General features: G+C 41.4%; 4 protein-coding genes and 1 long non-coding RNA gene across 14 annotated transcripts; 2 read left to right on the forward strand and 3 right to left on the reverse strand.

Annotated features, from left to right (window-relative positions):
- Window positions 1-7,331: 7,331 nt before the first annotated feature.
- Window positions 7,332-33,191, forward strand: DNAJC15 (DnaJ heat shock protein family (Hsp40) member C15). 3 transcript variants are annotated; one of them, XM_052786067.1, is made up of 7 exons: window positions 7,344-7,520; window positions 9,914-10,054; window positions 14,268-14,319; window positions 16,254-16,327; window positions 23,192-23,268; window positions 27,525-27,595; window positions 30,726-33,191. In XM_052786067.1, the coding sequence occupies exons 1-7, from the start codon at window positions 7,419-7,421 to the stop codon at window positions 30,794-30,796; spliced, it is 588 nt and encodes a 195-aa protein (XP_052642027.1). In that variant the 5' UTR covers window positions 7,344-7,418; the 3' UTR covers window positions 30,797-33,191. The 3 variants fall into 3 exon arrangements, with proteins under 3 accessions (XP_052642028.1, XP_052642027.1, XP_052642030.1); XM_052786068.1 differs by lacking the exon at window positions 9,914-10,054 and having other exon boundaries at window positions 7,332-7,520; XM_052786070.1 differs by lacking the exons at window positions 7,344-7,520; window positions 9,914-10,054 and adding an exon at window positions 7,540-7,564.
- Window positions 33,192-72,820: 39,629 nt separating this feature from the next.
- On the reverse strand, window positions 72,821-443,256 carry ENOX1 (ecto-NOX disulfide-thiol exchanger 1). Of its 6 annotated transcripts, none has more exons than XM_052786074.1 (17): window positions 443,003-443,253; window positions 366,892-366,965; window positions 327,605-327,682; window positions 217,672-217,819; window positions 216,681-216,815; window positions 183,456-183,629; window positions 181,509-181,715; window positions 174,673-174,906; window positions 161,986-162,198; window positions 146,611-146,717; window positions 143,205-143,322; window positions 123,142-123,326; window positions 100,531-100,638; window positions 95,775-95,831; window positions 80,077-80,179; window positions 76,991-77,076; window positions 72,821-73,777 (listed from the first exon to the last, which is right to left on the reverse strand). In XM_052786074.1, exons 5-17 carry the CDS (start codon window positions 216,769-216,771, stop codon window positions 73,646-73,648), a joined length of 1,815 nt encoding a protein of 604 aa, XP_052642034.1. In that variant the 5' UTR covers window positions 216,772-216,815; window positions 217,672-217,819; window positions 327,605-327,682; window positions 366,892-366,965; window positions 443,003-443,253; the 3' UTR covers window positions 72,821-73,645. The 6 variants fall into 6 exon arrangements, with proteins under 6 accessions (XP_052642034.1, XP_052642031.1, XP_052642032.1 ...); XM_052786071.1 differs by having other exon boundaries at window positions 216,681-216,818; window positions 217,685-217,819; window positions 443,003-443,252; XM_052786072.1 differs by lacking the exon at window positions 443,003-443,253 and adding an exon at window positions 442,195-442,235 and having other exon boundaries at window positions 216,681-216,818; window positions 217,685-217,819.
- A 23,687-nt stretch (window positions 443,257-466,943) lies between these two features.
- CCDC122 (coiled-coil domain containing 122) lies at window positions 466,944-473,988 on the reverse strand. The gene is made up of 4 exons (XM_052785633.1): window positions 473,863-473,988; window positions 471,150-471,548; window positions 469,874-469,990; window positions 466,944-467,123 (listed from the first exon to the last, which is right to left on the reverse strand). The coding sequence occupies exons 1-4, from the start codon at window positions 473,974-473,976 to the stop codon at window positions 466,944-466,946; spliced, it is 810 nt and encodes a 269-aa protein (XP_052641593.1). The 5' UTR covers window positions 473,977-473,988.
- Window positions 473,989-475,119: 1,131 nt separating this feature from the next.
- LACC1 (laccase domain containing 1) lies at window positions 475,120-485,804 on the forward strand. 3 transcript variants are annotated; one of them, XM_052786078.1, is made up of 6 exons: window positions 475,120-475,327; window positions 480,232-480,827; window positions 482,106-482,287; window positions 482,767-482,932; window positions 484,841-485,066; window positions 485,571-485,804. In XM_052786078.1, the coding sequence occupies exons 2-6, from the start codon at window positions 480,260-480,262 to the stop codon at window positions 485,743-485,745; spliced, it is 1,317 nt and encodes a 438-aa protein (XP_052642038.1). In that variant the 5' UTR covers window positions 475,120-475,327; window positions 480,232-480,259; the 3' UTR covers window positions 485,746-485,804. The 3 variants fall into 3 exon arrangements, with proteins under 3 accessions (XP_052642038.1, XP_052642037.1, XP_052642040.1); XM_052786077.1 differs by lacking the exon at window positions 475,120-475,327 and adding an exon at window positions 476,705-476,946; XM_052786080.1 differs by lacking the exons at window positions 475,120-475,327; window positions 482,106-482,287 and having other exon boundaries at window positions 480,711-480,827.
- A 4,532-nt stretch (window positions 485,805-490,336) lies between these two features.
- Window positions 490,337-502,510, reverse strand: LOC128141394 (uncharacterized). The gene is made up of 3 exons (XR_008234993.1): window positions 502,186-502,510; window positions 499,241-499,304; window positions 490,337-490,404 (listed from the first exon to the last, which is right to left on the reverse strand). It is a non-coding gene; the product is annotated as an uncharacterized LOC128141394 (long non-coding RNA).
- Between the last annotated feature and the right edge of the window lie 74,206 nt (window positions 502,511-576,716).

Here is a 576,716-nt window from a genome sequence, read left to right on the forward strand (position 1 = left end):
ACCCCCCTTGCATTCCAGCTTATCCTCATATGTCAGAGGGGCTGGGGGTGGCTAGGTTTAAATTCTGAGTGATGTCCAATTCAACACTGTAAGTCTGCTCATATTCAATACGTTGAACTATCACGATGACGGATGCACTAATAGCGTACTGCACTCTCAGCTAAGCCACGTTCAATGAACTAGAATTACCAGACTTAGGGAGTTTGGTCGCGTTAAGGAACTATCACGGCTAGATTAATGAATAGTACAGTTTATTAAAGCAACAGGAGCACAGGTTCTTTTGGATAGCCGGTGATAAATACACTGTCTGCAAAGCATGTGCAAATAAAAATACAGTCGACTACAAGCACACTAAACTATGGAAAAACCCCATAGAGATTTCTAAGTTTCCCGGGGAAGCACTCGGTATGACTGAGAGTTTGAATCTTACCCAATAGGTGTCCCTACGGGGGGAAGAGAGGTTCAGCCCGTGGACTGATCCCAGAAGTCCGCGATGTCCTCCTGACTTGTCTATGATGGTATCTTCCCCAGCATTCCTCCTCTCTTAAGCCCTTTTATATTTTCTTATTTTTTAGGTGGAGCTTGAGTGACTCTAGTCATACATACCTTTACTTTGATTGGTATAAAGTTCTCCCGCTTTGCTTTTAAAGGTATATACTAGAAAAAATTCAGAGCGCATTCTCAGTGGGGGGGTGGTTGCACCTTGGAGGCGAGTAACGTTTGGGATGGAGGTGTGTTTTGGTATTATAATGATATTATAATGAACAAAGTTCACCCAAAGGACATGATGTTGCCTGTCAGTACCCCAGAATGGGGCACGTGTGATATAAATCAGAAGTCGGGCAGTAGGTTAACAGAACCCCCATTATTTTACCTCCTTGCTTCAGTGGATTCAACGCAGGGACCAACTGTTCTCATTCCTATCATTCCAGTTCCCTATCCCTGTGATCACAGAGCCTGGCCACGACGTCTCTACTCCACTCCACCTTCTGTGTTACTTCTCAGAGTCAGCATACCAAGCTCCCCTGGTGTTGCTAACATCTAAGGTTGCAGGCTATGTTGCTTAGGGAATTATTATGGAACCAATTCCTTACGTGTCCACTGCATTCCACCCTGGAGGTTTACCTTCCCTTAAGAGGGGGGGTGTCATATCAATAAGTCATCTCGAGCAATCATTCCACATCCCACCAAATCTCAACCCTTCCCAAATCCTCCATAAGAATTTTAATTCAGTAGTTATATTTTTCTAGACCCACCAAATACCAGCTGCCTATTCTATCCGACGGCTTATGTTTATGGTTGTCTTGCATCCCTAACTGGGTCCAGTGCTGTGGTGCATTGGTCCTTGCTAGCAGGCAAGCACCCATGCAGCTGGTGGCTCCCTCCCTCCCCGCCAGTGGGACCAGGGAGAAAACAGGAAAAGAAGTGAGAAGATTCATCTGTCAAAATAAAGCTTTTTTGTCTGCAAAGCTCTGTTGCCTCCAGCTATTAACAACTTTTTTTTTTTTTTATTTTGTGGGAGATAAAAAGATAGAAAATGATCTTTCTTTTGCTTTGAGAGAATCCTTCAGTGGACATGTGAAATATTAAGAATCACCCTATTCCCTGCCTCACCTGTGTTTTTCATGAAATTACAATAATAAAACAACTTCTGCAGAGGAACATTATTGAACCTTTATTTCCAACTCAGCAGCAGCATGAACCATACCAAAAATGAGATATCAGAGATCCTTTCTCACTATAAAAGATACTCAGAATCCCAGTCAGCCACCTCATCCTTTCCTCGGGAATGTCAGATGAGATAAAACTCTCTTCTATGAAAGAAATAGTATTTAAAAAAAAAAAAAAAGTAAACCGATATAATGTCCCCTACCTTTCCTTCCCTGAAAACACCTGTTCATTCTTCATATTTCACTGTTGGTTTAAGGATTTTAAGGTTTTGCATTTTTAAGTTTTTTCCACAACCACAGACACTTTTCATTACAAGCTAACATTTTCATTTAATCCAAGACTAGAAGCCTAAAGCTTAAAGAAAAGCTTCAAACTGCAGGAGACTTTTGAGAAAGACAGCCATGACAGGCTAGCTTTCCTGCAGCCCACCTTATTTCTCCCAGGAGCCAGCAAATGCTATCAGAAGGCCTTGACTGCTGGAGAACTGCTTTTTCCTTCGCCGTCAGCTAAAATACTTAGTCCTACAGCTGAGTATGATGCTCAAGGGTTCACATACGTAGTTTGTTCCCTGGATATTTTGGCTAAGTAGGTAAGACACACAGCTGAATACACTACAGAGCATATACGTGTAATTGATCATTGGGAACATCTCCCTATATTTTAGGGCAATGACAAGGGATGGCAAATATACCTAGAAGCATATCTATAATTAGCACTGCATATAATGTTTTTATACGATGACGGCAAATTAAAAATTGAATTTTTAAAGATGCATTTTACTTTACGAAGGTTTTTCTGGCTGAGTACTCTAGCTTGCTGTACAATTAGTTGTGAACAGAAAACCTTAAACTGGACAACAAGTAATGTTCAGCTCGATTTTTAAAATACTTGATCTAAAACATGCTTATGGCAAGCAAAATACCTGAGCTCACTGTAGACCAAAACCAGAAAACATTAATATGAATGAAAGCTGTAGTATCACTTTTATTTTGTTGCACTTCACAGAAAATGTTTCGTTAAGAGCAAGATTGCTCTGTTGTGAAGACAATCTGTTCTGCAGGGTTTATAGCACTAATTGTTACAGCTCAGGATGCTGGAGAAGAGAAATTTCTCTGCTCGCTGGAGAGGTAGCCCCAGAAGGAGGGCAAAATGTCAACATTTGGCCAAGATTTATTCTTGTTTAGATTTAGAACTGGAGTTTGTGAGGCTCAGCAGAAAGAACGCCATTAGCTTTGACAAATGCGTGTGTGTGTCTGTGTTGGGTAATCTATTTAGGAGATGTAAAATGCTGCACACACTTCCCATTTTATTGCAAAAAGCTGAAATTGACGGTACCTGTCAAAAGCTATCATCTTCCACTCTCTAAAAGAAAATTGACCCTTGCTTCCCTGCAGTATCCTTCACATCAGAGCAGGTCCACCTCTCCTTTAGCTAATACTTCTTCAGTAAAACGAAGTGGAGATTGAAAATATAATTGACCTGATGTCCAGAACTTGCTATATTGAGGTCCTGAAGTAATGCCTGAAAATTATTGCTACATTTTAGGAGTATTCTTATGCCTGGAGATTGCTATGTATACCTATATTGCTATAAAAATAATAATAAATAATAAAGTAGGGCTATTTTAAAGGTCTGATGCTATAAAAACAATCAGAACTACAAATGAATGTTTTATACCATTAAAAATGCCTGCGACAAATCTTTTGGAAAAGGCAAAATTAACTGGTAATCTACACAAATGCTATCAGAAACGAAGAACTCTTACAGCTATTCCTCCAGCATTGTGACCAGAAAGAAAAAGTCCTTGAGAAGTCTGACAGTATTAAAAGAGTATTTGTAAAATTCCTGAATATATCTTTTTCTTAACAGTTTTTAAAGCAGAGGAGATTTACTTGTGCATAAATTATTTTAACACTCTTATTCACAAAAGATACCTGAGCCTTTTGCCATCTTCTTCAAGGAATAATTGTACTCTTGTAATTCCTGAAGGCCATGATTAGTTCCAGCTTAGGATTTTGTATAATATACTACCCTGTGGTACCTAGTCAACCAAAGGTGTCATACAGACTACTATTATAGGATCTAGAAAGAACATTACATTCTTTATTGTTTAATGTTTCAGAATACGTTACTTAAATTAGTAGAAGTCCACAGCTCATGCCTCTTTTTGCTTTTATAGTATATTGCGGTAATTAAAGAAACATACAAATGCTTTTAGGAGCAATGAACTCTTCCAACCTTTAATCCTGGTGCAGTGGCTGGGAAGATTTATCCTTTATTCATTTGTATGCACACGACAATTCAGCAAGGCTCAAGTACCGACTCTACCAGTTTTATATGATACGCCTTATGATTTCCTTGATAACTCTCAATTATACTCTCTTCTCTGCCTGACCTCAGAAACTTTAATCTTTGGCATGAAACTTTAGTCCCTGCCATTCTAATGTCACTGGTCAGGTGCTACACTTACAGGTACTTTGGAAATTCTCAGTGGTAAAGAGTAAATCCAAAAGCCCCCTCCCTCCTTGTTATCAATTTCACAAGCTTTAATCTGGTTATCTGTTTCTAGATTCTCCTTCATTCCTGACAGAGATTCTTGCCAGCATTGATCCTGACTGCAACATGGAATACTGTAGCACAGACTGTTTAGGAAAGTCATTTACAGGAAAAGTATGCAGACAATTAACTTAAATGGCATAACAAATATGGACAACATTGCTACACATTAATAGTGACAATATGCTGGAACATACCAGTGTTTAGGATTAAATTAAAATAGTAACGGACAGATTGTCTCTACCAGCACCATCCTGTGCATAGTATAGTACACAGCTGTGCCATGCTGAGAGGAGTTTCGGGAGACAACCACAACCAAAGACCCAGCTGCTTTCATTCCTCCCCTCATTGCTTCCAAGGGAAACAACCTACGTACGGTCTTTCACTCCTAGCAAAAGATGTATTTTCCTTGTGCTGATTATCTGGTTTGCTCTGCTTAATCTGTATGCTTCCTGAGTCTCACTGTCCAGGAAGTAGTAGTAGTAGTGGCATAGCTGGTGATATGAGGAAGACATTCAGAGTGCTATTTCCCATCTCAGAGCTTGCCTGGATGTATTTGGATGGACCATGGTATGACCCAGTGTCTCTAAAGGCCAAATTTTGCTACCCTTACAATGACATAAGATGTTTTCTGAGAGCACTGATAACTTCCTTGCAAAGATGATCGAGGAGCTGACAAGGGGAGATGTTCTTCTGGATCTGATACTTACAAATGGGGAAGAACTTGGCTGCAGTGACCATGAGACAGTAGAATTAGGGCAAAACAGCAGAATCACAACCCTGGACTTAGTGAGAGCAGACTTGGACCTGTTCAGGGGTCTCAGGGATCAGCTTGGAAGGATCCCATGGGATATAGCACTGAGGAGGAGTCCAGGAGAGCTGTTTGATTTTCAAGGTTCCCTACCTAAAAGCTTAAGAACAGTCCATCCTGACAGCAGGAAGTCAAACAAGAGTGGCAGGAAGCCTGTGTGAATGAACAAGCTGCTCTTGACTAAACCCAAATATAAAAAGGAAGCGTACAAAAGGTGGGAGCAGGGGCAGGTGACCCGGGAAGAATATAGAGCTACTGTCTGAACGTACAAGGAGGAGGATCTGGGGAAATACAGGTTGTTCAGCCTCACCTCGATCCCAGGGAAGGTGGTGAAGTGAATAATTCCTGGTGGACAAGTTGACCCTTAGCCAGCAAAACCTTTGGGATTCCTCACCCTCCTGGATTTCGTATGGATTTTATGTGGTACCACTTAGATATAGATTTTGTAAATTATGGTTGTATACCTGGATATTAGAGAAATTCTTCTGAACTACTTCGGTTTTTGGTGGTCCAGAATTGCAAAGCACTGTTAAAATTCATTATTGTTGATGTTCGGATGATTTTTGTCCACTGAGTCAAGTTTTTCAAAACAATGCAGCTATTCCTGTTTAGAGCCACCCATGTGTATTTCCTACAGTTGCCTGGCCAAACACATATGGTGGCTCAAATGAGTAACTCTCATTCACTTTACTGTCCCATTGGACTCAAAGATGCTACTTTTATGAGTAGGTACTTTTCAATATGAGTAATTGTTGCAGGAGATGGAAAGGTATTCTTTTCTGCAGTCTTTCACTTCATAGATTTGCCTCTTACTTTCTCCTAGTCTTTTATGTTTGGCTTCTTTTTATTTCCTGCCATTTCAGTTTTCTCCCCAAAACAAACACAGTGTTTCTTGTCTTATGGTCGATTATCTTTTAACAAAGAGCATTACATCATCAGGAGAGACCTAGATTTTTTTAAACAAGTTGCAATAAAACGCAGAAGAGGAAAATTAAGGAAAAAACCCCTAAATTCCAATACCTTCAATTTATTATTTTTTAAACTGAGTTGGCTAATCAAAAAAAGTAGTAAGTGACATGCTGTTCTGCATTACTTCTATGCAAATCAAGGAGCAAAAAATTATTAGTTGGGGACATTTTTATTGATTTTAAAGTAGGTTTTATGATTACAAGAAATTCAATTCCACTGAAGGTTTAAAAAATTAATCATATATGATTACCTATGTTCAATGAAGAAGTAAAAAGGAATGTATTTCTTCCCAAATGGATCATCATACAACTTCCAATGACTTCTGTGCTGTAGAAGGTTGAATTTATATATCTGTCCAAGATTAACGAAATGCTGTATATGGTCAGCTCACCTTTATGGTTAATAGCAACTGTACCTTAAAAAGATACTTGGAGATGAATTAAAGCAGTTGCCTTTTGGCATTATAGGATTGATGAGTATCAATCAGATATACAAAACCATGGTATGTGCTCAGAATGATGCTTCAGAAGAACAACCACTGTTTGAAATAGGAGATAAGAGTAATTATTTTAGTTGAGTCACACTGCTTAGCAATCTGCAGATAATTCAATTCCATTGCCAGTAATAGTACTACCAGGTAGGAGAGAAAGAAAACCAGCATAAGGGCAAAAAAAGAGCCATTACACTGCTGTACTGAAAAGATTGAGCATTTTACATTTTGTGATACAGGACTAATGGTGATTGACAACTTCTGCATATGAGCTATCACTTGAAGAATTTCAGAAGGGGGAACTAGGATCCTGTCAGCATTTTCAGGAAATCAAAACAGACATATGCTGAAACATATACAGACATCAACTAAGGTGCAAAAATATAAACATTAAACCCCATTTTTAGTGGTTTTGCTCTTTCCCCCCCCCAATGAATTTTTCTTTATCCTTTCCATAGGTTTTCCCCCTTCCAAAATCCCATGTTCCTTCTGAAGATGGACATGAGACACTTCTGTGCGGCCTTCCCTTCTCCCAAGTATTTTCTCCTTCTTCTTACCCTATTTTTTTATGCATAGTTACCCCTCACCCCTTCACCCCCCGCCCCGGCCGCCCCTTTCTTTCTTGGCTGTCTTGGCATTTGGAACAAGCAGCCACCTCCCGCCTCCCTGCTCCTCAGACCAGTCAGGAGGATAAAGGCAAGGCACACCGCCCGCCCTCCGCTACCGTCTCCCTCCCGCTGAGGGACTCCGCCGCCCGCCATTGCCCCGCCCAACCCCTCACACCGCCGAGCCCGCCAAAACTGCGCTGGCCCCGCCCCTCTGGCGGAAGATTGACAAGCGGAAGGCGCTTGGGAGTCCGCCCTTCGAAGTGGTTTGTCCCTCCGGCCGACCTGTAGCGGCTTCCCCGCCTATCCCTCCGTCATGGAAGGAGCCGCGGCCTCCTCCGAGGGCCTGCGCTATGCCGAGTACACCAGGGGCTCTATGGGCGCCGGCAAGGGTCAAGCCGAGCTGGACCGAGGGCTGGTGAGCGCGCTGGTGGGGGGGCCGAGGAGAGGGGAGGGCAACAGGTAGGGGTCCGTCCGTGTCCATCCCCCCCCCGCCCCGGGGGCCGTGAGGGGTAACGTGTGTAAGCAGCGGGGCAGCGGGTCGGGGCTGAGGGGGACAGGCGTTCTCCACCCGCCCCGGGGCTGGGCGGGGAGGTCGGGGTGGTGGTGCCCGGGGTGAGAAGGTTTGTGTCGCCTCGCCTCAGGCCCTGTGTGGGCCTGGTGGCGCGGGTGGAGGTGCAGTGGGGCAGCCCCGGCAGCGCTTCAGACCCCCCCTCCCCCCTTCCCCTTCAGGCCCTGCGCTCCTCCGGCCTTCGCCGGCATGAGCAGACAGGGCTTCAGATTTCGTCCCTTTGCCGTAAAGAGAGGGGACCTGTGAAGTTTTCACCCACCCTGTGGGTTTGAGGTGGGTGTGGAGCGGAGGGAAGATGCCTCCAAAATTTCCCGCGCTGTCCCGTGCTCTAATGAGAAGGGTGCTGTAACGATATCCCCATTCCTTCATCCTGGTCGCTTCGGCTAGTTCGTGGGACAGTGCGTTCTCTTTGGAAAACGTGAGAATTGGAAAAAATACTTGGATCGCACTGCTTATAGCACTGGGCAGTGAAGTTTTCATGTTTTTTAAATGGCTTAAAGTATGTATATTTGCCTTACTTCATTGTGTACGTGTTGTTGCCTCAACGATATATCTTTTTTTATATACAGTTTTTAAAATCATAGTTATTTATTCTTTGTTACTACAGTCTAGGACTTCTTTTTTTTTTTTCCCCAGGAGAGTCTTTCTGTGTGTTTAACAGAAAGCTGTGTAATCTTAAGAAGCTGACTCTGAAACTCATTGTCACGTCCATGCGTTCTCCCTGTGGAATGCTAGTAGGGAAATTCCTAGTGAATTTTGTGGAGTCTTTGAGTCTTCTTACCTATCTGGGATAAAAATTGCATCTGGGGTTAGTATGGCTTGCTTTGTTGGTGTGAGTTGTCAGGTTCTTACTAAGGTCCAGAGACAGTGGTAGGTTTTTAGAGGACTAGGTTCTCGATTGCTGCAGTTTTCTATCAAAATTTATTCTTTAGCCAGGCCTTTCAGTGGAGAATGCAGTATTTTTCAGGCATATATACATTGTAAACTGTTAGCATATGGTTGGCAGTAGAAGCTATTTTAGAGTTTCTCTAGATGGTATTATGTAGATAGATAGTGGAAAAAGGGACAGTACCCATACTTATTGGGTTCCTGGCTAAGGAATTCAGAAGGAGGTCAAGTTGCATATAACGAAATTCTACAATTTTGCCATAGAGAAATAGCAAGATCAGCTGTAGTGCTGTGCATCTGTTCCTCTGATGTACAGGGTTAACAAGACATTCTTGCCACAGTGGAAGGGAAGAGTAGTAGGAGAAGCAAAGTCTAACAGCAGCATCCATCTCTTGGGCTGAAAAGAGCTCTGTTTAATATCCTACCTTGAAGCTTGGTTGTGAGATGTCCTGGATGTTAGATGTAGTCGCTTGATCTGGGTCTTTTTTACTCTTGTAGTTGTTTTACAAAAGCATTTGGAGTTCAGAGTGACAGAACAACAACGTAGAAGCATAGTCTGTTCTTAAAGATACCTGCAAGAGGCCTTTGTTAATTAATACATACTCAAGAAGATTGATTTGAATGCCTTATGGTAATGCTTCTATTAGTGAATCTGTTGCTCAGGTACCATTTCCTATGAAAAACTGTCAGAAACTTTAGGCATAGTTTTATATACAAGCCAAAATAGTTGTAGAATAAATGACACAAATTGACATGAGAATTGGGTGAGTATGGAGAACAGCATCTAGCTGAAATTACTTTTAATTCACTATTGGACAATAAATTAAATTTCATAGGAAGGTAAGACTGGAAGGAAAACATTAGATTATGAAATCAAATCTGTTGCAGATTGTTTATAATATAATCCCACTTCAACATGTATATGGCTCCATATAGAGTTAATTAGGTGGTTTGCTGTGAAACAGTCTCTCAATGAGCTGTAGTACCTACTCTTCTGAGCAACAGAAGGCTTCTTCTAGCTTCCGTACCAAACAGTCATTTCTTTCAGGTCAAGAATTTTTATTTAAGGGAAAAAGTATTTTCAGAAATACTTTTGTACACTTGGTTAATATACTTGTATATCCTACTTCTTAGCGGCATACAGCACTTAGAAAACAACAAACCAAACCTTCCTAAAACAAAGTTTTCAGTTAAGCAAGCAATTTACACTTGTGTACTTACTTCAGTGTAAGTACTTCCTATTTTACTGATCCATGATTAAGCATCGACTGATAGCAAAATGCTATCCAACCCATCAGAACAAATTATTATTTTCTCTGTGCTTTTTATTCCATTACACTGTAGCTTTCTAGGCAAAAGACAGTAGACCTCTTGCTGTGTGTCTGAAAGCTAGTTGTGGAAAGAGCAAAATATTTTCCATTTTACCAAGAAGGGTGTTTTCACTGATTGTGTTAGAAGAACCAGTGTACAAAATCCAAATCCTATGCAGGCAGGTATGTTTTAACATTTGTAAAGGTGCTTCTTGTAGCCTGTGGTCAGATGTAATAGTGTTGCACTGAAATTTTAAACTTATGCATTTGAAATTCTTTTTATATTTATAAGTGTAACTTTTTTCTACTTCATAGAAGGAAAAGCTGCAATGCTAGGAATTACACAAGTCGTTATATTTTTTTTTTAGTATGGCTAAGTTAGCAGAGACTGTGGATTAGAAATTTGCAGAAAGATTATCTCATTCTTTCCTCTTTCTTCTGCTAAAAAATTAAGGCTACTGGAAAATTACTTATTAAAGGCTTAGGCTACAGATGTCTGTATGCTAACAGTATATGATGTATACCTCTAAACGTACTGCATGTTGATTAATAAGCTTTATCCTCTTTTGTTTGCCACTTTGGTAAGTCAGGTCTTGCAGTTGCCTTTCTAATGTGTGTGTTTTCTTATACATGTTTCTGAAAAGAATTTTAAAAAATCAGGGTTTGAAGATTTAGCAAAACTTTGTTTTATTGTTTTCAGTATCTGAGAGGATTTGTTACTGAAAACTGAACTACGTAGTAAAATTAAAATACTGAGATCAGCAGAATAGCATAGGGTTGATGAATAACCTTTGGGAGCTGATTCATTGAATAAAGAAAGGGACAGATGTTACTTTTTAATCTTTTATTTCTTTATTTTTCCCTCTTGGGTCTTAACAGAATGCTTTCATTTAAAACCTACATCTTAGACATTTCTTAACAGTATTTTTTTGAGGGGGAGGAGAGGGTCAATTCTGTCATAATTGAAAGTCAGTAAGTATTTATTTTTTTTAGCCTTTATGAGTCTGAAATAAAATGCGTTTTCAAGCAATGGGAGGCAAAAACAGTAATGGCGGTAGTTGTATTAGCATGCAGTAAATGAACTGATCCCTTCCACAATGATAGTGAGTTGCTTTCATTTAATATTGACATGAAAGGAGTACATTTAATTAAAGCTTTGCACTTTATACTCTACATTTCAAAGCACCAGCCTAACTTTGGCTTATTCTTCTAAATAATTGACTGAGTTAAGTGAGCATGGAAAAGGAAACTGAGTCAGGCTGGACTTAAGAGGCTTACGGGTTAGTACTTGAAATTGCCACTGATTTTTTGAGAGAGGCTGTGTCAGTAAAAGACAGACCATGCCATCTTTCTTACATTGATTCAAATTCAGTTCTTATCGCATGTGTGTAGTTAGGATATATTCACACCATAACAAACATTCAAGGTGCTTTGGTATGACAAGTTATCACTTCTTTGCTACTATGTGGCAAGTGACTCTTCTCTAACCTGCTCATAACGCAAATAAGGTGAGTTTCCGTAAACCAGTATTTGTTAGCTTTTCTGGTGGTTGTACCTCACTTCAAAACGTGCCTCTCTGCCTTGAGCTTTCTACCACTTTTACCTAATTTTCTGGCTTGTCGTCATATTCCTGTCGATCCTGTGTACTGCTCCTATTCTAGAGCTGCTGCCATGCTTCTTTTTTACCTGCTGTTTTCCAGGCAGCACTAGCTTTCCACTAACTGCTAGTGCTTTCCACTGAGATTGAAATAATGCATCCCAGTGGACAGGGCTGACTCTATCAGAGGCCTCAGGGGTCTCTACATTGTGTTCCCAGACTACTGTGCAAAAACACTTAAGCTATTTCTGCACTGAACTGACAAGAGTCCAGGTATTATTTATTAGCCTGGTCTCTGTGCTTGGCCTTACCTGTGACGAGATGTCTGCTGCTAATGCCTTGTTGCAGCCTGCCTACCTTGCTGTAAAATGAGGACCTAAACCACCTTTTTGGTGGCAAAGAAAGTATAACTTAATTTGGATAAGCACAAGCTACTAAATTTTAATTTTTTTTGCCAGTGGGATGTATCTCACCCATTGTTGAGCTCTTAATTTACTGTAACCACTTAGTAAAAGTTTCTCGCTGTCACTCTGAACAAGTCAAGTAAAGTCTCTTGAATATAAATCCATGGTCACAAACCACAGAACAGAATAATACAGAATTTCTGTAGGGTTATGATATTTTCAGAAAAGTTGTGGCTGTTTCTGGTTAGTGTCTAAACAGAGGAACTGGAAGAATCTTTTAGAAGGTTTGAATATTGAGAGCCTGGGAAAAACGATTTGTGAGAAGAAATGAAAAGAGTTTTAGTTTAGTGAGGAGAAGAACTGTATGCTTCGCTATTTTATATCTTCTACTGTTTAAGGCAACGTACTTATGTTTTTTCATGGTCTAAAGATGAGGGGAAATTTTGTGGAACTGAAAGGAACAACAGACATAAAACTACTACATTATTTTTACATTCAGAAATGAATGCTAATATCGAGACTGAAGACTACACTGAAATGGAAGAGTTAGGTTACTAAAATGGGATAGACAGGCAGATTTTTAAGGCCAAAACTCCCCCAGTCTTAACTTTGGAGCTCCGCTTTCAGTGTGTTTAGTGAGTCTCTTTTGTTCTACTAGAAACCTCTGGGCAATTGCAGTATTATGTTATGCAAGCAGCTAGAATAGCCCCATTTGGGTAGGTGGGAGGTAGGTACTCAGTTAAAATGCATAGGGTCCAAAAGCTAGATGGAGGAATACAGCTTCTTCTAGATGAGCTCAGAGCAGGCTACCACTTTTTCCGTACTGAGTTCAATACTAAAGGCAGCAATCACAGCCACTCGCCTTCAGAGCCAAAGCCGTAGGAGCCACTGGGTGTGATGGCAGTGCCTACATCTTGCACAGCTGCCCGTTTGCTGGGAAAGGTGTTGACCTGCGTTCTAGCCCCTACTAAGCCAGCTCTAGAAGGCTTTAAAACTGGTATTTCCGAACTCTTCCCCTACTTCCTCTCTGTCTAGAAATGAGATTGGGTACAATCAAAGACAGAATTTTAGCCCCAGGAATCTTAATAGCAAAGGCAACTTGGCTCCAAATCCAGTTATTAGGGCACTCAAATTGAAATTTGGGCTTTAAGTCCTGCTGTCAGGCTTGTTGGTAGAAAATGTATAAACCGGTTATTGGATAGGTGCAGAAGTCAGTCATACATATAAAGAGACAGTCTGGTGATAAAAGCGTTTTCACTGTCATTATGTTTTGAATTCAAGCTAAACAGGCCTAATCTGATTTCTCGTGTTTCCTGGGGGAAAGTTGAGGGCATTATTGAACTATCATATGATAAGACAGGTGGTGCCACAGATGACTTTATTTCATTTGTTTCAAAGATTACATGTAGGCTTTTCAGAAATGGAGAGATGTCCCCCACACTTGCAATGCTCATTACCCTTCTTGAATTCTGCAAACGTGTGAGAAGTCAGTCCCTTCTTCAAGGTTTATTATGTATCTTTCAGCAGCTTCTTGTTCAACACGGAGATACTACTTATTATCCTTCTTGAGATGTCTGACTTTCTTCAAACACCGTGTAGGAAAATATGTACACCTAATCTGGGGGTTTTGAGTTAGTATAAGGTGGGAGTTATTGTCTAAATCAGATGTTCAAGTCTTTTTTGTGGGTTTGGTTCCAAGAGCCCAGTTAGACTTAAAGCGAATTTTAGCTGATAATGAATGCTGTCTGAAATCTGTCAGAAGTCTGCCTATTTACAATATTTGTGCTATAAGATAGTCGAGCCAGTGATTGACACTAAGTAGTGAAAAGAGGTTACTGGGCTTCATGTCTTTATTGGGACTTCTGTGAGTCAAAGCATGAAAGGTGGAAGACACTAATGTACATTTGTGGACGTAGTCTTTAAGTTAGTACTCAAGTACCGTTTTCAAGTAATGTCACAATGAGATTTCCCAGTGAAGGACTTTGCAAAACAATATTTTTTTTTTTTGTTAGCTCTTCATGTTTTTGTAATAAACTGATACTTTCTGTTATGTACTGTGTTGAACTAGTCTACACAAATAATTTCAAGTAATCCTGAATAGTTGTCTGCCTTGTGTTCTTATCATTACATACTGTGAGCTGCTTTGTCAGTGTTTGTCTGATGATTTGCTACTGGGTAGTTCCGAGTTAATCCTGATGCGTTGGCATGGATTAATGGGACTGAACTATAAAATCTAATGTAGCCTGTGGAACACAGAACTTACCTTTATGTTTCTTGTAAATTGTATATGAAATGTGCATGTCAGACATCAGAAACACTCTCTGTTAAAGTAAAAGGTGCGTATATTTTAAATTAGAATCTGCACTGTATTCTGATTCCTGTTTTTCTGCTTTAGGCCAGAACTATGATAGCGGTTGGACTTGGTGTTGCAACTGTTGCATTTGCAGGTAAGCTAAATTACCTGCTGAGTGTGGAACTGTCACTTGAAAGCTGCTGTTTCCAAAAGGCTTAATGAAGTTTTTATGAATATAAATAGTGGAAAGTGGAAAGGTCACTTGAGAGTGCTATGGAGAGTTGTGTCCAGTTATAGTTCCTTTCCCTTCAAAATCCTTGACAGATTTTCCAAAATTCTTTTTGAAAAGCCACAGCTGCAGAAACTAATTTTATGTGCAGCAGCTAAAAGGTTCCATCTGCTTTTTGTCTGCAAAATGTAATGTGAAAAGTTTACTTTGTTTATTTAATAGCATATTTCAAGGTGGAGGCTGCTCAGTACAGAAGAGTGCAGCAGGATCTTGTGATGTGAAGGTGATGCTTGACAAATTCAAATAGAAAAATAGAAGGTTTTAGTGGCTACAGTAATTTATCATACTAAACTGTTCCCATAGTACGTTGTTTGTTACCTGAACTCTTTGCATCTGGACTGTGTGTTCTTCTAAAAAATAGCTTCTAGTCTGAACACAGGGCATGGGCGTAATGTGATTTATACTCTTGGTTACTCACACTGGATAATTGTGGTCTATTCTGGTTTGGAAATACACAAATCAATTTCCATTATTTTCAGCATATAAAAGCAACCATGGTCAGCTATGTGCAAGTGCATACACCAAGAATAGATGCAATAGATGAACAAGTTGCACCAAATTTCAGCAGGTGTTTGCTGGGTACAGCTGTGTTGTTTTTTTGATTAGGGGAAGGAAAGACAAGATCTTTGGTTATGTATACCATTAAGCAGTTGGTTTATCTATGTGTTTGTATGGAAGCAGAAGAGGAATGCTCTTAGAATTTCTTCTGCTGGTTGAGCTGCAGAATTAATGGCAGCTGGCAAAGAAGTGGTAACAGAAAACATTAAGAAGAAGGTGAGGTAATATATTTGTACATCACAGCATTTCAGCAGCAATACTCAACGGTGGTTTTAACTTCTGTGTTAACATAGGCACAGGCTTAGATGACTAAACCTATGGACACGTCGCGTATTTTAAGAATGAAAGCAAGATGCCATTTGAATGAAGCAAAGCCCCATTTCATAAAAAGTTTTTCCATTGTGTATAATAGTCAGTTACATTGCTAATGAATCAAGATAGTAATTGGGGAGAGGGGACTTCCAGGGAAAATCCTCCATTAACATGGCACAGATCTTGATTCTGAAGTTGATAGACCTGCTTTGTACTTCTGAGAACGCAGTCTAATAGAGTTCCCTCTAGCTTTTCCTAGCTGTAGACGTTCACTGCTGGTGGGGAGTTGAATGGCTCTGAATCCCAGAAGATCCTCTCTGTGTAACAAAATAAAAAATGCAGTACTTACAAAATGTGTGATTAAGCATACAACATCACAGCAAGAAAGTGTAGTACATAGATTTCTTTTTTTGAAGATATAACCTTTGAACAGTATTTAATAAATAATGTATATCCAAAGCTAATGTTTCGTACTGCCCTTTTTCTTAAAGTTCACAAGGCAGATATCTTCATTCATCATACTGAAATGCATTTAAATCTATTTCTTTTGTAAGCAAACACAATGGATCTTTGCAGTCCATGACTAGGTTTTTAGATGAAGTATACTAAACTTCTTCCCCTCCTTCTCCCAATAGTACAAAGATTGAAAAATGTAAACCATAGCAAGTTTACCGTGGGACTTTGGCTGGGCAGGATCCAAAAACAGCAGGATCCGAAAACTCTTTGAAAAGAGTAAAGTACAACGGTGCTGTATGGCAAATAAATGAGACAAAAAGACTAACAAGGAAGGATTTTGATTTGATTTAAAAAAAAAAAAATTCTTTCTGCTGTAAGCTGATGGACATCAGTTGGAGACTTTTTTTTTTTTTTTTTTTTTTCCATTTTAGTAGATGGTGGTTATAATGTCATTTAACTTCAATCTTTTTCAGGTCGTTATGCTTTCCACCTTTGGAAACCGTTGGAGCAGGCAATGACAGAGACAGCAAAGAGGATTTTAACTTCTGTAAGTTTAGAGGTTACTTTATGATAAATTTATGATTTTGTATTTCAAGTATTTAGAAAGGAGACATTTTATGTTAAATACGGTAAGTGCCACTTAGATTCCCCCCTCCCAGGATAGGGGTGGTCTGTACTGTGTATGTTCTGGCGTATTATCTAGTATATTTTAAATCCCTGTGGATGAAGTGATATCAAAAGATGTTTCTGAGTTTGATAAACAGTTCTGATTTTCCTGGTAATGTTCGATGTTTCAGAACTCTTTGCTAGTAACTGTAATATTGTTGAAGTGTGCTGTGAGAAAATAGCTAATTCCTAGAGATTACAAAGTGATGACATGCAGTTTCATTTCAAGAAGCTAAAAATGAAAAAATTTAGTCTTTTTTTTTTTTTTCAGATACAGTGTTAAAAATCAAGAAGGAAAAATTGATAAACTTCTAGGAAAGGTTGCCATAGAGATGGGGGAGCTTGTTTTCTTGTTCAAGTATGAGTTGTCTTTTTTTTCTCTTCCCCAGCTAATTTGAACTTTTAACCAATTTTTTGTTCTTTGTTTTGCTGTACATATTTAAAAATATAATAATGAGGTAAAAAATCGAGAGTGTTGCGAGAGGAGCATATGCAGGGAATATTCGAGAGGATTTACTATTTGCTTCAGTGGCTATACTGTCCTCTGGTAAATAAGTAAATATGTTCCATTCCTGTTTGATTTAAAGTAATTCCCAATGAGGTAGATGTCTGCTTGTGGCAGTGTATTCTTCCAGAGTCCATAGTCTGTGAACACTTATCCACAGTGGAAGGAATACAATTCCCCTCTTGATGCTGATGGGTGAGGGGTTTGAGGGAGTAGTTGCTGCAGATTATTATTTCCTGAAAAATATATTAAAGGTAGGTGTTTTTTGTTTTTTGTTTTTTTTTTAAAAAGTGATCATTAGTATTGTACCTATTAATGTGAGGCTGGTTGCAACACAGAGCCTGTCTACAGTATATAGACAGACACTAGGGTCCAAATTCATTTGCCATCTGCACTTTGTGTTCCTGTCCTTTTCTGTCCTCTTGGGGCAGGTCCACACTTGTTCTTAATTGTGATGTGTATCAGCCAGAAACGGTGCTTCTGGATCAGTTTTTTTCTCTGTCCCACTATTGCATTGCTGTTGCGAGACCAACACCAATTTCTTTTTTTTTCCTTTTCCAAGTAATTTTTTGAGAGATTCCCAAATTGCCTGGCAAAACAGCAGAGGGGACTATAGGTACTGTGAATTAAATTGCTTTCACGTGATACAGATACAGTCTGACTTGCAGGCTTGCTAGAAGTATCTAGCAATAAGGACATGTGGCTTCAGAGTAGGGAGTTCTTCAATCTTTACCCTCCTTCCCCAGCAGTTTTACTCCAGCATTTCTTCTTCTAGCCATTTGTAGATATAGGCTGGAGAATCTAAATTCAGACGTGTTCACATAAGAAAGCAGGCAGTGACTCTTTAACACATTGAAATATGACATGCTACTGCACAGAGAGGTGTCTGTTCCTAGGAAACTGTACTCCTCAGTGCTGGTATACTGGCTGAGCCAAGCTCATTACAGGTCTATCTCATTTTTACCACAGTGACTTTCAGAGTCCTGCAGAATTCATGAACAACCACAAAGAACAACCCAGGAGCTTTTGCGTTCTCAGTGTTCCTAGTCCCTGGAGCTGCATCCTCTGTCTGCCTTCACATCCTGCCTTACAGCCCAGAATTGTATGTTGATTTGTAGCGGAGTATCTCTCTTTTGCTGTTCTGTTCTGAACTTGAAAATACAAGTTTTCAGTGTAAGATGAGATCTGATGAATACAGTAAAAACTCTTTCTTCCTGTTTGCCATTAACAGTATGTATTTGTCAGCTTTACATTTGTGAGGGTGGTGGTAATATTTTTCTTCTACAATCATAATCCAAATTTAAGACCCTTGTATAATTCTCAGCCAAGATTATTTGTTCTTTACTACTCTACAGCTGCTACTTTCTTGGATTATATTTTTTTCCAAGTTTTTTTTTTCCTTCTCCCCTTAACAATCAGTTATTTCCTATTTGTAATTTTTCTTTAAAACAATAGAGGAAACATTGGGTACAGAGATCCTATGTAAGTGCTTATTGTCCAAACTTCTTATTTTAGTGGCTTTACATGATTTTGTTTGGGGAATTTGAAGCTGCTGAGTATAATCTGTGGATTAGCGCTTTCATCACGTTTCTTTACAGTATATTGCCCTCTGAGGACAAAGGAAATCAAGCAGTTAGTATTTCTACCTATGCTTACTGGAAGAAGCATCTCATGTGACATTTAGTGTCTAGGCTTAGCATTACTTTGCTGGTTTCCTATGGTGTTTGGAGGCACCTAACTTGGTCACTATAATTTTCAGTGGTTACTCTAGCTTTCTGTCATCAAACCCTGTCCCTCATTACCTCCTTTTTTTGAGAGACTGTGAAGCAGCTGCCTATTTGGAAGCTAGCTTGTTTTCTCTGTAAGCCCCCACTCTTCCTCCCCCCATTTGCAATTCTTCCCCCCCTCCATTTGCAATAGAAATCACAGTTCATGTTGGTTGCAGTCACACAAGGTAATCCAGATGCTGTTTATCCTTTCTTCCTGCTCACTAATAAATGACTTGGCTAAGGTCAAGTTGAGCAATTATGAAGTGATCATTTAAAATGCTTGCTTGCTCTATCTTGAGTATTTGACGCTTTCTGTTTACTTACCTAAATAAATACCATGTACAGTCAACAACTGCACTCATCTTTTAGTCAAAAATAGTAAGTAAAGGCAAGTAAAAGTGTTGTGTTGTATTCTGAATTTCTACCTCTCATTTAACTTTAACTTACAGCCGTTAAATACATATTCTTAAATATGAAGTATAAATGCTGCTGTAATTTAGTCCTGAAGTTTTCTACCATCTTTTTTTCAGTGGAGAAAGACATAGGAGGAAACACTGTCATTTCCCCTCTGTGACAAGTCATAATGCTCGTTTCTAGAGAAGTGCTTTTTTAGTTTGAGCCTAGTTTTGTTACTGGTGTCACAAATGCCAGTGACACTGTTTTGTTCCTTTGTGTAGTGACAAGAGTCTGTTGCCAGTAGAAGGTGCATAGCACTAAGTAGTCTTTCCTTCCTCAGACCTTAATGCTGTTAATTATAATGTTAATATTTCCTTAAAATGTGAAATAAAAAAAAAAAGGAAGTATTTCAATAGCATTCATTACCTTTCTTTGTTGAATCAGTGATATTGAAGGTTAAAAGATAGCAGATATTAAAGATAGGAACAACAATTCTAGGCAAAATGAACTGTCAAAATACTCAGATCTCACAATCCTGAAAATTCTGTGTTCCAGAAGAAAAGGGTGTCTTCTATAGCACTTCATTAGAGATTTTTGCACTGTGTTTCCCTTATTGGATCTGATTCTGCTCAGACTCATAGAGTTCTGAAGTGAGAGGTAAGGGTAGCAACCATCTCTCATGTCCTTCACGGAAAATAAAGTTTCCAGAGAATAATGAAATTTGCAGTCCATTTTATAATTTTTTTTTTTTCTAACTGAAGTTAAGGAAGTTAAAGTTGATCTTGGCAAACTGTAGGTTATAATATAACACAGCATCTAAATAGTTTGTTATTGTAGTTTGGGTTTCTGTGGTTTTTTTTTTTTTTTTTCCTTTTACTGTTTGCTACCTTTTCAATGGAGGACTGTATTGGTGGTGGAACAACACAGAGTTTTCTGAAAAATTCACTACTTCATTTAGTATGATGGATGGTCTCAGTTACGGAGTTTTGAATCTCTTACCTGGCATGGAAACAGTGATTATGCTTTCCCTGTGCTGCGCTAGGAGAAGTATCTTGAAGATGTCACGGTCCAAATGGATTAGATTTTCTTAGCTGACTGCTTTTGTGAAAATTTGCAAGAGTGAATAGACATTTGCAGAGCAAGTCCAGCCATTTTCTGTCCCTTGTCCCATCCCCCCCCCCCCCCTTCCCAAACCTATTAATAGCATTTGTTCAGGAAGCAGAATTTGCTTACATAAGTTGCTAAATGGTAACAACATACAAGGAAATGAAGTAAATTAAGTGATAGCCCTCCTCTCACCCCAGATAGTACGAAGAAATGAGAAAGAGTTCATTTTGATGATTTTTCCAGTACAGAATTTGTTTGCAATAGCCAGGGTTAATAAATAAGTGTCTGGAACTGCCTGCTCATTGAGGAAACAGAAAAATATCTTGAGTATTGTTTCATTTCATTGTAGCCATTACTTAGAATTTACAACAAGGAAAATAAAAAAAGGCTTTAATTTGAATAGCATGCAAAAGTTGTTTCATTAGGGAACTAGAAATTTGCCAAGATGCTTCTTAAAATGAAGACTCAATGTTTCTTCCCCTTATTCTAACCAAAGGGAAAAAATGGCTTTTATGTCTAATTTCCTTTTGCTTTAAGTTCTGTTTAGGATCAAGATTTTAATTTAAGAATTGATTATTCTTGCTACGTGCTTCACTTCTGAAACGAAAATGTTTTTTCTTGATGACCAATTCAACAAACTGTTTTTGTTTATGTGCCAAAGGATACAGACAACATAATTTTTTTTTTTTATTCCTCTTGGAAGTGAACCGAATCAAGGCTTCCCAAGGTTAGAACAGTGTCAAGGAAGTAGGCTTTAAAAACATGAAAAAGTATTTCTGAATTTAAGCCTATAGCCATCCCTCCCTATTCTCTTATTTAAAGTAGTATTTTAGATGAAATCTACCAAGAACAGAGACAAGCAGTGTTAGAGATAATTCAAATATTGCTCTTCTCTACATGCATAGTGAACCAGTGTCCTCCTCTAATAGAGTTGTATGCCAGAGTTGAAGGGCAGAGAAGAATTAACCTTTTCAGAAACCCATCTGCACCTAAGCTGCTTTGGGAGAAGTTCTGCAAAATCTTTCAGAGGACATTAAAGTGTGCTTTCTCTCCTGGCTGTACTAATTGTTCAGCATCGTTGCAAATTTCTGTGCAGTTCTGCCTTCTCAAGGGTGTTATCTGGTGGCCATTAAATCATTAGCATCATTTCGTCTCGAAGGACTGGAGAAGCCCTGTGTGTTCCCTTACTGTTACATACTCTAACCTGTAATGTCGGTGTGCGCTATTACAGACCTGTTTTGTGTTACCCTCTACCTGTAGAAGCGGTTCCTTAACAGATTTTTCTTGTAGGCATGACATGTCCACAGTTGCTTCAGTTTTGATGCCTGTAGTGTTAACAGTAGTGGTTATTTCATGTATGGTTTGGGGTGGGAAGAAGGAAGATAAAATTAGTTTCAGATCATAGCAGCACACCAAAAAGTCTTTTCTGTGGCTTCATGGTACCAATAGGTGAAGTATTTCTGAACCACGCTTTTGGGTGAATGTTGCTTCTAAGCTTAATTAAAGGCTTTGCTTAGATGCCACAGACAGAACCTTTTAAATGCTTTAATGCTTTGGAAATTACAGAAGAGAGAGTTTGTGTAAACATAAGCCAACATTCTCACTGAATATGAATGGATATATTTAGTGAGAAAAGTGTTTTATTAAGGGCCAGGCACATTTTTACTTGGGGGTAAAAGGGACACTTAAAAATAATCTCGGCTCTCAGGCCAGACTTCCCTTTGATAGCAACAAAAGCAGCTTATTTTTCCCCAGTTGATAGGTTTTTGCATTGAGGAAAAAACTTCAGTCTTGTTGAGTGATTTCTGTGTGCCAGTTCCCAAAGGCAGGCTGTCTCAGAGCTACATCTGGTGCCTCTGGGACTTGTGCAGCTTAGACTATTATTTGTGTAGCAATGAGCTAGTCCCTAATTCTTCTAGAAGCATTGATGAGATCACTGCTAACTATCAGTGGTGGTTCAGTAACTTTTTTTTTTTATAATTTAAAATATGTTTATGGTTGACAAGTATACTTTCAACCCATTCCCTATGACAATTAACCGTTGTAATTATTTACTCTCATTTCCATCTCCTTCTTTTTAATGTTCTTTCCCCACTCGTGTTTTTCCCCCCCTTCTTAAAACAGTAGCTGAAGTCTCACATGCCAGCGAGTTTAAAAAAAACTAACCCCATTTCCTGTATCTAGTTGTCATCAGTCATCAGTGTATAGGGAAGGATGTAAAGGCAAAAGTTGGATAGGATTTCCCCATATACTCTGCTACTTTCCAGTGTTCTCCAGCTCAGTGATTTCCTGAAATAGAGGTTGTGGCTTTATGCTAAGCCTTTTTTTTTGTTTGTTTGTTTGTTTCTTTTTGTTTATTTTTCAGGGTTCCTTCAAAGAACTCGTGATGTATTTTTTCTAAAGTAACATTCCTTCATGTGAAAAAACATAATGACTCTTCATCAGCATATTATATTTATCTGTTCTTATCCTTTTATTGTTGTTTTTACCTACTTTCTTTGTAGAAATATCTGGACTTCAGCATGATTGTCCATAATTCCTTGCATGCCAAAGCACTATGACTTTTGCCATTTTCCATTGCGGTGGTACCAAAGCTGTTTGAAACAAGTTTCCCCCTTTCCCTCCCCTGCCCTCCCCAACACACACCCTGTACCACTCTATGCTAGTATGTGCTTTCATTCTGGACTCTTTTGCCTGAAGGCAGGATTTTAATGGTTGTAGCTATTAATATCTCCTATTAGCAGTAGAAGACTGTAAAAACACAGATAGTTATTTTTAAGTTGTTTTTTGTATGTGTTAACATTCAGGAGAAGTCCTTTCATATTATCTGGTTTGTAGTCATTCCATGCCTTCGAAATAAATTATAGATGAATGTAATGCTCTGAATGAGGTCACATAAATACGATTTGGGTCCTGGCACCTTGTACATGAAACTAATTATTGCTTGTTTTCCCTTTCTTCTTTTTAGAGTCTTTCATCGTACTATAAAGGAGGATTTGAACAGAAAATGAGTAGGCAAGAAGCTAGTCTTATTTTAGGTGTAAGGTAGGTGTGTTGCATTAATATGTTTTTGCTTGGTAAGTATTGCATGAAGAAAATGCATCTTGTGAGAATGTGGAATATTCTTGCCAAAATAGTAGCTTTTTTTTTTAAAAGACTTCTAATGGCTTATAAACCATTCTAATATTCTGCTTAAACTAAAAAGCAAACAATAAAATGCTAATAAAACATGCGACTTGTCTTTGGCTTGAAGGCATGGTAACGTATTGCAGTGGAGAATTGGTGCTCTAGAAATAATCAGAATAGCACATACTGTGCTAATTAGTGTGATCACATGGCCTGGTCTCCAAAAAAACCCCTTGAGATAAGTAATATTGTAGATTATATTAATAAATGAGGAAAACAAATCAATTTTGCTCATTTTTTTCGTAACTCAGTAATATTATTTTTTTTTTTCTTTCTCCACTCTGATTTGTTTGGATTTCAAAAGTTGCAGCATATTCCAGACAAAGATACTTGGAGAGACTTGTCATTTAGAGTAGGTATGGGAAATAATTTCCAGGCTGAGTATTCAGTGGATTTTTTCAAAAGCATTTGGGTGGCCAATGGTAGCACACACCTTAGTGTTTTCTGTAAAGCAGGCAGTGAGTTTGAGGGCTTTCCAGATGAAAGGAGCAGATCTAACCTTAGGTAGTAGATTTCTTATTTATGGCTTAGATCAGTTATGAATTTTAAGGTTAAAAAAAAAAAAAAAAGATAAGGAGGATGGTTTTAATTATCCCCAGAAGAAATTATTTCGCATGGTGAAAACTGGGACTTAAAAAATCCTGTTCAGTGTGCTATTTGTGTTTACTTCTAACATAATGGATATTATGCAGATTTAGCATTCATTTTAAAAAATTGTAAAATAAAACATTACATTTATTTGGAATATTTCATGCTTGCACACTGAAGAAGAGATTTATAGAATGCTATTCAGAAATATTTCCTTTGGCCTTTAGGTTTGATAATGTATTAACATTTTTACTTTATAAGGGCAAATTATATTTGATATTCCAGAGTAGCACATGGCAGCTCATTAAAGTGTGTTTGCAGTGGTAATGCCTAGCCTGAGCACTGCTCATGTGCATGTCTGAAGTTTCATCACATCTGAAATCAGTCCCCTTTAATTTTTAATTCTAATTGCTTGAGTCTGCACTGGGAACAATGACACTGCTTGTTGCGTTTGGACCGAGTCTTGCGAATATGAAGACTTAATCAGATTTGAGGAAAGTTCTTCTTAATGTTTAAAGGTTTGAGCCTTTAATTGTGTAGAAGCATGGCTAACATCTTTATAGGAAATTTTTACATTGTTTAAACACACTTTTGTAGACCAGTTTGAACTCGCTGCTTACTGGGTTTTTTATATATATATAAAAAAAAAATGTCACCACAAAAAAAAAAAAAGGCAAGTGAGTTTTAAAGTGTTATGGAAGATGCCAGGGTATGCACAAACTAGACCTGTCTAGGCCCTGATCTTTTGTAACACTTGTCCTCTGTGTCATCACTTCCAAGTCATGTTAAATTTTGAGGCAAAGACTTTCTTCGTTATTTCAAGTGCTGAGTATGCACGGGCAGCGTAAATAATAAATATAAGCCATGATAAAGGTGAGTATTTAATGATAGCTTTTAATTTTCAAATATATTGGCCCATTAGACATTCTAAATGTTATTCTCTAATAAGCATCTTGTAAGGTTGCAGGGGTTTTGGTAGAAACATGCATGTGCGTTGTTTGTATTAAAACTATGTAAAAGGTATCCAAAGCTACAAAGTACTGTATTGGAAATGCTGACTAATTTTAAGTTTTAGTGTTCTTGCATTAGTTGTTATGAAGCAGCACTGATTAATGAAATTCAGTATAAACATAGCAATAATATTTACAACTATGTACTCTGTAGAAGGAACTGCTCATGGGAGAGATGGGGGAATGTTTGAGATGACATAGGAGGTGAAAATGTCAGGAGTGTTTTCCAAACATGAGACAAAATAGATGCTAGCAAAATACAGCTGTCCAAAGTATAATGGTTTGCAGCTATCAAATCCCTAAAGCTGAACTTCTGAAGTTAGAAAATATGTCTGAAAACCATAAGTTAAAATTCTAGATAAAAGTGAATAAAATTTTCTGTATTGTACCATTTCCTCTGTGAAACAAGATGCGTACTTTTTCCTTCCACAGGAAATACTTAATTGTTTGTTAATGTACACAATATATACATATGCATTAGTTAAAAATGTTTAAATCATTATTCTTAAAACATGAATGACATAACAAAATTAGGCTATTACATTAAAAAACATACAGTACGTTGTATAAGTGTACAAACACAAACATATTTAAGGTTTAATGATCGTGACTTTGGGTTTGGTTTTTGTTTATTTTATTTTGGTTTTTTTATTTTATTTTGGTTTAGTTAGTTTAGTTTATTTTTAAACAGAGCTTACTGCAAAGGTATATCATACGATCATATGACCACTGAAGTGGGGAGGGACCTCCGGAGGTTCCTAGCTGTACCTGCTGCTCAAAGCAGGGCCACCAGTGGGGTCAGAGCAGGTCGCTCCGGACATTATCCAGTGGGTCTTGAAAGACTCCCAAGGATGGAGAACGCACAACCTCTCCGGGCGACCTGTGTCACTGCTGGACTGCCTTTGGGGTGAAAAAGTATTACGTCTGCCCAGCCTGCAGCGCTGCGAGGGGCTCTTCCTTTGCCGGTGCTGGGCTCTGCGTCTGTCCTTGTTGAATTTTGTGAAGGGTTCCCGCCACCCCGTTCCTGCAGCCCCTCCAGGTCCCCCTGAATGTCAGCCCTGCCCTCCAGCGTATCGCCTGTTCCCACCAAGGTGATGGACTTCTCAGCCAGTTGGTGATGTGAGAAGGCAGGGTGATGTTGGTGTGACTCAGGTTGTGACGCTGTACCAGTTAAACGGAAATGTGATTTTGACGTTAAGGGGTTTTTTTGATAGTGATTAAGAATCTTCAGAGACCAATCTGACTGTGGGGTAAGCAATCTCTCATAAACTAAGCAGATTTGATGTAAGACACCATTTTCACAGTTGCTTCTTGGAGCAGAACTGCACGATTTTCCGTGATACGCGACTGCAGCTTTTCCACAGTTACGCTTGGGACATCTGAGTTTCTAAATGTAGTATATCAACTTTCCTTTTTATTATTAAGCAACAGCTTTACAAATCAAAATATATATGATTGTTATTTTTAGCAGTTCGATAACCAATAATTTCTTTTTTGTATTTATATAGATCAAGGCCTTTCACCTTCTGTTTAATTCTTACTTTCTGGGTTACTTTCTCTTCCATTGAAGTATTCTTTTCTTACGCAGTTCTATGAACTATTTTTGCAACATACCCTAATTTCCCTGTGACAGAATAATAATCAGAGGTTGTTTACCTCGGGAATGTAGTTAGGCTGATACCTTGCATTCAAACTGTATCTACAAAAAGATTAATTAATTGAATCATCACTGATTAAGAAATCACCTGAAGTGGAAAACACTGCTTCGTTTCTGCATGCTAACAAATTATGAAAAACTAAACCATTCAAACTGTCCTTTCGCATACAATAGCCTTACCGTGTTGGCATATTGCATCCATAAGTGGTTATTTGTCTGGTAAGGTACATATTTAATTTAGGCCAAGTACATATTTTATGTGTCTGTCATTGAAAGAAACAACATTATGTAGCACTTGTAAATCAGCATGTCCCTGAATATAACACATTGAACAGCTTTGCAAAAATAACAAATACAGGTGGTTTTTTTTCAGGCCCCAGCAGAGGGAAGAATTATTTATAGCAGCTATAAAAATATTTACAGTAGAACAAAATGTGATAATATTAAATATTTGTTGTTTTGTCAGTGGTCATATAAATACTGATTTTCTAGCAGGAAAAAATGTGTTTTCTGCATTTAATGATAAGAAAAGCCAGCTAGATACACCCTAGAGCTGCCGATCTTTTTTCCTTTTCTTTTTTTTCCAGAATTGTTTATTTTAAATGATTGGATGTATTGTGTTTTAAAAACACCTGGAAGATATTTGCATGTGTCAAATACACAGGCTTTTTAAAAATGTCCTTCTCAGTGTGTCTTACGTGCCTTTGTTATTGTTACTTCCTCAGAGATGCAGTTTTATGTTTTGTCCACAAGATGGTGAAAATCTCAAGTTTTAATTATTTGTGAAGCCAGTATAAACTGTTAATTTATAGTCTGAGTGCAGTGGCATTTATGGTGAGCACTTCAATTTATTTTTGCAGTCCATCTGCTGGCAAGGCCAAAATCAGAACAGCCCATAGAAGAATCATGATTTTGAATCATCCTGATAAAGGTAAATAATTATTACTTTTCTTAACCAGATCTGGAAAGGAAGAGGCTTAAATGAGATCCTTTAAATTCACTGATTGTGTAAATAACCACACTGAGTGCAAATGTATGTTTTTTATTTATAGACTTGAGCTTTGGTGTGTCTTCTCTCAGATAAACTAGGTTTTATGAACCACAGTTTTATCCATCTTTCTGTAATGTTGTTTTCTATATTTGTGCTGCTTCAGTTAAAACTATGAGCTCAGGGACCAATCTTCCACACTTTAAAAAAACTTTCTCAAAAATAAGAAGAAATTAGCTATAACATTTCTACATTAAACTGACATTCCTGTTTTGAACTGAGATGGACCAGTCACGTGTATGAAAGTAGCTTCCTGTGGGGAAATGTTCTGCAGTCACTAAGTACATCATTGATGAATTTCAGACTTCCTGGAATTCACTTGGAAAAAATGTAAAGCTGGGCACTGTTGCTTTACTGGCCAGGTTTTTAATGTAAATTTATCTTACAGAAAGGCTATTATTATAACTTTAACTACACTACAGCTGGTTGAGAAAGAAAGCCCATATGTTCATTGCTGTTTCTACTTTAAAATAACAGATGGTGAAGAGTTGCACTGTATTTCAGAAGTCAAAAGGGGAAATCGGAGGGTTTTTATATCTTTTTGACAGAATTACAGGGCTCCTTGCCAGCACCCCATTTTAAGAAAATGAAAAAAATAACTGGCCATGGGAAGTGTTTAGTCGATGCTTTTCTTTGCTGTCTTCACCCCTCAGTTCAATTCTAAAGTTGTCCTGCTTATTCGATTTCACACTTGCATTTTTTACATGTTTTATAATGTATAAGCTGCACAGACATAAAAAAGAAATTCTCTTCTGCATTTCTAATATATTATGGTGGTGAAAGGCCTCTTAACCACTAGAGTACCTATTAGGTCAAAATTTTTTTGATAACGAACTTCTAAGTTTATTGTAGCAGTGCTTAAGAGATGTGAGCCGGAACTGTGAATCTCCATGCGGACGTTGAGTAGACCTAAAGAGGCAGTTCCAGTTACGAAGATCATACATTTTAACAACCCGCTCTTACAGCTGTAATGCACCTGCAGCTGGGCACAGTGTAGGTTTGGATGGATGTAGTGAGCCCTCCTGTGTGCTATTAAAATGGAGCATTTTCTCAGTAGGTACACCAGTTGAAGGGATTTGTGCCTCTGTGCTGCCCCTGCAGCTCTTCTGGCATGGCCGTAGAAAAAAAGGTTGTGTAATGTCTTCAGCTGCAGAGCGAGGGCCTGGAGTAATCCTGAACATGTGGCATCACAGAGACACTTGTTTGCTTGTGTATGTATTTTGATTTCTTCTGGCTGTGGGTAGCACAGATGTGCTTTTAAAACTATATTCAACATTAGAATGTTACTTTAAAATAATATATTACCAGCTGAAGTTGATAGAAGAAAGGGCAATAATTACAGATTTTAAAAGTTACATATGTTATCTGAGATCCAAAATGTTGAAGAGAATTGTTAGGAATAAATAAATAAGAAATACGTAGAAGTTTGCATAATAACATCCCCAGTGAGCACTACTAAAATGGTTGCTTATTAACCTTTACAGTTCAGTTTTAAACTATTTTTATACTGATACATTGTATGTTAATTTATCAATTACTAATTTTAGGAAAGAATATTTGTTTACGGAAAAAGAGGAAGAGAGATGCCTTTTGGACTTGCTCTAATTATAAACAAACTCTTAGGCAATCATAAGATTGAATTTTCTCTCATTGGAGGACTACAAAATTAATACAGCACTTAAGGATGTAAACGTAGTGAAAACACTTCCAGCAGATTTGAATTTACTTTAAGATCCTGCTCTCTAGACATGTTGAAAATCAATGCACATTTAAAAATTACTTGGGATACATTGTTTATTGCAGTTTTTAGTTTTTACTGTTTGTTTGATCCTCTTGTCTACTCTTTGAAAGAAGCAATACTCAATGTAGTAAATCCTATTCCTGGCTAAAAAGCCAATTGGTTTAAAAAAAAAAAAAAAAAAAATTCATTTTCCAGTAGGCAGTTCTCCTGCCCTGCATCACTTTCCTCCAGTGTGTCTTAGCTATTAGGGCTACATTCAAACAATACTAAAACATGACAAAGAGAACTCCATTACTTTTTCCAGTTGTTTTATTACACCATGAAATGACTTTATAATGATTTGGCTTCCTGCAGGAATGTCCTAAAGAAGTCTTTAAGCAAGCCTTGCCTTTTTAGTTTTATTTACACATGTCTACAACTAGGTCTGTGTGTTTCTTCTATCATTATCTTTTCTGATGAATAGAATAGAATGAATGAAATGATGAATGAAAAAATATGATTGAACAGATGCCTTGGAAAAGGCTATTCAGTGCACAGTACTGCTGGAATCCCATTTTCATGTAAAAAAATACAGATGTATTATAGTAAGTGGTAAGTTACTGATATAGACCTTGTAATGTTGTTTTTGGTGACTGTAGGCAGATGGTTGGCACTCAAGGGGAGAGTAAAAAAAAAACAAACACAAAAAGACCGCTGAACTGTAATCAGATTGTTAGATGGAGCGTAAAGCAATGACAGCGTTCAGGACTAGAAGTTAGAAGGTGTACCATGTTTAAATAGCTTTAATGTGATGGTTTCTGGCTGGTAATTCTGGGCGTCTAGCACAGGAGAGACTTGGTGGGTGTGTGTGTGCATGTGCACACACTTAATGATTCATTGTCAAAATTATATATAAAATTTTACCTTTTAGTTTTGGGGGTGAGTGGGAATAATAGCTGTTAGCCTTGGATGACAGCTGACCTTGCATACATTTGCAGCAGCATTGCACTGCAAGTCTAAATCACACCAATGTAAAGTGATTTCAGATTGCAGTCGTCTCTCTGAGACAAAAATGTTCAGCATTATTGTTCAGTGACTTCAGTTTTGATTACATTTCTCATGTTTCCTTATCAATTAGTTTATTTCATATCAATGTCATTTTTTAAGCAGCTGTATGAAAAGCATCTATTTAGGAAGGAGGAGCTAATAAAAGTAATAAGGGGGTACAAGTGAAGTAGTTTGGTACCTAATACTGATGTGTAAATGGTATTCCTTTCTTCTTTTTCTTCTCAGGTGGATCACCTTACTTGGCAACAAAAATAAATGAAGCAAAAGACTTGCTGGAATCCAGTGCCAAAAACTGAAATCCAAAGCCTTGGGTCATAGGAGATTCAGCAGATGCATTGTGCAACAGCTTTCGTATCTACTTGCTCTGCACAGTTTCTTAAACCTGCACTGATTATTCATATTTATTGTCATAATTAAAAATTTAAGATTATTTAAAAGCAAACTGAAATCTTTTACAGTTATGTAAAGTTATGTACAGTTATGCTCCTGCGAGGAGCAGGGAGTTGGACTTGATGATCCTTATGGGTCCCTTCCAACTCAAGATATTCTATGATTCTATGTCTCAATTTTAGTGTATTTTTACTGAATAATGGTCCATTACAGGCTTTGGAAATGTTCTCTTACTGTCTGTTTTTTTTCTTCAGAAGTAGTTGCTGCTTTCATTAAACATTTGGAGCTTTTTAAAATTTACAAAGTAGTCTTAAATATAGATTTTTTTGTTTGTTTGTTTTGTTTTTCCTTCACTGATGAAGACTTGACCATTGCCAGAAAATCTGTGACAATGTATTGAGTCACAGGAAGTATGGCAGACCCTGTTTTCGGCAAGTTTTCAGCATCGCCTTACACTTGAATCTGTTAATTTATGGAATAGTAGAGTTTATTCATGAGTGCAGTTTGAGAGGTGCAACTCGGAACAAAATGACTAATGGAATACAGACTGCAGTTTCCATTAGCTGTGTATATGGGGCTTAGAGATACGAAGGAAGAGTCTTGGGTTTGGTTAGCTCTTTTGCATATTAAGAGATCTCTAAAATTGTCAAATAGTTATTTGGACATGCTTTTACTTCAAGTCACGGGATACGTTTAGTCTGTAGCAGCTGGGCGGTGCAGGGGTTTTCATGGCAGTGGAACTGAAGAAGGTAGGTCCATGGGGCGTGGAGTTCAGATGGATTTTATAGACTGCAGTTGTGTAGGTCAGTCCAGTCCTGTCGGCCTGGTGTAGGACTGGTAGAGCAGGGAACAAACAGGACTGTACCCCTGATGACAGTCGCTTTGCTTCTGGCTCTAGGTGGACTTACTGGGTTTGTTTTCCGGTCATTCTCACATCTGTATTATGCTTCATTTCCCAAAGTATCATACATATCTCCTTATGTAGCACCCTAGTGACCTAGTGCTGGCTTTGGGGAATATTGCAGCCATGGATCTCTGACTTTAAAGAGAACAAGTTTTAATTGAAAGCTGAGAATAGGTGCTATTTGGGGCACTTGGCTGCTGCAAATTCCTACCAGTAAGTTGGTGGCAGATGAATTAACTCTCTTAAGAGGACGATGGTGTGATGAGACAGTCTAGTGGATTCAGTGCAAGACTGAAAAACTTTCTAGTATCCATTCAAACTCGGATTATTTGAGGTACAACAAACAACTTGCTGAAGTGCTACAAATATAAAATTTAGATATCCCATTTCCTAGGTTATTTAGCCAGAGGAAAGTGGCTAAGAGCAGTTAAATAATTAAAGCATCCAACCTTATATTATCCACCAGAACCTACTTTTATCTGTTTGTCCAGTGGTGGATGTCCAGATTATATGGATTTTTCCTTGGAAGGAGGAAAGAATATGAAATTTTTTTTTTATCAGGTTCCTCCCACTTTGTCACAATTCCCTTACTTTGATTAAAGAGAGATGAAAAAAGTTTAAGTTAGCCCTGAAAGAAAATACTAACTTCAGGTAATTTAGAGACTTCTTTACAATTAGAGTGGCAAGACACATGACACAACTTGACTGGATAAAGCAAAAAAGGCTGCAGGGAAAAACCTGCCTGGGAATAGGCATACGCTATATGAGAACTATACTTGCATCATTTAACTGATGCTCTAATACAAGAAACTTTAAAGAAAATGGACTTTATTGCTATGCAGTAGCCTTAATTGTTTTTTGTTAAAGAAGTAGCCACCAATTAATGCACATTTAAGATTAGTTATTCCTTTCACTGGTATATTAGTATGCATTGGCAAAGAAAATAAATCATGAAAGTTTTCATTTTGGGAAGAGAAGTGAGATGGTGAGGTTGTTCCTAATTTTCTTAAGTGGAGTCTGTAAGTGATCTGAGTCATTGTTCAAAAGCAAAATTGATGTGTATGGTAGGTAGCAAAAACATTCTCTCTAATGATTTTGAACTGACTAGCTGTTGTTTTCATATGATTGCCTTTTTTTTTCCCTGAACAAAATGAGGTATAAAGAGCTAAAGTATCAGTTGAAACAAATGCATTAAAGATGGCTACTTGTTCTGTTCCTAAAAATTAAATTCCCATGTCTTTGTAAGAAGGACGGATTTTATTTTTGTGAGATTGTGTTGTTGATAATTTTCTTCCTGATGTAATTATGTATATCTGATTATTTTGGATGAAACACTTTTTTTCTGGCTTTCAGTTACGAGAGAGATTGTCCTTCTTAATAAAAAGAAAGAAATACAAGTTCTAGTCCTGCTTTCTCCCTCTTTTCAGAGCAGACTACTGACTAATTAACAAATTTGACAAATTAACAAAAAATTAAACAAATTAATTTTGGCCAGTTGTATCTCTGGAAAATGCTGCACAATGAGTGAAGCTAATGAATAGCGGTTGTGAAAGCAGCATTATTGTATGGCCGGTGCCGTAACACCACACACGCAATAGCGTTAAGTATGTATCCCTGGAAGCAACTAATTTTTCTCGTCTGTTTACTGGCAAAGCTTGCTTTACCTGCTAAATGATGTTTGGAAGGGTGAAGATAGGACAGTGAAAGGAAAGATGTAATCAAGCAAATCATGTAAATACTGCTCAATTTGTTGTCGCTGATAGTCAACATTGCAGGCGAAGGAATGTCTTTGGATCCAGACTGCCTTGCAGAGCAGCACCTGGTTTGGTGCTCAACTGGACTAGAAAGAATAGGATACTGTTTTTTTTAATAGTAGAGCCTGTTAATTTAACCTTGTAAATATTTAGCCTCTTGAGACTATTTTCTTTACTTGTCAGATGCAGAAGTTTTTTGTGTAAGAAAACTGCATAGAGGTTGATTTTTTTCTGGTGCAATTTCTGTCCATCCATAATATCAGCAACAAGCAAACTTATTTTTTTGCATGTGCTTTAATGTTCGGAAAGTGTTCATCTGTAACTTCTTAGCCCGGGAATTTCCAGGTAGTTTTCCACTTGCATGATAACCCAGGTATCCTCTCTAACTTCAGAAGTTGGGCAAAACTGAGTGCCTTCATTTGGCATTGCTGTGGGTGATTCCCAGTTTATTTAATGAAGCACAGCTTGCTCATCTGCCTGGTTTTTGCTCTTGGTCTGTGGGAGTTTTCTTTGAAATTTCATTCGTTACCCTTGCCACAGCAGACTTAGGCATAGGTCCACAAAAAGACCCAGTGAAATCAGCCTGCACGAGTGCAACTTGCAAAACCTTTGCTGGCCTAGAAGGGGACTTGGGTAGAACTGAGACATAGAAATACAAGGGTACAATTCACAAAACCTTTGTCTGATCTCCTAGGCAATTTTAAAGGTAAAAATTTACTCCCCTATGTGCTTAGATTTCTGCTTCTGCATAGGTGTAAAACTACTTCCTTGCTAGGTCATTGCTCAGTTTAACACTTTTCTCATCCTTAAACAGAATGTGTGTGTATGTACATGTATGTATAAGCACGCACGTGTTTATACACATACACACTGCTTTTCAGGATCCTATGAGGAATTTTGCATCTGTACTGGGGTGCACTTTTAAAATAACATTTTTCTTGAATTTTTTTACTTAATTTTCCAAATTAGATTATTTTAATTTGAGAGCGAGAAAAACTTTCCTCCTCAGGGGTAGATGCAACTTCTGACATACCTCTCATTTTTCTAAAGAGAGAAAAAATAATGCCAAAGTAAATTACAGGTCTTAATTTAATTATTGTGGCATAAATAGGAAGCCAATTAAAAAAAAAATCAAACACCACCTCCCAAACATCTTCAATTTATGCTCTTTATTGAGTTTCTTTATACCCTGTTTTTGCTCTGGTATAAATACATACAACGTAGCTGTGGGTCTTTTAAAGAAATAGTGGCACTGTACTTCTGCCATCATCATACTGTATTTGTACAAGCTATTTTTTCACAGATTCATGTTCCCAACTTTTTTTAAATGAGGAGAATATAAAACTTTCTGGAAAACAAAAAAAAGCTAGAGCTTTTGGGGATGTTGACCAAATAAAATTTTCTGTTTGCAAGTGATTAAAATTTCAGCTACATTTAAAATATGCTTTTGTATTTTACTTTCTCCTGTTTTGTAAGTTTATTCACTTGCTTGGGGCATTGAGGAGGAGGAGGGAGGGAATTTTAGATCATTATTTGATGTCTTACTGACTGTTGGTGGTCCATGAAGCATGGGGTGAGAAACTCCTCCCATGAATAACTTGAATTGTCAGCCTAGATAGCAATATACCTACTTCCTTTAATAGGAGTCACAAAACTATACTTAGAAATATGATTTCAACAATGGTAGCATCATCCAATTAATATTCTTAAGATTTTTCAAGAATTAGTCATGGTACACAAAATAATTGCTGTACAGCTTCATGTGACATTAAAACACCCCTACTGTGCTATTACAGTTTCCTTATTTATATACTAACTTATACAAGGAGAGGTTAATTAGGTTTTTTTTAATATAGCAGATATTGCATCTAATAAACTCTCGTTTTAAATAGTGGCAGAGGAGTTCTCCAAAATGATTCCTCTCCAGAATGGTTGTATGATTTAAACATTGCATAAAGCCTGGTTCTGGATTTCTCCTGACCGTTGGAATCGATATGGGCAACTTAGATGTTCCTTACATCTGGCAGGTGAGTGAACAGTTTGTATTTCAAAGAATAGTAGAGATGCTAAACATTGCAGTGAAAACCATTTAATGAATACAATCTTAACAAAAGAAACCTAAACAAACTTATAGTGGACAACGAAGCTGGTGAAGGGTCTGGAGCACAAGTCTTATGAGGAGCAGCTGAGGGATCTGGGGTTGTTCAGTCTAGAAAAGAGGAGGCTGAGGGGAGACCTTATTGCTCTCTACAACTACCTGACAGGAGGTGGTAGCAAGGTGGGTGTTGGTCTCTTCTATCAAGTAACAAGCAATAGGATGAGAGGAAATGGCCTCAAGTTGCGTCAGGAAAGTTTATATTGGATATGAGGAAAAATTGCTTTACTGAAGGCATTGTCAGGCATTGGAACAGGCTGCCCAGGGAAGTGGTGGAGTCACCGTCCCTGGAGGTGTTCAAAAAACGTGTAGACAAGGCACATCAGAACATGGTTTAGTGGGCATGGTGGTGTTGGGTTGACAGTTGGACTTGATGATCCAGAGGTCTTTTCCAAACTTGATGATTCTATTCTATTCTAACTCAATGGGTAAAAAGTTGTCTGGATGGCTGGGACCAGAAGGTAGTGGTTAAGGGGTTGTACTCTACGCAGAGCCAGGTTTGTCCTGGGTCCTCTCTTTAACAACTTTGTCAGTGACCTGGAGAAGGGGACGGAGCGCTCTCTCGTCAAGTTTACAGATGATGCCAAACAGCATGAACCAGGCGATACGCTGGAGGGCAGGGCTGACATTCAGGGGGACCTGGAGGGGCTGCAGGAACGGGGTGGCGGGAACCCTTCACAAAATTCAACAAGGACAGACGCAGAGCCCAGCACCGGCAAAGGAAGAGCCCCTCGCAGCGCTGCAGGCTGGGCAGACGTAATACTTTTTCACCCCAAAGGCAGTCCAGCAGTGACACAGGTCGCCCGGAGAGGTTGTGCGTTCTCCATCCTTGGGAGTCTTTCAAGACCCACTGGATAATGTCCGGAGCGACCTGCTCTGACCCCACTGGTGGCCCTGCTTTGAGCAGCAGGTACAGCTAGGGACCTCCGGAGGTCCCTCCCAACCTAAATTGTTCTATGCTACGAGATCCAGTGGGGAAGGCGGATAGCAGAGGTATAACAGAACAGTCATATCAGGTAATTATCCTGCAATAGTTTCTGTGGGTGGTTTTTGTTTGCTTGCTTTTTATAAAGTCTGAAGTATGGTGGAACTTGGAAGCATAGTTAAAATAGTGTTGAATGTTTGGAGAGCTGCACAATACAAAATACTGGTTTTTTAAATACCTCTCCATGGCGGTCTCCTGGAGGACTCTGAGTCCGGTCTTGGTGTCACTGGTGGGGTCAGTCCTTTGTCCTTAATTCCAGGCGGTGGGAAGCCGCCTAGTCTCCACTGGACCGAGAGCAAAGACATTCTGCCTTGTAAAACTGCCAGTGGCCTAAACAGACAGAAATATCTCCTCAAATCATGAGCACCTAGTTAGCGGGTTCAGCAACCAGCCAGCCCGTAATTGTTTAGTGCTTCCCTCGCTGGGTCAGTGGGAATTACTGCGGTAGGAATTGCTGTAGGGGACAAATTGATCAGCTAAGAGAGGCTTAAGGATCTGAGCGCTGAAGTTACTGACAGCAGTTCAGATTTCCCGAGTTAAGTAGAGGGCTACAAGATTCCCAGTTAGATTTTCTTTAGTCGCAGCTGGGGAAGAAGCAGTGGGATTCCCCTTTGAGACAAAAGTCCTTTGCAAGCTCCTATTTGTTATGTTTCTCCTGATCTTAGCATATCATTTAACCACCAGTCCCCATCACTCTCAACAGCACGTAGATACCGTTTCAAGAGGGGCCTTAAATACCTGGGAGAGCGAGCTGGAAGCCAGGTGCTGTGCCACAAAGCAACATCTGCAACTTGCTTACCTGCTCGGTTGGCTTCTCTGTGTGCTGATATGACACAATTAAATATTTCAAACTTTGATGAGTCAGCTTCAGTCTTTTCCACCCCCCCCTTCATTAAGAATACAATCCTGCAGATGTTTCTGGGGCTCCTGCCTTCCCTTCAAGCCGTCTTCTCAGTAACGGTAAAAATGCCCTCGCTATCCATCTTTTTCTCCGTGCAGTCACTCTACCTCCAGTCTTCAATATTTCATAAGCTTGCAGGAGGTGCACCAAAATGATTTTAGCTACCTCCAACTTTTTTGGACAGAAGGATAATAAAAATGATTTCACAGTAACTAAAGTAAGTCAGTTCATTGGTGAAAGCACTTAAATATAACTTATTAGCTATTCAGGAGGAAGGTTTCACTAAAGGTACAATGCATTTATGTATTAAGGTGCAGCTCGGCTCCTGAAAAATGACTACGTAAATAAGCACTTGTCACATCTTATTTTTGTTGATTTTTTTTTTCTTCTCCTAAATTTGTTTTCTGCTGTTAGCTGTATTGCTGTCATGATTTTAACCATGAAGTAGCTGGATCCTAGTCCTAGTGGAGTTAATTACCAGAGAGTTACGCTTGCGTGTTGGCACTGATGAGGCAGCATTACAGGCACTCCTTCAAGACAGAAGGCACAAGCCAGTGTCACCCACGGCACAATCTGACCTCCGAAACTTTTTGAGTGTGATGTTCGACATGAAAAGATCAGGCTGTGGTCCGGTTTTGTAAGTCTGGGAAAAAATTGTTAACTGAGAATACTGAGATAAATCCACAAAATGACTTAAACTCTTAATTTCTACTGGACTTAACAGTGTAGGTGCCGGCATGTCCGGTGGTTGGTCCAGAATCACTTTGGCTCCAACAGCATCCATAGATAATCTAATTTCCTAGTTTCTTGATGTCTGTTGGGTGTAGGGGCAGTTAGCGCTAATAGACTTAATTCTACCAATATGCAGAGGCAAAATACAGTTTTCAGGAACCAGAGGTTAAATCAAGCAAAAATATAGCTGCAGTACTTTTCAAAACTGAGGTGAAGCAGCAGCTGTGGAGGGGTTTCTAGAGTGCAAATCTGACTGCAGACACTGGAATTCAAGTTACTCAAATGTTTGGCTCCTTTTATCTATTTTGGATCTGGCTGTTAGCACCTTGGTACTTGTATACAAAGAATACTTGATAGCGCAATCACAAAAGCAATAAACAGCCTTACAAAGGCATAGATCTAAGGTGACTCCTTCAAGTGGAATCTTACTTTAAGCATGATTTCAATGTCACGTATCATAATTGCATCTAATATTAGAGACTGACTTAATGCAACACAATGTCAATGACAATATAAAGATAATCATGAACAGAGAAGGTAACTTAAAAATGTTTGGGGGGATGGAAGGAAAGATTACACTGTAATGAAGACTTCTGTAGACTTTACAGACCTTTTTCAGCAACACTCAGAGGGATTCTTTTTTTCTCCTAAGCTTCTGGACACTTTATCCATTTCCATTTTGATACTGGACTCTGCCTGGAATCTCTAAATGTGATTTATTTTAGGCATATTTTTTTCCCCCTTCCTCGCACTTGTGAATCTGTCTACTGCTAAGCACTGAAGTTGCATATGTAAAGCTGGTTAGCAAGTTGATTAGATTACCAGCTGCTGAGAATTAAATAGGAAAGGGTTTTCTTCTTCCCCTCAGCAACACCCCCACCCCCCCCAAAGGCTAAAAAGGTGCGAAGCTACACTCTTTTGGCTCTATCAGAGTCTGAAGGCAGAATGAAAATGTCAGACCTCTTCCTAAATGATCAGATTTTCTGTGGACACGTTGCAGCAGCATGACCAGCTTATACCAACTTTGTAGCGTGTAGCTGCCGAAGGTCCCCTTGCCTTGCCCGTGGTTCCCCCTTGGATTAGCGCTTGCGATGGGGCTGTAATTTCAACGAACCGTGTCACTACATGGTGTCTGGTTTACACCGATGTGAATGCATGGGGCACACGCGGGTGCTGGAGAGGAGCTGCCTTTGGCAGTGGCACATCTTAGGTCTCCTTTATGCCAGTCACACACTAGCATCCTCCGTGTGCTTCAGGTTTGGCTAGTGTATAATGTCTCCCCTGCCTCGAGTTCCTGACCAGAGCAATGGATGTTTGCCTATTTATGCTCAGCTGCAATTCTGAAGTGACAAAACTAGAGATAGCACCTTACAAAAGCCATGTAACCAAAGCAAACGAAGAACCTCTGCAGAGGTGAATGCGGCAGCAGACGTGAGAACAGAGTGAGGGGTTAGGCTCTGAAACACAGAAGCTTGTCTGGGCTTTTTCTACTCATTTAAACAGCTTTTCCCCTCCGCAAAAAAACCAAAAACCGAAACAACCCAGAGATCCAGACAGCATCAGTTGTACTCCAGTCTCACTGGTTTGTAATGAAAGCCAGGTTGCTGGAGCTGAAGCTGAGGAAAGCTTTAAAGGTGACCCTACTGGAGTGTAACAACGCCTGAATTGTCAGGATCTCCTACAATAGATACAAATTCCCTTTTTATTTCAGTGGGCTGCAATTCTAATAATGCTTTGAATGTCAGCAGTGATAACTATTCCTAATTAGTCCTTCCACTTTTGGGAGGAAGGAAGGAAGGAATCCATAATACGAAACAAATTCTAATGAGGGACGAAACTCTCCTCCTAAGAAAAAGTACTCCAAGAGCTGCAGAGACTTGCCCCACTGGGACCTGGCTGACACTTTAGCTTAACACTCGAGAGTTTAAGTGACCCTACAGAATATAAATTAGCTTATGCTACTTCAGCATTAGCTGCTGAGCAGCCAGCACTTGGGAAAGTTGACCTGTTTACTCAGGTTGACTCGAAGCTTAGCTGAAAAATCACCCGGGTTTTGTTGGATTGAGAGTGGAGGTGAGGAGGGCATATCATTTGATTCTATATTGTTAAAGTCTTATTTCAAAAGCCTGTCTGTGGATGACAAGGAAACAGAAAAAGCAGAGCAATGAGGTGTCCTTGCTGCCTGGTGAGCTTGTGGTTTGGGATGTCCCCAGGTGAGAAGCCCTGAAAATGAGTCTACTGATACAAGCTGATGTTACCAATAGCCCTTAATAAATATGCAAGCGTAGCCTTTTAAAGCACAATTTAAAAGTTGAAAACACAACCACTCGAAAGCTATTAATGATGCCAATGGCTAGCCCTTGTGATTCCGGACCAAAGAATTGAAAAGCCATAGTAAGTGAGCACTTACAAAAGGGCAGGGAGGGGGGACAACACCGTTAGTTTACAACACATCCCAAAATTCAGCAAAAAGTGTGAACGTAAACGCTTTCAAATTTTTGAATGACTCAGTGTTTCGTAAAAATATGAAGGGGAAAATGATTTCACAAAAGAGAAAGACACCATTTCAATTAAATAACTCATCCATGCCTGGAAAAGCCACCCTCTGATTCACATTTTCCTCTATTGTGTCAATCCAGCAGAAGCTGGTAATGATTCTGATTGCAAGTATCTAATTTTACTTTAGTCAGTAAAGGTAAACTGAAGAATGCAGTTTTTTTCCATCAACCTTTGTGCCTGCTTTTGTATCCCTGCTTGCGCTCGTGAAAAGCCCTAAATAATCTTCATCTCTGCCACCTGGTAGCCTCTAGCTATACCGATGCAGCCTGGTAGGAAGAAGGCTGCCTTGCTTTTGTTGCTTTATGGAATGCTCCACTTTTATTTTTTGTTTTTTCTGCAACCAGCAAATTGCTAATGCCTCTGACTGGCAGGCAGGATTGCCTGATCCTCATTGCTGCAGTTCTGCTACCAATGCCCAGGGCTGAAAAGAATTTTTAACAGCATGAAAGACAGGCTGAATATGACTAGGCAGTAGATTTGGGGTTGGATTTTTTTTTCCTGAGGACTTTGTTTCAGTTTCTTTCATGTCATATATTATTTCTAGGCTAGCGAGGGAGGCGAAACTAAATGTTTGTTGTTCTTTTGATTTTTTTTTTAAAGAGAAATTCTCTTCTCCCTTCAAAAGGGATTGACATGGCGGACCACGCTTCCAAGGGGGGAAGTCTCTTCAGTTTTCTTTTCTTCACCAGCCTGCTGGGCACTTTGTGGAGGTTGAGAAAACTTCTGCATCTATCTGGCAATCCTAATAACCCACTCCAAGTTACAGAAGGTGAAACCCACAAAAATTATCTGAGAATTAAAGCTGTGGCATCTCCCATATTTCATATCATTTGAATGTGAATAATGAAATCCAGCAACCATCACTCTTGACTGTATAAAAATTGTGCATGAGCAGGTAAGCAGTTTAAACAAGAAATACGGTGCCAAAGTCATCTCTGCTATAATGTCCTCAAATTCACTGGAGTTATAGTAGGGATTGATTTGCTTCATAATGTTTGAAGACTGGAGGAAAAAATGAGTTAAAGCTTTCTGCCAGAAATTCCAATCAGCACTGAAGAGGTGAATGAATACTACTAAACATAAATTAAAAAAAACCCCAAACAACTCCTCTTACCTGCTCAAAGGTTTAAATGCATGTTTTTCATCCAGTTTTCCTCTCTGTGCAGTGGCTTTGCTTAGTGAAAGTTCTACTGGCACAAACAGGTTGGAAAACTGAATTTTACAGCCAGGCACAAATGTTAAGAGGAAACATTTTTTTTTATTCCTAAGTGAACATTTGCATGAACTGTGCAAATGTATATATCCAAAACAAGTGTATATAGTATGCACACAGTGCAAATGTATATATGCACAACAGTGGCTATAGAAGAGCTATTGTGATTAAACTCAGCTCAAATGTTCTGCAGTAAGTACTTGTGCAACTATGGAGTAAAAAGAAATATTAGTGAAATAAGGAGAAAAAAGGAAATTGCAGTCTGCTTGTAGATACATATTTGAGAGCAAAAATAGAAACTAATTTGTACACTTGAATTATCTGCTGTGAAATACTTAGATTTGGCCCACCATAGTGGATTAAGGTGAAGAACTGATATACTGTTATAAAACGTGTGCTCTCCTTTGAAACCTATTCCAATCAAAATAGAAGTATTTTGAATTTTTCTAAACCTGTAAATTATGAAACCTGTGGCCAGTTTAGGGAGAGAAATGGGAAACTTTCATGATTAAGCTATTTGTGAGTACAGTACAATAAATTCTTCAGCAAAATAGTTGCAACATCTACAAAGGCAACTAGCCTTAGTTTCTGGCCTGATGCTGTGATAAAGAAAGTGTAATCTTCTGTATTGTCCATCTCCTACAGATTCCTTTTTCATGACCATAATCAAAAAAAATTACTGAGAATTACTTCAGTATTGTCTTTCCAGGATTGGGTTTTACCAATCTGCTGAATAATTTACACTGAAGTGAGTGGTTTCTCTAAATACTTTTGACCTTTAAGGTGAAATAACCCCATCCATAATCTTCAATGCTAATTTTTATAGTTGCTAAACAATTTTCCAATGCAGCTGGCCACTTTTATATCTTGAAAAACTACTAATGATACAAATGGTTGATTATGGTTTATAATGGCAATAAACCTCTCAGTATTGGTTGTTACCAAAATAAACTGCCATTCTGCTAAATGTTAAATAACAAGTCATAAACTGCTGAAAACAACCAATTTCTTGTGGATTATTGCCGGAATAAATTTTGGTAGGAAGTGCAGATCATGAAGTTGTGGGCAGCAGATCAGTCCTAACGAAATTTTATATATTTTAAAAAGCTGAAGGATCTCCAGAACATGATGCAGATGTTGAAATACATTAAGCAACAAAAAATTAAATTGCCTGATACTTTATTTTTTTGCAAGACTATTGTTATCTTCAGACATAAGCTATTGCTGTTTTCCATTGTTTCTTCAGGCGTTGAAAAACCCTGTCAGTACCAGCACGCTGAGCCCACCGAGGAGGCAGAGAGGAGCCTGTTTAGATACAAAGCATCTCTATGAGAATCTGCACAGAAACAGACGCGTTAGTATTTGCGCTGGAATAATTACTATTGCTAATCTCAAAAGCAAAAATACTGTCAAGCATTCATAGCACAGGCGCCATCTTCCCAACAGTGAGTGACAGAAGACGTCTTCACCATAGCAACGAGTGTTATCTCCTAAGAATAACATTAACCTCCCTTGTTACTAGTTTTAAATCCTTGAGTATAAACAGCAGTTGCAAGGCATGTGTGCCTTGATTGTGCATTTTCATTACTTAATACGTACCGAGCGTGTATTAGCTGAAGTAAGACTAAAAAAGACATCACCGGAAGAGGAAGCAATTAAAGGGCTGGATATACAACCATTAATAACCCAGGCCTGGAAACGTGATCAGGGAGAGGTCTCCTGTTCATGCTCATGAAAATCAGACCTCTCCACAGAGAAGCCTGGCAGAGAGTGCTCTTCAACGGCAGCATCCTCCCCCTCCATCCTCAGGTTGATTTTGAACGTCGGAGAGTGATGGGAAAAGAGAGCAAAAGGAGAAAGGGAGAGAGGTTTATTTCTAATTCTGTCCTTTCCCTTCTGCACCTCCCTCTCCACACACTCTTTTCTCAGGCAGGGCTGAAATCCAGGAAACTTGAACCAAATATTTTAGCTATTTTAAATTGCTGCATTATGCATTTTTTTCAGAATGTCACCAAAGCTTTTTCGAGTAAAGCAGATGAAATTCCCCTCATAATAGCCCTGCAGGATATGGTGATATCCTGGGAGTGCCATAAAAATGCCATTAAGAGACATTTCATTTTGGCCTCCGGAGGCTCTACACTTATCTATTTTGACTTAAACTCTTTCTTCCATCTCTGCAAGAGAGGAACATGACACAGGAGTTGCACAAAATGAACTCAGATCAGGGAAGACAGATTGTAAATCGAGACTTGCTAGAGCTAAATCATGTTCTCTCTCTTGATCTCTTATCTGATAACGTTTATCCAAAAGGGTATTGAGGAAGTTAATTGCAACTGCTAAGATGAATCTTTAGGAAATATCATTCTCCAGAGCCTTCTCTCCCCTGCTCCCCCAACCCCATGCTGCAGGTTTTTTCAAGGCTTCTGTATGAAATGGTTATCTTGTGAATTTTAACCTCCTTATCCTTTCTTACAGAACTGTTCAGACAAAGAAGAAAACTGTAGCTTTTCATTTGCAAGATTTAGGAATCCAGAGAAGCAGAGCACGAAGGGGAAAGGAGGTGGCTTTCTGAATTCAAACACTCACTGTACTTGGCAAGCTAAAGACAAAGGTAAAAAGGGATGGTTTACATTCAGAGACTGAAATACGAGAGACAGTCTTGGATTAGAAACAGGCTGAAATTCCTGTTGTAAACTTTTAATTACCCTGTGTGTCGTGGCTTCTACATACACTATCTTGCAAGTTGTGAGTATGTGTTTAGACAGCTTTAGGCATACAAAGAACAAGTATTGATAAAGACTGTGGGAGACCTAGTTACTCTCTCGAACTAGGTATCATAAAACTCTTGGTGGCAAAATATTGCAACTAACCCTTTGCCAGTAAGCATTTTAATATTCTCAGGTCACCAAACTAACAACAGAGCCTGTTGTTACTTCATTGAACGAGCACAGGCATCAGCTGACACGTGAATGTTTGAAGGAAGATAAGAATGTAATCAAGAGCTGTTGGGAAAGATCAGGTTATATCACACTCGAAAGGAGAGCTCTTCCCTCCCATATAAGAGAGATGAGTAGGAAGGACATTACAGTCCATGCAATGCATTGAAAAAACCATAAGGCTACTGCTGGTTTAAATGTGAGCAAAGGATTGTACCTGCAATATAGACAAGTTGAACAACATTGAGACAATCCAAGCTCGGATCCTAGAATCCTCCGCTCCGCTACTGCTCTGCTCTGCAACAGGCACAAGGAGGGCTGCATGTGGTGGGTTTCCAGCACTGAAGATCTCCAGTACTGGGGATGCTGTGTCCAGGCGCAACCAGAATCACCTACGCCCTGGCAGAGCTTCACAGACCAGTACCAGTTGGTCGGTGGAAAGAGCAATAGGTAGCCTCTAACCTTCTCCTCTTCCCTCCATGAATGACCTTGCATCTGCTGTCATGCTGCCCCCTCTTCAAGTGACTTGAGACATCCTCTCTGCTCTGTGCCCTGTGAGAGAAGGGAAAATCTGCTAGAAAATCCAGCTACAGGGCTGTAAGTTTCTGGCCAAACTCTGGGTACACATTAGGTGTTTCATGATAGCAAGGGTCTTCACTGGTAGATGTGCTCTGAGGATGCCTAGTGGACTCGGTGCTGCACAAAACATTTTGGCAGGTGTGGGTGTCTTTCGAAACAAAATGGGAAGTGTCCCCCTGATCTTTTTGTGTTTAGCTCAAGGGCACTCAAGCCCAGTTTTTGCATGTCTTTGAAATGTCCCACAGAATATGTCCCATGTCAAGGAAAGAGATGGGAAGGCTTGAGTATTGTTCTCTGCTGCAAAGTCTGTTTGCTTAAAACACAGCAATGACCTTTGAACCAAGAACAGGAAACTCAGTTTCCACCACTTGAGGAAGGACCTACCTCTCTTGTTTGCATTTGTTATCTGCACAACATACTGGCATCTCTCTGCCTTGCATGGACCTACTGGGAAGCCCTGTTTGACCCGTCGTGTGTGATGGGGGTTCTCCATATAGGTTACAGTTCTGCTACACATAGTGTGCATCTGCGAAGGGCTTAATTGTGGCGATGCACAAAGAATTTTGTGAAATTAGTTTTGGTTAACCAGCAATAGCAAACCCTAGCAATATGCACTGGAGTGGTTGGTGTGCATGCAATGAGGTGGGCTAAATACAGTTCATAGGAAGGAAGAGGCCCCATCTGCTTTGACACAATGCAAGCACAAACAGCTTCTAATATTTGCACACACAAAATCAAGTAAATTACCATCTTGCTGACACCTTCAGCAGTGGCATCAGAGCTGATTGGATACAGCATCTGAATTTGTGTGTTATCTGCTTCAAGATCCAAGAGATTTTATATTTTAATGCATCAGAGAAATGGATAAGAATCAGGATACTGAGCCAGTGGGTGCATAAGGATCTTGATTGCTCAGGAATACCTTACAGTTATGGACATATGGGGAGGGAAAAATATTCCTAAAACATTTCTGTTCTGTGGCACAGGAAGAGGGTAGAAAAGGTATTCAAAAGTACCACTGGATTCAGTGATCTAGTTTTTCCCTCCCTCATCTTGACACTGTGTACAGTTAGGGGCAGCACTTGCACAGGCAAGCATCAGAACTGGCGTAAGGCATGAGAGCTGTGTGTCTCTTCAAACATATCACATGCACGGAGAGATATGTTAAATGTCTACATGAGAAAGCACACCCATTGCATCCGCTGATCCCAAGCAGAGCTCTGTAAAGGTCATAATTTTTTCCTTGGCGCCACTGTGGTTTGTATATTCACCTCCAGTATCCATTTAATTTTTGAACTCTAGTTGTATCTGGCATAGCTACTGGTGAGGCATTAAACAGTATTATTTTCACAGCACTGCTGGCATCCACAGTACTTTTGGGCAAGAGCATGTAATTGTTTATAAGCCAAGTAAGATGGCTAGTCCACAAAACCAGCAACAGGTAGGGAGGGTGTGTGGGAAGCAGAGGAGGGGTGTAAAAAGTAAGCAGTGTGAAGCAAGAGAGAAAAAAAATCTGTTTCTGAAGACACTTTAGAAAAAGGAGGAAGAAAATTATCTAACCTTTATTACAAAGAGTTTTCCTTTTAGGGTTTTTCTTTTTTCTGAGCATGGCAGAGTAGAGATTCATCATGAAATCTAGCAAGAGAAGCGAGCTTTGATGAGAGATACACATAATGTTTTGTTTGCTCAGTGTCTTGAGAGCTGTTCTAAGACTAAGGTTAGAGGTCATTAAACAAATGCAGGCTCCTTTTGTTTTGAAAACACTTAATGACACATATATTTTATATTTTGCACTGACAGTTTCTTCTGTTTTGTATTTTGCAGTGACAGTCTCTTCATACAAAGCAATCAGTACTTTGGGTGTGTGTTTCTTTACATGCAGGTGCAATCAAGACAAAAAAACAAAATCACAAAAAGTGTTTTTACAGAGTTATATTGTGCTGCAACGCTGGCAGTAGCAAGCAGGAGCTCTTTGGGAGGAAAGCGCCGGATAGGTATTAACATGATACCATTTTCTGACCACTAATTTCTTCATACACTTTGAAGCAGATAGATGTTAAAAGGTGGGCTCACTGAGCCAACCGTGTTTTCCTCTCTGTCTGCAAGTAGACAATAAAAAGCACAGGCTGGGGTATGTGTGTTTCCTACCACACGTTAGTGTTTTTACTGACCAGTCTGCATTCCTCCTTTAGGGCTTACCACCCTATAGCGATATGCAAGGGTGCTCCATGCTGTCGCAGTGCCATGCTACACACGGCTCGTCCAGTTGTAACTTCATATTTTTACGCCCTGTCTGAGGTAGGTGGGACCCCTTGGAAACTTGCACATCCACCTGGGGACTCCTGAATGCTCAAACACAGAGAGCTAATAGGGCAGGCATCCCACCAAACAGAGCCAGGGGTCCTGCCCACCCAGTCTCCAATAATGGTACATGTGTATCCCACAACTACACGCCAGGCAAGGAGGCACCAGGCACTGGGCTGTCAGTGGGGTCCCAGTAAGCAAAGGGCTTTGCTTTGGAAGCCAATCTTTATATCCCTTTTCTTTTTTTCATCCATTTGCTCTGTCTACAGCTGTTCTCATTATCTTTATGAATGCCCCATTCCAGTGCTCTGCTGGATTTCAGAGTGTGGCTATGGAAGAGTTCTGACATATCCTGTGGCACGCAGGACAGGAGCAGAAATGTATCCTCAGGACCGTTCCCAAATTATCCTCATTTTGTGAAGCTGACAGAAAACTCAGTAATGGCCTTGCTGTGGAAAGGCAGTTTTGAATGGCAGTTTGTTTTATGACTCTTAATTTATTTCTCCTTCAGTTGTTGGTCTCATGATTGACTCCTCCTTCCCGCTCCCACTCATGCTGCGCGGTGTCGTTCTGCAACAGCTTTCCTTACATTTCACTGTATGCAGCCTCGTAATTTTTACCACTGTGAAATGCTTTGGCATATAGGCAGTGAGGAAAAATCTGTGTAACAAGCCCGATGCCTTAGAAATATTTCGTGTGTTCCTCTGCAGAGGATAGAAAGTGTTTTAAGGGGAAAGTATTCAGTGGAAAAAATGTATTGCTCTATGTCACGTGAATGCTGTTTGAGAGTTACAGATTCCTGCACAGAACATAATAAAACATAATAAACAACTCTCCTGCTAGCAACCCACATGAGAAGCCACAGCTCAGCTGCCATGAGGGCTGAAGCTTGGTAGGAAAAGGAGAGGGCAAGAAAGAGAGGAGCCCTCAGCCCCTTCCAGGCAGATGGCACCCTGCCTTTCTCATTCACACGCTCGGACAGGGTGCGACACAAGTATCCCTGCAAACCCTGAACCCATGCTTGAATGAAGCAGCAAGCTGTGATGGAGATGCTCCTGCTTGGCCCTTTCCCAGGCTTTGCTTGGAAAAAGCAGAAACAGCTGATGCTGAGTGAAGGTGGGATGATACTTGTCCTGCATTCCCTCCACCCACTGCATGGCCCTCCCTGATGGGGATGTCACTGGGGCCACCCTGGGGCCACCCGTCTCCTACCTCCCCTCATGCTGTGACAAGGTACCCACTTTTCTTTGCACCATACCTGCCCAGATAGCACTTTCCTTGGGAAAAAAAAGGTGTTGTGGGCAATGGAAGTAGCCGTGGGCTGCCTTTGAAGCGTCCTGAAGCTCTTAGCTGATGTGCATGCATGTCTCGCTCTCCCATCAAATGATGGGAAGGGAGGTCAGAAGAGCTCAGTTGGAAACAACTGCCAAAGATAGCAAATTCTTACAAATTAACGTGTCTTTTGGGAAGGAGGAAGGCAGTGCAATTTTGATGAGAAAGGCTGCTTTCATTTTGGGCCTAATCATGCAAGGTGCTGAGTGCCTTCAGTCCTCGTGCATGTTGATGGGAACTGACTGTCCTCAGGCTACCTGGCAGGCATGGTTGCTAGGTCAGTTCTCGTTCCCCTCTTCCCTGCAGTCTGTCACTTCACTTCCGAAAGAATGTCTTATTTGATGTCATCTGTAGCCCAGGGAATTAATGAGGTTTTCTTTCAGAGTCTTTCCATTTATCCCCAGAAAATCAGAGGGACAGATCTTTCCCTCTGCAAGAGAATAAACCTCTAGGAAGATGAAGGAAAAGAGCTGGTTGGGTGCTTGTACCATCCCTTTCCCAGAGTGGGGAGGGGTTTGGACCTGTTTTGGGTCTCTGCAAGCTATGCTGAAAGAAGGGGCGACTATTTGGTGTCTAGCTGCCCTTATGGGCTGCGGTTCTTCTTTCCTATTTCAAAGGATTGCTAACTCTCAGGGAGCACCTCTGAGCAGGGACCATGCTGTTCCTCAAGAAATGGATGCGAGGCGTGCTTAATGTCAATGACATCTTAATCACATGGTCTTTGAAAAGCGAAAAGGCCAAGACAAGTAATTCTGTTAGCATGAGAATGATAGTATTTGATAAATAGGGACTGCATGCATCTAGTTAAGATGCTCGTATGCTGAGCTGTGCAATTCACAAAATGTAAATGGGGTGCTTATCAGATGGATTATTTTCCAAAAGCACAGGCAAAATTACAGTAATTACTTTTCCTCCTGCTACATTATCTGTATTCCCAAGAAACTTTATAACTTCATACAGAAAATAAATAAATATTTACTTAAAAGATCAGAACAGCTGAGTAAAGGTTCCTTTCACTTCCCACAAAATCAGCACTTCTCATGAACAAAAAGCTGTTCTTTGCAGCACAAGCTTTTCATGGGGGGTGGGGAGGAACAGGTACTGTCAGTGGAAACTTTTTTCAAGGAGATCACTAGATATTAATCTAGGTTTTTCAAGAAGCTATAGTTCCCCTAAATTCCCACTTCCTTGACATGCCCTTAGCTGAGAAATGTTTCCCCTACTATTCTTCTTTCAGCAACTGAATGCTAAGGTCCAGGTTTCTTAGATGTAACTGCCAAGGTTATTGCCTGGGAATAATCAATATGAAGGAACCACCATTTTAATGTGAAATCAACATTCATCTGCTTTGTCAAACCACAGCACTTTTTCTCCCTTAAGCCCGCTCATATACATGCATTTGTTTATATTTTGTGATTCACAAAGAATAAATCTTAAGGACTGGCTTTAAAGTAAAAAAAAAAAAATCAGCTCATCAAACTGTGTGGATCATGGCATAATTCTAACACCAACTGGTTCTATAGCATCTCAGACCTCCGCAGACAAATAATAAGCAAGCCTTGTAACACTCCCCCATCCATCTCAAATGTAAGAATTTTAACCTATTTTAGTTGCTTTTTTATTCTCACATATGAAAACCAAAAAAATTTCTTGGGCACTTGGGTCTTTCGTCACTCTAAGCATGATAGTGCCCGCAGTCTTTAATGGGCTTATCCTCAAAATTTCCCCATGTGGTAGAAAGCGCGATTTTGTTACAACGGAGAAACTGAAGTGCAGGAAAGTTAGAAGACTTTTCTCATGGCCACCTGGGAAAATCATAAGGGGTCAAGAGCTCCAGCCATGAATTCAGCCGGGACCTTCTCGCTTCTTTTCAGGCTTGCATTTAAGGAAAATGGTTCACAGCCACTCTCACATCTCTGACCTGGGAATAATGCAGTGTCCTCACGCGGTATGTCTGGATCTAAGACAACCTGGCTGACTGTACGCTGAGACGGGCTCAGCGTTCACCCCACTGATCACCGTGAGCTGTGAGGATGGGAACAAGCAGCTGGGCAGTGCTACATGCTCTAGCAAGAAGCCCAGAAGGACATCTATTCCCTTAGTGATAGCACCAGGATCTGAGACTACCTCCGATTCCTAGGACACTGCTTCAGCCTCTGAACTAACCTTCTTCCCATAAAATGCAAGCATGCGCCACACTTGAGTTAACATGTGGATGTTTGGTAGCTGAGCAGAGGCCTTATAATGGGAGCCATGTCATCCCTGAAATGTCCATTTGAGCCTGCGTAAGTAATCAACATGAAAATTCAAGCTCATCCAGTTCAGTTCATGCCCTAAGTCCATGGAGGAGTCATGAGAAACATTGCTGTCCTGTAACACATGGATGCAAATAGTTGGAAAATAGCTCAGAAGATATCAAGTAGCTAATTGAACATCATGACTGCACCACTGCATAAGCTCCTTGAAAGAGCAGCAAAGGGTGAAAATTGCTGATGGCAATTTCCACAGTAGAGTAATTTTGCTCAGAGGCAAAGAGAGTGGTGAAGGAGAGAGAATATGTATGTCAGCGTGGGAGAGGGTGAATTCGTACAAGAGGGAGTGCATTAGAGTATGTGTGAGTGTGGAGGAGGGTTAGAAGTGAGTTTCTCAGAATTAGGGCAAATTCTGCATTCATAGTAGAACTTGCAGAGAAGCTACGTGTATGCATACGCACACAAGTTTGGGCTTGGTCATCTCAGGGTCCTTGGTGTTTTTTAAGATATTTCTCTGGAATATATTTCCAATTCTTGTAAGTGTAGGGAAAAAAACCCTTGAAGGTGGGATTGAAGACCAGCTGAAGATGCAAAACCCAGAAGATGTAGCAGGGATTTAGAAAATATATATAAAAGTAGCAAGACTCTTTTATTTTTTCAGAGAGTGGAAAGATGGAGAGGGGGAGATGTCAAGGGGGGACTGTTGCTATAATTGCCTGCTAGGAAGAGGCTGGCGCATAGGCAATATTTTTCAAAAGAGGAAATATAGGGTGGGTAGGCATTCCACCTCCATCACTTGGCAGAGGAAGACATGTAGAGGGTCCTGTGTCACTGAGAATAAGGAGTAGGAGTTAAATTGGCACAGATTCCTCCTTCCTCCCTCTTTCACCATACCAGTGCATTCAGGTAGGCAAAATAAGATGCTGTTTGCTGTAACTTAGGGTCATTGGATGTACACAGGAGCACGCTACTTCTCAGAAATCAAAGGCTGAACCAGTGAGAAATGATGTTCTACAGCAATTTAGTAGAAAATATCTCTTTATTGAGATGTGCAGTGAAGTAAATCCAAGGTCTTTGTGCACACTGCATCTCTCCAAAATATATTCCAAGCAAAGTCAGATGTTTAGGCTCTGGTTCCTACTCATTGCTGGTTTCCCTGGTAATCCACTCTAGCAGTATTCCAGCTTTGAGACTCCTGAACACAAATTTTTGGGCTCATTTCCAGTCACTTATCTTTCCAGTGGGAACAGTCTATTTCTTACTTCTCCCACTTAGGCACAGCAATTTATACTTCTGATTCATGCTGTGGAGGACTGAGGGGAAGATTTTACGGTGGTAATACCAATTGTCCCCTATCCCACAGTAACTTTAAAGTGCTTAGCAAAACCTCGAGAAGTGTGGGAATATATGACAGGAAAATAAAGTGTCCATGTAAATATCAGAATTGCCCTTTACATTTCACTTAACCCCCAGAAATCATGTTTACAAAGCCAAAGTTTCTTCTAATTAAGAAAACACCTCACAAGGCAAGGATTTCACCTTTAAAGATGTTTCCTTTACCCCCATTTCTGAAAGCATCGAAGAGTGAAGCAAATATATTCTCAGTGGTCATTGATCGTAATAAGTCGTTGATCTCTTGGTCAGTAGCTAAAAGACTTTACTCTGACTGCATTAACTTTACTCTGACTGCATTAACCTCTGGATGAATCTAACTGTACATTAAGTTGTCTGTATTTCCTTATCCCTTGCAGTGATTCAGTGCAGCATTGGCTAAGGATGAACAACATTTATTAGGGCACTTTATGTGGAATAGCTCTATTCCCCAAATTTTCCACAGTTAGAAACTCCTAGCACCAATAGTCCCTACAGCCAGTGTTAGGATCACATAAAGGATTAAGAAGGGCCATCATTCCCTGATTTTGTCCTTTTTTATTACTTCTATAAGGGAAATGGAATACAATCCTGAGATTTGGGCTGGCTGCATGCTGACCTCACAGTGCATAGCCAAATTATTGGAGATGAATGTTTCTCTCAAGATGCTGTTTTCTATTATGGTCTTTTTTCGGAGTGGAAACCATCTGGGGCTGAATGTCCATATGGAACTCAATTTCTAGAAGCTTTACAGCTTTACTACGTGCATGTGGCAATAATTACTTGCAAAATAAAGGCTGTGTGGATTGTGTTTTACCAAATGATTTAGATATTTGTGATGGATTTCCACCTGTTCAAGTTTTGATTGCCAATTCTCTCTATGCAGAAAAAATATAGGAAAGGATCAACATTGTGTAACTAGGGTAAACACCTCTTGATCTCCCAAAGGCTGCTTAATTGGTTCCCATTGTGAAATGTCCTCTTGACTGTGGACTATCACAAACTCTACATATGAATTTTTAAATTGGTTCAAAGCATTAGGCCACAAGCTGCCAGCGTCTCTTTGGAATAATTTAATGGTAATGAAGTTAAAGATAGCACTCAAAATAACCTCTTTAAGATGCCAAATCATTAACACACACTTGCATAAATTCCACTTCCAAATAAAAGCTTTTACAAGATTCCAAAAAGTTTTGCATGTTAGAGCCCAAGTACGTTCATGCACAACTCGGAGTGATACTGTATAAGGTAAAGAAATGATTGAAAAGTCACCAGGGCTCATAGGCCAAAAGCTATAAGAACCTCAAAGCACTTTTTAGCTATGGATGAAATTAATATTTTTATAGACTGGAGAATTAAGTGGGAATTCTGGGTTTCAATTTCCACCTTGGCTCTGGCAGGCAGATATGGTCCACGTTAGCCTACGCTTAATCCCACACAAATGAACTCGTAGGTGTCTGCAATGAGGATGACTATTAGCTGCTATCATACACCTGGTGAGTGGAGTCTGGGGAGCTACTCAGCTGGCTGGATACAGGAGTGTGTACCTCTCCCTAAAGTAGGCATCTACATCTGGGTAGCTGAACAGCCCTGCAGACTCTCTCAGCCTGGGTTAGCGACTCGTTTTTCCACTGCCTGTAATGGGAACGTAGGCATTCTGCTCAAACGCCAACCTGTACCCTTGGGAGTGTAAACTAGGGCCTCCTCCTTTGCAGAACCTACATGTCTTTGAGCTAAGTAAGCAAGGGCTTCTGTTGTGTCTCTGTGACTCACTCCTTGTAGGCATAGATGAGTTTGGAGATCACCTGAAAGACACTGCAGTGCGAGACAAACTGGATGCTGTGCCATGCAGTCCCTGTGGCCTGACTGCTCCTGCGCAAGGGAGCACTGGGCACTAAGGTTCAGGTCCCGAGATCCCTTTCCAAGGAGTAGGGAAGATGCAGACTTGCAAGCCTCTAGTCTTTGTCTCAAGGCTGCTGAGCCACTCTGTTTTATTTTCTAGTTTGGTTTAGGGCGGGACGAGCTGCTTGGTGCACATTGCTTAACTGGGCTGCTGGGCAGTCCATAGACTAGCCCCAGCTCAGTCCTTCAGAAGAGAGCTGAGGACTCCAGGGAGCACCGTGTCATGAAGATATTTCTGAGTTTTCTGTGGCCCTGGGAAGAGCTTCATGAGTTTCTTCCATGGTTCTCTCAGCCCACTCTTTCAATTTTCCTCACTGAACTGAGATATTGGCTTCTCTATTGAAGGCAGTGGAAAAGGATACCAACTTTTCTGGAGACTAAGGTCTGACCCTCATATGTGGATATGTTGAATCCTTATAGAGCTGTTTGTTTTACAATTGATTGTATATTGGTATTTTGAGAAAGGGAACATTCAGTCTATCTTGCATGTTGGGACTAGTTCAAACAAGTGTATTGATAATGGTTAGGTTGTGATCAGCCTACTTAGGAGGCAGTAACTTGACACTGGAGTTAGTGCAACCAGCTCTGTAACAATTTTTCACATTGATCTAGCATGTCTAGTTGCATCCAGACTTGCCATTAAAAACACATTCATTGATCGTACTATCATTACCAGGGATGACACTGCTGGTGTTGGGTGGAAGACCTCCTTATCCTCACAGAGATGAGTCATTGCTGGTGTGCATGTGCTGATGTGAAAAGCATAACAACCTTTGGCCATGATGACTGAGTGGAGCAGAAGCTGCTGAAAGTGACGGAAGCCTCTCTGCAACTGATACATGAGTGGTAAGATTCACCTCCAGACCATGTCTATGAATCTACTGATCCTCAGACTGCCTAAGGTGTGATCACCACCCACCCCTTCCAGCAGCACCTCATCAGCAAGTCTCTTCAATGGATGCAACAATATCACTGCTGTAATAGATCATCACCCTGCCGAGGGCAAGACAGTTGTGCTTGCGACTTCTGCTTTTGCCAAAAAGAGCTGCACTCTACCAAGTGGTAAGGCAGACTTGGAGTATGAATTTTGACAGCAGTTGAATGACCAGTCATTATAGCACATTTTGGTAGATTGACCAATTTTGAAGTCTTTTCCTCTTTCAAGCCAAGTAGGGAATATCAAATCAAACTGTCTGGTTCAAAACCAAACTTCTTCATGGTGAACAGTCTAGTTGTGTAACTCCTTGCTCTGTGGCGCAGTAGATGCCCAAAATTTGCATTAGTTCCCAAAAGAAATGGAATAAATTTATGGAAGAAAAATTCATTAAGGGAAAATAAACATATGGGCATCAGCTCTGGAAGCTACTACTTGGTGTGGGTCCTGGGATGGTTAAGACTTGGTCTAACCCATTATGTGTGCTTTTACAATTCACCCTCTTTCCCATTTTGAGAACAATATTGTCCATAAACAAAGCTACATTTTGGCCTTGCAAGATTTTACAAGATACACTTTTTCCTGTTTCCGTTGTAGAAAAATTGGAAACAAGGGAACAGTGAAGAGCAGTGTTTGCCTGGCTCCAATACTACAAACCCATTGCTGCAGGGCACAGGCAAAGCATATGCCAGACTCAGAATTACTGCTGTGCCTGATGCATCACCATCAGAGCCTGAGAATTAGAGGTGTGGATGTGTGTGTGTGGATCCTAGTGCTCTTTCCTGGGACAACACAGGAGTAGAAAACTGCAACAACTGGATTGAAAAAAAGCCTCACTAGATGTAAGTTTGGATTCAAATTCCTATTTAGCAAACTACATTGTTCTCTCAGGGTTTCTTTGTAATTCCTGACCTCCTCCTGGCAAAAAACCCAAACAACTGCTGGCTGGCATTGTATTTTCATGTGTAAGTTTATTTATTTTTTTGTATGTCCAGTATCATCTGTGTGTTTCTGTCTTGGGACATGAAAGCCACCTATGCCCCTTCCACATCAGGGCAGCTCTCAGCGTGGCTCTGACTGGTCACTTGACAGCTTTCTCTGCTTACCTTACAGCAATCCTCTTCTTTTGTCAATACTTGGGACAGGACCATCACTTTGAAAAAAGTTTTAGATTAAATCTAAGGAATGGGAGGGAGTTTACATGATTTGAGCTGGCACAGCACTGTATAGGGTCATTAAACAACTATTTTTAGAAACTATTTTCTTTTAAGATGCATTTATGGTGTATATCTATATAGCTTTTTCCCCTAAGTGTCTGGGATTGGAAGCAGTATGAAAAGTCATTTCATGTTTAAAATACCATCACATTCTCCTGGCTGGTGATAAATATGGAATTTGACACTAGGGAAATGCTCCTCTATTAATCTGATCAACTTTTTTGTTTGTTTGTTTTTTAATTTGTCCCTTTAGAAACATTCTTGTAACCCCTTGGACATAATTTTTTCTTTTCCTCCTCAGAGATCCTGAGATGATATTGAGTTACTTGGGAAATTAGATTTGTCAGCTTTATTTCTGGTTGCTGTCTACATTAATTTTATAATTAAAATCCAAAGATGTGTGTCTAATATGTATGAATCTACAAAAAGCAGAAGGAGGAAGTATGCTTAAGCCCATACAAAAGAAGTAGTTTGACACGTGTCAGCATTATGTTTCAGTGCAAGAAAGGAAATATTTTTTTGGCACAGAGCTCAGAGAACATGTAGGCAAACGAAGCAAAAACTCATGAATCTGAAAATTAGTCTGTGAAGTGTTTGTAGTCACAGTCAGTTTTTGCTAAAACATTCAAATACAAATTATTGGATTGCAGATTTGGTATGCACTACGGGTTTTTCTCATTTATACATCTATTACGTATGTTGCATTTTGCATATAAGGCTGGGATAGGGAAGGAGAAAAAAGTTTAATCAGGGAACACCTCTCCTACCCACATCCTCTCAGCTTCATTTTCCCCTGATTCTGATCATTCAATAAATTTTAAGCAAGGGGAAATACTCGTTTTCCCCTCCTCTCCTCTATTCTATAATGTCTGGCATTATTATTCACCACATAAGTTATAGCAAGCTATTTACTTTGTCTGCAGCACCACGACCTTTGTGTGACTTGCCTCTTTTGGAGGCGTTGTGAGTAAATTACTGCCTGCGTGTGTTGGCAGTGGCAGCGTTCTCTGCTGACTGATACCTTCCTGGAGCAGCGTTGCTTTTACGGGGCAGCAGCAGCAAGTTGGTGCTCCGCAGATTTAGGAGCACCGTGGGCAACAGCAATCATGGTCCCTACCACTGAAACCCCTGCTTCAGGTGGCAACATTTACCAGCCATTGCCTTGTTTCACTAAAATCAGAAGGCTCTAGGGAGGCTGACAAGCTGTGGTCTAGCATTTCCAGTGAGACACAGCTGAAGATGGGTCCATAAATTCGGCACTCCCTGAATGAGGTGACAATGCGGGATCCTGCGCTGGACTGAGCACTAGATCTGTCTGCTTGAGAGCCTAAACTGGGATGAGATAAAGTCACTGTCACAGACATGCTCCGGCTCTCTGTGTTTCGAATAACGTCATCATTGGCTGGATATTGTAACCCTTGATTTTCCAGCAGGTACCTGTGGTGAAGACCAAGTGCACTCTCCCCACGCTTGTTCCTCCTCAGCTAACTGCAGTATCACACACCTTGTCATGACGCCTGAAAAGCGGAGTGACCTGAGTGAAAAGTGGAGGCAGTTCTCCTTTTCCAGCATGGCTACGCTGTGAAGACAAGGTGCAGCCCTGTTTACAAGACCCGTTGAGCGGAGGCTGGATTCTGCCCCTGCCTGCCAAATGGAGGCTTTGTAGCTGCTTCCCCAGTCATATGGCAGAAACCTTAATTCGCACTTGCTCTCTTAAATTTAGGTCCTGTAGTATTGTCAGCGCCTGAAGCTAGGTACCAGGTACACATGGTCTCAGTCAGGCACTATAATTCAGGTTTCTTGTTTCTCATATTTGAATGAAAATTTAAGTAACTGGTAGCTTTTGGTACATCAGGACAAAATGACTCTGAGTAGGTAGCCTTTCAGCTTTCAAGACTAATTCATATTATGCATTTATATAAATCTTTATGGGTTCTCAGTTGCAATTGCTCGTTTATTACTTCTTTGTAAATTGGACGCGTTGCCATTTATATGTAGATTTGCCCTATGTATGAGATTATCATTATATGTATTTTATTACGTGGCTTGGTAGACATTTTTCCTTTGCAATTCCCCTCCACTCATATGACTTCCAGTAAAATAAACAGAAATTATATAATGAACAAATTAAAAGGTATGATGTGCTGAGGAGATAAAAAGCTATAGTCGACTTGAATGGTCTTCATACCTCACACAGGCATATACACAAACTCATACCAATCTGTAGACAAGATTATAGAATCATAGAATGGTTTGGGTTGGAAGGGACCTTAAAGATCATCCAGTTCCAACCCCCCTGCCATGGACAGGGACACCTTCCACTAGACCAGGTTGCTCAAAGCCCCATCCAACCTGGCCTTGAACACTGCCAGGGATGGGGCAGCCACAACTTCTCTGGCCAACCTGTGCCAGTGCCTCACCACCCTCACAGTGAAGAACTTCCTCCTCACATCTTATCTACCCTCTTTCAGTTTAAAGCCATTACCCCTTGTCCTATCACTACATGCCCTTGTAAAAAGTTGCACTCCAGCTTTCCTGTAGACCCCCTTTAGCTACCGGAAGGCTGCTATAAGGTCTCAGATATGATGGACAGTGGCTTAGCCACTTCATCCAGCAGTTCCCTCAGGATCCGCTGATGCATCTCATCAGGTCCCTTGGACTTGTGCACCTTCAGGTTCCTTAGGTGTTTCAAAACTGACCTTCTCCTACAGTGGGTGGTTCTTCATTCTCCCAGTCTGCCTTTGCCTTCTGTGACTTGGGCAGTGTGGCTGGAGCACTTGCTGGTGAAGACAAAGGCAAAAAAGTCATTGAGTACCTCAGCCATCTCCACATCCTGGGTAGCCAGGTCTCCCATTTCCTTCTGGAGAGGGCCCACATTTTCCCTAGTCTTCCTTTTATCACCAACGTACCTATAGAAGCTTTTCTTGTTGCCTTTGACGTCCCTGGGCAGTTTTAATTCTATCAGGCCTTTCCTAACCTGACCCCTGTCTGCTTGGACAATTTCTCTGTATTCCTCCCAGGCTACCTGTCCTTGCTTCCACCCTCTGTAGGCTTCCTTCTTGTGTTCGAGTTTGTCCAGGAGCTCCTTGTTCATCCACACAGGCCTCCTGGCGTTTTTGCCTGACTTCCTCTTTTTTGGGATGCATCACTCCTAAGCTTGGAGGAGGTGATCCTTGAATATCAACCAGCTTTCTTGGGCCCCTCTTCCCTCCAGGGCTTTATCCCATGGTACTCCACCAAGCAGATCCCTGAAGAGGCCAAAGTCTGCTGTCCTGAAGTCCAGGGTAGCAAGGTTGCTGGGCGCCCTCCTTGCTGCCCTGAAGATCTTGAACTCCATTTCATGGTCACTGCAGCCAAGGCTGCCCTTGAACTTCACATTCCCCACCAGCCCCTCCTTGTTGGTGAGGACAAGGTCCAGCATAGCACCTCTCCTCATTGGCTCCTTGATCACTTGGAAAACAATTTATCATCAATGCATTCTAGGAAGCTCCTGGATTGCTTATGCCCTGCCGTGTTGTCCCTCCAACAGATATTGGGGTGGTTGAAGTCACCCCTGAGGACCAAGGCTTGTGAACGTGAGGCCGCTCCTATCTGTCTATAGAAGGCCTCATCCTCTCAGTTTTCCTGGTTGGGTGGCCTGTAGCAGACCCCCACTATAATGTCACCTGTCGCTGCCCTCCCTTTAATCCTGACCTATAAGCTCTCGGTCAGCTCCTCATCCATCCCCAGGTGGAGCTCCATGCACTCCAGCTGGTCATTGCCATGACGAAGGCGACACCCCCTCCTCGTCTCTCCTGCATGTCCTTCCTAAAGAGCCTGTATCCTTCCATTCCAACACTCCATTTTATTCATGACAGGAGCAAACTGAATTTGGGAGGTATAACAGCAGGTGGTGGGGTTTCTCACAACAGGAATTGGCATGGAACTACCTCAGTGAACTGTGTGACCCGTGGTGACCATATACATCAATTCAGAGAATAAGGAGATCCCTCCCGTTGAGTCACGAGGTTCAGAGCAGACCCCCTTGCTTTCTAGACTCCTCAGAGAAGGGCCCAGGGGCGGCTGGATCTACTCTTAGTCCCAGATTTGGTCAACGGTTTTATGTCTAAAAGGGATGAGGTGTAGGGGTTATGGAAAAGGAAAGAAAGAACAAGACAGAGAGAGAAAAAGGGAAAGAGAAAGATGTCACCGGTCCTGGGTCCAGCATTGGTTCAGTCAGCCGAGGGGTCCAGTCAGCCGAGGGGTCCAGTCCCGGTGGGCTTGCACACATGGGGCTTCATTTTGTGTCCTTTTATCATCCTTGGCCCTCCTTCGGGCGGGCATTGGGCTAATTAGGTGTCATGAGCAGTTTGTGAGCCTTTGGGCTTGGGGAGTCCTTTGGGGAGTAACTTCCCCTTCCCTGCAGATGCGATTTTTCACCATACGTGGTGAGCTGTCCTGCTCAGCACATCAGAACAGCATTACCAGAACGGGGAGCTGTGCACCCTCTGCACTGCCTCCCAGTCCTGTTGCTGATGTCTGCTCATCGGCTTCTTTTCACTTGGGGTTCCTTGCTCTGCAGGGTTCGTTGTTCAGCAGTTTGTTGTTGAGCAGAACTTGCCCCACCACAAGGTTTGAGACATTAACTCTTTCAGTCTGTCGCAAACCCCAGTCAGCAACTAAGCACCATGCAGCTGCTCACTCACTCCTCCCCGTTCCCAGTAGGATGGGGAGGAGAACTGAAAAAAAAAAAAGAAGAAACTGAAAAAAGAAGTAAAACTCATGGGGTGAGGTAAGAACGGTTTAATTACTAAAGTATAATATAATATAATATAAATAATAAGATATAATAATAATAATGAAAAGGAATGTAACAAAAAAAAGAGAGAAATAAAACTCCAGAAAAGACAAGTGATGCACAATGCAATTGCTCACCACCCGCTGACCGATGCCCGATCAACGATCTGCCCCTCCCAGCCAACTCTGCCCAGTTTATATACTGAGCATGACGTTCTATGGTATGGAATAACCCTTTGGCCAGTTCGGGTCAGCTGTCCTGGCCATGCTCCCTCCCAGCTTCTTGTGCACCTGCTCACTGGAGAGCATGGGAAACTGAAAAATACTTAACTTAGGATAAGCTCTACTTAGCAACAACTAAAACATCAGTGTGTTATCAACATTATTTTCATGTTAAATCCAAAACACACTGTACCAGCTACTAAGAAGAAAATTAACTCTATCCCAGCCAAAACCAAGACACCTTCTCTGACAGATGGACCCCATCAGTCCCCAGTAGACCAGGTTTCTCAAAGCGAGTCCCATGGTCTAAGTAGCCGAACCCCTGGCTGTGGCACCAGTCCTGTAACCATTTGTTGATTCTCCAAATTCGACTGGCCCTTTCAAAACCCTTCCCTTTGACCGGGAGGATTGAGGAAAAAACCTGCACTCCAGAGTCCCTTACCACCGCTTCCAGGGCTCTGTAATCCTTGATACTCCTCAGACTGCTCCCAGCTGTATCACTGGTGCCCACGTGAAACAACAGCAGTGGGTAATAGTCAGTGGACTGTAGGACACTTGGTAGTCTCTTGGTGACATCCCTGATACGAGCCCCCGGTAAGCAGCACACCTCTCTAGAGAGTGCGTCACGTTGGCAAATGCCAACAGTGCCTCCGTAACTCCCAGAAGAGACTCGCCTACTACTACCACCCATCGCCTTTTATTTTATTTGTGCTGGTTGTTATGCGGGGAGCAGATCAGGCCGCCTCACTCAGCTCCAGCGTCTCTCCTGATGTGACGGGTCTTTCCTCCTCAGTCTGCAGAGCGGTGAAGCGGTTCTGAAAGGCCACCTCAGGCTTCTCTTCCTCCCGCAGGTCCTTGCTGTTGCAAGCTTCCATTCTTCTGCCCTCCAGCCTCTCCCCTCAGCAGCTCCGTCCGGGGGAGAGGCATCGGCCACCGCTGGGGTAGATGGTGCAGATCCCCCAGCCGGAGCTGCAGCCTTGGCTCTCAGGTGGGTGCCCACCATTCTGCCTTGAGGGTCAGGCAGGATGAGTGCCCTTGGCCTGCGCAGATGGTGACAGAACGGTGCCCGGTCGCTGGGTTAGGTGGACTTCAAGCCTCTCCACTCAGCCAGTGGAAGGTTCCTCCTTCAAAGAAGCTCCCTCCTGCGCCAACTGCTGCTCCAGGCCCTGTTCTCCCGCTCCTGGTCGCTGCTGGTCCCGCGGGCTGCCCTTTGTGGGAGCGGGGGTCGTCCGCCGTTACACCTGGCTCTGCCCACGCCTCACCAGCCGCTCTCCCTCCGGAGAGCTGCCGGCTCCTGGCGGGTCTCTGCGCTCCCCTGGGGTTTCCCCAGCTCAGGAAACCCCCCTCGTACGCCGTGATCCACCGCTCCACTGCGGAACGTGCCTGCACTGGAGCCGATCGCCTCGGCGAGGGATGAAAGGGGATAAAGGCTGGATTAAGAAGACCTGAAGAGAGGCCTCCTTAGAATCCCAGGAAGAATGTCCTACCCACCCATGTGCTACACTTCAAGGCCTGGATTTCTTGTGTTTCCTTATGTTACGCAGAATGCAAGTGACTCAGACTTTGAATTCAGAGGACCATGGCTATCAATCATGGCTACACAAAGGTATGCCGCAAAGACGTCTGAGGACTATCTGAAAAAACCACCAGTGGCCTTAAGAGTGCTGAGCAGTGAGGTGCATATCTACAGCTGCAGCGAGGGGATCCTCAGAACATGCCGGATGGATAAAACCTTGCACAAAGTGATGGAAACTGGGGCATTGTGACATCTTGCTTGCCCAAGAGTTCAGCAGATAAAGTGCTCACCTGAACAAGTCAAAATTAAGCTCTGCTCTCTGGACTATAGCATGAAGTGGTGAGTGCCTCCAATCACAGGATATTTTGTGAAGTTAGTTGAGTGGCTAACATCTCTCACATCTTTAGCTCTATGTCCACATTCCAGTGAAAATCCTGGTATTGATGCCTTTTAAAAGCAAATTCTTGGTAGGAAACATGCACTGTCTGGCTGGATTTTGGAGTGTTGCTGAGTAGCTTTAATATCTGTTTTGGTCACAGATTCCCTTGCTTGTGTATTTCTTTCGTGACAGCTCTCAGACGCTCAGTAGTTCAGAAAGCAAAGGGGCTGTAGCTTAGTCCAAGTCTATGTATTGCCATGTAATACATCTGTGATTAACAAGAACTTTTTAGTAGTGAGTTATACTTCTGTAACATGGCACAAAGTGGTAATTTCCCAACATCTCTGCTGGGAGGAGAGTCTTGGTACTCATGTATAGCTTTTAAACTTGTCCATCTCCTGCTTAGCTGCAAAACTGAGACTTTGTGTATCAAGAGTTATTTTCTTTGTTACTCAGCTCTTGATGTGTGCTGTTTAGCTGGGTTCTTGTGGGATTTTGTGTTGCTTTTTTTGCCAGCCTAAACATTCTCATTTGGTTTGTTTCACAATGCATCAAATAAAGAGAGTTAATGAAAACCTTAGTTTAGATTAGTTACACAGAAGAACGGTAGCATTGATCTTGGGATTGCCCGCAAGGGACCTTTTTGTAACCTTCCCAAAGCTTTGAATTACTCACGTGACTTAAACTCTGGAACAGATTTTGCTTTCCTCTGAACATTGTTGCATGCTTGGTTTGGGGAACTTGGGACAGGTATGAGCCAAATGGGTCTAGGAGCTGAAATCTTATTCTGGTTATTTCTGGAAACCTTTTTGCTGCTTCATCTCCTTTGGAAATTAGCAAATAATGTCGTTTCAAGGCTTTTAGCAAATTCAGGAAGAAGGTGTCCAGGTTTTTTTTTCAATTAGGATCCACCCATTCTTGCTGCAGATAATTCATAGCTTTCTGTTGACAGTACAGCTTATTAACTGCCAGAAACAAGGCTTGAACTACTTCAAAGTAAACTTTTCAGAAGAAAAAAACATGTAGAAAGAAGAAGTCCAGAAGGAGACAGCCCAGATGGTACCACATCACTTAACCTGGGAGCAGTACGTAGAGTGTATTGAGCTGTACACACACAGCTATGATGTCTCCTGTGGCCAAACAAGCCTGTTCACTGCTGGCGTGGATATCTCTGTACAGTACTGTGTGACAGCCACATCACTAGTTAGCCTTTGACTAGGGCTCTTTGTCCAGATCCGTGCAGTTTACCCTCCATTGTCTTTCTCAAGGGTGCGTATGGCAGAAATGTCATCATTCTTGAAAGACAAACAAAAATTTGAAGTCTAAATCCTGCACATGTACAGATTTCTTGCTGGTTGCATCACCAATATACGTCATTGAACTTCTGACCCTCTGCCCGTGTTTTACTGCTGTAAATAAAAAGCTCTGCACTGCAGAAAAGCAACAGCTCTGTGTCGCATAAACAACCACACAGTTCCATTTCACCCGGGCACACACCTCTGTGTTTTCTTTCGGATGTTTGAACTGCACAGACCACAAAAATCAAAGAAAGACTGTAAATCCCATGTTATTCCTGCTCTTGAGTGTAAACCTTTGAAACAATAGGGAATTCAGCCTCCACGTTGAAATCTCTTCAAGGAGGAAGAGCAGTGAAGTACTTCTTATAAAAGATAATACTTTTTTTTCATTGCTGTTCCATTTCCCTGTGCTAACCTTTGTTTTAAGAGCATCTCATGGCTATAAACTACAGAGGGTTTTCTTTAGACTTAAAAATCATCTCAAAACGTTCTGTGTGAACATAACATGAGATCTTTTTCTGTCTTTCTAAGAGGATGAACCTCTTTGCCAGCTAAGCACTTCCAAATCTTCTTGCTCATTGTGAGGGTTGAGGGGGAAGAATGGGGTCACCAGGGCATGCTTCTTCATTTGTACTGCAAGAAAGGCTGCCTTCCCCTCCTCAGTCATTGATTAACTTCCTGCTAGGACAGTAGGATATCCATTTTATAGATCAGAGATTCAAATCCAACCCCGAAACTAAATTTTTAACTAGCAGAAGTTAGTTAGAAGTTGAGGCCCCCTGGCCTCAAATCAGGGGCAAATATGCATTCTGCAGATGTCTCCTTCCTCTGCAGTTTGCACAGATGAGGCAAGGACTTCATAGGGATGGAAATGAAATGGCAGGTGATTTCTGTACACCTCTGCTGGGAGAATATTAGATGCCTTCCCTGTCCTGCCCTGTGGACAAATAAAACACCTGTTTCCAGAGCTGTCAGTCAAGAACCTCTCAGGGTAGGAAATGTGCTTTAGAAAACTTCTGCTGTTGAGCCACCATCTGGCCTCCTTCTCTGTCGATACGTTTTATTGTGCAAAACAGGCTTCCAGTACCATCCTGCAAAGCAGTTCTTGCCTTGCAATTCTTTATTAGAAAAATCAGCCTTGGACTGCTGGCATGACGTTTATCCATGGCTGTCATCTTCTGAAGACCGAAATGTAGATTCTGCCCTGATGATACTTTAGCTTTTTTGTCTCCATCTAACCAAGTGACAAGTTCCACCAAGGTGACAGCCAGTCAGAGTGGAGGGGTAGAAATGACATCCTGAAATGAGTTTTGACTGCCTGGCAAATATTTGCTTTCCATGAGTAATTTGTGTCCTCGCTAGCCTTCAAGGACAAGAAAAAATTTTTTGCTAACATCACCATTCTTTATCAACCAGTGAACTGTAGAGATAGAGATGCAGATTTTTCTTGCAGGGGGGCTCCTCTGCCATTGGAATTTAGTATTATTTGAGTAGCTTATTTCTGGGATAGAGCCAACTGCAGAGGGATTTTGGAAGATTCCTCTTTAGAGAGTCTCAGACACAACACCCACCCAAGTTGACTCTATGGGCAGAACCACCTAAGAAAACTCATGAACTCTCATGCATTCAGTAGCACCATACTTTACAATGATTTTTACTAGGAAATCTTATCTCTTTTTTTTCCCTGTTCCCCCTCTTAGTTTATAACAAGCTTCTGGGATGTCCTGGGATTTGTGTGTTTTTTTGATGGAACACCAGGTTCTAACAAAATCCCTCCAGTCTCTATTTTTAATCCTATTTTATGGTCTTCTGTTGCTCCACTCCCATTCCTCTCACAAGCGTACCATGTCTCCCCCCCTGTGAAATGCAAGTCAGCTTTTAACGTCAGCAACCAGATCTGCAGAGTGTACAAGTTTTCCAACCTGCTCCCCAGACACGAACAGCCTAATCAGCTGTATTCAGTAAGGAGCAGTGATGGAAACTAAAATGCACCAGAGGGTTAATTTTTAAATATAACACCTCTCATATGGGAACTGTTTTTGGGGGAAGGTTAAATTAAAAAAAGAGAAAACTTACCTAGTAAAGTGTATGATACTATTATATAGAGCTATTTCAGAGCAACTGCTTGAGAATGAATCTCTTTCTGGTCTTCGAGTCCTGGAGCAGCCCTTTAAATTCATAGCCTATCTTCTTCCAAATTAACTGGTCTTTGCAGACAAGCCCTTGGCTAACTTATTCTAAAACTCTAAAATAGACAAACCAGTATCAACGCCAATGCCCAAGGGCCTAACTCAGCCAGCTTTTCACATTAAAGGCATTATGCCTTGTCTGCATCAGACTTTTAAAATGTATCAGCTAATATGTGCTAATGACACGCACTTAAACCCTAGTCTAGACAAAGCCTGTGCGATTGCCCTCTGAATGCTTGATGCGATCAGCTAACATCCTGACAGCAGATTTGATAACCTCATTTTAATCACATAAGGCTATAAACATCATAGAATTATCCAGACTTTCCCCGTAGCAAAGAACAAACCCTGAAGGCCGTGCATGGGATTTAAGCCCCAAAATACCCTCATGGGGTGAGACCTTTGCCCTTGCTCAAACAAGCCTCTCAGTGGGGATGGAAAAGCCAGGCTTTAGCATACAGAAACACGTCTATGCAGAGGAATCTGTTACACCAGAAGGATGAAGAAAATGACCTAAGAGCGATTTACTTGGACTACTGCTTTGACATTTGTGATTAGCTAATAGTCTGATAGGAATAGGAAGCAAAGAGCTGAATTGGAGCAGAGATGTGACTTCATGTCTGTATACAGCATTGATTAGACTAATTCACCTAACAGCTTTTCTCTGCACATTTTAAAACAGGTGTTGAAAAATTGGAAAGGATATTAAAAAAAAAGGATGCAATGATTTGAGGAAGAGAAGAGAAATGCTTTATAGCAAAACGCTTAAAAGCTCAATCTGTTTAGTTTATGAGAAAGAATACTGAGAAGTAAATAGACTACAATATATAAATATCTTCATGGGGAGAAAATATGCAGCACTAAGGATTATTTAATCTTGCAGAGAAAAGCAAAACTGGCTAGAAGAAACCGGCCAAAATCAAGTTAGGAAGTAAGGACACAACTTTGACAATGATAATCTCTTCTAACAAACTATCAAGCAAAAAAAAACCTTTTCCATCACTTGATAACTTTGATTACGGCTGGATGCTTTTATGGGAGATGTATTTTAATCCACCATATGCTATTGGGATTGCTACAGAATTAACTGTGACATGGCTAAGATATGAGCAGTCCAAGTGGATGGGGTTTTTTTTTTTTAGGCTTCAATATTATGTATATAAAAGTACATAAATTGGCAAGAAGTACTCACCAGCCAGAAGTCTGAGCAAATGGTTATAATATGGCTGTGGTAGGATTGCAGGAGTGCTCTCTGCTAGGTTTAAAGGAACACATATTTTTTTCCTCTTGCTGCCCCCCAAATATCCCTATTGAGAGGGAGTATGACATTGGAGTCAGCCCATTAAGTCTGAACAGGCACCATGTTTATTATCCAGTGTGAGGCAAAACACTTAATCAAAGGTTCTCCTGAGCAAACCCATTTGATTTTGTTTACAAATTAAGATTTCCATGTATTCAATGTAACGGGTTTATGTAGTCAGAAGATCTGTACCTTGTAAGCATAATTTCCTGATTCGGCTGCTTTTTCAGTTGACTGACTTGTTTTTGAAACATTCAGTTTTAACTCAGTAAGTAAATAGTCACCCTTTGCAGTCCAAGCAGTCACACTGACTGTGCTCTTGGAGAGCCTGGAAGAAGGAAGAAATCCAGATCGTGTCCTGCTTTATAGGCACTTAATGCCAATAAACGTAGGAGGATTTTTTTCCTGTGCATCTCAGCAGTTGCTTCCAGAGGACATTGACTGTAGAACAGAACAGGAAGGCATTTGCTGCTGTATCTATTTTGGTTTTGAGGGAAAAGTTAGGGTAAAAGAGCTGCAGATCTTATCAGGGTAACTGGCGTGACAAGTCAAGGGACAACTTGTACCCTTTCACGGGAAAAAGATGATAAAAGCCTCACACTTCAAATGCTGAACTCTGAGATGCATTTGTTGAGTGGACATCAGTCCTGTATCAGACCTAGCTATGACTGGTACTGGAGGCACAAAAAGAATGTATCTCCCAAACCAACCAACTCCTTTCCCCTTTCCTCTTCCCCAAATCAACTCATATCAGCGCAGAACATTTTTGTCATACTAACACTGACTGTCAAAGCCATTCTGATTTTAAATAAAACAATGCTTGCAAGACCAGAATTTTGACTTAAACAAACCACCCAGAATGCTCTTATGACAAATTTTCTAGCTTTAGATTCCACAGCATTTACTGTACATGATGTGTGGCTAAATGTAGCATAGCTTGATACCGGATTTTCTCTAAATCTCAGTATAGCTGTTCCTTAAGTGAATGTGATTCTCTGGCAGTCGTGAACATGCAAGTTTCACCCAAAACATGCACACTTCAATAAACAATTAGACTCCACTATGTGCAATAGCACAAGGAGATATTAGAAATTTCCTTTTTAGTAATGGGGATAATGCAGTCTTCATCAAACATTGCTATCTCTTGTGGGCATAAAATGCAGTTTAAGAGAGGTTACACTCATATCACTTGAATGTGCAGGGTGAAATGCACTTTTGTCCAAGAGGTTTTGCACAGTGTATCTCTTAAGCCTTCAAGTGGGAATCAAATGCAGTGCAGTAAGAGGCTGACCCTCTGAACCGATGAAAGTCAACCCTGCCACCACTCCAAGACAATTCAAAGCCAAGGATGAGCTAAAAAGCTCTCCTGGGAGAACAGTTCAGGCCAACTGAGCTTACAGCTCCCTGCAAAATACCCTCAGTGTGTCTGGGCAGTTAGAAACCAAATCTTCTCCTGCTCCACTAGTCCCTATTTGAGAAGAGGGGACACTGCTATAACTTTCTGCCATAACTTGCAGCATGCCAGGCTATTGCACAGTCTCACCTCTTGAGCTCGTGGTTACCCTGATGATGTGGCACCTCTTTGGCCTTTCCTTCCCTTGTTTTCTTTCCCACTACCGTTGTGAGGATCCTGCTAACCCTAAATGGCTTTGAGTCTTTGCCAAACGTGCATCCTTCTTGAACCTGACTCAGCTGGAGAAACTTGCTTTAGGTCTTGCACTGCCTCATTTCACTAAGTACTACTTGGCCACCTCAACATCTTTTTTTCTGGGGGAGAGCACGCTGACTTCTGCTGCAGCTGACCAAGCCTCTGTTCCAGTCATCAAGATAAAGTGACATAGAGAAAAGCTAGTCTTCTTTTCCACCATACTGACTTCTTCTTTTACCAGAGCTAAGTGGCATCACCTCATCCCATTTTCACAAGTTGCTTTGCTGCAATGCCCAACAGTGTTAAGGAAAGCACTGTCACCACCAGCCATGGCTCTAGGGGTTTACAGCCATCCTCCAGTGATACACTTCATATGGAGTACATCTTTCTGGGCTATGATGGAAACAGATTGACTGACACTACTGCTCAGACAAGCTGGCTTTGCCAGAATTTAATGTTGGCTTGCAGAACATCACTGTCTTCTCCATATATCAGTAACATATCTGCAAGAGATAAAATAGACTATAGACTATTTCACTTGGAAGGGACCTATAATGATGATCTAGTCCAACTGCCTGACCATTTCCAGGCTGACCAAGTTAAAGCACGTTGTTAAGGGCATTGTCCAAATGCCTCTTAAACACTGACAGGCTTGGGGCATCGACCACCTCCCTAGGAAGCCTGTTCCCATGTTTGACCACTCTATCGGTAAAGAAATGGTTCCTAATGTTCAGGCTAGATGTCTTTCAGAGGTGGCTTCCTTGATATTCATCCCATTGTATCACTTCAGGATCCCCAGCTGGATCCCCCAAGGGTCATCATAAGGACATTTCAGCAGCTAAGTGATGGAGTTGAGCATTTTAATCCAGTTTCCCCCAAAGCCACAGAGCACACAATGTTAAAGCCGGTTCTGGGGCCCAACCTGATCTTCATGAGGATGCCCCTGAGTTTCAAGGTCTCAGCTGACACGTTACAATATTGTAGGATGCCTACATGCTATTTATACTTAAAGTTTAGACCTTCTATGGTGGTATCTAAAGGCCAGTGAAGGAGGTTCCCTTTTAGCTGGTAGTACACAAGGACTAAAAAGTCACTCTCCTAGAGCACTTATGGTCTAGACAGACATAAAATACCTAGGAAGGAAAAAGGAAAATACACACAGAGCAAATATGGTGATTAGGTTAGAACGTCCTGTCAGTTTTAAGATGTTTTGTGGCTATCTGGGATTGGAGTTGTTTTGTGGGAGAGAAGATGAGCTAAAGGGAAAAAAAGGAGGACACAAGAGAATAGGGAGGACACAATATAATGAATAAGTATGGCATGAAGAAAGCTGAGGTGAAAGTTTTCTCACATCTCTTTTCCCCAGCCTAAGTGCCATCCATACACATTTATGTTACAGTACTTAAACAAGAGCTGTCAGACCTAACACATTTTTCCCTGAATTATTCATAAATCTGTATGATCACAGGAGAAGAAAGACTTGTTATTTGGATTAAACTAGTTAATTTTCATTAACATAACTGGCCTATAATTACTAGTTTCACCCGAGTAACTTACCTTAATACAGGTTCTGTAGCAACCATAATAGAGATGTATGTTCTTTAAAACAATTTTTGTGTGTACTGGCTGAAAGCACAATTTTCTCCCATAATAGACCTGCTAAGCCTCTTTCTTTTTCCCTTTTGTACACAATTAACATTTCATTTAATATTTCTATATTCCAGGTAGATGCCAGAAGAAAAATAGCTCCTAAAGCAGTAATCACTAACAGCCATGTAGGAGAGTTCCTTCATCACTAATTGCATTTGACACTAATTGCTGTTTATTGAAGAACCTGAGTGAAACATCACTCTGACATGTATCTGGATACTCCCTGCATCTGTTGCAATTTGCCATATATCCTGTTGTTGGTGCCCCACTTTATAGGGCCAGCTCTCTTGTGGCTGGCTCCTCTGCCTGCATAGAGGTGTGACTTGGAGGGGGCTGCTGTTTCTTATCCAGCACCATGCTAAATGCTGTACCGATGCAGTTCTTTAAATTAGGGCTCCGGGAGGAGTGATTCCTTCCATACTGTCCCGCTTTGGCTGCTAGACACGCTTCTTCAGCTTTCGCTGGCTCTTACAGGAGTGCTGGAGTACTGTGTGTTTGCCAGTAAATCCTAAACGGTAATTTACATCAATGTCCCTACTTAAGGGACACCACCAAAAGTAAGTTATTCCCTTCTTTGGCTGGCCAAAGGGCAGAAGGATTAGCTGAGAGTTAGAAGGAGTAACTAATTGGATGCATTGTGACTACCCAACACAACACTGAAAATGAGAAATTTGAAGGTGTTCATTTTTAGCCTGGCTGCTTGTCTGAAAAAACAAATGAACTCTGTTCAGCTAAACAAAGGTCCGGGCTGGTACTTCCTCTACCAATCTTAGCTAATATTGCAAGCTCTTTTTTGATTCCTAATTAATGTAACCAAGTTATCTGCAATTAATAGTTTAGGTAGGGGAAAGATAAGTGCCAGAAGACTCTTGCTGGATTGATAAAAATTCAAAAACATCAGAAGAAAAACTTGTACAAACAATATGGTAGAAGTCATATTTATTGATAAAAATTAATATATCTGCTATAAAATTTGTAACAGTAATGCAACTGAATATTTATTTTGATGCATAAACCTGAATGTTACATACCAAATACAATACAGTAACACTGGTTTCCTCCTTATTTACATGTTTATGAAAATTGATATGCAATCCATGTTAAAAGAACTTGTAATGGAGAATAGTTACATTAGAAAAATAATATTCTTGATAAAGCATTCTTGAGGACTCCAATCACATTTTCAGGCCTCTTTCAATAAGGCAAAAATCCCTGGTACGGCATATAACTTAATTTACAAAATACAATAACTTCAGACACATCTTCAAGTTTTCTTTTGGTATGCTTTTCCTCACTGCAAAATTACTCAATTTTCTTACTAAACAGAAAGAACTTTCAATAACGAAACTTAATGAGTTTTACTACATATTACATATACATCGCTGTAGCTTAGCGACCATAACCGGGCAATCTTTCTCCTTAACTGTTTGCTCAATGAGCTTTTCTTAGATGTAGGACATGTAGTATTTTGAAATCATTATGACTGTGGTATCTTTCTTCAGTTTTCATAGGAAACAGATCTGTCACATTTTGAAATTTTTTTTTTAAGTTTTATTTTATTTTAGGAACTGGTGCACAACTACATTTCCACTCACAAGAGAACGTCACAAATGTAACTAAAATTAGGCTCGGATAACTTTGAAAACATACTACTATGTGCCCAAACCCAGATTTCTTACTTTAATACTTTATAACCCTGCCATGCTCTAGGAATTCTTCTTCTGCATAGCTTCATTACTTGTCACAGTCAGATAGTTTTAATTCCTTCAAAGGCACAAAACTTCCACCTCTTTTCCAGTGTTGCTCCTACACCAGTGAATTCTTGTTTAAACATGCGTGGCAGTCTCATCAAAAGCATTTCTATCTCATTTGCAGAGATCTGAGAAAGAAAAAAGGTAAAATTAAAGTAAGAAAGCCACCCTGTAGATTGGAAAGAGGAAATATGGAGAATAGAAATAAGGGCGGGGGCTGACGGTGGGGGAATACAGGCCAAATGAAAACAACCAACCATTTTTTTTTTTTTAACCTTAGCCTGACATGAATTTCCAGACTCCAAAGCAAGTGCAGATTCCTTGCAGGAATGATTCTGATTTTGTAAGTGGCATCGCACTAAAAGAATGACAACTGCTATGTTGGGGCTGCTGCCACGCAGTGCGGTACGAAGTCCATCTAAGAACTACAGTTGCAGGTATACTTGTGAGTAGGAGGAAGCAAATGGGACCTTATTCTTCCTTCTCATCCCATGAGCTCTTGAATCCTTCTCCCAGCTCCATCAGTTTTTCTCTTGCAAAAAACCTAACTTTTTATTTTTAATCAGCTTACTTTTGTTACTTAGGGCTGACTATCCATGGGGCCATCTTCTCCCAGTTTGGCCCAGTTCAGCAGCTCCAGATAACTAAGCAGTAAAGTTCCTGACTTGGCATTGCTCAGGATGTTTTTATGGTTTTGAAACCTTAATGACTGGTCACCTTCCTAATGGGAAAGATGCTCTCATTGTAGAAAACACTTTCACACAGGCAGCCTTTCTGGTATAATCAGTAAGAAAGTCAAGAAATGAAGCATCATGGAAAATGAACCATTTTATCCTACTGCTAATTCTTCGAAAGTTATGGTCATGAAAGGAACAGTAAAGAAATTTATGGGCGCTGCCTGTTATCCACAGGTATCTCCATGGTTTGATAGGCTTCTCTGGCAATGGTGATATTTCTGCTTATTTGTATTAGTAAGAACCTTCCATGGTGAAAAGTTTTCTTTTTAAAACAGTATATAAACATAAAATATGCTAATTATACCTCATTCCACCCAAGGGAGGTGAGAAAATATCTGTCACCTCTTATTTTCCTGAAGAGGCTAGCGCAGCAGAAAGATTAAATGATTTGTTAAAGGTGGCACCGAAAATCAGTGTTGGAGGCAGTCTAAAGCCCCAGAGTAATCAGGTCCATCTTTTACGTACTCTCATGGCAGTAACGGATAGCTGGTTACCTTTGGGTAATGCATCTGAGCTCTATACTGAGCCCTCAGCCCGCATGGGTGTGCTGACCTTATCATTCCTGCTCAGGTGAGGAATGACAGGCTAACCATGGAAAGTAATTGAAATTCATCTCTGAGATTGCATCTCTGGATTGCGCTATTAAAAAGTAATTTGTTGCTACAAGCAGTTACTTCCAAAATAAACCAGCGAGGTCAAATTTTGCAGCTCTTGTTCATTATGCAGCAGGTAGGTCCAGTGGTAGCCGCAGGGGCTGATATGTTGGCATCTTAGAGAGATGGAGACAATGCTCCTTCCATGAAGGCTGTGTTTGCAAGTTAAGGGTTTGATCCCGACAGCCTCACAGAAGCCAAAATGTTACTCACATGAGTAGAAATTCAAGGACAGAGCCCACAGACGTGCACAAGAAGGGATTGCAGCAGTGAAGAAAGTTGAAGAGCTCAGTGGGCAGAAGCCATGAGCAGCAGGGCCTGAGTGCAAGGAGCCGTTTTTTTTTAAATGATTGCTGTTGTCACTCAAGAGATACAGAGCTGGAGGGGTCAGCCAGGGGAAAAAGCAGTTGAACCTTAGCCAAACGCTGTGTTAAGGAAGGACTTGAAAGATGATCGAGGAGATTGGGCAGACTGGGTGCTGCAAGAACTGGGGACAAGATGAAGGAAGGTGTACATGCAGCAGAGGCAGGGACTAGAGAAGCAGAAGAGGATCGGTGTGAAGCTCTGGATGTATCAGGTCTTGATAAAATCAGATTTAAAAAAAAAATATTAAAATTCACCAGTTTCTCACCTCTGTCTACCATCCTCATCCCTTACTTCCTTTTCCTTGTGGGTAGCAGTGGACTGTAAAGCACCAGCAAATCTGAGCTGCCATGGCCTGAAGGTGGTGCCTAAGAACTTCATCATCCTTCCTCCCTCATCCATGCAACCTGTCTTATTTCCAGTGGGCTTCTAGCTCAGGATCTCCTCTGCTTTTAGCTATACACTTTTTCAAAGAAACGGAGGAAGGATCCTCCAGAGGCATGAAGCAGCCCATCAAAGCAGCTGGAAGGTCATCTTGGTTACGGGTGGCACGGCTGGAGGGAGTGTTCAGGAACAAATTATTACCAGGATTGAAGGAGTTGCGTCTAACGACCACCACACAAGGAGTGCCACTCACATTCTGAGTCCAGGTGCACACCAGAGCTACATCCTGACTCTGTGTTGCAAGAAGATCTGGGCAAGCACCACCAACCCCGTGTCCAGAGGAAGGATTGGCAGATGTGGATCAGAGCTGTGGCTAACCATAGCGTGACCCATGCATCTGCTAAGCATTTCATGCAGTCTAGCATTCTGCAGAGCCGTTGTTTAGCACTGAGAGTAGAATTCATCTGATCAAAGGTGGCTATTTCACAGCTGAGCTTCTCACCCTTGACTTGCTTAATATTCAGTGGAGAGGCATAGGCCCTTTTGGGGCTTGATTTCATTTCATGCTACAGTAGATATTTAAGAGTAAGTCAAAGAATCTTATCCTACAGGTACGTATTGGCTATGGACTGTACGAATGGATGCGTTAAAAAACACTTTGCACACTCTAGCGTGTCGGCCTCACTTTTGTGTTAGCCACACCTTCTCTGAATTTAGCAATAGGGTCAACCAATTCCTTTATGAGGCCCTCTCCGCTTCCATGTGGAGACGAAGGGTATGCTTCATGGTCCATTCACATGTTCATGAAAGTTCATGTTCAGTGTGACCTATGACTAACAACTTTTAGAAGAATAAGGAATCTCTCCTAAAACTCTGCACAGTTTCATGGCCATGGCTACACCTGCGTCTTGTTCTGCTTTCTTTCTCCTCAGCTATATTTCAGGATCATGTATCATAAAACCAGCTGCTAGTTTTTGCCATTTAAAGCTCTGCTCTTCTTTGTCACAAAGAATAGCTAAGCAGCGCGAGGCAAAGACCTCAACACAAGCACGTGCATTGTAATTTGCGAATGAATAAAGACTGCAAACCCCCAAGCCCCATATCCCATTATCTTTCTAATGGAAACGCATGAAGAGTTTAACCTGCAGTAAAGAATAATAAAATATTTCTATAGAGAAAACAGATTTTGATTAAATTTTTTTACCCTAGAGTCCAACTGCTGCATATAAGACCAAAGATATTCTATATTGGCTCCAAAAGGGTGGACGTGAAGAAATGTGGATATGATACCTGTATTAAAAACAAATGCACACAAAGTATTGAAATTACCTCAGACAATATATCATTAAAATAAGCAAAATAATTCTGAATAGTCTGTTCTTGCAGGTTTTTCAGTATGAATTATGGTTCTTATTTTTCTTACACAACCCAATAAACATAACAAAATGGCACATTTTTAATACAGTCATAATAACATGGTAAACACAATAGCTCATCTTCAGGAATGACAGCAGTTAGCAAGTAAGTGACCAAGATAATATACTGATGAATAAAGGAATTTCTAAACAAAGACTTGCTGGAAGCATTTCAACTACCAATTTTATGCTTGATTTACCAATATAAAATTGTGGATATTGTAATGGTAAAATTATTGCTTTTTTCCCCTTCACTGGATGCTCTGTTGTGAAAATGTTTCAGATAATTGTGTCAGAAACCTCACTCCCTCAATTTTTTCTAGTAATTACGCTGATGCTGGTTATGAAAAGTGTTTAATCCGTATTACCCCTAACTGCTGCTGAAGAAAACACAAATCCTTTATGACATATTTACTTATTTACTTTCTCTTAAAAGAGAGCCAGTTCTGTCTATCTTCCTTGTTATTTACAGGATTGTTGTAAAAGGTGTGGGAATAAAAGTGGCTTAGGAAGAGTCAGGATCTAAGTCTAGAGATTTTTTTCTGCAGTGAAAATCAAGTGACAGCATAATAATGATGACCAGAAAATACAAGATTTGGGGCATCAGAATTGCTATATTAAAAGCACTATCCAATTTCTCCTCTTCTAAACAAACAGTGAAAATACAAAATGGCATGTGTGTTACTTACTGTTTGGGGAGAGTTGAACTGTAAGAATCAGAGAAAATATTTTCAACTCTGTTTGGATGGGTTTCTTAGCTGAACCACCCCAGGGGAAGTTCCTTATATTTAAAGCATAAACACCAGGATTAAAAATGCTTACAAATGACAAAAGTGGGTCACTGTATCTTGTGTACTGCAGGCCATACTGCTTTCTTGATGCTGAATGAATTAGGATAATCTTGGATTTCATTTTTCCCCAAATACTGGCCATGGTTGAAAATGGTAAGTAAAATTTAACTCAGTTTAGACTGGCTTTGCAAAGAACACCTTTTTTCCTCCCTCATTTTTTCCAATAGCATTTACAAGCTTCTGATCCTGCAAAGGGAGGGGCGCGTACTTAATTTAATACTACGGCGAGTCCTAGCAGCAGTTGCCACCTTTGTGCTGTGCGTGACCATAAGCACACAGAGAAGAGCTCTTGAAGCAAAAGCCAAGACCATCACACTTGGATGGGTTGACTGGAAATCCAATTTGTATTCAAATCACATTTTACCAGTGGTATTGCGTTTGCTATGTTTGTTCCCAAGGCTTTTCAATTAAGGATGTTCAAAGCTAGCTCTTTCATATAATGTAAATAAAAAGCCATTTGAAAATATTTTGTAGTTATTGACTGGAGTTCCACGATAATTTTTTAGTATTTTTTTTTTATTTTATGCTCTTTTCCTCTAAGACAGTATTGAATTGTGTAAAATATAGACAAACTTAGTGCATGGATGGAAGCAAGGCCCTTTTTTCCCTTGCCACACCTGAACATGCCTCAGAGGAAGAGATAACATGAAATCCATCTTGAGTAATCTTTTGCCTTTGAACTGTAACGATGAGCCAGTTGTGTGGGTATTATGACCAGTAATATCTGGACTGAGATTACACTGTTTATCTGAGTGTGCCACTGGACAGCTGGTGGGTGGGACCCACTTTGGGACACTGCCACCACTTGTTACAGTCAAATAATGAGTGACCTAGAAAAAAAAGTTCGTTATTCTGTTGTTAAAATCTATCCTTGCTACTCTTCTCACAGAGGTTATCTTTGAACAGATCAAATACTGTCCATTGCAATTAAAAATTCCAAATTTTATTGTAACAAGCAAAACCAAATCAATTTATACATTTCTGTACATCCCACTGTTCCACATCTCAGCAGTTACAGGAAGTTTGTGTACTAAGCCCTTCAAACATTTAAATACATTCTTCACTTTTAAATGACCTTTTTGGTCTGAACTGTCTGAATCCGTGCCCCAGCAATAAACCAGCAACTTTCCTGGTGCTTAGCAGATGCAAATGAGTTGCATTTAAACCAATTAAGGTAGTTGTAGAACTATCACCTACCGGGATACCGCTGATTTTGTGAAAAGACCAAACCAAAGAAATGAAACCTGGTCTTTCAGGTCAGCATCCCTGTGAATGGCAACCATGCCACAGGGAGCACTTTGGACCCTGGACATTTAGGCTCCATGAAAACCTGCCCCACTGAAACTAAAATGCAAAACATACCTGGATATAAATGGGGCATGTTCCCTCCAAGGGTAGCATGGGGACAGCCAGCATTTCTGTGTGGCTAAATGCTGGGAACCAGTTAGCTGGCCCACTGTCTATAAGCTTTAGCTTTTAGGCACTCTTTAAGAGTGTATTTTAAAGATTTTATTCTAGGTAAAGTATACAACAGTACTTGTGGTATTCTTTATAAATATTCATATTGCTAATTCCCTCACCTAATGTCAAAAGCATAAATCTGGCTTGCTTAATACATCCAGTATACATATTTTTTGCTTGGTAGTTTGCTAATATTATTTCCACCCCCTTCTCCTTCACCATTTTGTCTAATAATCAGATAACAAGTTACACAATTCTAGCCTGCTAAATCTTGATGTAAATAAAGTCTTCTTACATTCATGTTCCAAGTCTAAATGCAGATCCTGCAATTTTCTTCATACCTGAAATCCTTTCATTAAACTGCAGAATTTGTCAGAAAGGAAAAGTTCACTTGTATTTTAGGATTTCTCTTACTAAAAGCCATTATGAATACAGATGAAAAATAATAAATATCTTTTTTTTTTTACTTCTATTAGCACAAAGATGCATACAAACATATATGCAACACAAAAACTTGTTAAAAGGCATTTTGTTCTCAAAAATCTTCTTTGGGGTTATCTTACCTATTAATAGTGCCTCTTTCTCTGATTTTAGACCCGGGCTTCGTTTCTCTGAATTTTTTTCTCTGTCTTGGTTCACCAATGCTACTGTCAATACATTGATTTCCTATACAGTTAAAAAAAAACCCAACAGGTGGTCATGTAGATTTCATTTACTTCAATTAAAGCTGTCTGCTTCCTTTCAACTCTATAAAAAAAATCATTACTTTAATTCACATCTGAAGACAAGACAATTATAAATAATTGATTTGTTTGCAGAATATTAAGACAGTTTTTGAAGTACCTTTATGCCGAGAGCTGCCAAGAAGAGAAATTTTGCTTGTGGAGTAAGTAGTAACTTTTTTTCTAGTGCTTCTTCATTATAACAGCTTGAAAGATGTGCCATAAAGTGTGGGGATGGTCAGAAAACTCACATTTTTTTAGCTATTAAAGCTGTAAACAAAGACCGCCTCTAGGGAACATGGATGGAAACATTCAGCTACAGCTATAAGAGTAAATTCAACAGTCACTAGCAATGTTTCTAGCTACTAGAGCACAATCATCTACCCTGTTACAGCCTTTGACCAGTGCCTGGCACGGTGTTGGCTCCTGTCCCAAACAATTCCCAGGCATGTTTTGGGGGTCGGCACATTTCAGGGACCATTCCTAACAGGTGGTTTGCATAAAGTTACCTTGTTTTGAGGACTGAGAGCCAGCCTTAAGGACAAACAAGTCAAGGCTCCTGCTTTAAGCTCCTTTTTCTGCAGCTAGGTGGCCCGAACCACCCAAATCTCAGCCAAGCTCTCACGTTAGATGCTCCATCAGAAGTACCCAGGTGGTTGTGTGACACAGATTGCTCTTCTCCTGGGTATATGTGAAGTAAACAAATTATCTCTATTTCAAAGGCATGTAAGTGGCCTCAAAGTGCATTGCACAATATTCAAGCATGTACATAGGCTGTTTCCATGGAGCAACTGATATGCAGGAACTCGTTCCTTGGTGAGGCAGTGACTCACGCTGCTGCATCTGCTCTATGAAATGCTCAGCACTTCCATGAAAAACCTCAGAGGCAGAGAGCATGGGGCTGGAGGTATGGTGGTGTGAGGTAGGACTGTTCAGGAATGGTGCTTTTGTTCTCGGGGGGAGAGTCAAGGTAAGCAGCTGGAGGTTGCACGGGACTGGGCTGCCTTAAATTCAAGCAAATTCGCACTATTCGGTGTAATGATGTGGCCCATCTAGAACATGCATTCAGGGTGGTGCCTTGCTCCAAAACTCTTGGGAAGCATTTTTGGCAATAAAAGAGAGACGCTGGGCTTAGGTCGCTCTAGGGCATTTCTGAAGGTGTGAATATTCCATGCTAAAAAAGGCAAAAACTCCAAAATATGTCAAATGTGCCTCCATACATGACTAAAGGATTCGCAATCTGTGAGACTGGTAAAAAGAGTCAGGCACTTCCTCATTCTCAATTTAAAAAAACCCAAACAACCGACACAAAACCCCCCAGTCGTACTCTGTGCTCTTTATAGGCTGGCTCCAAGGAGCAGCTGCCTGATACGTGGTGCCTGATGGCTCAGATGCATCATGGGTTCAAATGTTCCCTTGCGTTGTGAAGAGGAACACGTTGCCATGTGTCAGCGAAGAAACAGTACGTGCATTTGAGCGACATAGACGCATACGTGTATCCTCAGGGGCTCTGACACAGCTTAGCCCCCAGGGAAGGAGGAGTGAGACGCATTGAGTCACCTGTAGTTTGCTGCAGTTGTAGTGGCCAACTGAGGCATGTCTCCTGGCCACACATCTATGTGTAGTTGTGTACATGTAAGCTAGTCAGCCCTCGCTGCCCTTTTAGTCCATAGAAATAAAGTAATTTTTTAGTCGTGTATTTCAGTTATTTACTTTAGGTTGAAATAAATTGGACCTTCCTATTTTATGTTCCTCATTGGCTGCAAAGGGAAACTTACAGCACAGATTTAGACACCTACAGGTAGGAGGGAGTCTGCAGTTCAAGAGTTGCAGTGATCCCCTCTTAAAATAATGGTGTGCCTGAGTGCTCTGGCAGCTACATCACCTTGATACTAACACTCCTGTAGTGTTGTGATACACAGGGCACATTATAGCAGCAGGAGTATGCCTTAAATTGTCCAGTACTGTTGATTCCCCTCCTGACAGAGCCAAAGGCTAATGCAAATACTCATCTACTGCTGGCCATGACATCCAAGAGCAGTGAAAGAAAACCCAGGCAAGAAACAGAGATAAAAGAAGTGTTCGCATTAATTTCTCCATGAGGGCAGTAATGACAAGGGGGTTACAGACCAGAAGAACAGAGCTGGATGACAGATTTCATGATACTGCAGCAGAAGAGGAGAGCAGCATATGCCACCAGAGCTTGTATAGGTTAAGATGTAATTTTTGACTCCATCAGAGATAGAAAAGCAGTCTAAAAATAACAATTCCTAAGAGAGGAAGGAGAGAGCAGAGAGATGTGTATTTGATACAACAGGCCCCAAACACAACACACTAGCAGTTTCAGATGGGATTAGAAGTTTTGTCAAGCAGTGATGCAGAGAAAGAAACTATATTCCCATTGGGAGCAACGAACAGATGGATTCTCATTTAATGCCTAGGTTTGAGCCTGTGCAGAGCATTTTGTATGATTTATAGGACAGTGTAAATGGATGCTAAAGGAAGTCACATCAAGTCTTCCTTAACTGTGCGTTGGTACAGAGGATAAAAGAATAAAAAATTGGTTATGGGGGAGCCTGAGGAAACTAAGAGTGGCAAAGATAGCTACTCAGCAAACGACTGGCTTTAGAAGAAGTTTGCAGGTTCCTGGAGGTTTGAAAAGGAGAGGTTTCTGCCATCCAAAGCTACCTGCCTTACACAAGATGATAAATTAGACAACGCCGATGTATTCAGCTGCCAAAATAAGCTTGCACAGAGAAAATCCAGGCTGTGCATGGTCACATAAAGGACTCAGTAGCAATGCTGCTAAGAATTAATAGTGATTTAAGAGAAATGAGCATAATTGTGTCTAAAAAATGAGTGTGAAATTCACCCAGAAACCAGGCTAATTATAGTGTATATGAAAACCTCAAGTATCTGACTACACACTGCAGATGATACAAATCTGGTACCTATGAAGCCTCTACAACAAATCCTCATGCAGTAAATTTGCACTTTTTTAGAGGCACTACTCATGCCAACCCACAGAAACAAGACTTTTAAGAGCACAAAGGTGAATGAGGCAACAACTAATTGGGAACAAACAGTTAGGTCACCTCTCTGACATGAGAAAAAGCTACTGATCACCAGATGCCTGAGGAAAATTATTTAATATATACTACATTACAGTATTTCCTTTCTTTCCTGGAGACCATCCTTTATTTGGCAAATTAAATTTTCTGAGGCCCTAAGCAGTCTCCTTCAGCAGGTTTCATTATAAAAGGAATATTTTGCTACCATCTGTCAGTTACTGCATTAAAGGACAAGAACACAGCTGAGCATGTGCAAACCAGTACTTACTAGAAGTGAAATGACCTTGCAAGAGCTAAGTACAGTATGTGGAAGGCTTAATCCAGGTTAAATCACACCTGGAGATCATTAGGGACCTGGCCCTATTCATTATTCACAAATTATGTCAGGTATCAGAGAACATGGAGGCCCGATTTGATGATGACAGCTCCAGAGCTGCTCAGCATGAATGCAACCATTCTGTGTGATGCTCTCACCATTGCCAGCTTGGAGCTTTCCCTGCAAATGACACTTTCATCCATCAGCAGATGATGAAAAGAAATGAATTTCCCTCGTGGGCTTGACAAATCCCGTGATTCTGCAGACACCCCTCGGGACCAGCATTTTGATTTGGGGCTCCCTGCTTTCGAACCAGGGAGGGAAAGACAAAGAGAAAGTCTTTCTGGAAAACCTTCAGGAGAACTTGTTGGATAAAACAGAGGATGGCAAATAACAGTTTTCTCACACGGACTATTCATTTCCACAGGCAGACCTCTGACACCACCACTGTCACGGAGCTGATGGCTGTGGAGAGTCGTACATGGCAGTTTTCACACATGGATGTATACCTTAGCCATGTCCTAAGTTGGAATAAGTGGGGTTTGTGTCATTCTCTCATGTGCCCTGGCTTCTTTTTGGAAGCAAATGCAGAAGCATAGGCAAGTGGATTGCTTCAAAAGGTGCCTGGTCTCACTGTCCACCACGGCCCACCACGGAGCAGCTGGGTCCCACACTGTAGACACAGCAAATAAAAGCGTGACTCCTGAGAGAGCTGCTTTTGCCAGAGAGAGACACAGTAAGAGATGTGGTGGCTTTCTACAGAGGATAGTCACAGGTACTGTAAGAACAAAAGGCTAGCTTTGCACTCCAGGGGACTAGCAGATCAGAAAGCCCCAGGTATTCAGGCTGGATGACTTGGGTCTTTCAGTCCTTCATTGGTTTCTTTTTCCCCGCTATGGGAAAGTATGATATTAAATAAAAAGTTCTCAATCCAGACATCACTAATCCTCTACAGGGCAGTCTTGCACCAGTGCAAAAAAAGCAGACAGAATATAAAATGTCTGCTCTTGCCTGAGGCTTCTTTCTTTAGGAAAAATGGTTCTCTTTAGCCTAAAAAGTTCTGTGATCCTGAAAATATATGGTAGCCAGCATCCCCAAAAATGGGGGGAGCGAGGACCTGCCATTCCCCATAAACGATGACCAAAAGCTGAGCAGGGCTTGAGCAGTAGCTGCCCTACCTGGAAAATACTCCTGCCAGAGTGCAGTTCCACACCACCCGTTGTTCAGGACTCTGCTTGAAAGGCAGAATATGGGTTTTAATGAATGTGACATTGAAGATGCCTGGCATGTGATCAGGATGCAAATGAAAAATATCCAAAGAGATGAAATATTCCCTCTGCTACCTGGGTAATCCAAGTATTTGATAATTACCCTTTAAATCTAGGGGGGATGATGACTTGCATATTGTCTTCAAAGACCTCATTCCCTTTTTTGCAGTATATGGGATTCTGAAGAACTGTGTGGTGAGGAGGTAAAAATAATATTGTACCTTCTGAAAGATCCAGTAAAAACCCAAAATCCTACCAGGCTCTGGAATATTTTGAAAGATAAGTTGGCATTTGTACTATATGTACAGAGCCAATTGTCTGAGGTATTAAAACAGTAGGAGAAGAAGGAAAGACTAGATGTTGGACACAGCAGGTATATGACAGATCAACTGCTGAATGTTGTTAGATGTAAGGGATACACCACACTTTCTCATTGGCCAGGGGATTTATGAGAGAAAATGAGTCGGAGGAGAAAAAACTATATATCTGAAACATAAGCAAAAATCTTGCAGGCCAGAGAGATGTTGTAAGCTTGAAAAGACAAGGTAATTTTATGATTTTGATAGAAGAAAGAACTATGCACATGTGATACCAAATCTGCAGTCCTTAAGCTCTTGAAAGGCATACGAATACCTGCTCTGAGTCCACAGAACTGGGCTTAGACTTCAGATGTCAGCTTGCTCAAACTGCTTATTGACAGCCAGGCAGGTTTGACGATTCTACTGCAAACACAGGTAGAAACTGGCCTGTGACATGAAGACTGCAGGGTTTTCATTTATTTTCGTTTACCTGGGGATCTCTTAAAGTCTGGTATAGTTGTGTTTGCTTTGCTGGTCTTTCTTTAAATGTACTTCAGACCCACATCTGAAAATTTAATCTTGCTGTTTTAACCTGAAAGGAGCCTAATTCAATTTCCAATCAAGTGAATGGAAGCCTTGCAATAGTTTCAATGCACATCAAGTCAGGCATTTTAAATTTATGGGGACATGCAAGGTTGAGGTACAGGACAACTTCTGACAGCTTGACATGGTTGTCAGTTGAGAATGGGCTACTGTCCTTGTCTATGTTCTTATCCATGGTGAATGCAAAATTATTCAATCCAAGTTGAGCTAAACTACAATGAAAGAGCTTATTTAAATTTAACGTAAATCAAATTTCCTTGCAAATGTAGCAATGTATGAGTACACTCACAGTGATCATGACTCAGAGGATCGATCACAGAATCACAAAATCACGCAGGTGACCTTGGGAGGTCTCTAGTCCAACCTCCTGCTCCAAGCAGGATCAGCCGCGGGGTCAGAGCGCATGGATGCGCAACAAGGGCTAATAGTCCAATGGCGAGATATGTGCTCAGCTTCACTGCAGGTTGGTCGCACGGAGCTATGACCACCTTGCCTCTGTGAAGTTGCAGGATTCAGCAACTCCTGACAGCAGCAATGCTTGGTTTGGGCCAAATCGCTCCAATTCTTTCTTTAATGGAGCTTGTTCCCCCTCATGCGCTGCTACGGCACTGCTGTGCTGTGATGTATGGAAATTTGGTTGAGTGTCTGAACTCTGAAAGTAACTCAAAATTCTCCAGGAACATCATGTGTGTTACACAGCTCTTCTTTCAGCATGTCCTCTTACAGTGACTGTTTCTGACTATCTGCTGACTGTTCCTCTAAAAATACTCTAATGACTAGAAAACTGCTCATAATCTTTGAATAATATAAGTCTTTTGTTGCTGCAAATGAATTGATCTTGTGCTAGCAAATTAGCTACTTCCTAGAAATATTATGCTTTACACAGTCCTGGTTCCTCACAGCCTAAGAGTTGATTTCAGTAAGGTGGCTGGCATTAAGTTAGGTGGTCTTGCTGACACACTGTCTATATGTAGAGAGGTTTCTTGGCCTCTTCTATGTGCACTGGGATAACTCAGTTTACAGGAACAAATTACAGTCTTGCATCATGTATAAAAAGAATAAGGCAAGGAATAAGGCATCCAACCATCTGCCCAAAACCAGAGCTCTCACAGCAGCCTGCGCTACTTTTAGCGTTAGCAGCAGGTCAACAATTCAGTAAAAAAACTTGTTTTTCAGTGTTTTTTTCCAGGGTCTCAGAGGATCCGTCTCCTTCTACTATCTACCTGGTGATGCAGAACAACATACTTGCCATATGCTACACCACTGGTGAATGTGACTGGTCTATCATTAGAAATGATACAGACCAGGTGTCACCTTTTCATTCAGAACAAGCCTAAACTTGATAACATATTTTGTGCTATGCAAGAAAACAGTGTTGGTTTTGTCAGCCACAGCACTTTGTAATTACTTTTAAAGTAAACTAATATAGAAATTTACTTTTAAAGCACACTAATATAGAATTTACTATGACTGTAAATTTAAGAGTGCTCTGGTATTAACAAATAAACAGTTGACAACTGGCTTGAAAAATTATCTGGCATTAAAATTACAGGAACAACAATGAAGAAAAATTAGAATAGCAAATATAAGACCTTGCAAACGAAGCACTTCAAATACACTTCTGTGCATCTAAGATTCATTTGTCTGATTTATCGTACATGATAGAAATGTTTTCAGGAGTGAAGATTAATTGTATTATGGTGCTCTTGACATCCTATTTTTCTGATGTATTTGCCAGAGAGATGCTTTTAACTTTTTCATTACAAAGCTTTTACTATTATAACTTTCACCTGCTGAGTTCAGGCAACTAGCAATAATCTGAAAATGCTTTTCTCATTGAAACTATCTCTTTATATTGTTCTCATTGTATTTGAGCACATCTATTTTATGGGAATGTACATACGCAAAATATGGATGACTAATATGAAAGTTACTTCATGCTTATTTTTAAAAGTATGATCAGGTCGCTTCATTTTCTAAAGCTGGATTTATGTGTAGGTTCCTGATGACTTAACACAGATGTTTTATGTGATGTGAAGGTGGTTGTTTTGCAAGGGAAAAGGTAATTGTCATTTTGCACACTTTGCGTTAGGGAATTGCAGCAAACCAATGGTTGGCTGAACAAAAGTATCGCCTGCCCACCAGCTCTGCTGAAGTCATTGTAGGAGGCCATACTTCTTGTTTACTTGAGACTGAGAACTTGTGAAAGCCCTTTCAAATGGTCTTAAGTACAAATATTGCTCTAGCAATCTCCTCCAGAATGATGCACTTCTAAAAAAAGTTAGAGAAAAAAAAAGGCAATTAGTTTCCCTTCTGGGATGTGTAGAATTGTTTTGAAAATGTCTTTGTTGAAATAAAATGAAGTAATTAGGGGGAAAAAAAACCAACCTGAAATGTTTTATGAGAGTGAATGGTTTTTATCAAGGATTTGTATTTGAAAGATATTAATTCTAGGTATCTGAAAACCCAGGGCAACCTCCATATTCACAGGAATCTCAACATCTGAATATATGAAAAGTACTTCAAACATACATTTTGGAGCTCTCATTTCTTTGGATTGGATCTTGATAAGGATGATGTACTTTTCCTGAGAAGGACTTGGGGTGTTGGTTGACAAGAAGCTCAGCATGACCTGGCAATGGATGCTTGCAGCCCAGAAAGCCAACCATATCTTGGGCTGCATCAAAAGCAGTGTGGGCGGCAGGTCGAGGCAGGCGATTCTCCCCCTCTACTCTTGTGAGACCCCACCTGCAGTACTGTGTTCAGCTCTGGGGCCCCCAACATAAGAAGGGCATGGACCTGTTGGAGCGGGTCCAGAGGAGGGACACGAAGATGATCAGAGGGCTGGAGCACCTCTTCTCCTATAAAGAGAGGTTGAAAGAGTTGGGGTTGTTCAGCCTGGAGTAGAGAAGGCTCCAGGGAGACCTTACAGTACCTAACGGGGGACTACAAGAAATCCACAGAGGGACTTTTTACAAGGGCACGTAGTGATAGGACAAGGGCTTTAAACTGGAAGAGGGTAGATTTACATTAGATGTAAGGAAGTTCTTCACTGTGAGGGTGGTGAGACACTGGCACAGGTTGCCCAGAGAGGCTGTGGCTGCCCCATCCCTGGCAGTGTTCAAGGCCAGGTTGGATGGGGCTTTGAGCAACCTGGTCTAGTGGAAGGTGTCCCTGCCCGTGGCAGGGGGGGTTGGACTAGATGATCTTTAATGTCCCTTCCAACCCAACCCATTCTATGGTTCTATGATGAAGAGTGTCTCCTGGGGATATTGAAGTTCCTTTCTCGCTTCTGTCATTTTTTGCTGTCTATTCCTTGAAGGACTTTAGCAGGTTGGAGGGAGCGTGAACGTGGTGTACAACCCCCAGGACTGCAGTAGCAGGCTTGTCGCTGAAGCAGAGGTGGCCCATCATCCTTCAGGTGGTTGCGGGGGAGCCTGAGTGCTCTGACAAGCCAATCTGCCTTGTACACTGTGTGGGTTAAGCACACAGCTGCATATGTATAAGGCTGAATGTTATTCCTCACTAGAAAAGATGGGATGACTCCTGTATACGTGTGCAGTATAAATACTCGGGGAAAATGCTTTGGGATGAAAGGCTGCACATAATGATCAGATATTATTAAAATGTCAGGTAGCTCTGGGCATTGAAGAACTGTCTCCCTGTGGAGTGGAGCTCATATGAAATTTAAAGTCAAAAAACTTTTGTGATTTGCTGAGTGGGTGGCTGAATGGGTTTTATCATTGTGTCTCAGAGTTCTCTCTTCTCCTCCCTCAGATGACGGGAATTCACTCCAATCAAAAGCCAAGGTACGATGCCACTCTGACACTTTTAATTAGGGACAAGGGAAGTGGTGTGATTTCTTGCTGCACATTAACAAAGGGGTTATTGCTACAGCCTAGATCTGCTTCAGGTAGCACACTCTGTGTCAGAATATACCTCGGTCTGCTGTAGCCGTTTGCTCCCCGTAGGGTTAGATCGTGGCTGAAACCGCAAAGCCTGTGATCCAGCCAGCAGAGAAATCTGCACTGTGCTAATGAAACTCTAATCCTGTCCTCTAACATGCCGAACCAGGGCTGGGGCAGCGAAGGGGGGAACTCAGGGGGACCCAATCTATCAGTGTGTAAGAACTTCTGAAGGCTGTGCAGGATCTTTGATAACATGGTCCTAAACAGCCAGTTAAACTCCTGTTATTTTTCAGGCCTCGTGGTATTGAATTCATGAGGTGGTCATTCCTCACGCCTGCCACGGTAAGTAGGAAAGCTGCTGATCTGTGAACAGTCATAGCTGCTTGAATTTATCATACTCCACATGCCTTAAATTGAAGGAAATGAGACGAAATGAGTGATGGAAGGGCTACAAATAAATGCCTGGAAAGGAAAAGGCAGGGAGTAGAGAGAGGCACGGCCACTCCTCACCCCCTGGTCCTGGCCCTGCCAGGACAGAAGAACGTGAATACAGACAGTAAATGTAATCCCCGGGGGCTTTACAACCCCCTCTGATCAGGGTACAGGGTCCTTGCACCTTTTTCTGATGACATAACACACCCATGATGAGAATCAAACCCCACATCTCTCTCCTCCTCAAGGGGCTATCCTCATCCCCGCACTGCACCATTACTCCTGCTTGTTCTCCTTAGACAATTAACTGCGTTTGTTAAATGAATTAGCTGACCGAATACAATCTTGCAAAGGGGAGCAGAGGGTCTGGAGAGCACACGTAGCCCGTGCTCTTTTTGGGAAATGCAGCTTTGAACCTTCTCAGGTGGAGGAGAGAAGCCAACCTCAACTTCTGGCATCCCCTGCAGGGGACGTCACCCCTGAACTCTCGGGTATGGAAAGGGTGCCAGCACCCTCTCCCTACCCTCAAACCCACACCGCTGTCATCGCCTCACTTTTTGCAGTGCCTACTCACTCCCGTGTGCTCCAGAAATGCCTGCTGCAAGGCCAGAGGACCCCAGCGAAGGCAAGGAAGCTACTCAGCGACTGCTGTCAGCTTGCTGAGGCTGAGGTTCACAGCTTACAAACCCGGGAAGCTCGAATAGAAAAGAAACACGCATCTCCTGACCTGTGCAAGCCCTGCCCTGGGGTTTTCTGGCCAGTAACTTTAGGCCCAAATTGCTCTTATATTAGCCACATTGAGCACATTTTTATCACAAGCCTGTGTTCTGGGAAGAGCAAGCCTTTTGAAGGTGGTCTAGCAAGGAAATGGCTGCTGCATTCACAAGGAAGTGAAGCAAAAGCATCAGCAATCGCTTGGGATCGTCGTCAATAAAGGTGACCAACTTTTGTCCCGTAGTCCTGAACCACTGGGATGATTTGAGCAGGCATTGCACTCTTCTAGTTCCCTCTCCTCTCCTTGTGTTCAAGGGCTCTTTTCATCTCACCTGGTTTGATGTGAGGCAGTCACACAGCACTGAGGTTCCCCATCCTATGGCAGGTGTGTATAAACACGTACACTGACATGGGACGTTCACAGCAGGTACCCTTGGATGCTTCCATTAAAGGTTTGCATAGTGAAGTACATGGACTGCACTCTGATAAGTTTGATGGAATTACAGACTTCTCCAAAAATTGAAGGGGGTTAGCTTTTTAAATCTTTGCCTGGCTTGTTGCAAAAAATGAGCCTCATTTAAGAGCTGTCTTTACTTGTCTTTGGTAAAATTCTTCAGTGATTAACCACACTATGTGAGAAGAGAAGACTAGGGTGTAGTTAGGAATAACATCACTGAGTGTAGCATAAAGTGAGCAATTTAGTAAAATGGTTGAAATATTTCAGCCTGGGTATACTCCTCCTCAGAGTCAGGGATCATCTGGTAACTGCTTGAAAAGCAGATACGGAGGGGGAAAATTAAAGGAAGAATCAACATCAAATGTAAGATGCTTGGTTGAACTTGAGAAATGCTCTGATAACAGCTTCAACCATTCAAATGGAAAAATGCATCCCTACTTAATATTATTGATTTCATGTCTGGAGAAAAACCCACGGAATATTGTGTTCAAGCTGCTGGAGATGCTAACTGGTGGCAGACAGACAAATGAGGTCAAAGTCATTACTTTGTTCAAACAATGAAACTCACACAGAACAAAAAGCTGGTAAAAAAACTTGTGGTGACATCCATTTCACCCTCTGAAATATATTCATTTTATTATGCTTTGGTGATAATGAAGTAACCCTAAAAGTCTTTTGGTGAAATCCTGGCTTTTTAACCTGATGGGAATTTAATTATTGACTTCAACGGAGTCAGGACTTTACCATGCAATTGCAATCTGGACATTCAAAATGCTTCTGCGACCATGACCCATCTCTTGCTTTGGTCTGAACTTGGAGGACTGATACTCTTGACTACCATTTTATGGCACTTTTACAAAGGGTAAGAGTTATTCACAGGAGCTATCTAAGGAAGGCAGATAGCTGTCAAGGGAGAGCACCAAACTCCTGGAAGAAGATCACTGAGTACTTCTAAAATGAGGCTTGTGTAAAAAAATCTCCCTTTCTCCATTAACAATAGAGGGATACCATGAATGTTAACCTTCCCACCCCCAAAACAGGGATATATTCACCCAGGCTATGTAACTGTATTTGCATACAGTGCCCTATGTATACTGAATTCAGCAGTGAGCAAAAGCAGATCTTTGATCAAAACACAGAATTAACCTATATCCAAGAAGCTCCACAGAAAGCCACTGAACTTACAGAAACAGTGGAAGAATAAATGGCATTTATAGCGTTAGCCACAAAACACGTGATTAACATTTTCAGTCTGCACAATGTCCTCTACTCGAGCACACCTCCCAAGCAAGATTTTTTTTTCACATTGGGACTAATCAGGTCCCAAGGGTCTGGGAACATCCTGGAAGAAGATTATATCTGAAATTATAATTGTCCATTGGCCATTATTTTGTCCTCAGTTAAGACAGAGATGTGAATTAAATATCGTTATATGCAGCAATGAAGAGGAAATTAAAAGGGGGCCAGATTAGAAGCAAGAAGTAATCTCTTCCTAACTGCAGGGCTGAAGGAAATGAACGCTCAGTGACAGCACCTCTGGCAGTCCTGGGTGTTGAAGTCTCTGTTAACACCAGGCCAGGATTTTGGGCTTTATGTACCACTTGAGCCTGACATTTGGCCTTTCCTGACACAGAGTATAGCTGGGAAATGTCAACAGCCATAACAAATATTACTGCATGTACTTGGCAAGTCACTCATGAAACACCCTTATGACTGTTCACAGAGCCTTGTAAGATGGTTTTGCTTTCTGGAAATAACAGACGTACAGGCAATACACTAAAATTTCGTTCCCCGCCCCCCCCCAGATTTGTGTTTGAACTGCCATGGCAGGGAGGGTAACATTGCAATTGCTCCAGCCTCTTAGTTAACTGTGCTCAATTCTCCTGCAAAAACAAGAGAAAAAAATGAAGATTGGTCCATTTATAGGTTGGGAACATTTCAGGAACGATGTTTTTCTTTTTCCAAAGGTGTCCAGATCCTTGTTTCCCTTTCAGGATGGTGTCACATAATGGAAATGTAGAAGACACACCAGGATAGGTCTAAGTATATATTTTCATCTATCTGTATCTGCTTTTGCTAAGAAAAATATTTCCATGTTTTATTTTAAGAAAGAGTATTTTCTAATGTAAAATATGATGCAGACCAGTGCCATCAGCAGAAAGCCTGAGGACTGCAGAAAATAATCTTTTTAAAATTACAGTATGGGCTTTCTTGATGTGTATGCAGTGTGCCTGAAGTTTCTACTGTCCTTCCTAGGAGACTGATTTTCTGCAGAGTAAGTAATCTAAATATGCCATAGTGTGAAGATTAGATTGTGTGTTCAGTGTATAGACATACATTGCCATTTTTCCTTACCAACACCTCCCACTATTGCTCAGCATGTAAAGGTATTTCATTTGCTGAATTCAACCTGTCAACTGTAACAAATATGTCCTAATCCCATTATATGCATCACAGTTCACCAACAACCACGTAGGAGCCACCAAGCCTTTTTCTCTTTGATCATCGCAGATTTGCACACTGGCCAAGGGTAAGAACCATGAAGTCTGCTGAGAACAGATGTGGAGAGACAACCTGCAAGGCTCAACACCTGAGCACTACATATTTGATATAAATGACAATTGTTTAAAAGGTACCTCAACTTCCATTTGACAAAGTTCATTACTGTAGCAAATGCTTTAACATCAGTTCTTTCCCTCTATTTCTCTATTTCCATTTGTGCTGCTGTGCTTTCTGTATTTCATGGTGGCATAATTGTTGAATACATGGCTGCAACTGTGACTCGGGAATTGTACCTGTCTGGTCTCCCTTTTCACCATTAATTTAGCTATTGACTTCTTTTCTTAGGAGTCTAATATTGCTATGAGATCATCATAGGAAAAGGTCATGGAAAAGAGGGGCAGAAAATAGAGTTTCTATCCTATGGAAAATTCAGGCATTTGAACAATTCCTACAATTACAAACTGGAGCAAAATATTACATTTTGAAAAATTTACCATTAACCAAAGATTCTGAAAGCTTTGTTTTAGATATCTGGGAATGATGTACTGAAACACTCTCTTTACGCAATCGAAATGTTTCATTTTTAATGTTATTTCAAACTTTATATTATATAAAAATAAAACTTTCAGGCTTTTCTGTTTTATCCAGTTACACATGAGCCAGAAAGATAAAAGTTGAAGCATTTAGATAATTTTCTTTTAAAACATTTCAGTCCTGCAAAACATTGTTTCATCCACATTTTTGGAGAGGAAGCAAGTTCCTTTAGAAAGTTTCTAAGAAGTCTTACATTTCTAAATTCCTCTAGGAAACCTGCAACCAGCTGTTGTACAAAGTCAAGTTTTTAGGTAGCAAATGTGAGCATTTCAAGATCATTGGTGGATTAATGTCTTTATTTTGGTTTGCAAACAGAATCTTTCAAAGGGGCAATGAGACGCTGTGCAGACAGACTGCAACTGCAGATTTGTTGGAGCTATCAGACAATATTGAATGTCTCCTGTCCAAATTCTGAGAGCTATGAGGCTCTATCGACTTCACTGCGGAAACAGACCACAATGAATAAGATTCAAGAAAGGATTAAAAAAGAGAGGACAACCTTTTCTTATCACAAAGCGGTCCAGAAAATTTGAGCCTTCCATTCAGGTTTAAAATAAAACCGCTTTCCTGGCTGTGCCATTAGACAACACATTGGCTAAAATAGATGCTAAAATATATTAGTGTTCAGACTGTTGCTAGTTCTCTTGGCTAGGAGGAAGATATAGAATATAATCAGTTTTAATTTTCATATGTTTATGACAAAGCGCAAAGCTGCATGGTTTGGATGACAAACATAGCAGGAAAGTTTTCCTTTTTTCTCTCTCCCCTTATGCAAATTGCTGTTTTGACTGCAATCATTAAGGGAATAACAGAAGCATTTTTTTTGGCAGCAGGTTTTAAAAAACATGACCTTAACAAGTCCTTTAACGATTTGGGACAAAATAATGACTCAATGAATTAATGTAGTCCTCTTGTGCAAATGAGCTGTTTCCAAATTACACACGTATACGAATCACTTCACTCAGAACTGAAATATGGCCAGACTTGCTCAGCTGCAAGGTGGCAGCCACAGAGACAAACAGTATAACTTTGTAGCTTGAGTAATCTTGGACAGGACACTAAGGCAAAACATTTCTCTTGCAGTCGTTTCCATGGTATCTTTAACACCCACATACAGCAAGTAGGACATTGGTTGTTAAAGTCTCATCCAAATAAATCCTACAAAGTAAATTGCATGGAACCCAATTTATCTACCTCGAAATGAAGTTTGCTGGGATTTGAACCTGTGGGTTCAGGAAAAAAACAGGCACTTCAAACCTGATGTGCAAATCATTCAGCCATTCTATCAGCTTTAAGACATAAATAGTAAATTTGAGACCATACGCATGCATAGATACATATATCTCTAAATCTATACATAGATAGCTGTACCTACATTTGCCTGAGATTCATCATGCCCATTGATTTCTGCTAATTCCTTGGCGCTTTTTAACTGCAAAGAGTGAACAAAAAACAAAAGAGAACAAAACAAGCACATTACTTGAGTATTTCACACAGTTATCTCTGATTTATTTGAAGGAGCGTTTTATAAAGCTTCCAATGAGAAAAACAGATGGAGCATATAATTCTAATGAGGTTTTGCTCAAACCATTTTGAAACCAACATACTTAAGGCTTGATAGGCTGGCAAAAAAAAAAAAAAAAGAAAAAGAAAATAATGACTGGGTCATTATTTTTTAAATAATAAGATTAGAAAGTAGTTTCAAGGCATAAAAAGTGTACAGAATTGGCTCTCAAGAATAATAAATTATTTCATTTCCCATTCTTGTTGGTATTAATTTAAACTTTACAATATTTGCAAGTTGCCACTAGCTAAATAGTGTTTTGCTAATGATTACTTTTGAATGATATATTTTGAGCTGTTTAAGATGCCAAAGTGCTACTATACGTTTCCTTCCTGAGGAAGCATCTAAATAACTGACATGGCTCCTGGGTATGACGGAAAAGGAGGTGAAGAGAAGAACAGCTCTTTTATTTAACCAGTGGCAGGAAGAACTGAGAAGACACTGCCAATTCCAAATATATGATCAGAACTAAAACTTTTCTTTTTCCTCCTGAATCAGCTTTTTGGGGAAAATCCAGGATTACATTGGGGATTGTAAAAATCACTCCCAAGAGATTTAAGGAATGTCCTTGCTCATGTCTCAAGCCACAGTGAAATGCGCAGTCGTTCATCCTGTGACTGAGCAAACACAGAAAGGAGGAGACACCACAGCTCTCCTGAGCCTATAAGCCGTCGAGGTTTGTACACTTAAATGAAGCGCTCAGAACCATTTACTCTATAGGTAAATCTCTGGTGAGTCATGCTTTTATTCTAACTTAATTCAGAGTTGATATCTGGGATGGGGGGAGATGGGGAACAATAAATAGAACTTTCCTCTGCATTCCTTGTTTTTTTGCCAAGGAAGCTGGTGTTGATGTCACTGTTGATGATACAGCCATGATCCAGAATGACAACAGTCCTAAAACCCAGGTGAAATGGAACACTACTATGTTTTGATTAGGTGTCTGACTCAGAAGCGTTGGTGGACTACCCCCCTAGGGCGTCTAGGTTACCTCCATCATCTTTTTGCCGCATGGCAGCGACAGTTAAACTGCATGTGATTCAGTTCCCGGCTTCTCACAGTTTCCAATCTGACAAGGTAAGCAGGCCGTGGTCTCTGCATACCTTATTATGCAGGGCTGTAAACTGCACTGGTTCAGGAACTGCTGCTGAAGCCACTAAACCAGTCCTGATGGAGGGGGAAGGGGGCAGCAATCCGTGATAAAGTGGTACAAAGGATAGCTGGGGATTGCAAATTCATCAGGTCTCCTGGTTCAATTCACTGATGCTCATCTTTCAATACCCTCAAAAAGTCTGCAATTTATACTGACAGCAGGGTGAATGCATTTCCAATGAATGCTACATGTTTTCCCTGTACTGAAAAAATAACCATTCTGTGAAACCACCTCACTGTGAGGATGGCTGGTAGGAACGAGCCGAGACGGCTACTTCCAGCCAAGCACCAGAATTAGGTATTTCTGCATCACGGTGCGACTGAAAGAGCCGTTTCCTGATTCTGCCAGTTCGTCATTATAGAAATTCACCTCACGTGAGCAGTTCTGTTGAGTTCAGCTGAATTACTCATCTGAATACGAGGTCAGGAGAGCGTGCTCGGGTATGTAAAACTGCTCCGCACGCTAATGCCAGGTCCTGAGCGCTCGAGGAGTGCTGTTCATTACTTACCTTTCACCTTTCCTTTTCCAGGTTGATAAAGTGCCATCACCCCTTGCTGACTGCCGGCTCTTTGGGCAATGCTCCGCATGCGTTCTGCTGGTGACATACCACTCCTCCGTCAGCCACATGCGTGTTTGACGGGAGAGTGAGCTCAGCCTCTAGCCTACGTTGGTCTGGAAGGATTTCACTCCACCATGGTTTCCCACCACCATCGCCCTGGAGTGCTCCACCAGTTAATCTAATGCAGATGGGATGCTTGAGCCTTTCCATCTCTTTTATTGCATGTCATGCTCTGAAAAGGATGCCAGAGCTCAGGCAAGAAGGTGCTAGCACCCATATCTACCCCAGGACCACTGCAGTAGGAGGTGGAGGTGAACCAGTGGCGACAACGGTGGAAAACTTATGGGTAGAAAATGTGCAGCTACATTCCCACAGGCTAAAGGGGTAAAGTCCCTTTTTTCCAATATTGTTTTTTTCTAAATTAAAATTTAAATTATATTCTTCTCTCATATCCTAAATACTGAAATGTTGGAATAGGAACCTTAGAAAAACATACAATATTGGAAAAACAGGACCTGCCTTACCCCCTAGACCGGCTCCATCGCAGGTCGGTGGCGAGTGTGATGTTACCAGCAGAGAGTATGCTAAGGCAACACACTGAACTGGTGCCAGTAACAACCAAGGGCCTACCTGAAAGGAAAGGAGAAGGGTTGAGGAGATAGAAGTCTCTGATATGTCTAATGCCATGCTGGGGTAGGTCTGACTCAAACCAGCGGGCGTGAATCCCTCTGACAACCAGAGCTGGAGGCCACGGGCCACATCTGATCCAGAAGCCTTTTGGGTCCAGTAACGCAATATGGTGCACAAGCAAAGGGGACTTCTCCCAGCAGGGTGTCCCAACCTGGACACGGCTGGGTTGGTGCAAGTGGATCGGTGGGAGAGGTGCTGAGCCAGACATGCTCAGACACGGCCGCACCTTTCTGTGCAAAGACACCCGTGGCGAGGCAAGGTGGGAGCCCTCTGCCAGCTTGAGATGAAAAGGCAGATTTCAGCAAACGTATCACAAAGAAAAGCCGTACAATCAAGGCGGGAGCCCGGTGCTATTTGTTTTTGAAAGAAATGTTCATATTGACCCTGCCAGATGATTTTCAATAGCCGTTGTGGATGAAACACGCAGATGAGCTGTGGTGCTTGTAGAGGAAAGCTGTGAGCCTTGGCAAGTGGGGGTCATTACTGCTAGGGCTTCTGCTGTTCTGGAAAGTTTTGGAACTGGTTCAGGTTTGTTGGAGAAGCACACTGGCTGTGTAGCACTCCTTAGGAATTCCAGCTACTTACAGTCTTGGCCTTAGGCATGTTTCAGAGCTAATTCTCAAAAGAAATGCAGATCCATCCTGCCTTTCTTCCAGCTACTGTTTCGTCTGTCTGCCTAGCATGAGTGCACATTTGATTTGCAATTAGGAGGAGTCTGCAGAGATTCAGAAGTATGCCCTGGTGGTCCCTACTGGGGCCTAGCATTGTAAGATTTTCTTATATGTTTTTGCAGCATTTAATTGCTACCAAGACGTAGAATAACTTCATGCAATTTCATTTTTTTCTTTTTTAAGTATTTTATAAGGCTATACCTTGACTGCCATGTAAAAATGGAAATGAGATGCAATTAATTCAAGAGATCCAGTGGATTCTGTGTTTACAAAGATTCTGCCATTATCAAATCCATTCTTCCTCATGGTGTTTTGTATAATACACTCTTGCATCATCTCTCATTTAGAAGGTTATCTCTGTAACCAAAAGTACTAAGAAGTCCAGAATCTAAATTATTAGTTTCTAGAATATATTTGTCACTAGATATTTCAAAGACAAATGCTAAATGTGAAACAATGCCACAGCTTTCATAATGGTCATTTAAAAGATCTGAAATGACATAATTTACTTTTCCCATTATGTACATTAAATGTATAAACCTGTCTTCAAACGTATTCAGACATACATGCTGAAAAATCTTGACCATAAGAATCATCAGAATTTTGAATCTCTGCCTCTAAGCAATTCAGATCCCACAGTCTTTAAACTGCAAATACTTAACCAAGCCACTAAATATTTCAGCTCAAAGTTTATATAGAAAGGACTGAAATAAGGTCTCAAAGCAGAGACTGTGCCTGTGCAGCACAGGTGGGGATTTGTGATTTCAGTGTGTCCAAGCCACATGGTCTATACAGACAACATTTATTTATGCACACTGTGCTTGCGCACGATGCACTGTTTTATCTCCAGATTTACAGATTTAGCACCAGGTTTTCTTTTTGCTTTGTAACTATCCATCTTACCATGCTTATAAAACAATACTATCACATGTCCTTCTCAGTGTCATAGAACACCTTATTATCAAAGAAGGTGTGATAAGCAGATTTACAGATGTTTGCTTCTCACTGCTTAAATAAGTGCATTGATTACTACTTTTTTAATGGCATTATGATAAACTTCCTTGTATACTCACATCTGCACAAATAACACAGGAGATGCCAAGCTCTTTTTTTTTCAATACTAGTCTCAAAAGAGCTGTTTTGTTTCAGGTATATTTAACCCTCCCAATATTTTTTTTTAATTCAGAGCGAAAACACGCATCACTGATATCTATGTAGAATAACGTAAGAGGAAATGTTACTCAAGACATGAAATTCAATCTTGGATAGTATAAAATAAGGGTCCCTTTTCACTCTGTTTTCTCAAACTCTCGTGTTAGCCTCAGCTGCGTTCACAAATGCTAATCAGAGCAGACACACAGGCCACATAAAGTTATGTCTTGCTCACAGCATATTCTGTGGTCAGACTCCTATGGATACTGGAGGTGAAGCCACAAGTCCTCCATCCCCTTAGCATGCCTAAGCTGGCATTTTTCTCCCACCAGAAACACTCACCTGTTCCTGCAGGACTTTAAGCATTGCTTGTGTATGTGTTTGCTCTTCCTTGGCTTGCTCCAGTTCGGATTTTTTGTTATTTAATTCTTCCTGTATGCTCAGCAATTGCTGTACAAACCAAAGAAGTTTCTGGTTAGCATTGTCCGGATCCAAAGCAGTTTTAAGTCCTCAGTTTGATAAATCCTCATTTCAAACAATGCTTTGCAGTCTGCTCCTACATTTATTATTGTTGCATAATCTGCTGCGTCTAAATGGACCAGAGGTAAATTATTTTCATCTGCCTCTCCTTCTGCAGCAGTGCTCCACGAGTAATGCATCTGTTAATGTGTGTTAAGCTATTTTTTACATTAAAGTAGAAACTCCTGGTACAGTATATCACCCACAGAACGACTGTCACATTCATCTGAACCAAAATCTTATTTGTGGAAGTATATGCGGTGGTTTTAATAATACTAGGGTAAACACTATGGTACATAAATAATTTAAAAGCTCAGCCCTTTAATATAATTAGTCATTGGCCCACAGCCATTTTCATTCTATGCAAAGCAATATTCTGGAAAGCTTTCACACTGAGTTGCCAAGAAGACAAAAGCTTCCTTTTTTTTCCCTTGTGCTGTGATATTTTATTAGATCAGGAAGACTGACACCCTACAATCAATGTATCAGCCAGGAAGACTGCTGATCTGAACTGTCAAAACAAAAACCTATGACAAAAACCTATTTTTATGAAGAGAATTCTGGGATGTAGGGACACCTTTAAAAGCCCACATCCCCTGGTCTTGGCTAGCTTTAGGTTCTGCATGGATTTATTGTGACTGTCAAGACCAGGTCAGTAGATTTAATTAACTCTGAAATAATTATATATTTTTATATTGATGTGATGAACGTTAGACACTGCTGAAGAGCAAAAGGAGACAAACACGAGATTAAAAAGGAGTTTATCGTGCTTTCCCTTAATGATCGAGAAAGGAAACTATGATTTGCTGGGGCAACATATTGCTTGTAAGCACACTCCTTTTTAAGGACTACTTGAACGAGGAATTGCTTTACTAACCTGCGTTACTGATCTAACCATGTGTCTAAGCATCTAAAGCTTAGTTTATGTTTGTGCTTAGGACCGGTAACTCTGACTCAAACTGGTGTTGCAGATGTTCAGTATCTTGGTAAGTTACAGATAGCAAACCTAGAAATAGTCCCTGGCCTTGTTCCGCTGCACTGGAAGTCCCAGGCATCAAAGGACTTGGCACCAGTATTGTTTTCAGAGCTGCTTGGAAACAGATGACATTTCAGGGACTGATGGAGTTATTGGTAGTGTATTTCTGTTGTAAGTGAACACCAGTATGATGGATTAATTCAGCCACTGAAGTAAAAATACATGTGGGTATATGTCTGATTATCTCTCACACGCTCTACAGTCCAGCTGGGTTAGCTTTTTGATGGATCTTGCCGCCTGGACTGCTCCCTGGGAGCCTTCGAGAGACATTCAGGTATGTGTGTTCACTCCACCACAGTACAAGAGCATTTCAAATCTCAAGATTTTACATGAAATAACAAGGTCTCTTCCACTGAGGCTCTTGCCCAACCAACTTTTGCGTGGGAAGCTCCACTTCAGCATTTCCTGACTAGGGATGGACTGCCACCTCAGGCCTGTGTTCATCTTGCCTGTTGGGTACTGCTCCCTACACTTTCAGAAGATACACTGAATTTGTGTATACTGTCATATGTCACACACTGATACCCATTCAGGTCCTTAGCACTGTTATACCTTTCCAGACATTTCATAACTTTTTAGCCCAGAAGGCACCATTTGGTCACCTCATGTAACCTCCTGTCGTTACAGACCATTGAGCTTCACCCAGGATAGCTCTAGCTGATGTCTGCAATTTAGAAAGAAGGGACTCCAATCTTCGGAAGAGAAGCAGAGCATACAAGACACCAGAAAGTTAGCATAAACCCTTTTGAGGGTCACTAGCTGAGACACCTGAGGTTTGGTAAGCGGATGTGTCACCTAATAGGGGCTGGTGAAATGTCCCCTCCTTCCCAGCTGCAACCTGTTTGACCTTACACACCTGAACATGGCAAGGGTTGTTAAGAGAAAGGAGTCTTTGCCCCACATCTCAGAGTCTTCTCTGAGCAGTTATGTCTCACCCGTGTGGCCAGCCTCTGACGATTCAAAGGGAAGAGCCAAAACGAATGAAATGATCCTCACACAAAGCCAGGAATGCATCTAGCTAGTTAGGCACTGGGAGGGGGGAAGCCCTCCTTTCTGTCTCCAGGCAATCAGCTGAAACCTTGAAGCATGGGATTTGATTATCATCATCTCAACACGGTGCTATGAGTACTAGGGAGTCTGAGGAGGAACTCACAAGAGATCTTGTTTGCTCCACAGCCTCTGAAGGAAGTGAATAGCCATGCATATCCAAGGAGAACATCACCGCCATCCAGACTGCACCTTCATCCTGGTTCAGAGATTTTACTCCAGGTTCTAGGAGAAACCCTAGAGCCCATCCTTCTGAACCATATAAACTCCCATTTGGAAGACCCCGAGTGAGTTTTCAGTCCATCTCTGCCCCTGGAAAGCCTTTTCACTACCAAATGACTGTTAGAAATGGGAAACCAAGATCCACTTATGGGTCGAACTTACTACACTTCTGCCAAAACTGAAATCTCCTTCCTCATCCTACCCACCCTCTCCCCATGGTTCTTCCATGGCCAAGTTTTACATACCGCAGATCAGCTTACAGCCTTCCACCGTATTATTTTCACATCTCCCACTGCGATCTCCCACTGTGATTTAGTCTAATTATATCCCTCTTCCTTTGATCCTGACTTTGTGTTTGAGGCAATTTTTCCAAAACTGTCCGAGCATGGGAGGAAGCGGTGTAGAAGACACTCCCTGAGAGCACGAGAGATAGTCCCCGTTCTGCACCTTTGTACTTGGCTCTGGACCAGCCAGGAACAGGAATCCCAGGAAAATATCCAACGTGCTCAGTTTCCCCGCGGTAAGAGAGTGTGCATTCTGGTTGCAGTATGACCTGCAAAGCACTTGATATGAGATAAAACATTCCAGCAGTCTTAATTTGACTTAAGTTAAACTGTCACCTACTGCAGGCTTACTGTGTGCGCATAGGCTTATATTTTCAAAGACAGCAAATGGGTCCTATTTTCATGGGGGTGGAAAACAGAGTATCTGTAACTAAGGTACCATATTCCCAGTCACACATAAGGTTTTTCATTCACAGAACTGGGACCTTTCCATCCAACCCCCAAAGATGACAGAATTGTTTAAACCTTGTAGCCATCCCCTGGGGGTTTAACCTCTTTCTTTTTCTCTCCCTCGTATTTAACTCAAAAAGCTGCAGAACCTGCTAATTTTGCATGGGTCAGGTTCTGAAATTTCTTTTTCATGAGTGGTTGGTGCCACCAGCAAGAAGTTGTAACAAGGAGTTATGCCTGCCAAACAGAACATTTTTCCCTTCTAGTCTCATTTTGGAAAATGAAGAAATAGATTTGACTGGAAAAAATATCAGCCTAAGACAGACGAACAGGGTGAAAAATTTCAGCACAAACACGTGATGTTTGGCAAAATTAGAAGCAAGTGGGAAGAGGATCTTAAACTGGCAGGAATGAGGTAAGTTTCATAACAGGGACTGCTGTCATGCCTGCTTATAAACAGACAGCCTCTCCATAAAGATTGTGATGAATGATGCCAAAATGATGGTATTTAATTATTCAGAATTATTTTGTTTTTCACATAAATGTGCTTATTAAAAATTGATCCTATAGATATTTCTTCTGCCCTTCAGATTGCTTGCAAGTATACACCACAATCAATTAAAATAAAAAATGGTTCTTCTTGGTCTTAACGTTTGTGCTGTCTGATACTGTTCCACCTACTTTGCCATCTCACCCAGCCTTTGTGCCAGAGCTTCCCCCCGTGCCCACCCACCCACGCAGCATTTGCTATCCTGCTTCCCACATGTTATATCCTGCTGGCTTGTCTCACGGCTACTGCCAGCACAGCTATCAAAGTGTTCTTTCCTTCAATCTTGTCTCACCTCTCTGGCCATTTCCTTTAAGCCCTGATGTCCCCAACTTTGTGGCACAGCCATGGTATTCAGACAGCGGTTCCCCAGTTCCCTCAGGCAAAGGAGTGACTTCTTGGTTACACAGCCAGGAAATACCTGGCTCATTCTTCTGCTGTCTTCCAGTGGTCCTCAATGTGCAATTCTTTGGGTCTCTGAGGGTCCCCTACAAGTTATGCAAGGGTCTTTTCCCCAAGCCAAAATCCCAGTGTCAGGAAGCAGAAAAGCATCTCACGGTGCTCGTCGCAGCTCAGGATCCTGGAGAGAGACACCTGCACAGCCCAGAGCTCCACCAGCACCAGTCTGGAACCTCAGCTGGTCTACGTGCAACAAAACGTAGGTTGACCCCTAAGAGATGAAGCTGTGTAGTAGGTCCAGATCAGGCCGGTGGACGTCACTGATATCCTCTTACTGGCATTTCCAGAGAGGAGACAGGAAAGGAGAAAGAATTAACCTACAGGTCGTCTCTCTAGAGATCAATCACTGCATTTTAGACAAAAAAAATGCAAGACAGATTGCTTGTTTCCAGCAACAGCTCTGGAGCTGCTCTGTATAGAAATGGTAAATATCACTCTCCAGTGTTAAGATTCATGAAGACCAAATCCTCTCTGTACATAAGTAGGTAACTAATTTCTTTATATGGGGGGGAAGGGTGTGTGTGTTTTGTTTTGTTTTTTTCACACATTCCCACCTCCAATGCTGAATCTCTGTCAGAGACAGTTCAGCACCGCCCATATTGCGTAGATCTCAAAAGTGCAGACAGAAAATTACCATCTTAAACCAATCTTCGCAGCTTCTGAAACATTAAATATAGATGGCATTATTGAAGCCAGCTGAATTACTCAGACTGTGTACAATGCGGTGCCAGTGTGGCCAAGAATGCTAACAACCAAACAACACACAGTGCCTTGAAATATATGAGAAGCCCTAAAGGGAAAGTAATAGCTTGCTGTTGTGTACCACTGTGCAGCCATGAAATACTCCTTCTCTTTCCTCCCCTCCTCCCTGCCCACAGTTCTTCACTGCTCCCCAAAAGGCCCTGTTACATGTCTACATTTAAATATAAATTACGGACATATCTAGAAGTGTGGTCACACACCGAGCCTAGCAGGACAGAGAAGGGTCTCAGAAGGAAAGCGTGGTTTCCAGCATGAAACCATCAACTTAGTACGCTAAGAAAAGGGAGGCAGATCAGAAGAGACCGCAGGGCCTGAGGCTGTACTTAAGATACTGTAAGGCTGACAGAATAATGAAAAAGGAAAACCAGCATTTGCCACAAGTTTAGCAATTATACTGCTGAATGGTCCTGCCCCTGCTGTTTTGGTTATGGTTTTCTCTACAGCTGCTTGAAATGAAATATGAAAAGGTTACAAAGACCTTAAGAAAGGGAAGAAAAGAAGAGCAGACAAAAGAACACCTCCGAGGTGGGAACACTGACTTTGAACCCAGGTTGTGCAGGCATTTTCAGCAAACCCAGCCTGTTCAGCCATGGGAAGGAGGCACAGACTGTCTCTCCCATACCTGTAGTAGCTGCAGAATGTCCAGAAAAGATCTGTGGCAAATTCTTCTGAAATGAGTATATCAAAGAGGGATGCTCTTACATAGCCTAACTGAGCCAACTCAGTTGAATGGTCATCTTAGACACCTAGTGATCTCAGGCAAACTGAATTCTATCGATATAATGTTTTGGGGCAGCATATTACTCTCCACTTACTACCTACAGGGAATATATTCCTATACAGGAAAAAATGGGGAGATCTGATTCACCAGGTGCCTAAAATGAAGGCAAAACTTATGTGCCGGCTGTATCCCAAACAAGGCTGCCTTTTTCAGTCCCAATGAAATCAAGGCTTGCACACTAAACAGTAACCCCGGGAAGCAGCTCTCACTTTCCCCTAGACTACACTAGAATCAGAGATCTAAAAAGTATGAAATCACAGGCATTGAAAGGACTGCAGAGTTCACCTAAAAATTAAAACACTCACTTATGTTAGCAATTTCTGAGGTTTTATTCTCTTTTTTTTCCCCCAAGTAAAACCTTGCTGTGTCTTTTCTAACTTTATTTTATAGAAAGAAAAAGAAGTTGGAGTTTGCCAAATGGAAAAGGACAAAAATCAGCAAGGAAAATTACTGTTTCAAAATTCTTAGAGGCTGTTCGCAAATACAGAGGGGAAGGACGGTAAATATTTATTTTCAGAATCCTCCTTAGGTAGAAGGAAAAGAAATAATGAATCAAAATGAAATCTCAGGTACACAACAAATTGCAAAATAAAAATACAAATCCCTCTCCCAGTACTTCCATGGACCGTCTGGAAGAGCGTTTTTCTCTTTTTGTAAGACAGACAAGATTTCATATCACAAATGGCCAGCACATGGCAGGCTTGAATAATGAGAAAGTGACTTCCCAGCTGAGCAAATATGCATTAGTAACAAGACGCTGATGAGGCCAGACAAATCACCAAGGAAACAGGAGAATGTGAAAGACAAGTCAAAGAAGCTTTAGAAATGAGCCCTCAAGGAAGTTAGCCATGTTGCAGCAGTAAGGGCAACATACATGCCATCCTAATGGATGACAAGGCATTATTAAAACAAAGAAAGAGTATGATTGTGGATTTTTTTAAGGGAGTAAAAAGAAACACAGTGTAATAGCACAATGTTTCTCATCCCTCCCACCTCTCAGGGACTGCCTGTGTCATAGGAACTACACGGATGGTGTTATTTGGATGGATGGGGGGTTTTGCAATGACAAAAATGTCCAAGTCCTGACCCCCCCTGCCCTGGGCTGGTGAAGAGCTGCATGTGGATCAACAGCCCAGCTCCTGCTTGTTGGGTGTCCACCTGCAAAGTGAGTTTTCCTGATTCTTTGGCCAGAGGCAAAGACCATGCTGAACATGTTAGCTCCACAAGTTAACCGCCTCAGAGGGGGCCGGGGAGCTGGACACGCACCTGATGGGTGAGCGCGTATGGTGGCACTACTGAAGAACTCTGTCCAACGGCTTCCTTCGGGAGATGTTTACCATAGTCCTGTCCCCCCTGCTATTAGATTGACTGCAGAGGTCCTACAGCTTTTCTGCACTTTGAGTAGGAGCAGGCAGGACTGAACCCGAGAAACATGCCAAATGAGAAAGCAGACAGATAGACACAGACACATTGAAACTACCTAAAGGGAGGTTACAGAGAAGATGGAGTCAGGCTTTTCTTGGACAAGGGCTGAGGGTGAATAGACAAATACTCAACAAGGAACATTTCTATTACATATAAGGAAAGTATTCCACAGTGAGGGTGGCCAACTACTTGAACAAGTGCTCAGAGAAGCTGTGGACTTTCCATCTTTGGAGGTACTGAGAACATAGCTGGACAAAGTCCTGAGCAAAACTGAGACAACTCCAGAGCTGCCCCTGATTTGAGCAGAGGGATGGTGTATGTGACCTCCAGACGTACCTTCTGACTTATGTTTTTCTGTGATTCTAAAGAATACCTAATAGATATCAGGTAATTAATTCTCAATTTCTTTTGTTTCTATGAGGCATAGTAATTCAGCCACACCAGCTACAAGAGGCAGTGTTAGGAGTTGGACAGCAGATGAAAGGAGAACATGGACAGTGCAATGAATGGCTTAAGAGCCAGTCTACAGCTTTCCTTTGTCAAGTAATTTTTAAGTATATCTCTTACTCCACGAGAAAGACAAGTTCTCTTCGGTCAGCTATGGACTTTTGCAGTAAATGAGGAAAAGAGCCAAGTACTTAGGAACATTACAGAATCAATCCCTCCTCTCAGAAGTTAAATGCTCCCAATTTACTAATAGATACTTAGTGCTATCATCAGGGATCCCTCTCTGGGATCTGATTCCACAGCAGATTGCACATGGTCTTTGATTTTGATGGGATCTGACTTTTACAGCAGATGACACATGGTCTTTGATTTTGATGGTGGCCCGTGGAGGGGAGAAGCCTGGCCAAAGCCCATTGCACCTCGTCAATAAAGCTCCCTCCTACCTTTGCGAAATGAGGTGATTGGCATATTACATAGCCCTTGACTTTACTGGCAACTGGTGAGTGGACAGGTGGGCTTACAGTTGGCTCTGATCCCGATCAAAAGAAGAGGGCTGATCACAGATGAGCATTATGTCCCCTCTGCCCTCATATCTGCCCTACAAGGCAACCAGTCAGCACCTGGTATGATGCACAGTCAGAAGAAGACATGCTCGTCCATTCATAGGAACCTCATCTTCTCCAACCTCTCACCTGGACCTGTCCGTTGTGGATACCTCCTCACCAGGCAATGACACTTGAACTGTATGATCCCATCTCTTTCATGGGACTGCAAATGAGCATGATACAGCACGCTCTTTCTCAACAAACCAAATTAGATTTTTTTAAATTTTGATTTCCTATTCAAGAAAAAATATTTTATTTATTTTGAAGGAGAATAAAAAGACCTGACACGTTTTAATTAGAAGAATAACATTAGGGAAGAGAATCAATTTACCCAGCGTAATTCCCATTGAAACACAATTCCTAGCAGAAGAAGCAGAGTTCCTAGTAATGATAGCATCAAACACATTTGAAAACTATGTAATCAGCAAGCCAATGCTAGTATTTAGGATCTTTTAAAGAATTCATGTAAGATCACTGGACTGTAAAACTTATGAGATCTGTCCTTTACCACCACTAAACTACACAAGCATGTTAATGAAGCTAGTAGTTGATTTCTTTTATATTTTAAATAAAATTTGTGCACCCAATTATTTCTCTCCAAAGTGTTTATTCTTGCTGCCAATCTCAGTTTAGCTTTACCAGTGGTAGCAGGCAAAAAGATGCTACCTTCCACCATCTTACCACTAGAACAGCTATCGAGAATATGGTGCTTAAAGCATCTGTGGGCCCTTATTTACACTTCCCCTAATATTGTTGGAGTGGTGGTGGCACAAGTAGGAAATTAAACACTACTTTCAATAAGGAAAGGTTGATAAACACAGAGGAGAACCCATTTGGCTTGTCTGAGATCTGGTAAATAATTAGCACTTAATTGCCAACTGCTCTTTTTTTTTTTAATATAATCCGAAAGAGTAAGTATTTTCTGGAAGTTTGACTGTGGACAGTACTGTACAGAGCCCTTAAAAGCACAAGAGAACAAAAATAATACTTATGTGAACATTTCTCTCTGTCCTGGGAGCAGACATATTTCTTAACCAGTTTCCAAATATCAGCCGTTGGGCGAGAGAAGAAGAGACAGGCCTGGAAGTGAACATCTGGACATTGGGTCCAGTCCCTTGCACCTATCCTGTATCCGTTCCCTATAAAATTATCAGTGTTGATCAATATTGCCGTTACTACTCCAGTGCCACTTTTATAGGAAAACAGAAAAATCTAACTGGAATTCATACCGCAAGAGCAGTAATAAAAAACATTTCCAACTTAATTATTCTGGTCTGTTTATTCAGCAGGTAAAATGCAAATAAAAGGGGTAATGTTTTTTATCCCTTTTATTTACTCTTCTTTTTAATACTGCATTTGGAGAAGAATCAGTTTATAGTTGTGCGTAAGTACATTGGGTGGGTTATATGCTGAATAGATGTTTGGTAAGCAAAAAGTAGGTGGATAAAAAAAGACTACAAATCTCCTCTGCATTTAGGCTTTATTAATAAATACAGCCATAACATGCTCCATCTATTCAACAATGATGTTAATGTCAGTGCTAAACTGCTACTAGAACCCGTATATTTAAAGGTAAATGGTTGTTATAATGGTCATGGCACTCACGTGGCACCAGATTGGGCAATTTTCAGTCAACGGCATATGTGTCTGTGACTTCTGACATTTCAGAAAGTTTGTATGTGAGAGAAAGGAATGGCTGTGACAGTTAACAACATCTGTGAAGGATCTGAGAGCTGCAGACCTAAATGCCAGCTGAGGCTTATTGGAAATTAATATGTGGTAGATTGGTTAGAAGAGTGATGTGGAAAAAAAGTTTTATGACACCTATCCTACTAGCTGTTGAAACCTCCTGGACAGAAACGTGCTTTTCCTTCCTGCTCCCACTGAAAGAGAATGGACCATGGGAATAGTCAGTTCTTCCATTACTTGTATGAGAAAAAACTACTTTTCATATAGGGTAGGAGAGGAAAGAACTGAGCAATGCCATCTTTACTTGTAAAAAAAAAGTTCTGCTAGCTCAGTGAGGATGTCTGAAAATGGACTAGCTCTGCTCCGGTGGCTGGGAATGGTAGAAATCCAATTCAAAAGGCAACACAGCGAGGCCAACAGTAGCTATCTCTGGCTTTTCTACTCAGAGTGGTTACTATACATTAGAGGTATATGATCTTGCTTAAAAAGCTGAGATGAGCCTTGTGCCATCTCCCTTAGACAAAAGCATCCTAACCCAGCTCCCAGTGACTGTTCTGTGGAAGTTGTTCACCCCACGGTCCTTGTCACCAAATACGTGCCCTGGGCATCTCCCTTTGAGGGAGCAGTGAGCATAAGGAGGGACCTGCGATGCACTCCAGCAGCTCTTCTCACCCTCCCAACCACAACAGGGAGGCATATTACAGACCAAACTGTCCTTCCCTGGATGAACGCTGAAAGCCTGTAATGACTGCTAATCACCTGGCATTTATCAGAGCCCTTTTAAAAAAGGTGTATAAGTGTCAGGTGCACGTGCTATTTATTTTACATGCTAAAGGATTAGTAAACTGCAAAAGCTAGTCCTCAGTGGGTAGGAAATGTCAGGAGCAAAGTGGCCTTTGCAGCGAGACCTTGAGTTGCATATTGAACAGCAAGGACAGGAAGGTATTGAATAGGTGATGATTAAACGTGTGCTCGCTGTCTGCGGCACTGAATGGAGAAGGGTCTCTGAGGTATCTGAAGCAAGATACACAGGCAGTAGTTCTGGCAATTCCTGGCTTCTGAGTCCTCAGGTTCGCAACCTGCATTGCTATTTGAGCGACATTGATATTGTCCGGGAGAAAAAAAACAGAAGACAAGACAAAAGAGGACTTTTCATCACGCTGCCTCAGTGACACCCATGTGGGTCATCAACAGGGCCAGAATATGTTCAGCCTGCTGCTGAGACACCCTGGGCTAACACAGTCGGTGGCACCCACAGCAGCGTATCAGCCTTTACGTCAGCCCTACGCCGACCACCCACAACTGTTCCTATTGTTTTTGCTTTCCACCCCGAGCACTAATTTTAGGAGAGGCACCCCCCCCCCACGCATCCCCTGCTCGTGCAATAACCCCATGGCTCGGCTTTAATGCATCACCGCCAAGGAAGGGGAGCTCGTGCTGTCGCTGTGCGTTAGGAGTAGGAACCCCAGCTCAGCTAATGAATCAGGGCCCTTAGGGGATGGGGGCAATGAGGTGCCTCTTAAATGTCCCAGATACCCCCCAGCATGTGCAATAGCAGCACTGTAGTACGCTCTCCGGAGAAAACATAGGTGGAAGCATGATTTAGATGGGGATTTCTGGATGACACCCTTGCCTGCAGGAGCTTAAATTCAGCCCATCATGCTCAGGGAGTTGTGAGAGGAAAGAACATTATCATACATTTACATGGTGCGATGAAGCACCGTGCAGAATTACCAGTCTATTGGCAAATGAACCAGTTCAGGAATCAGGACAGCTGTGCAAGTACGGCACCGTACCTTGGCCAATTAAGCCTGCCGAAAAGGTGGAACTAACTTGCTCAATTAGAGAGCCATGCTGAAGGAGGTGTGCTCTCTAGACTCAGGACTAACTTGGGGAGTAAAACATTGCACCGATGGCTGTGCTATGGAGGTGGTTCATGAACAACCCTGGATAACCATTAAATTCTAAAATTTACTTGGAAATGTGCTAATGAGTAGCATCTCCTATGTGGCCAACTGATATTTTTCAAAGGCTTCCAACGTTATCAGTTTCAGGCAGATTTTATAAAGGATATGGAAGCCACATCATTAATTCAATAGCGACTCACTGCCAAATTCTGAGTCCTTGTTTCAAAGCATGAAGGTGGCAAGTGTATTTCCTCAAGAATTTTCTTTGGTCGACAACAAACAAGAAGAGCATAGTTTTCATGCTTTGTCCTTGGAATGGCCGAAACATTTTGATGAGAATTTTTTCAAAAGAATTTTGGTTGCTACTCCACATGGAATACGGTAACCCAAATGGTTAAAATTTGGAGAAATTATGTACCCACTGAAAACTGAGTCTTATAATGGCAAGCATTAAGCAGCACTACGAGGTGATATTTTCTGCATTACCTATAGTCATGTATCTGGTAAAACATTTCAGACAGAGAGACAAGATTTAAAAAATTCTTACAGCTGTGCTGTGAAGTATTGTAAAAATAGTTACAACTAAAACATCCTCCCTTGTGATCACAGACTTTGTTAGAGAATGCCAAACACTGCTGGAAAAACAGAGCCATGCGAAAAGTGATCTGCTTGGTATGTGTGTTCTCATGTAGAAATAAATTGAAGGCAATACCACCTGTGCAGCAGTGACAAGTTAATTCAATTTCCATCTCAAAATCAGGTAAAGTGTATCTCATTTGTTACTGTCCTGGTTTCAGCTGGGATAGTTAACTGTCTTCCTAGTAGCTGGTACAGTGCTATGTTTTGAGTTCAGTATGTGAAGAATGTTGATAACACTGATGTTTTCAGTTGTTGCTCAGTAGTGTTTAGACTAATGTCAAGGATTTTTCAGCTTCTCATGCCCAGCCAGTGAGAAAGCTGGAGGGGCACAAGAAGTTGGCACAGGACACAGCCAGGGCACCTGACCCAAACTGGCCAACGGTGTATTCCATACCATGTGACGTCCCATCCAGTTTAGGAACGGGGAAGTGGGGGGGGGCAGGGATTCACTGCTCGGGGACTGGCTGGGTGTCGGTCGGCGGGTGGTGAGCAATTGCACTGTGCATCATTTGTACATTCCAATCCTTTCATTATTGCTGTTGTCATTTTATTAGTGTTATCATTATCATTATTAGTTTCTTCTTTTCTGTTCTATTAAACCGTTCTTATCTCAACCCACGGGTTTTGCTTCTTTTCCCGATTTTCTCCCCCATCCCACTGAGTGGGGGGGAGTGAGTGAGCGGCTGCGTGGTGTTTAGTTGCTGGCTGGGGTTAAACCACGACAGTCCTTTTTGGCGCCCAACGTGGGGCACGAAGGGTTGAGATAACGACAAACCTGACCAGAGCTTGTTAAAACAAATTTGTTATAAGCATTCATTATATTGGTCTAATAGTCGCTGGTCATTATGTTGATTTATGTGTTCTTAGAGTTGTTGCTCTGGTTTTTAAAGTTCTGTTATGTATCACCTCGCTTGCTGTATGTAGTCCCTCTTCTGCTGCTTATCATCCGTGGGAGGTGGATTAAGGTTTTCGCTTTGATGCATTGTATAACACTGGTTTATGGTATGATAAAGTCGTCAGCTGTGGGATTAATCCGGTACTTGCACCCAGCATTGTCACCTTTATACTGTGGAAGCCATCTGTGGGAAACTATTAATAATTATACCATTTACCTTTCCTCCTTGGAAAACCAGTCTATGGGTGGGATACCTTTCTTCCCCTCTCCTTTCTCCTTCAGTCCAGTTACAATGGTGTTTGAGAATTTTGAAAAATTTGAATACTCTTGGGATGTTGGGACCAGCACGGTCCTAGCCCTACTGCTAGGAATTAGCATGCTTCTGAATGTGGTCCAGCTCTCGTTTAAGGTTAAACAACTATTTAAGAAAATCACCCAGAGATCTGCCCCAAGGCTGGATAATTATGAGTGGCAGGGTGTGTGGGGTAGTATGGGCAAGTACCTAGAAAAGTGGGCACCTCCAATGTTTTGGAAATTCACCCCTGAACAAGTGCAGAATCCAGAAGAACTAGTAAAATATTTGGAAAAGGTATGCTGTCACCCCGGCAGCTCCAGAGAGATACAAATTACTGCAACATGCTGGGGCCTGGCCCATGCCTATCGAGCCCTGTTCGACACCACTCAGTACCCTCAAGGGGAAGAGAAGGTCTCTGGACCTAACAACAAAACGATGAGCACTGCGGTCACTCAAACCTCGGCAACGGGCACTGCAGCCCCTCCAGCCCCGGCGACGAGCACTGTGGCTACCCAAACCTCAGCGACAGGCACTGCAGCCCCTCCAGCCTCGGCAATGAGCACGGCAGCTACCCAAACCTTGGCAACAGACACTGCGGTTATCCAAGACCCAGCAAGCGGTACTGCAACTGAACCAGGGGACCAACCTGCACCAGTATCAGTTGCCCCCGTACAGAAAAAGAAATATACAAAAAAATCAGTTCGCTTAGCGAAGGATGAAGGCGAACCAGGGTCATCACGGGAACAGGAGGAAGAGGCAGAACCAGAGGTAATAACCCGGTCCCTATCCTTGAGTGAGCTGCGGGATATGCGAAAAGATTTTGGCCGCCGTATAGGTGAGCATATTATCACCTGGCTCCTCCGATGCTGGGACAATGGGGCTAATAGCTTGGAATTAGAAGGTAGGGAAGCCAAGCAGCTGGGATCGCTTGCCAGGGAAGGTGGCATTGACAAGGCAATTGGAAGAGGGACACAAGCCATTAGCCTCTGGAGGCGACTCCTGTCAAGTGTGAAGGAAAGGTACCCCTTTAAGGAAGATGTTATATGTCAATCAAGCAAGTGGACAACCATGGAAAAAGGTATCCAATATCTGAGGGAATTAGCTGTGCTAGAGACAATTCATCATGATCCGGACAACCCACAATTACCCAAAGATCCAGACGAAGTCCAATGCACACGACCCATGTGGCGGAAGTTTGTACGGAGCGCACCATCGTCCTATGCCAACTCACTGGCAATAATGACCTGGAAAGACGAAGAGGCACCGACAGTGGATGAAGTGGCTCGCCAACTCCGTCAATACGAAGAAAATCTCTCCTCCTCCCTACAAGCCTGCATTTCGGCTGTGGAGAAGCTGTCCGAGGATTTCCAGCAATTCAAAGAGGAGATGTCCTGTTGCCCACCTGTAAGGACCAATGTCTCAGCTATTAGGAGTGAGCGCTCCTCTGCCCAAGAGAGAGAATATAGAAGGTACACACCGCGAGGTGCCCTGTGGTTTTACTTATGTGATCATGGAGAGGACATGAGGAAATGGGATGGAAAACCTACCTCGGTCCTAAATGCACGGGTACGTGAGCTGCGAGGAAAAAACACCACAAAAGGGGATTCTACCAGGAAAAATGCCGCTCTGGTTTCCAAACAGAGTAGAAGGGCTGATCTTATTTCTGATCCTCTTGAAGGGACTTCTGAGCCAATTTTACGAGAAGTGAATACTGGATACTCTGACCAGAATTAGAGGGGCCCTGCCTCCAGCCAGGTGGAGGAAAGGGATAACCGGGTCTATTGGACTGTGTGGATTCGATGGCCTGGCACGTTAGACCCACAGGAGTATAAGGCTCTAGTAGACACCGGCGCACAGTGTACTTTAATGCCATCAAGTTATGAAGGGGCAGAACCCATTTCTATTTCTGGTGTGACAGGGGGATCCCAAGACTTAACTGTATTGGAAGCTGAAGTAAGTCTAACTGGGAATGAATGGCAGAAACACCCCATTGTGACTGGTCCAGAGGCTCCGTGCATCCTTGGCATAGACTATCTCAGGAGAGGGTATTTTAAGGACCCAAAGGGGTATCGATGGGCTTTTGGTATAGCTGCCTTGGAGACGGAGGGCACGGAACAGCTGTCTACCCTGCCTGGTCTCTCTCAAGACCCTTCGATTGTGGGGTTGCTGAGGGTTGAAGAACAACAAGTACCAATTGCTACCACGACGGTGCACCGGCGGCAATATCGCACCAACCGAGACTCTCTGATTCCCATCCACAAGTTGATTCGCCAGCTGGAGAGCCAAGGAGTGATCAGCAAAACTCGCTCACCTTTTAATAGTCCCATATGGCCCGTGCGAAAGTCTAATGGGGAGTGGAGACTAACAGTTGACTATCGCGGCCTGAATGAAGTTACGCCACCGCTGAGTGCTGCCGTTCCAGATATGCTAGAACTTCAATACGAACTAGAGTCAAAGGCAGCCAAGTGGTATGCTACAATTGACATTGCTAATGCGTTTTTCTCAATCCCTCTGGCAGCAGAGTGTCGTCCACAATTTGCCTTTACTTGGACGGGTGTCCAGTACACTTGGAATCGATTGCCCCAGGGGTGGAAACACAGCCCCACTATTTGCCATGGACTAATCCAGACTGCACTGGAAAAAGGTGAAGCTCCGGAACATCTGCAATACATTGATGACATCATCGTATGGGGCAACACAGCAGAAGAAGTCTTTGAGAAAGGGAAGAAAATAATCCAAATCCTTCTGAAAGCCGGTTTTGCCATAAAAGAAAGTAAGGTCAAGGGACCTGCACGGGAGATCCAGTTTTTAGGAATAAAATGGCAAGATGGGCGTCGTCAGATCCCAATGGATGTGATTAACAAAATAGCAGCTATGTCTCCACCAACTAATAAAAAGGAAACACAGGCCTTCTTAGGTGTCGTGGGCTTTTGGAGAATGCATATTCCAAATTACAGTCTGATTGTAAGCCCTCTCTATCAAGTGACCCGAAAGAAGAATGATTTTCAATGGGGCCCTGAGCAACAACAAGCCTTTGAACAAATTAAGAGGGAGATTGTTCACGCAGTAGCCCTTGGACCAGTCCGGACAGGACAAGATGTTAAAAATGTGCTCTATACTGCAGCTGGGGAGAATGGCCCTACCTGGAGCCTCTGGCAGAAAGCACCTGGGGAGACCCGAGGCCGACCCCTGGGGTTTTGGAGTCGAGGATATCGGGGATCCGAAGCTCGCTATACTCCAACTGAAAAAGAGATATTGGCAGCATATGAAGGAGTTCAAGCTGCCTCAGAAGTTGTTGGTACTGAAACACAGCTCCTCTTAGCACCCCGACTGCCAGTGCTGGGCTGGATGTTCAAAGGGAGGGTCTCCTCTACACATCACGCGACTGATGCCACGTGGAGTAAGTGGATTGCACTGATCACACAACGGGCTCGCATAGGAAACCCCAGTCGCCCAGGAATTTTGGAAGTGATCACGGACTGGCCAGAAGGCAAAGATTTTGGAATGTCGCCAGAGGAGGAGGTGGCACGTGCTGAAGAGGCCCCGCTGTATAATAAACTGCCAGAAAATGAGAGGCAATATGCCCTGTTCACTGATGGATCCTGTCGCATCGTGGGAAAGCATCGGAGGTGGAAAGCTGCCGTATGGAGTCCTACACGACAAGTTGCAGAAACTGCTGAAGGAGAAGGTGAATCGAGTCAGTTTGCAGAGGTGAAAGCCATCCAGCTAGCATTAGATATTGCTGAAAGAGAAAAGTGGCCAGTGCTCTATCTCTATACTGACTCATGGATGGTGGCAAATGCCCTGTGGGGGTGGCTACAGCAATGGAAGCAGAGCAACTGGCAGCGCAGAGGTAAACCCATCTGGGCTGTCGCACTGTGGCAAGATATTGCATCCCGGCTAGAGAATCTGGTTGTAAAAGTACGTCATGTAGATGCTCACATACCCAAGAGTCGGGCCACTGAAGAACATCAAAACAACCAACAGGTGGATCAGGCTGCCAAGATTGAAGTGGCTCAGGTGGACCTGGACTGGCAACATAAGGGTGAGCTATTTATGGCTCGGTGGGCCCATGATGCTTCAGGCCATCAGGGAAGAGATGCAACATATAGATGGGCTCGTGACCGAGGGGTGGACTTGACCATGGACACTATTGCACAGGTTATCCATGAATGTGAAACATGTGCTGCAATTAAGCAAGCCAAGCAGTTAAAGCCCCTGTGGTATGGAGGGCGATGGCTGAAATATAAATATGGAGAAGCCTGGCAGATTGACTATATCACACTCCCACAAACTCGCCAAGGCAAGCACTATGTGCTCACAATGGTGGAAGCAACCACTGGGTGGCTGGAAACATATTCTGTGCCCCATGCCACCGCCCGGAACACTATCCTGGGCCTAGAAAAGCAAGTCTTGTGGCGACATGGCACCCCAGAACGAATTGAGTCAGACAACAGGACTCATTTCCGAAACAACCTCATAGACACCTGGGCCAAAGAGCATGGCATTGAGTGGGTGTATCATATCCCCTATCATGCACCAGCCTCTGGGAAAATTGCGCGATACAATGGACTGTTAAAGACTACATTGAGAGCAATGGGGGGTGGAACTTTCAAACATTGGGATACACATTTAGCAAAAGCCACCTGGTTAGTCAACACCAGAGGATCTGCCAATCGGGGTGGCCCTGCCCAGTCAGAATTTTTACATACTGTAGAAGGGGATAAAGTCCCTGTAGTGCACATAAAAAATATGTTAGGGAAGACAGTCTGGGTTACTCCTGCCTCAGGCAAAGGTAAACCCTTTCGTGGGATTGCTTTTGCTCAAGGGCCTGGGTGCACTTGGTGGGTGATGCGAAAAGATGGGGAAGTCCGATGTGTGCCTCAAGGGGATTTAATTTTAGGTGAGAACAGCCAGAATTAAACTGTATATTAGTTGCTATATAACCCTGTTACTGTATATTATCCTTACTATAATTATGTGCTATATCCATAGTACTATAGTAAGAATCACTTAGATCAAGCAAGAAAAGAACTGTGATAAAACTGAGCAAAGCGCAGTAGTGATGGAACCAGAACTGACTCCAGCATGCAACAATCCAATGATACACACCATCCTCCTGCTGCGCCAAATGTCACCTGCTTGTCACACTGCACTGAAGCCCAATTCTGCTCTACCGACTGAGAGGACTTTGCACCATCCCTCCTGCCCAGAAAAGACTGGTATGACAGATGGAGCCCAGAGTCGGAAACTAAATGAACTCAATGAACATTTTATGAACATGACCCATGAACTAAAGGAATGATATCTCTGTGTGTGTATACATATATATATATCATTGCTCATATGTCTTAAAGGAATAGAAAGGTGATGATTGATCAGGATGTAACTAAAGGTATGGGAACTGTGCATGACGTCAATGGTATAGAATAAGGGGTGGATACTGTCCTGGTTTCAGCTGGGATAGAGTTAACTGTCTTCCTAGTAGCTGGTACAGTGCTATGTTTTGAGTTCAGTATGTGAAGAATGTTGATAACACTGATGTTTTCAGTTGTTGCTCAGTAGTGTTTAGACTAATGTCAAGGATTTTTCAGCTTCTCATGCCCAGCCAGTGAGAAAGCTGGAGGGGCACAAGAAGTTGGCACAGGACACAGCCAGGGCACCTGACCCAAACTGGCCAACGGTGTATTCCATACCATGTGACGTCCCATCCAGTTTAGGAACGGGGAAGTGGGGGGGGGCAGGGATTCACCGCTCGGGGACTGGCTGGGTGTCGGTCGGCGGGTGGTGAGCAATTGCACTGTACATCATTTGTACATTCCAATCCTTTCATTATTGCTGTTGTCATTTTATTAGTGTTATCATTATCATTATTAGTTTCTTCTTTTCTGTTCTATTAAACCGTTCTTATCTCAACCCACGGGTTTTGCTTCTTTTCCCGATTTTCTCCCCCATCCCACTGAGTGGGGGGGAGTGAGTGAGCGGCTGCGTGGTGTTTAGTTGCTGGCTGGGGTTAAACCACGACAGTTACCATGGATACAAGACATTATTTCCATTTGTTTGAGATGTCACAGTGGGTATGAAATTAAACTGTGACACAGTTTTATGGAGGAAGTTGACTAAAAACCCCATAAGTTCAATGTCATTAGTCCAAAGGATTTTCTTTTTTAGACACACTAAATAAGCAGGTTGCTACTACTGCCCATAAGGTATACTTCATAAGCAAACATCTGTGTGATTTTGCTGATGCTACTTTAGATCAGTAGGAGTGATGGAAGAGAAAATAAACATTCACTTCATCAGTCCTGCAAATGTAGGGAAGAATCCTGAAAAATGTCCAGATGGTAGAAGTACATTCAAAATACATTGATGGTGTGTTATTTGCTATTGTTTGGCACCAAAAATGTTTACAGAAAGTTTCTTGATTCTGAAAATGCATCCACTTTTTCTCAGATAAATCTGCTTTTCAGGCTGCAGCTCAAATCACTTGTTCTCTAGTTTTCAAAGTTAGAAGAAGAAGAGGTGTATGAAAAAGTGGGGGAGAATGAAGAGGAAAGAAGGAGGAAGAATACATTTTTTTAATGCTGACACATATACAGGGTTCAGGAATTCAATGGCATTCAGTTTACCTTGTCTGAAATTAATTTTAACATATAAAAAAGGATAAAAGGGAATACAGGTCTTCTTGTTAAATTATTACTACTCAAGTCCTGGCTATATGTTTAATATTTCATAGAGAGACTGATTTCCATAGATGCTGAGCACCTGCTATACCGATGGATTTCAGCTAAGGTTGTCATCTCTCAACACTTACAAAACCAAGCTGAGATAAAACAAAGTCTGCCTAAATCAAAGGTTTATTTCTAAATATTCGTGCATGAACTGCACAAAAAGCACAAAGGTTATGGGATGTCATGACTATGGCTAATCATTGAAATCCAAAGCCATCATCCAGCTGCTTAATTGACTGATAATTTCCCACCAAATATTCTGAACTCCACCTCCCGTGCTTCTGTGTTGTCGCCTTCCTCAGCATATTGTCAGACTGGATTATCTGCAATGTCTTCTCCAGCTCCTTGGGCCATCTCTAATTATATCCCATTGGGAGTTAGTATGTCTGACCCTAAGATGGCAAACTAGAAAGATTCAGAACCTCACAGCAAAATTGTCATGAACATAGAAACTCTCAGAGGAATAGGGACTACAATGTCCATTGCTAGATGAACAGAGAGATAAGTAAGTCACTCTCTGTTATTGACTTGCTTTATTAACATTTGCTTGAAGTTCAATAGAAATCTATTTATATTCTACAGACTTGATTATCCTTCATCCAGACCCCAGGTAGGAAATTATAATAATGCAAAATGAGCATTAGGGCTCTAGCATTTTGATTTAGTAGTATTTTGTGCCCACTTTTCACTAATTTTAATGGAGAATTAGCACCAGGCTGAAATTTAGCACAATATTTATATATGCAGTTAAATTTAATGAAGCCAGTGATATTTAAGTATCCATTTATATAAGGATAAGATCGTGAATAGACCTCAAGCATATCTAAAGTATACTGAAACCTCAAGTATTTCTGATTAATGACTTCATTCCTAAGTTCGGGAAAGATTTTATTCCTGCATTATCGATGACTGATTTTCGATTTTTCAAATATTTTGTTCAGAAGTATTCCACTGTACCATAAATCACCCTAATTTTGTAAAACTTTGCAGGCTTAAAGGGGCTATATAAACACGTGTAGGCTTGTCTTGTGCTCTGTTATTTGGCGTTAGGTGGGATTTGCAGACTTGTTGGATTTGATGGGTACCGTGATAGCCATGCAATTCCTAACCCAACTAGGCAGCTCACATGTAAATTAATGTCTCCTGGGTTTTGTCATAAAAAAGCAGCTTACTGCAATCGGGAAGTGGGTGCAACTTGTCCCCTTCTGGAATCTAATAACAGGGAGCGATAGAGGAGTGCCTGCATTGCTTCAGGGCACAGATGAAGGAGGCAAAATTAACCTCTGCAGTGACATCTCGAGAAGCTCCATTCTAGGTGGGAGCCCAATCCAGCATCATGGTGAGACACTGCCCTTGCGCTCTGTCTTGTATCAGCTGAATACAAGTGCCTGGGCAGGAACGATGTTATACACATGCGTGTTGAATGAGGGGTGCTTACGTGTTAGTGACGTGTCGGATGAAGCAGTGGGAGCAGTCTGGGTGTGCTTGCCAAGACTTGCCCAGCACAATGTCAGGAGCACATCAACAAATAAAGGAGAATGCTTAAGATAAAGTGACCCGCCCCTGCAGGGACACATTGCGGTTTCTTGCTGACTGGTGTCAAAGAAAAAGCTTTGTTGCTGCACTAAACCACTTCTTTAAAAAATGCCTGAATGAAAAGGTTACACCCGTGGGTCAGCATAAGTGATAAAAGCTCAGGAGATAGCATTGATGTTGCTATGCACTTTCAAGTTAGCAGGAGGGTAGTCTGGACAAGCTGGAGATGTATCAGTCATCCTCAAACATGAGCAGAAAAAGACAAAGCTGAGAAGCAGAGATGCATCTGAAGATGCAGATGAACGCAAATGAAGACACCACAGAACATTGGCTATGCTACACTGGACAAACTTTCTTGAACTTTTGTGTGGAATTAGAGCCAATTGGATTAAGTCGGGAGAGCAATCAGGGATGTACTGAAGTAATTTGCTCCTAACTAGAACATGCATAAGGAGTTTTCTTGAATGATCAATGGGTTTACAGTTGATGAATTCCTAAAATAACTATCCCTAAATATGTCCCCAATTTCTCCTCCCCTTTCCCCCATCTAAAATCTGTAAAATTTTGACTCTGAAAAGAAATCAGGACCTTCATGACTAATAGTCTTAAGTACAGCTCAGCCCCATGGTACAACTTTCCTAAAAAAGAAGACCTGTTCTTTTCTTCCTTAGCAATACCTGCTGCATGCCTTGCATTGTCTGCTGTAGGAACTGCAGCTGCTGGTCCTTTGTAAGGCTTTCTTCTGTTCGAAAGAGTTGTCCTTTCTCCTGTTTCAGGAGCTCCACTTCATTCCTATAAGCATCCAGCTGCCATCGAAGACTATCGTTCTCTTCCTTTAGCGCATATGCTTGGGCGGCTAGAGCTAAGAGAAAATGAAAACATGAAGAAATCAGTAAAATGGATTGTTTCCTTACAAATAACGCAGAGGACATTGTCAGGGGAGATGACAATACAGCTGAAAGCCAGTGAGACATTCCGGAGCTGAGACAAGACCCATCAGAGCTGAAAATGATTAGGTTCTGGCAAAGACCGTTGCTGGGAAGTTATTTCCTGGGATGGAGGGAGCCATAAAGCGACCCTGGATAATTCAAACACTACTTGCAATCTGGCTGCTAAATTTAGGCTTATATTTTAGGAAGAAACTGGCATGCAGTCCAAGGGCAAAGCACCCACCAACTTTACAACATTTTCCCAGTGATGTTATACGAACCAATACAGCCATTTAGTATTTATACTAGTGTAGTGGCCAGATGTTCCAGTCAGATCTGTGCTAAGGAATTTTGACTACATAAAGTTGCTGGATTTAGTCCCATAAGAGAGGAAACACAGAAATTCCTCTCCAATCTCACTACGAACTACTTCGTAGCAATGGTTATGAGGAACCATTTAGACGGAAAAATGATGTAATAGAGTAAAATTATATAAAATGCAAATGCTCAAAAAAAATGTTGGCACTACAAGAACATTACTACATTAAAGACATTGAAAGACACTTAAGTCATTTCCTTAGGAAGCTCCATTTGGCCCCTTTTCAATTTAGAATGGCATTTTTATTATCATAACTGATAGCAGGTGTTTGTGAAGAAATCGATTAGTATGCAGGGATGGAAATTACATTTGCCAAATGACTTGCACAGTCTGCAATATAAGCTAAAATTTGTATAGCAAAAGGCAGAAGGCTATAAAGCACGTACTAGGAACATTATTTAAATAAATTATCCAAACATAAATACATATAGGGAAGTGTGGCATTCATTACTTTAGGGATGTGGTTATCATCCTGTAGAAGAACCCACTCCTAGTAGTATTTATACTTGGCAGTAGCAGTGGTCATTTGGCATAGCAAACTGCCATACTATACTATTTTCCTTCTTGGAACCTCGTAACACAACAACATTACAGACCAGCTGTAATTAAAAAACAACAGTCTACCATAGCCAATTCTATCAACATTTGGTAACTGAAGCACATAACTGATTTACATTCCTGATTAAATGATTTCAGGCTTGGTATCACAGCATTCTTTCTTGCCACCTACAACAGCAATATGGTTAAACTGCAAATTATAGGAAATTGTATATTAACTCCATTTAATGTTAGGCCTCTCTTGACTAGACCTTCCACAGATAAAGAGTCCCCTGTTCCCCATGATAACATGATTCAACACATTTGTGAAATTATATCAGCACTTAGATAGAAAGTCACAATATTTCATTACCGATAAAAATGTTTTATCTTTGGTAGGACAAATCTACCTTTTTCTTAGATAATTTTTACTAATTTTAAAATAGTACAAATGCATTATCCAAAACAAAGTACAGTTAGCTACTATTCAAACACAGACATGGATTGGTTATTGCGCTTAATTTGGATATTCTACAGAATCTCTCTGGAAGATTTAGCAACAGTTACAGTATTGTTACATCAAATTAAATTGTTCTGAAAAGCATGTAATCATCCTTCCATGACAAAATTTACCCTCAAGAAATCGCAATGATGAGTCCAATGGGCAAATAAGAGGATGAAATCCTTTTTTTTTTTTTTTTTTGTAAGAGCCAAAAAGCTACAATAAAAGAAAGGGAAAAAAGAAAAAAGAAAAAAGAGGCCAAGCAAATAAAAACCTCAATCTAACAAAAACTCAAGTCAAGATTATATAGTTTGGGTTGGAAGGGACCTCTAAAGATCATCTAGTTCCAACCCCCCTGCCATGGGCAGGGACATCTTTCACCAGACCAGGTTACTCAGAGCTCCATCCGACCTGCCCTTGAACACTGGCAGGGATGGGGCATCCACAACTTCTCTGGGCAACCTGTGCCAGTGCCTCACCACCCTCATCGTAAAGAATTTCTTCCTCACTTCCAATCTAAACCTACCTTCTTTCAGTTTAAAACCGTTACCCCTTGCCCTGTGACTACAGGCCTTGGTAAAAAGTCCCTCTCTGTCATTTGTGCTCTCTTTCTCCTACCAATTAGACTCTCCCACAACTTAAAGGGTTTTTTTTAAAAGTAATACTCAAATCTAGCCAGAAACTGCCTACCCTTCTGCTCTCTGGCAGCATGAAAGGAGACCATCACGGGTGTACTCAGGTTTTTACAGTGGCTTGGCAGCAGTAATTCATCTGCTGTCCATCACCTAATCCAGCTCTTAAAAAACTTCTGAGAGCTGCTGTGTAAGCGGAGGGCGTAAGGCCAATGTACTTGTTCATCACCGTCCTCACTGAAATGTGGGTTAGGACCCAGATTCAGACGAGGTTCAGGCTGCCCTACCTGGAAAGGCTGCCGTTGTGTATTTTCTAGGTCACGCTACAGCCCGTTTGGAGAACTCCTTCTCCTTTTTTTCCTCCTAGGTGAGTTCAGGCTACTGAGCGGGGCAAGGGACAGCACGAGAAGTCTGCTACAGGGGCAGCAAATTAGGGGCAATGGAAAGGGCTACGACATATTGCAAAGGTAAGTAACCTGTAGGTGATGAACCTATTGGCGTTTAAAAAATAACTCATCCAAATGGAACAAGTCACAGAATATATAAGCGGTGAAGGTAACCGCCCATTCTTTCTGTAGAAATACAATACAGCTTTTTTACTGCTAAAAATATCAGAGGTGCACCTCTGAATGCCATTATTTTATTTCACTATTTTAAATTTCTATTTAGTATACCATATTGAAACCTCTATGACAATAATTACATTGCAGTACTACCAAGAAGTCCCATCTAAGGATGGATGCCCTCTTATTCTAGATTGCAGACAGTGGAAAACAAAGGCTGGGTTTGGAAGAGGTTACAAACTATTTTAAGACAAAATAGAAATATCTCAAAAAACCTAAAGTGAGAGAATAAGAATACAGCAGAGATAAGTTTGTGATATTAGGCAGGATTCCCAGAGGTGTACAATTTTTTATCAACATTATTATACACTCTGGTGATCTACCTAGCCATTCACAGTAAGCGATTAAAGACAGAGTCCAAGGTAGAAAAATGTCCTTAAATAAGAAAAATTCAACACATATAGATAGCAGCAGTGTAACAGAATACTAAATTGTCACAAGCTTTTAAATGAATTAATTCTAGATAGGAGTTCACAAACGATATGACATTAAATACATGTAGTTCCTTTGCTATTTAATCTAAAGCTACATGTAGTCAGCTCCTAATGTGTGGACAGAGTGGTTAGCAGAAGAGGAGAATAAGTCAAAGGCAGGCAGCTGGTGGACCCCAGGGGCTCCAGTTCATTCAGCTCTGGGTAACTGTTGTAAACAAAATCAGAAACATTCTTTGTGTTGACCTAACTATAATTTTAAGATATTTATATTTTAGTGCACTAAAATTAAAATAATTCTGGATTCAGACCAATGTCTCTTTTGATTCCAAACAAGGTATCTATTATATATAAACTAATTATAATTTATTTTTAATTATATTTCATTTATAATAATTATATATAATATTCTGTAATTTATTACATATTATATAAAGAAGGGTACTTCACTGAATACTAAATTAAAATTAGAGGAGAATTTTTTGGGGAAAAGGGAATCTGCATTTTTTAAAGTAAATATTTTTCAAATTTTTACAGAAATTTTTGCTATGACTTCATTGACAAAGGTGGTGAATATAGTTTTAGTCAAAAAATAAAGTTTACTCAGCTCATCTCAATGCTACTTGTCAAGCCATTTTAAGTTTAGTAGTTCAGATACTCATCTACAAAATCCCTCTCTGACACATGCTAAAAAGCCTCTTAGGGTAGAAAGACAGTGAACGCTGAAAGCATTTACAGAAGAACTATATACAAGGAAGCTAAAAGAAAACTCTGACAAGAATCCCAAATAACTGCCCATGCTGCAAGCAGAAGAAAATATTCCTACCTAAACAAACACAGCTGGAAAACAGCTCAATATATGTTTTACAGCATTTTCACCGAGGGATGCAAAATGATACCTGCCAGTCTCAGAGAAGCAGCTGGGGGACGATTAGACATACATTTAGTGGGGGAAACCTTCACAGTGATATTTCGAGGACATCTAAGAGGTTAGTGTGGTTTCCTTGTGCTGAGGCAGAAGTGCTATACACAATTTGGCAACAGCCTCAGTGGCAAGATGCGGCTAGACCCAGGCTAGACCCAAATCAAAAAGATCCTCTTTTTTAAAACAAGAAGTGACTGGCTAATCAGAAATCCACTGAAGTCTAAGGACATACCCATTGACTGATGTCTCAGAAGAAACAAACAATTACCTTTATTCTTCTAGGGCATCCATCTCAGATAGTTAGGAGAGTGCTTTCTTTATGAGTAGTACTGATCTGTACCTTTTACTTTTAGCTGGTACTCTGACTATATTTAACCTAATACATAATAATGCCCACTGGAGCCAACATAGAGGAAGTCTTCACAGGTGATACAGGGTAATTGTAGTATTTTATGACTCACATCATGTCATAGTGACCAGGATATAAAGTGAACACCCCACATCTCTGAATGTATCTATCTATTGAGGAAATTAGGGAGAATTCAAAATTTTCTACCAGTTCTACTAATGCACACCTGCGCTACGCATTTCTCATTAGATGATGCCCTAATAACATTACAGTTAACACTAATGGCAGACTACTAATTCGCTTACTGGGGACACTCTGGGTTGAAATGCATAGGGCAGTAGGTTATCTCAAGAGTCTGAGGCAATGTGAAAGTAGTATCTGAAAAACAAATGAGCAAACACTAACAACAATAACAGAAGCCCCTCTTGTAAATTCAAGAGCACACACTTCCCTTAGGTCCTCCTAGCAGAACTTCTATAGATTTTTTTTCTATAGATTTTTTTTCTATAGATTCTTCTATACTTGTATAGAAATAGATCATAAAACTGAAAATTTCTGTGCTTATTTTTCTATCTTCAGACTTTTGGTCTAACCTCTTCAGCGGAATTTCTCAGCATTTTGGAACTTTAGCCAATGTATTGATACAGTGACGTGGGTGAAAACAGATGAAGAGCATATTCCCAAACCTTCCTTGCCACCTGAGTTCTACTAATGCCATTATCCTAATTTCCTGAGTTGAAAATAAGGTTTTAAATGATATAATGCTCCTTTTGATAACAGCAACAAGAAAAGCATCAAAAACTGTCAAAATGATGGCTGTTATTATGGTAATTTTTTGCATCACTCCCATTGCAGAGCATTTACAATGTCAAAAAAAGCCATCTTGCAACTTCAAAGAGTTTTCAGCTTGAGGGACTGAACAAATGTGAGAGGAGAGAAATAAGGGCACAAAGTTCACAACTATAAATACAAACAATAAAAGTTATCCCTGGCCTCCAGCTAGCTTGCTTGTTTTTCAAATACGTGAACTGTGAAGCAGTATAACCAGAGGAAAACCAGCACAGAAAAAAATCTTTCTGGAGGATCTGGAAGGGCATGAGCCATGTCTTGATGGTGTAGAAATCAGGGTAAGTAATACAATAACAGCATTTGTCATTGTAAGGAAGTCGGTCTTAGCAGAAGTATAGCGTGGATGGTCTTAGGAGATACGTTGTGTGTTATCTTGAGAAAGGGTTCAAGTGAGGGCCAAAGAAAAGGAACTTCTGGAAGTCAGACACGAGGTTACACGGGTTGGGTATGAAATTTGACAGAATAAAGGCAGAGGTCAGATTCTAGGAAGAGCTAGGTGGAACAAAAGAAAATTTTGGACCTGAGTTCAGTACATGACGGAAGAGAAAAGGAAGCATGGTAGGACGACTGGTGGTGGCACAAGAAAGATGGTGGCATAAGAAAGATGGTGGCATTTTGAACAGTTACTGGGTGTAAGGAGGAGGAGTTCAAAAGTGAGTAATGGGCCTGGTTTCATGTGGAATGTGAAACTGAGAGGATACACCGGTGTGTGCGTGCTGCCGTGTGTCAGGAAAGGGTGACGCTGAGATTGGGGTTTCCTTGAAGGAAAAAAAATTCTGTTTCATAGACTAGATGGGACCACCAGACCCTCATTAATTTTTACCCTATAAGGCTCTACTTAGTGCTCCAGCCCACAGGAAATTAAATTTCGTGCTGCAGTCTGAGGATGGAATCGTGATGATGCAGTGGCAGGGGTGTGTGAGGTGATGCCAGTGGGTGACCCACACCTTGAGGTGGGTGGGAAGGTCGCATTCACAGGAGGTCTGCGAGGTGGTGGGATGGAAGGCACGGCCCTCATGGCAGATGGAAAGCTGGATGGCCTCTGCGGTGGGGACACACACTGAGCAACTAGCGAAGCATTAAGCTATGCCTCCACCGTGAACTGTCAAAGCTGACCCTCTCTCTGTATTCTCCACTCGTTGTCAGCTCCTGGCAGAATGAGTTGAGGCCGTTATTATCTATAACTGCCCAGGTATAGGTCCACTTGTCTCACACCTGACTTTTGTAAACCCTACCATAAAAACTGAGCTCTGAGAACAAGTTTTAGTTACACATGCTCTGTGCACAGTTCAAAGGCATTTGGGAAAGCAAATCTCTGACTAAGGTACACCTTGGTCACTTTGAGGCATCTTCTCAGCCCATTTTACAACAATGTTGGGCTCCTGAGTTCTCCGAAATCTAAAGTGGCTTTGATCCATTGCCTTGAGTTCCTAGAGGACACTTTCTTTTCTTTACAGACAGTTACTAAATACCCGATCACCAGCATAAATAGTGCTCGGACGTCAATGATGGGTGCATAGAAATATGTCTGATATTAGCAGATAAAAGCAGCATTATTCCTATACCGCATTCTTTAACAAATGCCTCTTCCATTGTTCTCCCATGTTTCCACAAAAATAGACTATGTCACTTGGCTTTTAAAAAAAAATCCTTTGGTTAAAGCTTGAAAGCAGCTAGCTAACTAGCCTGAATAAACTCTGAAAACAGAATTAGAATGGTATAAAAATAAATCATTTGGGGCAATTAGAAGCTAACCTAGCCATGAACAGTTTTTTCTTTCCCCCTTCAGACATAATGTAACCAAACAATGAAGCAATTTCCACATTTTTTTTCTAATGTTAGGCACACTTCATTTGAATGTCTCAGTACCTGCAAATTTACACTCTAAGGGCACTAATTATCCTGTATGAGGAGGGGTTATTGTCATTAATGTTAGTGGGAGTTAGGGCCCGCACACTGGGAGGGAGTTTTACTCTTTTACAAAACCTGCTTTATTCAGGTGCAATTGCTTCAAAGTCCTTTCCTCACCATGCAGCCTATGTTCAATGCAGAGAAGCTCATTATACCAGTTACATTCATGATGATACCAGATGTTCAAATTGAATACTCATGAGAATTATTTTCAGGCTTCCTATTCACATAAAACTTGCTGGCGAACAATTAGTAAATGGAAGGATGCTGCCAAAAAAAAAAGAAGGAAAAACAAAAAAAAAAAGAAAGAGAAAAAGAAGAAAAGTTGCACCATCATTTAACTGCAATTTTATCCATCCCATCCAGTACAGACAGATGTAACATTTGAGAAACCAAAGCATTTCTCTGAAGAGACATTTTCTCAGTTTACAAAACTTCTTCCTGCTTAGCAGACTTCAGCAATAGCACTGTTCTTTCCGAGGTTTACTACACATGTGGCTCACCAGTAATTTATGAAGGCTTATTATTTCTTGTGTAATGAAGCATATCTCTCTGCAAATAGCAAAGAAGGTGTAGGGAATGGGAGAACAGATTACAGTCCAGCTGGGCCTAATAACAAAAAGTAGCACGCAAATGCTGGCTCTGCAGTGGACTAAGAAAGCCCCAGAGAGCAGTGCTGCCAACTCCTGTGGTGTTATGATGAGTCTTACGATACCTGACATTTTATTTAAAGCCCTAGAGAGATCATTAACTGAAAACCTCCGCTTTAAGTTTCTGGACTAGTAGCTTCCAAACTTTCTAGACTGTGGATCAGTACCGGCTCTCTGTACTTCACCCTGCTCTCACAATCTCTGACTTTTCATTCAAAACACTAACAAGGCAATTTGATCTCACTGTTTTAGCCAGTCCTAGGAATAAGATGCAAATTACTTACCACAGTCTTACAAGTCATCATTGGCTCAGGAGCTGAGTTTGGGATCATTGATCTAGACTTCATGGCTGCAAAAACCCCACTTGAACAGTGAACCAACTTTCTCTAAAGGGCTCAAAAGACAGAAGGCTAATCTCCCACTTCAAGCCAATCTTTCTAGCCCCCTCTTGGTACCTTCCTCTCTTTTCCCTCTGTACTGGTTCTGTTCAGTTCACTTCTAAATACATGAGTCTATCTCTTTGCTTATTTGTAATTGCCACTTGCCTGACATTTCCAGATGTTTCTCTCTTCCCTCACTTACACTTATTTTGCAGTACCTTCTCCAGTCCCTTCTTAGCCAGTTCTGTCCCAGGTAACTTGCAGCATTAAGTGATTTGGACTTTTCCTACAAAGATGTCACATCACATTACTGAAATGCATATTTAGAATTTGGAAGAGACCACCTTGTTACAATAACATCAAAGCCTGTCACATTTTAGGTCTATTTTACTTGACAGCATCTCTTTGGAGAACAGGAATCTACATAGCTCATAAATGATATTTTGACAGTTGCTAGTTAATCTGCCCCGTTGAGACCAGTTTCTCCAGGTCACCTCCTTAAAGCAAAGGCCCCTTATTTCCTCTCTTTTTTGGGTTGCAGTTCTTCTACTGCTACCCTTGATATGTACCAAGCCCAACTGACTTGGCATATGCGTAAGGGGAGACAGGAGAGGGAAGAGTTGGCTCTGCACAGACAACTGTGATGGGTGGACGGTTAGTTGGGTTGGTTGTTGCGTTGCCTTTCCTGCTTGGTTCTCCTCTGGAACTAGGGGCATAGAAAGCAAGCCATCCTAAGAAAATGTAGGGGTGTAACTTTGATCAAAAATAGTAGCAGTTCTCAGATATTTTCAAAATTCAGTAAAAATCACTCCTTTTCACTGCTTATTAGAGTATTTGGTTTGTGATGAGGGGAATTTTCCAGATAGATACTTTATATTTGCCAATAACTGCTGCCTCAGTTAAATATAATTAATCAAGTACTCAGTCTCTTTTAGAGGTTCTGCTTTTTTTCCTAATTGAGAAACAGAACTACTACAACACTTTTTACAGAGATTGTGCTTTAAAGATGCCAGCAAAGAAGTGACTTTTTCCTCTAATCAATGATATTAAAAAAATGACTGTATTCCTGTAACACGAAAAGTGAACAGAGGACATTTTAGTCTTGATGGCAAAGGGGTATGTTCACTCAAGTAAGAAAAGTGCTGGTTACTGGGGAGATGCCAAGTGGCACTGATGACCCTCTCCCACAACAGTAATGGAAAAATGCGGCTTGTATTAATGGTGCTTTGCAACTGAGGTTACAGACGTTTGAATTCTGCATAGCACAAGAGACGCTGATGAATGCTCAGTGTTTCATATATGTCACGTTAATCTTATGTATATTGCATAAATGGATTGTATGTATGTGTGTACATGTGATTGACACATAAATTACTTTTAGGATATTCAAACATTATTGTATATAGGTAAACCTGTGTGTAGGTGGGTTACTGATGGTTACTTCTTAGGATTCAGAGTAACTGCTATATTTTTATTCAGACTTAAATAATAAACACTGGCATTTACAAGATGCCTGGCTGCATTGCTGCTGTTGGCATTTGAACTAGGAATTGCATTCAGGCCCAGCAGCACTGTAACAACTTGGAAAAAAAAATCTGTAGGACTTACAAATATGAAGAAACTGTCATTGCTACTTGGAAACAAACTTGACAGTGTGCACGTGAATCCCTCAATTTGTCACATTCATTAGGGAAGAAAGGGTTGCTCTGATTATTTTAAGTGACTGTGGTGGTTTGAATTGTTCTGATTTACGATAGGCAAATTTTGTTCGTAAACGTAAAGCGCTTTCTATAAATGTGAGGATAAACCACTTTTGTACAAAATTCTATTGCACTTTAAATTGCAGGAGAGCCTTTATCCAGCTAGCTATCTGACCTTGTACTGGATTGGAGGGCTGACCTAATTTTTCTTTTAAATTTGTGCATAATACTCAAACACATGCTCAGTTACTTTGGCCTTAGATAAAAACGGATCTTAAATATGGGAATATGTTTTTACCCCTTTAGAAGGCATAAGCAAATGATCACACGAAGCCTGTAATTTCTTGACTCTCACATACAGAGACAGCATTTCTTGAGCCATTTATCACTTATGTGAATGGAAGGGTGTCCAGAAGAGCTGTATCTGCAAGCCAAAACCTCCTTTTCTCCCCTCCCTCCTGCCTCCAGCATATTCAGTATCTGCAAATAGAGGCCACTGTGCTTCTCCACAATTTAACATGTTTAGTAGGTATTTTCTCAGCTACTGAAAAATAAAATGTGTTGCAAACTTGCAGATGACAGGGTTCTACAGAGCTTAGTGGTACTTCCAGTCCTTTCAGAAACAGACAATTAATGGAAATTTGCAAAAAGCGTGTAACTTTGAAGAGATAACTGTGAAATACTCCTTGTACCAGACTTTCTGGGTAAGCCACTGCTTAGGACTTTGTATCTGTGGGTGTTGAGCAGAAGGTGAGTGCAAACACTCCGAGCAGCAGGCAGCAGCTTGTGGGATCAAGGTCTAACAGCACCAGCACCTCAAAACCCATCAACAAAACATGACAAGACAGACGACTATCTGATAATCAAACGACATGGGGAGGGCTATTGCTTTTTATCATGTTCTTCCTTGACTGTTCAGGGCGCTCACTTGTCTCCAGAGCTCAGACAAATTTAAGAGGGAAGACAGTCTATGACTGACACATGACAAGGAAGCAATGAAGAAACTGGTGTTGTGGACTAGCAACCACCCAAATCTCTTCAGAGAGATCCCTGGTTGACATGGGAGGTGGGCACTTGGCAGTTGCAGAAGCAGCTCAGCAATCACTGGATACAAGTGCTGTAAAGACATGGTTGGCACAGTTCTTGCACCTGATGAAACTTGCAGTGCATTGAATATGTGGAGGGCTGAATAAATAAACAAAAAGGTTTAAAACTATTTTGCCCATTGAAAGACAAAAAAAAAAGGCAATTAGAATTCCTCCTAAATAAAAAAAAACCAAACAAAACCCAACAAAACAAACCGCCTTTCTTTTAACACAGAAGAAGAATTTTCCTCCTTTAGAGTTCTGTACGCTGGTGTTCAAGGAGTTACATGCTGGAATTAGTGAAGTGGAATAAAATGGTGTGGTTTTGGTATGGTATCTAGTTCTTCAGTCTGTCATCTCACATCCTAGAGGACTGGTTTTTTGTTTTGTCTTCTCTCTGCCGTGAATCTAAAACCAAATAAGACTAAAAGAAGATCACTCACCTCCAAGCAGCTTTGAATCCACTTGGCTTTCAATTTTATGAACCAAATCCTTCAATATATTGGTCACAGAAATGCTGTACTATGGATACGTGTCATTAGTAAGAAGCTTATTTTCTTGAGATGGTCTTTAAGCCAAAACCAAAGAGCAGGACATCATGAAACTCCTCTGAATCTAAGATTTATTGACCAAAGTAAAGCAGCGTCACTAATTAGTAGTAGTTTTGGGAGTTTCTGTGGCCATCTAGCTTCAAGCTCTTCCAGCTCTGCTGGGTGTGTTTTTAACTCCTGACATGCAACCACATCACAGACTGCCAGTCAGCTGGACACACAAGGAATGAGAAGCTGCACGCTTTGAAAAGGAAGCTTTTAATGCTTTGGAAACTTCAGCCAGTCTTGCACGTCTCATGACATAAGGATGCTCCCCAAACCTGCAATTATGAGTTTAGAAGCTTGCACTGACATTGGAAAAGACTCTGCTTTCTGATCATTATCTCCTCTGACAACTTAGCAATGGCTGATGTTTCTTGGATTTAACAGTGGATAAGAAGGTACCTAAATCTCCACCTCAAGCAATATCTGCAAGCTTCTCTAATGTGCTGGGGTGAAAAGGGTTTCTAAAAACAACAGGGTATGAAGGGCAGCATAATTGAGAAAACCTAAAGCCAAGAGCTTAGTTTAAACAATAGTAGAAATGATCTTTCATTGGAGGTCAGCAATGGGGTTTAGGCTGAAGCCACTCTTGAAGGAATCTGTTCTTTATGCTCTGTTCAGAATCAACCATCTTCACTGTTATAAATAGGGCTCATTCTCTTGATGGCTAAATAGAGTAAGAGCACAAAAGCTTTATATTGGAGAGGGGACTATAAGGAAGGTCACTTTATAGAAAGCATGAAGTGTAGTTTGGAGAAGAATGCTAATACCAGCTATATCAGATTGCGAGGAAGCTGAAAACAGCATATGTTCTAATATTGTCTTTTATTGATTTTGCTGCCGACATCCCACTTCAACAATGTTACAGCCGCACTTCAGGAGTCTTAATGGAGGGGGATGGAGAAAATCAATATACAGAGCTTGCTTCTGCTCCCATTGAAGTCAATGCGAGTTTCATTATTAACTGCAATGAGCACAGGACAGAGTTCAGACTGTTTTGTCACTTTGTGTTTGTTTTTTCTTTCCTTTTTATTTAACCTCCTAAGGGGCAACGTGTACTGTTATCCTATGTTTTAGAAAAGTCCCATTTAAACAGGGCAGCTCCCTAGCAAACTGCAAGTCTACACATTCACAAATGATGTTCTGCTTTATGAAACCTAATGAAAAATTATAGCCTGTATCCTGAACTGGGAAAGTTATAATAAAAGATATAGGATTTGAAATAAATTCTAATAACAAAATCATTTCTTTCTTAAAAATATTTTCATTCAGATATAAAGCAAATAAAAACAGTTGAGCTTTCACTGACTTGTAAAATATTACTTTGAATGTGCATTGTTTGCTCTATTACAAATGGAGGGGATGCACCCAAACTTCTTTTCACTACTATTTTAATGTTATTTACACAAAATGAAATATGCTAAAATTATCTCAAAAAATTATAAGCATCATCTTCATTCCAACAACATGCTGTTAATTTTGTTCTAGCATGAACGCAAAACATATTTTAACATGCTGTCAAAATGAGATACTAAGAATGTCAATAAAATGACACTAAAATAAATGTAAATTTAGATTGCTGTCACAAGTGGCTGCTTGGTTTTGTGAAGATGTTAGGTTGCTATAGCATTTTCCATAGCAACTTTGCATCTTATTACATAAATAAACCCTCAGTGTATTTAAAGCTTACTAAAAACAGGATTAAATCTATTCTCATATGTAATGATCCTGCATAAAACCTTATCAGTATGAAATACCCAGAAAACATGATAAAATGTAATCTAGATAATAGTATTTCTGGCAGTTGAAAAGCATCAAAGCACAACAGACTTGTTTTGTAGTAAAAGGGACATCCTCCTAAACCCCATATTAGGAAAATGCCTTTGAAGTGTCCGTTCCCTCTAAAAATTGAAAGTTAGGTTAACCCCTTCACTGCTGCATCCACAGGACCAGCACACCCCTTCATCCTCCAGCCGACGTGTCGTGCACGATCCAGAGGAACTGGCCCAGGACCTGGGACAGGACAAGGCTGTCTTTATTCCCCAGGGAAGACAGGCTTGGCAACTACCTTCAGCCCCGATTCATCAAGGCTAAATTCAGCTGCACAAGAAGAATTATTAGAGCCAAATGGACTTAAAACCAGGGGCATAAAATTAGGCCCCTGCCTAGATGCCTCCTGAATTTCAGCCTATTTTTGTAAAAGCTGTGGGAAAAATGGAATGCATTTTAAGGCACAAAATTGGAGTCTGCCTGATGATAACAGCTCTGAACTGGCACACTGTGAAAGACGCTAGAGCAGACTTTTCCCGGCGTAGAGGGAGTAATCATCTTGTGCTGGTTTCTAGTGATCATCCCTGATGCTCTCAGGGAGCAAAGCTGATTGTCTGCTGTGTCCAGAGCATTTCCATTCAAAGGGAAGTTACTCCACTCACATTGCTTAAAAGGGTTGTTCAGCTGTCTTCTCCGGCCAGAGAGGGGACCGTGTCAGTACGGTGATAATTCAGAGCTTCAGATTTTAAATACGTTCTTTTCTTCGAGATTGCTTATAAAACCTGGTTAGTATCTTCTGTTAGCAGGGTTTATTTTCCTCTTCATATGCCTTTATATGTTTGTTACCGCAGGGCTGATTATGACACCAGCTGCTGGTGGCTTTGAAATGGTATTGATTTATTTGAGGAGAAAAGCAATGCTAGGCCATTAATTTCTAAAGTAAATACATTTTGTTATTTTACATTATCTTTATCAGCAAGTGTTTAAAAGGAAAATGGGCAAATTATGGGCTTGTTAAATACCAGTACCACTTTCACAAAATTTGATGGCTAAAAGCTATGGCATGGAGAGGTAATGACAGAAAAATAAATCAGACTTTTGTTTAAAATAAAATCTCCCATAAACCCCCAAAGATTAGACTTACAGGAAAGGAAGAGAGAAATATCTGATTCCTGGGATCAGGAGGAAGAAGAAGATCTGCCATGAGATCTGCCGTGACACTGGGCCAGTTGGAAGAAAAGGAAGAGCAAAGCTCAGCTCCACACAGCTGGGGCTCAGCAATTTCTATTCAAAGTTGTAACAAGCTATATAAAGCTTCCCTACCAGTTTAATCCAGCTATAAAACTCAGTTTCCATTCCACGTGTGCATCTCTGCATTCACACAAGCCTTAGAGAAGGCAAAAAGAGGATTGAATTGCAGAGAAAAGATGAATAAGCACCACACAGATCACTTTGGTGTTGTTTCAGGCTTTCCTTGAAGACTTGCCAGGCTTGCAACTTTCAAGATAGACTTATGAACAATGTCACAAAGCCTGTTTTATGCTGTGTGCACCCCGGTGTGATTTTCAAATACTGACTTTCACAAGGACTTACGCTATTCTGTGAGATGGACTGCCCGCTCTTCAGCCTGTCTCCTATGGCAAGTGAATTAGCTGATGCTGCAAACAGGACAGATCAGTTCAGGAAAGCATTAAAGATCCGGGCTACTGTTGAAGACAGAAAGAGCTTCAGTGTTTAAGGTGGGCACTACTTTAGGTAGGTTTGAAAATCCTGTCTTAGAGGGTGTCGTTCCTGACTCGGAAAGCAGCGCCAATCTTACGTGCTCAAACTGGGCTTGCACTACATAACTTGCGATTTACTATTTGCATGCAGTCCCTGCGATGTTATTACGTTACTTCATCACAGGCGGTGAAACGCTCCAGGGGCCCAAGGAGTGGCTATTGCAAGTCTGCTGAGCTGGAGACAGCCCTCGACCAACGCGCTTAGCATCCACGTGGACCGAACAGGCAGCGGCTGAATGAAAAGAAGCACCGTTGCCTCCATTTGATAGTAGGGAACTGAGATAACAGAAATTCATTGATTAGTCCAGGCAGGGGGTATGTAGCAGAGCTGGGATTTGGCCCAGAGCTCTGGGATCCCAGTCAAAAGCCTTAATCACGCGACCATCCTTCCCGCATCCCTCTGCAGGCACTGTGCATTTCTTTCTGTTCCATGGTGCCAGCTGCAGTCTCTCACTGAAGTTGGAGTTGCTAGAATTAATGGCACGTCACCGAGAACTGCAAAAGGAAGAGATTAACCCACCTCCCCTTAAAGTAAAATTACAGGTGCCTTCTAGGCATAAACCAAACTTCAGCTCTTTTCTACAACATGCAGCTTCACTTCACTAATTCTTAAAATTACTTTGGAGGCTTTTACATGTGGATCCTTACTCCCGGTGCCAGCAGGTGGGAGATGAAGCATCCATAAATCCTGATTGTTCTGAAGATTTTCGTATATCCTCTAGACTCCAGCGCTGAATCCTTTTTTTTTCCCCTTGAGCTAATGCTTCAGTAGCTGCACCTTGACTTTCAAATGTATTAACTGAGTTGCCAATCATCGTTATTATTTTTTTCTTAGCAATCTCCCAGCTTTACTTCAGCAATCCTCTTGTCCCTTTCAAACTCCAAAATCCACATTGCAGAAAAATCACTGTTTAAAGGCTGAATTTTGGGGGGGGGGGGGGGGGGGAGAGAAAATCATTTAAAAGAATAGCTGATTCCACAGACGAGATTCATTCAGTCTCAGGTTAGCCTTTTGCCAGCTTTCCCCATATTGCAAATGACCTTTAGTCTGTGAAACCAGATTTTCCTATAAACTAGGCATGTATGATAGTTCAGCCAACTTATTGGATTCCCTGGGGGGCTCTTTGGGGAGCCCTTACAGCAGTTTGAGATGTTCTCCAACAGAACAAGCAGGTAGCGATGCCTTCCTTTTCCTTGAAGACTCAGCTTGGACACAATAGAGTACTAAATAAGTCCAAGGAGAACAACCTGTAAAACACCTGGAGGAGCAGAAGATCTTTGTGCAGGAGGCAGTGCCCCAGCCCTACAACACAGACTAGAGGGTGGAAGACAGGTTCAGGAGACTGGAGGTCCCAATTCTTTTCCCAGCTCTGCCACTGAGTCACTGATATCAGTAAATCAAGTTCATAAACAACTAGAAGAGCAATTGGCAGATGAAAGAAGAGGATTTGAGTCTAGAATGGAGTGACACACTTGGCAACAAGTCCCTCTGGAGCTGTTCTGCACTGTCGCAAGTAGCAAGCAGCAAGCCCAAATCGTCCCAAACAAATGGCTATTAGTAGATTTCTAACATGCACCATGACTTGACCTCTTGCATGACCTAATATCTTGCACAACTTGAAGAAAAAATGCAAGCCATTCTTAGTAACAGCTTTTTCATCATCTACCCCAAATCCCCAGAACTTATTGTGCACAAGGGCCTCAGCTTACTGTAACGTTCCTCTGAAACCTGAAGTCCAGCAATTCTGGATAAGCATTCGGGCACTGAAGTCCTTTTGCACAGCCTCAGGGCTTAAATGTGTTGCACTGCGTTTTCAAATGCTGGGGCTGGATTCCACCGTCTTTTTTTCACCGTGATGAATAGGTTTCTTTTCAGATATCCTAGAAGAGAGTTTTCATTCTAACCAGTCTAGCTGTGAGGAAATGTGACACACTCAGCACCACACTATTTAGATGCTCACAGGAGTGGAGTTATTTCTGAAAGAAAAAGGCTTGACTAACAGAAGAAATTACACTGGGAGACTCCTGAAGCTACACTTTACCAAGACAGAATGAAGTCTTAGGACCCATTCTAAATTGGTGAATTAATTAAGCCTTCTTGTACTAGGGGTGATTTAACTAGGTGAACTAGTGAAAAAAGACCTGACACAGGTGTTGGAGCCTGGGGGAATCTCTGTCACCTGTTCTAGCTTTGGGGATGGCAACTTCCCAGGAGTCTTGTTCCCACTGTCGAGTAGGGCAGGCTGAAAAATAACGTCCTCAAGAAAATCGTTGGGATGGCAGGACGGGCAGTCCAGAAGTCTGGAACTATCCAAATCAATTCATCATGTCTCATTGCTTCAGCCACTTTCAAATTTAGGGTTTTAGGCCTTTATGTGTGCATGCTGTCCTTGAATTGAAGAGGCACAATATCTTCTCTGTGTTATTCAAGCCTTGCCCTTCCCATTGTTAAGCATTTAGACAAACATTTAAAGAAAAGGGGTTAAAAATAGAGAAAGTGTCAATGTTTTCTCACTGTGCAGAATTGTTTCTTTGTGATAAAAGATTCTTTAAAAGACATTCTTTGTAGAACAGAGGTTACTGTGAATACAAATAGCCACTCCAGTGAGATAAAGAGGTAGTTCTGGAATGACATACTCAAAAAGAATGAAAAAAAGAAAAAAAGAAAAAGAGAAGGCGGCCAACACAAATAGTAATTTAAAAAAAAAATGCTAGAAGAAAGAAGGAGGAATCACTTCTCTGTACATAAAAATGAAAAAAAAAAATGTCCTTAACTCACTTTCTTTTCATTTACCAATGTTTTATACCCAATAACTTCATTGCTTTAACTCGAAGTTCCCTCTATTGTCAATGACAGAAGAATCAAATGCACTTGCTTTAGTTGAGAGTGTAATGTTGGAAGAAGAAAGCTACAAAATTAATTTTAGAACTGGATGACTCTATGTATGCAGCAGGCTGGATCAACTCCACTAAGATCAAGAGGATGATGGATGGTACAATGGCCAGTGATGGACAAGTACTCAAGTGGATTCATACTGCTAAATTTTGATCTAGTATGCAACAGAATACTGGATTTGCTGGTGTTATCACTGAGGGGACTCAAGTGCCCACATTATAACAATGCATATAAACTGAAGTTGTTTGGGATGGAATGCTGTAGAAATATCCGACATGAAAACTTTTGATAGAAATGTCCCTTTTCATGGAAGAAAACCAAACACGCTTCTAATTCGTGATGTCACAAAAAGAATGACCAGCATAGTTCTGCCCTAACCATGAATGTGTTAAACCTAGCTGAATTGATAAGTATGACAGTTCAAAACATCATTACTCCTTTTCTGGCGTGCAGGCTGTGGGTATTTCTGGCTCTACCTTCCTGTTGTTAATTCTAATGACTTCCCTCCATAAGAGTGGACACAGTCAAGGTAAAATGATTAGACAATCATAAAAATTTCTGATTGCTAGCAGTGATTTGTCTGCAGCGACCCACTGTCTCCACTCCAAACATTCTGCTAATGGTGTCTAGAAAAATTCAAATCCACACAATTAGCCAAGCTAAAATTAAGGCTGCCCTTTACAGGTTTTACTCCAGGAAAACTATTAAGTCTCCCCTCAAGAGAGATGTCATAGTAAAAACTTCTTTGCCAGAATGACATTCCTTCCGTTGGTCTTTCTCCTTCTGGAGTCATTCAACCTCACACAGCATCTTGTCACAGGAGGAGCCAAAGAGCGTTTCTCTGTATAAGCTTGAATCAACACTTTTGTGCTGGCATACAAGGACTTGAAACCACTGAACAGATGAAATTCGTTCCTTTCTTAATATGGCGCCTGTATGCAATGGACTAGATCAAAATTATCCTCATCATCAGACTCTCACTTTCTTTCCATACTACTCCTGCCTTTACCTTCCTTAAAGCTCACTGCTGGCTGGCAGCTCCCAGTTGTGCTTTGGCTTCAGCTTCTGTAAATTTTCTTTCTGAAGATGAGTGTCTAAACAAGCAAACCCTTGTTAGCTACTCACAACTTTATTATGTCAAGAAATCAAGCAAAGCATCCATCCAGATCATGTTACCAGTCAATAATTCAGGCAGCTTCTGAGCCACCTCTTGGTGTCCATCCTGGATAGCAGAGTATTTGCAGAAGGCTGAAAAAGTTGCTTTTCTTTACTTGTGTTACATGCGCCCTTGTTCTTTCTTTCATGATAGCCATTTAACGAGTATCAAATTAATGCAGTATGCAGTACCATATTGTGAAATACGTACCCTTAAAAGTTAATTCCACAAAACACACAGTTAAAATGGTATGGTGTATTTGTGAGAGAGCTTATAAACTATTACGTATCTGTTGAAAAGAAAGGTAAGGCTTAGAGAATACTGGCCAAAACATAACTTCAACTGGTCTCATAATAAGACATTGTTACAACCACGGAATGAAATACTGCCATGCAAGACTGCAGAGAGTGCACTAAAGAAACATAATGCTTCCAGCCAAGGGCAAAACTGAAGAATTTTCATCATTTTAGATCATAGCAGGTGACAGACACCTCCTAGAGACAGCCTGCATCATGCAAATAACTAAGTTATGAGAGTTTAAAATAAGATACTGTCTTATATAATCATCTATTAATATGTCACTTGTCATATGTAAGTTTTTGCTTGCTTTTAAAAAAACAACAGGTGTATATACTTGATGTTATAGAGGGCTTTGGCTTTACCTGAATCATCTACTCTCAGCTTTTTACTGGGATTGTCACCACTGTCATCATCGGACATTTCCATCTCCTCTTCCCGGCGGATTCCCATGAGCTGTTCACTGTGAGCATTTCGAAGCTCCTAAAACCCAAAATGACCTTTTGTCAGTGTTAACTTCCATAAAGACATTATGTATTATTTAGTATCTGTTTTTAATACTGCTCTGATTTTAATTATGCATCATTTATCATTGTAATCATATTTATTTGTATATGAATATTTATAACAACAGTAGCACAGGGAATTCTTCCTGTGAAAGAATGGAGTTTATCAAAGGTAACACTCAGGGAAAAAAAAGAGAGAAAGTGAGTCTCCACGTCGAGTGATCTTTAGTTCTGCCAAACATAGGAGAATGCTTGAACAGCAGGGATAATGCTAAAAATTGTGTATAAAGCAGACTGATAAAGAGATTGTTGGCCTGCTTAAGGTAGAGATAATTCTTGCTTCTCTCTGCCACTTGGGGTAGGATTCACCCGGCCAAGCGTGGGGGTCTCCATTAAACAAAGTCATACTAACTACACCCTAAAATGCCTAGTTCTCTCCGCTGATGGTAAAGGGAGCCGAGGGCAGCCAGTGCCGATGGAGCGCTCTGTACCAGAGGTGCCCAACGCTGGCCGAAGGAATCTCCCCCCCCCGCCCCTATGCCCAGATCGCCTCGGATTTAAGAGACTCAGCCCCATCACGCCGTCCTGAAAATCTCTGCGTCTTGATCCCACAAGGCGTGCCGGTCTCTGGGTGACCGCCGCAAGGGCAGGCGGCCCCTCCACATCTCACGAGGGAAATGATGGGCAGGCAGGCGGGCTTTGTGGGAGTCTAGACGGTCTTTGTTCAGGGTAGAAAAGCCGGCGCGGGTGTAGCGGCTGGCTTTTTAACGGCAGCGCCGAGAAGATTGAGAGGACTCTATTTTGTCCTAATAATCCTGTCAGGTGTAACACGGGGATGCTGCACCGTGATTAGTGTAGGCCTTTTCAGTCCACAGACAGCTAATTTTTCTGCCGACAAAGAGCTTAATTCCCAAAGAGGTGGTTTGAAATCTTTGAAACAAGGAAGAGTCGCGTGGAAGGAGGAGACAGCATTGAGGAGTCCGACCACTGCTCCGCGCAATTAACAATAAGCTGTCAGGGAGGGACTGCGTGAAAAAAGGGAAGGCGTTCCCCTTGAGCTGTACCCTTGGTTCATCGGCACATCTCAAATATTCTGATAAATGTATATGTGTCCACTAATCCCAGCAAAGGCAAGGAGGCTAATTAGTGGGCGTGTTATGTGAGAATAATTTCAAATTTTTAAAAAAGTGATTAAAAAGCTAGATTGTCAACCAGTGTCTCATGCAATCAGAGGCACCTCTGGAAGAAATTAGCAAGCCATTTCTTAATTCCTTATTGGAAAAGGCCACCTGCATCTTTTTCCTGGGGAAGTATACTGCATACATGAGCAGACATCCGCTTACATTTACTCCCTCTTTAGGGGATAAATGTCCTTGATGCATCAATGTCTACATTATCAGCAAAGCCAATAACCTTCCATGGAGAGTGTCTATGTATATGAGTGATTGCTCTGGGTTTGGGTTTCTAGCAAAGTTTTCCTACATTCAGAAAAATAGGGAAGGTGATCAGGCAATTAAACAGATTAGCAGATAATGTCACCATTAGAAAATCTGATTCAAATCAAAGATGCCATTTGGTACATTTCCATCATATTTCACATCTGAAAGACAGGCATTTCTGAAAAATATTGCTTTAGCGAGAGCCTTCACATGTTTTTCAATTGTTTTTGTTGTCCTCTTCTTAGAAGAACAAAAGGCAACAATATTTGAAAAAATGAGTAGTGAATTAATGTTTCTGGAAAGTCCAACTCTTACACATTTCAGTTTATTAAAGATTTAGAAGCCAGCAAATGAATGACACACCATATCCCTTTACAGAAAGTTAGTTCAAGAAGGGATGGTCTTAGTATAATTGAAATAATCTAGTAGCAAATCATATTTTCATACTTCTCTAAAAGATAAGGCAAACATCAAATCCCAACTTCCCAACTTTCAACTGAACACAGGCTTTATCCACTACTTATATGAAATATTTGTGAACAAAATGCAAAATACAGTTTGTACCAATAAATTATGCTAACATTTTATTTTAAGTGTCCCATTATTGTGAAGTCATTTGGTATTCACCATAATAGCACTGATAATAAAAAATTCATTTGGTATTCATGTGGATGTTACATTTAGTGCCATTGGTATTCAACTGTAATTTAGCATTAGTTAATGGGCACTTAAAATGTTATCCAAATGATTTATATCACAGCACTTTAGTGTTTCTCAAACTAAGTGTACAACACTTATTTTACAAGTGTACTACAAAATAATTAAATAAGTGCACCTTACCTTCTAAATTTTTTATTCTGAGACAGAGAAAAATCATTTAGAGGACTGTGATAGTAACAATCAACATACTGTACTACATGAAGGTAAACCAACTGTATGCAAGTTGCTAATATTAAAAAAAAAAAAAAAAGGAAGAAGAAAGAAAGAAAACAAAGACAGTGGTACTTACTTTTTAAAATACAGGCTCATAGCGTATATACTGAATTAAAAACGAAAGCTGGATGACCAAAACACAGGATGAGGTCTAGCGCTTCCTTTGCTGCCACTCACAGCAAGGGGAGTTAGAATCCCATTTCCTCTGCTCATGCTTATGACAGTCACACATGCATGGTCCCACACTGCTAACTCTGTGTGGTAGTATGATTACATTTATACTGGTTTCTTTGCAAGCATAATACTTAGAATCAATACAAGTGATGTATCTACTTTTTTAAAGATAAACACGAAACAAATGGGAAGGAGTATGTCATAATTCTGGACTTAATATGCTTAAGTCATTACTTAGGAAAGAAATTTTCTATTTTATTTTCAGGCAAAGTCATCGCATAATGACCATATGATGGCACAACGAGAAAAAAAAAATCTGTGCTATGGAATACTTCTTTTAAAAACAGATCATGGTGACGCCTAAGAAGATATTTTTCAGAAATAATTCTTAATTCTATCCTTAGTTGAAAATATTGTTCCTAATTTCACTACTTCAGTTCATTATTTTAGATAGCAAATATAATCCTCCAGTGATTTCCCAAATTTTGCATGAAAAATAAAAACACATTGCTCTCAATGTTATTTAATGACTATTATCATAATGAGAGCAATGGGAGCAATTCACGCTGTAGATGAGACTGTATAATGGCCAGTTGATTAACAGCTAAAACGGTAGCCGTAAATATTGCTGAATACACTATGTCCAGCTACAATCACACTCGTTCTGTGTCAATCCAGCTGTGAGATGATGGATAGAAAATAATAATAAAATCACCAACCTCAGAATGCTTTCGCCAAATGTCTATGTTCTTTCGCTGGGCTTTCGAGAAATGGTCCCAAGCTTTTTGTCTGGTAGAAGCGTTGAAAACGGCGACAATCTGCTCAACTTTGGTGAACAAGGAAGTCAAACAAGACAAGCAATTTATGTTGTGATCACTATAGAGAAGCAAAGCAAAGACACTAGGAGTCTATGGATGATGTCATTACTGAAACAACATCATCAATATCCATCCAATGATGTGTCTTTTGTACTTACATTTTACCAATGTTGGAGATGTCTCCCTTCAAGTCTGTCTCCATAACTTTAGCCTACACAACTGATAACTATGTACCAAAAACCAGGCATGCAGCTGCTTCCCCGTGATGGCTGCTACAACTCTCTGCGCAGCCACGTGCCTTTGCGTGTGTGGCTACCGAAATGACACTTGAGGCGTAAACGTGACACATGTTCCCCTGCGGCAGCTGTGTACAGATGAGCAGGCTGTACAAATGAAAACGCGAAAGGCAAGCAGGCTCTGCTTTGAAGGGTGACTATCTGATAGTGGGAATTTGTCAGCAGACGGGAAGGGCTAAACCGTACATTAATGCTGCATGCTGTAGCTGCAGCTGCTGCTTCACTTCTATTTAATATAAACGGGCTCACCTGTGGTAGATCATTCTGTCCTCTGTCCATGGCCTATGTATGTTTATGTGCATGAACAGTCGTGGTTTTGTACATGTAAGATGAAGAAGAGATGTGAAATGGGCTTCCCTCTTTCAACTCTAATGAATTTGTTCTGAAGCCAGACATCAATATTTCGGTCAATTATCTAGGACAATTAAGATCCTCAAGTTTTTAGCTACTTGTTCATCCTAAATCAGAAACTTTTCTCCCAACACTCTTTTCTTTCTCTTCACATCAGTTACAAGCAACATTGTCCTTCCACAACAGTGACCTGCTAAGAAATGATTTGACCAAGATGTAAGGTGCTTTAATCCCAGCACAGTTAACTGCAAGACCACCAAGAAATCCAGATTTTCTACAAATGACCTGGGCTGTGCTCCTGAGAGAGCAGCTGTGCCGACCTATGAACTCAAACTGAAAAATCCTTCAACTCTTTGACAAGGTTCTTGGCTATTTATCTCTTTAGATTCCTGGGCTGAAATGACGTCCACTGTTTTGTAAAGCTGCAGCTTGCAGCATCTCCCTCCCACCTCTTTCATTGAGAAATGGTGGCAGGAGTGCTGTAATGCCCTCTGGTCTTGTCTTTCATCCAGTTGATCGATGGCTGCTCTCCTCCTCTCAAGTCACAGATGTGGAGGATCTTATTATACATAACAACCCATCTTTCCTAAAATGGTGAGCTCACCTAGTAATGTATCTTTCACCTCTAGATCTGAAAGTTAACCCCACTCTCTTGAATAGGAGCATATTTCTACTAGTCTCTTTTTTTTAGCACTGTTGCAGGTTGCTTTCAGATTCAGGAAGATTACAACATTTTGAATCACATATGGAAGTTTTTCTTTGCAGTCATCAGGGCTGGTTAATTAACTTCTAAAGCCATAGAAAATAAATGTAGTCTTTTAAAATTAATACTTATATGTAGTTTATACTAAAGAAGGTGCCTTAAAATTACTGGGATGATCTGATCCATTTGTGATCCACTCAGGTTTTAATAGCAGATGTGATAATTTCAGCCTATTAGAACTTGCTTGGAGTGAAGGGTGGATGTATCAAGGAAGTTATGTTGTGTATATTTATTCAATTAATTTGAAAAGAATGAAAATGCTAAAGCACTCTATTATTATGTGTATAGAAACTGAGGCTAGAATTTAATTACTATCGTTGTGTTGATGACCCAGGTGCTCATAAAATCTTGCTTAATTAACAATCTGGTTTTAGTTTGCAAGTGGAAATTCAAGTAGGAAAGATTCACAAAGCTATGAGGAAGAACTGGTTTGCCATTTTCCACTAGTAGGTATTAATAAGATCATTCAAATTTTGAAAAACATTTGAACTTTAGTGTTTAATTTCCATTCTGTGAACAGGTGCTAAGATTTATCAAAAGTCATTATCTGATCATTTCAGAAGCTCTTCTCAATGGAAACACAAGCTAGGAAGATGTCAAAGAGTTTTTCTTGCATAACTGCAGTAGACAAAGTGAGCAGAAAAAGGATCTCCTTCACTTACCTAACTTTTAGGAATTAAAAAAAAAATAAAGGAGGTAGGATACTATGAGTACTAATTGCTAAAAATCAAGGCATTTGAAGAAACTTTATTCAACAGGCAGCTAGGGATAATAAAAAAAAGGAAATGTAGAGGAGAATATTAAATTAGTACATATCAAAGACCAACATCCCACTACTCTGTATTCAAAGAAAGTGTCAATGTACGTACAGCAATTTCAATATACACAGCTATCTAGGCTATGAAGTGTTACATACACCCACAGGTAACACCCAAATTAAAAGGTCTCCAAGCATTACATTAGAGCTAAAGAGCAGCCAAGGCCATGGTTTGACAGTACAGGAAAGTGGTTTCTCATCTCCTTGTACTGCATCAAAATGCTGCATTCATGTGTTATGAGATGGCAATCCAACATAAACCTGTTCTGTCAGTTCACATTTGTTTGTAGGTTAATTCATGTTGCATCAAGATTCATTTCTTCTCCCACAGACACTCCGGAAGCCTAAAGCTGGCATAACTCCTGCGCTCTGGGTAATTGGAAGACGAGACATACTGTACACACCCCTGATCAGGATCAAATTTGTATGGGTAAGTGATCCAGCAACACACAGCCCATAAGGATGGTAGATTCATCCCTAAGGGGAAGCCAGAAGAGTTCATATCAGCTGAGAAAATCTCCAGTTAACTCATTTTTCCCCCCACGTCTGGGTAAGATTTGGCCAAAGAGTGGCCCCAGACTTTGGGCTGATATCCGCAGAATCTGAGTGAAACAGTTGTTCTCGGTCCCACTGCTGACCATGGCTTTCAGACTATTTCCTGACCTCCAGAAAGAATAGTCCAAAATGAAATAACAGATCATATCTACCTCTTTAAGGCACCTTGAACTCTAGGAATCACTGTACTCTCAACTGTGACTGGTAAGTAGAATTATTAAGTAACATGAAATATTCATTGTGAAACATCTGTTGGTAAGTTCTATGCTATATCAAATTTTCATTGACCATATGCAAAGCTGTTTCCTTACTAAATTAGGGTTTAAAAAAACGCATTGTTCTGGAAGGATCCATACCACGTCATTGTTTTTCCTATCAATATAACTTACAGGATGTAAATAATTGCATCTTTCCTAACGACTTATTCTGCAGCTGGTAATTTATGTGGCGTATTTCAGACAAAGGATTATTATCTAATTGTTTTTCTGCTGAGTTATAAATAACCAAAAAGACCCAAACAACTAAGCCTAGAGTGATATGCAAGTGTCAATGTTTAACAAATGCGATGTAACAACAATACACTTTATTAGAGGTGCCAGCTCATAGTAAGCATTTTAAAGGAAAGTTTAAACCTCAGTTTCTGTTGCCATAAAACGTTACCTGAATAGGCTATTGTTATAAAACATAAATGTAAAAACAACCATAAAAACTAGGGACAACAACAACAACAAAAATCCCTTAAATGATGCCTGCAGAAGTTGCATACAAGAATGGATTAAAGGGAAAACTAGAGTATCTCCAGGGCAAGAGAATATTTGATACAGGATATTTGAAGTTCATACTACCAGAGAAGAACAGAAATAAATGAGAACCAAAGTATAGCCTCATCTGTAGATTAAGAGGTGGAGAGAACACTTTTACCCTCCATTACATTTATCAAGCAGGCTATTTTAAATACATGATTGAGTGAAGGCTGAAATTTCTCCTTGGCTTCAGGAGACAAGAAGTACTCCATTTCGCCTTTGCTTATTACATTTATCACCTGCTATGCATACACGATTATTTTTAATTTCTTGTATGTAATAATAAAGAACACCAGCAACCAAATGTTTTATAATGCCTTACAATAAAAAAGAAACAAAATAGAAACTGAAATACAATGTGTTAAAATAAAAACAAAAGTCTTTGCTGGCAGATAAAAAAATCAGATCTCATGTAGAATTTCACTCCAGATTCCACCAATTAGGGATACAGAATGAAAAGGGCTTTGCACTAAATTACTGTAAGTGCAAGAGTAGAATATATGGCAATTTAGCTCAGAAAAATTCTGTAAGAATGCAACAGTTGACATGCAGGGTAAAAGAAAAATTCCACCCATAAAATTAGAGTGTAAAGGAAACTGTTACAGTAAATGTATAACATGCTTTTCAAATATAGATTCGCAGCACAGGGAGGATATAGAGTTGGCGTGGTTTGGGTCAGAAGCCTTGTTGCTGAATTCTGACTAAGCTGGAGTCTGCCAATCGATTTGGCTCCAAGCCCAGCAAACCAAGGAATTGCAGTAGTCAAGGCTAGATGCTGTAAGTGAAAGAATTAGAGTCCCCAGGTCAGTTTTGGATAGGAAAGAGAATATTTTTGGCAACAGTCCTGAAAGGCATTTGGTGACGTACTGAACAGAACTTACCATTGAGTCCAAGGCTAAAATTGCACATAAGCAAATGACACGTGACATCGATAAGAGAAATGGTTGGCAGATTGCAGAGTAATGAAAGAAACATATAATTTTTTAATTAATCTGGGCCAAACCCTCAGTCTTTTGGTTATGATACTGCTTACTTTCAGAAAAGAATTTGCCTTTCACGCATTTACAGCTGAAAACCTGCAGCCCCTCCCTGTTATCCAATTCACAGAGGGAGAAACAGATGTGATTGCCATTGACTGGCAGAGGAGGAAAATATAAAAGTTGGAAATATCCTGGAGAAGACTGCAGATAACGCACGAGATGGGTCCTAAAGTAAAGCATACTGGTGGTCATCAGCTGGGTATGTAAGCAAATGCCATTACAGATTTGTATAATGAAGACAGATTTTGACAGCTATGCAAAATGACTCATCTCCCACAAATAAATGGCATCCCTGTTTTGTTTTGGTTTTGGTTTTGTGGGGGTTTTGTGTTTGTGTTTGGGTTTTTTCTTTTTTAAAGAAAAAAAAACAACAGAAAAAATCCATAGGTATCAAAAAGAAGGTGAATCGTGGCTGCAACTCCATCAGAGAAGAGGAGGCTACTGTTTGATCTGCTTGCTGTCTGGGTGGCTGTAGGTTCCTTGAGACATAGTCTTAAGACATAGCATGATAAAAGAGAAAACCACAGGACTTCTCTATTATATCCCCAAATTCCAGCTTTTTGGCAGACCAAGACAATGGTGCCTCCAGCGATTTATCTCCCAAATCGTTGTGCTGTGTGGGAAGTCAGCTTGCAAGGCTGCCATTCCTCAACTTGCCCTACTGCCAACAGCTACATCTATACTAGCGACCAAAACCGGCCAGGGACCATACTCATTCCCTGAAACCAACTGGCACAACATGCTGAGGGTCCCTGCAGCAGCAAACCTTCTCTCTCCCCAAAAAGATGCTTTTCAGGGAAACCACCTGGCCTGCACCAAACTCTAAATTGTACCCACATTGTGTGGGAAAATGCTAGCCGGCCTGGAGCGACAACTTTCTTACAGTTGAACAGTATGGACAAGCCTGCCCTAGCTCAGCTTAATTTAATCCTATAGACAGAGTCAGTGGGGTCATCTTTTACTAGCAGTCTCACCTTTTCTGCTCTTGTCCTGATGCAGAGGTCTCGATGTGGCAGAGAGCCGTTACAAGGCTTACCAGAGGAAGAAGGATGTTTTCCTCTTCTGTCTACCCTGCCTCACCTATGTGAATACTGGAAGGAATGGGAAACAAGTCTAAGTGTCCTCTCCCTAAATTTCACTATATTATTTCTACATTTCCCTTTGACTAGGCTTACAGTGTTTGAGACCAGGAGGAGGTGTGCCTGGGTCGATGGTTGATCCCCCTTCCTCTTCCATCTGACTCAGACTCGTCCTAGCCAACGTGCTCGCATGGGTTATTAAGAGGCCGAGTAAATGTCAGTGGTCTACACCTGAGTGAGGCAGGAAGAAATATTTTTTCATAATACAATAAGCAGATTCTTCCACACAGATGAAGGACAAAAAAAATACTTATACCACAGCACAAATTATAATCCCTGGTTTTAGAAAAACATCAAAACTCAGTGTCAGCAGCTGTTGTCTTCCTTTCTTCTTCTTTCAGCTAAGAAACCCAGTGAGGAGGACTGAAAGGAGCATTACGGGGATACTGAAACCACCCCATTTCCAGGATTTATGCTGAAACCTGCACAGTAACTTGTCTGACGTATGTATATCAACAATTAATAGTTCTAGAAATGGAAGAACACTCCTTGTTAAACTTTGAAAGAAAAAAACATACACTCTGATTAATCAGAGCCCAGTTTGCCCTGCAAGGCATTGCTAGAAAATCTGTCTACAAAATAAGCTTTGAAAATCTTTTAGGTTGTGAAATGTGGTTTAATTTACAACAAAGAAACTGACAGCTTGGTGTAACAGCAAGTGCTGGCTCCATGCCATGTGATAAATCACTTGGACTCAACAAGACCACTTCACCTCCATGTCATTTCTCAACAAACAGGAACCTGACATCAGGCCAGCACAACACAGTAGGGCAGGTACAAATGTACAGTACCTGCTCTGTTAATGCCAACATCTTATATTACAGAACAGACTTTATGGACTTTGTGTTGACATCCAGAAAAAAACAAAAAACCCCCCCACATACACATACACCCCCACCCTACTAACTCAAAGAAAGATTAAATGAGTGATACCTTCTTCAGCAGCTTGACAAGATTATAAGCCATCCCCAATGCACTGCATTGAATTAGCTGTTCTCATTGTTATTTATGGTTAGGCAGACCTTTTCTTCAGTTCTCAGATTTAAAAATAGCAAAAGTAGGAACAACTATTTTTGGTAAGCCTGTCCAAAAAAAGAACCCCAAGGGAACGCTGAGATGAAGGAACATCATAAATGTGACTGAACTCTGGCAGGTCCCATTAAGTGAAGGGACTCTCTCTAAGTAATAATTGTCCAGGGATCTTGCAGATTAGAATGTTCCTCGGAGATCAGGAGGGCTATGTTTGTTTCGGGCATAATATGGTTTCTTTTGCTGAAATAGAATAGAGAGGTGAATGAGGAGGCTTCAACAGCCATAGCCTCTTCTGGCAATCAAAAAAAAAAAATCATCTCACACATCTTATGTGGGAACATTTACTTCTCCATTTGTTGCCATGCCTTATGTTCCCTTGCCTGCCATGACTTGTCCTCTTCTCTCTTTGTTTACTGCCTCCAGTTTCATTTTTCTTCTGCATTTTTGTTCCTGCACCCTGTGTGTGTCCATCTTGCCCTCCCACCCAGTCCATCCCTTTCCAAAACTCTTTTCCTGTCCCCATAACATCTCTGTCATCGTCACAAACTACACCACTTGGGACAAATCCAGTAATTCGACATGAACCAAGACTAGTCCCTATGGAAGGGAGTAAGTATTTCAACCAGTCATAGTTGCACAGGGTGATTCATATTCATATTCATATTTACAAGGTTTATTCATTCACTTATAAGCAGCCTGAACAGTTTTAGATGTGCAGGCCACACGATAAGCACAGCCAACTCAGAAAACCTTTTGGGTGAAACCTCCATCTTTTCTTCCTAGCTCCAGTGTCTTACTCTCATCCCTTATTGTTCATTTCCATACAACATTTACAGTTCAGTTCTGTGAAGCATCAGGCCCTTACCTCCACCTCTACTCAGCAAGGCAGCTCAAAACCAAGCACAGATTTCCATGTGATTCAAGCACATGCTTCTTTGCTTTGAACCTTGCTTCATCATCTAGGAGATCCTGCAGGATCCAGGCAAGTGGCGTGAGTTGTCAAAATGGGGCCTTAGACTGAAATCTCTTTGGAGGCAGTGCTTTTATTTTGCTATAAACCACCATGCATATTTAATAGCCTTCAAAAAAAAAGTCTTAAAAATAACAGGAGAAGAGCTTCTGTTGAAATTCTGGCCACGCTTAAATCGATACCAAGATTCCTATTGACTTTAGGTGGAGTGAAGGCTACAGACAATGGAAGGAATGAAGAAATTCAAAGAAAATGAAGCACAAAGGAATAAGCTATCTGAAACACTACAGGCTGCAACCACAAAGAGTTATACTGCCAGAAAGTGGGGAGGAATTATAAGAATGCAAGCTAAAATAGAAATGGAGTCTTTCATCTCTGCCACTGCCACAGACAGCATCCTGGATAGAAATGCTTTTAAGAACCTGTGTACATGAGATGGAAAATGGGAGGACAAGTAAAAAAGAATAGAGATACCCAGCTGAGCTTTACTGGACAAATTATCAGTAGAGAAGCAAGCAAAGAGCACACTGACTAAATGAGCTAATCAAAAGGGACTGGATGGATTGTGGAGGTTATTTTGTATTTAATTTTTTTTTTAGAAATACATCAAGGTAGAAAGTAATAGTGGCAACTAATGACATGAATGATTAATGTTTTTATTTGTATTATAGCGGCATTCTATGACACCAACTGCGATTTGGGCTGCACTGTAAAAACACATTATATGACTCAATCTCTTTCACAAAGAGCTTAATGATGACCTAAAAATTGCACATAAAGTAAGCTTATATTTTTGAATTAGTCACCGGCAAATGAAAGAAAGACTGCAAGACTGGACAATTAAAGAGCAGGAAAATCCTTTTAAATGCAGAGTAATTGAAAGAATACTCGGAAAGCTTGAAGGTATATAAAAAGTCTGACTGCTATGAGAATTTTAACCAGCATGCTTTCAATATCCGTAATGAAACTGGCTTCATTTTCAGTACTAAGAGAATAAACTAAAAAGTGAAGGACTATTGGGAAAAAGGACTGCAGTGTGGAATTTAAAGCAAATCAGATAAGCTGGTGATATTAGTAATCATCACCATCATATCAATGTAAATTCTACCTTTTCTAAAGTAAGAGAGCAACTTTTGAAGTGAACCTGTAATGAGAAAAACAAAACTGATCCAAATCCTTTTTTGAAGAAAGCTCAGAAAGGATTTTTAACTTTTTTTCTTCCTTTTTTTATATTAAAAATTCAGATTCTATCCGTGAAGACACTGATAATGTTAAAACAGATTAAATCATATCCAGAGAGATCAGAAAATGAAAATGAACAAACCTGAAGAGAGGAGACTTTTGTTCAATCTGTTGAGAATGCATTTCCCTTCAGAATTATTTAACTTCAATTTATTTTGGCGGGGTGGGGGAGGAGGGAAATTTATATCTGATACCTACCAGCTATTTGAAAAAAAGCCAGAGTACTCTAATACATGACTAAAGTCCTTCAGTAGGAATGGAGAGAAAACTCGAGGTGACAATCCTGACCTTCCCAAGGAGGGGCACATGACACACAGTCTTCTCCCCAAACCTTTGTTTCTTCTTAATGAACAGCCCTACTGAATCAGCTCCAAGATAAGCAAGTAAACTGCATAGTCTCATAATTCCAGGTTTCCTTGGTTTTAGGACTTCTTGAAAGATGAGTATCTCTTTGGGTTTTTTACATGCAATGGAAGAGCACAGGGAAGGAAACAAGCTTACTGGCAGCAGAAAGAAGTGGCAGGCACCCTGTATATTGAGCTGTGGAGTGAAAATTAGTTTCTCTCAATAGCAAGATAGGAAGAATATCTACACGATGACTGGAACCTGCCTATGCAGTTCAGGTCATGAGATCATTTTCAAAAAATCAAAGCAGGCAAGGGCAGGTAGAGTTGTCATAAAATTCTGACTGATGGTGCCGTGCACTTGCTTTAGATGGTGCCGAATACTCCGGTTGCTCCGGGTGCCTCCCCACTTCCCTCCCCACCCGTGTCAGCATAGTACTGTAGTGTACCTACACGGGAGCTGTTGGATTCAGAGCACCATAGCATATCGCTCTGATCACAGCTCCTTGCAAAGCTGGGATACCACTCACATACAGATGGCTTTTCCTCTGCCACTACCATGGCTTTCGTGGCAAAGGTACACCAGTGACATAATGAAAATTACTTTTTCTGACCCTCTCAGAAGTCCAGGCAAGGTAGCATCACTCAGATGCTGTCTCTTTCCTTCTTTGAAGGAATTAATAATGCCACTTTTATCCACAGATATGAATCCTTGTATTTTAAAACTTCATAAGTGGCCAAAACCTACAAGGTTTTGTAGGTTGACCACAATTAGAACTGTACCAAGAAAAAGATCCCAACATTTTCTTTTTAGATAGTGGAAAAATGTATTTTACAATTTACAAATACTCCAGCAGTACTACTGAAGATTGCATCCTGTCACTTATAAATTGCATTAAACTTTGTAACAGTTTTGCTTTTACTGCTTATTATGATGGCATGATTTTTAGTAGCTCAAACAGAAAAAAATGGTGTCAGTATGTAGCTTGTCCACAAGGTCCCCTGGAAATATCAGGATGGCCTACTGGTGTATACTGGCCCTGAATACTGAGTGCTGGGGACTGCTACACTGGATTGCCACTGGCTTGCCTAATGCCAACAGTAGGGCTGTCACTTAGCCGTTGTGAATGAAATTCAGGATGGCAACCTTTAAACATGTCTAAGTGATTTAGGGGGTCTACGTTCTGTTTTCAGAAATTGCTTACTGAGAATCAATGAGCTAATTACCACTTGCCAAGGTAGGGTGAGAACCTGCAGCATATCTCTTCTCCCTGATGCCAGCTAATGCACAAAGGGATCCCAGGGTCGCTGGGAACTGGCTTCCCTTTCCAGCAACCTCACGTCCAGCAGGAGGTAAGGACACATCTGTGATTAGTTACACTGGAATAAATGACTCTGCAGGTTTACACTCCAGCTTGCCCTGTAGGTTGAACCACACATCTATCCACACCTTCAGACCTGCATTTTGACACTCGGGCCTTTTACACAAGTTCTAAGACCCTGGTGATTATCTGTAATCAACTGTGGTGTCCTACATAGTACAGGGGAATGGCTTCACACTTGGGAATACCTATAGGGCCACCGCCTTACCTAGCTGCTATCCCCTAGACGGGGATGTGCCATAGATGCAACTGTTCTCTCTGTTCAGCGCGGTGTTACAGGAGGCAGGGAGACATCTCCCTCCAGCTGGCATCATTCTGGATCAGGTGCCTAAAAGCCATCTGTCAAACACCCTAAGGAAGGTCAATACCACCTTTCAGAGCACCAGACCTCACCATTTAGAGCACACTTGGAAGGAAGGATCCTTAAGTTCTTTTCCTTCCCTGGCATTCAGGGTATTTAAACTTATCTTTCCAAAAGATCATCCTGATCACTAGACACTGAAATTCCCTGAAGGTCAAGGAGAGAATGAAAGTGAAGGCCACCATGTGACAAGGAAGTAATCTGGCCGGGGGCTCCATGATAAAACCCACCCTCCCACTGTTCCCCCCCAGGTATGCAAGAGACTGATTCATAGACCCTGATGGGGACCTGGTGCCTAAGTCCCTTGAAGACTCATCTGTTAGTAAAATTGACAAAAATGACCAAATACCTGAGTGTCATAAACTGCTCAGTACCCAGCCATGGGGCACTTCTGTTCATTACACTGTTTATCTATCTACTTGCATACTGGAGCACTTCCACTCCCTTGTGTGTCTGACTCTTGAGATGTCAAATTAATTTTTGAATATGGGATTTTGGATCTTCACTCACCTGTAGGTACATTTGAAAATATTGTCAAGGGAGAATGCACTAAATAGTCTGAAACCTCAATAGGAGGTAGATGAAGTTTACAGTGCATGGAGGAGAAAGTCAGAGGAGAGAATTGCAGCTTTGGTGTAGTCTGAAAAACATCCCAATGCGGATGTCTCTAGGGCTTCCATTTTTGTTAAACATGAGGATCAACATCTATAAGCCTTAGGCTGAAAAGGTGGTTTGGGAGGAAATGAAACGGAGATGCGTGGAAAGTCAGGGAGCGGTGTCACATGTAACTGTGCTGTGGGAGCAGAGTGGAGGAATTTAGAAATCAAACCGCAAAGACAGAACTATTCAAAATCCTGGAAAACAGTCCATATTTTAAGCAGAGATTCAAATCTAGAAAAACTAAGTAATTTAATAAAAAAGAAGGAAACGGACATTTTTCTCTCTTTATCCCTTAAATAACTGAAGCAGCACCATAACAAGGCTAAGACTCCCTGTAGAACTTAAATCAGGGGCTGTAAATTGGTGACGTGACAGCAGTAATACACTTTATTTCACAGATTATCCTGGCACAAGTATCTCGGTCAGGTAATTAATTCACGTGCTGAACACTTGACCCAAATTTTTAGGGGTAATCCACTTGGTAATCTTCTAAATACCTCCAGGCAGAAATTTGTAGCAGGGATTTCAATATCTCTACTTCTTTAGTAGTTGGGCCATAAGCTGAAATGTTCTGGCCACACTAATCCTCATTAATAAGAAAGTATTTTGTACTGAGATGCACATAGACAGTGCGTGTGTTCCAGGTGAGTGCACTTGAAGCCCATTTTCTTAACACATTTCTTCTTCACTCCCCATAACATTCACTGCTACAATGCTGGCATTTCTATCTAACTCCAGGTTCTTCCCTTACGCTACGTCCTTCTGTATCAAGACTACACACAGTAAGTCGGATTAATCTGCTCTGAACAAGGCATGTAAAAAGTTGGACATCTGGTTCTGAGCTAGGCCCCCTGCAAATCCTCTATGGGCAGCAGAGAAAAAATGGCACCTCCAAGGGATGATTCATCTCACTGGAAGAGCACCATGAGGTTGGGCTGATGACTCATTCCCTGAAGATGCTTATTTTTCCCTGCAGACTGCAAAGAAAGCCCAGAATGGTCAGCTCGGAGTTGGACATCTTGACCTAATTCATGACAGAGGAATGCCACATAGTATTTTAAAAATACTGTAATATTTATGTCAAATGGCCACAGAGCTGCAGCATTACACTAGACTTTTGGATCCTTACTGCAGAACAGCAGGTATTTTTTTGCCACTCTGCAGAATTTAATAGACCACACACAACTATTTTGGACATCTACTATTTTCAAATTCTTCTTCATAAAGCAAGTGACATATTGTAACCAATTATACAGGGCTGTGGGAAAACAATGGAAAAGGACACATGAAAAACATTCCTCGGTTCAATTCAAATACAGGAAAATTCTTGAAAAAGGGAAGCTCATTTCTCAGTCTCCATGTTTAGCAATCTTAGGCATATACAGGTGTAAAGCAAAAACATCATCCGTTTGTGGCAAGTTTGCAGACAATTTTAATAAAACACATTAATGCTAATAATGGCTGATGTTTATGATGTTTATAAAATAACCAATGTGGAGCATCTGGAAAGCTCGTAAAATTTGTTCTTATAAAATCCACAGAGTGTAACACCTTTCCCTGAGCCTGTTTTTTTGCTGACCTTGTCCTTCTAGGCTGGATCTGTCAGAAACTCTCTCATTCCAGGCATTGCTGTGACTGTGGCACTCTGAAACTCATGTTTTCAAGCCAGACCTATTTCTGTTTTGTAAGTTCAGCATTCAGCACATTACAGGAACAAACCAGATAGCCAAAACTGCAAGTTTCCACCTGAAATTACAGGGATCTCTATTTCCAAGTGACAGATGTTCTACAACAGTTGGTGACAAACGGGCTAATTTAGACTGATTTAACTAAAGTTCAGCCTGCTGACAATGGGGGATTTTTTTTTTTTAATGCAGCTGAAGAAGGCATTTTCGAATGCTAGGGCTGGCTGTTGGACACAAAACTACAGAGGTCTTGGTGTGAACTGAACAGCATGGTCATGCGTGGTGCCTGCATCTCTGCTCCTTGCACTGCCTTTAAATGCTGAGATGGAAGATGACATCATTGCCTAGCAAATTACCAAGGGAATTAGCTAGTCTTTAAAATTTACTCACTGAACGTATGTCCTCAGAAATCAAATGGCTTTGGCCCAGAATCTTTCTTTTAAATTCAGGCATCTAAGCTCTTAAATTACAAGAACATGTGCCCTGGGGTGAATTGGTCTTCTGAGATGCTGAGCTCTCCATCACATATGCAAGAAGCTTCCAGGGGCTGCTCTCTTAACCCAGGCAAGTCCATCCAAGCTTCTGCCTTCAGCCCTAACTTCTGAAGGATGACCACTGAGGGACCAGAAAAATATTGCAGAAAAGCCTTTAGGGCTTTTTTTTTTTTTTATGTAAAGATTCAGGGTGTGATTCAGAAATTACAGTGTAACAAAGGCATTGTTCTGCATCTGGTAAATTGTCTTGGTTTTTGTTTTTAACTTGCATATGACAGCTGGCTTCAGGCTCCACCCTTCTGAGTATCATAAAGCTTCTTGCTTGAGCAGCCATGAGTAGACATGTTAAAAACCAGCAACAATGAAATTAGTTTTCTTTCTCCTTTCTTCTCGTCTTCTCTTTTTTTTCTTTTTTTTCTTTTTTCTTTTTTCTTTTTTCCTTTTTCTTTCTCTTCTCTTCTCTTTTCTCTCTTCTCTCTTCTCTTCTCTTCTCTTCTCTTCTCTTCTCTTCTCTTCTCTTCTCTTCTCTTCTCCTCTCTTCTCCTCTCTCCTCTTCTCTCCTCTTCTCTCCTCTTCTCTCCTCTTTCTCTCCTCTTTCTCTCCTCTCCTCTCCCTTCTTTTCTTCTTTCTCTTCTCCTCTCTTCTCCTCCTTCCTTTTGAAGAACAATTCTAGTCAAGTATCCCGATTATTGTTTTATGAGGGAACCTCATTAAGGTAACTTCATTGATTATATATCTGTACTAAGGAAATAGCTGCCAGCACTAAATATTTAAGGCAGTTTATCTGCCAAATTAATACTGGCATTGTATCAGCCAAGCAGTCCCGATGCCAGCAGCAGTACAGCGTATTCTTCTACTGTAGGGGTGCCCTGTACGCTGTGAATATATCCCTAAAAGTTGCTGAATCCTACTTCCTTTTACCTAAACCCAGGCTATAAATATAACCTAATTGTCCTCTATTCTGTAATTGGCCTAGTTAACTGGCTGCAACGCACAGGCATATCACTTCTCTCCACAAAAGCATGATCTTTGCTGAGAGCAGGGAGGCTTCTGTCTGGTCCGTTCCTGAAGCGTTATGTCTATGCAGCAGTAGACATTATGCATAGAGCACATCTTTGTCTATTAATAAATAAACTACTGAAACTTTGCTCACCTTGAGAAATAAGCCCTTAGGAATGGTCCTTGTTCCTCCAAATTGCCATAGAGTATGGAATAGGATATGAAGTAGAATATGACTGCATTGCAACTACTTACCCCCAAACAAACAAACAAAATGATAAAAAACCACTACCACCACCACCACCATCACTACAACAAGACTGGACAAAAAGGAGTTACTTACATTGAGTGAGGATCCCCGTTAAGGCATTTTTGAAACTCTCCTTGGCTTGCTCCATTTCTTGCTCATGAGCGGCCTTTTCGTTCATGAGACGGCGGACGTGGCTGTTGGCCGACTGCACCATCGAATAAAACTGGTTTGCAGAGCGACGATTCACCTCACCTCGCTCAATCCAGGTAAGCAGCACTGTGATGGCCTCTGAAAACTTGCTATCATCTAGAACAATCAAAGCACAGATTTTAAATTGCAGGCATAAATATCCTGCCGAGAAGACATTTTCTGCTCCGTGTCACATTAAAATCACCATAAATCCTGCTTGTAGTATATCATTTCAGGCAACTTTTGGGTCCTTTGTTCTATCAGATGTAGGAAGCCAATACTGCCACATGAAGCTACATAAATCTTCCTTCAAGACTTGTCTTCTGCTTATTTTAATAGTTTTCTCACAACAAAAAAGCACACACACACACACCCCCCTTCCCTGTGGCCTGACTCCTTGCTTTCACAACGTCTCCCTTAAGCCGTTGAGTGACATGGAATGACCTTAGAGCGGGAGTGAGGAGACCTCTGTGTTACTGGACCCACTGAGGAAATGAACGTCTCCGTGTTAATCTGCTGGGCTGAAAACTCAGTCCTGGAGCTTGGGCTCAGCCGTACTTTTGTCAACAGATTTCGCTAACATCACATTCTTAATTAATGAACAATGACGAGGCCGAACAATTCCTCCTCAAAGCACTGATTAATTACAAGGAACTGCTTTGAACAGATGATGTGTCTGTATTTGTTTTGTATTATTTGTCTGTGTTTTGTTTTACTTTATTTTTTTTTAAGGGGTTCCAGACGAATCCAGGCAAACACCTGGATTACAGCTTTATGTTTACCATTCAGGTAACTAAAGTTATATTTCTCTGCAGAATGATCGCCAAAACTGGTGGCTAGATTTTGTGCACTCCCTCCCCAAGTAATCTTCTTTCCTCTGACAATGCTCTCAGCTTCCTCAGAAGACTCTTAGCGCAGCACCCATTACACTTCTGGCTTCATCAGGATTAAGAGGACACATTTCTTTTTAAGTCCTTTTAGGCTGAACTGCAAGAAAATGTTATTACAACAAAGTGTCTTCCTGTGGAATCATTTTTGTGCAATTCGATCTCATTTTTTCCCCGGGATTTTATTCTATGAAACTTTCGTTTCCCAGCAAATCATTTTAAACATCTCATCTAGTCCTTGTTGGCTAGATTTCATTATATATATGTTTTAGATGGTAGGTATACCTTTCTACAGGAGAAGGTATACAGTTATGGTGGGGAGTAGTGCAGTTATAACCAAAAGATGCTTAAAATGAAAATTGGAAAATATTAAACCCAACCAACTGTGTTACAGGATACAGAAATGTGGGACATCATTTGTAAGACTCTGCTTTCCATGTACAAAGTATAATGAAATACTAATTCTTAAGTGATGATTTGGGCTTTTATTCTGAACCAGTAATCACTTCCCTAAAAGGCGAGGAGCCTAAAGTACAGAAAGGACTAGCGACATGCTCTGCACCCACAGTCCGCGAAGAATAAATTTTACATTGCCTGATCTTTAGCATCTTATTAACTGAAATGTGCTTTCAACTACAGCAATAGGACTTGCTCATCACAGCTGGATAGGCATGTTCACCCAAGATCCCTGAAAAAATTTGCAAAATAAGAGCATAACAACACTCTCCCTTTGTATGATGATGTATCTGTTGTGACTTTACATTAACATGTGATTCATCATCATCATTCATTAAGTAATTGTCTCCGGGGAGGAAGAGTCAGATGGGCATCTTTTCTTTCCATATTGTGCCCCTTGGATTAGACTCCACTTCCAAGCTTTCCTGGATATGTGTGTGGCAGGTATGTATTAAGTGGCTCTGATGAGTGAGGTCGGCTGAATATGGGCCTCAGAAAAGCCAAATGTAAACAAGACTCATGCAAAGCCTCTTCATTGCAAGAAAACACTAGGATAAGGCTCTCCAAACGGCTTGGGCAAAATCTTCAGCTTGCTGAAATGCATGGGAGCTGGATGTCACGGATCCAATACAGCCAAGAACTCATCCCTGGAACATAATGTTTATTATAATTACAGTAGTCAATAAGAATAACCTGTAATGGCTTCTGGCAATGTTAGCATGCAATTTCCAACAGTCTGTACAGTCAGGTCACCCTGCGGATGGCACTAGCCTGTTAACACCAAGGATGCGGCTGATTGTGAGTAGAGAGTAACTACAGCTGAATGTTCCTCTTTTCTCCATGTAGACATCATTATCTATATCGTCACATATAATTTATCACCCAACACTGAAGCACCATTTAGAGTAAATTATCCCATTCAATCTAGGTCAAGACACGAACAGCAAAGTTGGGAGAGATGATACGCAGAAGTACCTCTGAAGAGGTACACCGTGACCTGTGAAGAAACAGTGTGCAGAACCCAGCAAAAATTTTTCACAGAGATGCATGAGGAAAATCAGTTGCACAGAAACATTCTCCCTTTTTCTTGCTTTAATCTCTCCTCAGTACATGTCTGTGTGTTTTTTTGCTATAGAGTCTATATGAAATTAAAACACCTCTGCCCTTGTTTTATTTTTATTGGGCACAGTTGGTGTCTGTAAGGGATGTTCATAAACATACCATCCTTCTGCCACATAGATTCAACCATTTAAAAGGACATGCTGAAAACCTGTTTTCAACATACTATACTTCCAGGGAGCTGCAGAGGTCTGTGGGCCTGTTATAGTTAATTCATGGCTCTGCACTAGCAGGAAAAAATCCTTTCATTGGTAAACATCAGCATCTTCATTGATTACATAATTAGAAGATACATTTAAAAATGCTAGAGGGTAATATATGCACAATAGGAGCACATTAATTAATAAAATCTTTTCTCTACAGTTTTAAAATTTCCTTATTTCACCTTCATCTCTAACTTTTATATTCTTGAGTTGACTACTCAGTGACTGGCGTAAGGTAACTCACCGTGAATTAATTTTCTTCATCCAGAATGCAGTGACTCTTCCTGAGCAATCAGAGGTTCACTTAGAAAATCAGATTTTTATACCAGATTGTTCATTTATTTTTTATTTAGTAGATAAATAGTAGAAGAAATGCAGCAATGGAATCTAATTTAAGCAGAGCATGAACTGCCTTATGATTGCAGCCATTCATTAAAAAAATAAAACAAAACTCCTAATTCTGTTCAAAATTATTCCCTTGCGGTAGGATGCACATAAATATACACTGTTTAAAAACATACTCTTAAAATAAATTCCTTTATATAAGACATGCTCCCATATGTAATTGTTCTTTTAAAACGAGCGCACGGCAAATTATTTCTCGCACTTAAAGCTTTTTTTCTACTCCAAGTTACAGCATGTTTTAAGCAAATAAAGTAGGATTCATCTCCTTTATGTCAACATTGGATTTAGTAACTCCAGGGTCCTGGTACAGGCAATGGAAAGAGATGGACACTTATCGGATGAATTCATCAGTCCCGTTTTAGGTCCCTATTTGAGGGCGAGGTGAACTGTGCCCCAGAAGTGCCCGCTTCCCTCAACCGGCTGTGAAGGGAGCCTGGGGTGACCCTTGCTCATGTACAGACATCTCTGCAACAGATATCTACATTTGGTCAGAGTAATCCCAACCGTTACACAAGTGCACCACTTACAGAACACCTACTCAGCATTTGTGTACCTGTGTTGGGTTTTCAGTCATACCGCAAGCTGCGATGCACGCTATGTCGTTTTAATATTACCCGTCTATTGAGGATGGTTTGCTGGGTGTCTGTCAATAGAGATTTCCAGGTGATGCTAGACTCAATCACAGGCCGCTAGAGATAAGATATTTCAAATTCCTTTTATAACTGAAGATATTTGGCACTTAAATCCTAGCTCACAACTTAGATGAAATGGAATATAAAGAAAAGAAAATGCATCCCTAGAGCTGCAGGGAAATTGTCAATGGGGATATTTCTATGAAAAAAAAAGAATAATTGTTGACAAATGTTTTGCATTTTTCTGCTTGTAATTTGACTACCTCTAAGCAACCCCAACTGGAATAAACTTTTTAATAGAAAAAGCTATGACAAGAACTGCTACAAAATGGTATACTGGGAAAAAGTGTTGGAAACAGAGATTTTACTTTCCGCTTAGGGAGTTTCCCTGGCATAACACAGGACAGAATTCAGCTCAATCTGAAAAGTTGTGACTATTTATCTTTCAGTGTTAAGCACCTCCATAAGGTGCTTTCACAACTTGGGTGACGGTGCCTAAGGCCTTAGGCATTAGAAGGGAGATAGACTAATCCATCACGCCGAAGCCAGGTGGGTGTCAGTCTCTTCTCCCAAGTAACAAGCGGTAAGACAAGGGAATGGCCTCAAGTTGCGCCAGGGGAGGTTTAGATTGGATATTAGGAAAAACTTATTCACCGAAAGGGTTGTCAGGCATTGGAACAGGCTGCCCAGGGAAGTGGTGGAGTAACCATCCCTGGAGGTGTTTAAAAGACATGTAGACATGGCGCTTAGGGACATGGTTTAGTGGTGGACTTGGCGGTGTTAGGTTAACAGTTGAACTCGGTGATCTTAAAGGTCTTTCCCAACCTAAACAATTCTATGATTCAAACAGTCTTATTACTATCATATTTACATTTATAGATGTATTGCAAATATAGCTAACTTTATATTTCTGTATTTCGAGAATGACGTTGTGTGCTGGACTTCTAGCTAGGACAAGATCAAACACTGGGCTACAGTTGCTTTTAGCCTTATTAGTGTCTTCCCAACCCTGGGCTTTCTCAAAGGTTTGAAAAGTATCTGAGATGATTCACACAACACTTGGAGCCTGTCTAAATCACAGCAATCCTCCTGTGTTGTCCTATGGGCCCTGGTGGTGTCCAGAGTCAGCACGTACTATCTCTTGTCCCTGATCTTGCTCCCCTAATGCAATCTCCTAGGCTTGCAAGGAGATGCTGAAAAGACAGAGCTGTTGTTTTTTATCCTAACGACTACACCTAGAAAGCTCCTGTGCTGGCTGCATATGTTTTGGGTTGCATTAATGATCTCATTTTTCTCTGGCCCTTCTGTAAGATGGGAAGGGGCAGGTGTGCCCTTATGTTAAGCTCTGCCCTGACCAGTAGAAATCCAGTTAACAAACATCCCTTGAAGGCATTCTTTTGAGCACTGAGGATGACTGTGCTACAGAGCATGTAGAGAGGGACGAGAGTCCTGGGATACAGCCCATCTCTTTGCCTCTGACTGACAGCCTGTCCTCTGCCAGCTGTAGCTGTGCCATAGGAAGATGCTGTGTCCCCTGCCTCATCCCCACCAGCTCAGCACTACCCCTTTGCTCACGGTTACACTGCCCTCAGGTCTGCCTGGAGCTGCTCGGATGATCCCACTCCAGTTCCAGTTTGTCAAACTGGGCCCAGTCCTGTTATTACAGGAAAGCGGAAGAGGCCAGTTCAGGATGCAGACGTCTTCACTCCGTATAACTGCAGCCAGGGGAGGATGTATGGCCAAGGTTACTGTTAATCTGACTTCTGATTTGATAATTTATCAGACTATAACTAAGATTTCTAAACTGCAAACACTGAATTCAATACGAAGAAAAATAATACACCACAGCGGGTGACTGCTGTGGGTGAATCAGGTCAGGGAAAAAGTTTACTAACCTCTCTCATCAGCAGGTTCAGCCCAGCTCCCCTGTGTATCGGGAAAAATTTGCACATGCCACTTTTGGTGTCACAATGACAACCTATTTTTCTCTTGGCTTAAGAGCTTCTCCTGCACAGAGTGCCTGCCACTGACCTAGAAACACAACTCTTCAGTCTACTACCCTCACCTTCTTTTTCCCTGCTCAAATACCTTATATAATTGTGCCATGCAACACACACATCACTCTGGTGCTTTTGGGATTAATAACAGTTTTAACCCAGTGGCAGTGCATAATAAGTGAGAATCAAGGAATACAAATTCTTACTGCCAAAGGGTTCTTTTAGAGAATGATTAATATCCACCTTACTATTTCTTAAATAGCCTTAACTGTATGCTATAACCAAGAAACTTTTCAAGTTATGTAATAAATGACTAGCTGAAACTGGATTTGATAAAAATATGCATATACATTTACTAAAAGGTATCTTAAAAGGTACTCTCTCCCCCCATGTATCATCAAACTCTTTCATCCAAATTAAATCACACAAGATTCTTCCAGAGGTGGGTGTTACATGTGAGACACAGAAATCCATTATCTTATCCTGCTGATGCCATTATTTCCAATAAAAAGTAATTACGAGGGTATTGAGTTTCCTCCCTATTTCTCAAAATCACACCACAAACTTTCAGATCGGTGAGCTGCGATTTCCCAGTTCATGGTAATTAACTTGAGTCATTTTGCCGTGCGGTACATTTAATCAAGTGGGTTTATATTAAAACCTTAAAATTTGCATTGATACAATACAGATTAGGTGAGGGAGGACACTTTTAGCAATAACACTTAACAGTGAGCGTACTTCTTGCTGGCTGTCGGAGGGAGGTGCCCAGGGAATGGGGTTACCGGGCTGCCGGTAGCTGAACCCACCTTACGCTCTTCTGGCAGCAGACAAAAGTGCCCTAGCACCGTGCCTGCTCACAGCCCCTCTGCAAGGCTCTCGGAGCCAGATGTATTGTGTCACAGCAGATGTCAGCAGCATATGGAAGAAGGAAGGAGAAAATGATGATCTAAAAATGGGAAGGGTGAGCGAACAGATTTGACGCTAAAGCATCGAAACAGGTCTGTGGTAGAGCTCTGTCCTGATATACTACTAATAAAAAAAGATTCTGCTAAAAAAAAAAGGTCTGGAGTCTTTCAGCAGCAATTAAACCTGGGACTCACTGGATTTGTTCAGAGGATCTCAGCTTTGCCTCCCCTTCTGACGTAGCCCTGCACTGAGTTCGATCCTTTCTGTGTGAGACTTGCCTCTCCGGATAACCGCACCACTTCTGCAGCGCTCCACAAGCCTGGCTCTCAAGTGCAGAGTGATAATGAAAGCAGCGTGGTTTTCTTCTCAGTGAAATATCCTATTTCCCAAGCAATTAAATGTTGTTTATATTTCAAACGATGTGCAAGGGTTGAGATCGTCAGGCTTGATGTTACCTGAATCTTGCACAAGATGCATCCCCGGTTAGTTCATTCTACTGTAACTGCCATCTATTTATTTAAATTTCCAATCTGTTCTCTCTTCAGGGGATAATACAGTGCCTGGCAAAAAAGCAGTTTCTCAATTTTTCAAATTATATTTTTTAAAATGGAAAACCACATGAACAACTTCCCTGTGCTCAGAAAGAAACACTGTATTTAAAAGGGAGGCAAATTCCAGGGTATTGTACAAAACTTGCAGATATTATGTCTCCTTTGCTCAAAATATTTAAAAAACAGATATTCAGATATAAAGAGATGTCTTTGTTAGATGGTGGAACTATTTAGCTACCTGCAGCAAATAAGACAGATGTAGTATTTTAAAGGAGCTTCTGTGCAAGAAGTGATTTCTGAAGATGATACCATTAGGTACAGATATGCTTGAATTAAGAAAACCATGATGTTTGAAATTCTGCTTTGAAACGCAAATGTCATAAGCACACAGATTAAAATGTGTTGTTCCAACGCATCTGACAGAGCAGTGTTCCACTTAAGGATAAAAGGTTCAGCCTATCTCCAGTTGTGTGATGTTCTGGGCACCACGTTACTCAACTGCTTATAAAGCACCCAGGAAAACAGATGTCAGAGTATGCAAATTTGATCCTAAATATCTACCGACACATCTCACTGTGCAGTAATAACGCATCTGATTTAATACTGAGGAATTAAAATCTCAGAGACACACAGCAAACAAAATGCTGCAATGAACTGGAAGATAAGAAGCTCAGGTTTTTGTAATGTAATAGTAGAAGACATGATATTCTGCTGGTTTTGTCAGAGCAAGAACTCAGGGTCCATTCTCAAAGGCTATTTAAGGAGGCAATTCACATTTACACTTTACTGTAAAAGACCCTGGTTTCCCAGAATTCACATCTATGAATTTATTGAGATATTTCCTCAAGGAAACACAGATTTTTACTTAAGGCAGGAGGATGTCGGAAAGGAGGCCAGAGGTTTCATTCACCTGAGTTATGCTTAGCTGTTATCTTATTCCATGGCAATCAGGCAATGGTTTGATGAAACTATTTGCAATGTCGTGACAAATTTTGGAATATTTGGATCAAAAAGTAGATTTGAAGAGTACCTTTTGAAAAAGTGAAATTTTACTTTACCATTTTTAAACAAATGGTGCTTATTTTTTATTTTGCTTTTCCCTCCAAATCCAGGTTAGTGATTTGGAAGGTCAAAAAAAACCCCAAACAAAAATAACTTGTCATGCAAAATTAAATAGCGGTTTTATTTTCCCAACCAGCTTGCAAACCTAAAATGTGTGGTACGAACCTAAAGCTGATCAGTATAGCCCTGGTATAAGAAGGAGCTCGTGTTTTTTCCCACATTACCCATTGAGTTTGAATGCTGAAGCTCATTTCATTCTGATAATCCAGGCTCAGGTCTCTCCTGCCTTCTATGTGCTGGACTCATGAAGAGTGGGACGCTCTCAGGGGAGTGCATGGAAGTGCATGAAACAAATTTAAATCAAATGTTTTGTGACAAGTCATCTTTCCAATGCAGGAAATCTCCTCTTTTGTGAACCATCATCTCCTTGGCTTCTCCTTTTGGCTCCGGCTGTGACCAGCAGAGAACATCACTAGCAAATGATCAATGCAGAGCAGCTCAAAAATGTTTAACCAATGAGAGTCAGTAGTGTAGGCCAATAAATTTTTAGAGCTACAGGCTCAAATCCATGAGACCTACACCTAAGATACTGGCAATATGTCACTGCCACATAGTGAAAAGTGGCACTAAATGCACAATACGTGGATAGGGAGAGGAAAAACATCACAGGCACTTAGAGAAAAGAAAAGTGAATACCCTCTTGGCTAACAACATGAAAGGCACAGGAAAAAACGTCCACACTGCCAACAAGGAAAAAGTTATGAAGGATTTCATTTGCACGACCCTGAAGACCTTAATGAAGAAAAGAAAAAGGAAAAAGGAAAAGGGGAAAAAGGAAAGGGGAAAAAAAGGAAAGGGAAAGGGAAAGGGAAAGGGAAAGGGAAGGGAAAGGAAAGGGAAGGGGAAAGGGAAAGGGAAAAGGAAAGGGAAAGGGAAAGGGAAAGGGAAAGGGAAGGGAAAGGAAAGGGAAGGGGAAAGGGAAAGGGAAAGGGAAAGGGAAAGGAAAAAGGAAAGGGAATGGAAAAGGAAAAAAGGAAAAGGAAGAGGAAGAGGAAGAGGAAAAGGAAGAGGAAGAGGAAGAGGAAAAGGAAGATACCCATAAAACAGCACTCTCTGCCACAGTCTAAAATGGAAAGTGGAGGAGAATTGCACTGGTCCACAGTTTGATGGGTTTCCCTTATTTCTGCATAAATCAAGCATTCAAACCAAGTTCTTTGCAGATATGAAGGGATTTGGGATAGTCCACAGGGAGTAGGGAATGGAGAGCAAGTCATAAACCCTCATGCTTTTGCAGGTATGCAAGGCTTCATATGCAGTGAGTTCCCAGCGCCAGTCAACAGGCAGCACATTTTGAGAAACCAGTTCTTTTTTCCTATGAAGCACCATACCAGTAGAGAATACCTGGCCGAAATTTTATAATGAACTTTTGTTTCCAGTTGGCATAAAAGATCCTCTATACTCTCTCCTCCACGCTCCTCTACGGCAGTTACTGCTGTACCAGGTGACTTCGGCACATGAGAGGAATAGGAATATGCTGACAACACTGGGGCGAGAGTTGCCAGCCAAGTCTGGTACACAAAACCAATGATTTCTTTAAGTCTTATGCTGCAGTTTGCAGAAGGTGAAAAAAGATATTGTCACCTCTGTTATAGACTCAATAAATATCTAGACCACAACAAGGGACTGGCTGATGAGCCTAGTTCATCTCTGCTCACCATCAGATTTCCTTGCTGTCAGGAATTTCCAAGGTTATTTTGACAACAAAAGTTGCTTGGATTCAGACCAACTTGTCTACATCTGTGATTGCAAAGCAGTATCTTGGGATGACAGATGTTTAGCTATTTTGGCTTGCTTTTCAGCTAGTGTTGCTCAGTGAACTTCTGGAGCCACTGCAGGAGCTGAAACCTGCACGTTGAGCACCTGCAACTCTGTCTCATGAGCTGGCAACAGAGCTCAGGAGTCTTTTGAAGTGGGTACCACGGGGAGGTCATGACTTTCCTTAAGAAAACAACTGCAAAGCATCTGCTCAAAACCCAATCTTTCAAGGTAAATCCTGCCAAAGGCAGATATATTTTGATCCTTCTTTTCTTTAGCCTGAATTGTCCAGGCTTTTGCAGCAATGCAAATCTGGTGATATCCAGAGACCTGAGATTTTGACCCCAAGTTTTATATATATGTGTGTGTGTGTGTGTGTGTACATATATCTATCTTCTGTTAGCTTCACTGACGTCCGCATTTAAATTGTAAATGTATGATGACATGAACTGCCCTTTGCCAGGGTTAAAGAAGTTTCTTTAGTGTTGCTTTACTTCTGTTTTTAGGATGTTACAAAGGGCTTATGCGTGAATCCATGTTGCCCAAGGGAGGCCATAATGTTCTACTGCACTACCCTATAGATACCAGCTATGGCGCCACAGGAAAGGTAAAGCAGACCAGTATGATGACCAAACCCCACCTCTGCTTTCTAGAGTACCTAGTACAGGAGACAACTCATGACCAGTGAGAAAAGAAGGAACTTCTTTGCATTCTCCACCCCCAACAATCTATACAGATCCAAGGCTGGTGCCATTAATCTTGCTACAAGGCAACTGCTAAATAGCAAAGATTTTTAAAATTGCAATATATTCTTTTGCTGGATTTTAATGATTTTTTAACCAATAAAAAATAAACTTACCAATTTGGTTTCTTAATTTATCATATTTAATTCTGTATGTTTCTGAAAGTTTATCTTTATTTCCAGAGAAATAGTCATGTATGTGGTGTTGGTCTTTACCATGCTCAAAATATTTCTATATTAAACTTGTGCATATATGCCAAGCTCTGGTCAAATGTCTCTCAGGAGAACCAAAGATCTAAATGCTTGGAATAAGTTTTAATTAAGTATGGAAACTTCCAAGAATGAAAAGAAAAACCCTTCTAAATACAGACATCTTAAACATCTTGCAAAAAACCAAGCAATGCCCCAAGCCCGAAGCAAAGGCTAGCCAGATGGAAGAAATTGTCCAGACTTCTTGCATTTTCTGGCTTAGTTCAGGAAACCTCTAGGCTTTACTACATAAAGCAAAACTTCCCTATAAAAGATTAACTCCTAAAATATTCAACTGAAAACAGATTCTAGGAACAGATGGATCTAAAACTCTGTATTGTATTGTATAAACTCTGCAGGAGCTGGACTGGAAGCTAGATAAGAATTAAAAAATCTTATATTTGGGCCTCTTTCCTCCTTTTCTCCTGGTCTATCAATCCATCTGGGTTATTTTACCAATCTCCCAGTTACTTAATGAGTTATTAATTAGAAGAGTATATGTGGTGAGAAAATCAGTCAGCCAAACTAATAACAGACCGAGGTAACAGTGACAACTAACAACGACCAATGCAGTACTCAAAGAGACAGTAGGGTGCATCTCTGCTCCATGCTCCAAGGTTGCAACACTTCGCACTGTCTTTCTTTGGCTTCCCAAACATGTTTCATAGTTAGAACAGAGGCCAGTGCGTTGACAGCTAGATAGCCTAAGTCTAATCTGGATAATTCCGAAACAGTGGCAAGAATCAGTTTCTTGTGACCTGGCACACAGTAAAATAACATGCTTGGCCACCACGTGGGGAAAGAATGCCAAACACAATTGCTAAACACTTAATGAAAACAAATACAACTCTAGGGGGTATAAGGAGTTGTTTGCTTGATTTTTTTTTTTTTAATTTCTTTACCATGAATAATTTTATTTCTTTGCTTCTTACTTTCTATGTTAACTATTAAAATCAGGAATCCTCAAGCTGCATCCTTGAAAAATATTAACTCAGTAAGTGTACCTAGAAAAACAAACAAGCAAGCAAACACATACCAAAACAAGACACTATCTTGCACAAGCGGTTCTAACCCTAAAGAGGGAATGAAGGAATGGATGGTGTGTGTCAGAGATAAGTTGTACCACTGCATCTGAGGGGCACATTAAAATGCAGCTCATGAGGGCAATTTAAACGCCAGGAATTGTGACAGTTGCATGCATGTAATGTAGTAACATGTGAGTCAAGGAATAATGACATTTGAAGAAACGGGTCTTTAATATGAAGGCTGTTTGTAACAGGCATTTCCAAGGTAGATGATGATAGCACCTGAACAGAAGAAAACTCCACTGTCTATTCTGCAGGTTGTGTTTTAGCTGTTAAAGCACAGGTAGATGGACAGATGTCCCACATTTCTAGCAGGTGGGTGAGTATCATTCCCATTGGCATAGAAATGGCAGAGGAATGGGGAAAAGCTAAAAGGGCAAGTAATAAAATACATCGGAGAGAAATCAGCTCCCCTGCTCTGACTTCTGGACGGCTCCTGCTCTTAAGGAATAATACACTGAAAAGTATCAAATGCTGCTTACCTTTCAATTTCTCAGCCAGCAAAGCAGCTTCGTGTTCAGAATAATGCATTATTGCTGGAGGAGAAGGAGGGCGCAGTCTGTCTTCTTCCATTTTGCGTCTGTGGCGTTCTTCTCTGGCCAGCATTCTTTGTTTGCATTCCCATTCATAAAAGTCATCTCTTGCCTGAGCAAAATCAACATGAAGGCGACCTGAATCCTTTTTGTCTGTGCTAGATCCTAATCTCATGCGGTAACCTGAAATCAACAAGCAGAACTAACTGTTGCAGCACTTCTTTGCTTATTTTTTTCTTTTTTTTTTTTTCCCTCTCAAGTTCAGCTAAGTAAAAAACGTACATTAACAGATTCCCACATATCTACACAGGATTTATTGATCATTGTGTTCTCATCAGGAAGATGAACATTCATGCACTCATTTTTCCTTGCAATTTTCTGCATCACCTATCAACATAGTAGATGAGCTGAAAAGTCAACCCAAAGGTACAGAATCTACATTCCTGTTTAGAAGTCTCTAAAATATGTAGTTTTTCTACTTGATAATCCCAACCTTTTTAAGTGCAAAGGCCAGCTAAACAAAAAACAACTACTAAAAAAGGATCTGGTTAGGTCTGAATGTAGAGTCCTGCTTCCCCTGATCCCATTGAGAACATGTACAGTTAGTTTAGTGCCTTTCTCCAGCCTGTCAAAGGAATTGGAATTATGGGGAAAGGATGAATTTTATAAAAATCATGACTACCGACAAATGAGAAAATTGTGTTATATAGAGTCCTGTGCCACAAAGAGGGTGGTGTCATAACTGCATTGATGCTAGATCTCAAAATTTTGAGGCTTTACAATTGCAAACACTACTTCCGAATTCCCCACTGGAAATAATCTGGCAGAAAATATAAACCACCTACAAATGAATTGAGTTCAGCATTCTTTAAAGTCATTTTAAAAGTGCGGATGGATTTATTAGACATTTGCAAGACCCCCTTCAGAACAAATAAGGAAACCTGTTGTGCCTCATCTTTACCGATGTTCTACATACTCATAACTTGGTCAATGTATCACATGCGAAAGCTAGCAGACTGCAAAGGCTTTAAGTCAGGGGCTACACAGCACTACAACAGGGCCCTGCCCTGAACTAAAACCCTTGACTGCTGTCAGAGGACAAACAAATCATGCTAAAGCTATAAAAAGAGCTTTTTCTGACCATACTGTGGAAGGACATATGCTGGGCACCTATCTTTTCCAAGTTTTATTTCCAAGGCAAAAGATACTCGCAGAGCAGTTTCTCTAACTTTTAAAATGCCGACTCAGAGAAAGTGTGAGAAAACACTACATAGAAATCTGCAAGCAGAGCCTTCAGACACAGGTAAAATTAATCAGTCTGCACAGGGCTAGCTCTAATTTCTCCACGCCAACCCGCTGCAGTAGCCTCCAAAGTAGAGCAGCCCAGCAGAGACTTCTTCAGAAACAACACATACTACTGCAATCACTGCATAATAACTCCAGGGATAGGAAACTCCTGTTCAAAATGGCAGGAAAAATGGTGTTTGCTGCTTTTGAGCAGCAACCCAAGAGAACCTACCTTTCTGTCTCGTGGTTTGCTTGTGGTTTGAAGAGCTTCAGCACCTCACCACCACAGTTAAAACCCAGTTTTGAACTCTCTTCAGTGGCAGCAAAGCTAAGACTTGTGTAGTAGATTAGGAGCTTCTTTGCAAAAAATGTGTATCTAGGCATACTCTGTTTTACTGCTGGAAAAAACATCCTGCTGTATGAATACAAGGGACTGTCTGTACTGCAGCACATATGAGACAATTGCTTCAAAGACATTAAATATCCATATATGTAGTGATCCTTCCAAAAAAAGCAATCCAGGTGCCTTTTGATTTGACATTTTCCTTTCAAACATCTTGTGGAGTTCAGCTAAGTAGCCTGTCAGTGAGGAAGAGGTATGACTTTCATTTTCCAGCAAGGAGCCCTAACCAAACTCAAACTAAGTGTTTCAGAGCCAGAAGGCATCAAATCTTCCATGGAACCTACCAAATCTGGTCTCCAAGGTTCACGAGCTTGGGGTGAAGAAGTAGAACGGAATATTGCAAGAGAGCCAAATGAGGGGGTTGTTTGTTATTTTAAAGCCCCCTTTCTCTTGCTCAGAGTAAACACTACTTTTCCCCGCAGCAGGCTCTTTATGGTCATATATGTAGCTCTAGTCACAAGGTGTTGAAGGGAAGAGTTACAGATACACCATATTCAGGGAGACATAACAGAAGAAGAGTGTGGGTGACCTTTCAGAGCTGGGCCCTGAACTAATGTGGGGGGTAATTATGTGGTTTGATCCACAGACGTGTAGGCACAAAGGGGTCAGCCAAAAGGGGTCAGTGGTGCAGCTACCCTGGTAACCGTGACAAACGTTAACAACCCCCGCCAAGTTCTCCTCACCAGCTGCATTCCTCAAACAGTGATTGCTCTGTGCCAAAACGGCATTATCAGCAATGCGAAAGGACACTGCCAAGGTGGCAGGTCTCGTGAACCTAAAATTAGATCTCCCAGCTGGGCTGTAGTTTCCAGGAAGACACAATCTCTGTTCCTCTCCCCCCCGTCTTTCGCCTCCGTTGGCTGGAGCACGCTGGGCATGGACAGAGCGAGAAACACGGCACTGCAGGATGCAAGACTCTTGTGGACCTCAAAGCCCCACTTAATCTGAATAAAGAACTAATGAAAAGGACTGTGCATTTACAGGTTGCGTATGCACCAGCAAAGTTGAGTTTTATTAATGTGGCCTTCATTTTTGTAGTAAATGGGGATAATGGAAAAAAAACCCCAAACCATTGAACAGTGTAAATTGCAGTTCAAAACCCAGTACCCTGCGTAGCACTGGACAAATGGTTCCCTTTAGGTAACCAGCTTAAGTGCCTCCAAATTAGCAGATTTTTGAAATTGCCCATAAATCACACTGAAAAAAAATCTCACTGCTTGTTTAACTCGTAAGACCGAAGATGGCCAGCCAGCCAGGTGGTTTCCACCAGCACAGAAACCTAGAATAACCTGGGTCGGAAGGGACCTTGGATGTCACCTAGTCCAATTCCCCTCTCAGAGCAGGGTCAACTTCAAAGTCAGATCAGGTTGCCTTGGGCTTGACATCTCTGCCTTAATAAAAAAGCAAACACCTTTGGCATGGCTACTTGCACCCTCCTGAATCAGGTTTTGAGGACACTACAGGACCAATGGTCTCGCCAGTGAAGAAGAGACTCCTTGACGGGTTGATAGAGCAAGACGCTGTGTAGCAAAGGGTGCACAACTGGGGGGCCCTATTTTGTATATGGGATCCTCAGGTACCCGTTTGGGATGGCAACTTTGAACTGTGGAGCAGCTGGGAAGCTCGCTCTTTTCCAATACCGTGTCTCCTTATTGACGTTTGAGGGTATTTGAATATATGAGAGAATCACCTGCCACTGCCTCCCCTTCAGGCATGGGCAATAAATTGCCCTTACAGACCCCTTTCTCCATCTCTTTGCTCAGGACTGCCACTAGCACTAACTGCGTGCCTGGCTTGTAATTTTTAATTTCAGTTCCACACACAATGGCAGAAGAAAAGACTTTGGGAACTTGCCAAGTTCCTCACTTTAAAGGAGCAGCAACAGGAAAAATTAATGAGGGTGCTAAATAGAAATCAAACACAGTATTTCCACATCACAGGTCTAGTCAAAACTCCATGGCTTGACTTACCTTTGAGTGTTGCTATATTGGGGACTGGCCAATACCTGCTCTCTAACTGGGGATCTAGATCAGCGAGAACATAAAATAAAACCAGTACACGGTACTAAATGGAAACCCACAGGGGACAGTATCAGCACAGGAAAAATGCATACAGAGGTTTTTGGGGTATAAACAGTTCTGTCTCAAGCCACCTGTTTTGTCCCATATTTTCAAGTTCAGGGCCATCAATATTTGCAGGAGTTACTGAACTGTCAGCCACAAGAGTAAAGTACATACAGTTTGGAGAAAGAGCTTTCTCATGGGCTTGTATGTCATTTTAGAAAGTCTTTTCCTCAGGACATCAAAATGTAACTTTCAGGGCTAAATGAAAATTGCCCTTCCTCAAGTCAACTTTTTTATCATAGTCTTCCACCCAGCTCCAAGTCTCCTTTTCATACACGTTTACTTAGGAATAGAAAGGAAAAAAAAATCAGTGATTAAACTACTTGATGGATTTTGTAATCACTTGCACTCTTTTGATGATAAGCATGGGATAAATACAAAGTTTGATGAGATTAGATGGGGTAGACAGATAAAACTGATTAGGTAGACAAAATTATCATTATATTACAGATATCAAAGGCATGACTTTCCCCTAATATAACACGCATACTATATCAACCACAAATTCCATTTGTACATCTCTTTTGTCTCTTACAGGGAAAAGAAAATGCCTTAACAATATGCTTTAACCCCACCATTTCAGAATACATTATGTCTGAGAATGGAATAAGGACTGGTTAAAACCCCCCAATATTTGAGTACAGATAAAACCTGCCCCTGCTCTGGGAGGTGGGGGACAGTCAGTGCTCCCTGTTTCATCTGCAGAATTCAGCGCTGGTGGTCAAAAGTGAAACTTGGCTGCAGCGTGACCCTGCTTTTCTTCCTCCTCCCTATCAGCTCCACTTGTTCTTTCCCTGATCTGGTCACACACACCAAGTACAACACTTGAGAAGAAAGAAAAGGTGTGAAGGAAAAGACAGATGGGGAGGGAGGCAGCAGAACAGACGGTAAGAGGAAGCGTAGACAACAGTGCGACTGTGACGAAAGGAAACGGAAGAAGGAAGGATGGATCAGGAACTTGGAAATCAACTGGCAGAAAATTCAGGATGAGGAAGGATGAGGAAAGGAATGTGCCACCTCCATCTCTGCTCATTTCCCTTATTCTGAATGTGTACTCCAGTGCGTTATGAGTGAGGACACATGGCAGCACAGGGAACTTCCTACCTCTAATCATCAAATCTGGTCCTCCAGGATTTAAGGCACATAAAATTAAAATAAAACTTGACTTGGAGTGAAGCAACGGGTGCAGTCAACTGCCAAGAAGTAGGGAACTGAGCTAGAAGGACACTGGCTCTGGTCTAGGGTGGCAACCTGTACATTTCTGAGCTTTTCTTTCCTCTCTTTCTTGCCACTGTTTTGTTTATCATATACAGTAATACCAGTTCCTACTGAATCTGGGGTGCCCCTCCTCTGCTCCGTTACTTGTGGAGATGTAGACAGAAGTCGGAAGCTGGGAAATGTGCTACTGCTTCTTACTACTGCGATGCCTGTAATCTGTCCCAATGAACTACAGCGTTGTGGAAGTAATGTGAATAAACAAATAAACAGGAAGGATGGAAACTGGGAAGAGAGGATGAGGAGGGAAGAAGAAATGAGTGAAAAAAAAAAAAAGGGAAGAAAAAACCAGGGTGGAATGAAGATCTGGAAGAAACCTGAAAATACAGCAATATTTCAAAGAAATCTTTATATAGACCTCATAAACCTCACAATTTTCTGTAGCTCTTCAAGCAGATATTTAAAGCAAGCAGCCAAGTTAGACCCCCCCCCAACCCCAACCCCAAAATCCCTTGTGAAACAAAGGAGCTAGGTTTTTCCTGACCACATATTTCAAAAGTTCAGTTGTTTTCTTTTACTTCTCTCTTTCATTTTAAGATGTAGTTGATGGTGATTTGAGAGGCCACTTGTTTCTAGCTGTGTCAGCTTCCTATGGACACCTACAGGACATTGAGATTATGGCCTTACTGCTGAACAGAAGATGGTCAGGGTGGGAGCTCAAACAAGGTATCCCTAATCGTTAGCTGCCCCCCAGGATCCATTTTGGATGGTCCCAGTGGGTCCCTTTGAGGTCACCCTACACAGGGTGGGTGGCTGTAAGCCAGTCTGCGTCAGCTCGTCTTGGCCAAGGAGCAGTCCCTGGCCCTTGTTTATTTAAGAATACCTTTCATGTGGGGTGAAAGTTTTACACTACACTTGTGGGGCAAAACAAAGCTTGGGGGTCTCCCCAGGACCCAGAAAGAGAGACGAACCAGCCTGTGGAGACAAGTACATACAGCGGATGGGATCCAGCTCAGAAAAGTGATGAAGGGCTCAGTTAGGAAGCCAATCCTCATACGAAGGAGCCTGTAACCTTACGAGGGCACTGACAGTCACTGAAGCCTGATATGTGAAAGCAGAATTGTTTTTCATCTTTTTTTCTTCTTTCTTTTTTTCTTTTTTTCCCTGTGAGTTAAAGGGGGTTTTTTGTCTGTGCCTTTTTTGGAAAATAAAAGAGATTCTGAAATTTTACACCTGAGTTTCTGTGGCACTCGTTGTCCTGGGAGGCAACAGACGCAGCCTACAGATGGGGCTCAGAATCTAACCTGTGCAGTAGCTGAATACATGCACGCATAAAGGCAGACTTTATTCAGACTGCACTGCAAATCTATAAAAATACGCCAATGAAATTGCCAGCCTATCAGAGAAATTGGCACTGGAAAACAGCAGCGTTCCTGGCCTAGTGCCCTCCTCTTTCCACAACCTGTAAGCAAAACTATATAAACCTGTGTAAATCGAAAATAAGATTGGGCTGTAGTGAATTTCAGGATCTGTTGCATTGTTGTGGGATGGCAGGAAATTGCTCCCGGGTAAGCAACATACAAAACCACGCACAAGTCTTGGCAGACACAAATACAGAATTGCCCCTTGCCACTCCAAGCTACAGTCACTGAGCTCACATAAGACTTGCTGAGATAAAAGCTAAGAAAATAAGCGAACATTAGCATCACAAAATACAAATGAGAAGCAAGGAAAATCCATTAAAGAATGTGAAGTACCAGAAAGGTAAATGGCTTTATCAACCATGAACTCCTCTGCAAAACGAATGTGACAAAAATTCTTCTTGCTTTTCCGAATTGCTGTTATATCTCCACACTGCTCAAAGACTTCCTGAATAATTTCCTCCGTTGCGTTTTCTGGTAATCCTCCAACAAACACTGTTTTACACCCAGGAGGTCTCTCTCTTGTTGAAGGTGGTGGAAGATCTAAGTCAAAACAGAAATCACATTGGAATACAAAATTTGTCTTTTGATCCATTGGCTCTATTCATTCCCCTAATCAGTTCTGGGCAGCAACAGTGATTTGACATAGCATGGAGGCGGGAGAGAGGGAGAAGCAAAATAACAGAATATTGCAGAGATTGTCCAAAACTGATTACTTGAATCTAAACCTTTTCAAGTTTTAGGTGGCGTTTCAGAGATTAATCCCTGCCACTGTGGGTTGTTCTCCAGGACACACGGTAAGGTCTAAAAGGATCTTTCTTTCCCCTGCATAGCAACACAAAAAAAATAGAAAATATTCCGTTTCAAAGCAGGGGAGCTTCTGCAACTGATTTGACCCCGAGCACAGATCTCAAGCACTGGTGCGGTACATTCAAAGCCTGAACTTCACCATCTCTGGCTCATACCCACCACTCGCCACACTCGTCGAGTGCGTGGGCCCTCTGCAAGCAAGCCCATGCTGTGTACAGCCTGGGCACTCAGGCTGGACACATTTCCCTGGTCTTAGCATAATTTCATTTCTGTCTCAGTGTACAGGAGCACAGCAAACAGAAAAACAAAGTGGGAAACACGACGAAGTGACAGCATGATGAAAACACTCTGCCGGTTATCTGTTTTGTCTTGTTGCCAGATAATGGAGTGGATGCCACCACACGGGAAGGATAACCTCGCTGTTTACAAGTGCTCATGAGGTGGAGTGGCTAGAAATGTTATTTTTATGTATATATAGAGAGGATATATACACACTTAAATCAGAAAACTATTAAATTGTTGAAGGCTGTATAAAAAATATGCTCTGTCATAACACTTCACCTTGTTTATATGTAGATTACTACAGCATTCCTCTAGAAGTAATTCTCTAAGAAGGACTCTGATTGATATGACTTAGGTTTTCGGCCCTTTAACACAGTAAATGGGGTTACAACCTTAAAATATACATATATATATACATATTCACACACAGAGCCAGTTTGATAAAACCATGATCTGGGGAAACTGCAAACCCAGACCACCAGACTATTTGCTTAATTTTCTCTTTTGTCTTCACAGTGAGAGTGAAAGCCACTGGTCTGATGGCTCTGAAACTAAACTCCTGGGGCTAACATACACAAAATCCGGCTTTGTGCCTGAGCTGGTGGCTCAGGGGGACGAGTTTTCCATTTGCACAAAGTCCCAGAAGGGGCAGAAGGAAGCTTGGTCCCTGCTCTCAAAGAGAAGGAACCCATCTGCCATGCTGCCCCACAAAAAATGGCAAGAGAGGAGCCGCAGCCCCCCCTTCCCTCCCTCTCCCCCAGGGAGGGACGGGAGTTTGTCAGCATTTGGGTACAAGGTGCTGTGTTCAGGGACACAAGTCCAGCTTGGTCCATCTACCTGCGGGCACCTGAAGGGGAGCATGGAGATGATTGGCATGTATAATCGTTATATTTTGTGACATTCTGAGCTACAGTAAAGATTTTTATTATGAGAACTGTAAATCTTCAGGCTCTGTTACTTCTAAGCAATTATTTTTCTTTTTTGTACAAACTGCGTAGGTTATTTTACATGACCTTACAGAGATGAGTAAGTATGCTCTGATACCATACCACACTTTACACACAGAGTAGACCTTAGAAGGAAACACCATACTTGCCTACACTCTATTTAAAAACCCTAATTTTTATTAGATAAAAAATATTTCATGCAATATATTTAGGAAAATAACGTTCTTTCATCAGATCCACTTACTTGGGTTTGGAGGGAAGAGCGTGCAGCTTTTGCAGTGAATTATTTCTTTGACTACAGGCACATCTGTCGGTGGTGGTGGCGGCACTAACCCCATGCCTGGTATCATTGGGTTAATCGGAGTGATTCCAGTCATCATGCTAAGGCTTGGATCAAAGCCTGGTACACAGATTGAATCTGTAAATATATAACATAAAATCCTGGCTTATAAATCTTGAAACTACTTGTTACTATTTTTTTGCACAGACAGTTTTGCTTTAGGCTTTTTTTTTTTTCCCCAAGCATCACTGTTAAAAAAAGGAGAAGGGAAAAGGAAAAATGGAAAAGGGAAAAGGCAGAGCAATAGGGAGGAGAGAAGGAGAAGGAGAGGGAGAGGGAGAGGGAGAAGGAGGTGCATTTTCTGTGAAAAAAAAATAAACTATGCATAAAGAAGGGAACGTTACATAATTTAAAATATTAATATGACTGAGTAAAACACAGCACATTAAAGTCTAAAACCACGAATATCTGTTATTATCTGGAATGCAATTTTCTGTTTCATAATGCTACTGTGGTGTTTACATTGCCTTCTGACCAGAGTGTACAGAGAATGTAATTTAACATCGATATGCCCTCTTCATCTAATTGTCAGATTTATCACAACATAGCCTTCTCACATAAGTGACCTTGATTTACGAACAGTACAGAGAAAGATCCATTTCTGGCTGTTTTATAGAAGCGTAGTTAGCCAAGACTTTAACCATTTTACCCTGGAATATAAAGTTTCAGCTGCATAGAATGGGGTCTTTTTGAACCTTGGAATTAATTCTTTCTTGTCCAGTTACTTAATTGGATTAGTAGACTCTCTTCAACACATGTATTATTAAAATATACCACTACAGCCCCATAAAGCAAAATGCATATTTGGCAAACGTTACTCTTTCTCCTTCCTGATCTCTTTGCCAAGACTTCCATACGTATTATTTAAAGCTGAAAGATTTACTGGGGAGCACCAGTGCTGTAACACCAAGAACTGTAATAAGCAGATGTTTCAGATGAACTGAGAGCCAACTTCTGAAATTTGCTTTCGTTAAAAACAAGGCTTTGGGTTTCTTGAGGCATAATGAATAAAATATTTTAAGAGACCAATCTCTTTGTTGGCATAACACTGCTGCTATTTGGCATCATCAATTATTTAAAAGAAGAGAGTTACTTTGGTGTTCTACAGGTTTTCTGCTGAGTTTTCTGGCTAGCAATGGGAAAGTATTTAATGATACATGTAAACGCAGGGTTTGGTAGCTCGGGAGTTTGTTTATTTTGAAGAAGCAAAGAGGGAAACAACTCCTTCTCTAGGATTTTTTATTTTTATATATATATATATATTTAGGAAATTTGAGCTATATTTTCTACAAGGCAGCGTGATCAATGGAATGTGACCAGAGGGGCCTGTTTCTTCATCCTAAGTCTGCTGCTGAGAAGCTATGTGACCCTGGGTCGGCCCACTGACCTTTCTGTATCTTAATTTCTGCATCTGCAAAACAGGTACAATAATACTCACTTACTGGTGAGTATTAGCTTACATTTTTATAGCACTTTGGAGGTGTAAAGCGCTCTGTGGGGGCTGAAAATTAGCATTATTATTCCTGTGAAACATCCATAATCATCTTCCCCGGGAAAGACAACTGAGGACTGAGAACCTCTACTCCAATAGAGCTCATATCTATCTCGGCTGCACGGTCCTTGCTCTCCACTCACTGACTGTGAGCCTTCATCATTTTCAGGCAGTTCTGTACAACAAGCGTAGCAAGTGCACAGCAAGCAAGGATTTGCTTTAGGCTTATTGAAGACTAGTATTAATGAAAACTCATGGTATTACATTACTTTTTTTTAATAAGTGGGCTTATGAAAAAGGATTTGCTCTGGGTGTGATGGTTTTTTTTCAATATCGATGTATATGCATTGCTTTTCAGATTAAGGTTCGAAACTCGGAGCCTGTCATTTATTCTATGGGATGCAGTGGTGGCTGTATTAAATATTCATGGTTAGTGAATGCTGGGAGATAAAGTCAGAGGTGAAAGGGCAACATACAATTCAAAGAAGTCCTTAGGCTATGCTAATTTGCTTGATCTCTTTTTTAAAGAGATCCTGTGCAACACTCTCCTGCTGCAGGTGGAAGTCCATCATTACTACTCACTGCTAAAGCAGCCCGCAATGCTCCGCGGCACGCAGAGCGGAGCATGACAATAGCACCCAACGCACTGTGTCACCCCGGTCCTCTCCTGGGATCAGGGGAAACTGGCACTGGAAAGATGCCGAGGGAGGCATCTCGTCCATCCCTCTGGACAAATGTAGGATCAGCTACAGCCCTAGCCAGATATGAAATTTCAGATTAAATCCAATATCCGTAGTAGACCTACAGGTCTACTGAGGCATCCTGAGGCAAGGATGGAGCAGGTGGAAATGTACAAGAAGATGGATGGAAGGCCAAGTTCTCCCTGTCCTGTATGAATCCTTCAGGCCCCATGTGACAGCCAAGGAAAAACATCGGCATCTGGCGACTGCTACAACAAGTTGTATTTAAACATTGCTGTTCTCTCTTTAAGACAACTGCCAGATTTCAGCTTCTCTACAGAAGTAGCAAACCGAAACAACAGCAAACTCTGCCCAAATCACAGACACATGCTCTTACCCAAAGCAAAGATGGCAGGTTTCAATAAGGTACAGTTTTCTGAATATTCCTTTGGCAGTGGTGCAGATACAGAGAAAAACAAATCCAAGGGAGATGGCAACAAGGAAACTCATGTCCACAAACACTGCGAACATAGTCTTGAAAGGGAGCTGGGAGGGGGAATTTTTAGGTTGCATGCCAATCAAAGCAGGTTTGTGATTTAAGCAGAAGAAAATTATTTGCCACTAATTGCTGCCATGTCCAAGGAAACATGACTTTGTAGGTAACTTTGCCTGTGTTAAATAAGTACATGGCTTTGTCATCAGTTTCTTTTACAACCGGAATCAATCTACAAGAGCATGAGCAGAGTGCTGGGGGCCAACACTCACGAAACGTCCTTCTAGGTGCGCTGGGACTCCGTGCCTCCAGAAGGTGACTGTGCTGAGGTATATTGAAGAGGACTCAGTCAATAATTCTTGAAATCTAATTCCATATCTTGCAGGCACTAATCCAGACCCCATGAAGGTCAATAGCAAGACTACTGAAGGCACGAACAGCTTTTGACCAGGACCAGTTTTACTTTCTCTGTCCTCTGGAATAAGTTGCTTCAGTTTCCCAATGTGTTAAATTGAGAATGAAATGCTTTCACACATCACGTAAGCACTGAGAGGATGCACAGGTATCATTCATTGAGCATCCTGGAAATGAAAATCATTCTCTGAATACTAAAAACTACTACTTTGCATTGCAGTGATGGAGAATTCAGCTGGATTTCTGAATAGTGAAGTTCAGACCCCCAAAGAGATCAGTAGTGCTTGCATCTACAGAAAAGCTGATGCGTGCCAACCGCATATTGCTGACAAACCATGAAGAGACCCTACAGATGGGATGTCCAAACAAAATATTGGTCTGGACTCTGAGATGCAGAGAAAAAGGAACCGATAAAGTCACTGGAAAGGAAAGTCAATAAATTTGCCACATCTGTGATAGGATCCAGAAGAATTCCAAGTTTAACTATATTAATGCTACCAAGTGGTGCAACAGAAGTTGGATATATAGCTCTTGTCTAGGGACAGGGGACAATCATCCATCAGCACCACCAACGCAGTCTGCTCCACGTCCAGGCATAAGGCCTGTTTGGAGCAGGACCACGACACCAGAGTTAGAGCTTGAGACAGCTCCTGTTGAACTTAATGGTAAGTTTGTTGGTCTTCCAAATGAAGATACTGATAGAGTTGTGCAGGATTATGAAAAATGGGAATCAACCCTGCCCATGTATTTTTTTTTAACAGATCCATTTGGATATATGATTATTAAGATATTGTAGACATGAATATGCCACGCTAAACACAGAGATACATTAAATTAATATACTACACATATGAAGAGTTAAATAAGTAATATTTTATGCTTTCAATGATCATAACATTATTTTTAAAGGGACCTATACATATATTTATGCAACTAGGTAATGGTTTATGATCTCTTGGAATTATAAAAGCCAACTTGGCAGAAGAGAGAAAGCTTACATTTGAAAGATGTTAATAAATAATTACTAAATGAATTCATTAAAATAGAAAGTAATCAGAGATGATAAAGAACTTTAAGAATGGAAAAGCACACATTGTTCAAGTTAGAGTCCCTGTAGATACTGTACATAAAGCCTGAATATTCACACATTTGTACTAGAAAGTAAAAGCATTGAACATTAATATTTTCAAGTCCATGTCTGCCTAAATTTGGCAAAACGAGTTAATTCCTGTTTCACCTAATAAGAAATTGGCATGGTGGAGAACAATGAAACCTCTGAAGAACAAATATCTGGAATTGGCAGTCAGAGAGGCAAGAAGAAAAATCTTGAACACCTGGAATAGTTTTTAAAGCTCCTTTTTCTTTCAAGTAGAATATAGAAAGAACAAAATGTTTCACATGAAATCTTTGGGTCTGGAAAAAATAGAAGAACAATAAAATCCCTTTAAGGATAACTATATTCTAACACAGTATGTAGTGTAAAACAACTGCTTCTATTAGTCTCTAGTTTGGGAGTGCAGGAGCAACTTTGTCATCCATGAAAAATAGCCACACAATCTCGGAGAAGCATCCTCCTTTCCTTCTTTGGCAACAGTTGCTGTCTGAATCACCTTCTGGTTTTGCCACATTATTGCTCTGCCCAAATAACATGGATGCATTCTCCTGCCAACTGTGCTTTTGGGGATTGCTCTCCATCACCAATACTAAGTTACCACCACATTTGCACCAGCCCTTACCACAAGTTATATATCTGCTCCGTATTACTTTTTATGGGTATAACTCCCTATATGATTCTCCGTGTTAGCCCTTGGATGCGTCATTTGTTTGGCCTGCAACTGCCAGTTGTGTCTGTGGTGTTTTATGACAGCTGCCAAGTTGTATTTCTGTTGGATGCATAAGAATACCCATGTGTGCAAACATGGATTTGTTTGTATGCCCCTGCTCGTATGCATGGAAGGTTTCCACCATGGACATCATCAGCCACGTGGCTCAGATCTGCTGGTCAAACACACAGAGAGAGACAGCGAGCGGTGAAAACAATGATCTGGGTGCAAAATAGCTAACCAAAACAAAAAACATTGAAAGGGGTCCCCATGGCCTGGGAGTGAGAATTTTACACCTAAGAAAAAAAGTCTATTTTTTGCTAGGGTTGAAAGATTAAAAAAGATCTGGTTCCAGGAACGGAGTTGCTTGCCAACATGCACTGCAAGGATTAGGACACTCCAGGCAGCAGCTGGTAATAAATGTAGTGAGATGCTCGTTAAAATTTGGTTTCTGTGGAGAAAAAAAGAAAAGCTTCTGGAGACTAGACATTTGATGGTGTACTTCAGAAACACCATTGCTGAGTATTTTGAAACCAAACATAGAGTTGATTTCTAAAAGTTGAGATTTAAGTTTTCCTGAAAAAGGGCAAATCTAATATAGCGTCTGGCTCCCTTAAATATATATATATGTGTATACACATTATTTGGCAGTAGCAAAGAAAGAGTAGCGCTTTTTTCTCTCTGAAATGAAGAATGAACCTCATTAGAATAAGAAAAATGTTGTTATTCTAAAAACTTCTTGCATTTCTATCTAAAATTCTCCCTCAAAACTCTACCGTCTCCAGTGTCTTTATCCTCATGTCAGTCTCCTTTTTTCTGTATCAGCAATTAAGAGTGAATATTCAGCTGCAACCTAGAGACCGAAGTTGGATCACTGTTTTCCTTGGTCATTCAAATCTTACTATCTTCTGGGCTTCAGGAAGGTGGAAGTGACTCATTTGGTCAGTATTATAGGGCTTCTCTCAATGTAACAAGCCTTCCGCACTGGAAAAAGCAGACAAAAGTGGGGGTGGCAGCAGGGCACCAGATCACTGATTTCCCAAGGAGATGTGCCAATTTAATTTGGCGTTGATCCAGCTGGAGGAGACCAGTTGTGGAGCACCGCTATCATTCCCAGAGAGCCAGACCTTGGAACGCAGCAGCATGGCAGCCACCGGCATCTTCCAGTACATTTCCTCGTCCAGTTTACACGTCATTAAACTTCTAGACTTCTCTGTTTCTAAAATAGATCCTGGATTGTCTGGTAAACTTCCAGGCACATTCCAATAAACAAAGGCATGGGGAAAAAAGTCTGACAGCTCTTCCATTTGACCAGCATAACCACTATCATCCTGCCTCAGAGCATGGACCACCTGACTGTGGCCAGTAGCAGATGCCCAGGGCATCAGAATAAGAAATAGGCAGGTAAAGAACTCGTACACATTGAGTGCTTATGTATTGCCAGTAGCAGAGATCACAACTGAAGAATCTTTTCTAGCAGGCACCTAGTCCACACGACTTGATTTATACATATTCACTAAATCTTACTGTGCACCTATTTATATTTTGAATCTGTTGGAATCTGTTTATATCTCTGGCTTTCAGAGTGTGTTGGTGTTACGATAGTAACAGAGCGGGGAAACGTGTGCTTCCTTTGCTTTGCTAAAAGAAGGTATTTGGCAGTTCCAGGCACACCTTCTAGTTCTTTCATCCTGAGAAGTCATGAATAGCTGTTCCTTATACACCTTATCCACAAAATTACAGATTTTATTTCTGCTTTTATATTTTGCCATCTGTTTGGTATGCAATCTTTGCCTCTGCAGAGCTGCTACAAAGGAATATGGATATGGAACCTCTGAGTGTGGCCCCTTTTAAAATCCTGAGATGGTAACTGCATGGGCAGAGATGTCACTGTAGGTGCTCATCTAGCCCTGAATTTTTTAAGAATTAAATATTGAAGACATGGGCAGATCCCCTTAAATAAGCATTGCACGAACCCAATTGATGAAGCACCATGTGGGCACTGGACTCCTGCAGGAACAGGAGTAAGGCACGTTGCATCAACGTGCATGTGTGTGTGTACGTGTCTGTGTGTTTGTGTGCACATGTGCATGTGTATATTTGGAGGAGTGGAAAGGAGTGAATGAAGGAGGGATAGGAAATCACCTCCTTGACCTCCAGCTTTCTCTGTTGGCCAGGGGATCCATCTTAACAGCATTCAGCAAGAGCTATATTCTGTGAAACAGAGCCTGGACTGCAGCAAAAACAAGTCTCTAAGGGAATTTTGACAAAACGGGGGGTGAGGGGGAATCCAGATGAATGTTTCTCATTAATGATCAACCAAGTAATAATTCCTGTGAACTCTACAGCGTCTGCCAGACCTACTCCATAAACAAAGCCCTTGTAGCATCATCAAAACACTTGCCACTTGAAAATTACTTCTGTGAGACATATATCACTGACAAAGTTTTAGGGCTGTATTATTGTACTTCTGCTTTTTTGAAGAAAACGCTGTGTCTGCACAGAGGAATAGTTTACAGCAGACAATCCCAAAACTTTAGAAGCTGTTCCTCAGAGCTGGCTGTGCTGTAGCTGAAAACACTAAAAGCCAATTTGGCCTCCTCTTGATCCCTACCCACAAAATCACACGACAAACACTATATTTAGAGCAATATACATGACAAAGACTAAATTAAAGAAAACCACCTTCTCTTTTTTCAAGCAAATCGTGGGGTGAATCACCCCTGGTTCATCCTTTATTCCTGAAGCACTTGGCAAAATAGGACCCCAATCTTGCTTAGAGCTTCTAATGAAATCCAAATAATAGGAGAGAATATCAAATAATAATAATACAACAAAGTGTTACTACAATAGATGCCACTCTCCTCCTAAGGTGCAAATTCAACACTGCTGGGTAAAGAAATCTACAGTGTCACTGTAATGTTATTTCTATTACTCTTTCTGCTTATGGATAGCCATCGGTGCCATTCTGACCTCAAAGCGGTCTCAGACACTACCTGCCCATGGTGAATCTACTTAGTTTCCACTTCGAACAGCTCTGCAAAGAAGTACCTGACAGGCAAGCCTGAGAATGAGCTGGAAAACTCAGGACTTGCTGTTGAGGGAGTCTGATGATGGTTTGTCAGTTTTTCACGGCTGACAGCTGCACGTGTAAGAAGCTGAAGTCAGAAAAAATTGACTAATCTTAGTCTCCATCCACAATCAGCTGCTCTTCCATGTGTAAAACCCCATTGCCACTGCAGCGGAAATTTGCGGAGGTGAAAACTGAAGGTGGAAAAAGCAGAAAAATAGGAAAGAAGGAAAAGGGTAAAGAGAAAAATTGAAAGAAATGCAGGGAAGAAGGTGAAGGAGAGGGAAAGATGAACAGACAACAGTATTGTCTGGAACCTCTGTGTCAAGGGTCCATGCTCTATCCACAGGCTGTTTTGCCCAGTGCCAAGATTTTGAAGGATTCATGAGATTATAGCACTTCGTGATGTCCAGAGTGCTGACCTTCCCGAAGTCCCTGCTGCTTAAGAACCACTCCATGCAGTAGGAACAACGGGCTTCTTCCATCTCCTCATCAATAAATCACTTCCTCGTATGGGGTCAGTCACAAGTTCATTGTGAAGAAAATAACAAAACTGCAAATTCTGCACACTGCCACCTGATCCCCAGTTAATAGCTCCAAAGCCGGTTTGTAAAAATATGGGACCAGCTGATATGGAAGATGCAATGTAATACATTGCTTATAGAATATAAAATGTGCACAGCTGTTATTTCCTGACTTTCAAAAGTCTTTGTGCACTCACTATATGCTGCCTGGGATAACCCTCTCCACTTTTGCACTTCTGCATTGAATTTCTCCAGTTTTGGACTCATCACAGTGGGCTATTCAGTAAGGCTAGCCTTAGCCAAACAAAGTAGCCTCTCTAAGCTCCCTCCATTGGAAGCTGTTCAATCTGTTTGCCTAATGAACCTCTTCCCAAAATAAAACTTTGCTATGTTCCTTGAATATGAGATCACCTTTCACCTCGAAGCTCTAGAAGGTGAGAAAAGAAATAAATAAAACATGATTATACAGCTTGGGAACTGTTAATGGATTTTTCTTTGCTTGCTCTCTAGGAAAGTGCTGCATTCCAGAAATCTGAGAGGCATTTGTATAGGCACAAAAAGAAAAAAATGTTATTGGAAGATATAACCACCTAAGTAGATGTAAATGAATACTGAAAAGAAGTTGGAGAAATAGGAAAAATTTCAATTCCCAAGCTAGGCTAATACTGAAATATAACCCTTGTAATAGATGAAACATAAAAAGCCTCCAGTGTGTAAAAGATGGTAAAATACCATCTTCTGGATATTAATGTGACCTCAGAGAAAATGGGGGGAAAAAAATGAAAATTCAGACATTCCATTGGACATTTCCCAAATGAAAACAAAAGGGACTCATTTTTCTCACGAATCATGAAAGAAGTTCTGGCTATTAAACTGGAGTTACCGTGTGGATCCTTGAATCTGTGGAATGCATACAAACACTCTCCTTGCCTTTCCAGGGTCACAGGAGTAACAACAGCCTTGCCAAAACTGGAAAGAAGCTGTACAGTCCAGAAAGGCGTATCACCCGCATGGGCAATTTCTCACAGAAACACAGGAAAAACTGGGCTCTGTCAGACTGAAGGATCCTTCTAGCCCTCTAGCCCACAAGCCTGCCTCTAACAGCAAATCCCTAATTTTGTTTAGTACCAGAACAGGACAATCCTGAAGCAAAACCTCCTATAATGATCTCCCAATCTCCAACACTCTGCAACTCAGGGGCTTCCTAAGCCAGAGGAAGTTCTGTGTCTCCTTCAGGTTTATTTTTGGATGAAAATACCAATGAGCATTATTGTATGGGATGTATTTCTCTTGGTGTCATTACTGGAGATGACAGAAAGTTGTCCCGGGAAATCAGCTGGAAAATCCTTAGTGACGCTATTTCAAACTTTTAGCCAAGTTATTCTATGTGTATGCTTCTTTAAAAGCCTAAGCAAACAGGCATAAGACAGACTTAAACTATAATGTTAAATGATTGTTCCTGGTACTATTTTCCTAGTTTCTTTCATATTAAATCATTTAAAGGGCAGGGTCCAAATTCCTAAAACCATTATATCTTTAACCCACAGAGTACTGGAAGGAGGGTAAGAATACCAGATGTAGTAAAGACTTGCTATCTATAAATGAATGCAGTAAGAAATCTTGATATTTTGTATTATCCTCTACTAGAACTGTTTGACCTCCATACAGTTTATGGCAGTAACTTGTAGGACAATATTTGAATGCTCTTTGCATAGGTAGAATACCTGTTGGATTTGAATTTGATTAACTAACTGTTGAGTAAGTAATAAAGTGGTACTTGGTGAATTAATAAACTGTTTATTGGTTAAGAATTAACCAAGAATCCTATCTTGAGAAATACTATGCTACATAAAACATGATCTGAAAAGAAGCCAGAGTTGATAGCAGCAACTAATGCTCCTGAGTGTCTATAAAAAGAGCTCTTAATTAAACTCCAATGCACTATGACAAAGCTATTTTGTTAGATTTTGGCTTTAAAAGCCACCTAGCACCTCAGCAAACTGAAAACGTTCCCATGTGCTTAGCTCTCACTGCAAATACTGTAGTTAGTTACTACAGCTCTTCTGGACCATGAGAAACCATTAAGCTGCTCTGCAGGAGCAGGTATCCTAGCTAATGGCAGGCTCAGGCCGTGGGCAGCGTATCTGTCTCCATCCAAACCAGAAGGATTTACGAGTTCACAGGAGACTCAGCCAGGTATGGCCTGAGGACTGGGTAGCCACACGGGGAGGAAGAGAGGGAGCTGTGGTGACGAGAGAGCTTGCACATGGACGTAGATGACAAAAGATGTAAAATCAGGCACGAGTGACTTAAAGAACAAGCATTTTGCATTGAGGAGTATGGGATGAAAGTCGTATAAACCAAGAGAATGGAAAGTACCATCCAAAGTACAATTCCTTCTACATTCAAAAGAGGAAGAATGGCAAAAAAGACCATGGAATTGAGCCACAGAGCTCAGGCAACCACCTCTTCTCCAGCTTTGGACAACTTGCAACACCCTCAGCTTTGGACGATCTGCAACACCCTCAGTTTTTAACTAGACACCTGCCAGAAGGGAGGGTAATAAAATGTTCTAGACAAAAATGGAGTGTGTTGCTCACGAAACAGGAGATTTTTTTTTTTATCCTTTCCATTGTTACACCTGTGATTTGACCTGTGTTCTCAAACACAAACAAATAAATAGAAAAGATTAAATAAATATAAGCCATAAGCTTCCGCATGTTAGCAATGTCGTGTTCTGCAGCTGGTAAGTTCATGAATGTAATACTGTGCCTGAGCGAAAAGTATTTAGAATTATAGTTTTTGAAACGTCTCTTCATTAGTTAGGGCTTCCTTTGACCACCTGTCCCCTTCTCAAATTTTGCAGGGTTTGAATATTTCCTGGTGCATTCGCTGCAGTTCAAGATAATTCAACTTTGCTCTGCATCTATGGATCTGACTGATTGGTTTTAGATCTTGATGATATAAGCACAAGGGCCCTCTCAGCTCTCTGAAGTGCCTATTTTAGGCAGCCAGACTCCATGGTCAAATGGCCGGCAATGGTGGTAACTGGAGTACTCTTCATGGCTGGTAGAGAAATCCCAAATGGGATACCCCTAACTTCATAATAAAACAATTCCCCATCTTCAACACACTGTCTGAGTACGGTAATTACTCCGTTGACCAATTTAGAAGAGGCTTGACATTAAAACAGTGTCAGGAGAGTGTGCGTCACGCCAAGGTAAATAAGGGTAGTCCATATGTCTGAAAGCTGTTATTTCAGCCTTTCAGCAGACTTAGACAGACATTTCTGCATCCTTTGACATCTGGGTCACAACCATAAAGTTTTCCATTACAAGTACAATAATTATAACATTATGACTAGCTTTTTTGTCTCATCTCCATTCCTTTTGCATTTCCCACAGAGCAGAAAACCCTTCTCTCCACCATCTGGGCATCTCTCTAGTACAAGGAAGGTCAGCAGCAGCTAGAGATGCCAGAGTAGCCAGCTGCTCTGCAGGCCTCCCTCCCCGGGGCCTCAGTACCGGAGCCATTATCAATGGAACGGTGCGGACTAATAAACCTCGATTTTGGCAAATAGCCCAAGGGCAGCCAGCTGGAATGGGTTAAATTGTCCTGAGGTTCTTTTAAGTTACTCTGGGACCTGTGCAGGGCAGTGCACAGAACTGGGTTAATGCTTTTGGCCCCCAGTGACTCCTTGCATCTCTCCTGTCTCTCACAGCAAGGGGAAATGCACGCCTCAACTAATAATAAACCAACGCTGAGCATGTGGAGAACACTGTGCCAAATATCAAACAGCTGGGGCTCTCTGGCCAGCCATTAGCTAGCTCAATCACAGCATCGCCTGAAGTCTTCGAGAAAAGAAGTGAAAGTACGATGGGTAAAAAAGAAACTTCCAAATCAACTGGAAAAAAAATAACCTTAGAACATTTGTATAAAGCTCTCGTGTCTTGTCAAGGACTTTATTATGACATAGCTTTTATTTCCTAACAAACACAAACCTCTCATCATGTTCTTCACCAAAAAAGGAGCTAAAATGATGAGAAATGCTTACAGGAGGAAGAAGGAATCTCTCAAGAACACTTGCATCTCTGTACCTCCAAAATAGCTTAAAATACAGGCATTGCTCTTGGCTGTCTTCAGCGTGTGAAAAAAAGGGTTATATATTTCCTTAGAAAGTAGCACTCTTGACAACATTCTTACAATGTCATATTTCATTATCCTGTTTAACAGCAAAAAGGTCTTGTTTGAAAAGAAATCAGGAGTCTTTATAAATGAACAGCGTACTTCAGGAAGCAGAGACACTGTGTGCACAAAATTAGTTCAACCTGCATCCCGATTAAGGAAGAATCCAGGCTTTGTATCTCTTGTGCATAACACATTTTAATTTAGATTATATTAGTGGTTGTGTGCAAAACTTGGAACTTAAAATTCCTGCTGCTAGAAAATTTCATCTGTAAGTTCTGGCAGCCTGCACCAAAGGTTCATCTGCTTATATTTCAGAGCAGCGAACTAAAGGCAGAGCAATTTCACACACACTCACACACAGAACCAACCCCACCATTCAGAAATGAAATTAGCCTTTTTGGTATTTACAATCTATTATCAGAACACTCTATGTGTGACTCTCTTTGACAATGCTTTCAAGAAAGATGCAGGTTTATAAACACCAAGAACAGAAGAGACATTCATTATTTCGAGAAGTATCTTTTTTTTTTTTCAAATTAAAGATAAAACCAAATTATGTCAGACAGACTTTGTTTCAAATTATAATGGTTCTTTATCCCATTTTTAGGGAAAATGCATTTCTTTGTAACATTTAAAGGCTAGAAAATGTTATCCACATTAAGATGCTGCTTCTGCCTCACCATGTACATTTCCACAGCTTGGGTTCTGTCAATAGTTTTATAATAAACCATTTTTTTCAGAGGTTTGTACATCAACTATAAAAATGTATTCCAGGATGAAAATTGGCAGAGTGTTGGTTCTCAGTTCAAGGATACACGATAGTATTGTTCTTAACATATTTTTAGCATCTTTTTCCAAGATGAAAAAGAAACCCCAACCCAAACTTCCTTCACAGGCTTTGTTAAGCATTTTTTTAAAAGGTGTCAAACTACGATCTCTAGTAGTGGGGCAATATAAAAACATACAAAACTTGCAGTATGCAAATGTATTAGGGGACAAGGTGTAGTCGTATTTGACATTCAGTGTACAATAAATGCAGCATAACTGAACAATGTTCAATAAATAGTGTGTAATTATTTAAGCTTGCAAAAAATCTTTGATAAGGTCCTTCCTGAGAGGCTGTCAAAGAAAGTGTGGAGGCATAAAGTGAGAGGCAAATTCTTGTCATGATTGATACAGATCAGAAGCTGGCCAAAAAGACAGGAAAATCAAGAATAGGAACAAACAGGCACTTTCCACCTGAAATGAGCAGTGTGATTGGAGATAACATGTTGATAATTGTATTGAAAAGAGAGGGAGTAATGTTATAGCAAAACCCACAAAAGACATACAATTGATTGCCTGAAAAAAGAAATATATATATCAAGAGGCGTTTCAGAGGAACCAAACACAAGGAAAACAGATGCGCACAAGGATGTCAGCGCGAACAAATCCCAAATGAGGCTCTTTGCAGAGGATGGGCTGAGTGGCTCGTGCAGTAAAGGTCTGGCAGTGTGGCACTGCATCGAAGGGGCCAGGGAAGCCAATTAAAGGTTAGCCTGGATAAGGGACAAGAGAAGAAACTATGGGGAAAATACTGCAAGCCTCTTAGAAAAGCCAGACCCTCACCTGACATACCATGTTCTGAATTAGTCACCCCATCCTCCCCAAGCAATATAAAAGCACAGCAAAAATAGGACAATGAGTATCATCAGGAACATTATGAAGTAGCTCATAGGAACTGCTGCTGAAAAAGCCTCAGACTGCTCACTGGGGAGAAGAGGCAGTTAGGTAGGAGCATTACAAAGCTCATGAATTTTACAGAAGGGGTAAGTGGACAGGTTCTGTGGACTCTGCTCCACGATACAAAACTGGGAAGCATTTAGTGAAATAAATAAAGAAGTTGTAAATGAAGAACAGGTAGGTGGAAACATTTCTTACTTGCAACAAGCAATTACTCCCATGAAACTCCACGTTATGTAAAACTTAACTGAAAGAAGATCTTAACAGAAGTAAAATATAAAGAAAGAAAGAAATACAAACAAAACCACACACAGAAACACATCATAGACCTCAGACAACAAAAGTGTTCAAGATGACAAAACAGAAGGCAGGGCTGCTGAGGTCACCTATTATTAAAATTGTCTGACACTTCCTATTACAACACCCTGTTGTCAGTTGCTTTTAGCTTTGCCAATCATTAACAGTTTGGACTGAAATTTTACACGTCAAATATCTGCCTGAGGCTGAAATACTCTGGAAAATTTTAGTCCGAACAATTCAACTGCTGCACAAATGGAGCCAGAGAAAAGTACTTGAGGTTTTTATTTCATGTTAAAAAATATGGTTTTCTGTCTCGGCAGTTGTAGCCCCTCCAGACTTTGGAGGGAGGATGTAATATTTCAGAGGTGAAAAGCCTTCACATTGTAGCAGTAATATTTGCCATTCTCTTTAAACTCTACCTGAAAATTCAGGCAAATTATGCCTTTGAATAAAATTATATTCACTCATGCTCTGAAAAATAGATCTATTTTTGGCTTTAATAGCTGAAATCACAAAGGATTACATCTTCCATGAATGTGCCAGATTATGCTTGCGCCTCCGCTCGGCAACCAAGGAAAGAGTTAAAGCAGAAAGATCGCAGCTATTGTCAACGTTTGAAATGATTTGTTCCAGCCTTTTAAAACCTGAAACCTAAAGTTGCCTTCTACTTCTGTCCTCTTTTTGCCTTCAGTCTGCAAAGTTTCCAGCTTAGCAGGCGAGGATGAATCTAACCTTGTGACACTTGCTGAGATCAGAGTGGTTAAACCAGAACATTGTCTGAGCAGCTTGATTCTCCTAAAAGCCTGTCAGGTCTGAAGCAGCTAATTGGGTCTTGCCCCATATGTTCTGCCTGTGATTTTCCCAGCAACTGAACGCAGAGAGCAACAGAGCCAGCGAGCAGATTTTTCCCAAGTTTTGCTATTCTTGTCTCTCTCCTCATTTATGGGGAAAAAACATCTTTCATGCTGATCCTAGGAGAGGTTTGCAAATTCTGAAATTTTGACTTTTTTCGCTTCCTGGCCATTTCATTCGAAACATCTCCGCTCCGCAGGAGTTTTGAAGGGAAACAAACTTTTCAGACTATAATCTGCAGTAGGATACATCATGACCAGGATGTATCTAGTTCACACAACACCAGTTTCACCAGGGAGGCAGAAAACAGCTTTTCGAGCAGTACGTGAGGACCGGGCAGCTGATGGCAGCTTCTTGGAGGTAACCCAGGGCCAAAGAGAGAGCAGGTTAGAGCTGATCGTATCGCCTACCCTCCCTTGCCCTCCTCTCCGTCAGGAGCAGCTCGGCTTGCCATGATGTTGCTCCATGATGGGCAAAGGAAAGGAAGATTGAGGGGCTGCTGGTGGGAGAGGAGAGAAGGGATGGTGACTGGCGGTGCCATCAGCTTGGTTGGCATGAGGTGGATGGCTTAAAATCTGGATGTGGCCCATGCAGCTGGGCTGGCTGAATTCACTAAAGTCAGTAGATTTGGGTCTTTTTTAATTTTTTTTTCACACGAGCTGAACTGTGTAGCTCTGAGGGTCATGTTCTCAGCTGTACTACAGCTGTATTCAGGGGAGCTTACAGAAGAGGCTTTTAGCACCTGGGACTGCCAGTGACTGCTTTGTCCTTTGATTTGTGCTGAAGTGGCCGCAGGACAGTTTCGGGTTTTGTGGGGCTGCGGTACTTAACAAAGGCTGCTAATGGGCCACGTGCCCTGCTCTGCGTAATGCTGGCTCTCAACCACCTTTGCCATGCTGGTGCATTTTCAGCCTTTCACATTTTAGGCAGCTTTATAGCTTCTTTGTGCTGCTGAAATGGGACAGAAGGACCAAGTTAGGAAAGGTGCTTTCCAAGTCTAGCATATGTACTTTAAACCCAACCACTAAATTTGCTGTTCGGAGAGGTTTCCGACTGGCTCCTTCGGTCTCTGGGTTCCTGCACTGAGAGGATTTATGTTTCACACCGTGTACTGTAGTTCCAGATATTTAAATCAAGAACGTACTTGTCCAAGCTTCACAGGGAAGTATACTACTTCAAAAAGAATTATGGCCAGCATCTTTATGTTTTGTTGTCACTTAAGCATTAAACAGCTCCATGCCGCCTTGTATAATTCTCAAAACAGTCAGGTTTCTCAGATTAAATGCCAGTCTCACATTATGAAACAGGTTGTGTTCCTGAGAACTAAATCAAAAAATAACTATGGTCCTAGGCCAGGAATTCATGTGTATTATTCTTGCACTCACCTTTTCCAGCATTCCCAGATTATAGGTTTTATGTTGTCGTGAACAGCCATGGTCATGGTATCCCTCAAAATGTGAATCGACGTCATTCTGAATCGCAGATGAGATATAGCCCATCCATCAAAGAAACACCCAACGTGGCAGAAGTAATGCAAAACCTTTCCCACTTTATCTGCCACTTTATAAATCTGACTGCACTTGTCTGAATCTTTTTCCCTAGGGCTTGTTAAATTTCAGCAGAATTCTCCTTCATATTGTGAACTGAATATGAAAAGGCAAAGCGACCAAACTGATACTTAGCAAAGCTAAAATGCATAGTAACACTGATTCGGAAGGTGAGCAAACCATAGCTTATTAGCATGATTTTCTAAGAAAAAGAGTAGGGGGGGGAGGAAAAAAAAAATGCCTCTTCAAGAGAGAAAGAAAGAATCTCATATATCTTGAAAAGGAAAAAGAGGGATAAAAGAGACATGACTGATACAAGCAAAGATAAAAATGTAAAACACCCAGCAACTCCTTCTTTGACATTCCCCCTTGAAGGCAGTCTACTGCAGAGCAGAATATACTAAAATAAATATTTTGGACTGCACTTTGCATCCAGTTCCACCAGTGTGACTCCACTGCTACTAGCAGGGCTGTGCCAGGGTCCCAGGTGGCAAGGATGAAAACAGTAACTCATTATGGAATGAGAAATGTAAGAATGCTTTGGTGAGAGCACATTCCCTGCAGAGTGCCACGCAAGTAAAAAGAACATTTAAATAATACTGGCCCTTGATCCTCTCAAAAGCTGAGAGCACATTTATTCAGCTTGAATTCCAAAAACCCAGCCACAGTTTTTAAAATGTGCTTGATCCTTGTGTAAGACCCTTTGGCATATTCTTTCAGAGAAAAGATCTCCAGATGTTATTTTTACAGTTCATCTTAAGTAAATGTATGTGTTTAGCTAAACAGGCTTGAACACAAGAGCCACCTAAGAGAACAATGATAAAATGCTTGACTTGATTTACGGACAAACTGCCGAACCGGTTTTTATGAACATCTGGCTGGGAAGGTGATTTGAAAAGTTTTTCTGTCAGTAAATATCAGCATAGTAAGCTCTTCTACTTACAGACGGCTCTGAATTGTAAATGTAATTAGTGGAGAAATGGCATCGGAGAGTACGTCTAAAGTCACGTTCAGCTTACCCATGCACACAAAACATTCATTTTACAGCACTGCTAACGTGTAATGTGTAATCATTTGCAACTTCTTAATTAACAAAATGCACAAAACACCAGGTTTGGAACCCGAAAGTTGCTTTCCCTACAAGCTGCATGAGCAAGCACAAGGCTATGTCTCACAACAGCCCTTCAAAAGAAGCTTATGCACCTCCTTGACAACTTCTCAGTGGCCACTGTGGCCTGGATTCGGTAGCCCAGCTTTCTCTTATAGCCCTGTTCCCTCTAGCTTTGTCACATAAGTCCATCAGGAGCTCCTGGGAGAGAGGAACCTCACCCGTCCTCTGGCCACCTCCATCTGTTTCTTAGCACAGTTTCTGTGGTTTCCCATGAACACAACAGCTTGTGAGGGCCTAAATGCCACAGCAACATTTCTAATTCAAAGACTGATACCATCTAAAATCTACAAAGCAAGGCTGATCCCAAGAAAATCTAATTTTTCTCTCCTTCTTCCCCTGTTTTGTGACAACATGACAACTCTGAGATGACATAGTCCAGGAACCCTTTCTGTAATTCAATTCTAGTTCTGAAGCAAAAGTCTGCTTTCAGCCCGGGTCTACTCTAATATCAGGGAATGATGAGGGTTTTTTGTCAGGAATTTCTTTGTTCACTGAGAAACAAAGCAGCGGCTTTATTGTAGAAATTCACTTTCAGCTGAAATGAAGATAATGCCAATCCGGGACCCCACTATAGATTCAGAGAGATTCATATCACCTACCCCAAAACATCTAACCACGGCACCTCTGACTGGCACCTTCTCACCTCCTCATATGGCCCATGGAAAAGGTGGAAGATTGTGTAAAGTGATTCAGCCCACCCACAGTAATCTCTGCATCCCCCGACGGAGATTCCTATCTCTTTCCAGAAGAAACCTACTGTCATCACACTCCTTTCTTTGGCACTCCTGTTGCACATCCAGTAACAGGAAGGCAGAACCTTGTGCATTCTTCCTTGCTATAAAGAAATGACTGGGAAATTACTGGAGTACCTCATTAAATCAACAACAACAAAAAAGGAATGAAATTTCGAACTCAGCCTTGGTGGAAAACTTACTGTGCACCAGAGAAGCGACTTAGAACAGTCTTGTTTTGGTTAAAGAAAAAACCTGTTATACTCTTGAGTGGCTACGCATACAAGCAACAGCCAAGACAAGGATGGGATGTTCAGACATGTTTAAAACATTGAAGAGTTTCATCACATGAAAACTTCACAAAAGCCATTGACTAGAAAACTGTTGCAAAAGGGGCAAGATGAAAAATGTGTCAGACTCAAACGGAATAGCAGTCCATTTTGAACAAAGAAAAAGGGATTTAGGAGATAGGGAGCACAGGAAGAGAAGCCAGCGCTTTTTTTAAGACATTGTGGTTATAAATGATAAGAAAAATAAGTATGGAAGCAGCGTATTTGTTTCAATTTCCAAACGTATTTGACAAGTTTCCATAGGAGAGATTAATGACTAAGAGGCACAGAACAAGAATAAAGAAATAAACAAGTCTTCTGTGTATAAGAACTAGCTCAAATTGTTGTTTTGCCCTTAGAAGAAAACTACCCCTGTTACACAGGAGATCTTTTCCTTACAGCCATAAATCGACCATTATCCTGTGGGTCTGGATTTGGAGGGCTACTTTAAGAATAATGTCACACATTTGTAATAGTATTGCTGTAGCTGTAATGGTCTAAAGTCACAAGCAAGACAAGGTTTATGGGCCAGTACAGTCAGAAAAAAAGAGAAGCCCACGTTTAGGTCTGAGATAGAAGCAGTGAACTTCCAAGCTAAATACAAGTAGGGAGCACACCCTTTGAATTTAATTAGATACGTTAAGTCAGGTAGACAAAAAAGCTGGTTGGCACCTGTAAAAGGGAAGGGAATATTAAAAAGGAAGTGGTGACATTGTAGTTATTCTGTAAAGGAATAGATAGGTAAGCCTGTGGCAGATTAAAAGATTAATAAAGAGAGGAAAATTATAATGTGCTGCAAAACTACTCCTTCCTTTGAATTCACCTTTTTTACTGTCTGCTATAATTAAAGTTTTAGTCCCCTGGTTGCCTCAGACCATTGGAGGGCTGGTGCATATTTTCCCAGCTACATGAGTTGATCCAAGAAGCAATATAACTTTTACCCACAAATCTTGCCTCATGCGGAAGGCACGTAGGTGTACAGCCTGCTCCCACAAATGTGCAGCATTCGCTTGCTTGCTCTGTGAGCAAACGTATATCGGAGGAGCCCGCTGTGACCCTGCCTCTTCTCCTCCCCTTTGCGCTCACAAAGCTTGATTTGTTATTGGCACGTGGTCTCAGAGGTCAGGGCAGCACAGGCTGCGAGTGGGTCTGGGTGTTAAATGAGGGGGTTAATTGTATGTGATGGAAAAGACTTCTTTTCTTTGTTTGGTTTCTGGGTTTTCTAATCTAAAAGACAGACAAAGCCTGGTCTTTTATGGCCAGATTCATTTTTCTTTATTTTACTAACGCAAGGAAAAAAATTTTACAACCTCTTATTCCTGCTGGCTCTGCAGACTTGTACAAGTGGAAGAGGGAAACTGGGTCCTATTCTGGTCTGTGTTATTGATGGAGGGGCTCTCTGCACCTAACCCCGGGATCACTCTCTCCTCTTATGTTCATCTCCGTAACTCCAGGGGGAACAATCAAGGCTCCAACCACAATATTTGGCCAGCAACATTTTACTACTGGATTTTACTGATGCCAGAGCGAAAACAGGTTTGTTACCCTTTAAACCCCGAAGGAGTTTGCAGAGCGGGCAGTACTTGCAAACCTGTAAACTCTATTTATATGCAGCCATCGAGTAACATGGACTTTCCTGATATTTTCAATCTATAACAAAACCGTAAAAGAAAACTATGACAGGTTGTCATCTTTCGATCATAAAAGCATGGTGAGCAATAAAAAAAGTCCTCTGGAGGACTTCTTTAGTTCATGCTTACTATATACATATGTGGATGAGGCATTAAATACAGTATCTCAAGGCTACAGATGAAACAAATCTTGGAAGCACAACAAATAACAGGTCATGTAACCAAGTCTAGTGAGATGTGGCTCTCACGCAGCATGGCCCACAGAGGCCTGATGCCATTCTGCATTGGAAAATGTTAAATAATTGAGCTAGAATAAGGCAAACAACCTAGGAAAGGTGTGAAAACCCAAACTGTCTTTGAATTCTAACAAGAAAACACTGAGAAAATATCACTAGATCCACAACCTGATGCCTGTTAGCAATAAGAAGGGAGAATTACAGTATACAGTAACAGTGGCTAGAATATGCAGATGTGCGATAATGTTTCTGTTACACAATCCTTAGAATAATGGGATTCCTCTGTAACTACTTAAGGTAGCTAAGATACCTTAATGGCCATTAGTAGGTATCTGTTGCATTACAGAGATTGCATTCAAATCTACGCCGACACTTTGTTGATGGAAAACTAGAGATCAGGGGAAAGAGGAGGCAGGGAGGTAGGAACATAAATGCCTGTTAAAGGAGCTGCAGTAAAAAAGCCCTCCACTGAGAACTCGGGGCCTCAAATCCCTGGATGAATAGTTGGAAGGATGGTTAGCTCTCATGTCCCCGATGAGCTCAACTGCTGAGGTAAAACACTGGAAGAGAGACAGTCCCTAAGGGACACCAAATGATGTGTATGAGTCATTAGCTATCATAATTTTGTTTTCTTAGCACCGCACCTTCACATTTCTAAGGCATGCACACGTGTAGAGACACGTGCCACTCCATCGGGTGGTGTTGAAGCAGTTTATTATAGGGAAATATATGCTGGGATCCTTCATGGAGATATATGTTCTCTCTCAAGGCCCACTGCTAGAAACTTGCATTCATATATAATAGCCCCCTCACCTTCAAGAGGACAATCTTTGTCATAATGATTACATGCAAGTCTGTTTCTGCAGAATTGGATGGTTTGGGTTTGTTTTGTCTTAATTCCAGGTTAAATTCCACTTGGGCACCACCAGCAAAAACCAACAGAAATGCGGGCTGTTTGCTCTTCTTGAAGGGAGAACGTAGGACACGTTCCAGACCACATTTAAATTTTAAAGCTCAGAATTAACACCTTGAATTGCAGCCAGAAATTATCTTAGTCTTGAGACTGAAAGTCCTTAGTCTTAGGAGTCGATAAATCAGTCATGACAAGCCTGAACTGGCTATGGTTTATTATAAAATCAAGCTTGATTAACTACTTGAGGTAATTAGACAGACCAGAACAAAAGGACACAAAGTTAAAAGGCAACATATGTAGGAAGAACTGGAAGAGATATTTTACTTTACACAGGCTGGTGAATAGCAAGAATGAACTTGTACTTGAGATTCTTTCATATACTGAATTCTGGCTAATAACATAAAGGGACCCTGCAGTATTTATAATAAGCGATTTATTAAATCAGCTGGTCTTGGAGCTGCTCAGCTGCAGATTCCCATTCCCTGCTACCTGCACACAGTCCTGATATCCAGGTGCAGCATCCAAGCTCTCTCCTCTCACAGTCCATGACCCTTCTCTAAGTCCCTAGGGGGTTACAAACATATTAAAAGCACAGTGAAGAAAAAAAGGATGCTACGACATTTATTACATTAAAGGACAGCAGCACCATGTTTGGGTATAAACACACTAAATATCAGAGAATTAAAAGAAAATAAAATCTGCTCACATTTCTCTTTCCTGTCCTCTTGATTTTGGTGAGTTTATTGTTATTTTTAAGGAATATTTAATTTATTCATAGTACCGTGTATTCTAGCTGATAAAGTTGTAGGACATTCTGCAATGTCTCAAAAATACTTCTACGAAGCATGCTTGAAGTGCTGAAATTGTTATCAAAAGGCCCCAGAAAAGAAGGTTTCAATGATTATTCCTGGAAATGGCTCAGCCATGCAAGTCCAAGTATAGATCAAGTCCCGAAACAGGAGGTTTCCAACAGAAGGGTTAAATAGATTTGACAGATGCAGCTGAAAATAGGGTAAAACTTCAACACTGCAGTTAGTTATAATATTCCACGTTTGTTTCTAGTGAAATGAACCATTTGAAATACAATTGTATCAGAAAGAAGACAAAGAGTTGGAGAAGCATATAACTTGCCCTCTCCATCCACTGCCGTCTGGACATGTCTCTTCTGAAACACAGCTCATGCTGCCAGTTCTTTACAAAAAAGGTGACAATAAGCACTTCTGCACCTTCTCCCAGGGTGCTGTCTCCTCTAAGTGCTAGCAAAGCCCTTTCGCTTCCCTTTCCCCAATCCTTCTCTAAAAATCACGGCAGCGTAGTCAAAGAGGAAGAGCGGGTAGGAATTGTCTGCCTCTTTCTAACGTCCACAATAGAGTTTGCCTGTTTCTCAGTGCCTGACTCAGAATATCAGATAAAAAGAGTGAAACTGCTTTTTCACTTACCACCATATTACCGCTGTGCCAAGATACCTATAAAAAAAGCTACACAATAGGCAGGCAGCTCCGTAATCACTGCTGCTTTTCATGCCAATCAGTATTATCCCATTGTTTCCATTCGGTCCCTTACCTACCTGTTTTATCTAAGTGAAAGAAAACAGACCATGTGCAATTTGGGCTGGGATTGACTCTTAAGTGTTCAGGCAGTGTTTAACTTACTGGAGTTCTCTATCTCTAAGCCTTTCCTGAATAGAAATAACAAATAATTACTAAATAATGTAGGCATTGTGGTCGGGAGGAGGAGATTATTTATGAAGGAAAATCAGCTAGGGTCAAGAGAACTGTTTTTTAAGGAAAAAAAAACCTGAATAAGAAATGTGCACATACAAGAAAGGCAGATAAAGTCGTCCTTGTTACACAAACAGAACTATTAAATTTCTGAAGCCACAGTAACAGAGTATCTTTAATATTTGGGCAGAACACAATCTAAATACATGCTGCAGAGTATTAGAGCATATTGTATGTATTAAGTTTAATTATCTTTCACCTCCACGTCCACTAACAGGACTACTCCAGTGACCAGCTGCTTCCCATTACAGAGATATGGGAAGGTGCAGTAAATCCACTGTTTATCTGACCAAAGTCAACATTAGCGAAGTATTCTGTTACAAGCTCCCTCTCATGCCCAGGGATTAGGCTCGCTGAAGCCCAATCTTCTTCTTCAATGCGGACCATCAATAGACATTTTTCCACACAGATCGCCTCTGCTGATATTTCACAGACAGACTCCTGCTGCGAACTGGATGTGCATCTTTATGCACTTTGAGAGACCTAATTCTCATGCAATATGCAAAGGGCATTTGAAGGACATGCGGCAGAAAGGAAAGAAAACCATGCTTATGCCCTTCACCCCAAGGTAAAACGTAGAAAGCAAGCTTCTCTTGCTTGCTTTCCAGGGGCCAAGCTCTAAGCATCAACCTAGCCCATGCAGGCAAAGAGAGAGCCTGACTAGGGAAGAACAAAAGGTTTTATAGCCCTTGATTTGGGGTGGCTGCCTGGGGATTCATTCATATTCAAGTCTTACCCTCCCAAGGAAGTCTTGCTCTGCGAGTCCCCCAGGCAGTGCCATCTGTGCCACCCTGATCACTGCGCCCTCCTGAGAGCACTCTGCATGGATCGAGTTAACAGTCCTCTTGGGAGTGCTGTGCCCATCTCCTGCAGACCATCTACACAACCTGTAAACAGCTTTAGCTTTAGGTAGCATCGCCTTTACCTTGCCACCTCGACATCATGACTGTGCTCAGCAGGTCGCCTTCGGTCTGCCATTAACAAGCCTTTTTTTCCCCATGAAAATACATAACCTGGTATTCATACCTTGTCTTTGATTAGTTAAAATGGTCAGTTTGCTTTTTCTGTTGGTTCCTATCCACAATAACTCAATTTTCCCAGCAGCAAACTGTATATCACACACGGGTTACACTGGATTCCCCATGTCAGTCAAGGAACCTGGGATCCTTGGATGGGGATGATGTGTGAAGGGGAAGTGCTGCAGATAAGCTGTGCTCCAGCAAAAGTGAACAGTCAGTAGCAAATGGTTCCCAACAGCCTCTTGGCTTACTTTATGCAGTGGGATGCTCATAATTACTCACGGGCTTTCTTGCCTAGAATAAACAAACACATGGAAAATAGTGGGAATGGAGGCTTTCCAAAGTGAGATAAAAGATGGGGAAAACTTTTGCAAAAATAAAGTATTTCCTTATGTTACCTTACTGTAACTTCAAAGAAAAAAGTGCCAAACAGATTTTTGGTGGTATAATTATCAACAGCCAGGAATTAAAAAAAGCCACCCAAAACAAAATGCCAAACCATCCAAACAATATGGCTTGCATCACAAATTTATTCCAGTATTTTGAGACAGTCAAGAAGAGTTATGACAAAGAGTAATCAGTCTGTTTTCCTAAACTGTTAACTGGCCTGGAAAAAAGTATAACAACAGAGAGAGAGATGCCATATTCCTGAAAAACCCTTCAGTCCACATACAACACAAGCTTTGCACTTAGTAATTCCCTTTATGTGCCCCTGCTTACCTCTGAGTCTTGTTTATTTGGGACATTCAGACCCTCACACCATGTTAAAAAACACTATTTATCTTTAAGAGCCCAGCAGATTTTAATCATTATCTTCATCCTTGGCCTCAATTAAGGTCTAATATAGAGGAGGCACTTGAATGACCTAAGAGGCACACTTAACCCTGAATACTGTGTCAAAGACACTTAGAGTTTCTGCCACATTTCCTCTGGCCGTCGAATCTCCTTTTTCTGTTGTAACCTGACTGTGTTTGTTCCTAGCACTTTAATGTCCCCTGATGTGAAGTCTCCTTGAGTAACACTCACATGATAGAAAGTGTGATTAACTCTGCAGGCACTTTTCAGGTCAATGAAAAAAACCTACTTGCTACACTAATATATAATACTTCTTTAGAGATGTTCCCAGTGGCTCTACATATTGGGATTCCCACAGTACTTACTCTCTTTCACTCTTGCTGCTCTCCTGTGTTTTGATAATAAAAATACATAGTTTTATCTGGGTACAAGATTGACTCTAATCCATTACAGTTAGATGTTCCACACTTCTTTAACTATTCTGATTGGTCATTCAGATAATTTAAATGGTAAATCTTTTCCTCTGGACTAAAATGCAATGTTTCTGTAGTGAAGACTATAAAAATAAAGTAGGAAGGAACTAGAATAAAATTAGGAAAATGATAGGAATTTCTTTGGAGTATGCCTTACTACATTTCTCTTGCTCCATAGGCTGGCTTGTTAATGAAACACAATGTGTACCACAGGTTGGGAAGCCATGGTAGCTGAAAAGATGTCTTCTGAAGATACCTTGTAATCTCAAGGGGTTTGCAAAACCTACAGAAAACTCGGCAGATTTCCTTAAGACTTTTTATACCTTCTTTTACTGCCAGACGTCAAGCCAGTGCAGTGTTCAGAACAAGGTTGAACACGCTGTACGCTACCGTGCCACCGGGCTGCTGAACTCTTCCAGCAGCTACCTGTGGTCCGCAGCTTACAGGGGCAGGGGAACAGGAGCGCGGGGACTGCCATCGCCAGCTGCCTGCACACTTCAAAGCTTACATCTGGAGCATGTTAAACTTTAGTCAGTCGTTACAGACATGCGAGCATTTTTTTCCTAAAAAAAGTGACTATCTTTGGGTCATAATACAAGTGGCTCACTTTAAAACTTTTGTGGATAGACCCTGTATTCAGTTAACAGGAGCTCAGTATTAATTACAGAAAAGGAAGCTGTGTTTTGTTAGGCATGTCCTGGGCGATTCGAGTAATCTGCTCATTGGCACATTGGTTCAGTGGCTAAGCAATGAGGTGGAGAAAAAGAAAGCTTTAATAGGTAACAGGATAGCATGGGTAAAACAAAATGAGACTGCCAGGTGGGTATCAGTGGCTCCAAGCCTCCAGTAATGAAGAGGCCAAAGAAGAAGAAGTATACACACGAGAGTTGGCAGAGTCTTCTGGCCAGCTGACTTCTTAACATCTCCAGCACTGCTTAATGTACAGTCTTTCTTTGGGGAACTGCTGAATGTAATCTAATATACCTTGATTTCCTACTTTATTTGATTTTTTCATTAATGTTACAAAAATAGTACACAGCCAGAACAATGAGGGATATGTTTACAATTTAGTCAGCGTATGATGATCTGCAGTTGACAATAATTCACAAAGCATACCTCATCTATTTTATGGTATAAAGACACTGGAGCTTAAAGGACTTTTCCATAGCCAAGGCAGACAGGTGAGGGAATTCTTAAGTCTCAGCCTACTCTTCATTTTTCTCAAATAATCCCTAGGTCTTCTCCTCTTCATAAGAATCAGTGACCTCTTGAGATACTGGAGTGAGTAGGAGAAGGAAAAGCCATCATGCTAGTCCTCCCCCTGATATGCCCATCACATGGAAAAATGCTTGAAACTAATTGGAATCTGAATATACTGATTGCCTTTAGTTACAATCTTCATTCTGAAGAAAGAGAGAGTCTGAATATTACGTCTCCAAAGACTTGGAGGTCTCGAGCTAACAAAATTCTGGGAGGGATATTTAACCTCATGTCTTGGGATTTAGGAGTCTCTAGATCAAAATTTCCCAATTTTTCCTCTTATCAAAAAGTAAGTCTGGGGTTGCAGTTTCAGGATTGCAACCACTTATTGTCACAGGCGCTGCTTCCAAAAGTGAAGTTTTGCGAGTTATGACTTGATTTGGAAATATAAGCCGTAGTTTGGGGAACCCTGTTCTATATATTAACGATTAAGAGGAGAGCCCATCAGAGGGAGCAGCACTTCAGCGCTGATTTGCCTTGTACATCTCTCCCTGTGAAGTATCTGATACTCAGCACCGCCAAAAGCACAATCCTGAGTGAGGTGACCTGATTGGAACTGACAGCTCCTATGTTCCACTGAAATCAGGTCAAAAGACAAGTGTGTGGGGAAGGCAAAGACAAATGGAAAAACAGAAAGGTTGATGTAAGTGTCTAATATTTCACAACCCCCAGTGTCTAAAAAATACACGCCTGAGGCCACAAAAATGATGTTATGTTTTTTCTATATCTTTTGGTAAGCAAGATGTTAGGCTTCAAAGCTTCCTGGCCTCTGATTTCACTAGGATTTTGTACAAGTGGTCAAAGTCTAACTTCAGCAAAACCAAGACTGGAGGCCGCTGAAAATTTTAATATTTTGAGGCTGAGGCATGTTGGCCAGACTCACATGGAAAAGTGTGCCTTAATAATTATCCTGTAAGTAAGTAGAAGGCATCAGTTTTCAGGCATACCCTTGACTTCTAGGCAGACCTGTAACTTTCATCTTAGATGTCTGCCCTTGTGGTTTGTTATTTTTCTCTGTAAGAGCACAAATATGCAGCACAGGGCATGAGCTTAACTAAGTCTAAAAGAATTACCACTTATGTACCAGTCTTCATGTTCATTTGTACCGGGCAACTTTTTGACATACACCATTTTTGACTAACAAATGTTTAGGTCATCCAACTCAGTCTGGAGGAAAGCATCTCAAAATTGCTTCATGTTTTTCAGCGCAATGGTTCATTAGTGAAAGGAGAACCAAACTGAACCAGAGAAGTAAATCATTTTCCTGGCAGTATGTCCTCCTTTAGAAAACAGGTGACCTGATGCCATTTGCTGAAACAAATGAAAGCATAAGACCACTAAATTCAGCAATGCGAAAACTGCCTTTAAAATGTACCAATGCAAAAGCAAAATAGAACATTCTCAGTTGGCCTGAGGTCACTGAGTTTTTCTGCTAGCCCTAAAATGTAACAAAAGCAGATTTGAATGTACTTTAAAGATGTGCTTGAATCAGAGTTGCTGAGTGCACAAAGAGGATTCAGATCTCAAAAAGGTGGAGTACAAACTATCCTTCCCCTCACACCAGACCATTCTTCTCAAAGTCTCAAAGCATAGAAAACAGCAATTTTAAAGCCTAGATAATTCAAAAGCAGTTTAGCAGATTTTCTCCAACCTTTCCAGAATTTTTTTTTCCTCTGGGCTGAGACCAACCGTGAGAAAATTCAGCCCAAACAGCAATTTTGGGGGAAAAATTATAACCTGCTGAAAGAGGAGGTTTAGAATGAAAATGCTTTTCAGCCATAACTATTCCACATCAATCTTTAACACTTTAACTAATGCATTATTAAACTACAGTTTATTATATGAATTATGTATATATAATGTATAAATGCATATATTAGTGTATATGTAATGCAGTGGCCAAATATTATGGAAAAAGGTAAGCTTTCTGAATAACAATAAGTGTAAGCAAAATATATGTAGAAACAGAAGAGATATTATACAACTATTAACAAGAATCCATCTTTACAAATGAAAGGCTCTGACATTTGCCCAGACCAAAAATCCAATTTTACAGCACTGGGAGATAAGGAATTAAATAGAGTGCAGATATCATCTAAACTGGTATTAAAAGGTTAGCAGTGCTTAAAATTGATTAGTTACCAAGAACAGACAGCCTGCATCCCAGGCTGTGAGAAGAGTGTTGGCCAGATGTTGCTGAAGCTTTAGTTGCCATTTTAACAAACTCTCGGGCTAGGCAAGAGCTTCACAGATTGCAAAGTGGGGAATATAACTGTGTTACAAGGCAGGCATCCCAGCATGTTACACAGCGGCAAAGTTAACAACAGTTGGGGAAAAAAAACCCCAACATTAAAAACCTTTAAAAAGACTTAGTAGATCACATGGGCTCCATACCTGTGGGAACAAAACCGCCCTGCAATTTAGGAATTAGGAACCAGTTAGTTTGGGGAAGGAAAAGCCATGAATGGATAAGTCCTTTGGAAACTGGAAGATCAGAGAACTAAGAGATATGTCAGAATATAGATGAGTACCATACACCAAATTTCAGACTATGGCAGGTTATGTAAAAATACCCAAGAAAGATCACACTCTCTCCAAGACCAATCTAAACTACTTACTGCTTTCCTAGCTGTCATCAAGGCAGGAAAAAAAGAATAAAATAAATTTTTAAAGACAGACAAACAGTTAGCACTGGCATATGGGTGTGTCATTTTCATTGCCGAGAAATGTCACAGATGACAGCAGCAAAAGCAATATGTGACTGCTGACAAAGATGACTTCATTACTAGGATTAATAGCAAAAAAATGAAAAAGGTCAGAAAGGGCTAAGGACTAGTTAGATATTTGGTCGAACATGGTGATGCAAACTCTCCACAAATGCAGATACAGTAAATATATTATAGCAAATAAGTCTATAAGTCTTTTAATGGTAAAATTGTAGTTTTGCCATTATGGATTTGCCATGAAGAAAAGGTGTCAAAACCTTATGAATCATAAGGAAATCTAATGAAGTGTCAAAGCACCTATTTACCTTGAAAATACAAGGCATTCTCAAACAAAGGAAAGCAAAAAGAAAGAAAAGAAGTTATTCTGCACCTGTAGAGAAATCAGGCAGCACTTCAGTAATTAATATTTATTACTTATGGCACCTTTCATACATTGAAAATGCTGAACAAATACCAACTGACCTGTACAACACTCCTACAATACGTGATACACATAATCATGGAAATTACAGTAGGGAGCTGGCAATGAAATAAAGTCCTGGAGATCCTCCCTTGTGGGGAAAAGCATTGCACGTGAGATGAGGCTGCCATGTAGGGATTGCATAGCACACCTGAGGACACAGTTTACACCGAAACTGGAGAGACAGAGGAAGAGAGGAAGACAAAATGTGGGCAAACCTCCACGGGATATGCAACTGAGATGCTTATAAATGAAAGCAGCAGCAGCCGATTTTGACATGTGGCTATTTTCAGGTTTGGAGGTAATCACATTCAAGTCGAGCACAACGTCTGCAGGCAAAGCCCCACCAGCAAATGGAAAAAGCTTTTTCCCCCACCATGCACATAGAATCATAAAATGTCCTGAGTTGGAAGGGACCCATGATGATCATCGAGTCCAACTCCTTACTCCACACAACACAACCTAAAAGTTAAACCATATATCGAAGAGCGTCCAAACACTTCTGGAACACCAACAGGCTTTGGGCCATGGCCACTTCCCTGAGGAGCTTGTTCCAGTGCTTTGCCACCCTCACAGTGAAGAACTTTTTCCTAATAACCAATCTGAACATCCCCTGACGCAGCTCTAGGCCATTCCCTCGCATCCTATCGCTGGACACCAGAGAGGAGAGATCAGCACCGCTCACCCTCATGAGGAAGTCGTAGACAGCAATGAGGTCTCCCCTCAGCCTCCTTTTTTCTAAGCTGAACAAACCTAGTATCCTCAGCTGCTCTTCTTAAGTCTTGCCCTCCAGTCCTTTCACCATCTTCGTTGCCTCCCCACGGACACACTCTAAGATTTTTATATCCTTCTTACCACACATGGTGCTCAAAGGGAGGCTGCACCAATGCTGGGTAAAGTGGGACAATCACTTCTTTTGACCGGTTAGCTACGCTGGGCTTAATGCAACCCAGGTTGGCCCTTTTGGTCACCAGGGCACATTGTTGACTCATATTGAGCTTCCCATCAACCCAAAACCCCAGATCCCTTTCTGCAAGGCTGCACTCCAGCCTCTTGTCCCCCAATCCACACATACATCCAGGATTATACCGTCCCAGGTGCAGAATTTGGCATTTGTCCTGGTTAAACATCATACGGTTGGTGATTGCCCAGTGCTCTAATCTATCCAGATCTCTATATTAGGGCTCTCTACCCTCAAAGGAATCAACAGCTCCTCCTAATTTAGTATCATCAGCAAACTTAGTGTGGACTCAGCTCCTGTGTCTGGGTCATTGATAAAAACATTGAAGAGAACTGGCTCCCGAGGAGCGGATGGCTTTGCTTGTTTCTTTTAATCGGAGCATGGCGTTAAAGCCAGAGACCAAGAATCAGTTCACAGCCTCCACCAGCTAAACTCTCTGCTTGAGACTGATTCGTTATAAATCAGCTTTCTTGCAGCTTAGTTTACCCGTCTGTAAAACAGGTAATTCTGAGCCAGACCGTCAGCTGTGAGCTGGCACAGATCCACTCAGTTCCCAGTGTCAGAAGGGGACATATTTGGCCAAAATTAAGCGTCACACATCCCTGGTGAGGCAGGCTGTGATTTACATCATAACCTGGCTCACTGCATCCATGTCTACATGGACGGGCACAGACATGACAGGATGCTGCTCTGATCCAGATGTTGCAGAGCTCTTCTTCAGCTGAAGTGGCAATGCAGCTTCCAGAGGGGATCTGTCCTATGCCTGGCATGTGGCTTGTGTCTATAGGGCTCTCACCCATATAAAAACAATTTTTCTGCACCTCACAGGTGCAATAAAGTTTTCTTAATCCCAACTAATTGGGCCTCTACTGTTGACAATGAAGTCTGATATGTCCAGGCTGGTCTGTGAAACATTGCTGGTTTCAAAATATTAATTTTATTCTTGTTAGAATAAGCAATTCCCTGCAACGCTCTCCCAAACTATGTTTGGGAAGTGAAATGACAAAATCAAACAAGAACAACCTCTTGAAATTCAATTTATGGAGTCAGACAGAAAGTAAATAAGCACACACCTGACAGGAAAGCTTCACTTCACTAATATCAACCGAGCATATGAACTGAACGGGCTTCAGGATTTTCTGCCCAATTAACATAACTTCAAAATCTTTTTCTGGTCAAGAGTTCCCAGCCCAGGGTATTCCTTGGCAGAACCTCAAGACATCCTGCTTGAACAGAGAAACAGCAACAAATGCTTCTCTTATGTGACCTGCTTCCTGGTCTTGACCCAGCATAAAGATCCATGGTTTAGTTGTTTAATTTCCCCATAGAGTTTTGGCTTTTCCACAAGGTTAAAATATAATATGGATTATATACCTACTACAAGAAGAGACTAATACACAGTATGCAATATTAATCATAGGTGATGTTTTCAGAATATAAAAATATAATATCCTCAGAAATCATTCCATGTATTTTTAAAAGGACCCAAAGAATTCATGGATGGTACAAGAGATGTCTTTAAAAAAGAAAAATCTTACCTGTTACAAGCTGTTGTCCAGCTAGTCCTACTGGAACCATCCCCAGGTTATTCATAGCTGTAGCCCAAGCCGTCGGATCAGTGACTGACATGTTAAGTTGTGTGGTATCTATAGCTATACTTCCCAAACCATCAGCTGCTGCAAGAAAAGAAACACACTGTAAATAGAAAAGTCAATGCGCCAGGATTTTTAACCAAAACCTTCAGTGAAAATGAGATATCACAACCACTGCTTATTTTGGGTTTGTTCTGTTTCTTAATTATGATTCACCTTTTAGACCATTGATAATCGTACTTGGCATTGGATAGCAAAACATAAAGACGTTGGAAACATTCAACAGACATAAAATGAAACAAGAGTGATTCAGGCTGGTTATATGGAAACCTTTTTCACCATGAGGGCAGTCAAGCAGTGGAACAGGCTGTGCAGTCGCCACCCTTGGCAGCTTTCAAGACTCAACTTGATAAAGCCCTGAGCAACAGTTCTGACCCTATGGTTGGCCTTGCTTTGAGCAGGAGGTTGGCTTGGAGACCTTCTGAGGCCCCTCCCAACCTGAATGAATTGCCCTGAAATCCTCTGATATAATTTAATTATATATAACCTGTGGCAACTTGTTAGAAAGCTGTGAGAACCAAACACCCCCCAAGGAAAGACTTGTTTTCCATGAGGTGCAATTTTTTTCGGTAAAAGATTTAAGAATATATTAGCCTCTAACTAAAAAAAGGTCAAACCAAATTGATTCACTATAGGAAATACCAAGTTTTGTTTTAAAAACAAAAGAGAATTCTCATGAATATGGTCAAAATAGACTGAGCCCAGGCATGGATTTTCCTGGTTTGGGGAAGGAACAGTGGGTTGGATAGCTAAGAAATGGTACCTTTCTGATACTGAACCCCTAAACACAAGGTGTGATCACACATTTTTGCTTCCCCCTCCCCAGTCACAGCTGAAATCAGCTCTTTCCAGCTGTTTTCTTATGACCTTTGCAGACCTGAGATATTTACCAGCAGCCATTGCTTTTCCCCAGTTCCTTTTGCTCCTATTAGACTTCTTCAGCTAGGAATAATTAACTACTGTATTAGCAGCATCTTGAGATGGGATATCACTGAACGCAGGGCCCACACACAGCTCATTAGGCTCTGAAAGAGAAAAGACGAAATCAGCTATCAAGTGCTGCAGTCAGAACATCGTTGCAAAACAACAGACCGCTTTGGGAATCCACTCGAAGCTCCTGCCCACTCCCTCTGGATCACCAGCCCCGGCCTCCTTGCACGCATTTAGCGGCCGCTGTAGAGGTGTTTCAGCGAACGTTCGTCCTTGCCTGCTGAACAAACAGTGCCACGTATGAACCTGTCAGACCGCTGAAAAGCCTTTCACAAATTAGGTCTTATCAGTAGCTACGCAGCCTCCTCAGCATGAAGGCATCAGCTGAAAGAACATATTAAGGGATGAATATGATTTTTTTTTTAAACTGTTAACAATTAACTGATGATGCAAGTTTCAAGGAAATAGTCTCCCGTTCTGAGATGAAAAGGGAAAAAAAAGTACTCCACAGTGATTTACAGAATGGAGCCTGCAGAGACATGGAAAAGTAAGAAAACCTAACAAAGCTGAGGATGATGCCTGCTCCTTAACTAACACCGTATCTTTGGCTCACAAAGGTTAGTTAGCTTGAAGCAAAGGTGGAATACCTTCTTCTAGCTAAACCACGTTGCTTTCATCAGGTATCTGTCAGACCATGAATTTTACATAAGGGTAACTTCTTGCTGTGGCTGCTGTTGTTTGTGAAGCTCACCGCGTCAGCGCATCACTGGTGGGAAAGGAGGCTGAATGAGCGAATGGGTAAGAGGTGTGACCAAAGGCTGTGAGCTCCCAGCACTCACAGCAGAGGGAGAAAACGCTGGGTGAGGATGATCGCAGATACGTACCCATGTTAGTCTTTGTGCATTAGTTACCCGTGACTGGGGGCAAAGGGGGGCTGCGTTATTTTTTTGGTTGGCCAGTAGCCTGGGGGCTCTGACTTATCGTGTTTGGTACTAGTGGCCAACAACGGACCAAGTGTTTGAGGCGGTCATTGATGCTGTGCAGGTGCATCTCGGTGACTTGTTCAGCCCTAAGGTATTTGTGCTGTCTTAAAAAAGTACTCGAAAGACCTTAGTTAAGAGGTTTCCAACATGCACACCCTAAGAATTCATCTTTAGAAAAGTCACAGTTAACATGATTACACTATATTTTAGCTTAGTACCTCCCACACTTTTGTTTTTTTCATGCGATGTGCATAAAGTACAAGCCACAAAAGTTCTATATTATAGTTCCCTAACACTGTACAGATCACTTCATAGGAACATGGCCACATCAATAGCTGTAAAAGTGAAGAAAGAGTCAGGATCAGGCAATGCTGCACATTTTTTAGTATGTTGCAATTATCAAATAACCAGTATACTAGGTTAAAAAGCATTTTGTTCAAATCTACAGTGGGTCTATTTAAAAGTCAATATTTATCAACTCTTAATATTTGAATTTGCAATTCTAATTCGACCTCCACTATTCATTATACATAACATAAAATAATTTTATGATAAAACTGGCTTTTAAATAACATCTATAAACACCAAACAAACATTGAACAGAAGTCCTCTGCAGGGAATGTGACTAACATAAGGCAAGCCACCCAAGATTTATGTCATGTTTTTAAAAACTGGGTGTCTCCTGTTCAGGTCCTTAAACTTGTACTTAGCTCTTTCCACTCAGGCTGTAAACTTCTGAGCACAAACATCTATTTCAAGCATAGAGCAGGCTGAATTAATCCTTGTCAGTAAGTTATTTCTCACACAGTACAGCCCCCCTCGCTCTTTATGAATCATTCCCAAATCAATCCTGATTCACAAATATATGCTGAATAGCCCAGATGAGAGTGGTTCGCTTCTTCCCGTGATCGGCAGCCTTGTTGCATTGATGTTGGAAGGCGGGTCTGAAAACTAATAGCGATGAAATGCCTCTTCATACCTTGCCGTGCACTAGTTCCTTGTCCCCATAATGCATCACCCTGACTACTGGGCAGGAAGGAGGTGCTGCCCCGTGGTTTTGGAGCAAAGGCATCTCAGGCAGGTAGGGATTACCGGGATAAGGGTTAGAAAATGGGTGTTGGACTGTCTCTTCCACCCGCTCTCCCCGTTTTACTGCCTTGCGAAGTGTGCGCCGGGTGACATAACGAGGTTTGCTGCCGAACTCTACACGCTCTTCCCCTCAAACCCACATTGCAGTTGTACCAGCTCTGCCAGAAATGGGAACTGGTCCATGAAGAAGCAGACACTAGGCTAGACAAATGCACCTCAGCCTACTGAGAATTAATAGGTGACTTTTTTGGTGTTTGCCTTCTACCAGATTGTCCACATCTTTCAAATTTTGGTATACTTTCATGAATTAGCCGCAAGTATTTGTTAAAGTCCTGGCAGAGGAAGAAGAACATAACGCCACGAATATGAAATAAAGCAGAATCAGGGGGTTAATTGCTGAAACTCCTGTTGTACTATGCCACCAACTCTGCTCAATGTGCCATGAAAGTCCTTGCTCGAAACATACTCTCATAGCCCATGCTGGCTCTGGGCAGCTTTGCTTTCTCTCTGGCCATCAAGTCTACTGTTTTATCAGCAGGACCTGGATGTAGCACAGGCTGAACCAGGGGAAAAAAACACAAAGAGCACATGAGGAGCCTAAAGTGGAACTAGCCCTATCTAACCGAGAACCGCTGCAGGCTATTTTGTCAATGGAAGAGAGCTGAATAACAAGCATAAATGCACCTGTGAACACTGAATAATTTGCAGCAAGCTGTAGGCAGAACTAATGCCACATCCTGAAGGACACAGCCTGTAGAAACTAGCTCTCTTAAAAAGAAAAATACTAATTGTGAACATCCCTTCTACTGACAACTCACTGGTTACATTAACACAGAGCAACATAATACGGCTAAAATAATCTCACAGGCATTTCACACCTGATTTAGACTCAAACATTAGCTTTTGTTTAAAAACTTCTGAAAATTCGGATGGGGAAGGTTTCATTAATGCTTAAAGTAAAATCAGCTTTGGGCAAATTTCAGCATTTCTTTGCATAGCTCAGACACTGCACTATTATACACTTCATGACACAGGAAACAAAACAATCCAGGGAAACAAATAAACCCACTCACTTGGTCATATAAAGACCAAAGTGCTGTGTTTGATGAGAAATACATCTAATAGCAAAGATTCTTGCTTTCTTAAAAATAAAAGGAGTCACTGTGATACTGGTTAAGCAGGCAGAAAAGCGTAAGCTTATGCAGGAATCCTGTGTATCCTGAGCAGACATTAATCAACACCATTTCACTGACATCACACCTTTAGAAAGCATTCCTGATTTATAACTCATTAGTACTCCTCTGGGCATTAATGACCTGAAGATATATGTAAAAGAAATCTGTGTTTATAAACACTTGTGCATGGGAGTAGCTTTACTCCAGGGGAGTAATGTCAGGAGCAGATAAAGCCATAATCCTGATTTACAGGAGAAAATGCGTAAAGTCTTCTGGGCGCTGCTGTTCCTTGAGGTTTGGGAGGGGCAGGGATGTTAATACAAACTTCCTTATTTGAGAGCTTCAGATTAACAAAATTTTAATGCCAAACACTTTGTAAAGTGATACCATGTTACACTTTTTGTGGTCTCTCTTTTTGCAGACACAATGCGAGTACCAGTCCTTGGATGGTGGATTGTTGGAGACATTTAGTCTTTCCTCAGACAGGTTGTCACGATGATAAAGCACCCTCAAGTCCATACCAATGAGCGCTTCTCAGTCATAGCAGTCATAGCAGATTGTACTTAGCACGCATATTTTATACCAGGCAATTAAATGCAGTTACCCAAATGAATACAGAAGTCGGTTATATATTGTGCATCAATTATCACAGGCAATGAATGCCATGAGACAAAGAAATTAACACAACATAAAACTAATTCAATAACACAGCAGATTGCTAAGTTAAAACCCTACCCTTTAGATATCCATAACAGCACAGACAATGAATTACGACACGGGGCGAAGCTGATTAAATGCACCACTCTAACGAGGCTCTGTGGAGTGCCCGGGTCAGCGGCCAGCCCCAGGGTGCAAGGAGGAGGTTCTTTGCCCAACTCTGACACCGACCTGCTGGGTGACCTTCAGTCATTTCACCTCTTTGTCTAATTTTAGTGACCACTAAATCCTTCAAGGAAAAGACTGCTGCCATCAACCTTTTGAAACCCGGGACTACGAGTCGCAAAGACATTAAATGTTATTGGTGACGGTTCTCGAGACAACGCAGATGGGAAGGAGCGATGTGATATCTTGTGAACTGGTACATCTAGGCAAGTTTTCCAGTTCTTAAAAGAACGGCATGTGCAAAGGGTTTGTTACCGTTCACTGTGATTCATAGGACAGCAGTCATTAGGTTGGTCATACTCCACCTGACCTGCCAAAGTACAGGTCATTTACCAGGCTAGCTCCAGCTGTCTTCTAAAATGTATCAAGCGTTTCGTACTGGTTCTTCCCAGTGTTTTTATTTCTCCAGCTGCAGACAGGACTCCCAGTAAAGAAGGAAGAAAAAGAAAGAAAAGTACAGTTCTGTCAGTCACTATCCATTTCTTCCTGACCATCTTAGGACGAAGAAGAAAGCTGGGAGTAGCAACAATGAACATGATACTTTTGCACCGCAGCCATCCTACCTGGAGCACATGAAAAAAAGACATATCCAATGTGACTCTGAAGGTGGCTCTTATTAGTAAATATTGCATGTGCAGTGTTTCAAGAAGAGGCATTGTCTCATGTTTTTGCATGGTTAGTGGTATGTTAACACCTAGAAAACCTCACCTAAATTCTGAAACTCAAAAGGAATTGAAGGAAAACACACATTTCTTGCAACAATTTGCAAAAACAGATTTACTAATTCAATTAAAAAATACATGAGGTACCAGAGCATTTTTGAAAGTGTCTTATTTTCTGGGATGGGACCCTAACTTAGGCATCTAATGTATGCTTCAGCCCCCCCACAGCTCTACTGAAGAGAGGCCAGTTGCTTTCACCCTGTTTACCTGGTTTTGTCTGTCACATCTCCCTATTACTGGAGGTCTTTGCAAAGCTTGATTCTGCAGGAATTGGCACTTTCCTTAAGAAAACAGCTTCATTAGGCACAAGCCAGTGAAGGTAAGCAGGGTCCTACCCTGAGAGCCTAAATGGGAGCTCTGGTTATCTGTTCACTTACATAATTCTTCTGCTTTTTTGTCTTATGAATGAACTATTATAACACCTTTGCTCATTCTAGATTATGCCATTAAAAAACTACATTGTCATCTTATAAAATCATAACACACACTACAGCATTAAGAGATTTCACTTCTCACTATGTATACTGAATATGTAGGTTTTTGCATAGCTACAGATGATCCTTTCCACCAATTTTCACTGAAAAACAGTTAACGAGTAAATCTTGGCTATACTGATAGGACTAAGACAACTTAGAGAAAAATCACAATATATTTACAGTTTCCCTCTAAATTTAACAAAGCCAATTTGCACAAAACACATTTTCTGGAAGAACTGCTCATTTGAGATGCTGCATTACTTAAATCCTCTGCCCCAGCACTTCTTGAAGATAACACATGGTACACACAAAGGCCAGATTTCCCTCGGAAAGCAGAACACTGGAAGATTTCAACAGTGGAAAAAAAACCAAAACAAAACAAAGGTCTTAAAGATAAACAGGTGTTCTCTTGCGATGCTCCTTGAAAGGTCACCCAGTAATATTTCATGTTAAATCCCGAACTTCACTGGCATCTCAGAGCAAAGTCTTTACAGGTTACAAATGCGCTTTTTCTTTTGTGTGTATTTTAGCAGCTGCAGTCTGAATATGCTGAAGTCTATAAATAACAGAATCTTGAGGCACATTAAGCAAAGCATTATAGAAGTCCAGCTTAGTTATTGAAAAAGCATATGCAGTTCCAAAATCATCTGGAAGGGAAAAAATGAAAGAGCAACTTTGCAGGCTAGCAATGCAGCGCAGCCTTGATAAAAACAGGTCTGATGATTATTCCTTGAACACAAAATGCTGTTGTGAATTGATGATTGCGTCTCCGTTTTTCACTTTGCCAAGACGGCTTGCAATTGTGAATCACTTGCTTCCCATTTAAGAGGGCAGTGGCTTACTGCCTAAATTAGGACAATCCTCCCTTCAAATTTCTGCATTTTAAGAATTTATATTTAAGAACAAAAAAAAATTCTGAAATCTTTTAATTACTTACAGCAGTATTTTAATAGTAGGCCTTGTATCACACTGTTTTCTACAGGCTGCTGACAGCTTTAGAAACGTGACATCCCACACCGCTGTATTTCAGATAACAGAGAAAGCACTCAAAGCAGGTCTTGAGCAAACATACTTCAGCAACTTTTATCAGAAGGCTGAATACTGAAGTGAGAGGTGCTGGAATGCCTCCCTGATGCCATAAGGTACTCGGGCCAGTCATTCTAAGTGGGCTATACATGCTATTTCTTATCTAGCTGGGCTTGAGAGAACACCTATATAAATGCATTGCACTTACCAAATACCTTCTCCCACTCCACCATACAACGTCCTTACCTCATGTTTACTACAGCTGCTTCAAGCAGCTGCAATACAAAGGGTTGTTTGCTTGGATTTTTTTTTTAAGGAAAACAGATGAAGAAAAAGAAAAACAAAAGACCAAAGCAAGCTGGGACACGCTTCCAGAAAAAGCATTTTATCTTCCTGGCTAACCTAAAGTGAAATCACTCCCATGCCACCTCCTGAAAAAGTGAACAGCTTGACGGGTAAGCCCTGTCTGTGGCAGAGCCCTGGGGACAGTATCATACAGTCCATCAGAGGCAGGGGAGCCTCGTTATTGAATTTCCAAATGAACACAGACTGCTCTCTTCTAGCCCCAGAAGACCAGGAGACAGTTGAGTTTCACATGGCAACATTATGTATGGAAAATCTATTTTAAGTAACTTTTTAGAAGTTTCTAAAATGCATTCATTATCATTTTTCTTCTCCTTCAAAGCCTGTATAATTGAAGTCCTGGAGTTAAAGCAGCCTGTCTTTTCAGGCAGAGATTCATGGGGAAAAAAAAATCCTTGTCAATCAAACTATTTTCATATTTTTAAAACACACTTTTATCATTGGACCAAATTGTGACAAGAGGTGACATCTAAGTGTCCTTGGTTAAGTGCCTGAGTGATCTGCAGAGCACTTTTTTGCAGAGTACTGAAGCGATGTAAAGTCATATTGATCAAAATTTTATGCAAGACCATCAAGTATTCTCTCAGTGACGGCTGCTAAGTGAAACTCTGGAAAAGAGGTTTAGGCTTCTTTTGTTTGTTTTAATTCAAGGTTTCTGGTAATAAATTCTGCTTAGGAGAAAAACTCAGTATCTCTTCTATCAACTTACATCTGTCCTCACTCCGAAAGCTGCCATCCCCTCTTAGCACATCACACTCAGGATCTTTTCTCCAGCTACATGCTCTAAATAGGTAGTGAGCTCCCTGGTCTCATTTATCTTGTATTTTTTCCATTCCTCTTAGTATATCTCCTGTTCTTCTCCATTTACCTCACAATACTCTTCCTTGGCTTTCTTCGTATTTTTTCGTTTCCATCCATTGACTCCACGCTTCCCCCTACAACGGAGGCACATTTCTTGCCTTAGTCTGCCATGGGCCATTCCCTCATCCAAATATCTCTTCACAGCCAAGACAGTATTGTTTGTTATACTGTGCTGTTTTATTAGGGGAGGGAGGGATTCACCTCACCTAAACTCAGCCAATGCAGACGTCTACGCCTGAGCTTTCTGCTGCCCTCGTTGCCAATGGGGAGAACCAGATACTTCTGACAGCCTGTTTCAGACCCCTACCTCACCTTGGAGGTACACTTCTCACTTCTCTGGCAAGGAATCTACACTGCAGGTTTGGATACGGACATCTGCTTTGTCAGACGCCCATGGCATGAGATGAGCTGGGCTGAGCGAATTGTGCCTTGGGAGACCGACCACCGCTCGGCTACCTGCATGCCATATGAATCCCAGCAAGACACTCGGTCCCGAGGGACTCGGCTCCCACTCCTGTCCTTTGCCTGCCTGATAACTCCAGCACAGTAAACCTCATGAGAACAGAAATCATGAGTCAGTTTGCAATAACTCATGAGAATGTCCCCAAATATAGATACATATGGATATTTAGAGAAAGATGGTTTGCTTTCTCATTTTTTTTTTCCTGCCCATCCCCAGTGAATATGCCAACATATGACTATTAGTGTTTGACAATGAGAGCTGCCCACTCAAACACATTTCCTACAGCTGTGATGCCCTACATCTGCTTGTTCTCTGGAGAGAGAATTCATCCTGGACCTTTTCTTCCTACTTCCAAATGAATCCCATCTCCTTAGCCCCATTTCTTTACCAGACACTTAACTCCCTTGCTCCTTGCAGCTCCCATTTTAAAGGTCAGTGTAGACCGCACACCCCTCTCAGCTACCACAGTCCTCTACTTCTGCCCATCAGCCTTGCCCAGCCTGGTACTGGTTTTCTTTATCCTTCATGCCATGCTTGGGGGCAGCATCTTATTTTGATTAGGAAGTGAGGACAGCTACAGGGAGTTTCCCTGCTGTCCTTTCCCTTTTCCCAAGTTGTTTGCTGTGGGTAAATGAGGGGAACAAAGAAGATTTCCCACCTCCCACAGGACGGAGCAGAGCTTCCAGGCTCTTTGTGCTCCGTCATACCCATTAGATTTCAGCAGAGGCTGAATTAAGTCGCTAAGCAGGGCCAGGAATTGTGTCTGTTTTCTGAACGGTTGTGTATGGGATCACTAACAAGTTCCTGTAGGGCTGCAAATTTAGGAATATCACATACTCTGTGGCTGTGGTCTTCTTCACAAGACACTTGGACACCTTCTTTCTCTTCCATTGAGGGAGAAGCAATGCTGGATTTAACACAAGGTCAGATCAGGAGAATAGCAGTTACTGTGCATCAACTATGATCAGGCAACAAAAATTATTTCAAGGCTTCTCCCTTGTAACTAGCTGTCAGGGGGTCAAGGCAGAAGAGGTTTGAGCTGCAGATCATGGTGAATATAATGATGCTAAAAGCCCTCCCTCCCTCCAGGTGGTCCTGCTGTACCTTTACCCAGCCAACAACCCTTCCACTCCCCTTTCCCTGAAACACTTTCTTGTATGTGCATTTGCTTTGTCCAGTTTCAATTATAATTCTTCAGGGCAGGAAATCACGTGGATTTTCCCTCAGGCAGAGCTAAAACCTACTAGAGACCCAGCGCTCTTTGTGCTGTAATTGGACTGATGCTGGCTTTAGCCAGGACCCCCCCCGGGCAGGGATGTCACTGAGTCAGCGATGCTCTGAGATCCAGGGGCAAGGCCACCCTCCTGCCAAGCTTCTGCAAAGCACCTCGCGCAGCCAGGCTTTCGTCCCTTTTGAGACTTTTAAGACGCTACTGTGATGGGAAATTAGGAACACTGATGATGGCATCCCCCTCTCTCCTCAGGCAGGCCCTCCACCCCTTTCATGTAGTTAATAATCCTTTCACCCACCATTTTCCAAAGTGGTGTAGGTTTGTTTGTCTTATTTGAATTATAAGCTCTTCAGGGCAGAGAATTTGCCTTTATCTGTGTTGGTAAAGTTCAATGTAAATTTACTGCACTGTATAAATATTTTCTAATAACAAGGGCAATAACAGAATAATGTATTTACTTTACTGTAATACAGTATTTCCAGGCTTCAAGATACAATCAGAAACAACCCAAAGTCAACAACAAGACCAGAAGATTTGCAGAACCTTTAACTGTGAAGCGGAAGCCGTGAAGTCACTGTGTGAAACTTTGGTAAATTAGTTACTTATATTCATAAATAGCAGTTGTTACTGCAGTAAAAATCCTTGCAAATTGGCCCTCTGGAAAATATAAAGCAGAATGTAACCAGTGTAAACCAGCAGAGCACTGCTTTACATTTGTATTATAAGGGTCACAAATGGCCTTCTAGTTACTTTTTAAACAAACGCAATGTTAATACTTTCACTGCAACATTATGAATAAAGCATTTGGCCTGTAGCTATGAATATGGTAACTGATGGCTTTTGACTTGTTTGTTTATATTGTCATCTGGCAAACTTCTGTACCACGCTCTCCCAGGACTAAATCTTGACTTCACCCCTTGACTGTGCAGAGGACATAGCCCACGTAGAGGGCACTGGGCTGCAGCAGTTTCCCTCAGCTCGCCCCGATGTAGCTCGATGGCCACGGCTCAATACCTTCCCTACAGCAGCACAGAGCTCTTCTGGCACGCAGAAGCCAGAGAAATTCAGAAAAGGGAGAATGGGGTGCCAGGGTCAGTGTCCATGCCTCTGTGGCACCATCTCTCCTCACGTTGTTAATGGTTTCTTTGCTCTTTTAAGCTCCAAGGTATCAAATGAATCAAAATATTTGTGATGAGGCAAGGGACTAAACTGACAGGAGTATGAACTGTCCTTGTTTATCCAGGTAATACTACAGGAAGTGCAATGCAGATACATGTAGAGAACAAAGCCCTGTCCTTTGAATTTACAGTCTGAATATAAAACGTTTTGTGAGACCAGTGTATTTCTGTCTAAAATATATGGTTAAATTTAAGAGTGCCCAGGTGACACTAGTGGCCTGTGATATATAACTGGTCAGGTTAAATGACCTCTATGTACCTTCTCGCCTGAAGCTCAGAGCAACAGCAAGTGGAGCAGTTTGAATGTGTCCCATTTATTGTTCTTTTAATTGCCTGCTAATATTTCTTTCAGTAGGAAAGAATAATAGGCCCCTTCTATCTCTAAATGTCTTCCGAACTATCCAAAATAGCAGTTCAGCCAAAACAAATAAGGGGTCTTTAGTTCTCTAGAAATGGAAAAGCGACTGGCCGGGGAACCAGGAGATTCCTGTTCCTCCTATAGCCCTGCAGTAGACCTTGGGCAAGTAATTTAAACTGTCTGTGTCTTGATCCCCCACCCATGAAATGGTGTGATAATACTTTCTTTATCCCACACTTTATTAATCTTGCCTAGTCCAGCTGTTCTCTGCTTATGGGCTATGTCCAGCATCACAGGACCATGACCTGGCCCTGCAGATAACACAGGATTGCATTAGGTGGAGGAATATTTTTTTTTCCTAGTAAAAATCAAAACCAAAGCAGAGTAGAACAAACAAAAAAAGACAATCATCATAATTTCTTACGGAATCGTTGTCTATCTGAATGTGGAGAAAATAACAAGTTTCCTTTAAAAGGACTCGCAATGAAATTCACACTGTGTCAGGTGTAAATTACAGCCTGTATCTCATCTTGTTCTATCTACAGTTCCTTTCTTAGTCATGCATAGCAGCAGTGTACAAAAATACTTCCTGCATGTGATCAAGCGAGTATGGGCACATAAGCTGCAAACAAAATATGAGACTTTAAAAAAAATGTTTACTGGTATCTTAAAAGAAAACTAAAAGTTTGTAATCATGCCATTTCTCAGTCAGATAACTGATTTACTTGGGAACACAATTGTGCCTGGAAACACAATTCAAATAAACCTATGAAATATTTTCTTTACGAAGTTACAGGGAACTGAGGTAGCTAAAAATAAATGACAAAAAAAAAAATTATCCCAGGAACATGATTATATTGTTCAATCACAGGTATAGTAGATCACTTAAATTAACACCTGATCATAATAGAGCTGCTCAGTGGAATAGCATGGGAGATATGCTTTTCATCTTTTTTTCCCCAGTGTTTTACATGAGACCTTCTGATTGCATATGCTTTATGACATCTAATAGATTACTTCAGGCAAATATCTACACACCATACTAAACACTGCAGAAACCCAGTTTCATTTATGCTCATCTTTGAAACAGTGAACTCCTCCCCAAGTCCCATGGGTTGGTGACACTGCGAAGTGCATCACTGGCACACGGTGAAGCATCACCAAGCTTGGGAGCAGTTGCCAGATGGAGTTGTAGCACGCTGTTGTGTTAGTCCGTATTTCAGGGTACAAAGACGATTTCAGCCTTGGTAGAAATTCAGTGGTGTTAATCTTCTTTAGGACAACTGTGGCTAGGGGCAAGGGAGCAGCATATTCAGTTTAATTATATGGCCAGAAATGCTTGAGCTAGGAAATTCTCCCTTTTAAGTTGGCAATTTCCTTTCATTCAGGAATAGTTTAAAAAGTCTTAATTGCTAAGCTATCTATACAAAGACTATACCTAAGCTTTACTACTGATTAGCTCTCCAAATTCTTATCAGTTGGTGAAGACTTGATATGTGCCACAGTTCAGATGCAAAGCAATAATTTTCTAGATGATAATCAAACCCCTTTGTTGGGCACTCAAATTTAAAATTTGCTTGTTTGAATAGTGCATGAATAAAACAGCTTCATATGGTTTCTCAGTGAATGAAAAGAGCTGCCATACCTGCTACAAAGGGCTACAGATCTTCTGAAGAACCTGTAGACAAGGTACCAGATTTTCCTGTCATCTCTGGCACAGTTTTTGCGCTTTCCAGGACAAGGCAATCAAGCTTTGACCTTTAGCTTCCTAGTAATCAATACCTGGGCCAGCAAATTCAGCTTACTTGTGGTCCATGCATGTTTCTAAGAGGGCTTTAATGGTGGAAAGATTCATGCTCCACCTCATCTCAGTGGTACTAAGATTCACATATGCAGATCCATCACTGAGAATGGCCTGGCCTCTGTTATCATTAATTGAAGCATATTAAGAGACTTGGTGGAAAAAAAATACCCAAATTTGAAATGTCAGGAGAGAGATCCATCTAGTTTCACATCCTGTTGTTATAATATACCTTAATTACAGTTAATTAGGAGATATTGTTCCTGGTGGAAGAGCATCTGACACAGTTTTTGCAGGTGATTAAACATAGAACAGAATCTGATGCATTCGTTGAATGCAGGATCCGTTTATTCCGATGGTACAACTCTATCTAGAGTATCATTCCTATTACACAGCAAAACAAAAGAAAGTCACAGGCCAAAAATATTTCCCTTGCTTCATGATGCTTTAAATATTCCCTGCTGTCTTCTTAATTTTTCTGCTGCTGGCCCCTTGGGACTCTAGCAGATGATCCAGCGCCCACTGAAGTTAATCAGAGGCTTCTCAGTTGGCTTCAGCTGAGCCACATCAGATCCTAAACGAACAGCAGATAGAGGAAAAGGCTGAGGGAAAACAAGTGCTACAGGGATTGACCTCTGTGGAAAAACAATGCAGTTGGACACAATGTCAATGAGGGCTTCGATACCATTTGTGAAAGAGTAATCTTTGATTTATTGGAGGAGTGCTATTAGCTGAAATCCTTTACTCATACAGTATAAAATACAAAAAGTGGAAACCCAGACTGGAGCCGTGAGCCCAGCTTCTGCTGGTGTCAATAAGGTTTGCTCACACTCATTGATCTGTGGCTGTACATGACCCTGAAATATGTTTTGCTGGGCTGCCTGAGATCATTGCTCATGCTTAGAATAGAAATGGCAGGATTGGTTTTATCACTGAAAAGTAAGCAGTGCATGTCTTCTGCCTGAAAAGTAACCAAATTAACATTTGTGAAGTGATCCTTTTTCTCAGTTAAAAAAAAAAAAAAAGTAGCATTATTGGCTAGATTACTTCTACTAGAAAAGGTCTTGTTTTTTACAAACTCTATGCACACTGGTTTCCTAAATGCTCATTTACTCTGAACTGCAACAATTGCGATAAATCATTTGCTGTTTACTCTTTAGTGCAACTACATGCTTTGGGCAAAGATTTTTTTAATTATTATTTATTTATTTTTAAAAGCAAACCCACTCTTTCAATGCATTTTTCCATTCCCAGTGATGATTTTATCTTTGATATGTGATCCAGCTATTTAACTACTTCTCACCACTTCTCCCATGAATTGTTTATACAGCAACTTGGCAGCATAATTTGCATATCACAGGAAAGATCCCATTACATGTTCCCAGAAGTGCGGTTTCACCAGCTTTATCACTTTCTGCCACCTATGCATATCCCCGAAGCAGAGTGTCTGGTTAATCCAGAAAGGCACTTCTTGGCTGCCAATAGTAATTAAACATTAATGGTGCAGTTACAAAATTTTCAGTCACTCAAAACTTATCTCCCCATTGTCTTCAATAAATATAATACCTAAAAAAGATATTTATCTTTTCATACAGATTTTCCTGCTGCAGGAAGATCACAGAGCGTTAACTTTACTGTATTCTGTTCAGCTGTTGCAGACTTGACTTAAAATAATAGACAAGGAACAAATGCACAAAGAAAGAAAAGTTGAAAAGAAGGGAAATGTGCTTCGAAGCCGAGTAACTCAAGGTACCACAGAAGAGCCGAAGAAGACTTGGGGCTGGACATGGTATTTGCTCTCCTGACTCTTATTTGGTGACCAAAGGGCACAATGCCTCCAACTGCAGGTTTCTTGGTGATGAAAAGCCCATGTTTGGGTGTATTCCAGATTATTCTTCACCCATTGTATGAAACATAAAAAAATGACAGCAGCATAACTTTCACTGGGAGGAACACTTACTCCCAGAGCACTCCAGCAACATCAAAGCATACAACCAGTGGGGATCAGGGGACAGAAATCAAAGGGAAGCCAGATCCACACCACAGTCAAATGCCAAGGAATTTCCTTGCACAAAGTGTTGCTGCCTCCAGATGTTTTCCCAATAAGCAGACAAACAGTCCTGTGCCTTCAAATAGAGTCGTCCAGCACACATTTGGGGGGAACAAACATTGCAGGAACCAAACCTTGCTACCTTTGATTGTCCCTGTGCAAATCCACCCTGCAGTGAAAGACTACGCACATGAAATTTCAGAAACGCAAACTCAGTTTGGGTGAAATTTGGAGTCTGAGACCTAAAGTAGACTTGTTAACAGAAACAGCCTTCTCAGAAAGTACCCCAGGCCACCACAGTAACACCCCTCAATTGCAGACAGTGCAATAGCCACCCCAGCACCTTTCTTTCTAGCAAGATGACAAACCCACAAAATCCCTAATACCATAGAAAGTTGCAAGAGAGAGAAGGGGTTGATCCACTGACAAAACTAAGGGGTTATTGAGTCAGTAGCCTTTGAGTCACAAAGTCAACCTCAGTGAACATTGATCGAAACTTGTTATCCTCCCATAGCCCGAGAGCACGTTATATAGCGCAATAGCCAGCAGTCACAGTGACAGAGCAAAAGGCAGATTAAGCACAGCTGTCCCCTCAAGTCCAGGGATAGCCTGGTGGGCAGGAAGAAAAATCTGAGCTGTTCCTGCCTGTTTAAAAGACAGCATTTAGTTTTCGAGCCTGTCAGCATGATCCTTTTTGAACACATTGTGTTTACTGACATGCCACCCTGACATTTTGGTTTAGTAGTAAAAAAAAGAAAAAACAAGAGGTAAGGTTATAAAATCAAATATGATGTTTTCTGCATGTTAAAAGAAGTATTGCTCCCACAGAGACCTGGAAGCTCAAACCGCTGCAGCGCTGTGCCAGTACATGAAAACCAAAAAATGGAACTGACCTGGGTTTCACGGTTCAAGCGTGCCGTGGCAGGGATCCTGGCACTACTTCCAAATTCAACACTCCAATAAACACAGTTGTAGTTTCTTGAAGTGGATGCTTTTAATGCAATCTGAAAAGGGTTAGAGAAAGGGCATACTCCTGATGCCTATATTTCTTAGGTAGAAATAATTCTGCCTGGAGAAGCCCGTCTCGTGACTGTTTGCTATTAAGACTGTACAGGAGAGAGGGAGCGTCTTTGAGTTCACATACTTAACGCTCAGTGGTGTGTCTGCGGAGTGGCAGGAAATAAACAACAGCGAGGAGGGGTTAACCAGAGACCTGCTGGCTAAAATCCATACGCCTGGGAACAGAAGGGAGAGGGCTGCAAGGTCAGATATAGTTTAATTGTTTCTAATAAGGGGATCAGCCACAGAGCTACCAGGCACAAAGACGCCTAGCACAAACTGTACCCACTTTCCATCTCCCCCCTAAACCCAAACCAGTAGTTGTGCATGTCACGTCAGTCTTTCTGAATGGATCTAGAATCTCCTTCTAGCCCCCAAATAGAGCATCACTGCAAAACACCTGTACAGTAAGCAGAAAGAGAGGACAGAGAGATTAAATACGCCACCTATGCATGGATCTCCATCAGAATACCTAAAACCCATCAACCTCACCCCAAGATGTATTCTCCATCTTATTTCCTAAAACAGCTGCGTGCCTCCTGGAGAAACGCCACCATTCTGCCACAATTGCATTAAGGGGACATCCATGCAGAAGGTCAGATGCAAGTAATAATGTCTCTGAGCTTGATATGAGATGGTAGAAAATCCCTTTTCTTGGAATCTGCCTACCAAAATTTCATCACTGCTCCAATAGATTTCTCCTTTCATCACAACTGATGCAGCAGGCAGGAAAGAGAAGCGCTTGTTGAAGTTATCAGCCGTGGATGTGGGCATTGGTCTAGAGTTGGGCATGGAGCACAGCACAAGTCAGAAAGCCCAGACGTGGGGAGGGCTTGAGAGGAGGAGGGAGGGCAGCTGCCCATTACGCTCGGAAATGTGCAGAGGAAGAATGAGCAAAGCTATACTTTAGAAGAGCTTGTTCAGCTGCAAGATGTAAAGGATACAGCAGACATATTCCAGAAGATCTGTCACAAGCACTGACATTGGCAGAGATGGGATGCAGTTGAAGACATTTTGCTAACAATCTTCCCGGTAACTTTTCTCCGAGAAAGACCTGGGGTACTGCCCCCTGTCCAAAAAAACCCCCTGATTCTATAATAGAATTACTGGACAATGGTATTGAGGAAACACCCATCGTAATGGAGAAACATACTGTAAAGCATAATGTAGTACTGTGGTTGCATACATTTTTTGCGTACAGAGTATTGATAGATGCTAACTCGGGCAATTTCATATCTCTAGGTATTTATTCTATGCTTGTAAAATGAAATGGCATTTTTCATCCCATCTTGACTGGAAGAGAGAATACATTTAGGTTATAAATTGTTTAGAATTACTTGTTAATGCTATTGGCTTTTCTGTATCTGTTTGTAGGAGGGACAGGAGGGAGATGGATAATGCTTTACACATAAAATCATAGAGGAGAAAATCAGAAAGCAAGCTTTGTTTTCAACATGTTTAAACTGTTCAAATGACAGGAATCGGTTGCCTTGGAAGCAGATCTGCAGCTGAATGAAACCTTTCACCTGTCCAACATATGAAATATTTATTATCTGAGGGTGACTAGAGATTCAATAAAGCCAGACATTCAATGCAGAAAGCAGACCCTGGCTCATCACCTCCATGAATTTCACAGGTCCTGTGGCAGCCAGATTAGATTTTGCCACAGAGAGAGGGAAGTGGGCTCAATTGCAGTATTGGGTGTAAGGAGAAATAAAACAAGAGGAAAGCAACATCTTAACTTTATAGTCGATTTAACCAGGTTGGTGAAGCAAAATGCTGATGCTCCTCCTATATTGTGTTTAGTAAGGCTAGAAAATGTTATTCTTTCCAATTAGAGAGAAGAGCCCACTGCCTCTTTAGATAATTACTTTTCCAATAAATTATTCTTGGCCACTTGTTTCCCCATAAAAATTGCCCAGTGTTTTTGTCTTGTAGGAGTTGTTTGTGGGGTTTCCCCCCCCGCCCCCTTCTCTTTTGTGTGGGTTGGAATTAATTTATTATAGGGCTGAAACTTGGCAGAGATCCAGACACAACAATCTGAAAAATGTTCATACCAAAATTCAGTGATGGGTTTCCTTGTTTATCTCAGAGCCTCCCTGAGAATTTGGTCCTTCAAAATGGAGCACGGTTGATGCACAAGTGGACATGTAATCCAGTTCGCTTTTTTTTTCAGGAAAAAGACTTTAGACATTTCTGTTGCTGCAGACACAATCCCGAGTATGAACAAAAGCCAGAGCCATTATTTAAGAAAGTGATATTTTTGCATAGCTGCTTTCAGCAGTGAATCACACTTTGAAAGAACCTTGACATTTTTGCCCTTTATCACATTCATTTTTCTCTCAGAAAATCTGGATTTCCAAGGCCTTTGGCATCCTTACTATGGCTAAACAGCTTTAATGTCTGCATTCAAGAGGTGTTGAAATTGTCTAATTAAGGTAACAGGTAAAAATAAAGATTAGAGTCCATTTTCCTCATATCCTAAATTGTACCACAATAAAGTATGATATTTCTGCTAAGCCTCTGTGTGTGTGTGTGAAGGGACTGAAAAGTTGTAGAGAGTTAACACGCACCACCAAAATATCATGCCACTTTTGTTATCACACTCCACTTGGCAATCGCATGAAGATTTTAGCAGTAAATATTGGATCAGATGACATAATTTCAAGTCAGGTTTGCAGGCTTTTGGATGCTGCACAGAACTGATCCTGCCCTAACAATTAAGATGGAAGTAAGGAACGAACAAGATGGGGAGGTGAGGACGGGAGGAAGAAGAGCGCAAGAAAAGAGACAATTCGGTATCTGAACGATGCCATTGCACAAAACGGGCCACTGTGGTTCGAAACCGATGCATACGTTGCTAGAAAATGGGGATTCCTGGCTTCTTAGTGGCAGGTAACATTTCTCTCTAGCCTCTTTCACAACACAATAGACCTTTAAAATATTAACCGGTCCTCTGTTCAAGTTATGCTGTTCTGGCACTAGTCCTGTGCCTTAATAGAGTGCACTTCTGGTCCCGGGCAGGAGCACTTCCCCATCCCTAGCATGTAATACTTACACGCTTAGGAGAGCAGGCTTTTTTCTAGACTGCCTTCATTTTTATTGCTTCTGTGCAAATTACTTCCTCCATGTCTGTTACAGTCCTTTCGCCCTCTCCCAGAGCGCCGTGCTTATGCTTTCCCAAGTTTGCCAGAGAGAGGTTGCTAGGCTCCAAGTGCACCAAAAAGCGCAGAACGTGCCTTCTTTCCTGCCTTTCCATATGCCTGGAATACCCCCCTCCTTTCCCACCATGGTACATCAAGTACCTTCCCTTTCTTTCAGAAAGCTGAGAATCCATCTGTTCGGCAAAGCGTTCCATCTGCAACAACAGCGAGTCCAGTGATGTGCTGCCAATATTTCAACAAAGGGCTCTTCTAAACCCGTTCCCCTGAGTCGGCAACACAGCCCACGTCCCCAGGGTGGGGATCCTCGCAGACGGGAGGCGTGTGGGACTGGCGGACTCTATTCATTTGGTTTTCCCATTTCAACAAAATGCTTTCCCATGTCCAAGGGAAGAGGCAGCAGCGTTTGGCAAACGTGTTTCTGTTACGTGCCGCCTACCAGAAATGTTCATACTTGGGTCCTGGGAAGAAAAAAGATCCACTTTGTTGAGAGAGTTGCAGAGTCTTCACTTGGAAAAAATACAAGGGATGAAGATGGTAGGGAGGGATTTGAATCCCTTGCAGGGACTGCTGAGGACCGTATCTGTGCCAAGCACATTAGGGAAAGGGCCCCAGTTACAAAGAAGGAAATCATGCCAAATTTCCCTTTCAGCATGATGCTACTGAAGGGCTGACCTTGCAAACATGACTGGTAAATCTGAGGGCAGGGGCGAGGGAAGAGGGCTCGGCCTGAAGGCAGGCAGTTTTTCAGAAGACAGGTGTGAAGCACTTTTGGCATCCACACTTCTGCATCAGGTCTGAATACGTATTGTGCAGCGTATAAATAAATATATGTATATACACATGTATATATAAATATATGTGTATTAGACAGTTGCTTTTACAAACTTTGGCTGCTGCATTTGCTTCATACACTATTCTGTCTAGGCATTTTAAAAGCCCAGGCTTGATAGTTTTCCATGTGTGATTTATACAGGAGCTGATACATGCAGGCCTGGGTGCTTTGACTGCATGTACTTTGGATCGCCCACTTCTGTCGCTGTTTATCAGCTACACAGCATTAAGTTTACAGCAAGTTGCAATCACATATAAATGACCATCTGTTAAATTACACTAGAGTCCCAAAGTTTTCAAAGGTGATAGTGTAATATATTATTTGCTATTTTTTAAATCAGCAATTTTTTAAATCATTTCAGGGTTTTCTTAAAAAAACAGGAGAACTCTGCATTGGAAGACATAACCTATACCACTTCAACTCTCTTATCTTGATGTGCTTTTAAAATTGTACATAAGAAAAAAAAACAAAAAAACCTTGGACTCAACAATTCAGTATATCCTTCATGAAAGCAGCTTGCTTTAAGCAGCAAGTTCTCCAGAGAAAAAAATGTTTAAAGCAGATGAGGTTTTTTGGTTTTGAAGAATAAAGAACACATGATTAGCATCAGTGGTTGCTATCACATAGTTTAGCTTGATAGCATTAATCTATAGTACATGTGAAAATTATCACACTAAATAATCTGTATATACATGTCAGGAAGCAATTTTAGAAAATATTTTCTGGTTTTGCCTACTTTGGCTGACACAGAGATAGCAAAGCGTCAAGTCTCTTACCTAAAAATGCAGGCACCACTAACACATCTGTCCTATAACGAATTCTTTCAGAGAGAAATACCGATCCTTATCCAGCAAAGCACAGCAGTACATTTTGGAGCTCACCCATCTATAGCAAAACACTTTGGAACGTGTTTACATTTAAAGCATTTGTTGAATAGGCAGAGATTAAGCATGTGCTTAGTTGGTCTGTTGAACTGGGGCCTGTCTTAGTCTTCCAGGTCTTCTACAAAATAGGTCTAAGAAACGTCCTATATGAAAGATAACAAAAGGCAAGTAGAGCCCAAATCCACACATCACCGGGAACTTTCCCTCCAAGTCAGGCAAGACAAAAGCTTTTGAAACAGACGGCTGATATGGCCCAGGAGGGGTGGAGCACCGCTGACCCAAGACACAAACATATACAGCCCCAGAAATCCTACCAGCTAAATTGGTAAGGCAGGACTGCATGGGTGGAACATAAGGATCATCATTTCCTTTTTGCAGACAATAAAATGAGGCGCAGACAAAAAAAGTTACCTGATAAAGACCTGCTAAAGCAAAGCTATGACAGGAATTTGAAATTAATCCAGATCTGCTGAATTCTAGTCTGATTCCCCAACCATCAGACCAGCATCCCTCCTGGCTTTGAAATAAGCATTCAAAGCATAATTAAAGTAATTTATATGTCCATCATGTTAGCCAGGCAAGGAATTAAAAATGCTTTGCAAAGAACTGTCCAAGTTACTTGTCACAACGGCAACGAGCTGAACCAGTGAAAGTGGTGCAGGGTGCTCATCACTCAGAAGAGCATTTTCCTCTTCCAAATAGGTGTAAGTCAATTGCCTTCTCATTTTTCTCTATTTTCTTCAAAATCACTTAAAATCCCAGTAATGTGTCCAGCCCAGTTTCACTTAGTTTTGATCTCGGCAAAGCATCTTACCAGGCTTCTCCCTACTCTGTGCTCCCAAAGTGATTGCATGGCATGGAAAGCCAGTTTGTTTTCCCAGGCTGAGTTCTTTGTAATCTGTACAGCTCTCATCTGGTTAAAAGCATGTGAAGAAGAATACAACATCCCATACAAAAACTCAGCTCACCCTCCCTTTTGGAAAGAAAAGCTCCTGCCCTCACTGATGTATGAGTGAGCAGGAACACAAAGCCTGACTTGCAAACACATGGGTTGTGTTGGGCCATAAGTGGTCCAGCGAGTTTGTGAGTGACACTATGCCACGACTTTGAAACATTCCGTATTTTCAGTCTTGTGAGGAGCTATCCATCACACAAGCAAAGTTGGAAATTACATGAGAGAAACCAGCTGAGTCACGTTTCCTCTAGTACTCACACTTCAACTCCCCTCTTCTAGCTGTCTGTGCTACTTGTTGGCCTCAGTGTACCCTCTCCCCACTAACCTCCCCGTGGTTCTTCTCTCCATGATGCCACAACCCTCCACAGGAATAAAACCCTGTGATTTAGTCATGGGTTTCTGCTGGGCCCCCACTGTGCCATCTCCCTTTGCAAGCACTGCTTGCAAAGAGGAGGGAAGATGCTATCCAAATGCACGAGTGGAAGTATCTTGTACTAAAATTCTGTGGTGATCATGCTAGTCTGATCCTTTAAGCTCACCACAACCCTGCAAACTGAGAACATAAGTGCTGCTGATAGGAGCAAGTCAGTAAGACAAGAAATATCCCAGCGCGAGCTCTGCCAACTGAAGAGTGTCAAACTTCTCTCCTCGCTACCTCTCTCTGAGAAAAGACCCGTTTCCCAAAGGATGGATCTGTTTCCACGAGCACACATTAGCACTGAAGCTGGACGCCAACACTGCATGCAATTAAAGTGCTGGCTGCAGCACAATTTCATCTCCACCACACACCTGAAGGACCCATCCTCCTCACTTTTTTCTGCAGTCCTTGAATATCCCGTCACTCCAGTGCAGTATCTTTCAGTCAAGCCTATATAAACCATCTCCTATTAAATACAGGCATGTGTGCGCGCACATGTGCATAACTAACAGACCAACCAACCAACCAACCAACCAGCAAGCTAACACTGTATATTTATACTTAGCCTTCAGATTGCTCGGTACTCTGTTTTAAATTATCTTTCTTCAAATATTTTCTTCACATTCCTTCAAAGTTTCTTACTGCTTCAACTCTGTGTACAGCTGCTTCTTCACGAGGCAATTTTGTTGCTCAGTTAACTATCACATTAATCAGGTGAATGTGTCACCCTAGTATATCTAACAATTGCTCATTAAATCAGGTCTCCAATACTGTTGAAAAATAATTAAAAACCTGTTTCCAATAAACAAGCTGTAAAGGCATTAAGGACAAAATAGTGTGTAGGAAATGTATTGGAAACGGAGGGACAGAAAATTCTGAGCAGGCATAGACTGGGCAGAATTAGCTGAACGCCAAATTAATTGCTAGCAGTGTCAGGCAAACAGTAAAAAGAAAGTTATAAATATTCACTTCAAATTAACAATGAATTTATTGTGGCTGAACACAAGCTCCTTTTATGTTCACTTCCTACAAATAGTCATGCAAAGCAAATTCGAAGCTTGTACACTCCATGATTTGCTTCCAGAATAGGAGGTATAATTGATATGGGATTTACACAGCTTGACAAAGCAAGGGAGGCCAGGCTCCCAAAATCCTTTGGAGCCAGCACACAAAGATAATTAAACAAACCGGTGAAGGAACTGGCTCCCTGCACCTTCTTTAGCTAGCGCCGTGCACGAGGATACCTAATTACAGTTTGTCAGCAACTGAGGTGATGAGAGAAATCTGCCATCAGGCACTTCGAACAAAAAATAAACTAGAGATAATAATACTTCCATGGGAAGAACAAGAGACTGAATTTGTCGAGTAAATGATTCACTTTGCTTTAATTGCTACACACAGAGTGAAATGACACAGTGATATCTCAGTGACCGGATAAAATATGTCATCTTCTCCCCGCCCAGTGAACCATGCAGCACTGAACAGATGAGTCGCCTTCCCCTGCCTGCATTAAAGGAGAACAACTGGAAAAGATTTAAAATTCAATTTGCAATCGAGCAATTTTAAATCAGCTCCAAGTCAATCACCCCATCTCCAAGTCAGTCACTGACAGCAGAGGCAACTTAACAATAATGAGCATTTGTATTTTGCAATTCTTCTATATGTGTTTAGTTAGGATAGTGCTGGTTAATCCACTGTTCCACTTAATTAAATACTGTTAAAATTATACTTTAAGCATCATCTCATATCTTGCTAGCACAATTACAATCTATAACTCTCCATCTTACATCAATCACTAATTTGCTGTCTGGCAGCATAATTTCTCATTATGAAGCATTCAACTTTAATAAGTCAAGGTGTGCCAAGCGCTCCTGACGCTACAGCGATCACTTGCCCCGGCGAAACCACGGCCCCGGAATGAAGAAGCAGTAGCTGTCTTCCTCCTGAAAGCCACGGTGTTGGACCCCAGAAGGATTCCCATGGTATGTGACAGAAGTCATATAAATATATTGTACACATATAGTCTCGGAAGGGTATTCCTAAAGCATGAGCCTGCTAAGGAGGTGCGTGCCGAGGACACGCTGCCATCCTGCAGCGCAGCCGGCAAACAAGCAGTGGAAACAATTTAACTATACAGAAAAGCAATGACCAGACAATGGAGAGATGATTATCAGATCCACAGAGTTAGCAAACAGAAAAAAGGAGGAAAAACCCACACTCACTATAGCTGAACCTCCCCCCTTCTCTAGAAAGCAGACGTTTCTTGTAAAATAGTGGAAAGAAAAGGGAAAGGAGGACAGTCTGACAAGGAAGCCATGGATAGAAGTGAGATATTTATCTCGATTTTGTATGTGAGTGCTCTTCAGACATTACTGTAAGGCTTAGCTCTCCATTACGAGCTTACTCGACACTCCGGGTAGCAGTAATTTCCCAGCCACACTGGGTGTTAAATTAGACCTTTTTTTCCTAGGTATTGTTTTGTGTCTGCACTTCACGTGTAAAGATTCTCCCTGCTGAATTTGGATAATCCTAGCCTCTTCAGAAGGCACATATATACATAAGCATTTTTTAAACAAACATAGCATATGCTTGTATGTAAGCAAAAGCATGCGTGAGTGCATCTCCTCTGAAGTTTGCTATTCAATAATATGGGGGAAAAACCTTTCAAAGGGAGCTAAATCCACTGCTTTTGGAAATCCCTTATGTCCTAATGATGAGTAAGTGCCAATCGTCATCTGTCATAACCTGCAAGATCTTGAGGATATCGTCGTTCTCTGCAACGGTTACTTAGAGATTAAAGCACACAGCTACTTAGTATATTAGACATTTCTAAGCAAAGTAATTAATGTCACCTATTCTTGCTCAACAAGCAGGTGGAGGAAAAGCTATTGAAAATGAAATACGATATAAAGCAGTCCTTGTCCAAGAGTAAACTGTGTGTGTAAAACATCAAAATTTTTGTCATGAAAATGCTTCAGAAAGGCTTCATGGAAGAAGACAAATTGTTCCAGTGTCTCCAAAATTACAGTCTTGGCTGCTTACAGTTAAACTATACATAACATTTTGTTTTGTGAAGTCAAAGCTTTATTCCTCAAAAGCTTTATTCACTAGCCAAGAAAGCCAATGTTCAGAAAGCAAGCAGGAGTGAAACTTAACCAATCTGGTCACAACTATTTAATTGTCTTTTATAAGCTTAGAATGATCTGTATATGATACTGATAAACAGCCTTTGCTGGCTAAGTAAATAACACTGATGAATTCCATTTGGCCTTTACTGTACACGTTTCTTGCAATAAACATCAGTTTTCACAGGATTTTTTTCCTTCTCCCCAGGAAGGAGAAACTGTGCAAGACCTGTCCCAAATGAAAAAAAATTACTAGTTATAAAAACAGATGTTTCAACAATAATCACAGGATGATGTGGTAGGCAGAAATAACCACGTACAGTATTTATGTTAAACTATTCTGGTTCTGTGCTAGTTTCTACGCTGTTTTGCAGAGAAGGACACAAATATTTATTCAGATGCAACTAGCCTCAGAAAAAATGTAATTTCCTTTGCAGTTTAATGTTTTTGACCATCATTCACTTCCCAGCTTGCTTTATACTAAAAGCAGTATTACTGGAGTGTCTCTCATGATTGCAATCCAGTTGAATCTATGGAATTAAGGAAGTTTCCACTTTTTCATTTTTTTCCTTGAACAGACATGTTTGTCCTATTTCCAGACTTTTACTATAGAACATATCTATCAAAGTCCATTGTGCTGTTTTGGGCTGGGATAGAGTTGATTTTCTTCGTAGTAGCTGGTATGGGACTATGTTTTGGATTTGTGACCAAAACAGAGTTGATAACACAGGGATGTTTTCGTTCCTGCTGAGCAGTGCTTACCCAGAGCCAAGGGTTTTGCTGCTTCTCCCCCCACCCCACCAGTGAGCAGGCTTGGGGGGCACAAGGAGTTGGGAGGGGACACAGCCGGGACAGCTGACCCCAACTGACCCAAGGGATATCCCAGACCATACGATGTCATGCCCAGCATGTAAAGCTGGGGGAAGAAGAAGGAAGGGAGGACGTTGGGAGCGATGGCGTTTGTCTTCCCAAGTCACCATCAGGCGTGATGGAGCCCTGCTGTCCTGGAGATGGCTGAGCACCTGCCTGCCCGTGGGAAGTGGTGAATGAATTCCTGGTTTTGCTTGTGCACACAGATTTTGCTTTACCTATTAAACTGTCTTTATCTCAGCCCAGGAGTTTTCTCACTTTTACCCTTCCAATTCTCTCCCCCATCCTACTGGGGGGGGAGTGAGTGAGTGGTGGTGTGGGACTTAGCTGCCAGCCGGAGTAAAAACACAACATCCATATAAAACCTAGTGTTCATATTCCATGTGTAAATATTCCATATTCATATTCCACCCTTTGCTGTAATATGCTATAAAACATTGTGTGTTGGATAAGGGATCTTCCTCTGACGCTGCAAGAAATTCTGACATGCAAAGTTTGTTTAACCGGCCTAAATCAGGCCAAATTTATTGACCATAATATTATGATGAACTGCAAAGAGAATTTCAGTTCATAAGATATTGCATGTTGAAGTTGTTTAAAAAGTTTGTAAATTCTCTAGCTTAAATTTAAAAAAAAAAAATCAAATAGAAAAGTATAACTTCTTAATTTGCAAAAGCTCAGTTGGGATATTTCATTGGAAAACTGTTTAAAACTTTGTTATATTTCACACAGCATCAGTTTTAATTGTCAGTTTTTATCAAAAGAGTTTTTGAAAGTCCTGACTTTAATAAATTGCCAAAGAAAATCTTCTGTGGCAAAGGTATTGCAAAAGCACGCTGTGCAAAAGACATATTTCCACTAAGATGCAGATTAATAGAAGAAACAAGAAGAGGTGCTTATATTTATATGGAAAAGCAGATCTATCTGTGGCAATAATAACATTTATTAGACTTGAGCTTATTTTCAGCGTGAATGCAGGCATGTTTTAATATTCCAAACAACCACAGAATGCTTTTATTTGCTTTGTTCATTAAAAAAAAAAAAAAAAGAAGAAGAAGAAAACACCACAAATATATATTATTCATGGATACAGATATCTCAGCTCATAAAAGCAGTGAGCTCCCAGCACATATTTTCTACCCGGTATTATAAACCAAATGTATAAAATGCATGGTTCCAGACAAAAGTACATGATTTTGCAGTTCACTGAATCCTTTCTTTAACAACCTTTCCATTTCTCATTTGTGTAAGCAAATGAGAGCAAACCCAGTAGTTTCTGAAAACACACAGAACATTTCAACTTTATTTAAGAGTTAGATGAATACAGTAAACTACATAAAAAGAAGAGAATTTATAGAAGCACAGAAGCACAGAACAACACGGGCTGGAGGGCACCTTTGGCAGTTGTTTGGTGCAATCCCTCGCTCTACGCGTGGCCGGCTTAGATCTGGTTGCTCCAGACTGTCAGGTTTGAATACCTCCAAGAATGGTGAGTTCACAGCCTCTCTGTGCAACCTGCTCCAGCACTTGACTACATTACTCTGATTTTTTTTATTTTCCTAATATCCAGCTGAGATTTCCCATGTTGCAACTTGTGTCCATTCCCTCTCCCATAATTTTCCCCTTACAAGAAATGTCTATTTTCATCTCCTTTATATCCCCATTAGACAGCTGAAGATAACATTTAGATCCTGAAGATAACATTTAGATCTTCCCTCAAAATTGTTTTCCTAAGGCTGAACAGACTCAGTTGTCTTAGTTTCTTGTTGTATATCATGTGCTCCATCAACACTCAAGAAATCTCTAAAGTGTTTATTATAAAGACAAAACTTACAGGTGATGTCCAAACACTAGCCAAGCCAGCTGACAGATTATCATCCATTTCAAAGGACTTTTGATCAAGTCCTTATTTTACACGTGCACTTGAACGAACAATAAGAAAGGCAGGAGGAGGGGAAAGATTAATTAAGAGCTGTTTAGTTTGGGTATCTCTGCTTTCTCTGTAAAGATTTTTCATCAAAATTCATAATTGGAACTTAAGCATCTCAGTTCTTATTATATCAGAGGTTATACACTGATGACTTCAGAAATAAGTATCTGAATGTCCTGGTACATAATTTGGTTTAAAATGAAATGGTACATTACACCTATCTGTTCTACAGCAGGAGTGGAAATCTTTAGATTTAATTTGCTAAGTCTTTTGTTCTTTCCTGGTTACTGCACCCAGTGACCAAAGCACACTGTGTATAAATAGCTGGTAAGTGGGAGACAGCGCATTGCCACATTGCTGGCAAAACACTGATCATTGAATTCTTATTAAAGTTCTAATGTTTAGATATGTCTTAACTTTCAGCTTTCAGCACTGGAATTCATCTATACCTCTGTGTACCTTTATGCTTTGGACATTTCATGATTTCCCTTGAGACTGTAAGGAAAAGGAAGCTGTTTATACACACATCAGATCCAGAAATTGATTCACTTTCCCAACAGAATCATGCACTAATAGGACGGTGAAATTGTGAATCACATATTCTGTGGCTTTAAGGCAAGCTGATAAAGTCATAAAATGAAGCTCCCTGGAGACACTGAAACCCAGCAGAGCATATTAGAGCATATTTTCTGAATAATTTCTTATTTTTTGTCCAACACAATATATGTTTTGAGTCAAACTCAGAATAACGCAATCACTTCTGTCATCATCACGCAGTGATTTGACTGCCTTTTAAAAAGCCAGCCAGCAAATAGGGAATTTGCAAGTATTTCTTCAAAAACAACATAAAGCCTTCCACCACAAAGCAAACTCCATGTTTCATTGTTCCCATTCCCTTGAAGCAAGAAGTGCTCTCACTAGCTATTAGATATGAAGTGGCTCTAAGTCATTAGTATTTCACTTTTTCAAGGATCTTTTTTTTTCCCAGTGTTTTGAGGGCAGTCAGCCAGCAACATTTGCTGTGTGACAGACATCTGCAAGAAATGCGAACACATACAAAATTCCAGCTTTCAGACAACTCAAGCTAAATTACTAACTTGAAGTTTCAATATAAGCTTGCTGCTGTATGCAGCAAAGACACAGCACAAATAAAGACAATCCTCTGTCCTAGAGATCATATTAGACACAACTAAAACAAGCTACTGTTGAAGCAGGAAGTTCTCTTCTGCTGATTTCTCCATTTCTTTTACCAATTATTCCCCGAGTTTGCTGCACCTTCTGCAATACTGTGATGGAGTGAAAATTTGACCAATAAAAGGATTTGAAGGTCTCCTGTAAAAAGGAGGAGGTTCTTCTGTAATTTTGATACATTTAGATACAATGAGGGATAAAAAGTGGATTTATTTGAATTTTAGGAAACTGAGACATGGAGATTACAATGGATAAGGTGCATTGTGCTCTTTAGCACTCTTCCCGGATTATGTGGATGACAAGATCTCAGAAACATCCTGATCAAAAGGGAGATAAGACCTTGAAAGTAAGGAGGAAAAAATCTTAATGTGATTTCTCAGGAAGAGAACTTCCAGGAAAAGAGGAAGGTCTCAGAAGGCTGAGAAATGTAATTACAGTACTCGCATCTTTGGTAGGCTTGCAATGAAAGACACATCCTTAGCCCCTTAAAAGCTCTTAAGACCTTTCTTAGTTAAGGCTTCATGAACTTAAAATTTTTTTTGAAACAACTGCCTTTATGGGAAAGATGACCGGCCTGTCACAGACCCCCTGCCCTTTGTGTAGACAGAAATTGCAAGCTGACACACCAAGACCATGCCAAGGTAAGTCAGAGCAGGGAGTACGCTCGGAAAGAGAGAGAATGCAAACGAGAACCATGGCACTGGATGACATAAGACAAAACAAGCAAGAAGAAATACATTTGTGAGTTAGAAGTGCAGAGATTAGAGCAGAGGCTCTCCGAACAAATGAGGTCACCTATGCCGGAGGTATGGAGGGAGGATCCCATGTCCTGTGGGAGTTCAGCTGAAAGATGGAATGGGAGAAGGAGAAATCCCAAATGAGATGTAAGAATGATGAGAGAGGGAGGACACAACCATAAAAGCAAAGGGAGGAGGAAGGGTCAATGAGACTGGAGTAAAATTAAAGTGAGGTGCTTCTGAATGTTGTTACAGTTATTATATAAATTACATACTTTATTCACCACTCGCAGAGCTGTTTCAAGAACAACTGCATTACTGAAATCAATATAAAACTGCCGAGGTGCTTCACAAACACAGGCTTGGGTAATGTACCTACGCTGCAATGTTTACCATCAAACTGAGCTTGGTAAATCTCATCCATTCAGCCATAAACAATAACTGCCCAACCCTCTGCCAGATCGGCACTATTTCCAAATTTCAGCTATATTTACACACCCACAGTTAGCAGCTGACAAGTCATATATGAGGGAAATTGCCTCCCTCTAAAAAAGAGCTGCTGTCAGAGCTGCTCTGTTCCACATGGAAATAATTCAAAGGAGTTGTCATGAAAGAGCAGCTATACTCAGAATAGTTACCACAACGGGCATTTTTACTCAACACCTATTCCAGTACTTTTGCACTACTTTTGTTCAGCTACTGAGTTAAGTACCAGAGATAAGTTTGCTTTCTTTCATGTTTTTTTGGAACTCCTTGTAACTCCATGAGGCTAGCAGAAAAAAAGATTGAAAGAACCAGAAGAGAGTCAATGGGTTTCCCGTGAACCAAACCCTTTCCTGAGATCCATGTAGAGCTCCAGACACAGGCAGGTAGGCACTACCCAGGGGTGGCCCCTGCCTACTTTATCGGTGCCTGATAAGCGTTATCAATGCCTGAAAAGATGCAGATGGACCACTCTAACCTGAGTAGTCTCATCCTATGCCTTGGTGCTACAAAGCTGGTGGAGAAGGGTAGGCATCTCCTTGCATTTCTGTAGCTGCCACTTTCACAACCAATCCTGGCAACAACTGCAGCTCCTCCTCGAGAAGGTCTCTCTGTATTTCTTTTTTCTAAATCTTTTCTCCTCCTCCTGCTCGGGAGGACCAAGAAGGTGAGGAGGCATTGTTGGAGATGAATGGGGAGGATGGGCTGCCTTTAGTGAGCCAGAGTCAAAATAAGATGCCGGATGGTGACAAGACAGGTCTGCGAGTCCCAGGAGGTGTGAGCTCAGAGACTGATATCCCAAAGAGAGGAGGATGCAGAGGGAGAAGGATTTTCTAGGGGGAAAAGAGAGGAAAAAACCTCAAGCACCCACTAATAGCCTGCTACAGCCTCCTGCACTTACCCTCCAGCACCACTGCCTCTGCAAAGCTCCTCATTCCTTTTTCCCAGCTGCCCTTACCCACCCAGCCCCATCCATTCCCTTTCTCCACCCGGAGTTGACCTCTCGTCTGCCTAGGGCATCTCCTGGAGCCCAGCTATTCCCTCAAACCCCTCTCCCTTCTTCTCCGCACCCAGAGCCCACCTTGCTACTGCAGAGCCTCAGGCTCTGTCTACAGGGCCAGAAAACCTTGCACTGGTCCCTCGTAGGGTTGGACATCGAGTGGCAGACCTCTGCAGCTGGGCAAAGAGGCACGAGACGGAGAAAAAGTGATGTGTCCTCCACATTCATTTTGCGAGCCTTTGCAGTGACATGGCACTGGGCATGGGAGATATTAAAACACGGTCATACCACCCAAAATGGTACTTTATGTTTTCATTTTTTTCAATGTAAATCCTGAACAGAAATCTTTATAGTTTTGCTTTGAAGGTAATTTAAGTAACTGCTTTATTCCCTAATCTAAGGAAAGGGAATACCGTAAATGTCACAGTAATTTTAGTTACTTACAAAAACATTTGTGAAGATTTTAATATCATCTACTATATGTGAGTAGTATCACCCTTAGTAAGTGAATCCATAAAGAACAGGTTTTATTATAAGGTAATATTAACCTTGGTGAAATAATCAGTATTCCTGAATCACCTCCGATTTGGTTAATGGAGATACTTTTTCCAGATAAACCTAAGATAAAAAGATGATATGCAGCATTGAAGACACTGTATGAATTTGGGATAGTTACAGAATTTTGGATCCACTGAAAACATTACAATGAAATGAAATATAGTACTTCCTTATGTGCCAAATATTCTGTCTGGTTTTGTTTGGTTCACATAACAACCCCAAATTCACGTACCCATTCTTCTCGAAGCAGCACCTCACAATTTCAGATAATAAGCATGAACAACTGATGTTATACCTATATATATATATATTGCCACACCAGCTTTTGGACTGCGCTGTGCCGCAAGTTATCACAGCTGTAAAACAGGCTGGATAAACTTGAAAAGAAAACATGGACAGAAATCCTGCTTTGCTGAATGCTCTCAGCTCTAACCCCTGATGCCAAAATTCACAGGATCTGCAGAATTCCCACCCTGCTGCCACCACCACCAGCCAGAGGAGTTCTTGTCAGGACATCACACCTGAACTCTGCTAGTGGGAGCTATCTGCTGTACATTTATTAAGCTGTCTGCAAATTTGACACCTCCGTAGCCTCCATCTGACTATAGCAACAAAGTAGGTTTCTTTTTCCCTCTTCTAATTTTTCTGACTTGGGGCCATCACTCAAGGGGTCTGAGGACTCCCAGTTCATCTGCTTGTTATACAGGCAGTCAGGGTGGGAGAAAAGAGGGGAGACAAATTTTATTTGTTTGTTTGTTTATTTATTTATTTATTTATTCTAGGCTGGCACCCCTCCTTCTGTAAAGCATCCAGTGCCTGCCTTGGCTCACTCTCACAGGTTTCCTAAGCAGTGATAGAATGATAGGGACATAATCCTTGGCATTTTTTCACTGCTGTCCAAAACGTTCTCAACAGCAACAGTGAATATAGTCCAACATAATCAGACATTGAGTAATGTGAAGCTAAAATAAGACAGAGGGACCAAACAATAATAGCCAAGGCTCCCCTCCACAAATGGAGCCAGCCCATGAACTGAACCAGATGTACAAAATGCTCTCACAACCAACATCACACATTAAATCTGCACGCTCCTACCCCAGAGCTCTGGTAGGGTTTGTCTGTTGTGCATTCAATAATCTCTCCCCAGATGTTTAGCTCTTGTGTTCATTTTCTCCTTCAAATGACAGCTAATAACGAGAAGCAAGCATGCCCACAGTTTGTGGTCAGGAGTGGCTTTCAGCTGTCAGGAGGAAGAGCACCGCTTTGTTTTAATCTATTTGGCGCTCTAAAATATGTACTTCTCTGTCTGTCTTGTTCTGGCCACACTCTACTCTCAGCCAAGAAATAAGCCAAGAAACACTCTTTGCAGGCTGCAATTAAAAAACAAACCATACAGCATTGTTAGTACCTGGATAAACAGCCATTAATTATTTAGGCGTGCATGCCAGTCCCAGTCTGCCTGGCTCTGAAAGGGGAGCCAGGGCACGTATTCTAGGCACTGCTCTAAATGGGAAGTGCTCAGTAATTTTACATAAGGGTGATGCACGCAAGAGCCTTAAATGTCATTATTGAAGGCTACACCAAAGTCTTTGTCAAGCTTTGAACACCGGCAGATCTGTGCTATAGCAGGGAAGCTTGATCTGGGTATTTTGGAGGGTAATAGATAAACGATGTGCATCACCCTACAGGACACCTACCACTGAAAAGATGCATCATCATAGTACAGTTTTAGCCAAGATAGTTATCTTCATTGCAATACGAGCATGTTGACAAAACCTGAGATAGAGCCTGTTGAAATACACTTGGTTGCATGTGGAAGCTAGGAATGAGCCAAACACCCAAGCTCATACCCATCGTCAGATGAGCGGTGGGGAGACAGGAGATGTTCACGTCCCTCAGGCCAGTGCTTCAACTTCTGTAGCACATGTGCTTGCCTTTTTTTTCAGAGGCTAGGCACAGGCATGGAGCTACTGACTTAGTCCTGTTAAGGTTGACCATTCTTTACAGAGCAGCATAGAAGAAAAAAAAAAAATACAAGAAGTCAACAAGTGTCTGCTTTTGAAACCTTTATCATGCTTTTTTGGCTCTTGCTTCTTCCTCCTCACCCCGACCCAGTACTTTTCTAACAGGGACTGCTGCACCTACGGAATTTGTACAGCTGCACTACAAGCGAGCTCTGTTTTCTGTAAATTGGAAAACAGCAAGCAAGCAAATAGCTGCGTGTGGTTATTATTTTGTATCTTTATCCATTTTTTTGCCTTTATTATCTGCACAACATCTCTGTTGGAACTTCCTGATATTCATTTTAAGTCTAGCAAGTATCATAAAGTAGCTGAGACAAGTTGCCTCTTTCACTTAGACATTACGTCAGCATGCCCTCTCCAGAAAGGATGAAATATTTATTATGATTAATACAAAAGGCATTACAGACAGAGCATTTCAGGAACATCAGAACAGATTAAAATTTAAAATAATAACATATCTAATAGCTTTCTCTACTTTGGGATCTGGAGGACTGTACTGAGGGTCTTTTACCATCTTAGAAGTGACAGTAAAAGACATTCTTATGCAATTTGCATTTAGGCCTAGTGCGAAATCCAAGTGAAAAGCGCAGTAAATTCAGATTTTGTGCCTGGCCTTGGGTCTTGCTGGTGCCAGCCCTGGCTGGGGCATGGCAGGGCTGAGACCTTGCCGGGGAGGACACTGCCCCTGCCTGCCTCACCACCCTCCCGGTCCCTACGGAGCAGCCCTGGTGTGGGGATGTGTGGAGACATCCCATATTTCCCGTATTATCTTGTATTTCTGTAATGTCTTAGAAAGGTTCTATACTCATCTCTTTTTTTCCCTCGGTAAAGGCCAGCACTTTATCAGCCTAACACTTCCTGGAAGGCTGGACTGAAAAATACCAAATCTACCTATCTCTTGAATTAAGCAGTTTTACGCGCTGACCACAATCCGGGGAAATTAAAGATTTTCCCTGGGGCTGGCCACGCAATACAGCCAAGCTGTGGCCACAGCTGTCGGGATGGAGAAATGTTGGCTGGACAGAAACGGTCGAGTCTTCCCCCAGCCTGTCCTGGTGCGATGGAAGGAGGAAGACAGAGCCTGGGTCATTTTGGAAGTAAGGCTGTGCAAGATAAACAGGGTGATATCTGTTCCAGACCACAAATGCACTGAGGAAAATGCTGATGAGGGATTCCATAAGCATCTGTTTATACTGTGCAGGAGAGAAATCTGAATTACCATGGAGGACTTCAATTTCAATAGCATACGCTGGAGGCTTTGTGCTGCCTTGAAATAAACAAAAAAAATTTAAAAAAATCTACATAAGGACATTTTTTGAACTCAGTAAGAACTGCATTTAGCTTGCAGGAATTTTATGTTATACCTAATCTTGAAAGATAACATAAAATTTACCACAGAACTAACAATTAGCAGTTGTTTCTTTATGAATGACACCATTTGCTCATTATGTTTCTCATCCACAAACAGGATAACATGAAAACAAGTATACCTGGTGCCTTAAAATGATTCATTTTGCAATCCAGAGAACAATTAGGAGCAAATTCAGCTGGGAGAAACAGTTTATTTGGGAAAAAGATGAAAGCTGGGACCTGTTTAAGAACATTTTACCAGAGACTAAAAAAAACATTAACAATGAGAAAAAAGGAATACTTGCCCGAATCGTCACACTGACTTACTGAAGTAAAAATAGCTATAAAATATAATAATCTACAGCAGGGAACAAAGGGGAATGGATTGCAATTAATATACATTTGATGATTAGGAAAAAAAAGAAGGGAAAAAAATCAATATGCAAAGGACAATAACAACTTTCTAAGCATGGCAAGCTGAAGAGGAATCTCAGCAATGACATTGGTCCTTTGCTGGACAGAAATGATAGAAATGCCAATAAAAGTGCAGGAAAGCTAAACACGCTCAATAAACAGATCAGTTCTGTCTTTGGGGGCGAGAAGAAGCGCCTCTGAAGTTTACCCTTTCACACCAAATATGTCTGTCTGCCAAATGCACTTCTTTATTCTAGTTTTGTGCTGGTCCATTTGGATTCTCATGTGTTGTTTTGATGGTCAGCATTTCCTTTCCTATTGTCCTATATAGTGTTTCCTTAGATTGAGCTTTTCTTCTCTGCGTTACTGTTTGATAAGTGAACCTGAAATGACTCTACAGAGAAGTCATGTTGGTGGCATTCTTAGGAGATGCCTGAAATCCCTCTATCGTTGTCCTCAACCCACCCCTGCCATGATACATAGGTGTAGCTTACTTAGCGTCTTTGATGTTTTAATTCATGCTCAGCTACGATAAATACTTTATTTACTGTCAGAAGTCTGGAAGCGTATTAAACAGCAGCCATATCAGCACTTTTGTACAAAAAGCTGGCTTAGGAAGTTTTGAACCACCAACATTGATTTTCAATTAATCTTAGACTATCAGAGAAATACTAGAGCAGTGGAAGAAAGCTAAAACTATGTCAGTTTTTGTAAAAGGTAAATAGGATGACCAAGGTCTGCATAGGCCTATCAGCCCTTCATCAATCCCAAACAAAAACCCAGAGTGCTTGCTATCAGATTTCATGCCAGAAAGCTATTGTTAATCTTGCCCAAACAAGCTTCACTGATGACAGGAATTTCCTGAACAGGACCACAGAAAAATCCTAATGGATTTGATCGCAGCAAAAAACATCCTGGAACTTGGATCAATTTGAAAAAAGGCAGAAAACAACCATCAGACATTTAAAAATAATTTAAAAAACCCCCATGTAATCTTATCCTTACCAATTGCTTTGTGTTCCCCCCTGCAACATTACTGTGCCCTTTTCATTTAGATTTAAGTACACTAAAACAATAAGAAGTTTAACTGAATAATTACAGAGCAAAAATATCCCATTTGATGTATTAGGATGTCTTCTAGAACACTATGCTTTTATTTTTAAAAAATTTCTATATATGCTGGATCCTTTGCACACCTTTGGTTTGCCTTTTTTTTTCCAGACTAACAAGTAAAATTTAAAAAATGCATAGAACAAAACATGCTGGTTTTTATTCAACCTCAGTTCTTCATGAAGTCCAGAGCTTTTAGGTGTAGGGGGGAAAAAGGACATTTTCATGTTTCTGCTCGGATTGCTTTTATGTATATTATGTATATTTCACATACAACTAAGGAGCTACAAAAATCTCAAAGTAATGAAGACAAACAAAAATCTTAAACTTTCAAAAAGTATGTTTTCAGGGAATAATTGGGTGTATAATTCATTATTTGTTTGGTGAGGGTTTTTTAGGAAAAGGTGAAACAATCACTGTTTCAGGAAAGGAAGCTTCATAACAACAAATACTTTATGGGATGTAACTCATAGTTATAAAAAACTTTTGCAACATATATCTATATTAAGATAGACCATAACACAGTTAACTAACGTATAAGATGAGTTATCTTTTGGCTTCGCATGTTTTAGTATGCTGAACATTATGTTCTTTCCCAGCTGAAATCATCTGGCTCCTACTTAAGTCATTCAAAAAGGTGACTCTTGACATGTTCAAAGGCTGTCTTTAGGAAGCAGTATTTGCCCATAAGAGTCACAGACCACTAAGCAGATTTACAACCTTGTACATAAGTTATCCTTGCTAATCTTTGCTTAAGTTGAGTCTGATACGACAGCTAAGCAGCTTTCAGTATTGTATTGAGTTACACTTCATTGCTCATAGTGGTATTTTTTTCTGCTAAATGATCAATCTCAGTTTAGGTTTTGGGGGGGAAAGAAAGACGAAAGAGGATGGAGAGAAGGCAGCCTTAGTCTTCACTTGATCCTCTGTAAAGCAAAACAATTTCCTGACCCACCGACAGTTCCTGTGCTGAACTGGGCTGCAGAGAAGTTCAAGAGCCTTGCATGAGGAGGACTTGATTAAGCATGCACTTTGCAGAAAAATTACTCTTGCGGGTAATAGCACAATAGATTTCTAATTCATACATTTCAAAGTCTAGGAGACTGCCCCATAACTGTGAAAGTCACTGAAAAGTTAGATTATTTATAAGCAAATATTTTACCTTCTTTCTTTAATTATTCTTCAAAACTTCACTCTTACAGAAAGGAAATACAAAGCATCAAATTCTACTTTCCTGTCACTAAGTATGTATGATCTGTAGAAATAGGAAAAATTTTCAGCACTGACCAGTCTATAAATTGAATTACAGTCGGCCTCTCTGCCAGGTGAAGAAGCTTAGACTGCTACTCTTAGCAAGATATTAAAAAAAAAAAAGTGTTATTTTTTCATTTTTAAAAGAATCCTGCGCCTTAAAGAAGAAAATAAAATAAACTAAATAACCTCCCTACCCATCACCGCTCAGGCAAAAGGCAGAGGATATAGAAGGAGCCTTCACACCTGGGGCAAACCTGAGCTCCCTCAGGCCAGTGAAGATGCAACTCTCAAAGCAGGAAGTCCTCCCCAGTAACACCCGGTCTCTGGGCATGAGTTCTACAGATCTAGGACCAGCTCGCAAGAACACGCTTGGCTGTTTTGGAGTCTGTGCTAGCATGCAGGGAAAGAGGGGCTCGCTCTAAATAACGTATGGCACCACACTTTCAGATCTCTACGTATCACGTTCAGCCCTGGATTACACCTGGAAGGCTGTACAGAGCATGGGAAGCCAATGTATGGTGTTCGTCCCATCTCTGCCTGATGTGAAAAAGAGTCATGTCATTCCCTCCAACATTCCTTGATTGACTGTTCTGAGCAAACACCAAGAGGAAAAGTCTTCGTAACACCAGTACTACAGGACAAATCCTGAAGCCACCATACCAGAGATCTTTATAGAAATACCATTTTTTTGCAATTATATACCACTGGAAATTTACTCTGCACAGTACAACCACCACGCAGTCAGTTGCATATGTACGTGCATCCTGACAGTCGGTGGTGGATCTGCCAAAGTCCTGTCCCACCAGCTAGCATTTGACACGCTGTGAAAAGAGACCTTGAAACCAGAGCTGCTGTGCAGCTCAGCTTGCTGATAACTGATCTATATGAGATAGCATGACAAAATATGAACAATAGTGCTTGACATCCTACATGTTATCACACACCAGAACTGTTTGGAGGGTGGAACAGAATGACATAAAAAGAAATTATGTGGAGCATACTTTTCTTTCCACGCTAGGCAAGTGACATTGTTTTGGCAGCTCAGTCTGACACAGTAAGTACAGTATCCTATATATTTTGTAATGTGAAGAGATACACTAATCTGACGGAGAAAAGTTATTGACTTCCTTTTATTTCAGTTGAGTTGCATATATTTAAATGCAAAGTACACATAATTTAGATGTCTTTGCTTATAAATAATCTCATAGACTAAACCCCAGACTATCACACTTGTTTCTTTCAACAAGGTAGAAGACTTCATTCCCTCCACCTGAATTTTCTCAGCAATTTAAAATAAACATGTATTGAAGCAAGAATATGTATAATTATGTTTTTTCATAAAAGCAACAACTGATAAACACAGAGCTGTTTCCAAACCAACAATTGATAGCACTTTGCAGCCTCTCAGAGAAACAAGTGGCTAAAGCACAGACATTGCAAAGTCGCATTTGCCAGTGATCAATAGCCCTGGGATATGGCTTATGCACAGAAGAAGCTTTGCTTCCCTCTCTGTAACGAGTCTGCCTATTCTAACAATTAGACCCCAGAAAACAGTGGAGGGGAAACAGGAAAGAGTCTTCCTTTTCCTAGGGAAAATAAGTTTAGCTTTCCTTGGCAGACTTACATTCTTTTTGTTTTCCCCCTTTATATTTCTCAGGTTTTAATTGTTTGGATTTGTTTTGCTTTTTTTCCCCTGCTTCTTTTCCAGCTCCAACCTCAGTCTGAGAAAAATCTAGAATTCCACCCAAATGGCCATTTTCCTATTTAAACACACTCAGGATTGCCTTTCTCACAACTTTTTGTTTCATGTATTCCTCTCTATGTTTTCACAAGAAGTCCTTGTTCCCCTTTGCACTTTGTAGGAGACAAATATTTCAAGATGAAGAACATCATGAGGGCTTCTTCTCAGCTGATGTTGTCAATATATAGACTGTGTGCCACCCTTGACTGGGCTATGATTGTGTTCCTTTTCAGCAGAAACAACAGCCATTTATCCCCTCGCCACGCATCTGCCTTTTTACCTACGCAATCTTACGTGCAAACAACATACTAACTACATTGCAATGGATGAGCTGTGTACGCGCTAACTCAGGAAGTCATTTGGTAAAATTAACATTTAGAAGCAGGCACCAGTAGTTATTTCACACATTATTAACTTATATTACAATTCAAATAAGCTTACAGCTGGCAAAAAAAGTCTCTTCTGTAAAGTGATCTCAAACATAATAGGCTTAATCAGAGATAAATTAAATTAGTCAGTCATGCATACTACAGCATATTAGCACTGAGTAGTTATTAAATACGTTTTCTGTTATCAGTTGTGCAGGCAATATTGTAGGCAAACAAAGTGCATGAGAAACCAGTAAATAAACTTTATGTTTGGGAGGCTACATGTTTGACATTTCCTGGGTTTTATCAAAATGTTACATGATCTTTACTACTATAACTGGCACCAGGTTAAGTCCCCATAAATGATTCAACTTCACTCCCAGGCAATTAGCCAAAAGCAGAGCAGACAGAACTAATGAATACCTAGACAGCAGATGTTCAGTGTGGTTTTGTGTTTTGGAAGGGATTTCTTCCATGGCAATATTCAGAAACAAAAAAAGCATGCATGGATGAGTCATAGCTGGTACACAATTGATAAAGTGGAGACAGGCAACATTTCTATTTGTTATAAAATTAATCTTTGTGTTTAGGGCTTTTCAAAATTCATTTTCCCCTTTGCTTTCACTACTACAGCTTGAAAAGGTCTTGTAATTGTGTGCAAATATTGAAAAGCATCACTCTTGCCTTGCTATCATGTCTTCCTTTTGTACTGCTGTTAGAGCAGCCAACAACATCGCCTTCATCTCCAGCTAAAAATTCGTGCGAAAAAGGATACAACACAAAAACACTCACACTCGCTTTACCAGAGGAATCGTTACTTTCGTGATAGGATCCTAAAACCATAGCTTGTTCTTTCATCCATCTTTCAGAAACCTATCAGTACAGTACCTGGAAACATCATAACTTGCTGAGCCTGACCCAGAAGACTTGGGAGCACATCTGACATTCTCTTACACTCTGCACATTTAAAACTCAATGTAAGGTGACAAGAACATTAAGCTGCCCACAGAGCAAAATGTGAAACTAATCAGTATCTGTTCTGAGCCACAGGTACAATAATTGGAAAATTAAAGTGCCTGTGAACTGCTAAGGCTGGCTGCATCAAAAAGCAACACCTTGAAATGATTAATGAAGACAAATGTATGCAACTATTTCTATTGACAACAACTTCAGACAATTGCAGACTAAAAGAATAACACTATAGTTCTCATTTGTTTTCTCTAAAGCTCGCCCCTTCCAAGAATCTCCTGTTAGGACACCTGTAAGCACTCACTGGTTAAAAAGAGTTTTAACTGGAAGCTCCTTTAACTCAGAGATGTGGAAAACAGGTCCTTTGCTGCACCTACTGTAACCATCGCCTGTGCCAACGGCGGTATGGAGGATATCGGTATGGACAGTAGATACATACACACACATATCTATACAGATAAAAATCAATGTGAATTTTTCTGGGTTCCCCTCCTCCCCTTCTAAGTACTGATTAAAAAAAATAAGAATTCTTTCAGTCCTCTGGGGCATCAGAATTGAGTCCCAAGCAGAAAAGATTAAAGAGTGTCTATTTTTAAAGGGAACTTATTGAATCTTACAGAGAGAATCCTGACTCCCAAGGCAAGCAGGGTTTTCACAGTATCTCTTAGGTCAAAGCACGTGACATGCTTGGGAGTCACATTGGAAAGAAAATTAGCACTACAGGCAAGGACTATCAGTTGGGTTTGGAGAAGAAGAAAGGTTTCACCACTTTGAAGGCAATCTAAAATACAAATGACCAGCCCTGTATTCAGAGTATGTTATGACTATGCAATTATACATATATTCAGAAGCTATGAAATCCAACTAACCGCTGTGCCTTTACCGGGCATGAACATTTGCGGTTGTACCACCCATGGAGCTGTGTCCGCTCTACAGTCTCTCCCCACACACTTCCCACGGCCTTTTCTTAGCAAGGTTGTGCTCAATGTGTTTCAGCCAAGTCCTCTTCAGGTGAGGCTTTTAACAAAAGCAGTAAGAATGGTTTGCAGCAGACAAGCAGAATTTCCTCATGTTTGTTTATTTCTATTTCCATTAGAAGTGTTTTGGATGAAAACACACTTGTGATGATGCAGCTGTCCGAAGGCAGGATGTTCTCATGAGTTACATTTTCTGTCCTTTTCAGTTACCCACAATGGAAAAATACAAAGGATTGTTAAAAAATCATACACGTATTTAAAATACAGTTGGGAAAAACAGTCTGCGACAAAGAAAAGTCTCTGCGCAGATACAGGTCTACATTATAATTCTGGCCAGTAAAGGTAGCAGAGGCAGGGAGTTTAATTTAACATCTAAAATATAGGAAATCTGGTTTTATTCTGTAGCTCTACAAGAATTTCTTGCGTGACCTTGGACAATCTCTGAGGTAAACCAGACAAACCTCCTTGTGATTTTGGCTACCATCACATATGAGGGGAAAGCTCAAGCCACCATGAGAAACTTTGCAGAGGATTTCCAAGGATGCTGAGAACAGAGTTTAGGAGGATTTGGTGGACTAAAAACTGGCTGAATGGCTGGGCCTAGAGGGCTGCCATCAGTGGCACAAAGCCCTCTGCCCAGTACAGCAAGTGAAAGCTGTGATCAGAAAGCAGTGAGCAGATATCTCCCTCATGCATTTTGTGCAGACATTTACACAACACAATATATATGTAAAAAGCAAAACCCAAGATTGAGTCAGTTGGGGAAAGAAGGAGAAAACTATGTGACGGAAGAGGGGTAAAAACCAAAAATGAGGATGTAGTGAAGGTAGGTGTGGAGGGAACAACATGAAAAGAGCACACTCAAAGGTAAAATATGCACTCTGACATCTCTTCCACTTAAAGAAAAACATAAAGTAAGGGAAGATTGGTCGGCTTTTTTTACATTCTTTTCTAGAGCATTCACATACCAAAGAGTTAGGTATTCTGAGGTGAAATTTCATAAGGTCTGTCAAATGCATCAGATTCACAAAATCACGATGTACAAAGTTTAAACTATAGGTTGTTCCTTTTCAAAGTTCTGTAAGGAAGGGCACAGACACAACCTCCCAGCCATCACTGCCACATGGTTCCCATTAAGTAGCACATGAATAAAAATCTAACCATAGAGAAGGAAAACCTCGTCCCTCAAAATTCATCCTGAAGCTCACATGCCATCATCACTACAGCTCTAATGTCCTACTCGGAGCTGAATAACAAGTAATAGATTAAAAAGGTCTGAATAAATATGCACTTGATTTCCTCCTCTTCCATTATTCTGCTGCACTCCCTCTGCTCTCTTCCCATCCTTAGTCATAGGCTAAGACTTACAGGAAGAGATTCTTCTCCCACACAGATATTGCAAACCCGATAGTCTGATTTCCATTATTCGGTTTGATTCCTGTTGCCTCTCTCCATCCATCCTCACCGAAATATAAAATTTGTTAACATCCATTCCCCAAATGTAACTCCCTCATTATTCACAAGCATATTACTGACTTCATTTCTGTTTCTCCCATCCTAGCTAAAACCTCTTTTAAAGAATATCTGCACTTCTCACTCCTTAAATTTTTTCTTTACCCTAGAGGAGCATTTCTTGTTATTAGCTGTGATATATTTTTCAAAATCACCTGAAATACTCCTCAAAACCTCACGTTCCACATTTCCTATTTTATGTCTGACATGCCTCTGCTCTTAGATTCAAGAATTATAGAGTACCCCAGGGTTCAGACAAGAAGCATTCAGTGAAATACTGTATGAACACTGACGGATAAAAAATCCACTCTATAAACAGAACCTGGACAGTTCATCAAAACTATAACAATGATACATTCTCTTGGAATAAACAGTAACTAAACTGCCCTATGCATACAGGTTTTACTGTCTGCTTCCAATGACTCTATCTTATTTTCACTATCAATAAAAAATATGGATTTGGAGAGGCATAAAGTGATTTTAATGAAGAATTTTTAAAACTCTCATAAAATGATGGATCTACTAGGCAAATACATTGATTTTGAATGCAGTGAAATAGGGAACATCACTACAATGCCCACGAACATGTAGGTAGGCAAAGGCAATGCCAGCATTTCCCCTAACAAGTCCTGTTTTTCACTGGTTTCAGAATTTGGCCCAGAGACTCTCACTGTAGACTACATTTGGCAAAGAGCACTTCAGCCTGGGAGTATTTTCTTGCCACAAATACATTTTCAAAACAAATTAAATCTGGGTCATTTTTATGTGGTTAACAGTGCAAAGGACATTTTCTATGCTTGTTAGTGGTCTTCAAAAAAAGGGCTTTGATTTTAAAAAATGTGAAACTTGGCAAGTGATAAATCCATAGAACTGCACAGTCAAATCACTTGGGGTATTCTAAAGGCAAACTCAGTTAAAAATAAACAAAGAGTTTGACTTCACCACCTTCTATGTTTTTTTAAGCAGTATTTAGAGCTTTTTTTATATGGGAGGCTTTCCAAAGTTATGCCCATTCTCCAAAAGAGATTAAAGCATGTTTTAGCACACTTTTTAGCATACAATTCCGTAGCAATGCAGAGGTTGTAAAGGTGCATTGGAGTGATGACACTGGAGAAAAATGACCCTTGACACCTCAGCCCATTGCTTTGCTAATCTGCATTGACAAACCCAGTTTCAACACATTTTTAGTACTAAGAAAGGGACACTTTAATGTCTATGTTTAGGCTCACCCTCGCTGTCCACCAGTGGCCTCAGATGAATAGTCTCATATTAAATGCAAAAAAAAATGGTGAAAGGATTCATTCCCAGCTCTGAGTAATCAGACTGGGATCTGAAAACGAGATGGACATTTCTCTACATGCATCTTTACTAGTATCAAAGGACTGGCAAACAAAATCAGGCCAGTATTTATACTTCTGCTACCCTGCTGATTTCAAAACCTGTAGTCTCTTTGACAGCTGTGCAGTCTTTCTGTCTTCAGCGCATTTGCATAGGTGACAATGATTTAAATGTAATAAACGACTTTGTTGGTATTGCAGGAAAGAAAAGAGAATCCAGTTTCCTCTCCCATTGTTGCACTCCTCCTATGCACTCAGTACGAAAAAAAAAAGCCTAAATTTACTGTAGACACTTAAGTGGAGTGGATGTGACTCTAAAGAAACAGGGAAAGGACCTCTCGTAAGATATGCCATTTTACCGGTTGGCATGTAAAACACAAATGAATATCAAAACCTCCAGCCTGCATGCAAAAGGTAGGTCAATTCCATGTATTACTACTGTTAACTGTCCTTTTTTTCCTGCTTGGCTCTGTAGCAGAGGTAGCAGAAGGGGACATTTGCCTATACCCCATTTACTCAATATCCATCCTACCCATAATATCACATAACTACCTCCTCTGTTGGTACAAGCTAAAATACCAACCTCTGTGTTGGGGCTAATCAGGTATAAGCACATGATCCCTCTTCTGCTACTCTTCACTTCAAGGGCAGTGATCTCAGACAATTATCCTTGAATTACCAAGCAATAATTCAATATTGCAAGGTCTTAAACTGCTGCAAATTAGACCTACCAGAGCTCATCTGTCTGCAGGACCTGAACTCTGGAGCCTTTTGTAAGGACGGCTTTTAAGAAAGTATAGTAATTCTGCTGTGATGGAGAGAGCCTGCAGCTATGAAAAGATTACCCAGGTGCAGCTGTGTTTGCATTTAAGTAGATGGATGGGTGTGTGCCAAACTGGTTGTTATCAAGAGGAAAATGTGATACCAGAGAGGATTCTAGCAGCTTGGAGGACCTACAACCACCACCAGACACCTGCAGCCCCTTAAGATCCATCTGTTTGACTCTATAGCGCAGGTGTTGGATGGATGGATGGACAGATGGACAGAAGAGAGTTTTGTGAGATTCTGGGACAGCTCTGATGGCTAGAAGGACAGATGCACGTGGTTAAAGGAAAACACCTTGCACAAAAGGTGTTTGCAGCTCCAGGTGGATTCTCTGGTGGCCGGTAGTGGATATTTAGTTGATGCCTTTAGGAGTAAGAACTGTCTCTCAGCACAGAAACGGGGTACCTGAGGAGTATTTTGGGTGAGCTGGTCATCATGCCCTTTGAAAAAGCCAGGCATCTAAGAGGATGGCTGTGCCTGACTGCTTTTCAGTGTCACATGAAGGATTAATCTTTCTGGTGAAGTTGGACTGGATTAGGTGGTTTGTTCAGGGTTGGCAGGAGTGTTTTTGCAACCAGTGCCAAGGCTGGAATAAATTGGAGCACAGCTATACTGAAATGAATTAAAATGTCCAGATATTCAGGAGCTCCAACAGCCTTCCGGGGTTTGTGTTATCACAAAAATTACTTCAATAACAATTTTTCCAAGCATTAGGAGAAACAGCTTTGAGAATAGGTCTTTCTTAATATATGTAAAATAACAGCATTTAAATGTTACATTTTATCTCTAGGCTGTATCGAGCTTTATTTAATACTTGTATTGTAACAGAAAGAGCTCATTTAGGAATGTGTTATTTCGCTATGATGAGTGGTACAAACATACAAGGAATCACATGCAAAGCATGGAATTACAGAGGTCTACATCTGAACAGTCATACAGGGACTTTTTACAGCCTTCTGAGACTACAATTATTTCTACAGTTACTCTGTTTTTTTAAAAAATTAATTCATACTCACACAGTGCTTATACCATTAATGTGTGATTTGGTGCAGGATATTCACAGATGCATTAATTAGTGGGAATAATTGATCTAAATTTGTAGAATAATAAGTTAGTAGCATGATCTTCAAAGCAGTGCCCATTACCTGCAACTCTCATAAACTGCTTTATTGAGATGTGGAAGTTAAACACCTGCAGAAGGCAGGGAATAGTGCTTTGGGCAGTTAGTTTTGGTGTTCATATATCCATACGAACTGCAAAATGAGAATAGACAACTAAAAATACCTTAATACGGCACAGTGCCAAAAACAATGAGACAGAAACATTTTTCTGGTGAGGTTACTTTACAGTCATTTAAAAGGAATAGTTTAAAAAGTAGAAAGGAATTAATGATTGCAGGCAAGTTATGTTGCAAATGTGCTTTTCCTTAGCAAGCTGTCATTGTGTACAGAGGTGAAATATATACCTGCAAGTAAAGAAAATACATGCCTACATTTTTAAATATTATGTTTATGTTTTATTATGTCCTATTTTTCAAATACTGTTAAAATCATCTAGCATAAACCTAATATTTATTCCTCTATTATAAGTACCAAGCTACACTGCAAAACCAGGACTTACAGCTATACAAACACATCTTATTTCATGTACACAAGGAGAAATATGTCTTCTTGATACTTGTTGGGAATGCAGTCCAAGTGTGTGGTCATCAAGCTTTAAATCAGAGACTAACATGAGGATGTATGTAAAACATTTAATCTTCTATTATTACTATTTCTTAAATTATTTTGTCAGTAGCATTTTTTTTTTCACTTCTGATATTCTGCCACTTGGGAGGTACACTGGTTTGTGCTCAGTTATTTTTTAAAGTAAATAAATAAGCAAATAAATAAAAAAACTCCTCACTCTAGAAGTGGTGAATTGTTAGGGAGAGACAGAATATACCCAAGAGAACCAGACTACAGAACATTCGCCTTCTCCGTAATGAATCTCCAGATCCTAGGCAATTGCAATTACAGTACCCTTCCACAGCAGGAACTCCTGTTGTTATTGATACCTTTTATAGTCCATGTCATATAGAGAGACTCCCAGAAGGTTTGATACTGTAAGAGCAAAGCAGGCTGGACTGAAAATGGAAGCAGGTTGAAAAGCCTGGCATTTCTGCTTGCCTCCTCTTACAAACAACTTCCAATACATTGAGATGTGAAGAATACAGGGAAAGTAAGTGATGACAGTGGGCTGGTTAAACTGATAAAAACAATCCCATTTGAAAATACGGATTCTATTCTTACATCTTGAATTGCAGTGACAGAAAACTGCACACTAAATATTCTACGTAAACCACTCTAGTGACATGCGTACTTAAGTTTGAATAATGCTGCAGAACTGTAATTGTAGTTTAGAACTTCACCACCTACGAAGGCTGAAGTTTTCCATGTGAGGTGTCTGCCTCGGGCTGTTCTCCCTCACATATCCTCTCCTGTCACCCTGCTCTCGGCAGATTAAAAATTAAAATCAACTTGTGCTAGTTCATCTAAACAATTGGGTTGTTTCTGAGAACAAGGTTGATGGAGATATTTTTTCTGTATATTTTCTTTTGTTAAAATGCTCCACTGTCTCCAGAAAAACATGCATATTGAGCAGGGTCAAGCAAGGCTGCGTTTGCTATGTTTGTGAGAGTCTATTCAAATCTGTCTGCACAGAGCTGGGGTCTGAAAAATGTTCTTTGCCCATCCTCGGCAGAGAATTAATACATTATCGATACATACAGACTTTTGGTAGCACCGAATTCTCCACAGATATGTCTGCACTTGAGTGTGCCCCAGCCCATGACGCTCCAGTCCTCCAACTGTATCTCCACATGTTAAACTGACCTTATTCCAGTACCGCTCTTATTGATCGTGGGACCTCTAAGACCACGAAGAAACTTTTACTTTGTGCCTACTCTTTTCCCTGCACTAATGTAGAGTTGCCGTAGGAGAAAAGGAAGCTCTAGATGGGATTCATGTGCCCTAGCTTTTGCTTCCTAAAAAAGGACATATATAGATTTGGAATAGACCCTTTACAGTCAATGGAAAAAAGAGGTTCTTCTTGAGGGCCATCTGATCTTAGATGCATGTTTTAGATATACCTGATCTCAGCTGTGTATTTTATGATGGTATGAGTTGTCCCTGGAAAGGCTTATTACTCTTCAGAGAATACAGAAGAAGCCCTGAGAGGCTAGCTCAAATGTCAATGTCTATGTTTCAGATGACTCAACTAGGGTAGACTAAACCTACTCATCCTGATTGTGTGCAAAGAAGTAAATAGTAGATGGAAGAGGGACCAAGGTGAATATAAGATGTAAGAAGAGGCCAGGTGCAGAAAGGGAAAAAAACCCAAATGGGATGGGGGGTGGGGAGGAAATGTTTGAGTGGCAGAATAACCATCAGCTTGGAAGGTATAAAAATCAAACGAGTCTGTAAGTAATAGTTACATGTCTCTCTTCAGAGCCTGGAATTGATCCTCAAGAGCTTGAGTTCTCACATTCCTCTGTTTTTACAAAATGTCTCTGAAATTCACAAGGAAAATGACTGTCTTAGTCCTCCTTTAATGTCTGGTGTCCCCAGAGGGCAGGCAGCTTATTATTACCATCAGTTGATCGAACAACTCAAATGGGAGAGGTACAAACTGTGAATCCAGACATTTCAACCTATGGTTAGCCTGTGAGCGGCAGTACGTAAAACACCTTTCTTAGTTTGTATTTTAAAAGAAGATACATGAAAGGAGTCTTAAATCAAGCTCCCAGGAAGTAAGCAATACCCCAATGTAGGCATTTTTGTATATAATTTTATATATATATAATTATGATACAGATTATGCATGGGACTGTATGTTAATGTCTGCTGCATTCAGCAGTTCAGTATAAGTTATTTTTATTGACTAGATTTAGGCTGCAAAGTGAAGAAGACTTTATTTCCTGCAGGACTCACAGCTAGTTAGTTGCAGAAGACTGAAGTTATTTTGGGAATAGGAGGTGGAACTGCAACAAAAAGACTGTATGTAAAGGCAGCGGGATTTCAGTAGGGAGAGCCAGTTTCTGGATTTGGCAGTTTTAAGTTATCTCTGGGGTGTTGGACAAGCTACACAAATCAGACAACTTCATTTCGAGTTGGGGGCAACACGGCAGGAGCACAGCTGTAGATTGAAGTCATTGTCCCTTGTGTTTGGAACATATAAAATGCTATGAAAACATCCTGTACTCTAAAATATAAAAAATACCCTGAAAAATCAATATCCCGGCCTGGACACCAAAAATAGGTCAATGTATTTGGTAAAGCTCAACTGGGACAGATGCATGCTGGGAATTTCAGTGTTTCAGCCCTCCCGTTAACCTCAAGGATGGTTAATTTCCAGATGACTGAAACTGGTTTAACCTCTGTTAACCATGCCTCTATTTCCCATCTGCAAAAGAGAGAGAAAATCTTGCCTTTGTTCCACTCTTTTTCTGCCCTGTCTGATCTGACAGTGATTTTTTTTTAAAGCAGGAACTTTGTACCTAAGCAGCACTTAACACCTCTCTTATTGCTTAATATGCTTTACTAATCAATATCTGTGAGACAGTATGAGTGTGGTTCATCTTGCTGAACACTGGACATTTGCAAAGCAGATATTTACATTTGAGGTACTTGTCTGAGGCTCTTTTTACAGGCACAAGAGAGAAATAAGTGGGTTTTGGCAGTCAGTTCATCTGACCTATTTTAGACGTGCCCATTTCTCTCCTCTAGCTACGCCGGGAACTTCAGGGAAATACCGCTACTGTAGACATCTGCATTGGAGAGGTCCAAATACAGGCAACATGAAATCCACCTGACACTTACCCTTTCAAACAGAGAGACCAAAATCACTAAAATTAAATGGGTTTACACAGAAGTAAATTTGTCCTGGGATTTTTAACATTTTCATACACCTTACAATTTTCTACTCCTTTTTCCTTGTTGTTCTTATCTTAGACAGATTTAGGATATTGAACATGCACAGATAAGACTCCATGACTACCTACTTTGACAGATACACAGATAAGAATGTACTGTTAAAGTGATTTAGCAAGGCTGAGGTATTTAGGAACAGCTTTAAAGGTGCTTCGAAAGTGGTTTAGTACCACAAAAGCATCATTAAAGCATTTATAGTTTTTCTGCTTCTTAAGGGGGGTCTGGGGTGGAAAAGAATGAAAGGAAGCAAGGAAGAAAGAAAGGGGATAGAAATACAAAACCTCAGCATTAACTCAATGCCAAGAATAAGAAATGAAGCATGAGAGTATGCCCAGGAAATTTCCAGTGTAATTATTATTAATACATATCTATAATTTCTATAATTATAATTTCTTTCTCTACTATAATTTATTTTTTCTCATTTTTCTTCTTAAACATAATCCCTTGAACTTTCTGTTATTTTCTGTATACCATGAAGAGCTTTGTGTAACATAGAGAATGGAATATTGAGAAATACTTTATTTTTTCTCCCAGGCTTGCTGACTGAGTGATTGGATTGTCACCACAACTGCTATATTAGTAAAGACTGGGGATCTTGAGATGTTTTTAAGCAGCATCTTTAAAGAAACAATGTATTTTCAGTACGCAGGGACAATTAAGCTGTCCACACAGAAAAAAAAAATCCCCCAAAACCAAAACAAGACTGCATATGATTAAAAAAAAGCCTGAAAGTGAGATAGAGCTTTGCAGATAAGTATTACTTTCTTTTTTTAAGGACCAAACTGTTCTGATTTTGCAGTATGTCAATGCTATTAAACTTCCAAGAACACACAACCTCTAAATATTCCCAGTATTTCACTGTACCCTCTGAATGAAGGTCTCTTGCTTCTTTCTTCAGTCACTGTTATCTGCTGAGCGAGGTTACAGGTGGGCCACTTACGGCCAGACTTATGAAGTAGTTTTTCATACACCATTTAGTACATTGTACTTTTTACTGAGCCTTATTGTTTCAAACAAAGAACGCTGTACAATGCAAAACATAAAAGAGACGTTCCTTTGTTTCTGCTGAACAGCACCCTCATGGCTTCTCCTGCTGCATGACCTCTGCAAATAGCCACCATAAAGGATAGCCTGAAAAACGTGTATGGCTTACCCACAACATGAATACGTTTAGAGGGTGCTGGTATGACCGACGGAAATTTTATTTCATATATTTCTTGGGTTTTTTTAAAGTTCTCTTTATGGCAGAAGTCCTTGCCCAGACAAGAATTGAAAGAAGTCTAGCAAATTGGAGCTACTCTAATTTTTCTGATATAGTGTCTTTCATTTTAGCCCACAGTAAATCTGCTGCTCATCTGGAGAAGATGAATCAGGTACTAAACACAATTACATGCCCAGCAACTGCTTGTGAACACTGAGGGTCTTTATTTTCTAAGGACACCCACATCAGATTGTAGAAAACACCTTTCCCAATTTGTTATTATTTTTTAAATTCTGACCCACGTATTCAACTTGTATTCACTTCGAAACCTTTCTTACTTCTTTGCAAGACATGCATCACTTGAAACAGTAACTTCAAGTAATTGATATTCTGTTACATGTATATAAATTATTGTTACAAATTTGCAGATGTCAAATTTCTAATCTAACCACGAGCAGTGTCGTAACTACAAAAGACTCAGTGAGAATCTGTAAAATCTTCCGTAATAAAAGCCGAAATCCTTCAAAAACTTAAAAATGTTAGTCCCTGGGGTGAAAAATAAATCTTACTGAGTACCGTAAGGCTCCATTGTGTTAAATTATGGCGATGCAAACATGATGCACCTACACAAAAGATGCTCGTAAGAGAAAAGGGAGGATCTTCCGTCATCCCTAAACACATGTGACTACAGTTACTACCTGTGTGATGTGACTGTATGGTCAAGATTTTTGTATTTTCTGTGAGACCAGTCTAACTAGTCACAGGGGATGCAAAAGTCAACATTTATTTTTACAGGAGTTGTATGCTGATGCATATATAGAGAACATAAGAGATACACTTAGAATTTATTTCTTTCACCACGAAAGTAGGGCAAAATTCTGTATTTTATTTGAAGATGGAAAGAATTATTAATTTTTTTCTATAACATTGCAGAAAAAAGGTACAGACACAGTCCATAAAAGTTTTATGAATACTCTTATTTACACTGTGCTTAAAAAGAAACAACATCTGTGACTGCTTTATAGTTTCTTTGTTTGCAGACTAAATTTATTTGGTTTACAGGTTCCTTCTGAAAAGCAGCTGAAACATAAAACTCATCACAGCTTTGTGTTCAGTATTTGCCCTTTTGCTAATACATACCTGGTCAGGCTACAACAACTGAAGAGGATCACCGTTCTTCAAAACAGTAATGGAAAAGCATGGAGGCAAGATTTAAAATGTGAGAAAATTAATTTCCATAACACAGCTGACAGTAAAAGATAGTTACTTACTCGTGCAGCGGCTGCAGTTCCTAAAGAAATATTGTGTGAGTAACTCCTCGGTTGCTGCGCCGGAGGTCTCGGTACAAAGCCTGGGCTGAGCACCCACCACCGCCGTGGTGTTCTTCGTGCTCTCATGTTCTAAACTGGTGGTGCACAAGGCTGGACTAACCAAGCCGTCCACACAAAATCCTAATGTCATCCAGCTCCAGCACAGCGCAGGATTAGACTAAGAGGCCGCAGAAGATGTATGTGTCCAGCGTGGGTCAAAGAACTGCGCCTGCTCTGCAAACAAGCCAGTCTTCTACATGTCTGTGCATGTATGCACATGCATATACACATCCACACGTTACAGCTTGTAGCTTCCCAGCAGTAAATCTGTGCTAAAAACACTACTTAAATGGTGTCGGCACTGCAGTTGGGCCCCTCTGCACTTCTCTCTGATGCAGTAACACAGTAATAGGTAAATGGAACAACTCCACTACCTCAATAAATTTGTTACTGAGAGGCACATTTCCGAGAGAAACTACTTTAGCAGTCTGAAACCTTATCAAACTTTCTCCTTGATGCTGGGATCTTACCAGCCAGCTCACAGCATACTTTGAATCATGAAGAAAGCCACTTTGTGTTATGTTTTTCAGTTGCAATCTTTACCCATGGGTTAAGAAAGGTTTGGGACATGTTGCAAAACATCCAGGTGCCTGGAAAGCCTAAGAACAAGCACCAACACATGATGACAGATGTATTTTCATCAAAGACTTGACATTTGGAGTAAAAGGGCAACACGGGTTGGGAAAGGGATAAATATAAAATGGCATAGCTCATCTTTGCATTTAGATGAGCAGTCAAATCTGATGCTCTGAAGCCACAGGGGACAGGTGACAACACGAGTTCTGCTGCCCTGTAAAAATAATAGTGAGATTTTTGCCCTTTATGAGGTTATGGCATGTATTGTTTCTGTAAGAGAACAGGTATCTATACACCCCCAAAAACCTGAAGGCTGCACTGAGATGAATGAGATGTGTTTCAGTCACTCACTCGCTTATCCCTGAACAATCTGGAGGGCCAAAAATTGCCAGTTGTACTTCTTTAGGAGTTGCAGAGGAGTAAAGCTGAGATGATCTGTGCATTGCAACGGATGTCGCTCAGGCCTGGGGCTGTGCTGCTGTGTTCCGGGATGCCCACAGGGATGTTCTAGCTACAAAGTGACCTTGGCAACAAGGGACATGAACTCTTCTCTCAGTACTCTGGCAATTTTTCAATGGGTTTTGACAGGGAGTCCCAATTAATAAAATCATATTTCACCATTAAGGGTGGTTCAATATCTTTATTTGCAGATTCCAGTGCAACTGTTTTTTCCTGCCAATAGCCTTCAGTTCGGAAGTCTCTTTACTTTTTCTATTGATTTTTCTGGCTCTTGAAGAATGCCTTTATTCACCCCCATTAACGCAGGCTGTGTTAAAAACCTTTTATGCTTCTGGTACTAGTGTTAGCATGTACTATGTTTTTGTTAGGACAACATCACAGGACAATCCAGGATTTTGTGTAGCTGCATTTTGAAAATGGACTCCTCTCTCTTTGCCTGCCCCTAGAAATCTTCTTCAGCTGCCTGGGATGGATGCGATTGGGTCTAGCCTTATCAGGAGAGGAAGAGGCAGCATGAACGTGTGCTGGACACTTTTGTTTTGTTTCCTTATCTGATAATACAGAAACATTCTTTAAATAGTATCGATATGATTACCTTATGTGGACTTCAACTGAACGTGTCAATTCAGCAGCTTAGGAAATACCACAAAAACCTTCCTCCCTTTCCCGTTTCTTGGGGATAGGGTGCTTCATATTCAGCATGCCAAGTACTGCATCTTCGTTGTTCAACTCCCAGACAAGTCCAAGGCAATGGGACTGGTAAGATTTCTAGAACAATGTTTAAGTTGCTGGATGATGCTGGTGCGTTGCTCTCAGACATTGTATGACTCTCCATTAAACACATTCTTGACTCCAGGTCACACGCGTGTTCAAGGCTGAGCTCAAAAGCTTAGGAACAAGTTGGGGTTTGCTTGGCCTCCATGTCTCTGTAATGGAGTCAGAAACCATTACATATTTCTAAAAGTTCCTTGATTCTGCACTTCTTGGCCATGAAATGTGGAAATCCTGCTATAGATCACGGCATTATAGCCACAAACATGACAGCACTAATGTTCTCAGTCGGACTGAGGATTGCTGCTCCTGAAGATGATCAAACCCCACATGTTCCAGGTGAAATATTTGGAGTTCATCAGAACTCCAAATTTGGCATTTTCTAGATTGGCCAAAAAACTTCTGGCTAGTTCTGATAGTAAACAGTAATTGCATGAGTCCAATTTGCCTACTCGTGTCCTTTCCAGCCTCTTGTCCTTCACCCTGCCTTGGCTGTGCAATGGCCAGTGCAGTGGCACACACTGTGGAGGATGATTTTGGCTTTGTAAACAGAACGTGCAGAACTACTCCATTGACAGGTGAAAAGGAATAGAGAGCTTACGTTTAGCGATGTTGACTCTGCTGTGCTAACACAAATAAAATACAAGGGGGAAAAAGCCCTTTCTTTTTATTGTTAGCATTTGAAGATAGCACACTGAATGCACTCTGGGATTAGATCTCCTGAGTCACATAGCACTGTATTTACCAACACTTTTCAGAGAAGAACGGCCTTTTAAGTGATGCTTACCAACACGCATCCCCCATTCTATTCTGCCTATTAGTTTTAATAATTTTCACATTTACCTTTCGAGTGCAAAATACACAGGAGAAGAATTTCATTCATAATCTGAATGCCAGCATGTTCAGCTGTATGGCACTAGGCACAGGAAGCCTTTCTGCAACTCCGACATTGCGTTCAAAGTCTGTCTGGACCAACACTCAAAGCCTCCCAGCCCCACAACTGATGTCAGTCACCTTTATATGGATGTGTTTTTCAGCGCTATTAGTTAGCTTACACTTTGTCCAGAAACAGATGGCTGTCAGACTGCAGGATGGACAACCACCTTCCAAAGACCAGGATGAACCACAGCCTATGAGATGTTATGCATCCACATATCCCACAGACGTAGAGAGAGCTGTGCTGATCAAAGTCTCTTAGAACAGAATTTGTACTCACCAGACTTCAGAAACACAAGGAACGTTAAGCTAATCTTGCAAAAAGATATCACATTCAGCTAATGCACTTTTACCCAGAAAAGGAAGGAGGTCTGTACCTCAAAAGGTATGCTTAGAATAAACTACATTTGGGCCATTAGTAAGTAACACAGCAAACAGTGAGCCATTGCTTCTCACTCTGGAGCACTTCTATGGAGCATGAGTGGTCAAAATTCTCATCCCACCCTATTTCCACCTACAACTATTCTGATTTAAATGTAGGTACTGACTATTTATCTTTGTACCAGATATTAGATGTATAATGGAAAGGAATCAGAGAAGTAGAAGAAAAGAAAGCCTTTGCCTGTGTTCAGAGGCTGGTCTACATGCAGAGTGGCAGAGACCACCATGGATCTGAAGAGTAAAACCAAAATTCTTCCTCCATTGAAGTTTCAAGTATTTTCACTTTTATCCCTTACTATATATCTGGACTTGTGTTATTACAAACCATGTTTATTAGGACTGTCATGTGAGCCTGCTGTGTGTTTTAATACAATTCTCTAGCAGATTAACAAAAAAATCAACTACTTTGATCAGGATTAAACCATGAAATCAGAGTTCACACATCATACTTAACCTAAATAAAGAATTCATGGGAAACAGAATCTTACTATCATAATATTTATTGGAAAGGTATATAGGAAGAAAAAATCCATACATGCTTCTCAGGAAAGCATAATTTCCCAATGGATACTGCTCTATTTGACTTGAATCTAAACTAACACTGTAGATTCTAATAGCACTTGGCAAGCTGCAGACACATCATTTTTTAACTTAGGCTTACGTTTGAATTACCTGGAACTCAAATTTTCAATGTGACCTTTTCAGGGCTTTGTTTAGGAACAAAAAGAGTTCTCACTAGAGAGAGAAAATATGTTTTAGAGAGCAAGATATATTGTTGAGGGTGGAGGCTGAAGTAGTACGGTGCTGCTGCTAGTCTAGAATTAGAGAAAACAATGACTATGTATGTAAGCTTTGCTACCTTCAACTGACAAAAGGGAGTATCATTTTTTTACATTTAAAACCAAATTTCTGATCTTTTGTACCATGCTTTCAAGTACATATTTATTTCCCCTATGCCTGAAGCTTATGAAATGCAGGAAGGTGGATATTTTTCTGCCTACAGTAATGACACATTAAAGATGTACATGCCAAACAGAATGTTTTTATTTGTGTGCTTAATTCTGCAAGGAGTTCTGCACGAAAGAACTTAATCAATGAGAGCCAAAGCATTTCTCACCTCTCAAAACAGAAGCCAGAGTCTTTAATGACCATCTAAAATTCCAGCATATTAAGATCTCTGGTCACTAGATTTTCTATTCCCCCCCACCATCCCTCCCGGTTTGATTATAGAAGTGCTAAAAATCTGACTTGCAAAGTGCAATATCCTGTTCTGCTGTATAACCACATCTATACTGGAGCTATAGCCTGTTCTTGTTCCTCATTTCCTTTATCCTCTGGTAAGCTGCATAGACTGGCTTTTAAACTGCCTTTTCACTGCCAAGTTCAGAAATATACAACAGGAAATTTCAACTGCATATTTACATAGAAAAAATGGAAAGCATGGGAGAGCGAAACACAGTTTTAAGTCTTTTTGTAGTGCGCTCAAAGCCACAAGTGGGGAAAAAAGCCAAAACAGATATGGTATCTAATTGCTAAATATTTACTTAATGCAATCGTCATTTATTGAGGAAGAAGAAGATGAAGAAGAAGAGTTCAAATACTTACTACAGATTATAGTATTATTTACTATAGATGGAGGTTAGCATTAATTTGCGGAAGAAGACTGTTAGGTCAGATAAAGATCAGTTTACGTTATTTGAACTGGTCATGCCCTTAATTTTCCACAAAGGCAAATTTCAAAATACACCATAGAATTAAACAGCTCTTCCTCTGAGCTAGCCCTTTCCCTTTTGTTCTTCTTCTGCCTGTTCTATTTCTGGATGCAGAGCCTGGGTGAGTGGTCCACTGTTCAACACGTGTCATTCTGACCCAAATGACAAAAGACAGGTTAATACAGTCTTTCCTCCACTGTACCAGCAGAGGCATGCCAGAAGGGCAGAAAAATCACTATATTCACATTCATGCCCCCTACCACTTGCGAGCTGAAAACTGATCTGCATAGTGTTGGACCAAGTAGGAACTGCAACAGAAGGAGATACTTCTCATCTCTGGGCACCTGATGGACTCTGGTTGGAAATTCATGCACGCAATAAAAACACTGACCTCAGAAAGAAGCTCAGTGATCCCTGAGGTCTTGAAAGTCCATTTTTCCAATCTATGGAGGCTTTGCCCGGGAAGGGAAAATTGGGGTAGGTGTGCTATTTGCAATACAAGGTACGGGATATGGGAAAATTTGGAAAATGAAGGAGAGCTACCAGCATGCGCTCAGAGTGGCTGCAGGAATTAGCGAACATGCCAATTAGTAGTGGATGCCTACAAAACACCACTTTTGTCCCGTTTAATGGATCTAATTTATATGAAGTGTATTCAAAACATCACTTAAGGTTATTACCACATCTCTGAAATCATTTCATTCAACTGAATAACTGAAACGCTTTATGTACCTTTTATTAATGCATAAACATGATTAACTTGCACTTTACCCATCTGAAATATTAAAACGTTAAAAGAAGCATAAAAACAGAAAATTACTGGACATTTCCTGGTTGTTGCTGAGTGAGACAGGCAGGTAGAATGAACCATGACCAACCTGTGACCCTTCCCTTCAATACTAATGCCTCTAATGAAATCTTATGTCAGTCAGAAACCCTCATCAAAATGGCCTGATCAGTTGCCATCAGTCCCTTAGAACAACATAACAATCTGAAAATTGAATAGGAAAGAAGTGTTTTGTTAAAGATTGTCCCAGCAAAATGGCTGCCTTTATTATTTATATTCCACTTATATGGCTAATGCTGCATCTGCTTTTGGTTGACTACAGTCAGATTAAATTTAGATCTAACATGAGGTACATACTGCTATATAGTCAACTCCAGCTGAGATTCCATGCAGTGTTGTTAGAAATATATTGTTTTTCCAAAGATGCAGTGTGAAGGCAATGTTATAATGCTCTAATACAACTGAAACTTCTCTTTCCCTTCCCAATAGTATTTTCCAACATTGTGGTAACGTGAATTACACTAATCCTCTCTGGGCCAGAACAGAGTGCTTGAAGAATGAGCAGTATGAACTCAAGAATTCTGCACCAGATCATTAAAAGAAATAAAAAGCTGTTTTTTTCTGAATAGCTTAACTAGGTAAGGAAAGAGAAATGATACAGCAGGAAAGGGAAAAATTTGGGGAAGGCAAAAAATTCTTTCAAACAATTTGAAAAAAAAAAAGAAAGAGTAAAGTAAATTTTATAGTAGTATTGATGGGGCCGTGATACGGCTAAAAGCAGGTCTGCCCTGTCCCATCTGGAAGGTCTGGGATTACACCGTTTCCATTTCTGTAAGCTTTTAACTGGCCCCTTGTCTGACTGCATGTAAATGCTCTTTGATTTACTGTTGCTTCAATTCTTACATGCTTTTCAGTACTTGATACACTCACAATTACAAGCAAACTGCTCATCAGCAGATCACGTGGATTTGTTATTTGGCCACATAAGTTCTTTTTTAACAATAACATAAATATGTTTAAACAACGTATGCTGCTCTATGGCAGTAGAACTGTACAGATAGGACACATTCAGATCCTTTCAAGTTACTAAAAAGAGAAACTTTAGATTCAGTCTGATCACAGAAAACATCAATTGGTGTGCCAAGGGAATCCAGGGGCTGAAGATAAAGCTTCCTGGGAAAGAAAGGAAAGTTGCTAAGGTCTAAAAAAACATATAAACGCATTTAGAGACTTTTGTATCTCCAAAATCTTGATTTCACACCTGAAGTTTTACCAATTTGCTGGTTCTTAGCCTTTCTCTGCTCTAACGCTTTGGGCACTGCCAGACCAAGAGTCTCTGTCATTCCAGGCTCGTTTCTGCAGAAAACCAGCATCAGCTGCTTTCAGGTTAAGTAACGTTCCCACAGACTTGCCTTCTTAAAAGAATAGGAAAAACATGGATATTTAATCTCGGGAGAGTGTCTAGTGAATAGTACTTGTGTTTTAACAACTCCTGGCTCAGAAGGCTCCTGAATGCTAACGGTGAGAAGTAACTACCAGTCTGCAAATGGATTTTGAAGTGCAGTCCTCTCTAGATTGCTCCTGGGCATCCGTGCCAGGAACTGCTAAAGCAATGGACAAATCCTGCCCCACACCAACAGCAGATGGGACCGGTGTGCCTCAAAGGCTATGCCTGAACACCCTGTGTTGAACTGAGAAGGGAGAAGAGCAGATGCAAAGACTCAGTTTCCCTGATCTATACCGAGCTAGAGCTACCCCTAATGTAAGCAGGGAGTGAGCAGACCACGTCTCTCTCATCGATGCCCCTGGCATGGTAGTTACTCGAAGGGGGTCAGAGACTCAGCGGAGTCCTGTCTCAACCACTCTATTAATATCTACAAGAGCATAGAGAATAGCAGGTGTCTAACCCCGTTTGCACGGCAAGAGAGATGCGGGGGGAGCATGCCTCCTGCCCACTGACAGCACGGCTGCGGTCCCCTTGCAGCTCACATCCTCTGAATTCTGTCCAAGCATTGCAGCATTGTCTTTGCAGCACAGACTTTGGTTTAAAAGTCATCTTCTGGCACTCAATTTGCAGAATAGCTGGCTGTTTGGCACCCTCTGCACCAGATGTTATCTTGTAAACTAAATGCACAAATGCTTATTCCGTTCTCACAATAAAAGAATAATCAGGGTTAGCACTTAATTCTGTGATTCAAAGTTAATAATACTTAAGATTTATAAATATGTAACAGAAGTATGTTAATTCCGTAACTGTACTTAAAAAAAGGGCACATAGCTCAGGAATGAAGCAAAATGTGTCATAAATATGTCTAACAATAAGGATTTAATTTATTAGCAGTTTTGGCAGAACAACTGCAAAGAAGATTGCGGTTGTGAAGCCCGTTTGTCATTTGACAAAGGAGAGGCTGTTACTCAATATAATAACAATACTAGGTTTATTTTCTTTTAAGTATTCAAAAAATATCTGCCTGAAAGATTCTCCAGATTAGATTGTTTGTCTCTAATCTCAAGGTGGATTTCACATCATGAGTTAAGAGTTTAACAGACCAGACACCAAGGAGCATTGCGTCACAGATCCTGTTATATTTATGACGCCAGTTATGGCTTCACAGTAATCAGAAGTTTCATGGAAGGAGGAGGAGTTCTCGGGCCCCTGTTTCATAGAAGGATGACTAGGGCACTTTATTTTCCTTTTTTTACTCCTTCACTGTGGCTACTTCTATCCTAAGTGTGACAGATGAGAAAAACTAGACATCAAAACAGCAAAAAGTTAAATTAATCGTAAATCATTGCACACCATCAATTTATGTATTTATCCTACTCTGAGTATCTAAAGTTGAATAAAGTGCCTGGAGGTTTTTGGTTGAGCAGACTGAAGTAATGAAAACAATTTCCTAAAATAAAATATAAGCATTGTCAAGAGTTCTTAAATAGAAGTCCAGCAAGATTAGTTTCCATCTCAAAAAGAGCAGAAAATTGGTTTCTTCAGATCCCCAATCAAATGCGCCAATAAGTGAAACTTTGCCTATTGAAACGGAAAAACAGAGTACTGAGAAATGTGATAATTCTGCAAGTTAAAAAGGTTTTATATCATAATCACTGCTGTCACCACAAGGTTAGTGAGACAATATATATTAAGTACACCAACTTGTTCATCACTCCTAAACATCATATTCGTTCAAGACCAGTCCCTGATTTCCTTTCCCACTAAAACAAATGCTGAAGATCAGTTATTGATTATGCCAATTTTCAAGGATATACCATTCTCAAACTTGTATATTGCCCTTCCTTACTTTTGGCAACTTCCCTTTCATTGAAAAGAATAATATAAAGCAGATACTGAAATATTCATCCTGAGTATTCAAATTCACAGAACAACTACAGAAAACAGCCAAGATTTTTTTTAATTAGTTTTAAATTATTCTTTAAGAAAGACTAAAAGTATCAGTCACAGTAATAGAAGAGAGCTGGTAAGAAATGGTACATATATGAAGATCTAGAAGGAAAATGCATCCCTATTCAGTGATGTCGGTCTAATATCTTGACCCCAAAACTGCATAATATTTGCCATTAAAAAGAGGTCGATTTTTTTTAACACCCCTTTCCTACTGCAGGTTAGTAACATGTTTAGGGGAAGGGGGGGACACATTTCCCTGTGTACTGTGTAGTCTCAGCCGCTTCAAAGCCGAGTGGGGACCACGGATATCTAGCACTAACCATAACAACCTTCATGCTGTTCTGATGTGAGCCAGAAGATGACTGCTGCCATGCAATAGGACATGTGGAATGAAAGTCACACTTTTCTACCAAATATTCTCTGCTGCACCGTGCTCCATGGCTGAAGCTGAGGATCACATCCAACCTGCTGAAGACATCTCCCAGAAATGAATATCTGAAAGTCTTCAGCCATTTGCTTTGATAACTGAATTAAAATTGTATGGTCTAGTTGCCAGAGAACTGGAAACATGTGAACATAAAATAATTCCCAGATGACAGGCCAACAGACAAATAGGGTGTAAAAGGAACATTCAGAAGAGCAGAAAAACTAATATACATTTTTTTCATCTACACTCACTGTGGAGCAATTTCAGGAAGCTCTCGTGGTGGAAATTTACAAATGCCACACTCAGAGGATCTGTCCCCAAATTACATGCTACTAAAAGGTATTATGGAGCAAATAAACAGAAAGATCAGTAACTGGAAGGTGGTATTTAACCATGAGTTCAAAAGGCAATGAAAGATAAAGTGGCACAACTGTTAATTGCAGCATGTAAGTCTTCACTAAAGACCACTCTGGTACGAGAGGACTGAACCGTGCAAAATGTAAGGCCAATTTTTTTAAAGGATTTGATGAGGGATCTTGGGAACTATATGTCCAAAAGAGACAAATTGGTAAAAACTATAAAAAAGAATTGACTTACCAGGCACATGGATAAAAATTAACAGAGTCAACGCTGTTTCCGTAAAGATGAAGTCATACCTCACCATCACACTGGCAGTCCTTGAAGGAACTGTTGTGCTTATGGATAAGGAAAATTTGGCTAATATAGTCAGGAATTCAGCAAAATTTCTCATCCAAAGGGTCTCAAAAAATCCAAACACCTATAGGATAAGATTTAAGTCCTCAAAAGGATGCAAGTTTGATTTAAAGAAAGGAAACAGAAGGTACACATCAATCTTCATAATGAAGAGAGGTCACCAGTGATGTTAGGTCGGGAGTGGTGTGGCGACTCCAGATATTGAACATATTTATTAGTGAAGTTGAAAGGTAGTAACCAGTATGGTAACAAAGCTTGTAGATGACACTAATTTGCTCTGGATAGTAAAGATGAGGGCAACAGGTGAAGTACTGCAATAGGGCTTGAAGCCGTATCAAAACTAGGAAGAAATGAGGATCAGCAGGAGCACATCTGTACAGTGAAACAGTTGCTGCTGAAGACCACACATGATCCCCATTTCAGGACTGGTTTATTTTGGTTTGGTTTTTTTAATTTAATTTGGACTCGTTCCAGTCTGCTCCCATGGATTGAATGTCTGGGGACAGGGCACTCAAGTTGAACTTCTGGAGCTTATCTTTTGGTTTAATTACATCTGAAAGGAGTCAAGTCCATGGGCTCTCAGATCATCTGCAGTCTGTACAAATGCACAGTAAGTGGAGATGACCAGGAGATTTGCTTCAAAAGCACTTTCCTGCTCCTACGCCACTGATACAGGTGCACTCTATGAGGGTCACGGTCCAAGCAATAAATTAGCTGGTAAAAATGAAGACAGATAAATTTAGAGTGCTGGAGATATGGGAAAAGCCAACAATCATGACTCTGTACATGGGGTGATGGAAGTCTGGGTAGACTGTTATCAGGCGCAAATGAAATCTCAGAGTCACAATAGACAGCTCTGTGAACAGCTCAGCTCAGTGCTCCTGAAAGTAAATCAAATTACTAGGAAAGGAAAGAAAACAAACAGAAATATCATTCTCTTGTTGCAAAAAAATTCAGCTTTATCTCCTGGTTTCTCCACCCTAAAAAGACACGGTAAAATTGAGTAGACCAACAGGAGGGTGGCAAGTACACTCAGTGGCACGCAGCAGCTTCTAGATGAAAATCACTACACAGGGAGGGCCTTTTCAGCCTGGGAAAGAGATGGCTGAGGGTGGGATGTGACAAGACATTCACAGAATCACTAGAGGAATGAAGAGGGTGGAAAGGAACAACTAACCGTTCAGTCTATCTGAAGATACTGAGAAGAACTGGGGCATATCGCATGAAACTAGCACGTGGTGGATTCAGAACTAGCAAAAAGATGTGGTTCTTCATACAGCACATCATTAAATTGTGTGCAAGTCCTTGCCATGGGAAGCTGTAACTGCTAGAAGTTTGCGTGCGCTGAAAAGCTGACTGGACCAATTCACAGGAATGATAGATAACCTGTCAAGGGCTATCACCTCTGGCTCAGCTAGTCTTTGAGCGACGAAGTGCAGCAATACAAAGCATTTTTTTGGAAATAACCATACCTTCATGCCCTCTTCTTGTACTCTTTCCCAGGCATTAATTTCAGAGCTGAAGACTGTGTCCTGGGTTAGTGTGGCTGTTCCTGCATTTGTATTAGCCTTTCAGTCACGAGTCAATGGGACTAGTCTACTAAATAAAAAACCAGAACTTGACTCTGAACAGAGAAAAAGAGGTTGACTCAACAGAAATTTGGTTTCTTTTTATTAACTCTGGAACATGGTATTGCAGACTTAGATTTATAACCCAAATTTGTGCTGGGAAAAGAGTTTACATGTCACAGTCCTACATGAAGATGATGGAAAACTGTAAATGTCACAGAAAATACATTTCTGGAAGTCTAAAGTTGTCTTTCAGCATTCAGAATTGTAATTTTTCAATGTATTTATTCCTTCCCAATGAAATTTCCTAGCAAATGATCACGCTTTTAGTATGCTAAGATCGATTTGATTAAAATTTCATATACATGATGGAAAAAGAAATATGTCAGTAAAGCATGTCAGTTATTAATGACAAACTCTAAATTATGGTAGACTGAACATTCTCAGCAGGCTGGAGGATTTGATTGTAGTGTTTTGAGTCTGTCTTACAGAATTGCACATTTTGCCTTTTGGACAATATTTATTATACCTCAGAGAGCAAACCCAAATACTTTTACAAAAACAATCATTTAATAGTAGTTACTCCTTTTCTTTTCTGTCTTTCTTTTTCTTTTTTTTTTTTCTTCCTTTACAAATGCTTCCCTGTTTCAGGTCTTCCCCTATTCCTTTCTCCTATCAAAGGTGAATTTGGGAACAATTTGCAAAAGTCCTGTTTTTTGCCCACCCCTTGAAATCCACACGGTAATTACCCTAATCTAAAATTATCCAGTTCTGTAATGTGCTCATTTACGGCTTCAAATAAAGTATTGATATCTGGTGCCAGGGATGAGTTATTACAAAAAACATTTGTTCCCTGTATTTTGCGAACTGTGATTCTTTTCATAATTATAATGGAGTCCAAAAGACTGCATAAGTTGGCTGGGTGTCACTAATGATAATAACTATTGCTCCCAGCTGTTTTTTCTTTACATACAGGACACAGCTGAAATAAGATCTGCATCTGCCACCATTTGGCTTCCCTACTTTTGAGGGGGAATCATATACGTCCTGATTAACTGTGAACATGATTACTTTATTCAACAAGTCCCATACACAAACTACCAAAACATAATTAAAAAATGATGACTGCATCTTGATGAAAGTCGTTATTTCAAGTAAACTGGGGCCTCCTGGGTTTGTTTTTTTTCCACCTTCTTTAACCATTACCACTAACTAAAATTCTGTTTTCGTAGAGTTGCTATGAACAAGCAGTTAATAAGGCAGCTGTCTATGGCTTCAGCCGCTCTGTGTAAACTAAGCTATTATTTTGGAAGTGATGACATAACTCACAAGGAAAAGGTGATTAATCCATCACATAAACTGGGACACTTCAGACTATGAGTATAAATGTGCATTATTCATTTGATCTAATTATCATTCCAGGTATTGCTACAGCAGAGACTTTCAATTTTTTTTCAATCTGGAATTTAAAGATTTAGAGGGGAAAAAAAAAAAAAGAGGAAAAGATGGAAAAAAGCAAATTGGAGGTGCCGGTAGGTTATAGAAAGTAACTCTGAAGTGGCATTATGGGTGCCACACAATACTATGTCTCAGCAGCTTTGCTTGCTGTGGAAGATACGCATACCATCAAGCAATTGACATTAACAACAACTAGGAGCTTAGATCTTGCTTAACCCAGAAGCATAGAAAAGACCAAGTCATGCCCTGCGTTAGACTCAGCCTTGCTAGTTCCTAAGCACAGGTTTTATATCTACCTCTGGGATACCCCAATACCTCACTCAGTCGATATGCTGTCCCAACTTGGGTCTTGGACTAATACTGGGTTATAAATGCTGCTGTGGCAGCAGTTTTGGGCCCCAAAGATGTTTCATGCCACAGAGAAGTCCCTTCCTTACTCCCTGAGGCATTCCTTGGGCACAGCCTCTGCAGGGGAAGGCACCTGCCCTGCTCCTTGGAGCCTGCATAAGAAAACTACCTTTATTTTACCTTCAGCATCCCTCCTACCATTGACTAGGTGGAAAGAAAAGGTTTGGGTCCAAACAAATGCTTGCAGTGACACTGCGTCAGTGATCTAATTGCTTTACACCCCAAAGCAAGAGCGGAGGCATAGTAACGCTTCTATACGCAGCCTATAGGTGCAACTATCTCACTGCTCTCTGGCCAAGAAGCAGCCGGCCATTCATAACCATGAGGGCAGTCATCACGGCATAAAAGGTTTAAATGGTGGTGAATTAAACACAGGTTAGTTTAGAAGCTCAAATCACAGGTAAGCAGGTTGCAATCAAGAGTTTGGAAATCTGGGCTGACGAAGCCTCAGGAACGTGCAGTGCTGTACATATAGCACATATATAGATGCAGATATAATGATAGCTGTGTGTTAAGTGCTTAGAGATTTGCTGCAGCCCTCACATTGTAGGATGGGTGCACCTTATACAGAAGTGTTCCTCTTCACTGCCATGACTTGACGTACTCTTCAGCGAGACAGACTTACATCCTAAACTTCAGCACAACCCAACATACTCCAGCAAACTGGAAATCCTATGTCATCCAGGCTCCTTTACCAGGGTTATGCTTTTCTATGAGACATTAAAAAGAGGTCCCTGAAGAAAGGAAACTAGAAGTCTGAGTTGATCACTTTACCACTTTGGAACAGCAAATCCTGTACTTATTTTGAGGCTGGAAATGATATCTCAGGCACAATCAAAAGTAAAGTATGAAAAATGAAAGAACTCTTTAAACACAGACGTTGCCCCAGCTTTTACTAAGCATCCAGTTGCAGAGGATTCATTGTTAACACACATATGCAGTTCTTAAATATACGTGCTATTTAAATTTCACAAAAAACGGATTTGGAGTTTTGTTCACATCAAAAGAATTATAACAAAGAAACAGGAGACTGAATTTATGATTAAGAAAAGCAGACACATTCATTTTCTTTTCCAAAGCAAAGCACCAGAAGAAAACCACACTATGGCTGCTGAAGTTATTCAGTGATGAAGAGTTTAGATTAGCATGCAAACAAGAAAATGTTTGACTACATAAAAGATAACCTGAGTACCAGGACTATATTTTATGCAGAAACTAGTTATAAAACTGCTGCATAAATGATCCCCATAGGGATAATTTAAGGAAAATAATCTGAGATATTTACGTACCTGACAAACATTCAAGAGTCTGGGAGATTTTTTATATGCCCATCGTCTAAGCCTACAATGCTTGGCCGTGATATCCAAGGTCAGGCTGACCACAGCAGCCAGCCTTGGCACTGGGAGCAGCCTGGCTATGTGAGAAGGGCTAATCAGCCCAAGTGGAATATCGCGCTAAACCAGCCTCCCCGCGCCACGGCTAGCGTGTTCACACAGCTCAGGTGTTACTGCAGTCTGCTGCCATACAGACACATCCGAGGGTGCTAAAGCTAGCAGGACAGCTGGCCTCCAGACTATGTATATCAACATTTCATCTGACTGATGGTCTATAAGCCCATCGCAAAATGTTCACAGCCCAAAGGATGCATCCCCCTCACCTTCGCATTTTGCGCCCTACACCTCTCCAAAATATTGCTTCAACCTTATCAGCCTCCCTCCCTCCTTCCCTCCTATTGCACATCTCCCCGATGAAATACCATGTCCTACCTTGCTCCCGCATCCTCGGTCCGGCGCTCCTGCCAACACAGTAGAACACGAGGCAGAGCCTGAAGCTGCTGCTTCATAATAGAAGCATCACACATATCAGAGCGTTGTACATTGATCTTGTGCCTATTTATTCTACTTTCTTACCTCGTAGTGCTGGCAAGACACTTATCTTGCATTTTGGTAGCAGCACTAACACTGGATAATCAGCAAAAGAGACACATTGCAAGAGCTTATGAGCCACATGCATTTTGCAAGCTGGAGTTTGGCCATCGTCATCGTAAAATGAAAATGGACCAGGTGTAGAAAAAGGCTGCACAAATCAGTTTGGAGAGAGCTTTTTTTCCTTGAAGGGAGATTAGAGGACCTTAGATTGTTTAGTCTAGCAAAATTATGAGGAATAGCTAAGGGGAAAGGTAAGGGAGGATACGTTTGCTTTATATTAAATATTAATTAATAATCTATTAATTATTAATAAAGAACTGTTCAAGATAAAAGGTAATGGTGTCACAAAACAAATGGATAAAGATTGTTCATGAATATAGTCAGGCTAGGAAGGCAAATAAAGTTCCTAGCCATTAACCGGGTTTGGAATCAGCCTTCCAACGGGAAAAGTGGAAGGAAAAGGCCTCAAACACTTCTAAAATGAAGCCTCTATGAAGAGACTGTATGTCCCTGAACTCCAGGCACCAGGAGGTGGTTCAAGCCTTATATTTCAAATCTGTTCTTCTTTCATCTCCCTGCTAAGGGAAGATGTTAAGCCCTACTTCTTAATGTCCTTTCCTAAATCTTGGGCAAAGACAAAGTCAGAGCATTTCCTTTTCTAAATACAGGGAGAAAAAACCATGGTCTCAGAGGATTTTGATAACTGCTATTTGTGTTTTATATGATGAAGTCCACTTTCATTATGAGCTGGAATGAGACCTCTATATGGTCATCTGACCTGCTGTCAGATGTTTATCGCACTTCAAACTACCACCCAGGCCTGACTTTGAACTAGTAGACTCTGAAGCTTATTTTCAACCTCTGCAACTGCACAGTTCTCCTAGGATCCACCTCAAAAACATGGAACCAGTACCAGAAGCATAAAAAGAGATATGTGATGACAACAGCAGTAGGGGATGCTCTAAATGAAGTTTTCGAGAAGAAATTGTTTAAATCTCAGCTGTACTACTACACTGACAACCTTGCCTATTGAATGATATCATGGTCAGTGCTCTGTCATAAACACACAATTGATACCTATGATACAGAAATGGCATTTAGTATTTACACAAAAATATACACATTACAAAAAGTTGTTTCCTGATATAAGTCATTCAGCATAAAGTAAGGATTTATTCTGAATGTTGGGTCAAATGCACTGGGATATATCATCATGTCAAAATACACAGTTTTTGCTTCTGCTGTGCTCTGTTGGAATAGTATTTAATTTCTGTGTGAGAAGTAAGAGAGAGTAGAGAAGTCAAAGACATTTGGAATAGAAGGGGGAAGTACACCAGAAAGATCAAAAAAGAGATCAAAAAGAAAAGTCAACTTTTCACCCATGGTTTTAAAGAAGAGTGTTAAGAAAAAAAATGTGGGTATATACACATGGGAAATGGACTGTGATAGTTTAAGGAATGTAGGGAATCTCTAAAGACTGAATCTTGAACTTAATCCCATTTAGAAAAAATATTTCTGTCTAATAGCAGTTTCATAAACCTCTTAGAAGTTTTAGTACAGTTCCCAGTGAAAAAAGAATCCACAGAATGAGCCAATATATGGCATTTATGTGACAGCATTATCAAAAGGCTCATACACTGAGAGCGAGCCTTGCAATTGCAGCTACTCCATCCCCAGCAAGTGGTTCTTCCAAAACAGGGTTGAGGTGCACCATTTCGCAGCCAAGAGTAATTTGCCCACATCCTCCCTCCCCTTCAGTTGCATTTGCTTTCTGGTTCAGCAAGTGACTACAAATCATACATAAAATTTAAATGTACTACAGAAACTCCACAAACAAATCCCAGCCTCCCAGGTTAGCCATACTGATCCCTTGCTCTTCAGTTGTTATGACTTAAATTCAGTTCAGTCACCCCGCTTTCAAGGCAATTGAGTAGCCAAAAGAATTTCCACATTTTTTCCCCCACTAAAATAGGTTCTTCCATATTTTCTTTACTCTACAGGCATATAAAAGTAGTTATATAGGGTCACCAGCCAGGATTAGCAAGATATTAGTCTTGTCTGTGGAAGCAGAATTGTCAGTCCCTCCATCTCCTGGTACGGTGCCTGGTGTCCAGTAATTTCAACAGCTCTAACTGGAAGTTTTATGGGATAACTAATGAACACTAGCTAAGAAAAACAAATTGAAAAAAAACCAGAAAACCAAAACCCCACAATGCTAGAAAATGCACAAACTATTCCAGTTTCATAATTTTCAAGGTTTGGGGGTTTTTTGGTTTACATTTATTCTGTGTATAGGTCCTATAGGAGTATTCCCCACTATAAATAAGGAAAAACTAACTCCTGCTTCTAAACCAGCATTTCTGTACTGGGATTTCTGACTGAAAAAGACAATGGGTATACAAAATAAATGCAGCAAGTTGCTAAATTCTGCTTAGAAACCACAGATGTGTATTGAGATGCGCAGGATAGAACTCCAGCAGTCTGTAGAGCCTTTATATATTCTATCAATTGTATTTACATACAACTGTCTAGTGAATTTTATTAGACTAAATGTCTTAACCCTTTCAATACTTGCCCCTGTTGAAGTCCGACTTCTTGCTACACAGAACGGGGTTAGGAAGGATGTTTCACCTTGTGAAGAAAACTGATGTGATGACAACAGCTCTACTCCACTAACAGGGGATGTGCAACTGATTGTTGGAACCATCGCCTGATTTTGTTTGTTTTAATTATCCTCCTTTGAATGCCCGATTGTGATTTAATGTCAAGGTACTCAGAAATCAATGAGATGATCACGTCCTACCCTCACTTACATAGTTAGCAGCACTGGGAACGAACTGAGAAATGAAAGAGAAAAGGGGAAAAGAAAGAGCAGCTGCAATGAGATAAATGGAGCAGGTCCTGATTCTCCAAGGAGCCGAGTACCTCGCAATGCCCCGTGGGTCAAACTGGGAGCAGAGGCAGCTCACCAGATCAGCACCTACCCAAACCCAAAAAGGACAATTTAGCCACCTGCCAGATATTTCTGACAGCCTATAGAAGGAACGTTGCTCTCCCTTATTTACAAACCCTAAGTTAAACTGCAATACCGCATCCAGAAGAGTCAGGAATGAATGTAATTGCAAACTGGCTACTGTTTGTTTTAAAATGACTAAAATACCAAAGTAATCTCAGGAAGTCCTCTGGAAAATGGGATTTATAATGAAAAATATTTGCTGACCCACAGCAAAATGAGAGTACAGTTTGCGTTCCCATTTGTCTTTTATGGTGCTTGACAAATTGACACACAATTGTTAATTATGGGCACTGAGCACCACATGATTATGCATAAAATATTCCAGCTGATTGGAGCATAAGTCCAATAGCATTTGCAGGAAATTAAGTAGCATTCTTACAGATACTGAAGCCTACAAATTTTGAATCATGACATAATTAAATTTCTGAAGCAGATATTCAAAATGTTCTTAATTTTTAGTTAGCATTTAACCGTATCACAACCTGAGAGTGTTCTTTGGAGAAATGTTTTGAACGCAGACTTTAACAGCCACTGCATGACCCAAATCTGCAGATTACTGAAAATGATTCAAAAGAGTCTAATTTTGACATTTATTTGTGTAGGGTATTTTCTGAATTTTTCTCTAAAATGGAGAAAAGAGAAAAGTCAGTTTTCACTTTGGAGGTGTCAAAAAAACAGGAGAACACCCAACACATTTGGGATGCTGCAACAACACAGTAGCCAGAAGTGGAGAAGGCCACAGGCAACGACCATTTTTTCTCCTTACTAAAACCTGTGGGAATGTGACTCTGACCTCCTCTTCCTCACCAGAGTTGTGCTGGACTTGTGTCCTTTCCCTGGACAGGTCCAGTCCCTGTGCTGGCATCATCTGCTCCCAGGCAGGATAAGGATGGAGAGGGTCACCTACAGGCATGATGCTTAGTGGGGAGGGAGCTCATTGGCACTGTGTTTTCCATCTCTACCTCCTCTGCAGTGCTATAAATAAAATTTTTATCGTAAATAAATATTAAATAAATAAATAAATAAAATTTGTATTGTAACCTTAAAGGAAAAGTATCTTCTGAAACAAAAATCCAAAATGAAAAAAAAAAAAAAGTCAGAGATTTATTTCCTCCACATGACATCTCATTTGTGTCAAGTAATAGGAATATACACTGTGTTTTCATGTGTTACTTGTAAACTAAATATGAATCTACATAATTTTCTCAGCTCTGGAAGGCCCCAGTCATTCCTTCAGCTTTGGCATGCCAGTCCGAACACATCAATTCAAAGGGTGAGCCAGACATTACAGACAGAAAAAACAGTGCCCTGGAAAGTCTATGCTTTGGAAAATCACTTGAAATTCACAATTCTTCTAGTTCCTTACTCAAGAAACAGGGATAACCGCACCTGCCCATTCCAGAAGGCTGTTGCAGAAATTTGTCAGTGGCCACCAAACCCTTTAGGTCTAAGAAATACAAATGAGGATTGCTGTTCCTCCAGAAATGTGCACACCAGCTTGTTTCTCTGGTATTGCTCAGCTCTGAGAAGTGACTCCGTTAACAAAACATTTTCAAAGAGAACAAATACAGATAAGCTGCTCAACACAGTCAAGGGCCTTATATTCAGTGCAGTAAATGTTTCTAGTTCAGGCTGAAGATACAATTCAACAGTGTTAAGATAAACTCTCGCACGGACATAAATATTCTAATATTCAACTATAGATAATGCTCCTTGTGGGTCCTGAACTCACTCTGCCTTGAGACAGCAGCAAAGGATCCTCGGCAGGTTCCCTTTGCGCCGAGCGCTGCCGACACTACCGATCAGCTACGGTCCCGATGGCTTGATCTTGCCGAAGCACGGAGATTGGCGGTGCACACTGAGAGATGTCGGGAGACAGTGAGCTTGCTAGGATGACTGGAAATCCTCCAAAATAAACCATAGAGGTACAAAGGTACCTCCACTCTAAACTCATCCCCCTCCATGGAGGCTTCATCCCCATCAGAATATTGATAAAGCATTTATTTCACTGCTCAGCATCGTGTTCTCAGGTGCTCAGCACCCACAAACATGGGTTTTCAAAAGAGCTCAGGTCCTTCCTCATTGCTTTTTCCAAATGAAAGTAGCATCTTTCAACACAGCAGAGCTCCCCACAGCTCCCTCATCAATATTTATAGAGAGGATTTCTGGAGACCTTAACCTTCTCCACGGCATCCTTTTGAAACCCCCGGGTGCGTGCTCGGGGCTCGGGCTGGAATCCGAACCTTTGTGAAAAATGCCTCCTGCTGCGACCTCCGGGCATATTTGAAAACAGGCAGGTAATCAGGTATCTCCTCATTGAAGCCAGTGAGAGCACTCTCATCTATGTCAGTGGAGGTAAGATACAGAAAGCAATGAGTGTTTGGGATGGAAAAAAAATATATTCTACTATCCAAAGAGTTCGGGTTTAGCAGATAACTGGAGGATTTTAACAGCTACCTGCAACCACTTTTGACAGCGTAAAGCACTGGATATATTATAGTCTACATTGCTTAGTACCTGTAGCATCCTATTAACGGAAGTTGAGCAGATAATTAAAGTTTAGGAGGAGAACATCAGAAGGAGAATGTGCAAAATGGACACAAGCTGGGAGGAGAAGGGGGAAGGAAGAAGACCCTCCATGCCTAGGGGGGCTTGGCAGGGGAAGGGGAGGAGGATGAAAGAAAGAGAGAGGATGCATGAAAAGTGGGTGAAGACACATGACTGAAGATCAGAACATGGCTTTTGGTCAACAGTTCAGAAAAATTTTACAGTGCTAGTGCTTTTTTTTTTTTCTCCCCTGCTCTATTCGAGAACCCTGAATTACTAAAATAAATAGGCTTGTAAAAACATTTGTTCAGCCTGCAGCCAGTTTAGATCACTGTATGGCTCACCCATCCAGGGCGACAAAGGCAAGTGTTAATAAGCGGTTTGCAAAATACCGTGTCAACTTGTGAGCACAGGTTCAGAGGGAATCGGGCTCAAGAACGACGCGGACACCGTGCGTGAACAGCTGCCTGGCGGGCACTTCCACTCTGTCCTGCATCAAGAAGAATTACATTCTGGTAACATTTAATCTATCGAATTTACTTTGTCGGAGTTTTTAATCTTCAGATATTTTTAAATGCTTGTACACAACTGAAGGAATTCTCAGCATGAAATACAAATATTTATAAACAAAAGTCATGCTGTCTCCATGGCTCAGTTCATTTTTCACTGCAATTTTTACAGACTGTGAGAAACGTTTTATCTATTTGTAGCAAACTTGGAGGCTTTTTTTCTGTAACCAGTTCAACATTGCTTCGTTTTCTCTCATCCTACAGGGCTGGATTAAAACAAAATCCATCATTCCTCCACCTGCTGCAAGAGTAAAGAAAAAAGCCCTCCAAAAATCCATCAATCCTCAGCCCATTTCCAAGGACAGAGTTCTGTGATTCCTGTTCAGTATGAGTGATCTCTTGATTTGGAGCTTTGCAGACCCCTTCTTCCCCCAGCTAACAAGCAGAGCTTTTCAGTGCTAGCCTGCACGGCAGACCCCCAGGGTCTGAAGTCAAGGAGAAGACTCCTTTTTACCTAAGCCCTCCCTGGTCAGTCACGTAGACATAAGAGAAATAATTGCTCTGTGTGCAGAGGAAAACTCAGCAAATTGAAGTGAAATAGGTGAAGCGCAGGGTAAAAAAAAAAAAAGACCTTTACAAAAGAGAATTTCACTTTTCTCTCCAACCTACTGGGTAAAATATCTCTTAAGTTTGTTTTTACATTTTAGTCTGTTTCCCCCTAAGGTTAACTACGTCCTTCCCACATGAGGCACTACCTCGGCATCTCACATATTTATTTCCTCCTGTTGCTGCCCAGACTGTCTCAAATGAACATCGATCACAGTGGGATCCGCACGCTCTTTGGTCCATCATGGGAAATGGCATTTATGAAAGACACTGTGGCTTTCTACCATGAAAATGTCTACAGCACTACATACAGTAGAATTACGACTTCTATAAAGAAAGGGAGAAAAATAACCCGGACAGGATATGAGGAACATCTGTTTATATGAACACCCTTAGGATCTGCAGTCTGAGCATGAGAACCTACAATATATAGCAGACAAAAGGATGGGCACTTGGAGCGCAGACGAAGAAATGAGACCTGAAAGGTAACGTTTTTAAATAAATTGTTTCTTCTTAGATCTGAATTAAACCCAGATGAACACTTTAAGTTAATATAGCAACATCGTGGAAAAATGATTCATCCTTTAATTGCCATAATATTATCATCTACAAAAACTACGAATGATTGGTAAATCGGATTTTGTGTACATCCTGAACAAGCCAATTAGTACAGAGACTATCTCCTGCAATCGCTCTCTAGCCAATTGCTTCCCCTCATTTTTTTCATAAAAATCGTCTGTACTCATGCTTTTTAATGAAGCAGGTAACTAGTTTTGCATTTCGGTAATTTGGTTCCTTCAGCTAGAAAAGTTTACACATTTCAGTTCACCCAATCCTCTGCTGATTTACTTCCATGCACATCAAAATATAAATTTTACTAAACTGTGTTTATTGCTAGGAGAATAGGCACTTAATATGCACATGGCATTTAGACATGAGTGAAAAGTATAACACTGTTTACAGACAGTATCAATGAAACCCTCTTGTTTTTAACTTTAAAACTGCTGTAAAGCACGATCATTACACTTGTGATCATACCTGCTAAGATGGCTAAATCCTTAACAGAAATTGTCAGAACAACTGACTTTCTCTACAGATCTGTCTGAAAGCAGAGCAATAAATCTATTTTGACTGTTTTGCTAATTTCTGTCCAGTCTGCTTCCCATTCCCCAAATCTTTAAAATGTAATTCTGTGGCTGGAATTCTAAAATGATTCTGCGGAAGTCTTATAGCTAATACATTTTGATTTTTGCACATTAATTTATCCCAGAGGTCACTAAATCCAGCTAGGAGACTGAAACCAGTACCACATATCCAATTAAAAGAGCAAAACCAGCATGCTTTGAATACCTGGTTGTATAAGTGACTAAAGTTCATGAGAAATTCAGCAGTCACATTTGTTTATTTATGTTTCCGTGTGTCAAAATCTGAAAAACAAACAGCACTGCTGAAATTGCGATCTGTTCACAAATAAATGAGAAAGAAGAAATGGGGCCAACCTAATAAATTATTTGTTCACTGCATATAATTCACCCTTTTCTGCCGTGTCCTTAAGCAAATATCCCATCGCTTTCAGTCCACAGAACAGCTGTTGAACTGCCTCCTGGCTGTTTGCAGGAAGTTTGCTTGAATGAGGAGCAGGAATTAAGGACAAATTTCAAAACAAGAGGAAAAAATGTAACTACTCCGCTCTTTAAAGAATCCTGGACTCATTTTAATAAACTACAATAAATCACTTTTTCTTTGCATGGTGAATCTTCAATTTATGAAGTGCCCTATTTAGCATTATTATGAAAATAGACTTCATGGCTTTTAATTGGTTTCCTTATCAGTCCCAGAAAAACAGTTTTTAATAAACTGGGAATGGACTAACTCATTCTGCTAATTTCAAATCCATGCTTTGCAGAGTAGAACTCTGATATAATGTGGCTTCTTTCAGCTTAGGCAGGAATGAGGGAGACAGAAGAGAGGGAAAATAAATGCAAAAAATAAAAAGACGCTAAAAGAAAAGGATCCTTACCAAAAATACAAACTGCCTGCAAAGGGCACAAAACTGTACCACCTTCTTTATCCAAAACAATGTGGTTGGATTCCTAGAGGATGCAAGACCACAGGCAGAGCTAGGGCTTTACGGGCAGCTCCTCAGCTCTGCTGGGACACGTGGGGAAACCCAAATGAAACCTGACCGAGGAGGAACAGCAGAGGCAGGAGAGATGTGATGTTTAGCTCAGTCCCTGCCGTCGTGTGCCTTTTGCAGCAGCAGGGGTGACACCTCTGCCCTGGAACGTGCCGGAGAGGGAACAGCAACCCTTCACGCAGGCTGGGGCGATTTCGGGCAGGGATGGTGCTCTGCTCCTTGCAATCGTGTCACGTTCACCTCCTCTCCCGTCCACGCTCTGCCGTGTCGGCGAGGAGGGAAATGCAGCTCTGTGTTGGTTTTCCTCCCTGGCTGTGAGTCATTTCTGGAGATCTGGACCTCTGTACTCACTACACTAGGTCGTGTACCTTCAATCATACATCTGCTCTCCGTATTTTGGGGAAAACCAATCAGTGAAATCACAAGGATCCAGGCTTTGCTAAGTCTTACCTCGTGTTATTCAAGCCTGTCAGCAGGATCCGTGTCTGCATTCACGTTCAGGCTCTATGCAATCAGCTGTATAATAGCCAATTCCTGCTTTGAAAGTCTCACTGATTGATATATTATCTGTGCCAGAGCCAACAGGATTTTGTTGGGAGAGGAGATGGCAGTGGGGAGCAGAGCTTGCTGAACGTAATTTTTAAAAGCCACTACAAGAACCAGAGCACAGCAGCATGGTCCTGCCTCCAAGCACGCAGTGAGCAGACCCTGGATGGGTCTGGCATGTAGGAGCTGCAATTCTGCAAACCTGGACCTTTAGGGTACCCCCCGTATTGCCCCAGCATGAGGATAAATGGCTTTTTCTGCAGCAATTATCCTTGACCTTTTCATTCATTCAAAAAAATCATATCAAAATACAACAGATTTCCAAATACACAGGAAGGGTCCCACTCTGCCAAGCCTATTCACTTGCATCGCAGGGTTTTAATGTGCCTACCTGGGAGCTGGTGAGGAACGTGAAGCTCTAGGGCAGCCTTGGCTGCAGTGACCATGAAATGGTGGAGTTCAAGATCTTTAGAGCAGCAAGGAGGGCACACAGCAAGCTCGCTCCCCTCCAACCCAAACCATTCTATGATTCTATGATTCTATGACTAGATGGCCCTTGTTAACACACAGTTTCAGTTTTACCCATTAATTTCAACTCTGTTTTGAAAGTATGGAGTACAGGCTCCAGCCTTTGTTTACCAAGGCATTAAACCAGTTGAAGACCTGGATATTTAGGAAATCTGTGATGCTTCTACCTATTCCAGTAGATTTTAAATAAACACATAAAAGCCCATGGTTATTATTAATAAGAAGTTTCTGGGCTCTATACTCTTCAATATAATAGATCACATTAAGCTGGGTCATGAGCGTGGACTCAAAAGATAAGAACTCTTTGCAATCTGGCAGTCTTCTGGGTTTTGCAGGTGGTTTTTGTTCTGTTTTACATCATGGTTGGCTTTAAACGTTTATACTTGTTTCCTTCAGCTTGGAAAATGGCCCTCAGCTAGACACATACTGTCACCTTTATGCAAAGTGCACTGGATTCACTTTTTTAAGAGAGTTCAGTTCCTCTGAGAAGTTAGCTTTCTATCCTTATGGTGGATCCCAAAAGAGAGGTGGACAGAGGGGGAAGAGGTATGAAAAACTATTTGTTTTTCTTAGAAGAGACCTACATCAGATTCCTGTTCCGCTTCTGGCCTCTTTACACTAACTAAAGGCACGAGGGTAATGCAACAGGGATCAGATAATTTTAGGAGGGACTGCCCTGCAGCGAGGCATTGCAGAGATTCCCCCAGCGCTGGTGTTTGAGGTACAGCGGGATGTACCCACCATGCCAAGTCCTGCTGGGACTCCAGCTAGCAGAGGACTAGCAGGCAATGCACTTGTGTAATATAAAAGATACTTTCGGGCATGATTCCAGCAGACGTCAATTAATTCCCCCAGAGCAACTCAAAACTGAGACAGCACATCAGTTCCCAAATGGGCAAGAATGTTGTGCTTTGCCTAAGAGCTTTATCCACTCTTTCCGTTTTCTTGTTAAAGAAATATCAAACCCAACCAAAATATCAAAAGCAGTACAACAAATACACATTTTACCAAGAGCAGCATAGCAAATAAATGACATAATCCAGACATCAAAATGTGTGCATGTGTAGGCCAACCATATACACTTGTTTTTGCTAGCTTGCTAAATAAAATGGCATAGGACAAGTCTAGCAGAATGAAATTTAATTTTTCCCTGACATGTAAAGCTGCCAGAGTTTAAGACCAATAATCCCACTTGGTGACATCTGACTTTTATATTTGGAATGATACATTGCAAAGAAATTATCAGACTTCATCCTGTATTTGGTTTGGGCTTCCTTTTTCCTTCTTTTCTTTAAGACTTAGGGCAAAACCAAATGCTGCTGAGTCTTAGCTTTCAAAAATGAAAATGTCAAGGTTGAGAGTGAAGTCCACATTTATTGCCAAAGTTTCAGAACTGTAGGACAAAAGAGAAATGTAAAAAAGAAATGTAGAAACCATATCCTGAAGCAGAAACACCAAACACCATCCCCCTAAAACACTACCCCCAAAAAGAGCTGGGGTCTCTTTGCTTTTAAAGCAGAAAGCACTGCATTGGCTACATGAGAATTTCATTATAATCCATTTATGTTATCAGCTGAAATTGCATCACCCTTGTGGAATGCACAGCTCAGGGATTAGAAATGGCTTTAATTGTGTGTTTCTTATAGGACAGACACTCTGGTAAGTATTAATGAGAAAAATTATTTGGTGGCCTCTATCTAGTTTTCACTGATATGAACCACCGAAACAGATCATGGCTAAAGAACTGACCAGCCAAGGGATCTGGTTATCATCTCATAGTAAAGGGAATTTCTCTGCACGAGATTTTAACACGTTGCTGAGCAGTAATGCAAAACATGTACTGCGTCACCCACACCAGACTAAAGCATACAGCCTGACAAACTATCCATTACCAGGATATCTCTGCCCCAGTAAAAAGCTCCCCGTCAGCATCATGAAAAGAAGGAAACTGGTTCATCCAGGGCACCTGTGTTAAAACCAGATGACATCTGTGATCCCACCCACCACTGCAAACATCCTCTCCCTAAGTCACCAACAAAGTTTACTAGTGTCACAGAAGATTAATTCAAGTTCAAATGTCATGGGTGACATTTCTCATGCTGCTGCATCCCTCTGCTCCCACTGATTTTTTTTCTACTTGCCCACTTTGAGAGGTATTAGAGCACAAGCTTTACTACGGCTCCCTAGAAACTGTACTTAAAGTACCAAGGTTAATTCAAAGTTTTCAGACTTCTTTGAAAAATAATCCATGGCAGATGTAACAAAGAATTTCTGAACGGTGATTTTTTGCTATAAGTAATCCACTGTCTTACTCATACGTCTAAAGTTTCTACCTTTGTAAAAATTCTCATATGTAGCAGGTGTATCACATATGTGCAGAAGAATGTAAAATAATTCCTATGCCACTATAAACAAAAACAAGTATCAACCCCATGGCCATATTTATGGCCTGTTGTTGTAAGGCAGCACTTGTTCCTTAAGAGATGCGGCTTTTCCCTGTTAGAGGAGAATCATGATTTCAGCTGGCGTGGTGGCTAAAGCTCAGCCCTGTGCACCTTGAAGCCAAATGACTTAAAGTCATTTGCAGAACTCCCGCTTCCAATGTGAGTAGGCTTGTGCCTCGCCCCAAAGCAATGTGCCGCTCGTATGAAAATGCAATGACTGCGCCTCAGGAAAGGGCATGTGACAAATTTTAATGAGATAAGTGACTTGGAAAGAAGACTTGGAGCTAAATTACAGCTACTGGGAAATAGTGACTATGTTATATTGTACTGCTTCCCCCCCGCCTCCCACTCTAACGTCCTACAGGACTGTGATCAGTTTTTCCACCCTTGGCAGTATTTTTGGTTGATTTTATTGTTTGCCTTGGGGAGATGAGGTTGTTTGGGTTTTGCTTTTTAATTTCCTGCACACAGTTCTTCAACTGGCCAAATTTTGTCTTTTTCCAGAATTTGAAAACATCCCTAATTTTATGGTTTTCTTCAGTATTTACCAGTGCCATGCTAGTGACTTCAGTATCAAGAGAAAGAAAGGGCATGTGCAGGAAACAATGATATCTGAGAAGCTGCCAAACCCTAGGAACTGGAAACTCCAACTATTCATGTGCACACGGGCTAAAGAGCCCAAAGGAAACAGAATAGAAAGGAACAATTTCTTAGAGCTTTAGAAGCTTTCTTTTCCCCCCAAAGAGATGCGGAGCACACAAGCAAAAGTCGTGGTGAAATCCAGTGGCGGGAGCATCTGAACTTGTAAAAGCCTATTTGAGTACAGCCAGCCCCCATCGAAGCCCACATCACCACACCATCACTGCTTCTGTTTGCTGGGCTGTCTGGAACGAACCTTCTGCAGGCTGATCCCCACGAGCTGCATTCAGAGCCCTGCCTGCTCTAGGGACGTACCGAGGATTTTGCAGATTCCTTCCAATTAACATCTCTCAGATGCACTTCTCACTCCCAGCCATGCTGTTAAATTCTTATCTAGTCTCTCATCACCTCATGTCTCAATTACTGCAACATCCTTTTCCTGGCCACTGACAAACTCAGTCGTGCCCTGATGGTGTATCGATCCACAATGCTGCTGCAGAGATCATTCCCTAGCCTCACACTTGGCTTTCTTTTTGCTCATCTTCCTAGCTCCTCTTCCTTGTCATATCAAACAATCAACTGGCCTTCATTTTCAAGGACTCTTCCACCTTACTGCTCATTTTATTCAGCATCAAAAGGTCAACTCGCACACTCGAATAGTCCATAGTCCCTGCTTCCACTCATCACTTGCCAACTTTGCAATTAGGTGTCTTTGTCGGGTCTCTTGAGACTCCTCTCCATGTTTCTGAGAAAGTCTCTGTAAAACTGTAACACTACTTTGCTGCAGCCCCTCAACACTCTCTTCAGAAGTACCTTCTGGCCAAAAGAAGTCTTGCCAATGGTTATACTGCAGGTGGGTTCAAGTGGTTGTCTGTAATATCCTTTTGTTAAGGTTAATTTTATGATGCCATAACATCAGAAACTTCCAGAAATACCAAATGAAGTCTCTGCACAAAGCCACCAGGATAAAGTTGAGGTATGCTGACCCCCAACATTTAGTCGCAAAATGAGCTCCTTGCAAGGTCCTTCCCGTGGATACCAATTTTTCATTCTCTGCTTGTGCAGCATCTACCAGCATCTCTTCCTTGTCTATGCCTGAGCTCCTACAGTAATGCAGCAGACAACCTCCAACAGGTCTCTGATGAGTTGTCATACAGGAAGGTAATAGAGAAACTAATCAGCCATGGATGAGTGAAGCATAGTGTCAGAGAGGAAAAATGGGCAGGCGACAGAAAAAAAAGAATAATGTTTAATTGCTAGCTTCCATCTTAGGGAAAAAAAAAGTTAACAGTTCTTTTGAGATTTCCTCCTGTCTTAATGATATTCCATAAATATATGACAGAATAGGAAAGCATGGGTGTGGCGAGGACTGCAAGATAATGAAAGTTGCGGATAACTTATATTTATAATCTGAGAGGTTTGTGAGAAACTTTAGAGAGACCTACACTAAAGTAACATAATAAGAAAAGAAATGTCAATGCTAGTAAATTCCAAGCAATACATACTGGAAGACACAGTGGAAGTGCCAGTACCCATTATGTGGCTCAGCATTAAGTAGGTCAGCTCTCAGACCAAGGAAAGTGGTTGTTCCCTCTACTCAGCCCTCATGAGGCCACATCTGGAATGATGTGACCAGTTTTGAGCCTCCAGTACAAGAAAGATATTGGCAAACTGGAGTGAGTCCAGTGGAGAGCAACTATAACAGTAGGAGCTGGAGGACATGGCACATAAAGAGAGGTTGAAGGAGCTGGGTTAGAGCAAGAGCGAAGCCAGACCCTTCTTAGGGTCTGCAGTGAAAGGACAAAAGCCAGCAATCACAAGTCGTACCAAGGGAAATTCCAGCTGGACACACAGAAAATTTTCTCTCTGATGAGAATGATGCAGCACTGGCACAAGGGCCCAGAAAGGCTCTGGCATCACCATCCTTGGAGAGTTTCAGAATTCAATGGGACATCACCCTGAAGTACCTGAACTAACTTAAGAGGCTGGCCCTGCTTTGAGTGAGGCATTGGACTAGACCTTCAAGAGGTCCCTTCCCACATCAATTATTCCATGAGTCTTTCAGCTCAGTACTAGTCTGGACAGGTCAATGTAAACCTCCATCATACAGAATTAAGATGAAAAGATTAAAAAATGCTTTAGATAGATACATCTAAAGCATCCAACAGTTTTGTGTCCAGTGTATCCAACCATGCCCAATTCCGGGCTCCCCAGTGCAAGACAGAGAAGTGTCACAAAGTTGATAAAGGGACTGGAGCATCTAGCTCGTGAGGAGAGGCTGAAAGAGCTGGGACTGCTCAGCCTGGAGAAAAGAAGGCTCAGGGGGATCTTGTCTGTGTGGACAAATATCTAAGGCAGGTTAAGAAAACGGAGCCAGACTCTTATCAGTGGCACCCAGGAACAGGACAAGAGGCAACGAGCATGGATGTGAATAGAGGGAATTCCACCTGAACATAAGAAAAACTTTTTTACTGTGTGGGTGGTCAAACACTGGCACACATTGCCCGAAGAGGTTATGGAGTCTCCATCCCTGGAGATGTTCAAAACTTGCCTGGATGTGGCCCTGAGCAACCTGCTGTAGCTGACCCTGCCTTGAGTAGGGGGGTTGGACTAGATGATCTCCAGAGATGCTTCCAGCCTCTACCCTTCTGTGATTCTGTATATGTTAGAGAATGACACTGTGAAGATTATATGACAAATTTTGAAACAAGAATACATAAAACCTGCCTCTTCCACGTTTACGATGAAATCTAATTAGAAATTTCTTACTTCCTTTCTGACTTGCTTCACCCTTTTTCTCAGCTACTTTTGCAGTCAGGACAGAACTCAAGGACACCCAAATTATGTGTCAGTTCCTGTGATTCTGCAAAAATCCCTTCCTTTTCCCCTCTCCAAATAGTTGTGTGAGATTCAGCCTGGGCAGGCAGACATCTGGGATCCAGACAGATTTCCCACCAGCAGGATTCCCGAAGATGTGGATGACATAATAACAGAGAACCTTTCATGGTCCATTCACAGTCATGCAGCTTTCTGCCTCTCCCATCCCAGTCACAGCAACTGCTCACATGGAAAAACAGCATTCAGAGAACATAAGTTCAAATAAATATATAGCGGCAAATTCAAGGTCAGGACAGTGTTCTCAGCCATCTCTCCATCCTCTCCCACAAAGTGCTTCACGCACCAGGAAAAAACACGGCAAGATTGCACATGCCTGAGTTCGTAGATTATGATAGGAAATGCCGTCTTATCTTCTGCTTTACAGCAACACACATTACAAATTGTCTGGCAGCTATTCACTCATGCACTCTCTCTGTAAATAACTATTCAGTAAAATCTGATGGAACTGTGCAAGTCACCAAAGCCTCACTGGGATTTTCTGCACACAACTGCCAGGCTGGAAAATCGGCGAGTCTCAAGGGCAAATTGCATGCAGGTAGGGAGAGGCTGGTGGGTCCTCCTAAAGGTCAGCTGAGTTTTGGTCCTGTAAAATTTGTTTGCTTGCTTGGTGCATGTGCTTCACTGTTATTATTACGTCCCCTTAGGTGACTGGTGCCTCTGCGTTGCCGACATAGAAACCAGCTCTGCATCTCCTGGACCGCTGTGCGGTGGAAGAACAGGTCAGGACTGCACCGAGGGAGGGATGTGCAGCTCCTCTCGTAAATCCTTGGCTCCGCTCCAGACCTGCAAGAGCTCCTCGCCCAGTCGCTGGGAATGCTGATGCCCCTGAGACTGCAAGAGAAACCTCTGCCTTTTTGCTGGCGTTCATACAGAGAAGTCATTTGTCCCAACGCCCAGAATCTCAGGCAATCTCTGGTGTGTTTGGTTCTATTAGAGAACGTGTTAATTACGGTAATAACGCAACTAATATGGCTTAGAGAACCGAGTTTCAAATGGTGCTTATGATTTCCTGCTTTTCCTTTGTATGCTGCCTAAACAGATGGTTGATTAGAAATCAGCAGAAGTTTAGGTATTTATGTATTTAATTTTTGTTAAGTGGCCATTTACATTTCACGTGTCTGCAATTTTTTCTCTTCTGCACAGATCCTCTTTCTCTGCCTGGAAAAGGGGATAAGGTAATCTGACACCTGCAATTTTCTGTGTTTACTGAAGCTTTTCAGATTGTGTCATAATTACATACATTTTCTAATTATGAAATCAAAATCTTGAGAAAAGACCTCTTAGGATAGGGGTAGAAAAACAACTGCATGTCCAAAGTTGTCTGTCACTTTTAAAAACACTAATAGAGTTGTTCCCTCTTTCTTGAATCACTGTTCTGTGCTGCTGACCCGAAGGTGATATCTACTGCCTTTTCTGCCCGCGAATCTCACCTTCAAGAAACAATTTTTTTGTCAAGTTTTTTCTCACTTTTCCCCTCTCATCTGCTTTTCTACGTAGCCAGAGGAAGAGGCAGAAGACAGTTATTATAGTTACAGCAGTGAGAAAGCAATTGTGTCTGTAGCCACTGCCAGCAAACACAAAGCCCCACCACTGCAGACAGAACAGGACTAAGAATAGATCTCATTTTGGAAAATTAAGCATTGCCATCGTGATCTCTTACGCTTCCCTGTCTGAGGCAGGGGCTTGGAAAGTATGCACTTGACACAGTGTTTCTTGGTGGTTGAAAGGGTAAGAACTGACAAGAAACTACAGGAGTTTAGAATTAATGTCCATGCAGTGCAAGGGTGTGAAGAGATGCTAAGAATGAGAAAAAGAGCAATTCAGACTCTCAGGAAAGGATAACTCCCCCAGCAGAACAATATATTTCTTAACCACTGACATCCATTGACCTCCTTCTTTTTAGCCTATAAATCTTGCCAACTACCCTGACCCACTGAGACCTTTGATGGAAATACAGTAATTTAATTCAGACGTAATCCATTCTTTAATGATACAGCATGCAGGAAAAGCTTACATGGGCATGCCTGTACATGTAATTAGTAGATCAGAAGAATAAAACAATTTCTCTCTGACCAGTTCGAGGAGATAAATGTTTATTTAATCCAAATTAAAATGTTCCTTTTTTTTTTTTTAATTTGTTCCTTCTTCTAGCCCAAACACTGGCATACGATTACAGCTGGACAAGGAGCAGTATTCATATCCCACAAAAGCCTGCTAATTAGAAGAGAACCAAAAGAATCGGCAGTGGGGTGAAATTACTGATTTCCATTGTTGAAGATTTTTGTGAAGAAGCTTTTGTTGAAGTCTGCAACCTGCCAGTTGCCATCACACATCGCAGGTGAGTGGTGTGTACCTAAGCACAAATTAGCTGGAGTTCCCAGGACAGGCATTTACTCGTGGGTTGTGACCAGAAATTCCACCCTGGATTAGACAGATCTTTCCACAATGGAAATTTCACGGCAGTTGCTATGTTTTTTCATCTCTTTTTCCTTTCCTCTGAGGAAAACATCTGTTTCTAACAAATTGAGAGGTGAATGTGGCTCCCATCTGGCCAAGAGGACTGGGCAGCTGTGATTGTGTCAGGCGGTACGAGACCGTCCCCCTCACTGGACGGTGCTGAATGGGGATGCAGGAGTAGACAAAGTCCTTCTGGAACCTGGCAAATACACGTCAAAACTGATGGCAATGAGAATTTTCCCCGACGAGAAACTCATTCCTCACACTGACCAGCTCTAAAAGTCACCTCTAAATATTAAGAGATAAAAAAACGCCGTTGGGAGTTACAATCTCTTCACCTCACATGAATCTTAAATTTGTTCTTCTTCCAGGAAAAAGAAAAGACGGAATGCCCCCCCCCGCAACATATCAGCAATTAAAGCATTTGGTTGGGAATCTGCGCCATACATTCCAGGGATTTTGGAACTGGTGTGAATGGCGGGGAAGGAACGAGAGAGATGATGATTTTAAAGAAAGAACATTGTTTAAAAAAAAAAAAATTAGCACAAGGTACATCTGAATGCAAAAAGACTTTAGCTGGTGCTGCACATGGAAAGCCCCACTGCAAGTGAAATGCAAAGAAATATCTTCTAGCCATTTTGGGCAGCAGTTGACAGGTAAGATTTCCTGTAAAAGGGATGACAACGTTGACCTTTAGAAAATTATCACCAGATAGCAGAGAAAAGCTTTCCTCTGTTTGTCCTTGGGGGACTAGGAGCTGCACACAGACAGGATGCCAAAATGAGACAAAAACCTTTTGGTATTTTTTAGTGTGCTGGGGAGCTACATGCACCCTGAGACAATCAGCTTCAAAATAAAGCTCCAGGAACACAGGAATAACACGCTCGTGAAATGTCCTGATTATTACAAACACCAGCACTCTGGGCAGAACCCTGCCTACAGAAAGGGGGCCATTAATTCCTGTTAATGGAGTTGCCTCTCTCCAAAGGTGATTTTCAGGCAGACTGAAAAATTAAAAGGAGATTTGTCCCCTGACACGAGGAACCTTTGCTGCCTGCACACAAAGAAGCCAGGAGAGAAGTGTCCCAAAATTACACCCTGTGGCAACCTCTTTTAACAATAGGCAGGCAGGCATATGGATTTCCAGAGAAATTATATTAATTACTCATACAGATTCTACTTTACAGATGAATTAACAATTTCCTGTTATGCTATCTGTAGCTCTAGCAATCCTCACGGCCGTTAAAATGTAGACTCTGAAGCGACATCAGCCAAGCATCCCACATCAGCAGAGAACGGTGTAGTCCCAACTCAGACAGGGTTGGCACAAAGGACTTCCGACTTCTGACATCTGGCTACCTGACTACTGAAAGGAAGGATGTTCTTGAAAGCATTCTCATTTACCTGTTTTGCCCCTTTTCTTTGCAGGTATCTTCTAAAGAGTAAGAACTCCTTTTTTCTTTTTTACTCCTTTTGATGAGAGGCTTGTCTAAACCTGCCCTTTACAGAAGCATGGCAGAAACTAGTTGCTATGTGCACTGGTACCAGTGACCCCTTGTGGAAGCAGATTATCTTCTCCTGATTCATAAATCTACCTGTCAACCCCACCTGGAGAGCGGACAACTCATCAGTATGGATTACTGAAACCACTTGCTGCAGAAATAAAGCTACAGCAAGATAGATTAAGAAATAAAACAAAGATTCCCCTTGGGATGTGACAATTCCTTAACCCCAGCCTCAGGAAAAAATACAACCTTGAAATGGAGAAAAGTGATCTGTAGAACCAGATGCTGAAAAGAGAAACACAGAAAAATGGCAAAGGAGCTTAAGCAACAATGCTTGATCCAATGTGGTTCAGAGAACAGGTTTACTTTATGGCTCATATTTATCACAGCCAACAATCCTGAAACTACATTTCAAGGTTGCATCTATATTTCAATTTACAAATCCCTGTGGTTAGGGGATTTAAAATTCCACCATAAAATCTTGGTCAATGTGACCACAGGCCAAGGGCACTTTTCTTCCTTTAATGTAATAATGAAATATTTAGCCTATGACATTGGTGACTTAGAAGTAGGTTCAAAATAAGAACCTCAGAAAGAAGAAAAAAAACCCAATAAACCACACAGGAGTGGTTTCCAATGTCATCTACAAATTCAAAACTGCCTGCCCAAATGTTTGTTAGTAAAAAACAACTTTGATCCATGATACGGTGCAGTGACTGGCAACAGAGGTTATTCATGTCAGGTTAGAAGCATCTTTAATTTAGCACTTCTTTTTTTTTGGTTCCTGCACAGTAAGTTTTTCACATTACAACTCATAGCACATAGCTCTGTAGTCCTCTAACGGAGAAATTCATCTAGTCCTGCTTGGCTAGAAGGACAATGGCCAATTAAAGAGCCAACTCTTGCGGAAGGACAAGAGATTTATGAGACGAAGGTTGGTCCACGTATGTGGTCGAGGCATGTCTAGTTGGCCCCGCCAGTCCACCTAAAGCAGGCGAGCAATGAAGCTCAGCTCGCACCCGACTTTGCAAGTCACTAGGAAGATTCCAGTCTCCCTCTATGCTCAAGTTGACATTTCCCCAGCGGTACATGTCCAAAGATACATAAAAATGAAATTTAAGTGTATTAATTAACCAAGAATGGTTAAATATATAGCTCCAAGGCTGTACGTGCTAAGTCAGCACAAGTCCACCGCCTTCCATAGGCTGGTTAACTCACCTGAGCCAGCGTTACAGCCTGTAACATTACAGACAATCTCAAATTTCCTGACCTTTTCAGTCAGTGTGATAATGTTAACATAAACTTAAAGGAACTGTCATTTCTCTTTCTGAAAACCCTTTTTCTCCTCGGACTGCAGGATCCTGAATCACAGGAAAAAAAAGGCAGATTTCTCAATTGCCTATAAGAAAATGACACCTGAGGCCAGCCTGATGTATGCAGGGACATCTTCTATTATATCCAAAAGGAAGTATATTACTCCAAGGGCTGATAAATTACAAGTTTAGCTTAATAAAACTAAAACATTGCTTTTACCTATACTTCTTAAACTTAAAATATAAGGTTTGGAAAGAGTTTCTTTTTAAAATAAATATGAGTATCGTTTAGTATCGTTTTCAACATCTGCCGTGTCATTGTCCATGACTCTTAAGGAGCTCCCTAACACTAATAAATTCATGCCTGGGTTAAGCCTGGTTGGTGGACAGTAATTGCTTTGCCTCATTTTACAGAACTGGAGTACGCCAGGGGTTAAACCACTGGCGAGGGAACACATGTCAAAACAATGAACTGAAAAATGCAACCAAATGCTGCTGAGCTCCACTAACCCCTGTTTACACGTTATCGGCACCTCTGCAAAAACCCTAAACACACATTCTCCTGAATGACAGTATTAAATGACTGGTGATGGGACATAAATAAACCTGGTTAAGAAAAGTTAGGGTGAGATTCAGATGTGCATCGGCTGCTGTGGTAGCAGCCCAAAGTATGTTCTCGCCTCACAGTAAAGAAAACCCAAAATGTTTTGCCATTTCACTGAGGAATCAACTACCCCAAACTGCTTTCATTTATTGGGCGGTGACACTGTGCACAGATCACATCTTGCCTTGTAGACTTCTGTTTGCTGAAACACATTCAGCAATGGTAGCTGTTTGCCGCTATAACAATGTAAGTGCCACCTTGTAGGTTGTTTCCTTTTAAAAAAATGAATTTAATTGAAACAGCTCACTTAGTATAAAATCATCACCTTTGTTTAATCTCATTTCAAGTGGTTGACCTTAAATTCAGATCAACCCCAAAATAAAAGGCCTCTGGCAGAGATGTTTGTACTGCGTTTCACACAAAAGAAGGAACATATAAGCCAACAATGGCAAAACAGAGCTCAACAGGATGTCCTTGCTTTGAAAATTTCATCCCTAATGTGCACTGATGCACTTTTATCTGCAGTCATCTTTTTTAAGGGATCCAATCTTAAAAAGCCTTCCTCTTACAAGCAGCCTGACAAGCTCATTGGAAAAGCCTGTGAATATAAAGATACCTTATGAGCAGAGGTTGGAAGACAGGGTGTTTATATATTACGAGCTCGGTCTATAAGCACAGCAGTACACATCTGATTTATCTTAACTCCTAGGCTCATACCAGCCAAATAACACGACCGGGTCAGAGAGGGGATTGACACCCGCACACCAGCACATCCCAAGCCCAGAATTTCTCCTGCGGGAGTCACCCCTGGACAGCTTTATTTGCACCTATCAGTACTTTGCGCCGACGTGAATGGGGCATCTTGTGAATGGAGGCCCACCCCCACGTGAGGACAGCTATCAGAAATCAGGTCCACGTGCGAGCGCTGGGCACCCCGACTGAGACCCACGCTGTCGGGGATTAGGGCCAGCGAGCCGTGCATTAAAGCCAGCACTGCCAGCCCCACGGGCCAAATGTACTATGTCCTGCTTTTAGCCTTCATGGCTGCCTGAGTCCATTTAAAATAAAAGAAGTAAGCATAACAACCACTTCTTCCTTTACAGGGGAAACCAAGTAATCTCTTCAGGTCAATTCCGAATGACGGAGAACAAACTCATTTTACCCGAATGCGAGCAGCACCTCCAGACTTCCCTACGGTTCTCTCCCCATTACTTACAGGATATAAAAAGGGTAATTTAACTGAAAGAATTTATATTTGGGGCTTCTTTCAGCACTGTTTCCAGAAAATAGCAGATGTTGGTTAATGATCTTTAGGCATTAGATCATAAACCACACTCATTTCAAACACTGCAATCAGAGTGATTATTTGTATATCATTAAGCAACATCCTCAGAGCAAGCTCAGTCTATTTCCTTATTGTTTCATTTAAATATTCCTTATTGTTTCATTTAAATACAAAAATATCAGATAACTTTTTATTTTCGATTTTTAAACTTACGGGCTACCGGCAAGGTTCTTCCCTCCATTCCCTCTTCTGAGCAAAGCAATATATAAGCACGGTGTCATTACAAAGTGCAACATTTCTTCAGCTTCACAACACATGGACACAAAGCAGATGACATTTGTCCACACTGAGACACTGGATGAGCATTAAAACTGAATCTTATGAGTTTCCTTCTTCACAGAGTTACGTAGCACGCTGGTCCCCACAAGGGGAATGATCTATTTTAAACTCCAGAAATAGAATCAGATTGTTTATTTGAAAGCAAAGACAGATGGGTTTGAGTTAGACTAACGTGGGTATACCTGGGTTGCGTGTATTTAGTAATAAAGCAATAGTCTGTATTTTCAAATGCATGGAAAGTGTATATTTATATATGCAACATACATACATACATATATACATGAGTCTTACAGGCACTTACATATATATATATGCGCACATATCTACCTGTATATGCCCATCTATGCATAGATACTGATAATTACATATATAATAGTATGTGTTAAATAATATAATATATATTAACATAGACATATATAAAGTAAGATTCTACCTCATAACATGAACTCAGATTCAGTTTTATCTAAATATCTACTGGAAATATTAGCTAGGGCTCTGATTCACTACAGCCACACTTAAAAAAATTAATTGTATAATATATGCTGAGAAATGTCTAGATATGTGACAGATAAATTAGTTTCATTTGAACACATGTAGCATATGAAAGAAATTAATTCAATAAACATTGTGGCGCTCATCCCGCAAAAGCATATGTGAGTCCCAGTGAGTTCAGTTGTAATAACTAAAATTATTCATAGGCAAAAGTGTTTGCAGATCAAGGCTATATGTGCGATTTGGTTGTTACATTATGCTAATTTTGGATCTACTATTTCACCATAAAATCTGACAAGGCAGAGTCATTTATGAGACATAAATATAGAGAATTGAATTATAGAGAGTCCTCTACATACATAACAAGATCAATTATGAATTAACATTCGGAGACGAAGATACGCTGCCGTAGAGAAATTACTTAAGGGCATCTATTGACAACGCTGGCCACAGGGCAGGGTCCTTTCTGTTTGCCCTGTAGGGGCCACCGTGATTTAAACACAGCACCGCAGGAACAGCCATGCCCTGGGTACCACCTACCCCTTTGAAGTCACCACGAAGGGGACCCATCCTTCCCCTCGTCCCCCCGTCACTCTTACAGCAAGTTACTGCAGCTGGAACAAGGCAAACCCATGCATCACGCCGGCCTGTTTAAAGGAAGATATTATCTCATCCCCTGACTGCTACTGTAATTCAGGTAGAGCATTACCTTTCCGCCAACCAGATCCTGCGCTGATGTAGTTAGCTGAGCTCCGCTGGCATTAATGGAGCTGTAGAGATTTACATCCGTGAGAGCCCCATCTCCTACAAATCAGATCCAGACCAGCAGTAACCCGGCACACCAGACACGGAGGGTAGACCTCAACTCAATTAGATAATCTAAAATATTGGGATTGAATTCGAGCATGCTATCTAGACTTTCTCAGCAGCATCTTTTCTCCTCTGGGGACTCAGAGGGGGTAATTCATCCCACGTACCACATCACCATGGACTCATCTCACTGAACTGTGGACACCTCCCTCTGAGCTAGTCACTCCCAGCTCCCTTCACTGTTAACAGAGGGAAACACTCTTAGGATGCGATGAATCTGGTTTATTTTGCATGTCTATTTAAAGCTGAGATGATTCCTGTCCTAGAAATGCCTGCTTGTCTCCATTGACTATGCAGGGTGACTAGCTCACACGTGGGTGACGAAAGTCATCTCACCTATGTGACAGCTTCATTAGCAACAGTGCTTACACTGGGCGAAATAAAACACAAGTACCAAATGTTAACTAAAACCAAATTTTGAACAGACTAATGCTTGCATAATTAGAGATACAGATCTCAATGCAAGGCAACGTTAATACTCTCCCACTCCTTGCTTTCTGGCCAGAGTTTTGGGGGTATGTGATTGCACAGGAGCAAGGGACATTTCTGAACTGCAGCAAAACTTGCTTTGTGTCCTGTCTTCAACAGTCTTTGCTGGAGGAAATTTTTCAAAGGACTACAAAAAACCAATTTCTGATAATCTTCCCCCCACAGGCAAAGTTTTTCTGACCCCTAAATAGCCAGAAATTAGCTCCAACTGTGAAGCATAACAATTAACATACTTCTATTAATGTGTTTTCACTAACTGTTATAACTCTGGAACACACATCTATGGATGCCTCAATGTTATCTGAATCTAGACAGTCAAAATATTGACCAAACAATACTTTGAAGCATTGAGTCCCCCAATCTTATGAAGAAGAATTTCCTTTAAATGAGCGTGAAGTAAAGGACTCCGGTTTGCCATAACCCAATCTGAGTCTTTGTGCCTGAATTACAGGAAGGGAAATGAAGACAGGATAAAATAGAGAAAACTGTTCTCCATAACGCTGCGTCCACAACCTTAAGCAGCCCATTGGAGACACCAGTGACCTGGTCTGCAGGTGATCAGGTCATCTCTATCTCCATTTGGCTTCATTTTGATGAACAAAACTGTGTCCCTTAAAAGTCTTGTCCCGTATTTTCCATGCAGCTGTGCCTTATTCCCTTTCAGCGTCTGTGGCTACCATAGGAATAATGCATCTTCCAAGGTACATCACAAAAGGAATCAGCTCCAGACAGGTTACAAAACTGATGCCTCCACCACCATCTTGCAGGCATTAACATTAGAAAGCTTTCTCACGAAAGAGGAGGTTAGGATAGACAGAGAACACAGTGGAAAATACCAATGAAATGTAAGCATAAATGCCACTAATAAATCACAGGCCCAGCACATAACTCCACATAGTAATCCTCAGAAAGACAGTCCTAATCGATAATATATACATAACTCCTCTGAATTTGCTAATTTGTTTTTGAACAGTACGGAACCACTCCCTAATTTCAACATGCTGTCCAGTAACTCTTTGTACTATGTAAAGTACAGGTTTGGACATGTTGACTTCTCTAATTAGTCTATAAACACTTGACTTTTACCCACTGCTTTGGTAAGTGTGATAGTTGCTGGGGACAGGCCAAAGCATTTATGGTCAATCAGATGATGAGAAAAGGAATATGGCCCTTTCAGTGAGTAAAATGTGAGGCATTCTGTGGCAAGGCAGAAGCTATTAGCAGGATCAATATTTCTCCTAGTACCTTAATAAATCATTATATCAAAGAACAGTTGCAGGATGAAGAAAACCTCATTCTACCAACAAGGATGCTTCCAAATCAGCAAATAAAACATTTAAATTACAAAGACCTAATTGGTGTACAAAGGCAAACGGCAAGCATAGAATACAGCCCTCTGATGCTAGGCATGTAAGCATTTTGAATCGTTAGTGAAGGAAGAAAAGCAGAAAGATAAAGAAACAGCTATGCTAAGAGCTCCACATGCATAATTTGCAAATTGGTAAATATGCATGAACCCACCATGCCGTAGCTGACTGATGACACCACGTTTGGTGTAGATATCATAGGTGGCAGAAACAGAAGAGCACCTGGAGAACAGGACGGCCTTTGGTATCTTTACTATTGTACTGAAAAGAATCCCCTTGCTATTGTTTGCACTGAGGCTTTTTCCTCCTCCTTAGCTTGCTAAGAAAAAGCTAAGATTTGTAAACATATGAGTGGGGGAAGGGAAGAAGTATTCTAATGGCTACTTTCAAGCATGGGAACTTCTCTCAGCAGACACTGCACATCAATGCTTACCCAATAAAGCCCTCATCACACGTAACCATATAGCTTTCTTGGCCATACGACCAAGAAGGAAACTAAGTAGAGCTAACTGGAGTCCTGTCCAAGTAAGGATTGAGGAACCACAATCACGTACGTGTCCCACACAGTAGGTAACCCTCCTAATACACATATATGGCTGTGAGAAGAAGATAAGGCATGCCAAACTACTTCAGATGGTGTTGCAAACCTACACGTTGCTATGGAGCACGCTAATGCACGGCTTGTGAGCAGCCACCACTACCTTTTTCGGAAATACCAACTCACAGCACTTTTGATTTATAGCGTTACCTTTCAATCTAATAGAGAAATGATGAAATCTAGTGGGGAAAGAATCACTAGAGTAACAACCACATGAGCTTCCGCCAGCGGAAAAATGTAATATACTATTGTAACCAGTATTCAGGTTTATTCTTTGGTGTGAATAGTCTGGATTTAGCTCTTTACTGAAGAGTTATTATAGAAAACCAAATGTTTCTCAGTTGTTCAGTCACTACTTTTGAACCCTGTCGCAGCCTTAGAAGCTTGTTCCTAATTTATTCAGAGGCAACAATTGTTGACTTTGTGAGGAAAGTCAATTGTTGAAGGAATTTCATTGTGGAAGTTGAAGTGGGTACTCTTTGGTTCTCTAGCTCATATTTCATAGATGTATTTATTTTCTCAAACTGTAATTTATTCCAAAAAGTAAAGCAGATCAGTCTCTCCATAAGTTACGCCTCGAGTCAGTTTGTTGGCCGATCCTTCTGTTGTAGAAAACATATCAATACTGCTTTACGGAGCATAATATGCCAACTTCAGTAGTAAGGAAACTGCTGTAGTTTATATACTTAACTGCCTATAGGCCTCCCAAGGGTTCTTCCTTTCTTCCTGGGGAGATTATGTATTCTTCCCCTCATCTCATGCCCACTAACACATATCAACATATTATCTTTGCTAGCATCCCAGGACTGTTTTAAAAAGCAATTGGAAAGACCCTTTTTGCCTGCATCCCAAAGTATTACTTTTTGCTTGGCATGTATCAGCTTTGTAGACTGTAAACCACTCGAGGCAGGGACTACTCCTATTTGTTTACGTCCTTAGTGGCCTAAAGACATTATCAGCTTTATTCATCAAATTATCAGCAGCAGAGGGCTGATCATTGTGAGCACAATCCAAACTTTAGCGATCGTGTCCAATGGGATCAGAGGGGGAAGGCTAACGGAGTCCGTGCGCCCTTTCAATTCTATTATCATAAACCTCTTTTTTTCCAGTGCAGTAAAAAGATGCACTAACTTTTCAAACAAATAACCAAGAGCTATTGGGATGGTAGTAAATGGATTCAGCAAAGATTCAGGATTTTCTTATTCTAGTCAGCCTGAACAATTAATTAACAGCCTCCTTGTTTGTCATTAATTTTGTTGCCATAGTAGCCTCTATGAATGGTTTCTAACAAACAAGGAAGATTTATCTTTCTCACTCTAAAACGATCAGAAAACTAATGATTTCACATTCATTTTTGTTTCATAATGACAGGTAAAGCATAGTGAATCATTACAATAGGATCTTCTGAGAAGGATAAGGTGTCAGTTATCTTAAAAAGCAATCTTAAAAAGCAGACCCAGAGATTAAAAGGGAAGTGCCACTTCTACGCGAACAAAAATACTGGCTCCAAAAGGAATATCAAAAAATGACAACAATTTATAAATAATAAATAGAAAAAGTTTCTAGATTTTTTTTAAACTCCAATTAAGCATATTTTGCTTGGATATAAATACTTCCATGCACTACTTTTTGCTCCAAATTCACAGCTGGTGAGAGACCAAGGAGGAAAAACCTTGTAAGAGCATTTCCTAAAGAACAGAATTAAAATGAATTAGTTGAAACAGAGGAATTTTTCATCCACTTTAGGTTGCTTGGATTGTAAAGAGAACAGCAGCCCACAAGGGAGAAGGGAGGGGGAGGTACACATCTGCAAACTAAATGCAGAGTAAGTTCTGGCCATCATCATGTGGTAGGGGTTTGGACATGTTTAGAGAACTACAGGCTGCAACCTGCAAATTGGATCAATATGTTTCTTGCCTGATAAATTCCAGGAGGGAGATAACGGGTCCATTATCGGAAAAGATTGTTGTTGCCTTTCTTTAGAGGACAAGGTGACAGATTCTCTTAAAGCAGTAACTGCTCTTTGCTTCTTCACAAAACCATGCTTTGAAAACAAAAGTTATTTCAAACCTTGTCCAATCTATAATCTGTCTCAGTTGGAGTGGGAGCAGGGAAGAGTTAGAGTGTGGCAACGTAGCCAAAGTACTCAGACTTCCTTGATTAAGAAGCTAGTAGCAATCCCAGGTACAAAATGCTCTAGTCACAAGGGTCAACTCTTTCCACCAAGGAAAACAAAACAAACATGAAGGCAATGGGACTTAGGTTCCTCATTATGTTAGTCATTTCCTACAGCCAAACCCAAATGTCCTTGAATATTTTCCTACACTACTGATACCCAAAGTAACTGACTCAGCTACAGACCATAGCACAGTTAAATCTTATTGAGATCAAATTGTTTTGTTCTTTACTTCACCTCTTGGAAGACCTAAAGGGCAAGTTTTTGGCCATCTCCCATAACTGCCCAAGGAATATGAACACCAGAGTGCTGGGGAGATCAAGCAACCACGAAAGCTGTGCTGCCACAAATACAGAATGATGTCAAGAACATGCAAAATTCCCTATTTTTCAGTAAAAATGTTTCCAATAATTTACACATTCACTTTTTTATTGCTCAGTTTCAGGCTTTGTCGTGGTTTAATCCCAGCCAGCAGCTAAGCCCCACACAGCTGCTCGCTCACCTCCCTCACAGTGGGATGGGGAGAGAATCGGAAGGGTAAAAGTGAGAAAACTCCTGGGCTGAGATAAAGACAGTTTAAAGGGTAAAGCAAAAGCTGCACACACAAGCAAAACCAAACAAGGAATTCATTCCCCACTTCCCATGGGCAGGCAGGTGTTCAGCCATCTCCAGGAAAGCAGGGCTCCATCACGCCTAACGGTGACTTGGGAAGACAAACACCGTAACTCCAAACATCCCCCCCCTTACTCCTTCTTCCCCCAGCTTTACATGCTGAGCATGACGTCGTGTGGTCTGGGATATCCCTTGGGTCAGTTGGGGTCAGCTGTCCCGGCTGTGTCCCCTCCCAACTCCTTGTGCCCCCCCAGCCTGCTCGCTGGTGGGGTGGGGGGAGAAGCAGAAAAGCCCTTGGCTCTGTGCAAGCACTGCTCAGCAGGAACGAAAACATCCCTGAATTATCAGCACTGTTTTCAGCACAAATCCAAAACATAGCCCCATACCAGCTACTACGAAGAAAATCAACTCTATCCCTGCCCAAACCAGCACAGGCTGATAGGGCAGATTCTCTCCTGGGACAGGGTCCTATAAGCTACCAAACTGTGGAGATAAAACATGTAGAAATAAAGGGACTAGGGAGCAGGGATTTGTCTCTGTGATAACAGCGCTGCAGTAAGGGATAAAAAGCCCTAGATGATGGTGAGACCAGGGCCTTGTTCCTGACCCATTCCCCCTTCCACCACATCCCCTCAGCTGCCTTGGTTCAAGCATTTGCCTGGCCATGCCCAAAACCATACTAGGGTCATTAAAAAAAGCCCAACATTTAAAAAAACGGTTCTTTTAACATGAATCATTTCTCAGATCCAATTTAGAAGAATCTGCTGAGCTACTAAGCTCAGCCGAAGGGAGGGTAACCTCTGGTGATGAGTGTGGAAATGAGAGCTTGAAGGCAGGATGCTCTGAGATCAGATCCGTATAATATAGTATCAAAATAATATAAAAATGCAGCCTAAGAGCAAAGAGCAGGTACGATTTTCGTTCTGTTTTTTTTTTTTTTTTTCAACTGAACCTCTGCCTGTCCATCTATTACACCTTTACTGGCAGAGCTGGAGCGGTAGCAACTTTGAACCCACTTTCAAGCCAGCGTAAAAGTTGGAGAGAAGTCACAAAAGGTAATTCCATTACTGGAAGTTTAATGAAAACCAGCAGCCGGACAGCGAAGCAGCCCATAAATTGCTGCCTTCGGAGACGAAGGCAGGCAAAGCAGTCAGTGTAAACTCTGCCTGGGAAAAGCCAACTGGCAGGTGTGGGCAGACCTGCCAGCTGGCATGGATGTGCCTCCACAGCACAGGCTGCCCCTTGCCTGCAGGGACATGAGGGGGGAGCTGGGAAACTGAGGAAGGGGGCTTGAGGGGATAGGGGACATTAATCCGTTAAAAGAGTTTCTCCACTGACAAAGCAATTTGTTTCCAGGGATCTGTTGTGGTTTAAGTGTTGGGCAAAGCCTACCACAGCACGTGCCTGCACAGTTTGGGTGTTGACACCAGCCTGCTGGGCCCACACTCAGCATATTCAGGATTGTTCTGCTCAGGGTTGAAGGCAACTGGAAGCCACATAAACTTGCTAGCAGTGTTGAGGCCAAGTTAACTGCACTGAGTCAGATCTAATAAACACTGCCAATCATGGCAATTTATTAGCTTGCACTCAGCATCATGCTAACTGTGCTACACTTCTTCTGGTTGGCTTGGAAAATGGGCATAGAGAACTCCTATCTCCCAGTAGAGAGCTGCCCAGATGTAAACCCTTATCTGTAGGTCTGTGGACTCTCACTGAGCACCTGAATCCTGGTGAACTAAAGTATAAACGAAGCATTTCAAACTTTGGGAGAAACTTTGCAGAAGGGAGTACAGGAGGAGAACTAGGGGATTGAGGAGTGGACTCTGGACCAAGGCCATAGGCTGCTGAGTTACAGCTCTCTACTGGGAGTGCCAGGCAAAAAGTCCATAGCTGGAGCATATGCCTGGGCAGGGGGGGTGGTCTGGGATTGCAGAGCAGAGTCCAGGCTTGATTTAGGCTCCATAGTCTTAAGCACATCATGCATTCAGTGGTGGGATTGTCAGTGGCCCAGTGAATGCTCAACGCATGCAGTGAAACGTTTTCAAAGAAGTAAACAAAATGCTGCCATAAAGGACACCCACGTAGACTAGTGGGGTTTTTGTTATAACTTCAAGACCTTAAAATAGCACGTTGCGTTTGACTATCAAACACTGACTTTTTTTCTGAAAGCCTGTCCTATGGCACTGCAAGCTGCCTGCTGGCTGTATGGCTCTTGACAAACTTCCCAACAGAAATCTCAACTCACTTGAACCTACAGATGGAGCTACGGAGGTGGAAAAATCAAAGATGCTTTAATGGAGGAAGGATTGCGGGACTGGCCATTATAAAACCTGGAGGCAAAGGTCTCTAGCATTAAAGGAGAATGCTCCTGGAGGGCTTGTAGAAAGATCAGAGGCTCAAAATGCTCCATGCCCCAGAACAAGAGGACAACCAGCTCGCTCTGTATATCTACACTTCATTGGGACCAGATAGTGCATTTGATTGATCTCACTCATGTGTGACTGACATGAGAACCTGACAGCAACTGCTCCGCAGAACTTTGGCCAGGATTTTGGAGACATTGCTGAATAGCTCATACACACTAAAAAAAAAAACCCAAACCCCAAGCAAAAAAGAAGGAATATTTAACAATGGTATTAGAGCTCATTGTAGAAGACGCTATGTGTTTAACCTGTTACTCTATAATCATCTTCTTTCTCTTCTCCCCTTGTTTCTTTGCCACCTCAAAACAGTAAAAAGGCTGTGTGAAGAGAGAAGAATAAAATATAAGAACACTTGGGATGTTTTCATGGAATGAAAGAAACACAGAAGATTGTGATTAACTACATAAGTGAATTGGTGGCCTTCAAACATTAAAAGAACAGTGTTATGAAGAAATTAAGTCTCCTCTAAGCAAAACACATGGTGTCAGTCAATTTTATGAACAAGGTGCCATATTTCAGACTCAGCCCTCTCATGGATTTAACATATGACCTTTGCTTTCAAGATCCTTGGTTCCTCTGAAACATTTTTTCTTTATTCTCTTTGGTGCTGGTTCCTTGTTATTAATTAGATCGAGTCAGGTTTCCACTGAGACTGTAAGAATAGGGGCATCTGTGTTTTACCTGTCAAGTACTGCCATAACTGTCTTCAATCGCTCTTGTAAGTCCAGTACCTCTGTGGAGTCCCATATTATGAAAATTGTATGCTGCCTTTCAAAGCCCTTCCTCTAGTTTGTGTAACATTGCAATGTACTTTTGGTAGGGGGATGTAAAAGTAGAAAACCTTCCTAAGAAAACCACTGAGTGCAACAGTAAGAATAGCACTGTTAGCAATAGCAAGAAGAAAGAGTTGGTTTGCTACTCAATGGGAGGAAAAGCTGTTTGAAGGATCAGCTGTGAACAGAAAGCCACAACAGTTAACACTGAAGACAAAGGAATAGAAATTCAGATCATAATAGGAAAAAGAAGATTAGAGAGAACTGAGATATGTTAAAATTTTTCAAATTCGCTGGGCCTTATAAATTTCACCCTAGAATATGTAGATATCTGACTGAGGGAATCTTAGAGCTGCTGGCAATTGTCTTTGAGAGGTGAGGTCAGAAACAGTCAACTCAGGAAACACTCCATGGGAAATAACCAAACAGGTTTAGTCTTGCTAAGAAGGATCTGAGGTTATCCAGCGGATCACCAGCTTCAACAGAGGCACTGTCACAAATGTATGAACGTCAGATTGGAAATATAAAGGAGAATGTTATCTACAAGACACATGAGGGAATTCTCCTTTATTACTTCAGTTTGGAAACACTTCAGCCATAACCTTAGGTGCAGTGTTGGATGCCACATTTTAAGGAGGATGTGACCAATTGACAGTGAGTACTCTACAAAATATGACAAAAAATTGAAGGAATAAATTGTTCTTTAATGTAAAGAAGACAAGACTTGGGGGAAACGTGACAAAAGACCCTGAAAATATTAAAGATGCTTACAAGGAAAAAGGGAATAACCCATTCTTGTTCATTGCAGGTAGGACAGAAATAACTTGCAGGTTAAGAAAAGAAAAAAAGCAGTTTTTAATGGTAAGGAAAATTGGGCCTCAGAATGAATTGCCCAAAGAATCCCCACCAGTGGAGGCCCTCAGAAATGGGTCAGCCACTGCTCTGATAGGGATAGTGTCAGTACAGCTGATGCAGCTGCAGGGCCCTCAAGCTACTTGCTAATTTTCTATGATTCTAGGAAAAAAACCTGTGGTTAGTTAGCTGGAGAATAATTTTTTGAGTTCTAGGATATTTTGGGCAACAGTATGTATTACCTTTTCCTTGGTTAATTTTTAATGGTGTTCTGAAAGCTCAAAGTTAGAGAGTGGCTTGACCCAAGATATTCTTTCATCTTTCTACTTTCATTTTTGCTGTTTGAGCAAACTGCCTGGTCAAGCCTTCCTCTGATTCTTATAAAGCTCTTGAACACAATATTCAGTGGTCTGTCTTTTTTTTTTTTTTCCCTAATGTGGGATCGATGACATTAAGTAGGAACACATAATTTCCTGAATGGTTGCCTACAGCCATTGTTGGATCATTTCTTCTATAGAGTCAACCAACTCATATTGATGTTGATGTGGTTTCCTTTAAGTTTTTCTTTTTGTTTTTTTCACTTGTGGCATCTAATAATCAATTTCTCTATATTTTCCCTTTTCTGAAACAATAATTGACCCTAGAAATCCGAGTCATTCTGGAGCAGTATATTTTAGGACTCTTAACCCAAAGTGCTATGTGTGCTACACTTCAGCCTAGAAAGAAGGCTGAAACTTTATCAAAATCAGGGCTTTGCCTTACTATTACTTATGATATTGATTGAAATTTGCTCAGGTTTGAGTTCTGAGGATGAACAAAAGTTGCTCCTGAATTCAGCTGGTGTCAAAGAGTTTTTACGAGGCTGGCAACAAGGAGCTGAATAATCATCACAGGCAGCTTCTAATGGCGATAGCATTGCAAGTATATTCATTGCAGGATCAAACTCACCATCATTCAGGAACAGTGTGGCCAGTAGGACTAGGGAAGTGATTGTCTCCCTGTACTCAGCACTGGTGAGGTCACACCTCGAGTACTGGGTTCAGTTTTGGGTCCCTCACTACAGGAAAGACATTGAGGTGCTGGAGCGTGTCCAAACAAGAACAACGAAGCTGGTGAAGGGCCTGGAGCACAAGTCTTATGAGGAGCGGCTGAGGGAACTGGGGTTGTTTAGCCTGGAGAAAAGGAGGCTGAGGGGAGACCTTATCGCTCTCTACACCTACCTGAAAGGAGGTGGTAGCGAGGTGGGGATCAGTCTCTTCTCTCAGGTGGCTGGAGATAGGACAAGAGGAGATGGCCTCAAATTGCGTAAGGGGAAGTTTAGATTGGATAGTAGGTGAAATTTCTTCACCAAAAGCATTGCCAAGCATTGGAACAGGCTGGCCAGGGAAGTGGTGGAGTCACCGTCCCTGGAGGTATTCAAAAGATGTGTAGATGTCACTCACGCTTAGGGACATGGTTTAGTGGCGAACTTGGCGGTGTTAGGTTAACGGTTGGACTCGGTGATCTTAAAGGTCCTTTCCAACCTAAATGTTTCTATGATTCTCTCTCATGTACAAAAATCCAAAAAAAATCCTTTAATGATTACTATTTGAACTGGTACCCTTTCTGCATACTTTAGCTAAAAAGCAGGAGAGAAAGGACATAAACCTGCCAACATTGTGCTGGGCTGTGGTGGAAAAAAGAAAGGATTTTTTTGTAACTGTTCATTTTGGTTGGCACTTGGCGATCTGAACACACTCCTTGGTTTTTTAAGTAACAAGCTCTGCAAGTTTCACTGCTGTTTCTGGAGACTTGGACAGTAGCAATGATGGTGGATTTCTCCTTCTCTCAACTGGAGAAGATGTTTTAACTGCCTTTCAGAAGTGAAATCAATTCATATCTTTCTGTCTTATGGCAACAGACTCTCACTGGAGCTGTAGCTTATGACTTTTATCTTGTTGTGACACCTGCTTTGGTCAAGAGGGTTACTGATTACTCCTCCTGGAAGGTGTCAATACTGATGATGTTCAGCTGAGCAGCTGTCCTCCCTCTCCTATTATTATTATTCATGATGTGTGATTGATTCTTCTAAGGGCCTTAGTGACAGAAAACTTAGCAGTTCTTTGCTGTCTTTCTTTTAAAGGGACCTGAATGGACAATTATTGTTTCTGAAATGTGCTACAGCCACCATTTCAGCTCATCTATTGTTCAGATATCTCTGTGCAGCCAGAATGTGGGCAATGAAAAGGTGCAGGTTGTGTCATTATCCATATGCTGAGAGCTATCAGTTGCACACTTATTGTCTCTCCAACAATGTCATTCATTACCTAGTATCATACTGAGAAAACTTTAGAAGATAGAAAAGAGAGAAGACACTAGCAGTGATTCCACATAAACAAAGCTGAGGTATGATATGGATTGGAGTCATTTTAATTGAGGGTATACCTCCATAATTAATTATCAAGCTTCTAAATTCTGGGCTTATTTTACATAATTTGTATCCATCTGAAAGTCATATTGACTACATTCAGCTTCTTAACGCTGGCACTTGGGTCAAGAAGTTAACAATACATGGAGGGATGCAGGTACATAGGAAGAAGACAGAAAAAAAGGTTTCGGAATGGGACTTATAGGATCTGCAGATGCTTACTCTGAAAAATAGATAAATGAAATCAATTACAATGTAAAGTCATTTTTCCTTCCAATATTTGACTGATTACCATAAAGAAAGTTATGTTCAACTGTCCTCTATCTTCAGTACAAATAAGACACCAAATGGCTTCCTATGGAGCAAATAAAGCATAACTTGGATTTTAGAAATACCGCCTAAGTGTTGTCTAGCTCTGGAAAAGACTACACAGGGTGGCACTGAAATCTTTCTCACTGGAACATTAGATAAACATCTCTCACAGATTATCTAGACATCTTTGCTCTTGTTGGTAACACAGGCAAATGAGCCAAATTATCTTTGGTGTCCCTATTGTGTTCTTGACTGTTGACTCTAAAGATCTCCCTTCTTTTTTATGTAATGCCCCGGGAGTTCAGATCAGCAAAGATCATCATCTAATTGCCACTTTGAAACAGAAGATGATGGGCACTGGAGTGAGGCTAGTAAAAATCCTTACTCCTGATCTGAGTCTATGGACACTTTGCACAGTTTGCAGGAGTCTCTCAACTGTTTTCCCATTCTTCTGGGAAGTAGCTATGATTAAACAACAGGGAGGTATTTAAGGATGCTTCTGGGCTGTTCCTCCAGCAGAAGAAGCACTCGCCTTGCAAACAACTCAAACCAGAAAAGCCGATGGAAGGTCAATCTGCTGTCTGGGTTGGTTGGTTTGTTTTCCCTGCATTTATATTAATTTCAGTCTCTTGAAGAACTCCTGCTCTGCCCACAGCTCTTACTCAGGTGAGTAAATTGTCTTTTTCTTTTATAATAATCACTTGTGCTTTGTCTTGCTGTGGGCAATAAAAAAGCAAAGTTGGATGGGCACAGACCCTCTGAACCACCATTCAAAACCAATAAACGCATACATATGTTTATGTTAGCTTGCACATACAACCCATGATTTGGACGCAATAGTCTTTACAAACTCACAGTCTTCTTTTAACTTCTGTTCTAATAAAATTCAACTGTCCCTCCATGGCAGCTTAGTGAGATTTACTTCCCCCACCCCCGCATTTTATTCTGCCACATTTCCTTTGAGCATCTAGCTTATAGATTTTCTCCAGCTACCAGGCTATTTGGTTTCCATCTGTTCAATAATTCAAATATATGCATCAAATGCACACATGGCACATTGCCAGGCAGTAACATCCCCTTTCCTTTCTGCCTTTTCATAGCCAGGTAGTTTGCGTATAAGGAGCACAAAGATAACACGCCTCTCCACGGTTCTGGTTTGTGCATCAGCTCCCCCAGCTTCCTCTTTGCAGACCTCCGGGCATGGCGCGCGAGCAGCCACTTCATCGCCCTCGCAGGCTCTGGCAGGACAGCCGAGCCCTCAGCAAAGCCTGGTGGCATCGAGGGTTTGGCCTCTCCGGCAGCATGGCTTGGAGGCAGGCATGTGTATCTAAGAGAGCGGCAGCAGGGCTCCCCAGGTCCACGTGCAGCACTGGTACGGACATCAAAGGTATGGTTGCCATGCTTACATGCTCGCTTGGAAAAGTGCTCTCCCCCAGGCTCTTCCCCTCCTTTCTCCCTCCCTCCCCATGACTTTTGACGGATTGGTATTTCGCCAGTTGTGTTTTCATTACTGAAGAAGCGGCAAGACACTGGAGTAGCACTCCCTCCGCCAAACCCCCCCAGGAGCCAGCCCCGGCCGAGTGTGTGCCCAGGAGGACAGGGCAGAGGAATCCATCCCCGGGAGATTTCTCTGCTTCCCCTAAAACCAAGATACTTTTTTTACTGTAGGGGTGCCAAGGACAAAGGTTTGAGCAGACCCCGAGAGGCGTTTGGAGACATGCATCATTTAGTGACCCCAATAGAAACATTTAAGAAACTCCAGCAATAAATGAATAAAACTCCAACAAAGCAAGAACAAGTAACAAAGAGGTCAGGGAAAAGGAGGCTTCTCTGGAGAATGGGTGAGGGATTGTAGGCAGGAAATAAAAGAGAGACTAGGAAAACAAGACAGAGAGATACTTCTGAGGAAAAAAAATACATGAAATTTTCAGTGAAAGACATGAGATAAATGGAAAAAGCTGACCTGAATTAAACTAATTATTTGGCTAGATAAGTATCCCATTTTCCTTCAATGTCAATAGCAGATGCTACAGAGAAGTGGTACAAGAGATACCTACACAGATGAAAAAGAAGCTTCACCCAAACCCCAGGCTGAGGATCGGTGGGTTCAGCTTTCAGTCAGGCAACTGCTGTGTAATTGCTTTATAACTGTGTAATATGAAAAATATATCTGTGATGGCATTCTTGTTGATGTAAATATCTATTTCTTGCAAAGGTTCAGTGCAATACCTTTTGATAATACCTCGGGGCAATAATTTCCAAGGGGAAATTACACCTTCTATCTCTTTCTCAGTAGAAATGTCTTGCCTTTTAATTTAATTGGTTTTCCTTTGCTTCTGCATTATAATGAAGGTGCAGCACAGCCATACCCAAACTACTTTATGCCACTTAGTATACATATATTTAATATGTACATATATCAAATTAATATCATATTTATCTTCTTTTTAAACAACACAATACTAATTTGTATGTATATCACAAACCCATTATTCTTCAGGAATCAGACTTGTGAACAAGGAAACTTTTAAAATGTGTTTCAGACAAATGACTTGCCTAAGCTTTCACTGCATAGCAGCTGTTGAGTGCATTTGTATCAAATTCATTAGGACACAGGCCCAACCACACTTTGCTTTGGCAAATTTAGCAGTAGCTCTCGGAAGTCTTTGGTAAGCTGTGATTCAAATAACGCTCATAGGTCTGGAAAGAAAGATTTTATAAAGCTGCTGCTCCTAGTGAAGGATTTACAACCCAAATGCCAACACATGCAACAAGTTTTCTCCCTTTATCCTAAATGTCTTTCAGTGTTTGCACTTCTTTCTTCCCCCGCCCCCCGCCAAAGAAAAACACAAATTTTGCCCTTAAGGGGTATCATCATTAAAGAAAGAAACAGTGCATTCAAAGCTTAGCATGACACAGATCATTCAACAGTTGTGCAATTGCTCTGAAAAGCTACTTATTTTTGAACACAGAGCTTTCACTCACCACAGGCCCGAGGCATCACGATCAGATCTGTATCTGCAGTATCTCAACCAGTCTGATCTAGGACTTTTGCTCATTATGGAAGCTGTAGCCCTGTGTGAGGTTTACATCTAGGTTCAAAGAGTTTCTAAAGCATTTTGGAGCCGGGTTGGCTTTAAAAGTTATTACCAAATCATAATAAATTCCAAGAACGAATTAAAAGTTGGTTTGGAAACATCTCATCCCCTAAATCCACCTAGTTTTGTTTTTGTTTAAGGTTTACAAGCCACTTTCCCTGCAGAATTCCTACAGACTAATGGAACAGTAAGTGATTACAGAGGCAAGAAGGAAAGCAATAATACCCAAAGTGCTCTCAGGTAAACCAAGCAAATGAAACAGAGCATATTCCAAACATGAACATTTTTGAGAATTATTATTTAGGGCCAGATACAACTCCCACAGACCATGAGTGTGATCCGAGAGCAGGGTATGACCACCTAGATGGAAAAGTTGATTCCCATTGTTTTTTCTGAGCAGATTTCTATAAATATGCTGTTCAGTACTACCTTTGAAAGCAGTAAGAAATCAAATTTTTCTCTGTTATATAGCTGCATAGAAAAACATATTGAAATGCAGGGGAGTGTTTTCTACCCTCTAAATCATTGTGATCGTGGGCCACAGTGCTTATAACACTATCGTTCTGGCTGACAAGGACATAGCATTAGCTACAGGCTCCTCACCGCTCCTTGCCATGCTGACACTACAGGAGTCAAGACATTATTATTCTGCTCTCTTAAATATCAACTTTTTGTTTTGTTTTGCTTTCTTAAACTTTCCATGAAACTGAGCTCCTCCTGACCCGAAAGCCCCAGTAATTCTACTGACCCTTTGCTAAGTGTGCTTCCCGAAACATCCACAGCTATAGCTCACATATTAGCAACCTGGGTGGGAGCAATCGATTGCAGGGCCTTTTAGGGTAATGCAGTTTCAACACATACTGAAAGACATAGTGGCGAGGTGAAAATGACTTACAAGCCCAATTTCTTTCTGCAGTTCAACTCTATAAACTGCCATAATTCACTTCAAAGGAAAGACGAATGGGTTACTTTACATTTAAACAACAGTAACAGAACAGAGTTATGTCCTAAACATCTTGCGAGAAACAAAAATAATTTTTCACAACACTTGCTCCAGAATAAAATTAGATTTTAATTTGGTTTGCATGCATTCGAGATAAAAAAGATAACAAGTCGGCACAGGAGTCTACATGCTGAAATAGTCAGAATGCAATAGAGTTTACAGACCTTTACGAAGGAAGGTAACTTCTCAGCGGCCCCATCATGGTGTTTCCAAAGGAACGTTACAAATTCTCATGGCCAATCCTGCAAGAAGTGGAAAGAATAGTTAAAACTAGAGAGTTTCCAAAGGAAAAGCAAATAAGATCAGCTGTCTCCTTGGATACACAATGCTAGAAGCCAGTGTAGAATTGGTTTAGAGGATGTTAAACATTTTAAACTCTGGAAGCAGCAAGATCATAACCATTGCTTAAATATAAGAAAGTCCAAGTTAAATAAAATACAAAATGGTAAGTTGTTTTTAAAGACATGTTATTGAAAACAGTCTTGATAAAAATGCAATGAACATGTGGCACTGGATTGGAAAGAAAAGAAAAAAGATAGAATACTGCACCAATTTATATTCCCTTTGAACTGTCTGTAATACAGACCTTAAAGTGCATTTTCAAACATATAGCATATCAAAGAAGCAGACATTTATTTCTAGCCATGGCACTTCTAGGCTTTTGGTAAATGAAACCAGAAATAGTCTAGTGGAACTGTGCTGTGTGACAAAGCATGTACTGATGGGTTCTGCCCAACATCAGTAAACAATTGTTTTTTCCTCTGACCGAAGGAAAGAATTTCAGCAGTAAACAAATGCCTCGCGTCTTGCGTGAATTCTTCAACAGAGTCAAAGCAAACCTGTCTTTTCACACCTCCTGCATGTGCTATTCCAAGTCAAAATACAAGTTATATTCCCTGAGATCTATCAGTTGCTATGTTTTCAATTATGACAACCATGATACACAAGGGAGGATGATACACAAGACACTAAAGCTTTCTGCTATAATCCCCCTGGAATCCACACCCATTGTTGTAAGGATAATTATCCGGGTATCCCTGAGGCCAATTTTTGCAGTTTTCATATAAAAATCACCTCTTGCGTAAGACATGAAATTTAAAATCATCCCCTTCATGGATATCATTGAGTCACTCCATTACCGCTGGGACAGATATAAATTATGCATTCTTTGATTCTCTTTAAAATTTTAGATGCACAAGGGGACAGAGGAGCATCTAAATGGTACTAAAAATATAAGGCATTCAAGAAAGAAACAATAACTTGTATGGTATTAACTGCTACAGTGCTCCGAAGGCTCCCTGCCTGGTCAAGAAAAGCACATAAAGCACTGAAACATAACAGCAGGCTTGCATGCTAATGGCTGCTAGTGACAAGGACTCATTGAATGTCACTGCTTCACATACTGCGTACTGTTCATTTTTCTTATCTATGTGACCTCTCCTTTGAAATGACTGATGAAACTCCCATGAATTAGCATCTCCGCTTCTGGGCATTTGCCACCAAGAACGCATTCAGTAACATCTCTACTAAAATACAAAAATAAAGCGGGGGGGGGGGGGGCGGATCATAATCTTGACAAAAAATAGTCACTATGTCTGTTAAAGGATACTCAGTGTGTACTGCAAAAGGACTGCTTCTCTGAAGACTCCTCGTTAGGTTAGTTTTTACCTTGATGCCCTTTAAGAGTATTGGCTTGTCACGATACATGCATTCACATTTCAGACTTGGCTAACATTTTCATAAATGGTGTGAATAAAAAGGAATAGCTGTTACTGCAAGAAAAAAAGAAATGTCTCTGTTCTGATGCCCTGCTGCTATGATGACCTATTTCACACTAGCATCTGTTCTCTTCTGATGAACCACTCCAGATGTAAGCTGGCAAAACAGCACTGCAAGTGTGTTACCCAGACGTCCACCGAGTGCTGCAGATGTTTTCTTCCATGCTTCACATCTAATGTATGCCTGATTAATTTTTTCTTCATTATTTCAACTACTTGGCCTGCAGAATTTCCTATGAAGTTTGCAGAATCTGGGATCCAATCTGCAGCCATAAGGAGCAGCTCCCTTTGTGTGAGCAGGTTCATTAACGTCTGGAATAACCAGCCAAAAGAGCTTTGGTCTGAATTGCCAAAAGAAATGCAAACTTCAGTCATGTATTATGCCTTAATATTATTTGCCTGAGGATTTAACACAACGCTCATTTCAATTTCAAAATTACAGATGTTTGTAATATTCAGATGCATCAGGCTGACCAAAAATATTATGCCCGTTCTCTGCCTCAAGCCCTTGACCTGAATAAGGTTAGTGACACGGATATGAATGACTTCAGCGGTAAATGAAACACATAAGTAGTTTTATCGTGAAGTACAATATTTCTTCTGTCACTTAACCATTTTTTTTTCCCCTTCTCAAAATTACAGGGTAGACTGCAAATCTTCAAGGCTAGCAGCCACTACGACAGCCTAAGTGCCATTTAAAAGAATAATAATTTATGAGACGCCTTGGTAGAATAGCAAAGGTCACAGAGAAGACTCCCCAGGGAGGAGAGGATGACAAAGGTTACAAAGATGACTAAAGACTCGCCTACAGGAAGGGATTTTCTTGGAAGGAAGATGTTTTGTTGCAACAGCTTCATCCAACCTCACACACAGTCGCCTCATCCAAACGAACAGTTCACCTTTAAAGTTAGCTGTAAGGCATTGCTTACAAAATACGCTTCTGAAATTCGTGGCTGAGCAGCTTGGCCACGTACGTACCCAGGGTCCACGGAGGTGCTGCCAGATGGAGGATGCTGTGGGTCTGTCCCACAGGGCACAAGGGGATGCCTAGTGATGGACTTGATCCCACCCGGGGGATCCAACTTGAAAAATCTCCTGAATCTTTGCAAACCAGTCCCCAAATAGATGCCACTTTTGGGGCAGCCAGTACCATTTGTAGACCTCTAATAGACCACCACTGACTGGTGCAGTTTCTCTTAGAAGCCATGTGAAGAGTTGGTATATGAGGAGCCTGAGACACACGGTTGACACATTGCTCGCAGGCAGTTGTAAATTTGCACACCAGCCATCACGCTACACAGCAGTTTGGGCTTTTTCTTGCCACAGCTACAGCATTCTCCCCCTTCAGCTGCCGCAAGTACAGAAAAAAAAGACAAGGATGAAGACAAGCAGGAACAACTCTTCTTGGCACAGCTCCACTCTCCACAGCATCATCTCTGGGCTCATAAAATACGCATTAACTGGTGGGAGAAGCTGGCGCTGCAAACCTGGGGGTAACCGGCGGTGTCTGCAGAACATCAGAGCAATAAAGAAAAGCTTAACCTGAAGCCAGCATGCAATACAAGACAACTCTTATCTCTTCAGAAATGTGCGGCCATAACCATTTTGAAAACTGACAGTTTCCAACTGCTCCTGATCGGTTGTGGGAAGTTTCTGCAGCCAGATCAATGGCTGACACTTGTGGAGGAGGTCTGCATGGCTCTGAAGGGTACAGATGTAATATGTCCTGGTCAAGAAGAGGTTATCGATCACTTTGAGTATAAAGGATTATGCTTAATTGCTGTAGGACAACTGCTAGAGCCCATCTTCCTGGTATTTGATCTCCATGCCAGGCCTCCCAGTTCCTAAAGAGGTACCTGAGAGCCGGGTAACCATTCAGATAGATTTACCCAAGGCAATATTTGGGGACTGTCATCTATTTTCTATACTAAAATAGGGCAATCTGCTGAAGGGGACTAATGCCACAGACGTTCATAATATCTGCATTCCCTTGCTCCAGCAGTCCCTGGTCCATCACCATGGCTGATGAAGCCTTTGGCTGGCTATTCAGATCATAGAACATTTTTACAGTCCCATAACCACACACCGACGACAGTGGAGTGTGCCTTTGGGAAAGGGAAGGGCAGAAGGCAAGCGGAAGGCGGGATGCAGCCAAGCAAGCCTCCGATTGTAACAGCATCTTTTATCCTGCACATCACCTGCAGGAAGAAGGGAACGGCAGAGGCACGTTGCAAACACAACGAATAACCCAGGCGATGCCCGCTCCCAAGTGACAAATCCACCGGGCACACTGCCAGGGAGCCCTCCTGAACCTGGCCAAGAAAGGGAACCGGCATTTCCAACGTGTGCTTCGCCTAACGCTTACGGCCGCTTACTCCAGCGTGGCAGCTCCCTCGCAGTGCCAAGCCTTGGCGGGCTCTACGTGTGGGGTTTTGTACTCTCCCGTGTCGGTTTTGTGTGCTCTGTCTTCCTTTATTAATTTTAAACAGAATGGGGAGGATGTAAATTCACTATTGGGGATATGTCAGTGTTTGCTCAACATGCTCTATATACCTTTATTAATTTTGTATTGAATGGTGGATGTGATTTCACTCTGGGGGAAAATCAGGGATAGTGAAAAGTCTTTCCCACAGCAGGGCAGCAGTGGGGAAGGGGAGGTTATTTCTCTGGGGGTTTGTTTTGAGTGATTTGCATGCTTTCACGGGTTTCTAAAGCTGAGGAACTTGTGCTTTCATGAACAGGCAGTTTCAGTGCCATGACCTACTGGTCTGAAGAGGTTGATTATCTTAATATAGCATTTGTTATGCAAGTCTTACAGCTTACAGTACATTTTAAAAGCAGCAGATGATACCTTTTTATAGTGCAAGAGCAGTATGTAAAGAGGGAAATTAAAAAGCTTTCAAAATTAAGACTTATTTCCAAACAAGACTTATTTTTTAACAGTACAAATGCATAAAACCCACATGAACTACAAAAGGGTGGTTGTTTGACACAGGTTCACAAAGTTTAACTCTTGGCCACAAAGTTTAACTCTTGGCTCATTGCAAAAATTGCCTCAATCGGTGTGACCAGCTTGGCAGCCTGTCTTTTCCACTCCTGCGATTCCCAGCCCCCCGACAAGCTGACACTTGGCTTAGAGCATGCAGGGACATGCGGTGCCCTGGACTGCTGTTCCCTTAGGCTTGTCGGAGATGTTGCAGAGAGTTGCACACTTGTAGATAGCTCTTTGTTATCTACTTTTAATTCACACAGCAAGGCTACATGCCATCATAGCACATCCCTTTTTTTCTAGATTCTTGGTCCCAGTATTTCCAGACTCTTGGTCCCAGTGTATCTTTATTCACCAGTATCATGAAAATGAAGGGAATGTCCCCTTACTGTCCTATTTACTTTTCTGGAAAAAATTCCCAGAGAAAAAAAAATTTCACGCCTCACTCAATTTCCAGAGATTCCCAGGTCTTAACTTGTTCATACTCAGCTTTGCCAAATGCTGGGAAATAGTAAACAGTGGTGTCCTGGCGGGTCTGGACCTTTCACATATGATAGCCAAAAGGCAAGGAAACTACAGGTGCTGTTTATTGTTCAGCTTTTCATCACAAAAAATCTGTATTTTTTCACCTACATTTCTGCAATGCCAGGTACAGAACCTGCTTCTGCTTTTGGAAACCTCTGCGCATCATAGGTCTCTCTTCGTCTTCTTCTACTGACTTTCAGAGCACAAAGTCTGGGAGTTTGTAGCTCCTCTCCAGAGGATGGAAGCCAGCCTCACGTTTACTGCACAGGGCAATCCAGATTGGGATTCCTCTGTGACTCCTCAGTCCAGGGATCTGTTGTGGGAAGGGGGCTTTGGGGCGAAGGTATCAATGAACAGCTATTTGGGAACAGTTTGCTATACAAGGAAGGGAAGTGAATATTCACATGGGCATTCTAATGCTTTTCTTTGCCCTTCCCCAGGCAGCTGTGATGTGGAGGACATCTGACCAGACAGCAAAAGACCCGTTTTACTGATCAGAAGATGCGGCAGTAAGATTTATACTTATAAATAAGGACTTCCTAGGATTTATGCTGTTGAACAGTGCCTTCCTGAGATTACTGCTCACAGGAAACTTGAAATGGTGAACTGAATTAATTATTTGTTTGAACAAAACATGTTATAGACTTGAAAACTGAATTATGGACTAGCTGGGTCTCACTGCACATGTTTATGGTACAAGTCATTCTTTTCCTAACCTGGTGCAGCTGGCACATGAACTGCTTGCGTGATTGATGGCAGGGGCAGAAAGTTTCTGCGCTGAGAAGCACGGTTCCCATTTTGAGCACCAGAAAGAGCAGAACTGCTTCAATTGAAGAATGAGCGAGGGAAACAGGAAACAAAGAGGCTAGGGGACTGCAGCTGGCTGTCACGGGCTCTGTAGGTCATCGCTTTTATACTTGCTGAATACAGCTGGATTTTGAACAAGCGGGACGGAAGGAGGAAGGGCAGGATTTGGAAACTGGCTCACATTCATCCAAGATGATAAAACGCAACCCAGGAAAAAAGTAGTAAATACCAGGTACATGTCACAGCACCCAGTGCTAGCAGCCTTTAATAAAGGCTAATGCAATGATACTTACCAGCCTCCTTGCTGTGCTGTCAGTCTCTGAGAACACCCAGGCTGCTGAAGGCAGGCAGGCAGGCAGGGAGCAAAGGAAGTGAGGCAGCCCTGCCTAGCTGTGAGTGCCTTGTTCAGGATCCTGCTTATTACCCCATGTAAGGGGACAGGACCCAGCCAGTGCTCCACGTTGTTTGTCTATTAGCTGTGTCCTGGACAAACCGCAGGTCAGCAGTGGTACTCTGTGCCCAGTTCCTCCCCAGGTCCTCCAAAAATAGAAGAGGAGCTGGCTAGACTTCTGGTTTCTGTCCTTCACCTTCCTGCAAGCCACCTTGCTCTCCTCTCTTTCAGTGCCACTGTTTATAAAGCTCTGGAGGGGAATTTCATTCTGCCATCGCCTCTCCTTACCCTGCAGAAGAGAAGGCTCAGGGGGGTCCTCATCACAGTACTCCAGTACTTAAAGGGTGGCTGCAAAGAGGATGGAGGCTCTCTCTTCATGAGGAGCCACATGGAAAAGACAAAGGGCAACAGGTACGAGTTGCACGAGGAGAGGTTTTGTCTCGATATAAAAGTTTTTATAGTGAGAACAAGCAATCACTGGAACAACCTCCCCAGGGACATGGCAGAGTCCTCATCACTGGAGGTTTTCAAAATGCAATTGGACAGGGTGCTAGATAATCTCACCTAGGCTCCCTTTCCCACAAAATGTTGGCCAGGTGATCTTTCGAGGTCTCTTCCAACCTGGGCTGTTCTATGATTAGCTAATCCCCCAAATCCTACTTCTCTGGAGACTGATTCCCAGAGCTTCCCATCCGGGCCTCCAAAGCTGCCCATATGATCTACTCTCTCCCTCTGAGGATAAGGTTATCATAGAATAATTTACATTGGAAGGGACCCCTGGGGGTCATCTGCTCCAACCTGCTGCTCAGAGCAGGTTGCTCAGGGTCTTCTCCAGTCAAGTTTTGAATATGTTTGAGGATGGACATTTCACAGCGTCTCTGGGTAATTTGTGTCAGTGTTTGATCACATCCATGGTGAATTTTTTTCCCCAAAATATATATAATCAGAATTTCATATGTTCCAAATTGTCTGTTGCTTCCTCTCCTATCACCGTGCACCTTTGAAAAGAGTCTGGCTCTGACTTACCTATCCCCCTCCCCTTAGGTAGTCATAGATCCCCCATAGGTCTTACTTAGGCTGTAAGATCCCCCAGTGACCTTCTCTTCATCTGAACAGTCCCAGATCTCTCCACTTCTTCTCATACATCCTCTGCTCCAGCTCGCTGTGCATCTTGGTGACCCTCCAGGGGACTTGCTTCAGTATGTCTGTGCCTTTCTTGTACTGGGGACCCCAAAACCAGACACAGGACTTCAGATGTGGTCTCACATGTGCTGAATGGAGAGCAATACTCACTTCCCGCTAAGCCTGGTCCAGCTGAAAGCATCCAGGAGGCTGCAGAGCACAGAGCTAGAGCAAAATGCCCTAGAAATGTGTGCCCAAACGTGAGCAAAATATACGGATTTTTGCTATGAGTGGACTAGCACTGAAACAAGGAGATGCGAGTCGGCCACCTGAGCCCAGAGCAGTAGCAGGCACACAGGCAAGACAGACCAGCCAGTTGAGAGAGACTGCACAGAAATGAGGGGAGAAAGGTAGGGAACACCATAATCTTTCAGAGCACATAACCACTTGAATACTATAGTATGAAGCAGCTACAACTGAGCTTAAATTACTGCTGATCCTAACAGGAATAAAACCAGCAGTAATTTGCCCATTATAATATAATAAGGAACTGTATCACACAAACACAGATTTTCTTAATATCAGTGTAGTATGATTAAATGCTGTACAGCACCAGCATGAACAGATCATAAAATGGGCCAAAAGTGGTATAAACCAATTGACAGCAGTGACATTTCTGTAACCCAGTATAAAAAAAAAAAGAAAATAAAAAAAAGACTGCAATCCATTAAATCTTTGTCAAGAGATTACATATTTGCATCTTCTATCCAGACCAATGGTATCCTGCAAATAAAATCATTTATTGTTCTGCACAGCTGAATCTCCAATACACAATACTGCAAACTCCACATACCTAGAAATGAGACCACTAATAACAGGAGGGAAGAATTTTTAAGAGATACCAGGAAGGCAGCGCACATGCATGTGGGAAGAAAAATAGTGATGCATCTACCATATTTGTGAGTAACTCTCTCATCAAAGAGCCATTTTAGTATTAACACCATGAAGTCTGCCTGAGACACGGTAGCAGCAATAAGTCTAGAGAAAACAACAGCCTGGAGGAGAATGCTTTTATCAGGACTGCAAATGCTGGTTCTGTTAACAAAAAAGCAACTTGGCTTTATCATGGGTTTTTTACAGTGGCAACAGCAGCATGAATTGAGTCCGCACCCAGAGCTGATCATAAGGAGCAATGGAAAGCAAAACTTCGGTTTCTTCTTACTTTGTTACTGGAGGAAAAGAATGAGAATGAAGGAGGCTCTTAGGTCAGGAATAGTGCTCAAAGCACTGGAGCAGCTGGCAAAAGTTCCCGATCAGTGCAATGATTTGGGAAATCTGCACGTGTGTCGTGGTTTAACCCCAGCCAGCAACTAAACACCACACAGCCGCTCACTCACTCCCCCCCACCCAGTGGGATGGGGGAGAAAACCGGGAAAAGAAGCAAAACCCGTGGGTTGAGATAAGAACGGTTTAATAGAACAGAAAAGAAGAAACTAATAAAGATAATGATAACACTAATAAAATGACAACAGTAATAATGAAAGGATTGGAATGTACAAATGATGCGCAGTGCAATTGCTCACCACCCGCCGACCGACACCCAGCCAGTCCCCCGAGCGGCGAATCCCTGCCCCCACTTCCCCGTTCCTATACTAGATGGGACGTCCCATGGTATGGAATACACCGTTGGCCAGTTTGGGTCAGGTGCCCTGGCTGTGTCCTGTGCCAACCTCTTGTGCCCCTCCAGCTTTTCTCGCTGGCTGGGCATGAGAAGCTGAAAAATCCTTGACTTTAGTCTAAACACTACTGAGCAACAACTGAAAACATCAGTGTTATCAACATTCTTCGCATACTGAACTCAGAACATAGCACTGTACCAGCTACTAGGAAGACAGTTAACTCTATCCCAGCTGAAACCAGGACAACGTGAAATACAAATTCTGGTTAATATATTTAAGATATTATTCAGATGAGTAACTGTCACGAATACTTTTCTGCCAACGTGGATTTACTATGTGAACAAGATTTTCAACAGGTGCCTTCCAGATAAGAAACATCATCCACTTCTTCCATTTCCCTGGAGGGAAGGCATTAACATGTCAGAAGTTAGTGAGTTATACAAACTTAATCTTTTTTTTTTTTTTTTTTTATTTTGCTTTAACTTTGCCCTCTCTTGCAAAAGGCTTATTCTGATTTCTTTTGATACTGGTTTCTTATAGAGATTTACTTACGATAAAGTCTTGTCCTTGACCCAGCAAAATTTATGAACTGATGGTATCAGATGATCAGTTTTACACAAAGAGGGAAGTGGTCCTTTGGACTGAACTACCTTCTCTAAAACCAAGGTCCATGACTTTAAACACAGTTGCAAAACGCTTCCCGCGGGGGTAGAAGCACTTGCCATGTTTCTATTTATTTAAAATAATCTGATGGGACTGGGGCCATAAAGTGATTTTTGTGGTTGGAAGAGGTTAACAGCACAACTAAGGTTTAAAACTGCTGTCTTAAACCATTTAGAGAAGAGCAAAGCCACGATTTGGAAATACTTTCTTTTTCGGACTACAGACTAGAGGAATGAGCAGTGCTTGTGGAGGTTCCCAAAGGCTATTTCTTACTAGATAAACTGTTGGGATGGAGATTTGCTGGAGTTTCTTGCTGGCCTCCACTTTCACTCCCAGCCACTGTGTGTCACATAATTAAGCCTGGAGGGGATACATGCGTGTCTCACCATGCCAATGTTCACATACCACAGGTTCTGCTTGAGATGAGAGGAGGCTTTCTATCTGTCAGCAAGAATCAGCAAAGACATGTGAGGGATTCTGTGACTCCACGACATCGCAGTAACGAGCAGGCAGATGCCCTTCGCAGAAGGAAGGGTCATTATTTTTCCAAACAGTTTCCCTACCCGCATCACCAGCCTGCTCGCTTCCAGTTTAGCAAGCTGCTCTTTAGGCAGAAATCAGCCTGACAGAGACGTTAAGAAACAAAAGTATAATTAAGATCTGTTAGATTTGGGATGTGCCTTTGCCATGTTACCACCGACTTTGGAGCCTGCAACTACTGGCAAAAAGCTTTCAGCAAAGAAAAACTTGAATTAAATAAAAATAAACAACCCCCCCCCCCCCCCCCCAAAAACCAGCAATCATCTATCAGGGGGTGTCTTCCAAGGGAGAATCTTAATGGTATCCTTTCACGTCTCTCTAGCCTTGCATGTGGAAAGTTTCTGCAAAGCCAGCCTGCATCCACTGAACACCAAAAATCAGCAAGAATTCTGTATTGGAATAAATTCTTAAAGCACTTGTTCTTGCACAAACACTAAAATTGCAAAGTGTCTGCACTCAAGCATCTTCAGCCATGCAAACTAAGATCATGTTTTGAACAAAACAGATTCCTCCTGTGCCTGCAAGTGACTTGTATGTACATTTGTAATGTGCCCACTGCTAAAGCATCTGAGCCATGAGCTAATAATGGACCTAATAACAGAATGATGGAGAAGCTGCATGCACACACAGTTCTTATACTGAAGACTGTGTCAGTACAAACAGAGGTCACCTCTGGAAAAGATGGAGACAGAGCCTCCAGTAGCCTAGTCCTAAGAGCCATACTTTCAAAGAACAGCCACCATTTGTGCAGCTGAACTTCTGTGTTTGCAAGTACATGTAAATATCCAAGATCATAAAAGCAAGAAATTAGTGAGGGAAGAAATGTCTCATAAAGCATTTCCAAAACCAGGGATGGTCCGCATGTATGGCAGCATACAATGTATTTTGCACCCTACAAACATAAGTGGGGCTCTTCTCTGAAATACAATCTTCTGCTTTTGTACATGCTCTCCAGTTAGACTGAAATATTTCAATTCAGTTTTTTAAGCTTTTGAACATATAACCTGTTAAAGAATTAGAAAGGGATTTCCATAGGTTATAAAGGGGTCACAAAGAAAGCCTAAGCCTGTTTTGAGAATTAGTTCAACAAAAGAAATCCTTACACATACTTGACTACAAGTTTGCAAAGACAAATATCCAGATTTCTGCAAAGGTCATTTCAGGTAAAGGTTTGTAACTCATACTGTTCCTTTAGATATCCAGCTGTATATCCAACAGGAATTAGAATAGGAAGAAAATCTGTTTTGGTTTGGTTTGGTTGCCTGGAATCTGCCACCTTTAAAATCAACATGTTAAAAACACTAGTTTCCATCTGCCAACAGCACCGCAGCATATATATAGTGTTTTAAGTGCAGAAGAGGATACACATTCCCTCAGAACACCCAGGCTATTTTTTTTAGGACATATTTTGATGATGTTTCCTGCAAGTTTCCAAGTGATGGCTGGTCCGCAAGCTCTGGCACAAAACAGCAGACAGCTGGGTGTGGACTAGACAGCATGTGGACAGGAGTCAGGCTAAGGACAGCACTCAAGCCAGAATGGTTGTTTCTGCACTGGAAATAAGGCTCTAATTTCTAAAGCATCTGCAGGTTACTCCCCCTCAAGGAAAAAAAAAAAAGAACAACAACAACAACAACAAAAAAGCAACACTGGATTTTAAAATACAGTCTTTAAATCTACTTAAAGTTACATTGTAAGAGGATTTATGACTAAGATGGGAAGAAAATAAAGCTTCTAAATTATTACTTGCAATTTTGAGGAGGATATCACAGAAACTCTGTTTAAAGGTCCAATCCTGGCAGCCACACGCAAGTAAATTGTTCTGCACAGCTCAGTAGCACCCACTTTCATGAACAAGGATATGTGGCTAGAGACAGGCTTGCAGGATTAAATTGGTTGCTTTATTAGTGGCAGAAATTTCCTCCAATTAGTCAGAGAGCTGGAAACGTCCTGCTTCAAATAAAACCCAGGAACATATAATAGTTAATATATATTTGTAGGGCAGCTTGAAAAACTCTTATGAAAAAATGTTTTTAAAAATCTTTTTCCCCGCTGAACAGCTCAGAGAAGTGTGTCCCTGACAAAGGCCCATAATGGGCCAAAACACTGGTTATTTGTTCTCTTTTGCTCTTTACAAATGAAGCAAAATACAGTTAATACATTATGCATGTCTTTGAGCATATTTTTATTTAGCCTGGTTTGGTTTATTGTGCCTTGGGAACTTTCACTTTGTTTTGTTGTGCCTTGGGAACTTTGATTTGATTTTGTTTTTCTGGTTATTAATAAAATTGAAATATTAGGGCAGGACATCAACCAATCTACAGTGCCTGAGATTTGTTTAAGTTTCAATGAAATGGCCTCTCAAAGTCTCTTTTCCACTCCCTTACCTTATCAGTCACCAAACCACTCTCAACAAGCCGGCCTGTCACAGGAGCAGTGTGGACCAGTTGCTATTAGTCATTTCATTTCCCGTTAAGATGATGTGTTGTTTCATCCGCAGCAATAAGATAGACTTTTCCAGTAACATGGTCTAGGGTCTCAGTACTGTACAGTTTGGGTAGAGAAACTATTCTGTGCCTTATATTTTTAGAATTACCATTAAGGTAGTGCTTAAAACAGATGAGCACATTAAACAAGCAAAAGACAATCCTCTGTCGCGAGGAATTTACTCCTATTGCAGAAGCAAAAGAGTGAGAGTGAACAGCAAAGCCTAAGGGAGAAAGAAGGGGAAGAGAGGGCAATTGTCATGAGATTAGCCACTTAATTACAGTCACCACATTCACATCTTGATACTACTTTTTAATTTGATTTTGGGATGGGGGAGTACCTTTTGGCATTTAGCAGCAAATTGTGTTCCCCTGGGAATATACAGGAAAGGTGGGGAGTAAGAATAGATTAAGGAAAGTAGGACCAAAGAAGTGGGAAGCAGGGTGGTGGCTGAAGGTTTTTGATGGGGCTGAAAGCCAAGTTCAGACTAAGCGACAAACCGAGTGAAGCAGAGTGGAAGAAAAGCCTTCGAAATGAAGATATGCAAGGGCAGGAGTACAGGAATGAGTGGTCACACAGTAGGGCTAAGGGGTAGGCTTTCCCCTGGCAGCATGCGACTCTATCCTGCTCTACCCCGCTGCCTGGAGGGCAGCATCCATACACAACCACTACAATAAACTGATATTCTTGGGATGCCACATTTCCTCTTATCCCAAGACGATATCCTCAGTCAGTCCCAAACTGTCCCAAAAAGACTTCCAACCTGGGGCAAAGAAGGAAGAGTGCCTACATGGACACCCTACTGGAGGGTCACTTTTTATTTTTGCTGAAGGATGCACAGAAATTGTCGGTCTGTTTGTATTACCTCTAGACAGCAATCTACAAATGTGCTGCCCTCCTTCTTACACAGCTGCAAGACAATTTGGACTGAACCAGCCCTGTTTCTGGCTCTTCAAAGGCTTCAAGCCTGTAGGTCCCACGCAGCAGAACAAACTATTCTGAAACTCTCAGTGGAGGGACTGTCCCAGTCCCTCACCAGGTGGAGGAAGACTGTTCCAGGATGTCATCCTCCTCTGTCCTCTTGTTTGAGCACCAATTCAATGGAGCTGCTCTACTGTGAACAGCACCCAGGGGTGGAAATGATCTGTTACGGACCAAGAAATTTGCAGTCTCTCCTATATGTGACCCACTTACGACCAAGCTCTCCTTCCTACCACTGATTCTACTTTTATGATGGTGATTTTGGTTTGTTTCATTTGCTAAGGTTTTTATTTATTTATTTCCCCTGGGTCTGGTGGGACCCTGCAAAGGCGCAAATTAAGTGCTGGAGAGAAGCTCCTTAGATGCAAGCTGAAGGGACCGTCTGGCTGCCCAGGAGAGGGAGAAGGGAAGGGCTTCAGTGTCTCACAATTAAACTGTCTACTCCTGCCAGTCCCTATCCCCCACCCCTCCCTGAACTCTTCTCAGCTGCACTTAGTTGTACAGCCGTACTCTTACCATGAGGCATCCCCCAGACACAGCTAACATACCTGGGAATCACACTCTGGTACGCCTGAACTGAGCAGGAACTTTCCTGGCTCACAGCCTGGGAATGAGCTGAAAAAGCTGGGAAGCTGGTACGGAAACCCTCAGTGGCAATTCCCACTAGCATCTTGGTATCCCTCCTCTGATAAAGCTTCCCCGGGTACCTCATATGGCTCCTACAAGATCCACAGCCAATTTAAGAGACAGTTGTTAAAGATGGACTGAAATGCGAGCCTTTGAACTGCCTTTTTGGTGACGTTACTTGTTCTTGGGCCTGATAATTCTCAGCAGCACGGATCGCAAATGCTGACAGCTGAGATCAGGCTGGTAAAGCCAGGTCTGAAAGACAGCTGGCAGAATTGCTCAGGTTAACCCCAGGCTGCCCACCACCATGCAGATCTTCAAGTGGGGTTTGCAAGTGTCTGTCAGGCATAGAGCAACAGCAAAAAGAAAGAAAAATATTGGGAGCCCCTGGTAGAAAAATGCACCTTTGGGTGGCCCTGAAAACAAGTGCCTTTGGCTGCTTTACTCCTAAACCTTGCTGGGGTCATAAGCTTTTTGAGACTAAAAGGTATAAGCCATCTGACCAACAGCCCTGAAGCTGACAGCACTGTGGAGACATCAGAAGCCAGCACCAGCTCTTCAAACTACTGCTGCTGCAGTCACCGCTGCAGCAAGGCATGGGACAACACTACTAACTGCTGGGCTGCCAAGAGCCGATTTTGTGGTTTGTGGTGCTGGCTGCAAAATGAAAAATCTCAGGATGTTTTTCTGCCACTCCTCTTGCATTAGAGACAGTTTTTTAATGGTGTAGTCAGTATTAGACTACTGACCTGGCCAAAAACCTATGTCCACCTTTATATAAGAGAGAAAGTTTCTCACTTGCCCCAGCTTTGCCTGTAACTTCAAAGAAGTCCTTCAGGGAAACAACCATCCTTTTTCCCTTTCCTTTTCTGCTGAACCCAGCATCTGGGTGGATTCCCTCTCCTCTTTGCTGCTAACTGGAACCCATTCTCATTGGTCCTCCTGTACAGGCTTTTGGAAGCCTAACTCCACCATACTCACAGGAGGCTTTCCCCATTTTCTGATTTTTCACCTCATTTTCTGATACACAGCCTCAGCATAAGCCCTCCTAACTCCAAACAAGCTGCCACAGTGACGGGGTACAGTACCACACTGGCTTAACTTGGGCCCTGAAAGTTGCTCATTTGCATCAGTGTACCTGATAGCATTAGCTCTGTCTCTTAACAAGTCTCATGAGCCTGGGAATGGCAGCACTGGAGTGGCACACCCTGCCATGGAGACACTATTTCAGGTTGGAGAAGAATCAGCGCAGTTGTGACTCCTCTTTACTCTGCTGCTATACTTGGATGTACAAGCCCAAAGGTGAGCCCAGAATTAATCGCTCTGGCTCTGTCATTCTGCCGGTTCCTCCCTTATACCTCAACGTGGAGTCTCTTGCCTTAGTGGAATAAAACCCAATTCAACCTTTCCAGGTTATTCTAGCAGGAGAAAAGAAAACCCTGTTAAAAAGTGATATTCCATAAAATACTACTGTGTATTACACTTTCATAGCTTTAACTTCATACACTTGGTACTTCTCAGCATCCCCTTTTCAAGCAAGTAACACAGCCATCACATGCTTATGCTAATAAAGCACACGTGATATCCTTTTCCTCCCTGTTTTCTTTTCTCTCTGGGGTCCATATGTTAGAAAAGGGATTCTCTAAATGGTGTTTAGAAAAGCTTCCGACTATTGCTATTTGCTTTCCTTTATCACTGTGCTGAGGTTTCACCCACCTGATACAGCGGTTCAGTTTTTCCAGCTAGGAATCAGACCAAGACACAGCAGTAGAAGCAGCAGTCAGATCCCACCGGCAAGACACAGATTTTCAAAGCTGTTGTGAGTATGAACTCATTTAAAAATCATTTAAGAACTATTTAAATTAATTACAAAAAAGAGTAAGAAAGCTTACCTTACTAACAGCTTTAGGGTCTGTACTATATCTCATCTCTCAGTCTGGATCCCAGATGGTCAGAGCACCAAATTGCTATTTGAGTTTTAATTATTCTTGTTATTATATTCAAGATATGTCTGGAGACAAATTATGAAGCTCCTTATGTGTGGCCAGGAAGCAGGCACACATAAAGACCATCAAAAGGCCTTGTCATACCTCACATTGTGGCAAGGCTCAGGCCACCAAACTGTCCCATGCAGATCTGCCATGATTAGAAAAGCTGCAGGCAAACAAAGCATCTGCAAAGTCTCTGCCCAGCTAAAATCCATGCATCTTCCTCCCTACCAGAGACGCTTCTGGGTTTCTGGGATCTGTGCTTGCTTGCAACACTTTTCAAATACTTGCAGAGGTTCTCAAGCTGGCCAGCTGACTATTGAGCTGATTAGAGGTGCTGGCTTGAGCCTTGGTACCATTCTACTTCACTTCCCCCATACAGAGTGAGCTAAGTGCAGAACGATTGTCCCGCAGGTGGCATACGGGATGAAATGCTGGTTCCTGGCATTCCTCCATTCCCTGATCTTCATCCCACACTCACAACCACAGCATTACCGAGACCATTCATGCACCAGGATGGGAGTCCTAACTAGCTCCAGGATGCATCAGGGTCAGCAAAATCAGCCACCCCTGAGGAGAGAAACAGCAGCTTGAACTGTCGGTCTCAGGCAGGGGCAAGCAAACCGGCAGACAGGCACCCATGTCAAAATCTTGTTTGGCTGGTACATCGGAGGTATTCCAGTTGCCTTTGCCATATTCTTAATTCACGCCCTCCTCATGCATCATTGCCTAAATTAGAGTCGCGTAGTACCTAAACATCTATTAAAAACACTATCACTGCATAAACAGCTCATTAAAATGGATTTAAAATGGGGTCTATAAAACTAAAATAAACAAATCTAAACCAAGGGTAGAATGCCCTTAAAATTAGAGATTTATGCTTGACTGGAGAAAACAAACGAGAGACAGTTCTCTCATTTCAGCCCTACAAATGTGTGTACCCACCTGTATATCCTGTAACAACTTAAAAGGTAGATCCAGTATGATTCCTCTGTAGGCAAACCCTAATCTCCTTACCTTCACAGACAACTGAAAATAAATGGAAGTTGAATATTTGGTAGTTTAGCTAGATTATTCCAAACAGACTCTATTTTCTCTAATTCCACAAAATAGATCCCTTTAAGGATATGCTTACGTGCTAGGCGGTTGTCCTGCACTTCATCTGCGCATTATCTGATCTGCAAAGTATGAGACAGAGGCAGCTCCACTCTACAAAAAAGACTGGTTTGATACCTTACTGTAAGACTGCGCCTATGCTAAGAAAGCCTGCCTTGAGGAAAGCGAATTTTGTAACTCAGTGGGCATATATATTACCAAAAAACCTCCGAGACTGTGTTTCAGCTTTAGTGCAACTGAAGTGACCTGGATTTTACAGCAGTATTCACCTCGAAATGCATAGATGTAGAAGGAATTTGAAGTGTTCAGGATGTCACAGTAAGACAAGAGACTGACCTGTTCCTCTGCCCACTAGGATTGCAAATACAGGATTTGATTTTCTGACAGTATTTTAAAAAATATTTGTAACTAGACTTACAGATCACAATTAACAGATAAGTGACCTAGCCAAAGTAAAGGTAGAACATTTAATGCAGCAAGTTCAATATTACATTTAATGCTTTGGAAATCTTCCCTTCTATCTGGCAGCCAGGGTCAACATCTGCCTATTCATCTTTTTAGAACAATAAACACATCAGTTCAAGCCATCATATTATATTATTATGGGACTGCCTATCAAAAGGTATGTGGCAACAATAAAAACTCAGAGTATTTACTGCTTAAGATGCTTGAGATTCAGCACTTTCCAGCTTAATGCATTATTACTGAGAACATCAGTTTCAACATGTAATTTCCAAAGGACGTGAAATGTTCAAACCCAAGTGGAAGAGAAAATGAACTAGTCCAAACCATCAGATTTTGAAGAGCAGTTTTAAATAACAGGTTTTCCATTCTAATCCATAATATCTAATGCACAATATCCATGATTCTGAAACAAACTCCTGCATTTAGCCTTCCGTTTTCTTATTTATTATCCCATTTTGGAAGGGATGCATCACAAAAATCTTTTCCATGGTGTTTTAAGAAATAAACCATTTTCAGGCATTTTAATAGTGCCACAATAAGAGCCAAATTTCACAGCATCTGTGATAAGAGAAATTACCTTGCAATTTTTTTTAAACCTTCTTTTCCATTGGGACCCTTAGCAAACCACAGTTCTTCCCATTCAAGGGTGAGACACCAAACATAATGAAAGAGGAGAAGGAGCAGGAGTTTCCCAGCTCTGTAGCACTGACGTGAATCACAAGGGGAATTTTACGCCTCCCTCCAAACAGATGTCATGGCAGAAGAAGCGGACACACCCTCAGCAGATGGGTCTTCAAATGTCTTGATGCTGACAAAACATGTTGCCATGAAACTTTATGTCCAGAATGACCCACTTCCATTTCTGATACAACCGAGGCAGCATCCCAGCAAAGGCTGTTCAACGTTTCCCGTAACTGTTGTCAGCTTTGCAGAATTGGAAAAGGCCTCTTAGGCCAAAAGGACCTCAGCAGTGATCTACCAGTTCACTGCTCTTCCCAGAAGAAATTCTTCAAACACTGCTACTGTAAAAAGGGATGTGTTCACACTTGTGTACTGCTTTCAATCTGAACTAAATGTGGCAGATAACAGAGGAATATCTGTTACCATAGTCAGTGCTATCATTAGGAAACACACTACTCTGAACATCACAAGCTTTTTTTCTCCCGAATGGTGCCTTCTGGTTTTGTGTTTTTTCATGGGAGACCTGAACAAAACTCCTCTCAGTTAGAGACTCTCTCAGAAATCTGCCACAAGTCTCCTCAAGTCCTGGAGCACTTGAATGCCACAGAACTAACGCTGCTGCTGGTAAAAAGGGGAATGATCCCATTGATGTCAGTGGTGTTTCATCCTTTCATAGCTGACGAGAAGCTGGCATGCGGTGGAGACACCAAGCAACTGCATTGCCATTGTTTTCTTGGTCTGTCATGTCCACCCTCCAACTTCAGCACAGGAATTTATCCAGTTTTGGAGGTGGTTAGTGATTATAGTATTGACTTAGCACACTACAGAAAAGCAACAACCATGGTACATGGGGTAAGTGTGCTATAACATCTACCTCAACCCCTCACAAGTGTGATCCACTGTAGCCACTGTCTTCAGAAGAGCTGAGACTTCACTGTGCAGCTCATATGTAAAAATTTCATGAAGTTCTTTCAGTTAATAAAACAGCTCCACAAAAATTAGATTGCTTCTGGCTGCCTGTGGATATTTTAACAAAATGGAAAAGAATATCCTTCAGCCCACCTGTGAGTGACCCGCGTTTGCTCTGTTGATAACAGCCTATGGTTCCTGCCAGTCTTGCGGAGCTTGAGAAGATTTGTACCACTCTTACTACCTAAACTCCTTTTGAAGAAAAATACTACTCAGGTTGCATGAGTTAAAACCCATCAACTTTAAGATGAACCACTCTACCTTTAGCCTCTGTGTGCGCCAAACCACATGCTTGGTAGTACGATGTTAAGTGTACTGAGCTAATTAGAAGCCGATGCTTCTTCTCCACAGCTTGCATTAAGGGAAAATTCATATTCTACCAGATAAAGGTAACTACTGGGGGAGGGAGGAACAAAACAAACCAAAAAGCACCTGTAAGAACTGTAGTAGAAGTTATTCAATAGTTATGCTCCCACTTGGTACAAAACCCCCAAATACCCAGAAAATCGTGATCAACTTCTACTTCATGTAGTACATCTGCTGCATAATCTGCTGCCTAGGTCTTCGATGTTCTGAAAACACCAGTAACTGTCCTAATTAAATCCTCTGTAGTTATTCAGCTGCATAGCTCAACTAATATTTCACACAATACCATCAGTATGAAAGCCCACTGACTCTCCAACCTGCTAGTATAATTTATAATTGGATTAAAATTGTTATTTTTGAAGGGAACTACAGTTTGAAGTTTGGTATATTGTGGGGGTTTTCATCCTTCTTTTCAGTCAGCAAACAGCTCTGCTACACCACCCAAGGAACATTTGTCTGTTGTGACAAAGCCACGTCCACATTATCATCTTGCATAGTAATCTCATATGATGTCAGAAGTGCTGCTTTACATCTGGGGAATAATTTGCCTGGATAAATAGAAACCATAAAGCAATATGGAGAAACATTTTACCAAGGACAAACGTCTTCTTGTGGATTTTTTTTAGACTACTACTAATTACTTCCAGGTTCTTTTCTTCCATGGCCCAAAAGAGGAGTTTTAAATTATGTTATTAAGTTGATGCATTTGTGCTCATACGAAGGAAGTCAGAAGCCACTGTTTCACATCTGCTGGTTTTAATTTTGTGGTTTCCGATCCCAGGGCTTCTCACCGACTGTGGAGCACCCAGCCCCTCCTGCTTTCTCATCCCTTCCTCTCTACCAAAAATAGGGAAAAAGCCAACCCACATCAATCCATGTTAAAATATATTTAACTTGCACTACTTTGCAAGTACTCCTTAACATTTTGAAAGCTCTTTAAAAACTTCAAAATTTTGTGCCTTTATTTGTTCTTTTCCAATAAGCCACTTGAAGACAATATGCTGGAATGTACAGTTATTTTTTCAACAACCCTCTGTTGTTGGCGGTAAATATTTAAAGAGCGTCTTTTGCCAGATTCTCTGCCAACGTGAACTGCCTGGCTCCTTCCCATGGGGTTTACAGCCTCCAGCCTCAAAAGTGTACTCACCCACAAATGCTGGGGAAAAAAAGGATGTTAATACAATTGATAAGTTAAAAAGTAAACATCCAAGATCAATATCACTTATGGTATAGCTAGCATCCTTCAGCATGACTCACATTAATCCAATACGGACCGTACACAGTACTTTCATCTTGAAGAAGCTATAGCATCTTGCAGTCCTAACAACTTTTATAGCATGTCCTTGAAGTGTCCTGTTCCTTTCATCACTGCTGAGAAAATATCACAATCCCTTTACTTTTTCTACCTATAATGATAGGGTGAGCAGTGCTGAGAAAAAAAATGCTATCACAATAACAGAGGAAAAAAACATGATTCATGGGCATAGAAAGTAAATCACTAGGAAAGCCTGTCTTGTCCTCCTTTTTATTTTGCTCATAGGTCAAGCAATCTTAATGAAGCCTCCTCCACATGCGCTTTATTGTTTGCTCTTATATAGAGCACGGTTATTTCAAAGTCCTTAGTTATTTTTAAAAGCTATACCGAAAGTCCTGCATGGGTTATACTGCATGTTTGCTGAAGAACTGCTACAATTACAAGTATCAAAGCTAGAGGATAGCACCATGCTCTGCTCTGTGATTTACCTGCCAGTATCAGGTAAAGTTGCCAGTGGAAAACTATGAATGATGATTACTCCCTTCTGAGTAATCCATGCCAGACAGGGAAAGGTGCTGCTATCTAACTGCCTAACTTCCCTCTAACTTTCAGCATATAAATGAAGGTTGTTAGCTGCCCACAATTTCATCTGTTTATCTGAATAAAGGTGATAAATTACCCTATTATATTTTCATACACAAATTTTAAGCTGGATTGAAGTCAGGTCAAGAATCTGCTTCAGCGAGTCTTCCTTGCTACATATTTAGTCAGGGACCCTTATCAGGCAGGAGAAGCAGAGGAGAAAAAGCCTTTGGGCAATGGGGAGGAAAGGGGGGAAGGAAGGAGAGAACAAAGGTGCATTTGCAGCACAGAGACATTGCTGCGCTACCTTAATCTGTCTTTCCTGGCTGGTAACGGTTGTTACAACAAAGTAAACAGAGATATCAGTGTGACAGCATCCAAAATACATTCCTAGGATCTCTGAACAGCCAAGCTGAAGCCTTTGCCATTGCATCTTTATTGCTACCTGGAGCTCCCCAAACCAGCTAGATGTAATTGCTAGCCTGGAGAAAGCTGCCTTTAAGTTACACAGTGCCTGGCAGGGGCTTTACCACATCTCCTCTGGTCTTTTTCTCCAACTCATGGCAGACTTGTTCCACCTGCTCTCCCTACTTTGTTCCATGCTTTGCTTTTCTACTTTTTCCCTCAGTTTCCTTTTCCCTTTGAGTGACCCTCCTCTCTCTCTTCCTCTTCTGCTACTCCTCACTCACAGCATAATAGTGATGAAGATAAAACAGCTGCTGCCTCTGAACATCATTTACAAACTCATTCCCTCCTTCATTCTATTGACAAGGCTAAAGCCCAATCCCAACCCCTCCCCACTACCCCAAATGCTTGTTCTTCTCCTTTGAGATAAAAAAGTTCTCCCAGACACAGTCTCAAATTCCTGAGACACTAGTATTGACTGGGGAACCCACTTACAGCCATATACAAACAGAATAGATCAGCAAAGAAATGTGGAGTATTGAAACATAAATCACTAACACTGATCAGTCAGCAATTTTTTTAGACCACAGTAGAGATAATTCAGAGTTCCCCAAAATAAGAGGTCGGTATGCAAATCTAACCAAGAAGCAAATTTAGGTCAAATCCTATCTCGAAATAGGCATACCCATTTCCCACTGAGTCACGGTGTCTGGATGAAAAAATAACTTGACTTTTAACCTTGTTTAATACTCTGAACAGGGGTAATCTAGTAACAACTAGCAAGCCCTTTTTGCCTGATGTCCAAAGCAAATGAACAGCAGGGATTCTCTGCTAGAAAACCTGTCTTTCTCCAACATCTTCTCCAGGGATGTCGAACCTCTTGGGCTCATGCAAGGTGTGTAACAGAAGTAGTTTATACTAACCCAAAAAGAAGATCTACGAAGTGAATGGACTCAGTAGAACCCCTAACAGCTGAAGCTGAATTGCTTAAGTGTACTGATTTTATGCAGACCTGTGGTGGTGAAATTCCTATAGAAGTTATAGTACTCAATGCTATTTTTTCTTTTATATCTTTTCCTGTTTATGGAGCCAGTCATCAAAGATGGGCAGGCATAATCCATTAAATTTTTACTTTAATTTTTCTGAAATATGTGTTTATTATAACAAAAAACCCCTTAACTCTGGATTTATCTGGCTGTTTTGGAAAGCAGATGTGGAACTAAAAGAACAGCAGGCCCTTCTATGATATCTTCAGACATGCTCCTGGAGAATTGAGTTTCCTTGTGTCTATTCAATCCATCCCCATTCTGACCACCAGGAAGAAACTCAAACCAATGATTTCTTCCTCCCATCCACACAATCTACCATCATTTCTACAATGCTACTGAAAAAAAATAATAATTTCACGTACTTCTCTTTCAGACCAAAAACCTTTTAGGATATGCAAAATACAGAAGTGACCTGATACAAATATATTCCAGAACAATAATAACAGAGTAAGTTATGGTGGCAGCTTCTCAGACAATATAGGTTACGTTAATAGGAATGGACGATTGTGGTAATTCTCCAGAATTCTGTTATAAAGCCCGTTGGCATATAGGCATAAAAGATATTTATTTGTTGTTAAATACAATACTTTCTATATAAACCCTGCAAAATTTCCAACAGCAGTTGGCAAGAAACACATCTGTTTTCTTTGAAGCTGTAAAAATTAGATGCCTTAAGGTAAATAATTGCACCTCTGCTTTTTTCAAATCTCCCTGTAATTCTGAGATTGAATGTGTATCTGCTTCATACTTCCCTGGAACTATGTTTCAAATAAACACTCAGTGACAGCTCTTGCCAAGTCTCTCCAGACTATTAAGGACACACCAAGTATTTCTGGACTTCTTTGGAAGGGAAAGATGTGGGTGACACACCCAGAATCACCAAGGGCTTGCATCATTGCTCTGAGCACATTTCCATCACCTCTGGAAAAGCTGAGTTTGTTTGTTGCTATTTCTTTATCTGTCGAGTCCCTGCTTGTTCCATTCTTGGCAAAAGGAGTTTTACAGCACACAGGCTTTTGCAGACAGGATTCTTCTCATTTAAAACTTACTTTCAGCTATATTTCATTTGAGAGCTTTAGCCATTTGCTAAACTCCTGCCATCAGCAGGGACTATGCTTTAACAATCAGCTACTATTCACTTTGCAAAACAAGAATGGTTCCAGCAGCGTGAAGCTTTGCCCAGAGTCTTACAGGCTCAACCTCTGGCACTTATCTACTCCTTGTCGAGATCTGCAGCAATGAAATATGTCTTTCTAGCTCATTACTTCAGATTACAATGGACAGAATATAAGTCGTTTCAAGTTTTACAAAGATTTTAGCATGATTTTTCCTTCTTTCTTTTTTTTTAGTTCTCCTTATGCACATTTAAGAAATTGTATTTCTTCGGTTGGGTGGGTCTAAGAAACCCTAGAAACCCAGCTTGCTTTCTCGAACTGCCTGCAGGCAGCTGGAATGGGTGCCAATTGCATTTGGAAGTATTGTTATACGCAGCAATAGGTTCAGAGAGAATGGGGCCCGCATCCAGTCAAAGCAAAGGGCTCTCAGGAGAAAGAACGCTATTTTTCCATCCTCAGAAAGACTCCAGCTCTCTGGTCTCCTCACTGTGTAATGCTACTCCTGCCATTTCTGACAGCTCCAGGGTTCCTTGCACACCCTGTCCCACACTCTTCCCGAGCCATGGGTTCAGGATTTCGTTTCAATTCACTTGTGTTCTCTTCCTTAAAAGTATCATTAAAGAACATACGTGGGAGAAGCCCTGTTTAAATCCATCTACGTTCAACAATGGCAATAAAAAATGATTGCATGGTTAAGCTTATAGAAAGCCAAGCACAAGACCTGGGCCAGTACTCTTTTAATCAAATAATTGCTATTCAGGCAAGACTTTCTGTGCAACAATTATTTCTTTTAAAAAGCCAAAAAAATACTTGAATGAACTCAAGCATTTGAATGACTTTATTTAATGCCCATCATAATATTATATTATAAATATATTGGAATATTTCTTTAGCTTTGTATATATTTTCTTTTCTAATCATACCACTAGAAAAATAATACCACACTCCAGGATAAAAGAAAAACACTGTTATTGGAAAGAAGCTTCTTCTTTAGCTTGCCAAGCAGCTACCAGCCTTCCAAGCAGCAGAAACAGCATACAGTAGGGTTGCTATACAACATAATCAGTGGGACTTGGAGAATTGCTTTGCCATTTCCAAACATATAATGACTGTTCTGAAACAACCGTGTTTTGCATGAGGAAGATTTGAAGGGAAGCAGGTGGCTACTAACAACAGTAAACATCGTGCTGCTGTTCGGGATGGGGTAGGAGGAGGGCAAGAGCCTGATGGCAGCGTATTTCATTTCCTTGTGACCATCTCAGACAAGGACTTGCAGGGGGAAAAGACAGCTCTGCTGTGACACATCATCAGTCCACTGGAACTCTAGTCTCCAAAGGTTTTTACCTTTTTAAAACACGGTAATAACTATCTGGCCAGATTGATTTCTTGTTTTCCCCTGCTGATTTCATCATAATAAAATTTCACACAGAGTGGTGCTACGTGTGAAGGGTCACCAAAGACTTTTGTAAGAACTCACTGTTAAAATTCAGGCACTACAGAGAAAAGAGAAGGAGGGGAAGGGGAAGGGGAAGGGAAAGGGGAGGAAAGGGGAAGGAAGAAGAAAGGAAGGGAAGAAAGAAATATGAGGTTATTTACTTGTCTCTAACAGGATTACTTCCTGAGTATAAAAAATCCATTGGACCATCTAGACATGGCAGTGTCTATGCTTCATCAAAATATTTGTAAACAGCAGCCTCTTTTATCTATAGAATGGGTCAAATTCTACTCACCACAAGATAATTTCAGAAAGTTTTTCCAGAAAGAAGACGCTCTCAAACTCCACAAAATACAGCTTGCCTGCTCTGCTCACATTTCAAATTACCCAGTCTAAACACTACCAATAAAATCAAATATATATACACACAAGCGTATATATTTGCTTTGGGAAGAAAGAATTGCAGCAGCCAAGTTCTATTAACTGAAAGGGTATTTCCTAGCAAAATCCCACTAAATCTAACTCCCACCACCAAAACCCTGCCCTCACCAAAGTGAAGGACTGTAGGGTTGGGAAATAATTCACAAAGAAAGTCAACCACACCATCGGCAGGAGGTGAGCTGCCTGCTCTCCTCTTCCACCAACATGCCGATGTGGTTCTTCTGTTTAACTAACTTACGCCTGCTGTCATTTTTCTGGGGATTGTGCCCATTTGTGCAGACCACCAAGATTACAGAATAGCACAAATACACCCAGCAAAGTGCCCTTAACAGGCATTTGCTTGCCAAAAGAGAACTACCTCTATTCTCAGAGTTAGGAGAAAGCATTTGTGTTTAAATGGGAACATGTATTAATAGCTTCCCTGTTTCTTCCCCTCTGCAGGCTAATGTACTCCAGAAAACAGATTTTTTTTTTCAAAAGAGTAGGAATATATCTGGAAGAGCTCCTTGTTAAACTACTGGCTACACACAGATAATACCATCCTGGGGACAATTTTCTCCTGCTACTTTTAATGTGAAGTAGCATTTTCAAAATCATTTTGTCAGACAGCTCTTCCACACGGGAAGGGGCTTGAATTCCGATGGCCCCGAAGTAACAGTAATACTGCTTTTGCTGTAGAGCCAGCTCTGCAAGATACTAAATGTCCTTGACTTTCATTATTTAAAAGTGCACCTTTCCTGGTAGGATTTTACACTAAAACCAATCCCTTTAGGAATGCAGAGGACCCAGCTGGCATCCAGAAATAATAATAGTAATGATGTTACTAATAATTCTAATAAAGAGTAGTTTATTGAGCTTAGCAAAATTTTACCTTACAAAAGAAGATGTCCCATATCTCAGCTTATGTAGAACAGTAGCTACATTTCAGCCCTCAAGTGGTCAGGCAGTTGGATTACAAGACAGTTGTAGGTACCTTTGAACTGAACTATTCTATTCTAGTCCGTGAGCAACCATCATTATCGGTGCTCCCACTTAAGAGACAGGTAAACCAGAATGCAGGCCAACACCATCATTGCCCAGTGGAAAGCCAGAGCATGAGTTGGTGGTAGAGCAAGGAAGAAATGTCCACACATTTGAACTCTGGGCTTTAGATGGTAGACCAGTGTGTCTCCATACCAAAACACAAGACTCCTAATGTTTTGAGTGGGAGAGAGGGAAGAGGGTCACAGTCGTAACCCGTATCAGAAGACAGTACAAAAGAAAGAGGAGTGACAAAAATAATGGTGCAAAATTGCTCTGGAGAAATCTTGGCCTATCAAAAGAAACATTAGCAGGCAGGAATCTCTGGACACACTGGGTTGGCCTCATCAGAGAAAGTATCACTGTCCACATTAAACCCAGCCAGCTCAGGCTCCTTTCATACTCATCACATAGAAACTGGCACATGTTGATGTTAAGTGCTTGGTCAAATGCACATGTTCGTTCATTCCAGGGCAGGAAATTCTCCTTCTAAAGCAGTGTGAGAAACGTCATCTCCTTCACAAGCAGATGTCTACGGTCCTTCAGTGGGCAGCCAATATGGACCAGCTGAAAAGCAGATGAAGATACAGACCTCAAGAGTCAGCTGGGATGTAGAGCATCTCCTATTTGAAGGCCAATGTTGCTATTTTGTAAGTAACAATTATTCTATCAACTGATGCATGGTAAAGATTGGCAAACAAGGGAAGAGTTCCCAATTACTTTTTCTTACACATTCAAATATGCTAATAAAGCTAACTTATGGCGTGTTGCCTTTTAGCTTTTTGAACTGTTATGTTACTCTTCTGGTTTTGTATGCTCCCATTTTGCATTGCATAAGGAACACTTACTCAGTAAGGAGAAGGCGGGGGAGAGTGATGGACCTCCATTAAAATGGAAAACATGAGCCCAGAATACTTCATGCTAAGCATAGAGAAATTTGTTTTCTGATGAGAAATAAAACAGACCCTTGAACTTAAAAGTCAATGACAGAAAAAAATCCCATGAAGATATGATGTATAGTAGTAAAAGAAAATTATTTAGGAGTCAATAATTTTTCAAAAGGATTAACACGGCATATGCAGCATTACCCATAATGAGATAGGATGAGTATGGGAAGCTCAATTTGCATGCTATTTAGATTCAACAGATAGTTAAACTGTTGATATCTAAAGTGCTGTTGTTGTGACAGTGAAGGTAGAGGTCCTGTACATCCTCTGAAAATTAACACAGTTCAGAGAAAATGGTAAAAAATTGCAATCATTTCAGTATCTAGTGGGATTTAAACTATACAAGAAGGATGGTCCTTTAGACATCTAAATTTCCTTTTTATCATCAGGTCACAGGGGTTGGCTAAAAAAGGCATCAAGGTAACTTTTTGAATTCAGATCTATCTACCTCTGGGATTCAACCAGGAATTTAATGCCAAACGGAAAACAGTAGGTAAGCATGAAAGCTGAAGTAATTTATCACTGCTATCTTTTCAACAGATAAGCATTTCTTTGTTTGAACAAATACACATTACAGTACACAAAAACAAAAACGTTTTGAACAGCACAGCTTCCATAGAGCTTCTACATAATGAAATTTCAGAAAACACTCAGTATAAAAGTTTTGGTGCACAAAGAAGATTATTAATTTTCCTTCCACATGACAAACAGATAAATACCTCTATGCTAAACACAATTTTAAGTACCATACACTATTCAGGTTCATATTTTTCAATGCTTCAGAAAGCGCGAAGAGATGTACTTAAATTATTAATTTCTCAGTGTATAAAGTTAAAAAAGCCCAAACAATCCAATTGAAAACCTGCTCAGTTGATAAATAATAACAATTGTTTTTCCCTAGTCTGCCACTTACAAACCCAGCTTTGATTCTGAAAAAAACTGATTTCTTTCCATCTCATCCATCATTACCAGTCGTAATGATTCCTCAGATCCTCCTGCTGCAACCTCACTGTCTTGTATTTGTGCTGTCAGCAGCAGCTGTATCACCAATCTATGTTTTCTTTTTGGTCATCTTGGCGACTGATCGATCCAAATTTAGTGTATGGCTCTTTGGATGGTGCATGCCCCATTCTAACTGCTTTGGCTCAGCAAGGTAAATAAGAATAAAGAGCTATATAGTCCTTTCTCCTCCCCCAGTGCATATGAGGGAAAAATAAAATTAGAAATGACATAAAAAATCCAGCTACCATGAATAACAAGAAATAGAAAAAAAGGTGGTTGTATTTGTAGCTATCAGATAAAATGTATGAGATGCTAATATATACTCAGATGTTTTTTAAAAGCTGATAAAGACGACTGGAATCTGGAAGCATTAGTATTAGAGGAAATAAATTATTATGTGGGGTTTCTCTTGTTTTCTCTTCTATGTGATTAATTAAAGGGAGCCAGGTATCTATTGTGTTTTGACACTAGTGTCAGATGTGACTGCTGATACACTGCTGATACAAATCAAAACCACTGTACCAAATGTTTACATGAACCTAACAAATTTGCAGAAAGATAGAAAGGGGGTTGCCCAATCAACCCTTTGCCTGCCACAGCTAGTGGCTATTGGAAAGAAAAGGAGAGATGGGTTGTCTTAAGAGTAAAGGCAAGCACAGACAATAAGGAAAAAGAACTGGAAGACTGTCTGTAGACAGTCTACTGGGGAAGAAGAAAAGTCAACAGAAAGGATCCTAGAGGTTCTTCACTGTGTTGTTGAATCTTCAAGGAAGAGAAAGAACTTACAAAGGAACAAAGAAAATGCCTTTCAGCAAAAGGATGGATTTTACAATGGGAAGGAAGCCCCAGGGAAGACTGGGAGCTAAAGGGGGAAGCCAGATACAAATTAAGCTAAATCAGTGAGAGGAGAGAGAAGCTGCAGAAATACACAGTGTCTCCCCCATTCTATTTCCATTTCACAAAAGCAACATAGAAAGTCACTTTGCTTTAAAAAAGCAAAGGTCTAGTCCAGGCTAGCAGCCCTTGCACACTTCCGATGGTGCTAACTTCCCTTTTGCCCTGGGCCTCCAAAACTACTTAGCGCTGTATTCAAACTTCAGGGTAGGAGCAGACCAGTGAAGAAGACCATTCCTCTTCCAGTCCTTTTAAGACTTCTTGACCAGAGAATATCTTTCCTGCATGCTTAAAATCTTATAAGGATTCATAATTGAGCTTTTAGCTTATGCCCTCCAGAACAGGCAGGATTCAAGAAACTCAACCTATGGGCTGGCAAGTTTGTTATACGCTTCTTGAGATATTCACTACTTACAAGTGTTGTGAAGTGTACGTTCTTCCACGGATGATAATTCCTTGCTCCTCAGGGAAAGATGGTGAGAAGACAGTTTTTGGCCTAACATGACACAGTTCTGCACACGCAGGCAAAGCCTGGCACAATCCCAAGGCAGCCTGCAAATAGGCGAGAACAGTGCTGCAAAGAAGCCTTCACCAAAGAGCAACCTAGGCATGACAGGTGGATGGATGGATCTATAGCTGGGTCATACCCATGCTAGAAGCAAGAAGTTCTCAACTATTTTTTCCCTTTCAGATTTTCAAAAGGATAATGTGAAAATTAATGTCTGCTGAACTGGCGGCAAGGAGGACTGCAAGAAAGACGATGATGTGGCATAATGAGGTTACAAACCAGACAACAATATGTCTGCAGTGTAGGAAAGTTACATAATCATTTTCTGAGTTGCCTGTATCGACTCAGAAAGAAATGTAGTCTCTACCAAGAGAATGTATTGCAGCAAATCCCCTCGCTGATTTAGGATGGTAGCATTTACCTTTCCTTATAAGCCATCAGAGAGACAATTGTATATTGTGTAAATACAGTGGGGACATGGATTAATTTCAAACCTATCACATAATCTGATGAGATTTCCCTTGAGATCTGCTAACACTTTGCAGCACTGTGAGCCATTATTTCCATACTTATTGGAAATAACATCTGAGCCCAGGCAAGGCACAATATTCCCACTGAGAGTTGTCATGACGGGAGTGGAATTAATTCTTAGTGTCACTGTAGACATTGAGGGTCTTTTTGGCATTATTAGCATGTACCCCAAATAGTATTTAAATCCACTATGATACAGTATACCATACAACAGTGTCACTTGGGGCGTCCTAAATTTGGACGTACGTTCCTTGCTATATATACTGAACGCAAGTCAGATTTCACCTGCATTTATGTAAGCCTGATGCAACTCCATCATCTTCAGTGGTCAAGCTCCTGGCTCGCACCAGTATGGACTCAGAACTGGATCTGTGACATAACAGAAGTACTCAAGATCCTTTTAAGATGCAATTTATTAAGGAGCTAGACCTTAATCACAATGAGCTGTGATGCTAGTTGTCATAGTTTAGAGGATGAGCAAGAAGCTTTATTTTTTTTATTGCCATTAAATTAATTCACTCTTATTATGGAGTTACTTATCTATGTGAAGTGTTCTCCAGCTGGTTGCTGTTACCAGATGTGGACAGATCCCTTTCTGCTTCACTATGAAACTAGCCGTGCCAGCATCTTTGGATGCATCGGAGACTCGGCTATATTAAAATAATTTTTAGATTTCCAAGCCACTTTCCTGCAAACTTTTACAAAATGTTTCTGGTTTATTTTTGCAAGTAATCTCTCCATTTTTACTTGATCTGTTTCTCTTACCTGATTCATACAAGGATGCTTGTAACACTACAATTTGTCACCACGGAAACAACTGTTTGGTCACTGTAGCTGATGTCATTGAATGAATCAAGTAAGAAAATCATGGAAATGATTAAAAATAAAACCACGAAAAAAATCAAACAACCAACCTTCTAAACAAATTCAGTAACAATTTGGAACAACCCAGATGTGATGACTTCATTTCAGTTTTCAAAATTGCAGGGGTTTTTTAACTTTTTATGTTTCTCTGTGGGTGGCAGCCACTGAGAAAAATCCAGTAAAATGGGTTCTAGCAAGCCCATCTCATACTCTACACCACATCTCACAATAAGATTGCTGCAGCTTCAAACCCATCTCTGCCAAAACTTTCATGGGAATCAAAGGCACGGCAGTCTTCTCCTCAAGGGCATAATGAGACCTGACTTGTCCATTTAATTAGCCACTAAACCATTCTAGCCAAAAAGGCTGAACATGCAGCTGTCTGCAAGCAGCCTGCCATTGCTCAGCAGCTTTAAATATTATATATATATCTTTATCTATCTCCATTTTCCAGACAGAAATAACCGTAGGCCAGAAATCTTTTCAGCTGCTGTGCCCTACCCATGTCAATGTTACAGTGATGTCTATTTTATGGATCAATGTTGATTTTCATCCAGGATTCTGTAAAGCTTTGTGGGAGAAGCCTTGGAAAGGGAGAGATACCATTTCATAATCCAGGGCAGCCTTTTGGAGATTTAGCTGTAACTCAAATACAGATGCAGGATAACCACATTTGTACACAATATATTTCTGTATTTAGCAGGAAAGTAGATAAACCCATTTAGGATTTTGGCTAACTTACAAATTTCTTACATATTTCTTATAGCTACTGGTAATGCACAGCTAAAACTGCCATTCCAAGGTGATTCTAACTTCAGAAATAATAATAAATCATATTTACCATATTATCTTAATGTCTTAAAGCTTTATAATTTTGTCACATTTTGCATGAAAGGATAACTTCAACTTTATTTCTTAAATAGTATCATTGATGCTGACTTAGAAGCAACCATCTGCATCACTATCATACATGAAATCTCTGAGGGATTAAACTTTAGGAGACACTCTCACAAAAAAGAAGAGTCTCTTTTATAGCCTTACTAATTAAATGTAATTAATTTACTAGCACCCTGAAATTGCAGGTATTAAAAAAATAATAAAATCCCCAAGCATTTTTGTGTTGCATGTGATAAATGCTACAATCACTCTTTCTTATTAGCAAAAATACAGAGGAAATAATATTAGGTGACAGTGAAGTTCATCGCAGCAGGTCGATTGAGATTGTCAGGATTCATTAGCATGTGTGTGACCGGTAAATAATTGAGTTAATTTTAGGTTGAGTGACATATTTAGAAAACTACGAATCACCTTATTTTGTGAATTTAATCAACCTTTGCTCTTTCCTGGATAGTTCAGCATACACCTGCAATATTAAATTGAAACTGACTCTTTACTCTGCAGCCCTCACAAGTACCAGTGGTTTGCAAACTTTCAAAACCATCAGCTGTATTAAATGCTGGCCTCCAGCAAAGAGGTCAACACAAATAAAGCATTATAATTACAGAGAAAACAAAAATGAAAAAAAAAAAAAACAAGAAAGCTGAAAAGGAGGCTTTCTTAACTGAAGTTTTAGCCAGATTTATGCTAAAATCTCAATTTGCTTTGTCTCTAAGAATAAAACTGATAAAGTCTGCAAAATACGAATGCAGAAAGATTAATTCTCTGGAAACTTTCCAAAAAAATAGCTCTCATTTGAAAAATTTAGTCAATCCTGGAACGCTTCTTTGTGACACACTGTTAGCCCAAATAAATCACATTACAAAAACAAAAATTGCACTGCATCTTCCAGCTCTGGCTTCTGAAAAAGGCTGTCTTCAAAGGCAGGAAACATCTTTTTCAAAGTTTAGCTTTATTTGGAAATAAGTCACAGTTCCTAGCTAATGTGAGCTATTCATTTATTTTTCATCGAATGTTTTCTGATCTCTTAACACAAGGTTTCTCTTCATTTCCAAAAGATGTTCTTTTAGCACTAGATTTGATACTGAACATGACAATATTCAGGTAACACAGTGGGCTTTATTATGTAGAATTTAAGCTGTGAAGATATGCACTTGCAAAAAGCGCAGTTACTCTTCAGTTTTGTATTTTGAATATGCAAACAAGTTGCTTGTGGATTACTGGCAGCTACAGCTTGGGCTCTGACACTTAACTGTTTGTTATTAATACGCAAAGCAATTAATGTAATTATAAATATGGAAAAGAAAAATATCAACACTATTTACATTAGTTAGTTACTAGGAGGTAAAATACTTTGTCAGCTGTAATACAATACAAATTGCTGCAAAGCTTTTAATACAATTATAACATGCATATATTCAAAGCACTACAGTTTATATTCTAGGTCTGTCCTCCTGGGATCAATTTATGATACTCTATGCTGGGTATCTCGTCTTGACAAAATAATGATACTTCGTTCCCGTGTTGCTACATTTGGCTACCACACACTTTACGCATGGGTAGGATTACAGACCAGATCATTGCGCGGTCAATAGCAATACTCATCGCCGGGATGCACGGGGACGGGAAGCAGAAGGCGTGATTAGTAACTATACAGAAAGCACCACACGTGAGCATGCACCTGCCTTTCCAATTCGGAAACATTTTCTTCAAGCAAACATAGTAAAAAGGCATAACAGAATCAATAGCAGATCTTATCCACTTCATTACTGTAGGCAATGGTTTCTTGAGTGTTCATATTAAAAAACCCACTCGGACATTTACCACCTTCACCCCATGCGTGCCATGGCGTGTAGTGACGGGCAGCAACCCTGCAATGGAGGTTCAGGAGGTCTAAGGAAATGATTCTTGCAGGTGACAGCCAGCTAGGTGAGTACCATGAGGTGGACAAAACGCACTCACATTATAAATGATTAAATTATTAAATACCCAAAGTCATTAAGCCATTTAAGCAGAAAGGCTGCCTGCCTTTTCCTTTGTTTTCTTGCATTTGGAATTAAATTTGTGTTCAGAATTACTAGTGTTATAAACAGTAACCAATCTTAACAACACTATTTCAAAGCTCCTTATTACCGCTTTAATTTTTAAGTCTGACAGTTGTGTAACACAGTACTGACATCCTCAATTAATAACACTGTGTGTTACTTGGTAACATATGGCACGTTTAGCTGCATGACTCAGTCACGACCGTTCCCGTGAATCAGAAGACATTGGTCCCAGGTTCCCAGGTACCAAAGTGACGTCCTTGTAATCACCTATTGTAAACACGCATTTTCTAGCACTGCAAAGGGAGACAAACGGTTGCGATGCCAAGTCAATTCAGAAAAGGGAAACAGTTTTCACGCATAACTCCTCTGCATAACTTTGATAAATAGAAGGGACAACACAGCAGAGACGCACATTACTAAATACGGCACAGTGCCTAGATGGGGAAGCAAATTAAAAAAGAACAGGGAACTACTAAAGGCTGACACCTTCTCTAACCAAACAAAATTGCTGCTGCCCAGTCGATACTGGCTGATGCACAGTCCTGCTTTATTTTCCAGCTGCTCCATGGGGCTGATTCAAAGCTCACCAAGAGCAACACAGTCCCCTTTTTGGATGAAGCCTCAAGTAAGAACAAGAATAGACAAAACATCTGTATGTGACTCCTGGCTCAGGGCTGGCTGAGGGCTGCTACAACCCCAGCTTTTGGCTGGAGCACCCTCAAGGCTGCTCCGACTCTCTGCCCTGCCAGCCATGGCCCCGAGGATCGAACACAGCAGTTAGAGCCCGCTGTTTCACCCACGCTCCCCTCTCCTCTGAACGGAGCTCCTTTGCTCAAGCACTCCAGCAAGGAGCTGTTTGAGGAAACAACCGTTCAAACCCGGCACTGTCTGCTGCGACGTACAATCTTTCCGGCTCTAAGGGGAAGAAAACAGCCACCTTCCGCCTCCGGAAGGGTCTTGTGAGCCATACACACCTGCAAGACTACCAGCCACCTTCCTTCCCACTCCGTCAGGCCATGCAATGTACTGGGTGACCCAGCTGGAGGGGACAACCTGCCCGACGGACGACCGCTGCCTGCTGTTAATGGACAGCAATGCCCGTGCAGCAGTGCTGAAAGGGCTCCGTGTCATAAGGACGGAGGAGGCACAACCCTTCCAGCTGAACTTCCCAGCTTCTGCCTGCTTGTCATAATTTAACGTTACTTTCTGTGTTTAATGTTTCAGATTTGCGTGTAGTTTAAAAAAAAAATATAAGTTGGAGCGTGCCAGTTATTTCTCTGAGGTTTCAGAACACAAACTTTGCAGTTCTTCTGCTGTTTGGCATGGGCTGCCACAGATGGAAGACAGATATCCGTCCGCCAATGTTTAAAGAGGACCAGATTTTTTTGTTTAGAAATTTTAGCTGTTTAGCACTCCCAGTCGTAAAATCAACCAGACCATCCCTTCCCTCCATAACAAGTGCATACAGGAAGAAACAAGGGAGAACATTGCCTGAGCAGGATTCACACACAGAGAGACGTCTGGGGTGCACTGGGACTGCTTTGATGGTTAGTTTTGGAAAGAAAGGGGCCAACTTTTTCTAACCTGGTTTGGAAAGCTCTGAAACTCACGTACCTTTCTGCCAAAAGGGAGCTCATTTAATGAAAGGGAAGGAAAACAAGGTTGCCCAGTAGCCATTTCAGCTAACGTCAGCCAGGAAGATTTGCTATTTCTGAGTCCTGCCAACCCAAACAACTGAGGGAAGTTGCTGAATTGGTGCACACTCTTGCTAAATCAGCTGTGCTCCTTTCCCAGCTGATGGCTACTGATTTAGACTGACCTCAAATCCTCCAGCTTCCTCCCCCCAGAGCTACAGTCGTTCTCTGCTATCGCACCTGATCCTTCACGAAAGTTTCCGCACCTTTCAGGCTCGTCAAAGCAATCCTTCGAGCATAAGCTGAAGCCGGCTTGACACAACAGATTTCGTTTTTCTCTCGGACGCACACATATGCCACAAAGACTGTAGTTCATCACCTACGTTTTTCAAACGTTGCTGAGCACGCTCAAGTGGGATAGCGCTTTTGCAAACAAGGCAGAGCTGCTGCTTCTTTTTCTTCACCCTTTTTTCCCCTTTAAAGTAAAAAGTTTCTGAAAGCAAGTCTGTTTGAGGTTAAGTTCACAATTTACGCTCAATGAGCTGTCTTGGGCTGTGTCCAAAACAGGCAAAGAAACATTGTCGCCCTTTCCTGGAATCCTGTGCACAGCCTGGGGAATGGAGCTTCCTCTTCTGCTCCGGCATCCCGAGCCTGAATATTTCAGGGTTTGAAGATTTCTTCCTTATGCAGAAGGGTGGTGCTACCGGGTGGTGCCTGCATGACTGCATGCACACAGGGAGAAGTTTCCAGGAGCAATGGAAAGCTATGCCATAAAAGTCCTACAGTGCTTACTCCTTTCTTCCTTTCTGCATGACGTCTTGGGAAAAATTCAGGGAGAAAATGAATGCTGACATCTGACAGGCATTGGGCAGTGTCTTGAGGAAAGCAGGGAAACGTGCTACCCCACAGACAAGGGCACGGGTGGCGGGAGGGGAGAGGACAGACAGCTGGTTCGCTCCCAGATGGGGATTAGAAGTCGCAGGTGAACCAAGGCAACATGCTCTACTAATAGCAGCAGCTTCCTGCTCAAAATAAGAAGCAGGTTCACACATTTGTTCTCCAGTTGGGTTCAGACATAAGCTGCAACACAGATGTTCACAGGGCACAAAGGCGACACCCAGCAGAGCTGGCTGCAAAAGAAAATTTACAGGAATGACAGCAAGTAGCCTTTTACAGCAGTCTCTCTAGAGAGGCACTAAAAGGGAAGCTCACTCTGCTATGATTTTTTTTCTGAAGCTGCTCCTTGTGTAAGATCCTACTGCTGCCAATCTCTAGCAACTGAAAATGAATTAAAAAGAGGAGGAAAAAGCAAAAAACATGGGAAAGCCAAATAAAGGAGCAAAGGAGAAACAAATGAGACCGAAGAAATGCACCACAAAGAGGGAATAGATGAAAAGGAGACAAGTAAAGGCACATCAATAGATATGAGAATATTAAGGAAACAGAATCATCAGAAACACTCCTGAGATCTTTTGCGCACATTCTGAAAGAACCATTAGACATAGGGATCCTCTGACAGGCCTGGACACAGGTCTGAACATCCAGGAGATTCAGTAGTAGGGCAATCATACATTAAGTGATCCAGGCAGGTACCTGACCCCATACATAAAATGGAAACAATGGTTCTTCTCCACCTTTTGCCAAAATTCTTGGGACCTACAGGTGAAGCACGCTATGAAAATATTTTGCATTCTGATTCTTAAAGAACGAACAACTGTATGGCAAAACCCCATTTTTGTGGAGGAGTCCTCTACACCAAAAACTGGTCCTGGATTTTGTTCATAAGAAGAATTCAACCTCTCCCCCATTACAAATCTCTTCACTGTTTCTCCAGATCAAGGTAAGTTCAATCGTTACATCCATGTATTCAAGAAAACTTTTCCTCTTTAGAGCTGAGACTCAAAAAATTGTCTAGGTCTATAAGCTCTTTAGAAAGAATAAAGCCTTCTGAATCTCCTCTTGTTTCTCTTTCTCCATTGCTAGGAGCTCAGCAGAGTTTCAAGCATCATAAAGCGTGACCTGACTTCTAAAAAAGAAATCACCTAAAAATTGCTTCGTTATATGCAGGAATGTATTTCTGAAACTGACTGAATATTTTCTGTAAATGTTCCAAGTGAGATACTAGCTTCACTGAAATACTTGAGAAAATTTCCAGGAACGTCAATGTGCCCAAGGTTTCAACCTTTATGGCCATTTTCTTCCCAGTATTTAGTCACATTCGTACCTTTACTACCTTTAGCAGTTGCAAAGAAAACCAAAGGAAACACAGATGAAAAGCCAGTTAAAGCACAGCCTCAACTATGGCGGGATCAAGAGTAGACCTACTTCTTCCAACTCACCAATTTTACCTTTAAAACTTCGTACTTGCTCGTGGAGACTCACCTTTTTGTTCAGTTTGAAGTTAAATTTGTAAGTTTGGCTACACATTTCTCTCTGAGTAACTGTGAGCATCATACCCTTCCCAATTTCTGCCATACAAATACCCTATGTGCTATTGAAAATTCAGCCTGCAAAGATCCATCATACTGTCCCATTCATGGCAGCTGAGATTTATCAAGAGCTTTAAGAAGTTCAGCATTAAACTGTCAACAAAACTCACACACACTCCAAATCATCCAACACAAAACATGAATGTATCCATTACACGTACCTATTTATTGCAGATACTCTCCAAGTTTCAAGAAGCATATAACCAAGAATTGCTTCAAGTTCAGAGTCCAAGATCTGAAAAGCAGATAATATATATTTTTAAAAGTCACTAAAAGTATAAGGCTTAAGCATATAAAAGAAAAAAATTATTGTGCAAAATTACTATTTAGAAATGAGTTTATGAGCTAGTCCTTCTAAAGTTGTGCATCACCTGAGAAATGTTGTAGGTGATAACAATGATGGTATGATAATTTCTATGGTATTAAATTTAAGATATATAATATTGTATAGATTCTTAGGCAACTTCTACATACGAGTTCAAAATTAGCAGAAAACTCTGAAAACACATCAAATTTGCAAATAGCAATTTTGCTACAACTATTTGTAATGAAAGAACAAAACTAATATATTGAATATGCAAAACTGCCAGTGGCATATCAGAAAATATACATGATTTAGGAAAACACAAGCATCTCTATGTACACTTAAGCAATATTGTGCCTTTAGTTTGCAGCAAGACAGTGGCATGAATAGGGAAACCACATGAAAAATCAAGGATATCATTATGTGCATTACCTCTTTTTTGTCCAAAAATGCTGAACATGGCAGTTCTGCTACAGGTGTGAAATTCTAGATAGACATTTCTGTAAGCATATGTATAACACCTGATCACGATTAGTCCCAGAGTCTCTGTAATTTTCCTGGTGATTCTTGCACAGTGACCCTGAGTGTAATGCATTTGATAAGTCTAATGCATTTGATAAGTCTAATGCGCTTAAGAAAGCAAAAAAGAGGAGGAGGATACATCGGGAGAAAGAAACAGGCTCAGCAGACCAAGGAAAGACACAAAGAAGATAAAAAAAGAGGAAAAATTAGTTCATGTGTCCAACTGCACTTGGTCCAAACTTTGTTCTGCACAATGACTTCTGAGATGACCGCATCAGCTTCACCATCATGAGTACATGCTGTATTGAGTATTTCTGTGGCACCATTAGCATCTTTGAATTCTGTAGCAGGAGACAGTTTCACACGGTGCTGCCACGCAGCCACAGCTCTTAAAAAAAATAATAATTAAGAGCCCACATTAGAAAAAGTCCCGCCTCTTTCCTTTCCCCATGTATTGGTTTTGTGTGGCAAGGTTTTGGTAGCGGGGGGGGTTACAGGGGTGGCTTCTGTAAGAAGCTGCTGGAAGCTTCCCCTGTGTTCGACAGAGCCCATACCAGCCGGCTCTAAGACAGACCCGCCGCCGGCCAAGGCCGAGCCAATCAGCGATAGTGGTAACGCCTCTGTGATAACATTTTTAAGAAGGAAAAAAAAGTTGGGACGGTGGTATTCGGCAGCCGGAGAGAGGAGTGAGAACATGTAAGAGAAACAACCCTGTGGACACCAAGGTCAGTGAAGAAGGAGGGGGAGGAGATGCTCCAGGCGCCGGAGCAGAGATTCCCCTGCAGCCCGTGGTGAAGACCATGGTGAGGCAGGCTGTCCCCCTGCAGTCCATGGAGGTCCACGGTGGAGCAGATATCTACCTGCAGCCCGTGGAGGACCCCACGCCGGAGCAGGTGGGTTCCCGAAGGAGGCTGTGACCCCGTGGGAGCCCCGCGCTGGAGCAGGCTCCTGGCAGGACCTGCGGATCTGTGGAGAGAGGAGCCCACAGAGCAGATTTTCTGGCAGGACTTGTGACCCCGTGGGGGGCCCACGCTGGAGCAGTCTGTGCCTGAAGGACTGCACGCTGTGGAAAGGACCCATGCTGGAGCAGTTCGTGAAGAACTGCAGCCCGTGGGAAGGACCCACGTTGGAGAAGTTCGTGGAGGACTGTCTCCCGTGGGTGGGACCCCACGCTGGAGCAGGGGAAGAGTGTGATGAGTCCTCCCCCTGAGGAGGATGAAGCGGCAGAAAATAACGTGTGATGAACTGACCGTAAACCCCATCCCCGTCCCCCTGTGCCGCTGGGGGGGGTGGTAGAGAATCCGGGAGTGAAGTTGTGCCCGGGAAGAAGGGAGGGGTGGAGGGAAGGTGTTCTGAGATTTGGTTTTATTTCTCATTACCCTACTCCGGTTGATTTGTAATAAATTAAGTTAATTTTTCCCCAAACTGAGTCTGTTTTGCCCGTGACGGTAATTGGTGAGTGATCTCTCCTATCCTTATCTCGACCCACAAGCTCTTTGTTATATTTTCTCTCCCCTGTCCAGTTGAGAAGGAGGGGGAGTGATAGAACAGCTCTGGTGGGCACCTGGCGTCCAGCCAGGGTTAACCCATCACACCCCACAATTCTGCCTGAGCTTTTGGCTGCAGCTGTACTACTGCTACCCACCACATGATTCCCAGTGTAGGCAAAGTGAATTACCTCAGCAGAGTTAAGACGAATCAGTTATAGAACGGCCTATACCCACTACGCATCAATGGTCACCTGGCTGGGAGCACCTATGTGCTCCAGCTGAAGAGCAGGCATTTTCTTCTCCAAAGGCTCAGCCCACCGAAGGAGTCCTAGACTCCCTCTGTTCCCTTCTGTGAGCTGGTAATTTTCAAGCAGAGACACAAAATGTAAATATCAGCATGGATAATTATTTCACTGCTCATTTTTTTGCAAGATAATCAGACAGAAAGATAAGGCAAGCTCTGAGAAACAGAAGCAGTAGAAATTTTTATCCAGCAACTGCATGAAAGATTCTGCCAATTCTTCTTACAAAAGCAACAGTTCGTTGATTTGTAGCTGCTGCCTACTTTCATGTGCAAGAACAACAACTACAGAAATCCCTCACTGGTCTTCTCTACATATTTTCAGGCAATGTCTATAAACATGACAACTTCTAGGATTATTTATTCTATGCACTATGTTGCCATTCCTACTGTTGATGTCAACTGCAGACAAGCCAGGCTCAGAAGCTCCAGTTCCATTACAGAGGCACAAGTAACACCGCTACATCTCTGCCCTTTCCATCTCCTACTCAATTCCCCAAAAGAGATTTCCACAGTAAGGCGTAGAGAAATCACAAAGAGAATGCCATTAAAGTTAATGTGAAAATCAGCCAAATATCACCTCTAAAACAAGTGGGAGCTATTTACTAGGTAATACCGATAAAAATCTGCAAGATCAGAGGGTGGGCAAAGTTTACCCTTTATTTTCTACGGTTAATGTCCTCCATTTTTTCTGCATGTCCTTCATCAGTTAGCCTTATAACACCTTCTCCACATAAAATCATAGAATCACAGAATATCTCGAGTTGTAAAGGGACCCATAAGGATCATCATTGTCCAGACACTCCTTGAACTCTGACAGGCTTGGTGCTGTGACCACTTCCCTGGGGAGCCTGTTCCAGTGACCGACCACCCTCTCAATGAAGAACCTTTTCCTAACTTCCAACCTGAACTTCCCCTGACACAGCTTCATTCCATTCCCTCGTGTCCTATCGCTGGTCACCAGAGAGAGGAGATCAGCACCTCCATCTCCGCTGACCCTCTTGAGGCATTCCCTAGGCCATGCTTTCCTCTCTTACTTAGCCCCCTCATCTCTTGCCCCCTTTTATGGCTGCTCATTTTACCCTCACTTGCAAGGTCTCTTCAGCTGACTACCGGCATTCATGTTACCACACCTTGACAGGAGTTACCACCCATCAGTTGAAGCACGTTAACCACCTAAATGCATGCTGTTCCCCGGCTGTACCATCTTCAGCCAAGTGATCTTCACGATGGGTAGTAGATTCCAGGGACTGAACTGTCAGGTCCAGCAAAACTTGTGTTGTAAAGGTAACCTTCAAAACACCAATGAGGTGTAAAGTTCTACTAATGTGATAACGCATGAAATTATATTGCTCAAAGACACGTCTCAAGGGATTGTTGACGTGAGAATTTATGACATATTTATAGAGAAACATTATGAATTATTGCATGGCTGAGATAGCTCTGTGACAGAACGTTTGCAGCCAAAGATAAGAACAATTGTATGTAAGCATAAGCACACGATTTGCTGTGCATAACATTAGCGGTGTTTATTTTAGAAATGACCACCCATCTGACTGTTCCAAAAAACCTGGTAGAGTTGCTAAAAGATGCCAGGGAAAGTTTTTACTTGTAGCACACTTTCTATCTTTAATAACACCAGCTGTCGCTTTTACAAACGCATCGTGCCCTTCACAGTTATCCCATATTCTGCAAACACTGAAAACCCCCCAAACCCTCCCAGTTATTAACATCTGCTTCACTTACTGATTCTGACAAACTGAAGGACAAAGGTATGATTTAACAGATTGCTCCGCGTAAAGAAACAATGCAGTTCACGAAAGGATTCATCAATGCCCCTGTCAGAAAGCTTTACAAAGCACAGCTTAATGAACGTATGCAAATTGCTATAATATATAAAATGCCTGATACCACTTCAACAAGTAATGTTCTTATGAAATCTATGGAGAATGGTAAGATAGATCAATCTAATTTGTCTTTGAAATAAAGTGATTTGGTTCCCTCCAGATAATTTCAATCTCTTTTTTTTTAATGCCTTGTGGCATGACAGCAATGCATTACATACATACAATGAACCAGCGCTTTAGACCCTAGAAGATGTGATTATTCAATAGAAAAAGCATTCAGCAACAGACAAACTGGAAGCACACTGGTACACTTCAATATTTTCCTTCAATGTTTTGACATGCTGGCAGTTTTTAAAAATTGTTATTTCCAAGCCCTGCTGCATTTAAACAGCCCCTATTTTTTTTCGCCGTTGCTTGATGTGAGGTTGAAGCCCGAGTGTAAGTCAGGCTGATATTTACAGCATGAGGAACTGCTCCGATATGAAAGCACATCAGAAAACAACATGCACCCAGGATGATCACTGCTGTTGCTGTTTTCAACATTATTGATCTAGAGATCCGATCATTTTCTTCTCATCAAGATAAGGAAAGAATGGCTTATGAGCTAAAAAGATTTTCGATGAAAAAACCAACATTTTCTAGAGGTTTTTTCCCCCGACAACTGAAAGTTCTTCTCGCCAACTTACTTTAAAAAAAAAAAAAAAAAAAGCATTTTCAGTGTTTTGTCAAAGAAGCTAAAACCCACAATCACCCTTCATGAATTTATGGAAAAATAAAGAGAATTTCTCTAATTTTTTACTTGGAAAAAAACACATGGAAAAGAACACAGCATAGTAAGCGCATCAGGAACTAGAAGGTGCAGAGTTTCTGGATCTTGACTTTACTATTTAGGCTGGGCAGGTGTGAAAGAGGACTGTGTAGTACCATGATTATCTCCTTTTAAAGACCTTTTTTTCTCTGAAAACATCTGTCAGAGGAGCCTAGGTACAGCTAGTGATGCCATGGGGCTGAGATGGATTGTATCAGTTTCTGCAGTCTTTAATGTTTAGTAGAGGTGCTACTCACCCTTTGAAAAAAAGTCCTCAGACCATAATTTGTAGTAACATAAAACTGATTCTTGGTAGTTTATAATTTTCAACCACCTTCTTACACCTTCGGCATCCCCTGTCATCCACAGACTACGGATACAGAAGACAAATTGTCTGGCCTCTTCATCTTTCCTTCAGTCACATTCCTCTGGAGTCTGGGGTGGACAAGGTCCAGGGTGCAGTTTTCCCGTTCTTTTACATGCTATTTATTAGGCCTACAACTCTCCAGCTGGAGGGTGTCCATCCCATTCTACAGAATTAAAGTTTTTATAGGAAATCAAAGGAACTCTCATGCTGGAACCGCAAAAGGAAAACAAACACTGTCTAAGTAACACTTTCTTGGATGGTTCTTGGCTACATTACACTAGGAGAAGAATCCCCGATGTAGTAGTCTAATAGATAAACAGTTTCAACTCTTATTTTATATCATCCATTATATGTTTCATGTTACTACAGAAGTAATTGCTGTTACTGCCAAAGCTAGACACAAGTTTTCCTCAGTGCCTTAGGCAAAATTACTAAGTTGGGCAGTACTTCGTGCAGGATTCTCAAATTTCTGCATGATGGCACCACAGTTTCTGCATTGAGAATTAACTAAACTGTAAAATAAGAGTCCAGGTTGAAACACCATGTCAGAAATGTATTGTGATCTCCTCATTTTAAAGGCATTAACTTGTAAAACCCTTTCCATCCTGTTACACTGAATATTCAGTATGTGCCAGGCACCGTGGAAAACGTTTTTATTTCTCTTCCAATGAATATACATCAGAGTGAGTGTTTATAACATTTTTCTAGAATTGGGTTTGTTTATATCACTGACAATTAAGGGGTGATATCTTTAACTCTCTGTATCACTTTTAGATGCCAGTGAGCAATATTTAACAAAGCAGGCTGTTCTCATTTTTACATCTATTTTGTATTCAAATTCGCAAGATGGTGGGTCCTTCAGCTTCGCATTCAGTCAAAGATTGAAATCAGGGAATAAATGAACATGCCAAGCCTTTCTTTATTATACCTCATTTCTCAGAGTAACTCTTTCAGGTTCCATCATTACCATCCTTATTTTAAATTTGTTCTTTTTAACATAAACCTACAAGAACAGAAAAATGTCTCCCCTTTTGACTGTACATTGAGGCCAACAGATTCACAGTTGATGTAGTTAATAAAGGCAATTAAGGAAGCTCCATCTCACACCTCCTCTCTTATCTCCTGAACCCATATGAAATTATACTAATTATCGTAAGTAAAATCAAACATTCTAACTTTTCCCTGAAATAGGGAGGAAACTATTATTCTTGGGAGTCAATCTTCTTACAGCTCCCTTAAGATGCAACACCTACTAGACTTCAGGGTAAAAAAAGAGCCTCCTGTACAGATTTCAGTTTCAGTCTAATAAAACAGCTTCAATAAAGTATATTAACCTGCACACCATCATTGACAAAATTACAGTCGTGCTGTGTGCAATGGAGTATGCTAGGTGATAATACAATAAAACATCTTTTTTTAACCTGTTACTCTGGTTTTTTTTTCCATCAGGGACATCAGTGTTTAAAGTCGGGGTGCAGTGCTTTCAGAAGATAGGTGGGAAGCAGAGCCAGGCCACCCAGTCCCACGTCCCCACCCGCTAGCAGATTCCTGCCACCCATCGCAGTGAGGGTATTCACCCATCGCTGTTATGGACAAAGTACCTATACTGGACAGCAGCGTAATCAATAACAGTAAATGGTTCTGGGACTATCCTGAACTGACAGTGAAGCAGATCAGAAACTGAAATCCTTTCTTTGATTAGCTTTTTAGCAAGCTAGTACAAACCCATGTTCCCTGTTGAAAAAAAAAAAGAAAAATAAGGAGGTTTGTAAGAACACAGACCTTTTTCTACTCAAAGCAAGCTGATTTCTAATGGCTGAAAATGCCCTCGTTCCCTGACCTGTGGCAAAATGCGAGAAGGGACTCACTGCTCTAAAGTCTGTCTCAAAAGTAACGTCCAAGGTGCAAAGACTCCCAACCTGAAATATTTCTGTGAAAGTATAAAGTATTGAGCAACTTTACTATGGCAGGCACTTCTGGAGGGAAAAGGTCCTCACCTGTCCCGACACAGGCAGAAGCAGCACACGACACGGCCACTGCTTTTGGTTTGACAATGTGGAGCCTAAGCTACCTTGCTGCATCTCTGCACAGGGTCTGAGATACGCAAAAATGTGCTGCCATGATTGCAGTCTAGAGGTTGGAATAGAAACTCTGTAAGAAAATACATACTTTTTTTTTTTCTTTTGAAAGAAAGGCACAAGCACTATGTTGCACTATTTAATCCCAGTGAAAGACTGGGTCAGCAGCCGAATGCAACAGATGCAATAAATCTCTAACCCTTCCCTTCTTTAACTGCAGTGACAACTGCTAGGAAACCCTGTTCAGATAGTCACAAGGAATGTAAAAAGGGGTTCCAGTAAGCTGAACAGAGATCATATTTTTCAAGAATAAGACCTACTGAGGACATCATGGGTAAGTTCAGCATGCCCATGACACTCAGTTGTCCTGGAAGGCACTTAAATAACATCTAGCACCACAATATCTGAAGATTATGATACCTCATTCCTGCATAAAAGAAGGAACCATTCAGAACTTGCCACCAGTGAAGTCCAGCCTCAGAAATCACAGGTAGGTCAAAAAATCCATAGAAGAAACAAGAGGACCATCATGTCCTCCTTGAAGCGGACACCTATTGTAACAGGGGCCAGCTGCAATTCACAGCTGTTTGCTCACATTATTTTTAGCATTACAGAAAAGAAAGGCCTATGTTCTCTCTTGTCTCGGAAGCAAACACGGAAGCTGGAGCTGTGAAGAGGAGCAGGATCAAACAACTTGAGAGGAGTCTAGGAAGCCTTTCTAAGCAGTCAGTCGTGTCTCCTGCTAAAAGTAGAGGACAGGCACCAAGATGTCATTCTCTGAAAAGTCAGAAATAATGAGGAATAGCTTATCAAGATAAGGATTATTAGCAGACAGGCTAGTGGCAGAATTAGTTCACAGAATGATGATAAAACAGTATTAGGAAAGCAGAGCAATTTTAAGGAAAGGTAGCTAAAAATACCTGCCCAACGCACACTTCTCCAAGTCCTTCTCATCTCCAGTGTGGTGATGCTTCAAAGTTAAATGTCCCAACAGACAACCCTGTACTCTGTCTGCTAGCGTCAAGATGAAGCATTGTATGCTGTGGCAGGGCTGTAGTCTCTGAGGGTTGCGTGTCTGTGTGAATGATGAGGATAGCTGCATTTTGTTCCAGTTACTGTGAATTAGGAGCAGAACCCCGTTGCCTGGCAAGCTTTCAGCACAGGCTTCAGCTGGGAAAAGTCTGGGTACAGTGCTTGGGCTGTAGTACTGAAAGAATATACCACTCAGAACAACGAACTGGGTCTTGTCCTGTTTCATGATCTTGCTTTGTCCACGAGGACCACACAGGGTCTGTTCCACAGACACATGCACACCACACAATACCTTCCTAACACCATCACCAAAAGACCAAGACCTACGTCCCAAATGGGTTTTGGGAAGGCAGCTGACATCACCAACTCCAAGGGTCTGGCAAAAGCAAGGAATTTCTTACACTAACCTCTCAGGCTGGGACCTTGTGGCATCTGTTAGCAAGCAGCAGAATCCACCAACCGCTGGATTAAACATAAAATAGGTGATAGTGCAAACACACGAGCAGGGGCCAGTTTCCTTTCTAGACCCTTTGGTAACACTATGACTTCATATTGCATGCTTAATTTTTATCTTTGTTTTTTAACCTCTGTAAATACTTCTATGCATTCTCACAAAACCTTCCCTAAGTTTACCAAATTCTGTCTTCAAATTATTTTAGTTTTCTACTCAACTAGTGCATCTGGAGTTTATTCCAGAACTTCACCTCTTGGGATGTTTGAAAAATTTCTTCTAATTTTCAGTCTAAATTCATCCAGGACTAATTAATAAACATATTATCTTGTGCTGATATTATCCTTCAATTTCAACAGCTCTCCTCTCTCCCTGGTGTTTGTCCTCCAAAGGTATTTAGAACAAAGTTTTTTCCTGGATATTATATACAAATTATAGGGAATAGAGGCTTAGCATATTTTGTCAGAAAGTCTGACGGAAGGTAACTATTCACTGGGAAAATATATTTACCTTATTTTTTTACTAATGAACAAAAGGCAGATGCTGATTTCTTTTCCTAGTTATACTCCAGTATAAACCAGGAATGATTAAACCTGCAAGGAGAGCAAATTATAACTTATGGCTAGCCAAAAGGCAAGAATTGCAGCTGAGCAGACATCTGCCTAGGGCTGCAGTGAGAACTGTGAGCACTAAGTTGTCAGTGGAGAACAAATACCTAATAGTGAAGGGGAGAGCAGTAGACATCTGTCCTGTGAAAGCCATCTTTTTAGAGGCCTTGGAAAGTGAAAGATTGTTGACCATAGACTTCCTCTGGCCCAAAGAGACTTGAAAACCAATGTATCTGGCATCTAGATCTCCTACTCTCTAGGTAAATGCTGCACCTGCTTCAGTTCAGATTGGACATTAGGAGAACATTCTTCACCGAGAGGGTGGTCGGTCACTGGAACAGGCTCCCCAGGGAAGCAGTCACGGCACCAAGCCTGACAGAGTTCAAGGAGTGTCTGGACGATGCTCTTAGTCACATGGTTTAGTTTTAAGTAGTCCTGGGAGGAGCAGGAGTTAGACTTGATGATCCTTATGGGTCCCATCCAACTTGAGATATTCTGTAACTCTGATTTTATGTCTATGCAAAAGGCAATTTTACCCACCCCCCTGTTTTTCAATGTAAACATCACACTTTTGCGTTGAATTCAATGCCACTCAAATGTGTTAGGAATCAAGCCTCTCTGAGTGCCAAAGTACCTTGCTGCTGTCTCCAAGCCGTGATGGCTTTGCCATGGAGAGAACCAAGGCTTCTCACTTCTTGAACCATGATGTCTGAATATTCAACAGACCCTACCTTTAAATACCCAAGGAATTCTGAGGTCCAGGACAGACGGACTGATCGATGTAAATGAGGTGGCCCTCCAGCCCAGCTGCTCTGTATCGATCTTCAAGATTTCAGCACCTAGGGGGGATTTGTCTCACCAACTGCAGATGTCAATACCTGAGCTCATCACCTTGGGCTACCCTTAACTGAGAGAGAGAAATAGGTGCCTCCGGGGCTCAATTCCTCTCATCCTAATGTGGATATCTAAAATAACTTAGATGAATTGCACCCAACGATAGGGTCCAATGATCATAAAAGGAATCCAGGGATTGTAGCTTTGATGTAGGTGCTTATGCTGTAGATAACTCAAGGTAGTTGAGACAAATCTTACTGCTGAAGTCTGCCTCACGAGACCTGGCATTCAGACAGATCTGAAGTCACAAACAGGGGTTCAAAGGATGGGTTTTCAATGACACCATGATCTAATCTGTAAGTCTTTATTCAGTCCAGCCTTTTCTTGTTGAATTTTAAATAGAAGAATTTGAGATTTGGCTCAATGATAGCAGCAATAAAAGTCATCATTAATCTAGGAAGACTGATTTATGAGAAAATATTAAAATAACTAAATATGTATAGCTTGACTAAAGCCACTATTGAAAGAGAAATATGATAATTATCTACAAGCTCTGGAAGGATACACGTACTAAAGATTTTTTTTAATAGGGTTTTTCAGGAAACTATAGCTAAGAGTAATGTGATTATACTGAACAAAGTAAAATTTAGGCTGACAGGGAAAAAATTCCTAATAATGAAGTGTATTCTATTGTAGAATAATCTTCCAAAGGAAATTGGCTGAAGTCCAATCACATCTAAAGCCAACTGGACAAAGATCCGCAGAGAACAATCCTGTATTAGCTGCAAGATGAACTAGATGACTCAACAGCACTTTTTTATTTTTAAATTCCTATCATTCCACTGTATAAAATAATCCAATAAGCCAAAGGGAGGAGGGAAATAGGCTTAGCAACAAATGCACAGCCGTCTCTTCTCTGAGGTCTGCACGCTGCAATCAGTGTGTCTTGCACTGATTGCACTGAGGGAGGAAACATCTGTGTGTGGTCAGAGTACTGTGTTACTTCAGTGCTACAAAGTCATATGCCTGATGTCCCCTTTTCCCCTTGTTGCACTCCTTAATAAAATAACATTACCAGAAGAATCGACCCTGTGTTGTGAATGTATCAATCATGATTTTTGCTGCACCAGCTACTCATAATTGCTTTAAGCTTTCTTGATCTCAGATGCCAATTGGTGTTAAACAAAACACAAAAAATAAATAGCCTGTAGGCACATATTTCCACTGAAAAAATCCTGCCACATGTTGATCTACAAGGAGTAGGGTAACTATGTTTTCCTAAAGTTATGACGCTCATTTTTAAAGCTGTGCAATGGTTAACTCCCTAGTTTTGAAGAGGCTTTGACATTTTATAGCTAAAATATCTTGCTGAGAGTCTGTGTTAATATACTGTCTGTTTTCTGTTACACTTAAGCCACAAGTAACAGAAGTCTTCTTAAAGAACGACTATTCAATTTAACTGTGGATTTGGTTTCCCTCTCCAGAGAATATTAGATGGTCTTAACAATACATATATATATATATATATAAAAAATACTTTCTGGAGAAAGTGCTTTCAAGTGTAACATTAGCTTTCTACAACCCATTGCAACTCCACTTTTCCCACAGCAGTCATACTCTGTAATGCTCACCAAACCTCTTCTACCCACTTCATGGAGAGGTCTGAGATTTCAGAGAATGTATTTAGGATGTATAGCAGGGGACAACTTCTCTTAAAAAGATTTTAAAAGAACATCATCATCTGAAGAATAGATCTGCATGCTATAGGGGTTTTGGTTGGGGGTTTTTTTAGCTTGTTTTGTTTTTTGTTGGGGGGAGGCGGGGGTTGCCTCAAGTGCTCAATTAAGCATACAACAGCAGAGACAGGATTTCTGTTTTTCAAAGAAGGAACATTAATGGAAATCTATGTCTGCATAACAAAACAGTGATCAACAGCTCACAGCTTACACCATCGATTTGGAATTATTCACATAATTTCTCCTTGATTTCTTCCCCTACTCCAGTGCACTTTCCGAATCAGAACCCAAATTACTATTTTCCTACCTTCTTTCCCTTGTCAAAAGAGTTAAGAGAAAGCAAATATTAGAATTTTACCACACTCAATCCTTCTAAATACTTACACATTTGAGATTTTTCCTTCTTTCTTGTCTTAAGATAATATGAGACATAAAACATGAATTACCCTTTAACCGATACAGCTGCTAATTCCCACTCCTGGTGACAGAGTTAAGGCAATAAAGTGGCAGATGTGTCTCTGCAGTCTACCTGCACCTAAAACTGAGGTTGCCTTAGCAGAAGCAACCCACTGCTTTTAATTGGTCTGAACGTATGCGAAGAGGAAAACTGGCTGCTGCATCACAGTTCAAAGGCATTGGACACACACTGCTGTGGGACGGTGTTCAAAATGGTGCCGTAAAAGATGGAAGATAATCAGCAGGAAGGCACTGGGGACCAAGAGGCAAGTCTATGGGGTGCGGGTGCACAACCGGGACAGGGCTAGGAAAAGGAGCAGATGGGGAAGAGGCCCATATGAAGCTGCATTTTATCATCTCCAAAACGACCACGAGGCAGAAGACACTGCCTACCAGAAAGCCCTAAAGATGTGAGGAGTTCCTTTTATCCTGCAGTTTTCTGGGCAACCTGGGCAGAGCTCTGTACACAAACCCAGCAACTAAGTCTCTGCTGCTGCCCTTGGGCTTCTTTTCCACTTGAATTGTAAGCAAAGAAAAAACAAAAAACAAATACCAAGACAGGGGTATGATGAGACACAGGAATGGAAAAGCTGATTAAAGCATTTTCCAAGTCCCACACAGAGGGGCAGATGAAGGAAGAAGTGGAACAAATATTTTTTAATTATTTTACGAAAATTTTCACCAGGAAATTGGTTGTATTATACTTAACTCAGACAGCTATTTCTCATGATGATACTGTAACCAAAAGCTAACCTGGCTGCAATTTTTCACCGATTTACATCTCTGAAAGAGTTATGAAAAAAAAACCTGAGAAGAAATATTATATTTCTGTTTTAACTAAATGAGTGAGAATCAGACATTGAAAACTAATCACATGTAAGGACTACATAAAGCTCAGCCTGAAGTATGGCTTTTTCCAGCAGTTAGCAGGACTGTCAACATAGCAAAGATGCTATGACATGAAAATACCTTCACAGCTTTACAGCAGAGTAACCACTTGATTTCTTTGTCCAGTTTTGCTTTGCTTTGTTGGAAGATATGTGGCCAGGCAGCAGCCATGAAGGCTACATAATTTCCTACTGCAGGTTTCTGCACTTATATGGAAATACCTGGAGAGAGGGATGATTTAACTATGGTATCTGTTCAGACACAAGGATTTTCTTGAGAATGGGTAAGGAAAGGGAGAGAGATGGTCATTCCTGCAGAGATGAGTGGGGAACAAACTCACAGCAAGGCTCCAGAGGTGACAGAAAGAAAGGGACTTTGCTCATGGAGATCTTCCAGTGAGGATTTCATAGCATCTGTGGTTAAACTTGAGAGCTGCAGGCTGGAAAGAATGACCAAAGGAAAAGACTATCCCAAGGAGAACATCTGCAGGGGGGCAGACCTGTTTCCAGTCCCTTTATTTCAGGCTGTCTTTCATAGCAGGTCACAGTTTTCGCTATTAAGAGTAACTTGATTCTAGTTTAGTATCATGCACAGTAACACTCAGCATTAGGAACCAGAAGTTTGGGGGGTCATTGATTCAGTGTGCTCACTTTTAGGAAACCAAAACTGCCTGATAAAAAGTCCTGCCACAAGCTCAGATTATTATTGAAAAGATAATGGAAAATTTAAAGAAACTGCAAGAAATAATACATTTTTATTCAACTGAAATGAGTAATTTGAAAGCTAGGAAAAGCATTTGGGGGCTTGGGATTTTGTACATCAGTATTTAATAGTCCTACTTCAGCAGGGACTCAAGGGGACCTCGTGGTGAAAGAGGAAGGAAGAAGCAGGACAGCAATAAGCATGGAGCAGTTGTCCTTGTTTTAGGGTAAGCAAAAGAAAACAGTCTCAGCTAGAGAAAGCAGAGAAGGCTGTGGATTAAAGGTACGCTTTTCAACATCAAATTATTTCCCAGCCCCTCACATGCACAGTGAGAGAAGTCATGGGAAATTAAAATGCATGAAGATGGGGAAAAAAGCTTGCCTTATTCTTCTAATTTGGGAGTCTGAGTCTTGACTTTTAAGCTTAGATTGCTATCAATGGAAACTCTCTAGCTTTGAGACGCACTTTTTTAAGCTACTGTCCTGAGGACTCTTGCAAGGTTTTGTTTCGATGGAGTTTTGGGGATGAGGGGGACAAAAGGGAGTAGAAGGAGATTATCATCTTTAGAAAGTATTCATATATTTCTGTAGTGTGTCCCAAGAGTTTTTAGGGACTAAGGCTTTTTGTGTCTAGCGGGTGACACGCTCAGATCCTTGCAAAGCCGAAATCCCTCCACTGCATAACATTACGCTGAGCAAACGTAACAATTACAGGGCTTTTTAAAACTAGAAATACTTACAAAAAGATATCAAAATTTGCTTGGCATTCTGAATTAGAAGAAAAGGAGACTAATTCATTACAAATGAGATTCTTAAATACTGTAACTACACACAAAAATTCAGCAAGTTTACTTGCATTCATTGTTGCCACAATGTTGAAGTGTCTGTAAGTGCAATTGCATTACCCAATTAAGCCCCAAATTGTCAAATTTATTCATGCAGTGCAGGCATATCATATTTTAAAATGATCCCAATCAGTTAGATGATACTCCCTTTCTGCACATGAAGCCATTCAACATTTAAAAGAAAGAAATCTTTCCAGTTTTCCTTTGGACCCCAAGTGGGTTGGATTTTTCAGCTTAAGCCTCCCTAAAACACAGAGGACTAAATATTGAAAGCATTGTACAGATTTTATAATTCAGAAAACAGGGGTTGAGAGGCACATATCTCACAACTTCATCAAGAGCGAAGGCCTGGGTTCTTTAACCACCATCCCCACTGCAATCTTTAAATATCATATTACAGTCCTCCTGCATTAGAATCCTCTGTAGGTTCAAGTAAAGGGAAAACCAGTTGTCCACAAAGTGTGAAATTTAAAATACGTGTAACTAATCAAGACTAATCATAAATATGGAAGACTAAAGAGTCCCATCTTTCACTTAGGAAAGGAAGGCACTCTCTGGCACACCAGCTTTTGAAGGATTTACATCCCACGCACAGGATCATGAGGTCTGCTGGTTACACAGCGTTTTCACATGACTGAAAGAGATTTTCTAGCCAGTAATAACACCAGTTTAAATTTTACTGGAGCTGTTCTGAAGAAAAATAATTAACATATGGTTGACTTCCCATATATTAGAGAAAACAATAACAGTGACTAACTCAGTATCTTCTATAGCACGGCATAATTTCAGCTGTCTTGGTCATGATGAGTTGTGTGGCTGACTCACAGACATGCATCACATGACGAGAACAAACAAAAATCGTTTGCAACGTCAAGGACGAGATTTTACCTAAGACAGAGGACATAGGACCATATTATGGAGGGACTGCCTAGAAAGCAGCAGCCAGCCAGCCATTTACCTCTTTGAGTCACAGAAAATCCCTGACAGGTGGTTAATTGATAATACTGTATCACAAGGCAATCTCTACACTGTCGGCTTGATTGCTAGGCTTCAAGTCAGGGCATGTAATCTTGGCTTTTCGCAGTCCCTGAATTCAAAGTGTCATTCTGAACGTGTGGTTTACAAGCCCCAGATCCCTGCAGAGTTAAATTCATAAAAGAAATTTCTATTTGCTACAAAAGGGGCTCAAAGCAATCCCAAGCTGTGGCAATGCCATAGAGAACTTCTTGGGATGCTGTGTCCTACCAATTATGGCCATCAGCACAACACTGGTAGATGTCAAAGAGAAATCAGGACACCACATCTACCTGAGAAGCACTTGTCAAGACCTGCTAGATGATGTTTAGAGATGTTAGCTGAAATAAACAAAATAGAGAAATGATTAATGGCATCGAGTCTGGCAGGTGGGTTCTTATCCTGGCAGACACTAGGCAGACTGTGGTTTCAGCTTAGTCACAAACGGAGGTTGTGCAGAAGCCGGATCACATAACAAAAAAAGTCTGCAAAACACATGCCTCTACTTGGGATCATATTTATTAACACAGCCATTCAGGCAGTCTTATTCTTAGAATAAGAACTAAAATAAACAGAACAACCCCAGCTGTCAAGAGTACCACCGGTTTCCTGTATTTCAAGAAAAATAGAGGCACATCTAAACTACCATCCACCCGTTGTCTAGGTTCCCCTGTATGTTCAGTGGAGCAAAACAAGGAGCTTATAGCAACTGGACTCCTGACTGAGATGGCTGGTTAAGGACCTAGGGGTGGATGGAGTAAATCCAAGCTGTTGCTGGATCACATTTCCATACAGTGTGGGGAGAGATAGGTAATGCCAAAATGCAATGCAAAACATAGCCAGGCTGAATCACTCTCTGAAGCTGCTCTCTCGACTGCATGGGGAGAACAGGCACCTAACTAACATCTGTAGGATCGGATCTGGATTCATCCCACCTCCATCTTGGCACAGCAGACTATGCAAATATAGCATACCGAAGGATTAATCTACCCATCACTTAACTTAGATGTCCATAAAATGATTGCTGGTGTTCAGAAAATATAAGTGGCATGGTAGACAAACTCCTGCTTCCATCAATCAGCTTTTCATTAACATCATTCATCCTGTCCTCTTTATTCAGAATAAAATCTGCATTCTCTCTTTACCATGCAAATACCTCTTACATAATAAATAACACAACACAATGAATCCTTCAGTGTCCCTTTTTCCTTGTTGGGAAACTGTCTCTGCAGTGCTTTATGCTGAAAAGATTTTTCAGACCTCAGCACACACACTAACTGTAATATTTCCTTCCTGTGCAAGCACACCCAGAGATCGTCTTTTTCATTTTCTCCCTGGTAAGGAAAGGCATTGACATACACAATCTTCACCTCTACCCATTGGGCTGTGAATCTTTGCATGGATGAAGGCTCTTCCTAGGATTGTCCTAGTTAGGAGAAGCCTAACTTAGACCTTTCTCCAAAATGAATGAGGTGTGAATGGTGGGTTGTTTTGGGTTGTTTTTGTTTCTTTGCTCTCCTGTTTGGTTCCCAAAAGGATTTTCAGATATCATTTAGGGAAAGAGAAAAAAAGATCAAAAATAGCTTTTAGCATAGAAACAGTGTATAAAAAGAAAATAACCTTCAACTGTTTTCTTCTAGAAGTTCTGCCACATCCAAGAAACATGATCCTCCCTTCTCCTCCCGGAAAATGGGTGAAGTTCAGAAATAAAATCCAAGCTTGGAGCCATCTCTAATTTTCATTCATCCATTCTCAAACAATTTGTCTGTACACTGAAGGAAACACTAAAAATCTCTGTGTGCATGTGAAGGCAACCATCTGTAAGCAAAAGGACATTATCCAAGTGTGACAAAGAAAAGGCAACAGGAGGATCTGCTCCTGTAGTAATTACTGTCTGCTGTAACAGTGTAATTTTGAGTTGTCAAAACTTGGGACCTGAAATAACCCCCTCCATGTTTTCTTCAAGGCTTTCCTGTGTCCAACTACTTTTCTTCTGAATTGTTTTCATAAATTCCGATTCCTCCACAGCATTGTTACTGACTTTCAGGGAAAATACTCTATGCCAGAGAGCCAGATTTTCATGTGCAGCTCCAAGACAGTTCCTTATCCTGCATTATTACCTCCTCTACTCCAAGAACGTTGTTTCTCCTGGGAAGAATTTTATTTCCTTACTTATCAACACCTTCCTCTGCACGTCAGCGTGTTTCCTCTCACCCTCCTTCAGTCACATTGTGCAAAAATCCTAGAAAAGATGAAGTGTTGTATGTGTTAATGAAAGGCGGATTAGGAATTGACTGCTAATGGCATAGATGCTGCATCCAATATTGCCATGGGATTTTCTACCAACTATCAAGCCGGAACACGTGTGCACAGGTAGCAAATATACCATGGAGAGGCACTTGTGCACCTTGCTATTAGCCTGAAACAGATTTTCCAGCATCTGAGCAGTGACCCGTTAATAGCTTACATAATGAAAAACAGCACTGAAATGAGTCAGTGTGCTTGGCAAATTCAGATCATTAACCATGAGAAAGCGCTTCAAGTGGATCAAGGGAGAAACACATACCCCAGAGAACATTAAATAGAGAAGTCTTATTAGTGACGAGTAAACAGGTGCAACATTCCTCTAGAAATGGTGGGATGGACCCCTTCATTTCCCATAGAAAATTCCTCTCTGAAAGACTAGGTCCCACCTTTCACAACAGAATATATGCTGGACTCTTGACATCCCTTCCCAGGTATCTGCTCACCGAAAGGGAACTCCATAAGAAATAAGTAGAAAGAGAAAACACATGGCTCCTACGACAGCAGACTCACCACTGTGCAAACACAGCAGGAGCAGGCAGAGATGAAGAGCAATCCATATACAGATCCATACTGTACATGATGTGATAAGGAAAGACTGGGGCCCTCTGGAAGGCACTCCAATGGTCTGCAAGCCAACTGAGCTTCACTAGGTTTTGTCTATGGTGCTTTTCTGTAGGAAGCTGGACCAAAAGTAAAACAAAGAAATGAGTTTTTTAGTCAAAAAAAAAAAAAAAAATCTGGAGCTACAGACAAATCATTCCAGCTAACAGTGTAACACCAGAAAGAAACTGAGAAACAAAATTCAGAAGTCTACACCAGGGCTGCAACTGTTCCTCTTGAGCAGTTTCTCCATTAGTGGTGACAACTCACAGCCAATAAATGCACATGGGATGGTAGTTGGCTATTGCAATTGGTGGTCTTGTACCAGCTTGAAATATTCAGAGAGGTACCTACCCCACAGTTTCAGAAAGCCCTGTCTAAACATTTTGACCATCTTAACAAGATATTTCAAACACTTTTTTTTAAATTGATTTTTAAAAAGGGTGAAGAAATGCAAGACAAAAATGCAGGTTTCCACTGACCCAAACCAGTAGTTATGATGTGCTACATGAAAATGCAAATCAATGTAGATTGCATGTTAACTCAAAATTGTTTTGTTCTTTTTTTAAAGCATGGCTTAACAAGGTTTTTGAAAAGTTAATTGCTTGCATTGCGGTATAAAGGATCAGAGCATATAAACAGTATACTTTGTTCTATGTGAAACAGCTTAAATCTTAGGCTTTCCAGAGACACAGTCGCCAGGATATAGCAAAGCTGTTTGAGGAACTCACACGTTTCATACTTTCAGCAATCCTCCACTTCTGTTCAGGATTCTCAGCCCTAGGCTTTATCGTAGAGATATGACGTATACTTAGCAGTTCCCCATATTTCATTTTTATGAAATTGGAGTGATTCCTTTGATACAAAATATGTAATTTCTTCTCATAAAAGGCCAATACAAGGGCCATTTGACAGGACAGGATGTTGCACTAATGTTTGAGATGCCTATCTCTACAAGCAAGTCTGACGCTATGCACAATGCTCACTTGGCTTCATTTCCTTATCTATTTTATGTGCATGAACAGCTGGAGATGGACGTGTAGAGGCTTTAACCTTCTGCGGCACATCTAAAAAAGTACACAACCAAAATCTATGCAGCTGTGAATGCCAGAAAGCCATCTGTATACAAGTTAATTGCTTTTGGTTTGAATAGTTTCCATTTTTATCCTGCCATCTACATTTGCACCTATTCAGTGGTTCATTTTGGACGCAGCAGGGGAACACGAGCCACATTCCAACCCTGCTCTTCCATCTTCCAGGCCTGCTTCGCTGCAAACCTTCCCTCAAAATCGTTCCCTCCCTTCAGCATTTTTTTCTCTATTTGTCTCGGAAACCAACCAAGCAAACCTAAGGAGTGCTATTTTCACCAACACTTCTGTGGAGTGAATTACCAGGCTGAGTGGATGACAGGAGCAAAGCATGGGTTTATTTTCTGGTTTCCCAACCCCACTTACTTCCCGGTGACAAACTTGAGCTGTCCAGAAGCAGCAAATTCAGCCCCGAGCAGAAGAGATAGCAATGTCAGCCTATGAAGCACCTTTTACTGATTGCTTTGAAAAACAACCAGCTGTTCCTTTTGTTCATTAAATCTGTAGATACACTTACGTATGCATGTATAGTAAATTAACAATGCAAATCATACTCCAAAAAAATCTCTGACATCTACTTAAAATCTTGCTACTAATTACAGATGTGATTCAGACCAGTGATGTATTTCTAATTAGCAAAAATAATCAGTCCTGTTTTCCTTAGAGGAAACAAGTGTGACCTAACTAGCAAAAATAAAACTAAAGTGAACACTAAACACTTCTGCTTTGTACCCTCTAAACAGTTTTTGTTAGCCCTGGCAAATCTTTATTAATGACCCTATGAAAGCATCAATATTATCTAAGCAAATCCACTATTTTCTTCAACTATCCTCATCTGTAGATCTCATCTCAGAATGCAGTTTCTGTCAGAGATTGCGTGCGAAGACAGAAGTTGTTTTATAGGCAGGCTTAAGCTTGCAATATTTACTGAAACCAAAATAAGTACATGGAAATGCTACTAACAAAACACACAGAGCAGCTTCTCTATATTTACATCGTTGAAAAAAAACAGAGCCATGTCATCCAGATCTGTCCCTTTATAAATATATAGAATAAGTCTTTTAAACACCACTTGCTAGCTGTAGGAACAATAACAACAAAAAACCCTGCACTGAGTCACTGTGGTCTTCTAGGAATAATTAAAGTAAAATACTATTTATTGTGACCTTTCCCATTTACTTTACAGTTACTGGTCAAAAGTACAGCGTCACCCCGCGGACACGCATGATCAACTTTATTTTCCATTCTAATTGAGAAATAGAGCTGTTAACGTCAAGTAACATTAAAAAGAAGCTGCTCCACTGAACTTGCTCTGTCTAGCTACCTGGTGTTAGGTTTTGTGATAAAAAACCATGCTGCACGCCCCCAAAGAAGCGCACAGGATCAATGGTGGGGCGGACCCAAATCATCTCCTGCCCCGCTCCCCCCAAGCCCATCGCTGGAGCCATCCCATCTGCAGCACACAGGGACCCTGGAGGCACCGTAGCAGCTGGAGGAGCCCTAATAAACCCTGGGAGATATGAGCCCCGACCTGGAGACCCCAAGGGAACCTCAGACTCGGGGACCGGGGATGACACCCATCACCAGGAGTCCGTGGGAGAGGCTCTTTGGGTCACCCCATGGCCTGACAGGGGTCACAGCCGGTGGGCACAGAGCACACTGTGGAGCACAGGGGAAGGGCATTTTGGGATTGTGTAAGACCTAAATGTTTAAGGGAGCAACCAAAGGTAGGGAGAGGGAGCGATCGAGGTGATTTGAGGAGGAACAACCATGGGAAAGCAGAGGGATAAGGGGATAAAAGAGGCCGGTTGCACCTGAACAGGCGGCTGGTCGCTGCACTCGTCTGGCCATGCCCTTCCCTGATCCGCACGGTCTGTGCCGTCTCCTCACGAAACACCATTTCCAACCCTTCCCCCAGGAGAGGGGCTGTCTCCGGTGCACAGGGGCTGGGGATCCAAGTGCAGGAGCTGGAGCGGGACCAGGGGTCCGCGGCCGGGGAACCGGCACCCGGAGCGACTCAGGGAGCGGGAGTCACCGTGCCAGTGCTAGCGAATGCCAACTCGGGCCAGCTGGCAAACTGGCCTGGTAGCCAGGACCCAGGACCAGCTACTGGACAAATGGCCTGTGGAAGGCCAGCTGCTGGGGGGTCTGTAGTGTGTACGTGTGTCCATGTCTGTCTGTCAGGGAGTTTGTACCAGCAGCTGGACCGGAGCAGTGGCTTTGGTGGCTCATAGGTCCAGGTGCCAGTACCAGCGGAGACTGGATATCTAGGGCTGGATGCTGGGGACAGTGACTGTCTAAAGCCCAGCTGCTGGAGAGATCCATACTGTACATACATATACATTATATACTCCCCACTAATAGGTCTTAATCCTGAGCAGCCAGTGAGGGGAGCAGGATGTGGTCATTGCTGCTGTTTGTGTCTGCATGAGTACTGAGCCCATCTGTTGATCTGTGTGGCTGGCCATGTATATAATGTATATATACACATTGCATGCATGTGTCTGTGTGTGTACCTACTAGCACACTACTGTAGGAATACAGCCCAGCCTTGTTGCTGTTTGGACCCAGGGACATGGAGCTGCAGCAGCCTCATCTCGACTGGGCTGCTGGATTCAGCCTCCCCGTAACATTTTGGAAGTTCCCAAAAAAGGTGTTATCCATCATGGACAAACTAACATTTATTTGGAAATAAAGGGGTGTGATAGAATTGGCAATTCTCCACCAACTGCCATGGTCATGATCCTCTCACTGTAGCTGTGGCGTAGAGAGAAGAAAGCCCAGACTGAAACATTATTATGGCAGTCTCCAAAGGATCTTTTGTTTAGAAACAGCCAAATGATTTTTTTTTTTTTCCTGTCAGTAAAGGATGTTAATTGCCTAGCGTCTGCTCTTGCGGTCTTCTGTCATTTACCTTGTCTACACACAACAGCACCAAAAAGGAAAGTAAAGGAAAAGTTTCGGGTCATAACACTGCACCAGAGCACCGACTTGTACTTTACTTTTTTTTCTCTGTTGAAACTATCCTTCAGAATACACAGATATATAAGGTAATACGCTCTCCTATGTAAGAATAGTGGGTGATTTTAACATAATTTATGTCCTACTCCATCTCTCCTGCCTCTTGTCTGCAGTAACAGGGAACTTCGAGAGCCACAGGTCATCAGGGTCTAGTATTTCGGGACAACTCAAAGACAGATAATCTGATCCACCTCAACAGCCTTATGCTTCACCTACTTCAACCGAGCTACCTCTAATTTGTACCAAAACAAGATCAGCATCAGGTCGCTGGTTTCCAGCAACAAAATGTCCCATGGCACCAAGACAACAGAAAGTGTCATATACCATATACACTTGAGGCAATCCAAGTCCTTCTGCTAAGTAAACAATAAATGACCAGAGAGGATTACAGCTGTTAGCTTCATGCTCGGCATTTCCACTGTATGGAAGAAACACCTTTTTTTGGAATGTGGACAGAACCCGATACATGGCCCCCAGGATAGGAGGGGAGATATTCCCACACCATGGAAAACAACAGCACTGGCTGAGTAAGGAGACTCTTACAAAGACATCATGAATTAGCAGAAAACTAGTTTGGAAAGATAAGATATTAAACAATTTCTGTGGGGAATAAGAACACTGGAGATTATTTACTTTGCTTTAATTACTTTGGCACACTGCTAGATTAGTTTTTGTACGCTACTAGATTTTCATACCATCATTTTACAAATGCAAAGAAGCGAGTTCATGTTCTGAATATTTAAAGTTCACCGTATCCATATTATCTTGTCCTGTGCTGGAATTTCTGCCACTCAATTCACAAATAAATAAGAGGGTTACAGCTTCACTTTTAAAATTATTATTATTACAGCAAAGCAAGCAAGCAACCTTAATTTCTAGGTATGTCTTTCTGGCTTGCCTTGCATCTATCTACATGTGTTTTGATGAGAATCCACTGTTAACATAGAAAGTATCCAAACAAGGATAATCACCAAGTTTCACTGATGCTTTTGATCTAGATCACATTAGGTCATCCTCCACTCGCCTGGAACACTTTACTTTGATGGAAAACTGATAAGAAGCCAATTTCCAGAGGGTTATAACTTATAAAAACACAGTGTAACATTTGAAAGAAATTTCCCTGAAGGCTTTATGAAGTGTTTAATAGGCTCTATAGTTATGGACCATATTACTGCACAACACTAATAAAATTGCAGTTTTAGACTCTCCATTAAATAGAGCACAAAGAAACCTGTGATTAAAAAAAAAAAATAAAAAAACCCACTTGTCCCACTGTTTTGATACTAATATGAGATTTATGAGAGCCCGTGCGAAAGATTTAATTGGCTGAAATAAAGATCCTATCTTCTCCTTGACTCTTTCCTATTACAAACCATTTTAAGAATGCTATTTACAAGAAATCCAAAATTTTCCTGCCTTGAAAAGAGCTGTCTGTACATAAAACAACTGCAAACAATACCATTTCAATGCATCTAACCAAGCAACAGTCTATTCAAGAAACAATGCTCTGTTAACAACAGGATTTTGATATGAAATTTCTTCAAACTAATTTGCCACATTTTATTTCACATTAGAAGGTTTGGCCACAAGTACTGTTAAAGAGCTTTGGACTTCCCTGCAGCACTGACAGAGCAGGGATTTTGCTTTTTATTCTCTGTGTGTGCAGTATCTAAGACAGTAAGGCCCACTATTACAGCTTCTCCACAAACATGAAAATCCCCAAAATAATGAATAGTATAACAATAGTAATATAAATACTGACCAAACAGTAAATACCCATGCACTCATAAACAATTTCCATTGTAGTGTACCCCACAGATGCCTGAAGGATTACTCCATGCAACATGACAACAGAGTTAATTTAAAGCCAACTGGGAGAAATTAAAAGGCTCAGGTTAATTATTGCTTTACAGCTGGGCTGGAGGCATGAAAAACAGAGCAACTGAGAAGAGTTTGGTGATAAGCCACCACAGTTTCAGCTTGTCTCCTGCCTACTCCTCATCTGCTCTCAGGCAGGGCCTCACAACAGGGCTCTTCAGTAAGCAAAGAGGCCAATTCAGAAGTCCCTCTCTTCCGATAGCTCATCTCTTTGCTCCACTCATCGCTGTAATTCCCATGGCCAATTCCCAACGTGCCTATCCTTCGTGGCACAAAGAGAAGAGGGGACCTCACCAAGCAAGCTGCTGAGATCCTTCGCTGCGACTGCTATCAAAGTGAGGGAGAATGTAAAACAAGGTAAAACTTGTAAAACTAGGCAGCATTACAAAAGTGGCAATTTGTAAAGCAGATTTTTAGGAAAATGGTTCATTGTAAAGGGAAAGGAAAACAGCAAAGGTGGACAAAGGATCTGTGAGATGGGTATTCATGGGGTTCTTCAAAAATGTGAGTTTTGCAGCATTCAGTTAGAAACATGAAACAAAACTACAAATTTACTGGCCTACAGCAAGCAAAGTAGGAAAGAATGAGCTCAGAAAGACAGTCATATACATAGTTTTTAAATATATTCCTATATATTTGAGTATCAGGACTCTGAAAATAATAGTTATCATTAATATCTCGTTACATACTACTAAAAAGATAACATTTGCTGTAAACATGCAAATATTTGTTTAACCTGATATGTAGGAAACAGGTATCTTGCCAGAGACATATTTAAACTTTGATGTAAAAGGATCCAAAATCTTCATATTGAAAGGATTCACATTTGGATACCATGACAGGGTATACTCTCCAGCAAAGTTTAAGGACTCAAGAGAGGATTATGAATACTTTTTTTTTTTTTTAAATGAGGGCTAGAAGACAGAGTATCTGGTACACATAAAGTTCATCCCAAGTAGGAAAAAAAATTATCTGTAAATGAGCAGGTCTTCCTGAAGAAATCAGCAGATCAGATACCAAGATACTTCCTTACTAAGAGAGTGGATAACTCGGTTACCAGACAGCTCTGAAATAGCTGTGATCCATGAAGAGGACCAAACCTTGGCTGATGTACTAGTACCCAGTCCCATAACTATGCATATGTATATATATATATATATATAGGGCATCCCATAGTTTGGATACAATCTACCACTTAATATCTCCTGGGGAGCACATGTATTCTGGACCTCACTTGGTCAGGGGCTCAGAGGAAAAACAGACAAGTCAAAGACCAGGGAAAAATTAAGGGAATATCCTTTTCCAGGAAGTCAGAAAGTACAGGAGGAAAAGGTCTCTGGAGTTGGCCATCTGCTAAGATCAGGGAACTGCAAGTTTGTGTGTTAATTCCTGGCTTTTTCCTGTTTGAGTAATGAACTCTGTGCCAAACCCAAGGGCTTGCAGCAGGTTCAAGGACAGCATCAATTATTGTCTTCTCTGACAAGCCATTAGTTTGCAAGGCCTTACAGAAGGCAGCCCTAAAGGTTCTGGGTACCTGGAACTTCATTACTTAGAAAACAACAGCATCTATATTTAAGGTGAAATTTAAGGTCTCTACTATCTTTAATTTAAATTTGCAAACCTGACTGCCAAAGGGACTTAGTTTGGTCAGCAGACTCTCCAGATTCCTTGAATATGCACCTTAGCCAACAGCATCCTCACCTTTCTAGCAGAGCTGCATGATGCTCTATTGGAATGTTCTCCTGCCCACCATCAGGTTTGGTGGCGAAGGCAGAATTTAGTCTTTCTGTTGACAACAAATGATCTGCTGCTGGGCAAGAGTTGCCAAGGAGAGCACAGCAATTTCACATTGCTACTCCCAACAGTGGCACTGACTCTGATTAGCTCTCAGAGGAATCTAGTTAAAGATCGTGTCCTCCAAGCTGAACAGAAGAAATCATCAACAGGTGATGCTGTACTTTTGGCGAGATAAAACTTCAAGGACAGGGCTACTTTCCCTGTCTCATGTCATGCTGTTGTAGATATATAGACGGATATAACACATTACTGTAGATTTCCTTTTGATATTATTTTCATGTTTATTTACAAAAAAAGATTAAAAATTCCTGTAGCATTAAAGTTCTACATACAGTAATCTAGAGAAACTTCAAAAACATACAATAACATATATGCTCTACAAAAAAACAAATGCACACAACAGCTATCTACAATTCCCAACCAAACTATTTCACAAAGGGCTATCCCTCAAAGTACATATATGTTACATTTGAGGACTTCTTTTGCGCTTTTTAAAATAAAATAAATTTTTAGAGATGCATTATATACTTTTGTCTCAGAAACAATGAATTTCTGAAGAAAATAACATACAAGATGAGGCTGAGGGACTCATTTTTTTCCAGCCTTAAGAAGAGAACGCTAAGGAGAGATTTCACAATTGTCTATAGCTACCTAACAGGAGGGTATAGAGAAGACAAAGCCAAACTCTTCCTAAAGATGCACAGTGATAACACAAAAGGCAACAAACACAATTTACAAGGGACATTCTCACTGAATATAAGGGGGTTGGAAATTGCCATGAGAGTGGTCATACAGTGGAATGTGTACCCACAGAAGCTAGGATCTCCATCCTTGGAGATGCTCAAGATCCAACTGGATAATGCTCTGAGCAACTTGATCCAGTTGGTCCTACTTTGAGCAGAGGTTGGACCAGATGACCTCTAGAGATCCATTCCAGCCTAAAATAGTTCTGATTCTATGATTCTGTAAGCAGAAAAAAGAAACTTGTAGGAAAAAGGCTGTTCAAAAAGCCTGATCTTTTGTGGTATCTCTTTTTATCACTGAAAAAAATTAATGTAAAAATACAATAGTTTACTGCTGCTAATATCCTTCTGCATCTAATATAATAGAAACACACCTCTATTGCATAAATCATACATGACAGAACATTAGGTCTTTAAATAACACAGTGAACACCAGAGATCACGCAGGAAAGTCATCCTTCAGGCTGTTATTAATAGGAATCGCAACCGCAGTGCGCATCCTCCCACTAATTCCATTTGATTAGACATGTCATAAGCATACGCAGGCCCTTTGAGCCATGAAAAGAGAAAGGCCTCTACTTTGCACTTCTCTTCCTAGCACTGGTGAACTAAGCAGTTCAAAGAGAAAAATGACACAGTTTCACAACTTAAGACTCCCAACTGATGGCCAACACCCAAGACTGAGATGGAGCCTTTGGAGCTAAAAGATGGTGTGCTACAAAAGAGCTAAAGGGAAGGACTTTACACATACGAGAAAGCAGATAAAAGTGGTTTAACATTATTTGGTTAACAGGTCCAGAAAAGAACATGAAATATGTATTTGCCCATAGTTTACAATTTCACTTCTGCTTTATCCAGCTTTCAAGAAACATCCTCCACCTAAAGTAACTTGGCCCTATACAAAGGGCCTGAACGCTGCTGAGTCTGGCTGTGGTCCCACCTTGCCACCATGGAGGTCCTACTCCCCTCTTGGGACGGTAACATCAGAGAATTAACTCCAGCTGTTCTACATGTCAGCATTGTTAACTATTTCACCGCTGTTCACAATAGATACTGTGGTATTTCCCATATGTCTGCTGGCAAGCCAAAAGTCACAGTTGCCAAAACCACAAGGTTCAAACCCTTCCAGTGCAGTGGAATTTCTTTAGCATAACACCCACTTCTTCTAAGATCAAGCAAACCTAAAGTTTGGCACCATGACCTCATCAGAACAATGTAAAATCAATTTATTCAAATGGAAAATAAATACTCCGAGATCAAGTATCCTAGCTGTAACACCACATCTTATATTTATGAAACCCTGGTATCATAAAATTCTAAAAGGAGATGCAATTCTCAGTCTGCCACATCAAAGCGTGGCTGATTTCTAAACCCTTGATGAGGAAACCAGTTTGAGCACAAGGAGCCTGGGTTAAGAGTTGCAGGGCTCTTATTTGCGCTGTCACAAGTGCTGACTGAAATTATATGTGCCGAAATGGAACTGAAAGATCAAAGAAGGAAGTTTTACAGCAAAATCTGAAAGACAGCATTCCAGTCCTGTGCAATACACAGAGTGGCTGGGAAAGTCTCAACTCGAACACAAACCGGCTCCAGCTTAGGAGCACTAAGGAGCAGAAACACTGTGGATGATGCTGACTTACTGTTACAACAACCACTGTCAGTGCCACCGCTGCAGCAACAGCGAAAGAACTTGCTAGGTCTATGAACAAAAAGACTTAACTCTTCCTATTTCTGGTGAGACATTCTTCTATTTTAGCCTTTGAAGATGCTGAGGAATCTGGCTTCCTTACAAGCGGGCAGTGCTGTGTAAGCAAACGGATGGGAGTGGAGCTTATCTCATGAAAAAGAGGAAAGCATCTTTACACACTGATGGATTACATTAACTGAAAAATACTTTAAGTCAGGATTGGTGTAGGGCAAAGAGAAATAACAAAATCCTGTGGGGATATATGAAGAGGAATGATGTTGAGAAGGGTCTAAAAGCTACCTGAAATAAACTAATTAAGAGGAACATAAAGAAAGAATAGTGAATGAATCTACTGAAGTTCTATGTGCCCACAGTAGAGTATTCTCCACAAACTGGAGAAGCCAGATATCTAAAGAAACTATTATTTAATTGGAGTAACAGACACTTGGATAACCCATGAGTCTAAAATACGAATATAAAGAGGTACTACTCTTTCAAAAGGATTGGCAGTGGGAAAAGGGTACTGCATTGTGCATCAAGAACATACATAATTGATGTAGTTCCAGGCCATAAGGAAATGCGGACCTTGGGGAAACTTCCATGTAATGATTATAAAGTTAGAGATGAAAAAAGCAGGAACACTCCCATGGTAGGGATCTATTGCAAATCACCAAGCCAGGGAAATTAGGGAGAAAAGAGTTTTTGAAACTGGCAGAATTAGACAGAGTATAGGACTGGAATACGTGCACTTTAACTACTCCCACATCTGGGAGTAGTTGAGAAAGAAATACATCAGGACATTTTGTTCAGCAAAAATTCAGAATAAACTGAAGTCAGCTTTTGATATAGAAAGTAAAGAGAGCAGCTGGTAAAGGGAAGAGAGGAATAGGGTGGCTCTTCTCATGTCACTGTAAAGTAACAGAGTTCATAATCCTGAGGACGCAAAACCACAAAACAGCAAAGCATTTTTCAACAGCAGGCTTAAACAAATTATTAAAGTACTAACGTGGGTGCTGTCTAGTTGAAGAAACACTCACGCTGCAATCACAAAGGAGCAGCATATTGCGTAGGGCTCCAAAGGGTTGTGTTTCAGGTCCAATGCCATTCAATACTCATATCAATGGCTTCAACAGTGGAATAGAAGATATGTTTATGAAATTCACAGACAATACTGAGCTCTAAGAGACTGCAAGTATCTTTGAAGGCAGGATTAGAATTCAAAATGATATGAGTAAATTGGAGAGATGGAATGGGATTCAGGCCCAGATTGTAAACAAATTATTTTACAGTTAATGGAGGACAAGTCAATACAGTCATTGGTGTTTGGGGACTTTAATGAGACTCTTCATCTGACCTTCAGTAAGACATGTCCAATTGGCCAGGCTCCATTGACTAGATTGGGGATTTAGTGACCCAGCTAACATACAATGTACATTTAGGCACCTACATTCAAATGTTTGTAACCTGAAGCTTGATCCAATCTACAGTTTGAGGGCAGCATAGGAGTCAATTAGTAGGAACACATGCAAGACACATTGGTATCTTGATAATTAACTGTATAATGAACTGTATAAATAATGAACTGTATAAATGCAGGAGGAGGAACCACTTTTTTCAGTTGCATTTCTGTAGGAGAGGATGTCAGGTAGAGACTATCTATCTTACTGTTGCATAAATATAAAACACCGTAATGGAATTATGGCGTTATAGGCAGTGAGACATGTGAAGTAATCCTCTCTAAAACAGAGCTGTGTTACATTCAGTTTGGGGCATCACACTCCAGGAAAGATGCAAAACAACTGCAGAGACAGATTTCTAGAAAAAAAAACCTCTGAGGAAACATGGACAGAGTGAAGATTGATTGATGTATGAAAGAGGACACCAAGAAGGAACTCTCTAAGTTGCTATATACCAAACTGGCTGCTGAAAATAGGAGGAGACATCCATGAAAGACAGGGTGATAAGTAATGTGTTCAAACTGCAGCAACAAAGATTTTCACTTTCTGACAGTAAGAACAGTGCAACACCAGAATAGAAAGTTTTTAAGAACAAACCAGAGATCTGCCAGAATATAACTGGTGCTGGCTTGGGATACCAGGATAGCCTAGGAGACCTCTGAATGTCTCTTCCATGAGGGCTCTCACGAGTTAACAAAATTCAGAGTTACTCATCCCTGGGTCAGATGCACAATCATGTGCACCAATGACATTCAGTAATTCCCAGGGCCAGTTCACAGAGGAACGCCTGTCAGATTGATTTTTTTCCCAGCAATTCTTAAGGGTTAGAACTTGTGGCAGACACGCAGTGACCGCCACATCTCCACACAGTATGCCCTCTTGGTGTCCCAACACGGACCTCCAGAACCACTAGTAAGAGCAAAGGAGATGGGTGGACCTCCATTGATCTCCCTTACGCCTTCTTGCAAAGGTAAAGAAGGTACAAGATGAGTACTGGTCAAAACCATAGCCATGTGGCAGGTCCTTTTGTCTTACTCATGAGTAACTCTCAAGTGAGACCATAACAATTCAATAGTGAGATCCTGGAGCAAATACCTTGCTGGTGCAGTTCACTTCCTTCACTAAAGCTACTGTGATAGAATAATCTAGCTCCCCTTATTTTAAGGCAAACATTGTTATTAATTCAGTGGTAATGGTTACATCTCAGATATCTTTTATTACAGGGATGCACAAGAAAGACTGAAGTGTCAAATCTAACTCAAACATTGCACCAATGTACATTACACTTCACTTTACCATGATTTTAATAGTTCAATATCTTAGTCTAGTGCAGTCAGGTGATATATGCGAGACAAGTGAGAAGTGAGAAAACCCTTACAGAGTTCTCACAATAACCACACCTTATTGACCAACAAAAGCTGTCAAAAGACAAAGTTTGTCTGAGTGTTTTCATAATTAATTATACATTTAAAAAAAAAAAATTGGCAAATGATCTTTTTTGTGGTATCCACTATATGTACTTTAAATTTTACTGCAGGTATCCACACTATGCTTGCATGGGCAATAAAAATTTCAGAAAGGGATCCAGTCCAATTAGCCAGAGTTGCTATACTTGCCAAATACCTGCCCTGAAGTAAAACTGTAGAACAAACTCACCTATTTAATAGTAGAGAATGCAAATGTCACCATAAAAATTTTACCTATTCCTAAAGCCAAGGGCAACGCTAGAACAGGAAATAACAGCTTTAATAATGTTTTTAAACGATGTCATATTTTACACAGACTGCTTCTGAGGAAACCATCCTAACAAATCTCATCTGGTCTTCATAAACCCTCTTAGATGCACTTTCAAGAATGTTTGAAAAAAATAATCAGTTAAATTTTCACACAACAAAGACAGATGACCACATGCTAAAAGACTTAGATCAAACAGAGTGCTGAGATAACTGAACTTGTCCTCACCCCAACTGTTTATAAAATGCAGGACCTAATAATTTACTCTCTTTTTTTTCTGTATGAGCAAAAACTTTAAAGGGTCTTCAGAATTTACATTTCAGACTGGCAAATAGGGTCTTCTTCATTGACCTTATTTATTTTAAATTATTCACCACACTTCAGATGCTCCAGGATATTCCTGCTAAAGTTAAGTGGCTGAAATTTATACAGCTCCGTATAAAGACATTGAAATGCCTCATTAACTCTTTTTCCTCCCCAGGAATGTTCTCTCCAACAGCTATATATGTATCTATACATATCTCTCTATCTATATATAGTTGAGACTTTATTTTCAGTTTTCTTAAAATTAATTCAGTTCATTAACTTCTGAAAACCTCACACAAGCCCCTGCAAGCTGCATAAGTCCTTGCTTAGCCAGTTTGATGAAACTCATGAGCTAAGGACACAGCAGGAGGTCACTGTGTTCAGGTGAATTTCACTGCCTTATCATAACGGTAAGGTCAGGCTGTGAAAATGGAAAGTAACATTTCAATCTCAACCAACTATCCAATGTAGCTGCTTCTTCCTTCCCCAGTCCCATGTTTCCAGACAGGAGATACTGGATGATCTCAGATGAAGGTCCTGATGAAAGATAAAAAGTCCCGAGAACTAAGAGGAGGAGACAGACTTCACATGATAAAGAGAGGAAGAGTATCTTTGCAAACAGGCTTGCTACGATGTGGAGAAAGCTTTAAGCTAGGTTCATGAGGGGATGGTATCTAAGTACAGCAGTAAGTGAGGAAGCAGTCCAGATAAAAAGGAAGTACATGTTGTAGGAGGCCATGAAACGGAGGGCATTCAGACTTCTCAAACAACTGTACACCACTGCACAGAGCTTGAGCAATAAACAGGCAGAACTGGAAGCCTCTCTGTGGTAGCACAGCTACGGCATGATCAAAATCACAGATCTGGGGTAGCGTACTTGACCAGAGTATGGTCATGGATACAGGCTGTTTGAGAAGGAAAGGCAGAGACAAAAAGAAGAGGGAGCTGTGTTTTTTGTAAAAAAGTCCCTTGACTGCACAACGCTCCAGCATATGAAACCATCTCATCAATGTACATCAATGAAAGCCTGGCTGACTTGCAGCAGTGTTAGCAATAGTCCTGCTTTGAGCAGGAAATTTGACTACAAACCTCCAGAGGTCCCCTACAGCTAGCATTTCTATGAAGCTGTGGGGAAACTCAGTCTGTTGATTTTGCTGGCAAAATCCACGGAATTTAAGCTTTCTTCTTCTCTTTTTGCCTTTTTCTTTTTTTTTTTGGCTCTTTGTTTCCTTATTTTTATATATTGCCCAACCTCTGAATGTAGGATTGACTCATTTTGGCTGTACTGCAGGTGAGTTCAGTCAATGGAACAGAGAGAAGGAAAAACAGAACGCTAAGCCACCTGGAGATCCCTCCTTGTCCAACCCTGAGGTTAGTCACACAGAGGGAAAAGTCTGGCAGAAATCCAGAAATGCCAGCTTTAGCCCTCTGATGGTCCCCTGCAGATTGTAAGTTTTCAGCTCTCCTTTCAGACCATATTCAAAGGGCCCTTTCATACTGTTCTGCAATACTGACCAGGGTCCGGCCCTTCACAGCATTCATGAATAATTCAAAATCCCTGGTACAAAAAATGAGACACAAAGCAAATACATACAATAAAATAGATGTCTCTGCATAACCCTTCTGACTCAAAGACTCCAGTTATTCAACTTTTTTAATTAAAAATTATACTACATTCACCAGTATACTATTAAAGGAGAACTTATCAAAACAAATAAAAGAACAGCTGCATACAGAACATGGAATCTTATATTCTTTGTCAAAGATGTGGGGGGGTTTTCTACTCACTAACTCAAAAAAGTTACCTTATCTTCCACAAATTACTAAGATTTGGCATAAGATTTGGCATAAATGCTGTTTTGGATTTGGGTTTGTTTTTTTTCCAGAAGTTTTATGCTTTTATTCTTATTTATTGACAAAAATTCTTTAAAAAGCATCATTGGAAACATCACTTAGGATTTTCTCAACATAGTGAGCTGCTACGTTACGAATTAGAGTACTGAACAGAATTTACTTCCTTACTCTATCCATAATCAAGTCTGGGACTACAACAAATGGCTAATCTTATGCCCCAAGTTATTATTCCATGTATTTGTTTTCAGATGTCACTTGGGACCTTCTACACACAAAAAAAATCTCTTATATTTAAGCCTCACACAGCAAAAGGAATTCTCTGAGCAGCTGAAACAATAATTGGTTTTAACATAAATTCTGCTCCAAACACACTTTTTAATGCACATTGTCAGTTCTTCCGCACTCTTCATTTCAACAGCTTTGTGCCAGTTTACATAAACTGACAAACTCGATCCTAGAAATTAGTGAAATCTAAAAAAATAAAGTGAATTCTAATGTACTCCTTGTCTTCCTGAATACGGCTGAAATCCCAGGGGATGCTGTGCTCTCTTCCCTGTTCTTTGAAGTTTGCATAGCAAAAATCATTGTTCAAGAGAGGAAAGAAGAAGTGCTTATCACCTCTAAAAAAATAGTATATTTACTTAGCTACCAATATGATTTACGCAAAAGTTCTGATCTATGGTTATTTGCAGTACAGGATGATCTGGAGAGAATTTCATTTTTTTGGTTTTCATGGTCGTCTTCAAAAAGTTAGAGCTTATTCTCATCTAAAATATGGCACCCCAACAAGTTTGTAATCTTCTGGTAGAATCATCGTTGTTCCCTAAAGCACATGCTACTCCAAATCAGTTTTCAGCAGTCTTTTAAAAGTTGCCCCGATCCAAATGTTTTTGGCAATAAAGTCAGCTGCCTTTGAAAATTATCACCAATATACTATACCCTAGGATCTTGCGTTGCAGATACATGGTAAAATACAAGTGAAACCTTCATGGATATTTTATCCTGAAAGTCCTTCTCAATCCAACAAATGCCAAACTTCAAATGGCCTCCTCTTTCTCCACCAGCTTCCTGTGGGGAACTCAAAGCAGCTCTGTCCTTAATCTCCTTCCATCCATGCCTTATCTCTGCACAACATCAGCAAACAGAAATTCCCAGTGGATTATCCATAAATCTACCATGTCTGCTCTTGGCTTGCCTTCTACTGTCCCCATTAAACCCTCTTCCTCCAATGCTAACATCCCCCTTGTAGTCCTTCTCCCTCTTCCTCCCCCATGAGATGTCTCGCTTAAGACCAGAATGAGTAACATCTTCCCCTATCTCAGCTCTCCATATCCTCTTCTAATCACTCTGGACAATATCACTGTCTTGCCTGTCATGCAAACCACAACATGGATGACATTTTCAACTCATAGTCTCTCAAATCCCAATTATGTGTCAGTTCAGTGGATTCGTTCTACATAACCTCTCTATTATATAGCTTTTCCTATCCATTCACACAGTTTGTGTTCCTGGCGAAAGCTCTCGTCAGATCCATCATTATGGGCATCCTCTTCTCTATACTTGACACACACGATCTTGCCTGTGGCAAAGGTTGTTTGCCTTTGTCATTCACTTTAACCACGTCGCTCCTCTTTGCCTTTGGTGCATCCAATAAAATTTGTTCTCACTTTTAAGGCTCTTTACTGCTCATCTCACACCTGATATATTTTCTCACTTTTTATGGTGATGTCAGCTCTTCCAATAATGCCAGCTTCCACGGTCTACTAGCTAAACATTTCTAAGCAGAGTCCACTAAAATATGCTTTGTCAAGATGCCTCCAAAACACTGTTTTTCTCAACATGCTGAAAACTATCGCTTATCATGCTGGTCAATACTGTCTCATCATTCCCTTGTACTCCTCCAATCTGTCCATAGCCATCTGTTACCTCTTACCTCATGCTCCTTTGGTTGCTTTCCTAAACAGCTTACATACATCTCTGTTTTGTGTCCACTCAAAGAGAGGGCCCTCATTCACGATTCCAGTTCCTAGATACTAAGGCCAGTAAATAGTATTGGTAGTCTATGAGATTTCACACATAGGAATAAGGAAATGAGAATTACTATGTTTGAGACACCGAGAAGCAATTTGATGATAATGGTGTCAAAAGGCAAGACTGGTTTTGTTGATGCTCTCCTCAAAGTCAACCAAATAGTTTTCTCGGTGACATGAAAAGAAACACAACCCTGACATTCAGGCCAGAGAAAGGAAGGTACATAATAGCTATGCCGTACATGCAAAGTATTTTATAAAATACATACACTGTACACATATACCCACATACATACATACATATATTTTTGTGGCTACATATACACATGTAATCTCAGAAAAACAAAACCTAATAGATTTAAAGTATACTCTTGCTTTACATTTCAGCATATATCTTTTAAAGATAGCAACACATTTTCAAATCTCAGAAAGTGCAAAATCATCTTTACATTTAGTATCATTTCAGATAAGCTCAGTTCCAGCTCAAGGATAGACCAGCAGTGATTCACCACTTATGAACCAGAAGAAACTGTAGGGAAGCAAGAGAAATTTATACCACAATTTCATACATGACTAGTTTTAAAACATTCTTAACTAGACTAAGTCTCATTAATTGCCAACTTGGCAGGTCTTTCTTAAGGCAAGTAGTTTAATGACTGGTCAAGGACCTTGCAAGAGTTACCAAACCTGATTTTTATCTGCTTGCAAATGACAAGCAGACAATATGATCTTTAACTTCACCTTACTATCTCAGTTTTAACAATCCTGTCTTACATCTGTGTGTATATGTAGGTCTTCTTCCCTCACTGTCAGGATGCACTGAACATGTCACAATCTGAGCCCAGGTCACTAAGCAAGAACGACATACGCTACCAACATAAATTACATTTAGCTGCACAAGGGCATGCATGCATAGTAAAAGACAGCATACACTTAATTGGCTGTGTAAGGCAGTTTGAGTTTAACTCTTTGCTTCATGAAGTTAATTCTCCCTCTGCAAGACACTAGGAAGCCTTCCCATCTCCCCTTGTTAGCTCCTTCTAAATCACTATTCTATATATAAGAGAAGGGGGAAGAAGGCAGCAAAATGGCAAGCATCTAAGGAAAACACAAACAGTCTGGAACAATAATGGAAATTCAAAGAGTGAGAATAGGAACAAAATGCTGGCAGGTTTGTGTTCTCCCTGGAGAACATCCAGCACAGAGCAAGAGTATTTGAAATACTAGGCTAAATCTTGCACTAAAAGCCTTTAATGTTGTAGAGGTTACAGGTCACTTTCTGCCAAGGTGTGCACTGCATGCCCACACCTAACACACGTATGCCCAAATGAACTACTATGAAATATTCAAAACTCTGCTCCAAAAATACATAACCACCGCATATAAGTGCCTCTGGTCAGACACATGCATCCTCAGCATTTACAGACCTACTCAAACATGCAGGTAGTTGTTTCACTTCCCTGTGTTTCATTGGAATCCCAAGAGAATGCCAGAAGGCAAACAGCTTTCAGGCATAAAGTGTTTCTTTTTGTTAAATCATTGCCATTGTGTTAAGCACTGGTTTTTTGGTATAAAGTACATCAGCCACATTTATAAACAGAAAACAGAGATCAACTATATGTATGCTCAAAATTGACTGATGATATCAAAGTAGCAAGGTACAGGCACAGGAAGAAGAATACTGAAGTTCAATTTATTTTGAATTAAATTACTTTGCCAATCTCCGAAACTCATTTAGCAAAGTGCTCTGCTCCACCAAGTATATACCTAGATATGAAGTGGTTAAACATATTGGAAAGCATGACATTTAAGATTATTGTCTGGTAAAAAGATGACCTTTATGGAACAGTTACACAACAGAAGGTAGAGTTACTGAACAGGAAAAAAATATTTTTTACCATACAATAGCAATGTAATTAATAACACACATTACCAACATTTACAAAAGAGAAGCAAATAGTTGAATTTGTACCATTCACTTTAACATGCTGTTTTCTTTAAAGAATCATCAGAATGGGAAACAAACTGCATTTAAAAGGAAACATTTCTGCTATTGAAAATGACAGGGAAATAAAGCATGCCAAGATTTTTAATTTTTTTTTAAAAAGTCACCAAGTCAGAGAAAAATCTACATTCAAGTATTAATAGTTCAACACAAATCCACAACAGCATGCAACTAGGCAAATGAGAAGTAATGACAAATACTACATCTGACACTCTGTCCTCAACTAACCCTATTATGCCTAAGGACTATAGCATGCGTAATATATAAGATCACACATTTTCTTGGACACTAATGTAATCACCACCAACAAAATGAGCTGAAGAGTTAATTATTAGACCCTTTTTTCAACTTTAACTTCAGCTTTGCTTTTCTGAGTTTAGCCAAAGCTGCAATGCTGGTTACCACTACTTTTTCTGGCTTTTTTTGGAGAAGAGAATAAAAGAAAAAAAAAAAAAAAAGAGAGAAAAACAACACTGTACACATGAAAAAAAATAAAGTGTTCTGTTGGAATCAACTGTGGGTTTAGTAACTTTTAATTAATATTGAGGATATTCACAATAGATAGATGTACAGAAAAGAGAACGACATGCAAAGATGGATGTATCTTGGAGTAGATTTCTAGAAGACATACAAATCTACTCAGTAGACATCTGGGACCCAACAGTTTGGTTTTGGAACCCTCACAACTCCTTATTCTCCACTTCAGGCACAGGACTGTTTCTGTTCAGAGTACCATTTGCTGTAAAAAGGGACAGAAAGCCTACCAGTGAGGACTGGGGATATCACCATCCTAAGCAGGAAGAAATGTTTGTGGCAGAGACTGGCACTGCCTGTGCCTATTCACCTGCCCACCCTCCTGCCAGCTGAACTACAACAGTCAGGTTGCTTTATTCAAGGTCTTCAATAAACGCACGTCTCCAAGGCATCAAGAAAATAGTCAGCTGCTGGCTGAAAAAATTCCTAAAGCGCAACTACATGTGAAGTTCATTCAGGCCAAAAGATTGTGTGTTTAAAAAATGGCCCAAAAATCTCTAAGAGGACCTTACTGAATCTTCGTGAGGTAGTTTGCAACCTGAGGTACATCAGTGAGAGTGTCTAGAACCAGCAATACACCTACATGTTTGCTGAACTGAACTCCAAGTCACACCAAGCCCATAAATAAAAGAAGAAACTTGACCTTATTAGTCCTTTGAATCCTCACAAAAGCAGGTTTGAGCTTTGGTCTTCCCAGAAAACCGACCAAAAAAATAAAAATATCCCAATCCACTGTTTATATAGATACGTTTCCTCCTGACACTTCATTATAAAGACCCTAGCAAGGGCATGAGGTATCTTTTGTAAGGTAATATGTAGACAAGCCCTGAGAATCTCAGATTCAGGAGGCCTGAAGTGAGAATCTGGGGGGGGCAGGTCCTGGCCTTTTCTACAGGCGAGGTCTGCTGGGCTTGCTCTCCTCTCATCCCTCCTTCTCATGCTATGGTACAAGAAACACTTCTAAATAACTGGATCCACACATCTGGCTTTCACCAGCTTCCCACTGAACCCACAGCTATGAACCACATTGGTCAAACTAGATAATTCCCCAGATTCTTTCCTAACATTTCATGGGCAGCTTTTTCTTTCTCTTTGTGGATCATAGCAGCATTTTCAAACTTACACCAACTAATGTAGAGGAAATACTACGTTCGCCTCCCCTGGCAGTCACTAACACATTATATTTGCAAAAAGTCACACAGCTGTAGCAGAAGTCAGAAGGTTTCTTAGCTCCTCTAGACAAAGGAGCACAAGCAGAGGGTGAGATGAACTTTCCCTGGCACAGCATCTTTCAGGAAACTGCTGCTTCTAGGTTGAGGAAACCTAAGCTGACCATTGAGAAACAACAGAGTCTGCATTTCACTGCTCCCTCGGCAGCTGTATATTGGGGCCAAAATGAATTTGGAAGGTTGGGAGGTAAATGATGGAGATGAGCGACACACTGCAGAGTAACTGCTTCTAGATATCTATGCAGATCTTACCTCAAAACTGTGGTGGGAGGAAGGAAATTCTCTTTCAATAGGGAGAAATGTATTCCTCTAAAAGCTTTCTACTCTCCTCTGGGGCAGTCGCGCCTGGTCAGTAGCTACCCAGGCTGGTGCTGGAACTGTTCTCCCAAAGAGGTGATTTGCAGTAAAGAAAATATCACTGCCACCAGTCACAAAACTGCCAAAAAATGTAAGTTCCTACAGAATTGGTGGGTAGAAGACAGGGAGAGGTTTCTGATGTTCCTGACATCACTGACGTGCTATGAGATGGTTCTTGTGACCAACACTGTGAATCACTGTTCATAAACAGAAGAAGTTTCTCAACAGCATGCTTACCACACCAGGTTCTCTCATATTCACACAGGCTGGACACATCCTTGAGTGCTAGGATATATTTTTTTCTTTTTTCTCCAAAAAAACCTCACAACTGTTATCCTTTTATCAGAATAGCTATACATACAACCCATCAATTTTAGAATACTTAATTTATCCTTCCAAATTTTAGTAGAACCATTGGCTGGGCTTTTGGATTTAAAAAAAAAAAAAAAAAAAAAAAAAGAGTTCTGGATTCTATTTGATATTCACATCTACCTGGGCAGGCACAGAATGAGATATGAGCACGTCTGCAAAGCTGAGAAGGAAATGGTGCAGCCTTGTAAAATTAGCAGCTGTTGACCCATAACTAATTCGCAATAGCAGTGTTTTTCAACCTCATTAATGAAGTAGGATACAGAAATACAAGATACTGCACAAAAAATGTTAAATACAGCAAAGGCAGCTTCCTAAGCAAATTATGAGGGCCCTGTTATGGATGCCCTGTCAGGAAACTTCGCAACAGACTGAAAGAACGGAAATGAAAACTTCCGTTATGAAGCCCGGTAGATTTTCATTACTTTCTGTGTACATCCTTTCAGCCGTAACTTACTAAAAGGGCATTTTATTATAAGTTGATGGGTCATTTTGTGAAACTGTGGCACTTTAGTCAAAAATAACTCACTGAAGAAACAGCATGAGTAATAGAGCCACTTACAGCACAAATAAATATGTGCAGATTTTTCCTGTAGTAACTAACCACATCACAGAATAGTTCAAACTTTATTCCACATATATACAGTGTCACATTTTAAAATGTTGCTGATGATTGTGCTGTTTGATCACAAGTATCTATACGTGTAGGATTTTTGATTGCTGTCTTTTCCTTAGGCTGGTGAACAGTACTGCCAGGAGCCATCATTATTAATTGCAGAAGTTTAAGTCTTTGAATTTACGATCATTACTAGCTCTGGGCATCAAATGTTGAAAGTATTGCACGTCTGCTGAAAACCTTGAACAGTCATTGACTACTTCTAAAAATTGCTTTGTGGAGACTGCAGGACATGGCTATACTAGTGCTGGATTGCACTCGCATACTCACCACACGTACTGTCCTTCTCCACAACTCCACAAGCTGCTTCGGTACACTGAGGCCTCTTTGGTACCGTTCCTGCTGTCTTCTATCTCTGCAAGGACAGCTTTGCTGTCCTTTTGCCTCTTCGTGGCTGGGTTTCTTTCTTTTCTGTATTGGGTCTGGCTGGGCTGGGGTTAACTCTCCCCATAGCAGCCCCTATAGTGGCTAGGAGGGTGAGGATAACCCACCCATGTGTTGGGTGCTGCTGAGCAGCACCCGCGTAGCACCAAGGCTGTCTCTCCAACACCCCCCAAAGGCCGGTGGGCAAGAGGTTGGGAGGGGACACAGCCAGGACAGCTGGCCCCAGCTGACCAAGGGGTTCTCCCGTACCATACGATGTCATGCTCAGCAACAAAAGTTAAGAGAAAGGAGGAGGAGTGGGGGCATTCCTTATTAACAAGTTTGTCTTCTGAAGCAGCTGCTGTGCTACTGGGGTTCTGCTTCCCCTGAAGGGCTGGGCATCGCTTGCTGATGGGAAGTAAAGAATACATCTTTTTGCTTTGCCTCTGCATGCAGCCTTTGCTCTTCATCATTAGACTGCCTTGATCTCAACCCATTATTTTTTTCATCTTATTTTCTCCCCATCCTGCTGAGGAGGGGGAGGGAGAGGCGGCTGGGTGGGTATCTGGGCACCACAACTTTCCTTTCCTCTCTCTTTACAGAGGAGTTTACAGGCCAGGAAGGTTCCTCCTGTAATGCTACCAAGAGGCCACTAAACATTTAATCATTGGAGCTTCTCCACTTGTCCCAGCGATATGTCACACATTTTACAGTTGATAATGTTCTCTCCCCTGTGTGCTCTGGCTGTTAAGTGTAAAGGCTGAGGAAAAGAGCAAACAGCTGCTGTACTGATGCCAGTCTTTGTGGCAGCACTGATAAAGCACTGCTTTTCTAAACAGTGCTGGAAGACTCATCACTTTGTTCTCCATGTTGCATACACTTGAAGATCATCCTAAAATATGGCCTACTTTACCTTTCTTTACAGTCCATTTTAATCCTAGTTGTTAGTGACAGACAGGTAGGCTAATATCTTGCATAACTTTACAGCATTCCTCAGGCAGTATATGTTACCAAGAAACACAGAGCTTGTTCAAAGAATTTACCAAACAGACCAGATTGATCAGTATCTATCGATTTACTTCCTCAGAGATTATGAAAGTATCGATGGCTGAATACAGGTTGCTTGGAGAAAGCTTCTGCACCTTGCAACACTCATGATGGATTTATGCCAGGAGCATAAATTACTGCTTGTTAATAATACACCTTATTATCTCAGTGTATTTTTTTAAAAACATCTAAATTTGGAAAATGTCCCCCACAAAGTATTAAGTCAGATGATCAAATTTGCTCTGCTTTTCCCCCTTACTTGATGATTCAAAATTATGTTTTTTAACATGATTTTGAAGATAATCACGCTCCTTTCAAAGAAAAAAATAGGCAAATGTGGTACCACTAGTCTGACCTTGTGAAATAGGAGGAACAGGTTTCTCAGCAGGGAGAGGACTGGGATGCAAAATGAGATTAAAAGAGGAAGTCACAATGGTTCTTTCATGGAGAGGATCTGAAATTTGCAAGGAAACAGTTGTCACTGTGCTGAAATTGCCTGGCACAGATGCGTCACTTGGAGAACATAGAGGGTGGGAAAAGTAGAAGGGCCCCAGAAAACAACAACAAAAGAATCTTGTTGTTTCTTTCTGTGCAAAAAGTCAGCTGCCACTGGGTATTTAAAACAAACTTTTGTAGACCTCTACAGACAGTCCTACTGCATTATCACGTAGAAGGGTTTTACTCGCAGAAGTGCTCTTTACCGTGCTGCTGTATTGTGTTCCTGCTGGGTATCAGGATCTCTCTGTTCCCCAAAGTGGAGCCAGAGGAACTCTTGGCTTTTCCGTGACACAAAGATCTTGTCCTCTGTTTGATGGTGCTCAGGGACCATTGCATCTTTAGTGCTTTCATAGTGTTAACAACATACTAATCTTTACTAGTGCTGCCTTAGAAGAACTTTTAAGTTCTTGGAGTTTTAGCAGGGAGTACAAAGCCTCTGCTCAATATGGCTAATATGATGCTAACATAAGTATGGGATTCCAAGTGCACCATTTTCATTTCTCCAGTGAAAGATACTTTTTGCAAGAAATAAATTTTCCCCTGCATGAACATGGAATTCCTGAGTAGAATTACTGTAGAAAAGAAAAGAAATCCTTGGTAAACTGTTTTTCAATTGTGAGAAAAGCTGGTCAAAACCAAGAATGTCCCAAATTCCATCACAATATCTAGAAAATGTTGCTTTTGCAGGCATTACTTAGGGCTCTTTGTATATCCTGGGCAATGTACAGCAGTTTGCTTTATTTTGTTATTTTCTTTCTCTTCCCTTTTCATTGTGGTCTTTTCCCCCCCCCACTTCATGTATGGATATTTTTATTCCCTGAGGTCTATTAAGTCTTCACCTTGATTTTCAGTGTTCCTATTTTTTCTTCTCCTTCCTCCCTGAACAACCTGACTCGTCTTTACTTTTTAATGTCTTTACTTCCAGAAACACCCGGAGACCCTACTAAAAGGAGCTCCAACCTATTTGTAAAAAGGAAACAGCATCACTAGAAATTCTCTGTTGAAATTAATAAAGCTTCCCTAGGGACAAAAGGAGATGGGAGTGGGGAATCACCTTTTCAGAAGAAAATTTTCAGTAATTAGTAAGAAAGTTTAATGGGCAATATTATAACTTAATAGTTACACCAGATAGCTATTAAAATATAGTATCATATATTAAAACCTCTTATTAGCTACTGCAATTTACTAACCAAAAACAGCTGGTTGCTACAGATGAACCACCAAATTTAAGCAGCAAGATTTTGTTGTTGTTCTGCTGCTGTCAGCTGTGGATAGAAGGGGCATTGGCTGCAAAATGGACCACACGCAGCATCTTTCAAACTGTCAGTTTCATGCTGCTGGGAGACCTTGCTTCCCTCTAACTTTTTTCCTATCAGTTTGATTAAAAGAAAATACATCCCTACGTTAGTAAGCCACACTGGAAATAATGAATTTCAGAGACAAGAGAGGGTCTGTGTGCTTACTGCTTAGAAACTCCAATTCATTCCTCTAACTTTGAAAACAGACTCATCAAGTTCAGTGGAATTGCCTCCGTGCTTAAAATATCTGTACATGTGTTTATAGATCTAAACTGTGTAGTGCTTCCAGGACAATCAAAATTGATGTACAGCAACTCTTTTCTACACTTATTTAACATTCTGACTTCCCCCCCAAAGTGCTAAGTGAAATGACAGAGCCGAAACTGCAACAAGAACAAACTCACCACTGTAAAGTGATACAAATGATTAAACTAAACCAGTTCAATTAAGGGCATATGAAATAATGAATGTATAAAAATAAATGAGGAAAGAATCGCCCTGGAAACAAAGTTATTTCAGTTATACTTTACTTTGATGCCTTTATGATGCATATACATTGCAAATGAAAAAAAAACTTGTAAAATGCCAGCTAAAGGAAGTTATATTGGAGGATTTTTACCATCCCTACTAAGTGACCAAAACCACGTTTATAACACAGCACAGTTTCTGTTAATTTAAAAGAAAAACTTCATTAAACTAATAATATTCTCATTGCAGTTAATTAGAGAATCTTTTGAAATATAAAGCGAGTATCAAATAGTCTTCTACTAAAACAATAAACACCTATGTAAGTAAACCCTGTACACAAACCTGAAAGCCCACTTCAAGGTCCATTTCCTATTTATTTTCTAGTATTCAGATGTGTTCATTCTGGGCTGAATCCAAGATGGCAAGAGCTGTCAATGGGCATATTTTAACTAAGTTTGCAGCACTTTAAATGAGATCCCGTGCCTCTTGGTGCATGTCCAAATTCATATCTCTACGCTTGGACACCTCACTTGTGAATAGTGGTTAGAAATATCTTTTCTTCATTACTACCTGGCAGAATTTCATCTGCCCCACCCAAATGCAGACCTGACCACAGTGATCCATCCCAGTGTCACTTCCATAATGTTTCCTACTTACGGCTGACAATAGAAGCTACGGCTTGTAAAACATGCAGCCATATGTCTCCAAACTGGAGCTAGTGGATATGGAGTGAGTAAAAATGTATTACATATACGTTTATATACATATTAAAAAATCACCTTTGTGTTGCGTGCTTTAAAATTCTTCTGTAACTAGTAGAGAATTAGGGTCTGACTGCTATAAGAAATTGTCTTCACACAGTACTAAACCCAGTGTTGATCACATCGATAAACAGCTTAAAATACCTAACCTCAAGCTGTTTTGCTGTGGCACTTCTACTGAAGACAGACAGAAAATCTGAGTACAGAATTCCCTTCTTTAAGAAGCAACATGAGATACTTACTTGCCATAACAGAAGCCATAATCTCATAATCAGAAAGTTCACTTCCTTCTGCAACTGATCTCTCAGTGAGGAAGCATGATCAATGCATGATGGTTTCGGCATAGGGAGCAGAAAGCATGCATAGCCCTAAAGCAGAAAGCCTTGTGTACGCTCCGTATAGACTAACATGCTAAAGACATACGTGTAGACAGACCTCACCTGTTACGAATGCACGTGAGGAAGCTGCAGTCTGAACTCCAGGCATAAATCACATGTAAAGCTACACTACTCTATGTAAAGCCCCTTGAATCTAAGCCAGCAGAGAAACGAAATCTAGAGCTCGCTTTTAACCACAGACATAAATGTGTTCATGCCAGCCAGCCCAAATCAGTAACTGGCAGTCAATAGCCTCCAACAGCTGACATTTCTTTCTCTCTCTCTTCTTAAGTGGTTTACAAAGATAGACTCGTGGGCAAGCCACTGCAACAAGCCAGACTGTACCAAATGGAAATATGTACAATGATAGTAAGACCCATCTTCACAAGAAACACTTGTAATCCTGAAAAAACCCGATGGAAATGGGCATTTGTGACCAGTGTCCATGAGGACTCCGAAGAGCACCCACAGAATGAACACCCTCTGGGTGTACAGCAGGCGAAGTTGGAAAGCGGAGGGGAGGGATGAGACAAGATAGAAAGAAACTCCCTCTCTCTTTGCCAAGCCCTCTACTTGTTTTAACAAACGAGCCATTAGCATCTCCAAATTATCTGGCCCGAGCTATAGCCAGCTCCCTTTCATCCAAGCCCCGGCCCCAGCCAAACATTAGGAAATTACCAGCTAGGTCCAGCGCGAAGGCAGCAGGCCTGCATATCATCAGCACCACAGCATCAATGAATCCCAAGCTGCACTCTCCTTTGCCACCTTTGTCTATACATTAAATGGACGTGGCCATGGAAAGGAACCTACTTGCCTGAACCACTCACTAGAAAGCCTGAAGGTAAATTATTACCCAGTGGGATTTCTCTGAAGGAATTGGGAAGCAGAAGGAAATAGAGTTTCTTAACTATAATTCTAGGTAACCTTTGCAAGAATTGTACAAGCATATTGAAGGAGAGATCTACATTACCCCTTGAATTAGTGTGAACATTAGCATGGTCTTTTCTAAGGGAAGTCCACAGAATAGGCAAGAACGGTCTCTATGGTTGCACTGTGCACAGGTGTGAACTTGACTAACACAGAGCAAAGAAATGAAACTTCCCAAATACTGACAAATATCTCACCGTCACTTCTTAATCTCTTTGCCCCAGAAAGAGAAAGTAGAGACAGGACAATTAATTCTAATGGTACATTACTTCACCTGTTAACTAAGTGATGGTAATAGCCAACAAGGCATATAAGAAATTCTTTTTCCAAAGACCAAAAAAACTGAATATGAAAGTAGATCTTTTTATGCTTCTTAAGCTTCTGCTCACTTAGCCTCTTAGACATCTTGCTAAGACCTCATAGACATTAAATGTGGTGACTTCCTACATTTCAGGAAAGTAAGAGAAAAAAATGGACATATTCATACACAGTGCAGTATTCTAACTGAGAACCTCAGGTTTTCTAAGTTACAAGGCAGTCAACATTACTTAGCTGTAAAGTGGTATACCTTTTATGACACTGCAGAGTACATAGGACCCAGGGCAAAAGAAGCCCTCACATTAAAAACAATCAGATTAGCATAATAAGAGCAGAAAGCAAAGCTGCAGGAACATTTGGGGAGCTTTTAATTTTTTTTTTTCTTTAAAGCATTTCAACTCCTGCAGCCAAAGTAAACACATCACAGATTAGTTCTCAGAAGCGCCCTCAGCCAAAAACTAAGTTATTGTAATATGGGGAATGATACTGGGACCTGAGTTAAGCTTTAATAGCCTCCATGGCATATAATAGATCTGGGGGGCTCAGGACACAGACTGAAACAAGCACATGTTAAAAAGTTTTCGGATCTAATAAAGACATTCAAAATATGGTGAGCTAGCTAGAATACCACTAATGCATACTCCTCTTACTGCCATTGTGGAATTAAGAACGTACAATGCTAGTTTTCACTCATACGATTCCTGTTGTAGAAAAGGCCCCACACAAAACACAGCCCCCCTTGAACCCACTCAACTCTCCCTGTTGCTGAACCAACACGGAAATGCAGCATGTCGGCATCCTGGGATACTCACCACAGCCAGGCAGCGTCCTGCCACCTACGAACGATCAAAAAATTACAAGCCCCAGACGTTGAAAAATAGTGGCTTCTTTACAGAGAGATTTACAGGAGCAGAAAACAGGAAAAAGCTCTCTCAAATTCATTTTCGTTTGGAACACAGCTTAATATTTCATTTCTTAATATTGATTCTTAAAGAGATTTTCCAATTTTGCATCTCAAAAACGCACCAGAACTGCTGTGCAGGACTAGACCAATATCCCACTGCCAGAAACCAAACAACAAAGGAAAATACACAGGTGAAGCAGTTAAAGAATAATCAGTCTACTTGAAGTTAAGAGGAAACTCCTTTTAGATGTTACACCCTCAGGCACAGTCCGAGCCTGATCCTGATGGCTCTCTCATCTCAGGGCACCCCTGTCCCCCAGCCCAACCCTCCTGGGTCCTGGACCTCACCGAGCAACCTACCCCTGAGCACAGGGCAGGGTGACAGCATCAGCCCCATGCCGCCTCTTTCAGACTTCTACACTCCTCCCAGGCCAGCGGAAAAGATGAGCCTGATTTCCAGAAAGGTCCTGCTCTGTTTGTGACTAGGACAGCAGGAACTCCTATCAGATATAAAGTACATGGTAGAAAAAGTGCTCACTCGGCTGCAATTGTGTGAGAATGGCCTTCAAAGTCATTCCTAAATATCAGTGTAAGATGTATCCCAGAGGCAATTTTCTGCACCTTAAATTGGTAGTTGAACCTATACCCACCTCGTAGCTGCCTACATTCAAAGAGTTCTGGACCAGCAGTGTTTGTTTTCTGACCTTTTTATTTTTCCTTATGATTTTCTCTAATGAACTCTAAATAATTCAGAAATAACCTTGAGTTGATTTAACGCCTGATAGCAAATACAAAGGAGGCCAGACACTTCAGAGGAAAGAGCTAGCAGAGAGTCTGAACTTGTGGACACAAGCTGCTTGGAGTCTGTCTCAGGGAGGTCCCCCAGAGACACTGGGCCCTACGAATGTTATTAACTTGTAGTTAAAACAATTTCCAGTTCCTATACCTGATATTACTTCGGAGGAACAGAAAGACAGGCAAGAAGCATGGAAGGCATGTGCTCTGATCATGCACCAATAGCATTATGCTCAGCAAACTTCATGCACTAAAGTAATGCTTATTATGTGTTTTATGTGGTAATTATATGAATTAATTGTTAATCATATATGAGTACTGCCCAGTGCATTTATAATTAGTGAATAATGTTCTTCAATAAAATATTAGTAGTTAAATGATCAAAAGTATAATTTGTTTAACTTATAATAAAGTTGTGAATGAGCTCCTTTTAAAAGATTCCAATTCGCAGCAATATGAAATATATGCACAGTACTGATCCTTCCATAGAGTTACACCCAAATTCTTAACTGTACACCCAGCAAAGGTACCCCTTTTTTTCATGTATTCCCCTCTAAAGTGCACCTTTGAGTGCACTCAAAAGGTAAGTTACCTCTTCAGACTGAAACCAATCAGTGACATGTCTTTCCTTACTCTTCCTCAAAATGGAGTCGTCATCTCCTCCACTGGAGTTGGGCAAACATAAAGCACCTGAACAGGAGCATATCATTCTTCAGCCCCTGAAGTCACTCTCCAAAGTTGCCTAGCAAGTTTACAGGGAAGTACTCACTTCATTGCTCACGTCTCAGCTGTCATCTCTGCTCTGTACCTTCAAAGATTGTCAGAAAGCATGAATGAGTTACAGGCACTCCCTTTTCTTTCTTGCTTCTACTTGCAATAGGCCCTGGACAGTCAGCATTTCTTCTAGACCCTGACCTGTTCCTTTTGTCAACACAGCTGAAGGTCAATCATTAGCTATCTCAGTCGTCTAGGAAGTCCATCTATTTTCAAATTATTGCATGACAGTATATAGTTGGTGAAGAAAGGCTGGAGAGAAGGTGCTGTTCACGACTCCCACGGTATCAAAGAGAGTTTCCACTTAAATGTTGTTCCCAGCTGAAGGACCTGAATTGAGTACGTAATCATCCTAGACTCTTTGTTTAGTCAATGCAAAGAAACAGGTATCTTTAGAAGATGTCAGCCACGCTAAGACCAAAATCTATACCTATAAAGGTATCTGCCTCTCTTCATTCAAAGGAAAGTTGGGTGACATATGTTTCTAGAATAGATAGCCTTTTTAAACACTTTAAAAGTTACCTGGGATGAATTCGGCCTACTCGTTCTCAAGATCCAAACTGCCTCCTCATTTTCTCAGTGACATCAAAGACATCAAGAGTATCTAGGACACATAACAGTTTTGGTCATGTAGTTTACTAGACATCTTAGAAACTGATACATATGACAGTTTAAAAAAAAAAAACAAACAAAAAAACAACCAAGAAAAATATGAAGATATGAAGGCTGTGATGACATTCTCACACACAGAGGCTCTCAGTAAATACACTGCCTCTTTTTCTACCTCCTCTAGTTCCAAGAAATGGCAGTCTAGATTTTCATGCCCTGTTGGCTGTGCTGCACACTGCAGATGTACAAGCAGATGATTGATGGGTTTTACACTATGGAAGCCCTACTTGTTGGCAAATGCACCCTTGAGAAAGGATTCCAGATCTCTGAGCCACAGCAGGAACTAACAGGGTCTTTAGACCATTTGCTTCAGATTTACATTTAGTATATGACAAACACAACTATCCTTCTATCTGGTTCTTGATTAGAAGAATAGCTTTCGCTCACCCATAAAGGAAGTATTTATTCTAATTCTTGGTGAAGCTGGTATTCAGGACTAGGCAATGTTTGGGAGTCATTCCAGGGGAAGCTTCCATGGAGGATAGAGGAGCTAGCGAGCACTGGGATTTTTTCAAGAACGCCCTCCTGGAAGCATAGAAACTGTTCATCCCCTTTAAAGGTAAGGGAAGCAGGCGGAGCAAGAGACCCCCTTGGCTTAACTGCCAGCTTCTGAGTCTGCTCAAAACCAAAAGAGAAGAGTACCAGAGATGGAAAAGCAGACAAATACCTGTCAAGGACTACAAGAGCATTGCCAGGGCATGCAGAGATGAAGTTAGAAAAGCAAAAGTTCAGCTTGAATTGAAATTGGCCAGAGATGTCAAAAACTACAAGAAAGGGTTCTTCAGGTACGTAAATAACAAGCAGAAACAGAAGGAGAATATTGGCCCACTGTTAAACAGGAGAGGTGAATTAGTCACCAACAACACTGAAAAGGCAGAGGTTCTCAACACTTTCTTCACCTCTGTCTTTACCAGCACTGTTGGGCTCCAGGCCTTGGGAACAAAAATCCAGGTTGATGCAAACACAGACCCACCGTCAGTGAAGGAAGAGTTGGTATGTGAACTATTACAGGAGCTTGAACCCTACAAATTGATGGGCCCTGACAATATCCACCCAAGGGTGTTAAGAGAGCTGGCTGTCATCATTGCGAGGCCACTCTCCATAATCTTTGAGAAGCCGTGGAGATCACAGGATGTCCCAGAAGACTGGAAGGAGGCTAATGTCACCCCCATCTACAAGAAGGGCTTAAAGGAGGATCCAGGAAATTACAGGCCCATCATTCTTACTTCTGTCCCTAGGAAAGTTATGGAACAAATACTCCTGGGAACTATCACAAGTCAAATGAAGCACGTGATTGAGAAAAGCCAGCACGGATTCACCAAGGGCAAATCATTCTTGACAAACCTGATCGCCTTCTATGACAAAGTAACCTGCTCAGTTGATATGGGGCAAGCAGTGGACATTGTCTACCTGGATTTCTCCAAGGCTTTTGATATGGTTTCCCACAGCCTCCTCCTAGAGAAACTAATGTTTTACAGTCTAGACAAGTGGTCCATGCGGTGGGTGGGGAACTGGCTGACAGGCTGCACCCAGAGGGTGGTGGTAAATAGCTCCTTTTCAAACTGGCAACCTGTCACAAGTGGAGTCCCCCAGGGATTGATATTGGGCCCAATGCTGTTTAATATTTTCATAAGTGATCTGGACAATGGGATCAAGTGTACCCTGATGAAGTTTGCCAATGATACCAAACTGAGTGGGGAAGTGGACACTTTGGAAGGGAAAGCCACCCTGCAGGAAGACCTGGATAGGCTGGAAGGGTGGGCTAACAAGAACCTTATGAAGTTCAACAAAGACAAATGTAAGGTCTTGCACCTGGGAAAACATAATCCAAGACTGCGGCACAGGCTGGGATCTACCTGGCTGGGAAGCAGCTCTGTGGAAAAGGACCTGGGCGTCCTGGTGGGCAGCCAGCTCAGTATGAGTGAACAGTGTGCTGCTGCAGCAAAGAAAGCCAACAGGATGCTGGGTTGCATCAACAAGGGCATCACCAGCAGAGATAAAGAAGTTATTATCCCACTCTACTCAGCGCTTGTCAGGCCACACCTGGAATACTGTGTTCAGTTTTGGTCCCCACTCTGCAAAAAAGATGTGGACCAGCTGGAGAGGGTCCAGAGAAGAGCTACAAAGGTGATCAAAGGACTGGGAAGCCTGCCACATGAGGAAAGGCCGAGAGAACTGGGTTTGTTCAGCCTTGAGAAAAGAAGGATTAGGGGAAACCTTATCACCATGTTCCAGTATTTAAAGGGTGGCTACAAAGAAGATGAAGACTCCCTTCTTACAAGGGGTCACATGGAAAAGACGAGGGGTAATGGGTGCAAGTTACTCCTAAGGAGGTTCCAGTTGGACACGAGGAAAATTTTTCACAATGAGAACAATCAGCCATTGGAATAATCTCCCCAGGGAAGTGGTGGATTCCCCAACATTGGACACTTTTAAGATTGGGCTGGACAGGGTGCTGGGCCATCATATCTAGACCGTGCTTTTGCCATGAAAGCTTGGACCAGATGATCCTTGAGGTCCCTTCCAACCTGGTATTCTATGATTCTATGATTAACATAAGCATAGATTCTCAAACTGTATCATTCAAGACAGAATTTGCAGTAAAATTCCCTACCTTTTTCTAAGGGAATTCATCTGAATTGGACGGCGTATTTTCACACATTTTCAAAAAGCTCAGGCAGCGTTTCCCAGGTAGACATTCAGTAAGCTGACTGCATTCAGGTCCCAATGCATTCAGCCAGGGTGTCCCTAAGCAGCCTTTAGTAGGTAGTGCTTGCTCTTTACCTGACCCGTGTGGCACATTTTTTAGATAGCCCTCCCATCCATTATCTCTTCAAAGAAATGTGATCTGGGCATGCAAAGATACTAAAGACCGCATGCTAGCTAAATCATAGTCTTTCCCAGGGCTATGTTCTTATAGACACTCAGGGTTTATAGTTCAGAGCTAACACAATCAGTTTTACCTTACTTAGACTTGTATTTCTCTGCTTCCCTTTCCTAAAGTATGTTTACACTGAAACCAGAAACCTAACAGGAATATGGGATCATTTTTTTCCCCACATATGACTCCTCTACTGTATCACATCATGTTGCCCTATCACTCAGATGGGGCATTTCCTTCCTCCTAGGTTGGACAGTCAAGCAAAGCAAACTTCTTTCCTGCAGAAGTCAGCCTAGCTTCCTGAAGCTCAGCAAGTTCCCCGGGTCTTATTTATAAAACTTTCTTTGTTCTGCTTCTAGAAAAATACTGAATGTTCCCACTGCTTTCCCTGAAGAGTAATTTGGCTGAAGCCTCTTTTCCTAAGACTCCAGCACCAGTTGTTCCCACTTCAGTGGGCACCATCAAGGCTGACAGTCACCCATCACTCCTCCTCCAGGCCCCAACAGCCTATCGCCTGAGGCATCCCATGATAAAGCGACTGAACCAGAATTCATAAACTGAATGCTGAGATTCCATAAATACAACAGTTTCCAAACCAACTCTCACTCCTTGCTCAAGGAGTTTTTGAAAGTTCAGGCAAGTCCGTTGGTGAATCCAGAAATCAGCAACCCCAAAATGAAAAAAGGCTTGTGTTTGTGGCATGTAATTATATCAATAGGGGAGTGAGCTAGCATCAAAAACACTTGCTTTCTTGTAAGAGAAAATTCATTCTTGGGTTTTTCCACCCCAGATGAAGGTGTATTGAACAGTTAATGGCCAAACAAATGCAGAACCTAGGTGAAACAGCAGGAGTCTTCTAGTAATTACATCACCACATCTCCTTCTCTGTATGGAAAAAGATTCTAACACAGCTTTCAGTAGTTTTGGTCTAACCTTGAAATCAAACACAACCAGAGCCTGTCTTTCCTTCAGTTCTTCCTAAATCCCCCCAAATTAAGAGACCCAATTCTATTTTCAAACTCCCCTCGTACAGGCCCAATGGCATTAAAAAGAAGTGCGATGACATATAAAATTAAGCCAAGTATGCTGTTCTCCATGAGGGATTTTTTTTTTTTACCTCTCACTCTAAACTGGCCTAAAATTCCTGTTAGACGCTACAGTAAGATCTACACTTCTTTCTGAGAAGAAATTTCCCTACACCGAGGCACAATAATCTTCCACGATATGTATATGACATACAAGTTTGTACAGCCAAACAAATAAGATTGGAAATCAAACCTTAGTCAGAATGATACTCTTATCACAATATAGCAGCAGTCTGAAGATACAAACTATAAATTTTTTTTCCTCCCCTTGGATGTGTTTTTCTAAGAGCTTGTAAAAAGGAACACCAACATTTTTGCTGTAAAGAACATTGAAGATTCAGTCAAAATACCTAAAAACCGACAACAAAAATTTTAAAAAGAAAAAAAAAAGTACTTCACTGCACACAAAGGAAAAAGTTGGACTGCAAAGTTCTTAGGAATGCTACTGAGCTTTCCTCAGCTTTCACCAAGTGAAAGGACCTCTTGTCCCTAACCAGGACTCGGGGGGACAGAGGGGCAGAAAGGGAGGTTTTGAGGCAGGAAATAAAGAGCTGAAGTTGGGAAAAAACATCATGAAGAAGGACTTTCCCTCTTCTTTCCTTCCTTCACTTATAAGATACTGAAAATTGCTTTTGTGCAAATGGTTATTTTCTACCGTGCACTCTTTCTGTTGTCACTTTTAAGTCCCCTAGACACAAATTTATGGAAAATGAATACTCAAGATATATTTGAACAAATCCTCTCCAAAACGATAAACGGCAATTATCAACGACCTTTCCAGAGAGAAGGATCATAACAGACATCCACTGGGATAATTCTCCCATTCATATCATTTAAGGGAATGACACATACAGCACATAGAAGTGAACTTTCACTATCCATCTCTTTTCTGTCACTGTAATGACAACCCAGAGGAGTGTGTTGATCCTGCGAATGTTCTTATCCTGATCTTGTTATTTCTGAAATGGAGCTCAAATGTAGAAAAAGGAAGAACATTTTCCAACACTAACTCCAATGCTACCACATTTGTAGCTTAAAAAAAGTTTCTGTGGCATAAACAGAAAGACAAAAACATCAAACAAGGTTTCATAAACTAAATAGCAAAGCTAAATGAAGAGACCTCCGCTATTCTCAGACAAGTTTCTTTGCAAGCAAAATGCTATATATTCTAGAACCTGGGAATGTATTCTCACTTACACCCAAAAATGGCAGAAGGAACTGTGTCACACAAAATTAAGTACTGCCCATCTTGATAACTACAAATCTGTACTGGTTACATATGTAGCATGAACATTTTAGAACCTTTTATTTGGGAATATTTGGTGTGACCCCCAGCCTGGCTGAGGGCTCCCCAAAGCCCAATCATTTCTGCAACCACACTGGACCTGTCCTCTGCCAGGAGCACAGGCTTGGCTTAAAGCAGCTTCACAGCTATTCTGAATTTGATCACTCCTTGCAAAGCAGAGAAGTTCTTGCTACATCTTTTCTCCTCATCCCAGGTCCTGACTTAGTTTTTCTTGTTCCAGAAGAGAACCAAAGCACATCTAAAGCTCCCTACAAGGGAAATTCTCAACTGGTCAGTTAATCTACTTCAGGTCCTCTTTACATTGCCCTTGGGTCAGGCTCTAGCTTAGGCAGGTTGAGTACATCATGTATTATTTTGTGTATGAATACTAATATTTGTTAGAGGCTCCAATATAAGATTACAGTTAGATTTTAAAAAAATTATGGAACTATTTCAGATACTGTAAAAGGCTTGATGGCATCCACTGGACAAAAACCAGATGCAGTTACAAAGTCATTGCTTTGCCAAAAAATTACAGATCAAACTGAAACTGATATTCTTGCCTGAAGAATGGAGGAAAGCATGCATGCGTGCACACACACACACAAACCCTGCCTTTTCTTTCCCTTCACCCTGAGCCCCCATTGCTGCTAAGTGCCTAACAAGCATTTATAGGGATAGTCTCTAACAAACTCTCAGAATTGGTAAGGCAGTACACATGTTTTTGCACAGAAAGGCCAGAGACCAAGAAATAAGCTTTTATAATTTCTCTTTTCAGTTATAAATGGAGGCAGATATGATGACAAATACATGTTTCGGAAAGCTGAATGTGTTGTTATAGCAGAATACTATGGGATACCAAACATTTCCCTTTCCACCTCAGATTACATAAAAACACCAATACTCAGGATTTCCCACATAAATAGCCTGTTTCATTTTTAAAAGTCCAATTTCTTTATTCTTTGTGTGGTTGTGTATTTTTTGATTTTAACTGTTTCCTCCCAGTGTTCTGTTTATGCTGGGACACATTCAGGGGGTTTTTTTGGCCTTGGGGGTATGATGCAAGATCATATCTCTGAACAATCCCTGGCAGGGGATTGAAGCAAAGAAGGGTAAAATTTGTTGCATGGGAAAGCGCAAAGGGGACTTTAAGATGGATTGCACATATGGCTGGCAGTCAAATGACATATGGCAAAAGCCATGCCATTGCATTGGTTAATTTTCATTTTTTAATCCTTGCTTATACACTTAAATAGCAACAACCACTCCCACCTCATACCATGAAATAAGGACATATTACAATAATTTCCACTTGAGAGAAGCAAGATACAAGTTCTCACTGAGCCAAGTCAAGCTTTTTCCCTGCCCCCCCATGGTAAATAATGGCAAGGCTTTCATTAGCTGGCAGTTCTCACCGAGTACAGGCAGAGATGGTGGATTCATAGCACACCTTGATATGGGCATCCCCATTTGGGGTGTACCTGCGTGACAGCTACAGACACTGCACACTTCAGAATCCTGTCTCCACAGACCAAACAAAAACTTCCATATGTGCTTTAAAATTTGAGTTGTCATTATTAGGAGCAAATGTGTTAGGTGCAGTAATGTTTTGAAAACTTTTTTTATACAGTCAAATGATGAGAGTTGAGGGGCTTATATCCATCTTACAGAGATTTTCCAAGTCATGTTCTATTACCTCCTGATACGCAAAAAAAAAAATCCCCAGCCACCTCCCCCAGAAAGATGCATTTATAAATTTCCAGAAACACATAGGTGATACATGTGAATTGATGCTAAGGTAGAAAGCAAGCTTCCAAGCCAAAACTACAAATAACGTCTACTACTGTGCAAACCAAAGCAACACAATGCTTGCATAAATCTTCCTACTACGTTCATCACTCTGCTTCAGTTACATGCATCCTGGTCTTAACATTATTGAGATTCAGAATTAATGACCCACTGAGATTTATAGGGCCAATTACACCTCTCAGCATTACCACTTTAGGGGCCTCTGCAGCCTTAAACAGACATTAGAAGGTCACTCAGAAAACTCTCATTAAGTTAACAGACTTCAGATGAGGCCTTTTGCCTAAGAACTCTAAAAAGGAGATGCTTTAAAAAAATCCCACCTTTATCAGTATTTCTGTAAAACTCACTGTGCAGTTTTTTTGAGGGAACTGCTTAGTAGCATTTGCTAGTTGAGTCCAGTTGGGTCCATTTGGGTTTTTTTCATCTCTTCCAAAAATGTGGAATAAATACAACTGGATCTAGCACTGGCCATTATGCAGCAAGAAATGACAGAATAGTCTATGTGTATTAATGCAAGCGTGACAGATATGACTATTGAGTGATGTCTAGAGGGATTGCTCAGTGTTCATGGAACTGTGAGGAATTCACTTGGCAATGTCCCTGGTAAGTGAGAAGTCCCTAAATTAATATTGCCCAGTTGCAGCAACTGAAATCATCTTTGCTCACAGACAGCATTGCGCACAGATTGCTCAACGTAGACAATTCCATATGTTCCTGTGTTTCCTTTCCCTCTTTTCACAGGCATGGCTTTCTTTGAGCAACTCAAAGTGCTGAGAGTGATCCAAGTCATCGAACAGTAACCACACATGTTGCACAACAAAAGAAAGTTTTGAAATGAAGGAAAAGAGTAGCATTTTTTTATAAGAAATAGACTGATAGACATACAGATATGATCAAAGAAATTCAGAACTCAAAACTGTTTTCTTCATTTAAGGATTTTTGATGAAGGGAAAAAATTGACTAAGTAGATAGCTAGTCAGACTTCTGCCTAGCATGAATTAAGCCGTTCAAGTACACATAATTTATAATAGAAACACCAACAAGCACCTTTAACTACAGCATCACTGCCAAATGCCACCACAATTAGGCTAGAAATACAGTGCTTTGAGTCATGAATAGGATGTGCTTGGCCTTATTTTCTATATAGGATCATACCATCCAAGCGCAGGCAGCAACATTTATTGAGAAATTCACTGAAAGATAACAAATGATTTAAAAGGGGTTCATGTAAGTTTAGTTAAGGAGCCAACTTCAGAGATTATTTTCAATTACTGAGATAAAATCATGGCTTCTCTCAGGAGGCAAAAAAGGAATTATTTTTTTTTTCTATACACCACATAAACGCTATGAAAGGTTTAAGAATAGTCCGATTTCACAAACAATATCAGCCTCCTACTAACATTCCCTAACTCTGGTTTTCGCTCCCTCAAGTAATTTTTCCAATTATTTTCAACATTTTCTTTGATTGATTAATAAAAAGCAGCTTTCCTGCTGCAGAGAACAGGTTACAGAATTCCCTTTTACTTTGAACAGGTTTACCCTGCTCTCGGGAATACTGACTGATGATTTTCTTTCACCAAATCTGCAGGGTTCTGGCCAAGCATCGACTTTTTCTGCACCAAACTCCTCATTGATTTCAGAGAGCATGAGGATGAGAGCAGAGCATGAGCACTAAGTTCCAGTCCTTCTAAACTTGCATGAGGATGTGCAGTTAATAAACCAGAAAGCCTCTGTTAACCTGCATTTAAAAAATAGCTTTACCAGCTTGTCTTGCAAGGCTGCAGATCTGGAAGAAAGCACCATCTTCAGCTCCTCTAAATTCACTATCAAACAGGTTAGCATCCTTATGTAATAAATAACACATGGCATTCTCATCTGATGCAGAAGGGATACATCTACACTGTCTACTTTAGACATGTAACTTTGCTATGACTTAATCTTGTAATTGTAGGGTTCTTGTACACTCAGCAGATACTCAGACACCTGAAGCAGGCAATTCAGAGCCCAAGGGGCTGCGCTACATATACTGTGTAAGCTCCTAATTCAGGCACTTACGTTACATGCCCAGAGCGAGTCTGTGGAGTCCCTCCACGCATTTCAGCACAGTGCCATGCTTCATGCACGCTGCACGTGTGAACCTGAGTGCCTTTGCTATTTCAACCTTGCCATCTCATTTCATCACCTGCATCTCCATGAGTAAGAAAAAGAAATCTACACATGCAATATACCTCTTTGGGCAACAGAAAACCTCAGGAGTTAAAGGGCAGGATGTACACAGAAATAAAAAAAGAAATTAGATTTATTGTCTTCGGCATAGAAACCTGGAGACACGTCATGAACATATATTAGCCCTCTCAAGATAACTACTCAAGGTACTGATGGAGTTGACAGTGCAATCTTGCACCCTCCCATCAGACCACTGTCAGACTCATGCACAGCAAACCTGCAGCTCCAGAGCAGTCTAGCCCTTCTAATGTATTCCATCCATCTTCCAAGGTATGTTTTATTAGTTTAAGAAAAAAAATATAATAATCTATATTCGAAATAGTAGAGTCACTAACAAGACACAGATCTTTCGGAGGTAAAACAGGAAAGCATGTATGGCAGAACATTTAAGGCCTTACTAGACTGGGAAAAAAGCCCACCTTTGTAGAGAAAGTACTGCCATCCATATGCCTTTAAAGACAAAAACAAAGGTTTTCTGTCATAAGCCATTAAAAAAAACTATTGGCTAATCACCCGCTGTCTTGCATGCACAGCATGCACATGTTTTTCCAGCAAGATTTGTTCACTTACATTGCTCAAATGAATATCTCTCTTAAAATAAAAAAAATTTAAAAATTAGCCCATTGAAAATAACTCCCTAATCTGCCATCCTTTCAATAGAACTGAAGTGCTCTTCACACACATAGTACACAAGCATCTTGAGTTAGCAGGGAACTATTTTTAAATACATGAAGGATAAGATATGAAATTAGTTTCATGGGGAATGAGAACCTTAGAGATTATTTACTTTCCCTTAATTACTTTGACTCACCACTCATTTAGCTTTCCAATAGTACTACCTATTTCACACTCAAATTTTGATACTAAAGACATGTGAGTGTATTTTTTGTACATTTAAGATTATGGACCTTAATGATACATAACCACATTTCTCAGATTGACTTACCCACAAAAAAGCTAAATAAAGATGCCATATAGTACAAATATTCCTTTCTTTGGAACAACTGCCTCAAAGTAAGGACCCCACATAAAAGCAAGCAACTTTCTTTGAGCAAAACCAGGAAAATTCTGACAACTGTACAAAACTATTACACTAGGTGCAGGTAGTCTCTTATACTACTGATCTTATACGATGTAAGGAGCAAAACAAAGACTATAATTTAAAAATTATTTTTGAGAGCAAGGAACTCAGGTGACAGGACAGCCTACCTGAGTCCTGAGCCTGACAGGGAAGCTCAAGTTTCTAAGCCTTCGAACAAGAAGTTTAGTGTGGACACACAGCAGTGCCGGGCTACATCCACTACCCATCTTTACTTGGCATGACACAGGTACATTTCTGGCACTTGCATAAGATACAAAAAAAGAAAATTTAGAGTAGATGAAATGGTATTCCAGAAAGGGAGAACTTGTGGCAAATTTCAAATACAAAATTAAAGAAAAATATCATAAAAAAGGTCTACAATCTTATCCCTGTAGAAATAAATTAATTAGGATCTTTATGACAGAGCCCTGTAATATAAAAAAAAGGGAAAAGTAAATAGAAAGGCTGAAGGGAGAAAAAAGGAAAGTAATAAAGAGGACAGTGCATTAAACAGAAAATAGCAAGTCTGAAATATAAAAGAAATGGAGGTCACAGTAAAAAGACACGGGACAGATGGAATCAAAGAGAAGGAGAAAGGAGAGTTATAAAAATTAAAGGAGAGAAGGCAAGACTAAAAGGGCTAGGGAGACAGCCATATAGAAGGGACTGCTTAAAATTAAAGAACCCCCCCCAAAAAACCCCAAATGAAACAAAAAACCCCTACAAACAAACAAAAAACCCCTACAAACAACTACGGCTCTACATTCCTTCCCAAGAATTACTCTAGAAACCAGAAGAAAGTAAGTGAAATTCATGTCATTGGCTAATGAAGCTTCATTTGATGCTGACAGCTCAGGGCTCAGTCCTGTCTCTGTCAAACAGTGGGACTTTTTGCCAGAACTTTGCAGCTCCCATGGGATTAAGACTGAGCTGAAGCAATGCCTGAATGATTTTCTGCACTTAAACACCTGAGACACTGCATACCTTAGCATCAGCTCTGGATTTTTTAGGATTACTAGTCTTTACTAGCTAAGAGAATTAAGAGGTACAAAAACTGTCACAGTACTACACGTAGCAGCACATACTACCACCACCACGTATATGAAATTACGAGTTCTCTCATTAAGCTGAGTTATCAAACCATTTATTATGTTATAAAGTACTAATAATTCTTCTATCAACTGTCAATGACTAATTTATCAGAAAAAAATTACAGGCTGTTAAAGCAATTAGCAAAGGAACCACCATGAAATAAAGTGGATTTTCTGAAGGCTTTCCAGAGAGAGATGGTAAGAAAGAAGCTTTGGGTTCCACTTTCCACCAGTGAATTGCACCATTCCAACAAAACAACCATTGCAATTGAGAGAAAGGAGGAGGAGAGACCCTGAAAAGAATTTCTGGAATCACTTATTAGAATATAATGAATATTAACAATAGACAGTACAAATTTGCTTGAGAATTGAGTATTGCTGGGTTTTGGATCCCTTATTCTAGGCTGTTAAGGTTGCTAGGGAATTTCACAGTTAATGGTGTATTTCCATATGAATGTTTGAAGAATGGGGAAGGGTTTGCAAAACTGAATCTTAAGCACGGAGTTTTCTTTGTGCTTCAGAGAGAAAAATCTGATGTTCTTGTGAAGCCAAAATACGACACTTTCAAATTTAACTATACATTATCAAAGATTTTTAGAAGAAAAATTTACACAGAAAATGTTTAAAGAGGCATTGTGAGGAAGAACTTGCTTCTCTACTATGGTCAGCAGCAATGCACTAGACTTGTCATTATACCCACTCTTAAGGGCAACAAGCAGTCTACAAACCATAGCAGCTTTGTTTTGCTTTAACAGATAAAAGCAACAAGTTCATTTTGTTTTAAACAGATTGTATGTCCATTTTTCATAGACCATTTAGAAAGCACATTGCTGTGGGCTTCCCAATGACAAATACACTGAGGCACCAGCAAATGACAACACACTTTGTACTCCTTGACATGGATGAAAGAATTCAATTCAACTTTTCTTTTTTCTATCTGGAAAGAGAAATGCCCAAGAAAAATATTTTTTAGCCCTATTTCCTGAGAACAAAGCTTAAATGATGCTCTGTCTGCATCTTCATCTGTTTCTCCTTCCTTCTCTTCACTAACTTTGGGTGATATTGGTCAAGAGCGACCAAAACTGACAGTGGGCTGAGTCCCTTCATTTTCATGAAAATAAGTGGCTGAATAAAGGAGAAAAATAATAAACATCCCATGGTTTGAATGGTAGGTACTCAAGCTTGCATCAGAAAATCCACAGAGCAATCACCACCAAAGTAGAACCTGCCGAAAACAAGGTGAGGTTGGCTCCACGCTCACACCACCACCATTTATCTGGTTATTCTCCCCATCCTTTAGTATCCAAAACATCCCACCTCAGGCAACTCTTATTTACTGCAAGTATACAGTAAATACAGACATGCTTTCACTGGCAACTGCTGTGACAGTTGATCTTCACACCACAGTATTATCTTAATAAACTGTCTCTCAGCCCCAGGGTCTTTGTTCTCATATAAGTGACCTACAGTTGGTCACCCTGGATCTTATACAAAGCATGACGAGCACAGAGGTTATATGAGTTAATTGCATAGCGACTGCAAAAATAGCGTGCTTTCTTTCTTTCAGCAATGTGGTCTTTCTCTACTGGAAACAATTGGAGTTACACTGTAATTCAAGTTAATGATAGAACTATATATCTGGATAAGTCTATCATTAGTTAATGTTACCACCACATGAGCTTGTCTGTATGGTATTTGACAACGAAATTCAAGTTAAACAGCCTCCTCCAGAATGAAGACAATATTGGATTAATTAGGTAACTTGCTACACATTTAGAAAATGAACATGAATATCCCTTTTATAACCATATTAAAGTCCTACAGAATAAGAACCAGATTGTAATCTGTTATTGTAGTGTGACTCATGAATATCTCTTGAATGACTCAAAATTTAAATCACTGGAGATCAGAACCTGGCCCCATACATCTTAAAAGAACATTTGACTCATTACTTATGTAAAAAGGACGCAATCTCCATCAACACATAATGCACAGGAACCAATTTGTTTCCTAGGAGAGTTCAAAATTCTCTGCCAAAAGAACTTGTATTCTGGTACTCCTAATATATTATGTTATTTTTATTAGTCTACATGCTATTTTTGCTACTAGCTATGGAGTGAACATCTGGAGAAAAGCAGAAACTGGGGTCCATTAGTCAGTCTTTTCCCCACACACTTCCCAGAACTTGGGCAACTTTCTTCCTCTGACCAAAGACAGCCACTGGAAATACTGTAAGAAGTCCATAAAGCTTTTACTAGCTAAAACACAAACCACAGACTACCGAATTCATTTTGTAACATGACGATTCCTTCAACATGGTCCAAAACTGAAAGCATGCAACTCTAAATAAAATACACAAAAATGTCGTAGCTGAGTCAGAAGTCTCTAAACAGTCTGGTCTACCATTCTTTTAGTCTATTTTTAGTTGTGCTTTAACAACTTGGGATATGTCTCCATAAGCTTTTTGAAGACAGATTAGTTTTCTCTCTACCTATGCTTTATGATGCTTTTGCACCAGCCAGGGCTGAACCTCAAGTTTTGTTAGCAAGGGATCATGCGTGAAAAAGTGAATTTATCAAAATGTTTCAAGCCTAACAGTGCAACATGGCAAAATGCTCCACACCAAGCTGGGCGGGGAAGAAAACATTTTCAAGCTTGAAACATTCATGTTCAACTGCCAGTGTCTGCTATAACTTGACTGCTACATATTCCACTGTTCTGACACAAACAGGGAGAACAGACTGATCATCTGGATTTCAGTTTAAGCTATGAAACCACGCTCCTTCTGACTATCCCACTTCCTTTTATCCCACTCACTGTAAGGCTTGGTGAGAATCACAGACAAATAGAGCTGGAAACAGCTATGCAACAGGATCAGCTGCATCCTTTAAAAACAACACAGTTGTATCTACCATGTTCTTGAAGACTTCAACTGGTAAAGGTCCCACAATGTTCACACAATCCATTCTAGAAGCTCTCTGCACCCTTACCACTAGAAAAATTTTCCTGAACTTGTTATTTCTTGCAACATATTCAGCCTATTACTTTTACTCTACTCACTGTAGGCATTGCAGATTTTTTTTTCCTCGTATGTCAGACTTCTTCCTGTTCTCCATCTTCATTCAAAGTATTAATCTTGTCATTCAGTTTCTACAGCTGCTGAGGCCTCCTTCAATACTTTTCTCAAATATTTTGTGTTATGTATTTGCAAGTTAGAGGAAGAAAGTTTCCACTTGAACCGAAGCATCAACAGGCTGTAGCTGTCAAAATCCTTCTGAAACCAGCATTAGTTGCCTTCCTAAGATTACCGATTCTCTGGGGAGTCTCTTGTTGTATAAAAATTTTTTACAAAAGTCACGTTCAATTTCCATTTAAATACAGTTGCATTATTGACGACTACAAAGTAGAGGCAAAAATAAAGATAAGATGTTCCTCAGAGGATGTCCAAGAGTAACTGAAGGAAGGGAGCATAAATACTCTTTTTTCCAGCCAACTCCTAATTACACAGATGGTTCTTTCTCACCGAGATGAACTCAGCATCAGGACAAACCTAATTCAGAAGTTCTCATTTCAATTTGTTTCTGCCACTACTACGCTTGCTCCTCAGGCACTTACAGAACACCTCCTTGTTGTACAGTCATCCCATGGCATCCCTTAGAGACATGGCTGAGAGCGTTACAAAGGTCTGCATTTTTCCTGGCATGGATGCTTATAGCCACTCTCTGAACACTTCTTATATTCACTGAACCACCCTGCATTAATAAAAGTGCTGTTTATTTTAGGTTTGGGTTTTTATTTCTGCATTTCCCTTTTCCTTCATCCATTTAACAGCGAACTAGTGAATTTAAATGTCTTTAAAAGGGCAGTACACACAGGCTTACATCTCACACTATATTGCTCATTTTGTGTTACATTGACGGCAATGTTAGCATGAAAGAAAGTTTCTCACCGAGTTGGAAGTCTTCATTTTCCTAGTGTTTAAGATAGGCGTGGCTATTGCTCTTTGTCCTCCCTAATAACAATTCCTCTAGAATGAAACGACATTGAAGAGCCACTGAAACAACTAGAACAGTGACTTCAGTGATCACCACAGCTATATTTCAATGATGACAGGGTTGTCAAAGCATTTCATCTTCAGGATTATCAAATTCAATCTTCAGCTTTCCATTCAATATTCAGTTTCATCTGGCAGCCCGTCTGATATTGAAGAACCAAAAGAAATGGATTTTCTGCATGATTTCAAGATGACCACTAGTCTTTTCTGTCTAGCTATGCATGCAACATTTATACTTTAGATACAGAAGAACTGTTTGATTACAGTGCGTTGACTGACTCGCTTCACACTATTCCCTTTATTCTTGGGCAAGATGAGCCTGAAAATTATTACTTTTATCTTTTTTTTTTGTAGTATATAGTACCAAACAGGATCAAATTTATTATTACGGAAAAGGTAAACCTAGGTGCGAGACTGGCAAGCTGGCCTTATACAAAGCTGCCCTGTCAGATGTGCTGTCTACTTCCAGATTTGAACAAATGAAGCCTGCTCTGACCGCGCAGTTCTCCATTCTCTTCCTTCTCAGCACTATCCATGGAAAGCGGATTACGTTAAGCAGCTGCTCCATTCTTTCATTATCAGCAAGCCTTCTCTTCCCTCTTCCCCAGAGACTTCATGCAGTTACATAATCTCCCTTAATATTTTCCAAGAAACTTAAAAAGAAATTCCAATTTTTCAGCCTTTCTCATTTACTTAAAAAATGTTAATAGTTTCCTTCCCAGGCTGAAATTACAGCCGCCTTCTATTTTGCAAAGAAAACAATATAAACTACACATTACGTATGTTCTGCAAAATGATACAGAAGTTAAACAAATGCATGTTGAAAAATAACACTGCAAAACACAACTAATGACATATGCACTGCACCTGGTTTCACATGTTTTTCTGTGATAGTATTAACCTTACAGAATTGGCAAGAAACTGGATAGCTAAGTAAATTGGCAACAGTACACCAAGGCTTTCACCTGGAGTGTATCAGCTCAAGTTTAGCCCAGCTCCCTCCAGGAACTGAAAACATGTGCTGTCTCACAGGTGGTCAATGAAATAAAATGGTAATGGCTATCTGGTTCATACAAAATGGGAGATTACATTGCAGAAAATGAGTCATCGGTGTAAACAGTATTTCCTCTTACTGTTAAGATATGAATAACCTTGAACCAAAAAACTGGCCAAGGGTGCCTTCATTTGCTAAAATGAAATTAACCTAAGAGATGCTCATTTTAGGCCAGCTAACGGAAAGGCAACATAAAGAAGATTCTAATCAAACATACTTTCCAGGACCTTTACATCTTCGGCTTTCACATGTAACAGTCTGCCACCAAGACCTCTGTTTGTGCTCTGCCTGAAGACGGTGGAAGCCAGATGTGCACGTGCAGAGGAGGCATGAGGATGCATGAACAGATTTACAGCTAGTAAATCCGCACGGAGTGCTTGTTCACATCCAGGTGCCCATCATCCTGATCTGCCAGCAGAGGACCATAAACACGCACTTTGTTGATGCATCTATCACACTACCCTGGGCTGTGATCTCAGCAGATTTCACTGCTAAGCAAGGGTCACACCTCCAAGGAAAACTCTCAATAAACTAAGTGGATCACTTATTCAGTAAATGCAACGCTTTCTTCTGAGTCAGTGTTGAAGTAATGCCAACATCCACCGTAAATCATCAGAAGAGATTAATCTATGGATCTTTGCCACCAAAATACAGGCCTCTACCACTGCAGAATGAGAGGGAACTGCTTCACTTGGTAGAAAATAGCAAGCTCTTATTCTATACGCAGAGGAGCCACTGAATTAGGATATAACACAATTTCACAGAATGTCAGACCAGCGAAATATTAGGAAGCAATCTGCTACTTTCAGATGAAACAAACTTATTTGTCATCACTGAAATACTTCTTATAAGGGCACAAGTACCAGCACCCGTTCTAAGAGCATGCTCGCATTCTGGTTATTGCATTCCACCTCTCTAAATTCACCCCACGCCCTTATCAGCAACTTCTATTTCATTTCTTCTTTGCTTCCTTGACAAAATGCTTCCTAACATGTATGGGTAAGTCTCAACAGAGTTGTAAAAAATACTGTTAGACCCTCACTGTATTCTACCCCAGGCTGAGCTGTTGTCCTGAAGCATTTTTACACTGTGTGTAGGGCACACGCCCCTTTAAAATCTACATAAAGCCAACCTGTCACACCAAAGTAGTTGTATGTTATCTACTCTGGCCATAGAGAAACTGTTCCTCATCATGTATTGATGAGATCTAGTATACCAAACCCCACATCCTAAATGCTAACACTATGTTAAAAGTACCTGTATAAAAATGCTTTAAAGCCTTATTTAACTCTAAAAATAAAGATCTATTAACAGAAACAAATTGTAATTAAGATTGTTGTTGACCTAGCTTTTCCCTGCAAAGGAGGCAGAATAATAATCTTACATTTGCACAGTATCTTTCAGTCTAAAGGATTCCATCCAACAAGTCTGATCTTAGACATGCTTACACAGAAGAGCCATATTAACATACACAAGTAATCCTAAGTAAACCAATCTACCCAGTTTCATTACCAGCAACTACCAAGCTTGATCCATGCAACTATATGGGTTCTTTTTATCTCCCTTATCCATCCATCAACAAATTATCCACCCATCAAAAAACCTGTCTCTCAAACATCAGCAATGCCTTGGCAACAAATTCTGTCTTAATCCTTATGTTCTGCCTAAAAAAAAACCTTCCTCCAGCTTCGTTCAACCTCTTCTCAGACCTCTATCACCAACACTATCAACCAACCCCCAGAGATGAACACCAGCAAGGGCTGAACCTGGCTTACCCGTCAAAGGACTTGTTTTAATCAGTCACCTGAGGTTTACTGGGAGTGTACTGGTTTTTAATAGACAGACCGACTTTTTCTGTCTTATTCTGCACACAGAAGACCTAAACCTGGCTTCCACAACTTCAAAGCACCCCTTTCTTGCGCCATCAAGCACTTAAACCAAAGGTCAGTCTCACCAACCAGCTCTACCCCAGATCAGCTTTCCCTTGTATGTGGTACTCCCGCAAGATCACTGTTTTAATCATTATCACGCAAGGAATCTTCAGTTACTCTGAATCACTTGGTTTTACCTTATGGTTACCAAAATAGGCCTTGTTTAAACAGTTGGCTGTCAGGTATCCACGAAGCATTGCAGAGGGAAATCCACCTCCTCCTCTGCAATTGGCATGGCTGTTGGAAAACATTCCCTGATGATATCAGTCTGCACAAAGATTTTTTTTCGGAATACTTGCTTCGAGTAAAATGAATTGCAAGAAACCAGTGTAATAACATCATTCCAGGCAAGAGCTCCTCAAGAAAACTGCCATTACACCTTGAACCTGCATATTCCCTGGTTAAGTCTTCTCCCAGTCCACATGAATGAGGGAGACATTTAAAGTAATGCACCCTGGAAAAGATCATCCATACGTCTCTCCTCCTCTCTCAGCTTCTTCCAGAAAACAGGCCACTGATGGCAGTAGCCATCAGGACCTGCACTGCACGCAGACTAGCCAGGACACAGGAGACAACTCTTATGAGATCAGGGCACCATGATGGGGGGACAGGAAGGAAGCAGTAGTACCTGCTATCCATCATTGCTACCAGATGGCAATAAGCTTCCTTAGATGATCAAACAAAATGCTGCAGAAACAAGAAGCTGTCACCTCTGTGCCCTCTACATCCCCCCAGGATGCTCATTGTTTTCAAAAGGGAAAGCAAACAAATGAACAAACCAGAGCTGTTTACTAGAAAATCTACTGTAGCCAATCCTTGCACATCCACCATCCCAGCCCTGACTCAACCCGAGCCCATATGATGGCCCTGTTCCGAGTTATGCATTTATAGAAGTGTAAAACCCAACTGTCTTGGCACTGGAAACTGCTTGGCCAAAGTACGAACATTCCAGTTTGAGAAAAATCAAGTCAAGGATGGTTGGCCCAGTATCTGACCTAGTTTCTCTGGTAACCTTCAGCTGAAACTGGAACGAAACAGAGACATGAAAAAGGGCTGTTAGATCTTGTGCTGCATCTCCTTGAGAAAGCAGAATTGCCTCCTCCAGTACATTTGCTAGTGACCTGCCTACACTTATTTTAAACGTCTGAAGAGGCACAGGGAGCTCCCACTACACCTGGACTACTATAGGCTCCAATACATTTTTCTGTCATTAAGTTTTTGCCCAGAATTCACCTTAAACTTTTATTTCCTTGATTTCTCCATTTAATCCTAGATATTCTCTCACATAATGCACCAAAAAAAAATCAGATTCCTTTGACTACAATACTTTTCAAGTATCTACGTGTAGTTAACATACCTCCCCTATTCAGTGCCAGTCTAGATATATGTCTATTTTTGACAAGCTAGTTCCGCCAGACCCACAAGTATTTTGTTATTGTTCTTTGAGCTTCACTCCAATTGTCAATACCTTCCTGTTGATACGACATCCAGAGTTTTCAGATGTGTTCACAGCAGAATCTTATAAAACGGGAATCCCACCTCTTTGTTCGCAGACATGGTACTTTTTTCTCATCAGCTCAAGCACAAACCATGCTGTTCTGTAATCAAGTCACGCTGCAGATTCATGTATTACTTCCTGCTGGGTCTTAATTCTAGATCCCTTCCAGCATCGCTATTACCCGTCAGTAAGTTTCAGATTTGATACCCCTTGCCCTGTGAACTTGCCTTTTCCCCAAATTTGTTCCCTTCACTCTGCTATCCTGTAGGAATTCTCCTGAAGTTCTGTTTACTCCAAAGCAAAGATGTTAGTTTCAAAGGTTATAGGTTTTGCTCAAGGACCTTATTCAACAAAGCATTTAATTGCATGCCTAACTTTAACCACATGCTTAAATCCAGTAGATCACAGCAAGCAGAGATGAGCTTAAGCATACATTAAAAAAAAAAAAAACTTAGGCATGCAAGTCAGTGCTTTGCTGATCTAAATCCTCGGTTTCTGTAATCACTTGGATGGTTTATTTTCCATTTGGCAAGAACTGACAGCTCAATGCTTGTATGTTACAGGATTTAAAAATGAAGCTTCAAGACAGTCCAAAACTGACATCATGCTTTTGTTTCTTTCTTAAAATAAGAAAAGCAAATAAATACTTAAGTAAATATGCAACAATACAGTAATCATTAAGCCTATAGGATTTAAACAAGCAGTAAGTAACTCTATATTCTCATTACTGCAGTACCCTTTAAAAAAAAAAAAAAAAAAAAAGCCCTGTGAAAAATTTGAAAGAGCACGTGTATCTCAGTAAGATATGCAACACGTTCCCCGGTAGCTCATTAGCCAACCGTCATTGCATAGTTAAATGGAGAGAAGAAAGCTGTCCATTTCTTAATTCCTATCTACCAAATGCCTGTAAATGCAATGGACTTAACTCACTGTTCCACGAAAGCTAGGTTTTTAGGGGGGAGAAGGGGGAAAAAGGTACTAGTCTTCGATTTTAGTCATGGGTTGACTATTTCCATCAGTCGCCAACCCACATGACAGCAGATGTAAGATTTTACATTCATCACCAGCAACAAATGCAGTTGGCATAACAGGAATTTCGTGGAGAGTATTTAAAATCACTTCCAAATGTCTTCCATTGTTTACACGCAGAATACTTCATGACCTTTCTCTCCCCCTTGTTTTTTGTTTGTACTTTTTGTTTTCTTTGCCTTCCCTCATTCTGCTGCCTGGTAAACACAGGCAGAGGCTAAGTGGGGACTGCAATTATGTAGCCATACCAAGCTTAATCTGCGGACTACCTAATTGTAAGATTCAAGGTTTGGGAGGAGTGCCATCTGAGAAAGAAACAGAGAAGAAAAATTGGAAAATGACTGCTTCCTCGCAATCCATAAAGCCTTCCAAAATTCAATTAACATGTTCTAAACTAAACCATCCACACATGCTATGGCACTAAAATGCATGATTTCAAATATAGACAAGAAAGTAGCTGCTCATTGATATTTATCAGAATTACAGTATTCTCTGACCATTCCGCTTCCACCTTTTTTACTGAAGTGGCATCTGTTGTAACACTTTCGTACTTCGGTACTTGAGATGAACCGGAAAAATACCCATAGGCAATATGAATAAATTGTACATGACTGCATATTGGATCTGTTAAATAACGCTGTGAACCCCAAAGTCACTCAGAGAACGCCGTTCCCATGCTTAGCACAAATGCTGTTGTTTAATAATGCATACATGATTAAGTTTGCGGTCTTCCCCACAGACAAGTTTTTTTGTGATTTTATAGTTTTCCAGATGGAAATAATACCTTCACTTTCACAGATTCACTGGCGCAACCCATAGAAAAACTACCACTGTTTTTGTTTACAGTGTGACCACTGTAAATACGGCTGGATAGCGAAGACTTGTAGGCAAAACTCTGTGAACAACTTTTTGCCACTTTCTGCTACGAAAGAAGGAAAGGTGGCAAAGAAACAAAAGCACAGAAACTCCTCTGCTGCATTGTACATGCAACTACTCAGCTGTGCCTACTCCCCTCCCCTTCCTACTGCAGTTCAGCATCTCCAGCAGCCTTCTAAGTACTAACACCTGCTGGAAGGCTGAAACCCCATAGGCAGTAAGCACCGATACCGGGTTAGAGCCACAGCTTGCACTAATGGATTTTTTCAGATAGATGGCAGTGCACAAAGTGCATCTGAGATTGGTCCAGGTCGAGATGCCATTTCAATGCTCAGACACTTTAACTAAGGGAATTACTGCATTATCAAAAGCACTTTTAGAAAGATCATGGCTTAGGACCCGATCCTGCTCTGCTGTGATAGCTCTAGCTCTTTTGAAGGGGTGAACTGGGCACCAAGAACATAAACATGGCAAAGCAGCACTTAGGATTTTACTTCCCATTCCTGTGAGCAGCAAAGAATTTTTCTTTCAATACATTCTAACAAATGTAGTTTTAAAGCACAAAGCTAAAGGGTGACTAACAAGACAAAGTCCAAAAAAGATACTGCATACTGGATACAGGAGACAATAAATCTTATTTTCAAGGGTCTGTAATAGCATAGATTTAGAAATAGTCCAGCAATAAGAACAGGGTATTTCAAATCACTCTTATTGGCAAAAATTCTACAGTTACTACTTAATTTTGTGCCCTCTTCATTCTAACAGACATGGTTATTAAGCTGAGAGAGCAGAGTGAAATTTTAACCATTTAGCTGCATTTACCCCAGCAAATCCCTTTCTCACAAAAGGAAAATATTAACAAAGCAGCTGAGACAAATAGGAGCAAATCCCACTGCACAATTAGTAGTTCTGTACCTACTGCTTGGGGGTTTCGACATATAGCTATCATGATGTGGAAGCATCCACCATCGTTTTGTTTTCTGTTCGCAGTAGGGGGTTGCTAGGAAACAAAATACTATTGTCTGATTTCATGATCTATTGCCTGGTTTGCCTGGCAGTAGTCTTCTAAATCTATTACTGGATTATTTTATATTTTACAGAGAGATTAAGACTAACATTAAAACACATGTACACAGAGAGGAACAGTAAAAAATGCCTCAAAATTCAGGGGAAAGGATGTATATATATTCCAGGTCGAGGAAGACAAACTATCCTGAGGAAAAACGAACTTAAGCAGTCTGGGGATATTTATATACGCACGCACTCACACGTGTATCAGCGTTCCTCGACTGTATCTATAGTTTTGCCGACTTGTCAGAGACTCTCTTCCTTCTGAGGATACAAAACGTTCTCTTACTACTGGAGAGCTACTGTACACTGCAAGTTCTGTAAATACCACATGCTGCAGAACGCCTGGTGCCGGCGAGCACACACACCAGAGTCATTTTTGTTCTTGGAATTCAGCTCAGGGTTGTTTCAGTGCCTTAATTTCTTTATGTAATCATTTTTTTGCACATTTGGACAGATAGAAGAGTCAGAGACAATTCCCTACTCTCCTCCTCCCCCACCCCCCTTCGGTTGTAACATAAATAAATAAATAGATAGATAGATAGATAGATAGATAAAAGCATCAGGAAAAGAGATCTAACACTGAAAGCCACAATAGCACATTTCACATATTTTTACAGTGGCAAGCCTTTGTAAAGTGAGAGATTAAAAGAATATTAAAACCAGACAAATGTGGGTGCCTATCAAGGCATCCCCACAACACGATAGGAGACCTCAGCAGCAAAAAACAATCACACCTAAAAACTGAGACAGATGAAGAGAGTGCAGCAGAAAGCCATAGAGAAAAAGGTTTTAAGTAAAACCTGCAGAGTAGTTACTACTGTTTTATGTATATCTACAATTTCACACCACACACAACATGCACTATTTCAAAGTCCTTTCAACTTATTTATTAACGTCTATGAATTTTATCACTCCATTTTAAATTTAAGAAAAAAATGAATGAGGCACATTGCAAAAGACATCAAAGCTTTTGACACAGTACAGCAGAACTTCCAGTGATAAAAAAAAAAAGTAATAACATACAACATAGAAAATACACAAGTCACGGGAAGGATCTGAGAGCTTCTTGTCTCTCCTGCTCAGAGATGGATTCAATCAGCCTCTAACCTTCCTTTCAGAAACAAGGAGCCCTCACCAAAAACACATTTCGAATTAAAGAACAAAAGAGTAAACCGCAAGCGAGCTTTCTTCCACCCCAGACAACAGCAAGCTACTTCTAGAGATTAGATCAAAGCAACGAGAGATGGACACGACCCACAACCAATCCCACTCCTCGCCAGGGTAGGATACGGCTATTCCCCAGCTGGTAACCCACTACAATAACATTGCTAGCTACAAACCGGTGCCCAGCAGGTTCCCCTGTCCCTCACCAGTGGCACACCGAGATCCTGTCACCTACAGCTTCGCTGAAACCTGTTTTAAAGCGTTCACTCGAGGGAGGGGGGAGAAAGAGGAGGAGAGGGATGGGACAGTCACCTCCCGAGCTGCCACCAAAAACTGTTCTGCAAAGTGCAGGGGGGCTGCCGGGGTCCTCGCAGCCGCAGCCACCTAACTCTCGGGGAGAGAGGAGGGTTTGCAAGCGGGAGGGAGCCCGGGGTCCGAACCCCGGCTGCCCTGGGCGCGCTGCCCGCCCGCCCACGCGTGTGCCCGGGGGAGGTTGCCCGGCGCGGTGGGGCTCTCCCCGGCGGGGGCGGGAGCCCCGTCCTCCCCGCCGCTGCAGCAGCAACTGCAATTAAGAAGGGGAAAAAAAAAAAAAAAAAAAAAAGGAAGAAAATCCAAATAAATAAATAAAAAGCCCGCTAGCGGGAATGGGGAAAATAAAAACCCACCCTGAACAGGCGGACCCTAAACAACAACAAAATCCGGGAGCCCAGGAGAGCAAACTTTCTGACTTACCGGGGAGAGCCACTGCCCGGGGGTGGGGGGGCGGCGGGCAGAAGCGGGGACGGCGCACGGCCCCGCCGCGCCGGGGGAGCGGAGCCGGAGCCGGGGGCTGCGGCGGGGGCCGGGGCAGCGCGTCTCTCCCTGCTCCCGCCGCCCTTCCTTCCTTCCCTGCCTCCCTCCCGTCCCTCCGCAGCGCTTCCCCGGCCTCCCATCCGCCGGGAGCCGCCCGGCTCGGAGCTGCCTCAGCGGGACCGCCGTACCTACCGGCTGCCGGTGCGGGGCCGCTGAGCAGCGGGAACCTCCCGCCGCCGCCGCCGCCCCCCTTCGGCGGCTGCCGGGTCCGGCGGCGCTGCAGCAGGCGGAGGACGCCCCGCGGCGGCGGGGAGAGCGGGGCCGGCGGTGCGGGGTGCCGGAGAGGCGGCGGCCGCCGATGAACGGGCGGCGCGGTGCCTCGGTCTCCGTGTCTCTGTGTGTGTGTGTGTGTGTGTGCGCGCGGCGGGGAGGGATGCTGCAAGGGACCAAGGGAAAATTCTCCCCTCCTAGCAAAGCCGCCGACAAATGGCAAGGCAGGTGTGCTAAGGGGAGGGGGAAGGCTCCCGGAGGATGAGGAGGGGGAAGGAAGGAAGGAAGGAAGGAAGGAAGGAAGGAAGGAAGGAAGGAGGGAGGGAGGGAGGGAGGGAGGGAAGGGGCATGAGGGATGAGGGGCGGGGAGGAGAGGAAGGCGGGGAGCGGCACAGCCCGGCGGTGGGAGCGGCGTCCCGGGGGGAGCGGCCCCCGGGTGAAGCGGGGTGAAGCCCCGCCGGCTTGCCGGGGGTGGGAGCGCGTCCCGCTCCGTTTGAGGGGTGGGGAACCGGCGGTGGGCAGCGGGCCCTGCAGAGCCGCGGCAGGCGGGGGGGGACGGGACGCCCTACAAGCCGGGAGTGCTGCAGGCTCCGCCGGCGGAGCATCCCGCTGCAAGTTTTCCCCGCGGCCTCCCCTCAAACGCAGCCGGCCGCTGTTCGCAGCACCCCGGAGCGGCTTTTGGAGCTACACCCCGTCCGACGGGACTGGTGCTTCCCCTGGAAATCCTCCCGTCAGAAGTAGTTGCGTGTCTTTTAGCTGCAGAGGCTCCCACCTCCCAGTTAGCCGTGGCTTAAAACCAGCACCGCTCCGGGGGAACCCTTGCTACAGGGTCTGACTTTTTTGCTTATTCATCTCCCAGGCGGGAGACAACCCTCAAGCGTGGCGAGAGCACCTCGGCTCACCCTTCGTCCACGAAGCCGTGGGGCAGGTGGCCACGCACACCTCTTCCCAGGACAAGGCACCGGGCCCGGGGGGGGCTGGCGGCAGCAAGTGCTTCCCCAAAGCCGAGCGCCGCTCCTAGAGATGCCACCGCACCCCTCGTCCGAGCAGAGGGCCAACGAAGACTTTTGTGGCTGCACCCCGGCTCCCGCAGAAGGTGCTTGCTAATCTGAACTCTTCCTGCTATTTGAGTGGGAAAAGCCTCTTCTTCTCCTGGCCTGAATTACCATGCGGGGCTGCTGTAAGCAGTCCCTTCCCTCTGTAGAGATGGTTGTGATTTAGTGCTGGAGAAAGCCTTTGTGTGCCCATTTGTAATACGTTTCAGCACACTTCTAGGTGACGATTAGTTGGTAAGTGAAAAGTGGCTGTGGCTGAAAGGTGGAAACTAACATCAGATATTAAATATTGCACGCGGCAGCTATGATTTCTAGTGGTGGGAAGAAAATCTGATAGAAAAATCTCCTGGTCCTCTTTTTCCACGGTACTTCTTTCCCTGAAGCTGTACTGAATTACATCCACAGGTACTGGGCTAATTATATATGCTCACCAGCCCATTGGTTTGGGTTTACCAGCAAGCACACTTATGCAACAGAAGCAATTTCCACACCACTGGGCTCATCTGATTTAAACAATACTGGCTTGTGTTGCCTCTGTGTGTAGCTTTTTTTCCCTTGGCTGGCAGGGTTAGTGTCACAGCTTCAGTTTGAGAAGTGACAACAAATAGTACTGACACAAATTATACCAAGCAACACAAGGACACACGTGGAGGACGAAACACAGAAATTAATGCACTGGTTTAGGTAAGCATTAACTGCCTCTGCTGAGGAGCAGGAGCTGCTCTTGGCCCAGCCGTGCAGATGTGGATTACTTCTTTCCTGACTGGTTCTTGCTTTGCTTTTTAGTGGCAATACAGATAGCTGAATAAAGGAAAAGTTGCTGGAGGCACTTCTGTTAAAGGTAGCCCTGATGAAAGTAAGACATAATTATAACTTGGGCATCCTCTTCTATATTATTTACAGTAAACCACATCTTTTCAGCCTTTTAAAGCACAGGCCCTAAGCCTGTTCATTCTTAGCAAGCGCATCTTAAAAAGCACGCAGAAAACTTGCAGGGAAGTTCACGCACAACTCATACTTCACCTGTAGTGTAAATTAGCTTGCCAAATCACTAGTTAAAAAAAAACGCTAGTTAAAAAAAATCACACAAATTCCAGTGTCTGAATATATTTCTTAAGTTTGTTGCCTTTATCTGTGTTAAATTTGCTTCTTCACCTCTTTCTCCTAAGACTGAACGCAATCGTACTTAGAAATGCACACACACAATACCACAACACAGACAGTTTAAACACACTCCTCTTGACTGTTGCATAAGCCTTGGTTGATAAAAAACAGAGGTAAAAGGAAATCTCTCTGCCAGTGTTGGTCTTGTTTAACATAACTGACTGAAGAGTGAAAACACTTGATAAGGTTATTTCATTGTGGCAATTTAGGGTTGTTCCCTCCTTCCCTCCCACAGAACGGCCTGGATAAGTGTGTGCACATAAAGAGGCATGCACAAATCTGCAGAAGGTGTTACCTTCTTTGCATGATTTTCACTAACGCTTTCAGCATTTATTTGCTATTTTGTGGGTCAGTACAGCTCCCGGTTCCAGCCAAGACCTCACTTTGTTATGTTCTGAATAGCTCTTGGGAAGTTGCTGGCTTGACCCTGAAGACTTTACAGTCTAATTTTTTAATAACTGAAGGATTTTTTTTTTTTATTTAAAAAAGGACTCATTTTAGCTGTTGCATAAGCATGCATTATATCCCAAGACTTCAATTGGAGCTGCACAGACATACCTAACAGCACAATTAGGCCCTTTGGACCTTTTAAAGCTTCAAAAATAGTCATGTGTAATTCCTTCTTCTGTGGATCCTGCAAGCTTTAAGAGAATTTTTGAAAGCTGTAAATTCCTATTTATCCACTAAGAGGCTCACAGGCAATCTTCCCCTAATGGAAATAGAACTGTAAAGCCGAAACATTAATATACACAATATGATACATTACACAGGGATAGACTCGTCGGAGCCAACAAGAGGGCACGGCGGCCGTGCCGCTAGAGCCAGAGCCAAGCAGGTTCGCTCCGCTTACTCAGCTTCCTGTGCACGGGTTTCACTATCTGATTTATATTAGCACTGTATGGTTCTCTCTTTAAAAAAAAAAAACCAAAACAATCTGACCTTTGAATCCCTCATCTGCATTGGCTGGCAGCCGGTATTGGCGAATCGGAGGGCACAGTTTGGTCTAAATACGAGACAGCTATTCTTCAATAACCGCGCTGTTAATATGCAAATCTCAGTCCTCCATCGACTGTAATCTCCTGCCTCTGATTGGCTTTGGTGATGAAAAAAATTCAGGTTATTCGTTAGCAGGCAAAATACGGTTTTCAGGTCCCCCCTTAAGATGAAGCGTTATAAAGCCTCAAGAACGTACATGCTAGAGACAAACAACAACAAAGCAAGACAAAAAGAAGCCAAGAAAATGGGATTAAAAACATGATAAAAGGGGAAATTGTGGATTTAAAAATTCTCCTGATTCCCTTTCTTCTTCCTGGCTTTCTCTCGGGAGTTTTGCCAGTGATTGCAGATGGGCCATTTATGTTCTTTTCTTTTTCAACCCTTGCCTTCTACATACAATGGTGCGCTCGAGTTCACAGCAGAAGACTTGAATTTGTACTGAGAACATCATTTCTGTACTGGAAGACATGCACGTGTCTATCTTCATGGGTCAGCTTTGCTGGCCTGCAAACAGAATGCTAGGAAGAAATACATCAATATGTATTGATAAATATCTTGATATCAAAGAGGTGGATGGAGCAATTGAGCAAGAAGCAATCTATGGTTCAACTCTTTAAAAGCCATTGCAAAAAACAACCATCAGTATCAGCACCAATATTGGCGTATTCTTCACAGAAGGCCAGACTTGGCTAACCACTGAACTTGGCAGGACATTTTCTGCAAGACATGAGCTGATGGATATGCTCATGCCAACTCAACTGCTGAGACAAACAATTCATTTCCTATCAGAGTCCAATATGGCATACAAGAGTAAGATGTGTTCTCCATTACATGGTATAAAAATTAAATCGTTCTATCAACTCTGGTAGCGTTAAATTCTGAGGAACCTTCACAGAGCTGGGTTTGGCTTGCGGATCTCCAAAGCGGATGTGCAGCCACACTGTTCCTCCCTCTTTGGCTGTATTTTGTAAATTTTCCTTCATTCTTGCAATTCACCTTTCCTGAAACATAGCACCTGACAAGCTGCATTGTCTTTACTCCTGTACAGATGTGGGCAGCTCTCCTGCTTCTCTGATGTGGCAGATGAGATCAAGCTGGCAATTTCTTAGATCTATGTATCTGGGCTGAAATCGTGGTCCCAGTGAAATCAGTATTAATTTTATCATCAATTTTGTCACAACTGTGGTTTTCCTTCTCCAGATTGGCAGCAGAGTAGTTTTGGAGGACTGGGCATTGACTTTAATTTCCAGATAAGATGAAGAAAGCCAGGTGCTGTTAGCATACAATGAGTCAGCCTTCTCTTTCCTCAGGCTTTTCGCCAAGAGGGAGCTAGATTATTTTGGGTGGGTGGACAACCTATTTTGGGTGGGTGGACAACCCCGCTGATTAAAAAGAAGCAGAGTTCTGAGAAGTAAGGTAATCTTGCCTGTGTTTCCCACAAAGCATGTAAGGCAGCTCCTTGTACAAATTACTAAACAAAGAGTGAAGCACATGCACCTGTGAGGAACCTGCAGTAAGAGTGTGACAGGGTTACCTGACTGCAAGTCCTTGGACACCTTGGAAGGATGGAGGGCTGAGCTCAGAGGGGACTTCACATAGGGCTTTTGGTTAACTTGCCACAAAGAGAGAAGTTGTAAAAAAAGATAGCTGTGCCACAGAGCTCCTTTCCTTTTCTGTCTCATGCATTTCAGATACAAAGATAATGGGAATAGCACAAACAGAAATGCAGGCAGAGATCTGAAACTAAAGGTTAGAAGGAAAAGATTTTGACAAGAACCACACAGGCTTCCCACAGAAAAGGTCAAACAGTGACCTCCACACAAATTAATACCACTACAGCTACTATAAAGGAACTTCAATATTTCGGTTTCAGCAAAAAGCCTGAAAAATGCATTATGCAATCCATTTATTCTGTTGGGTTTTTTCCCCAAGTGATATGACCATCTCTTTCAAATATGTATAAGGATTCTCATTTAATAAATAATAATAAAGCTAGGTAATGATTAACTCTTAAATATGTTCTCCCTGGTCTTGCTCTAGGGAAAAAAGAAAAAAAAAGTCCACATGCTTCAGCAGCCAGAGCTACAAGCACATCCAACCAGATAATTGACACAGCCATTGAGCCAGCACAGTGTTAACTCTGTTTTAAGCTTCCTCAAATCATCTAGCTTTAGAAACCATGTAACTTAATTGGATTGCTACAAACCTGACAGCTCCCCGTGTACGGTATGCTAAGGGATTGCGCTGTTACTGTTATGATTGGATACATAAGCTAATGCTGTCAGTCCTGAGAACTGTCGCCAGCCCTGAAGCTCATCTTTCATCTTCCAATCACCATCAGAAAATGAAAACAACTGTGTTCCCCCCCTAAATCTGAAAAATAAAATTTGGGAGAATTTAAAACCACCCCATATCGAAAGCAGAAGATTCGGGTCAAACCTTGCATCACGTAGGTGATTCTCCGCCATGTGGCCAGTTCCACTGAAACTCCAGTTAACTCAAACAGGCTCATCAAAATAATCACGCTTACTTAAATGAGGAAAAGTCTGCTGAACGAGGTCTTTATAATCCCAAAGGAGAAAATATGAAGATGGTTTCACAAGGCAACACTACGTATGCTCAGTAAACACAGATAGAGAGACAGTGTGGATAATACAGGCTAAATAGCAGATTGACAAATTCTAAAATGCAGTTTTAGCTTCCACCTTAATGAAGCAAAAGCTAACAGTATTTGTAAGCTGGAGATGTCCCCAAGGCACAAGTGACAGGTAGGTGCCAAATCATCATCAAAAGTCTGTAAGAATTAGATACCTCTCTGCCATTTAAGTCAGCACACATCTCCCTGGCTTCAGAGATCTCTTGAAAGAGAAGGTTGCTGTTTTGACCTTTATGCTCTCTCTCTCTGCTGCTGATTTCCTGAATGCCCATTGTACTTTATAACTATTCTGCTCATTTGGTAACACAAGTTTCATTTTTATTTAGAAGTCACCCAAAGCAAGCGTAATCCTTGTTCTTAACTCCTACATGGGCTACCCAGATATTATTGCCACATTTTGGTGGAGGCACACTGAAAGCACACAGTTGCTCAACCTTTCTCACGTTAATGTCAATAAATGCTGAGTTAGGCTGCTACTGATTATTTTGTAGACAAATGTCTGTTTTTCCAACAACACCAGGAGCAATTTTCAAAACAGACAAAAGTAAATATTCTGGAAGAACCCACTCCAGTAGGCTAGTCCTAATTTTTTTTTTCTTTCTTTGAGGGTTGTGTGTATGTCTTTTTTTTTAAAACCATTCATAACAACAGCTATGCAGAAAATTATGTACAAAATTACCATTTCCAGCCACTCTTCTCTGAGGGCACTACCACCATTTGTTCAGCAACTGCCCGTCTTCTTTTTGCCTTAGGTGACGAGTAGTCCTTGTGCAAACCTATCAGATAGGCTGTTAAAGGATTATTCTTCCCAAGCTATACCATTCTTTAAGTCAAAGACTCAGCCTGACCTACCTTACTTGGGAAGATCTTTCTGAGTGAGGCTACAAAATCCTTCCACTGTTCTTTGTCATAACCACATCACTATGCAAAGTTCCCACAAACCATTAACTATCTATACAGTCCTTCCATACTTTCCATGCATACTTTCATCAAGTAATTCTTAATTCAAGCAACTCTCACCCCCAACATTGCATTTTGATGTTGTAAATAGTCTAGAATTTTACTAGGAGAAGAGATCCTGATTTTCTTCCTACTTAGTTCAGTGATCACTAAAATGCAGCCACATCTGGGGTGGCTCTTTAGCAATACACAGCAGTGCTATACAACATGATAATCAGGAATGGAAAATAAAGACTAATGTATTCAGCTGAAATGGCGACTGAAATTTCCTTAGGCAGAATATAATTACCTGAGCTGGCATTCTGCCAGGACACTGGGGTTAACATTATTACTCCTACAATACTCCTATTTATGGGCAATATGGAAAAAAAGTAACAACAGGATTTTTTAATTGAACCAGTGTGAACCCAACTACAGTAGGTTGCAGTCCAATTAAAATTGACAGCCCAGTGAAGCGGATACACATAACACACAGATAAATATAGAAAATCCAAGTTGTTCTCTTTTTCTTTGTCTTCTCCTCTTGGTGTCTTTTTTCCACTGGATATTTCGTTTCATTTTCTAAATCTTTTGATGCCAGGAAACTATCATTGACTGGAAACACTTACTAGCTTTTTGCAGACAGTTTTTGTAACTTAAAATAAAGATGGAAAAATATATCCTGTTAAATGTTTCAGCATTGCATTTCTTTCCTTTTCTACAGCACACAGTATTAAAATTACATTGGCTGTGCAGCAGGAGATTAGAAAGAGCAACTGCTTTTAACCTTTAATAGTAAACGACGCTGAAGTCACTAAATCTGTCTTTGAAGCACACACAGTGCATGCACTACCAATTGGAAACTTGCAGCTAACCTACAAGCAAGCAGTCTGATTCCCTACCAAAAATGCTGCAGAGGCTAACTCATGAAAGGCAAAACTACTTTCTTTTCTCTTTTTTTCTTCTTTGGGGAAAAATAAATGCTTGAAATGGCATAAAATATATTACACTGTTTACTCCTGGTTCTGTAGTCTTTACTCACATGAGTATCTCTTTCTCTGACGTGTAGAACCATGCAAGCACCCACCGAGGTCAATGGGACTCCTGGGGAATTAATATTCCCTATCTGACAGAGGTGTTGCGAGGCATACTTCATTAGTGTTCTGAAGTGCTCCGAGAGCCCTAGATAACAGCTGCTGTATGTTCTAAGAAAATAGTACTATTCATTATTACAGAAGAGCTAAACCATGTTTGTAATTGACCACTGCCTGAATCTTTTCCAAAGCTATTGGGTTTGGAGATACGCCTCAAAGCAAGTCTGTTATTTAATAGAATGAAGAAAGTAAAGCAGCAACGGGATATGTTTTAAGAGCAAAACAGAAGAAAGCTCCCCTGGGCTGTATCCTATTGACCTCTAGTTCCATTATTGTTTCTAAAATGTTTTTCCATTTAAGGCATTGCCACTGAATCCTTCCCAGGAAGCCCTGGGAAAGGATATAAAGTGAGGTCTCTACTAAGCTTGTAAGTAACATCTCTAAAAATGGAGGGTTGTTTTATGTTTTACTGACAGCCAGGTTTAAGGGGGAAAAACCCTCCAGGCTTTGGTTATGAATCTTCTATAATATAATAAATGGTGCCATCTACTGGCTCTCTTTTGCTTTCGATCAGTGTCAGGGTTTGATTGTACAGTATAGCTACTGCAAGTCGCATTAAAACACCAAAGAAATCAAGCCAACATGACTGTAGCTAGCATACTTCCTGACAACGGATCTTGGAATGATTTACAGGCATTTCCGTAAAGCAAACAAGCCTAAAATGAAAAAAGAGTAGTAGGAGAAAGAAAAATGGCAAGATGCAAGCAAGGGAGAAAAGGCAGCGTTCCAGCAGACATGTGAAACTGGATGAAGGGTCGATACTGAAGACAGATACAGCTAAACCGAACCAGATGCAGCTATCCCATAGGACAAATCAGTGATGAAACTCCTCAGAGAGAAGAGGAGAGCTTCTCCAATCCTTCCCGATTAATTTTCTGTTAGAAAAAGAATAGCCAATCGTGCTGTTTTTTCCCTTCCACCCACTCCAGTTTCTACTATTAAACAAAGAAGAAAATGTAAACAGCCCTGACAGAAGAAATACACAGATTGACAGAGAAGTTATGGGTCAATTTCTTTCTCAGAGATCAATATTTTTCTGATTTACACCAGGAGCAAGATTTGACTCTCTGACTCATGCCTCAGACAACTACATGAACTGTGCCATGTTCCACTCTTAGGTACACTAAGCAATCTTGGCACGTCTTCTGGGGCCAAACCGGACTCACTGAGTAAAGGAACTGCTACAGAATATTTTGTTGTTGTTGTTGCTTTTAATGTATCTGGATAATTTGCTTGAAAAAGCAAAATCAGCTGTAGAGCTATTTTAGTCTGATTTTCTAAGAAAAAGAGACTAGTGCAATCACAGCATCTGGCAAAGGGGAAACAGTCTCGAAAATACACAATTTTGTCAAGTGCTTCACAAAAAGCTGAGTGACTGTTAGTGCTCCTTTGGAGAAAAAAGCACAAGTGGAAGCTCTTCCTAGACATCAGACAACCCCACCAGATGCAAATCCATAGGAAAGTGCTCTCCTTCAGTTCGACTTCTCGTAAAATATGCATTTGTCATGATAGTCTTCACCTGGTAAGAAACAGATAAGTAGGACAGGACGGAAATGCATGTTATCAGGGCTTTATTGCTACAAATGGAACCTGCATCAGAGCAAGTTACAGCTTCTTAGGCTCCAGCTTCATCTCCTATCAATGAAGATCATGTTTATCTGTGCCTCATGGAGTGCTTTTAGACTTTAAAAGTACATCAGATCATGGAAACCATATCTTGACACAGATGTAGATTTCTCCATGCCTGAATCAGAAGTGCAAAGAGAGTCAGTAACTCTCACAGCAGGGTCCCATCTCCGCTCCCAGACCCCAAGTTAAGATTTTTATCTAGCCCTCAGGAGTATGAGTTTTGGCAGCAGCCACAAACAGAGGAATTTCAGGCAATAATACTCCATTTGGAGTTGTGCTGGAAAGGACTGGGAACACTGGAGTTGCTGTGGAAAGCCTTTCACACAGCCCTTAAAATGAGAGGCTTCTGGAAAGTAAAATCACAGAACACAGGTTGAGAACCCATTGTCACCTGTGTGATCAGGACTTTCCAAAGGGGGTAACTGAGGGCCACAAATTAGCTTATGACAATAAAAGTGGTATACATTTTGTGATTAGCATGCAGACCCAATCTAACAATCTCTGTTTTCACATCAATGTGTGCAAACATTTTCTTCTCACTTAATTTAGTTTACCCAGTAGTTAATGACCTGATACTGCAAACCCGAAGTTCTATAGATTTGGTATCCTGCTAGATACAGGATGTTTTGTAGCAGGCTTTCATTAGTCTCCCTTTACATTCTTCATCAGTCGCAGATTAGTGTAAGATTTTACCCTAATGAAGAGGATATTCAGCACATTGATTCCTTCCACCAGGCAGGGCAGTTTCTTTCCCAGTACGGGTATGAAAGGGTAAGAGCTCTCTTTTTGGCACCAACTCTAGACTTCTGTCTTAAGTGGACCCCAACCAGTCTGTAGTGATCTCTTGAACAGCATTAAGTTTTAAGAGAAGAGGCCTAGCTCCTGTAAGAAAGGCACTGACAATACTTCCATTCTCCGGCTCCTATAAGAAGTTCTCCAGACAATGTGTAGTATTGCAGAAATTGGCTACCACTCCTGTGCATGAAACCCATGGCTTCCAGTTCAATTCTTGGCTCCGGGAACAGGCAGGGAGCAAGCATGAGTCTAGGCAGCAGATGGGGACATTGCTAATTGGTCTGTTTTGATGCTGAGCCATCCGCTGACAGACACTTCGAACTTCTCTCTTAGCAATGATTTGCCATGTCAAAGAGCTACAGATATGGGAATGATAACAAAGAGAGTGAAAACAGCAATCACGTCAGTGCAGACAATCATTTTTCCTCAACTGTGCTAATCAAATTTGCTGCAGAACGTTGTGAGGCAGCTTGGACTTGGCAGACTCTTTGCAGACCAAAAGATAGGATTTGTCCTTCTTACAGCGTCAAGTGGCAATGATGTTATGTGAGTGCCATCATTTCTAACGCATTTTTGCTGCTTTCTTAAAAAGCCTGGTGATCATTATAAAAGAAGGACAGCAGAATGGTCTACCATATGTGTAAAAATATACGCTGGGTGAAAGCTACCATGACAGCAGTGGTTCATAAACAAGGGATCAGAACTCAGTAAGGGTTGTGAGCGCGACAGAAGTTTTATTGCAAAAGCAGGATTCACAACCAGAAATAAAAGACTGCAGTTGCAACTGGAAGAGAATTCAGGAGTGTGCTGAACCAGTGGAAAAGTTTGGGAGCTGTTCCATCAGACCGTTCCAGTTTAAAGAATGGCAGCAGATTACAATCTCTATACTGTGTAAAATTTCAACTTTCACATTTTCTTCTTCTCCAGAGATTACTGGCTACAAATCTTAGTATTTTTATGGTAACAATTGTGGCTTTGTCTTCTGTAATGTCCCTGCCATATTTTACATGCTCTGGGACAGTAAATGACTGTGATTATACTGCTTTGGGGGAGGTATGATATCAGAGATTCTGTCTGCCTTTCACTTTGAGCGGAGTTGCTAAGTTGTCTGTGTTTTTTAAGGATTTTTTCTGTTTTTCATTAAAATGAAAGAAAATTACAACTACTACACTCATTACAGATCAGCCATTTACAATGGAGTAAAACAAACAAAATGTTTTTTGAATGGAAGGGATATAAAACGTCTTCTCAAACCACCAGTGCCTACAAAGGAGGAATTTTACTGTCCATGTGTAAATGTTCAATTATCTCACATGGAAAAATGTCACCCTCTAAAGGGCCAAGTTCTATTCTTTCATTGTTGAGGGAGCTGTGTATTTCTAAATATAGGAGACTGTAATGGGAAATGCTGGCAGAACCATCAGTGGAGTACCTCAATACAAAAGGTTATTTGACATTTAAAAGGAACTATTTTGCCTTGACTTTTCTGAATGTCACCACCTCTATTCCAGACAAACACAGGAAGAAAGACTGTTTGCTGTGGTATTTTCAACAGTAAGTGACCAGAAGTTACCTAAAATAAGTGGCGAAGACAGGCTAAGTGAAAATAGTGTCCTCATTTAAACCAGACACCCCGATTTTATGTGGCTAAAAGTGAGCGAGTTGTATCTATGCTGTATTTTAGCTGAAAGAGTCTGAAGTCCAGCTGAAGCTAATTGCATTGGTTCCTTCTGTAGCACATGGAAAGAGTCACATCTAAAGGGTGATTCATGCTACCTCTAAGAGGCATCAATTTTAGCATACACACTGGATGTGCTTCTCAGCCTAAGAAGCCTAGATGATTAGCTTACATTAGCTAATGCTTAAATGGCTAATTATTAGACGACAAATTCCAACACAGCCAAATGGAACATCTCTAGTGAAAGACATCACCGCAGGGCAATTCTGCTTTCTTAGAGCAATTAATTTCACCAAAACACTTATTTGAGGAGAGAGTGAATCACCTTCTTAAGGTGCCTCTCTTTCATATAGAAAATCTAGCTTATTTGTTTACATGCTTGGTATGGCTAAGGTTAGGCAAGAAGAATCCCACATGGATTCAGCAAGCTTCGCTGCAAGGGGTCTTCTGCCTTGCTGTCCATTCAACTATGAAAAGTCTCTGCCATGCTGGAGAGGGGGCTGATCAGCCAACACAACATCCAAGTGCAGGCTGTGGAAGGAGGTGTTTTGCAGATAAATTGCTTGGAATTCCAGCGCTGAAGAACTGCACTAGTGTATCTACTAAGGAACATCACTCCCAGTTGGAGTTTATTAGGCACATCTGCAAAAGTAAGAGAATTAACAGCTGTGAAACAGACCATTCACTTTCATGACCGCTAAATCCCCACTGAAAAGGTACTCCCACTTGGCTATTGATTCAAGCTAACTGTTAGGTTAAACAAACATGTCCTGAACTCTGCCTTAAAGACGACTGTCATACATGAATGAGGAAGAAATAATGTGGACAAGTATTTCACACTGGTAATTTGGATGCAATAGCCAAAATTTCCCTTTGGTTGTCTCTTAACAAGTATGCCTCATTTTCCATTTGGAAGAGAAAAAAATCTCAACGAATGTATTTCCAATCAAACATTTCATCAGAATTCTCTGCTTTTTTATTGCAAGTTTCTAAACTTCTAATTTTAGTATACTAGCACATGTTTTCTATTAACAGATCTTCTCTTTCTCATTTATACTTGACCTTCTATACATCATTAATTAAAGTTGTTAGCATCACAATATGTCAGCTCTTGTGTTCCACTGCTTCTAAAAACAATGTTGCATTGCTTTTTTTCTTATCAGCTGCTCTTTTATGCTTTTATGACAGCTTTTGTGTTGTTTGTTTCCCAATGTACATTATTTTCCACACTTATGTATTAAAAGCAAACATAATTATACTAAACAGTATCAGAAAATTAAAGCACTTGGGAAATACACTAATGAAAGTTCAACACTCCCTTTGTACGAGAAAATTAGCGCTCTTGAAGGTCTAATAAGCATGGTTAAGAATGTCTCTGGTGCCAATAACCTAAAAAGTAGTCAAAATCCCCTGTGCCATCAGCTAGTAATATAATGTAACACCAAGAAAAAAACCAACAGAAGTACTGAGAAAAAAACCCAAACATTGCAAAGCCATTCAAATGGAAAGAAAGCTATCTGCAGCTGCCTGGGCAATGTGAAGGCAAAGTGAGCTAGATTAAGTTTTAAAAGTGACAGCTAAACTACCTACAGGTGTAACTGCCAATGTAGGGTTCCTTTTTCAACTCCAGACTTATTGAAGTGAGTGGAGTTAGACTAGACAAAAGTTGCAGTAAAGCAGCAACTGATCTATTAGCTCCTACTTTTCAACAGAAAACCAAAAAGGCTTTGAAATTCTTAATTGCTATATTTCTGAAAATGGAATAAGCATGCTCTGTAGCTTCTTAGGTATAAAAGAAGTCAAAACCACCAAAACGTGATTGCTACTGTAAGAACTGAAGTGGTGTTACGACGACTTTAATGAGTTACTTTTGATATCATACTTTGATCCCTCTTTGAGTAGTGAGGTATTTCTTTGTTGTTTTGTGAGTGCTAATTGCTGCAATGCTGTGTTAAATCATTGTTATGCTGGTTTTCTTGAGCAGCAGGATGGATAATTGAATAATTACAAAGAAGTTCATTAAAATGGGTATGGCTATAGAAATGAGATTTTCCAGCAATTCAGCAAGGGGTTGTGTACAGTTATGCAAACTATCTGCTGAAAAACATTCTTTTCCCATCTAGAAGATCAGATCTTTCATGCACACAGCTTCCCTCAGAAGCAGACCAGGAAATGACAACAACTGCACTGGGCTGACTTTCTTCTCCATATGCTAATGTGATAATCCTTAATCCTGGTATGATTGAAAGTTCAGCCGTAGAATTCCTCTGTTATTATGGGTAACTCACCAAAACTCAAATTCTGCATGTAAAAACAGATCTCAAGTGTGTTAGAAGTGTAGGAACCACTGAAAAGCCTGCAGAATAACAGAGAATGTCAATGAGAAAACTCTCTTCCACTTTGGACTTTCAAGCCATTTCTTCTCTGGTACAGAAGACAGCCAAATGTTGGGTCTCATGATGGTTGAATACACCTGAGCCATTAGGTCACACAGTGAAGGAGTAGCTGCAGCGTTGAGCTGCAATAGGATCTAGGTGCTACCTCTCCAGCTGCCATACTTACTGCCTTAACAAATTTATGCAGCTACTGCGCCCTGTGAGGAAGCACTGGAGGTGCCATGAGAAACCAAGCATCAAACAAATCTCACAGCTTAGTTCAAAGAATGAGTTAAAAAAAGTAATCTTGTGAGATTCTGCTGATACATGTAGACTCAACACCAGGATCAGTACTTTGGATCTTTTGCACAGGTCTCTGTCGCATGAGTAATAGACACTGACAGTAAGGTAGATTGTGATTCCCAAGCAGCTGGAGCAAGATGAGATTATCTGCTGACTGTGGAGGATTTTTCAGACTTAGGAACCTCATGTTGAACTATGGGCTGTAGTATAAAATGAACACAGGCTTATGTACTACTGTTCTCCCTTCCCCAATTTCTTTTACTTCCACTCATTGCAGCCTGTGTCTGTCTCCCATTCACATTCCCCTGCTACCCTTGTCTAAGCTTATTACCTACGTTTCCAACTTAATCCTCATTTTCAACGCACTGCTTAGCATTTTTCTGGTCATTAGGTACTAATTTTAAAAGTCTAGGTTACAATGAAGAGACTGGAAATTCTCACTGATGCAAGTATTATTGGCAACTGGTGAGAAAGTTCACAACTGGAATGCTAAAGATGTTTAGATAAAATTTGTTTAGGGGAACTGGTGAAAGTAGTGAATGATGAAGTGGTAGTACTACAAAGACACTGCTAGCTGGTCTGTATATCCTGATAATTCAGAAACTAATCGTCAATATTCTAAACCACAAAAGACAAGAAGAGAATACAGCAGAGTGGTAAGGAGGGAGAGTCTTTATAGACCATGAAACCATACCAGAATTATTTCTTACGACTTGTCTGCAGTGAGAGGCAGACTGCAGGGGAGCAATTGTCTTGCCATGGGAGAATTCAATTTCAGAAATGTAGCATGGAGGTCATACAACTTATTAGACTTTCTAAAATTATTCCTTGTGATACTTTAACACAGAAAGTATTACTGCTCTCAATACAGGGTAACTCAATTATGGTCTCACTATGATGGATAGAGCTGTATTAATTCCTGGCCTGGAGTCGGTGAGGGATAACTGGAGATGATAGATGGGATTTATGCCATGTAATTTTAATCATCTACCATGAGTTTAGAACTAATTGCCTTAGACTCCTTCTGCAGGTAACAGAGGGAAATAGGGACTGCTAGAAGGCAAGTCATGCCACCTTAGAGCCCTAAGATATTTCATCTCACCTCATGTTAGTTATCCAAAAGGTAGATTTCTTCCCATCCAGATCCCCTCCATAGTCAAAGCAAAGGGCAAGGCACCACCAGAATATGAGTTACTAAATTCTAAATAGGTGTCCAAGACAGACAAGGTGAATTCCCTGCACAGTAGCTGATGCTGCAAAATGGCTAATTTCCCATGGTTGATGAAAATTGTGAGTGAAGTTGGCTGGGGAGAAGCAAATAGAAAAAGGCAAATGAAAAATGGGAGTTCTATGACAGAAAATAAAAAGATGCTTAAGAAGCAAAGAGTACTCTACCAAGAAAGAGGAAATCTTTAGCTAAAAGCCTGCTCTGGTTCACTGGCAAATGGAAATGGCTGTTAGAACCAGCCTCCCACTGCTCCCCAGTGTAACATATGGAAAACATGACATGGAATGTAATATGTAAAGAAGAGGTTTACAGCCCAGGAAATCAATAGGAAAAGCTAGAGATATACAAAGAAAAATATGTGGCCAGCAATAAGACAATAAAGGGGGGGGGGGGAAGAAATTTTGAGCATTTACTAATAATGCCACTGTTGTGGTTGTGGTGGCTTAAAGATATAGAGCTTGGATACATCTTACTTAACTTTAGACATCAGAATATAGTTATTTACATCTGAGCTAGTGACCCTTCACTCTCTTTACGGTCAATTGAGAGAAATAGGACTTTTTAGGGCAAAATTCTTGTCATCCTAATGCAACTATATAAAGCAGTTCAGGTGAAACATCCCCTAGAAGTGTTTCTCTCCCTCTGTGACTATAAAGGAAAAATCAACATATGTAACTGGGAAAAAACTTCAGATACCCAAGTTCTCCTCTGCCAAAATGTTTGCTTGTTTTTCCAACTGCATCAGTTAACCTAATACAAATGCATTTGCAATTAAAGAAGTCTTAGCAACAGTATGAACTCATCCTTTGAGAGATGAGATGCACAAAAGGTAGATAGTGTATTTGTACCGCACCGGAGCAGGGCATTCCAATCCTTTAGTAACTGCAACAGATTATGACAAAACCTGAGTGTAAAATTTTAATCACGAGACCCAGATAACTTTTATCCAAGTTGGTTGAGAAGGCTTCTGGTCTACTGATGTAAATTATATATGAATGTTATAAAGTCAGGATTCAATAGATTAGAATTCTGTGCCAATACTGAAAAAGAGAAAGGTGATAAAAGTAGGTAATTACATGATGCTTAGTCTGAAACTGTCCTCCCTCTCTCCTCAAAAGCCCCTGCCAATGTTCACTCCTTCCCTCCAGAGCAGGTAGCCGTAAAATAAACCTTTAAATATGGGTAAACAACAGACTGGCTGTGCTATTGCTGCACTTACCTCACACAAAATAGGCATTTAACTGAGTCTTTTAAATTAAGGGTAGATGCTCTAGGATTCTTTTGTAGTGACTGGGAAGAGCCAGACTCTGCCATAAGGCGAGCGAGAACTGAATCGGCTGCGGGACGCCTTTCTCTTGTCAACTATATTGGGACCCTCAAGCGATAACATTCATACCTTATGGTTAAGCTTTCCGGAACACTGACCTTGAGACAGAACTGCAGTTTCAGGCCAAAAGATTCAGCCCAGGCAAGGTTATTTAAGAAGCCTGAAAACACGGGTTTACGTAATATGTTGTAAATTCGTTAACTACCACCTATTGTCAGCTTTAGTGAGGTCTAAGTCTGACCTAATATTTTTTAAATGTATTTTTCAGAAAACAGCAAGAAGTAATGATCTTAAACAGACTAGTTCTTACTAAGAAGAAAGTGACCTAAGGAAAAGTTTGTAGAAGACTGCTTTTAGCTCAGAAAAACTTTTTATTATTATTATTTTTAAGCAAAAATGTGAAGTCCTTCTATCTGTAGTGGACTTTGCATTATAACTCAGATCAGAACAGAAGGTCTGAGGAACTTTGCCAAATTCTTCCTCTTTTAAAAACAGATCAATAATTAAGAATAAATGAATCAAATCCTCCAGTTGTTTTTCGCAGCTGTAAGCGTTAGAATACACAGCATCTCCTTTTCATCCTGCCTTTTCAGAACTCAGATAGCATTTAGGGGTATTCATCATGTTCTGTAGAAATCTTAACTATTCTCACAGTATTGATCTTCAAAACAAAACAAGTATGAAAGGTGCCTTTACCATGTAAAAAGACATTTCACCACTAGAGGGAACTATTAGACTTTATTGTCGGCAACCGCATTTCAAACTGTGGGTGCTAGTTCCACTCCAGAAAAGTCTTCATAGAATCACAGCATCATTTAGGTTGGAAAGGACATTTAAGATCATCGACTCCAACCGTTAACCTAACACTGCCAAGTCCACCACTAAACCTTGTCCCTAAGCACCACACCTACACGTCTTTTAAATGCCTCCAGGGATGGTGACTCCACTGCAAGTGATATATTACGTTAACTAATATAATGTGTAGATGATAGAAAAACTTTGAAGCTTTTATGTGACATTTAGTCAGCAAGTATTGAATATATGTATATGATATTTGTAATAAAATAAGAGATTAAGCAGCTTGCTGGTCTTGGAAAGATTTAGAAAGAATTTTACTGAATTATGTAAAACTAGATAATGTTAAATTAAAAAGCTACTGCAAAATGTGGAAACACTTATGTAATTTCCAAACAGGAGAAAACTCTGTTCAACACAGAGTGCTGTCCTTTGCTCATTATTGTAGTAACCATTTTCAACCAGAATTATATTTAGTGACATGTTAAAGCTGTCTCCTCTGTCTGCTTTCATCCAGATGGGGAATGCGCAGTGCAATTATCTTTCTTTTTGGGGGTAGGGAGGGTAGAGATTTTCTTTGTTTATCTTGCTTTGTCCTTTGCAGTTTCTGGTTTGGGTTTTTTCTTTGTTTTGTTAGGTTGCTACATGTCGCTTCCTCTAAATGCTAGAAAAAGCCAAGTGAAAGAATTGAGTGCAGTACTTTATGCAGGCTGTGAATTGGTTTTGCTCAATCCACGTTCCTGAGGCAGTTCATTGCAGTGCCTTAAACCTGCCCCTGAAAAAGCGTTTGCCTCCTGCAAAGTAGACAATTAAAAGAAAAATATTTCAGTACTGCTTGGAATTCCTCAAGAAGTCACTGCCTCAACATGACTCAGAGCTACATGCTGCAGCCACATTTTAACAGAAGATCTAATAATTATTTTGCTAACAATATAGTCATGCATTTCAGAAAATGGGAAAGAGCTCTGAAAGGTTTTTTTTTCACCCTCAGCAGCATGACACACCATTGCTGCATAGTGCAGCCATTTCTTCTTCCTCTGAAGCATCGTGTATGAACCATAGTAGAATAGCATGCATTACTTACTGTCACACGCATGCACACGGCTCTCTGCAAGTGACTCTCCTGAGGGCCAAAGCAAACTCCGTAACAGAGGCAAAGCAGCATAACATTGGTATCTATCCCCAGCCCACCTTTCCTCTTCTGTTATGTATCGCATGTAGCCTTGATGAGAGCAAAGGTCTTAGCAGGTATGTCTCTATTATCTGACACATTTCCTCTGCTTCAGCATCTGAGGTTGGCGGGTCATGTGAAAGAGTTTCATGTGGAGCGTCAGCTTACAGCATGGGGAAATCCTTCCCTTTAGCACCCATCAATACATTTCTGCATCACATGATGCGATCCAATGGCTGTATTATTTCCCTGTCGAGTGTGGCGTTCCCCCAATATGTTCCTACTCATTTACACTATATGGTTTGAATAAATCCAGTTTCCTGTGCTTCGAAATTTTGCTAAATGGTGGGTAGGACTAGTTGGCTGGCAAGTTTTTCCACACTCTTATTTATTTACACGTCTGTTGCTGTTTGCTGTCTGTTTTGCTGTTCAGAGTAGGCAGTCACTCCCCGTTGCCTGCAGAGTACTGAAGCCAGAAGTTCCTCCCTTAGCCCCATGCCCATCCTCAGAAATGACTGATAGGGGTTTGGCAGCACGCTTCTCTACCGGGAGCTCGGAGAGAGCCTTACGTAAAGAACACAAAGTGCGTTCACTGAGTTATCCCCCGAAAAACACAAATCATTCTCCTACTGTCTGTGCTTGCTTGCTAAAAGAAAAAAATGCCCCAAGATCAACCTACTGCTGTTCAACATTATACCAAGAAAAATCTGCCTCAGCAGGCTGCCAGGATTTGCTGGAATTAGACGTTTTATAAAAAGCTACACACATTTCTTTTTTCATATGTTGTGCAGAATGCTGATAGTTTAGAGAAGGCAGTAATTTATATTTCCTTGTTTCACTGGAGTTTTTTCTCAGATGAGGTTTTCTCCCAGTTAACTGCAATTCACTAGCAAAATGTTTATGCTTTTCTTATATCTATTATCTGTTAAATATTAAATGCTAAATCTGAAATGCTGCACATGGTAAAATATGTAAATACTGTATGATACAAAGTTCTGTTTAATCAGAAGCGTGCAAAATGTATTTGATGCTGTAAAATGTGGTGTTTAGCACATGAAACAACTGAATGCAGATTTCAGGTGTACTCAGTAACTAAACTTCCACAAGTTTGGTGGATACTGAGGACAACCAAAGCTTCAAAGATTAGAGATGAATCAACTCAGGTATCAAGGCAGTTGAGTTAAACACATAAATAGTATGTTTATGTGGAAAGAGCGATTATAATTGTGGCATTTAACTAGGCCAGTGATGCAGGATGGCAGTAACAACCAGAGTCCTTATCTAACAAATTATTTCAGAGATTAAACGCTTTTTGTAACATGGTGCACTTTGTACTAAACATCTATATTAAGGAGTTCATACTCTATATAGTCAGCAAAGCATAAGTAAAATGTATTAAGGACTGGCTAACACATTTCCACAGATAATTGTTAAAGAAGCTCCAGCATATGAAGGGGGTATTCATAGTGGGACTCCACAGGTATTGGTATTAAGACCAATACTTGTATTTTTATTTGATATGGAATTAAAGATAAACTTAGTTCTAGTATAATTTTTTTAATTATGAGAGCAGAACAGTTATACATAGCACAGACGCACACAGTGAAATTAAATAACTGAACTATAGCTACATTTTGTGGCAGGAAAGTTAGGAAGCTGAGGTGTCTTTAATTTCCAAAGCTCCCATCATTCACATGGAGATATGGCTAAACTATGCAGCAGCTCCCTTCTGGCCTGCACAGGCGAGCTTCTTCTTGGGAAAACCAGGACATGAATTGGAGGGAATCACAAGTGCCCAGGGCTCTTTTTGATATAGAGTTCCGCTATTACCAGATGTAAGGGAATCCTCTATAGTTAACAGAGTATTTGAGACACAAGTGAGATAAGCTTAGTCCATTTAAGTATCTATACTGAAAAAGCAAGTTCTACACCAAGGAAAAAGGAGGAATACACCTTTGATAGCTGAGATCCCTTTAGTTCAAGGGCCCCAACAGACAAGACCATGAGCTCTCTTGCAAAGTACAGAGCAAAAAGGAGTATTAGACAACTTAGGCCTTGGATGACAGGAAGGCCTCTGTGTAGGAGAAGGCAACATTTCCTCTGCATACAGCACTAACGGGAGTTTACATGCAGTTCTTGTATTCACCTTTGTTAAATTATATTAAACAATTTAAAAACATGTACAAAAGAACCATAAAAGTAATGTGAGATACTAAAATTTACTGAGATTTATGAAAAGGAACAGGCAAAATGTAGGTCTAAGGTATTTACTCGATATGAATCGTGCTGTACGTGTTGATACATCGAAACTGCCCTAATACCCAGAGAAGTAATAATGAACATCTTCATCAGTCAAAAAGAAAAATAAAGGTTAATTTTTGTTAAGTTAGAAGGTCTGTATTGTTTGCTAGAGTTGTTTTCAACTGGTAATAAAATGCAAGGTTAAACTGTGATATTGTAAGCATGGTAGTAAGTGTCAAAGTACGTTCCATTGAAGTAATTTGTGTAGCTGATAAGAAACTTCTTGCTGCATTGACTGCTGTGATTGAGAAATAATTAGAAATGAAATATAAAAACAAGAAAATATCAGTGGTAAAAGGCACATTTAAGGGCATGCAGTCTTAATATCCTGAGAATTTTGGATGTTGTACCACTTTTGGAGGGATACATTAACCTAAAGTTCTTGGTCAGATCTGACAGTCAATAACTTTGGAAGGCTCAAGCTATTTAATTCAGCAAGAAGACAGTGCATAAGTATTTTTACAGAGAGGATAGAAAGTACACTCATTTCACCGGATGGCTGAATGAATTTAAATTAAAAATTATGCAAAACAAGAGTAGTTAATCACTGAAACTACCAATAAGGCAGCAAATACTCCTATTTTTCAAGTCTGGATCCATTTCTAGAAGATACACATTAATCAAATGCAAGATGTTTTGCTGTGTGTGGGGATAAATAGTTGTAATGTTACGGTAATGTACTATATACATGATAAGACTCAACATGCCGTTGGTGCTTTCTGGACTCGTCAGCAATGAATGTGTGAGTCACTTCAGAACACAAAGGTAGTTAAGATTAGGGATTAGTTTTAAGATGTCTTTCTTTGTCTTCTTTTAAAAAAAATTAGATTAGAAAAGTTTTAAGCCAGCAAATTATTCGTATCACATTACTGTTTCTATAGCATAGGATATTGAGGTTTCATTTCTACATTATTGTTTTAATGAAAGTAACCTGGTTGATAGTATTGCAAAGGAAAAAGACCAGGCCAAACAAACCCAACTCTAACAATGTTGAGAGAGAGCCTTCATGAGTCAGCTTATTGCTTAAAGTAACTTTATATTAAGTGAAATAACATATCAAGGGAAATGTAAATATACATGAATATAAGCATGTTCTAACAATTAATAACAGTATTGCATTTTAAACTTTGCTTTCCTAAGCTAACAATATATAGGCAGCTTAAAAGTTTCCACAGTAAATACTCAATTTGCTAAAATGTTCATTTTATATTCAAGAGTAAAGATGAATCTAAATTATTCAGGACAACACCTCAAATAAAAAGCTACTTTCATAGAACAGATAAACGTTACAGGTTACGTCCATCCAGAACTATTACCTTAAGTAAGAATAGAGAAAGTACTGTACATTCCTCAAATGCCAAGCACATCATAAAAAGAAGGCAAAGAAAAAGGTCTACTGTTCACTACTATTTTAACAAGAATTTTTAACAGGTGGTCATTTATGTAAAGAATCACCTTACCAAACATTAATTACTTAGATGTTAGATGTCTAGTACTAGTTAGTTAAGATCCTCTACACAGTAAGTTGCTCTATAATCAATCATCTATAATGCATTCCTATTTTTAGAGGGTGAGTTGCTCCATTTTAAAAGCTGTCCAGATACAGTCCTCTCTATGTATTCATTCCTCTTTGCTAACATATATTAGACGAGTTGAAATCAGATTATTTGAAGCCCAGTTCTGATCATACTTGTTCCTAAGCCTTTTATAGCTGGACAACCTATGTCCTCCTTGTTCCCCATGCTAGGACATCCTGGCAGATACAGGGCAAACAGGCTGTAACATCATCTGTATGAATTTCCCACACAGCAAAATACAGGCCATTGGAGCTTTCAGAGTTCCTTAGTAGGCTGCAATACTAAGGGATGTGGATAAAAGATCCAGAATTTTGGTATCCCAAGAATGCAAATATACACTGATACCAATTTCTCTGTAGGAAAAACTATGTAGATCTCAATCTTCAGAGATGTAATCAAATAAAAAGGAACTCCTCAAATCTTATTTGGTTGACTTCAAATGACTTTTCAGATGAAATTGGCAGATATTTTGAAAACACCTGGAAATGTTAATAACTTTCTTCCTGAACAGCCTCTGGCTACAGTAAAAAAACCCAAAGTTATTCCAAAGCATTACAGATTGAGCACAGCCTAGTTTAGGCCACAGAATGAAAGGGAGCAAAACTTTAAAAAGAAAGAAATGACTGAGCTGTGGCCCAGCTATTGGGCTATTTACTATTTGTAGCATTTCCAGAAAAAAATCTCCTCTGTCTGGAAAACACTACCCACACTGTAGCTTTGTCAGGTCTGTTTTATATGCCACTTTGTAACTAACTCCACTACTCCAAGACACTTTCTTAGTTCTGCTGCCTTCTTCTCCAACTGCTGAATATTCCACTGCCATTGTCTTTTATTTGAATGGAGTTTGTTCAGTTGGCAATGCAAACGTTTTAGAATAGCATCATATCTTTTATTCTGTACCTAATAAAATAGAATAAAATTCACTTCAAAATTTCTCTCAAGTACAACTATTTACAGAGATGGGTTCAGCTCACCTAACACTCTCTAAGTGTAGATTCTGACATTTGACCAAGTCATTCCATGTTCACTGCTGAAGAGACACAGACATCTAGGAAACAATTCATATCTGACTTATTTCAGATATCTGCTTTAGGACAATATGAATAGTGCCTCTCTTTCCTACTAAGGGAAAGAAAAGCTCTGTCCCACTAAGAGCTTAAGTAAGTGAGGAGTTAAACATGCGTATCTGCTCTGTAGATGTCTAAAATTTAACAAAGTAAATCCCACCCAAAGAGTCAGCATGTCACAGCTGTGGCAACACTCTGTACATGGAAGATTTCAGGCTCCAGAGTGAGAGGTGAGAAAGGAAGAAATTTTCATTCTTTGACAAGTGTGTTTGGGTATAAATTAGAATACAAATGAGGTAACCTAGATGGCTGTAGTAGCATCTTCACCATTGCACTGCACTCAAAAAGGTATGTTTTTCATAGAAAGGCAATATTGCAGCAATGCAGTACTGTAACAATTTTGCCCTCATTCTTACCTTATGTGAAGAATGGCTGCTGCAGACGACCCTCTGAAGATTTGCATTATAAAGTGTAAAAGCACGAAACATTCATTACAATAAAAATAGAAATAATGGGTATTCACTTAATGAAAATTTGGGCTTACTTACTTACCCTAGTTTGAATGGCATATGAGTGGTAGTGTATAATTATTCTTGTGTCTGCTTATTGAAATGTTATTACACTGTATTTAACACACACATGATGGTGTACAGCTGCATCAGAACTAGAGCATTGCCAGTGACTTCCTGTGAGACTTACTGCAAAAATTTCATGTATAATTAACTCCCTCCCTCCCTAATGTTTTATAAATTACACTGCCTTCTTTTACTGGTGATGGGCTGTCTTTATTCATGTTGCCTGGCTCTCCACTATAATCCTTCACAACTTTTCAAGGGATGCTGTCAGATTCACTCTGCTCTCAATCAATTCACCACCCAGTCTGTATTGACACTGGGGATTGCCCCAACCCAGACACAGGACCTTGGACTTGGCCTTGTTAAGCTTCCTGAGATTATAAGGGGGCCAGTTCCTTTTGGCCCATGCAGTGCTAGAAGCTGAGAATCCATGCAATATGTAAAAGTCCTATGACAAGTGACAAAGCCTTGAGGTGGGGTCAGCGCGCAGATTAAGACACCTAGCTTTAGAGGTGTATGTGTGACCTACACATCTACATTCCCGTTTTGATCAACAGAAATCTAGCCAATGCATACTATAAAGTCTAGAAAGACCAGATTATGCAGCTCACCCTACTGTAAACACCTACATATGGCCAACTGAATTGATCTCTAGAATACATCAACTTCACTGACTACACCTCCAGCGATTATAATGGGAACCTGTCTGACTCATGCGTAGCCACCTGCGTTCAAACAACCACACTTAGGTGTTGGCAGTCTGTAGCCGAATCCCACCACTGCAGCTCCATGGAGCCTCATCCATGTGTCTAGTATCTCACTTTATTCCCATGCTTAGCTGGAGTATTCTTTCCTGAGTTGTGCTAAGGACTACTGGGTATTAATGTCTCTGCCTGTCCATTGTCAGTTTTCATATTAAAAATTGGATTGTTTTCCAGAGAGCTCTTAATAGAAAATAATACCCTGAAAGATTCCATTTTTAAACCTGCTTCCTTCTGAGACAAAAAGATCGTATAATCCAAACAACTGAAGAACAGGTTAACCTTCACTATTTAATTAAATTGATTTCGATAACAGAACAGAACATTATTTCTAGGCTGCCTAATTTCACTTTGGGTTTAGAGAACTTTCTTAGGAGGATGTTACCTTGATAATAAGATATTTTCTCAGATGCTGAATAGCATAGACCTATTCTAAAGTGGCTGTGTTTTGCTTTTCAGTTTAAAAATTCTCTGCTGTTCCCTATCACATGAAAAATGATTCTTTTTTCCTCCTACATTTTACAATGGGCAATAGTGCTAACCTTAGATGGGTTAATCTTTATATTATCAAGCTTTGTTCATTAAATTTTGTGGCCTTTATTTGAAATAACAAGATAAATGATGTGAAACTTCCAAACTAAAAACTATCTAGACATACAAAGTATTTTAGTAAGGAACAAAATGTAAAATACAGTTCAATTATTTAAAAAGAGAAGGTTTTAACTATTAATCAGAATTTTATCTTGGCAGCTAATTAGGAGCTGCTGTGTTATCCCTAATTTAATGTCAGCTCAAATTAGGGAGATTCATGGGAAGTCCATTTTCTTCGTGCAATTGATTCTCCCATTGATGAGTTATCCGGAGCCATGAGACAAGTCATGAATAATCAAGCCAGTACTGAAATTTAAAGTATTTCAAAAGTATTACAGAAATAAAAAAACATGCATTTTGCTTTACTACCATTCAGTGACCTCTTTCTTTTCAGGACCTCATTCCAAAAGTTCACGGCTGAACTCCTTCTTAAAAGACTTAAGGAAAAATGTTCTTAACTTCAGTTTTTCTCATTATAGCAATTAGTCTTTCTAAAATTCAGAATTTATCAGTATCAAAAATTTAAGATAGCATGGTTACTGTATATACTTGAATAATCTATGGCCAGCAACAGTATATAAAATACTTCAAACTTCATTTGCACTATCTACATTCTGTCAGGAGAACTGTAATTATATTTTATTCAAATGACTCACCTCAATTTCTTTTCTAAGCTTAGTATGCTTTTTTTTCTCTTCTTCCAGCAAATCTGTTTTTTTATTAATGAGTTCTTTCAATGTTGTGATTTCCCTTTTTAAAAGTGTAATTTCTTCCTGCAGATGTAAGTCAAGATACAGAAATCCCCTCCTTAAAAAGTTGCACAGTACATCTATTAAACTTATTAAAAATGTCACATTATAACAGTCTCACTTCATTAACAGAGATGAGATAAAGATCTATAATAAACAACTTCACATTAAAATAATTAATAATAATTTAAGAATTGTAATTAACGTTAATAATTAAAATAATTGATAACATGGCTTTAGATACTTAAGAAGATATACTCTTAATCTGAAATATGCAAACAACTACAACAATACAGGAATTTGAACTCATGTTGATGGTCTTAATTTTGTTTAAAATGCAATTTATTGCAAAACCAAAGAATATTTAATGTAATACTTGAGACTGATGTTTCCTTCTCAAGGGAAATACAATGCTAATGAGATTTTATTTATCAGTACTTAAAGATTTGCTTGTACAACCAAGTTTTCATCAATTTACACGAACAGAGTAACACCAGATTTTTAATAATGCAAGTTGTATCAGAGTTGAAATCTGTGACCCCATTTCAACTTCATACTCGCGTTTGTTCATATATTGGTAAAGTTTTGTGGTGAAAAATTCCTACATGGTCGTTTTTAATAAGTATTGCAATTAGGGTCAAGTAAAAACAACAGTGTTAGACTAGAATACCAAAACAAATACATTTTTCCTCTTTCCTTCCTTCTATCACTGTCTCATCAAATCTACCTCCTGTTGGCAAACAGCTCAACTGTAGTTTGTTACCTGACAGCAAAGTTTAAAGAATACTGTACTCTGACATGAATAACAACATGGCAGTGTTCCACAGAGCTCTGAAAAGTGTCCATGTCACTTTATCCAACAACCCAAAGAAGCCCACAAACAGTCTGGCAATGATACAGTTTAATTTACAGCTCTGTAATTTTCTTCATATCCGAGTTCATTCAATCACATAGAATGAACCTGACTTTTACAATAATATACAGATAACAATGGCTGATGTTTCTTTTTACTGCATACTGAAGTCAAAATTTGTTCAATTAATGTAGCATTATAAATCATCTATATTCCCCGTAGTCAGTCCCTCATGAACCGTAAACATATTAGACAAAATAATCATATTAGCTAAACTATGCCAAAATTATTTCACACAAAAGGAAAAGAATCAGAGAGGAAATACAGTACCTGGACTTGTTTTATAACAGATCCTTCTGGATTCTGGAGGTCACACATTAACTCCTCTTTCTTTGTCCTTAATTCTTTAACAAAAGCTTTCTTTTTAGCAAGCTCAATCATAACTGGCATTTTACTTTCCATCTCCCAAAAGAGATGTTTATGAGCCTTTATTTTTTCTCGATATTCATTATTTCTTGCAAATGTTATCTCAAACTCTTCTTGTACTGTTTCTGCATCATGCCTCAGCTTTAAATTTTCAGAATATAGGGCTCTGACTTGGGCCTCCAGATTTTCACAGTGATATTTTGTCACTTCTATGGCATCATCTTGCAGATATATTTCCCTTTCTGTTGTCTTCGTTTCTAACAGAATAGAATCCATTTCTTTCTCTAGTTCCTGAAACTTTGCCTGTAAAATATTTGTGTTCACTTAAAAACGTTTATTGAGAGGATACTAGGTATCTAGTTAAACACTGTAATTTATATTTATTCAAGAGAGTCTTCTTTTTCACTTGTTTAACGTGGCTTGAATGGAAGATAATTAGAGTTCCATTTCCTAAAACCTTCACCTTAGAGGCACAATGCAAGAATACTACCTTAGACTTCTCCCTTTCGATTGAGTCTAAAACATGAAATAAAGTATCCTTGAAATTACTTTAAATTCCTCCTATTTGCAAGATGCATAGGATGTGACAGGTGAAACCCAATCCTAATGTTTGTTTAGAGCTGAAATCTGGTTAAGTCCTAATCAGACTAAAAATAACTAATGATGCCAAAAATCACTTACAAACCCACACAAACACATAGATGGGTGTTTGGGGTGATGGAGATTAACTAGCCTGCTCTACTGTAGTTTTTAACGCCACCTTCATCACAGTAGTATTTGAGAGTAGGATTAATCCCAGTTATTTTTAATCCCCTAAGAAAAATGCATCTACTCCTAAAAAAGCCTCTATGTCTTCTCACTGATGAGAAGCAAACAACTCCAGGAAGTAGTACTTCAACCCATCATAAGAAATTATAGAATCATCGAATCATTTAGGTTGGAAAGGACCTTTAAGATCATCAAGTCCAACCATAAACCTAACACTGCCAAGTCCACCACTAAACCACGTCCCTAAGCACCATGTCTACACATAAATCTAAGATGTGAGGGCTGAACTGCTGCCTCAGAAATGTTTATCTCTCTTTGATGACTACCGAGGAAGCCTAGATGACTAATACAGGCTTAACATCTGACTTGCAGGTGATGTAAGCTAGCTATGATGAATCCCACCCAAAGCAACAGCCAACAGTAGCGCATTAAGTGAGCGAATTAGCACTGTGATTTATGTCACCTATTATCTTCTCCCTAATGGAAGCATTACGAGTGCTATGAAATCTCTTACTCAATGTCTTGGAGAGATTAAGACATTATTAACTGTTAAGAACTAAAAGTTTCTGCTAACTTTTAATTTGGAAATCTTGGGCTACAGTTTTAGCAGGATTTGTACCACTGCCAGCCACCATTTACTGAGGACAGGAAAGCAAAAGACCTCAATGGCAAAGATCTTCAATTCTGGAAAGGAAATTATTGTTTTCCATGTCTTCTGTCACGTGTACACATGGGAATAGATGTAATGATGAAAAAGCAGTTCTGCATTCTGACTTTAAGTTCCTAATTATTTAACTTTGCTGTTCTGCTAACATCAATGTTTGTATAGAATTGCCTAGGGTTTGGGCTTTTTTGAAAGAAAAAGGAAAAGGTGTGGAAGAGGAAGAAAATAAATGAGCTAACTTAATTACCTAGGGCTGTAAAGTTCTGTGGGTTTTTTTGAAAACTGATACCTTTGGCTAAATTGTTTGACCACAAATTAATTGTTGCAGCATCATCATACTATATTACGGGATGGTATATAATTAGGAGAAAGTTTCTTGCAAGGTGTGGTCAGTCAATTGACATTCCTAAGCAACAGAAGTTTTCACTGCTCCTTCAGAGAAGTTATCTTTGCACAAAATTTTAAACCTCAATTACTTCAGTTATAGGGCTATTCACACACATTATAACTGGAACTCTACTACTTCCGTTTGCATTCTCCCATGCTCAAAAAACACCCGAATGCTATTCTGTCTTTCCTCAGACTTAAGTGTAAGTCTCTCAATAGAAATTTGATCTCAAAGGTTAAATAATAATTGAAAGCTTAATAATTTCTGTGGGAGATTAGAACAGAAATTATTACATAAATAAAACTAGTATTTAATGACTATTTAGGACACCCACTTCAAACACACAGAAAAAAAGTATTTTGTGTGAAAAAGAGACTAAGAAAAAATTGTAAGAGTCTGGTGAAAATCTGCCAAAAAGGATGCTTTTAAAATCCTTTTTTTCCATTAATTTCTCAGGAAATCACTATGAAAAATTCAAAGAGCTCTAACTTTGTATTGAGTTTTTGTGGGTTTGCTATCTTGGGGGTTTGTTTTTTTTCAAAGAAAAAATAAAAGCTTCTGCTACAACCTGCTCTAATGAAGTCTTACCTATGTTGCAGCCTTACAAGTAACAATACACATACACAGTTTTGGCTAAGTCTAAACGCCACACACAGTAACAGAACAGCTGGTTTACACTTAAATGCAAACAGTCAGAAAAAATGAAAGTACTATCAGGTTCTCTTGTTCATAGGAATACTTCCTCATCTAATGAAAAAAATTAAATTAATTAAACTACTCTAAACAAGGTTTATCACCTGCAATTGGAAAATAACTGTTTTGCTTTTTTCTATCTCTGACACTTGTGAATGCTGCTGCTCTGCAACTTGTTTTACAACTTCAATTAGTGATGGAGAATTTTGCTTGGCCATTTTAGGCAAAAGTGCAGACCTATAAAGACAGAAAAAAGAAGTGAATTGTTTTATCTTCATTCTATTTAATCCCTAACTGTTAATGAAAGAGAACAATATTACGGGCTTTCCTATGGGATCCCAGATCAACACGTTATTTCATTTGGTTCATTTTTTTATTAAAAATAACAGGTTACTAATGGGTGGTATGCTCAAAGCCAATGTTTGAGAATTAAAACTCTTTCTTGCAGAATTTTATAAACTAAACTATTGCGATGCTCTTCTGCCTTCTCTGTAGGACAGATCCTCAGTTTGTGAATATAGTCACAGGTCTTAAAATCATCTTAAGAGCATCTTAAATGCATGAGAGCATGCTCTCATATTTAGCCTGACTATTTAAATAATTGCAGTTACCATACTGCAACTGCCTGCTATATTAACTATTAAACTATCCTTAGTGTAAGATAAACTAGAAATTGAGAAAGCTGTCACACCGAAAGTTGCAAACTACTATCACTGTAAAGATCCCGCGCTCACCAGTGATTAGAAAATATTTAATACTATTTTGGTATCCCTTTGGATAGAATAATTCAGAAAATCTGTATTGTTATATAAAGTGACACCGAACTCCCACGAAAACGCAGTGAGTCCGGCACGAGCGCACCTTCAGGCGCAATATATTAAATGGCACTCAGCTGACCCACGAAATGTGCCTGCGGTAGTCCTGACTAGGAAACCGCATCTATCATCTTAAGTTTAGGGCTGTCGCAACGGTTGTCCTGGCACCCCTCGCTTCACCCCTCTATCCCACTCAAGCACTCCAACCCCCCCCCCCAACACCAACCACGCCTGCCCCCCCGCGGCACACAGTCCCAAACCCTCCAAAGGCACCGAAACACGAACAGAGCGGAGCCGGGCGCCCTGACACGACCAAGCCATTGCTTTTCGCTACCTACCCTGCGGCCGCTGGGCGGGGAAGGCGAGCAACCCCGGCCGTCCCCTCACACAACGGCCGGCCCCTTCCCGCCCAAACCGCGGCGGGCGCCGCGCCCGCCACCAGCCAGGGAGCGTCGGCCAAGGGCCGGCCCGGCGGTGCCGGGCATTAGGGGGGTTTAAGGGAGCGTCGGAGAACTTCAGCGAGGGAAAGCGAGCGGTGGAGGCGGCGTGAAGGGAGCGCGGCTGTTGTTAGCGGCGGCCGAGGGGCACAGAGAGCCGGGAGAGGGCCGGAGGGAGGGCTGTCCCCGGCAGGAGACGGAGGAAAAAAAGGAGGGAACAACTCGTCCTGTCAGAAGTGGGGTGGGTGCTTCGCGGTGGGGCCCACAGCGGTAGCGCGACCTGGCTCGCCCTGTGGCTGAGGCAATTTTGCTTACCGGTTTGTTTCGCTGCCTAATTGATTGTATTAAACCACATTTTCTGTCATAATTTGGTAGTGTTTGATATATGCTGCAGAGAACGTAAGTTTTGCTGAGCGCCAGTGGGTTACGAGAAAGAAGGTGGCCCAGTTTCTCCTGCTCTACACCGTGCCCTGTTTTATGGCCACGGACTTGTCTCGTGCCTGCTCGTATTCCTCTGAACTCCAGGTTAAGGAATTTTAACCCTAAATCCCACAAGTTTTATAATTTAATTGCTTATCTCTGCATACAATCTGTTCATGTCATCCCTTTTTTGAAATGGCAGAAGCTGAATATGGTACTTCAGCTGGAGACATTAATTTGTCATTTTTCAGTATTGGTTTGTATCCTGGATGTTTTCTGACCTTTTCCTTATCCTTTCTCAGCATTCTGCACCAAAAAATAACCCCAGTAATTATTGTTTCTTAGTCTGGTTGAAGGAAAGAAAATGGTTGTGTTGGTCTCTCTCCATCAAGTCCCCCTGTTAATTTTTAATGATCTAGTTCAGGCACATTTGACAGTGGGGTGGGAAGCCTCAGAGATAACCGATTTCTGCAGACTTCATGAAAATAGGTGCCTGGGTGGGGAAAGACAAGATACCCGCATCGGTTCCCTTTGGGAGGGAGAGCCAGGAGGATTCAGCCCTCATCCCTCTGCCCAGCATATGCTGGAAGGAAAAGCAGGAGGGGAAATGGTGGGGGACTCCCAAGGTGTGTTCTGGACCTGACAGAAGTGTAGGTTTACTGGAGCTGAAGGGAAGGGAGGAACAGGAGGATGTAGGACAGCAATTTAGAGGAAATCTGATTTTGTTAATTCCTCTGTTCATGAAAAAAAACCTTCTTTTTTCTTCTTGTCCTTTAGTTGTCATATACTTATCTGTCATGACTGATTTTAGCACAGTTGAGAAAATGTATTTATTATCATATAATTCTTGGACAAAGCCTGATACAAATCCCTAATGCCTCCACTTGCCTTTTGACCTTTGCATTTTCCTGTCAAAACATTCAGACTTTTTTACAGAGCTCTGCGAAATTTCTGACTGTTCCGAGGAGAAATCGGCATCCTCATTTTGGGCCTGTGGCCTCTCGTAACCTCTCTATCTGGGTCCTTCTGAATATACTTTTTGTTGACTGACTGCCACATTCTTCACTGGAACATGCAGTTACAGCTCAGAAAAGGAAACTCTTTCAGTCCGCACAAGTGTTCCTTAAACTTCTTTGTGTTCTTGTTCTGTTTTGCAGTGCTGTACATTTCTGAATCTGAGATTGTGCAAAGCTGATGCATTAGAATGTATGATTACAGCAGCAAGTTACGTGGCAGGGTTAATGCTGCTTCCGGGTTTAACGCTACCCTGGCACTTAATCATGTTTGTGCCTTTCAGTACAGTTTGTTATTTCCTGCAGATACTGACAGCAACAAAGCAGGGTCTCATCATAAAGAAGAAATACAGGTTCCCACTCCAATCTTACCTAGAGTAGGAATTTCCATCTTATACAAATCAGCTGCAAGACTGACAGTGAGAAGTGAGATATATAAAGCTGGTAATGTGTGTTTATATCAGAAGATATTTTTCAAGCGTTTAAAAGGATTGTCTACCTGTGTAAGTAAAATCCTGTGTTTTAAACTTTGAGTTTGTTTATGAAAACTGCATGCAGTTCGATATTTTCATTCTAAGTGCTGATTTCTGTTTCTTCAACCTTGCCTAAATACCCGTAAATTAAAAGAGGCAGAATGTTTTATTTTAATCCAGTTTAAGAGGTTTTTATGTATTTTTTTCCCCCATTTTTTTGTCTTTGCTGTTATTGAAATTTTGTTACAATTGTGCTCTTATCCCTGTTCATTTGGGCTGCTTTAATGACCTGTTTTCTTTCTCTGGGCATCTCTCTCTGGCACATGTTAAATATTTCTTGCCTTTTTAATTTTCACAAAACCATGTCAGTTCTCTGAGTTTCTGTAAGAAGATAAGGTGACCAGTAGGATTCAAAGGTGCAGGAAATTGCCAGCAATCTTGTCTTGACCAACAGTGACCTTTTAGAATTAGATTTCTGGCATTTTTGAAAGTTGCTTTTCAAATCTTTTTTCTACCCTGAGCTGTCTTGTTCTCTGCAGCCTGGTTTTATTTCCTTCATTGTTTCTTTTCACTCTTGTTAACCTCCTCACCTCTCCTCTCTTCTCATTATCTATCATTTTCTTTCATTTTCTTTTTCTTGAAGTCTGTGCAAGAGAACCTTTTTACCCTCCAGATGTTTGTACTGACAGAGTTTCAGAGAGTGAGTGGAACAGCTAAGGGGTGGCCTTGGCTTCAAGTTTGTGCAAGTATTTGCCTTGCATTTTGTACTGAAATGAGCAACTCCTTAATAAATGCACTTAATCTTTCCTGATGCGGTTACGTGCAGTGAGACTTTCTGTGGAACGCTGGGACTGTAGAGCATGTTACTTAAAACCTAAGTAACCATGAATGCATTTCTCATAAGCTAAAACATTGCTGTGCTTGGCAAGCGTGTATTTTGATAAGGGTTTTGTTTGGGGTAATTAGAAAGCAGTCAAAAAATTTTATTATGACTGTGTCAAATTTACTTCTAACACCACTGACTTCAGTAGGACTCTGTGATGCAAAACTGGAAGGATACAAGGGTGAATCAGCCCCATTGTTTCTTTGTGTACATCCCAATAATTGCCCCTGTGGACTTTTTGCAATACAGAATAACAATGTAGACAGTTACCTCTCCCTCCGCAAACACTTTCCTTCTTTGGCGGTATTTTTCTGGGGAAGTATGAGGACAGCAATGAACTCTACTTACCTTCCACTACTGACATAGCTGAAGTGGAGCAATAATCTGTTTTTCCATACACTCCTCTCTTGTACGGTCTTTGCTGGGGCTATTAGCTATACCTAGTTGGGGATCATGTCATATTCTTACAGGCCTCCCACAGAGAGTGTCAGGGTAGGGAGGGAAATACCCTGATTTCCCAAGTCATGGTCTTTGATATGAGTCTATTTCGACACTGTTTTCTTAGCAAGCTGTTTTCTTTGTTGTCAGCTGTGTGTAAATAATACTTTGAGCAAAATCAAGTGTCATAAATTACTTGGCAGATGCTTTTATCTGCTGTCACATTTTGATACTCTTAGTTCACCTGTTTTGATAGTCACTAATTAATCTTTGTAAGTGTTCAACTCGCAGAAAGGAAAACATCATTTTCAGTCAGTATTATTTTTCTTCCAGTCTGGAGGAAAGAACAATGAAGAAAATACAGAATGTTTTCTGTAAAACCCACTCTGAATAAACGATCCATTAAAACTGGAGAGGTCTTTGACCTCTCATTTGAGTGTAGAAACTCTGGGAATCCATTGTCAACCATAAAATGCCAAGGAGGACACCAAGTCCACCATAGTGGTAGGCCTCAAGTACACACAGAAGCAGTATTTTTGCAGGATGATGAAGTGCTGTAAAGCCAGAGCATGCATGTAGTTACAGGAGAATGAGGGCTTGGGGCAGGAAAATAGTGCCAGGCATTATCTGATACGGTTAGTTCTGGTAGCAGAGCATTGATTTCAAAGGCTTAAAAGATTCTCAAGTCCTTTGTTCCTACAAAGATACTAATTTTCCTGCAAAGGAATTAATACTCATGCATGATTTGTTACTGTGCAAAAAAAAATGGTGGTGTTAAGGAATACTCCAAATGATTATGGGGTCTTAGAACTGGTGATAAAGCTGCATGTATTCCTCCTAGATCAAGCACAGTGCTTAGTCATGAAATCTGAATAGCCATCTGTTCAAGGTTCCCAAAGCAAGAGGGATCTAGTCTTTTGTTCCAGACCTCTGGAGGCTTGCACTGGAAACTGAAAAATTATCAGAGACAGAGAAAAGAAAATAAGACACTTCCTAGAGGATATGTAAAACAGGCTCTCATAGAAACAGAGAAAGGAAGAGATGAATGGACAAGTTTCCACAGGTAGGCAGCCTAGCTGGGCTTGGATCAACAAAGCCCAGGAAAGGGGAAAAAAAAAACCCCAAACACCAAAACTGGAATTACACCATGGGCCACAAGACAAGCTGTGAACTACAGAATGATTTTGGATAAGCTTAATTTCAGACCAAAGAGTGCAGCTAGCATAGTGAAAAAGCTGAGGCAGGAAGTTGTGCACAGTATTATATTCTTTTCATTTAGTTCTGTGTACTTCTTGCATACTAGGTAAAGTTTCAGTAACCTGTGCTGAGTTCCTGCGCATGTTGAAAAGAAGAACTATACCAATCATGTGCCTCTCCACACAGAAGTCAGAAATTAGCAAGTCAACGCTTTTGATAACGCGAAAGGGAGAAGTGCAAAAAGTCTTGTGAAGGCCTGTGGGAAAGTTGTCATTGCGCTCACAGCCCAGCACCCCTGCTGCCAGGAGGGGTAGCAGATATGAGCAATAAGTGTGTAAAATGCCTCCAAAAGAAAATTATTACAGAAACTCCTCCAGTACCAGCAAGCTGAGGGACCTCTGTATTTGGTTCCCCTCATGGGAGCTGGAGGAGGGCCCAACAGTCAGACATTAAGAAGGTCCATTAGGCTAATGTGGGTTAATTGATTCAATAAATCTAATGTTATGTACTAACCTTTTATCATCCCTAACCAGGGAAAAACCTGAGGGAGGCAGGGTGGTAGGGAAGTACCTAAATACTTTAATAAATACATAATAATTCCCATTTCTGCCACTTTTCTTTTGCTGCAATTTCTTTTGATGCAGTAAGGAAATCCTAAGACAGTAATTACTGCTATGCCACCTTCTCTACACAGTATCACTGAATGCATTGCCTTAATAACATAACTGTGTTTGGACTAATGATGCCATCTTGCCTTTTTGTTTGTTTTTCATGTTTTGTTACCGACTACTTGGCAGTTGCAGGAATCTTTAAATATCCTGGAATATGGTAGAAGCAGTACTGATAGATCTGTTCAGCCTGCCAGCCAACTTGCAGAGCAACATCCAAGGATTACTGCATAGCACGCTAGAAACTATTGAGAAATGCTCTTCCATCCCTGCTCCATTTGTTTATGTCATGTGTTCCCAGGGGCAGGGGAGCAAAAGGAACGGTGAACAAGAGTCCTTGCTTCCAGCTCTGAGAGATTTTCAGAGTCTGAAGAAAAGACTGGAGGTGGTACATGCTCTGACTACAGCTGCTGCTTTGTACGCCATCAAACAAAGACTGGATGAAAAAGACCTAAGCATCATTAAAATTATTCTCCCTACCATAAGAAAAGACTTAATGAAAGTGTATGTAGACCATCTCTTTACAGCAGTCTACCAGTTTGAATTTGAGGATTTACAGGTGGCATCTGATTGTAAAAACCTACAGATAGCTGAACCTCAGAGTGAATGGCAAACGCTTCCTACGCAGGATGTGGTGCTCATCCAAAGTGAGATTCAGATGTGCTTGGAAAGCCTGCCGAGCCTGAAAGGGGAGCTCACCATCCTCAGATCTTCCCTGATCCCAGGTAAATAGAATCCCAGCTAATAGATTTTATGGACTGTTCCCAAGCATACTTCAAGGGACTTGCAGAATGGGTAAGATCTGGAAATGTCTTCAGGCAGCAAATAACTCTATATGATGATGTAATAGTGTATCATGTCTGTAAGAGGGGGAAGTGTCAATAGAGATACAGCAAGAGACTGGCAAGTCTGTTCCAGAAATGGGGCTTGATCAGAGGAAAGAGAGGCCCAGGTTTAGTGAAAGCATTGCTGCAGACAGTGAAATCTCCTTCCCTCTGTGTGGGAATTACATACTTGGAGAGTTACCATCATCTTCTGGAAAGGCAGGACAAGAGTTTTTCCTGGTCTGCAGCCTCAGGCATGCCTCATTTATCAGACTGATGTCTCAAGTGTCCCTGCCATGGCATGACCCAGTTTACTGCAACATGTCTCTCAAGCGGTGTTATTATGAGGTCTCATGATTCAGGGGATTCAGGGGATTCAGGGGAAAGCTGAGAGGTTTGCTACTGCAAAAATTTGGAACTGTCCCTAAAAACAGGCCTGAAATGATCCAGTGCCTGAAAGGAACGTGGGTTACTTAAAGCCATCTTTGCCTTTGTTGCGCTTCAAGTTTTTGACCATGACTTTGAAAGGATCACACTACATAAAAGAGATTTTGAATCTCAACTCTGATTATGTCACTAAGGTTGTCAGCTATTAGGACAGCAAAAACACCACTTGTGGGACTAGCTTTCTGAGTTCCACTTTGCCACGCAGATCCCCTCCCCGCCATCACCCCCAAAAGCAGTGATTGCATTTGGTGCATGAGGCCACAGTAAGATCCATGCTGTCAAAACAGAGGATTTTTCAATAACACTAGAAATTCTCAGTGCTTTCAGTGTACTTCAGAAAGATGTTTGAGATTCTGTGTCTTGAGGACTAGTACTTCATTTGCCAAAAAAACTTGGGAGACGGCAGCTTAGAACATTTGTTTAAAAATCTACTGTCATTTTCCTTAGTGAGTTACCTCTTCTCTAGCATTTGCACTACAACTCTGCAAAAAGTCAGGCTAAATCTGCCAGGTCTCCTTCTTGCTCAAACCCCTCTACCTTAGCCTTGGAGGATTATGATTATGAGCAAAAAGGAAACTTAGAATCCTGAAATTTAAATGCCACAGCTAATATGAGGTAAAGCAATACTCAACTTGATTGGCTGATTCGAGGTCTCTTCAGTATAAAACCATGTTATATCTGGACTGGCCTTGTCTTGAAAGCAACTGTTTGTTGTCTTTTTTGCCTTGCCAGATGATATCTTCCTGCATGGCTTCACCACAAGGACAGGTGGCATCTCCTACATACCAACTCTAAGCTCCTGCAATCTCTTCAGCAGTTCCAAGCGGAGGGACCCACAAGTTGTTGTTAAAGAGAATCTCCGCCGGCTAGCTAATGCTGCAGGATTTAACCCAGAGACTTTTCACAGAGTCAAGGTATCTTATCAAACAATGGGTTTATGTAAATGGATCAGATCTTCCTTCATGTATCACTGGCTAAAACTGTAGGCCTTATTCTTGCCTTTCTCAGCAAGAACTTGTGAGAAGCAGGACAATTAAAACATTTATGCTGGCAGTTTATCTGTGGGAGTAGCCATCCAAACTATCAGCCATTTGCCACTATATGGAGAAGCAGCACTGTTTCTTCCAAGAATATTCTAACATTTAACTTACACAGAGCAGAATAATCAGATAAATGATCAGGGCAGTTTCTCTTAAAAGAAAAATACAGCACCACTTCTGTGGTGGCTTCTACTGACACATCTGTGTGGCATTTGAACAAGGGAGTGCCTAATTTCCATGCATGAGCAGCTGGTGCTGAAGAATGTTTCATGCCAAAGAAAAATCTTTGCATTAGTCAGAACTGGGGTTTTTGCTGCCATATCACTGTCCATGTTCTGGTTTTGTCTTGACAGATCGATCACGCTAATGCTGTGTGTATTATGGGAAAGACAGAGCCTGACAGTTATGATGGAATAGTTACGAATCAGAAAGGTGTTACGATAGCAGCTCCAGGTGCTGATTGCATACCAGTGCTGTTTGCTGATCCTGTCAGAAAAGCCTGCGGTGCTGCTCATTCTGGTAGGAATTTTAAATAACAGAGATCAAAGTAACTAGGAGACCACTGGAAAGGGAGTTTTGGACTAAGGATTATAAATTAGCAACGAAAGGAGCACTGAGTGAGAATGAATTAATGCAAGATCACGTAACAATATAGACCCTGTTTGTATCTAAGTTTGTATCCTCCCAAAACAAGATTAGTCTTAAGAATAGTTTGTTTCCCAGGCTATGGGTTTTTTAATTTTATTTTATAACTGTAATTATTATTATTTATGTATTTATAAATTTATTTTTCTGATCTGGTAGCCAAAACCCAATAATTTTTTTTGTGCCCTGTCTAACTTCATATGTAAAAACTAGCTATAAAGCCAATGCCCCCAACAATCATTCTGGATCAGAAGAAATGTTTGACCCAAACCAAATCAGAATAAAACTGAAGCAGGGATGGTTAGCACAACCTGGGGTTATGTCTGACTTCAGAAGATGTCCCAACTCGTAGGCTAGAATATGTATCCTGTGGTGAGATTTTCCTGCTGGGGCTGTTTCATTTTATAAAACAGGTCTGTATTTATGAGATCAAGGAGAATGCACAGCTGAGAGTTTCTCCTCAGCTTTGATGCTAGTACACCCCTTAATACAGCAGGAAGCTTCACCTCTGCCTAGAACTTGTGAATACCACCTAATTCATACAATTCTTCATACACTGAATAAATTAGCCAAAATAAATTCAAATTTCTGGGTCATCATAAGATGATTAAAATTTTTACTTTCCTTCAATAAAGTTGTTGTGCCCCCATGCCCCCCCCCCCCCCCCCCGGTGCCTAGCAAGCTTAGAGAAGGTGAGAGGAATGAGAATTGTGGCATACCTGTCTGGGAGGAGAGGGGAATGTTGTGGTTCTTAATGGGGAGAAGGGATGGAGAGAATTTTATCCACTCCTGAAAGTTTTAAGAGTTTTACATTGTAAGTGTTCAAACCTAATTATTGTAAAATATTTAAATCTGTAGTTGCTCCTTTCTCTGCTGCCTCTTCATTTATCTAGTCACTGACACACCACACTGTTCCCCCAGCCCACACCACTTCCTTCTCCAAGCATACCTCCCGGCTCTAGCCTGAACTCCTACCTTCCGTCTCCCAAGTTTTGGCCTTCATTCCCACATCACAGTCCTTGCCAGGCTTCCAATTATCTTTTCCTAAATCCTTTCCTTCCTGTCTGACCCCACCTCAGTTCATGTTTAACTTGAAAACACGTTGCTATGTATACAAATGAAGACAATTAGTTATAAGGTCATCTCAGTCTTTGGATGTAGAAAAGCAGAGGAAGAGTTATTAGCATATCCTATCCTTTGTTATGACGCACTCCCTGTGCAACGCAAAGGCTTCCTGGATCTCAAACTAGGATATGAGAACTCAAAGACAGGCTTTCTTCTGTCTATTCCAAACAACGCCAAAGTGCAAAGCTTGGCTTTCATCTATTTATTCCAAACAATGTCTCTAGCTTGAGCCTCTTTTTTTTTTTTTTCTAAAATAACACTAAAACCATTTTCACCATATTATAAAAATACACTTCTGAGTGTAATATATTTCTGTTGTCATATTCCATTTAAATGTTTCAAGCACAGAGGAGCTGTAAAGTATGCTCTAGTTGCCCAGACCAGGACACTGGGAAAAAGGAATTCTGGAATGCTAATCTAAACTCTTCTCTCTAGTTTCCATCTCCACAAAATGATGATATCAGCAAACTGACAGTCGTTAATGTATTGGGTTGGGTTTTTTTAAAAAACAATTATTTATTATTAGATATAATGATTTATTTTTAGATATAAATATATCTATTCATTTGTACCTTTAACAATAGCATTTATTTTAGCTACTATAAAATTAAAGAGACAATTTCTACAATTTTTTTTTTGACTTCTCATTTCTCACAGGATGGAAAGGCACATTGTTAGGGGTTTCGATGGCCACAGTAAATGCTATGGTATCTGAATATGGCTGTAACGTGAAAGATATCCTTGTGGTGCTGGGCCCGTCTGTAGGACCTTGCTGCTATAAACTTCCTCACGAATCAGCTAAAGAATTTCACAGAATTGATCCAAAGTGCGTGAGACTATTTGACTCTCCAAGTCCTTATATTGATATTAGAAGAGCAACACGGTAAGCCTACTGAGTGCATTTCCATGACATACACTTCTTTTGTGCTGAGCAGACTAGAGATAAAGGCGAAAGAACAAAAGATTAATTCCACATTAGTTATCAATAATTATATTGATATTGTATTATCCAGCAGTATTATGGTGAGGGTCCTCACCATCTTAAAGTACTCACTAGTACTTTGCAGATCAAGAAATGATACCTTTGAATGAATGGTATCTGCTCACTTTTGCTGGGTTTCAACTATTATTTTACTGTTACACTTTTAGTTTATGGATTATAGACAAATGTTCAAATTAAATGTGGTTTTACTGGTTGCATAAAAGCAATTATTTTTGTCTAATATTTGAAAAAAGAAAGTAAGAAAAGCAAATACAAGTCCCAACCACGATATTGGCACAGTTTGTTCAGTTGGTACTAGAGGTGCTATCTGAATGACAGTGTCTTAAGGAATGCAAAGATGTAAAAAACAGAAATATGTTTTCTGTTTCTATTTCTTTATTTCAGTGTTCTTCTGGAGAGTGGTGGGATTCTTCCCGAGAACATCCAAGATGATTCTGTCACAGACCAGAACCAAAATATCACTTTCTGTACTGCATGCCACCCTGAAAAATTTTACTCTCACTTTCGTGATGGCACTAACTTTGGGACACAGATTGGCTTCATATCAATCAAAGACTGAGACAGTATCTCCTACTCTCAAATAGTATTTCGACAATAAATCTGGTGCATTGTCTGACATCCTGCTCTCCTCGTAGAAGTTCTTCCTCCTTCTTTTCACAGACTTTCAATAGGGAATTCATGGGTCTTACGATTCTCCTGCTTCTTCCCTTCCCCCTCATTCTGAGGCAAGAATAAATGTCTAGGGTGGGGGCCCAGTAATTCTTGTGTGAGACAGAGTGCAAAGGAAACAAGGACAACCCACACCAATGACAAAGCCCTTCTGCAAGACCAGGTGCAAGCTCCAATTTTTTGGAGCCTTCTTGACCAAATATTTCCCAGAAACCTCACTGTCTTAAGGTGGTGAAAGCACAAAACCCCAGTATTAGCTTCTGGGTGAGAATTCTGAATGAAGTATGACGTTACTGATACAGGAAGGCAACCCTGTATTGCACATTAATTGTTTGAGAGCACCCAGCTTTGGTAGTTTCAGCTGAAGGTCAGCCTTACGGAATTATGTGCCTGGGATTGTTTTTCTCCTTTGGATTAGTTTAAAGAAGAGCTCCAGAACACTTACAGAACTTTTCCTAAGGAAAATAACTTGCAAGTGAGACACAAGCAAACTCCTTTGGGGCAGACATTGAAAATATATGAACCCTCACCATTCTGTATTTTTCAATTGTAGAAAAAGTAGTACTAAGACTCTTAGTATGATATGACATGCATGTTCATGTTTCCTGAGGATTTTTTTCTTTAAAATATTGATGCTTTGCTAATGCCCATGGAGACAGTCTCAACAATGCCAAGTTATTTAATAAGTAGCTATAAAGGGGAATGAATTTAGCCTCAGTTAATTTTACTGACCAATAGTTGACTTGCCCATCTTACTAAGCAAATTCTAAGTGTGCACTGTTTTCTTTTGGCCATAAAACATTTGCTTCTAGACGTTAAAATAGATGTGATAGTTCCTGACACATAGACAGTGAGAGATTCCTAATAGTAAAACTATGCTGACTGTAGCTTGCAGAGTTGCCAAGCACAAGCCTTGGGACAACTGTCTGTCTGCATGACGTATTTTCTATTTTGAATTGAACGATCTTTACCAATTCCAGACTTTCATGTCCACTAGAGGTCAGTGCTCGCTCACGCTGCACTTCCATCCCTGGCTGCACTAAATATATGGGTTTTCAAACCATGCATTTTGCAAAGCACTGTACAGCATATGCTGCTACTTTTGCCTATATAATCATCTGCGAAGTTATTCTAGTATCTGTGCTTGAAGCATAATCTATTTTTCATTTTATTGGGCTGTGATTCAGAGCTGACCAAATTAGAACTTTCCCTGTCCTCTGGGAGAACAGGCTTTGTAAAAACCGTTCTTTTACCTGTGAATGGTATTTCTCGGAGAAGAGCCTGGTTCTGAGTATGTTACCCTCTGACTGTAACTGTCTTCCAAAAAAATACTTCTTCCAACTCTCCTACTTCTTCTTTAGAAATATTATTCCTCTTCTGCTGTAGCACTGCAGTCCTTGACAATAAAAATTCTTACATTTTCAGTTACCTTTTAAAAACCTCACCGTTGCTTTCATCATTCTTGGGTTCTTTTGTAAATTCACTGTGGTGACTTTCACAGCTGGGTCCAAACTGGAGGTTCAGGTTCCAACAAGGGCAACACTCACACTCCTCAACTTAATGCTGCCAAGCATGTTACTGCACATTAGCTGATGGTGTGTATGGTATGTATATGTATTATGTGTATTATTGACTTACTCCAAATATGGGATAATATAATTATATGGACACTGACAGGCTTACCTTGCTGCACTAGGTAAAAAAACCCCAACAACCCACCTTCACCTTTTAGTTCTGTCCCTTTGCCCTGGTATCTAATTGTGAACCACTTTATGGGCACTGATTGAGGTAGCAGTGGAGTAAGGTGTCCTTCCTTCTGCTGTTTCTGCTGTGGGGGCAGTAGCACCACGTAGTCTTCGGTCCCTGCATCTGAAGCTCAGCCAAAGCTTGTCTGTCAGTGCCCTTCACTTAACCCTCTTCCCTTGTGGATTAAGAGCATGCCGTCAAAAACAGCTGAGTTACTTGGTTTTGCAAGGTACTGCTTGACAGCTGAAGCATCATAGGTGCCCATGTGCCTGCTGTTAGCCCGTCTAACCTCAAAGATGGTTTTAAACTAATGCATTTAACTTTGCAGTAAGTAGAAAGACCTTGCAGCCATGCTACTTACCACATTTCAAATTCTCAACGGTATGTTAAGTCCCAGTAACATGATACTGATAGTAAGCACTGGCTTGTTCATACCTGCTCAAGAATGACAGCAGAGACTTTCTGTTCCGAAAAATACCATTTATAGATCATGGTAGGACTGTGCAAGCTGGAGACCGTGTCAGAATGAGCAGAAACACCAAAGGCTTTACCTTTTAGAAGACAAATCGTTAGCACAATCATTCATTATTTCTTTTACACTGAATGACCTAGACTGTAAACCTGTCAAGACAGGAAGCAGCCTTTTGTACATGGATTACTGAGGTGGAGAACTCCACGACCAAGAAAATAATAATAACGTTCAGTTCCCAAAAAGGTTAGGCTCTGTATCATACAAAGTTTCCTTCAAAAGTCCTTGCTACAAAGGCATTTTAATTCTGGTATGAAAAGAAAAAAAAGAAGTTTAGAGGAAGGGCATGATAAAAAGGAGACGAGGCTGTTTTGCATCTCTATTTATTTACTTTTCATTGTTGTTGCTCACTAAAGGAGCCAAGCAGATCAGCCCTGATTCACCACCTTCAGGGAAGCTCTTAAAATGCTTCATAAATTGTTCAGCTGTATCTACCTAATGATCAGATCCCATTTATTAACCTTGCCCATGAATTCATAATCTGCATTCGCCCTATTATTGTTATTAAATAACATTATTAATTATGATTGTGGTATGCCCTGAGGCGAGCACCAGACATGATCATACTGAATATTGGTTTTGATAGCTATGACTGTGCAATTAACAGTTGTTGCCATTGTAGATTCTGAATATGGATCTCTTCATTTACATTTATATATTGGAATGGAGTGTACCAAAACATGTCTGAGAAAGGCTTTATTCACTATTCCAGGAAAACAGGGTAGCTGCAACACAGACTTGGGGTTCCAGTGCCTGGGGAAGCAGTGTGATAATTAGTGACATGTTTACCCAGACTGGGATTTATTGCCACAGGTATGGCAAAGGTGAAAAATATTGAGGGGGTTAGATTAAAAATGTCTTTAATTAATTTATAGAGGTTAGGTCCATCGGTGAGTGCTAGTCAGTTGCTTGGTCTGAGTTTAGCATTTGATGGCTGCGTTTGTGAGCGGCGACAAACTCGGAAGGCACAGGACTGGACCTTCAGCAGAACACTTGGGCAAATCTCGACCCACAGAAAGCATATAATTCCTCCCAAATTACAAGCATTCAGTTACAGGAAGGCGTCTCCTTTCCCCAGCAGTAACACAGTTTGCAAAGTGGTCGTCTTTGCCTCCAGTCTTATTTTCCTCATGCTCATCTCTTGCACATTGCTGTCTTTCTGTCCAGCACCACTCACAATTGCCCTACAAGGCTTGTGAACCCAGTCGCAAGGTGTTGGAGAAAACAGATGCCATTCTGCGCAGAGCAGCGCCCGTGTTGCTTTCTTTTGTACGCACGTGCCTTTTTTTTTCTTTTAGCAGCAGTATGACTTTTTGTCCTCAGCACAGGATCTTTATCAGTATCCTCCAACCCATTCCCATTTTACAGGTTTCCACAAGAGCTCCCGATTGCCAGCCTACACGGCAAAGAAGTCAATATTCCTAGATTCCCTCATTGCTGTCCTCATTTCCACTCCATGCTCAATTTGCTGCTGGGTGATGCAAAGGGGGAGATGAGCTGCGCTCATTTGTCCCGAGGCTCAGAGGGGTGTGCATGTGTGCGCTGGCTTTGATGTCATGTGTGCCAGGCTTTTGTTCGCTGAGTACCCAGGTCCTCCCTGAACTCCAGCCTCTTGTGTGACAACATAACGGGGCAGTGCACTGATGGGAGCGGTAAATCCTATATGTGACAGAGGAAATAATGTATTGACCTGCTGAGGGATTTATGTACCTCCAAAGACTGACAGCAAGCTCAGCCTGTAAGGCTGACTTGTTCTACTTTCCATTTCTAGCAGATACTATCCAGTGTTCCAGATGAATGATTCCGAGAGAAATGTCCGTGGATTTAAGAATGGTTCTAATCCGGTATATTCTTATATCCAGGATATTCCTAATTGTTATCCAGTGTCACACCTTTTTAGGAGACTAAGAGATTTTGCTGCTCTGCTTGCTTTAATAATACAGTGCCTGTGGCTGTGCTGCTAAAAAGCGTGATGGTGTATTTCCCAAAGGCATGCGGAGATATAGGAAGCTAGCTTTATAAAGTGATCCCTCTGATCTTTCATTAGTAAGCGTTTAATTTACAATAACATCTCACATTACAAATACTTCGCTGGCTGTCTCTCTCGGGGGTCAAAGGAGGCCCACCGAGGAATTTTGGGAGCGTGGTCCCCAGAGGACAGCAGGGCTGAGGTCTCTCTCTTCCCCTTCTGCGAATGTGGCATCGTGTCTCCAGGGCAACCTGAATTCTGACAGTCATGGGAGCAAGGACACAGCATGGATTTCCATTTGATTCCTGCAACAGAAAAGAGATTGGAGAAAAAAATCAATATGTGACGAAACTATGAGAGTTCATTTTCACAATTAATTTTATCTAAGGGATCATTTCCTCTCTTCTTGTGCAAATGTAATTTACAACTACTAACTACCCTATTTGTTTTTCTGGTTTTGCCTCTTCTACACATAGCAAAGGCCTAAGCATCTGAAATAAATAGGTTGCAACATAAAAATTTGGGGTGTACCTACCATAAAACTCCACAAGCATTTTATAAAGGAGGCTTAAAGCAATGCTTGCATTTCAAGATATATAATTTCACTTTTTCTCATGTGATGCAATATTTTTAGGCAGCAATTCATAGTTCTGGTCAGATGTTTCAGTTCAAAGTGATTTTATCAAGGACAACTACAGAAAGCCCTGCCTAACTGAAATAAATACCCTAGCATTTCTCTTTGAGGCACTGAGCTCTATCCTAAAGGAATATTCAAACTAACATTGCTGCTGAAGAAAAACATTTTTGTCTGCTTTGGCTTTCTTTGTTTGAAAGCTGTGAGCTTGATTTTCCTGCACAAGAATGAATCACAATAAACTCCGTTGTAACACCAAAGTTGTGACAGGTGGCTCAAACCCTTGTGCTTGGTTTTAATATGTGCTTTTAAAAACTGCTTCATAAAATTAGGACTAAATAAAACAGGGTTATGCAGACAATTTTATTCTGACTCCCTGCTTTCTTCTTTATATCCTCTCCATAAAAAGCTTTCGGAACATGAGAAGTGAGCAGAGCAAGAAGCATGTTAGAGAGGCTCCTTTAGGCTTGTGGATGTTTCTTGCTGTATTTGATGCTTAGATCTTCCTCAGTTCCCTCAATTACCCTGCAACTTCGATCCTCAAGTTCCCCCAGCGCTGAAACATCCCCGCTCACATAACTCCATGCTAGCAATGGCAGAAACACAGATGTAGACTTGATAGTAATGTTTACATGGTAGCATTTCTTCAGCCTATCTGGTGCTGGCATAAATGAAGCTGTAATAAAAATATTATGCCACAATGGTGAGATATTTTGAGAAAAAACTCCTGAGCAGCCCTGCATTTACTTGAGATTTTAGGGGCTGTAAGTCAACAGCAATTTTTTGCTTTTCAGAAGACTGGGAAAGTAAAAGATAACTTTGCACACTCTACTCATGTAGTACATGTCTTCAGCAGAGCAACATGGTTTGGGTTTTAGAGTCTTGTCTGGTGTACAATTATATTTCTGTAATTTCCTTTAAGAATGGCTTCTTAAGAAGAGGCTGACTGCATATACGTTGGCCAGGAAGTGCAAAATTCAGCTGACTTCTCTTCATTAGTTTATATTACTATTTATCATGAAAGTGTGTCAGAAAATGCAGGCGCCGCAAAATGGGGAAATCAGACTGCTCGAGCTAAAATGTTCATAGGAGAAAGGGTAAAGATTCAGACAAAGCTAATGGCTAGTTTCAACATCTTCAGTATGATACTTTTCAATCCGTCTTTCAGAACAACTCCTCATTTCCCATTTTGAATATTGAGCCATCTGAAATAAACCATTTAAAACTGAAAAAGTGCCATTGCAAACTAAAACAAATATTGAAATCTCAATTCATGCTGAAAAGAGAGCCTGTCTTCCACAGAGCTCATCTTACTATTTATGTATATCTATCTGCATGAGACAATCTTCTTATTCCTTCAGTAAATATTTCCTTCGGAGATTGTAGATTGTTATGTTCCCTTTGGTAAATGTTTAGCTAAGTTTTACATGCAATATTTAGCTCCATTAGTCTCTCCTAAGATGATCCTTCCAGCTCTTAATTCTCTAAATTCTGCCCTATTAATGTCAATTAGGTGATAATCAGTTTTCACATACATGCTCTTTTAGGAGGAGAGTGACATTTGAACTTTGTAGAGGGACTGTTTTTCCTGGTAGGTTTGCAAAGTTGTGCTGCTCAGTACAAAAAAAAGCTTGAAGTACCCTTAATTAAATAACCTTGGTCTCCCTCTACTCCCTGTTTTTCAAAAGAGTCATGGTCTATTGCATTTCAATTAGGATTTATTTTAGGCTCCCTAGCTATAACTCATAATCCATCACATTGTTCCAGAAGCAATCTTCATGAAGGAAGCTCAACTCAGAAAGTGAAAAATAGTTGGTATTTTTGAGGCTGACAGGATTTATGGTAGGAGAACATTTTTAACTTAAGCAAAAACTTTTTAAAAATCTGATGTTGGAAAGCTGACACAAGAAAACTAAAATACAGAAATAATTTCACAGTTTTTGCAGGGTGGGGCGGGGGGGGGGAGTATAACAATGTGTGGAACCAAATATTCCTCCCTTGAATTATATTCACATCAGGACTGGATGCCTTAGTACATACTGATTTATCCGCAGTAAACTGGGCTGAGGCAGGAAGAAAAGGGTGAGGTGGTTTGCCCGCTGTAATATATGATATCAGACAAGAAGGATACAGCAGCATTCCTTTTAGCAAGTGAGTTAAAGAGTGCTTGGGCTAATGATGAACCACTTTCTACTGAGCCAATATCTGAGACTGAAAAAACAGCCAGTCATTCCTTGGCTCTGCAGCAGTCTTGGAGGCTGTTATAAACAAACAGAAGCAGGGAACAAAAAATCTCCTTTGGGATGCAGCTAGCCTGCAACAGATATCCATGGTGAGACACTGTTGGAGAGAAGAGGCAGAAAAAGACAGCGTCATGATGACGAAGACATTTCTACACCTGCTCATTAAAGATTTAGTGCAGGAAGAGTTTATCCATACAGAAACATGGCCCCCTCCCATACTGTCCAAGTAGAGAGCCGTGCTGCCAGGCATCTTCCTATGTGTAGTTATTTGCCACAGTTGCTACAGCTACCGAGGCTTCTCTGAGTGGTCAGAATTTTTTCCCAGAACTTGGAAAGTTTGGAGTATTGAACACTTATGGACATGTCCCTGTTCTCCTCTCTCTTCATCCCTAATTTAAACCCTGCTATAGCCATAGCATGCACTCACAAGCTTCCAATCTATGCAAGCAGGGGGAGGACCACAGTTAATTGTGGGAGGCAGATAATGACCACCGTATATATTATCTACGTGCAGGACCCTGGGACCTCACTGGGTCCAGATTAATTGCAACGATGGGCAAATCTGCCCATGGCCACCGCAGCTGTATTTCTGGACTGAAAATATGGAAGAGAAGCTGCTTTTTGAAATTTCACTCAGCTTGGCTAACAGCCCAATTCTGCAGACTTGGAAGATTTTCTACCATAATATTTCTCTGAAGCTAGCTGTGAGAATAAATGGCATGAGGTATGTTTGGCTCAAGAGCTGAGAGTTGAAAATTTTTGAAGAATCTTTTCTTGTTTGTTATGGAGCAATTCCCAAACGTCTTGCTTAGAAGTCCAGGCTCCCTGCTGCTATGGGGCCCCATCAGAACATCTTGACTAAAAAGGAGAAGTGCCCTCTTGTGTGAATACTTACTGTTAAAATTTCTACTCTCAGCCATACTAATTACTATGGCAGAAGTAATTTCACAGTGGACAAGGCAGACTGACCTCCCGGTCAGTCCTAGGAGGGCAGAGAGGACAAGGGTGCTAAATACGGTGGAACTACTCCTTACTTACATGGCAGCCACCTACAACTCTGGGCAAGGCTGCGGTGCTGAGAAGAGGCAGGTCATGAAGAAGAATGAAGCAGTTATCTTGGGTTCTGCTAGAAACACATGGAATAGGTCAAAGTAGATTCTTTGCACAGTATCTACTGTATATTTTGCTCCAGTCTGCCCAATGGGAAGTTACCGAGCACCTTGAGCCCTACTTCTTTTGGAGCAATAGAAATTTCTGGTATCCTTGATCCTACCTAGCTCTTGGGGAAAGGCTCAGGCATATCGGTACTAGTAGATTCTTCAAGATTTGCAGTGGTCAGCTGAATATCCTGTTATTACCACACTTCTCATAAGAAAGCATTAAGGAGAAACTTCTAATCTGTGAATTTACAGTGTTTTTATTCTTCTTTGTGCGCAAAGCCTCTAGTAGAGACAGTAATGCCATCAGCATAGCTCAGAAGATGGGCAACTCTGCAGACATAGCACGAAGATCTGAAGGGATCCTCTTCTAAATATGTAAGATCTATGGACCAAGAGGCCTGTAGGGTTGTGCCAAAATTCCAGGCCCTGAAAGCTCCATCCCAAAATTTCAGAGCTGTGAGACACAGAGCAGATGCTCTCAAAGCTGAGGAAGGAGAGGGGGAGATTTCTAGGAGACACTCAAAGAATGGAAATCCCAGGGCTTTGCCTAAGATGTGTTTGGATGGTGTCTGCAAGCTGAGTTTGGGTCTGTCACAGGGCACTCCAAAAGCACAGCTTCTGCAATGAAAAACCAGCCCCTTTTCATGAGTGATGGGACACGGAGCTGCTTTAGGAGCTGTGCCGCAAGAGCTGGTGACCCTCATGCCTCTCAAAAGTCATAGCTCTCTACCCTTGGACACTGTAATGCCCTTTCACATTTTTAGATTGGCTCCGGCTGCTGTTAGAAGGCCTACTGTGTGAAGTGCACACTTTTTTAAGGGCTAGGAATGTCAGGTTACATTTTTGTTCTAGCAAGAAGCATGCCATAAAAAATTTCTTCTCTAAGCAGTCAAAATTTCCAGCCATAGGTAATGCCCTTTGTTTCAATAAAAATCAGTGTTGTTGCAATAAAGTAGCAATTACATTCTGAGTTACCATTTTCACAAAACATCTGGTTTAATAAACAAAGCAAAACCGATTTTGACCATTTTGTTCTCAAATTCTGTCTGAGTATGGAGTTTCTACAGACCATCTCAGGAAATTTTTGACTGTTTCCTCCTTCCTGCCTTATCCGCTGTGGGAGGGAGCATTTTTATTCCTATTTATTTATGGAGTGAGCAGAGGAACAAGTTGAAATTGCTGTAGCATTTTTTCTCCAGTTTTCAGATTGCTGTTTTCATCGGTGTGTTTTGAGTCAGAGAGTATTTAAAATTTTCAGCTTTGAGGATGGATCACAAGCAATTGTTTTGGGGAGGTCATTGCTTGTGTTTTAAATTTACAGATCAGCTGTGTTTAATCAGATTAGTCCTTTGACTGGAGGAGTGTGAATTACCTTTCCCCATGTATAGCTGCTTGGGAACTGAAAGTGTGGTTATGGACATGAGTTCAAAATCCTCTCGATGGGAGAATAAGTGCCAACAAAAAATGAATAAAAGCTTGTAAAAACAAGAATATAAAGAGTAAAAACATTACCAAAGGGAGTGTGTTTAAATACTGACGTGAATAATCCCAGATAATTTGGAGTGGAAAATTCACTTTGTTTATAGAGAGGGCAACACCTCCCATAAAAACCAGAGGAGGACAGAGTACTGTTAGCCAAAAGCCTAATGGTGACCTGAGGACCTCACAGGAGAAGGGCAATGCTGTGCTTTACTCCTCTATGGGTTTGCAAAAAGCACAAAGACTGCAGGATGCAAAGAGCCCTTTCCTTTCTCCCTCCACGCAGAGCTTCATCGTAACGCAAGAAGTAGAAGAGACCATTAGTAGTACACTTGATCCAAAAAGGGTTGGGGGTAAAATGTATTCTGGTCAAACTTGGAGGGCAGCATACACTCTCTCAAGGTACCCAAGCTTGCCTGGTGCTGCCACCCTTGGGTAGGTGGTGCAAAGATGGCATTAGTTTTACTAAATGGGGAAAAATGGAACTATATTGGACCAAAGGCTAGGAGTTTATCTTGTCTGCAAAGCCTTATAATTAAGTCAGGCAGGCTCTGGTCTTTCAGCTGCCATACAGGATGTATACTCTGAAGTTCTTGGTGCATTGGCTTGAAGATCGGAGTGCATCACTTCCCATGGGAGACCTAATTAGACTGATGGCCATGAGGGGCTTGTAAAAGGATGAGGGGAGGGGAAGCTGCAAAACGAAGTGTGGATTAAAAGACAAAAGCCACCTTCTGGGTACTGTCCTCCTGAATTTGACTAGTGACCTATGGGAGAAGCAGAGAACTTGGACGCTTGCAAAATGAGATCCCTTTTAAACACTCTTTTCTGCCCTCAGAGGTTATCCAGGAAGATTCACAGACTGAGATGACTATTAGAGATGAGATTCTGATGAAAGCTTACCCTGATTTTATCAGTTATACTGTAGGACTGCTGCACTGGAACTACTTCGGAAATTGCTTCATACTGCTAATTTAATGAAAGAAGCTTCCTTCGTTTCCTATCACCTGCACATCTAGATCAATATTTAGCTTCTAATTCAATGTGCTTCTTGTTGGAGAGTAAAGTACTCTGATGTTTCTTCCATTTTCATTTTACAGTGTCCTCAGTATTCCTATCTGTTAAGACAAATTAGACCAATTAGTCCTTCAGCGTCCCTGTACATACCTGTTTTCACATTGTGGCCTGCAGAACTGACAGTAATAATTACAATATGTTATTCACAGTTGAGCATTGCCAGTGGTTCTGATCTTGTCTTACCAGAAACTCTAGCACATCACCCTGTTACATTTCCTTAACATTTTCAAAGTGCTCATTTTTTTCCAGCAAGTGATCACAAAGAAATCTCCCATAGCCTCTCTCCTGTTATTTCTTTCTTTAATGATGTGCATTGCAGTCTTCATTCTCCGTTATCTAGCATTAATTTCTAATTTTTTTCAGCATATCTGGTATAAACTGACAGGATACTGGTTTTCACTGGTGATGCTGTTGGTAAAATTCAAGCCACTACACTGGGAACTAAACCTGGATTTTGAAGGGTGCTCTGTGAGCTGGATCTGGAAAGCCTGTAATTTCATCAGTCTAGAGAGGGACATCTTCAGGAGGCCAAACTCTGCTCCGTACTGATTACCATAGTTTCTTAATACAAGAAATTAGTCCTGAATAAAAGCAAGCTTTAGTACTGTTGTGGAAGAATATGGTGGTAAGATCAGTATATGAAAGTCTCACATGGGAAATATTTTGAGAGGGAGCACAGAATTATTGGCAGAAAATGTGAAACATAGCAATGAAGTTGAAGGTCTCCAGTATCTCAGAAGAGTTTGTTTTGTGCTTGAGAATATGCAGACAAGCTCAGGAAGAAAGATTCCTGAAATTTAAAGGAAATCATGGAACACACAGATTTCTCAGCTCTTTGAATAGAGGTGCCAACTCATTTGAATGCATATGCTTCCATCCATATTTTTATCACTTAATTACATGCATAGGCACACACTTTCAGCTATGCATCTGTGTTTAAAAATGCACACAAGAACCATGTATGACTCTGAGATTGTTTTTGTTAATATATATATATATCAGGCCAGCCAGACAAATAGCAATAATATTTCTCTGGCTTGCTCATTCTTGGATGTGTCATTTACATATTTATGCAGCTCCTGTTTTCTTTTTAAAATAAAATCCTATGAAATTATCTGCCTAGGCTTTCACAAGGACACAAATCACCAACCTTCTGAATTTTTGATTAATTCTATCATCTACTTCATTTTTGCAATTCTGGACTTTCCTGAATGTGAGGCTATGCCATGATTCATTTGCCTTCAGCAAAGGCACAATGGCTCCAGAATGAACTCTTAATTATGGTCAGCATTTATGTCAACAGCATCCATAACAAAACAAAAATTGACTGAATATCAACCTTTTTATATTTGTATTTACTGTACTATCATACTAAGTTACCTAACAGAAACAGGAATGAAATAGGATGAGTTTTGCATCGCTTCTGTTTATTAATTTAAAACAACAAGCAGATCACAAAACTGCTAGAAGAAGAAGAAAAGAAATGGGACTAATCAGAACAGGCTGTAATTTAAAACCTAAGTACAGTCACAGGATTCATTACACGGTCACATAGCTGTGCAGTTGTGACCTATGTGCTCTTTCTATCTGCTTTGTACTCAGTTATGCTCTGCTTTATATAGACTGAAAGACCTACGAGGAAAAAGTTATATCCTGGCTTGTGGGACAGACTTTGTGCTATGCCTCCAACAGCAAAACACATGCTTGTACCAACATCAGATTATACCAAGAGGTGTAAATCCAGCTCAGCTATCAAAGGAAGGATGAACCCAAAATAGAAAATAAATTAGTAGCCTAGCATAAATCTTCCCTCTTCAGCACTAGTGCTGGATATAAATTTTCTGATGGAGAAAAAAGCTTTTCTGGGAAATCCCAGCATTTGAGCATGCAGATCTGAAACATCTTGGGGGTTGTTGAATTTTCAAAGAACACACAGATGATCGTTGCCCCATGACCAGGGAACCAAGGATGGGATTCACTCCCGCCTTTATAGCCCTTCCTAATGGAGGATTATAGAGAAAGACAGAGCCAGACTAACCCCGAGTGAAAGGATCTCAGGTTGCTCAGTGAAGGGACAAGGGGCAGCAGGTAGCAGTTATATCAAAGAAAATTCTGATTTCATGTAAGGATTTTTTTTTTTCTTCCCAGTGAGGGTGTTGCCCAGAGAAGCAAAGATATCTCCAGCCATGGATATTTCAAAAATCCGCTGGACAAGGACCTCAGCCACCTGATCTAACTTTGAAGTTAGCCTTACTCTGAGTAGGGCTTTGGAGCTCCAGACTAGCCATTCTGTGACTCCTTGACTTCAGACAGATGAAAAACTGATATTTCCACTTGATTTAGTCAACAAAGGCCTCCTTTAGAGTCAGTAGAGAGAAGCTGGGTGCTGCTCATTTTCATCCTCAGCTATTTAGGTCTGACAAATTGCACCTAGAAGGGCCTGTTTCTTTTAATTGGCTACAAAAGGCGTCTAAGCCACCTGGCTCAGGTGTGGGCACCTACATGGCAGACAACTGTCTTTAGATAAAAAGAACAGCAGCTATTTTACCTCCTGAGAAGATGTTTTGGCAATGGGGATCCAGAACTCACAGGCTGCTTGGCCTCAGAAGAACCTGGTGGGATGTAGGAACCACGGAAGCCTTCAGCAGATGCTCATTGAAACTCATATTCTAACTTACATATTCTGAATATTCATTTTTTTTTGCATCTATATCATGATAGATCCTGAAGGGCTCTGCAGAGGTCCTTTTATTGAATGAATTCAATTAAAACTGATGTTTTAACAATATGAGTGAGCTGGTGCGTCCTCTGAGGAGTTTCTAGTTTGGTTTCAGTCTCTTTCAAACAAAAAGAGTTTTAGAACAGAGTTCTCATGAAATTCTACTTTTTGGGAAACTCATGGTGTCCAAATGAGGGTTGAATGTTGAAAACAGGTTCTTGGAGCTGTTTTATTCATATTGGAGTGAGATGATCACTATGTTAGTTCTGCTACAAAGTCTGCAAGCAAGGGAAACTGAGAATGAGAAATATTTGCACCACAGTCAATTTATGAGCCTGACTGAGAATGTAATAGATAACGTAGAAGGGTCACCCTGATTTGTGCATGGTTGGAAAAAGTCATTATATTTAGTGAGATTTTTCTGGTGTAGTGAAAAGAAGAGTAGAGTGTAAGTCCCTTTACCTAACAGATATCATGCTGAATGTATGACCTACATCTGTTTTACCACTGAAATGATGTCTAGAGGGGCTTTCCTACCAAGCTGGTTGTGAAGGGTAAGGTTATTTTCTGCAGCCAACGGACACTGCCAAGAGGGGGCAGAGTCCTTTTACTGCTTTTCCTCTGAACTCTGTTTTGTCTCTGACAAAGGGAGACTCAGCATTCACCAAGACAATGACAGTAACAGGCATTTCTTGTCAGCACCTGGGAGCAAAGCCATTAAGATCCCTTTTTTCTAGGAGGTACCAGTATGTCTCCCACAACTGTACACACAGTTTTAATTAAGATGTGATGTTTACTACCATCTTTCTGAGCCGGAACAGATGTTGCGCTCCAGCAAAAGGCTCTTCCAAGATGACTGGAGAATTCAGTGACATGGAAATTAATGGGATTTTTGTGGTCAAATTTATCTCAGCATCCCTTGCCATGAGGAGGTCTTGATTCGTGAGTGCAGCCTTTGGGGCTCTTCCACCACACCAGTCCAATAGTATTACTAAAAGCAGTGATAAAACCACTTCTTTCAAGGTGCTTAGAAACATTAGTGACTATAAATAACACCTCCGAGTGGTGAAAAAACATCTTTATGCCCATAAGTGAACTCTCTTTCTCTTAGGCGAAGAGAAACTAACCTGCCCAAAGTGTTGGAACAAGCTGGTAGGAGCAGTGGGAATAGTCTCGATCAATATTTGAGCGTGGGTGGATGCCAAACCGTGCGCTTCCCACTGGTGGATGGGCTGAGACCTCCGCGAGAAGCCAAGGCACCACGCTGCACCGGGCTCTGTATCCTATCCTTTGCTCCCTACATGGTTAGCCTGTACCAAAAAGCGTACGCCTTAGCTCAGCCTGGCAGCCTCTGAATTGGTAGGACCAGTGCCAGCTTTGATCTAAAAGCTGGGGATGTGATCTAAAAGCCGGGGATGTGATCTAAAAGCCAGGGACTCTGTCGGCACAGTGCTGAGCCCCAGGTCCCCCATCCCGCCTGGCAGCAGGACTCCTTGGGATGCATCTGCTCCAGATACATGGGATGGGGTCTCCCAGAGCACAGGTAGCATCGACACGCACGCACAACATACCGTGCACCCATATCTTGGGAAACCTGCCAAAATCAGGGAGAATTTGGCCTCTTCTCTGTGTGGACTCCACGCTGAAGGAGAAAACATTTTATGGTATTAATAAGAACAGAGTCTGGTCCGTTGGTTCTGAAGGAGACAAATGTCAAATCTGTAAAACTAAAGGGATGCTTGTTTTGAAGACGGATCAGCTGCAAAAATGAATTGGCTTTGCTTTCCAGATCCTCCTATGAGTCCCCAGAATAGTTGGTGTGGTTTGCAGTTACATCACCCTGTTTCTGAGCGTGTTTTCCTCTCTTTTGTGCTGGCAAAAAAGAAGTCTTTCTCTGCAACAAGAGAAACAAGAAGCTCCCTACATTTCACGTGGGTAAAATCAAAAGGGGAGTATATGCAGGTACGACTGTTTTCACAGCTATATGCATCTCCGTCGCAGGATAAAGAGGGGTTTTGTAAATAGCCTGGTGTTCCCGTATTGACATTTCCTCCACGGGCAGCTCTCCGGCTTTGTGCGGGCGCCTGGCACTCGCACGCAGCTCCACTCTGTTATGGAAAGCCAGGCATGCGTGAGCTGATTGCTGGAGACAAGCAAGGAAAAGGGGGACCTCGGCGAAGATGAGTCAGTTGGGGACAGGGAACACTGTGTCTTTTGTGGAGCGGTGTGAAGAGGGAGAGGGAGGCGAGAGGGATGCTCGCATGGCCCCCCCCTCGCTCCCCAAACCGGCATTCGGCAAAAGGCAGACCTGCCAGAGCACGCAAAACGCTGCGGCAGGAAAATGAAAAGCCTTGGGGTGAAATATAACTCCCGTGCAATTGTGGAATACAAGTCCTGGGGAGGAAAGGAGGGGGGGTGAAATCACACCATTGCTGCTATGGAAACCAAATCCTCCCCATCACAGGGAGCAGACGTGCCAAAGTCCTGGGCAGCCTGGCTGCTGCTCACATCGCAAGCCAGACCCCCCCCCTCCTGCTCCCCATCTCTCCGCTCTCTCCTAAGACCTTAACGGTTTCGGAGGCCTTGTGTATAGAAACGAAGGGTTACGAAGCTGCAACAGCGTTCAACCAACCTTCCTGGCAAAATATATTCAGGTCTTCCTCTGAGAAATGCCAGAGGCTTTCTAGTTATTATTTGCCGTTACAGGAATGTGCAGATTTTTGTGCTTCCCCCTGAATCAGATTGAGGGGAAAAAGGGGGTTTAGAGGGATCACCTGTGTTTCACGTCTCCCTCTGGGGCTTTTTCTGCTGCTGAGGTTGGATGAGAGATACTGGCTGGAGAATTCATTCTGGATTGGGGCTCCGGGGTGCAAGTAATCCGGCGGGGGAAAACGTGCTTCCTATCAGTGTTATTTCTGCTGCGTCCATGTCTGAGGAAATGAGAGCAGGGTTTTTCTGGCAAAGGCGAGGGGGGAGTGAGGATGGAGGAAGAGAAAGGAAAAGAAAAAGGGGTGATAAGGGCTGAGCAGGCCTCTCATTAACTTCTCTTGGTCTGTGCCTGCCCCAAACTGTGAGGTTTGAAAAGCAATTGCTCTCCAAGCCCTGGATATAGAAATATCTCGGCTTTTTTTTCTTTTTAAACAGCAGCTGTGTTCATTACAGTGTGTGTGTTCATGGCAGTTTTGTATTCATCAGTTTTCTTATACCAGAGCCAGAGGCATGTTGCTCAGTGGGTTACTGCAGACAGGAAAAGCTGGTAGCCATATATTTACTGCACCATCCATATACAAACACTGTATTTCAAAGAAACCTCTTAAACAGGCTATCTGCAAGTGCAAGTGAAGTAGAGCCCATGGCATAAAATGATCATAGCTGAGCTTGAGACCCCTGCTCCGAGAGAGTCCTGGTACCTGCTGGGATGAGGACAGGAGTATCTGCTGAATTCCTCAGGAGGTAAAAGGACATTCCCTATAAGAGGAGCCAAAAAGCCAGGTACTGTGTCAGTGGCGTGGGATGTTACTGGAAACTGGGAGGTATGTCTTCCCTATTCTTTTATTATTCCCTTTGTACCCATGATTAGCTGCTGTTGGAAAGCGTGAGTACAGTTATTCTGCTAGTCTGACACAGTTCCCCCTCTGTGAGGAATAGACCCGCTGAACTAAATAGCACCAGTCATGGGTATATTATTATGAATGACTGGCAAGTATTTACAGGATTTTGACTTCATTGAGGTTTACAGGGCTTCTGCATTGGTCTAGCTCTTTGGATATCAGCAGAGAAAACCCACGTACATTGTTGTGAATGCCAGTATCAACCCTGCTTGCTGCTACCGAAAGTTTCTGGGGGCACACTGGCAGGACTGCGGTACATGTTATAAGGCTGCAGCGTATTGTAACTATGGCTAAAAGAAAAAAAAAAGCATCTGAAGGCAGAGAGATCTGGCTGAGTCCCAAGAGAGGGGCTGGAGCTGGGAGGAATTTCACCGCTCTAATGATCAGCATCTTCTGCAAGACAGGAGCAGGAAGAATGTGAAGCATTTGTCGTATCTGCATCGTTCTGTGACAAGAGATTCACCCTCTGTTATGAGCCCATTTCGGTTACAGTAAAACTCCTGCATGCCTCACTTCAATGATTTTCAGTGAAAGGTCAGGAGGGGGTGGGCACTGGAGCAGCTAATTCAGCAATTGTACAGTACCCGCTCTTAGATTCTTGGGGTTTTATTCTGTATTAAAGCTGTTGTTTACTCCATGATTACTGAACGGCTTCTGTTCCCATGATACCTAGAGGAGGCTGACAATTATTCTCCCTAGGTTCTCCCTGGAGCTATTTTCTTTGCTGGCGGGGAGGAAATTGTTCATGTTTCATTTGCGCTACCGTTGTTCCAGCTGCCAGAGCAGGAATGTTTGTCCGCCAGCCTGCATCGGTGGCAGCGGCTCCCCTTCAGACCTGCCATCTGTTAGCGTTATTCCTGTTATCATCTGCGCGAGGGCAGCACTTGGATGGATGTCCCTCTGTGCTAGGCACGTGTCAGGAACGGCATGAGGGGTCACAGTGGAGACAGGTAAGGGACACAAGGGGCTAGAGAAGGGGACTCGTCTGCCCCAGTCCTCTAGGTAAGCTGGGAAAAAGGCATTGAACTGCATCCTCCTGTCTCTGGCCCCTCTTGGACTCTTACTGAAATACCTCCGTAAATACCGGCTGCAGCACAACGTAAGGGTCTGCTAGTACTCAATTTACAAAACAACTTATAAACATCCTCATTCCAAATCCTTGTATCATCCGGCAAGATTTAAAAAAAAGAGAGGAATTTTCATTTAATTTCACCCAGTTCTTAGCTGACTGCGATCCTCTGTAACACGGAGTACTCACTGCTCCGGAGGGTATTTTCTGGTTGACTCGTGGGGTCCCACAATGAGCCCTTTCAGGCCTGGATTTTCGGATGCTACCGTCTCAGCTTGGGCCCCGTCGTTCTAAGCCCCTCTTGGAAGAAATGAACACGCCCCCAGCCCTTGGCATCTTGCGAGCCTGTGCTCAGATACATCCTTTGAACCCGGCCGTGCTGACACCCACCCCGGGAGCTAACACCCATCAGTTCACCTCCCAACCTCTCTCTTTTGCCTTTATCCAGAGCCAGGGAGGATTGCCAGGACTGACTTCATCCCTCCCCCCCCCGAGCCTGCAGTGCCGGCGCTGCGCCACTGAGCGGCACCGTCCGCCCGGGGACGCGGGGGACCCCCGGGGACAGCTTGGGGGGGACACACAGGTCCCCACATCCCTCCCTTAGGGACCTACCCAGGGAAAAAAAAAGAGCATTTCACCCCCTAAACTCAGGGCCAAAAGTCAAGGGGCTCCGCACAGCAGGCTATGAAAGGCGAGGGTTTGCATCACGGGTGTTTGTGGAGGGGGGTGATAAAACACTGCTAAGCCATCCGGGGTTGAGTCCGAACATGGTGCCAATCGCCAGGGAGTTTTTCATCATTTACAGCATTTGGACTTGCTAGGAAGTGGTTTGTTTTTTGGTTGGGTTTTTTTTTTTTCCCCTCCTCCTATCTTGTTTTTGTTTTTGAAATGACATTTCTGCCTCCAGATGTTCCAATGATTCAATATTAAAATGTTCTCAGCAACACTTTTTTTTTTTTATATATATACGAAACTTAGCGGCAAAAGTTTTCAACTTTAAAATAATTCAGTGTTTGCTGTTTGTCGTGCTATGAACAGTATTTCTAGCAATCAATGGCTTTACACAGGTCAATATCTAAATCATGTCTATTTTCACTTTCTGAAAATTATGACTGTTTTTTTAACCTGGAAATCTGGGGATTTGATGATTAGCAGTTATGTTTTTAAGCTAATTTAATAAGTCTTAGGAAGGATATAAAAATAAACTGGTAAAAAAAGAAACATTTCAAATCCTGTCAAACAGAAACAGAATCTGCACTTTCCATGAGTTCAGTTCCTTCATTTTTTGACCGCACATCATCCCACTAGTCCTCCCACTCCTGATTTGAGCACTACTTTGGCTGGCATGGGGCTGCTTGGGGCTATGTAGGATGACATGCTGGTGTCCTGGCCCCCACACCGTGCAGACTAGGGACCCACCTGCAGGACACCACATCTCCTTTCCAGAGAAGACTGAGGTGATGGGAATGACTTGCAGGGGTGCCCCTCCATCTCAGCCTGGTCACGATGTGCGAGTCCAGCTTCAGGAACTGGGAGTCTCCCAGATTTAACCGTTTCCATGTGGCTACTCTGTCTGCTTTGCCTGGCGGAACCACTTCCCTCCTCCACCTTTCCCAGCCCCGTACTGCAATTTCTGTGTGTGTTTTGAAGAAATCGGTCGGGCATGATGTTTTGCCATTTTGGAGAGCAGGCTTGCTCCTGCAGTCTAGCTCACCGCCAGTGCATTTTTAAACAAAGGACTGTAAGTGCTTCAAGCAAGAGGGAGGAAGGTTTGCCAGTTCTTCGGTAACAAAACAGTTTTATTTTACATACATTTGAAGAAGATAGTTTTGTGGTTGACAGCCAGAGCTAGAAGAAGCCTGAGGAATGTGTATTTTTTTGTTGCCGGATGACTTGATATATGACACACACCGCTGTAATCAATAGCTTTAAGTCAGACACAGTGCTTGGAGGAGGGACTTGGAGCTACAGCATCTGGGGAGACCCTCAAGCCCAGCTTCCCAAAGTTATATAGGGTACCTAAATCCCACTGAAGTCAGTAGCCCTACATAATCCGTAGGCACCTTGCATGAAGACCAACTGCAATGTTTTAATTGTTTTTGCTCTCTGGTTCAGCAAGTTAAAGGTGGACTGGGCCAGGCTGACCCCGGCAGTCATGAGCTGGATGGACATCCCACAGGCACGTATGGGAGTCCATGGCTGCACATCCCTGCTGTATAATAATGTACGTAGTTTTCTCTGTCTTATGTGTTTTAAGAAAACAAACCAACCAACCAAATAAACTGTGGCCTGCTTTCCCTCTCCTTTCCAGACCAGAGTCAAATTTTTGTAGCTCTGCCCTTCTTCTCTCAAAGACCGGTGGCATAACAAACAAGGCTTTTCTAAAGAAATACAAACAGCAGAGAGTCCTTTTGCCAGTCCCATTCTTTCACTGCCTTTGAATCCAGATGGGCTGCTCCCTGACAGTTGTCCTGCCAAGCCTAAAGGAGCTGTGTCACCTCGGGTTTGGACGCTTTCCCCCTCAGTCCCGGGCATTTTCTTCCGCAGTCGTTGTAGGGTACCGACAAACCAGGCAGCTGCTGAGGGGAGTTGATGGCCAGATCTGCAAAATGGGCTATCACTGCTTTGCTGAGGCTGCGGAGCCAGGCAGCCCATTGCGGCCAAAGCCAAGGCTGGGATGATGAGGGTTGTGTTTGCAACTGGAAGGAGAGGCAACCTCTCCCTGCTCCTGCTCCATGGAGTTCCCAGGAGCAACCACCCTCTACGCTCCCCTTTCTGTGGCAGAAGCAGACCCAGCAGCTGTGCTCCTTGTTCCTCACTGTCAGAAAAGGCAAATGAAGCCTCGTCTAACTTTTGACCAGCCTTAGGCTTGACGTCCCAGTGGGGACATCTTCCCTGTGATGCATTGCGCTGTCTCTGAAACAGCACTGTGCCTATTGACACCCTTGTCCTGCCCTGCCTTGCTGGGTGGAGGATGAAAGCAGGGGAAGAAAGGTCAAAAAGATCGGATTAACACCACAGAGGCAGCCCCACAACACTTCATTTAGGAAAACAGCTGCCTTTTTTTCCTGTGTGTGCTCTGAGCAGTATGAAAGCAAGCACCGAAGCTCTTGCATGCCGTGGTGCTGGTTTGAAAACAGCAACTGGCTGCAAAAGCTTCACTTGCACAGGGTTCCATGTGCAAGATTTGGGGAGCGACAGCCAGCTGCATTCACCCCAAGGCTCCCTGCCCTCCTCGTGCTCCAGCTTTCCACGGGGAAGGTGTGGACTCATCTCCCACACCCAAGCAGCTTGCTGGTAATGACTTATTTGTCCCTTCTGCCCTTGTATCCTGCATCTCAAGGGCTTCCTCCCAGCTGAAAACAGAGGGTGAGGGAATGACCTAGCTGTCTGTCCAAAATTACGTAGGAGAGGAAAAGCCCTTTGTGTGTACTGTGGTTTTTTAGGATTTCTTTGCATTTGTGTTTCTCCCATGACTGGAGGGCCCATTTGAGGCTATATTAGGGGCTGTGCCAGCACTTCATAAAAAGGTGGATGTGTCCTGAGGACCCTCCCAGGAGGTAATGACAAGCGATACAAATTAACGAGAGCATAGACAGCTTGTCTAATAAAGGACACTAAAATGAACATCTGCTTTTTGGCAGGGGTTTTATGTAAATAAAGTAAAAATCGTTTATCTCTGATTTCTGTACACTCCTCGTTTCTTTCACATATCACAACTGAGAAGGCAATTTGAGAGGGGAGGAAGAGCTCGCTTCTAATACTGTGACCGAAACCCAGCAGTAATAGGAGAAATGGATTTTCTGTCTTCTTAAATTTTCAGGTTAGGACTTACTATCTTCTCAAAAGTCCAATGCAAGTCATTGGGCTCACCTGGAATTGCACAATCATGGGATAATTTAGGTCAAAAGTGATCTCACCGGGTCATCTAGTCCAACCCACTGCTCAAAGCAGCACCAGCTACACCAGGTTGCTCAGAGCTGTGTCCAGTCAAGTTCTGAGTATCTCCAAAGGTGGCGATACCACAGCTTCTCTGGGACACCTATGCCAATATTTTACCACCCTCAGAATGATTTTGTTTTCCTGACATATAGTCAGAATGTAATATGTTGCAGTATGTCTTTTTCCTGGTTTTGTGCAGCTCTGGGAAGAAAGTCTTCTTTATACCTTCCCCTTAGATAGTTGTAGTCAACTGTAACAGTCATTTCCACTCAGCAGATCTCAGCCTTTTCTCAGCTCACTCTCGTATGTCCAAAACTGGAGACAATACTCTCGACGTGGTCCTGCCGGGTTCTGAACAGAGGGTAGTGATCACTGCCGCTGACGTGCTGGCTGTGCTTTTGTTGACAGAGCCCAGTATGTAGCTGGCTGCCTTTGCAGAAGGGGCACACTGTTGGCTCATATTCAACGTGCTCTCCAACGAATCAACCAAATCCTTCTCTACAAAGTTGCTTTCTATCCAGTTGACACCCAGCCTATACTGGTGCATGGAGTTAGTCTGTCCCAGATGCAGCACTTTAGGTCATTGATAACGATATTAAACAGTGCTGTCTAGCCCAGAGGGACACCATTGTTCCATGACCTGGCTGCCAGCTGGACTTTGTATTGCCCTTCACAAGCCTTTGAACCCAAAGGTCCAGCCAAATTTTAGTCCACCTTATTGTCCACTTCTGCAGACAATATCTGACCAGTTTGGCTGTAAGGATACTATGGGAGACTGTGTCAAAAGTCCTCCAAAAGTCAACATCCACTGTTCTCCCACTGTCCCCTGAGCCAATCATCTCATCATAGAGGAAAACCAGGTGGGTGAGGCATGATCTGCCCTTGGTAAAGCCATGCTGGCTGCTCCAAATCACCCTCTCGTCCTTTGTGTGCCTGGAAATGTTCTCCATAATCTTTCCAGGGACTGAAAGGTGAGACCTACTGGCTTGTAACTCCCTGGATCCTCCTTCCTGACTTTCTTCAGGAACATGTGTGACATTTGCCTTTTTTCCAATCATCAGGAACCTCCCCTGATTACCATGACCTCTCAAAGATGATAGCAGATGGACTTGCAGTGACATTGGCCAACTCTCAGCCCCATCCGATGAATCACATCTTGTCCTATGGACTTGTGCATGTCTGATTGATTTAGGTGCTCCCCTTTGCCAAAGGTCCTGCTGCCACAACTTTGCCACATTTGTTCTCCATAGACTAAAACCAGCAACTGCTGTCTACCCACCCCACAGTCAGATTAACAAACCATTAAAATCAATGGGATTCCTTCCTTTGCTTTCACATTGTTTGGATAAAGCTTAATGGCTTACAAGTTTTTGATGTCTGATCAGGAGCAGAAGTTCAATTATAGACAGCAGTGGGGAGTGTTTGAATTTTTGCCTCCCAAAACTACTCTATGGCCCAGTCTTCATTTTTTGTTAACTGATGTCTCAACTTTTTTTTTCCCCAGCAAAAAAGAGAAAACAGATTAAATAACTTAGAACCATGGGATGCAAAATATATTCAACTCCTGGCCGAGTAAGGAGCCCCGTTGTCAGCTCCAGGCCTTCTATCATGTCATTCAGATGCTCTGTGGAAGTGTCCACAAACTTCATTGTCCTCTCACCCTGAAGATCAAATAATCGTGATGCCAATATGCTGGTTTTGAATTACTGTGTGATGATGACTGGAGACCAGGAGCAAATGGCTGCTAAAAGCAGAGATATACCTGGGAAAAGAAATTAGTTGTGAGTTGTTAGCAAACACACAGACATGAGATCACTTTGAATGTTCAAAAGAATACATGTTACTTACCTCAGAGTGGAAGTGAGATTGAACAGTTCTTAAATCCATACATGATAGGACTCAGTAACACCATATGGTCTTGGTTAAAATTATTTTATATTGTAACAAAAGCAAAACCATCCCACTGAAAGCAGACCTTGGACCAGTTATCTGAGTGCTGCTGAGGGAGTGAGAAACCTGAATTTGATTTCCTGACCCACCGTAGTGCGAGTCACTTTGTCAAGATACCTTATTGGTGTACTTTAATGGCTTTGAGAATTTGGACTTTCATTTCTTCATCTGTAAAATTACGATGTTGGTAATAACACCTCTGTGTTGTGAACTACTTGGATACTGTGCTCCTGGTAATCCTATCAATATCATAATAAAAATTAAATAGAAATGAAATTGCTTTACTGCAGACTGCTTTATGCTAGTCTAAATGCAGCCCTTACAATCAATAGCCATTTTTGCTCATTTTTAATGTACAATTTCCTATTCTTTAGTTGTTGTTCTTTTTTTTTTTTCCTTCTTCCAGTAAATACTGCCAGAAGGGTCACACCTTAGAACCAGCCTCTTTAACTCTGATGAAAACAGGACTTATCCTGCCACTCCCTGACTTTTTCCACTTTAAGAAGAACTTCTGACTATATCTGTGTGGAATAATACAGCTTTTTGATACATGCCAGCAAAACACTATATTAATTTATATCACAGCTCAATGTCCTGGCTATATTTTACTATCAGGAGCATAAGTCTTTGTTCTGAAAACGAATTTCCAAAATTATAGCCACAGTACGGTTGGCCATGGTTGGCAACTAGCCATGACCATTGCTTGGCTTTTGAACAGGATGGGAACTATGCCAGGGAAGTAATTATTCCAAGTAAAGAAGAACTCGACTGTTTAGAAGAACAATTCCTATTGTAAAACTGCATCTACTATTTCTATGCTGCTATAATCACGTAATGCAAAAGCAATGGCACAGGATAGATGGAATAGGGGACCAGTGGTCAGAACATCTGGCTTCTGTTCCTGCGTGTGGTGTCCCTTTCTTCAGCTCTAGCGTGGGCAATCACTGTTAGCTTGTCTCCTTGGAGGGATGTTTTTTGATGAGCTGTCGGTGATGTTCTTGACGATGTGTGGAATCCGTGCTGAGGTACTTGATAAAAACCAGCTATTTTTTCTCTTCTTGAGGCCCGTTTCAATCTTTGCAAACCCAAAGATCTATCTTGAAACACGGTTTGTGACCAAATAAAGTTCAAACATTGCTTGATTAGGCAAGTTGGAGAATTATTCCTGTTATTAGAAGGGGGTTCAGAAGCCACTCCCATACCTAAATCCACTCCTAATATGGGGCTCTCTGCTTCTGAGTGAAGCACATCAAGATTAATAAGGCAATATAAAGTCTATTTTTTATTCTCAGTCATTACTTCAGTGTAAACAGATTGCAGTGCTTTGCATGGGGAGGAGCATGAGTTTCAAGAGCTGGTGAGCCATCAGAGATGATAATTGGAGTTTCTGGCTGTGGATAGAGGCACACACACAAATCCCTACTGCAAACAGAGTACAGCCTGAGCTGCAAATATGAATGTCATTGCTCCATGCTAATTTTCATTTCTAGCCAGTAAAATAATTCACTATGTCAATAGTACATGGGAGGCATGGATGCTAATTTACATTCCTTTGTAAAGGGTTTCAGATGATTATACTTCCCTCACAGCCAATCCTATGCTAATGAGAACCCTCTGATTCCAAAATACTGCCAGGATTAATGTTCGTGGACTCTGCACCAGGGTAAATGACCTGTGGCATAGCTTTAATTAAGGAAGACAGCCACATAATTAGAATAACAACGGCTTACTATCAATTTCTGCAGCAAGTCTCAGCCCCCGGGTGATACGTCATTTGTGTGCACCGCCTGCATGTGGGTGGACTACTACATGAAAGGCCCAGAAAAGAAAGCTTTGTCATTTCTAAATGGATATTACATAAACTGCACCCTTTGTAGAATCCCTGAAGCAGCAGTCGCAGCTTATTATTGGGAGAAGAGGAACAGAAACCGGCATTGCACAACACAGACCTGAGGAGACATTCGTATGAACTGATCCCTGCTCTTTTGGCCTCCCTGTTTGAGCAGATGTAGCAAAAGATTTGGGGATGTTTCAGCTGGCAGCTCTCTGGAGAGCGGACTACACGTCAAAATTTCTGGGTGCCTGGCCTTACTCCCCTCCTCCATACTTTGTCTTGTCACGTTTTGCAGTGACAGAGCCTACCCTGGGTATTTTAGGCTGATTTTTCACTTGCCAGCTATAAAAATTCCTGTGTGAGCAGGGAGCTGGTTAGAAAAATAAATCACCATTATCCATTAACCGTTGTGCTTTCCAGATAAAGCTTTGTATGAGGGTGATTGGCTCTCAACAGCCTGGTACTGAAGAAATTGGATGTGGACCCATCTCCGGCAGCGACTAGCTTCCTTTTGTGTGTTTGCATGGCACCGTAGTCAGATAAAGGCCAGCTTTTCAAACATAGCCTGTGGACCTAAATTCTTTTACAACATAGACTCTTTGAAACTGCATTTTAGAGCCGCTCCCAAGCCCCAAATGCGGTCCTATAGTAGCTCCTGTGGGCCTTTGCTGTCACCTAAGCTCTCCTGACATGTCGTGACTAGACCCTCCTGCCAGTTCCTGTCCCAGTGACCCTAGACAACTCGACTGTTCTTCTGACCCTCACCCATCATCTCAGGATATGTCCATTTCACTGCCTTGACAGCCTGCCCAGCTATCCCATACAGCCACGAAGCAGAAGGAACCTTCAGGGGTCATCTAATCTTGTCCCATGGCAGTATCCACGACGATGCCAGATGTCTAACTTGCTCAGAGAAAATGTTATCTGCAGTCTTCCTAGAAAGTCTGTTCCACTGCTTCACTGTCCTTGCAATTAAGAAGTTTCTTTTCCTCATGTTTCAATGAAATCTTCATTGCTGCGGGTTAAATCTTGTCCTATCTAACACAAATGCTGGAAGGAAGATTAATTCCTTTGTTATTTGCAGCAATCTTTCATGTGCTTGAGAACGGTTACCGTGTCCCTTCTCAGATGTTTGTTCATTCTTTTTGTTCTCCTTGATGTCTCTACAATTGATTCGTATCTTTTCTAAAGTGGACTCTATCTGCTTTTGTTGCTTTTGACCTCAGCTTCAAGCTTCTCTGGATTTTAGAATTTTTTTTTTCCTGTCTATGCACACAGGAGCTTGTAGACCCTACAGAAATAAAAATAAAATGTTGTTATAATTATAGTGTATAACAGTAACAAGGACAAAAATAATTATAGCAGCATCTTCGCTGTATAATGACACTTCAGTGAATAAGGTGGTACAGAGATAAATGAAAGCAGTCAGGCTTTTCATATGATATCCAGATGAGTTGCCTCATTGTCAGGCCTTCGAACCTTAAAAACTAACATTTCAGAGATCTGGTTACAACATGACACAAGACTGACTGATGTTCTAATTAGTCTGGTGGACAACAGACTTGTTCCTACAGAACAGGAAGCTAATTATTTTTGCTTATAATAAACTCTCCAGATTTCACTATTAACATCTGCTCTTTAGCATTGGCACAAGCACAACATACAGACAATGAATAATTATGTTAACACCCTAATGTTACCAGAAGTGGGGTTTTATTCTAAAGTAAGACTCCATTAGTCAACACTGTAATAAAGAACAGAGTTAAGTGCAGTAAACTCAATTATGAGTTGTGTAACTGTGATTGCTTCATACAGAAATTCAGGGAGCCTGTAGTTGGTTTTCCTGACCATCTCTGATTGGGATAGTGTTTCTGCATGAGTAGGACAGGTCTTCCCAGAGCCAGCCCAAACTCTCAATCTCTTCTTGGCCTGTCTGTCTACCTAGCATGTAGGAAACAAAACTTTGCTATGATATAGCAATATAGGCTGACAAATAAGTTTTTCCTAAATGATATATTATTGTGCATGAGCTGCCTAGTACTTACTACCCTGTGTCAGGTGGTTACTCCAAGGCAGAGTCAGCAATTTCATGATCTCAGTCTTGTGTGCAGTGCTGGCTAAGAGAAAGGATCCAGAAAAGCACCACAGGTGACAGCGTGCCCATCCACTCTCTTGTCCATCCCTAATGGAAGTTAAGATTAATTTACATGACTAGGCGTGGGCTAGAGCCAGAGCTCTGCTTAGACTTAGTTGAACTCACCTCCTTGTCAGATCCCTTGGGTGATGATAGCCCTGTTTGCTCTCTCCCATAAAGGACAGACAACTTGTCCCACTATTGCCTGGAGAGGACTCCTACAGGAGTGCTTTCCAATTGTTTGGACCAGCAGATCACCAGTAGCCTTCAAGGTTTCCATGGATCTGTGACCCATCCAATATGAAAATTAATAATATTTACTATTTAACATCATTCAGCAGATCAGTTATGTGCCTTATGGGCCATCTGCCATCTGCTCAGTTTGTGAGCCAGCACCCCTAACCTCTCAGGACAAAAATCTGTGGGATGTGCCCCCGACACACATGCACAAGTACAAAAGCATTGAGGATAACAGAGGGAAGGCTGTTTGCCACAGTCATGCTCACCTCTGCATCAGGCTATATCAGATGTGAGCAGCCACTCCCCTGGTTAAGTAGGAGATAAAAACATGTGTGCACTGTTAATACGGGGAAAAAGGTAAATATGCCATTCGTGGATGTTCAGTTGTTTGTGTACTTCTTCTTACAACAGAGCAAGCTGCCCCTCCCAAAGTGAAGTTTGGGGTTTTCTTTATTGGGGTGTGTGTACCTGCACCTCTCGTCTCTTTGGGATTCCCCATCTTTCATCTCTGCTTCTTCCTTGCTTTAGGCCATACGTATGACTAACCTGTCCTTCCAGCTCAGATATGTTAAACATGACTCTTCCCTGAAACCATCAGCTGCAGTCCTCAGACCTGCCAGGTGGTGTGTGTTTTAGCACGAATTTCCCCCCTGGCTCCCTCTCTATCCACCTTTGCTTAATGCATTTACAATGCAGAGCGGTGGTGTCTCTCCCACCCCACGATGTGCCGTGCAGGTATAGCTGGTCAGGGGATCCTCGGATCTGCAGACAGCTGGGGTAGGTAAGGCAGGTTTCCCTAGGCACTGTGCTGTTGTCCCAATTACACCTTCTTCAAAGGAGACCTCTTGGGGTGCATGTGATCCGCCAAGAGCATCTGGATCTTCTCACCATCCTGTGACCCGGCGTGCCAGCAGAAGGCAATGGCTGCGATGCCATCTCAGCTTTCTGAAATTCAGATATGTGACAAGTCAGGCTTTGGGATGGGAGGAGGTGGTGGGTTGGTGGACGAGCACTTTCAGCCACTTTGGTAGGCAAAGTTCACTGGCCCTGCAGTGCTTCTGGGCAGTGATAGCAATACAGATAGGGATTTGGGCAGGATATCCAAGTGTGGATCTCATTTATAGACACATAACCCTGCCATCAGGCTCCTTCAGTGCTGATTTGTGGTGCAGGATAGGTGATGTTCAAGGGATTATCTAAGAAGTGTTGCTTAGCAAAAGAAGCTGTCTAATAAAGTAAAAATTATCTTATCTTTACTGGGATACTTTCTAGGAGATTGCATTTATTGGAGATTCACTATAGGTCTATGAAATGTTTTACATTGTGAGGATTAGAGAACAATCACCGCAGGTGAAAGACACTAAAAGTTCAATTTGTCTCAGCCTGCAGAAATCTTTTACAATAGATCAGGTGAATGATGTCTTGGAAGTGCCCCTTTCTTTCCATTGACTATAAAGGAAGCTTAGTCTGACTGGCTCACGTATGTATGCCAGAATAAGTCAAATCCCACACTAAAAGCACGATAACCAAACGTTACTCGAGGATACGGATGTTCCTATGTCTCCCACTACTGAATGAAGTGCTACGATCCTTGTGTTACAGGGTACGTCTATAAATACAGATCCATTTTCCAGTACTCTCTTTTTAATCCGCTCTGAATTAGAAACCCATACCCCTTTATTCCTCCATCTCCAGATTCCCCATTTTGTCATGGAGCGCCGTACCAGGGACCCGTTCTTCCCTCTCTCTGACCTCCTGTGAAAGCAGAAGATCCCCCCACGTGACAGACACATTTCCCAAGCAGATGACTCGCCTAGCCCCAAACCAACCCACCAGAGGACCCTTGTTTTGCTCAGTTCCTCAGGAACTTGCTGTGGACAGGTAAAAGCGAAGGGCAATGCCATTCCCGTGCCACAGCGGGGAAGGCATCAAGGAAAACAAGAGCATGGCACCCATTTTGGAGATACCCAAACTGCACGAAAAAGCCCAAATGTCACAAAAGTCTTGCTCGTTCGTACATTTTAGAGCCAGGACGATGTCTATTTGAACCCCTTTGCGGTGTGTTTGCTGTCGGCCTCTGTTCTCAGGTCCCCATGGAGTCTGGCCACTCATCCCAGCACAGGCTGGTGTTAAATGTCACTGGATCATGGGGGAAGCATTTCTCCCCCGCTTTGTCCTGGGATGAACGACTGCCACGGGGTCGGGGAGGGGAGGAAAGGGCCCCTTGGGCTTTTGCACTGCTCCCGCAGTTGACTCTGCTCTCTGCCAGAGGAACAAAACACGGGGCTGCCCTCGTGTATACAAAGTGAACTGACTGACCTCCACCACGATGAGACATCACCGTGTTTCCCAAAGCTTGGCAGGATACTCTTTACTCTGAATCAGGGAAGATCTCAGTCCAAAGTAATGGCTTCATGGGAAGCAGCAAAAACAGACAAGGAATACACATTACCAAAGCAGGAGGATAAACTGTGCTAGTATAGATTGTCTTTGCCCTGATTTCATTGATTCACAACAAGATGAATTACCTACCTCATCAGTAAGAAAATCACTTTCCCTTTCCCTGAATAAGTTAATCTGATACTATGTGTGTATCAGGATCTGTGCCGAGATAGCACAGGAGAGGAATGTTGGACTCTGTGATTTGTGAATCAGCATTTGATACCTGGTGCCTTGTTTAAAACAGGCACTTTTTAGGAAACATATCTATGTCTGTATTTTCTTCTATCCACAAATAGAAAAAAAAAGTGGGGGGAAAAAAAGGATATGACAACATCAAACCTTAGGAACACCAAAAACCTAAATATAAGCAGCTAGAATTGATCCTTGTACCTATTCCCTAACTGTGACTATTCTGCCATTGCCAGAAGACACCATTTCAACCACCCAATCCAGAGAAATGTGGTAGGAAGAACTTCAGGGTTTTTTTCTCCACAAGGTAGGTGAAGGGGACTCACCTGGGCAGGTAGTTTTCAGGAATAAAAGCCCCTGTGAAACGGCAACCAGTGTAAGCTGGTTTGAGGTTGTGTGCTCTTGCCCTGAGATGGAGCTGGGCAAACCCCCTTCTTCCTCAGTGGCTCCTTTTCTCTGAGCTGAACTGGCAGTGATGGGAATGATAAGGCAGGACCAAACTGGAGATAAACTGGATGGAGGGTTTTTTTTTTAATTTCTGTCGTTGCCAAGATACCTGAACATCTTTTGCCTTGCACTTTCTCATGTAGAATAGTGCAAAGGACTCTGAAAACAGGTAGGAATTCTGTCCAACCAGACTGATGTTTTTTCCTTGCTCATCCTCTCTGAAATAAATCAGTCCACACTGAAACAGGGCAACAAAGAAGCAGTCTCACTTTCTAAAAATATTGTTTTCTCTCCTTTATCTTGCATTACAGCATTGAATGAGGAACAATTGCGCTGCCTTTCAGGATGGTAAGAGCACTGGTGGGGTTAGCCTTCAGTCTAGCACCCTCCTGGTTTTTCTCTTTCCTTGGAACAGGATACAGTGCCAAAGTCATCTCTGTTTGAAGAACAAAGGACAGGATGATAAGCAATTTATGTTATGAGTACTTTTGCAATGCTTTCTCATCCCAATTCCCGACAGCCCCACATGACTCATTCTGCCTTCCTGCTGTGAGTGCTACTGGTCCTACATGTGAAATTAAACTCTGGAAAGCATTTCACAGCAAGAGGGGTTTGCTCTTTGACTTCAAGCTCTGCCTTTTGTTAGGAGGCATGCATTTCGTTTCTGTTTAAAGGCTAACTGGTTTCACTTGCTAAACCTGCTCTTATTTATAAGCAAAGCTGCTCTTGCAAAATATGAATCATCAAAGCTCAGAGACTGAAAGGGTAGATGAGGTTACCCACTCCACTCCTTTGCCAGGGTAAGCTCATATACAGCTGCCTATTCTGTGTCCGGTGTAGTAAACATTTGAAATAATAGGACATCCAGCACTTCTTTGGGACATTTTTGGCTGAAGAAGCAAACGATGACTTCTGTCACATTTCTCCTAGTTTTACCTTTTAAGATCCTGTAGCACCTGTACACGCAAAACTTAATATCGAACTAGTATAAATATGAAACTCACAAAGAGGAGAAAACAAGTGGCTCAACAAGGCGCAGGTGCTGTGTTAGGTGTAATGAAATGGCTGAAAAGGCTGTTTTTTCTGGAATCTACACTAACCTCTTATCCACTTAGATCTCCCTGTCACTCTTCCATCTGCAACATTCACTGTAGTTTGTTAAAATTAAATCAGGCTTTTTGTTCCTGTGGTCTATCCATGAGGTATTTTCCTTCTTCTCTTAAATCAAATCTAACAGAGAACTCATTTTGCTTGTACTCAGATCAAGTTCTCCTTTAGAAAAGACTGTCCATTTTTCAGTACCGCTAATGTGGTCTTCGATTTACTTTTGTCCTGCTCCTCTTTGGATGCATTGGATTCCCTCTCTTTCAATACAACTGATTTAATCTCCTCCTCTTCCCTGCTTGAGGCATCTGGGAGCAATTGGAATGAATTTATACTCCTCTTTGGTTTCACACTTTTGCCTCATTTTCTGATGTTGTCTAGACAGACGGAGAGGTTTGTATTTTCTTTTCTAGAGCTTTTAGCATGGTGACAGCTTCAATTTTTATGTGTGCTGTTGGTGTGATTTAGGAGTTTTGTATTTTTCCCCCATTAGCTGTCAGTGTCAATCTTTTCCCTGTGCCAGAAATGTTCCCTTCCTCCTGTGACATTAGCTGTAATATATGTCACAGTTTGCATATTGTTTAGAACTGTGTTACAGCTTCATTCTGACTTGCTATGAATACTCAGTTATCACATTTTGCTTTACGACTTCATTGAGCCAAGCTCTTATGTGTAGGTATAGATTTAAATACACAGTTACATTTGGGTAAAACAAATGGTCTTAAACAGGTGTTTAAATATATAGGTAAAGGAGCTTTGCAGAATTGAGACCATACACTGTAGTGACACTAAATGGTTTAAAAGACAGGACCATGAGCCTCATTTCTATTTTTGCTCATCCCAAGGCCCTTTCACAAAACAGGGTCACCGCAAATTAGAATTTGCAATCCCTTATTTTAGCTTGAGCATATTCAAAAGACTCAGAACAATAAAATCAACCTCAGACATCCTGGGCAATAGAGTTCTACAAAGCGGCATTGGTGAGGCAACACCAGGTGGAGTTTATTAAACTGTGACTTCTTATTGAGCTCTGGAGCAATTAGATGCTCTCGGCAGATTGGCAGGGCTGGGGGGGGCTGGTTTTAGCCAACTTTTTTCCTGTGCTGTTTATTAAATCATAAATCTACTGACTGGGATCATAGAAACGTGTACAGCTTTCAACACATTCACTGCATTGTGGTTTGCAAGGGAAGGTCAGCAATGGCTCTTACACACAGAATTGCACTGTACGGGAATATGTGTTATTAAATGTAGTCTGAGAGCATTTTAAAGCAATTTTGCATTAAGAAAAAACATGCCTATAGTAACTTAACTACAGAAATACATATATGCAGTAAATATATGCAAGCATATATACAAGTGTCATAATGCCTTGAGAGAGCCAGTCTATATCCTTCTGTTCTGTTGATGTATGAGAAATGTAACTCGTCTTTAAAAAAGGCTGACGTGTCCATTTTTGGCCATGCTGGATTTCATAGCATCCTACAGACATAGATGGATTAGTGTTTGATCTCATTCTGTTTTCTAGGTGGCACTGGCAAACTGTGCTATAAATTCATGTGGTGCCTGGAGGGTCTCTTTCATTTTATTCATTTGAGTTTCCCACTAGCAGTTCTGGTTCAAGCTACAAACCTGCAAAGCAAACCAATTTGTAACCTAGACAAATTGCAGAACTGACATCCCACAAAAGGAGCCCAGGAGGTGGTGAACATATTCTGAAGCCCTGAAATTAAAAAAGAGCAAAGAAAGAAAACAGGCTTAAAAAAAAAAAGCGTAAATGTTTAATTTCTTGCAGTGCTATCTTAAAATAGAGCCATCCTACAGCTTAAACAAAACTATTAGAAACAATTAGTTCCACAACAGGGTACACCATTTATCTGCAACTGTTTAAGGTTAGAAACACTGCCTCTGTCTTGTAACGGATTGGGACAGAACCGTAATATTCATTGGGAGATTGTGTATGTGTCTAAGTACCTACATGCATACACATATGTATCTGTATGAGTGAAAATGGGTGTGTATGTATGCATGAGTTTATAAGTGATTCAGGTGTGTCCTGACACATATGCTTATATATCTAAGGCAAGTAAAATAAATTTGTGTGTGTATATGAAATCCAAATATATAATTGCATATCTCTTCCTACTCTCCCTGTGGACATTTCTATGCTTATTTTCCAAGATAGAGTGTCAGTTAAAATGATAAGGGTTGGCTCCTCTTCTCTTGGAAGTAGGACTGATAGCTTGATGCTGCCTCTGATACCCTGTGACAGATGTGGTGGTATATCTATGGAGGAAGCACTCCAAATGCTGGTGTATGCAATAAAGAACAAGCAAAGATACCACCATCCTTAGTCATGTACTTACACACTAAAACTGCATCTATTTTTGTAAGACAAAAAGTCCAGCAAATACCATCCAATCAATCCATCCAACGTACCACCAACTGATAGCAACTCAGAACAGCCATAGCTCTCTGTCCATCCTCCACCGTGCCTGTACAGCTGGGTGAGCAAAACACAAGCGATGTAACATAAATGCTGCTCTCTTCAGTACTCCTACCCTGGGTAGTCACCCAGACCAACTTAGTCCTGCTGGGAGGACTTCCCACTCTTCCAAAGGCACAACTGCTTCTCAAAATCACCCTTCTCTGCATTGTCCTCCCATTCACAGGGTGAGGAAGCCCAGAAAGAGCACACTCCTAGCCCCATCTTCATGCTCACTAGTCAAGATGTGTTTGCCAGGCTTGCTCGATCATACAGAAGAGAGCTGGCTCAGAAGCTGACAGCAGAATTACCAGGGAGTTTCAGAACATCTATTCAATCAAAGGTTTACACCTGAGTTTGCAGGGCTTCAGGAACTGGGGGAATTATTCTCTATAACACCAACGAGCTTTTTGTCACGACACTGAGCTGGAAATACAGCAACAGCACGGATGCGACCAGGAGCTATCAAAGGATTAGCAATAGCTTACACACAGCCTCGAGCTCCCTGTGCAAGTACAAGCCCTGGCTACAGGAGATAACACTAGCAATATTTTTCATTTTAGAATGGCCTGGGTGGCGTGACAGAAATACTCACTGGTAGATACTGCTGGTGGGTGACGTACTTTCTGACATTACTAGTGGGAACTGGATGGACCAAAGGACCACCCATTTTGAAGCACTGCCATTAATCTCCCAACTGTAGGTGCCCATCTAATATTTAATCTCTCAGCTGGAGTTGCTCTGTAAGGGTGAACTCACTCCTGGAATCGTTCAGCTTGGCTCTGCTCTATTCAGATTCTGGACGAGCATCAGCATATTGGAAGGAGCGCCTGGTTGGTATAATAATTCAACAAAAGAGGATTGTCTCCTGTGACAAACTAGGCTGCAGGATAAGTTAAATAGTGTATTTAAAAAACTAGAGCCAGAGGAAAGCAAGCCAGCCAGGTGAAAGTCTTAAACTCTGGAATGTAAATCAAGTCACAGAAGGCGAGAACAAATAGTGGCAGAGCTGGAATCTGTGAGGGATGATCATTACCGTAATTGTGTGGATAAGAGATGGATGGATAGCTTCACACTGGAGCGATCTCTTTCCACTAAATACCCTTTCCTAACACTGGGACGAAGTCCATTAACATCACTGGAAAATTTCCTATTGACACAATGAGCCTCAGAACAGGCTTATCATTACTATCCATGAACAAGAATTAAACTTCAAGCCTGCACTAATAGTAAAGAGATAGTACAGTTGTCTACACTGTTGTAAATAGGTACATGAAATCAGACGTCCTGAGAGTCCGAAGACCCGTCAGTTCTTTGCAATGGTTCTGTCTCCCATCAGAAATGTGTTTCACTTCATCAAATATCCTTTGGAGAGAGAATCCCAGGGGTCTATTTAATCAGGTCTCATGAGTTTTCGGGGAATATGAAACTATGTGGAAGACAGAATAGTCTTGCAACTGGTTTCTAAGACATAACCCAGAGGATCAGCTCTGCTGAATGCTAGCAGGGCTCAGTACCGCTCCATTCTGGATTTTGGGGCTGTGCAGCAAGCTGCTCCATTGCCGTGGGACTGAGGGTGGGCAGAAGTGAGAAGGGCAGTCCCAGTTCCTTCTCAGTAAAAGTTCAGCCCATCTTTATTTTCAGTTATTCCATCAACCTTCTTTTCCCTTTTGGTGGCCCTGCCTTCAGGAAATGAAGACGGAAGCTGCTGTCTCTTTCAAGCCAGGCCATTGGTGGCTCTCAATAAACAGTCCTTTCTACCGGTCCCAAATATCGTAAGAAAGGGCTATTGTGAAAGAGCAAGTCAAGGTGAGATCAGACGCCCTGGCTTAATTGCTGCTCCAGTTTTGCAAAGGCTCTCCTTACAATCGCAAGACTTGTTTTTGAAGCAGGACAGCAGCTAAGAGGAAGGACTCTCCAGCTTGTTTTCAGGAAACAGATGGAGGACTGGGCTTGTACTGTAGGTCTTGATAAATTGTACAGGATACTGCTGAACGCTCGGTTCATGGACTGCATTAGCCTTGACAGATCGCTCTTCCCAACAGATGATAACGCAGCACTTAGCATCCCTGCTCTGCTTTGCTAGATCGCTTCCTCAGGAGGAGTTGAAACCCAGGAGAGCTGGAAGCAAGGTCCTGCCATCCCAGAGTTCCCGCGGCTGCTGTGCACATCGCTTTGCAGGCTGCACAGCCTCCCCACACCGGAGCAGGCACTTCGTCTTGTCCTTGGAGCGAGGGCCAGACAGGATCAGCAGTGCAGGTGTCAGCCCCATCCTCAGCCGGGTGGTTTCTTCCTCTGGTTATAGAGGATGATTAGATCTCTTATCGTAACAGAGGGTGGAGACACTTTTGAGATAGACAGGAGGTTATTGTTCTTTAGGTCCAAATTATATCTGCGCCCCTGTAGGCAGTATCAGCGCAAAGGGACAAGACAGCACCTGCCCCAGAGAGTTTATGGTATTTGTGATGGTTAGAGGCTGGGTGGAAGAAAAGCTGGCAAGCAGAGGCACAAAGATCTGCTGGGACCCTCATGCTCAAGGTTTCTTTTCATTGGAAACTGGGATGGGGGAGTGGAGAGAAGGAAGAAGGATGTGGGGGGCTGTGCCCCATCGGGAAGCAGTGCACAGCTGGGGGCACACCTGGCCTGGGGGACCGGAAGCCCTCCTCCGTCCTCTGTCTTCTACAGAAACAGCCGGAGGATGAGGGAGCTGCCGAAGGGGGCTGGGACCTGACCCAGTTGGCTATGGCCACTTAGTGGTACCCAGCCCTTGTACTGGTGCTTCCAGGGGTTTCCCATAATTGCTACAGGGTTGTGCCCTTTACAGCTCATCTTCCATAATTGCTGCAGGGATGTGCCCTTGACAGCTTATCTGCCCCGTCTTGACAGGTACTTAAAACTGCTCAGATCCAGAGTGGCAGTAATGTAGTATATCCTCATCCCATCATCAGGATATCTGATTGTTTCAGCCCCTTGTTTGGCACTATTTGTCATAACAATTTAATAAAATACTATGGGTTTTTTTTTTTTTTTGCATGCTTGTCTTAATGTAATGCTGAACACAACTGAGAGAACCAAGACATGAACTCAAAGGAAAAGTTCAGAGACTAAGAGCAGCTTTTAAGCCTTAGGAAATGCTGAAACGGAAACAAAGCAGGAATTGTCAAACATGTAGGAAATAATTTCTGCTTCAAATTCATTGAAGACATTGGAATTACTCTGAAGAGGAGCCGGTCCATTAAATCAGACAAGAGTGGCTGCACTGAGTCCAATCAAAAGCCCATCAAGACAGTATCATCTCTTTGACAGTTATCGGTAGCTGAAAAAGAATAAAAGAAAGAGGGCAAGGAGAGGGGACCTACCTAACCTCTAATAAAATCTGTACGTTAGGGAATTCTGGAGCTATTCTCCACAGTGAGTCCACCTTACCCTTTCAGGCCCAATGTTCACAGTCTCATTCATTGACCTGTTTGTACTTTTGGCATTCCCTAAGTTTATGGCAGTGAATTTATGGCAGTGAAAAATTTATGGCAGTGACTCTCCTCGCTGACTTAAGGGCTGTGTGAAAGAGTGTTTCCTCTAGTTTGCTTGAAATGTTCTACCTGATCATTTAATTCGGTGTCCCCTGCTCCTCCCCAGCAGTGAGAAATTGCATACTACCTGACCTATCTGGAAAGCTGCATGATTTTAGATTTCACCTCATTCTCTTTTCCAGATTGAAGAATCCCAGCCTATTTACTTTCTCCGTAAATATGAGTTGATCACCTTTTTGTCTCCAACTATGCCTTTCCTATAGTTTGACTGTAAGGCACTCGAGAATATAACGGAGTCTTGCCTCATCTGTATAAAGCACCTTGCACATGAGTGTTGCCTTCTTCTGACCAAGCTGACATTACAGACAGTCAGGAGGAAAGTGCAAGATGCAGAATTTCTGTAGATAGAATTTATGCAAATGGGTACAGCTTCTGCATTGCAGACTGGAAAAAAAGATAATTTTGCCATCTCTGCCCCTCCACCAGTGATGTCATCTATTTCTGGTTACCACAGGCAATGCAGCAGCCCGGTGACATTGCATTGTTCAAGGTTGGACAGGGCAGAATTAATAGCAGGAGATACTTTAATGAAAACCGAGCACCAGGAAAGGAGTGATGCATTTGGATTTGCTTTATAGCCTAAGATGCAAAGCAGGTAGCAATACCCTGGACCGATTCCAGCTATATTGCACAGCATTGTCTAAAGTTATCAGCACTAAAGAGCCCTTTTATTTTACGAGCCATGCCTCAGTAGGCAGGAGAACTTGTTCAGTGGGCTCAAAGCCAAAAGGCCCAACCGTCTGACTTTCCGAAGCTGATGTTTACTGTCCCTTGTATCACAAAGCTGCTGCCTGGAGAGCAGCTGGCCGGAGGTGTCTGGAACAATCCCAGCCACCGTTTCATAAGAAACTCTTTCTACGTCTCTGCTTTCCCACAAAGGCTCATATTTTACGATTGCTGGTGGGCAGGAGGCTGATGAAATGCATAGCTGATCTGAAAACATAAAAAGGCAAGAGGCAAGATTTAAAAATTATACCAGTCATGGTTAGGCCTGTGAAATAAATAACACACATAGTCATTGTGCAAGGAGGAACAACAAACTCACGGCCCCCTCCACCGGCTGGTTTCCTGTCTGTGGTGTAATGGGTGGGAGTCTGGGTGGTAAATTTACACCTCGCTAAAAGCCAGATTATAAATTCATTGTCCTCTCCCTTCCTCCCCCTCTTCCACGTCCTCTCCAGAATTAAGAGCTAGATTGTACCAGAATGATTTTAACTACACATTTATTTTTAAAAAGCCTCAAACTTCACTTTCTTGTGCCTGAGAAGCAAGGTTTTCTGAAACAGAATCCAGCAATGGGGTGAAATGGAGTGAAATGCAGTAGTGTCAGCTTTGACGCCCTGGAAACTGTGAACTCTACCTCTCTCCTAGAGGTGCAGTTCGGGTGGAGGAGCTCAGGAATGAAACCAAATGTGGGATTTGGATCTCCCATGCTCTCAGCCCGGCAGACAAGCACCCTCCCAAAACCAAACTGAAAAGCAATGAAAGCTGGTGAGTCAATAATTACTCATCAGCCACATGCGTGCTGCCCTCTCCATGCCACCTCCTTTGGTCCTAGGTCATGGGTCGGGGAACCTCCTGGACGGTCACAGACCTGCTGTGTGGCCCTTTTACCTCTGCTGATGGTAGCCACCATCATACGTGTTCTACAGCCCACCTGCATGGATCTGTCTGGGCACAAATGCCATGGCTGCCCCTTCTGTCCGCAATGTGTTGGTAACATTGCCCGGGGGTCACTAGTGCTCGGGGGCATCTTGAGGCTGACCTGAAGGAAAGCAGATTACAAAGGTGATTTCAAAAGTTGTGTTGTGAGTGAAAGGCCAGCTCCTTTCCCTCTGACTCTCCTCTGATGCTCACAGACCATGCCAGCAAAAACCAAAAGTATTGCTTAGGCTCCGAGTCCCAGGTGTACAGAGGCCAGTTTATCCCAATCGGTTTGTTGAGGGTACCTCACCTTGTTGTGAACTGAACACCAAAAATCTCCAAATGCTTAAGACCCGCAGATCGCCTAATACATTTCTTGGAGAACCAACAGCAAGGGAAAGAGCTGGCAGTGGTCCCATTTGCTTTTTGACACATTGGGGTCATGCAGATAAGAGACAAAGACGCTGGATTTTCTGGCTCACTTTCTTCACCACGAGGGAAGACCCAGCAGCCCCTGTGCCGTCGCAGGGTGGAGATATTTATATGGATGCTCCACTTGGGAGGTAGGTCTGAGCTGCTTGTGGGCCACCCTCACCTGCTGACCATCTTCTAGCAGACAAGAAATGGACTTTAGCATAAACAAGACCAGGGTTCCATTTTGCTAGAAGGATTCCCTCAAATGTGAAGAAATAGGTCAAATGAGGAAAACACAATGTTTTAGAAGAACTCCAACCTCCTGGGGCTACCTCGGCTACCCGAATATTGCCGTGCATTGCAATGGCGAGACAATTATCAACAGGGTTGCTCCTCAGAGACAAACAGAGGCAACAAGGTTTATTTCGGTGGTTACGGGGGCAGCCTGTGTATATGATTCATGACAGATACGCTTATCTAAAGGGAAACCAAGTGCACTATTTTTATTCCTGCCTGAGTACTTGTGTTTTCCACATAAAGAGATGTGAAGGTGCTGCTTCGCAACCTTCTCTCTTCCCCAGGGGACCAAAGGAGAGTACAGTTGCTTTTAATCGAGTAAACTGTTGCCAGTGCACAATCCAGAAGTCTCCAGCTACCCTGGCGAGCGGCCAGACAAACAAGATTGCTCCATTTTGAGCCTCAAGTGTCACTGAAGTGTGACATATTAGCAAGAATAGCCTTGGGTAGAAAATATAGCTCGACCTGTGACTCAGCAAGCTGGGGAGCAGAAGTCTCTCGCTTTTTGAGAAGTCTTCTCATTTTTACAGTCCGGGAGAATCTCTGTTTCTGATACCGTGGACCTCATCTTAGCAATGAAATTGCTCTCTGAGCAACCTTCCTAATTACAGCACATATGGCCCTCTGCTCCCTTTCACTGATAATCACCCCAGCACCTTGTGGCTAACAAGCAGATGCAGCTTTTGCTTCTATGGGAAGCACCGTTAGAGAAGTATTAACGTACTTTGGCTTTCTGTAATATAATGAGGGGGTTTATTGTTCTTTGTATAAAGTTGACCATGGATTTCTGCTTTTATTTTGTATTTCATTCCAGCCCACCCATCTGTTCTCCTTCTCTGCGGTGGAAATAAAGGAGGTAGGTTGGCATCTGATTAGCCAGTGCTTCCCAGACCAGCACTGGCTTATGTCCAGTTTCAGGATTCTTGCTCCTGTACACAGCCTTCAGATGTGTTCAGTGCTACGGCATGCTACGTTACACTGCACTATTCTGTTCTGTTCTGTTCTATTCTATTCTATTCTATTCTAATTTTCTTGCCCTTCTCTGGATGTCAGGTCAGATGTCGTGTACTTCAGACACTGTAAATCAGCTGTCTGTAAATCAGCTGTTCCATAAACATGTTCACCATGGTGAAAAGCCTCCTCTTCTTTCCCACCTCCTGACTAAGGCCTCATCTGGAGCTCTCGGTGCCACCGTGGGGATGCAGGCAGGGTCCCTTCCAGCAGGTGTGCTGCTGATTCAGTGGTACTTACAGGAGCTGGACCACACATTGCCAACTGTTCTGTGGATTAGATACGCAGGAATTGCCATGCCAGAACAGGCCGCTGGTCCATCTAGTGGCTAATGTAAGATTTTTTAGAGAAAGACGTAAAAGGCTTATAATAAATCCAATTAGTCAATATTATACCAGTGGGGGATATTTCTCCCTGACCTCAGCTGGTTATCAGATTATGTACCCTGAAGCATGAGGACTGATAGCCCTTGTCATTTCAGTGTATCTGGAGTAGCTGCAGATGCTCTATTTATTCATATTTATGTTTAGAAACAAATTTAACTCGTATACAAGAGCATACAACTCCTCTAGTTTCAGTGGTGTCAAACTAGCAGTGAATCAGATAAATTTATTGATTAAAGACATGTCTTTGAACATGGAAGAATAATGTCAAGCTTTGATTATTTTTTTTCTCCACACTAGAAAATAGATCTGTTCCTACAGAAGAGCATTGCTTACAATGCAATATTCCTAAACAGATTTTTTCGACATGGGCACAGCAATTTAAAAAAAAAACAACAAAGCCAAACAGCTGGCGTTTACTGAGGCAGACTTTACACAGGAGTGAGATCAATCTTAGGAAAGTAAACCTCAAGTGCCTACTATAATATTGATACGTACCTCAGGCTTCAGGTTTTTTTAATGCATTTTTAATGAAGAAATGCTTTTTAGAAACACAGTGTGCCCCTTCAAAATACTGCTATGATATTTTCTGCTGAATTCACCTGACTCTAAAAAGTAACGCAACAGCAATGAAGGTAGGTATAAATTGCCCCCCAAATCCCAATATTTATTACGAATGTGACTTCCATTTGTGAGAAGGGAGCGTATATGTGAGTGTGTGTGTGTTTGTGCATTTATAGGTCTGGCATCAACCTGGTCTGCTGTTTACGATGAGAGGTTGCTGAGCTGTGCACAGGGACCAGTTTTTCTGATGAATTTAACCAGTTCTCTTCGTGGCGTTCAGGGTGACTGACTGGCTGGTGTGCGGGAACAGAATTCATCCTGCAGATTTCTCCTAGTTTCTGCTGTGATTATTACTTTGAGTATCCACTGATTTACAAGTCGAGTGCTGTACTGATCACCTAAACCACATGGTTGTATGTCTGCTCCCTCATGGGGATTCGCCAAAGTCATCTAGAAGCTTTCAGGAGAAGCACATGTACAATATGTGCTGCTATTCTGGGAGAATATCCATTTGTAAAAGTTGAGCATAGTGTGTTTTTTGCATTACTGACACATTCATTTTTTAAAAGCTAGAGAGGCAACAGGATAGGTGCTGTATGAATCACAAGATGAAGTATTTGCTATAGGAACTAACTCTCATGCAATTAATAGTGAAACATTTGTTAATATCTGGTGAACACCTGCATATACTATTCCTAAGAACAACATTTGATTCCAGTTTCTCCAGGAGAAACATTACAGAACCGTGCCTCTTTCCTATGATGTGGTACATTTGAAAATAAAACAAGACCCTGGTGCTTGGAAGAGTTCCTAAAGCTTTCCCAATTCATCATTTGTCCTTCTTTAATGTCTCTGAGTTCATTCCCCGATATGTCATCGTGTTGCAATGCTTTTCTGCAGCTGTCGTCCCCGCATTTACGCAGGGTTTAAGGGACACATTTCTTCTAAGGCCCCTTGCAGGGTTTCAGATCGTCATTTACACTTGTGCCAAGGGGATGCACAGGCTGGATATTTGCATCACCTGCCGTTAGCACATAGGAGCAGTGTCCTCAGAATCCCCTTCCCTGCTGGAGGAGGAGGAGAGGCTATTCCAGAGACCAACCCAGAGGCCAGACCTGTCCATGGGTGCAGGGAATGGCATGTCCTGATTAGATCCCCCCACTGCCCTCACTGGGAGCCCCGTTCACAGTAGACCGTTGCTACCATCTGGTTTTGGGTTGCCTCTCTGCGGAAAGCTGGGCGACAGAAAAGCTCAGAGTTTGGTGAGCACCTGGACTAGGACACGTCTGGAGTGTGCCTCCAGATGAGGAACTTGGAAGTGTGCCCGGGTACCGTAATACAGGTACAACTGTAGAGTATTTAAGTTAAGCTCCTATTCTGAACTACCATCTGGAGGAAAGTCTTTCCTTCTGCGCTACAAATTAAGCCTAAAAGCTGGAGACAAACAATAACAACCCACTATAACCTAGCCGTCAGGAGAAGTAGGACATTTTGTCTTGCTGGAGTTTTGGACACACTTTCCATTGGTGGTGTGCTGAGATAATAATCAACATCTGGGATGCCCTTCCAGCCTATGACTCAACTGTGCTGAATCCTGTTACTGTAAAAATTGGATGAACAATCAAAATGTGGACTGAAAATCAAAGATGATGCAGGATGGTGCCTATCTCCTTCTCACAAGCATTCATCTTCATATGCTTTCTGAATATTTCAAAGTGTTTTGGCACATATTCTCCTGAAATGTTTGTTTCAGCTCCGGCAGTTGATGAAAACTCATCAAATGCAGTATTATATTGACACATAGGTGCACACTGTCTCTATTAGTAGTTCTTCTCCATTCATTTTCATGAACACAAAAGTTGAGGAGTTGAGCCTTGGTTTCTGATTTATGTACTGCCTGTTCCTAGCACAAGGATTTTTGTAGAGGACGAACTGCAGCAAATGAATCCTGAGCAGAGTGCCAGTGAAGCTACTGGAGTGACCCCAGACACAAATTTGTCCCCCTGTACCTACTTTAACTTTTTGTCTATTTACAAAGGATTTGGCTGAAAAAGCCCTTGGCTTGAGTATGTCTAAAGTTCAGTTTATTTTTACTGACTCGGGTCCTGCAGGACTCCTAAGGATTGCAGGCACCAGACAGCTGTGTTTAGCCTTGTCTGTTACAGTAACGTCAAGGAAACCTATCATAACTGGCAAGCCTTCTAAAAACATGAGTGCTCATGGATTACAAAAGGAGAAAAGAGTCAGATTAAAATAAACTGTTACCAGACAAAAAGACACCCACCCTTTCCCCCTACAACTTCTTAAAAAACAGGGAATTTGCTTTGATCAGACTTTAAGGTGAGTGCAGATCTCCTGGAAGTTATCTTCAAGCTAACAAAATAGTGATAAGCAAGGGAGGAAATGGAGCCAAGATACAGCATGTTTGTTAAAAGACAAAAACCTGGCCATTGTGACAATCTCTTCCAAGATCTCCCAGAGAGGACATTACAGAAAGAGCCTAGCTGAGCCCTGAACAGGATTTCCATTCTTGCACAGTTGGTCTGTTTGTGTGGCTTTGGGATTACATGGAAATATTCTCTGGAGGAGACACAGAGAGACTTGAAAATTCTGCCACCTCTAGTTGGCTTTCCCCTTGCTGGAACAGAGTCAAAGTATAGAGTGCAAATGAAAAATAAATCAAAAAACCCCAAACCAACCGAACAAAAAAACCACCCAACAAAAAACCCACCCAAACTCCTCCCTCACTATTGGTCTCTATCAAGGAGTTGAGGCACTGAGGGATTTCAAAGCCAACACACGCTCATGCCCAAACTTCTTGAGACACCAGAAGAGTGAGTTTCCCAAGGGAACACTTCATGCTACGGAAAAAAAGTAATGAAACCCAAAAAGTTGTGGAGAATTTGGCCCACTCGGTCAATGCTACACTAGTGTGCATCACTTTTCTGGGTCAGGCTGGACAGTCTGCTCAGCTGGAGCCAGGCTGCTGTAAACCCAACTTCACCAGCCAGTTGACAGAGGATTTGTGTTAAGCAGCTGGAAGACCCCGGTGAAAACGAGCCTTTAATTTTCATGGAGCGGTTCCAGGTTTAAAGTGGAGCGAGTGAGATGAGAGTTTACAGTAAAAGAGCGTGGCTCCATCAGCCTGCAGCCAGCAGGAGAGACCCAAAGTCTCCCTGACACAGAGGAGCAGCCGGGTCTGTCACCGAAGGGGGAGGCACCTCCGAGAGTAAGTAACCCCATCCTTAAAAAGGAGAGGTGGGATGAATCACCCTTGTGGAGTCCCTTCCTCTTTCTACTGACTGCAAGAGAAGGACAAGCAATGCTTTTGACTGTTTGCTCAGCTTTTATACCCCTAAAATCTGAGTCTGCTGGAACAACTCAAGGAAAATGGCTTATTGCCCCTGCAGGTGCCAAGGCCGTGGTGCAGATAAGCAGAGGACTCCACTGTGTTATCGGTCAGGGTTCCTCCACCCAGATATATTTAAAGTGAAGAAGCCCAACAGCACAAACAGGATTTGCACGTGCGGTTATCTTGTTTGTCTGGATTTTGAGTAGCAGCAAATTGCTTGACAGGACATTCAGAGGAAGGTGAAAACAAACAGCCTTCCATCTGGAGTTTCTCTGATAGTACAGATTTTTTAACCTGAGAACCCAGTGTACCCTAAAGTTACATGGAGAAAAGGTCAGAAGTGGTCATGGCTCTGAAAGAAATCGGATGCTTGTAAGCTGCTCATCAGCAAGCACTTCTGCTTAGCACAGGATTTCCACAGTGCAGTTTTGTCCTGGCTGTGTTAGATATAATGCTTAGATAAGAATTACAAAATGTAGGCAGTAAAAGGACTTTCTATTTGAACTTCTGGTGGATACACTAAGGATAACTCAGGTCTTACCTGGTGTATTCAGGATAAGGGAGAGAGTAAATGCCAGTAAAAAGGAGTGTACCTTGCACATCAGCTCAGAACATTTTGATTTTACGTGCTGCTGGCCAGTGCCTAATGACACTGTCCTGAAACCATCTAAAAGACAGGGAGACATTCCTGCAGGTAGTTTGCCACGTGTCCTGAGCCCTAGGATCCCTTTGGATGCTGTTGGTGGTCAGGAGATGACCTGGCCCTTTCCAAGCTTGCTGTTTCTTGTGTCTGATGCCTATCTGTAATCGTGAATTAACATCCTGACTATTAGTCACTCCCACTCTTGCTTAAAAGGTGCTTTTCTGAAATTCCACACAGTGTCTTGCAGCTCTTGGATCTTGGGATAAGGTAAAGAAGGGCATTTTAATGGTGCCATTTATGTACTCTTTCAATGTTATGTCAATCTTTGGCTTTGCTTCCCCTGCCTTGGCAGCAGGACTGTTTTGCTTCATTCCTAATTTCTCCCAAGCCCTTACCAGGCACCGAGTCTGCGCTGTCAAGGAAGGCAAGAGGGGGAAGTCACTGCGAGTTGTCATAGTCCTTGGCATGGCACACCATTGCTCCATCACCGCTTCAGAGCAGGAGCAGGAGCAAAAAGGCAGCACAGTCAGCGTGGGCACTGGAGGAAGCAGTGAAATGGGGCCCTTTGTACCGCCAAGCACCACAGCTAATTTAGGAAACCAGGGCAGTCCTCACTTTCCTTCACAATCCGATGGCCTGCGCAGACATCTTGCAGCTCTTCCTGTGGTTTTCCAGTTGTATGTTCCTCCTCATGCTGCTACTTCCTCGCCCTTCAGACCTTCCTCCATCCCGTCCCATCCCATCCCAACCCATCCCAACCCATCCCATCCCATCCCGTCCCATCCCATCCCATCCCTGCCAGCTGTCCCAAGGCAACTCAAAAGAGAGGCTCGGGGAGGACAGCCTCTCCCCATCCAGGTGCAAGGTGGCTGCTCTTCCCTCATCTTTCCTAGCCAGCCATCACGCCCACATCCAACTGCCGCTAAGCAAATCAACATGAAGCCAGTGGATTTGCATACATCTGTGCAAGCTTTCTGTGAGGGCTGAGTTTCACTTTAGCTTTCGGGCTTATGTGGAGCCAGACAGTGCTGGATATCAGCACATGTGTGGAAGTGATGTGTTTAGTCACTTCTGCTTGCCAGGTTGGGTATTGCGCTGTTGGATAATTCACTGGCTATTTATATAGATATTCAAAGGTTCCCTTTGGTGGGACTAAAATTATTGTCAAGACTTTGCTGCTTTTGGCACTGATACCTGTAAGGGAAGTCTCTGGGATTGTTTAGTCTATGGAAGAAATGACCAAGGTGGTGGTGAGGGTAGCGGTGGTGGGGATATAGTACCAGTTTTCAAACAGAATAAATATTGCTAGCTAGGAGAAGGGCATGCTTTCCATGTCCTTGGAGGACAAGACAAAATGGAAGGGGCTTAAATTATCAAAAGAAAGATTTTGCTTAGGTACTTGGGAAAGCTTTCTCATGGTAAAGATGATAGTGCGGCCATGGAATAGGTTATCAGGGAAAATTGTGTAGCCTCCGTCACGGTGCCAGAGCAGGAGGTGGCAGAGGTCCAGCACAGATTAGATCAGTATCTGACTCTGTTGATCGACTGTGGAACAGGCAGATGGACCAGGTGACCTCACAAGGTCTTTTCTAGCCCTGTTTTCTCTGACTCATTTATAATAAGTAGCACCAAGAAGCTGCAATCAGTGCAGTTTTGGAGGCTTTATTAAGACAGGTAAGAGAGGATCTCTACCCAGGAGAACCTAGAGTCAGCAGAGACGAGACAAAATGTGCCTGAGGTGAGAGGGAGACAGAGAGAGGGCAGCCAGGTTTCCCAAAGCTGCCCAGTGGCAAGGTGGTGGGGAGGAATCTGTGCTTCTGGAGCCAACACCTAGTGGTTGTCTGACCAGAGGCTGGCCAGAAACATTACATTTCTGTATTGCCAATGCGTCTGAAGTTTGGCGAGTTTTATATTGCTTTCAAATACTTTGAATATTTTGCAGCCCCTATCGGAAGGCTACAGAACTTCCCATTCTGCCTTTCAGAGGCCAAGGCAATGGCCTGTAATACTTCAAATCCCTTATCAAACCCGTAGCACACAAGGTTTTGCTCAGATAGCCCCAATGTCAGATTTCCAGGTGATGCTTTTCTGCAGAGGAGCCCAAGACCTGAGGCAGACATCAATCTGATTTGATGAAATCACAAAGTTCTCTCTCCGTCCTTCTTCCCTTTTCACCATGGGAGAGCAACTGGCTGGTCATCTGGGAGCTGAAATCTCAAACGACGTAGGATACTGGTTTCACTGTGAAGGGGCTGCTGAAGAACCAGGCTGCAACAGCAGCTGCAAAATAACTGCAGCTGCTCCTTCAGCTTCATCTGGGGAGCTGGGAGCATTTAATAAATCAGGGAAAATACTATTTATATTAATCATTTGATCTTGATCTTTTTGTGCTCTAAGTCACAGTTACTACCTGAGGGACTTCCACAGGCTCAGCTGGAGCTGTCACGGTTGACACTTGAGTTTGGAGCACAAAAATCCGACACACACGCACAGGAGGCAAGCACGCCTGTCCCCGGTCATTCCCTGTCAGCAGGAGTGGCAGCTCCCACAGGGACGTTATCTCCTGGAGTTGGGGAAGATGGAGAGGGGGCTGGTCGGAAGCGCGAAGCAGGGAACCTGCCTCTGGTCTTTTTATTTCTTCATTTATGAGACAATCAGCGTCCATCCCCATGCTTACCAGAGGGGAATTAGAGGTAGGACGTGCTTCTGACCATGCTGGAGAGCCTCAGCAGCGTGGGCAGCTCCGCACCAGCACTTCTGCTCTGCCGGAGCAGCGGGAGGAGGATGCTGGCAGGTATCACGGCACGCCAAAAACCCCGCAGCCTGGCAGGTGGACGGGCTCTGCCAGATTGCCTGCGAGCCAGCAAACAAATCAAGCAGAGTCGATGGCGTCTGCAGGCAGCTCAGCTCCCGCAAGTGTTGTTTTTGTTTCCGACATCAGGGGAGCAATGCCGAGGCTCTGCAGAGAGACAGGGGAGAGGGCAGCTTGCCTTTGATCGCTCTGGTTTCTTGTAGAGACACCAGAACAGCCTTTCCCAGCACTGGCTTAATTGCCTTCTGTGTAAAGAAAGCAAAAGCTGCCTAATTAAGGAGTCATGTCGATAGTTTTTTACCCTTTTTTCTTTCTAGGAATTAATCTGATTCACCAAACATGCTGTACTGTCATGCGTTCCTTACAGAGCAGCTCATTTCTCTTTACCCATCGCAGTTCACAGCCCTGCACTCTCTTCTGGCTGTGAAACCACAGCACTGAGCTGGTCCTTCGTGATTTCCCAGTAGCTCCACCAGTCATCCCGGAGCTTCCTCGTAGGGCCACGCTCCCTCCCTGGCAGGCTCACTGCTAGGAACCCGCTGCTCTTGGTCCAGCTGCTCTGCATTTACACGGGGAAGCCCAGGATGGCTGGAATAAACTCTTTTCGGCAATGATTGATATTTCTGCTTTAGTGGGCAGTGGTGGCATTCTCTGGGGGATCTCACAGTCTGGGGGAGGGCAAGGTATCCTCCAGTCTAGCTGCTGTTTGCCATTTGGTATTTATTAGTGGCAATGAATAACAGGGAGAACTAAGTCCATCCTCTCCCCTGGGAGCCATTGGCGTTATTTGAAATAGCAGAACAACCAAACCAAAACCAGGAGCAGACTCTTAGGGATATCATCCCTCTCAAAACCAGCACCACAAGCCTTGCAAATAACCTTCAGCATCATACATCAGCCTGTTTCAATGAACAGCCCCCCTCGCAGAATGCCCAGAAGAGCAATAATCTCTGGTTACTTCCAGCAGTAAAAGTGTTTGCTAAAAGTGCCCTCTACACTAAGGGGAGCTTGCACATACAGTATCTTCAGGCTAGAAATTAATCTAGTTGGGAAGCCTTTGACCCACCACAAGGAGCTGGACAAATTGGCTTGTGAGGAGATGACAACGGGTTGCGTCCCAGAAGCTCCCACAAGTACCTTTTTGCAGTAGACTGAAACAAATTATCACACAAGCCCATGTAGACTGAAATGAATTATCCCACAAGCCCATGTGGACTGGAAATGGGAGTTGGTATTGGTATAATAAAAACTACATGGTATGTGTAAATTTCCCACCTCTGCTGCTCTGCTAACCAAGGTTTTCATGTCACCAAGAACAAGGGAAGGCCCTATCAAGGACAGTTTGGTGATGTGAGTACGATGGCTCTAGCAGAACACCCCTGACAATTCATGGGAAACACACAAGACTTGACTTGAAGTCTCTTATGGAAGAAGAGCAATGACACCTGTCTGACTTTTCCCTAACTAGTGAATACAAACGCCGCATAAGACCCAGAGACCGTCGGATGTGGTCAGCCATGGCTACAGATTAAGCACTGAGTGCTTTGGATGGTTCCCACCTGAACGCCGAGTTGAAACACGTGCAACAGTCTGTGGGGTGAAGCTGTGCCCTGTTGCAGTTCTTAACAAAGAGGCTATCAACGGGTAATTGCTTCAGACGTGACCTGCACGGTGGCGGGGCACCTGCTGATAACCGGCGATGGATGAATGTCTATGTACAGCACCATCTGGCATAGCTGGAGCTGACCCTAGCCATTTGTTACTCCGAAGGAAACCCCAGGAAAATGCGGAGCCCTCTGTGTTTCACCGATCCATCAGGAAAGATGAATTGACAAGCTGGAGGCGTCTTGGCTAAAGATACAACAAAATAGCCTCTGGGTCAACAGCTTGACTGCTAAGGCCGTTACCCTTGGACATAGCTTCAGAAAGGTGGGGGTTTTTTAAAGTGACTGAGGTGACAAAGAGCTTTATTATCTTTGTTACTGCCTTGCTGCATGAATCTGAGAAGTCATCTAAGCTCTAGCAGCACCAATTTCCAAATCCAGGCATTAATGATAATTATGATACAATGATAAGAAGATCGAAGTTGCTGAGATGTGGTCCAATTTCAGGCCTCCGTGTAGGGCACAATCCACATCACTTGAGTCTAATTGAAGATATTTACTTGGCTATAGATGAAAAGGAAATGATAAGATGATAGGATTGACACAGATACTTCAAGAAGTAGGGGGTAGGAGCAGTTTAAGCTGGCGTTCACCACAAAGAAATATCTCTTAAATCTCAACCTAAGTATTTGTCCATGTTGAGGCAGTTGCTGCAGTGGTAACATCTTCTTGAGGGGTGTTAATAAAAGTTATTAAAATGTAAAGTAAATATTTACAAATGACATTTTCATAAACAGGTACAATGGATGCACATGCAAAAACTTGTTTGGGTGAAAACAAAGAGTAGTTGCAGACTGGTACACGAGTAGCTGCTGGAATTTACCTTGAACGCAAAAATGTTCATTTGCATGGTTAAATGTTGGCTTCAAGCAAGCACCTGGATTTGATGCAATTAATGGGTCTGGTCGGTGCTATTCCAGTCACCCAAACACTCAAGAGACAGACCTACAAAGTAACTGTAAAGGCTTAGTAAAGAGTTTTCTTCTGAGTAAGTTTTATGGTCTTGTTTACCATCTCATTTTAGAGCTTTTCTGGCTTATTGGGCCATGTCTTTAGCTCTTCAATAAACCCACAGAAGTTCTGAATTCTTCTCTTTTTTGGTAATTAGAATTTGCAATTCCATAGTAATCATTTATTCACAGGAACTAGGCTTTCAGGAGCGCTTGGTCCAGGGTCTAATGAGGATGGAGAGGGTCAGGAACCACCATGTCATTACTTCTTTAGGAAACATTGGGATTAAAGCGAGGCAGGACAGTCCCTTCTTCCACTCCTGTGCTGGCAGGAGACCTGACCAGCTATCTGTATGTCTCAGGGTGGGAAGCCAGTGCCTGACCAGGGATTGTGCTTCATCCTGGCTCTTCAGGATGCCAGGTTATGCCACTCTGTTAGAGTTTTCATCTTAAAAGTACAACAAATAAAATAGTAATATTAACTTCCTGCCTCGCAATACTGATTTCCACACACTCCACACAGATAGTTGCAATTAACGGTTGTAAAGAAACAAAATGAAATTCTGAAAAATAAACTCTTTTCCTCAGGTCTAACTTGCCTGGCAGAGATTGTATTTATTATCTTCCAGAGGGGAGATTGCCAGCCACTGAAACAAGTCACCACACATCTATCCCCTCTCCACACCCCCCTCTTCTGCAGGCGTAATCACCCTGGCTTGATTCTAAGGCTCTAAGGAGCTCGATGATGAAGATTTATTTGTGCTGAGCAATGGCTGCCATATCACTAGCACACTCAGGCAGTGTATATAGAACACTCTTTGGAAAATGCCACTGGAAACATCAGTCTGAACCAGGAAAAGTCTACCATGTTCAAGAGATCTGAGGAGATTTGCCCTCACAGCCTCTCCTTTATTTCTGTCCATGACAAATTGTCATAGAGAGACACAGTAGAAGGTGTCGATGAATCATCTTCTGCTTTTGCTGTTGTCCTGAGCACAGAGATAGTCTGCAATAAACAAAGGTTTCGTTTTGGTGATTTAAAGCGATGACTGTATGTTTAAGCTTCAGCAACAGCCATGGAAGGAAAAATTTCCACGTCCTGGAAATGGGAGGCTCCTGTATGTGTTATACTTGAGGTGTTGCTAATTCTCACATCAAACACAAAAATCCCACCTCAACTGCCTTTCTCAAGCCTGGAGAAATCCCAACAGTTGAAGGCAGAGCAAAATCCAAGTGTCTCAAGACCCTGCTCCCTTTCAGTAATGAGTCTGGGACTCAAACACTGCCCAGCCGTAGGTAGTGGAAAGAAGCAGAATTCTGTATTCCAGACATGGAGCTGACAGCAGACGCGGGCAGCACACACACACGAGGCTTTCTGGGGGAAGAACCTGGTACTTCCTAGTACTCAGAGGCTCTGGAAGGTGCTATTTGACTTCAGCTTCCAATAAGCAATTTGTAGCACTGGATTCCCCCTTGCACCATTTGTAAACCTTACTGCAAGTTGGTCTTTTAGGGTATGATATTCTGCAACTGCATGCACATGGCTGGAAGGCTCTTCAGGGGTCACTCCAACTGCAGGGCCCATTGCCGTGGGTGACCTGCACTGGGGTGAAGTGTTGCACGTGCGTGTTAGATAGAAAATAAATTGCTACGGCTGCCTAATCCCTGTCTGAGGCAGTCATGCTCGCATCACCTGTATGCCCATATGCCACAAATGGTGGATGAATGGTCCAATCTCCTTTTGGAGGGAACAAGTGGCATCTACACAGCACAGTGCCAGGAGCACACCATAAACTCAAGGTATGTCTTGTTGGTTTGCCTCCATCACCTACTCTGAGCAGATCCATCCTGGGCAGATGATGAACACAACATTTGAGGAGCCCAGCGTCCCAGGAGGACCCTGAGAAGTAGGTAGAAAACATCCCAACTCTCTGTCTTGTTGCCTTGCCACTATGATTGTGTCCTGAGCCTGTTGTGCACTAGGAATTGAGTAGCACCGGTCTGGTCCCTTCATGGCTAAGACACAGGCTCTCAGGCTCCACTTTGTGTGTGAGGAGAAGAGACTTGAGCACAGAGGCAAAAATAACCTGGAAACGTTGTCATATCTATGCAGCTGCCTTCGAGCTCCAGCTTCTGTCCCAAATCTGTATGTACCTGGTCCTTAGCATTTCGTAGGCTCATACGATGGTGGGATAATTCAGGCTGGAGGTTCAGAGCAGGGCAGCAGGCGTTGTTCCCCAGCTTCACGACTCTGTCCTGAATCACCTGCAGCACTGTCTCCTTGTATTGCTGCCGGGGAGGGTCTCCTGGTAGCAGCAGCCAGGTGTGTTGGCCATATCCAAATAAATGTCAATAAGGTCTTGGTTTTCTTAGTGTCTGTTTCAAGGCTAGATAACATCTTAACCCTTCACACTCATGTTTAAGTGATGTACATGTATGTGCAGGGGCTTGGCATGACGTTTTGGAAGACCCTGGAGCCTCCAGAACAGTGATGGAGGATGATGAGAGGGTGAAGGAGCCCCGTGGGGCACTGCTCATGTCTGCTCTGTAGCATCCACATCACGGTGTGGACACTCTACTAGCCCACATCCAATTCACCCCAGTGTAATTTTTAGTTCACTTTAGAAAGTAGGTTGTGTGCAAAATGACATGTATAGGGACAGAAAGCCTGGCAAGTAGTAGGGGAGCATTTTAATTTGACAATATAGAAACATCCTGTCAACGCCAGTTATTTTTTGTGCCTTTGAAGCTGTGTGCCCAGCCTTAAAGAAAAAAACCTGCCCAATTTTAAAAATCAGAGGCCTGATTTTAACGGTGAACCTGAGCAGTTCCAATATGAAGTTGGGCTTTCTGAAAGTCTCATGAGCCACAAATGACTGTATTCTGAGTCGTCTTTTTGCAATAAGGGAACATGATAACAGAGAGAAGACGCTAGGAAGTATGTTGCAGTTATGGGTTACTAAAGGTGCTCTTAAAACTTCTTTCTGAGGATCTTAAGGCTAAATATATCTTTTTCTCTGGAAGTGTCTCCCTCTGCAGAATGATGAGCTTGGAAGTGAAACCTTCGGTGCTACTTGCTTAAGAACTAAGAACTGCTAGTTAGAAAATAAAATTACCTCTATCATCCAAGGATTTTCAGGTAAACTTTGTACTTCCCATCTAAAAAGAAATCAGTCAGTCAGAACCATGGGTTTCCCTGGAAAAAGGGGACATTTTATAAGCAAAACCAATGACTATGCTTAACATGGTGTTAGGGGAATCTCTTAAAATCACAAATAAAAGCAAATACTATTCAGTGAACCCAGCAGCAAACTAAGTCCCTATTTATTCCTCAAAACCAAGTTGCCATTGCAGGAGTTTTGGATTCCTGGCAGGATCACCTGAATCTGTATGCATAGGGCCCATGACAGTAAACACGCTCAGATCTGCCAAGTCTACCAGCTTTCCCAACAGAGTGCTGGTTTTGATCCTGTCTGTGAGGATATTGGACCAACTTAGTGCTTTTCCAAGGGGAGCTCCAGGTTTCATGTGGGTATTTCACAAAAGTAATGTGCTTTTTGTATGTGTGAGAGATGACTACCAAAAGAAAAACTATCATTTTCTGTTCTTGCTTGCACTTTAAGGTGTTTGAAGATAAGCCAAAAATGGGTGCGCTTTTTTTCTTTTTTTTCTTTTTTTTTGAGAAAGGGAATATTTACTTTGCTGTATATTATACATTCCAAAAATAACCTGTTTTTTCAATGGGAATATTAAGAACTGGGAAGATGCTTTTCCACCTACAAGGCTAAAGGTTGTGTTTGGATACTCATTTCATTTAGTGACAACGTAAGTCTTCTCAGTCAGGGAACTCTGCATTACCTTGCCAGCTGCTAGCCTGGCTCCTGCCCTTGACAGCCTCTGCATACAGACCTTTTCTACCAGGTGTCCCTTAGATGTTTGGCCCAAATCAGTGCGAGCACTTCTTTTCTCCAGTCCTCTCGCCTCAACACCATCCAAGAAAAAAGTGGTTCACCTCTAGCCTTTCTATTTCTGCCTGTGCCATTGAAGAGGTAACACCGGTGTTACCTTTGCACACCACTGCCCTTGTCTAAGGGCAGAGATGTTTCTTCTGCACAGCGATAGCAAGGGAGCCGTCAGTCGTCCTACACGTTTAAAAAGTGGTAGCTCAACACTGTAAGTGTGAGGACTAGAAACTGGGAGAGGCATCCCAGAAAAGTCAAGGAGGTGGTTAGAAGCTACTATTGTGGTCAGGGGCAAAGCAAAGTTCATCAGCAAATATGACCTTCCTCCAAGCCAGTGGATTTTGGGCTGTGATGGAGTTCCATCTCCAGGGTAAGCGTGGCTTTCTGTTTTCTTCCTCTCTCTTATGATCCAGTAGATCCAAATCCAGTTTTCTCTCCATTTTCTTTCAAAAGAAATATAAATAAATACTTGGGTTTTCTTTGCTCAATTATCTTCAATGTTCATCATGCTCAGGGTTCCTATTTTGCTCTAGTAAAGAGGTAAACAGTCTGGGAAATGTCTTAGAAGCAGCATGGGGCTTTAACAGGTTGCTCCATGAGACTGTGTACAAAAGGTTTTGAAGAGAGGAAACTAGTAGTAGTAGTAAAAGATGAAAAATAATAATAAGAAAAAGCTCAGAGTCTCACAAACTGTTTTTAAAATGCTTAAAATAAGGGGAGCTTCTGGGACACAAGGGAGCCAAGAGTTGAAAATGGATTGACATTTCTGCGTTTCTTTTTTGACACTGCTAGGGTTGATAAAGTGATAATTGGGCTACAGAGTATGCCAACAGTCACTGCTTCATCCTACTCCTTTACCCCCTCAGGACTTGTCACCAGTGAATAAAGGGTAAAAATGATATTAGAAATGCCTGCAGTTTTGAGACTGTAAATTAAGAAGCTTGTGCTTTTTAATGCTTTATGGCTGATTCGAGGCAAATCAAATTTCCAGACTGATTTCCTCCCCCCCCCACCCCCCCCCGAAATGAAAGGAGATTGGGTTACATGCTCTTTACTAGTAGGATCTAGAGTCCACAAAGCTGGTGCATGGACCTTAGTTGTGTCTGCATTTCTGTAGACTTAACAGTGGAGGTACACAGATGTTGTCCACACACGGAGTGCAAAACAAGGACAAATGTCAGTGCATATATAATACCAGGTCTCCCAGAGGACAGACGGTGAATAATACAGTACTAACAACCACACAAAGTATTTTTCAGTATATCTTCTGCTGCACAGCCGGGATATCCAATCTGAGGCGGAGGGGGAGGTGTCATATTTTAACTTTTTTTGTTCTGATTCAGAAAAACAAATCTTTTCTTGTAAAAAACTCACAAAAAGAAATTTCCATTAAAGACATCCGCCACTGGTTGGAGAAGTATATACTTTAGGAAAATTTTGAATATCCATTTAAAAACTCCCTAATCAATTCACTTGATTTCCAAGTGAATTTGATTTTATTTTAACATTTGTTACTTAATTTTAGATTCTTTCATGAGATTTTTAACATATGGCTTCTAATTTTGTGACATTTTATGTGCAAAACCAATACTTACTTAGAAAACAACTTATTCTATAGTAGTCAAAATATTATAAAATATTCAGAGTGTAAATAACTATGATTGAATAAAAACCCCTTACATTCTGGAAGTTAGTGTCTCCTGTTGATTTGCAAAGAATAATTTGTTGCATTGTTCAGGGAAAGATGAGCTCTGAGCACAACATCTACAGGGGTTTTAACTTCTTATTTAATTAAAATATGAGTTAGGTGCATGAATATGAATTATGTGAGTGTATCTGGTAGCAGCTTTTTCCAATTTCCTAGCATTCACTTGCTACAGTTACCTATGTAGCTTAGATAATGTCATAAGCTCCTAGGCCATTTTTATCCTGGCTTTATCAGGTAAACTCTATGAAAAAATTAAAATTGATAATCCCTCCATAGCTTCTGCGACAGAAGAGCATGGGAATGGCAAACAGAACAGAGTATGAGTGTGGCCGAACTAAAGGCATGATAAAATTTGAGCAAATATTTGTTGGAAGTGGCTAGTGTACTTACCTGACTCTATTTATGCTCCATCCCCGGAAACATTCCAGGACAGGTTGGACGATGCTCTGAGCAACCTGATCTAGTTGAAGATGTCCCTGATTATTGCAGGAGGATCGGACTAGATGACCTACCAACCCAAACCATTCTACAATTCATTCTATTAGAAAACGTGGTAAATTCACCACTCATTAAATTGATTTTTTTGGTTTTTTTTTTATATTTGTGATTGATTAACAACCCTGTAGCACCTTATACTCTCACACACAAAAATTAAGCTCATTTCATGTCTCCCTTCTGAAATGACCATAGCCTAATACTGAAGCCTTCCCTCTGTCCTGGACTGCACATGCAGTCATCCTCAGGAGGAAACAGAGTTAATATAAATCATATTTAAAGACTTTGGGCACAAAGATACAGGCTACATTCATATGATGATAGAAACTCAGAAACACTTTTGTAAGACCAAGCCAAAAGTACCAGAAGCCTGACTCCTTTTTACCCCTGGCTTCCCATTGATTTTGAATCATTAGTTTTCAATGGCCAACTTCAAACTGACCTCTGCTTATAAGTCACATTGCCCATGAACAGCTGGAGTGGGACTCACCTCACCTGATTTCTGATGTCTACAGTATAGGATTTTTATCTCCAGGGTCACCAGTGAGTTTTCTTAAAGGTGATGGAGAAAAACAGGTACCTCTGTAGCGCGCGTTGGCTCATCCTCTCCTGCCTGCATTTACGTTCCCCTGCTCTTAATGTGTTTTGTTCCCTGAATAACAATGGTAAAACACAGCAGTGCAGATGCTGCATGTACCTTCCTGCCAGTTCAGAGGAGATGAATCATACGGCCCCAGCTACAGAGCCTTGGATACCACCTTGAACTGTATTATTTGGGGTCTTTCTCTGATTTGATCTCCCATGCATCAGGCAGGACAACAGCCCACAAGCACCCTGAGCGTAGTGCTTGCTGCTGGGTGCTGCCCCACCAGGCTAGCAGAGCTTCTGAGAGGTGAGACGTGGGGCTTTAGGAGCCTCCTAAAAATGCCTCGAGCTACCAAAGGGTATGCACAGCACCTGATGCCACTACTTTCTTTACTCAACCACGATAAGGACAGGGCTTGTAACTCAACAGACCATCAGGAGGCATTTTCATTTAACTCCCCAACTCTTTTCAATTCTGAATTTCACTGTTAAGCTATTATCATGCTGAAATGTGAAAAATATAGCCAAGGGGTACCTTTAGCTATTGTAGCTGTCGGCTTACTCCTGGGAGAGGCAGGACTGCATAATTTATCTGATGTTTCTCCTGAGTAAGAAGAACATATTTTCAAAATCAAAACTCAAGATAGGTTTGTGGTAACAGTGTTGAGATTCCTGAGATAGTTCTGTGCTAGTGCCCTGGCCGTCTGTCTGATAAACCCTGCTAATGTTGCTCTTGGCACCCTCAGGCTGCCTGGCAAGTGGGTATAGTCCTCTCAATGGAGCGTTTTTCCAGTACCAGAGCTGAACTGGAAAGTGAACCTGAGGGCACAAGTCAGCGGCCCAGCCTGTGGAATGCAAAAGGAATCCAGACATTTAATTCCCTGGTAGCTCTCTGGAAAATCCCTGCCTCACTGCTCTCAGTAGCTTCAGCACGTAACCCCGAGCAGCCGGCATCGCCAACGAGCACTAGAACAGCTGGGAGAGTGCGTGCTCACGGGGCATTTCTCTTTGCAAACGCTTTGTCACACGCTGGAGATGCTGTTCCGGGGATCTGCTATTTTCCTGGCAAACCTGTGGCAAATGCCACAAATTTTAAAACTTAAAAAAAAAAAAAAAAAGAGGGATGTGGTTGATTAAATCCTCTGTAAAAGAATCCTGGCCATTTTAGCAGGCATGGCATGTCGGGTGCTGATCCCTGCTGTTGGTACCCCACAAAGGGAGCAAAGGCACACAACTCTGGGAGTATTTCTTTTTGTAACCTTGTCAGTGAGACCCCTTCTACAACCCACACGGATCCCCCAAGGGCAGTTCACCCCATCTTGGCATAGTATCTAAGGAATAGCAGACTGAATCCCTCTCTGCGGGCCCCTGTCCTAGATGCTGACATGGAAAGAGCCAATACCTGTCTTTAAATGACCACATTTAGGTGAGATGAACCCACCCTCCCACGTATATAAACATTTAGCTCACATGGCTGAAGCATACGGACTGTTGTGTTTATAACTTCAGTACTCACCATACACCAAAGAAGGCAAGTCTAGTTAAAATACAGAGAGCAAAAAAGGGATCTTTTTCCTCATGTTGCAACGCCTTTCCGGCACCGCTGCAAACATCACAGATATCACTACATACAAGTAGCTCAAGTGGCCCCAAGATGTCGCAGATTTACTCCTACCTCCAGCTACAGAGTATTAAATCAGCAGCCGTGCCTCTGAAGCAAAGGTTAGCCATCACTCAGCAACCTCCTGATGGGTTGCCGGTGGCTTCTAAACAAACAGTTTCCATAAAGAAAAAGAAACCCTTTTAGGAACAAGCAACTCCCATGTCAGCTGATGCTCAGCCAGCACACAGACAGATGCTGATGACTTTCAGCAGGGAGAAGGGTCAAACTCAAAAATCCCCTAAATTTCCTGACCTAGATGAGACGAGTCTCATCATGGATGAGAATGGTATCACCATTAACACCCCAAAATAACAATTAATGTCATGTCTAGGACTGGTAATGAGACATATCTGTTGAAGCTGTTTAGATTTCTTTTTATAAAGCATGATTGTCAGTGTGTGTGTTGTTGGAAATGCCCTATTAATTGAACAGATTGCAATATGAGATTGGAGTATAACTTCACCAGGTGGGAAAGCATTTTACCCTAATGAAGGTTAATGACTTGCTGACAGTTCAGCCAAGTCATTATCAGAGATATCTGTTTGCTACCAGGATGGGAGAGGACGGTCCCTGCCCACCAAAAAAGCCATCAGCATCCCTAGAGAGCTGAAGGCAGACACTAGCCTTGGGGCAGGAGCGTGGAAGATGCATCCTGAATAAATTAATACCGATAATCCCTGGAGTGAAGAGTGACTTGAAGTTGAAGAGAAGCCCAGGGGACCCCAGGGAAAGTGAAGCAAATGAACTGAGGTTTTCTGTCAGGAAAGAGTATTAAAGACATGAAGCTTAGGTAAGAAGTGGGTCCTCAGGTATGGCTCATTAGGTGGGAATGAAAGAAGTCTTCTTGGAGCTGATCTTAAGATAAGCAAATAAGTGCTTGTGCTTTTGTCCTCTTCCCCTATCTCTAGGTCCTTTCAGGATTTTGTTTGCATTTAGGCTCTGTAAATAAGCACAAGTGTCTGCTATGTGTTAGACTGGTGTTAAGGCCAATGAGAATGTGTCCCAGGCACCTGGCAAACAGCAAGCTATTCCCTGTTGCATGGCTGCTGCAATCCTTAACCTTAAACACTGGTGCCCCAGCTGTGTGCTGAAATTCATTTCTGTGGGCATTTAGACTGAAAAAGAGTGCTTCCCCACATAAGTGCAGAGGCTGCACATTTAGGAAAGAGAAGGAGGAGGATCTGTTTGGAAGAAAAGCTTTCCAATGACTTGTATTAGCCAGGAAAGTGCATAGCTCTCCAGCAAAACACTAAGAGAGCGTCCAGACCCCCCAGGGTTTTAGTAACAGATATATGTTAGCAAACAACATTACATTTCAAGTAACAAGAGTCCAATGAAATGAGTAATCATGTAAAAGTGGAAGATTGGCTGATTTCCTTTCTCTATAGCAATTTTACAGACAGCAATTCTGCATGATGCCATGGTTTAGCTCATCAAGCGTATGACAACATCTTTAAGATGGGCATGACTTCCTAAGTCTGTACGAATGTCTCTAAATAAAAATACTCTCATTTGCAGACATGAGGAGTACATACAGCTCACACGGAAATACCTCTGAAAAAATAGAACTGTTCATACCTGTATTGTGAGTTTGTGCATGCATACAGTATGATATTACACTGACATCGTGATCCCAGCCAGCCAAAACTTCAAACTAATCCTAGTTCCTTTCTGCCCCTTTTGGCAGGGACACAGCAACACATGTCAGATGAAGTTAGCCCACGTGATGTAACCCATGAAACCCAGGTAGTGGGTCTGGCTGGGCTGGGGTTAACTCTCCCCATAGCAGCCCCTATAGTGGCTAGGAGGGTGAGGATAACCCACCCATGTGTTGGGTGCTGCTGAGCAGCACCCACGTAGCACCAAGGCTGTCTCTCCAACACCCCCCAAAGGCCGGTGGGCAAGAGGTTGGGAGGGGACACAGCCAGGACAGCTGGCCCCAGCTGACCAAGGGGTTCTCCCGTACCATACGATGTCACGCCCAGCAACAAAAGTTAAGAGAAAGGAGGAGGAGTGGGGGCATTCCTTATTAACAAGTTTGTCTTCTGAAGCAGCTGCTATGCTACTGGGGTTCTGCTTCCCAGGAAGTGTCAGGACAGCCCCTGCTGATGGGAAGTAGAACATACATCTCCTTTGTTGTTGCTTTGCTTCTGCACACCACCTTTACTTTTTTTTCATTAGACTGCTGTTATCTTGACCCATGAGTTTTTTACATCTTATTTTCTCCCCCTGCCCTGCTGAGGAAGGTGAGTGAGACAGTGGCTGGGTGGGCGTCTGGCAGCCAGCCCAGGTCAGCCCACCACACCAGCTATGGTACATCTGGTCCTGGATGAGTGAGTGCGGTATTCGTCATGCTCCCAGATGAGTGACTGGGAACAGTCCTTGTTCAGAAAGCCAACTTACAGTACTTTAGAAATTAAAGCAAACACATAGGAGAGAGAGAACTTCCATCCTGTGGTCAGTGGAGCAAGACTGTCTATGTAGGATTGTATCAAAGTGACACGTGACTGTATTACCCACTGATTTCTTCTCCTCATGGCAACAGTATGAGTAGCCACTTGTGCCAAGAGGGCGGATAAAGGAGTGACGTGAGAGGCAGCCATCCCCTCCTGCAGACCTCTTCTTGTGACCCCATGGGAATTCTCAAGCACCCACCTATGCCTGTGTGTATTTGCCCTGACCAAAAATATGAAGAACATAATGGGATCCATTTTTAGCTCAGTGCAACTAAAGCTATGTAAATCTAATACTGTTACTAGCAGAATTTAGTACATTGACCTGAAAACCTAATCCAAATTTGTCATTATGTTATGGGTTGTTTGGGATTTTTTTGCTTTTTATAATGCAGCTTCTTTAACCCAGATGAATTGTTATGTGATTAAGGGACCTGCTCGGATACAGGAGATAAGAGATTTGCCAACCACATAGATAGGTGACATGCAATTAACTGAGTAATTTTAGCATCTTAGTGCCTCAGGTCCTTTATTTATTCAGAGATGGTATTTTCCCCTTCGTTTGTCAGAGAGGGTTGCGTAGAATGCAGGGAACACCTGCAATGGCCTTTGATGATTTCAGCTGCTATAAAACTCAACGTATCAATGGACCCTTGAAAATTTGGCTCAATGGAATGAACGGCTTAGAAAAAATAACATTGGGAAGTGCATGTTCCACTCTCTAAACTGTACTTAAGGTCTATATTAAAGATTCTGTTAAGGTCCTATTGGTCTTATTGGTGACTTTTCTTTTTACTTAGTGGGATTGACTCCATAACATAGCCTTGTACTCTTTTAGCTATTATCCCAGGCTGGAGAAGTTGCTGCTCTTTCCTCTTTGCCATAAATATGTAGCTGTAGCCTATTTGTGAGGTCCTTGGCTGCCTGGCAGGCCTTCAAAATGAGGAGGGCAAACTGGAGGAGTGTAGTTTCTTCCTTGCTCTTCTTGTGTAGCCTTGCCTGTTTGGATTCCCACAGCAGAACTACTGATGGTTACTGAATTTTTCTCTAGTACAGTGGTCCTCACAAACACTGAAAGATGCCAGCTGCCTGCCTGTGTGTCTGCGGTGGTGAACCTCGCCCCTAAACTTTTGGGTGCTTCCCCAGCTCCCTAGATCTTTCATGATTCATGGATGCTCATGGAGAGTAAAACCCTGAACACAACAGCGCTTTGGAGACGACATTTCAAATCCACATCTGCAAAAAGTAACTGGCCTTGTCTTCTTAAAAGACAGCAGAAACACCAGGGAAGTTCAGCTCTGATCTCAGTCCTCACATCTCAGGCTCGCTGTGGTGTGCTAAGTCATTTGAACACGTACAGCCTTGGAGTAACTAAGTGGGTGTGAGAGTGTCTGTGGCTCCTGGGCACCTGTTGGTTTCAATGTCAGAACCAGAAAAGGCTTATTAAAAGACATGACGTAGTCCATTTATTTTGGTCGAGGGTTTTCAGCTGTGCAGTTTGATTTGCCTGTGGGTGACAGGTTATACTGGACGGTTCCCTATACAGCCTTAGTCTTCTTGTGTTGTAGATCACAACCTTATCTTGTTTGTTCCACAGCCCTCCTCCCAGTTCGCCCTCCTGCACCAGCATACAGTTGCTTTATTTTTAGATAATTAACCTTTTCTTTTGCCAGCAGTAGATGAAGTGCAGGGCTTCATAATTGATGTGCTGTTGTCTTTGACTTCTCTACACTCCTGTGGGGGCTTTCAATCATTGTTAGGGCTGGAGTCTCGGTCTGAATCCACGACACAGAGCTGCCTTATTATTTACCCTGAGTAGGAATGCAGCAGAAATCGATGAAATGAATGATTATTATTACCCAGAACTGAGTGGAATTCAGATGCTGAATGATGCGCCTAAATGAATTTTTAAAAAGGCAGAGGTGCACAGTGGCTGCGTAACGCCAAGTTACACTTGAAAGCACAGCTCTCGTTAGGAGGTGAACATCTGACTCTAACTGGATTTTCAGTGCCTAGTTAGCAGGAAAATGTAAGAGATTTTATTGACTAAAAAATTTCTCAGGAGGCATGTTGGTTAAAGCACCACCTAAATATTGAAATAAAGGCAGTGCCAAGTCTTCAGGTAAAGCCAAGAAGATAAGCCATGTCCTAGGGAGGTCCTGTCCTGCAAGCCTAATTTTAACAAGCAGGCCTTAGAAATCAGTTTAAACTACTGCCCATGAGGATACTGGCTGAATACAACTTTCATCCTGGGGCACGAGGGCTTTTAATCTTCAGATCATTGAAGGGTTGGGTTTTTACGGAGGTGGTAAGTGGGATGTGATTCATGAATGCACACCATCACTTCTTAGCACTCAAGAACACTTGGAAAGTCAGCATGACCTGGGATTGCATCTGATTTTTCTAGACAACTGGGTTCTGTACTATAACTGTCTCAGAGTCTGGCATTGCAGGTGTAATGTAGCATGATTTGCAGCTACCGTAAGATTTGCTGCTGATTGTGTTCCTTTAATTTGAGTTAAGCTACACTTTGCTTAGAAGTAAACAAACAATATGTGGGGGAGAGGGGGAGGGAAGTCCTTTCCTTTTCTCAGCCATAGACAGAGGATTTCACGGGCTATGCTTCGATTCCTTTTCAAGCCCACCATCGTCCCCAGTACTCTGGACACATATGTGGCTTTACTGCAGCAGTCAGGAGCTGTGTAGGATCACAGTCTTGGTCTACTGGAAAACCAGGGCGAGATCATGTCAGAGCAGTTGCTGGTGCCCAAGGGACCTAATTGCAGCCCTCGTTTCTGCTGCATGCAGATGCTCATTCCCTAATGTAGGGAAGACAAAGAGGACTGTGGTCATTGGGCTGACCCCATAATGGAGCTGAGCCCTTGCAACTCACCCATAAACTCAAACACCCTTTACTCCTGCTCTTCACCATGCCTCTGCAGAGCGCAAGTTTGCTGGCAGCCACGGAGATGCGGCTGGCTGCAGCCATGACCCGGAGAAGGTGCCAGATTGTAAAGCGAGCAGCTACGTTGATCTGCTCTCCATCACCTCCAAGTCTCACTGTCTTCATCCCCCTGTCCACGCCAGCCCCATCTCGGTGACAATGCGCGGTGACAGGGAGCGACCGTGCAAAGGGGAGTGGGGAGAGAGGCCCTCGCCTCAGCCTTGGACTGCACAGCCCTGCCTGGACTTTTATTGAGCCATCCAGAAGCACGCCTGCCTACACCGAGTAACTGCATTTTGTTGTGGCTGTTATAAAATACATTGGAAACATGTGTGGCTAGAAGGGCACATTGAACTCCTGCATCTCAGTGTGCATTTTTTTACTGTTTTGTTTTGATTTAACGGGCCAAAGGAGACATTTCAATGAGAAGCTGGGGTGCTCTTGCAGTTTTTTGTTTTCTTCGATGGGCTGCAGGCATGTGTATCGGGGAGGGAGCAAACTGAGGGCTGCTACAAGTTCAAAGGGAGGGTCTTGGCTTAGCTAAGTCAACTCGAATGGCAGCCCAGGGTAGCATCCCCTCCCTCTAGGACATTTTCCAGTGGCTCATGAAAAGGGGGTTCATCTCTAGGGGAGCATTTGGTGTCAGGGCAATACCTGATGAGAAACAGCAGTCTTTCTCAGCAGCGCTTTGTGGATATTGTATCTGTCAGAGTCACATTCCCATTGCTACTCAAGGGACAGGTTTGCTGCATTGCCCAGGGCTTCTGGCTGTCTATATCTGAGTGGGTTATCTCTTTGTTATTGGCAGTGGCACTTAGGGCCTTATTCTGCATAAAGCACCTAGGAGCTACCTGAGGTTTTGCAGGATCAGTCCCTGGGTTTATGAACAGGTCCCGTTTTGCCTTTGTTGGGTTCCTCTTTGTGCAACCCTGTAATCAGGAGCTGATCAAGGAAAGCAGCGCAGTATGTCAGGTTTCATTATCACCCCGGTTCTTGATAAAGGATGAGGATTGAGCAGCCCAGTTCTCACAGTTTTCAGCTTTCATCAGCCTTTGTGCACAAAGCAGTGTTTAAAATGTTGCTACCACTCTCCCCTGCAAATAAGAGAAGCCTGTGCCTCCAGCAGAAGGTATAAAGAATTTTGTTTATTCAGGGAAAGATAGCAATCATGAATGTTAGGCTGGGCTTAAAAGCCTTGGAATTTATTAGGGAAATTGACTTCAGTTTAATAGCAAAGAAGGGGAGGGGTGGAGGGGGTGAGAGGAACGAGAAGAAGGAAATTTCAAACAAAAATGTTCCAAGACCTCTTATTTATGAGTTTAGCTTTTGCCTGTTGAGCTTAAACAACTTTCCATTAACATTCCTTATTGAGTACTGTAAATGGAAAAAGCAAATAAACATTAGTCCGTGGCCTGATGTGTTGTCAGTGATGCTGTTCATGATTTTTTTTCGCTCTGTCAGTGAGAGGGAAGTTGCCAGCAGCAATGTTAGTTGCCAGCCTGGTCAGACTCTGCGCTGCATCTCTGTGCAAAGTAGGCAAGAGAAAAAGCTTTGCTTCACCTTCATGCTGCCCAGACTGGGGACTGATGGGGCTTATAAAATGCACCCTAAAGTAAATCAATGGTTGTCAAAGGTGAGTCTTCTACCATCACATCCTACACTCCCTTTCCTGAGCTGGTCAAGCTCTGTTTTACAAAGTCAGTAAGCTTTTCTGGAGTCCACCATTCTCATCTGAAGGCCTTCATAGCTGTAATGAGCAAGGACATCTCTTTAAATTCCAGTCTGCATTTTATTGACCTACGTTTTCTTATGCCAGGATTCTCCATGGTAGTTCCCTTCTCTCTCTCTCTTTTTTATGTTTACCCCCTCCTCCTCCTCACTGGCTTGAAACACAAGGACATCAGTTATATCCCCTTTCAAGACTTCACACTGAACTAGCTAAACTCTTCTAGACCCTTCTTATAAAAGAATGTCTCATCAGCACACCCACCTCCCTAGCAGGACTCAGCAGACTCATTTCACCAAGTGCTTTACCCACTGTTCTCATAAATACCTGTACTCTTCATCTCTTGGCTGGGTATTTGTCCTAACACTGACTTTTCTTTTTCCATTGCTGTATCTTCCTTTGCCTTGTTTTCCTCTTGCACTCTGCTCAAAATTACATGTAGGAAAGACACTTCCAGTCTTGCTCTTTCATTTCTTAGTTTAAATTTCTTCTTATCAGAAACAACAGCTGAAGGTGAGTGAAGGAAACTTTCTTATGCAGAAAAGATCACTTTTAGGAACATTCCAGACCTGTTTAAAAGCACAAGTTGTTTTGAACCACCTGTTCTTCAGAATTCCATAAGCCTTCTTTTCCCTCTGTCTGCACAGACCAGAATTCCACTACAGGGCACCTGAGGGTGTTGGAACTCTTTTCCTCTTGGGGTAGACTATGACAATCCCAAATCTCCTGGCAAGAAGGATGTGCAGTTTCATGAATTGGCCTAACTTCTTGTTTCATACAAGCTCTACCACAGGCTAAAATCTTTGTAACACTTATCACACCAGTCAGCTTTACCAAATAACATCCATCTTTGGCTAAATTCAAAAGTTGTGGGGGAAGCAGGAGAAAAGGCCACTCACCTTATCCTTATGTTTTTTCTGTGTCAGGCTATCTGGAGGGAACTCTTTGCCCAGCATCGACTGGGAACATCATATCAGGGCTGGCTGGAGTCAATGCAGGATCAGCTACGTGCTGTAGTATTACTTAGATGCAGAACACAACATCCTACCATGGGGTAAGGCCAGAACACCTGGGGCTTGCATTAAAGTGCATCATCAGGTCTCAGATGATCTTTCTATATATCTTCTCAAATGCCAACACACAACTGACCAGGCAGGTCAGCACATCTTTCTATACTGTTGTGATTTTCAGTTGATTATTTGTTCCTAGCTAGTAATGTACTCTAATAATGGGTTCATACAGAACTTTCCCTCTGAAAAAACTCTTGCCCCAGATTCAGGACAGGAGAGGCAAAGAACAGGGGAATCTCTCTGTTCTTGATTATAATCCAAGGAAGCCAGAGTACTCAGCAAGTAAAGTATGTGTGCCTCTGCTGGAAATTATTACTTAAAATACCTGCTCTGCATTGTTTAGCAAAGTTTCTATTTGAATTGTTTCTATCCACTGGGGAATTATAACATCATGTGAATTCAGCCTTCTTAATTGGAGGTGGGACTCTTGACATAAAAAAATCAGGCATATGGATGTAGTTGTCTTCACGAGAACAAGGTGACAAAGCTCCCTATATATTTAATGGAAAGCCGGAGCTTGATTCAGTTGCTTAAGTGTGGGTGTCTGATACTATTCGTTTTGCCAGAGGTCATCTAAGACACCTTCACTAAGCTTAGAGATATGGCACAGGACCTACAAGAAAGCCACACCTTTCTGGAAAAGCATCTCAAAAGTAGGTGGTATCCTCAAGAGCATCTCAGTGACCCTGGATGCCTATGCTTCACTAACGGAATCGGAGCGAAAGAGCACAGAGCTGTTCAGGTCACCTACGCTAAGCATCTACATCTGTCTTCCAACGAGCTCTGCAGACTCTGCTGACTGTATTAATGAGCAACAGGAGCTGTTGTGTTGGCGACAGCAGGAGCTGTGACACCCAGCTCCCATGTATGTATGCACGTTGAAGGCACCTAAATAACATGCGCCTGAGGCTGAATGTCAGGGTACGTGCTTAGCTTAGGATGGAGGGCTTTGAGGGGGCAGTTCAGAGCATCCATTAAATGAGTAAGGAATGTCTGCTGTTGAAATCAGATGCTTCCAGTGAGATGGTGTTTCTATGGAGGAGTGAATGAGGAGAGGAGGAAGACGGAGAAGAAAGCAGGAATGGAGCTGTTGTACAGGATCTTGGGTTATTATAAAACAGCTGGTCATGGCAAATATTCATGGAGTGAAGGATTATGAGTCAGATACATTTCAGTTAAAAGACAGTATATACAAAGGTAGGCTGGGAACTACGATTATTTTTTTATTTCAAGAGAGGAAGCTTTGATGAGTTGAAGGAACTAATCAGCAAAGACAGCTGATCTCAGGATTTGAATGTGTGTGTATGTGTGAAATTTAATCAACTACAGAAAATATCTTAGACTTTGTCCTGGTTTCAGCTGGGATAGAGTTAACTGTCTTCCTAGTAGCTGGTACGGTGCTATGTTTTGAGTTCAGAGCGAAGAATGTTGATAACAGTGATGTTTTCAGTTGTTGCTCAGTAGTGTTTAGACTAATGTCAAGGATTTTTCAGCTTCTCATGCCCAGCCAGTGAGAAAGCTGGAGGGGCACAAGAAGTTGGCACAGGACACAGCCAGGACACCTGACCCAAACTGGCCAACGGTGTATTCCATACCATGTGACGTCCCATCCAGTATAGGAATGGGGAAGTGGGGGGCAGGGATTCGCCGCTCGGGGACTGGCTGGGTGTCGGTCGGCGGGTGGTGAGCAATTGCACTGCGCATCATTTGTACATTCCAATCCTTTCATTATTGCTGTTGTCATTTTATTAGTGTTATCATTATCATTATTAGTTTCTTCTTTTCTGTTCTATTAAACTGTTCTTATCTCAACCCACGGGTTTTGCTTCTTTTCCCAATTTTCTCCCCCATCCCACTGGGTGGGGGGGAGTGAGTGAGCGGCTGCGTGGTGTTTAGTTGCTGGCTGAGGTTAAACCACGACAGACTTCTATTCCAAGAAAGGAGAAAAACAAGTAGAGAAGGACTACAAACATAACTGGATGAATAACCCAGGGGTAAAGAATCCTAGGAACAAACAGGGAACACAGAAAGAAAAATGGGAAAATAGAAGCAAGGAAATTCTTTGAAAAGTTATAGAGGTAAAAGCAAGGATTTGCAAGCTCCAAGTGAACTGCAGGCTTCAAAGTTTGTGAGAAAAAGATTAAATGTTCCCTGGTTATATAAAAAATGAAGAAGTGAAGAAGTAAAGAAGTTGAGCATTATGGGGTGAACATTAAGGATCTTATAACTTTGTTTCCAAAACCAGAGTGAATGTGTTGCCTCTGTTTTCAAGAACACAGGGAGAAAGGCAGTGGTTAATCCAAATGAAGTTATCTGCATGGAGCTCAGGTGCTTATGAAACGATGAACAGAAAACCTCCATCACAGGACTTTGAAAGAACTGGCAAATGACACCAGGCTTCCTAGCAAAGTTTTTCAATAAAATTCTCAAGTTAGATGTGATATTACAGAAATGGAGAATAGCAAAGGTAATACCTGTATTTTAGAAATGTGAAAATTGTGACATGGGAAACCGTAGGCTTGTTAATCTAATCTCAGTCGACCACAGGTCCTTAGAATGAAATAAAAGAATGTGGATAACATGTAAATGAGAGAAATGCATCATACCAGAGTAAACTGACCTTTCCTTGACAGGATAATTCATTTTCTGAGACAAAGAAAATTAAGTAAATCATACCTATCTAAACTTAAGTGGAGCATTTGAGAGGGGGCTACATGGGGAATTATTAGGTGAGCTGGAGAAGGGGATTAGCAGAAGAAATGATATAGAGAACTGGCTAAAGAGAAGACAAAAATTGAGCTAGTATTGAAAGTAGAAGCATAATAAGGGAGGCACTCTCTCTGATATGGCTGGTGATTTAAATATTTTTTGCCAATGCAGAGGGAAATCAGAGTATCTTAATAAAATGGGATGTGATTCAGGAATACTTAGGTTCTAATAACAAGAGTTTCTGCTGTCAGCTGAGAGCTTTTCTGAAGCTAATGGCTGAGAGAAAGGCCACGTGACTAGAAACCACCGAAGTGAAGAATCCATCAAAAAGACAAATGTGATCTTAAAAATATCAGTATGTCCGACAAAGAAATAGGAAAATAAGTATGCCATTGTAAAAGATATTAGTGAAATTTTAGGTGCAATACCTCAATTAGCTACAACTAGGATTTTTTTAGCTTAGTTAGAGCAGGTGACCAGGGTGCTTTACAGCATGTTAGATGTGTTTGTTCAGCCAACGGTGGTTTCACTCAGCCCGATGTTCTTCATGTGACTCAGATTCTCTCCTTTGCACACATGTCCCAGTAAGTCCTGCCGACACTGGCTGGTGATAGCCTGTCACCTTTGTCCCACCTCTGCTTTGTGCATGATTTTATGTCCCAGATACCAACCGTGACTTGGCTGGGTAATGGTAAATCATAGCTATGGTGTGACACTTCATATCTGTAACTGCAGTGAAAGTTATTTTAAAAGCATCCCTGCCTCTCCTACGCATTGCATTACAGGGGGGTGCAGATTACAGTGCATCTGAGGCATGCTAGCTGCAGTGGGCTTGGCTGGTTCCCACTCAGGCTTTTGCCCTTCTCCTTTTCTCTCACTCACCCATCATACCCTGATATGACACTGCAGGAAAAAAATCCACCTTGGCTGGCTTTGCAGACTGTTTGACTTGACGATATGTCATCATAAACCCATTCTAAAACCTTTGCTACCAAAGGTTAGTGCGTGAATTTGTGTTAGCTGTTCCTGAATAACTTCATAGAAGAAAAAGACAAAGGATGTTTTCAGGTTTTAGACCTTAAACTGACACTCCTGAGGTCAGGCTGGAAATAGCTATGAAATCACTGCAGATGATATTAATGGCTGGCACAAAGTTTGGTGTAAAGGTAAGTCACGGGAGATTTACCTGCAGAGGTCTGGCTCTCCTGGTACACCAGGCTTTTTAAAACAAAAAGCACTAGAATAGAAGCCAAGAGCAAAACCTGGCAAAATTTAGCTACAAGAAATACAGACCCCACCTAAGAAACAGAGGACAGTCTCTTGGAAGCAGTGACAAGCTCCCATTGCAAGTGCGTGGTAAGGAGAGCTAAAAACGTAATTCTTGCTTGTATAAACAGGCAGGTGATGAGTAAGGAACATGGTTCACCCCTGTGAAAGTATATCTGGTGCTGGTAGTCACAGCTTCAGCATGGATGTCATAAGGGAGGAGACAATAAAGAAAAGCAATAAAAAATTACTGAAGGGCTGGGAAAAATGCCTGCAAATGAGAGGTTGAGAGTTTAGCAAAGAAAGGACTGGGAAGTGACTGTACTAGAGTATGCAATTACATGGAGTCAGTAAAAGGTGCTTCCATCAAGTTGCGACATGAGATGGGAAGAGATACTTAAGAGAAGTGCAGGTCCCTGACCCCAGTACCAGCGTACATGGGTGAACTGGTGTACAGGGTGCACAGGTGGCCCAACTATATGATCTAATGGTTCCTCTTCATCTTAAATTCTGTGAATCTTTGAATTATACTGCAAAGACTTTTCTCCATTCAGGGTTCCCATCCCTCACCAGAAGACGGAGCAAAAGTCCTCTGGAAGGCTTTCCACTGACTTCAGGGGCTGTGGGCCAGGGCCACAACATAGTGGTGACATACAGAGGGAAGTCATAACTCTTCAGAGAAGTATCAAATAACAGTAGTGGCCTGGAAAGTATCTGTGCTTCTAGGGCTGTGAAATTAAGATTGTGAAAGATCAGGGCTGTCTTCCAACCAAGAAAGACTTGGGAAATCTCACCCCACCTATGGCAACCCTCACAGATGGCTGGGTGGCATGCTGGGGTTCTGCTGACAAGACTATGAGCAGCTCTGAGGGAATTAGCTCTTCATGTTAATTTTCTGGCAGGCAGCTTAGGACCAATCTCTTCTATACGTTACCTTTGATCTGCAATTTTTTTTTTTTTTTTTTTTTTTTTCCCAGGGCTTAGCTCGCTGCATTGCCTTTTCCTCAGGTAAAACCGCGTGGGCTCTGTTGTGCTGCACAGCTGGGGAGATGTGCTTCCCCTCTTGGTCCTTGCACAAAGCCCGAAGGTCAAAGCAGTTATGAGACCCTCACTGGGACTCACTTGCTAATTATCAACTTCAATTTCATGCACTGTTTTTATCCATTTAGCTTCTGAAGAAAGACTTTCATGCTGTATTTAACAGAAAAATTCCAGTTCATGCTCACCGTCTCTTCAAATCTCCTTTGCCACAAGAGATGCATTTTTTCAGGAGGCTGAGCAACCTCTCTGTGCTGAGCCGTTACATTCACTGTTAGGTGCTATAGCAGTAAGAGTACATCACAGCTTTCACCATCAGGGCTTTAAAACAGTTAGGTATTTCTACCTACTACAATACATAGGTGCCGCAGGAAAAGATGAGGATGAGGAGAGACTCAGGCCCAGACTTCTTCATCTAAGCCCTACAACCCAGTGGTCAGTGGTGGGAGATGACAAAGGAGGATGCTTTCTGGAGGTCTCTCACTCTCCACAGCCATTGTGGAGAGTGTAAGCTGCTGTGTCTTTAAATGACATGCCAAATTTAGGCAGCTGAACTGGGTGTCAGAGGTAAGTAGGTAAATCATGCAAGGACAAGAACAGAGACAGCATTAGGGGTCTAGTGCATCCCCACCCCATAAATTACACCAGCATTTCATCAGACTCACTTCTTTGAAGAGTGTCTTCTTAGGACCATGCATATGACAGGAGAGACTGTTTAATCCTAAGTATGTAGCTGTTTTAACCCTGTTCCCTGGGTGCACCAAGGAGAGGGAACTGATTCCCTGCAGCACTCGGGTGGATGTGGCCAAGAAAGATTATGGGTAACCTCTGCCTGGTAGCGATCACCATCCAGGCTTGTGACCCTGATTTTCCTCCATTATGTCATCAGGATGATTATTTTTCCCCCATTCTGCCTGAAGACACATTTCAGATCCAATCTGTCCCAGCTGAAACAGCTCAGCTTGGTCTGGCAAAGAACAGCCAGAGGATTTCATTACACTGGATGTTTAACTCTGATGTTGAGTATCTGAACGAACCCTTTCTTTCTCTTTATGTCTGCAAACATAATGCAACCTCATCGATACCATCCTCCTCTGCCTCCTCACTGCAGCAGGAGCCCTTGCCAACAGCACCATCAGCCGACAGTGCGAAAAACTCCACGGGATTTCTCCAAATCAAGAATATGAAGGGGCAGAGAGGCTCCTGCTGCTCCCAGGAGATGCTCCTTGGGTGGTAGTGCGTCCGGAGGTGGAGATGTCCAAGTGCCAGCGTGGGATGGAGCTAGGCTTGGAGGGGCTTGGAGCTGGGTTGTGTCTGCACGTATGGCACAATGATGCTGCCTCTCTCTGGTGGGTGGTCTTTGCTGGGGGTTCTTCCCAAGCAAACTTCAACCAGAAAGCATCAAGGTTTTGGCCCTTTCTGTCCCTCACTGCAGAGAAAAGCGTCAAGCAGCATAAAGAGATGAATTAGCTCAGTATCAAGGCCTCTGTGGTTTCTTTTTTTTTTTTTAACCAAACCTCCAGACTTTGGAGGCTTTAGTAAATCCTCCCATTTCAGCATCATTTCAAAGCAAAAGTAAGAGTCCTAGGGCTTACCTATGACCTAACTGCTCAAAAGTGCAATCGTTTCCCTTAAAATTCAGACTAAACAGTTTCAAGCCTCCAGAGAATTTACCTAAGCTTTGCCAGGTTCTGAATTAATCATGTTAAAGAAAGGTAAATAATCTTTACTAAAATGACTGCCCATCCTGGTGCCTGAAAGAGAGATGTTGCCAGGGGCAGCTAAAAGCAGAGGCATAATTGCAATGGGGTAGTACCTCCCTCGATACCCCACAGAGCACCTCTTCCCTCCCTACTGAGTAACACTATTTGAGAGTCTATTGCATTCTGATTTTCTATGTATCCTACTGGAGAATAAAGGATGAAGGAGAGGCAAAGTGTGATGAACTGCTCCTGAAGATGACAGTCGAAAACTGCAGTCAATCTGCCGCAGCCCACTTTTCCACCCAGACCTGCAGCAAGGGTTAAAGAAATCAGAGTCGACCACAACAGTCCTCTGGAGTGGAGTGCCTGTGTGCTGCCATTCAGCAGCTGTGGCCCATGAAAGAAAGGTTTGAAGCGTTAACTGCAACAAGAAAACCTCCCCTACAAACAAAACACAGAAGCAAAAAAGGTGAGAGCTTGAACTCTGACACCAGTGACTCCTAGTCATGTCTCAATAAGGAAGGCAGATTGTCTGGCCAGCATGCTATTCGGAGGTGATATCAAATATTGATTTATTTCCAAGAAACCTTAATTACATTGTTCAAAGTCTTGAAAAGGAGAACTGTCTTGGAGTTATCAGCAATCTGAGACCAGGCAGTAGATAACAGAACCCATCAGTGATTCTGAGCTGGTTTAATACACTCCTTGATGTGTTTCTCAGAAAAAAACAGAAGACAATCATCACCAGATATGCTCTTTTAATCTAACTAACCAGCGCTGTATGCTGGCAACAACTTGTTCCATTACCTCCTCACATTGTTGAGGCTTTATGCTTTACTTATCTGAACAGATGAGCAGATAACCTCTACTTCCAGAGCATCCTTTAGATTTTTATGGTGTTTTGAATTAGTGATGCAAATCTAATTTTGCTGAAACAGATCTAGACTCCATTACTGAAGGAGCACTTTCTATTTGGATTAACAAGGCTGCATTGTGTCACTGCCTGATGTAAGGTGCAGAAGTGGCCGATTTATCAGAATATTAAATGCAAGAGCCTGTTGTGGTTTCTCTCTAGCCTACAGAATGTACATTTGCAGGTTTGCAGCTGAACAACCTTCATCAAACACCTCATTACCTTGGCAAAGTGAAGGGAAATAGCAACTTAAATACTTCAGGAATATACTGGTTATACATTAACCCATGAGTCTGTAGCCATAGGAATCAGACAAGCACCACAGCGTATTTTTTGTTTAATAGAAAATCAAACCAGAAAAAAATATATTCCGTTCTAGTTTGGGATGTTGCTCCTGACAGAAATGAGCGTGAGGGAGGAGGAATGATGTTGATAAGGAATTCAACCTATATGTATACTGGGGTACTCGAGAGCATTTCTGAGGTGTGTGCTCCCACTCTGTGCCGAAATGAGACACGGGCATGTGCCACCCACCCCCTTCAGGGTCTGGTGTCCCCAGTGGGTGTGTGGGCTGTACAAAAGCTCTGGCGTAGTCTGAAAAAGTCTCTCATCTGCACTTCCAAGGGAATACAGTTCCATGGTGTCCCCCACACTATCCCACTGGCCCATTTAAACAGAGACCGAGAAATCAAGGTTTTGCTTCTGGCTGAGTAAAAAGCTTTCTGAGTGACCTTGTAGAGCTACTTGTTCCTTTGTGGCTCGTCTATCTTATGTAAATCGATGTGGATAATTTTTATCTACTTAACAAACATGTTTGAGGTGGAATGAACCTTGGAAATTACAGATGGATGCTCCAATAGAAGGAAGCACCTAAGTACACCGGAGCAATCTTTGGGGTCTTGCAAACCAACATACCATGCCTTGTGAGGCTCTGTCCATTTGCAGTGGGACTGCTAAATAAGAGAAAACTCTGTGCAGTGGGGAAAATGCATAATCCCCTTGGCACAGGGTGACAAGGAACAGATACAGGTCTATTGAGGCTTCAGAACTGATGTTTTAGCTGTAAACCCCTCCTCTTCCTCAGAGGAATCATTACGCAGAAATTCTGCATATCTCAAGACAAAAAATGCTCCCAAATTCATCTGGAAAGCCTTTGTCGTTGTTAACATTTTACCTGTGACCAACAGGGAATGGATGCCAACAATCAGGTGAGCAGCTGCCCCGCCAAATGAAGAAGCTGGGTAGGATGGCAAGCTCTGAGTTTGTGGCTCATGCTGTAAAGCTCTGCTGTGTTCAGGACTGATATACCTGCCACAATGCATGGGAAATAACAACGCAGTGGACTGCTGTGTGCAAACCCAGAGCTGTTATGCAAGACCTAGCTTTCCAGAGAACTGTAAACTTCAGTGAACTGTGTATCTTCTCTGTCTGTTGTTGTTTATGTGCCTATCGATTTATCTATCCATCCACCCAAAAGTAACCCACAGCTAGAGACTTCTCAAATGGTGTACAAGTGTTTCCATGTCCCTATTTCCGTTCTTCCAGGAGTTATTAGTCTGGCAGTTCAGAAAACTCTTTTTCAGTGTCTATAAAGTAAACTTAATTGTGCAGGACAGATAGTTATTTGCTAGTGGCACTCTGCCTACTGGTTATGAAGATGGCCAAAAATTACCAGCAACTTACTTTTGGGGTAAAGTTTGCAACATAAACTGTGGATTTTTATTTCACTGGAACAAAAGTCGCTGCATTTTCAAAATGTGTCTTCATTTGTATGTGCGGCTAATCACCCACATAACCAAAGGGGAGAGCTAGTGCAGCAAACCATATGGGGCTATAAGCAACAGGAAGGAAAAGGGTGTTGTTACAGAAGTGATGGCAGTAGGTATAGTTCAAGGCCCTTTGTTGCTTCTGATCTACCCTACAGCAGACTCTATAGGGATGCAAAGAGCAGAGGGGATCCTCAAAGATACCTAAATCCCACTTTAAATCCCTTAGAAGTTCCTTACCAGTGCAGAAACATTTGGGCACGCCGGGAAGTCCTGCCTGCGCCAGTGAGCTTTGAAGACCTGACCTTGAGGGTCTTTGGCCCAGATCCTTAGACACATATAAGTCCCACTGAAATGGGACTAAATGGGAGTTAGTGAGGTGATGAAGTGAACCTCTGGTGTCAGTTCCTCATCTTTACTGCCCAACTCAAAAAGGTATGGGGACATAAAATTGGGGCACTACCATTCGCAAATCATTATGTGAGATCAGCATTGGAGACCAAACCTAAGGCAGGGAGATCTAACGGTGCATCACTCAAAGAGAGTGGGCAATAAAATGTTCTTGACCTTTGAAGTTATTATATGCTCATACACTTGCATAAAAGAGTGTCTTAAAGGGGGTGCAATTATTTTAATGATGTCCCTAAACTGGATCTGGGCAGGTGCAAGTGGCAAGTCGTATTTCTGCAAGTGCTTCAGACCTTTCAAAAGAATGTATTTTTGGAATTTGTGATTATCCTGAGAACGTTAACTCAGTTGGTATGCTGGCAGATCAGGCCTGAGTAGAGTAAAATCTAAATGACTGTGGAGGTCAAACAAAGCAGTTAGCAATTTCTGCTCAAAGAAAGGGGCCCATGGAAAGACGCAGTCTTTTTTTGGTGGTGGCTAAAGATTCATTTGATCCTTCGCCAGGCTTAATCTGTCTGTGTGGGGGATTTCCCTCAAGACCAGTTTGTATTATGCAGAATTGACTAAGCATGAGGTGGCTCCTCTACTTTCTTGTACCTGGTGTGATTTCCATTTGTACCTGCCCTGGGCAGAGGTACAAGACTATCCAAGCAGCAGCACAGCTTTTCTTCACTCATTTGGTCTAAGTGAAAATGACTGTATAAAATAAAAAGTCAGAAGAGTTAGGCTATATATCACATTTTGTTCCAGTCTTAAGCCTCTGAAGAATAAATAAAAATTATGTTTTCCGAAACCATGACTCTTATCTCAAATGCCCAAGATGAATTTCTCTGTTCCCTTCCTCCCTCCCCTTCAGCCTTTTAGGCTCCACTGCCTGAAACGTTTCTTATCTCTGTTTCTAAAACGGACCATATCTCCTTTCCCCCTCCTCTTTCTCACAAGCACTCCCATAGCTGTCCCCCTCCGTGGCAGGAAGCCCCAGCGGGGTCTGGTGTCACGATGATTGGCAGAAGAATCAAGTTGTTTAATTTCTGGTCAGAATTCACTGCTGACCCTGCTTTGACGATCGTTTGAGGTTCCTTCCCACCCCTGAGACCACAATTCATGTGCTATGAGGGGAAGCCTCGAGCCACTGACCAGCCTGTCTGCAGGGAAGCAGTCGCTTCACAAATTATCAGCAATCTCGCTCCAGCATTAACCAAAAATGTGCATGCTGCTCATTGCACACAGAAAGTGCAAGCAGAGGAACAGCTGCCTAAAATCTGCCTTTTGGAAAGGCGATCGCGTCAGCCCCGAGAGAAATGTTGCCTGGCACCTTGTTCTTGTCAGTTCTTTAAACAACGGGAGAGCTGCCTCCATTGCAGTGCTGGGAGAGCTGCAAGATGGAAAGACGTACAGGACTTCTCTGAAGTCAGCTACGTGGGGAATTTACTGCGATACAAAAATTTGGGAGTTGTACTGGGTGGTGTAACATGCGTGCTAGAAAAGTGGCAGGGGGAAACCGTCCACTTGTAAACACCGGTAACACCCCCACGTCCAAAGCAGTCAGGAACACATGCACAGAAACCACTTACGCTGTGGAAAGGAAAGGAATGAAAACAAATAGCCTCAGGGCTTGATTTCGTACAGTTTAGAAGCAGACTTCCTGTGCGATAAAGAAAACTATGTGGAGTTTATGGTTTGATCCTGACCTCCTCATACCTCCAGGTTCCCAGGAACTTCAGCAGTGATTTGCAGAAGGGACCAGCTCCTCTGTCATGGCCCAGGTGCCTACGTCTGCGTTATGTTAATTAACGCATTCAGCACCGAGACATTTTTCAATTGCCTGTTCTGCTGATGGTATAAATATTAAGTCAGAAGTGGAAAGGCACCAAATTAGCTAAGTGATTCCCCTCATTTGAGGATGACCTGTGATTCCCACTTCTGTGAGAAAACACAGCATTCTGTAGAAGACTGAGAAATAAGGTTATATCAAGTCATTTGCTAAAATCCTTTTAAACTCCTGTTAAGATTTGTAACAGAGAAGCCAATTTAAATTCGTCCCATTTCACCCATTGCCAATTTTATTTATGCTGCAATACTTTCAAATAATATTTAAGCGGCATGCAAGCAACAGATGCAAAGATGGTAGGTGGGTAGAGGATAATTTATGACCCAGAGCAAGGTATAAGCCACCTTTACCAGTTGTAAATGATGCCCTGTGCGTTTCAGACCTTTGACACTTAAAATTCTAATTAACTTATATGACGATTTAGCCCACAAACCAATTCCACCCCTAAACAATGCATTTTCTTGATTAACAGGTTTCTTAAGGGCATGTTTAATGTATTATATAACAGTAAAATCCTTTTACTTAGCAAATAATTCCAGATTTCCAAAACTGCGCCAAACCAAGGTTGTACTGGCAATCCCATATCTGCTTCATAGGAACAACATTTCTCCTTTTTAAACTAGATTCTTAAAAAGTAACAATAAAATATTGGAAATGCAAACAGTGTGTAGAATAAAAATATTCAAGCCTTTCTTGGAAAAATAAAAAGACCATATAGGTAGCTGGACATATTTTCAGGTGTGTGGATGCATGCCATTACTTCATGGAAACCAGGATACGCAGCACTGGAAGGGATCTCAAGACATTTTCTGGGCTGGGTGTTGCCAGACTGTGGGGCATTTATCACCAATGATATATAAAGGCATTTCTAGGATGTTCATGGAGGCAGCTCACCTCTTTCTTGAGATAAACCTATCTGTGTAGGCAGTTGTAACAAAACTGGTAGATAATGCTGAAAAAATGGGCAACATTAAAGATACCAGGAGTTTGGGAGAGTGGTGGGAAACTAGAGAGCATGGCACTGGGAACTTAGGTTGAATTGGGTGGGTATATGTGATAAGAGGAGGATAAAAGGCCAGAGGCGACTCTCTTGCTCATGACACTGTTGTGACACCAGCAAACCCACCCCAAAATCTCTTAGGAGACTGGTCCCTAACCAGTTCTTAAAAAACCCAGTGAAGGTGATGGCTGTATTACTTTAGACTTTTTCTTTCCAATACATTTCTTGCTGATGCCCTATTTCTTAGATCTTGATGTAGAAAAGTGTGATGCAGGGGACTTGAACAGGTTTCTCTGCAAGAGCCTGCCTGGATTGCATCAATTTTCCTGGCTCTGCTCATCCATCTGTGAGCAACTGAGTGCAGCTGGTTTGGTATCTGTGCAATGACAGAAATGGAGGTCTCCTGTCCAGCCCACGTCATGGTTCTTCCCTGCTCTCCCTCTTCTTTGCCCCAGGTTCCCTTGGGCTCTGCTTCAGTCGTGTCACTGGATTCAATGCCTACACTTCTCAGGGCTGGAAAACTGGCTCAGGTCAGTGTGTTCCCCAGAGGTCCCTCAATTTACATTTGGTCATAGTGATATTTAAATGCTATTATGTCAAAGAGCGGCTCTGTGCAGTGGCTCAAGGAGGTACCGGGTAGTGACAAGCTTAGTGAAGTCTTTGCCATGGGTGTGCAACAGCAGCAGCAACCCCAGGGCTTAGTGGGTGCTTCGAGGAACTCATGGCATGTTGCCTTGGCTCTCAAAAAGCTGCGAGATATGGTACATGTCCGTGTGGAGGGACAGGACCAACCACCATAAAGATAGACACAGCAAGAGGTCAGCTTGGTCGTTCAATCCAGAATGTTTTCTAATCACTGTCTCTTCTTTTTTCTATTCTTCCTGCATTTGCAAACTTCTGATGTCCTTTTTCGCTATATTAGTCACCATCTATGTCTATATTTTGTTTAAGCACCTAGTAGTGCCTTTTTCTTTCTTTAAAGAAAACTGCATTAATATCCAAGCCTAACTGAGGTTTTTTTCTTGAATTTATTTTCTTTCAGTGGCTTTTAAGTATAAGCCTCAGTCTCACTTCCTCCTTTGTATTCCCTTTTCATTCTCCAACTCTGATGTTTTCAGTCATTTCTAATTTTTTTCCATCTTCACATTTTGTGTTGCATTTATGCATACTGAACTGGAGTCCGCTGGCAGTACGGCTACATTCCTTAACTACCTTTTGCAGACTGTGTGATATTAGTTTATGAGCCATAAGCTGAAAGCTGTTGCACTACCCTCTTCTCTCTGTTTTACTAAGAGCAAAATTTGACTTATTTGCACCTGAGATTGTGTGTGTTACAAAACGCCATGGGAGCAGAGCTTGTCAGAAAATGCCTGGGGAATCCAGAAATTATATGGAACAGTCTTTTTTTTAAAAAAAAAAAAAAAAAGCAAGCTATTTCCAATCAGTTTTGATGCCTTGAATGCTTTACCCAATTTACACTGTACACTGTACACCCATTATTTTACTCAGACCCATGCGTTTTCGAAAAGCCTCATTCACAGAAATCCGGGGATGGGAATTGCAGAGATTGGTGCCGGGTGCTCCTTGGACCCGAGAGATGTCGGCGGCAGCTCTCTCCATGAGTCAGCCTTGCTGGAAATGACGGCCAGGCTCTTGCCTTGTCCTCCCCATGACACAGCAATCCAGGAGGCAGAAAAGCCAGCATCGCTCATGAGCCCGTGTTCGCTGTGCCCATCCTCAAGTGGCTGGCGGAGATGAGATTGCTCAGCTCAGCAGCTGCCTGTTTTTTCCTGCCAAGTGGAAATGGGCCCAATGGCTTTCGTGCAGGCAGGCTTTACCTTGGCTACATCCCTTTAAATCAAAGCATTTGCAATTCAGTAAAAGCAAAGTATAAGTACAATGAAAGCCAGGAGTTCCTCTCGGTATGGAAATGTTTCCCCAAGTGACTCAAATTAAATTTCATAAGAAGAAATCCATAGTTCCATGAAATTTATAGATGCATTATAAAAAAGAAGTATATTGCAGGTTACTTGATTTACTGTTGATTCTTTGGGAAGCACTCAGCAGAGTAAAGGAGGAATGTGATTTGGAAATACACTGGAGGGGATTCAGCAGTATGCTGGCAGCATCAAGTTTCATCCAATTTGAGGGGATTTTCACTCTCCTTGGATACTGTAACTAGCTGGGCTTACTATCAAATTACATTTTGCTGGATCTCCTGTAAACCTGAGAACTAGTGAAAATAAATGCAAATATAGTGACTTTTGCCTCATTTGTGCTCCCATTAAGCTTTCAGTTATTCTGACATAATTTGTTTCTCTTTTACTGTATCTGTCTTTATGGGTTGTGTATGGAGACCACAGCTTCTATACTGTGGGAGGACACACGCAAGAACAGACCGTGGGGGAGTAATCAATCAGAAGCGTGATGTTATTTGGATTTTGAATGAAACCTTTTGTCTGTGGCCAGTTACTGCATCTGTGCATGCACGTAGGTGAAGCTGGCCTTAGGTGTTAGGGCTAAAGCAAGGCTGTGGGAGTTTTGAGTGTACCCAGGCCGTTGGTCAACACCTTGCATTTGAAACCAGCACACCCCCACCTAGCAGCTACAATAGGTTCACGTGTCCTGTGTGCTGGGCACAGCGTTGGAGGCAGGTACCAGCAGGTTACACGGTAGGTATTGCTGTCCCATAGAGTGTAAACTGGCATCAAAGACAAGTGGGAGCCTGGGTGACTCTTCCTGCCCACTGTGGTGGATGCATTCAGAAAAAAAAAAAAAAGTATTTCTCATTCATGGCAGTACCAGAAGGTAATCTGTGTGTGAAGAATGATTATGGACAAAAGGTCCTTAAGAACTGCTACTGTCCCAAGTTATGTTTACAAAAATGGTGCAGATACTTGAGTATTGGTTCTTTCCATAATCTGGAGTGGATGGACTAGCGCTCCTTGTGAGTTTACCATCACATTAATATGTGCCTAAATGTCCGCCAACCCAAGCAGACTTGTATTGGCTAGCTTGGGTAGAATGAGCAAGCGACCATCTTCACTTGTCTGTCCAGACACATCCTCCATTCATCCTTTCATCCAGCCAGAGATTTCTCTAAGCCTTGTAAGCCAAACCAAGCTCACGAAAGGCAGTCTGAATGCACATTGACCACAAGGACCACCCTGTAACCAAGGCAGTATGTATCACTGCCCCGTTTTCTCTCCTCCTCCACTCTGCAGGTTTTGTAATGATGCTCTTTTGCCTAGCCACTTGGACCACCTCTCCTCCACATCCACAGCTAGATCCACGGAGAGCAAACTGGTGGGAAGGACATTGCCAGTCAAGAAGGTGTGGTTACAGACTCACTATTCCTTGGATCTTTCTATTATTCCTTCTACTTTCCCTTCCGTCACTCAGATTGGAAAATATTAGTGCTTTGGAGGCAACCACAGCCGAGCTTCTATTTTGCCCCTACAGAGTTCCCCGATGAACCTCAGATTTACCCGAGCTCCTTGCTGGGAGAGTAAATACAGGTCTGTCTGTACTCCATTTTCATCAATAAACTGTCCTGCAATGTCATCTGCGAACAGAGAATGGGAGATAAACTGCACTTTAGAGTTTCAAAACAAATGATCAGCTGTGGCAGGCAGGCGCATGTGGAGCATGGGAAGACAAAGCACCAGGAAGGCTGTAAGAGATGGTGAGATCATGAAACCATCAGTCTGCCTTTGCTAGAGAGAAAGGTTGGCTCCCACAGAGCCAAAGGAGTCTTATCCTAGTAATCGCACACAGCCGTGCTTGCTTAACATGGCGTGCAAAAAAACGTGCAAAAGCAAACCATGAAGCCTGCTGCGGAGATATGGGTAAGCAGACACTTGAAAAGGCTGGGTGCTTGTTAATGTTTAACAAGCGAGTCCTCATCTGACTCAGTGGTGTTGAGCTTTATTTATCTAATCCCTAAATTCACCAAGGGAAAAAGAACTCCCTTTGTTAGCCTAAGATAAATAAGTAAAGAGGAGGACCTGGAAGAAGCTTGCTGAATTTATTCTGTTTAATAGCAAAGGAGCCTGTTCTACACAGCCTTCCCTTTATGAGACGAAGCAATATTTTAGAGTGATTTGGGCAAATCTTCTTACCTCAAATATGATGGTGAAAGAGGTAAAATTTGTCTATCCTGAGGTTTGCAATTGGATTTGAGAACTGTCTTCAAATTACCATTTCTGCCAGACTTATCTGTGGTGGAACCCAGGAACAAGTGAGGAGGCACTGTTTTGAGCCAGAGCTAGTTTAATTTTAGACAGGGACTCATAGTTCAAATCTAAGACCAAACCATGCCTTAATGGAATATTGCTGTGGGAAATTTGTAGCTTTTCTAGCTATTTTTTAATAATTAGACTTCTGTCCTATTCTGTGGAAAATATAGGCTTATGCCTTCTACTGAAAATAATTTTTGTGGACTTCTACCAGTTTGTTCTCCCAATTTAGGCAGCAGGACACAGGTACCCTCCATGTGGGATGACACCAAAATCCTGGCTGACCAAAGAGTTTCTTCCAAACTGAGTTAGACAACGAGTCTCAACCAAGTCTACTGGAGTAGGATCCAAAGTGCTGTATTCAGGGCTCAGATTTTAGGGTTTATTTAAAGTCTCACTTTCATGGCTCAGCTCGGGCAGAGCAAATGTCACAGCTGTTCATAGCCATGTTTCATAAAACCCATGTCAAAAGCAGGACCACAAATGGTCTTGCTTGGAAGCAGTCTGTGCTGCGGGACGTGATGCCCTGTGAAGCAGGATGGAGAAACCTCACCCCCGTCAGAGGGAGAATCCTCCATTCCTGATATCTGCTTTAATGGGGGTTTATAAAAGCCGTTGCACTTAATGAAGCTGGGAGTGCTATTTTTAGGCTACGGCACTAGGAATTCTGCTAGGTTTGTTTAATACAGAACAGTCATTTCCTTTAAAAATCTGTGCATGGATTTACAATCTGACTGCCCATCGATACCTCAGCTAATGTGTTTTTTGGGGGGGGGTGTCTGACTTTCATCTTTTCTGGTTGCCGTGGTGACAGCAATACAAACATCTCCAAAGGATGAGCTACTTCCCTTGGAAGAAGAACGTCTTACTGTACACATCAGGACTGCAGAAATGTTTAATGTAATTTTGACCACATGGTAAGCTAGTTTGGTGGTTCATAAAGCAGAAAACGCCATCTGGGGCCAAGGTCGTGTCAGCTCCATCGAGGGAACATTTTATTTTATTCTCTTCCATTCTGAAGACCACATTTTATTTCTCACTCAGGCCAAATCAGGGGTATAACTTACAAAGAGTATTTTGCAGTCCAAATAGCTATTTATAGATTGAGTAAGTGGAATATTTACTGCCAAAAGAAGTTTCTCCTCAGATTCAGATCTAAATCACCTTGATTATATGCTTTCAGAAACATGTTCCAGCCCTTTGTCCTCCTGTTCATAGCATTTTCCACACAGGAGGGTGAACAAAACATCTCAGCCCCTCCGCAGAGGACTGATAGCTGTTAGCACACACCATAAATGCAATTCCACATCTGGTGAAACTGGGGGAGACTGTGCAAATAGCTTGATCAAAGTGTACATAGGACATGAGTGCCAGAGCCCAGGGAGGGCCCCTGCATGGACCGCATGGTACCTGGTCCCGTGCTGAGACTGCTTGAACACAATACTCTTTGACAGCAAACGTCATACAAAATGCTGGTCTCCAAAGCAGCTCTTAACATGATTAACAAAGATCTTGCAATGTCCCTGGCTGGGAATAACATGTCGGTACTGGATACCGGATGGTACGTAGCAACCTTCTTGCCCCTGGAGTCTTCGCAGGGTTAAAAAACCTCAAACTCTTCTTGGGGGTGGGTTTCTTCTGGAGCTTCTGCATTACTTCCCTGTGGGAGGAAATTGTTGGACTATAGTTGTACCTGGAAAAAACCCATATGTTTACTGCAAATAAATATTCAGGTTGGAGTCAGGAGAAAAATCCTTGCAATATGAAGAGAGGCAGCCTCATCCTTTGTAGTTTAGAGTCAAACCCAGGATGCTATAACCTCTCTTTTTCAGCGTGCAAAGAGTTAAAGCAATATGCTTTCAAATGCCCCTAGCTGCAGTCTCACCTCCTCCCACTCCGGGTCCCTGCCCTGTTCTGGCACTGCAACTGGTGACTAAGACTCCGAAGGAAAACAGAAAGAGCAATATTATTAGCATTTGGAAAATGTAAGAATAAACTTTGTTCCCTCAGGGAATCACTTGAGTGACACAATGGAAAAAAGCCTGGGGGCATGTCTTCCCGCACCCTCTGCCTCCACCACCAGTGCAAAGGCCCCTGGGCTTCCGATGGAATTAAATCTACATTTCTTGTTGCACAAGCAGGGCACGTCTTGAAGAGATCTTTCTTAGCCACAAATATGTCCCAAATCCACCTGGTGCTGTTCAGTAATAAGGAATTAAGTTCACCCTGTGCCCAGATTGGCAGCAAATTTTCTTCATCTACCTTTGCAGTTCTGAGATTTATAATTTTATAATAAATTATAAAAAAACCCCTAATCAGTGAAGTATTTTATTCAATATCATCTCCAAGATAGAAAAAAAAACCTGAAACAACATTCTTGGATATACGTACATGCAAGCACAGACTGTATATTACTAATGTATTTACTGTCTGTATTACTTCAAGGCAGATATACAGGGTAAAAATGAACACGCTACTCAAAGGTTTAGAATATTTTGAAATTACTCTAAAGGTAACTCCAAGAAGGTTTCATTTTGGCATTGAAGTACTTGCAAATCTCCTTACATATTTGTGAAAATGGCAGTTAGAAGGTGGCTTTTTAAAATTTACTTGGCAAAAAATTTTAATAGCAGCAGCTGTCCAAACATGCTGCAAGACCCCTTTACACAAATATACAACATCTACTGAATTTTTTGATTGGTATTTTATTTACAAGCAAATCCAATTGCTCTTGCACTCCCATCACATACTGCATTTTATGGATGGTTGGTTTTTTTGTTAAAGAGTTTTGGGGGTTTCTGAAAGGCAGAATGGCAAGACTGAAGTAGAAAAGAGAAAAATCTGTGTGCCAGTACTCGACACAGCAGTTTTGTAACTACCATGAGTTCACTGCTTTTTAAAGATCCACAAGAAAACTAACGCAGGGTGCATAGCAGTTCAGGGCAGAGAAGTAACTCTAATTTTGTATGCATGCAAATATTCGAGAGCTGTGTTATAGCAGTACAGCTGGTGAGTGTCCCCAGTTTAACCACCCCAAAGGCCACCTTCGTCATCAATCCCTGCCCATGGCTCCTTATCAGCTCTCATGGCCCCAAGCCCAGAAAGCAGCACCCCATGTCCCAGGGCATCGAGGTGACGCGGCACGGAGAGAGCCCTGTACAGGGGCTCCTGCTCTGTGCTCATCCCTGCTACAGACCGCGTTTCCCCTTCTCAGCTCTCCTTTGCCACATGTAACCACTAATTTGGGGGAGGTGAGAGGGGCCAAGCCATCAGCACGCTGTCTTTGATGGGCTCCTGACCCTTAGCTTTGCCAATGGGGAACACAAGGGACTGGCAGGCTGGGGGTAACTAACTCCGGTGATATCTGGACCTATTTAGGAGTTATTGAATCTTTGTGAGCCTTCCAGGACAGAGAGGATCTTTATTTAATCGGTGCTTGAAAGAGGCCTTGTGGCATGGCTGGATGTATACGAGTTGTCGCTTAGACTATGCCCTTCACACTGCTGCTGGGACATATTGGAGAAAGTCAGACCATCACCATCTCAGAAGTCCTGGAGTATCCACGCTGGCTAGAAAGGGCTCCAGAATGTTCTGAAAAATTGGCTCTGGGAATCAGCTAGTTTTGACGCATAGATCTGACTAAAATCATTCCCTCTGATATTCACATTTCTGTCTCTCACACAAATGCTGGCTTTGGCAGAATTTTTTCCAGACCTTAAACTTTCATCTCAGTGAGATGTACAAACCTGATGGGAACATTTTGCACCTGCTGGGGTAAGCAATGACTAACACCAGCCATACTGCAAATAAGCACCATGCAAAAATCCCCACTGCCACTCTAGTGCTGTTACTGGCTCCTCAAATCCTTACAACCTCTTTACTGTCCAGTCATACCATGCATTTTCTTTACTATTGAGCTGTACCATGTAACCTTTTTGCTATCCAACCATACCACACAACCTCTCTGCTGCTCTAGCCCCGGCTCTCAATAACTGCCGTACTCAGGAATCTTCCAGAGCTGAGAAGGGCTGCAGACAAGACCTAGAGCCAAGTGGCTACCGTGGGTGCTTTATGGATCTACTGGATGGAAATGGACAGAGTGGGTAAGTGACTGTGTCCTTTCACAGGTAAGGGCTCTTAGGTTTCCCTGGTGTGACCCTTTGGCAGCAGCACCCCAGTGATCCCTCCCTCATAGAGCAGCCCTTGTGTCTCCCAGCTGGAAATGCTCTGTTTTTCACAGCCTCTTGTACAATGGTCTGGGGAATCGCCCAAGATCTCTTTTTAGGAGGGCTGGCTGGTGTAGAGCTACTCCTGTGCACGCAAAAGGAGGGCCCACGCTCAGGCATCTCCCATGGCATGAGACAAGGCTTGAGAGAGACTCTGGTTCTTGGACAAATGTAATAGGAAAATAACCAGCCTATTCCCCCATTTTCTGAGGGGCTCCACTGAATCAGCAAGACCACATCCAACTATTTCAATAACCACTAAGAATATAACTGCTTTAGGAATAACAGAAAAATTGAACTTAAACAGGGAAAGGGGGAAGCAGAAATGCTTCCAGAAAAAACAGGAAGAGAACAAAACAGCAAACTCTGGAAAGAGAAGATGAAACAAGTGAGCCAGAGTCATACAAACATCAGTATTAGTCAGTCTGTTGCTGAGAAACGGAGAATACGTCTGGTCTAACTCCCACTAGACATGAGTGGTGGGTTTCACAGGAGGAGTGAAAGTTCAGTAAGAAGCAGCATTAGGTTTAAGAGTAAATTTTCAGATGGAATTAAAATTAAGGCATTGAATCATCTCCCAAACTGTCATTTTGCCCCCATCCCGCTGCATTTCCCACACTGTCATCCAAGGCTTTTCTTATATGAAAGCGAGAGCTGTCTGAAGACCATCAAGCAGTCAGCTTGGTGGCATTTAGGCATGGATTAAATGTAAGCTTTCACATACTTTTCTTATCCATGGAGCTGAGACTTAACACTTTCAAGAAAATAAAAAGATTTACAGATTAGACATCCATGTATGTTCCCACTTAGGTAGCTCTGCATTCCCTCTC

This window comes from Harpia harpyja, chromosome 4 (assembly GCF_026419915.1).
Source record: "Harpia harpyja isolate bHarHar1 chromosome 4, bHarHar1 primary haplotype, whole genome shotgun sequence".
Lineage (NCBI taxonomy): Eukaryota > Metazoa > Chordata > Aves > Accipitriformes > Accipitridae > Harpia > Harpia harpyja.

What these genes read in the sequence shown, in the direction of transcription:
- DNAJC15 (XM_052786067.1), top strand. Translation starts at nt 7,419, where the DNA reads ATGGAAGGAGCCGCGGCCTCCTCCGAGGGCCTGCGCTATGCCGAGTAC. An exon ending in CCGAGCTGGACCGAGGGCTG is followed by an intron (nt 7,521 to 9,913) that starts GTGAGCGCGCTG and finishes GTAGCTTTCTAG; the next exon opens with GCAAAAGACAGTAGACCTCT. An exon ending in TTTGAATCATCCTGATAAAG is followed by an intron (nt 27,596 to 30,725) that starts GTAAATAATTAT and finishes TTTTCTTCTCAG; the next exon opens with GTGGATCACCTTACTTGGCA.
- ENOX1 (XM_052786071.1), bottom strand. An exon ending in TGGACAACAGCTTGTAACAG is followed by an intron (nt 183,630 to 216,680) that starts GTAAGATTTTTC and finishes ATATATTTACAG; the next exon opens with ATTCAATCTGTGTACCAGGC. An exon ending in TTAAAGTCCTGCAGGAACAG is followed by an intron (nt 95,832 to 100,530) that starts GTGAGTGTTTCT and finishes CACTCTTTGCAG; the next exon opens with TTAAAAAGCGCCAAGGAATT.
- CCDC122 (XM_052785633.1), bottom strand. Translation starts at nt 473,976, where the DNA reads ATGGCCAAGCAAAATTCTCCATCACTAATTGAAGTTGTAAAACAAGTT. An exon ending in CAGTTATTTTCCAATTGCAG is followed by an intron (nt 471,549 to 473,862) that starts GTGATAAACCTT and finishes AATATTTTACAG; the next exon opens with GCAAAGTTTCAGGAACTAGA. An exon ending in CTGTTATAAAACAAGTCCAG is followed by an intron (nt 469,991 to 471,149) that starts GTACTGTATTTC and finishes TTACATCTGCAG; the next exon opens with GAAGAAATTACACTTTTAAA.
- LACC1 (XM_052786078.1), top strand. Translation starts at nt 480,260, where the DNA reads ATGGTAGAAGCAGTACTGATAGATCTGTTCAGCCTGCCAGCCAACTTG. An exon ending in AGACTTTTCACAGAGTCAAG is followed by an intron (nt 482,288 to 482,766) that starts GTATCTTATCAA and finishes TTGTCTTGACAG; the next exon opens with ATCGATCACGCTAATGCTGT. An exon ending in GATATTAGAAGAGCAACACG is followed by an intron (nt 485,067 to 485,570) that starts GTAAGCCTACTG and finishes TCTTTATTTCAG; the next exon opens with TGTTCTTCTGGAGAGTGGTG.